We start from the raw sequence: 534,997 nt of genomic DNA, 5'->3' as shown, positions 1-534,997 counted from the left end.
CTCCTAAATGAGGCCATGTGTCGCGTACCAAAGTAGGTCACTCTGACCTACATTGTGACCTTTGACCTACATCAAAGAAAATGGTTGTCCGGGCGCTATCACCTCTACTTCGTAACACTGGCACTCCATACTTGGGACAGTGTGTTCCGTGCCAAAAGTAGGTCACTCTGACCTACATTGTGACCTTTGACCTACATCAAAGACAGGCTTCAAACTACTGTGGTGTTATACTTTAGATATTCGTTTCCATACAATATGATTCGGATACATCTGTATGCACATCTTTAACAATGTCTCACTTTATTCTATGTACCAAACGACAACTAAAATCCTATTCTTAAAAAGTGCTCCTCTGATGCACTGGTGACGAAAAATTGAAAAAAAACATAGTTGTTAAGATATTTTAATTTAGCATTAACTAACTGACTCTAACTGGTAACATAACCTTCATAACTGATTATTGGTCGGAGATTTTTCCAAACATTGTTATAAAACCAGTCTTTTCTAATATGAATGTTCCATGTTTTCCTTGTGACATTGTAGATGTCCATTATCGTCTCGTCCACAATGCTATCTTTACGAAGGAAAAATAGGAGAAAATTGTTAAAGCTGAAAACAATGTATATGTCCAGTAGGCAAATAAGAAATAGAGACATTGCAGCACCTGTTTTCTGATTGCTCAACACTTTCTACATTCCTTGATTATATTAAAACATTAATTGAGAAGCTTTTCTCTTGTTCTGATCAATCATTATTGAAAGATTTCTCAATAAGAAAATTAGTGTTTTTGGGTTTTTACTAGTAAGATTAAAAACACCAATATAAGTTTTATTAATTTCCTTCTAGGTATTGTGTGCTTCTGTATTTTTAAAATGTGGAACTTTTGTATTAATAATGTATCGCATACAAACATAAAGTCGTTTTTCTGTTACACTCTCAAGAAGTATTTCGAGTATGGTCAGCATTATTACAAAATGAAGAGGCGCAAATTCTTGTAATTTGTTGCCGACAACAAACTTTTAGTGGAAAATGAAGAGCTTACCCAAAGTTAAATTATTCTACCACTGTATGCTTAAAAGATATGAATATCATGAAAAATCCATCATTTTTAGTGTATGATATGATATTAGTATAGCGGTACTGTGAGGAACATTGTACCCTCATAAATCTGTTATCTAGTAAAACAAAATCGAAAACAATCATAACAAATAACAAAAATCTGGTAAATTATGATACTTTATATTTGATGTCTGTAAACTATATATTCTTGTTTATTTGTAATGTAAATATATGATTATACGTTTAGCAACCCGAAGGTTCCGAGATCGAATCACTAAGATGTATCTTTTTTATATTTTGTTATGTCTTAATACCATTAAATTTTTCTTATAATTCCTTACTCCGGTCCCGTACAAGATTCCAGTATCCGGACTGTTAACTTTGTTTTCATTTCAACAACTGCTTTATCAAGGATCGGATGTCTAATTAAGTATTGAAATTAAGTTTGATTTAAAAAAAAAAACATGTAGAATTTCAACCACTGGATAATTGACAATCTTAAATTTGCTATTCGTTCCATTTAATCAAAAAAATTGTAATGTGCTTCGGTGGCTACCGTCTTTTAAGAACAAAATGAATCTGGGCCCAAATTTAATCTCCCCTTTCGATTATGAATGGAACAGTAAGTACAATTTCCACGCCCTACCTGCAGGGCAGAGAATTCAATTATTTAATGTTGTTTAATCCGCCATTAGGACTTACGGCCTTTCAGCTGACGAGTGGACAGGCAAACAATATCGTGAGTTAACATAAAGAAGTAGCACAGGTGTTCGATGATCTTGACTTGCTTATCCAGCTGTTTCATCGTTTGTTTGAAAAGAATGTGACAAATCTGTGTCAAATGACTCCAAGGTACTGAACTCTGAAATAGACAGAATTGATTTCAAAGTTGATCAATCCGTAAATATAGAGTGTGACTTTTTACGTAAACAATGATCTCCTTCCCTTAACGGTCTGTGTAACACTTAACAATTCAAAATTCTAAAACATTTTAGAATTATAGATTTTTAGACTTTTTTTTACATATGTTTAATTAGAAAAGTCACTAATTACCAAAGTTTTATTGCTAGTGTAAATATACTGAACGTAAGGTCTTGTTCTAAAGATTCCAACCTTTGTATAGATCAAAATAATATTTGCATGTGTTTATCTCCAGTTGGAACTATTGTTTGGCATAGAACAATACCATATTTGTTTGTGTTTATCTCCAGTTGGAACTATTGTTTGGCATAGAACAATATCATATTTGTTTGTGTTTATCTCCAGTTGGAACTATTGTTTGGCATAGAACAATATCACATTTGTATGTGTTTAATCTCCAGTTATAATTATTGTTTGGTCCATCCCCTTACTGTTTTTTTCCTCTTCTTTCTTAACAACTTTCTTTTTCCTGATGTTCCTTGACAGTGTCTCACTTTTGGCCTTTAGTTGAGCGTTCGCCCCTGTGAGGAAGGCCTTGGATTCTATCCCCTGGCCGAGACATACCAGAGTCTTAAAAAATGGTACCATGGTGGGCGCTATTCCTGCTTAGCTCTCAGCATTTTGGGAATGGGACGACTGGTTTGCCCGTAACGTGACCGGGTGGTGTGTCCTGCTGGGTGTCTTCGGCAGTATGCTTTAGTGGGGTAGCACTATAAATCGGCAGAAGTCCCGGCCTATCACAAGGAGACTTAACACGTACATACCGCAGCCTCCCAAAACACACATACGCACTCGTCACACGTATGCATGTCGCACGCACGGGAGGCCGTCCTAAATGACCTTAGCTGTTAATAAGACATTAAACAAATAAAACCAAACCAATTGATGTTAGTTCCTGTATTCTTTGTCAGTTCCAGTGTCGTAGTTTCCAAATAAGTTACAAGTTACCTCTAGTTACACACGTTAGTGTGTCAGGGTGGTATCAATAAAACCTTAAAACCAATGTATGGGTAGAATAAGTTCATAATACCACTGTCGCCCGTACTACTTACTTCAGTACGTGATAATTTTGTTTGTATATGCGAATGTACACATTACACAGTCCAAACGAAAGCCTCGATCGACTTAATATGTTAATTACATTGGAGTTGTTTCAAACGTACGTACGTGTCTAAAGAAATGAACAGAAATAGCAATGACATGCCAAACACTGCAAAAGTGTTATCATAAACAACGTGTATAGAATCTATGTTCGTTCCTCAAAATAGCATTTGCGACATCAGTGGCCCCGATGGCCTGTATCGCCCACCTTACTTTTTACATCATTCGCGGTTGAAAGTCTGTAACTAGTTGCGCATGGAGAGTCGGGGAAACTCCGACTTCACTAACCAACAGGTATTCATAAACATTCTGAACCCTTATAAAAATCGGGGTTATCGGCTCTTTTTTATGCATCGATAATCCCGATTATTTATAAGGTTTCAGAATGTATATATGAATACTGAATTTATAGTATTGTGGTTGTTAATTGATGTTATATAGTTACACAGAATCCCGATTCCGAGCCACTGTGCTTATTCCAAGATCTCTTGTATAGTATATTATTTTTAAAGTTACAAAAGACACGAGCTTTAGCGAGTGTTTTTTGCAACTTTTAAAAAATAACTTACGAGTGTGAAATAAATTCCATATCCAACAATTTCGAGTCGTGTGACCTGTTTCTACCACAATAATATCGGCTTGAATCAAAGGGAAACGTGGCCAAGTATAATTTCGCGTATGCAAATAAAGTGTACCGGTGACGTCCGGGACCCGATGATGTGACGTCATTAGATTATTGATGACGTCAATAACAATTGCAGCTTGGGTCAAAGTTCACCGTGTTAGCCAATCGAAATGCGTACAGAGTTTATACCACGTGTGGTATAAACAGATTGTTAATCAACAGCTGTAATGATTAACTGATGGTCTGAGAGTTGAATAACACAGGGTATTGTGGTAGAAATAGAGGTTACACAACGAGTGGTTGTTGGATATGGAATTTATTTCACACGAGTAAGTTATTTTTTTTAAAGTTACAAAAGACACGAGCTTTAGCGAGTGTTTTTTGCAACTTTTAAAAAATAACTTACGAGTGTGAAATAAATTCCATATCCAACAATTTCGAGTCGTGTGACCTGTTTCTACCACAATAATATCGGCTTGAATCAAAGGGAAACGTGGCCAAGTATAATTTCGCGTATGCAAATAAAGTGTACCGGTGACGTCCGGGACCCGATGATGTGACGTCATTAGATTATTGATGACGTCAATAACAATTGCAGCTTGGGTCAAAGTTCACCGTGTTAGCCAATCGAAATGCGTACAGAGTTTATACCACGTGTGGTATAAACAGATTGTTAATCAACAGCTGTAATGATTAACTGATGGTCTGAGAGTTGAATAACACAGGGTATTGTGGTAGAATACGTAATAATGCATTATTACATTATGCGTTGTGGTTATCCGTAGCTAACAAGATTTTGAGGTTTTACAAATAGTTTGTAAATAAAACACACACAAAAATATGGTGTCACGAAAAAGGTCATATTTCACATATGATCAACGATGAACCGCAAAGTTATCTGTGAAAGTCATATCTGGGTATGATATACCGCTCATAATTAGGTAATTTTCAAGATGGCTGACAGAAACCCGAGGCCAACTCGATTTGCACTCTTCTCGGAAGAGAAGCTTTCTCAGAAGATCGCATTCCGTTATATATAAATCTAGTAAACCGGAAGAACATAGCCCAATACAAACAAGTTTTTTTTAAGTTTTCTCAAACACTGCGACACAAATATGTGCATGTATGTGCCATAAATCCTTCTCTAGTGAAACCCATCACTCCTCATGTCGCACACTTAAACATGGTCGCCGCCATCTTGGAAGATAAATCTTCCTGCTTCGAGACGGAAGGGTAGAAGATCTTCCAGAAGCAGAAGAGCTACAAATATTGACCGTAAGCTATATTCAAGAAGGAGAAGAGTGCAAATCGCGTTGGCCTCCGGTGTAAGTCAGACTGTATGTACAACTGTAACAAGAGGCCCATGGGGCCTGTATCGCTTACCTAGTTCGAACAATGCTATATATGGTTAAAGTGTGGGGATCCCAACTGTTTTAAAGAAATAACGAAGTCCAGACTCTCTAAAGGTGTGAAGAGACCTCATGAATTCTTTTACAACATGATTGTGTTTAAAGAAACTAAGTGCCTTAGGGTGGGGAAAGACCCGTTGGGCCTATATTTACATCAGGAATGTGTTATCCCTAAACCTTCGGTCCAGGTGAGCCAAAAAATAGTCATGAAACTATGAGATGCAATTGTTTCGTTTTCATAAGACTGTCAGTGGTAATCGGAGCCAAGAAGTAGTTACATTAAATAAGTTTGTTGTTTCCTTACATATCGTTATAAATATCGATGTTCGATTAATATATCGCAATATATCATCATGAAATTATACATCGCAATTCATCGATATGACGATGATATCGCACAGCCCTACCAAGAACTAGAAGGGAACCAGGGAAACCAGCGAGTCCAGGGAAACCAAAATAGGTTTGAAAAAGTTTTGAATAGAGCTGGGTAACCCTATAATTTAATCCCTCCCTTTTTGATAATTTTTAGAATGACATGAAATGCACATGCGCGTGGTGCATATTTTGAACAGTTGCCGGAAGAGCTGTACTCTTTTGGAGGATTCCCGTGTCATGACGTTATATCACGATCTGTTAGGGCCTGTTCGTTAATTACTGCGAACAAACCGGTTCTTCAATTTAAATTTAACATTGCACGCATAAATCCTGACGGACCTGCAGATATCAATACAGACCTTAGAAGTCTTTGTCAAGGCTCGTCCAAAAATCAACATAAAATCACTGCATGGGTCTGTCATTATTCCGTAAACGAACAACTTTCGTCCAACCGGTCCAACCATGTACCGCGATAAACGAAATTGACCGATTTACAGATCAAAGAGTGACCACAATGTCGGACTCATGCTTGCCTTACCCTAACACAAATTCATCAGGTCTGGGGTAATGTAATTGGTCTTAATCAAAACATAAGTCGTATTAATGTATCTTTAGTTAAAATTTTATTTACAAACATGAAATGATGGAAGAATAAATACTTTACATTTGTATATTTTTCATCAACAGCTATTTACAGAAAGGCGTGTAGTCCAACGATACCACTGGAACATGGGATACTTTCTCAACACAAGTGGACTATATACGATAACATCACACTAATGGTTTGATAAAGTATGTCTTTATAAGGTACAATCTTATGTAAGCGTTAGTCATTGAATGTTAATTAGCAGACCGATAATTGATTAGTCAATCTTCATAATTCACATACAAAGTTATAGGCTTATAATATATCACTGCTCTAATGACAAAATTTGAAATCTGGAAATTGTACAAAAGAAAAATAAATAATAATAATAATAATAAATATTCAAGTATCAACTGAACTGAGTAACTAAACTTGTCAAACTCAATATTGTAGGGTTGCTGAGAACTGACATCATTTTTTTTTAATATTGCCTTCACACATACTTCAGGTATATTTCGTTTAGACGCAAAAAAAATCGTTCCCAAGCAATAACGTTTCTTCCTACGCATTACAGTTTCGTTCGAGCGTAATAATATTTCATTCCCATGCAATACGGTTTCGTTTGAGCGAAATAGTATTTCCCGAAATACTTTTTCGTTCGAGCGCAATATAGTTTCATTCCACGCAATAAGCCTTTGTTCATACGCAATACTGTTTCGTTCGAGCACAGCAGAATTTCGCCCCGAAATACTTCTTCGTTCGAGCGCATTATTTTTTCGTTCCCAGATAAAGGTATTTCGTTCCCACGCAATAGTATTTCGTTTCCATACAATATGTTTTCGTTCCTACGCAATAATTTTTCGTTCCCTCCCAATAGTATTTCATTCCCGCCTAATAGCATTTCCTATGCATGCAACAATGTTTCGCCTGAACGTAATATCTGTTATGTCCGTTCCCAGCCACCGTACCTGATGAATCCAGATCGTGAACCTTGACACAGCATACTTTATATTAGTTTATAACACCATAAACTTCAAGTGGACTGGACAGTAAACAATGTTATCGCCCACTACTGTACACTTCAATTTGTAGGACAGACTCCACTAAATATCGCTTGATATCTTATTTAAATTCTATCTTCGCACACATTTCTGCTATTCAAATTTATTTTTAATTTCAACTCTTATTCAGAATTAGGAGACATGGTTTTTCAACACCAAATCGAATTGAGCAAACTAGTTGCAATTTTATGGTATAGAAAAACGTAACGTGTGACAAACGAATCAAAACAAAAAATACAGCATTATACAAGGATACAAATATCACCGTCAGTATGACCAAAATACCACAAATTCTTGGAGTTTCTTCAGCTATAATTGCTTATAAACAATATATTACGGGAAATGCTTAATTACAATTGTATTTTTAAATGCATATAATAACTACAGAATGTTTGTCAAAGTCTAACCATGATTTTTTCTATCAAATTCTGACCCAGTAAATGTAGTTTTTGACGATATATTCCATAAATGTTTTAACATGTAACTGTATGAATGAGATTTTCTGCCATGTTCTGTCTGTATGGCAGTCTTATATAATACTAATAATTTTAAAAAAGTGATGTCATCGTTTAAAGTTATTTCGTTTTCTAAATCTAGATGCAAGTAAATCATTTGACTAATTGGATGAAAACCGCGAAGAGAACTCTTGCAGTGACAACCATAAACTATAGAGCGAAAGTAGAGGATTTTGTGCCCTCGAGTCAAACTGCTGGGAACATGTACATAACAATTTTCACTGCGTGGATCATCCCACCGCTCCCCTTCCAATCCCCGTAACACTTTGGTTAAATTTTGAATTAAGATCCATTTCTCAGTAGGTAACTACGTATACTTCAGGGTGCCGATTCATGTTAGCTCTTGAAAACGCGCGAGATTTTAATTCCTGTCTCGTGAGCAAGAAAAAAAAACATCACGTGAAATCCCCAGTACTACCTTCTGTTGAGGGAATATGTATCAAAAATTGACTTTCGATTTTTAATTAGTTACTGGTTCATCACATATAGCTACGTGACACAACACATTGTAAGGTTTCATCTCACCAACTATAGCCAGTGTTCTGTCAGTGTTGCAAAAACTTGGCATTAATAGAGTAAAACATGTAACATAAATCCACATTTAATTTAAATAAGACATCAATTTAGAATTTTAAAGAAAATCTGAAGACCATTGCTTTCAAGAATCTGTGTTCGTTTATTTCACAGCATGCTTAATTGCTCACATACTTCAACAAGTTTTCATGGATTTCCCTTATCTGATAAAGAAGCTTGTCTTGTCCGTAGATACAAACAAGTTTACTACCCATCAAATCTTGGGAGTGTGGCTTATACATGAAAAACAGTACTCCATGATACACATACACAACTTTGGTATTGGAAATATATGCCAAATACTTCACAAACACCTGTTTTGTGTGCTAAGTTTGTCACCAGAAAAATATAACGAAAACAAAACATTCATAATTCAATTGTCTTCATGCGTTCCTGGAAGGGATAAATATCTGTGTCAGCTATGAGATTATGAATGAAGCCATATATTTTTTTGCGTTTAGTTCAAATATACATCCATTTTGAAGCAAGAACTACATTGTATCTTTTGGAAGATGGCTTATATAGGCATTAACATGTTGAACAATACCCATTGATTTTTTCAGTAAAAACACTGTGAAATATGAAATATTCATATAGAAAAGTCTTTAGATTGATATCATTACCCATGTCAAGTATGTGTGAAAATATAACAATATTGAGGTTATAACAAAGGCACAACAAATCTCGTAACACATGACAGACAGTAGACTGGCCAACAACCCCGAAGTATTCTGCTAAATTGTACTACTAAATTATCTCCCCTTAGAACATATCCTAAAGACCAAAATCTTAAGGCTCAATTTTTAGTGATAATTCTAATATTCTAGAGACAGGGGGCCAGTCTATACAAGCAGTGACCTCACATCTCATAAACCACGAAAAACAGTGACATCACATTTTGTAACACACGACAAACAGTGACATCATATCTTGTAACACACGACAAACAGTGACATCATATCTCGTAACACACGACAAACAGTGACATCACATCTTGTAACACACAACAAACAGTGATATCACATTTTGTAACACACGACAAACAGTGACATCATATCTTGTAACACACGACAAACAGTGACATCATATCTCGTAACACACGACAAACAGTGACATCACATCTTGTAACACACGACAAACAGTGACATCACATTTTGTAACATATAACAAACAGTGACATCATATCTCCTAACCCACAACAAACAGTGACATCACATCTCGTAAACAAACCCCAAACAAATCACCAAAACATTCCAGGTATAACAGAAAACACACACATTTTGATCTGTACAGTATAGCATTCTTTATGTTTATCAATTTTCCTAAGGATTTTCACTATATGCAAATTAGATTACTTATGATTATCATCCTAATTTCATTTTGAATAATATTAGATACAATATGCAATGATTTTTGGGGAGATTGTAAGTAATGACTCCGGCTAGCATGCATTTCTCCTCAGCCAGGTAGTAGGATGACCACCTAGAAAGCCAGAAGTTGTGCTAGGTCAAGCCTCAGCACAGACAGGATATTTTTCATTACAGACATTCATTCAAATTGCATTTTTTACTAAAAAGTAACATATAAAGATGAACTAATTCTGCAGAAATTTTCCTGTTGTGAACATAACCACAGGCAACTGTATCTGGTTAGCAAATGTATTCATAGTGTACCGTATTTGACCTAATAAGGGCGCAGGGCGCGGGTAATTGACAGTGGGGGTACCCATATTAAGATTCGTTATTCTGAAGTTTTATGAAAGAGACTATACCTTATAGCAGAATACCCAAGGCTGTGGAGACGGTAAAATATTTAGTCATAAAAATATTCCAGATGAAGATATATATTCATCATTATAAATTAAGCTTAAACATCACTTGATTATTCCTGTAAACTTGTAAACCAAGCTAGCTGTTCTTTATAACAGAGAACGTGTGTTCCACCATTTTTGTTCAAATGGAACTCTTTTGTGTTCTTCAAAGATTTTTTTTCTTAGGGGGGGGGGGGGGGGGGGGGGGAGGTAGGGGCGCCCTTATTAGGTCAAATATGGTATTTATAGAAGAAATTAAAAAAAAAAAAGCCCCTACTATAGTAGGAGTAAGGGCTAATATTTTTGGTATAAATACTAACCAGATACCTGCATGTGATTTAACAAAATACAAAACTATTGCGCTCTACAAATGCAAAATCATCAAAATATAATTATCTAGAGATAATGGACAAGGCTTCTATTTGGACTCTTATATAATCAACATTACTTTGTATAGTACTGTCATATTTAGTACTCCCTGCAACAGATTTATCACAATAACACAGGTAAAACAATCCAAATTGTATTAACATGTCCTGCTATAGTTTATACTGCAGAAATCAGTGGCTTTTCATACAATATGGTACAATTTAGCACATTAAGTAAAATGAAGCGTTCCTGTCATGAAACAAGGGTAGGCATACACGCACAATCATTATAATATTTAGCACTCTTAGCTGCTGGACTTGTTGTAATAGACAATTTATCACGATTCTATCTATGGTCAGACAATATAAAATGTATTGCCAGTTGGCACGTTACTAAATACAAATTGTAAACTTACAGCCGGTTAGCTTATATAGACACATGTAACAGTATTAAAAAGTACTAAAACAATAAAAACAACATCTGTGTATAGGTGACACAAAATAAATACCAACATGACAACAGTGTTTTTTTCCTGAGGGCTTGTTGGGACTGATAATGGTCCCATTCCCAATTGAAAATATTTCATATTAAAGGGGGCATTCCTTCGTTCAGACATCAGAAACAAGCACAATTTCTATTGATGAAATATATGTCCAAACGTTGAATACATGAGTGTTAATTTGTACCTACATGTAAATTAACGCCGAAATGACAGGAAAAAGGCGTATCATATACAAATACTGTATGTCTTGGCGGTAATTTGTGATAGTTTGGGTCGAATTAAGAATTTTCAAGACTGAATACTTGAAGAACTTTGGTTTATCTTGAGAGTAAAACTGCCGTATCATTGTTAAGATGATAACTTTTACTACTTCGAAAATGTTGACGACCTAAATTTTATTCAACGAAGGAATGTCCCTTTGAAGTCGATTTTTCTAGTTTTGCAGTTTACTGCTGAATGTTCCTTCCCAATTCACCAATTTTCTTCCCAAAATGATAAGGGACAACAAGACCCCATCTTAAACCAGCCATAAAAAGTCTTGTGCAATTTTCTCTGGGTTTTCTCTAGAAATGTGATTATAAGTGGCATAATTAATATAGAAAACTCTGGGCAGGGTTAACGTACCTTATAACAAATACATTTATCTGTAACGGGTCATTCTTCTATAATTGTACGGGTACAAGATTTGCATTTGGTCTATTTATAAAAAAATAACAACCAGTTCTTCATAACACATGAAAAACAATAAAGAGGAAGAATTCAAAATAACAGTGAGATACAAGAGGCAGAGGTCCTAGTTTCTGTTTGGAGCTGGATCTCCGTATCAAATGATTAAAAGTGACTCTGTCAAACTATGCCCTACTTTCTATGTTATTTCCCACAGCAGCTTAGAACTTCCTTGGTGGCCTATTGTATCTATGTGGTTAAATTAACTGTACACACTTCAATTCTGATGTTTTATTTCACTATCACCTTTCTATGGCAAAGACCATTATCTAGAATAAAACAGTCTAATTTATTAGTCCAGAGGCAAAGACAGACCACAGGAATTATGTGCAAGAAAATATCTCAAAAAAGAAACCCGTAAAATTAAGTACATTGTATCTATGGCTGGTACATATAGTCAAGCTTTGGTATTATGTAGTATTGTACAATCTTTGATGTGTTTTCTAACAATGTAAATGTTAATTTTAAAGAATTTTTAGTAAAATTTATTATATGAATAATTTCACAATATGTAGTACAATATTTAGGATACAAATAAAGATGTACATATGGTATTTATCAACAAATAAGTCCCTACCCACAAATAACCCTAAAATCAACAATTTCAAAATTGTAAGCTAAAACGTGGTTTACACATAAGCCATTCCTTAAGTTGAATACAAATCTTTTACACTAGCAGAAGGGGCTTATTTGAGGATAAATATGGTACTAAACTTTAACACTAGCAGAAGGGGCTTATTTGAGGATAAATATGGTACTAAACTTTAACACTAGCAGAGGGGGCTTATTTGAGGATAAATATGGTACTAAACTTTTACACAAGCAAAAGGAGCTTATTTGAGGATAAATATGGTACTAATTTTTACATAAGGGGAGGCGGTTTACTTGGGGATAAATAACGTATATTGATTAATAAACCCCAGTCACAACATTTTAATCCCTTATGGTTGCCAATGCCCATATAATGTAGATACATAGGTATAATTAAAATGGATAAATTGAAGATATGTTTCTAAACTCTAATGATTTAAGCAGTATTACATAGCTTACTATGTACAGGAACTTTGATCAGGCAAGACTTAACAACAATTATGTGGCATTTATGTTACAAATGAAAAGATAGATGGTGTCAATGTACAATGGAAAATTTTCGGTCAAAAAGAAAATATGAAATACACTTTCAATGTCAGTTCATTCATAACATATACAGATATTGTATTTGACCCAATAAGCACATTGCTTAATAAACTAATTACAATAACAGGTCTACACGGCTGGTGTCAATGAGAAAGCAGGAAATGCATAAGTCAACTTTCTAGAACCTTTACAAGGGCATATTATGTACTTGTTTTTGAGAGAATTATGATTTTGGTCATGTATTGGCAATCTATTTTCCATTTGATATCTGGTTTGATAAATAAGAAAGATTTTTTCAGCAAATACACTTTTCCATTTCTCCAGAACGCTTCAGTTAAAAGTCTGAAAAAATTATTGGCAGATCAGTGACATAACTTAAAACGCAACTTTTTATGTATCCTTTTTTCGGAGAGAAAATATGGGGATTATAAGGACATGTGGGCTTCTTACTTGGAATATGGTACTAAAGTGTTCAGACTGATAAAATATTCATATAAAGAATAAACCTTTACTTAGTTAGACAGGTGTGTAGGTTCTGTTTGACTATTAGAATGTGTGGTAGTCGTCACCCTTTACTTCGTTAGACAAGTGTGTAGGTTCTGTTTGACTATTCGGGTGGTTGGTAGTTTCTGTTTGACTATTAGAGTGTGTGGTAGTCGTCACCCTTTACTTGGTTAGACAGGTGTGTAGGTTCTGTTTGACTATAAGGGGGTGTGTGGTAGTCGTCACCCTTTACTTGGTTAGACAGGTGTGTAGGTTCTGTTTGACTATTCGAGTGGGTGGTAGTCGTCACCCTTTACTTGGTTAGACAGGTGTGTAGGTTCTGTTTGACTATTAGAGTGGGTGGTAGTCGTCACCCTTTACTTCGTTAGACAAGTGTGTAGGTTCTGTTTGACTATTCGGGTGGTTGGTAGTTTCTGTTTGACTATTAGAGTGTGTGGTAGTCGTCACCCTTTACTTGGTTAGACAGGTGTGTAGGTTCTGTTTGACTATTAGAGCGTGTGGTAGTCGTCAGCCTTTACTTGGTTAGACAGGTGTGTAGGTTCTGTTTGACTATTCTAGTGGGTGGTAGTCATCACCCTTTACTTGGTTAGACAGGTGTGTAGGTTCTGTTTGACTATTCTAGTGGGTGGTAGTCATCACCCTTTACTTCGTTAGACAGGTGTGTAGGTTCTGTTTGACTATTCTAGTGGGTGGTAGTCGTCACCCTTTACTTGGTTAGACAGGTGTGTAGGTTCGGTTTGACTATTCTAGTGGGTGGTAGTCGTCACCCTTTACTAGGTTAGACAAGTGTGTAGGTTCTGTTTGACTATTCGAGTGGGTGGTAGTCATCACCCTTTACTTGGTTAGACAGGTGTGTAGGTTCTGTTTGACTATTCGAGTGGGTGGTAGTCATCACCCCTGACTTGGTTAGACAGGTGTGTAGGTTCTGTTTAACTATTCTAGTGGGTGGTAGTCGTCACCCTTTACTTGGTTAGACAGGTGTGTAGGTTCTGTTTGACTATTCGAGTGGTTGGTAGTCATCACCCTTTACTTGGTTAGACAGGTGTGTAGGTTCTGTTTGACTATTAGAGTGGGTGGTAGTCGTCACCCTTTACTTGGTTAGACAGGTGTGTATGTTCTGTTTGACTATTAGAGTCTGTGGTAGTCGTCACCCTTTACTTGGTTAGACAGTTGTGTAGGTTCTGTTTGACTATTCGAGTGGGTGGTAGTCATCACCCTTTACTAGGTAAGACAGGTGTGTAGGTTCTGTTTGACTATTCGAGTGGGTGGTAGTCGTCACCCTTTACTTGGTTAGACAGGTGTGTAGGTTCTGTTGGACTATTCGAGTCTGTGGTAGTCGTCACCCTTTACTTGGTTAGACAGGTGTGTAGGTTCTGTTTGACTATTAGAGCGTGTGGTAGTCGTCATCCTTTACTTGGTTAGACAGGTGTGTAGGTTCTGTTTGACTATTCGAGTGGGTGGTAGTCGTCACCCTTTACCTGGTTAGACAGGTGTGTAGGTTCTGTTTGACTATTCGAGTGGGTGGTAGTCGTCACCCTTTACCTGGTTAGACAGGTGTGTAGGTTCTGTTTGACTATTCGAGTGGGTGGTAGTCGTCACCCTTTACTAGGTTAGACAGGTGTGTAGGTTCTGTTTGACTATTAGAGTGAGTGGTAGTCATCACCCTTTACTAGGTTAGACAGGTGTGTAGGTTCTGTTTGACTATTAGAGTGTGTGGTAGTCATCACCCTTTACTTGGTTAGACAGGTGTGTAGGTTCTGTTTGACTATTCTAGTGGGTGGTAGTCGTCACCCTTTACTTGGTTAGACAGGTGTGTAGGTTCTGTTTGACTATTCGAGTGGGTGGTAGTCATCACCCTTTACTAGGTAAGACAGGTGTGTAGGTTCTGTTTGACTATTCGAGTGGGTGGTAGTCATCGCCTTGGGCTTGGCTAGACAAGTGCGATATAGACTGCTCGTTTTCCTCAGCAGCATTAGATGGATGTGATAACAATTCCTCACAGTTATCTTCCTGTCCAGCTTCCTGTATGTGTGCCATAGGAACATGTGACTGGTTACTGTCCTGTCTTTGCCACGTAGCACGTGTACGAATGTCAATGTTCTCACCACTACTTTGACCCCGCGACCTTTTGAACTGGAGGTCATGTAAGTACAATGCACTAAAACTCATGTCATGTGACATCATCTCCAGTGTGCCCTCATCCACACGAGGCTGATTACTGTGTGGGACCATGCCTATACCACTGCCATGCAGACTGCCAGAGCTTGTCATACTACTTAACAAACCAAGGTTTCCCCCTCCTAGGGGCCCCTCAATTTGGGATATACCTCCCTTCAGTCTGTGATGTATCCCATGGCCTCCTGAGGCTCCAGTGGGGGCAGCTGATGCTGTAGTTGGGGAATACAAAGTGCTCTGCATGGCTACACTTGATGCTAAACTGTTGTACTGTAAAACAAAGACATTTAGGCTTGTGTTACTAGTGAACTGAGAAAACCTTCCTTCAAAACAATGACATTTAGACTTGTGTTACTAGTGAAATGAGAAAACCTTCCTTCAAAACAATGACATTTACGTTGGTGTTATTAGTGAATTGAGAAATATAAACTAATACACTCTGTTGCTTGCTAAAATTGCAAGAATAAAGAAAATTACATTGTTGGTAAATAATTCCACATAGTATAGCAATATAGAACCATACTTGCTTTTTACCAGGTCTCATTTCATATACATGTATATAATTATATATCATAAATATGCCTCCTTGCCCCTCCATATATACAATAAAGCATATACCCCCACCCCACAATATATATAAGACTCTCATTCCTTGACACTGCCCCTCAATATATATAAGACTTACCCCCATTCCTTGCCCCCTGCCCCTCTATATATATATAAGATATACCCCAATTCCTTGCCCCCGCCCCTCCATATATATAAGACTCTCATTCCTTGACACCGCCCCTCAATATATATAAGACACATCCTCACATTCATTGACACCTCCTCTGTGCCTCTATATATATAAGACTTACCCCCCTGCCCCTCTATATATAAAAGACTTACCCCCATTCCTTGCCCCCATCCCTCCATATATATAAAACTTACCCCCATTTCTTGCCCCCACCCCTCCATATATATAAGACATACCCCCATTCCTTGCCCCCACCCCTCCATATATATAAGACATACCCCCATTCCTTTCCCCCACCCCTCCATATATATAAGACATACCCCCATTCCTTGCCCCCACCCCTCCATATATATAAGACATACCCCCATTCCTTGCCCCCCACCCCTCCATATATATAAGACATAGCCCATTCCTTTCCCCCACCCCTCCATATATATAAAACTTACCCCAATTCCTTGCCCCCCCCCCCTCCTTATATATAAGACATACCCCCATTCCTTGCCCCCCCCCCCCCCCCCCCACTGCCCCTCCATATATATAAGAATTAAGACATACCCCCATTCCTTGCCCCCCACCCCTCCATATATATAAGACATAGCCCATTCCTTTCCCCCACCCCTCCATATATATAAAACTTACCCCAATTCCTTGCCCCCCCCTCCTTATATATAAGACATACCCCCATTCCTTGCCCCCCCCCCCCCACTGCCCCTCCATATATATAAGAATTAAGACATACCCCCATTGCTTGCCCCCTTGCCCCTCCATATTTATGACATACCCCCATTCCTTGCCCCCCTGCCCCTCCATATATATAAAACTTACCCCCATTCCTTGCCCCACCCCTCCATATATATAAAACTTACCCCCATTCCTTGCCCCCCCCCCCCACCCCTCCATATATATAAGACATACCCCCATTCCTTGCCCCCACCTCTCCATATATATAAAACTTACCCCCATTCCTTGCCCCCCCACCCCTCCATATATATAAGACATACCCCCATTCCTTGCCCCCCCCCCCCACCCCTCCATATATATAAGACATACCCCCATTCCTTGCCCCCCTGCCCCTCCGTATATAAGACATACCCCCATTCCTTGATTGAGTGTGCTGGGAAGCAGTCCCAGACTAGGGAGGTGAGAGTTAAACATTCCTGGTATTACACCTGGCATTTCAGACTGAGCTGTGCCTAGGGAAGACATTTCTTTTTGGGCTGAAAAAAAACAAACAAAAAAATAGTTGGTTACATGTAATACTAAGTACTTAAAACAAGGTATGTCACATGTCAAGTTTTCTGCTTTGGCATTACTAAAAACAACAGAGATCTGCAAACCAACTGTTTGTACAGGTAATTCTTCTAAAAATCAATAGATATGAGTGGGCTTATGTATGGTAGATTATATTTTAATATATTATTTTAATTTTGTATTAGGAATTATTTGCAAAGAACTATCACAATCATGAATTTTATTCGGTTTTCGAAAGGTTGACTCTCAGAATCAATTACAATGGACTGAACTTTCAGACAATTCAACAATGTCACAGCAAACCTACCTTCCTCTTGAACTGTCTGTATAAAGGTGCCACCTGTGTTTGGAGGCTTCCACTCTGGATTTGTAAGCTACAACACAAACACAAATAACAGTCAATGGGTGTATCTGAACAATTGTATATATAATTCTCGTGTCAATCAGATTTAAAAATAAGAATATTTGGTTATGCAAAAGCAACACATGTCCCTTATTGGCCTCTGATAAAAATAGTAACAGTGACCTTGACCCGAAATCCCTGAAACTCAAACTTGTGTGTGATATTATGGTCCTTTATCATTGTGTGAAGGTTGATCAGAATCCCTCAACAAAAGAAGCTTTAAGAGTATTGACAAACTTTGATGTTATGTACATAAGTACAAGACAGACAGAGAGGAAATGTATATTCCAACCAGTTTCATCATTAGGGGACTTATAAGGATGTTGGTAGAGCTAAGGATGATATCATGTAAGAATTCTATCTTGTATGAGAGATAGAGCCAACGCTGTAGGAAGAGTCAATGATGAAGTAAGAGCCAATGCTGCAGTAAGAACCAACACTGTTGTAAGAGTCAATGCTGTTGTAAGAGTCAATGCTGCAGTAAGAGCCAATGCTGCTGTAAGAGTCAATGCTCCAGTAAGAGTCAATGCTGTTGTAAGAGCCAATGCTGCAGTAAGAGCCAACGCTGTAGTAAGAGCCAACGCTGTAGTAAGAGCCAATGCTCCAGTAAGAGTCAATGCTGTTGTAAGAGTCAATGTTGCAGTAAGAGTCAATGCTGTTGTAAGAGCCAATGCTGCAGTAAGAGTCAATGCTGTAGTAAGAGCCAACGCTGTTGTAAGAGCCAATGCTGCAGTAAGAGTCAATGCTGTTGTAAGAGTCAATGCTGCAGTAAGAGCCAATGCTGCTGTAAGAGTCAATGCTGCAGTAGGAGCCAATGCTGCAGTAAGAGCCAATGCTGCTGTAAGAGCCAATGCTGCAGTAAGAGCCAACGCTGTAGTAAGAGCCAATGCTCCAGTAAGAGTCAATGCTGTTGTAAGAGTCAATGCTGTTGTAAGAGTCAATGCTGCAGTAAGAGTCAATGCTGTTGTAAGAGCCATACTGCAGTAAGAGTCAATGCTGCAGTAAGAGCCAACGTTGTAGTAAGAGCCAATGCTGTTGTAAGAGTCAATGCTGTTGTAAGAGTCAATGCTGTTGTAAGAGTCAATGTTGCAGTAAGAGCCAATGCTGCAGTAAGAGTCAATGCTGTTGTAAGAGCCAACGTTGTAGTAAGAGCCAATGCTGTTGTAAGAGTCAATGCTGTTGTAAGAGTCAATGCTGTTGTAAGAGTCAATGCTGTTGTAAGAGTCAATGCTGCAGTAAGAGCCAATGCTGCTGTAAGAGTCAATGCTGGAGTAGGAGCCAATGCTGTTGTAAGAGCCAATGCTGCAGTAAGAGCCAATGCTGCAGTAAGAGCCAATGCTACAGTAAGAGCCAATGCTGCAGTAAGAGCCAATGCTGCAATAAGAGTCAATGCTGCAGTAAGAGCCAATGCTGTAGTAAGAGCCAATGCTGTTGTAAGAGCCAACGCTGTAGTAAGAGTCAATGCTGCAGTAAGAGTCAATGCTGCAGTAAGAGTCAATGCTGTTGTAAGAGCCAATGCTGTTGTAAGAGCCAATGCTGTAGTAAGAGCCAATGCTGTAGTAAGAGTCAATGCTGTTGTAAGAGCCAATGCTGTTGTAAGAGCCAATGCTGCAGTAAGAGTCAATGCTGTAGTAAGAGCCAATGCTGTAGTAAGAGCCAATGCTGCAGTAAGAGCCAATGCTCCAGTAAGAGTCAATGCTGTTGTAAGAGTCAATGCTGTTGTAAGAGTCAATCCTGCAGTAAGAGTCAATGCAGTTGTTAGAGTCAATGCTGCAGTAAGAGCCAATGCTGCAGTAAGAGCCAATGCTGTTGTAAGAGTCAATGCTGCAGTAAGAGTCAATGCTGTTGTAAGAGCCAATGCTGTTGTAAGAGCCAATGCTGTAGTAAGAGCCAACGCTGTTGTAAGAGCCAATGCTGTAGTAAGAGCCAATGCTGTAGTAAGAGCCAATGCTGCAGTAAGAGCCAATGCTGCAGTAAGAGCCAATGCTGTAGTAAGAGCCAACGCTGTAGTAAGAGCCAACGCTGCAGTAAGAGCCAATGCTGCAGTAAGAGCCAATGCTGCAGTAAGAGTCAATGCTGCAGTAAGAGCCAATGCTGTTGTAAGAGTCAATGCTGCAGTAAGAGTCAATGTTGCAGTAAGAGCCAATGCTGCAGTAAGAACCAACACTGTTGTAAGAGTCAATGCTGTTGTAAGAGTCAATGCTGCAGTAAGAGCCAATGCTGCTGTAAGAGTCAATGCTCCAGTAAGAGTCAATGCTGTTGTAAGAGCCAATGCTGCAGTAAGAGCCAACGCTGTAGTAAGAGCCAACGCTGTAGTAAGAGCCAATGCTCCAGTAAGAGTCAATGCTGTTGTAAGAGTCAATGTTGCAGTAAGAGTCAATGCTGTTGTAAGAGCCAATGCTGCAGTAAGAGTCAATGCTGTAGTAAGAGCCAACGCTGTTGTAAGAGCCAATGCTGCAGTAAGAGTCAATGCTGTTGTAAGAGTCAATGCTGTTGTAAGAGTCAATGCTGCAGTAAGAGTCAATGCTGTTGTAAGAGCCATACTGCAGTAAGAGTCAATGCTGCAGTAAGAGCCAACGTTGTAGTAAGAGCCAATGCTGTTGTAAGAGTCAATGCTGTTGTAAGAGTCAATGCTGTTGTAAGAGTCAATGTTGCAGTAAGAGCCAATGCTCCAGTAAGAGTCAATGCTGTTGTAAGAGTCAATGTTGCAGTAAGAGTCAATGCTGTTGTAAGAGCCAATGCTGCAGTAAGAGCCAATGCTGCTGTAAGAGTCAATGCTGGAGTAGGAGCCAATGCTGTTGTAAGAGCCAATGCTGCAGTAAGAGCCAATGCTGCAGTAAGAGCCAATGCTGCTGTAAGAGCCAATGCTGCAGTAAGAGCCAACGCTGTTGTAAGAGCCAATGCTCCAGTAAGAGTCAATGCTGCAGTAAGAGTCAATGCTGTTGTAAGAGTCAATGCTGGTGTAAGAGTCAATGCTGCAGTAAGAGTCAATGCTGCAGTAAGAGGCAATGCTGTTGTAAGAGTCAACGCTGCAGTAAGAGCCAATGCTCCAGTAAGAGTCAATGCTGCAGTAAGAGTCAATGCTGTTGTAAGAGTCAACGCTGCAGTAAGAGCCAATGCTGCAGTAAGAGTCAATGCTGTTGTAAGAGTCAATGCTGCAGTAAGAGCCAATGCTGCAGTAAGAGCCAATGCTGTAGTAAGAGCCAATGCTGTAGTAAGAGTCAATGCTGTTGTAAGAGCCAATGCTGCAGTAAGAGCCAATGCTGTAGTAAGAGCCAATGCTGTAGTAAGAGCCAATGCTGTAGTAAGAGTCAATGGTGCAGTAAGAGCCAACGCTGTAGTAAGAGCCAATGCTGGTAGTAGTTGTTATGTTGTATAAATAGATCTTCATCCCTCTTCTGGATACCTGACAGCATGTCAGGAATTGATGAGTTAACTGAATCAGGAACAGTGAATCTTGTGTATACTGATGTGTAGTGTTATACTTACATGAAAGTGCATGAGGGATAACTCCGTCTTGCCGTCCTCTGCCTGGTTGTATTGATTAGCCTCTGTATCCACCTTGTGTGCCCACTGTGTACAACAGACAAGTAACGTCTCATGATTAAATAACTCTTAAAAATTCCTTCAGCACCTCTGACCAAAAATATCAACAAAGGGACAATTTATAGTGATAATTTAGTATCATTTGCATGATCAAATATTTAAGTTTTTGTGTAACAGATACCAAAGTCACATCAAAGCTTGAGTGACCAGAGTGACGACTTACCTCTGGATGACCATGCTTTCTCACATCCATCTGAGCGAAGGAACAAACATCTCCTACCCCCACGACAGTCACAGTAAAATTCCGGAAGAAGTCTACAATCTCCAGTGATTTATATCGGAGAGACAGACACAGTATGAATGGAGTGACGAGGGGGCTGAGTAGCTCCTCTATCAAGTAGGACTGTAATCAACAATAATCAAAGTAACATGTTTACTAAGTAATACTTATATTTCGGTATTACCCTACTGGGAAATTTCGATCTTAGCCTATTTTTACAGGAATCTCAGTGCTCAATTTCTGCAAAAGTTGTGTAAAATCAATTGAAATACTTAATTTAACTGATCTTATAAAGGATTCTTTTTCACAAATCAATATGCGACATCAATGGCCGTATTGTGACATCACATTTTTCGCACCATTTTCGGATTTTTTTTCATTGAGGTACGAAAAAAAACCCACAAACAATCAGAAAGACCCATTCTATACACAAACAATGGCAAATTAATTATTCACGGATGAAAAAGAACCTTTTTTGTTTAATTTTATCATTACAATGTAATATTGTCCATGGAATGGACTGGGACTCCACTAGTATTTCACACAAGTATGACAAATGATAGCACACTCATACATGAGAGAAACTAAACAAGCACTACTTACAAGTTTGTACTGGAAAAGGATTGCAAACTCATCCCTGACTTTATAGGTATGAGCGTTTCCCTTCCAGTAGTCTGGGATGTAGTGAATGTGGGACAGTATGTTCCTCATCAGTACTTCTGGGCAGTACACCATGTGCTAGGGAGAAATCATTGATACATTATTTGAGAATTTCCTAGGGAATAAATCATTGTTACATTTAATATTCTATGAAGAAATCTTTTAAAATCATTAAGAGATTAAATAATTGCTATTATTTTCTGTGTTGGAAATCAGGGGATAATTTCTACATTATAACTAGACTTGTTTTTAATTACACTATTTCTAGGAGAATTATATACAGAGTTGATAATGATTTAAATAAAAGACCCGGAAGCTTACAATTCTTTATTTGATAAAGTGGGAAGGACCGACGACATCTGGGAATATCTGAAAACTGTGAAACACTTCATCATTAGGAACAACACCGACAAATTAGAAACTACATTCACTAGACCTTACCTCATCTGGGATAAGGACCCGACATGCTGTTACAACCAGACCTGTTAAACAAATGTAGGAAACAATTAATGAAAATAACTTTTATTTAACATTGTTTACAAGGTCAACAACCAACATCAGCTCAGTAGAACTTTTATTACAACGTAGCTAAGGAAACATGTTTGGATGTTGGGGAAAAAACCCACGGCGGAAAACAAATGTGCCATCGGTGGGGAAACAACTAACCTAACAAACCCCAATCGACAGCACGTCTTGACTCTATATTTTCTAGGGGAGATTGGTCTGAAGCTAACACATGACTGAGTTTACGACAGCATTCCAACCACATTAGCGATCACTGATACAGATGCATAAAGAGGTAGAGGTCAACAACTAGCTAGTTAATACTTTCTGAACGCTTTGGCACAGAGCATGTCAAGTGTCCCTGTCTGTTGAAATGTCACCTCTCTTTTGAAGGATCAGTGCCCAGCAAGCTGGTACACATTTTTACAACTATAATTTGAACTTTTGGACTTTTTCGTGAAAATTGTGTGCTTTACTTACTCAACAGAGTTTCGAAAGGTTTTAGACCAATTTACAGTTATCACTCATGTAAATTGGCAGAATGGTTATTCTCACTTAGGTATATTTTGCTATAAAAGTACACTTCAAAGTATCTAACATGTACAACAGACTTTGACCACATACCTGCCAGTGAGATAGTGGTTAGAACGTGTTCCACACTCAGGACATCCTCGTCATACACAGAGAGAACCACCAGTACAGCCAGTATGGACCCCGCAAAGAACGCAACATTCCTGCAACACAAATCATCCAAAACTCAATGGAAAGAAATAACTGTAAATGTACTTGTTTTGACACACTCAAATTTTGTGCATTTGATACTGTGATGTTCTGGTGTAAATACAAACAAAATCTGTCCATGGGTTCCAGAGATACTTCATACAGATGCTTTTTATTATTTCAAAAGATACTTTTGAAGTTGGCTGTAATTTAGATATAGACAAAACAAATCTACATTTTAAGGCATTTGATGGTGTTTAATAACTTAGTTTATGTAAATATATAATATCATATTTCAACATATACACTTTTATTATATCGATTGTTTGAAAAACTGCAAAACATACATATAATATATATATATCACTCTGTGAGCAAAACATACTTACTTGGCCATTATGATGGTTATTCGAGACGTGAAAATATTCATGTACATATTAGCAGCTGGGTAACCTCGGTTTAATCTGGAATATAATGAAAACGTCATTGTTCAAACAGGTTGTTTTAATCAACAAACATACAGAGAATTACTAAAGAATGTCCCCTGCCAGCCCACACAAATTCAAAGGGACATAACTCGGTAAAAAATTTGGATGACAAACTGGAAAACTTCAGTATGGCTTTAATACAACATGTTAGGACAAAACCGTATTTCAAATTTCTCCTCATTATGACGAAAACAACCAGAAAACATATCATTAGGGACAGAAAGATAGAGAGGAAAAATACAGCCATTCCCATCCCTACTCCTATAACATAAGAGGCCGCTGGTCGGCTCTTTTTCTATCGGATATTATTTTGCCGACTGCGAAGTTACACGGCGCCTGTCAAAAGTATCTCGCCGTGTAAAACCTGTAACATTGTTGGAGTATCCCATCCCATGTTTGTAAGATTTTAGAAAGAAATGCTATTGATGTCATTCTTTCACTGTGACGCCATAACAAATTTTAGCAATACATGTCCCACACCGGCCCCTTCTAAAATAGTAACAGTGACCTTGACCTTGACCCAAAAACCCTGAAACTCGAACTTGTCTGAGATATTATATTCCTTTATTATTGTGTGAAGTTTGATCTAAATTCCTAGAGGAATGAAGCCATAGAGTACCAACAAACTTTGGCATTCGGCACATACTTACAATACAGATGTGGAGGAAACCTATAGCCCCCCTGGTTTCACTTGTAGGGGACTGATAAAACAATATCACTTGACACTGATAAAACAGTATCACTTGACCGACAGACTTTATACATACCTTGCATTATATTCATGATCCAGCTCATTAAAATGTCTTAAGTACAACCGGGAATAATTGGACCTGAAAATAAGACATAAAGACCAGTGTAAGCATTTTAACAGCTATACCTTCTGGTAAAGTAAAAATCAATAGCTTTTATAATTCTCAAATTAAAATAAAATAAATCATCTATGAGAACCAATATATGGTATTTGACATTGTAATAAAAATTTTAAACGATACCAGATTAATAATATCTTGTTTAAAATGTAAATTGTCACATATTGGGCCAATTGCACCTGACACCAGGCCTCACTGGCCAAATAACTACACTGGCAGGCTACATGGTGTTTGCCAGAATTATTAGTTTCATAACAGTGAGGATTTAGACTATCAAGGTGCCTACAGAGGATGGCTTACCACATAAATAAACAACATTGATAGACTGAAGTAATAATCAATTCCTCTTTTCTATTACAGGCTTATATGAGTTCATGAATACAGAGAAATCCACTTAATTGCATGCAAGTTATTTGCATTACCTGCTTATTTGCATAACCTGCTTATTTGCATAACCTGCTTATTTGCATAACCTGCTTATTTGCATCACCTGCTTATTTGCATAAAATTCTCAAGTCCTGATCTTTTGTACGTATACTTGTACAGCAACAAGATGCTCAGACATTTTTTCCAAATCAATCATCAAAACTTTTACAGCTTGTACATGTAACTACAGTAAATTCAGAGTTTGATTTAGATGGTATACTTTGTTTCCTACCAGGCCATCAAACTTTACTTCATAAATGGAACAGGCCAACAAACAAAAAGCCTTACCATCGCCTTGCTCCTAGTATACCAGGCTGTCTTTTGATCAGCTGGAAAACAAAATCATCATATATTTCAGGCTAAATCGTCAAACTGGAAATACAGGTCCATGTCAAAAACTGAAAATTTATATTGAATTAAAATATTTTTTTAGCGGCTTTATACAGATTGATTTTGAATATATTTATTACATCAAAGTATGAATGTGTTATGAAACATAATCACTCTTGTAACTTTTGAATCATACACCATTAGCGATGAAGCAAAAGGTTCCCAATAATTTTCTGTCTTCATGTTTTCATATTTTTATAATATTTTCACAAGGTTCATAACAGACAACTACTCAATCAAGGTGAATGTACAATATCCTAATTTCTGAAAGGTTTGTTTGCTGTGTTTATCGCCCCTTGAACAGCCAGTGTCATTTTGAGGCCTGGGTCTCCTTGTAGTAGTTGGTGACTACCTCATCAAACATCAAACAGTTGGCCTGTTACATGCTATACAGAGCAGTTAGGGTCAAGTGTCTAACCCAAGGACACAACCACTACAGCACAGAGCTGTTGTTTCTCAGTTTCCTGAGAAACACAAACTGACACAGGTAGTGAGCGTCAAACCACACACCTTGTGACGGGATCGTCACCAGAGGTAACGCGACAAGTACTCAAACGGACTGAGCTATCACAGCCCCTAGTGTAAAAGAAGCAGGTTAGTGTCACATGTATATAATACTGCAAGGTTTATCAACCTACCTCTGCATATCTGAAGAAGGAGTAGAGTATTTGCCACAGGAAGATGAGAGGGCTTAATACTAGATTTGCTATACCTATCCACAAAATCCTTTTTGACAACCTGTAAAGAAACAGCAATGGATAAAATAAGCATCACAGCTGCCAAATATGGCCAGATTTCAGAAGGAAATTAAAATAAAATTAAAAATATTTTTCCTATTCATATGTATAATGCCTAAATGATACGATTCCTTTTTTTAAATTTGTATTTTTTCTTGTTTAAACAACTGTGCTTACTTTGAATTGATATGAAATGAGTGCTTGTTAATTATTCCTGCTACACCAGTTATCCACATATATTCTCAAGTCAACATGCCTTTTATACTTTTCAGTCTGCTACATTGTATATAGGGAAAGGGCCCTTTTAAACAATGGAATTAAATACTTACATTTCTGCTAAATGTTTCCTTCGATGACTTTGTCTAAAGTCTTCTTTTAATTTCCAATTATTTTCAAATGGTGACCATGGTCCCCCTGTAATATGCAGTATTAGAAATCAAAATACATGTATGAAGCATTTTCATTTTTGTCTCACCTGTGAGCTGTTATTTTTCTGGCAACAGCATCAATATTTCTTTTTGAAGTGCTAGATTCATTGCTCAAAAACTATGAGTCCAATTTTAACCAAAGTTGATATACATTGTATATCATATCATGGACATCTCAACACCCCCCAACATTTGCAGAATTGTTTTAATTTATTTAAAAGAAATTAACTGAAAGAAAAAAATACTTACAGAACAGTATTAGCTCTAAATTATATTTCAGTCCTGTACTTAGAAAAGCACTGAAAAAAGAAAAATGTCATATAAATAGTGATGTGTAAAATTATTGCTTCAATATTACACATTTTATATACTGAGAAACTTTTGCTGCAAAAGGACAAGAAACATTTAACATATATTAACTCCATTATGCTATACCATATTAAACAGATCTAGATCTACTACTATCTTTACTGAAGGAAGACTTCCCTGATTCAGCCATAACTTGGGCAATCCAAGAGTCAGACTTAGGCAGTCAAGCACGTCTGGTATATTTATCTGTATTCTTGTTTATGGTAGAAACTAATCACTTTACTATAGTGAGGACAAAAGATTTCTGATTTTGAAATCAGCCACATTCTGTACAACAAAATCTGAATAATTCTTCAGACTAAAATATGCTTGTTTTCAGAAGCATTTAAATACTTATTACTGAGAACCTCATCTTGATCTTGATGTGGTTTTATATCAAATATAAAATATCTATTGCTACTTACTAGTCTCCTAGAAAAGGCACCTTAAATTTCACCGGGAGTAATGACTTGTTCACCATGGCCACCATGTAATTCTTAAATCTCAGGATTCTGTGGTAAAGATCTGGAAAACAAAGATATATTTCTGTATATTTCCAGACATATCATGACTTGTAGGATATATTCAGACCTACAGAATATTTCAAGCCAAATTCTTTTCAACCAAATCATTCACTCAATACAAAAGCAATATCCCCATCTATACAGGGCATTTTATTCAGACAGATCAAAAACATTTGTGGACAAACATGAAAATACAATATGATATTAATACTGTTGGACTTCTCTACCTCAAGTTTTTCGAATATACAGTGGACCCGCGATAATCCGGACGCCGATAGTCCGGAAAACTCACAGTCCGGACGGAAATGCACGGGAACGGATTTCCGTAACGTTATTTGTACTCACCAGTCCGGAAATTCGGATTCCGATTCCGGAAGCCCATTTTGGGAACGGAACATACTTTTCATTAGTAAATTTCCCTCAATAATCCGGACGATTTTTTCACCACGAGGAGAAAAAAATGTCAGGGCAAGTCACCCGTGTCGACAGCTGTACAGACTATCGCTTGACACTGTGCGTAGTCATAGCGACCGCTGCCAGGTCATAGCCCCGGGTGTTTACCTGTGTTACAATGGGTAGCTTTTGTTTTTATAACGGTACATTGCTTTTTCTCTACGACCTAAATGTTACAAAATTTATGCACAAACATACATTACCTACGATAATTAATCTATCTCATATACATGTAATAAATTTATGATCGGTAATTAACATCATTAACACTTGTATTAGGTAAACACGGATATTGGCTTTGTAACACACATTTACGTATTAAGCAGTGATCACAAGAACTGGGTTGATTACACACAAATTAGTCAATAGTCGTCTGATACTTAACTAAGCGTCACATTGTTAAGTGAATACGGGTTTAATAATTATCGGACATCTTGGGTAGTTCTCGCTGGTGTCGCGTACTTTTAAATAGATAGCTTGCGGTTTCTGGTACGTAAAAATCATTAAAAAAAACATGGACTGACGGTAAGTTGTAAAATCCGGGTATTTTATTTAAGGTATTTAACGTTTGTAATTTCTACTTGTTTGTGAACCTCCGGGACGTGACACATATGTGTGTTGTTTGTTAGTCACATATGCCCGCTATAAATAAAACAACTTTCACTTTACATGTTCTTTTAAAAACATAGTTTATTTTTTACTTTCTACGAAACAAAACAAGAATCATATCAGAAACATAAGTATATTTATTGTTAAAAAGTCTGACAATTAGACGTGTTTATGAAACGTCCCGGATTGTATATAATCAAGGGAGATAACTCTTACACGACAATTTTTTTGACCTGGTACACGAAATTCGGCAGTCCGGAAAACTCGTAATCCGGACGGTTTGGACTGGGAACGAAGGTGTTCGGATTATCGAGGGTCCACTGTACACCACCCAACTTTTCAACAATGTTCGCTCTTGTTTTACGGATAATTATCTTTTTATATAGATATCTTTAATTTAATGCTTTGAAGATAATAAACTTGTTTATCATTTTTCATGATTTGTGATAAATTCGAAGTTTTTCACATATTCCTGAAATTGTCAGTTTTGCATTACAGCATTTCACTACAGGTCACATCCTTATTTCCCAACTAATACTGTGAAACAACATACACATTGACACTAAACAGGTCAATTCTTTTCGGAACAGCATTCAAATTCTTGGTCATTATGTAACTTCTATATATTTCATAGTCATTAATTTCACATACTGGTCATTCAGATATGCATCATTCTACTATACATAAATCCACAACTAAGTCTTACCAAGCTCTGTGAGTTCCTGTTTGTGGATACACATCTGCTGTTCCTTCTGTACCTCTAGCAGACATCTTTGAACCTCATGCCATGTCATGTTTGGTAGTTCAGCCTGCCAAATCAAAATAATTAACATTTATGTTTAGATTTAACAGGAAATAATCCTGATGAAGCAAAATCTTTAAAAGCACTTATTCTTTTAACTACAGTGGATTTGTAAAGAGACTTTATTTAGACATTGATTTGGTTTATTTTGTTTAACGCACTATTAACTGCCAGGGTCATTTAAGGACATGCCAGGTTTGGTTTTGGAGGTAGAGGAAAGCCAGAGAACCCCAAGAAAAACTACTGACCTACAGTCAGTACCAGGCAGCTGCCCAATATGGTTTTGAACTTGCGACCAAGAGGTGGAGAGCTAGTAATAAAGTGTCGGACACTTTAACCACACAGCACCTTACTTATTCAGAACAAGAATTTATAATTACAAGTCAATGAAAAGTTTTATAACTATGGGTGTTAGTAACATGTTGGAATAATTGGACCAATCAGAATGTAGGATTGTTAGTGTACACAGGTGGTGACAATAGGCTTCAACATAACTGTGTTACTACTAACCGAAAAAATTACCTATTTTCTAAAATGCCACATGGTTATAATAGTTCTATTAATGAAGCACAATTAATTTGTGTGTAATGTGAAAATTGACAGTAAAAACATAGCTTGACCTATTAAAATAACTATCACCGAAAATTGTAAACTTGGCATAGTAATTGTCTAAGATACTTATAACAATGATCACCAGATTCATTTATCTCTTAAGCTTGTTGACAGCTTTCAATAGCTCTCCTTATGGTCAACCAAATTACAAGGAACTTTAGTAATCTTGAATTTTCACCTTATTGTCACACTGTCACAAACCCGGAACACTTGGGCATTATTGCTGCAATACATTAACATGACAGCAATCTGTCAGTGAAACACATACAAGATATACAATCAGTAGTGCTTGGAATAAAGAAATGTACAGAATTCTACTCATCCAATGGATGCCAGTGACATTCATTCATCCATCAGCAAAATCAGGATGAATGGAAGAGTGCTTTTGCAGACCCTGTAATTTGGCAAGGCTTAGGAAAAGGGGACTTGGTATACTCACTGCAGAGATATTTAGGGCATGGATGTAGAAAGAACGGATCTCTGTGTATTTTACAATGTTGTAGATAACCTTGATTAGACGGAACATCCAGAACACGAGGGCAACCAGGAGAGACAACACAATACCGAAGTCAAACCTGAAACACATTTTAGTACATTGTGTTAATAATGTAGTTTATGACAGATCTTTCTCCTCACCAATGTAGCTATCCTAATTCCCATCACAATAAAGATTATAGAACTTTATATTATTATAGAACTTATCAACCTTCTCCTATGACATAAGAGGTTGCCGATTGGCTAATTTATCATCGGATATTATTTGTGCTGCTACTGCTTAACCATGCTTTTTCTTCACTTTCCTTTTGATCACATTATCAAAATGTTTTGTAAATACTGCAAAACAAAATTGGTTTTCCATGTCACCTTGTGTCTATATATATATATATATATTTACAACATTATGATACTTTTTGTTGTTTATACCTACTATATTTGTGTAACTGTTCCATGTTCTATGTCTATATGTGATCGTATGTAATTTACCTGTGTCTTGATAAAGGGGCAGATTGCCTCGAAAATTTGACAATTTACTTGTCTGTACTGTCGTTATTACTACTTGAAATATATCTATTTCTAGTAATACGCATCCAACATTTGTTTGTTAGGATCCAGTACCTATATTGGTTTATACCGTCGTTATTACTTACTAGACCCTATATATATATATATCTATATATAATCTCCAATATTGTACATAATATTTTAAGGGCTATATTCCAGAATGTGTATAAGAGTGTGGAAGGCACTTGTATTAAAGTTTGATGGGTGGTGGGTGTAAAGCCCTATTTTACGAGTAATACTGATTACGCTTTAATATTTTATGGAGTGTGGGGTTTCTGAAATTATGCCTCCCATCCCTCTGACACAATGACTTTGGAACTGCCCTAATGTAATCTGTGAAAGCATTATATCCTTTCGTGATCATATTTGATTTTATGACCCCATATCACATTTAGTTTATACACATAACACGGTGCATTCATGGAATGACAAGGAAAATCTTATTTTAAAACTTGAAATGTCCTAAAGAGAATTTCTGTAATATTAACAAGGTAAAGCATATATCATTGGAATACTCACTGGCCAAGACATTGGTCAAATGGTCGGATTGCCTCTGGAATTGTGACCTTGTGGTTAGTCATGTTGGGTTCGTTAGCAAACAAGACATCGTACCGGACACATGATGCCAGGAATGTGGAGAACCAAACCACAAATAGAAATTGTCTGTAAAACAAAAACCTTGGTATGTAAATCTTCTCATACCTTCCCCCTAACAAGAAGCCCAATGGGCCTGCATTGCTCACCTGCTTCTAATGCTACTTTGAAGTTGATATACCTTAGGTCATTTATGCAGATGACCAGATGCTAAGCTGATTACCACTTTATTTAAATATAATAATAGGCAAGGTTTATTCTTTCAAGTGATGCTGGCCAGTTGGACACTGCACCATGGCATAGCTCACTTGAACAAGAGTTATTTGCCATTTGGACATGTGATCTAATGATGCCATAGGATATATACCATAATTATATATATCAGTTTGGCAGATACATCATACTGTATCATTACAGGGGAAATAGTTGGAACTGTGGTGACAATTATTGATATCAACCTTGGAATGCAGACTCAGGATTTAAACCATTCCTAAAGCCTTCTGAAGCATGGAAATTATAAAGGAATCCTGAAAATTGATTTAATAAATATACAGCAGGCTCAACCTAAACTGAAAAGGCCACCATTTAGCAAAACAGAAGGACCCTATTTTTAAAATACCCATGCAGTTCGAAATCTGTAAAATACATTGTATAATACAGTGAGTACCATGCTCTGAATGGTCATTTATTGTAACTAAAATATTACATCTAAAACAACAATTGTTGGACATCTTTAAAATTAAATATAACATTTGCAGTGAGGGAACATCGTAAAAAATTAATACTTCCAACTTTTGTTTAATCAAATGTACATAGATGACTTACTGCAGTTGAACCCATCTGTGGACAATGAAAGTACTTCACTACCTTGTGTGTTGATTGTATTGAATGTACAAATGAAAGCAGAAAGCTGCATCCCAATCGTATTGCAGAGGCGAGATTAGCTGTTCTTGAAGTTGGTCAGGTGGAGTTTGATTTAAATGTTAAATGTATTCACACATATCCACATTGATCAAAATAGCAGCAGAAAGAAAAATTTGGAACATCCAGAAGAACATGTACAGCATCTGCCTAATTGACATTTGTCACTAAACAATCGAGTTCCAATGTGTTTCTGTACTGCAATGATCAGGCCCACCGATAGTACTAGTACCAGGACAGTGATTTAATCCACAACCTTTATCAGCATCAGTGTCATCGTTTAACTGAATATTGATTTCAGATTGTTGTTTACCTTACAGATATAGTGCTGTTCAAATGTGTTTATATGTAGTTTCATCATCGATCTTGGCCTAACTTGTAAATGTTTTGAATTACAAAAACATGTTTTTCTAACCTAAAAGAAACCAATCAACCATCAGTATAAACAATTCAAAAATCTTGCATTCAATACGGATATTGTAATTTTTGCAAACACCACAAGTTTGAATTCTCAATATGTGGAGAACCATGTACACAGCAAGGTGCACTTGCAGTATCATTAAAAGACCAAATGCCCTGCTTACTTCATTTAAGCAAACTGTCCAATTAAGAAACATTTTAATCCCTGAAGCTGTGGTTTAATTTAGTTTCATTGGATAACGTACAATTGATACTGATCACAATTGTGTTGCACTTTCATCATCCAGATAGGGTTCAGCGGCAGTAAAATAAAGGTAAATTACAGCAGGTTATCAGTGTCAAAAAGTGGATATCAAATATTGACTAAGACCATAATTAGTACAAATTGATATATATCAAATTATTAATAAAACATTTATCACAAATGAATCATCAATGTATGACTGATGCATGTCTAACATACATGAGTTGTAGTAGATCCTCCACCACCATACACACATAGCCTCCTCTTTGATGGAAGTTGTATACACGTGCAAAAAAGTCATCTAGATTCTCTATGTGGTTCCAGCGAGCTACAATTTCAAAATATTGTAATCAGAACCATTTCACAATCAGATGATCAGAATGTTTGTCAAATGTGACCAAATATCATGAGATTACCTAACAGGACTCAGGAGAAGTCTGATCTACTGTCATAATGAATTACATAATTTAATTTCTGGAATATGTTCTAGCGTCTTGTATTTATTATCATTATAGAATATATTGTGCAAAGAGATTTAACACCAAAACTCTTAAACTAATAATGCTATTCAGGTAATAGTTTTGTTTTTCACAAGTTAATGAGTACATTTTAGATACTTACAGCTCTCAGGAACAACATGAATCATGAAGTTGGTGTCATGGACTGGAATCTCATTGTCATCTGTTTCCTCCTCTTCATCATAAGATGCCAAAGACTGGTACTGTGTCTCATACTCTGCCATACTGGTCACATTCTGACTTAGCTATGTACAATTAAAACCTAAAATGCAATAAATTGATTATGTTAGGCCCATTAGATAATATTATAAAGCTAACAAAATCTGTTTATGTTGATGTATAACACAGACCATGGTACAAGAATTTGGCATATACATAGCCTAAAGGGATATGTGACATGCCTATATACAGAAAGTATTCGAGAACATTGATCAACATGCATATGGCAGATACGTACATGCACAGTTACATGTAATTGATCTAATTAGTTCGAGAGGTTTTATCATATAGATCTCTCCACAATATTTACTGATGGCATTGACAGACTAAGCTTATGTACGGGATATCAAAGAACAAATATAGCATCTACGGATTGTTAGTTACTTGTATAACATAAGAGGCCATTGGTTGACTGATTTGTCATCAAGCAATATTTTTGTCAATTGCAACGCCTGTCACAATTTTCTTGTCAGGTAATTATCCTCTAACATTGTTGGAGTGTATATTTGCCATGGATAGTCGGTCTAGCCCTTCAGATTACTGTACATTATGATTGAATACTAGAGTTTCAGAAAAACAGATGAGAAACTTATCTTTATTATGAACTTGTCATATAAGTACACATGTAAGTTTTCAGCATTAAAGATATTTATGAAATAAAATTAACCATTTGAAACATCTACAGCCTAAAATCCATGAACTAGAATTGTTTATTACACTCAAAATCATAAATTTGACAACGTGTATACTGAGAGTGCTTGTTTTTATCACAAAAAGCAGTTTCATCAGGTCAGCAGGTCATCTAGTAGACCGACTACAGCAACACATGTTAATGTGTTAAATAAAACAAACGATGAATCATCGTCTGTAACATATAATCAACTGATAATTTGACACAAAGTTGAGAACTCTCAGCACATGTAACCACTTCTCATCATCATTCAGTAAATGAGAATGTACGTACCTTGGAAACAGTATTGCATTGTCACTGAAATATACGTAATGCCCAAAAATGGATCAACTGACCTCCTGAGGAAATGCCCTCAGCTGACGAGAAAGACAAACAGACGATACAATATTTTGAAATTATTGAAGGACAACATATTTTTACCTTTCATACCGTAGAAGTCACATTGTAGCTGTTGGAATTTCCTGAAATGTTCTTACATTTTTGTAGTTAGTGAAAAATTGCATCCAATATCAACAGATTTCCAAAGTTTACTTTCTTTCTCAAAATGAAAACAAAAATATAGGATTGATTCGCTGAAGTTAGGTCTTCTGTGAGCTTGAATGCTAAGCAACTTCAGTCACAAATATGGAACAAGCGTTAACAGAACCGAGATCAAATTGTTATTATACGCATTAGGCGGAATTTCCCGAGTAGTACCGGAGTCACACGAGAGGTACCGTATTTACCATTTTTGAATATGTATGCATACATTTTATATATCTATGTACATGTATATATAATTTGTGACAAGACCAATCAGACAGCTACACAACACTGCTTTACCAAACCCAACACGAATTCAAATTTTGATGGTGATATTATGTTTTTAGTTTGCCATTGTCATTATTGTTGTGATATGTATTATTAGAATTAGATATTATCAGAAACGTGTATATCACACTCTCTGGTATTATTTGTGTACCTCTAAATAGAGGTCAATTGTCATACTGGATATTACCTCCAAATAGATGTCACCTGCTATACTGTATATTACCTCCAAATAGAGGACACCTGTCATATTGTATATATTACCTCCAAGAAGAGATCTCCTGTCATACTGTATATTACCTTCAAATAGAGGTCACCTGTCTTATTGTATATTACCTCCAAAAGAGGTCACCTGTCATACTGTATATTACCTTCAAATAGAGGTCACATGTCTTATTGTATATTACCTCCAAACAGAGGTCACCTGTCATACTGTTTATTATCTCCAAATAGAGGTCACCTGTGATACTTTTATATTACCTCCAAATAGAGGTCACCAGTCATACTGTATATATGTACCTCCAAATAGAGGTCACCAGTCATACTGTAATGTACCTCCAAATAGAGGTCACCTGTCATACTGTAAATGTACCTCCAAATAGAGGTCATTACCTCGAAATAGAGGTCACCTGTCATACTGTACATTACCTCCAAATAGAGATTACCTGTCATACTGTATATTACCTCCGAATAGAGGTCACCTGTAATACTGTTTATGTACCTCCAAATAGACATCACCTGTCATACTGTATATTACCTCCAAAAAGAAGGTCACCTGTCATACTGGACATTACCTTCAAATAGAGGTCACCTATCATACTGGATATTACCTCCAAATAGAGGTCACCTGTTATACTGTATATATTACCTCCAAGAAGAGATCACCTGTCATACTGTTTATTATCTCCAAATAGAGGTCACCTGTCATACTTTTACATTACTTCCAAATAGATGTCACTTGTCATACTGTACATTACCTCCGAATAGAGGTCACCTGTCATACTGTATATATGAACCTCCAAATAGAGGTCACCTGTCATATTGTATATTACCTCCAAATAGAGGTCACCTGTCATACTGTTTATGTACCTCCAAATAGAGATAGCCTGTCATACTGTATATTACCTCCAAATAGAGGTCACCAGTCATACGTTTATATTACCTCCAAATAGACGTCACCTGTCATACTGTATATTACCTCCAAATACAGGTCACCTGTCATACTGTATATGTACCTCCAAATAGAGGTCACCAGTCATACTTTTATATTACCTCCAAATAGAGGTCACATGTCATACTGTATATGTACCTCCAAATAGAGGTCACCTGTCATACTGTTTATGTACAGTGTACCCTTGACCTATCGCCACCCGAATCTACCGCCACCCTCGCATACCGCCACCTACACCCCTAGAACGGATTTCCCTTCTATATAATTCCCTCGTTAAGTACGCCACCCTCGCATACCGCCATCCGCCATGTTCATAACAATACAAACGTCCCGAATCCCTATATGTTACCCTCGACGATATCGTCATCTTAGTCCATTTTTTCTGCGATCGAGGAACTCTTCTATTGATAGAATTAGGGTATGTATTCCTTTTTCACAGGTAACTTAGTTATATGCTTGAATGAGTTTCTATCACTCAGGTAGATATATGTATCAATGTTTATATATGTGACATCTACACACAGATATGGTTTGATTTGTAATAAAGCATGACTGATTTCTGCTCAATAAGTGTTCTTATTTATGGTATGAACGATTTGGCTTCGTCAGTCGAGATGGAAACTCCGAGACGAAAGCGTGTTCTTCGGACTTGATCCAGTGCAGTGTAATTTCCAATAAAATTCAACAGATTGTAATAGATGGCATGAGACAAAAGCAAATTAATGACTTTTTTCAGAAATTACATATGTAAATGTGTAATTGTAAGCTACGAAACGTACGGTCAATACCATGGTGTCTTATATGTTAACTCATTGTGTATTTATTAAAACGTTGGTACAACATTATCTTTTACTGTTGTAATTTTCATGATTCGATACTAACGCCACCCTCGTTATACCGCCATAATTGACACGGACGAAATGTGGCGATATAACGAGGGTAGACTGTACCTCCAAATAGAGGCCACCTGTCATACTGTATATGTACCTCCAAATAGAGGTCACCTGTCATACTGTATATGTACCTCCAAATAGAGGTCACCTGTCATACTGTATATGTACCTCCAAATAGAGGTGACATATCATACTGTTTATGTACCTCCAAATAGAGGTCAAATAACATAATTTATATTACCTCCAAAAAGAGGTCACTTGTCATACTGTAAAAATTATTACCTCCAAATAGAGGTCACCTGTCATACTGTTTATTATCTTCAAATAGAGGTCACTTGTTATACTGTATATTACCTCCAAATAGCGGTCACCTCTCATACTGTATATTACCTCTGAATATAGGTCACCTGTCATACTGTATATTTTAATAACCTCCAAATAGATGTCACCTGTCATACTGTAAATGTACCTCCAAATAGAGATCACTTGTCATACTGTATATATTAATAACCTCCAAATAGATGTCACTTGTCATACTGTATATTACCTCCAAATAGTGGTCACCTGTCATACTGTTTATGTATACCTCCAAATAGTGGTCACCTGTAATACTGTATATTACCTCCAAATAGAGGTCACCTGTCATACTGTTTATTACCTCCAAATAGAGGTCACCAGTCATACTGTTTATGTATACGTCCAAATAGTGGTCACCTGTAATACTGTATATTACCTCCAAATAGAGGTCACCTGTCATACTGTTTATTACCTCCAAATAGAGGTCACCAGTCATACTTTTATATTACCTCCAAATAGAGGTCCCCTGTCATACTGTATATGTACCTCCAAATAGAGGTCACCAGTCATACTGTAAATGTACCTCGAAATAGAGGTCACCTGTCATACTGTACATTACCTCGAAATAGAGGTCACCTGTCATACTGTACATTACCTCCAAATAGAGGTTACCTGTTAGACTGTATATTACCTCGAAATATAGGTCACCTGTCATACTTTTACATTACCTCCAAATAGATGTCACTTGTCATACTGTATATTACCTCTGAATATAGGTCACCTGTCATACTGTTTATTTACCTCCAAATAGAGGTCACCAGTCATACTGTATATGTAATTACAAACAGAAGCCAGTGGTCATAATATGTACGTAAAGTCATTCTATAATTAGCCTGTCCAAAGACAGGTATATAAAAATAACTAAAGAATACAAAGTAATCTTGATTTTTTTAATTATAATCCGACTATACAATGTAATGACGATGATCGGATGGACAATAACCACATTGTAACTGGGAATCACAGGCGTGGTATCAAACAAGGTCAGGGATATTTTGGCCAGACTTACATACATGTATATTGATTACAGTTGCACATTGATGACTACAACTAATTACAGCAAAACCATTGTCGGATACCCACAGTTGATTGTACTACGCTATGCTACACTTATATTAATTACCTAAATGGGTTATGTTGATTGGTTTCTATTTATAGAGCGACACCACTGAAATGGAAATTTTTCACTGAGCTGACCCACGGGTGATAAGTGTAGTATAGCAAAGTGCAATCAACCGTTGTTATCTGAAGATGCAGCAGAACTGAAATGAACACAATTTTCATTACTGCATAAACAACATAAATCACTTGGGCAATTTACCAATCAGTAAAATAGGTATAGACTAGGGTTTTATCACAATACAGTTAACTTGATTCTACAGAGGTAAACAACAACAACACATACCAGGTGCACATGTAACTTTCCTACAGATTTTTATCTTCTTTACACTATGATATCAGTGCTTAAATTGATCTTTGTAAAAAAGAATCATAATAAAAAATTTTGTAAATTTAAATTTCATTCCCAAGACCACTCTTATATAATGACAATTGTTATAAAAATTGATCTCTGTCACGATTCATATTAAAGATCATATTTCAGCACTTATAAAAGGAACTATGAAATGGACAACAGACTTAGAACACAAATGTACAAAATATAATATCATTTTATTCTTTTTTATTTATTTATTTGTTAATTGATATTAATCTTTTTTTTCATTTGTCCATAGGACATGCTAACAATGAAAGGAAAGCCAACAAGACAGGAAATACAGAAACAATACATTTGTGTATTGTTTTTTAACAGAACAATAAAAGGGGAGAAACAAGACATCTGTGTATTGTTTATAACAGAACAAAGTTGTCAGTAAATAGTGAAACCTGTACACTGAATATAGGAATGTCAAGTTTGTAGAGCGTTACCATGGATGCAAAATACACTAGTTCATTGGTTAATTAGAATTATTTTACATTACAATATAAATTCAACACCAACTTTACCAACCACTCACTTTACCAACCACTCACTTTAGCGACATCCTGTATTGTTCGACCATATTCACCAGAATGGTGACATACTCCACTGTCACAGTGTCGGTAAAGTCAGGTTTCTAAATAATTTTAGACAAAAAGATTTCTGGATTCCATTTTTTAAAACAAAAAAACAAAAATCAAAGGACATAATATTCATAATTGATAAACATAAGAATTCTTATAGCTACTAGCTACTAGCTACTAGGATTTTAGTATGGATGGGAGATGGTCTGCTATACAGACAGAAAAACTACATGGATTTTAAACCAAGCGACAGCCAACAACAACCTTCAGTGTGGTTATAGACAAGATCTAGAAAACACTGATGCAACAGCAAGAGTCTAGTAACGACCAGTATTCACAAGTAAGGAATACAGACCAGTATTCACAAGTAAGGAATACAGACCAGTATTCACAAGTAAGGAATACAGACCAGTATTCACAAGTAAGGAATACAGACCAGTATTCACAAGTAAGGAATACAGACCAGTATTCACAAGTAAGGAATACAGACCAGTATTCACAAGTAAGGAATACAGACCAGTATTCACAAGTAAGGAATACAATCAAAAGGGGAACTGTTTTATCATACAAGGGGAGACAACTTAAAGATCAGTGATACAAAGATCAGGGAGATCGTACGGGAGGGGTGGGGAAGAGATTGTACGGGAGAGGGGTGGGGGGGGGGGGACCTACCAGATCAAGGTAGAAAGTAAGAGATTATATATACACAAGGGAGATAACTACCTGATGAGGGTGTAGAGTCTAGGTATTTTTTTAAAGGGAATATATACAATGAATAGTCTACAAGGGGAGACAACTACCATATCTGGATGTAGAGTCTGAGGTATTATAACCAGGGAATATATACATGGGGGAGAGGGGGAGGGGGGATTGTCAGATCAGGGTAGAGAGTCAGAATTTATAAGCACAGGGAATCCAGAGTTGGACAAATAGTTTGACCTTATATACTGGGGATATATAATGCACAAGGTGATGGAGGATACCAGGGGAGACAACTACCAGGTCAGAGTGGAGAGTCAGAGGTAGTATATAGAGGGACTATTATACAAGGGGAGACAACTACCAGGTCAGTATGGAGAGTCAGAGGTATTATATAGAGGGACTATGATACAAGGGGAGACAACTACCAGGTCAGTGTAGAGAGTCAGAGGTATTATATAGAGGGCCTATTATACAAGGGGAGACAACTACCAGGTCAGTATGGAGAGTCAGAGGTATTATATAGAGGGCCTATGATAGAAGGGGAGAAAACTATCGGGGTAGATTGGCCAAGTGAACACAAGTATGCACAGGGAATATTAAACATCTTCAACAAGACAGGGGGTTACTCCATCACATTTGAACCAAATACCTTAGTAGTTTACTTATTATATAATCTTTTGTAATTTTTCTCATTTTGAAAAGTAAACTTATTAAAATTATTAATAAAGTATTGCTTAAACTGTTTACAATGCATTTCCAAACAAATTTGGAACTCATAATCGTCAAGAGACAACAAGCAGATGAGGTTAACAGCATGAACATTTCCCAGGACACCCAAACACACCCATCAATCAACTTACTTTACAACAGCACCAGAGACTACTAGCATTGTTTATATGCATTCCAGTAAGACAAAGAAAGGTGTATCCCGGTGTTTCTAGTGTATCTGTAGGAGACAAAGCATTATTTCCAAATTAGTCTTGAAAAAAAATGCCCATTAGTTCGATAGACTGTCTTAAAATAGAAGGCAAAATTGTTCTGAAGACAAAACAACGTTTATTGGAAGATAAATGATTGCCAGATTCAGTGTAGAAATATTGTTTACGCTGGGTATTTATAGACGTATGAAGATGGTACCCTCCATTTTGGATAAAAGTGAGTCTTTCTGATGATGGTAGTGGGATGGGTACAAGTTAAACTCAGGACCATTGGTCAGGCAGATGCAAGAATGTTACACAGGGGTCACAAGTATGTGTCTATTTCATGAATTGGGGGTAACAAGTATAGATTTGTTCCTAATAGCCAGCCGGTGTGTGGGCTGACCCCATAAATGTACTGGAGACTGTGTGTATTAGACCAACTGACCCCACCTGGCAGGTATCCTATAAATGTACCATACCTCCCAAATATCTCACCAAAATCCAGAGCATGATATTACAAACTAATATGTAACACCATGCACAAGTTATATAAAAATATAAGTTCACAAAAATGCACTGCATATGGTACATTTAAAATTCCCTTCAAACTTTTTTCATGAAATCTGATCATTAGGTTTGAATATTACTTAGTGTGATATTAGAGATATTGTATATGCTTTGGTGATTATTACCGCCAGATGTCCTGAAGAATTACTAACAAACAGCTTGTTGACTTTATTGAAGAGGAAAAGTGTGGGGAAATATGCAGAAGACAGGAAAAATCTCTTTAATGTTGAGTTGTAATGTTTGTTATGCTATTAAATCAAGTCAAAATATTGCATGTAAAATGTTTATCACATTGAATGAGTTTCAACCCAAGCTGTAAACCACTGGAATCTCTGTGGATTCCATGATGGGGGGCGTTTGGCAGGTTGTCAGTAACTCCTATATCTGTATACAAACAAAGCCATTGACTGGCATCAGCACCTAAGATTTTTGTTAGAATTGCTCCACTCAATTATCTCCCCCTAGTTTGAATCAGACATATCCTGGAGACCAAAATCATAAACCTCAATTTAATTTATAATTTTCATATTCTAGAGACAGGTGGCCAGCCTAACAAAGCTCTATAAACATTATAAAGGATATCTAAAAATGTTTATGAATCCAGCCCTTACATTAAACATATAATGAAAAAGATGAAAGTTGTAAAAAGGACTTATATCTGATCTAACTAGTATGTTGTGATACTGGGAAGGAACTGTTTGTAGATATTTATCTAGGCCATTATTAGTAGCAGACATTTCTGTTTACTGAAAGTGTGCCATGTTTTGTTCCCATGAATTGCGTCTGAGAAAATGAGAGGGTTGAAAGGCATCCGAGGAATGAAGGCAACCATCTTCTCATTCTCCACACGAATGAGACATTTACGTCCGTTAGTGACGGATTAGTATCCTGCTCTGGGTGAACGGTTAGCAGAACTATACCAATAGCAGCAGATCTGTGTTTGTATACAGGTACAGCCAGATAATCAAAGGTGGGGTTTAAAATAGGTTTTCAGATAACAAAAGTGTCTGTTATACATAGGTTTAGGTAGGGTCAAGGGTCTTGTTTACAGAGGTTTACAGATAATACAGGGTCTAGATTTGAGTCGGGTTAAGGCAAGGGTCTGGTTACTATTGGGTACTATTTGGTGTTACTGGGTACTACTTGGTACTATTGGTATTACTGGGTACTACAAGGTACTACAGGGTACTACTGAGTATTACAGGGTACTACTTGTTACTACTGGGTACAACTGGGTACTACAGGGTACTGGGTACTACAGGGTACTACTGAGTACTACTTGGCACTACTGGGTACAACTGGGTACTACAGGGTACTACTGGGTACACCTTGTTACTACTGTGTACTACAGGGAACTACAGGGTACTACTGGGTACTACTGAGTACTACTCGGTACTACAGGGTACTACTGGGTACTATTGGGTACTACTAGGTACTAATGGGTACTACAGGGTACTACTGGGTACTACTTGGTACTACTGGGCACTACTGGGTACTTCAGGGTACTACAGGGTACTACATGGTACTACTGGGTACTACAGGGTACAACTGGGTACTACTGGGTACTACTGGGTACTACAGGGTACTACTGGGTACCACAGGGTACTACAGGTACTACAGAGTACTACAGGGTACTACAGGGTACTATTGGGTACTAAAGGATACTATCGGGTACTACTGAGTACTACTTGTTACTACAGGGAACTACTGGGTACTACAGGGTACTACTGAGTACTACTGGGTACTACTGAGTACTACTTGGTACTACAGGGTACTACTGAGTACTACTGGGTACTACATGGTACACCTTGTTACTACAGGGTACTGTGTACTACAGGGTACTACTGGGTACTACAGGGTAATAAAGGGTACTACTGGGTACCACATGGTACTACTGGGTACTACTGGGTACTACTTGTTACTATTGTAGTACAGTCAGAAGTTCAAACCAAAGAAGACCGGAGCATTTTACCTAGTGACCTCAGGTTCTAACAAAGACCTGGCAAACATCCGAAAAATCCAAAAATCAATTTCATCCCCTGAGAATTTCAACTCAAACCTCTGCTCTGCAGTATCTCCTATGGTGCATCACTCTTTGTCCTCGGACAATTACCTTACCACACCTGACGGGAAGAAAGAGAAGAAATTTGGCAAATTAACCACAGCTAACCTAATAACCACCCCTTCCTCAGAAAACCATCCTTTGATAGCTGCAACCAAATCACACACTGACGAGGAGGCTTTTTTTACTCTTCTATGTACATTCCAGTTCTCCGCACTCAATCAGAAGTTATCAGGTATGTATCTCTGTGTACTAAAAACACTCGATAGTTAACATACTCCAACACAAGAAGCATTCAATAGCCCATATGAACACATAATGAACCTGTCATGTCAAAATCAAATTCAGTATAATGTTAGCACTAAGTAAACAATATTAGTATGCTTTATACTGTAAATATATTACAAAGAAAATACAGAATATAGAAGGGGCAGAGATAGCTCAGTCGGTGAGAGCACCCGCCACATAACCTCAGGTGAAGATCTGAGGTACATGGTTCGACACTCCCAACCATGACCGGTTGTTTCTTGGGAAACTGAGAAACAGACCGGTCTGTGCTGTTCTGTTGTGTCTTTGAACAAGACACTTTACCCTAATTACTCTGGATGGCATGTGACTGTAAACTTAATTTATTTTACAACAATTGCGAAACAAGTTATATTAACTTATATTAATTAATCACGTTTGTTGGCCCAGATGGAAGCATGCGAGGGGTCTTACTGTGACTGGCCTCCTGTATGTTGTTCAGTGAGGTAGTCACCAGCTACTACATGGAGACCACCACCTCAAAATAACCCTGTTATATAGAAGACATATTACTGAAATGTCGAAAGTCCCCTGCAGTTTTGTTTACAATAAGATTTGATATTGGAATGTCATCAATACTAACACATGCATACTTTTATAAATAATGTAAAAGAAGCAGGTTTGTGTGACACAGGTACATAGTGTAATTAGTAAATATTCTCTCAGCTGACTGAGCATGTTTCGTTGGCTTAGTTGGTAGAGCCAGGGATTATCACAGCAGAGGCCTGGTTTTGATTCCAGTTTAAGTGCTTGGCATAAACCTTTGTTTATTTGTGTTCCTTCACACTTATTAACAACATCCAACCAAGAACATAATCAGAGCCTACAGGCCAGGGAATCTATACCAGAGATATTGTCAGCCAAGGAATTTGTAACACCATTTTAAACCAGAAATATAATTCATCATAAGCTCCTGATGTAAATTTTTAAACCAATTTTCTTTAAAGATTAAAAAGTGTAAGAAAACTGCATGTGCACCAGTGGTATGTTAAACTAAATCATATGTTGCATTAAATTAAAAAAACAAACTGTATCAAGATAAACAATATATGCAAAAATAGCTACAACCTGAAAATTATTTCTCTGAGATTGTATCTACAAATAACAGTAGGTAAAGTTTGATATCATATACATAAGTAGTCCTATTAAGTTTTCATGGGCAATTTCTTTTTTATATCTATATACATCATATGCAAAATTATTTCACATGCAATTTTATTGTTTTGAATCAATACTGTGAATTCCTTCAGATCGTATAAGGAAAACTTCATTGGCAATTAACATTATGTAACCGCTGAAAACTCGCAGGGAAGATTTCATTTGCAAAGATTTCATTAGCAATGCTTTCCAGAGATTACAAAGACAAAGATTTCCAGGAATTTCAAAGACAAAGATTTCATTAATAATCAACATCACATATCCCTTGAGATTTAACAGGGGAAGATTTCATATACAAATAATTCATTTACAAAGATTTCATTGATAATCAACATCATATATCCCTTGAGATTTTGCAGGGAAAGATTTTCATTACAAATAATTCATTTACAAAGATTTCATTGACAAGGATTTCATTGAAAATCAATATCATATATCCCTCGAGATTTAACAGGGGAAAATTTCATTGACAAAGACTTCATTTACAACATCATAAAGTAGCCTTGAGATCTTACACGAAAGATTTAACACACAAATTAAAATGATACAATCCTTGAGATCTTTCAGGGATATGTATTAGTTGTAAATGAAGCTGCTACAAAAGACAAAAAATATTGTCGTAACACAATTAACATGTATCTTGAGCATGTCATGTGATATGAATTTTTTCCTCAGTAAGCATGGTTATCAAGAGAACAAACAGAAAAAGTCTGTTAAATATAATAAACGCATGATATTCTATAAAATGGTACAAAATGGTACTAAATGATCAGAATACAGCTATTGATAAAAGATCGGAACACAGCTAGTCTGAAAAAGAAGCGAACACAGTTTACGATGAGAACACATCAAGCATATGTTATGATTTTGTATACAATGTACTAGAAAATTCATTTACTTCAAATCTTTTAAAATCTAAATGTCTAAAAAGTATATTACAGTACCCAATAGGGAAATTTGCCAAGCATTGCTTGAAATTTGTATCTCTTGCACAAACAAAACAGACTTACGGTTGAACATTTTTCAGGTCAAAATTTAAAACAAAGCCAAATTTTCACACTTTTGATTTTTACAAAGCGCAGATCATTTGGTTCCATGTTTTCAAAGTTTCTTAATATGTAACATCAAGGTCAGACAAAATATCACAAAGAACCAAAATAAAATTTACCTGAAAAGGTAGAAGCATATAAATAACAATGAACGACTGAAATAAACATAAACAATTCTATGAAAAAAATCATAAATATAAATAACTGGTTTGGACATAGAAATTTTGTGGACGGCTTATTTGTTTGTAAAATATTTTGTTACTTACGTGACTGACTTACAATAACAAAACAGTAACGGACAACATCATATAGCATAATTATCCCCCAATAAGCCCAGGAGCTATCATACAGTCTCTGGCTGAAAGTCAGGGGGTAGCATAATTACTTTTTACATAACATCGATATACATGTAAATGGGTGGGCTTATTACCAGACATGGGTACATGGTATCAACCTACAAATATTTGGCAACAGTGCATTGACTATATAGATATCTGTAGTAATATAAAAATTGGAAGGGCTATTACTCATTACTTAGCTAGAAAACTTGCAAGAAATTTTTTGCAGATTCAAATAATTGCCAATAGATTATGTACTCATTTTATGAGTAAGTAAAAAATAACCTCTACATTTTTTTTTTTAAAGAATTGTTATCATGTCTTTTTTAATTCATTTTTTTAATCAAGTAGAAAAATGATTTAAATAGTTTGTACAGGCAACCCTTAGTGCAATTTGTGGCTTATAAAAAACATTTTAACATCACATGATTTGAAGAAAGCTGGTAATTGAGACATTGCCTCTGATCTTTCCTACAAGAATGTCAGATAAAAAGTAATATTCAACGGTAAAGATTATTAATTAAGTAATTCAGGGCAACAAAGGTGGTTTCATACACAGTAATGATTTATAACGAACCTCAGAAAGCACATGGCCCCTATATATTCATTTCATCAAAAACAAACTAATTGAAGATAGATAAAAATTTGTTTGATAAATACATATTGTGGTTATGTTTTATGTTTAAACTTTTTTTATTCTGTGTAGACATCATCAATTAGGCTCACACATGAATGGCTCAGTTTATAATTCAGAATCGGAGCGAAATACTTGCACAGAATTACAAATGCCAGCAGAGAAAAATCTCCTTGAGAAGAAAATTCACCCAAGAACCGATCTCCAATTTGTACAAGTGTATAGGAGGATATGATCTGGTATACAGATCGGGTCCTCTTAATTCCAGTTGGTGTGAATTTTACAGAATTAATTATTTTCAGAAAACTATCGGATTATTAGATTAAAGCTTCTGTTAAAGTACGTCCAGTGTATACTTCAGCTACATCAGGCCTAAGTTTGTACTCTGTAGACTGTGGGAGTGTTGTGATGTAATACTGGCTGACATGTGGTACGTTACAGAAATTATGGAGGAAGACATCAGAAATTACAGAGGAAGACGATCAGATAACATTGATATAAGACTTGTGCCTTTCCCTCCCCCCTTGACCTCAAATTCACAATCCCCAGCACCATATCAACTAAAAAAAACTGCAGTCCTTATCAATGACTTTTTGTCTTTTCCTCCATTTAATTTACTTTTCAGACCGCTAGTTTTTAATGTATATACTGTATAACCTTGAATTTCTCTTTTTAAAGAAAAGTGTTGATGTGGTATTGATATCAGGCTGGAAATAACAACATACTTGTTTTTTGTTGCACAGAATACTTAATTACAACATGGGCTAGAAATTTGTGCTAGGTCCCCTGGGTGTTTTGACACAAAAATATCTTATTAGAAATGTATGAATATCACATTGATGATATGAATATGTATTTCACAATGTTTATTGAAATATTTATCTATTTTTCATCAAATCTAAGACTAGGACTATTTTGTAGGTTTTAGTGTTATTGTTTTTCTTTTCCATTTTGTGTATATTACCATGAATAATTAAAATAATTATGCCTGCCTATAATACATGAATGCTTCATATCCCTGTGAATATAGATGGATATGTGTTATATACACTGGTATAGTTGCACATAAATTCGAAAAAAAAATAAAATAATAAAACAGTGTAATGGTAAACAAAAAAAGATTAATGGGTATTACTAATGTGATATATATCCCCTACGTATATCTGCCCCCACTAAAAATAGTAACAGTGACCTTGACCCCAAAACCCTGAAACTCATACTTGTCCCGGTTATTATGGCCCTTTACTATTGTGTGACATTTTATCAAAATCCTTCAAGGAATGAAGCAACTAGAGTGCTGACGAACTTTAGCATTGCGTGGCGTACATACATACAGGCCTAGGAATACGAGGACAGAGAGGAAACCTTGGAAACCTTGGAAACCTTAGTCCCCCTGATATCAACAGTAGGAGACTAAAAATGTTACTTTTCCTTTAATGTTTTCTTTACATAAGAATCTTAGCAAAGAAATCTATTACTTCAATAAAATTGGCAAGGAAGCATTTAATAAAGACGAGTAGAGAAACTAAATCTCTAGACATAGAGGTGACTCGGGTCATTTTCTCACTGGGTAGAGATACTATCTATAGATCTCAGATATATAAATAGTTTAATTAACTTAATTGGCCCAATAAACTGCAGACATTCTGTGTTGTTTTTCAAGCTCTCGGGTAACATTCAAGCTTTTGGAAGACCAGGAATGATGAGAAACTATGGCAACGAAGGCTGATGAATCATACATGTAAACAGCAGAAAGTTCTGCAACAGATGTGCGCAAAATTAACATGCTCCGCTCCAGCATGCCTGTATCACTATGAATGCACATGTAAAAATGTGTATTCTCCTGGCATTTTATATGTTAGCATCTGCTATGCTGTCTTGTTATTCAGAGAAACGTTCTGAGGTACGATATATCTTATCACAAAATCTGGGTAGCATCACAACCCAAACACACACTGCATACCTATGTCTCCTTATAATTATAACGTAAGCCCTGATTACACACTCAAATCTACTCTCCACACAAGCACCATTATACATATAAGTACAGCAAAATTCTCATCAAAAATAGGTGAACCATACAGTCATGATCCATAATACTGAAGCAAAAATTTTCTGAATTAGAAAATTTGAATTCTATGATTTTCTCTATCACTAATGATGATATTCCCATTACCAAGGATGGTTACACCTTCAATACCCTTGAATTGTCCATTGTCACTGCCATAGGATCCAAACATACAGTAGAACCTGCCATTTCCACGGAAAACCTGCACTCTATTGTTACCGGAGTCGGCAACCACTACAAACCCTTGGTCGTCAATAGCAATCCCCTTAGGGAATCTCATCTGGCCTTCCATGGTCCCCGGAGACCCGAATGCGAACAGGAAGTCTCCATACATGGAGAACACTTGGATTCGATGGTTACTGCTGTCACTGACGAAAATCTTGTTATCTGGGCTGATTGCAACATAATGGGGATTTTCAAACAGACCGGAACGATGTCCAGGTGCTCCAAACATGCGGACAAATCTGCCGTTTGACTGGAATACCTGAATTCTGTGGTTTTCTTTGTCACAAACATAGATGAAGCCCATGTTATCACAGGCAACACCCCAGGGATTCAGCATCTGTCCCTGTTCCGACCCCTCCATACCGAAGGCCAACTCAAATTCACCACGGCGACTGTAGACTTGCAAACGGTGATTGTAGCGGTCAGAAATAATGATCTGACCAAAACTGTTAACTGCTATTCCGGCTAGGCAATCAAATTCACCTTCACCCTGGCCATAAGAGCCGAAAACTTTCACAAATTTCCCAACAGAATCAAAAATTTGTACTCGGTGATTGCTACTATCAGCCACAAGTATATTATTATCACGTGTAGTGGCTACGCCCCGAGGCCAGGTAAACTGCATGAAGTCTGTACCTCTCTGTCCGAACCTGATTATAGCCCGCCCTTTATCCTGATAGTTGTTTGTTGCCGTAGTGACCACACAGCTCTCGTTGTCTGAGAAAGACAACAGCTCCAACCCTGGTAACTCGTCTGGGCCACCATTGTCGTCAAGACCTACATCGAATCGCACTGGTGGCCTTGCCCGAGTACTACGAGCATCTGCTGAGCTGACGCGCGAGGTCGGAGGTACCACGTCTGTCCCAGTGTTACTGTCTTCTCTGCTGAATGTGTTACTCCGCTCTGCCCTCCTTGGTCGTGGGGAAGAGGAGGAGGAGGACTCCTCTTGTATAGAACTGGAAGGCTGACTTGAGAGACCTCCACCTGGTGTAAACAAAGAGGCCCCTGTACTCAAACTACGATTCAGGCGACGCTCTCGTAAGGCGCTGGCTGTTGTGGTCCTTGGACTTGAACTTCCACCACCTCCCCCTCCGCCACTTGCCATCAGCCCCGCAATTCTGGAGTCGGACATGTGTGCACGCCGCCTCTCCTGAAGTGTCCTGCGTGGTGTGGGATTAATCCGTGGCTCTGAATCCACGTCGGGAGATGGAGCAGGTGTTGTAAAAGCATTGAGGTGGCTCCCCCTGATGAGAGCCAGGGCTCTGTCTGTGTTCATGGTACCAGAACTGGCTGTGGAGATGGTAGAAGTGGTGGGTGTGGTCAAAGAAGGTGTGGTAGACACAACATTTGACAGGGACACAAGGGGCGAGGAATCTCTAGAGGAGGCAGATGACTGGCTCTCCGAAGTCGACTGTGAATTATTTGTCACAATTTCTCCAAAACCTGCAATAGCGTTTGAAAGTCTGTTTTCCTCCATGTAAAACTGAAGAGATCGTTCTCTTGGTGTGGGATAGTTACCTAATTCATACAAGCGTAACGATTCCATGTATTCCACACACTGTTTCTTTGCCTCCACAATTTCCTCATCAGGTATATGTTGCTGAGATCTACTAAGGGTTGACTCGTTGGTATCACAGAAGCTAGCTATACTGGCCATCTCCACTTCTAGGTTTTCCTGATGCATCCTGAGTGCGCGAATCTCCCCGAGGAGAAACATTTCTACTTCACTGTGTAATATACGCTGTCGAGCCCGAAGCTCTGTGATGTATTTTTCTATGATTTCTGTGATTTCAGCCTTACCACCTTCGGACCGTTGTCGTAGGGCCTCAATCTTTATCTCCATGTGATTAACAGCATCAGACATGTGAGGTATACCACGTCGTATCTGGCTGACAAGACGTGCCACATCAAGCTTGACGTGGTCCATGTGAGATCGTTTACAAGCATCACATACAACTTGGTCACAGTGAGCACATCGCGACAGAGTTGCCTCCCTTGTACAGATAGTACACCCAGAACGTGAAGCTGCAGCCATAGGTGGCTCTCTTTCCTGGACCACCGCATTTATATACTGTGAGCCTACACTGGAGGCGCATGCCCCACCACTACCCCCCGCTACACCACTGCTCCCGGATGCCACAGACGAACCCCCTGCTCCGTCCCCCGCCCCGCCACTGGTCCGCCGGATACGTTTTGTAGGAATTTCTAGGAAGTTCCTGATTGTAAGATTGTTTGGAAATGACGACACGCCCTGATAGGGGACACGGTGCTCTGCTCGACATTCCGGACATTTTATACTTCTTGTGAGAAAATTAACAAGGTTTTCAAGGCATGGAGTTTCACAAAATGTATGCTGGCATGGTAAGAGTTTAGGTTGTTTGAATCTGTCCAGACAGATAGCACACTGGAGAAGTTGTTCTATGTGTTCGGAGGAGTAGGACAACTCCTGAGGGTCCTCTTCCATCATGGTTTAGTCCTGAAACACACAACAGAAAATAATATTCACTATAAATAAATAAAAAAAATAACTGGAACACAATACATCGCCATTCAGTATCATTTCATATCATGTTCATTTCCTCGTAGCTATTTAACATTGTAAGTTCTAAGGGCCAAAACTCTGTGAAAAAGGTAAAAATGAACTTTAAATTACACATGATCTATAATATTTTATTAGAAAGTATTACAAAGTCAAAAACTAAATTTTAGGCTATGATCTACATAATTATATAGGCATGATGAAAATTCCCAGAATACATCTCCATTCGTATAAACAGACAGATTGACATGAATACATCAGAAAGGAAGATGACTTGTCAGAGGGCAACATTGCTTGCCAAGTGTGTTAAAATTCAAAATAAGTCTTTTAAGTAGGTCAAAGGTCACGGACAAAGTCCACAAAAGTTGTATCAATCAATGGAAAGGTCTTGTCACATTAAGGAACACATATGTGAAATCCTAAGCTATATCCTTGTTAGTATTGACCCAAAACATTTTTACAAAATTTTTTAACTTAGCTGTCTATGGACGCTGACACTGGCAATCAATGTACCACCTGGACAATGAAAATAATATCTAAAATGTAAGCCTCCCGAATTTGTCTCTCCCCTGAGAATGTCTACCTTGTGTCATTAAAACAGTACCCAGTACTCAGAACCAGAGATGTAAGACATAGGTTAACAGATATTTACATACACAGTACTGAACTTCAAAGTTTCCTTTTACACTAAAATAACAAGTATTCATTACAAATTGATGTTCATAAGATAATGACCGACATCAACAGCAGTTCTGAGCGGATTTTATACATCAGCACAGCAGCTGTGGCCTCAAACATCATTAAAAATATCCGGTTCTAAATCAAACTGAAGGGAGCATATATTACCCCACAGGATTTGGAATGAAATTTATTATTTGATGGGAACATCTGTATTTAGATTTGTTTTATCCACATGCATTATAACAACCCTCTGTTTAGATAGTCTCCGAGCACTCTGTGTTGTACTTCTAACATAGAGTTGGAGAAGAGCTCCTAAGTTGTAAGAACTCGTCTCTCTTCCATGTGTCTGTTTTGACAATAAACTATGTTAAAATCAACAAAGATTTCTAATTAGGTTATTTTTTTGCTTTGTAGCTCAGCCTCCCAGTTTACTGTAGGAATGAGTGATCGATAAACTAAAGAAAAATGTTAACTATAGGTTTTATTTCCACAGACAACAACATGGCTCCACTACTAAGACTTATATCCATTGTGCTACCAGTCATGACAAAAAATTAAAACAAAAAAAAGACAAAATGAAATGCTCAAATCAACCTAGATTTCTACAGAAAACCTCAATATACCCTGCATCACTAGGATTAGAGTTGTAATACCTGATGTGAGGCCCCATTTTCATCAATGTTTCAGTTAACTCGTTAACTTAAAACTTTAACTTCCATCAGTTTTGTAATATACTGTCCTATGGTTTATATTAACTTAAGGAATATTGACGAAACCAATAGTAGACAGCTATATAGGAGTTGTCTTGACAAGGTTTTCCACAAGAATATGGGTATTGAAACATGGTAACTAAGTAAATAAATTCTGAAGAGAAATATCATGCATACACATTTACACATGGTCCCTATCACTCCTGTGTAGTTTGACTTGAAGCAGTTCACAGGTTTATGAGGAGTTGACTGGACAAAATCCCCCCTCACCCAAAAAACGAAGTATAGTGACCTGGTTACCATGGTAACCACAAAATTACAACATGATATAGATTACACACATCTACAATGTATAAGGGTTATTACCATAAAGTTTCATTGAAATACCCTCAGTAGTTTATGGAGGAGTAGCCGGTACATTGGACAACGGACAACCTGATTCCAGTATCCCCCCCCCCCCCCTAACTTTGTTGCGGGGGAGGGGGGGGGGGGGGGGGGGGGTATAATTAAGCCCTTCACTTATAACATTAACATTTACTTTTACATTGGGTAGAGGGCTAATTTTACAGTCATATATGCAATAATAGACCCTAATCTTCAGTCACTCAGGGGAAACCTAGGTCAACACATAGCCTCTGACTTAAAGTAAGGGGTGGGCTTATTATAGGACAATTAAATAGCTTAGCTCTTCTTCTGGAAAATGAATGCACTTATTACCAGACAGGGGCTTATTGTCAGATAAATACGGTATTTCTCCACACTTCACAGCTGCATTACTATCTGACATTTCAAGTAATGAAAGATACACTGAAGTAGATAAGATCATTTGATAAATTAATGCCACCGACTCATGCTTATCGAATATATGATCATTTGATCTTCTATAAATCTCCTTCCTCAACTCTGAAGTGTTTTATAGTGCTCATTTACATTCCTCATTAACTATGGTTACTGTCATAAAAGCCTCTTTCCACCTATAGTAGCATTTATCGGTCATGGTGGAGGGTAGATGTTAACCCCGCATTATCTTACTTATACCTGTTGTAACTCTGACAGGAAATCATAACATGGTATGGTATCTATCAGCATAAGATGTTTTATAAGTCACTTAACCCCGAAAAATTGATTGAGACATAGGTTCTAGTCCATCAAAAATCCTAAAAACTGGTTCACTAGGTACAACACAGGTCAGAGTAATCATTCTAAGGTGATAAGGGCTGGGTTAAACACCGGTAGTCATCTGACCCGCTGTTAGCTAAAGCATCTGTCTACAGTTCAGAGGTCAGAGTTCAGAGGTGTCAGTATTGATCAGGTGATTTTAACTATTTCCTGACCCATCATAATTAACTGTAGCAGTTAGTTGTCTGCTGCTGGCAAAAGATTCCAGTAAATGGATTTGTGTTTGTGAAGAACACTAGAAGCATTTCCCCAACTGGAACCAAAGAGTTCCATGGGTCATAACTCAGTCAAAAAGAGGTGTAATTATTTCAACTCGTTATCTGTAGGCAAGATGAAAACAAAATCTCAGGTCAGACACACAAACAGAGAGATGAACAGAGATGAAAACCAGAAAATGTATGTAAGACATAAATACCTCCACTGCCAATTGACACCCCAAAACAGTTTGGTGAGGATCACATCAGCAGTTCCTCTGGAATTATAGTTACCCCGTATATTGCATTGTGACAGGAAGGGACAGGATACAACGGACATGGCTAACACTACATGCCCCCCATTTCATGGCGGGGCTTAAATATAGTACACAACTCCAGTTTTACCACTAGGGGACTAACAGAGGAATAGTACAATGGGAATGGACTGTTTCAAACTTAGGGGGACTAGGTAGTTGATTCAGTGGGAGCATCCATCCACCTTTTCACACTGTTTTGCAGTCAATTAGTATCTGTCATGGCTTTAAGGTTTCTTTCTTAAACGTTGCAAAATCCTGTGTTCAAATTTTGGCCTTGACATTACATTTTCCCCTGTCCTTTTATACACAGTTAGATAGATTATATGCTAAAAGATATAATCAACAACCAATAGAAAATGTTGAATATACAGGTAAGCATAATGTAATAGTCATTTAGAAACAGTTACACAATGCTATTTGTAAATTTACATCATGACAGTCTAGTGCTGAAGTGTCTGCATAGAGAGTGAGAGATCGCTTATTTCTTATTGTTCCTTCCCGTTACAGAGAGCTTAGTGGTGAAGTGTCTGCTTAGAGAGTGAGATATCGATTATTTCTTATTGTTCCTTCCCGTTACAGAGAGCTTAGTGGTGAAGTGTCTTCTTAGAGAGTGAGATATCGATTATTTCTTATTGTTCCTTCCCGTTACAGTCTATTGATGAAGTGTCTGCTTAGAGAGTGAGAGATCGCTTATTTCTTATTGTTCCTTCCTGTTACAGAGAGCTTAGTGGTGAAGTGTCTGCTTAGAGAGTGAGAGATCGCTTATTTCTTATTGTTCCTTCCTGTTACAGAGAGCCTAGTGGAGAAGTGTCTGCTTAGAGAGTGAGAGATCACTTATTTCTTATTGTTCCTTCCTGTTACAGAGAGCTTAGTGGTGAAGTGTCTGCTTAGAGAGTGAGAGATAGCTTATTTCTTATTGTTCCTTCCTGTTACAAAGAGCTTAGTGGTGAAGTGTCTGCTTAGAGAGCGAGAGATCGCTTATTTCGTATTGTTCCTTCCCGTTACAGAGAGCTTAGTGGTGAAGTGTCTGCTTAGAGAGTGAGATATCGCTTATTTCTTATTGTTCCTTCCCTTTACAGAGAGCTTAGTGGTGAAGTGTCTGCTTAGAGAGCGAGAGATCGCTTATTTCTTATTGTTCCTTCCTGTTACAGAGAGCTTAGTGGGGAATCGAAGTGTCTGCTTAGAGAGAGAGATTGAGAGGCTTCCTTGGCTTAAGTATTGCATTACATGATGATAACTCAATATTGAGACATTCTTCTGTTAGCAATAGAAAGATATTCAGCAAGACACCTGCCAATACTCCCATCATTATAACCATTTCCTACAGTATTTATCCTAAAATAAACCCATTTGTTCAATGAATGAATTTTAACTCAAAGTATAGGGTAGGCTTATTACTTATGACAACAATTGTTACTTAAGCTTATTACCAGATATGGACTTATTGCTGGATAAATACAGTTAATTATCAGACTAGCCGCCAATAATACCTTCATGTTACACACAACACCACATTCTACTGTCACACAGTTGTTGTCAGTGTACCCAGAGTACCATATGACTTGCAGACACACTAGTCAATTGGTATTCAGAGTCCCCCTCTCACCTGTCCCATATACACACAGAATACACTAGTCCATTGGCATTCAGAGTCCCCCTCCTATCTGTCCAATATACACACAGAATACACTAGTCCATTGGTATTCAGAGTCCCCCTCCCATCTGTCCCATATACACACAGAATACACTAGTCCATTGGTATTCAGAGTCCCCCTCTCACCTGTCCCATATACACACAGAATACACTAGTCCATTGGTATTCAGAGCCCCCCTCCCATCTGTACTATTTATACACACAGAATACACTTAGACCACAAAACAAAAACAAAACATTCATTTTCCTGTCTCATTCACCTGTAATAGAAACAAGTTATTAAAAATATTTAGCCCACACTCTAGGGTGACATATATATATCCTACTGCTAAGCAAAAAGGAAATTCCTACCAACCTGAGCTATTTAGGTAACCCTATACTCAGGTAGTTACTCAGGTAGTTAATTAGATAATGTCGTTAGTTTATGTCAGTCTATTTTGACATAGCCAATCCAGTCCTACTACACCACACATAGCATCACACATGCCATTAAATTATTAGGTGATGTGATGTTTTAGACAAGTTTTCTGAATCTCTGCTCCATGATTTACCTAATTGTGAGAAAGATATCTGTACAGCTAGATACATCATACACATGGAGAATTTGTTACAGTTTAGATGTATATGAAGCTATCCTGATGTGTATTATACAGATGTACACAAAACACATACCAAAACATCTGGACGATCATGATCACTATGCGACAAGATCTGCTCACATGCACATTGCAGTATTAGTCGCACCACTATGAGATGAATCAACCATTATTAAATGTTTTAATTAAGGAGTTAGGTACATATTTCTTAAGAAGGAGAACAGGCATATAAAGTTTGAGAAATACCCCTCAAATAGCAATAACAAACCTCAACTGTCAAAATCCAAGATGGCCACTAGGCTTCCATTTTGTTTTAATGATCTGACTCCAAATTGATTTGGCACAACTAGGGACCAAAGGGAACCTTCATATTAAGCTTGATAAATATCCATCCAGCATTTCTCCAGAAATAGCAATAAAAACAATTGCGTACGGACGGCCAGACAAACCGGACAACAGACCCCATCCAACAATCCTGTATATAATGCTTATCTAGATAATGGTTGGGGACAAGTCAATATGGCTATAATTGAATTGTCTATTCCATGAAGCTAAATTTTACAAATATTTCTCACTAAAAGTGCCTACCAGTACACTACATTTTGAATTGTGTGGTAAAATCATATCTGGCATACATGTACACGAACCTCAGAATATGTATTTTGTGGGTTATGTAAACATCCACATATGGTGAGGTCTGGTTTCAATTATATACACAGGTATATACATACTCTTTACTGAATCACACAGTATGGTAGGCCAATAGCTAATCATCAATGTCTGCAGAGTTTGTAGGAAGGCCAAGATTTTTTTAGGTTAATCTCATGCAGTGTAGTATGCTTTGCCCCCATCTAACATCTAGATAGAACCCTAAATCCACAGCTAAATTTAACAGTTATTTAATCATTTACATCATCCTTCTACTTGTAAAATGAATCTACTAGTACTGTAAAATACAAAACTTGTGTCCCATTCAACATTCTTTTTTTTTTTTTTCAATTTCCAGTGTTGCCTTAAGGCAAATTGACCACAGAATTTGCTTTTTAGCCATTCCTACCATCCCTTATTGAAGCCCAGAAATTAAAGCACCACAATTTGTTTAAAGAGGCTTGCCCGCAGAGAGATCAGAAAAATTGGCTAATAGAAAAAGATTTTTTACACATGACAGATTGTTGGAATTGTTGAGTTTTTCATTTTATTTTCCTATAAAACGCTGAAAAGTGATATTAAAACCTCATTTTTTAAATATTATTTATTTAATCGCAACCCGCAATAAGTCCCCGCTATAAAGTGGAGTCTAATTTGATTGACACATCAAAGAAACAAGCACGTGCACAGTGCCACACAGTGATAACTTCAAAGGCAGCGGCGATTTACAAAGAAGATTTGCCGTTATATTCCATACATTTCCCTCTCAGGTTGAGTTTTAAAACGTCTTTTAAATACATATTCTGTAATTGTTTTCAAGAAATAAAGTCGGAAAGCCTCTAATTTTGTCACATAGAAACGTGTACTGAAGTTTATTTAGTGATCGGAGATGTGCCGTTTACCGGTCCGTCTGCGGGTAAGCCTCTTTAAGGAATTCTGCTCTAGCTATAAATAATGACCCTCTTGATTCTGGATACATAGTAAAACAACTATGAAATTCCCTTTGAAACCCAGGTGTCATAGTCTCAGCAAGAATTTAACAAGTCAGTAATTAGTAATTACATGTAATAAGCCCAAAATTAGAAAAGTGGGTGGGGGAGGGGATTGAGGGTTTAGCAGCATTAAACATAAATTCTGAAGCAAATTAGGGATAAACTATTCATTGTATCTGACAAAGGTGGGCTTGTTATCATAGATATGATACACACATGTACATCAGATCTACTATCAGCATTTATATAGATCTGTAAGTATCTGTAAAACTCATTTCTTTCTGTATCTGAAAGCTTCACAGCAGAAAAACTGTTGATGGGCCTGTTAATATGTCCCAGACAACATCTACAGAGATAGCTCTACCTTCTGTCAATCTGTCCCAGACAACATCTATACAGAGATAGCTCTACCTTCTGTCAATCTGTCCCAGACAACATCTATACAGAGATAGCTCTACCTTCTGTCAATCTGTCCCAGACAACATCTATACAGCGATAGCTCTACCTTCTGTCAATCTGTCCCAGACAACATCTATACAGAGATAGCTCTACCTTCTGTCAATCTGTCCCACACAACATCTATACAGAGATAGCTCTACCTTCTGTCAATCTGTCCCACACAACATCTATACAGAGATAGCTCTACCTTCTGTCAATCTGTCCCAGACAACATCTATACAGGGATAGCTCTACCTTCTGTGAATCTGTCCCAGACAACATCTATACAGAGATAGCTCTACCTTCTGTCAATCTGTCCCACACAATATCTATACAGAGATAGTTCTACCTTCTGTCAATCTGTCCTAGACAACATCTATACAGAGATAGCTCTACCTTCTGTCAATCTGTCCCAGACAACATCTATAGAGATAGCTCTACCTTCTGTGAATCTGTCCCAGACAACATCTATACAGAGATAGCTCTACCTTCTGTCAATCTGTCCCAAGACAACATCTATACAGAGATAGCTCTACCTTCTGTCAATCTGTCCCAGACATCTATACAGAGATAGCTCTACCTTCTGTGAATCTGTCCCAGACAACATCTATACAGAGATAGCTCTACCTTCTGTCAATCTGTCCCAAGACAACATCTAACAGAGATAGCTCTACCTTCTGTCAATCTGTCATAGACAACATCTATACAGAGATAGCTCTACCTTCTGTCAATCTGTCATAGACAACATCTATACAGAGATAGCCCTACCTTCTGTCAATCTGTCCTAGACATCTATACAGAGATAGCCCTACCTTCTGTCAATCTGTCCCAGACAACATCTATACAGAGATAGCTCTACCTTCTGTCAATCTGTCATAGACAACATCTATATATATAGAGATAGCTCTACCTTCTGTCAATCTGTCCCAAGACAACATCTAACAGAGATAGCTCTACCTTCTGTCAATCTGTCATAGACAACATCTATACAGAGATAGCTCTACCTTCTGTCAATCTGTCATAGACAACATCTATACAGAGATAGCCCTACCTTCTGTTAATCTGTCCTAGACATCTATACAGAGATAGCTCTACCTTCTGTCAATCTGTCCCAAACATCTATACAGAGATAGCTCTACCTTCTGTCAATCTGTCATAGACAACATCTATACAGAGATAGCTCTACCTTCTGTCAATCTGTCCCAGACAACATCTATACAGAGATAGCTCTACCTTCTGTCAATCTGTCCCAAACATCTATACAGAGATAGCTATTCCTTCTGTCAATCTGTCCCAGACATCTATACAGAGATAGCTCTACCTTCTGTCAATCTGTCCCATACAACAACTATACAGAGATAGCTCTACCTTCTGTCAATCTGTCCCAGACAACATCTATATAGAGATAGCTCTACCTTCTGTCAATCTGTCCCAAACATCTATACAGAGATAGCTCTACCTTCTGTCAATCTGTCCCAAACATCTATACAGAGATAGCTCTTCCTTCTGTCAATCTGTCCCAGACATCTATACAGAGATAGCTCTACCTTCTGTCAATCTGTCCCAGACAACATCTATACAGAGATAGCTCTACCTTCTGTCAATCTGTCCTAGACAACATCTATATAGAGATAGCTCTACCTTCTGTCAATCTGTCCCAGACAACATCTATACAGAGATAGCTCTACCTTCTGTCAATCTGTCCTAGACAACATCTATACAGAGATAGCTCTACCTTCTGTCAATCTGTCCCAGACAACATCTATACAGAGATAGCTCTACCTTCTGTCAATCTGTCCCAGACAACATCTATAGAGATAGCTCTACCTTCTGTCAATCTGTCCCAGACAACATCTATAGAGATAGCTCTACCTTCTGTCAATCTGTCCCAGACAACATCTATACAGAGATAGCTCTACCTTCTGTCAATCTGTCCCAGACAACATCTATACAGAGATAGCTCTACCTTCTGTCTATCTGTCCCAGACAACATCTATACAGAGATAGCTCTACCTTCTGTCAATCTGTCCCAGACAACATCTTTACAGAGATAGCTCTACCTTCTGTCAATCTGTCCCAGACAACATCTATACAGAGATAGCTCTACCTTCTGTCAATCTGTCCCAGACAACATCTATACAGAGATAGCTCTACCTTCTGTCAATCTGTCCCAGACAACATCTATACAGAGATAGCTCTACCTTCTGTCAATCTGTCCCAGACAACATCTATACAGAGATAGCTCTACCTTCTGTCAATCTGTCCCAGACAACATCTATACAGAGATAGCCCTACGTTCTGTCAATCTGTCCCACACAACATCTATATAGAGATAGCTCTACCTTCTGTCAATCTGTCCCAGACAACATCTATACAGAGATAGCTCTACCTTCTGTCAATCTGTCCCAGACAACATCTATATAGAGATAGCTCTACCTTCTGTCAATCTGTCCTAGACAACATCTATACAGAGATAGCTCTACCTTCTGTCAATCTGTCATAGACAACATCTATACAGAGATAGCTCTACCTTCTGTCAATCTGTCCCAGACAACATCTAAACAGAGATAGCTCTACCTTCTGTCAATCTGTCCCAGACAACATCTATACAGAGATAGCTCTACCTTCTGTCAATCTGTCCCAAACATCTATACAGAGATAGCTCTTCCTTCTGTCAATCTGTCCCAGACATCTATACAGAGATAGCTCTACCTTCTGTCAATCTGTCCCAGACAACATCTATACAGAGATAGCTCTACCTTCTGTCAATCTGTCCTAGACAACATCTATATAGAGATAGCTCTACCTTCTGTCAATCTGTCCCAGACAACATCTATACAGAGATAGCTCTACCTTCTGTCAATCTGTCCTAGACAACATCTATACAGAGATAGCTCTACCTTCTGTCAATCTGTCCCAGACAACATCTATACAGAGATAGCTCTACCTTCTGTCAATCTGTCCCAGACAACATCTATACAGAGATAGCTCTTCCTTCTGTCAATCTGTCCCAGACAGCATCTATAGAGATAGCTCTACCTTCTGTCAATCTGTCCCAGACAACATCTATAGAGATAGCTCTACCTTCTGTCAATCTGTCCCAGACAACATCTATAGAGATAGCTCTACCTTCTGTCAATCTGTCCCAGACAACATCTATACAGAGATAGCTCTACCTTCTGTCAATCTGTCCCAGACAACATCTATACAGAGATAGCTCTACCTTCTGTCTATCTGTCCCAGACAACATCTATACAGAGATAGCTCTACCTTCTGTCAATCTGTCCCAGACAACATCTTTACAGAGATAGCTCTACCTTCTGTCAATCTGTCCCAGACAACATCTATACAGAGATAGCTCTACCTTCTGTCAATCTGTCCCAGACAACATCTATACAGAGATAGCTCTACCTTCTGTCAATCTGTCCCAGACAACATCTATACAGAGATAGCTCTACCTTCTGTCAATCTGTCCCAGACAACATCTATACAGAGATAGCTCTACCTTCTGTCAATCTGTCCCAGACAACATCTATACAGAGATAGCCCTACGTTCTGTCAATCTGTCCCACACAACATCTATATAGAGATAGCTCTACCTTCTGTCAATCTGTCCCAGACAACATCTATACAGAGATAGCTCTACCTTCTGTCAATCTGTCCCAGACAACATCTATATAGAGATAGCTCTACCTTCTGTCAATCTGTCCTAGACAACATCTATACAGAGATAGCTCTACCTTCTGTCAATCTGTCATAGACAACATCTATACAGTGATAGCTCTACCTTCTGTCAATCTGTCCCAGACAACATCTAAACAGAGATAGCTCTACCTTCTGTCAATCTGTCCCAGACAACATCTATACAGAGATAGCTCTACCTTCTGTCAATCTGTCCCAAACATCTATACAGAGATAGCTCTTCCTTCTGTCAATCTGTCCCAGACATCTATACAGAGATAGCTCTACCTTCTGTCAATCTGTCCCAGACAACATCTATACAGAGATAGCTCTACCTTCTGTCAATCTGTCCTAGACAACATCTATATAGAGATAGCTCTACCTTCTGTCAATCTGTCCCAGACAACATCTATACAGAGATAGCTCTACCTTCTGTCAATCTGTCCTAGACAACATCTATACAGAGATAGCTCTACCTTCTGTCAATCTGTCCCAGACAACATCTATACAGAGATAGCTCTACCTTCTGTCAATCTGTCCCAGACAACATCTATACAGAGATAGCTCTTCCTTCTGTCAATCTGTCCCAGACAGCATCTATAGAGATAGCTCTACCTTCTGTCAATCTGTCCCAGACAACATCTATAGAAATAGCTCTACCTTCTGTCAATCTGTCCCAGACAACATCTATACAGAGATAGCTCTACCTTCTGTCAATCTGTCCTAGACAACATCTATACAGAGATAGCTCTACCTTCTGTCAATCTGTCCCAGACAACATCTATACAGAGATAGCTCTACCTTCTGTCAATCTGTCCCAGACAACATCTATACAGAGATAGCTCTACCTTCTGTCAATCTGTCCCAGACAACATCTATACAGAGATAGCTCTACCTTCTGTCAATCTGTCCCAGACAACATCTATACAGAGATAGCTCTACCTTCTGTCTATCTGTCCCAGACAACATCTATACAGAGATAGCCCTACCTTCTGTCAATCTGTCCCAGACAACATCTATACAGAGATAGTTCTACCTTCTGTCAATCTGTCCCAGACAACATCTATAGAGATAGCTCTACCTTCTGTCAATCTGTCCCAGACAACATCTATACAGAGATAGCTCTACCTTCTGTCAATCTGTCCCAGACAACATCTATACAGAGATAGCTCTACCTTCTGTCAATCTGTCCCAGACAACATCTATACAGAGATAGCTCTACCTTCTGTCAATCTGTCCCAGACAACATCTATACAGAGATAGCTCTACCTTCTGTCAATCTGTCCCAGACAACATCTATACAGAGATAGCCCTACGTTCTGTCAATCTGTCCCACACAACATCTATATAGAGATAGCTCTACCTTCTGTCAATCTGTCCCAGACAACATCTATACAGAGATAGCTCTACTTTCTGTCAATCTGTCCCAGACAACATCTATATAGAGATAGCTCTACCTTCTGTCAATCTGTCCTAGACAACATCTATACAGAGATAGCTCTACCTTCTGTCAATCTGTCCCAGACAACATCTATACAGAGATAGCTCTACCTTCTGTCTATCTGTCCCAGACAACATCTATACAGAGATAGCTCTACCTTGTGTCAATCTGTCCCAGACAACATCTATACAGAGATAGTTCTACCTTCCGTCTCTATTACCTTGCTACCTTTATATACAAGTACTATAACTAGTAAGAACTCATACAAATATTTGTTTATCATGAATTATAAGTTCAGGTTTTCTTGTCTTTGCATGTGGACAATATAGCTTGACCCAAATTTCAGTTCCATTTCTAATAGAAAATATAATTGTACTGTTGTTTTTATCCAAATTACCTTTTAAAATTTTACTCAATTAACAAAAAAAAATCATTTACAGTTTTGCAAGTATACTGGTTATTGCTAAAGCCTTATAGCTACAGGGGCAAAGCAAGTTAAAAGGGGCATAACTTGATAAAAAGGGGACCAAAGACAACAAACATGAATTTGATCTTTCAGAGAATATCAGTTAGGACACTGGAGATGAGAACTATTACAACCCAGTTTTATTTATCTGCAGAAACTTATACATAAAAAAACTTACAAAAGAGACAATATTTCCTCAAACTTATCTTAACTTTCAGAATATCGATCAATATAAGTAAACTTTAATAGTACCTACCATGTATGTTATAAATTCCTCTTCTGGCAGTTAACTACTATATATCCTTTGAAAGCACATACCACACACTTTTATCTATAAGTACTTCCTACTCTGAGGTATTTCCTGTACCATCTCCTCCGAGGAATCACACCAGTACTAAAACTATTCTAGGCACTGTAACCTCTACACACAAACTATATTAATGTGCAGCCTCCGAACCCTATCAACCTACTGCTGCTCTACTGAGACTATCAGCTCCCTACTGTGTTTATAAATAAACCATTCTAGATGTGTTATGACTCTTCAGGCTGAGGGATAGGGGAGGTATGGGATTGATTAGGACTCTATGTTTGTTATAATAACTTGTCAGTTGTCACCCCCTGTTGCACTTCTCCATCAACAGACCATGCCTACAAATTGCACTTTACCTATACAGAATACATCAACTGTCCTGTATAGCACACCTGTAAAGTACAAATCACCTACATGACACCTTCACATATAGCACACCTCACCTGTATGACATATTCACCTATAGCACACCTCACCTGTATGACATATTCACCTATAGCACACCTCACCTGTATGACATATTCACCTATAGCACACCTCACCTGTATGACAAATTCACCTATAGCACATCTCGACTGTATGACATATTCATCTGTAGCACACCTCACCTGTGTAACATGTTCACCTAATATAGCACACCTCACCTGTATGACATATTCACCTATTCTACACCTCACCTGTATGACATATTCACCTATAGCACACCTCACCTGTATGACATATTACCTATTCCACACCTCACCTGTATGGCACATTCACCTATAGCACACCTCACCTGTATGGCACATTCACCTATAGCTTACCTCACCTGTATGACATAATCACCTATAGCACACTTTACCTGTATGACATATTCACCTATTCTACACCTCACCTGTATGACACATTCACATATAGCACACCTCACCTGTATGACATATAGCACACCTCACCTGTATGACATATTACCTATAGCACACCTCACCTGTATGATATATTCACCTATAGCACATCTCGACTGTATGACATATTCATCTGTAGCACACCTCACCTGTGTAACATGTTCACCTAATATAGCACACCTCACCTGTATGACATATTCACCTATTCTACACCTCACCTGTATGACATAATCACCTATAGCACACTTTACCTGTATGACATATTCACCTATTCTACACCTCACCTGTATGACACATTCACATATAGCACACCTCACCTGTATGACATATAGCACACCTCACCTGTATGACATATTACCTATAGCACACCTCACCTGTATGATATATTCACCTATAGCACGACTCACCTGTATGACATATTCACCTATAGAACACCTCACCTGTATGACATATTACCTATTCCACACCTCACCTGTATGGCACATTCACATATAGAATACCTCACCTGTATGACATAATCACCTATAGCACACTTCACCTGTATGACATATTCACCTATTCTACACCTGACCTGTATGACACATTCACCTATAGCACACCTCACCTGTATGACATAGCACACCTCACCTGTATGACATATTCACCTATAGCACACCTCACCTGTATGACATATTACCTATAGCACACCTCACCTGTATGACATATTCACCTATAGCACACCTCACCTGTATGACATATTCACCTATAGCACACCTCACCTGCATGACATATTCACCTATATCACACCTCACCTGCATGACATATTCACCTATAGCACACATCACCTGCATGACATATTCACCTTTAGCACACCTCACCTGTATGACATATTCACCTATATCACACCTCACCTGCATGACATATTCACCTATAGCACACCTCACCTGCATGACATATTCACCTATAGCACACCTCACCTGTATGACATATAGTACACCTCACCTGTATGTTAAATTCACCTATAACACACCTCACCTGTAGGACATATTCATCTATAGCACACCTCACCTGTATGACATATCATCTATAGCACACCTCACCTGCATGACATATCACCTATAGCACACCTCACCTGTATTACACTTTCACCTATAACACACCTCACCTGTATGACACATTCACCTATAACACACCTCACCTGTATGACACATTCACCTATAGCACACCTCACCTGTATGACACATTCACCTATAGTACACCTCACCTGTATGACACATTCACCTATAGCACACCTCACCTGTATGACACATTCACCTATAGCACACCTCACCTGTATGACATATTACCTATAGCACACCTCACCTGTATGACATATAGCACACCTCACCTGTATGACACATTCACCTATAGCACATCTCACCAATAAACCATGCCTTAGCTGTAGTAAACTTCACTGGCCTGTACAGTACATCAACTCTAGTAACCTGTACAGTACATCAACTCTAGTAACCTGTACAGTACATCAACTCTAGTAACCTGTACAGTACATCAACTCTAGTAACCTGTACAGTACATCAACTCTAGTAACCTGTACAGTACATCAACTCTAGTAACCTGTACAGTACATCAACTCTAGTAACCTGTACAGTACATCAACTCTAGTAACCTGCACAGCACAGTCATCACTCCTACGGCAAATATCACTTCAGTCTCACACATAGATACATCTCGCTCTTTGTTTTTGTTAATCAAATAGGCACATGTCATAGACCAACACTCTGATACAATTAACATCAATTACTACCATTTAAACTAATACCGTTCCTCCATAGACAATGTGTTGTTTATTGTTTTCTATATCTTATTAGATACAATTAACATCCAAAGCGATCATTTAACCTTGCATTATTTACATCACAGACAATGTGTTATTTATGTTAGTTCTAAAAGACTTAACAATGATGCTTGTAATACATATAGTGTTGTTATACCTCAAATCAGATATATTCGCATTGAAGTAAGGATAAAACTTCTGGCAAAGATTGACATACTTACATCAACCATCATCACTAAATCGGCCCCAGCATGTAAATGAAATCAGTGACTGACTATACGCAGAAACATGCATGTGCGTTGTTGTAACTCCGCCAACACTGGATTGATGAGTGTATAGACGTCACATGACTAGGAGACCTGGTGCCTGCTCATCGTTGGCCTGGTGATGAAATTTGTATAATTATCCCCGAGTCTGGGGACGGGGGCTGTGGAGGAGTGACAGGTCATCTTTGTGGTCTGGAAATGTTGGCAAGAGTACCGCACATTAGTATACCTCGATCAACATTTTTTATGTACATTTTAAAAAATTTGGTGAAATGAGGTATGAAAGTCGGAGATGTCTTAGCACCACATGACCTGCAATATCTGGTGAAATATTCAGTAGCCGACTTACATAGTGAAGCCTTAACATAGAGAAAGTGGTGACTGGTGGCACCTTACACCGATTCAATATCATGTCAAGATATTTTCAATGATAACATTTCTTCATGCTTGTTATACCTATAAATTCTTCAAATGTGACATTAATGGCAAGGCAAAAAAATGTTCCTATTTATTAATATCCATAAATGAATTATGGATTTCCATAGCTCCTTTTATCCATTCCTAAGTTGATGTATACACATTAACATATAGACTATAAATTAATGATTAAGATTTTTTTTAAAGATTTTAATGAATTATGGATATTCATAAAAATGTTAGACAACTCTTATATATGTTTGAAAAAATTCTCTCCCTATTCATCCGGTATGTTGGAAAATGTCTACATAGTCAAGCACATTCAAAACCTGAGGCTGACTTATGTCTCTTTTCAAATGTTCCAATTCTCACTAGGTGGAGAACCAGTAGCTGCCTGTGGTCATGTCCGGGACATACATGTACCTACCGATTTATTAACCAGATGTGTTAAAATCCAACAGGGATATATGATAAAACTGTTTTGTTTAATGTATATATATATATGTCAATAACAAACGAGACAATGTTTCACCAATCCTACATTTTGATCTAGAGTCGGAGGAAATTGAACTCTTGAAGTGGCAGCTGTGTTGTCATGGTAATAAAGACCTGTATTTTGCTATTTAGGGTGCATGGGTTAAATATATCATCAGCTTTTCCATGAAAATAAAATACTGACCATAGTGGATATTTGCAACAAGTTAACTTGTTATCAATTATGTCAACTTTTATTAGGTATGACCAATTTTCAAATTTGTCTGTGGATTACAGTAAAATGTCCCTTCAAACACAGTAATCAAATCTCATATTAGGGAGTCAAAAACATACTCTCAAAGGTGTACTGGATATTCTGCCTAAAATTTGTATACAATATCAAAAATATCTTTGCGTAAAATTATGCTCAGATCAATGTAATATTAATAAACATTATATGTTCTGATGTCAGAGACCATATGCATGCACACTCCTAAAAGAGTGAGGCTGACTCCATCAATTTTACTGTGCCCGACATTTTGCTATACATGTGTTTATCATTCTTGAGTTTGCATGATTTTTGTAATTTACCTACTTAAAAATCATCATCTGCCAGGACTCAAAAGTGCAGAGTTAATTGATCAGAGGAGAAAATTCAGAGAGAATTGCATTTCTTCTTTAGTGACCTTTTGATATTTCTTTCCACTCATTGTGTGAAAAAGAGCTACGAAGAATACAAAATGGACATGTGAACGAAACTATCGGGGGTAAATCCATTTTAAAATGATAAAACGAGGGCATAAAATGAACAAATTATAGAATCTTTGAACCCCTTTAAAAAGTTCCAGAGAATAGAACCAGATGTTTTAAAACTGTAAATGTATTTTGCTACATCAAAGACACAGGCTGTCTTCTCAGTAATGCTGGGTCAAATCAAATTAATGTCACAATCTCAAAATTAGAACAAAGGTAGTGACAATGAATTTGTTTGTTTACTGGGTTTGTCGCCCTGTGAACAGCCAGGGTCATTTTGAGGCGGGATCTCCTTGTAGTAGTTGGTGACTACGTGTATGGCAAGCCGTTTGGGTTTTTACCTATTAAATACAGATATCTGTATTCAAAATAAAGATATCATTATTAATATGAAAATTAAAGATATCTTTAATTCAAATAGAGATATCTTTAATTTAAATAGAGATATCTTTAATTGAATTAGAGATATCTTTAATTGAATTAGAGATATCTGTATTTGAATTAGAGATATCTCTAATTAAACACGAAATAGAGATATCTCTAATTCAAATACAGATATCTCTAATTCAATTAAAGATATCTTTATTTTAATTAGAGATATCTGCATTTCATTGTAAATAAAGATATCTGTATTTAAAATAAAGATATCTTTAATTCAAATACAGATATCTCTAATTCAAATACAGATATCTCTAATTCAATTAAAGATATCTCTATTTCAAATACAGATATCTCTAATTGTTGTAGAAATACAGATATCTTTATTTTAAATACAGATATCTCTATTTGAATTAAAGATATCTTTATTTGACATGAAATAGAGATATCTGTATTTAACCATCAAATAGGAAAAACGACTGCTCCCTTGATTCTCCCTTTTGCGCATGACGGAAGTAAAGCAGTAGTGACGCAAAATGGCGGGAAATGCAGACCGTGTGCCGCATCCAATGGTACTGCGTATAGCCGCAACAGTTCGCTCTATTTCCCGTAGAACAGTTGCTATGTTCTGTTCTTTAGAAATCCCCTCCAAGTAGCAAGTTTATCGGTTTAGACCTACATCTCTCATGCATGCATATGGGATCCGGATAGTCCAATTTACTTACCAGCGTTTCGTTAACACTGATCAGGATTAGGGAGTAATCATTATTTTCTTTGTGTTTCAATATTAATCTTCGCACTTAGCAAATACGTGTAAATACAGATATCTTTAATTCAAATAGAGATCGATATATCTGTATTTGAAATAGAGATATATCTGTATTGCAAAGTAATTGCAGATATCTCTAATTCAATTAAAGATATCTCTATTTAAAATAGAGATATCTTTAATTGAATTAGAGATATCTGTATTTGAATTAGAGATATCTGTATTTAAAATGAAGACATCTCTATTTAAACAAAATTAAAGATATCTCTATTTAAAATAGGGATATCTTTAATTCAAATAGAGATATCTCTATATTAAATGAAGATATCTTTAATAGGACAAGAATTAAAGATATCTCTATTTAAAATAAAGATCTCTCAATTACAATTAAAGATATCTGTAATTCAAAGAGATATCTGAATATGAAATAGAGATATCTATAAGTTAAAAGAAGATATCTCTATTTTCAGTAGAAATAGAGATATCTGTATTTAAATTAGACATATCTTTATTTAAATAGAGATATCTGTATTTAAATTACAGATATCTCTAATTAAATAGAGATATCTTTAATTAAATAGAGATATCTTCATTTCAATAGGTAAAAACCCAAACGGCTTGCCATATACGTGACCTCATTGAACAAAATGAGGGAGGCCTGCTGCATGCCATCATCATATATGGCATCCAGAGTTATTTAGCTTCATATTCTATGTGGTGTACTGATGTGACCTTTCAACCTTCTCCATGCTATCACATATGCCCACCATAAAATAGAATAGAACAAGAGGCCCAGTAGGGCCTTAACGGTAATCTGCCTATATATACTTGCATAATATATAATTTACACTGAATCCTACATGCAGTACTGTATATATTTAATTATTTAATGTGTTCTTAAGATGGCTGTCATTGTGGCCATCTTGGAATTCGGACAAAACCAAAGAATGCAATGCGTTAAACACTTGGGTCAGCATCATCTTATATAATTAAGACCTGTCCTGGCTATCATCATCAAAATCCCACTATTAAAACATGTAAAAAAATTGAAATGTGTTTATGTTTACAAAATGACAGTGTATAGGTATATCATAGCAAAGTGTATAGGTATATCATAGCAAAGACACCAAAAACAGACAACCCACGAAGACATTTCGGCCTAACGTATATTACAGGTTTTGAGACAACCCCCACCCCATCCCCTCCCCAGCAAAACAACGTGACGCCCCATGCCAACCCACCAAACGTAATAACCCACGTGATACAGAGGAAAGAGAAAAGCATGAAAAGAAATAAAATGATGTTGTGTGAATGACGTTTCATTAATTCAATCATAAAAGTGACGATAATTACCTGCTTACACGTTGTTAAATATGGTCCCGAATACCACCATGACCGACCAATCTTGTGCATAATCGAACACACCTGACGTAAAATAATCTCTAAACCGAAGTACTTCCGTATAATACCCGTACCTCGTACGAAGCGTGCAGCACGTACCTGAGAGCTGCACTGAAACCTGGCACAGATAAAAACAATAGAGAACAGGTGACTGGTAACGACAGGTCGCCAAATATGACCCTCAGCAACAGTATATGTAATCCCTATCAATGAAAACAAAGGATAAATGATGTTCTCGGTATGTCTTTATCGGCACGGAAATAGCCGATAATTATCGATTGTGTCGATCATCGTCTTTTGATTTTGGGACTGATCACACAAAAAAAACAACAAAGGCTGACAGCAGATACATATATATATATATGTCTCTGCTGACAGGTAGCCATTTTGGTTTTTAAAATTAAAGTTTTATATTATCACAGTTTCTTGAGACTGAGCTGAAGGGTGTAATTCTGAATCTTGATGTGTAGGTTTCCTCTAGTTGGTTGCAGGTAGTTTGCCCGTTCAATATTGAGAGTGATCAGAAAGTCAAAATGGCCGACAGGCAGCCATCTTGAATTTAAACAGTTTATGTTTGTTATTGCTATTTCTTGAGAAATACTGGAAGGATATTTCTGAAACTTAATATTTAGATCTTTTGGAACGTAGTTGTGCCCATTCAATCTTAAATTTTAGTCTGATAAGGAAAACAAAATGGCCAACAAGAAGCCATCTTGGATTTTGACAGTTGATGAATTACTGGACGGACATTTCTCAAACTTGACAAGTGGATTTCCCTTGGTCTGTTTTACCATTCAATTTTTATTCTGATCAGGAAAGCAATGTGGCTGACAGGCAGCTTAATTTATTGCATTTTGACAGTTGAAGATACAAATGTAGTTATCAGTATTTGTATATCTTGAGAAGTATTAGAAGGATAATTCTCAAACTTCATTTTTAAGTTCCCCTTGGTCACTTAAATTATGTGCCATTCAGTTTCAAGTCAGATCAAGAAATAAGGTGGCCAACAGCTTGATTTTTCGCCAACACGTATCTCAGAAAGGTCTTCTTAGATTTGAATATTAACAACCGTTATATGCTTCGTGGTCATGTAATAAATTTTCTTAAAAACACATTTATTTTCTACAATAAGGCAATTACGTGATAAATGATTAAGAAAACCAATTAATTTATAATCAGCAGTTGATCAATTTTGAGTTACTGATTATCGATTCTGAAAGTGAAACTGATTCCCATCACTATAAATTGAGATAACTGTATTTAACCTACAGGTTTTCATTACAATATTTTGTTACAAGAATTCATCAGTAAATGAGTATATATATATTGTACCTGTATATATCATGCTCTTTGCCAATTGGCCTGTATCACTTGGCTACTTCTAATGCCACTTAAGTTTATGTGATTTATGTGGCTACTTAGCTGAATTCCTTTTCATTTCAATATTAATTTCAATATCAAAGAGCAATCAAAGTGTATATTTCAAATTTATATAGACAAATTATGTAGCCCTTCAAAACAGCATATATTCCTGGCCCGTAGCTCTCTTGCTTATACAGATTATTAAACACATCTGACACCTGTGACGTTGAAAGTAGGTCAAGATCATTCATATAACCCAACTTAATAGTTAGTAGCTCTCATCAATTGGTTATTGAATAGAACATTTTTTAAACATGATAGCATATTTGACCCCTGTGACCTTAAAAAGGGTCAAGGTTGAACTTGTTTATTTGGGTCTTTTGGTAATCAAGAAGAAATTGTTTGAAGATTTTAACAATCTTGGCACTTAAAATCATGGAGGAAAGTCAAGGTCATCCATTTGAACAAATTTGGAAGCTATTCAACCAACCAAGTTCCAGTAAAATGTCTATAAGTCTCCTTGTTATTGAGGAGAAAATGTTTAAAGATTTTAACACATTAACATCTGTGACCTTGAAAAGTTGAAAACACATCAAGGTCATTCATTTGAATTTTGGTAGCTCTTCATCCCAGCATGCTACAGTCCCAATATCAGCTAGGTCTCTGGGTCTCTTCATTTGGTTATTGAATAAAAAGTTGTCATAAAGGGGCCGTGGTGGCCGAGTGGTTAAGGTGTCCCGACACTTTATCACTAGCCCTCCACCTCTGGGTTGCGAGTTCGAAACCTACGTGGGGCAGTTGCCAGGTACTGACTGCAGGCCGGTGGTTTTTCTCCGGGTACTCCGGCTTTCCTCCTCTTCCAAAACCTGGCACATCCTTAAATGACCCTGGCTGTTAATAGGACGTTAAACAAAAACAAACCAAACCAAACTCAAAGAGAAAAGTTGATGCCCGACAGATGGACAACGGTCGCTGCATCATAGTATAAGCTCACTTGCTCATGCCCGAGGACAACGGTCGCTGCGTCATAGTATAAGCTCACTTGCTCTTCGGGCATGTTCGCTAAAAATAAATGGATATTGCATGGCATTTTACAGTTATTCAATGGAAAAAAATGGTTAATTACTTGTCTAGATGAACAGATTTCCTCGGGTTTTTGACCAGATAAGCTTATTTCTTTTAAGAACAGACTAGTCAGGATGAGTGCTGGTCCCAAGAAGCATGGCCTTTTGGACAACGTCAAAGCCAGATTCCTACAACAGCATGAAGAACGCCAGGAGAGGGTACACCTTTTACATTATACAGTTCAGATTGACAAATCAAATCTTGGTTATATGTGACTGATGTAATGCTGTTAATTTAGGTGACATTGCCTTAAGAATAAGAGGGCAAGACCTTTTTATCAGAGATCAGACTGAAGAAGTCAGGATTCATATTCATATAACAGAAATCTTTAGATGTCAAACTGTTGAAGCAAAGGCTAAGTTAAAGATGACTTTCTGCAGTTTTTCACTTCATTTAGAGATTTATATGTGATTTTCTAAGACTAGTAATCAAATTAGTTCAATGAGGCCTCTTGATTTGATAAAAAAAAAATCAATAAAATAGTTATGCAATATATGTTTGTCTTGAATATTTGATGATGACATGTTTAGGATTATGATAATGAGAATGTGAGAAAAGGTAGTCATTATACATTTGTATTTTGTTTATGTAAACATTTCTTGAGAAAAAAATTAAATTAAAAAATGTAATCTGGAAGGTTTTGGTGTACTTTACAATAGAAAATGTTGCTGAGGATGTGTTTTAATTTTCAGGTGGACCAGCTGCAGGCTAAACGTGAGGCAGAGATAGTTCACAGCCGTTACCTAAAGCAACATGTTGTTGACCCCACAAAAATGTCGGAGGCCAAGTTTGCTGTCGACCAGTGGGCCAAAAAACATGGCAGTAAGTTGTTTACAGTCTATTGTGTGTTCTATATAGGCGGTGTTTGTCTGCTAAATGTGTAAATTACATTAAATGCCAGCTCTTCCGGGTACTATCAAATTTAGCGCGAGATTGAACATTAATCTATTGTGATGTACGTCACTATTATTGTTATGATTGATGCAGGCGACCAAAATGGCTGACGTTGACAACCCTTCTTGTGGTGAAATATTCAGATAAATATTAAAATTAGCAAAGTAAAATGGAAGTATGATGTACTAAAGACATCATTGCTGTCTTGTGAGGGCACTATGGTCTGATAGTGTTATCTCGTGATCGAATAGTACCCAAGCAGGGAGACAACACTATCAGACCGTAGTACCCTTTGGAGAAGGCAATAATATATAATTATTTTCACTTATCTGATATCTGATTCATACTAAAAATCTGAGTTAATTGTGGAATATTAAGTTGTAATAACGTTCAAATGTTTAAGCAACAAAATGGCAGAATTTAAACAAAAATAATTGTCTTTCTATAGTCAGTTATATTATTTACATGATTATATGTGGGTATATCGTAACCTCTTTAATTTTCTATGAGGGAAAATTTGGTTACTATTGGGGAAATCTGGTTGCTATGGGGGGAAATCCTGTTAGAGAGAACATTAGATTGATGCTTAATTTCTGTTTTACATTTCTGTTGACAGCTACAGTAGAAAAGCATATTAAACAGGCCGTTCGAGAAAAAGGCACAACACCAATTCAAAGACAAAGAAAAATTTTGCTAGCGAGATCACTACATGGTGGCCTCAATAACCATCGAACCAACTATACCTCACCTCAGCAGGACAGACTTTCTAGAGGCAGTGCGTTCGTTAGTCGTACAGAAACTGGGAGACATAGTGCTACACAAACAAGAAGAATTAGTACCAGGGATATCTCAGAATCAGAATGCATAGATGTAGATTCTTTAGACGAGTCTATGTCACTTGGAAATTGTATACGAGAATTTAATAAGCAAGCTGTAGTCAAGAAGCATAAATATGAGAGTTCTACTGTTGTCCCAGCAGCCATAAGGAATCACAATATGAAAAAGAGGCTGTCACAATGGGATACTGATAGTCGTGGAGATCGGGATACCAAACAAAAGATCAATTCTAATACTAAAATCATCAAGGAAGAGATTTTGATTGAAGACGAAGATGACTTTTCAGTCATCTCTGTAGACAACCCTGATGACCATATGTCCCCCAACCCCACATCTCCTGACCCTGTATCCCTCGACCCCACATCCCCCGACCCTGTGACCCAAGTCTCAGTTACAGCCAACTTATCAGGAACAATGTGTTGTGTGGTCAACTGTGGTGCTGATTTCTCCACCAAAAGTGGAATACTTGAACATGAAGCGAAGTTTGACCACTCTCCGTGTAATCCGCTACTCCTGACTAAGGACTGCCTTCTTCCTCCTACTCCACTGGGTTATGCTTGTCCGAAGTGTCTTCAGGTGTTCAAGGTAAGTAATTTGCCCAATAAAACAACATTCATTTACTTTATATACACTAAAAAATGTGCATAAATTGGAGCATGAATGCCAAGCTCCCTAGTTATGCTCTGCCAATGGAGAAGGAAAATTCCGTTCATTTTGAAATTTGAAGAGGCCATAATTTAAACCCATACTTCTTGAAATTAAAATTATAGAGAAGATAGTGTTTACAGTTTCCGTACAAATTAGATTCTTGAATATAGTTGCTTCAGACTTTTTCTAAAACCACAAAAAATTGAGCCACTATAAAATCAACCATTTACAGATATTATGTTACTATACATCATTACAAGAGCAGTGAACTTAGTGTTTACTTTTATACAAAGATTGTAGGAAAAAACTCTACACTGTCGAAATGTGCTGATCTGTTGAAAGAGTTGATTTGTTGAAATGTGTTGATTTGTTGAAAGCGTTGATTTGTTGAAATGTTTTGCTGTTAAAGACAGAAGAAGATTGTGTGCAGCACCAGAAGGATTTGACCGACCATTTGCTGTTTCTGTCCCCACTGGACGTGGCCTGTTACCTCTGCCCCCAGTGTCTGGCGCTGTTTCCCTCACATCATCATTGTCAACAACATATCAGCCAGCTGAACCATCACCGCATTGCCTACCCCTTCAATGGTAACACAAAGCAGAACTTTGATTTTTCAACAGTTTGAATGTCCAGCATAGTTATGTCTAAATCCACATTATCGATGTACTAAATCATGTGAATTTATGATACAACTTAAAGCAAAGTAGCACAGAATTTGTTCTATTGAATCATCCCCTTGCAATGAAGATTGGTTGGGGGAGGTGGTAACCTAATCGTTCCCTATCTTGAGGGTGTGATATATATATCCCCAGCCTGAGGGGGGATCATCTCGGTCATCTAACCCGAGGCTGTGTCGAGCCTTAGTCAATCAAGAATATCATCCCGAGGGTTGGATAATTCTCTGTCACATCCTCAAGTGAGGGATGATATTTTTTTCTCCCATCAGACTATTTTAGTTACACAGGTTCCAGTTGTTCAAATATTTCTAAAAAAATAAAACAATGCAACACAATGTTGATGTGATGTGATTGTATTGTTGAAAAGAATGTGTGATCTGTCACACCCTAAAGGTTGACAGATATCACACCCTAGGGGTTGACAGATATCACACCCTATAGGGGACAGATATCACACCCTAGGGGTGACAAAGATATCACACCCTGGGAGTTGACAGATATTACACCTAGGAGTTGACAGATATCACACCCTAGGGGGTGACAGAGATATCACACCCTAGGGGTTGACAGATATCACAACCTAGGGGGTGACAGAGATATCACACCCTAGGGGTTGACAGATATCACACCCTATAGGGGACAGATATCACACCCTACAGGGGACAGATATCACACCCTAGGGGTTGACAAAGATATCACACCCTGGGAGTTGACAGATATTACACCTAGGAGTTGACAGATATCACACCCTAGGGGTTGACAGAGAAATCACTTCCTCGGGGTTGACACAGATATCACACCATATGGGTTGACACATATATCACACCCTAGGGGATGACCACGATATCACACCCTAGGGGGTGACAGAGATATCAGACCCTAGGGGGTGACACAGATATCACACCCTAGGGGTGACACAGATATCACACCCTAGGGGTTGACCGAGATATCACACCCTAGGAGATGACATAGAAATCACAACCTAGGGGGTGACAGAGATATCATACCCTAGGGGTGACACAGATATCACACCCTAGGGGTGACACAGATATCACACCCTAGGGGTTGACATATCACATCGTAGGGGTTGACATATCACATTGTAGGGGTTGACATATCACATCGTAGGGGTTGACATATCACATTGTAGGGGTTGACATATCACATCGTAGGGGTTGACATATCACACCCTAGGGGTTGACATATCACATCGTAGGGGTTGACATCACACCCTAGGGGTTGACAGATATCACACCCGAGGGGTTGACATCACATCGTAGGGGTTGACATATCACATCGTAGGGGTTGACATATCACATCGTAGGGGTTGACATATCACATCGTAGGGGTTGACATATCACATCATAGGGGTTGACATATCACATCGTAGGGGTTGACATATCACATCGTAGGAGTTGACATATCACATCGTAGGGATTGACATATCACATCGTAGGGGTTGACATATCACACCCTAGGGGTTGACATATCACATCGTAGGGGTTGACAGATATCACACCCGAGGGGTTGACATCACATTGTAGGGGTTGACAGATATCACACCCTAGGGGATGACAGAGATATCACACCCTAGGGGTTGACATATCACATCGTAGTGGTTGACATATCACATCGTAGGGGTTGACATATCACATTGTAGGGGTTGACATATCACATCGTAGGGGTTGACATATCACATTGTAGGGGTTGACATATCACATCGTAGGGGTTGACATATCACATCGTAGGGGTTGACATATCACATTGTAGGGGTTGACAGATATCACACCCTAGGGGTTGACACAGATATCACACCGTAGGGGTGACACAGATATCACACCCTAGGGGTTGACATATCACATCGTAGGGGTTGACATATCACATCGTAGGGGTTGACAGATATCACACCCTAGGGGATGACAGAGATATCACACCCTAGGGGTTGACAGAGATATCACACCCTAGGGGGTGACAGAGATATCACACCCTAGGGGTTGACAGAGATATCACACCCTAGGGGATGACGAGATATATCGCACCCTAGGAGGAGACAGAGAAATCACTTCCTAGGGGTTGACAGAGAAATCACACCATATGGTGTAGAGGTCAAGGACAATTTCACTGTTACTATTTATAGAAAATCTTTGTCAGTGCTTTAACAACTATATTGGTCAAATATGGGAATACCTCGAATAAGTCGGCCTCAGGGCTTATAGGAGGATATTTCAGCAGCTATGCTAGGGTCACAAGGGGATTTGTATTGCTTGCGAAGCTTTGTTATGATTAAGCATTAAACTTCTTTCCGATTCATTATAGGCCCACTGAATTACAGAAGAAGCATTAGCAGTGAAAATTACACAAATGATATAATACATGATTTTAATGTGTATAGATACATTAATAAAGCTGTCTTTAACTTCACATTTATAACAGAGGCGAAGGTGACTTTTTGTTTCATTCAAATCTCACCTTCAAATGCATATTCCATTCTGTTCATAATACATGTAGTTAGGGTATTTAAAGAATTTTGTTCCAATTTAATTTTCCTGAAACGTTCACTAGCTGTCAGAAAAAATTTATGGAACATACATTGAAGGACAGTTGCAGATCCTTACTGAGTATTAAAATGCTATCAGAAAAATGTGTGTATGAATGATTATGGACTTTTGATTATTTAAATACCAGGTGATACAAGAGCAAAAACCAGTAATTCACCAATCCCTGTGTCCCGTCTGCTTGCTGAGGATTTCCTCACCAGGTGTCGCTTCGTTCCTTTCTCTGTCAGCTGTTTGGACTGTACACTGGTTATAGAGTCTAATTCTGACATGGTACAGCACCTTGAAGAAACAAATCACCAACACTGGCACTTCATCGCCACGGCAACATTACAACAGGTAATTATAACACTAGCACTTCATCGCCATGGCAACATCACAACAGGTAATTATAACACTGACACTTCATCACCATGGCAACATCACAACAGGTAAGTATAACTTATCACCAACACTGGCACTTCATTACCATGGCAACATTACAACAGGTAATTATAACACTGGCATTCATCACCACGGCAACATTACAACAGGTAATAATAACCAATCACCATCACCGACACTTCATCACCAAGGCAACATTACAACAGGTAATTATAACACTAGCACTTCATCGCCATGGCAACATCACAACAGGTAAGTATAACCTATCACCAACACTGGCACTTCATCACCATGACAACAAGTAATTATAACCTATCACTAACACTGGCACTTCATCGCCATGGCAACATTACAACAGGTAATTATAACACTGGCACTTCATTACCATGGCAACATCACAACAGGTAATTATAACACTGACACTTCATTACCATGGCAACATTACAACAGATAATTATTATACTGACACTTCATCACCACGGCAACTTTACAACAGGAAATTATAACCAATCACAAACACTGGCACTTCATCACCATTACAACAGATAACCAATCACCAACTCTGGCACTTCATCACCATGGCAACATTATTTGAGATCAAATTTAAGTTTGTAATTTATGTTTTTTTCTTTTTTTTTAACAAAGGTTGAAGCTTTTTCCAAGTACTTGGCCAGACATTCATGTTCTACCTGTGACAGTGTGATGCTTGGTCTCACTTCTGACGACGATATCCACTACTGTGTGTCAAATGAAAACGAGTCTGTGATTGGTCAGATCAAAGATCTTAACTCTGAGACATTCAGAGACTTTGTACGTAGGTGTTGTATATCCTTTATGGTATCCCAGGATGTTCAGCTCACCAACAAATTTACTGCTCAACAAACGTCTTCTCCTCTGAAGCCAACTACAAACAGAAAGCGAAAACGTAGCAATGTCTCAGTTTGTGGGAAGGAGATTAAAGTTGAATCAAGTTCCTCTGCTGACATTTTATGTGATACAACCACAGAACGATCTAAATTTTCTGTTAAAAATGAACAAGATGAATTGGCTTCCTTTGGTCAGAACTCATCGGAGGATATCAAATATCATGTCAAACAGCTACCAATGGAAAATTCTCAGATTTTAAATGAAGACTGTTTGGACTGGTCGAACATGACTGACAAGTCTCTGATTGACCCAGCTAATCTGAACAAGATGAAGAACATCATCTTTGTTAACCTAGACATTTGGCCTTACTTTTTCAAGAAGCTGCCAGCTCAACCTTCCATCACTTACCTTTGTCTGGGGCTTCCATGGCGGAGAGGGAACATGGGAGGAGCCACACAGGTAAAGCTTCATACAGTAATTATACTTTTACATCTTATAAGGGCCTGAAAATCTTAATTCATTATTGAGGAAAAAGGGAATATTCATTGAATGTGACACTTAATTTACTAGTACTTCAAGTTCTTCAAAGATGTAAAAAACATCCTTGCACAGAAAAATACATATAAAAAAAAGATGATAATATTCAAAGTACAGACACTAATAATAATTTCTTGGTACTGCAGAACACTAATGTGAAAATGAGCTAACATGCTATAGCCATGAAACAGATTATATGATGAAATGAGCTATCATCCTATAGCTGTAAGACATACTATATGATTGTATTTTATTCAATGAAGTGTTGTTAATTTCCCTCTACTTTCAGCTGTCCAGTGTATGACCACCAGAGTAGGAATAGTCAGTTCTACCTCGGTCCTCCATGTGGCCACAGCAAAGATGCAGCTGACTTCGCTCTTTGTCTCACAGTACGTTTGTTATGTTAATTCTATGTAAAAGTTAAAAAAATTTAACAGAATTCCCCTCAAAATTGCTAGAAATATGGAAATTAACAGGGGGAATACACTAAATAAGCGAAGGCTATCTAGCTGCGAAAATTCCCACACCAATATTATTATTTTTTATTTTTTTTTAATGGAATAGGTGAAAAGGAAAAATTTGCAAAAATAACCCCCACATGTATATTTTCAATCACGAAATTGAACCTCCACAGAAATAATACCATTTACAGTAAAACAAATGTATGATATTAATGTGTAATTCTTTAGAATTTTAGTTTAGCCACCCATATTACTGAGGTCAGCTGTACTGATGGCCATTTTCAGTTGACGTGCATCATTCCTATAGTTTACATTATCAGTAAATGTTTCAGATTGTTATAAAACATAATAGTCATCAGCAACATGTAGGTAGGATGGGAGTCTATGCCTAATGGAAAAGGTCAGAGGCTGGAGTATAAGGGGGTCACAGAGAGCAAAACATGAACTGGCATCTCTAATTGATGAGTTGATTTTCACCAATATTTCTTATTGTTTATTCCTCTGATTAGGCTACCGCCATAGAACATGTACAGAGGTCACTTAGTGCAAAATTGAACAGTTTGATTCACGAAGAATTCAAGTAAATATAGCAAATATCTCAAGTTTTTATAATGTAGATGTAGAAAATGCCTAGTTCAGGAATCCTTCATCAGTTTCTGCCTAATCTCTTATGATTTTTTTATGTTACAGTTCGGCCGTATGGACGAGTGCCTGAGTAAGAGTGTCCACTTCACCATTTTGTCCGGCGATCATGCGTATCAACAGCTGGATAGACAACAAGGGAAAAACAATCGAACAGTTGTTCTCATCGACCCCAGTAATATTCATCAATGGACAGACTATGACATTCTCTATACTATCATCAGTAGTGTCGGGGACCAGTGATGTGTGTCGGGGACCAGTGATGCATGTCGGGGACCAGTGATGCGTGTCGGGGACCAGTGATGTGTGTTGGGGACCAGTGATGTGTGTCGGGGACCAGTGATGCATGTCGGGGACCAGTGATGCGTGTCGGGGACCAGTGATGTGTGTCGGGGACCAGTGATGTGTGTCGGGGACCAGTGATGTGTGTCGGGGACCAGTGATGCGTGTCGGGGACCAGTGATGTGTGTCGGGGACCAGTGATGTGTGTCGGGGACCAGTGATGTGTGTCGGGGACCAGTTATTTGTGGCCATTTGTTGAATTCATTAAATACATCTCATGAAATTACATAACAAACTGGTTGTCATTTCTTCATTAATGTCTTAAAAGATATTTACCTTGAAAACACTATATTGATTATGTCCATGTTGTTGTATGGTTACCAGGGAGCAAATTAGCTTGATATGATAGCATTCATCACCAAAACTGTACATAAAGATGTTTATTTGCTGTATATTAACTGTGTAAGAGCACAAGACATCTTACCGTTTAGCTTCAGCCTGGTGGATAGAGTCTTCCTACAAGGCTACAGGTTTTGTTATGCGCAAGGGCAGGATATTTTCAGCCCAACATCTCATAATGGTACTGTTCTAATCACCTCTTGTTTGAGGTCAGTTTTTGTTGTCACCATTTCTTGAAAAATTTTGGAAGGATATTTCTCACGCATCCCTTGTTCTATTGTTGTATCCATTCCTATAATTTTGAAACGGATCCAGAAAACAAAATGGCAAACAAGTGGCCATCATAGATTTTTACACCCAAATTTATTTTGGCTAATTCTTGAGAAGCACTAGAAGGATAGTTTTCAAACTTTGTCTGTAGGTTCCACTTGGTCTCTTGTTGAACAAGTCCATTTTTAAGTCCGATCAGGAAAACTAATGGTCGACAGTTGATGATTGTTATCGCTGTTTCTTGATAAGAACTTGAAGTATTTTTGTCAAACAATCTTTCTCGGATTTGTTGTGTAGGTTCCCCTTGTTTGCAAATGATTATGAGAAAAGATCAGTCTTACATAGACTCAATAAAATCAATTGTGGGTGCCAAGATCCCTCAGGGATCTCTTGTTAATTTTTCCATTCCTATTATGACTGGAACTTGAGTGGATGTTCAGTAAAAACAATACAAATCAGAACCAAACAACATTCATTCATTAGTTTTTATTTCATGCACTTCATTGTACATATTTTGCTGAAATTGGAATGTTAATTTATTCCAGTTCTCTGACCTATGACCCCAGTATATGATATATATATATATAAACATACACGTACAAGTGTACTGACCTCTTGACCCAAGTACATGTACATTACATGCATGACCTTTAACCTCAGTACATTTTAAATTCTAGTTGTGATATGTAGTTTAGTACAAACTAGTATATAAATACAGCTTCAAATCGTGATACTGAAATAAATTTGGAAAGAAAATGTGAAACATTTGTATGTTTAAGTAAATTTTAAGGTGAATTTTTTAGCAATTTAACTTAATTTATTAGCAGTAATACCACAAATTCAAACACATCCCTGGTATTTAATCAAGCAGAGAGTTCCTAGAAATAAACTGCTTAATTTCATCTTTTTTAAACTCTTCTGAATTAAGTATACAAATAGTTTTATCTTTTTTCAAAAATTATGAATAGCTGATGTGAGAATCACACTATTCACACAATATATAGCATATAAAATATATAATGTAAGAGGAATACTGACAAAATGATAAATGTTTTTGACTAAACCTTTTGTCAGCGCTGAAGATAAGTTATTGAAGTATACAAATACAAAACAAAATTAATGATATATACAACTACTGAACATTTCTAAAGTTTCACTTTAACAGACCAAGAGCTTGTGCTCATTTTAATGTTATATGATCCTTCTATATGGTATTCTGTTAGTACCATACCGTATTTATGATCCTTCTATACAGTATTCTGTTAGTACCATACCGTATTTATGATCCTTCTATACAGTATTCTGTTAGTACCATACCGTATTTATGATCCTTCTATACGGTATTCTGGTAGTACCATACCGTATTTATGATCCTTCTATACAGTATTCTGTTAGTACTATACCGTATTTATGATACTTCTATACAGTATTCTGTTAGTACCATACCGTATTTATGATCCTTCTATACGGTATTCTGTTAGTACCATACCATATTTATAATCCTTCTATACGGTATTCTGTTAGTACCATACCGTATTTATGATCCTTCTGTACGGTATTCTGTTAGTACCATACCGTATTTATGATCCTTCTGTACGGTATTCTGTTAGTACCATACCATATTTATCTGGAAATAATCCCCCTAATAAGCCTGGTCCACTATATCTTTTCATACTCTACAAATAAGTATTTCCCTGTAATAAGCTCAACATCTGATTTTAATCAAAGTTTATGTGTTACCCCCTCTCCTTGGGTTTATTACAGAAAAAACATGGTTGCCCTCTCCATTGACTTATTACAGAAAAAAACATGGTTGTTCCTCCCAAAGATTTATTACAGAAGAAATATGGTTGTTCCTCCCAAAGATCTATTACAGAATGAATATTGTTGCCCCCTCCCTCTGGGCTTTTTACAGTTTAAATATGGTAAACATAGTTTATTAGTATTAAATATCAAATTTGGTGTAAAACCAAATTGTCTTACCAAAAATCAAAATTTTACTGTATGTAAGAAATTTTGCATAAATGTTTACCCTATATGTAGTGTAAACACTTCAAACTGATACACATAAAATAGTAAATCTACATTTCAACTCTAATCTGAAATTTGATAATTTCATAAGTTTTGTTTTGATTTTTGCATTATTATATTCCATACATATATAGTACATTGTACATAAAACAACATTTCAAAACTGAAATTATTAAAATTAAATATGCATTATGAAGAAATCAAACAAAAACATGTTGGAATGTATTAAAAATATATATATAAATGTATCTTTCGTTATCAATGTATCAAATATAATTTAAATAAATCCTTTATATTTCTAAAAACATGAAGCAGTGATGAAATTCACCAACAATTTATATTGAACATTTTATACATTATACATGTGAAACTTTATCATTTATGTGCCAATACATACCCGGTATTCTATCAGAGGCATAGAATTTGAGTTGAAATCTAAATTTTACTGATGTTCTGATCCATTAAAATCTACACTGATGGGGAGAATTTCTGGGTACCAATTAATTATATTATAAAAGATTAATTTCTCCTAAATTTTAGCAGAAACACGACCTCAACAATGCAAATGCAAAAAGTATGGAAGACCTTCAGTGCAGTATCAGGTAAGTCTCAGCTTCATGGAAAGGTGTACGCTACTAGTGGCAATGTTCATTTGAATGATCGCATTGCAAGCGCAGTTATCTCCCTTTACAAACAATATTTTGACAGCATTTAATCATAAACAACATCCTATTGTTATGTCTGATTTCATTATCATAATAACAAGGGTCATTAAATCCACTATTACGAAAAAAAGGCAATCACTGATCACAGTATGCATGACTATAGTTACACGTATGCATATGCATGACTATCAATACATCCGATACTGTAAACGTGGTTATTATGTCCGGGATGTTAATTTCAAGATTGTGATAGCTATAAATAAACCATATACATGGGGGTTATTTCCCAAATTTTCTTTTCACTTTTTTCATAAATATCAAATACATCACAAATTAATATTTTGTAGGAGAAATTTTCGTGGTAGAATCGCCTCCGTGTATTTGCATAAGTTTTCCCTCGCGTAAATTTCCATGTTTACAGTATGTATATCAACATAAGATATAGAATCCAGCTACCCTAGAAGATAATATATATAATTCACAAGTTGCACAACAATCTTAGAAGTATACAGATAAATGTCTAATGAGTACTGGCACCCCATTCCTACTCAACTTCCAATCTATAGTGTATAAATGTACCTGGTATTGAAGTCTGGAACTCCTACTCCAATTACAATCCACTGTGTATATTATTAAACTCAAAACTGACAAACTCACGAACAATAAAATTTCGGCAACAACAAAGTATCAATTAAGACCCAATTCACTATGTCACAAATCTGAAATAACAAATTCCGGAAATTACAAATAATTTTTCATGGACAATCAAATATTATGAGCAATCTTGTCTTTATATCTTACAGATTTTGTCAAACTACAAACATGCATTGAATACGGCAAGGGAAGAAAAAATTCATGGACCATGAAACCTGACTTAACTGATATCGAGGAAGACTGGATTGTTAGCCGGGCAGAATTATTTTGTCGATATAACTAATAAGACAGAAAATATATATCATTACATCAAAGATTATATATCGCAGCTGATCAGCCTAAATAATTAACACATCAATTAAGCACATTTTTCATGAACACTGAAAATCGTATCTAAAATTGTATCTGAGAGGATTAAACATGCTTTGAAGCCTGGTCCCTATATTATAGGTGTTTAAAGTATAGAAATTGAAAATGACCCCTGCTTATTTTTAGGAAGGCCATTAATTAGACACCATTTCATCTAAATAAAAGACCCGAAATTAAAAAATACCCAGTGCACCCCCTAAATATTATCGATTTTTTTTTTTTTTCAAATATTTAATTTTTAACATTTGGTTATTTAATAGTGTTGCGCCATCATACTTCTAGGCCCTGGTTAAAATCTGATGTCGGTAAACTCTGGTTCTATTATCTACATACTGTTTAAGATTTTCTTTAATGGCATGATCTTAGATACATATAAAACATGAACAAGTTTATGCTGTGATAACATACTCATGCATGGATATCATATTAACAATTCATACCCGAAAGGATAAAAAGGGGAGGTAATTCAGTTTGAGAGTGATTGCGAGAGTTGATGATTTATACAAAAGTTTTCTGATAGAAGAGGTAAGGACACATGTAAAGATGGAAGAAGGAGATATGGGTTTACTGAAAAGCTGGGCATTTATCAGATCAATTAATAATAGCAACATTTTATATATAGAACACACAACTACACCGCTACAAAAACATTTACACTTAGATTTGCATACGATTGTAATATTCACCAAATAATTGAAGGAGTTAGCCAACAGCCATATCACAGATATGTTCCTGTCTACAAATACATATAAATAATCTTTTGTAAGCCGTCCATGTATATATCAACCACCTGTATAGTAATCTGTCCTTGACTCCGATGAATTTATTGCGTATAATATGTATAACTTTATTCGTACATTTTACAACCTATTACAATGTCCGGTTTATAAGTGATCGTCCTTATATATACATTGTATATGACAGATAGATTACTCTTCCGCATATAGCACTTTTTTTTATACTTTCTTAAAAATTTTAACCCCGATTAGTAAAACATTTTAAAAACCTACACAAATTGATTTGTACATTAGATGTTGAATGGCTGATACGTTCTTGCATATGTCTACCATGATGATAATTAAACAGTATAGTTATTTAGGCCATTAGAACATCTCATAGTTTTTATTGAAAACAGAAGAATGCATGTAACAAACTGGAATTTCAGTAGAGCCAAGAGTATATATGCATATTTTGACTCGCCATGATGAGTTTCGACTCTTGGGTTTGAATAATTTAGAGGAATGGTGATTTTATTTTCAAAATTTCTCAATGGTAATGAAAGATGACTGAAAGTCATGAAAACGTGATTTTTTTAAAAATATCATTCATAAAAATATTTGGAAGAATAAGCCGAAAAACTATACTGTATTTGGTATATTATGGAAACTTGAAAAATGAGGACAATTTAAAAACAAAAACAAAAAAAAAAACAACAACAAAAGTGTCATAATAACTGGTAGAAAAAATAGTCCTGCCATCTTAAATTTCCCAGATGAGTAATTATCAAAAATTCAGATATATACAAAATGTCACAATACACCAGAAACACAATTGCACCAACCAAAACAACATCAATTATGGCACACTTTTCGTTGTTGGCTCAGCAAACTTACATCTCATTGAATCTCTGTTATACACAAACCTTATACACCTACACATTCCGCCTCTTACACCCAAGTCCTTGGCACACGCCCTCACAACACACCATACACAATAACGCCCTCATACAAGCAATGTACCGTCCCAAAATTGTAGCTCACTACTTTCATTCACTGATGAAACAGTCATCATTTTATGACACAGTTACCCTTAAATTTGTATCACTGAAGAAAATATATTACTGTAATCGACCTAATAAACGCACCTGTCCCTATAAGCACATCTCCACCTTTTTCAAGGTGTCCTAATTGAAACATATAAATTATTCCTTACCCGACTGATCTCTCAATATAATATTCAGTCTTTTAACCAAAGATTGTTTTTCTACAAAAATTAATGTAAATGAATTGTTTAAAAAAACATTTCCACCCAGATTTCACAAAAGAATTTTTTTCTCTGTACACGGTTTATTAAGCACATCCCTATCGTGTTTCTGTAGGCACACAGTGCACTAAATAGGTCGAATACGGTAGTACCTTTTCCTTACAGTATAACCTGGCTTAACTGGGCCCTGTCTAATCCGGATCCCTGACTATACTGGCTTTAAACATATTTCATTACAGTTGTAATGATTAAAAAAAAATTCATTGGACTTTCCAGATATACGTCAGATTACATACAGTTCTTTGTGGAAAGCATGATTCTCTTTCAGAATTACTATCAAAAAGTAAATTAGCTTTCCATTTGAAAATTTGGTCATTGTAAATCGTACTTTCTTACATACTCTCGATTCACACCTAGCAGGCCACTAAATGGCACTCTCTCCCATGAGTGATTCGTGGGTATCAATACTCTGACTAATGGTGGGCATATTAGAAGGAGGCAGGTATCCCGTACGGGACCGGTGATCAGGCGGGCCCCGCGAATGGTTGCCAAGCATACGAGCTGCCACCGCTTTGTTCCGCTCTACTGACTGTTCAACAATTCCATAGTTATCATTGGCCATGAAGGCCGGGTTATCATAGTTGTACTTGTCATTTGCCCTGTCCGTTTTACTACTACCCTGCCTGTAGTCAGGGACACCACTGCCCTGTCTGTTCGCAGGGTACCCCATGTCTTGCCTGTTGTCTTGGTAACCACTACTTTGCACATTGTCAGGGTAACCCTTACGCTGTCCATTATCCGTATATCCTCTGACCTGTCCATTGGCAGCATAGTCTCTACCATTTCTGTCTTCAATGTGGCCTTTAGCCTGTAAAAGGCGGCCATATTTTCTATCTTCGAATCCTCCAGTATCATTCTCGCCTTCATACCCACTGTCGGTAGCAGACGAGCCCGACCGACCACTGCCCTGGTAATAATGATTAGGACCACTAGAGCGTGATCTTGTGTCTTCGTACACATGCTCTGTGCCTTCATTATTAAGGTTAGTATATTGCCTACGGTCCATTTGGTAATGTTGATGTGTAGCAGCATTAGCGTTCCACTGCGGTTCCTCGTGTTCATCAACAGGCGCATGTAGTTCTACAGAGACTTCATAGTGTGAAGCTGCTGCGGCACCACCGCGATTTGAACGTCCCCGTATGCGGCCCTTTTGAGGGGCAGCAGGTTGTTGGGACACAGAAGCACTCTGACTACCTTCAAGTTGAAAAGCATATTCCTGATCTTCTTCTCCCTCCTCTTCCGCCTCCTCTTCTGCCTGTTCAAATGTCCAACCTGGCAAAATCTGCCTCAATTCTCCTGCAACAAAAAGACGTCTTGCTAACTACATTGTACATATCAAGTTCATTTTATCAATTCTAGAAAAAATCTATAAAGACATGAATGCCGCGCCCCTATATTTCCAACAATATTATAGGTTGCATGCAGATGACCTTTGACCTACTAGTTACCTTTGACAAACTAGAACACTGACACGTCAGAAAGGGCCCCGCTATGTGTCTGACCCTTCAGGGTAAATGTAATAATTATTGTCAGTGTTTTTCCTGCCTATATAACTGGGTGCGCCAAACGACCCCATTCTCAATGCGTTTTAGCAGGAGTTTTTCCCAAAATCAACTCGAAAATTCCAAATAACATTTGTATGACGACTTTTCACAATCAATGAAAAAATTCCCAGTTTCGTTTTTAGGAATACACTGTGCACTGTAAAATTGGTTAGCATAGAAAATTCAATGTGTGTGTTTGGGTGTAATTTACAGTTTGCGCTCAAATTTTCCCAATATGGCATATTGAAGTTTTCCCAAAATACCCAGGAAAAACACTGATTGTAATATATTGAAATGAAACTATTAGATATATGTTTTTGATTAACTTTTGCTATTGTTTCATTAATGTTAGCATTAATAGGGCCACTGACAATACTGCTTATTATTATTGTATGGAAAAGCTAGCTAAAAGAATTCTACTAGCATTACACTTTTCAAAGGAGGTGGTGCATGCATAGGAGGGCTAAATCGGCCCACAGCGATTTTTTTTCCGGAAACTTATTTTTGTCAAAAGCATAATATCCCCGATTATGTGGGAGGAATTAATTTCCAATCCTCAATGTATATATTCTTTTTTTGGTGATTTCATTATTTCCCCATCAAACTGCATAAGAAGCTAATGTTTTGACCACTAACTATTATAGAACATATTTTTATTTCCTATTTGTGAAACAAATTCACCCCATTTGTTTAAGGTTTAATTTTGTATATGAATCATCACGCTCCGTGACACTTAAATTAAATTTCAGCCTAATTTGATGTCATCTTTGTGAAAATCATTGTTTTTAACTTTTCATTTAAAGTCTAATACCACAAAGTTATTGATGGAGTACTATCAAAATTTCCGGTTAGAAATAATCTATGGATATTCATAAACATTTAATGAAACAACTTTATTTGGTGAATTACTGGATATGCCAAGATTTTATTATTGTTAAATGCATACACCCCCAATTTTGGACAACATATCAAAGTACCGAAAGTACTGAAAATAGAGGCAAATGCTAAAAATCCAACAAAAATAACAATGCAATCAGACTTTACTGCTTGTGTCAGACAGGGTGCTCCTTTTTAACCCTTGTTTTTTTAATACAATTTACTTCATCACCTTTCTTTGTATGCAAAAATCTTTTGTTATCCAGTAATTTTTTATGATTTTTTTTGGTTGTGTATTAAGATTAATATGCAAACATGTTTTTTAAAAGCAAAATTTGATAGTACTCCAACGATTATTACATTTTATCTACTTAACAAATAAAAGAAAATTTCAAGAAGGTACATTTTTAACTGAAAATTTTGCTAAAAAAGCTGTAATTACACTTTCTATTATACAAATTCATGCTAAACACACATGTTTTTATAAAATATAACATCACATGAGACTATCAATGCAATATGAAATTTATCAAGTAATTTTGTACAAGAAATATATTTAATTTAAAAGGGAGGGTACACATTTTTTACAGAAATCATGTTAGGTGGCGCTGCCTATACAGCATTTGCCAATTTTCGTTTTAGTGTCTAAAATGACATGTATTTGGTAAAAGTCTATCATAATATCATGCATAAAATAAGATTCGGCCGTTGGCCGCCATGCACCACCTCCTTTGTTTCAAATCTAATATCAAGGAGCACACAAACTGATATAAACTCAATGCAGTTATTCTAATAAGGTAAACTTGAGAGGGTTTTCTGAAAAACAAAACATACCAAATGTGAAGAAAAGGGGAGAAAAAAAGATTTTTTAAAATATTTTAATAATGTCCTTTTTTTGTCATTTGAGGTATAAGAAATCCAAACCAGTACTTTTTTCACCTTTTTTTGTTTTAAAACTTTTTATATTTAGACCCAATCAACTTCAAAATTTGGTCGCTTGACACCAACTTACCTTCATAATGTCATAACAAAATCTTTAATACCATTTAAAAAATGTCAATCCGACCTTAACATATGACCCATTGACTTTCAACTTTGGTCAGTTGATACCTTGTTTGATTGTGACCAACTTAAGATTTACCATTTAAAAAATGTCAATCCGACCTTAACATATGACCCATTGACTTTGAACTTTGGTCAGTTGATATCTTGTTTGATTGTGACCAACTTTGCATAAGTCATAAATTATGCTAATGGAAGACTGTAATAGTATTGTATATGTATGTGTGTATTGTGGTTTTATGTCAATATGTAAAATGTTACATCATCGAAAATCGGCTTCCCTCAATACCTGTATGTACCAATTTTCGCCGCAATCAAATAATATCAAAATTTCTACCAATCAGAAGCCTCTGTTTCATTCCCATGACAACACAGGTTTTGGAAAGGTGAACCATTGTTCCCTCAAATCCCCTATATACCAATTCTCTAACCAAAATCGAACAATAACTAAATTTTGACCAATCAGAAACCTCCATTTGTTACCATGGCAACAGACGGTTTCGTAAGTGGTACCATTGTGTTTGGCTTCCCTAAATACCACTAAGTACCAATTTTCACCGAAATCGAACAATATCGAAATTTCAACCAATCAGAAACCTCCATTTGTTACCATGGTAACAGACGGTTTCATAAGTGGTACCATTGTGTTTGGCTTCCCTAAATACCACTATGTACCAATTTTCACCGAAATCGAACAATATCGAAATTTCAACCAATCAGAAACCTCCATTTGTTACCATGGCAACAGGCGATTTTGTAAGTGGTACCATTGTGTTTGGCTTCCCTAAATACCACTATGTACCAATTTTCACCGAAATCCTCCAACTCTTGTCAATAATTTGGCGCAAAAGAAAAAACGGACAGACGGACAGACAGAGGGACAGATGGACAACCTGATTACTATAGGGCACCGCATCTTTGATGCGGGGCCCTAATAAACAATTCTGCAATCTGCTATAACTAATGTTTCAAATTTATATAAAAGCATATCAAAAACAAGATCATTCATTGATAAGAAAATGTCAAAATTGTTTTGACTGCTAAAATCCAAAAGGGTCGATTACCTGGCATTTTGAAGCCGACCCAGGATGACCTTGACCTTTGAACTTGTGACCTTGAACTATGAGTTTGATCATTCTGTCAGTTAACTCTTGGTTTATTTCTTGACAACTTTGCATAATCGAATAGTGAACAGTTAAAAACAACAAAGATCCAGTATTTTCATGTTAATGTTAAAATCCAATATGGCCGCCTAACAGCCATTTTGAATCCGATTTGCATGACATACTACACATCTGATCTAGGATGCATGAGGAATCATCAGTTCCAATTTGATACAAATCCTTCATCTCCTTCAATCATTTTTGTGCAGAAGAAAAAAAACGGACAGACGGACGGACAGACGGACGGACAGACAGACAGACGGACGGACAATGCGGGGCCCTAATAAACCTCCACCAACAAAATTTGCTGAGGGGTTCCCAAAATATGGTATTGATTTGGAAAGGGACGTATGAGACGACAGACTTAAGCTTACCATTAGTTTAGTATTGTTTAACGTCCTATCGATAGCTATGGTCATTTAAGGCCTCATGAAACGGTGGAGGAATAAGCACAACTACCACTTACAATCATGAAGGGATAGCGAGTTGAAGTAAAAATATCAATAACACAAAAAACCCATAATGAGAAAATTTCTTTATCTACAGGTAAAACTGCACTATAACATCTCTTTATCTACAGGTAAGACCGCACCATTACATTTCTTTATCTACAGGTAAGACCGCACCATAACATTTCTTTATCTACAGGTAAGACCGCACTATAACATCTCTTTATCTACAGGTAAGACCGCACCATAACATCTCTTTATCTACAGGTAAGACCGCACTATAACATCTCTTGTTTTGGATATGCAAATGTATCTTGATCAGGTCACATCGGGAATGACTCGTATGTGTTACATAAGATCAGCTACAATCTGTATGTCTGACTTACCAACAGGAATGACTCGTATGTCTGACTTACCAACAGGAATGACTCGTATGTGTGACTTACCAACAGGAATGACTCGTGTCTGACTTACCAACAGGAATGACTCGTATGTCTGACTTACCAACAGGAATGACTCGTGTCTGACTTACCGACAGGAATGACTCGTATGTCTGACTTACCAACAGGAATGACTCGTATGTCTGACTTACCAACAGGAATGACTCGTGTCTGACTTACCAACAGGAATGACTCGTATGTCTGACTTAATATCGGGAATGACTCGTATGTCTGACTTACTATCGGCAATGACTCGTATATCTGACTTACTATCGGGAATGACTCGTATGTCTGACTTACCAACAGGAATGACTCGTATGTCTGACTTACTATCGGGAATGACTCGTCTGTGTTACATAAGATCAGCTGCAATCTGTATGTCTGACTTACCAACAGGAATGACTCGTATGTCTGACTTACCAACAGGAATGACTCGTATGTCTGACTTACTATCGGGAATGACTCGTATGTCTGACTTACTATCGGGAATGACTCGTATGTGTTACATTTGATAAACTACAATCTGTATGTCTGACTTACCAACAGGAATGACTCGTATGTGTGACTTACCAACAGGAATGACTCGTATGTGTGACTTACCAACAGGAATGACTCGTATGTCCGACTTACAATCGGGAATGACCCGTATGTCTGACTTACTATCGGGAATGACTCGTATGTCTGACTTAATATCGGGAGTGACTCGTATGTCTGACTTACCAACAGGAATGACTCGTATGTCAGACTTACCAACAGGAATGACTCGTATGTCTGACTTACCAACAGGAATGACTCGTATGTGTGACTTACCAACAGGAATGACTCGTGTCTGACTTACCAACAGGAATGACTCGTATGTCTGACTTACCAACAGGAATGACTCGTGTCTGACTTACCAACATGAATGACTCGTATGTCTGACTTACCAACAGGAATGACTCGTATGTCTGACTTACCAACAGGAATGACTCGTGTCTGACTTACCAACAGGAATGACTCGTATGTCTGACTTACCAACAGGAATGACTCGTATGTCTGACTTACTATCGGGAATGACTCGTATGACTGACTTACTATCGGGAATGACTCGTATGTCTGACTTACCAACAGGAATGACTCGTATGTCTGACTTACTATCGGGAATGACTCGTCTGTGTTACATAAGATCAGCTGCAATCTGTATGTCTGACTTACCAACAGGAATGACTCGTATGTCTGACTTACCAACAGGAATGACTCGTATGTCTGACTTACTATCGGGAATGACTCGTATGTCTGACTTACTATCGGGAATGACTCGTATGTGTTACATTTGATAAACTACAATCTGTATGTCTGACTTACCAACAGGAATGACTCGTATGTGTGACTTACCAACGGGAATGACTCGTATGTGTGACTTACCAACAGGAATGACTCGTATGTCTGACTTACAATCGGGAATGACCCGTATGTCTGACTTACTATCGGGAATGACTCGTATGTCTGACTTAATATCGGGAGTGACTCGTATGTCTGACTTACCAACAGGAATGACTTGTGTCTGACTTACCAACAGGAATGACTCGTATGTCTGACTTACCAACAGGAATGACTCGTATGTCTGACTTACCAACAGGAATGACTCGTATGTCTGACTTACTATCGGGAATGACTCGTATGTCTGACTTAATATCGGGAGTGACTCGTATGTCTGACTTACTATCGGGAATGACTCGTATGTCTGACTTACAATCGGGAGTCACTCGTATGTCTGACTTACTATCGGGAATGACTCGTCTGTGTTACATAAGATCAGCTGCAATCTGTATGTCTGACTTACCAACAGGAATGACTCGTATGTCTGACTTACTATCGGGAATGACTCGTATGTCTGACTTACTATCGGGAATGACTCGTATGTGTTACATTTGATAAACTACAATCTGTTTGTCTGATTTACGATAAGATCAGCTACAATCTATATGTATGACTTACGATCTGGAATGACTTGTATAAGCGGTGACTGTCGTTCGTATGCTGCGTCCTTCAATGTCCTCACCATTAAATCACAGTCTTCGAGGTCATCAAAGTCAAACTGCATGTGCTGGGACTACAACAAGTCATAATACTATTTAACAATCAAGAAGCAAATCTTTAAGTTTATTTTACTACTATGATTCAGTTACAGTGACAGTTTATTTTCTTACGATATCATACATTTACTGCAAATTAACCAAAATTAAACTATATGAAAACTATTTGTATAGGACAATAATGATTTCCAGTTTTAACACTGAATCACAGGAAGGTCTCGCTGTTTTTATTTTTCTGATTGTCAGAGATGAACTGTCTATTTTAATTGTGCCAATATCATTAAGATGTACTGACAAAAACTTTCATATACATGTGTTGTGATAGATTTTTCAATAGATTCCAGTTCAACTTTACTGGTAGATCATGAAAGATTTCAACAATGAAAATATATAGTTAATGAATGCCAAACTATGGTAGAACACATGTTTACCACAAACATTTCATATATTAATTCCTAAAGGCAGCATTGAATACTGTATACACAAAACCAGGTCATGACCTTGAAATAACCTTGACCTCACAAAGTATAATCATACACTGACCTTGACCTCCCACTTCATTCCCTGATGGAAGGAGTCCCCACCTCCTCTGATGATGAGATCGCCATGGTGACAGTCAATATACTGGTATTTGCTTGGAGCTTTGTTTGCCATGGATGAGTAGTACAGACGTCTCACAACATTACTCAACATAAACTGTTTAAAAAAAAAATCTAACTTAAACAGGTTCATATATTATACTAGTACAGTGTATAATAATATCAATTCAAAAATTTACCTGCCAAGTATTTTTAAAATGTATCCTAAACAAGCAATTTACTCTATTTATTTTTTACATTTTTTTTTTTTTTTTTTAAGGAATTACAGCACAGTTTGCATGATATCTTAGGCTCCCTGTCTCTCCATAATTAGACAGACAGGTCCCAATTTCATTAGTTCTGGATAAAAAGAAATTTTTAAAATCTCTCATAGGAAACCATTATTGGATTTAATGAAAAATCACATTAGGGAACTTTCCTTATATTATGTGATGTTTTCCTATGGAATTTTTAAGTTAAAGAAATTCCTTAAGTTAAAGAATATTGATGAAACTGAAGCCAGTCACATTAATTGTTAGATATCCTCCGCCCTTCACACCTACCTCCAGGATGAAGGGCTCCCCTCTTTTCATGAGCTTTTTGGCCGAGTCGATGCCCATCATAATGCGGCCCATGATCTTTGGGTGGTTCTGGTTCAACATCATCACCCACTTTTCTGTCAACAAACATCACCAATATAAATCACGGGTTCCCTTAGGTAATTACTTATAAATTACTGTAGATATTGGAGTACACATATGATAGTGACACTTTTTTTTTTATAAAATTAGACATGTGAAAAAACTGACTTGGCATTTATAGACACAAATACAAGCGTTTCATTTGGGACCCCAATTTACAAACCGACAATAATAATTCTATCACTGCTTATGTAAACAAAGTGTCCATCCAACAGGACGAATATTACCTGTAGATTTCAATTACAGTTTGTTTAATTACCTTTGCTAAATAATAACTGTTAAAAAGATATTTTTTTAGAAATGCAGCTCCCATGCAGTGTAAAAAAAAATCCAGCCCCCTCCCCCCCCAAACCAGTTTTTTTCTCTGGAAATGGTATCTGAAAAAAAAGTACCTGCACACTATACACCAGTTCACAATACGGAACATACTCAAATATTTATCGTAACTTACTAATTCTGGTAAAAGATTTTTTTTAAATTGATTTTTTTATGAATCTCTAATATCAAATCTCTGATGCCAAATTTCATTAAATTCAGGAAGATTTTTGTTTTTCTAATTATGCTTCCAAAGGAAATGTTTAGCTACCTTTACGAACACGGAAAAAACAATTCAGCTTCTGTATCCCACTTCCTGCATCTATGACTGGTTGGATCACCAGGGGACGCTTCATCAGCTCCGATTGGAAAGTGTCTAATTCGTTTAAGGTCCCCATGCGATAAATTCTAAAAAGCAAAATGATTTTTCAATATTTACATTGTAGATTATTGATTTGTGTTTAATTTTAAGTTTCAGCTTCAGATATCAAGTGATTTTGGTAAAATGGTACCGTCTATTATTGGAGATTTAGATGATATGTGCAAATCAAATTGTCCTTTATATTTCAACACCGAAAGTAATTGCAAATCTTTGAAATGTTATCAACAAATATGAACTTTTTAAGTAGGTACCCTAGGGTTTAACTTTTCACTTCATGCATGTCTTAAGAATCCCTAACATCACAAAATTAATTATGGATGCACACAACAACAAATGAACTGGTCTACAAATATTTCATACCTTGTCAATCAACCAAATATATGCATAGAAATTTAAACAAAGATGAAAACTGGCTGCATATAGATTATGAAGGGAATGTGCAAAATTCAATTGAAGAAAAAAATATTACCGTTTACGAGGGATGACGTTCACCATGGCTGCGGCAGACTCTACACACTTGCCGTCCTTCCCTGGCTTCAGAAGGCCGTACATGACGTAACCATGGGACACAACATCTTCCTCCTTGGATACCACCAAGGCAGGAGATTGTCTCTGCATATCTGCTGTTTCCTGTTATAGAAGATTACAAACTTGAGAATGTAGCTAATATATGTATATGTTCGAAAATACTGATTACATAAGTACATGTAGGTATGCATGAGACAAGTTATTTTCGTATATACATTCATGTAGGTGAAACAAGTTTACTTTAAAATTCCCCTGAAGAAATTTGAAAAATAATTTCATTTCTTATTTACTTACATTAAAAAAACAAGTGAAATCAATACCGTATTAAGTATTTTACATTTTAGACTAATTTTTCCTTAATTTTTTTCTGTTTAGGGTGGATTTTTTTCTAAGATACATTTTCATCTTGTTTTAAGCACAAATTATACTTAAGTGTACATATCTTAAAACTGATTTATTTCTTGTAGGTATATGTCCTACAATTTGCCATCGCGGTCATGGTAACGAAGATGTACATATCATTATTTTTTTATTTGTCCACAATGTAATTTGCAAATCCACAAATATCTTTATTAGTTTCTCTAGGGGACATTGGTATCCAGCCAGTTACTGATGTATATACTTCTGTGGGAAGAACCCTGACCTTCCATTTCAAACAAATGTTGATATCATTTATATTGCCCTTACCTACAAATTACGCATCTGTTCCAAAAGTGCATAAAATTTGTGTAATTTAATATGTGTAAAATAGAAATTTATGCAATTTTACACAAATGAGTAAAAAGCATTGTGTAAAATTTATGTAAAAATTGTGTAGTTTGGACTTTGCCATTTTTAAATGCGTAAAAATGTGCATGACAAGCAACCATTTTAACTCCTTATCTTATGAACACAAAACTTTTTTTTTTGTAATTATGTATCTGTTTTATACTGCATTTTAATGACAAATAACAGACAACTGCAAGAAACATTGAATTTAAAGATTTTACATACTTTCTTTCATTAATCAACAAAAAGGTTTGGAACTAATTTAAGTGGACAACCTTGGCAACAAGACCATATTATATAATTACCTTTTTATCTTTCTCCCTTTAATTCTCACATCTTCTTTCCTTTTCTATGTTACTTAAAATATCAGTATACAATATATATGTTTAATATTGTACGTGTCATCATAATGTTCCCTTGTGTATTGTAATCCTGAGAGAGAGCCTTATAAGTTGTAAGAACTTGTGCCCAATCCCTTTGACGTATTCAATAAAAAAAAAATAGTTAATTGTTTTAAAAACAGTTGTATAACATGTACATTAATTTAACCATGTGCTGTTATTATACATGTAGTGCTATTATAATATTATAATGCTGCTAATAAAACAGACTACATGACATAAGCTTTGACAGAAAAACTATTTCTGATCAGATAAACAGAATCAATGACTGGTGTCCATCTTGGATTTTGACCGATTGTTGTCCTGATACATGTATCATTAAATATATATAGTCATCACCATTTCTCAGAATGCACCAGATGGTTCTGTCCCAAATTCTATGTTTATAGGGTTTTTCAATGTGTATTATACATTATCAGTTTTGAGACTGATCGGAAAAGAAAATGGCAGACAGCAGCCATCTTGTATTTTAACTAATAAAATTTAAAATTGTTATCATGATCAATACTTTTAAGAAATAAATGAGGATATCTTTCTCAATTTCATATAAAGACAACCTAGGTAAACATATATATTAAGCCTGTAACAAAATACATTAACATACGAAATTTAAGAATGATCCACTTCATACTTCTTTAGATAATGATAATAGTTTATATGTTGGAATCCAAGATGGCCACATAACAGTCAGCCATGTGCAGGTTCTTTGAGAGTCAATGTTTGTAAGCATTTCTGTCTGGCATATTATAATTATGACAATTAGATCAGAAATAAATTTGGTATAGAGGAAGGATAATCAATGTCATAAATTAATTAATGTCCTAAAATTTTATCTACAGTTACAGTGACCTACTTTTTATACCAGGTTGTTAAGATCTAGACATGCCCTTTAAAAAATAATGTATTGGTTGTGATCTGAAGTATGTAAGTTTCATGACAAATTAAAAAAAGAAGTACAAGTATATGATTAAGCTATGATCAGGAAATCACTTTTATAATGTCGGCTTAAAGCTATATGTGTTCTATTTTTTATAATAGGATTATTAATTGTTGTTCATATGATATTTTGACATATTTCATTATGCAGTATTGCATGACTTGCTTCAAAGTGACACATGGTTTGCTGACAATTACATTGATGGTTTGTCATGGTCATAACATGTACATGTATTTTAGGGCCATGCTGTTTTTGTGGGGAAACAAAGAGGATATAATGCTTTAGAACCTTACTGAAACTTGGTATCAAATCGGTCAACAATGTATGTACTGTAGATAAGATATAGATATATATATAGATATTTATTTTGTATAGGGAAAAAAACATTGTATCATTGTCTGTTTTTTAATAAATTTACACCATAAAGAATATTAGATATAATTGATTATGAGATTTAAAATTAAATACAAGTAATTGTATAACAGTTTTGTCTGTATTGAGTGTGACATTAAATACTTACACACTGAATCACGTAAAAAATATGACACAGATGTATCACAATCATTTCCGGTTCTAAAAATAGACTTTTTTCAAATATTTTTACCTGCGATTCAAATTAGATAAATTTACTCTTAAAACTATATAATCATAAGACCTTATTGTAGCCAAAACATATTGTACTTATCTATGAAGACTACATATAAGTAAATAAACACAGTACTATATATACCCATCGTAAACAATAATAAAACCTGTCATAGCAAAATTCACACACATTCCACACGTTTTTACCTGAATTCCAGAGCCTTTGTGATTATCAGGTATTCATGTACTCACCACAAGAAAATGTCTTTTCTTTTTTTGATGTGTGAAAATACTAGCCGTCTATCTAGGTTTTACACATTTTGATAAATCCATACGACGTTTCACTGTCCACTGGTCATAATTGCCATACCTGACCTGTCGTAGTTCACAACGGAACAGGTAAGAGTGATGAGTCAATTTCTTACCCTGGTAATTTTGTATACGGAACATATATACATGTAGCTTTTCACACAAACAAAAGGGTTCGATGCCCAGCAGAAGCAAAGATTCCGACTCTGGGCTACTTCTATCTATTTATCCATATATTCATTTTTATCTTTTATCAAACATTCATTAAAAAAAGGTATTGAAAACAAATTCATCGCATACCACGGAAATCGTGCATAAGTTATTTCTTCATAAAATTCAAATACGGTATATATTCTTGTTATATCTTATTTCCCTGTTTTAGCAATTATGTGTTATATTTGCGGTTTGATTTTACATGTCATTTTTGTTTATTTGTTGGGTTTTTTTTTCTTCTTCAAAATATCAATAAACGTTGTTATTGCTGGGCATCGAATCTATGATATATACGTCTCTGGAATCTCTTTGAACCAGCTTATGTAGAAATTCTGACACAGATCTAGAAATAATGATCATATACATCGAAGGTGTATTATATATGCAATGTACATGCAGTTTGTAAAAGTTTTCTTTCCCCAAGCATCTATATTACAAGTTAGTATATAGATCTCTCAATCTAATTAAAATCTAGATGGTCATTCTCACTACGTTACATAAATGAACATGTAACGTGGTGAGAATGAACATCTAAATTTTAATTAGATTGTAGATCTCTGCCCCAAGTAACAAAATCGACGAGTAGACGAGTGAAAATATTACATGATAATTTGAATGTAAACATTTTATTGAAAAGGCAACAACTATAAAAACAACATTCCAAAACAGTCTAGAGAAATCACGTAGGCTAGACTAATGTATTAATATCACAAAAGACGTGTATGCAATTACTCAATGTCATTTTGATCGCGGTGACTACTGGGATTATTTTCCTGTCAAAGAGACACCTATAATCATTTCAGTTACATAATAATAGAGCTTGACTTTCAGTCTATATATCGTCACCACGATTAGCCAGGCTGTCTCACAGGGACTTGGCGCGAATCCCCGAAACCACGGTCCATATTTATTATGTTTTAGAGTATCCATAATACATGTAGACGCGGTTTGAGAATTCGCGCCAAGCCCCTGTGGGCTGTTTGTCCTTCTAGGTATCTATATTGATCACAGGGACCTGAAAATTTTGTAACAGTCTATGCGTAATTGGACTTTCAGTACATATAACACATTTTCATACCTTTTCTTTGGGGGATAAGAGCTTGGATTAAATAAAACTTTATCTAATTTTACAACAATTGCGAAACGAGTTATATCAACTCATAATAATCACTCTTGTTGGCCCGGATGGAAGCTTGCGAGGTGTTTTAATGTGAGAGAAACCCGAAGTACCCGTAGAAAATCCACGTATAGTCGGACTGAACCCTAACATTTTCACGTCCGACCGGGTAACAAAAACTAGGGTCTCGGTAAAAATTAGATAAACATGACACCCTGCTCCCCAGTGCATTTTTACCGAATTTTTATCTAGCCTTCCAAGACGTCTAAAAATGTGCTATATACATAGACTGTAACACATTCCCAGGCCCCTGTGACGAGTTGACTGGGATTTGTGAATTTCCCACGACTTGTATACAAAACTCCAGTTTTATTATTAATAGACACATTTCTCAGTTACCACCATGCCATAAAATGTGATGTTGTGTAAAGCTCTCGAAGATACTTACTGGTGATCTTGATTGCCACGTGAACGGGCTCGACACTGCCCCGCCCTTTTTGAAAAGGGAGTAGAATGAACGAAGATCTAGACCAACAATTTAACTAGAAAGCTATATCCTTTTTACAACCTCTGGACGAAAAAAGTTATATTACCGGAAATGAAAGATATCACAAACAACATCTCGGTCCATTGTTGAAAGGTTGTCTCTAACTCGTGTACAAGTCTCGACCGATTTTGATAGTTACTTTTTCTTTGATGAACAAATAGATTAAATGAAACTGATAATAAATTTCATTCATAGTGCACTTTACTGAGTTCTGAACTGTATGCATTATTAACCCATGCCAGATTTGTTAAAAGGCCGATCAAACATCAGAAACCATATTAAATTTCCGTAAAATTTGCAAGGGCAAACTCGTACAAAAGCATGCAAAGCCCCGAGGTGTATATATATACACGATACATGGTGTACAGTTACCTACATGTATGTTTCCAGTTGTTTTTTATGCCACTGGCGACAGATACTAGACATGAAATGAGACTAAAGGTAGTGTGTTACTCTGATTCGCATGACTTTTACAACAGAGCGCCGCGTGAGGTTTTCATCTCCCCGACCCGGTGACTGTAAATGGAAAATCCCTATAAAACCAGCATGGTTTCAGCTCAATCCATTTTAGTTTAAAAAGCTTTCGTTAACCGATTACTTGACACAGAGGGGAGTTGAATGGTGTATATCTTAAGGATTATATTGGCTTACTAAAATACATTGTATAGCCAATGGGTAAATGGTGTCGTCAGTTGAAAATGTATGTTTTAAACAAATATTAAATGTCATGTTTAAATCTTGTCGTCATTTAATCGATTTTAAGTTTGAGTGCTGAATCTAAGTTTTATTTTTCACCGGTTCCAAGAAGATATTGTACTTATCCGACATGAGGGGCTGAACAAAATGGTTTTTACCTGTGATGTGTTATGAAATTCCGTTTGGACAAAAAGACTTTCTTTCTAATAAATGCATTTTGATTTCAATTCCCGCTATTGTTAATTTTCCATTTCTTGATAGTAACATCCACAATTTCTTTATTTTCGACAGTTACATGTCCCAGTTGATTTGAAATTCAAAGGTTTGTTCCCAATATCACTATTTCCGTCAAAAATGTCGACTACTGGTGGAAAAAATAAAAACAAAAGGTTTCGAGTGACGCAGACTGATGAAGACAATAGGCCAGTTTAATGGTCGTCATAATGATGTCACTTGGATCCGTTCTATTTCCTTGTGCGATATGAAGTCTGACGTGCTTGATGTTTATTGGAATGCTTAGTGGTTCTATTGTCACCACCTCTCTCATTTTGAGAATGTGACTTGATCTGGATTTTACCTTGATTTGTATGGCGGGTGTTGTCATGACCTATATTTGTATGGCGGGTGTCGTTGTGACCTATATTTTTATGGCGGGTATCGTCGTGACCTATATTTGTATGGCGGGAGTCGTCTTGACCTATATTTGTATGGCGGGTGTCATCGTGACCTAGATTTGTATGGTGGGTGTCGTTGTGACCTAGATTTGTATGTTGGGTGTCGTCGTGACCTAGATTTGTATGGTGGGTGTCGTCGTGACCTATATTTGTATGGCGGGTGTCGTCGTGACCTATATTTGTATGGCAGGTGTCATCGTGACCTATATATGTATGGCGGGTGTCTTTGTGACCTATATTTGTATGGCAGGTGTCGTCATGTCCTATATTTGCATGGCGGGTGTCGTCGTGACCTATATTTGCATGGAGGGTGTCGTCGTGTCTATATTTGTATGGCGGTGTCGCCGATGAAGACGCTTACCCTCTCAGAACTCATTGTCTTATCCTTTATTTTTTTCATGGATCTCCATATAGATGTATATTTCTCGTTCGTATTTTGCTCTAATTTTGATTTAAAATTACATTTTTGTTTTAAGTCATTGGTACCCTTTGTTGTTTTTGACTGATTTCATGGTCATGGGAGTGTAATGTGCAAAACCTTCTCAAAAACCAAGAGGCACAGGGTCTTGATAGTGGAATGCTAAATAAGACTAAAGCTCTTGAATGAGAAAAAAAGGTAACATAAAACAGACCTTGATTTCACCTGCCTGATTGGCAGGTTATATATCTGGCGGCAACAGCGTAAACTATTTTTCATCGAAATGACTTCTCAAAAACCCAAAGGTCCAGGGTAATGTATTTGACAAGCACATGCTGGGATGATGAGCTGATTAGCTACTACGTTTGTTCAACTGAATGACATTGACGTACTTTCAAGTCCACATGTGTCAAATTTGTTTTAATCTTTAACAATTTCTCACAAAGAGACTAGATATTAGGACTGTAGCATACTGGGGTGATTTGTTTGGTTTACATTGTTTAATGTCCTATCATACCAAAGTGTGTTCCTGTAAATGACTTTGACCTTCCTCAAGGTCACAAGGGTTAATTGTGCCTATATCATCTTAAATAATCTGTCATATTATTGACCAAGAGGCCCAGGTTGAGGACACGAATTAAAACGAATATTTATACCCTGCCTACACTGATCTTCGGCAGGTGACGATCCTCTGTCAGAAAGCACCTGTGTGTCATCCAGAGCTACGTTATCGCAGCTAGATATGATTTACCGTAAATATGCGTGTTTAGTGCGCACTCGTGTATAGTGTATAGGTACGTCTTTGAGGTTAAACAAAATTACAGAAATGAAATGATTTTTTTATTATAATTTTTCAATGTTTCACTGCACGGTGGCTGAATTCTACAACACAACACCTGGATAGGAATCTGTAAGTTACCAATGCTACATTACAACTAGAACGAATACTCCTACCCTGCCTTCACTGCTCTCCAGAAGGGTATTCTGAAGACATCAGTCAGAAATTGTCCGTCTGTCGTCCACAGCTACATTACAACATTTAATTGGAATCATGGTCAGATTTGACACATTGATTTGACAGACTGTTTACATTATACTACAACAGGCCTAGTCAGTTTGATCTATTCCAGTCACAATAGTCAAATGTGTTAAAAAGTTTTTAAACAATTTCTTCACACATACACGTAGGAAGCCTTCAAGGAGATGAACTAAGATTGGGAATTTCCCTCCCAAGTGGAGAGAGTTGGCAAATATGTAAATGCAAACATTTTTTGCACTTACGTATATATATATATATAAATTACCGAGACGATTCCCCGTTTACATTTACATTAGGAGTGGAAAATCTAGCTTAGTCTGAATATTCCGATTCACCTGGACTTACACATGCCAATTGCAAGTTACCAAATTTTGGTGATGGGGTGTCAGAAGATGCCAGACTGGTTTTTGTTTTCTTTCATGACGATTTTGAAAAATTAAAACAAACACAATTTCTAAATTACAAAACAGACTGTGTAATTTATTAATTTCTCTCTGCATTCAGCATCTATACCCGACAACAGAACATAACTTATTCAATGACATGACTTGGAGCAATACCTGTACTAGATTTTATTTAACCAAATAGCACTATAATAACTTGGTATCGCCCTACTCTATCAGAGTGAAATATAAATATAAGTTTTGAGGGTAGTCTACCCTTCATCAGGTTCAGATTGCCTCTGTTTCAGCTTTAATTGATCAAATGTGACTTAAATTTTACTTATTGTATGGCTACACACTCGGACTCACTTCATTCCACACACCCGACTCTCCAAACATACAACACACAAATTCTGTTTTTTCGCAGTAGCTCTCTTTCATTTCCTTCAATATAGCCTATGAATGGTTCCTATCAATGGTAGCAGATATTCGTTAAAGAAAATGCACTCTTCATTTATGAAATGTGATAATCATTGAAAACTGAAACTTAACTTCATGTGTATTTCTTATGCCATACCAAGCTGAATTTGCTTTACACTTTGTCAAATAGACCCAGGATCTGCAGTAATGGAAATATTCTCTACTGCAGTATGTCCGCATTAATAAACTTCTACACAGAATCCCACAAAAACCAACTCATTGCTTCTGGAGAAAGTGGCCCCTATTCTGATGACAACTGATCTTGAGTTTGGGAATATCAATGAAATCTATGGAAACTTTTCACAAATCACATATTCAGCCACATCTTCTCTGTAACCACATCTCGTCAAATTGGTCTCCCCTAATTATTCACTTCCATTGTTTCTTGATGGACATATTCTTCTCCGAGTCCTTCTGCATCACCTGTAGGATGAAATGAAAGACATCTCAGATGTGTAAACAACACCGCAGACTGGACCAGCTCATGGAAATTACTTGAATGTTAAGTTACATAATTTCACTAGTTCATCAAGTTTTTGAATTTTCAATAATGCAGGGCTTGTAGAAATTTCAGATAAATGTGCTTAATATGCATGACAGTCTGCAAACTAGTATTCAATATAATAAGAGAATGTTTCTAAAACATGTATGCCCCACTAAACACAATATTTAGCTAAATATAACAAAAAATATTCCATTTGTTTGACCACAAAAGAATTTTCAGGCAAAACGAAATATTAGCATGCTATCACTTTTTTTAAAAACATGAAAAACTTATGTAAAACTTTTCAATAAAATTAAATCAACAGAAAGACAAAACAGATGAAGGATAACACTATGCCTTCAAAGGATACAGCACAAAAATAGCATTGCCGACATTAATTTATGAATACTGATACAATGTGTTAAGATTTTCAGGATAGTAAGTTGAAATATTGAAGTTCAAAATGTACAAAGTACTAGAAATTACTGTTATTCATTTTAACGTTCATATTTTTTTTATATGTTTATACCTTTGCAACAGCTAGCTCAAAGTCTTCTTGTGTGACATGAACTCTTCTCTCCCTTAGAGCATACATTCCAGCCTCCGTACACACACCCTGTAATAGAAATAAACATTACAGAATTTATCCACAGTCCTTACATAAACATGCATTAGGGTTTACAACAGATACCTGTACTCTGGCTTTCTCCCGCATTTCCACCTACAGGCATTTTTGTTGGTAGGAGTATTAAAAACCTGCAGATTAAACCTTTCTTATTGAAGCACAGATCCACAAGGCAAATACTATATAACATGTACATATATGTCTAAATTATGAAATTAAATTACTACATCCTCATTCCTAATTAAAATCCAATCAATGTCCAAAGAACTTTCAAATCTTGTAAATTTTACTTTGAAGGAGTATAAGTTGATCTTTTATTTAGAGAAACCCTGAACTAATTTTGAAATTTCAACATCTGATAGGTCGTCCTGGAGTTGACTTACGTTGGTTCCTTGATAAGTCTTCCCTGTGTTGACTTGGTTCCTTTAACTGGTATATTATTAACCAGATCACATACCTTCACTTCAGCACCAGAGGCTCCTGGCATCATCTCAGCGATTTTCCGCAGATTGATTCCTCGGGTTAAGTTCATCTTTCTAGAGTGGATTTTGAGGATGTCAAGCCTAGCCTAAAATAAAATGAGTAAATAATATATAATAGTAAAGGCAATGAAACTATTTTATAGATGTACAACTAAGTAGTGTAAATGTGCAAACTTATGCAAGGGGGAGATTTATACTGATAGGGGGAAATTCACACTAAGTGTGCGAGGGTATTCAACCACAAAAATGTTCTTCACACATCTTCTTTTGTGATGTATATGGTATCTATAGTATCTAGACTAATTTCCGAAAATAACCATCACGTGTATAGTATATCTATCAAATCGCGAAAATAAACCCCAACGGAAATAACCATGTTTACAGATCAATTCCTGGTCAATGACTATTCAAGAATCAAACGTGGTGGAATTCGAAATCAATATGAAGACATAAAATGGTGACTACTTACACTGACAAACTATGTGTATTTTATTATGCATATTATTACACACATTGTATAATATCATTTTTCTAAATTGTGCATTAAATGCTGGGTTAATTAGCTGATGATGCTACATACTTCTTCGTTTGGTGGAGGAAACTCAATCTTTCTGTCTATTCTACCTGGTCGTAGCAAAGCAGAATCTAAAATATCTATTCTGTTAGTTGCCATGATAACCTGGAATCAAAAAGAAACCTGATTTAGATGTCATAATATTACTTATATGTATAGGTCAATTTTGCTCGATTGTATGGTGCATTTCTCAGCAGGATTATTTCAAACATGAGGATCAGCTGTATGATGCAGTTTTATAATGATTTTAATGTCTATTCAAATGTTATATTCACTTGCTAGTTTTTTCTAAAATCCTTTTAGGTGAAATTACAGCAGCTGCACATACTTTGCCCATTTTTTATGGAAAAATAATTTGAAAATCATTGGTCAGAGTAATTCTTGATTAAAATTGCTTGAGTTCATCCTCTCTGAACTACTTATCTCACCTTGATGTTCTGTTTGGGTTCAAATCCGTCTAACTGGTTCAGTAACTCCAACATAGTTCTCTGTACCTCACTGTCACCTAGAGAAGAGGTCATATCAATTATCTATAGGTAATCCTCATAAATAAAATCAAAACAGATTTGACAAATGATAAAGCTGATATTAACAATGTAATCTTACTTAAATTACTATCCTGTCGCTAGGACAACTTCGCCTCAAACTTTGATACAGAGCTCATATCCTGTCGCTAGGACAATCTGGCCTCAATCTATTAGACAGGCTCATATCCTGTCGCTAGGACAATCTGGCCCCACACTATTAGACAGGCTCATATCCTGTCGCTAGGACAATCTGGCCTCACACTATTAGACAGGCTCATATCCTGTCGCTGGGACAATCTGGCCTCACACTATTAGCCAGAGCTCTCAACAGGGCATATGATTCAGTTTTAAGATGAACCTTTACTTTCATATACACCAAATTCTTTGATGTTTACCTGATTGTCTTGTCGCTTGTATAAAGTTTGTCTGTCTTATTAGAAATGACGCTTGACATGCCAACCTTTACCTCCCCAAATATTCCAAACCTGCTGTCACTTACATATATAATACATTAAAACAACCGGTTTATACATGTATATTCATAAAACTTATTTCTTGTGACCCACCTCCTGATCCTCCTTCTAATCTTGAAGATCCAATGGAATCAATTTCATCCATGAAAATGATTGATGGAGCATGTTCCCTAGAATGAGAGAGAATAAGCTTTACATAAAGTTATTTTATCATTAATGTTCATAATCACAATAGATAAAAGTTAATCCTGTCTCGCCATAAAAAGAGTGGTTTACTACACAAGCTATTTACATATGATTTCAGTATTTTTAATTCAATACTTAACATTAGTACAGCACAGATTTGAATTTAAATCAGTATACAAATATGTTGACACTCAATGATGACTGGTCTACTGGAGTGTCACTACCATATCACTGAAATATAGACATAGCACTCGCCTAACACATTATCTTTACAAGTGGCTAAGTTGAGTAGCCTAATGGATATCACTGCAAATGTCACTACATAGAACACATACCATGGAGATCATAACAGTTTCAAAATTTACACAGAAACATCACAAAAGAAATCTCTACAAAAGGCTCATTCTTTAATCATCATGAACAATCATGTTGTAGGATGCGACAAGTAAATTCTACTCTAAAGTCAGGATTATTTTCGATCTTTTAAATAGGTCCTTACCTTGCCATCACAAATAATTCTCTGACCATTCTGGAACCCTCGCCAATAAACTTCTGTACAAGCTCTGAGCCAGACACTCGGATGAATGTACACTCTGTGTGGTGGGCCACTGCACGAGCCAGTAATGTCTTTCCAGTTCCTGGAGGACCATATAGAAGTACTCCCTGATGGAATAACAATAGCACTGTAAATGATGACAGCCTATCAACACAGCAGATAGAATTATATATAAACAAAACCTGTCTTATAAAGTATATTGAAATGTATTCGTTTTTTCAAACTGCATATGATTAAAATATACTTCCAAGTATAATACAAATCATTTCCGCCTCACTTTTACTAAACATATAACCAGTAGGTACTCAGAGTTGCTACACACTTCATGTGCTAACGGCATACACTAACCTTTGGCTGAGCAATACCAAGGGCCTCAAACAGTTCTGGATGCTTGACCGGCAGTTCAATGACCTCTTTAATTTCTTTGATCTGCTTATCCAGACCGCCGACCATCTCATATGTGGAGTCTGGTACCTTCTCCACCATCATAAGGCTCACAAGAGGATCAACCTAGAATAAAAGCCATAAACAATCAGATTCAATGTATGACATTTATTATGACTTTCAACTTTTTTCTTCTCAGTTTATTACTTATTTCTGTACATGTTTATAATAAATTATATTGTAATGGTGTGTTGTTTTGTTGGGTAACCCTGTTTATTGACCCATCAACAACAAGGGACATTTTGAGGTAGAATATCCTTGTAGTAGCTGGTGGCTACTTCACTCAATAACCTACAAGACTGAGTCGTGTCATACCCAAGTACACAAGCATATCAATAAAGTATCTGATCTCTGCTTCCTAAGAAACCATTAGCACTCCGCGTAGATATCAAACCACACCAGGACCCTCTGATACTTAGCAGAGACTGTATTAGTCTGATGCTATGTGACTCAGCTATTGTGGACCCATAATTACGATGAACAATTTTGTGGAGTTCATTACTATAATTTCTCTACAGGGCTTTTTCTGGGGGCTTTTTAGGGGCATTTAATGGGCTCCATTCCGAACTGAAATTATTTCATATTTAAGCCAAATTCCCAAAATTTCCAGTTTACTCCTGAAAAAATCTTTCCCAATTTACCAATGAGAAAAAGCCCTGCTCTATATTTTGATCAGTTACCTTATTAGGGAGGATCTTGTGGAGTGTATAGCTGTCATTTCTCAGGGCGACTCTGCAGTTTGGTGTAATGTCATTTATATCAATATTTTTGTCCAAGTCCACAACAAATTTTCCTTCTGGATGTACCTGTAATTTGCAGAAGATAAAACAATTCAACAAGGTAAATCATCTAACTGTAATTAATGTTTAAACACAATACTAAGACAAAGTTTAATTCAGGATAATAATGGAGTGAGATTTAAGATATCGTTTTATCTTTTAAAAGAAAATCTTATAATTATTTTGAAAAGCCAGCTCAATTGATGGTAAATTTAACTAAAATCTGCAAAAAAACATTAAGTATCTGATGGGAAAATATGTGAATTACATATGGCCATGTACTAAGCTAGAAAAGAATGATACTGACTATTCAGCCATAATTATATTGTTTCCGTTATGACAGACAAATAATGCAAAATCTCAAAAGCTCCTTATGAAGAAATCAAACACCATCTTAGTGTATGAAGCTAGAGAAATTTTTGATACCGACCTTGACCAGAACTTTTTTCTTGTCCATAGCTTTGACAACCTCTCCCACATATGATCCCTGCTCCTGTAGTAACTGAAGTTCCTCTCGTAACATACGTACTGCACAAAAATTATAGATTAATCAGGTTTTAATCAAAATTGTTGAAATTAACAATAATAGTTAATTCTGATCACAACATCTATAACATTACAATTGATAGAAGACAATGAAGCTGTTTACTTCAAACAGATTAATTTCAGATCTGATGTATTCATCATATATCCTGTTTGTTGCCTTATTAGTATCATAATTTTTTTCAGTGAATTCTGAGCAGATATTTATCAATAAAATGATGAAAATAACACTGGGTACAGTTATCAATTTTTACCTTTTGCATTGAGTTCATTTCGTTGAGCTGCTAGACGTCTTAAATTCTGTGTTTTTTCTGTCACCACAAGCTGTGAATAAAAGAAAGCAAGAAATAACAATAATTGTTTTATGCCGTAACTTGATGTCGTAATAATCTTATTGGCATAGTGCAAGTTGTTTTATATTTTTCAGATTAACAGTTCCAAAATATAATGATCACTACAGTATATATGATGGCTGATGATTCATGCTTGAATTCAAACTATTGTTGTTCCAATTAATTGATTTAACCAATGAGTTGACGTTTTACCTCTAACTACAATGACTAATCTATCATGATTTGTTGTGATCAGTCATGGTTCAACTTTAACATTGAAAGAGAGTTAACAGTCAACTTTAAAATTAATAAATGAACAAAATCACTGGTCAATTCAAAAAGCAAAATCCAATAAAAACATTTTAAAACATAGCTAGATGGCTTAAAATAAAAGTAATTTGGCAGATATTTGTCTTTCTGTTCATGATCGATCAGTAATTGATCACCGACCAATGAAGAAATTGTAATGATCAATCATGAATTTTAGATTGATTCTCAACACTATGTCAAATGATCAAATGATATCCTTTCCAGTTTGCAAAACCTCAGGAGAAATTTATAACATTGGTAATTAAATATTTCATGTCAGAATATACTACTCTAAAAAGTTAAAATATAACACATACAAATCACAGTACATTTAGTTGATTTTTTTGAAGACAATGCAATTGCAATATATAACATACTTCTGTATGTACTTTACACTGTATTTCCAGATAAATAAGCCACTATATAGATTCATAATTACCTCCAACTCCTCGTTTTTGCTGATGTAGTACTGTTTTATTCCTTCATGGTGGACAGACTTGTCGTCCACCTCCATCTTCTGTAACATACAAATAATTCAGTTTTAAAATATCACAAAGGACTAGAAACTTTAGTGTCAAATGAGAGAATAGACATCTTGGATTATTGTATATATATATATATCATGGGAAAATAACCTGATGTAGTAACAAAATTATAGATTGATTCACTACAAAGCAAAATATTAATTGATTGTTGAATATTACACTGTGCTTTGTGGATTTTAAGGGGGGGGGGGGGGGGGGGGGGATATGTTAGGAACTTTTCTTTAAATTCTGTAATACATATTCCCTTGGAAAAGTTTAAGCTAACTAGGAGTTTCCTTAACATTAAAGAATATTCATGAAATAGGCCAAGTACATTGGAATAGAAAATATAAGACTTTAGTTCAACAGTGTTTTTGGGTGAATTTCCATTTCTTGATAAATATGTCTATGAATGTATATATGAATTGTTAGTTAGCTAGTACATGTAGTCTTAATTTTCTGACAATCTTGCTGTAGGCCTATGTGCAGATTGATTTAATGTTAAATAAGTTTCAAGGTGATATTTACATCAGAACCCTTCAGATTATGTAGCTAGGAATTCCGTCATATTGAATTTATTTTGACAGCACCAAAATCTTACAAACACTTAATGATGTAATAATCATGTTTGACAATTCCAAATTTTCATATGCATTGTAGATTTGTATGGGCCCTTTTGAGACACCATACATCTGTCTTGTCAATTTTTAATGATAATCAATCATTAGGACAAAACTATAAGATTTGTGAGTTCAAGCCAACATTTGAGTTTTAATATAGCTAGTATCAAATAAATTATTTCTTTACACATTTTTACATCAGTTTAAAGCTTCCACAGTGTTCCAGCTAGGATTTGAAAAGGGCAGGGCGCTGCCTAAAAAAAGGGCATTTTTGTGCGCGACATTTTTTCCGGGCCTATCTATCTTCTACCTTATTTTACAGGACAATTTAAGTACATCCATGCATTACATATGACTTGATTCATAGAGACAAATAGAAATCTGTTGATTTTTTTTTATTATTTTGTTTGTGTGTAAAAATGTCTTCTTTCTTCTCTTTATTCCTCAAATATTGTTTTAAATTTTGATGGTAAAAGTTATGGAGTAATTCAAAAATAAAATGATATTTGCATTATTTCAATTTAAGGGTGTATTGAGAGAATCCATATATACGATAATTACGTCCAATCAAAAAGTTACTATCAGATTATAGTCAACAGAGCGATATTTTCAACCAGAAGTTAGTCTGTCCGTTGTGATTGTAAGACGACTAATTGTAAGTGAAGATATTATAGAGCAAAAGAGAAAAGGTGATCAAGCATATACGAGAAAAAAATGATTAAGTAAAAGAAATTATATTATTTAATATCTGAATAAACTTCGTCCAAATAACTGCGATGTATCTTGTAAGCGGCGGTAAATTTCTACTTTCACTTTAGACTTTTTAGAAATAACGGTAAACTAAAATCAGGAATTTATAGCAAGTTAACATTTTCTTGAATTAATTATAAGAAATGGTAAACGAATAAGGGCCGATCATGATTCGCAAGTTTCTGATCAAACATTTGTTCCGTTGCTCTCGTAAACGAACGGTCCCCGTGTTCACTTGGCTATCACATGACCGGCAGTTAATGCAGAGTCGGCATTTCAGATACGAAAATAACAAAATATAAACTAAACTTTTGCAACTATTATTCACATAAGCAGATATTTTTATGTGTCCTTTATTTATTGATGAAAAATAAACATTTTGTATAGAAATCCGTCAATCCAACAAGGAATTTGCGACATCTGCATTTACAACGAACCATTTCCGGCGTCCCGCCAAACTTCATCAAATAAAATCAACCGAAAGCTAATTTTGATCACTGGAAAATCACTGGAAAGTGATCTCATGATCATTTACTTAAAAGTTGCTTGGTTAAAACCAGAAGGATTTCGTGTTGTCATGTGAAGAAAATTTCAAAGATATATAGATCGATCGGCAATTGCACTCGTGCTCATGGGATAACTTTACGACAAACGTGCGGCTCTTTTCGGTCTTGTCAAAAGTTGTTTACATAAGTAAAACAACATTTCCATCCATTATCATTACTTTGTCCATCTTCAAAAAGCCTTCGTGATCATGATTTAATTGGATTACCAACCGATCCTATCGACTCGTCACGGTTAAATGAATCTATAAAACACCAGCTCGATCCCCAGCTGACCGATCTCTGCCTCGGGCAGCGTCCATCAGTACCGTGGATAAAGGTCTACAGGTAAGGGGACTGGTGTTACAGGTGGCCAATTAGTGACTGACTGGCTGACTGTATATTGCATGGCTTCAGCAAATCGGATCTAGAGTATACGAGGCAAAATGAGCATCAATGACACTTAGAAAAAGGGCAGTACTACAGGAAAAGGGGCGGGGCGCATTTCTAACTTTGAATTAGGGGCAGGGCGCCCTGCTAACCCGACCTAGCTGGAACACTGTTCCACAACTATAAATTTCAATACTCAGGTACAATACATATGGTGTGAACCTTTTTGTTACGTTTCTTGCACAGGGGCATGTCTAGTCTTATATTAAACCATTCGCCAGTAAAGCATTTAAATATAGATAATTCTGAATGTTGTGTTAATATAAGACTAGACATATGCCCCTGTGTTTCACGACAACATTATTGAAATTCGGCCCCGTTTGGAAAATCCAGCATCCCATCGTCTGCTACCGGTGGAAATTAATCATTGCGTCGTCGTCTGGCTTACACTCTTACATTACGGATCACCCGTTTACATATTAGCAATATAAGTGCAAATACGAGAAATTTTAATGTTTAAGCCTTTGTTTTTTATTTGAATTATTCACAATTGCAAGCTCTTGAATGTTTAAATATGTTCAATATCTTATACAGGCTTAAAAAGAGTAAGACGTCTCATTCAAAAGTAGATTAAATAAAAGTACAACAAACATTAAATGTAAATTTATGTTTTCCCCGATTCTTTCAAGACATGACCAAGCATTTTCTGTCACATGGAATTATGTGGAAAAATACTGCCGTTTTCGCAATGGATCGATTGGTAAAGTCATTCATTATTATTCTATAAACACAAGCAATCTCATCCTAAGTGAATGGTGTCACCATCAACATAAAAATAGTTCGGAATGTTATGCAAAATACAAATTAAAAACACCGGTCAGAAATCGCGTTTACCTGATCGGCAGCCATTTTGTAATTTTTGCCGATGTTCATCGTCGTGTTGACGCATTGAAATTTGCTGCTAGGGCCCCTTCATTGAAGCGTTTGGAAGACTATTTATTTTTGTTATAATATATATCAAAAAGAAACGACACAGAAAATATGTTTACTCATTTAGTTTTCAATATTATTCAAACGATTTATAAATAACTATATATCTTAGTTATGAAAACAGTTTTTCGTTGGAAAATTTATTGAATCAATTTCTGCAAATAATATTTATTACTTTTTTCGTTTCGTATATTATAGAAGTTTTCTTATTTAATTTACACAATTTCCGTGACGTTTTCCACAAAGACAGTGACATTTGATAGTTCAGTGATGTGGATTCTGTGGCTGTACTATTGGAAAAGGTCAACATTCGGGAGAGTCATCTAGAAAGGAAGAACAGACACCCATTCCACGATATTTGCCTTAACATTACACATTTATACACTACTGGAAATATGTTTGAATGTGTTTTCCAAATCTTTTACCATGAATAACGTTAACTGAAGTCAGACAGATCTGTACTGTGTGGTTTTCAAGTGTTTTTTTTTTAAGTACAAACTTTGCCACGATGACAACAAGCATATTCAAACTATCATCATTACGTTCTTTTCTACCAGTATTGGTTGGCATGTGTATGGGCATAGCACTTAACATGATGATTGCTCCATTTTTTGATGAAATGTGTGACCCGTCCAAAGCAGCAAATCCACAGAATGTCATAGAGCTCCACCAGAGAAATAACAATGTCCGCATCAAGAAAGAAACCGTTGATAATCCTAAAAAATCTGAATCGTCATTTAAGATTGACCCAACTGTGCAGCAAGCGTTCAACATGCCTGGTAATGGAAATCCAAAAAAGTTTGTTCGACCCCGATTTGCTTCAACAGAGCTGGGAATTAAGGAGAAGCTGTTTGTTGCTGTGTTGACATCTCCAAATACAATCAACTCATTTGGTTTAGCTGTGAATAAGACATTGTCTCATTATGTTACAAAAACAATTTTTTTCACAGCTACAAAAACTGGAATGCCTCCCCCTGGTATGCCTATAGTTGGCTTTATGCAGCAACATGCCACATTTTTACCAATCCATGTGCTGAAATATATCAGAGACCATTATGCCAATAGTTTTGATTATTACATGTTCATTACGGACAGAACTTATGTACGAGCAGAGAAAATCTTTGAACTTGTTAGTCACATCAGTGTTAGCCAAGACATTTATTTAGGACCAGCAGAAATTGATGATAATGGTCAGAAACACTGTTCCATAGAAGGTGGACTGATTATTTCACAGGTATGATATTGAAATTTAAATAATCCACCTGTACCCATGATCAAAATGAGTTATATAATACATATCTTCTTCCAAATAATGGTTTGAATGTATTTGTCCCATCAAAAGTTTGTTGATAGCTTAAGAAATTTGCAGCATTTTAATATTTAATATAATAGTTGGTAATTTAATTTACTGATCAGAGATCAAGAAGACATATTAGAATTAGTTTAATACTTGTTTCCGCATTCAAATTCAAATTCAAATTATGACCTTATAACTCAATTTACTGGTATACAATGCAATATATTTATTTAAGAAAATATAAATCATACAATACTGTTAACAGTCTTAATGACACTCTCAAATTTTAGTGCGAAACTAAATTAAAACAGATTAGCAGAATGATGAATTAGCACACCAACAATGATTGCTATTGAAACCAATGTAGATAAACTACAATTAGCACAATCATAATTTAGCAGAACGATTTGAGTACAAAAAAATGCTAAAATAATATTACCACTATACGTTTAAAGTATTTTGACTATTTAATTGTTTGTTTCCAGTCTGTCATTGAGAAAACATTTACACAGCTGGACTGGTGTATGATGAACAACCATGTTTCCAGTGCCAGTATCACCCTGGGGCGATGTATCCACCACACTACTGCCATGCAATGTACAGACCATGGAGGGGTAATTATAAGGACTGTCTTTAAATGCTTAATATATGAAATAATAATATTTGGTTGTATTTTCCCAAAACTTTCAACAGACTGACATCATGGAAATAGATCAGCTAGAATAAGATGAAGATACTAATAACTTGTTTACAAACTTACACCTGAATGTTTATATTTTTAGCCCACCATCATCAGATGGTGGGCTATTCAAATCGCCCTGCGTCCGTCGTCCCTCCGTCCCTCCGTCCGTCCCTCCGTCCGTCCGTAAACAATTCTTGTTATCGCTAATCCTCAGAAAGTACTGAAGGGATCTTTCTCAAATTTCATATGTAGGTTCCCCTTGGTGCCTAGTTATGCATATTGCATTTTGAGACCAATCGGAAAACAACATGGCCGACAGGAAGCCATCTTGGATTTTGACAATTGAAGTTCGTTATTGCTATTTCTGAGAAAGTACTGAATGGATCTTTCTGAAATTTCAGATGTAGGTTCCCCTTGGTGCCTAGTTATGCATATTGCATTTTGAGACCAATCGGAAAACAACATGGCCGACAGGCAGCCATCTTGGATTTTGACAATTGAAGTTTGTTATCGCTTTTTCTGAGAAAGTACTGAAGGGATCGTTCTCAAATTTCACATGTAGGTTCCCCTTGGTGCCTAGTTATGCATATTGCGTTTTGAGACCAATCGATAAACAACATGGCCGACAGGCAGCCATCTTGGATTTTGACAATTGAAGTTTGTTATCGCTATTTCTGAGAAAGTACTGAAGGGATCTTTCTGAAATTTCATATGAAGGTTCCCCTTGGTGCCTAGTTATGCATATTGCGTTTTGAGACTAATCCGAAAACAACATGGCCGATAGGCAGCCATCTTGGATTTTGACAATTGAAGTTTGTTATCGCTATTTCTGAGAATGTACTGAAGGGATCTTTCTCAAATTTCACATGTAGGTTCCCCTTGGTGCCTAGTTATGCATATTGTGCCTAGTTATGCATATTGCGATTTGAGACCAATCTGAAAACAACATGGCCGACAGGCAGCCATCTTGGATTTTGACAATTGAAGTTTGTTATCACTATTTCTGAGAAATTACTGAATGGATCTTTCTGAAATTGCAGATGTAGGTTTTCCTTGGTGCCTAGTTATGCATATTGTGTTTTGAGACCAATCCCAAAACAACATGGCCGACAGGCAGCCATCTTGGATTTTGACAATTGAAGTTTGTTATCGCTATTTCTGAGAATGTACTGGATGGATCTTTCTGAAATTGCAGATGTAGGTTTCCCTTGGTGCCTAGTTATGCATATTGCGATTTGAGACCAATCTGAAAACAACATGGCCGACAGGCAGCCATCTTGGATTTTGACAATTGAAGTTTGTTATCACTATTTCTGAGAAAGTACTGAATGGATCTTTCTGAAATTGCAGATGTAGGTTTTCCTTGGTGCCTAGTTATGCATATTGCGTTTTGAGACCAATCCGAAAACAACATGGCCGACAGGCAGCCATCTTGGATTTTGACAATTGAAGTTTGTTATCGCTATTTCTGAGAATGTACTGGATGGATCTTTCTGAAATTGCAGATGTAGGTTTCCCTTGGTGCCTAGTTATGCATATTGCATTTTGAGACCAATCTGAAAACAACATGGCCGACAGGCAGCCATCTTGGATTTTGACAATTGAAGTTTGTTATCGCTATTTCTGAGAAAGTATTTAAGGGATCTTTCTCAAATTTCATATGTAAGTTTCCCTTGGTGCCTAGTTATGCATATTGCGTTTTGAGACCAATCTGAAAACAACATGGCCGACAGGCAGCCATCTTGGATTTTGACAATTTAAGTTTGTTATCACTATTTCTGAGAAAGTATTAAAGGGATCTTTCTCAAATTTCATATGTAAGTTTCCCTTGGTGCCTAGTTATGCATATTGCATTTTGAGACCAATCTGAAAATAACATGGCTGACAGGCAGCCATCTTGGATTTTGACAATTGAAGTTTGTTATCGCTATTTCTGAGAAAGTACTGAAGGGATCTTTCTCAAATTTCATATGGCGGTTCCCCTTGGTGCCTCGTTATGCTTATTGCATTTTGAGATCAATTGGAAAACAATATGGCCGACAGACCGCCATCTTGGATTTTGACAATTGAAGTTTGTTATCTCTATTTCTCAAAGTACTGAATGGATCTTTCTCAAATTTCATAAGTAGGTTTCCCTTGGTCCCTTGTATTGCATTTTTGGACCAGTCTGTCCTGAAAACAACCTGGCAAACAAACAGCCATTATCGTTAAATCTCAAATTTCTTATATAGCTAGGATTCCCTTGTTTGAAAAGTACTGGAGGGATGTCTCAATTTGCACAGATTAGTAAAATGAAGGGAAAAGTAGAGAAAAGATCAATCTGACATGGAACCTATGAAGATCATTCAATGGTGGGCGCCAAGATCCCTCTGGGATCTCTTGTAATTTGTTCTGATGACGACACGCCTAAGTGTCGAAACTAGTCCCACTACTTGATTAAAGCTGACCAACCCAGCACAACATTGTTATTGTCATCTTTACCCTTTGTTTACAAACCGTCTTTTTCACTATCTGCAGGACAAGCCTTACAAATATTACCATGTGGTGGATTTTGACTTCGATGATGACATACCTATTTTGAGAAATGATGCTCGCTTCAACACTTCACTGTCTGTCTACCCTATGTCAGATGATATCTCACATTACAAGGTTCACAGGTAACCATAGCAACACTTATACACAATGTCTTTTGCAGAGACATCAATTACCAGTAATTATTCGCTTGCAAAACCTCCTGTAGTATTAGATAATAACAACATTGTGCTCACATTTCCGAACCTAATTATATAAACACCCTTTTCACTGCAGGTACAGACTGTGAGACAAATGTTTTGTTTTACAAAATGAACTTCAGAGATTTGTCAGGGATGACTATTTCGTATTTGTTAAATGAAAATTCATCTCTATCATCAATGATAAAATAAACATTTTTTATGCCCCCACCATGAAATGGAGGGGCATGATATATAGAGTTGCTCATGTCCATCTGGTCCCATCTTGTCTCGATGTAATGTAACAAGTTAATCAATTATGTCACGTGTATGATTCTGACATTGTTGTGTTTCGGGTAAGCAAGTGGCATTGGGGACATTTATGTTGTACAGACATTTTCTGGGTTTTTTTTGTGGTTTTTGTGTTTTTTTTTTTTTAATAAATGATTTAATCATGTATTTTTATTCAGATATTTTTGTCAGCTTGAGTTGAACCTGACAAAACAGGAGATAGTGAAGGCTAAGGAGAACATGGTATACCTGAGCCAGTTTGGTCCTGGAGGACGAGATTCACTTACTTGGCCTCTCGGTAAGTCTTACAAGTTTTTGGTGTATTTTCTATAACTTAAAAAACTCCTTTGTCAATAAGTCATCGAGAATGTTTATTTCGAGAATGTTTATTTCGATGCTCCTGCCAAAATGGTTTTTTTTTTAATTTGACTGAAAATTTGCAGTTAGATTTGATTCCATCAAAGTTGGAGGATGGGCTCAAGTTTCTTTCAGTATAAATTGATACTGTGTATAATGTACAGTATTTAGTCTGTTATAAGCCCAGGTGAATAGTCATCAGTGGGCTTATTAGCTGGCATAATCATTTGTTATTCTGTTCTGAAGAAAAAAACAACAGTTATAAACTTAAGTGTAGGTAAGTTATTGACAAAATCTCAATAAAGAACTTGTACATTTCAAAACCTTTACATTTCTGGAATTTAAGAGGCAAATGAAATGTGTTAAGTACAGTGTAATATATCTTTTTGCAGGAGTTTCAGAAGCTATTCAGCCCAAGAGTCGTTTTGATATTCTGCGATGGTCCTACTTCACAGACAAAGATATCTACTTTGATGATGACTTCACCAATGTCAAGAAACTGATAGGTAATCACACATTGCTTTTTACACACATTTTAGACAGAGTGAGAGTATATATAGATATCTTATACTCTTGTTATCTATGTGTATATCCTCAAAGGCATATTTCTGTATGTATATGTACCTGACAAGCTCATAAACAAAATTATTTCATTGATTGTCCTTCTAGGAGCTGACAAGGCGGATGTGGCCGAGATTACTCAGACTGCATTTGACAAGTTGAACAAGGAGAATGGACACAAATATAGGTCGTACTCGCTCATAAATGGCTATAGAAAGTTTGAACCGGCTCGCGGCCTTGAATACACAGTAGACTTAGAAGTACAAACGAACAATAGAGGAGAGAAGGAAATCAAACGTGTACACCTGCTGCGGCCGCTCAACAAGGTAGAACTTGTACCTATGCCTTATGTGACAGAAAACACTAAAGTTAATCTCATAGTGCCAGTCTTCTACGAGGATCAAAATGACTTTGCCATTTTTATGGACAGTTTCTCCAAAGCCGTCCTTGACAATAGTGATAACACTATGCTGTATATTCTGCTTGTTTACAAACCTGCTGATGTGACAAGTGGACATGACACATTTGCTGTTGTCAAGACAACAATAAATTATTATGTAACAAACAGACTGAACAGGAAGCCAGGATCAGATGGTCAGCCATGGAAACCAATTCAACTTTTATCTCCGAGTTTGAAATTATAGATAGAGTTGTCCGAGACTTCCCCTCGACTGCATTACTTGCCATTGGGGCTGTAGGCATGGAGCTAGAGCAAGATTACCTAAATCGAGTGCGTATGAATACAATACATGGCTGGCAGGTATTCTTCCCCATTTCTTACTGGCAGTACAAACAGAATCTAGCATATGAACAAGAGCCTTACCCAAACAGCGTGGAGTTCGGTCAGAAATATGGGCATTTTGATGTGAATTCTTACGAGCATAGTTCATTTTATGTGTCAGACTATTTAGCAGAAAGGAAGTTTCTTTCTCCAAAGGAAGTTAAGCAAAGTCAGCTTTTAGATATGTTTCTGAAAAACCCAAGAATCCATGTTTTTAGAGCAACAGACCCAGCTCTGAGGAATCGATGGAAAAATATAACCTGTCCTACCCATCTCCATGGTGATCGGTACTTCAAGTGTCTGCAACGGAGGTCTGAGGGACTGGCCAGTCGTGCCCAACTTGCTAGGTTGATATTCGAACAACAAGAAAAAGAAGCAGGTGTTTCTGGAACAGCTGCATCACAGCTTCCCATAAATTAAATTTGATGAAGTATGAATTGTACACAAATATTAAACTGATGCAGTTTGGATTGTATTGATTTAGTGTGATTGTCTGTGGAACTGATATTAAGTGGAATTATCACAGAGATTAACATGGATTGGATGTTTCACTTAAGGGTATATGCTACCTTACTGTAATGTGGATTAGATGTTTCACTTAAGGATAAATATGCTACCTTATACTGTACAAGTGTGTCATAAGTATGCATGCATGTCCTTTCCAGTAATGTTCTCAATATGAAATGGATATTGTTAAAATAATATTAAAACATTGCCATTCACTTTTAATAGGCATACTGATACTGGAATTGAGCTTATTCTGCTAATATTATCATGTGTAAACCCATAGACTTGATGAAGCACCTCAAGTTTTCGACATATGACTGATAGTGTAAGATAGCAGTGTAAGATAGCATATATTCTTAAATTTGAAATTTTGGAAATGGTAGGGTTGCAGTGAAGACACTGGCAACATGGTTGTTATGTTATTGACAAACTGAAGCATATATTGTCAGATATTGACATACAATGTATTTTGTAAGGACACTCAAATATTTTTTATATCGACCTGCTGATTTTTTATGCAATTTATGTTATTGTTATTTTTATAAATGCTGTGCCAGTTTATATTTTGCCTTTTCTTAATATCCAAAAATAATTTTCTTGACAACACTTCAGAATTGAATATTAATAGACATTTGAGAGAAATAGCAGATGTTTTTCAAGCTGAAATTGATATTGATAATTAAAATGTAGATATATGTTTACATCCTGAATTATACGTGTCCTGCCAAAACATTCCTGTTTTTTTAACATATTAAAATTATACTTGTATCTATGCAGTATCCTTATATCATTGATAAATTATCTTTTGCATATTATTGTAAATGATTCAGAATATATTTGAAAAAAGGTGTATGGCACTCATTAATCAAATGACAGGGTAATATAAAGCCATTTCAAAGTCCAAGGGTTGCATTCTCAATTAGTTACCTTAAGCTTCTGCAAAGATAATCAGTAAATGCAACTCTTGGAAATTTATTACTAATTAATTTTGATATTGTGTATGTGGTGGGTAATATCAAAATGATGTCTGCGACAAATCCCATAAATGATTAAATCTGGAATATTTGTTTGTGATAAGAGAGTTTCAGGAACGGAGAGGAATTAATCTCATATGTTATAACTTGTCTGCATAAAAATTCACAATGATATTAATCATGAGTAAATAATTTCTTCATGATGAGAAAACATCAGAAATAATATATCTTAAACCAGCTATATAGTAATGAAGTGAAATTGAGCCATATGATCTTTGTTGCTGTTAGAAAGAGTATTAAATAAAGTCTGCTATATAAATCTCGACCTTTTTAGGGAAAAAAATTCAATGACTTTCTTATTGTTTATTCCACACATTTTTTATTGCACTTGTGCCAAATACATGTCTGTATGCTTTTTGTTTTGTATACAATATTAATGTATTAACAAAATTATGATCAAATGAAATAGGTACCTTTTTTCTTGTCATAAACAGTTGAAAGATTAGAAAATCAAGATTTTTGTGACAAGAATTTTCAAAGATTGATTTTTTGTAATGAATACCTTTTTTTTGTGATCCCACCGCCAATCTTCATGTGTAAAGGAATTGTTTCAAGAGTTGTTCTGGTATGTCTTATATTATATATTTATGCTAAATGGAAGTTAATCTGTGGTAGTTCCAAAAAAGTCATAAACAATGAAATATCGAAATATGAGTCAAAGAAAGTGCCAACACTGGTCTGAATCTTGTGGAGTCTTCTGGCAGATGGCTTGGATATGTATAGAAGTAAAGGAGAAGTCATGCCCCGATCAATGGGTCATCACAAAGCTAGCATGGTGTTGTAGAATAGGTAGTAAACATTCAAGGTCACAGGGGTCAAATATGCTAAAATCTTTTAACGACTTCTTCATGATAACCAAAAGGCCCAATATTAGGTCTGTAGCATGCTGAGGCGAAGGGGTACCAAGTTTGTTCAAATGGACGACCTTGACCTTCATTCAAGGTCACAAAGGCCAAATATGCTAAAATATATCAAAACTCAGTTGACTGATAAGGTCCATGGGCCTCTTGTTATCTACAGATTGATCATTGATTGATTGATTGATGGGGTTTGATGTCCTTTTCTTGTTATATAGAACCAGTCCTATAGGACACAGGTTTTACTAGATAAGGGTTTAAAACAACTCTACTCCACCACTCTAGTCTGGCTTGCTGAGACCTGCTGTCTTCTCGCTGCATGTTGTGACATGCAAATAATGTATTGAAAAAAAAAAGAAAACGAACAATTACAAAATTACTTCTATTAAAACCCTATGTACAAGTACAATGTACTTGTTGACCATATTTACATATGACTCTTCGATTTCCCTGTAGTAGAACACAAGAGTGGATGAATGGCGCAGTGATAACACCTTTGCCTTTCACTCAGGTGACCAGAGTTGCCTGAATGAATTTTAAAAGGTTTCTGGCCATGTAGGGTGTCCCCGGGTTCTCTAGTTTCCTTCTACAGCTGTTTGCCAATTCATTTCAGACTTAAAAGTCCTGATCAATCGCTTGACACATGTTTTTCTTTTGAAAATTACAAATCAACACCTGTCTGTTTTATGTTAATGCAGCCTTATAATCCTTTCTATCTTTATTTAAGATATCACCAGTAACAGAGATCTATATAATAATATACATCTCTCTAGGATTAAATCATTTCCTCATACATTGTAGTTGAAGATTGGTCACCTCATACTATCATAATTTGGTATCACAAACTCTGATAATTCGAAGACCCTGCTTAACTCGAGATAATACTTAAGTTCTGACAGTAGGCATTTTATATAAAATATAAAGTGTACTCCTTAACTTTGAATGTACTTGATATCTCAAAATTTTTCCATAACCCCACGGACTCTGAGATAACAAAATACGACTGTATTTCATTCGCAAGGTGACACATGCTGATTCAATTTTGTCATGACACACTAAGTGTGTAGTGAAGAAATGTATGTGTCCAAAGGGTTGAACCCTTTGATTTAGAAGGTATGATAAAATCAAACTTGCTTGATGAAGGCTGTATACCTACCCTCTTTAGTGGGGGATATCTTAAAGTCAGATTGTTAAACAATCACAGTCCCTGAATCTCCCAAATTTACCTAGAGCTGGTGTAAAGTCCTAAACATCATACTGCACAAGTAGGGCACATTTTATATTGAAGTTCTTAAGACAGAAAGCAGATCTGATTATACAGATATTTAGTTTTACATTAAATCCATTAGCATTAATTGATATAATTTTGTTATATGTCAAACATCTTAATAATGTAAAATTAACTGAACCGTCTTTACCTTTCATGTAATGGAGGGTAAGTGGAATTTTTAATGAGGCCTTCCTGGTGTACAAATAAGCACATTGTCATGTTTGATAGACATTGTAGTCCATCAAGGAAAGACCAGTATTGTTCCCCGAAAATCAGTGCGATTTTTACTTTAGTATCAATAAAGTTTCTGTATATAGAAACTTTTAAGTTTTTAGATTGCTTTTAACGATATGTTAATATTCAATAAAGCTTTTATATATATAATCATCATGTTGTTTTCATTACTCAAAAATAGTTTCATTTGTAACACAGCGACAACCGAACCCATGCTCTGTCTATATAATGCATATGCCAGTATATTTACCATGGGTTGGCAGGCGCGTAGCCAGGCGTACGTCAGTACCCCCTGGCTTCCACATCATTTTGTCAAGATAACATACCATATTTTTTTCTCATTAAGATCATTTTCAAACAAATATTGTTTTAATAATATGATATGAAAATGTTGAAATTCCTGTGGATGGTTTCCCATCAAACCCTACATTTATTATATAACCTGCAATTAATCTAGGGCTATTCATCGGCGTCTAGATTGTTTGACACTGTATCCGAACGTCTCCAGGTGTCTAGAGATTCTACATGTATATGTCTGTTACGTCTTCAGCATCATGCGTCGGCTAGACATATGAGGACAGATTGATATGTTATGAGCCTCATACTGAAGGAGGCACTCAATGATGTTCTTTTTAAGTCCACTATTCTCTGACTATATAGGGCCGTGCATCCTAGGACTGGTCTCATTTGGTTAGTTTATATCGACGAGGTAACACTCTAAAGTAAACAAGACAAGCGGATTTTGCAAATGGACAAAATTGGTGAAAGAGCAGTGATACAATATTTGCATCAAAATGGTTTAACACCTAAGGATATCCATAATGATTTGGTAGCAACACTAGGGAAAGATGCCCCTTCATATGCTTCAGTGAAAAGGTGGGTAGCGGATTTTAAGCGCTGCCGACAGAGCCATGAGGATGACCCTGTCCTGGATGGCCTGTCTATGTTGCAACCCCAGAAATGGTTAATAATGTTCATGATATTGTTATGACCGACAGATGAGTCACAGAAAGATATATAGCCAGTATAATTGGTATTTCACAGAGAGAAGTACATTCCATTCTGACCGAGGATCTTGCAATGAAAAAGCTTTGCTCCATCAGACTTTCATCTATTCCAAAACTAAAAACAGTTATTTCAGGAATCCCACTTTCAGTCCGATGATGACGTCATGCATGTAGTGGATGGTTCTTTCTGAACATCCAAGAAAAGGAGTTCTATAAAAGAGGCATCGAGGCCCTTAAACACCGCTGGCAAAAGTGTATAGATACTGAAGGGGATTTTGTTGAAAAATAATACAATATGAGGTTCACAAAATATCAATCAGCCCTCGTACCCGAGATCAACCATGGACGGAGAACGAATGCCTCTCTGACATTGTTGCATGTGTGTCGCGAATTTGTAGATTTAGACACAGTGGTGACCATGTTTGTTAATTATTTATAAAAGCTATATATTAATCCATCGTCTATTAAAACACACACCTTGGTTTCCATATACATGTATATGATATTTGTATGATTTATCACCTGAATATGTACACGATATATATTTTTTTCAATCAACATCATTACATAATTTACAATGTATTACAGATTATAAGTCATGACTTTCACGGTATATGTTTTGTGCTAATATGTTTCTCGTAAAATATGCTAATCACCTCTGTCTATCTAGATATACCAAAACATCCCAGGGGGATAACCCTTCACGAGACGGCACTCTGTAGGAAGCCCTACATCCTTCCGTCAGACCTTTTGTCCTTTTGTCCAACCAGGCTTTCACTATGCGCCTGGTTGGGAATTCGTGCCAATTCTGTGTAAATTGTATGCTTGTGACATTCAACCTGAGTGTAGAAGGCTCGTGTGTATTTGTGTGTTGGTCTCGGATTTCGTGAAAAACCATTTCTCTAGAACAAATCAAAGATTTTTAGCAACACTTCATTGGGGCCCAAAAACTAAAAAGTCAAATTCAAAGGGGATTTTTTTCAGCTCACCTTCCAGAGGAGTACAAGAGATGCCATGGTGAGGCGTCAACAGTCATCTTTTCGACTATAACAACATCAATACCACTGTTCAACACCTAAATTTACATTGCCTTACCATTTTGGTCAAATTTGAAAACTGAACCAACAAAAAAATGCTGCCCTTTTTAAAAACATGTAACATGACCAACTGGGTGTTATAGTCTTAGGTACTGGGTGTTATAGTCTTAGGTACTGGGTGTTATAGTCTTAGGTACTGGGTGTTATAGTCTTAGGTACTGGGTGTTATAGTCTTAGGTACTGGGTGTTATAGTCTTAGGTACTGGGTGTTATAGGCGTATGGTGGCAACTGCTCTTTAGTGTGTCATTGAGAAAATGCAGAGCAAATTAAGTATAGTGGAATGAAGAGACGTTCAGCTCAGCAGCCGTATGTTGCAATTGTAGCAGGTAAGCAAAACAGGCCCATTTAGCATCTTAAAAAATACTGTCAATGCCGCAGTATTATTTATGGAATACAACCCAGCATGTTTAGACGTGGTTCCATTCATAACACGTGATTTTGTACATGTAAAAAATGTTTAGACGTGGTTCCATTCATAACACGTGATTTTGTACATGTAAATGTATTGGCCGGATAAATAAATGTCAACTCCAATTTCAACACAATCCCTTTAAAAACCACATGGCCAGGATTATCCAAGGGAAAATAGAAATCTACCACATTTGAACCATAGATTTGTTTACATGATGTCCGATCAGTTGATAGATATTGCCAGAGACGTATATACTGATATACAAGTCTCTGATATTGTGAACTTCGGCCATTTTTTCAATTTCTGATCCGGATGAGTTCGAGGTTGTAGTTACAACATAAAAAGACATTTTAAAAACACAAAACAAACAAAAACAATCACATGAAACTTAATCAATATTGTCGTGACCCTGAAATCTAGTTCATTGTATTCCCAGACAAATCAGTATTGTTGTGACCCCGATAGTTCATTGTATTCCCAGACAAATCAGTACTGTTGTGACCCCGATATCTAGTTCATTGTGTTCCCAAACAAACCAGTATTGTTGTGACCCCGATTTCTAGTTCATTGTATTCCCAGACAAATCAGTATTGTTGTGACCCTGAAATCTAGTTCATTGTATTCCCAGACAAATCAGTACTGTTGTGACCCTGATATCTAGTTCATTGTATTCCCAGACAAATCAGTATTGTTGTGGCCCCGAGAGTTCATTGTATTCCCAGACAAATCAGTATTGTTGTGACCCCGATAGTTCATTGTATTCCCAGACAAATCAGTATTGTTGTGACCCCGATTTCTAGTTCATTGTATTCCCAGATAAATCAGTATTGTTGTGACCCCGATTTCTAATTCATTGTATTCCCAGACAAATCAGTATTGTTGTGACCCCGATATCTAGTTCATTGTATTCCCAGACAAGTCAGTATTGCTGTTACCCCGATAGTTCATTGTATTCCCAGACAAATCAGTATTGCTGTTACCCCGATAGTTCATTGTATTCCCAGATAAACCAATATTGTTGTGACCCGGTAGTTCATTGTATTCCCAGACAAGTCAGTATTGTTGTGACCCTGATATCTAGTTCATTGTATTCCCAGACAAATCAGTATTGTTGTGACCCCGATATCTAGTTCATTATATTCCCAGACAAATCAGTATTGTTGTAACCCGGTAGTTCATTGTATTCCCAGACAAATCAGTATTGTTGTGACCCCGATAGTTCATTGTATTCCCAGACAAATCAGTATTGTTGTGACCCGATATCTAGTTCATTGTATTCCCAGACAAATCAGTATTGTTGTGACCCTGATAGTTCATTGTATTCCCAGACAAATCAGTATTGTTGTGACCCCGATAGTTCATTGTATTCCCAGACAAATCAGTATTGTTGTGACCCCGATAGTTCATTGTGTTCCCAAACAAACCAGTATTGTTGTGACCCCGATTTCTAGTTCATTGTATTCCCAGACAAATCAGTATTGTTGTGACCCTGATAGTTCATTGTATTCCCAGACAAATCAGTACTGCTGTGGCCCCGAGAGTTCATTGTATTCCCAGACAAATCAGTATTGTTGTAACCCGGTAGTTCATTGTATTCCCAGACAAATCAGTATTGTTGTGACCCTGATATCTAGTTCATTGTATTCCCAGACAAATCAGTATTGTTGTGACCCTGATATCTAGTTCATTGTATTCCCAGACAAATCAGTATTGTTGTGACCCCGATAGTTCATTGTATTCCCAGACAAACCAGTATTGTTGTGACCCCGATTTTTAGTTCATTGTATTCCCAGACAAATCAGTATTGTTGTAACCCGGTAGTTCATTGTATTCCCAGACAAATCAGTATTGTTGTGACCCGGTAGTTCATTGTATTCCCAGACAAATCAGTAATGTTGTGACCCCGATAGTTCATTGTATTCCCAGACAAATCAGTATTGTTGTAACCCGGTAGTTCATTGTATTCCCAGACAAATCAGTATTGTTGTAACCCGGTAGTTCATTGTATTCCCGGACAAATCAGTATTGTTGTGACCCTGATAGTTCATTGTATTCCCAGACAAATCAGTATTGTTGTGACCCCGATAGTTCATTGTATTCCCAGACAAACCAGTATTGTTGTAACCCGGTAGTTCATTGTATTCCCAGACAAATCAGTATTGTTGTGACCCCGATAGTTCATTGTATTCCCAAACAAACCAGTATTGTTGTGACCCCGATAGTTCATTGTATTCCCAAACAAACCAGTATTGTTGTGACCCTGATAGTTCATTGTATTCCCAAACAAACCAGTATTGTTGTGACCCCGATATCTAGTTCATTGTATTTCCCAAACAAACCAGTATTGTTGTGACCCCGATAGTTCATTGTATTCCCAAACAAACCAGTATTGTTGTGACCCCGATATCTAGTTCATTGTATTTCCCAGACAAATCAGTATTGTTGTGACCCTGATAGTTCATTGTATTCCCAGACAAATCAGTATTGTTGTGACCCCGATAGTTCATTGTATTCCCAGACAAATCAGTATTGTTGTGACCCCGATAGTTCATTGTATTCCCAGACAAATCAGTATTGTTGTAACCCGGTAGTTCATTGTATTCCCAGACAAATCAGTATTGTTGTGACCCCGATAGTTCATTGTATTCCCAAACAAACCAGTATTGTTGTGACCCCGATATCTAGTTCATTGTATTTCCCAGACAAATCAGTATTGTTGTGACCCTGATAGTTCATTGTATTCCCAGACAAACCAGTATTGTTGTGACCCGGTAGTTCATTGTATTCCCAGACAAATCAGTATTGTTGTGACCCGGTAGTTCATTGTATTCCCGGACAAATCAGTATTGTTGTAACCCGGTAGTTCATTGTATTCCCAGACAAACCAGTACTGTTGTGACCCGGTAGTTCATTGTATTCCCGGACAAATCAGTATTGTTGTGACCCGGTAGTTCATTGTATTCCCAGACAAACCAGTATTGTTGTGACCCCGATAGTTCATTGTATTCCCAGACAAATCAGTATTGTGACCCCGATAGTTCATTGTATTCCCAGACAAATCAGTATTGTTGTGACCCGGTAGTTCATTGTATTCCCAGACAAATCAGTATTGTTGTGACCCTGATATTTCATTGTATTCCCAGACAAATCAGTATTATTGTGACCCCGATAGTTCATTGTATTCCCAGACAAATCAGTATTATTGTGACCCCGATAGTTCATTGTATTCCCAGACAAATCAGTATTATTGTGACCCCGATAGTTCATTGTATTCCCAGACAAATCAGTATTGTTGTGACCCGGTAGTTCATTGTATTCCCAGACAAATCAGTATTGTTGTGACCCCGATATCTAGTTCATTGTATTCCCAGACAAATCAGTACTGTTGTGACCCTGATATCTAGTTCATTGTATTCCAAGACAAACCAGTATTGTTGTGACCCCGATGTCTAGTTCATTGTATTCCCAGACAAATCAGTATTGTTGTGACCCGGTAGTTCATTGTATTCCCAGACAAACCAGTATTGTTGTGACCCCGATAGTTCATTGTATTCCCAGACAAATCAGTATTGCTGTGACCCCGATAGTTCATTGTATTCCCAGACAAATCAGTATTGCTGTGGCCCCGATAGTTCATTGTATTCCCAGACAAATCAGTATTGTTGTGGCCCCGAGAGGTCATTGTATTCCCAGACAAACCAGTACTGTTGTAACCCGGTAGTTCATTGTATTCCCAGACAAATCAGTATTGTTGTGACCCTGATATCTAGTTCATTGTATTCCCAGACAAACCAGTACTGTTGTAACCCGGTAGTTCATTGTATTCCCAGACAAATCAGTATTGTTGTAACCCGGTAGTTCATTGTATTCCCAGACAAATCAGTACTGTTGTAACCCGGTAGTTCATTGTATTCCCAGACAAATCAGTATTGTTGTGACACTGATTTCTAATTCATTGTATTCCCAGACAAATCAGTATTGTTGTGACCCCGATATTTAGTTCATTGTATTCCCAGACAAATCAGTATTGTTGTGACCCCGGTAGTTCATTGTATTCCCAGACAAATCAGTATTGTTGTTACACCGATAGTTCATTGTATTCCCAGACAAATCAGTATTGTTGTGACCCGGTAGTTCATTGTATTCCCAGACAAATCAGTATTGTTGTGACCCAGTAGTTCATTGTATTCCCAGACAAATCAGTATTGTTGTGACACTGATTTCTAGTTCATTGTATTCCCAGACAAATCAGTACTGTTGTAACCCGGTAGTTCATTGTATTCCCAGACAAATGAGTACTGTTGTAACCCGGTAGCTCATTGTATTCCCAGACAAATCAGTATTGTTGTGACCCTGATATCTAGTTCATTGTATTCCCAGACAAATCAGTATTGTTGTTACACCGATAGTTCATTGTATTCCCAGACAAATCAGTATTGTTGTGACCCTGATATCTAGTTCATTGTATTCCCAGACAAATCAGTATTGTTGTAACCCGGTAGTTCATTGTATTCCCAGACAAATCAGTATTGTTGTGACCCTGATATCTAGTTCATTGTATTCCCAGACAAATCAGTATTGTGTTGACCCTGATATCTAGTTCATTGTATTCCCAGACAAATCAGTATTGATGTGACCAGGTAGTTCATTGTATTCCCAGACAAATCAGTATTGTTGTGACCCTGATATCTAGTTCATTGTATTCCCAGACAAATCAGTACTGTTGTGACCCGATATCTAGTTCATTGTATTCCCAGACAAATCAGTATTGTTGTGACCCCGATAGTTCATTGTATTCCCAGACAAATCAGTATTGCCGTGACCCTGAAATCTAGTTCATTGTATTCCCAGACAAACCAGTACTGTTGCTAGGGACTTTATACAGTTGATGTGTATTTTGAAATTCCTTATGTAGAACAAATTTAAGATTGAATGCAAGCTGAATAAGTGGATGCATCTTTTTAAATGATATTAATAAAATCATATTCCTGATTGAAATGCAGTCGTATTCAGGCGCGTAGCTGCCTATACGCAAATACGCAGTTGCGTACACATCAGTTTTCAACAACAACAACAACAAAAAACAAAAAACAAAAACAAACGAACAAACAAAAAAAAACAAAGAAAGGAAAAACTCTGTTATTTATATGAGCTTTTCTATACACAAACTATGAATGCTGTCCCCGGGTAATGGTTCTAGTCAAACCAACTAATTGATATAACTAGTCATTACGTGGTAGGGAACGCAATCAATCGGTCGGTTAAAGTGGGACAAAGTAAAACCCGAAGACCTGTTTCTTTGGAAGAAATTTCAGCTCGCCCCGCAGGAACCATCAGCATCAGAAGCAAGTCAAAATAGTACACCTGATGTAACAAAGCTCCCTGGTGGTTGTCAAAATTGCAAAATGCTTTCGCTAACATTTTAGAGCGTTCAGGACATAAAAGATCAATGCCAAATTTATGCATTTTATATACAAAGTTTGCAAGATATATGTATATATGAGAGGTTGAAGCAAATTCTAAATAGCACACAAAACTTAGTTTTGATATCAAACGGTTTACACAAAATATGGGGAAAATAAATCCGATAATTTCAAAATTAGTTGTCAAATAAAAAAGATGCCAGATATATGTATACTAATATAGACTTAAAAGTGCTTCGATAAGTTTAAAATGAGCTTTGATACAAAAACGTTAAGTCCTAAACATAGGAAACTTAAAGAAAAAAAAATTAGAATAATTCAATAATATTTTTTGTTACTTTACTCTACTAAATGATTATTAACTTGATTCCGGGTGTCCCCCCACCTCTCTTGTCTTGATCAATCAGTCTATTTGGTATTGTACCTTCAAAATAGAGAATTATTTTCTGAATTCTCCTAATTTTCTTCTGTTTATCTCTACTACCATTCCCTTTTACAATACATATTTATTTTATACAATTCAGATTATTTTTTCTATACTAAACAGATTATATATTTAAATATGTCTCAAGTACACGTATTTGCTTTTTTAGAGGAACATGTAAAACCATATCAGGTAAAAGTAGATTTCAATTGATTCCACGAGGAAAAGGGGTATCTGAAAGCTCCTTTACACATGTCAGACAATGTAACAGCTATATTCAGATACGTGCTGAATGTAAACTATATAGCATTGTTAGACCTCCTATCACTTTAAATGTATTATCACGATAATATGCCGAAACACAATACAACATAGAATTATGATTTAACTCATCCCATTATAACAATTATACACAATGAGAAAAACTTCTTTTTTTTCACATATGTGCGTGTGTATTTCGGCACAAATTGCATGAAACTTGTAGAAAAAAATAATCTGATACTTTCTCAATTAAGAAAAGTAAAATAAACGCCTATCTCATCTATTGTTAAACGTACATGTAGTGAATGAGCGAATAATGAAAATTGGAGATAATATCTCATTTACATATTTAAATTGCTCATTTAAATATGATTTAAAATTTGGGCATAGTAACATTTAATTTTTTTTCTGGGTCTGATCTAGCCCACCATTTGGTGCCATTCCTATAAAGGATTACATGTACTTACAACCGGAAACCAGGATGAAGTCTGATTTACATATTTGTTACTGTTAATCTTAAAATGAATTATAAAACATTCACCAAAAAAACTGGTACGGAGTTATATATGCGCATAGAGTACAAAATTCACTATTGGAATTTTCCTAACTACATGACAGTTGGTAAGATGCATATTCGTACATTATATAAACGTGTTCCAGGCGTGCAAAATAAGGTATTTAAAGTCAACACAAATTATCATTCTAAATGCTGTACAAGGCTCGTCGTTTCAAGAAAACAGGACAACGTAACTATTCGGACATCGTTAAATGACGGACTTAAATTGTCCAAACACTTTAACTGTATATCGTAATACGGTACTCATTCACCCCTCATTTCATGTCTCTGCATACACATACAAAATAACTTGGCTACGCGCATGGTATTATCACCAAAATGATTCAAACTGATATCATTTTGTTATCTGTGCTGAAACACATTAGTTCGTTCATTTATTTCACCAGCAGTTTTATATTATAAACACCAGCATTTAAACTACGCCGTTTATCTTTTTAAAGATATTTCTTGTTTTCCAGCGATTGTTACTTCCGCCGTCAGAAAAATCAGCGCTTCATTGTAATTTGTACATTTGTTTGGTTGTCTGTTGTCTTTGACGCTTCCTTCTGCCATGCATCAGCCAAGTCAACACATTTTTGATAGTTACTAACTCCCTGTCTTTTAATGGTCCATGCGCCACAAATAAATTGGTGTCATGTTTTGATATTTTCTGGTCAATTCCTTCGACGACCATAGTGTACTAATGCATTGTTGGTCAAATTGGCCATGTTCACGCCTCCATCGTTCTCAGGGAGTTGTCATTATGAGGGCTATTTTCAAAATTCATGCATGCAGACGGCATGAACTGCTAGAGAAGAGACAGAAGAAAAGAAGAAAGAGAAATAAGACTTCAGATGCTTAAATGTTTCATCACACAGAACATGTCTTATAGATACAAATCTATAAAATACAACCAAAACCAATATTCTCAGATCAAATATTTCCCAACATAGACATACTGACGTTCTGTTTCTCAATAGGTATCGTTATTTTCAAGTACTCATCAAGATCTTGTACTCTAAATAAAAGTTCCCTTTTTTAACTTTTCGATATTATACAAGCATTGATTTTCCGTCGTTCGCTCTCAACACACATCCTGGATGTGACACCCGATACTCTGTCAACACGAACATACAGAGCTTGTGTCCCAATCCGACACCTCTACATCCGGCTTAAGGTGCAACTTCCGGGGATTTCCGCTTCACCAATAGAAAGGATGGTCTTGCCTAAAGGTTTATAACAGGTTGAAAATGACGCTGGTGCATGCTGTCGGAGGGACCCGCAGATAATAGGCGCAATGTGGAGGAGCCTGTGTTTGGTGTCTGTGATACCTTTATGTTTTCTGGGAGTTGTATTGGGCATAGGCATGAAACCAACTGATCGTGGCCCATCCAGGATGCAATCTAGATCAAGAACTACTGACGTTGATTATAAGTTGAGGCAGCGTACGACTGTGTATCCAAATTGGATAAAAGAAATGCAAAGCGGCATGAAGAACGGTCAAACCACACCACATTTATCCACGTCAGAAGATACTGCTATCCTGCCGGATACAATGACTAAGTCCGCTTTCAACACAACGCATTTTCAAAGTCTAAAATTCTACAACTCTACAAGGTCGAAACGGTCACGTGAACGAACCGGAAGTGCTGTGATCTCTATGTCGTCTTTAGGTACATGTCAGCGCCGTAGAGCGCTTATTACGCTGTCACATCCTGGTTGTAACCGGAAGAGGATAGTAGTGACTGGTTGCTATGGGTCGTGTCACTCATGGGCCATGCCCGAGTGGCATTTCGAGAAACAGGAAATGGACATTGTCGACTACTGCACGTGCTGTGAGCCGCGGGAAGTGCTGACGCGCAGGGTTCGTCTGCGCTGTGAACAAGGTACACGGTATGCTTCCGTGGCATTGGCTGTCGAGTGCGCGTGCAGACCATGTTCTCCGTACGACTCACCGGAAGCGGAACAACCCTATGACTATTAATCCCGCCAGGAAACAGCAAAAACTTAAGAAGTTGTACTGTTGTGAAAAGTGACCATTTTCATGAAATAACTCGCCAAACTAACTGTGCTAAACTAAATGTACTGTTAAATTATGAGGGAAACCAGGTAAGCTTTTCTAAAAATGAAATTACTGTAGCAATTGACATGTATATAACTGTACCAAGTAATGGGTGACGATCAGGGAAAACAGATAAATGGTACATCTCATGATTAAATAGTTAAATTAAAAACGAATTATGTCTTTTTTCATCTAGACTCTCAATCAGCTTGACACTGGTTTCATCAATATTCCATAACTAAAAGTTTCCAAGGGAAAGCGTTAAAGAATTCAAGGAAGATTCCTGGACGAAGATGTTCCAAGTTAAATCCCATTAGAAAACGTAAGTTAGGGAGCGCTGATGAAACCAAGGTCTAAAATCTTTCCATGCTAGTACTCCAATGAATTCAACTTCTGTGCAATCGAAACCAACACCCGATGTTGGATAAGATGTTCTTCAGAAAACTAAATTTAACTCAGTCTACTGGCATTATATGCAATTTCCTTGAATTGCTGTCGGGGAAAGTAATATTAAGTTATTGACGTACGCTAGGAATTGGGAATTGGATTGTACGTCCGCTTTTCAGCATAGATCCCCTGCTACGTTCAACAGACGTTGGGGAGAAATTCTTGCTAATTAGAGCGATGTCGTCAGCAATGTGCACACTATTGGCGAGTCTCGCGCCGGTGTATATATGCTTCAAAGTTTCCGTTGATACTTTACTGAATGATGCTGACCTTCAACTCTTTCTTTTCTTTAAACATTTATTTATGTGTAACGCGTCTATTCGTGTCAATTCTCACGGACGTTACCTATTTCAATACCGATAAAAAAGTAAAGGCTTTCAGCATTTGCCATTTGTTTTGCGAGAGAATATTGGATTGTCCGAAATCATTAAAATCTCCGGCCTTAAAAAGTTTTTTCTCCGTGGTCAAAAGTGCTTGATAAATTGTGTTAATTATATGAAGTTTACCATTATGATTTTTAGTCCTGAAACTTTGCTTGTACACGTCAAATACTGTAAATCATTTCCTACCATAATATCTGTATGAATTTTAGTCAAATTTATGTTCCAATTGCCGTCATGTTACAATTGCAGAAAGAAAAAAAACCGGAGTTGCGTGCACATTAATACGAAAAAAAAACATCTTTGTGATTAGACCTAGACCAGAGTCCCTATAACTGGGCCTTAGATCCCTGTGGTTAGACCTAGACTGGAGTCCCTATGACTGGGCCTTGGATCACTGTGGTTAGACCTAGACTGGAGTCCCTATGACTGGGCCTTGAATCCTTGTGATTAGACCTAGACTAGATCCCTATGACTGGGCCTTGGATCACTGTGGTTAGACCTAGACTGGAGTCCCTATGACTGGGCCTTGAATCACTGTGGTTAGACCTAGACTGGAGTCCCTATGACTGGGCCTTAGACCCTGTGGTTAGACCTAGACTGGGGTCTGTATGACTGGGCCTTGGATCACTGTGGTTAGACCTAGACTTGAGTCCCTATGACTGGGCCTTGGATCTCTGTGGTTAGACCTAAGCTGGAGTCCCTATGACTGGGCCTTGGATCACTGTGGTTAGACCTAGACTGGGGTCTGTATGACTGGGCCTTAGACCCTGTGGTTAGACCTAGACTGGGGTCTGTATGACTGGGCCTTGGATCACTGTGGTTAGACCTAGACTTGAGTCCCTATGACTGGGCCTTGGATCCCTGTGGTTAGACCTAGACTGGAGTCCCTATGACTGGGCCTTTGATCCCTGTGGTTAGACCTAGACTAGAGTCCCTATGACTGGGCCTTGGATCCCTGTGGTTAGACCTAGACTGGAGTCCTTGTGGTAAGGCCTACTTCAGTCACTGTAGCAAGGCATGTCCCAGTGTTGGAAGTTTGATCCATGTAATTAAACCTAGACTAAGTCCCTATGACTTAGTCTTTCACCCCTGGTCCCTATGACTTGGTGTTCGACCCCTGGTCTCTATGACTTGGTGTTCAACCCCTGGTCCGTATGACTTGGTGTTTGACCCCTTGTCCCTTTGACTTGGTGTTCAACCCCTGGTCCCTATGACTTGGTGTTCGACCCCTGGTCCCTATGACTTGGTCTTTGACCCCTGGTCCCTATGACTTGGTGTTCGACCCCTGGTCCCTATGACTTGGTCTTTGACCCCTGGTCCCTATGACTTGGTGTTCGACCCCTGGTCCCTATGACTTGGTCTTTGATCCCCTGGTCCCTATGACTTGGTGTTCGACCCCTGGTCCCTATGACTTGGTGTTAGACCCCTGGTCCCTATGACTTGGTGTTCGATCCCTGTGGTTAAACCTAGACTAGAGTGCCCTGCAGTAACTTAGTAAGGCCTACTTCAGTCACTATAGGTAGACATATTGTCCTAGTGTTGGACGTTTGACCCCTGTATCTGATCCTCAGTACATGTATAATAGAATTAAGAGGACCAAGTCTCACAGTAATCCAGCCAAAAAAACAGCCAAAAAAAATAACAAGATAAAATCTTAGTTAAAACAGTTTATTTGATATAGTCTCTTATATATTGTACAATCAATAATCACCTCACTTAGCGTGGAAAACATGTTAGTTTTGATGGTTAAACATTTAATATAATATCTGCATAATATTCCATAATTAACAATATAGCAAAATAGTCTATGATAAAAGCAACAATGTTTTCTTCGACATATTTTTTTTTAAACACTATGCATATATTCAGTTTGGAATGTACAGCATTTTATTAAATCATCTGCTCTAGGCAAGATTAACATTTAGAAAATTCATCAAGCCTTCAACATATATATACATAATGTTAGGCTATATTTTAACATTTATAACACTATAAATCCTCGATGTCTGAATAATCTTGAACTTATTGCCTTGTACACGTACATGTATAAAAACCATCAATATTAGGAATGGTTTTATGTACCATGACATGACGCAATTGGTATGATATGATAAAAGTATAATACATCCAACGAGTTTAAGATTCCGTTTCTCATGGGGCGTCATATATATGTTTCACAGGTAAACATAACATGGTAAAGTTAGAATTAATCATTGAATATTGTATTCAGATACAATACCTTGAATTTATCTTAAATTAAATACTCATTTTATTGTTAATTCTATAATCATGCAATTCTGATTGAGCTTTAATCTTATAATGTATCTATGTAATGGATTACTACCCATCAGTCCAGTTATAAACATGTATTTGATAATTTCCACATATCAAGCATAATGTCTTTTAGCTAATGTACAATTCACTACAAAAATCATGAACATGATTATGAGTTTTAGAATTAATAAATGGCATCGCGGGCTCCAGTTTCATCAAAACTCCTAAACATTAAATTTCTTGTAGAACAGCAATGCAGAATCTAAGAAATCTTTCCATAGTAAAGATTTTTTCTTAACATAATAACAAGTTGTCTGTGAAACTTGAAGTTTTACTTCACTAAGATTGTTTCTTCAACTCCAGTTCTGCCTTCCAATGCAAAAAAAAATTAAGTGCTTTAAGAATGTCCATGAAACTGGTATCAGACGACCTACTTTTGTGACAATAATCGTAGCAAACACTTAATAAAAATTCAACTTTACACATTAAAACCAATCAAAAGTACATTGTACCTACTTCATTTACAAATCCAAAATTCAGACACATCAGTCAAAACAAAGATGGCTTGTACAAGGTCCCAAACAACGAGCTACAGTCTACAAGGAAACTACGAATTGTAGAGACGACATCAACATGATGATCAAACAGGGCGTGTTTCACTAATACCCAAACTTGGGCGTGTTTCACTAATACCCAAACTACTGCAAAAATACTCAAAAATTTACGAATAATCATTGAAAATACCCCCCAAAAAATGCTTAATGATTTCTAAGATTATCGCTGAAAAATGTTTACATTATACAATCTGATTAAAACAGCTGTTCAAGGTTCCAATTACTTTGCACTACTATAAATGTTGAAATTAAGAGAGGGGGGGGGGGGGGCAAATTTCTACTGCGGAAATATGGAAACAAACATATATTTGACCGAAGATTATCTAGTCAAAATTTGGGAATACACAGCAATTCCACAAGATTATTTACTGCCAAAATACGGAAAGAAACATAAATTTAACAGAAGATTATCTAGTCAATTGCAAAAATAACCCTCATGTGTATAGTCAGGTACATATTCCGTAATTTATTATATGTCCCTGGTATAGTTTACCTATCAAAATCGCGAAATTAACCCCCCCACAGAAATAACCACATTTACAGTATACATGAATGTCTTAAAGATTGACATTCAGATGTAACACAAATTAAACGAAGCCATTATCTTAATCAGATTGTCAACAGTGAATGCATAAGAGTTTAATGCCATTTTAGAATACATATATATGTATTTAACTTTTCCTTGGATTTCCTGTTATCGTTAAATTTGTTTACAAAAATCGTCCAGATTTGATAAAACTTTAACTATTGTGTTTAAATCACAGACAAAACAAGCACTCGGACATATACTATACTACATTATCTAACATAGCACCAGGCTTGACAATACACACTTTGATTCTCTGCCACCACCAACGTCATCACAGTTTACAATCGAGGCATTTTCCCCCCACCTATATGTCAACAAGAGACTCGGAGACAACTTCAACATTTTCATTTGATCGGCAGAAGATTATCAAATGCCAAAATACGGAAACAAACAGCAATTCAGCGTAAGAATATCTAGTCAAAATATGAAAACAAACAGCAATTTTGCAGATCATCTACTGCCAAAATATGGAAACAAACATAAAATCGACCGAAGATTATCTAGTCAAAATTTGGGAACACACAGCAATTCCATCATCTGAAATTGCTGTAAAACATTCACAAACCGCCTCAATTTTTAAACATACTCAGGTATACCATAAATTTTTCTCCGCAGTATTTTTTGTGACTTTCTGTATGTTATCTAGAGTACTATTATTTTACTAAAATGATGTAATCACAACACCACCGTCGATTTTTATCACATTCCAGTGAGAGGAAGTGAGAGAAGCGTATCATGTTTGTATGGCACACATGAAAATCCTTTGACCTCAAGAGTAATTTCCATATCCCTCTACCTACATACGAACACAGCTAAGACATTTAAAGTTGAAATTCCCTATTTAATGCAGAGCTTGTATCCTTCATAAGAATTTAAAGTCATACTTTGTGATTCTAAGTTAAACCTGTAATGTTTGGCAATATCTAAACTGGCACACAGCAACAAATATATGATAATGAAAAACACATTTCACAAATGGCCGATATTAAATGCAATCAAAAGCTATTAGCTGCAAAACTTGAGTGTTCTAGGGAATGGTAAAGGTCTGAACTTGTCTAAAATATTATGAAATCTTCTGACTAAAACAGGGAATGTTTTTTACCTGATCCAAAACGTCATTAATGGAATGAACTGAAGTATCAGAATATTTAGACATTGTAAACCATATTTATTCAGCAATAAGCCCCATATCTCTTAATAAGCCCACCCATCTTCATTGTAGTTCAGTACCAAGGTCAACTTATTTCTTTGGTTAGTCCATTATCCTAATATGAGGCAAAATTTATATCATGACACCTGGGCTTATTTCAGGATAAATATAGTAGCATTTTTTGCATAGTAGATGTTTCCTTAAACTTTTTGGTAACATGGACGCGGCAACTGCTTCCCCTTTGAAATAAACACACATGACTTCAGTCTTCTGCCTAAATTGTTTTACAGAAAAAGTAAAACATTTAAAAAAAAAAAAAAAATCTATTTGTATAATAGAATTTTCCAGATCATGGAAAACTAATGAATAATTTTTCTTCTGACAAAATAACTTTTCTATTGTAAAAAGTAGGTTTACTAACTAAACAATAATTAAAACCATCTGACGATTATGTTGAAAACTATCTGAAGAATATGTGTTAATTTGGAAAATGCATGAAAGACACTGCAAAATTGTATTAAATGTATGTAATATCTACAGACACAAAGTCACGTGTTATATAATATAATATGATTCCTCGAGTCCTCGAACAAGGACACGAGGTAACTTTGGCAGTTTTGAAAAAAATGTACACAATGATTAACTTGCTAAAAATACCTGTACAATGAGATACACCTATAATTTCCTTTTACCTGATACGGTCATCTCCTATGTACAATGCACAACATTGTCACATTGATTTACTTTATATGGTCGTCACATATATATACAACACTGTTTTACCTTATATGGTCGTCAGGTATATAACATTGTAACAATTTTTTACCTTATATGGCCATCCTGTATATACAATGTATGACATTGTAATACTATTTTACCTTCTATGGTAGTCCTGTATTACAATACTGTAAAAATTTTTTTTACCTTATATGGCCATCCTGTATATACAATGTATAACATTGTAATGCTGTTTTACCTTATATGGTGATCCTGTATATACAACACCGTAACAATGTTTACCTTATATGGCCATCCCGTATATACAATGTACAACATTGTAACACTATTTTACCTTATATGGTGGTCCTGTATATACAATGTACAACATTGTGACACTATTTTACCTTATATGGTGATCCTTTATATATAATAATTTTTTTACCTTATATGGCCATCCTGTATACTAGGTATTCTTATAAGTACCAGTATACACAATGACACTTACCCAGTACCTATAACGGGTACAGAGAGATGTGTGTGTGAAATGATATATATAACTTATCTAATCGGATGAATGTAGATTACTTACCACTTTATTTATATATATATACACGATATTTAGGTGTATTTTAATATGTAATTCTTTTTGTAATGAGTTTATAACTCTTTCTGAAATTCATAATTTTTTCTCGCACACTTTAGATGCATTCACATTTTTGCAAAGGAAAGGATCATTTAGCTAACATGTGCCTTGGTTTTGAAAGTTACACCACCACTATTATCAATTATGCAGAAAAAAATGTCATCACAATAGGATAATTTCCCTGATTTTGTCAAACACTTCACAGGACATTCATGATTGTATTGTGTATTGGGGTGACTTTTACAACTTCAAGAGTATTTTTATGGTAACTAAGTGTGGAATGAAAATAGTCAATCACTCTGATGTGATGTAAATAAGACAACAACTGTTGAAATAAGATTTCGATTGACTTTGGCCCTCATCAAATCCTTACAGTAAATCTAACAAAACCTATCCTTGGGTTTAAAATTCCTCTGCAAAGGGGAGATCTTTATTGTTGATAATTGATGCAAATTCACGTGAACATAAGTCACATTAAAACAAAATCTACTTCACTGCAATATCTGAAATCCAAGACACTGACAAGACAAGAGCAGACATACCAGAAATCAAGCTGTGTTTACACAATGAAGATCTGGTAACACACTAGGCCTCAGTTGCAGCAATATGCTTTAACTTAATGAAATTCTTTATTACAGAATTAAAGGAAAGATCCCTAGCTAAGATTTTTCCTTAAGACTTTTCCTTAAAGATACTCTCTCCCTTGATTAAGTATAGGATTCTGAGGACACTACAGCTTCAACTTATACAACTAGAGTTATCTCCCCTGCTCCTGGACATGACAGTGCCAGATAAAGATTCTACTGTTTTCTGTTGTTTTTTTTTTTTTTTAATTTGAATTAGGAATTGCAAAAAAAAAAAAAAAAAGAAAAAAGAAAAAAAAGAAAAAAAAAAAAAAAAGAAAAAAAAACAAACTATTGTGATAAGTGATTAAGAAATGGAATCAAAAACATTTTTGTATATGGAATGCATAAAATGAAGATTATTCATGAATGAACATACAAATATGAATTGTTTACACAGAAAATGATGTTGATTGGCTGATACCCCACATTCACCTGAACAGCTGGTATCCTGTACATATTAGGAGGTATGCTATTGAGCTTGAAATAGTACAGAGTAGCATTTTCATTTTGTTGGGTAACACTTTCTACACTTCTTACTAAGGCATATCATTGAAATTCAAATGTTGTGAAACCAGGTTAACAATCCTATTAATCCAATATAATATCCCAATCCCAATTTTTCTATCTTTCGTAAGAAATATCCAAACCTAACTCCCTATCGTAAGAAATACTTAAAACAAACTCCCTATCACAAGGAATATTCAAAACTGACTCCCTATCGCATGGAATACTTAAAACTATATCTCCCTATAATAAGAAATACTCAAAACTAACTCCCTATAATAAGAAATACTCAAAACTAACTCCCTAACTAACTCCCTATAATAAGAAATACTCAAAACTAACTCCCTATAATAAGAAATGCTCAAAACTTAACCCTATCAGATGTCTTTGTACCACATGTATATACAGATACTGAGGAAGTGGAAACTTAGATACAAAATGAAAACACTACAGTATTTATCCACAAATAAGCCCCTGACAACAAATGAGCACTCTTCTTCATTTTTGCAGGATCATAAATTTTAAAAGAGTAAAGAAAAAGTGGTTCACAGATAAGCCCTCCCTAAACTTGAATCCCGTTCTAAGTTTCACACTTGGGAGAGGGGCTAATTTGAGGATAAATATGGTACACATTTACTTTACCAAAATTAATATAAAATATACTATGTATGATCTGATATATTTAAACAACAGTTTATATACACATTAAAATGAAAATGAATTTTGATATACAGAAGTATATTTGACTGATATAAATGCAATGCTGTTGTAATGTTGGTATTCAGTGTTGAAGCAGGAACTTTCCTATCAATCTTCTCAGTATTATTGGATCAAGCATAACTCTAACTATCTTTCCACCAAAAATTATTTTTAAAAATGAGTTTTGAGAGTATTTGTGACTTCAGTATCAATAAACAAATCACGTTTTGTTGATTTTGAAAAATCTCACTTCAAACATATTTCTGTATGAATCATGAATTTGTCAACTAATGGAATGATATTGAAAATTTTATTTGTAGACAAGAAAAAAAAAAAGGAAATATTAATTGAATTTTCTTTGTAGACTAATGACATCAAAATAAATAAACAAATGATCTACTACAAATAACAAATCACAGGTCAACTGTATTGTTGTTAATGCTTAATGCATGGTATCGTCTCTCCTGTCAAATACGACAATGTATGACACACATGTGTACAATGGGTGTCACAGTGCCAACAGGGTCAATACATGTACATGATGTCATCCCCTGAGCACAATGACAGGATTTCTCTACAATTTCCATCTAATGTATATTGAACACTTCTATTTCTCTGTGGTTTAATTGAATAAAGAAAAAAAAAACAAAAAAAAACTGAAGAATACAAAAAAGCAAGCACTGTTTCCTTAATACCTGGTACTAATTTGCTTGAACACTTCATCCTACTTTCTGATGAGATTTTAAATTCACAATTATACTAAGGAAAAGTTATGCTCAGAATCAACTTCCAGTTCTATTAATACATCCAAGAAAGAAAATTTCATTTTCTTTTTGTATCAAATTCCATAAATTTAAAACTAGAATTATGAAAAGAGCATGTTACCGAGTAATTTGTATTACCGGGCGAGTGCCGATCATTCACTTCAAGATCACTTCAACATAGACACATTCCTTGTAGTAGAAATCCTAGTATATCACTCATTGTTAGTGGAAACGATTCCACTCCACCATCTAACATCTCATCAAGGGAGATCACTCTAACTATAATTGCACTCCAGAAAAACAAATTTTCCACCAGTAAGAGTTCCACTGAAGGGAGATAAGTTTTCATTATTTGATGATCTAATGGATCATTTAAATATGTTTTTATATTCCAGTAAGACAAACTCCACAATCTGACTCTGCAACACCATGTGGGCCATGAAGTTTGTGTCCATTTCTTTCCACATTAGAGTTGGTCCAAACACTATCGCTAAGTTATGGAATGACATCTTGTTGACACTTTGCTGGTCTGCAACTCTGTAAAGAAAGGCATTTTCAGAAAAGTTTATAATTGTTCCTTGTCTAGCCTCAATAACAAACATAAATTTAGGAATAGTGTATATACTCCCCTTTCTGATTTTTTTTTTATTTTCAAAGAGTTATAGTAATTAGTAATTAGCAGCCTATGGATTTAATCCATCCATCCAATACATGTCCCCTACCAGCTCTACTAAAAAAAGTAACGGTGACCTTGATCTTGACCCAAAAAACCTGAAACTCAGACTTATCTAAGATATCACGACCCTTTATCAATGTGTGAAGTTTGATCAAAATCCCTCAAGGAAAGAAGCCTCTAGAGTGCCAGCAAACTTTGGTGTTGTGTGCGTACAAGGAGGAGGTAGGGGGCAAATAATTACCTGCATAGTTCAACAGATTTTTTATAATAAACACCTCTTAAAAACATATTCATTTTCATGCTGCATTTCCCAAAAAATTGTCCACAGAGAGTTTCGACTTACCTCATTAAATGAGCACACAGAAACTTAAGCGTCTCATAGTTATACTTTGGCAATGCGTTAACTTGCTCTTTCAACTGTTTCAGTTTATCGGATCGCGTCTTCTTAGCTGAAATAAGAATGAAATCTTCCATAAAATATATGTAGGCACTGTAATGAGCTTGAAGCTTAAAAGGGAACCTCACCAAAATAATATACTTATAATATAGCACCATATTTTACAGAAAAGGAGCCAATTCAGCGAATTAGCGCCTCACCAAATGTAGGTTAAAGGTCAAAGTATAGGTCAGAATGATCTATTTTTGGTACAGTCCTAAGTATGAAGTTTCAGTGACAAGCAGTGCAAGAGATAGAGCCCCTGACAAGATTTCTCTTTGATCAGCAAAGCTTTTTCTTTGATCCAAGTCAAAGGTCAAAATATAGGTTAGAGTGATCTACATTTGGTACATGATACACAACCCCACCCTCGGTAACACATGTCCCTATATATAGCTATATAAAACTACAGTAACAAGCAGTGTATGAAATAGAGCCCAGAAAAATTACAAGAGGCCCATGGGCCATAACAGTCACCTGAGTTTTGATATATACTTCAGCATATTATGGCCCTGAGACCTTGAATGAAGGTCAAGGTCATCCATTTGAACAAACTTGGTAGCCCTTCATCCCTGCATGCTACAGACCTAATACTGGGTCTCTGTGCCTTTTGGTTATGAAGAATAAGTTGTTTAAAGATTTTAGCATATTTGACCCATACACAACTTGGTAGCCCTTCATCCCAGCATGCGACACACCCAATATCAGGTCTCTTGGCCCGTTGGTAATTGAGAAGAATTTGAAAATGTAAATTGTTTACGATGCACGACAGACGCCAGATGATGCCGGACAAAAGGCAATCGCAATAGGTCAACTGAGACTTCCTCAGGTGACCTAAAAATACAAAAGGATGGATAGTTGGAAGGACAGAAAGACGAAAGGACGGATAAATACAACACAACCCTTTAGTCCTCCTTTGTTCTATGTTGGAGACTAGTGAGGCTAAGCTTCCTTTAGTGGGGAAAATCTGGAAGAGGGCTCACTTCTTTAAGGTGTGTATATGGTGTCCGATATGGTACCAATAGGCCTGTCAGGAATGGCAGTGGTACCCCATACACATTTCACCATGACAACTGGGGTTTGATTAAGTATAATCAGATGTGAAAATATATGGGGTCACCTGCCTGACCTAGCAGGTTTTTTCTTAGTACTTCGTTTTCCACCCACAGCAAGACCCCTCACACACTACTTATACCATCCAGGCAAAAATGAGTGATTAATACATGTATAAGTTAATCAAACTTGTTTCGCAATCATTGTAAATATCAATAAAACTTTCATCAATAAAGTAAGTTAAGACTCAGTGTAAACAATCAAGATATAATTCATTTTCATTAAACTGAGGTGAAGAATCAGGTCCTATCAGGAAAATAATACTTACAAATTCCAGCTATAAACTTGTCAAACTGAGCATAGACAAATAATGGCTCCTTCAGCTCGCGGAAGAACAACTTGAGCGCTCCAGCCAATACATGTATGTCCCAAAGTTCAGGGTTGTCTAGGTCGTAATCAAACCTATCTGTAGGGCAGAAAACATACAGTGTCTGTAAGACTACAGCTAAATATGAAAACATTCAAAGTCTCCAGAGAACAGCTAAATATAAAAAAGAATGCACGTTGTCTTAAGATTAACTTAATATAAAAAACAAGAGGCCTAAAGGGCCTTAACAGTCATCTGTGATCAGGAAGCGACTGACTCAGCAGAAAAATGTTGTTTTTGAGATATTTTTGAAAAGTAGTAGAAAGAAGCAATATCATTGGCGAGGGAAGCATTTTAATCATCTTACAAATGGCAACCATGTCAGATTTTTGACGAGGCAGAAAAATAACACCATATCAGTTTCCTTTCCTTGACATCAAATGGAGAAGTTTGAAATGTATTTTTCAAGATGGTTGTAATTTTGACCAGGGCTAGAACTTTGATTTTAAAACCATTAGTCAGTTTGGCTAGTTACATGAAGATTTGCTAAACATGATAAGTCACACAGTCTGAAGTTTAGCTAAACATGATAAGTCACACAGTCTGAAGATTAGCTAAACATGATAAGTCACACAGTCAAAAGATAGCTAAACATGATAAGTCACACAGTCTAAAGATTAGCTAAATACGATCAGTCACAGTATGAAGATTAGCTAAACATGATAAGTCAAAATGACTAAAGATCAGCAAAATACATGAAACAAACAAACATTGTTAGCTAAACATGCAAAATAAACACACATTGTTTCAAAGATTAGCTAAATATGAAAAATAAACACACATTGTTTCAAAGATTAGCTAAATATGAAAAATAAACACACATTGTTTCAAAGATTAGCTAAATATGAAAAATAAACACACATTATTTCAAAGATTAGCTAAATATAAAAACACAACTTTTAGAGTGTCTGATGCTGGTTGATATACGGTCATTCCATTGTCATCACCCTAGAAAGTGACGGAATACTCACCTTCACTAAAGATTGGCTAAATAATTAACTTAACTAAAACATGACTAAATGAATATCTTTGCTCAGTACTAGTTATTGTCTAACTATAAAAGGACTAACAGTAATCTTCCTTTAAGCAACTACAATATACAGAGAAACAGAATACAAAATAATAAGTTAATGATAATTGCTGTGGACCAGGGGAGTTTTAGTATACAGAATACAGTGTACATACTTCTAAAATGATAATTGTAATAAAAATCTCCATATACAATTTAGGCCATGATGTCATGCCAATTTATTCTCACTATACTGTGACTATATGTAATATCTTTGGGTGATATGTGATCGATTTATATAGATAGTGCTTTCTTGATTCTATATATGGATAGGGTGTGTTTAAATGTTTTATCAAGAAGTGTTAAGAAGTGGTATAAAAAGGAATGATTACTCACATTATTCAGATACAAATCACATGAGGTAAAAAACATCTGGGAAATTAATGCTGATTAGATAGTACCGTATTGATCCTGTAATAAGTCCAAAGGCAAACACAAAGCCCAACTATAAACTGGGAGGGTTTAATACAGTGTCATGTCAATGAAATATAACTAACATATCAGTGACGGGCTTATTATAGGAAAATGAAATATTAACCCTCTCAAAATAGGGGTTGGCTTATTACATGACGATGGAATATAATTAACTTTGACTCAAATCAGGGGAGGGCTTATTGCAGGACAATGTAATAACATCAACTTTGACTCAAATCAGGGGAGGGCTTATTGCAGGACAATTTAATATAATTAACTTTGATTCAAATCAGGGGAGGGCTTATTGTAGAACAAAGAAATATTATTAAATTTGGCTCAAACAGGGGAGGGCTTATTGCAGGACAAAGAAATATTATTAACTTTGACTCAAACAGGGGAGGGCTTATTGTAGCACAAAGAAATATTATAAACTTTGACTCAAACAGGGGAGGGCTTATTGTAGCACAAAGAAATATTAACTTTGACTCAAACAGGGGAGGGCTTATTGTAGGACAAAGAAATATCATTAACTTTGACTCAAACAGGGGAGGGATTATTGTAGGACAAAGAAATATCATTAACTTTGACTCAAATAGGGGAGGGCTTATTGTAGCACAAAGAAATATTAACTTTGACTCAAACAGGGGAGGGCTTATTGTAGCACAAAGAAATATTATAAACTTTGACTCAAACAGGGGAGGGCTTATTGTAGCACAAAGAAATATTAACTTTGACTCAAACAGGGGAGGGCTTATTGTAGGACAAAGAAATATCATTAACTTTGACTCAAACAGGGGAGGGCTTATTGTAGGACAAAGAAATATCATTAACTTTGACTCAAACAGGGGAGGGATTATTGTAGGACAAAGAAATATTATAAACTTTGACTCAAACAGGGGAGGGCTTATTGTAGGACAATGAAACATAATCAACATTGACTCAAAACAGGGGAGGGCTTAAACAATGAAATATTATTAACTTTTATCTCAAAACAGATGTGGGCTTGAACAAAGAAATATTAACTTTGACTCAAAATGGGGTTATTGTAGTACAATGTGATATCATATATGCTAGCATTTTACTGTACTACAATATGGGTGGACTTATTGCTGGACAAATACGGTAGTAGTGTAGAGGATCACACAGGAGAGAATTAAATGTGTCTATACAGTACAGCAATAAACACAAAGCTAGGGTACAAACCAGAGGATTCGCCCATCAATGCTGACAAATCTGTAAAATCATATCTCACTTATAACATTGTTATATAACATTCCAGAGTGTTAAATCATTGTCTTATAACACAACACAGCAGATTGGTATCATATTCACATAACAAAAGCAGAATATTTACCAGCAAATGACATGCATAAATATTTTCCATGTTTTCACTACTTTGATAACTGGTCAGAGTTATGAAATAGGAAATTTTAATCTTTATTCTTCAAAAGAATTTCAGATGCACTTCGTTTGCAGCTTTCATTAATTTATATTCTTTTGTCTTTTCTGCATGTTACCTTTATCATTTACAAAACTTAATTATACTATTATGCTATTATACTATTAATTATACTATGACAAATTTCAGTTTTTACCAATCCCAGGTAAGATCTTTATGTCGGGGTGTTGTTGATATTTGGCACATGAAGCTTCAACTTCAGCACAAGTACATGTACGTAGCTTTAAGTTCAGCAAACGTACATGTACGTAGCTTTAAGTTCAGCAAACGTACATGTACGTAGCTTCAAGTTCAGCACACATACATGTATGTAGCTTCCAGTTCAGCACACATACATGTACGTAGCTTCTAGTTCCGCACACGTAAATATACATAGCTTCAAGTTCAGCACACATACATGTACGTAGCTTCAAGTTCCGCACACGTAAATATACATAGCTTCAAGTTCAGCACACATACATGTACGTAGCTTCAAGTTCCGCACACATACATGTACGTAGCATCAAGTTCAGCACATGCAAACATTCTGTGCTTGCTTTTTTTCCACCCTGACCTAGATATTGATATCTTTCTCTGTGTGGAAGTATCTGGACATTGGTATGGAAATGAAATTCCATCCCTTTTTGTTGAATACCTTTAAATATCAAAGCTTCGGACTATTTGTAACTTCTTCTATTAACCAACATGCAACATGCCAATTTAAAGCTGACCCTTCATTCCCTGCTTGACTTACCCATATTTAACATTGAGCGTAACTTAGTGATCTGGGCCATGTTTCCACTGATTCGGTACAATCCGTCCTGATCCAGTCCTGTAAAAATGAACATTGGATAATAATTTAGTTAAAATTTAGTATAAATCAAATTTTTTATTTCGTAAATTTGTACAATATATCATCCAAGCAATATAACATACAATGAAATAGGATCTAGAAATAACTTGTAAACTTATATAAATCTGTTTCCTTAGTTTTAGTTAAAATTTCAACACATCAAAAAACTTTAAGGGGGTTTAACATCCTCGCCACAGCCATGGTCATATGAGGACGGGTGTCAAGGAAACATGTATAGTAAGAAAACAAAGCACAGATTAGTGAGGAAATCAAAGTACTGGAAGTACTGTAAACGAACATTATTATTTAATGCAAAATCAGTAATCTTCTTAGTTTTAAGTTGATAAATTTACTGATATCAGTTTAGGAATTAATTGCAAATAATTTGAAATGTTTGCAGCTGTTCTGATTTGATTGTACACATGCATGTTTCTGTAAGGTCCTAATTGAAATTGGAAGTTTGTTGATCTATCTTGGATCGATGAAAATAAAATATGTCTTCTTTCTTTCGGGAAGGCATCATCAGTTATAATACAGCCAGGACTCTGTGACCTTATTGATGCCAACTTCTAATATGAACTAAATTTAGGCTAGTTCCATCGTTAGTTTGGCATACATAGTTGTATTTCAACTTAATATGATGAAACACACATAAAGAATTACTGAAAACCAAAACCAGAGCTGCTAATCAAGGCCCGAATTAGGAATGTATCCTATTGAAACTGTACTCAAGCATTTATGGTACTTCAAAACAAAAAACTTGACTCCTTTTGTTCAGGAATCATTTGATGTTAATAAATCTGTATATGAGAAGATAAACTTCTGGTATAATTACAGGATGGTAAACAATGTGATAAAGAATAACAACCAGATAAAGACTATCTTCATCGAATAATTCAGCAAACAGGAAAAGAAAACTTCAAGATTCATTTTCAACTTCAAACCTGATCACAAAGATTAGAGTCCATTCGATGGGACGACACATTCCCTATTTATTGTCCTTTTCCAATGTTGATCATCCAATCATACTGAACCACACAATTCAGCAATGTAATTGCACAAATCACACCTTTATGTGGTGAGAACATTTTTGGGGGTGTTATAAGATTCCATAACTGTATGCAAATTGTGAAGCATTCCATATCTATAACTATATATATATATATATATACAGTACGTGTATATATTTACACATATCAAAATTGGAATGACACAGGAGATTTGCAAGTTTAAGTTCACCATCAATCATGGGAGGTTTATGTAAAATTTTATATTTACCGGGGTAATTAGTAATTTTGAGAATATATTTATGAAGCTCTATTCTGTACATTCTACCAGTGCTTAGAGAATGGACACAATTTTATGTTCTCCAATGTCAAAATTAATCATATGTAAAATATTAGGGGCTTATTCGCCATTCTAGGCCTGATTGCCGTCATAGTAAAATTACCAAAATGGACTTGAAATCAATATTTTTAAGAGAATGATCTATGACTTGAATATTTCATAAAAATAATGTAATACATCGTTTATTCACTTCATTCAGATCTTCAGACACCACATAATTTGTGAAGTCATATATAGAAATATATGAACCATTTTGTTATTGATTTATTCACACAAGTAAGCACTAGATGTAAGCAGTAAGTATATGTACCACTATCTACTGGCATGACTTTGAGTACAGTAAACTACACTCGCTTTGTGGATATTGACAGGATAACATATATTTACATACTAATTCAATTTTAGAATTGTAACTGAAATCTTGTAACAGCATGGCACAAATAGTCATCTGAACATGTGTTGTATATTGAAAAATTATTTAAGGTAAATTTTCAGTTTATCAATTCATTGATTACTCCTTGTTTGAAGTATGGTGTAGTGAGAATTTCAAGTCCTGATCATGAAAATAATTTAATACATCGTTTATTCACTTCATTCAGATCTTCAGACACCGCATAATTTGTGAAGTCATATATAGAAATATATGAACCATTTTTGTTATTGATTTATAGTTCACACAAGTAAGCACTAGATGTAAGCAGTAAAAAATAACACAAGTTCCACAGCAATATTATATAGAGAATCGATCACACTATTTCAGAAGTTATAAAACTACAAATAACAATTAATGGCTGAATGTTATATTAAGTGAATATCACAAGTCTTTTTGCATTTGTTTTTAGATAATCCGGATTTCCGTTTTCCGTCTTTGAAAAAAAAATACGTAGGCGTATTGCATAGTAAACGTAGCCATGTGTACATACATGTATGTAACAGCTGATTTCAATCAGATTGACTTAACATGAACTTATTAACACCGTCTCAGTAGTTCGTCACAATCGAAAATTTGATCGTGAATTCGGTATTTTGCAAATTCTTTCAAAATACTTCCAGGTAAAGGAAAAAAATGCATATGGTCTCTATACACACACCAAAGATTAATAGATCCTATATTGGGTCCATTCTCTCGTAAAAATATCGATTTGGGTCCACTATCGGCCATTTCGGTAATTCAACTCTAACGACAATCGGGCCGCGATTCGCAAATGAAAAATTAATTTAAAATTCGTAAACCTCTAATATTTTACATATGATACAATTAGGCATTGAAAAACATATATGTGGGTCAATTCTCTGAAAATAATGCCAATTTATATTATAATTGAGCCCCATTTTTCTTCGTTTCGGTATTTCCAAGTCTGCTTCACCTGTGGTCCGTTTCAGTAAATATTCTCGACTTTGCCGAAATAAAAACAAGCTATATAATTGTTCATTTTAAACATGACAACTGCCGACCACACGTATCTAAAAGTGTTATTGTTGATATCATCTGAATATATTGCCGTAGTTATCTGTCACTTCGATTGTAAACCCCCTGCCAAAGTCATGGAAGAATCGACCAATCAAATTGGTTTAACGTTTGATTTCCGTAATCTTGCAGTTACCTCCCTTACAACAGTAAATACGTTCCAAGTATCGCCTACAACAATCAATCCCGTGCACATGGCAAACAAGATATTATCATTTGCATTTTATGTATTGGTCGTTTTCGTCAAAGGAAAATCGAATATGGAAATCGATGACAATGTTAACGCTATGACCAGTCACCCTGACCACAAATGCCACCTAGTATCTACCTTTCTCGCAAACATGCACTGTACTGCGTACAGTAACCTGTTAGTATGATACAATGTATCGTCTCGTATGCCGTTATTGATATATTTCTTTCTCTAAATTATAGAAATATTCATCTAGTTGATAATGATGTAACATTCTAGAATATATATAATACACATTTAAGTAAATCGCTGACATATTTGCAGACCGATGCTATAATGTCAGCCGTTTTGGAATGAACACGGAAGAGCAAAACTTTCTAAACATCCGGAGACGAATGCGCCTGCGCAATATTTGTTTACATAAATATATTGACCTGGAGTTATTCGTAAAGTTCAGGTTCATTTAGTCTTCACATTTCGCTAGTGTTATGCATTTCTCAAATCGTATGCATCTTGAAAACATCTACTGAATACATTTCAACATTTTCGGTAAAACTACTACATAAAACGAAGATGTTTTTGCAAGTAAATTATTTGAAGCGTAAGGCAATGGGGGCAGCCATATTTCATTGAAACAGACAGTAGATGGCGTATTGGTGAATGTGGCTACCAAATATGGTCATATTTCTCAGTCCAGTTCTTGATGGCAATAACCGAACATTAATGTTCGTTTAAAAAAGGAAAAATAGAAAATACCAAGTATTTTATTGAGGGCAGAACATTAAATTTTATTCGGTCTCTTTTATGTCTCCTAAATAGAAGACAAGGAAGAAAATCTTTGATTCTTTAGGGGTCCTCTTTTCTTCAAAGTGGCCTTAACTACAATCAACATACAGCGTGATGCAGCAGGCCTTGTTCTACGGCTCTCCAATGTCCCCTGAACAGACGACAAAAAAGAAACCGACCCCGACCCTGCTGGGATACAGAAGGACTTATTTGAGGGCTCTCCAATGTCCCCTGAACAGACGACAAAAGAGAACCCGACCCCGACCCTGCTGAAGGACCCACAATTAGTCACCTCTTACAACATGCTGTGACATACAGCAGGTATATTCTTTCCCCGCCTTATTTCATACCAGTCACACAAAAAATAGTATCTACTGGATAAATGGTATCTGGTTTTTCCCCGCCTTATTTCATACCAGTCACACAAGAAATAGTATTTATTACATTTTTACCAGTGAAATATCAAAAATTATTCATTCTATAAAAGTGATATTTTTCACTAGTGAAAAATATCACTTTTGCTGATTTGACCAATCAAATTAATGATTAGAAAATACCAAAATAATTGACCAATCAGAAAGCCCGACATATATGTCAGCACCTGGACAGGGGAAACTACTTTTTTTGTTTACATTAGGCCTAGTTAGCATACGGGGTAGGTTTTTCGTTGATAAAAAATGTAACAAACAGAATATCTAACAGTGTCTTCAGTAATACCAAATATATTTCACTCGTGTGGCTAATATTTTGATATTTTTCACTCGTGCTGTGCACTCGTGAAAAATATCAAAATATTAGCCCCACTCGTGAAATATATTTGGTATTACTGAAGACACTGTTAGATATCCTCTATCTACTATTGGATATATGGTATCTGGTAAGATTTTGTGTACCAAATACCCAGTTAGAATATATGACTATACCTGGTACTGTAAATGTGGTTATTTTCGCGGGGGGTTAATTTCATGATTTTGATATGTAAACTATACGCGTTGAGTTAATTTTCGCGACTGATCCACCCATTTGTAGTTCGAGATTATGCCAATTGGTATCCAAATAATACGCGTTGGGGAAATTTTCGCGATCAAAAGGACTCCGCGTAATTGGCGTAAATTTCCCCCTCGCATAAATTTCTACGTTTACAGTATATACACTGTTATATCACATTACTTCACATACCTCTTTTTTCTATGGCTGCGACACATCGTTGTACAAACTTTGGTACCTTAGATTTGTCCTTCTCACAAACCTGCTTCAACGAACCACCAAACACATTATCTGAAATAAATAGGATCATGTTCTAGTATAATAAAAAATTTCACTTTTCAGCACTTTTGGTTTGAATAACATAGCCTTAATTTTAGTAGTGACTGGCAATATTTGTTATAAGTTGTAACAATGTTTTGGTTATAACATACATTTCAACATTTGGGACTTTTACATACTTGTATATGGTTCATATTAACGGTAGTGATAGGACATAAGTTCAAAATCCAGGATTGATGATCAGTTATGATCTGAACGACCTTCTGATGTAGTTAATCATTAACACAATCGTCAGACTGTGTGTTCAAATCTTAAAAAATGTTTCATGTATCCTCAGTTGCAGTCATACACTGTTTTATATATAAATTATATATATATATTTTATTTTTGGAAATTGACCTTTAAAATATGTAACTTACCAAGAATTTGCATATGAATTCAACAGGTCAATAATAAACATCTTTGCTATATTTTACTGTATAGGCTGTGAAAACTGTTTGTTTCAACACTATGGGAAATATTAGTATATTGATGATCACTTATGGAAATTCACAATCGATTATCAGATCAGATGATGTTGAACAATGAGTTAATTGCATGATTATATAGAATCTTCGCCTCTTCATTAATCAAAGTACAGTCGAACCTGTCTATAAAGGACACCTAAGGGACAAGGCAAAAGTGTCCTTTATAGAGAGGTGTCCTTTATATAGAGGTTCAACGAGTTATGTCCCTTATAAAGGAAGAAACAAACCAAAGTCTGTTCATAGTACACTATATGTCTCCTGATTTATTATATTTAAACACTTAAACAAATGAATAAAAGACAAATAATTAAAGATAAATGCTTAATTAATTAATTTTCAATCATTCATCTGACACAAAAATTAGAGTTGATATTTTTAATAATTTATATTAAGCCTATAGTTTCTAAAAAAAATCTTCCCAATATCATACTATACTGAATATCTATTCAGACAAATACTCAACATTGTAAAAAAAGTAAAGATAATTCTTATCATAGTAAAACAATTTTCATTAATCCTCAATATTTTGGAAAATAAATATGCTTGAAATATCTTTTCTATTACAAAATGAACTCTTTATAAATGAAAGGGCATTTTCCTCTGATAATTATAATCCCTCAGCATTTATTTGAAACCTATTTTCTGAAATCCATGTAGGGATTTAATTTAATAAATACCGTTTTCTGGTTCAGTCAATTAGTATAGTGTATACAAAGACACTCGGAACTCTTCAGCTGTTCTTCATATGTTACGTAGTCATATTCCGAGGAGTTCCGAGTGTGAGAAAATGGCGGCTGACAACCATGTGCTGTCAGATTTGCGTACGGTTGATTTTGGAAGTAAAACAATTATGACAAACATAACTCTTGCTTTGTCCCTCTTTTGTTGGTCTTGATAATGATTTAATTACCACCTGACCATTCTTGTTGTCTAGGCTATGGTTGAATGGCTAAGCTTAGCTGTCACCGGTGAGGTTTAGTAAACAAACACCTCTGCCGATGGCGATCGGTCACTCCCTTGTAATTACTGCCCATTGTTACAGCAACTTACAGGTAACAGGACAATTAGTGACTGATGAAGTGGCTTCCTAAGTTAGCATTGCTGCCAGGGGAATTGAGTAATTAAGGCTCTGCTTTTTATTTAGAAACGTTTTACACACAAATATCAACACAGCTATGGTTTCACGTGTCCATTATACGGAATTTTAAACAACTTTACGGACAAAAATAAGTGTCCGCTGTCCGCATTAGGAAGGTGTCCGCTATATACATGATATTTATATAGTGATTTTCATTGGGGATTCCTGGAAGTGTCTGTTATGGACAGGTGTCCGCTATATAAGGGTGTCCGCTATTACAAGTTTGACTGTACAGTTTACTTTCACTCTACCCCTTACAATCTAGGTACTATTACCCCTTAACTTACAATCTAGGTACTATACCCCCTTAACTTACAATCTAGGTACTATACACCCTTAACTTACAATTTTGGTACTATACCCCCTTAACTTACAATTCTGGTACGATACCCCCTTAACTTATAATCTAGGTAATATATACTATCTTAACTTACAATCTAGGTACTATAATACTGCCTTAACTTACACTCTACGTATTGTACCCCCTTAACTTACAATCTAGGTACTATACCCCCTTAACTTACAATCTAGGTACTATTACCCCTTAACTTACAATCTATGTATTATACCCCCTTAACTTACACTCTACGTACTATACCCCCTTAACTTACAATCTACGTACTATACCCCCTTAACTTACAATCTATGTACTATACCCCCTTAACTTACAATCTAGGTACTATACCCCCTTAACTTACTATCTATGTACTATACCCCTTAACTTATAATCTAGGTATTATACCGCCTTAACTTACACTCTACGTACTATACCCCCTTAACTTACAACCTATGTACTATACCCCTTAACTTACAATCTAGGTACTATACCCCCTTAACTTACAATCTAGGTACTATACCCCCTTAACTTACAATCTAGGTACTATACCCCCTTAACTTACAATCCAGGTACTATACCCCCTTAACTTACAATCTAGGTACTATACCCCTTAACTTATAATCTAGGTATTATACTGCCTTAACTTACACTCTACGTACTATACCCCCTTAACTTACAACCTATGTACTATACCCCTTAACTTACAATCTAGGTACTATACCCCCTTAACTTATAATCTAGGTATTATACTGCCTTAACTTACACTCTACGTACTATACCCCCTTAACTTACAACCTATGTACTATACCCCTTAACTTACAATCTAGGTACTATACCCCCTTAACTTACAATCTAGGTACTATACCCCCTTAACTTACAATCCAGGTACTATACCCCCTTAACTTACAACCTATGTACTATACCCCTTAACTTACAATCTAGGTACTATACCCCCTTAACTTATAATCTAGGTATTATACTGCCTTAACTTACACTCTACGTACTATACCCCCTTAACTTACAACCTATGTACTATACCCCTTAACTTACAATCTAGGTACTATACCCCCTTAACTTACAATCTAGGTACTATACCCCCTTAACTTACAATCTAGGTACTATACCCCCTTAACTTACAATCTAGGTACTATACCCCCTTAACTTACAATCTAGGTACTATACCCCCTTAACTTACAATCTAGGTACTACACTGCCTTAACTTACAATCTAGGTACTATACCCCCTTAACTTACAATCTAGGTACTATTCCCCCTTAACTTACAATCTAGGTACTATACCCCCTTAACTTACAATCTATGTACTATACCCCCTTAACTTACAATCTAGGTAATATATACTGCCTTAACTTACAATCTAGGTACTATTCCCCCTTAACTTACAATCTATGTACTATACCCCCTTAACTTACAATCTAAGTACTATACCCCCTTAACTTACAATCTAGGTAATATATACTGCCTTAACTTACAATCTAGGTACTATTCCCCCTTAACTTACAATCTAGGTACTATACCCCCTTAACTTACAATCTATGTACTATACCCCCTTAACTTACAATCTAAGTACTATACCCCCTTAACTTACAATCTAGGTACTATACTGCCTTAACTTACAATCTAAGTACTATACCCCTTAACTTATAATCTAGGTAATATATACTGCCTTAACTTACAATCTAGGTACTATACCCCCTTAACTTACAATCTATGTACTATACCCCCTTAACTTACAATCTAAGTACTATACCCCTTAACTTACAATCTATGTACTATACTGCCTTAACTCTTTCCGTACTCACGACGACTACACACGTCACAAAAACGTGCTCTTGTATCCTTCATGACGACTACACACGTTGCAATTAACGTGCCTTCCATCCTTTGTGACGACTCAAATCGTCGGAAAACATCGCGAAAGATGTTGATATTACTTGCTGGTTTAGCATAGTCATATGAAGGAATTGACACGGAAATGATGTTTTTAAGAAATAATAAGCAATGTAAATATTGTATTGATGAATTATTTTACGTACCAGAAGCATATTCATTCGTTAAGATTGTCTATTTCAAAGAATTCCGCCGGTTTATGCCGGGCTGTTTACATAGCTACAAAATGGCGGCCTCAAATTTACTTTCGTTTTCTGCGAGATTGTGGAGGTGTTAAACACAATAAAGCTATTAAAAACGATAAAATATGTCTAATTGAGTAACGTTTATCATCAAAATAAGTAAGAAATACGTAAAATATTTGTACACAACGAAAAAATGATGTTTTGGCTGTGTGATTACTTGCACATGTGTGACACAGGTGCCGATCAACAGGTCATTTCCCCATGATTCTGCCTGGTGATTTTGCCGTATTTCAAAGGAAAAATTGGGTAAAAGAGTTTCCGTACTCAGTTCCATATGATAAACTTCATTTAATATTAAGCATCACACAACAGTAAAAGATTGTTTTATCGACATCTGATGTGATAGCCATATGCTTCAATACACAAAGGACCTACCCAGTATTCACTTTAACTTACTATCTATGTACTATACCCCCTTAACTTACAATCTAGGTACTATACCCCCTTAACTTACAATCTAGGTACTATACCCCCTTAACTTACAATCTAGGTACTATACCCCCTTAACTTTCAATCTAGGTACTATACCCCTTAACTTACAATCTATGTATTATACCCCCTTAACTTACACTCTACGTACTATACCCCCTTAACTTACAATCTACGTACTATACCCCCTTAACTTACAATCTATGTACTATACCCCCCTTAACTTACAATCTAGGTACTATACCCCCTTAACTTACTATCTATGTACTATACCCCTTAACTTATAATCTAGGTATTATACCGCCTTAACTTACACTCTACGTACTATACCCCCTTAACTTACAACCTATGTACTATACCCCTTAACTTACAATCTAGGTACTATACCCCCTTAACTTACAATCTAGGTACTATACCCCCTTAACTTACAATCTAGGTACTATACCCCCTTAACTTACAATCCAGGTACTATACCCCCTTAACTTACAATCTAGGTACTATACCCCTTAACTTATAATCTAGGTATTATACTGCCTTAACTTACACTCTACGTACTATACCCCCTTAACTTACAACCTATGTACTATACCCCTTAACTTACAATCTAGGTACTATACCCCCTTAACTTATAATCTAGGTATTATACTGCCTTAACTTACACTCTACGTACTATACCCCCTTAACTTACAACCTATGTACTATACCCCTTAACTTACAATCTAGGTACTATACCCCCTTAACTTACAATCTAGGTACTATACCCCCTTAACTTACAATCCAGGTACTATACCCCCTTAACTTACAACCTATGTACTATACCCCTTAACTTACAATCTAGGTACTATACCCCCTTAACTTATAATCTAGGTATTATACTGCCTTAACTTACACTCTACGTACTATACCCCCTTAACTTACAACCTATGTACTATACCCCTTAACTTACAATCTAGGTACTATACCCCCTTAACTTACAATCTAGGTACTATACCCCCTTAACTTACAATCTAGGTACTATACCCCCTTAACTTACAATCTAGGTACTATACCCCCTTAACTTACAATCTAGGTACTATACCCCCTTAACTTACAATCTAGGTACTACACTGCCTTAACTTACAATCTAGGTACTATACCCCCTTAACTTACAATCTAGGTACTATTCCCCCTTAACTTACAATCTAGGTACTATACCCCCTTAACTTACAATCTATGTACTATACCCCCTTAACTTACAATCTAGGTAATATATACTGCCTTAACTTACAATCTAGGTACTATTCCCCCTTAACTTACAATCTATGTACTATACCCCCTTAACTTACAATCTAAGTACTATACCCCCTTAACTTACAATCTAGGTAATATATACTGCCTTAACTTACAATCTAGGTACTATTCCCCCTTAACTTACAATCTAGGTACTATACCCCCTTAACTTACAATCTAAGTACTATACCCCCTTAACCTATGTACTATACCCCCTTAACTTACAATCTAGGTACTATACTGCCTTAACTTACAATCTAGGTACTATTCCCCCTTAACTTACAATCTAGGTACTATACCCCCTTAACTTACAATCTATGTACTATACCCCCTTAACTTACAATCTAAGTACTATACCCCCTTAACTTACAATCTAGGTACTATACTGCCTTAACTTACAATCTAAGTACTATACCCCTTAACTTATAATCTAGGTAATATATACTGCCTTAACTTACAATCTAGGTACTATACCCCCTTAACTTACAATCTATGTACTATACCCCCTTAACTTACAATCTAAGTACTATACCCCTTAACTTACAATCTATGTACTATACTGCCTTAACTCTTTCCGTACTCACGACGACTACACACGTCACAAAAACGTGCTCTTGTATCCTTCATGACGACTACACACGTTGCAATTAACGTGCCTTCCATCCTTTGTGACGACTCAAATCGTCGGAAAACATCGCGAAAGATGTTGATATTACTTGCTGGTTTAGCATAGTCATATGAAGGAATTGACACGGAAATGATGTTTTTAAGAAATAATAAGCAACGGAAATGATGTTTTTAAGAAATAATAAGCAATGTAAATATTGTATTGATGAATTATTTTACGTACCAGAAGCATATTCATTCGTTAAGATTGTCTATTTCAAAGAATTCCGCCGGTTTATGCCGGGCTGTTTACATAGCTACAAAATGGCGGCCTCAAATTTACTTTCGTTTTCTGCGAGATTGTGGAGGTGTTAAACACAATAAAGCTATTAAAAACGATAAAATATGTCTAATTGAGTAACGTTTATCATCAAAATAAGTAAGAAATACGTAAAATATTTGTACACAACGAAAAAATGATGTTTTGGCTGTGTGATTACTTGCACATGTGTGACACAGGTGCCGATCAACAGGTCATTTCCCCATGATTCTGCCTGGTGATTTTGCCGTATTTCAAAGGAAAAATTGGGTAAAAGAGTTTCCGTACTCAGTTCCATATGATAAACTTCATTTAATATTAAGCATCACACAACAGTAAAAGATTGTTTTATCGACATCTGATGTGATAGCCATATGCTTCAATACACAAAGGACCTACCCAGTATTCACTTTAACTTACTATCTATGTACTATACCCCCTTAACTTACAATCTAGGTACTATACCCCCTTAACTTACAATCTAGGTACTATACCCCCTTAACTTACAATCTAGGTACTATACCCCCTTAACTTTCAATCTAGGTACTATACCCCCTTAACTTACAATCTATTATGCCTTTGTCCTCAAGCTGTTTCTTGGTAGGTCTTTGTGGGTCTTTCATCCATCTCTCAAACAATGTTTTGAATTTGGACTTTTCCTCATCTGTTTCTTCTTTCTCCGATGGTTTCCGACCTGATTAGATAGCAACATTTACATTAAACATTACATTAAATGATTTTTCTTTTATCATATACTAATTTGAGTGATTTCAGTAAACAGTGAACAATTTGAGTGAGTTCACTTATCTGTGAACAATTTGAGTGAGTTCAGTTTTCTGTGAACAATTTGAATGAGTTCAGATATCTGTGAACAATTTGAGAGAGTTCAGTTATCTGTGAACAATTTGAGCGAGTTCAGCTATCTGTGAACAATTTGAGAGAGTTTATTAATCTGTGAACAATTTGAGAGAGTTCAGTAATCTTTGAACAAATTAAGAGCGAGTTCAGTTATCTGTGAATAATTTGAGTGAGTTCACAGTGTTCGAAAGTAAAAGTGGTCCGATGGCCCGATGCTATAGAAAACCTGGCCGGTCTATGTAAAATTTCTATGTGTTGGCCTGGTTGGCTATGAAAAGTTTGAGTCCTGATCACATACATTATGATTCATGTAAACAACATTCCTACGTTTTCTGACAAGCCATCATATGAAATCAGAGCTTACAATCAAGGTGTTGTTTTTTTACCGAGAACAGTGCATTATTGGCTTCAAACATTTGTGCGAGTATGAACTGGCCGATGCAAGCGTTAGTGTGACACAACTATGCTACTTTAAACAATATGTGTTTACAAAATGTGTCTATGGAAAAATGACTTGGGCTATGGGATTTCAATTTTCTGTAGACCAATTGTCTAAGGAATTTTCAAATATACTTTCATACACTGAGTTCAGTAAACAATTTGAGTGAGTTCACTTATCTGTGAACAATTTGAGTGAGTTCAGTTTTCTGTGAACAATTTGAATTAGTTCTGTAATGTGTGAGGGGAGTAATTTGTGTGTTTTTTTATTATAACCTCAGCATTCTATGTAGTGAGTGATAATACCCATTGGCGTAATATCTCATTTATTTATCAGATAAATATGGAATTATCAGATAAATATGGAATTTATCAGATGAATATGGAATTTATCAGATAAATATGGATATGAAAAGAAATCAACCTACTTTTCTGCTTTATTGATGGAGTTTTCTTCAAACTGTCTGAACCAGTGGGAACCTGCAGCAGCAGCTGCTGGTCAACCATGCATGGACCCTGTCAATCATAATACTTCAGTCTTAACTCATCGGTTAATAGATTGTGTCAAGTATCTACGATATGAACTTCAGTTTCTTCTTTACCCCACAAGTATTAATCAGGTTAATAGTCCAGATCATCAGTAGAAAGATTATAGACTTGAAATCTAGAAACGTTTTTAATGGAATGGATTAAGGCGACCTTGACATTCGACTACATTTCCTTCTCACATATTTCAGTAAGTTACCTGATGAAAGCTTATCAGTCTTGGAAAATTCAAATGTTTTTACTGTTTCCAGCACTGTATGCCATGCCTCTATTGTATTACATAATGCACTGATTTGTTGATGAGTTCAAAAACTCAAATATCCCCCTCCCAACTTTGTATGGATATTAAATATCCCCCCTCCTAACTTTGTATGGATATTAAATATCCCCCCTCCCAACTTTGTATGGATATTAAATATCCCCCCTCCCAACTTTGTATGGATATTAAATATCCCCCCTCCTAACTTTGTATGGATATTAAATATCCCCCCTCCCAACTTTGTATGGATATTAAATATCCCCCCTCCTAACTTTGTATGGATATTAAAAACTCAAATATCCCCCCTCCTAACTTTGTATGAATATTAAATATCCCCCTCCTAACTTTGTATGGATATTAAATATCCTACTTGTATGGATTAAATATCCCCCCTCCTAACTTTGTATGGATATTAAATATCCCCCCTCCTAACTTTGTATGGATATCAAATATCCCCCCTCCTAACTTTGTATGGATATTAAATATCCCCCTCCTAACTTTGTATGGATATTAAATATCCCCCCTCCTAACTTTGTATGGATATCAAATATCCCCCCTCCTAACTTTGTATGGATATTAAATATCCCCCTCCTAACTTTGTATGGATATTAAATATCCCCCCTCCTAACTTTGTATGGATATTAAAAATTTAACAAAGTTAAATCAATACACATCAGGTAGATCCTCCCTACAGAGTCACCTCTACCACCAAAAGGATTTTTAGAAACCGCAGTTCTAATACAAAATCTCAATTAATATCATTAGAAACAGGGGAATTACTGCCATTTTAAACAAAGATAGAAATGTTAAAGAGATGTGGAATGGCAGAGAGGTGAGGATAGTACCAGTTCTTTGATTGTGAGTTCTAGAGTAGACAACCATCTCTGCATGTCAATTTCGTCCTCCAACTGCAGCTGGTACTGATTCTTATTACATGATGTCAGCTGAAAGTACACCAAACATTAAATGTTACAGAACGGCAACATACTCAATGTATTAAATTGTCAAGGCTCATAGTCGTGGCATATACTGGTCACTGTGAATCACCACTAGGCCATTTCTATGGCATTTATTGGGATATTTTTGGCATATATTGGGATGTTTTTGGCATTTATTGGAATATAAATTCACCACTAGGACATTGGTATGGCATTTGTTGGGATATTTTCGTCATTGTAGCTCACCACTAGGTCACTGGTATGGCATTTATTAGGATATATTTGTCACTGACTCACCACTAGGACATTGGTATGGCATTTATTAGGATATATTTGTCGTTGTAGCTCACCACTAGGACATTGGTATGGCATTTATTAGGATATATTTGTCGTTGTGACTCATTACTAGGACACTGGTATGGCATTTATTAGGATATATTTGTCGTTGTAACTCACCACTAGGACATTGGTATGGCATTTATTAGGATATATTTGTCGTTGTAGCTCACCACTAGGACATTGGTATGGCATTTATTAGGATATATTTGTCGTTGTGACTCATTACTAGGTCACTGGTATGGTTTATTAGGATATATTTGTCATTGTAACTCACCACTAGGACACTGGTATGGCATTTATTGGGATATATTTGTCGTTGTAACTCACCACTAGGACATTACTATGGCGTTTATTTGGATACTTGTCCACATGTGCGCCCTGTAGAGGTTCAATAAATTCGGGCTTGCCATGTTTGGAACCCTGCTGTGTGGCTGCCTGTCTGTTCTTATAAAACACCAGGTTGGTTCCCAACAGTTTCACAAACGAGGGACTAAAGCTTTTCCTGGAAAATGCGAGAAAATATGGTAATATTTAGTTTAACACCGGAAAGGTATTAGTGATTTTTCTTCATTTTTATAAAAATAACACACTTTTAATTTAGGGGGAAACAGCCTGTTTTTAGGTGTTAACATCATTTTTAATCTGAAAATAATGAACTGTTTTTTCCCATAGATCAGGACATTTCTTGCGAAGATGATAACTTTATACCTGGAAAGTATGGGAAGACATTTTCCCTTTGATACAACAATCATTCAATCTAAAATATTAATATTGTAAACTTTTTCTTGTAACATATCACATTAAAATATACTTACTTGACCTGTTTTCCTAGCTCCACAATTATCCGCTTCTTGAGCATTCCACATATCTTTTCCTGCTGTAGTAAGAAGGACAAATCTTATTAGAGAAATCTTCTAAGGGAGATAACTCTGAATTTAAATGCATGTTAAGATATAGGATAAGGAAGCAAATATAAGGAAGACTTAACTTGAAAGTCCTGACACATTTATGTCTACAGAATAACCTACATTTGTGTATAAAAAAACATTCCAAATTGATGACAGATTACAAGTTACCCAAAAAGATATTTGTAAATAAGAACAGTCTAGAGAAAAAATATTCAACTCTTTTCAAAAATATTGTTTTAACTGAATTCCCTGCTTTGTTATTTCATGGTTTGCTGAATACTTTTTGCAATTAAGATCATGAATTTAAACTGAAAGAAACTTATTCTCATATTTCAAGAAAGACTTTCATTTCTAATGAACTGCCTGATAGAATATTTTTTGGTAGAAATTCATATTTGATAAAAGTTAAATGTGTCTATACAGAAAGAATAACTTAAGAGTAAGATTGTATCTATCCTTTCAAGTCTAAGAAATTCTTACTTTCTTATACAAGTTTTAAAAGCCACATTTAAAAATTAATTCAATCCCGAAAAAAATATTGAGGCAGGCATCAGGGTTTCGGGTAAGGGTGGGGATTTTGGAATTTTGGGTTAGGGGTTAGGGGTTAGGGGTTACGGGGTGGGAAATTGGGGGTGGGGATTTGTTTCTTATGTGATATGAAAATAACATGATCTGTCTTACCCCTTGATTAGACGTCCCAGGATGAAACTGTTTCTTGTCAATTTCCTTTCAAAATGAAGTAAACGATTTTATACAAAATTACTGTACATGTACATGAATTCATTTTATCTTCATTATATAGAAAATTAAGATACATTTATTTTTTAATCAAATTAACCAGATATTTCATAAAAAGAAAACCAGATTTAAAAAAAATTATGATTCATTGATAGGCAATAACCTTGATCCCAAATTAAATTTTTCAAAACATTTCAATACATATAAGTGTATAAGAAACCAGTATCTTCCTTAATTGTCCCCATAAATCCAACAATACATAATAAAACCAGAATCTACTCAGTCTAATATCAGATCTGTACGACTACTGTTTCTATACAAGGCTAGATCTGTCAATGAATATATTTCTCAGAAAGCAGATTATAGTTTTGAGGAAGAATGGCAAGAGCATATAGCATTAGTAAGCTATAGGTCAATCATAGCTATAAGTATAAGCTTGTGATTAATATTGTGCATAAAATTCTATACATTGGATATCAACCATCAATTTAATGCATTGTATCAATGAACAATTAAATACATTGTATCTCAATGAACAATTAAATTTTAGATATTTCATCAATATATTATTTCTCTTCATTGAAAGAAATGCCAATGCCTTAAGCATGTACATTTTGAATTTCAAGAAAATTTTTCATCATTTCTTTCAATTTGACAACAAATTAATTATTTTTAGTGAAACATACAAATGTCTTAATTCTCACAAATTATATACATTGTACATGAACATAAATTTCCTCCGTCTTATCTATTTTTTTTTTGAATATCAATCATTACTTATATTTTGTGTTTCTAATTCTAATAATAAGTGATGTATGTCATAATAACTTATATACACTGCTCCGTAAATACTGAAGGTGGATTTAAATGTGACAAAGTTTCGGATATTACTATTTTAAAATCACTGTCTAATTAACATTTGTATTCAAAATCACTGTCTTATAGAGATATGTGTCTTCCCATACATTTTTAAATTTCAGTTTCATTGGAAAATATTGTATTTCTAGTCCCGTAATTTTTCTGAAGTTCAAGCCCATGCACCAGCTTACCACTATTAACCTTTTTAACATACAGACAAAGCCAGACCTTTGTCTTTCCTAACGACATGCGTATCATGTACAGTACTCATAAACCACATGCATTTCTCATGAATATGTTCTTGTGGATGACATGGGGTAGGTGTCGGTAAAAAAAAAAAAATTTTTCTTTGTAATTTTCTGAAGCTATCAAAACACATTCCATTGTCATAATAATATTGTAATTATACAACATGAGGTCTCTGAGAAAGTGTTAACAAACTTTATCTTTCAAAATCCAACATGGCTGCCTGTCAGCCATCTTGGTTCTGATCAGTCCCAAAAAGTACATAATAAATAGCCACTATAGGGAAACTGAATCACTGGATGACATCATTCTATGTCTTGGGTGACTAATGTGATGTAAATCTACATATATAATCTGAGAAAGATCATGGAGAAACACACATGTTAAAAGAGACAAAGAGCTCTCTAGTGTTTTCTGAGAAATAGCACTACCACGAATTGTTTAAGGGTGGAGAATGGAAGGACAGCTAGACGACCATCTAATGATGGTTGGGCTGATAAACATTGTAGATTTATCGGGATATCTACAATGTGTACACACTAGAAGGGCTCTTAAGGAGAGAATGAAACATTTCAAGTAGTTCCCCTCCGCTTTTTTCAATGAGGAAATTAATATCTGAAAGTTTGGGATAAATGATATTTGTGATTACAATGGATTTGTATATCTTATATTGGTAGGATTACAATAGAAACTAAAGTCAGATAGTAGCATATATATACAAATATATATATGAATGATGTGTGTAAATTAAGACAGGGTCAAGTTTTTTTTGTTTTTTTGTTTTTAATTTAGGAATTATACGACATGTTAGTGGATCTGTTTATAGAATCATGCTGGCCTGGCAGGTGTTACAGTTTGGAAACAAAAGAGAGTATATATAACTCGGTTTGTAACACATACGTAATTTACTGTCATAAGTCACAGTTTCTGTTTTGTATTTTTTTCCTCATTTTGAGTGCAATACAATCAGTGTACAAAAATATACACACAATGCTGTATGTGTAAACATGAATATTTCCATGTTGTACCACTTAACATTTAATATTACAACCATCATACATCCTTCCCTTCACTTAATTGTATAAGGTGTCCAACTTCAGTCTTCTGACATAAGTTTTTCTGCCATGGCAAGATTCATTTCCCTTATCGCTTTAATTAACGTACATATATTACAACATAATCATATTAATACATCTAAAAGACTTTTTTTCGTATTTTTTTTTTTTTTTTTTTCTTTTTCGTTTTTTTGCTGGTGATTTATTACAAGCAGCGTTAAGCTTCTTTCTAAGGAATGAACCAAAATATAAGGGAGGTAATTCCTGTTGTAAGCAATAAAGGATAAATATTGCCTAGATTTCAATTTCAGGTTCACGCTCTTGATTTGCACACAAAAAATAATTAAAAAAAAAAAAAAAATTAAATGATTGTAAATTTAAAAATCCATTCTAAAGTGGATTGATTTACGGCATGCAATATTCAACTCACAGGGCCACCTGGTGTTAGTCCCTGAAGGTTATAGGGCAGGGTCTGAGACTTGGGTAGATGCCCACCCTCGGGCACCAGTCCCGAGGATGGGTTCACTGGAAGCGTAGAAGACTTGGACATAAGCCCCCCAGGGAGCTGGCCCTGAAAGCTCCCGAAGTTGAGGTGCGATTCCAAAAACATAGACTGTGTCTTAACGGAGCGTGGGATTTGAGAAGCCCCGCGCTGAGGAGATCTGGATCGCGGAAGATTGGTCGCAGAACTGGCAGGGTCTCCGTTTGGGGTTAACAACAAAACCTTCAAATGAATCGGAACTTCAGGTGTGGACATATACTATAAAATTTCAACAGGTTACTATGTAAGGATCACATAATAAATATAATTTTTAATTATTCATATCATTTTACAATTAACATTTTCTTCTCACAGCAAATATTGGAAATAGTTTTCAATACTGATAATTGTCTAGACAGTGACAACATTAAAATCCAATCTGATCCTTGACTCATTGTTCACATATTGTAAAATTTATTTACATTAAATTTTTTTTTTTTTCATAAATGTATACCACACAAAAACAGCAAATAAGGATATCTATGTTGAACAAAAACACCTTCATTTCAACAGAATTACACAATTACTTGGGCTACCATGGAATTCCAATAAAAGAGTGCCTCAAAATAATCATGATTATCTTAAATGTCCTATAAATAAATTTTTAAATTATAAAACAGTATTAATACCTGAATAACAAAAAAAACTCTAACAAGTGAAGACATGTGCATAGTATATGCATGGAGGAAAAAAACAAGAAAGATAGAAAATGGGTGGAAGAATGGACAGAAAAGTGAGAAAAGAGGTAAACAAAGAAAAAAAAGGGAAAATAAATATATCTGGATAAACCAGGTGTGGTAAAATATGATGTGAAGAAGAATTAAATTATCTATGGTGAATATCACCGCAATCTAATTAAATTAGACTTGTAATTTCCGCCCCTCTACGATACACTACAATACAGTGTATATCGGTATCGTAGAGGACCGGAAATTACAAGTCTAATTTTAAGTCTAATTTTAATAAGATTGAATATCACCTAAGGTTACAGGACAGACGAATCAGTTTCTACTGTCTACTTCCACCTACTGACAGGCGTTTGTTTTGTGCATTTTTTAAACTTAGATTTTTACAGCATTGAAGATTTTTTAAATTGAAATATTTCAAAAAATTCAACATCATTTCCATTTATTTGTAACAGTGTATAGAGTTGTACTTGTACAATATTTTATCAAAAAGTTTTCATCCTTACTCAAATTATATGTAATTAAAATATTTCATAATGAATAAACATCAATTTCCATCAATTTGTAATAGTGTATAGAGTTGTACTCATACAATTTTCTCAAACAGTTTCCATCCTTACTCAAATTATATGTAAAAATTCTTAAGTTTATTGTGTTGTTATATACAATGTTCTATGTAGTAGGTCTAGCCTTACTATTAAGTCTTAGTTAATGGATATATTTGATAACTGACTTTTATTTCATTTAAATATTGTTATATATATACATAAATGATGTTATTTATATTTTCTTAGTCTGTGTTGATTAACTTATATCCAGTAACCAAGTGCTACATGCATTACTTGTATTATAAAGTTTTATTCAAATATCATTTAACATTCAGTTTTAAAATTTCCTTATATTTGATACATGTGCATATTATATATTGTATACAAGATACATGGAACTTCATTTAACAAAGTCGCTGAGGCCTTGTTCAATTTTGCAGTGGAATTCCAAAAATTATGTTTAAACCACATTTTTTCTTTAAATTTTCTTTTTTTCGGTGTAGAAAATAAATCAGGATGATCATTGATAATCCAAATTTTATAAATACTGTATTTTATCTAATAATTGTCCTCAGCATTTAACAATTTGGGAAAATTTGAATACAGGTGTAAATATATAATTTCTTATGCATTTTAACTTCCTCGTAACAGCCAGTGTCAAAGAGGTATTATTGTAGAACATTATGATACTAAAAGTCTAAAAAAAAAATAAATAAATAATAAAATAACTGCATTAGTAACTGCAACAACTCTGTCATGCATGTGCAAGGTAAATATATCTTGGTAATTATACAGGGATAAGAAGGGTTGGGGTTCGTTTAAATCAAATACGGTAATACAATTTTTGACCAGAGCAACTTTGTATAACAAATTTCACTTATGGGAGTTGTTGTGCATTATTCTGACCGATTTAGTTGATTGATGTTTAAATGCAGCACGTCTGTTGAATGCACTCCACTCAAATGACTGAAGAAAATAAAGTACAAACAATCAGGGTGCCATATTTACTTGGGTGAAGATCATGTTCATATTTACGATTAACTGGATTTTTCTTGTTGTTTTTTTGTTTTTAAGCATTCTGTGTGATCATTACACATCCAGACATAGGTAATGACCTCGTTATCTATTAGATATACAAACATCCAGCGTGGAGCTCTAAAGATTTTGTAGAGTACTGGCTTTCCATGCAAATGAGAGGTCAACCATTCTGATGTAGCAAAATTAACTCATTTAGCAAAACACATTCAAGGCGGAAGGAAAGTTTTCTTGATTTCACGGCACACAGAAATAACACACAGTAGTATTACACACAAATATCACACAGTATCATACGAGCTAGCCATTACGCATTCAACAAGCCAAATTATAATTTTCCATTCTAAGATATAATTTCCAAACCAATTTTTAATCAATGTAGCATTTAAAACAAAGAACACTTTAATTTTCTGGTATTATCATTATAATTAGATTAATATAAGTAGCATTTTTTAATTCTAAATCAGTTAATATTTCTTACACGTTAAGTCTACTAAATACTACCATAGGTTTATGATAATTTCTTTTTAATATTTCATGCAAAGTTTTTTTTCTTAGATATCTTTTAACATACATTAATTTTAGAGTAATTTTTAAGTAATTATATTAATTAACTAAAGAGTAATATTAAAAGAGAAAAATTAATAACATTCATCTAAGATTACATGAGAAAATTACAGAATAAAACAAAGGGATTAAAAAGACAATAAAGTTGAATAAACAAGGAAAGAGTACATAGGGTCTAAAAAAACACATAGAATCATACAAAACAAAAAGTTATAGACAAAGTATTTCACTTATTAGAAAATTAAATATAAGAACTTAAATTCAAGCTACCAAATTGTACTATTGCTATGGAAACACGTGACCTTGACCTACATACCTCTGGTAATTCCCATGCTGTTTCATCACTGTCTAGTTTGTAGTAGTAAGGCTTTCCGCTCTCATCTGTGTGGGTACCCCACTAAAACAAGCAAATTTCCCATACATGGGATGCAAGTCTCCTAGCACTTGAGTTTTTTCAATTTCAGAGATTTCGAATGAAGCAACATTATATAATTAGCATTAGCAAGGAGAATTTCATCATTAACTGTTGTAAAAAAGCATAAAAGCGTTCACTCCATTCAGGAGTTCGGAAGCTATTGTAATTAAGTCAGAATATCACTTCTTACATGAAATAGGGTCATATCCTAATTTAGCCCACCCTACATTTCACAGATGAAAGAATTAATATAGGTACACCCCTGTGACCTAACATCCCCAGCCTTATTACAGGTACTGACTATTCCCCCCCCCCCCACTATCCCAACCCTTATATCATATAGGTATCCCCCTAACATCCCCAGCCTTATTACAGGTACTGACTATCCCCCCCCCCCCCCCCCCCCACTATCCCAACCCTTATCATATAGGTATCCCCCTAACATCCCCAGCCTTATTACAGGTACTGACTATCCCCCACTATCCCAACCCTTATCATATAGGTATCCCCCTAACATCCCCAGCCTTATTACAGGTACTGACTATTCCCCCCCCACTATCCCAACCCTTATCATATAGTTATCCCCCTAACATCCCCAGCCTTATTACAGGTACTGACTATCCCCCCCCCCCCCCCCCCCCCCCACTATCCCAACCCTTATCATATAGGTATCCCCCTAACATCTCCAGCCTTATTACAGGTACTGACTATCCCCCCCCCCCCCCCCCCCCACTATCCCAACCCTTATCATATAGGTATCCCCCTAACATCCCCAGCCTTATTACAGGTACTGACTATCCCCCACTATCCCCAACCCTTATCATATAGGTATCCCCCTAACATCCCCAGCCTTATTACAGGTACTGACTATTCCCCCCCACTATCCCAACCCTTATCATATAGTTATCCCCCTAACATCCCCAGCCTTATTACAGGTACTGACTATCCCCCACTATCCCAACCCTAATCATATAGGTATCCCCCTAACATCCCCAGCCTTATTACAGGTACTGACTATTCCCACCACTATCCCAACCCTTATCATATAGGTATCCCCCTAACATCCCCAGCCTTATTACAGGTACTGACTATTCCCCCCCACTATCCCAACCCTTATCATATAGGTATCCCCCTAACATCCCCAGCCTTATTACAGGTACTGACTATCCCCCCCCACTATCCCAACCCTTATCATATAGGTATCCCCCTAACATCCCCAGCCTTATTACAGGTACTGACTATTCCCCCCCCACTATCCCAACCCTTATCATATAGGTATCCCCCTAACATCCCCAGCCTTATTACAGGTACTGACTATTCCCCCCCCCACTATCCCAACCCTTATCATATAGGTATCCCCCTAACATCCCCAGCCTTATTACAGGTACTGACTATCCCCCCCCCCCCCCCCCCCCCCACTATCCCAACCCTTATCATATAGGTATCCCCCTAACATCTCCAGCCTTATTACAGGTACTGACTATTCCCCCCCACTATCCCAACCCTTATCATATAGGTATCCCCCTAACATCCCCAGCCTTATTACAGGTACTGACTATTCCCCCCCACTATCCCAACCCTTATCATATAGGTATCCCCCTAACATCCCCAGCCTTATTACAGGTACTGACTATCCCCCCCCACTATCCCAACCCTTATCATATAGGTATCCCCCTAACATCCCCAGCCTTATTACAGGTACTGACTATTCCCCCCCACTATCCCAACCCTTATCATATAGGTATCCCCCTAACATCCCCAGCCTTATTACAGGTACTGACTATCCCCCACTATCCCAACCCTTATCATATAGGTATCCCCCTAACATCCCCAGCCTTATTACAGGTACTGACTATCCCCCCCACTATCCCAGGCCATCAAACACATACCCCTTACTCCTGACCCTATTACGGGTGCTGACTATTCCCACCCTACCCCAGGTCATCAAAGACACCCACCCCCCCCCCCACCCCACCCCCCACCCCCCCCCCCCCCCCCCCCCCCCCCCCCCCCGCCTTTACTCCTGACCCTATTACAGGTACTGACTATTCCCACCCTACCCCAGGTCATCAAAGACATCCACCTTACTCCTGACCCTATTACAGGTACTGACTATTCCCACCCTACCCCAGGTCATCAAAGACACCCCCTCCCGCCTTTACTCCTGACCCTATTACAGGTACTGACTATTCCCACCCTACCCCAGGTCATCAAAAACATCCCCTTTACTCCTGACCCTATTACAGGTACTCACTATCCCCCACTATCCCAGGCCATCAAAGACATCCCCTTTACTCCTGACCCTATTATAGGATTATAGGTACTGACTATTCCCACCCTACCCCAGGTCATCAAAGACATCCCCCTTACTCCTGACCCTATTACAGGTACTGACTATTCCCACCCTATCCCAGGTCATCACAGACATCCCCCTTACTCCTGACCCTATTGCAGGTAAAAGTAATGGCTACAAGTGGCATTAGTTAACAGGTACGAGTTAAATTTTGAGTCAAAGCTGTTATATATTAAATGATTTAAATTATCTTGTAAAATACATTTTAAGAATCCTGCCAACATTATCCTATACATTAACTGTTTCAGTAAAAATGTGCCGCCTCAAAGAGCTAACACTAAACTCTGTGACCAATAACTTGTTGCCAGTATTTTGAAATGTAGTCTGGACATTGATAAATCAATATGTATAATTTGTCTCAGGTTTCATCAATGTTCTTTAACATCTTAAGAAAACTCCTTACCATAAAATTTTCCATAGGAGAGATTATTTGGATTTCTGGAAAAAATCTCAGTTAAAAAACATATACATGGGAAATTTAAAGTTATTGATGAAACTGGGGCAAAATCTGGTAGATAAATGTACTAAATATTTCATAGATTAGTTTACCTTCAAAATAAAAATTATTTATCAATGTACATTTGTGTTATACTTAGGTAGCTCTGTTAGGTTGATATTAATTTTTATGCTGCATTCCAGTGTTTACCTTTTCCTGTGTTCGTTTGTTGATGTAGTAATGCACCCCCTGACAGGTTTCCAGAGTCCAGCCCTCCGGAACGGATCCCACGGTCTCCACACGTACACTCACCGGGGCCGACTTCGGGATGTCTACTCTATCCTGAAGCTGCTGTCACAAAGAAATTGCAAAAATGTAGGGTTGTAATAATGTAGATATAGACAGCAGAGGAGAGGAGGCCTCTATCCATCATTTAGGTATCATGTGTCCAACATTTAGCAATCATGTGTCCGACATAATTAGCAATCATGTGTCCAACATTTAGCAATCATGTGTCCGACATTTAGCAACACATGTCCAACATTTAGCAATCACATGTCCAACATTAAGCTATCATGTAGGTGAAAACAGCAATCAAGAGAACTTCTCCAGAACACAAAAAGTCATCACTTTTAATGTTTTCTTTGAGATCATCCTTGAACCTTTCATGGTCTGGAAGGTAAAAAAGACAGAAGAGGATATCATTTCATTTTGAGAATCAGCAATATCAAACTTCAAGTATCAAAATCCAAGGTGGCCACCAAATGGCAGCCATGTCGTTTCTCTGGTACATCACAAAATCAAGCATACACATTTAGGAACTTAGGGAAACCTAAATATGAGCAAAGTCGATTTATTGTTAAGGAAAAAGATAGATAAAAATTGTCTCATATCTAACCACACACTACATATCAAAGGAAATTTCAACAGGGTACATTGCCATCAGTGGACTTCAAACCAACATGAAAAGATAACAATAATTTTTTTCCAGGATAAAGTTTTCATTAGCAGCAATTAGCTGACTTCCCCCCTTTAGACTGGAAAAAAACACATACTTCATTAACAGGCAGAAATTTCTAACCCGTCACTCTGTATAAGTTAGATTCATTTTGCAGTTCACTGAAAAGGTTTTTTTTCTTGTATTTCATATAAAATTCAGTGACATACACTACCAATCCAAGATCTAGTAACATGAACAAGTCAAAATACTACAGAAAACATACTAATTTTGGAGCATTCAACTTTCAGCTCATAACCAAACTTTATCATATATTAGTGTAATGATGATCCGATGCACCCACATTTTTGCTATAGAAATAGCATGTCTGCAATCATAATTTTGCACAATGCTTCAATTGCAAAAAGTGCTAAAATACGACTTTCACTAAAAAATGTACACTTACAGTTAAGTGCCAATGTAAATATCATTTACAAATGATCAAATGTTAAGGCCCTTAATCTTGGGCAGCAATCTTAAAATGGATGCTAATACAAGGCAGAATGTGTATTTACCTCTAACCATTGAAATCAAGGACGTTCACAGCAACAAACCATATATGCACCAAGGATGTCAAATGCAGGGCACATGCTCAAATACAAGATTCCTGATTAAAATGCCAAGCTCTCTCACAAATACAAACATGAAATAAACGATAGGCTAATGGTCATGGCCAGACCACATGACAATGACTACCAGCTACCAAATGATATTCATAGTAAAACTGACATGACCTTTGACCTTTAACTTCAGACCTGAAAAGCAATGTAAAGCACTTCCACCCTGAACTCCTGAGCTATCAGTCAAAACATGTATACACATTATTACAGTCTGATACAAAGGATTTAGATCACTGATGAGTTTAACAAAAAGCATTTTATAGTTTTCAATTCGGCCTCATGGCAATCCTTGATCTTTGAACAAGAAGGCTTCTGAACAAGGGTGGCATACTTTGTAGGGATCATACATTGGTCTAGTACAGTAGGATTAGTGCTCTTGACAAGGTATAGGTGACTTACTGTCCAGCAACCATAAATATGTCTAGTACAGGATTCTAGACTATAATTACATGTAGGTGACATTCTGTCTGGCGATCGTAACATTTGTGTAGTACAGGGTTCTGAACAAGGAAGGTGACGTATTGTCTAACGATCATACATTTGTCTAGTATAGGGTTCAGAACAAGATAGGGGGAAATACTGTCTAACAAACAAGGAAGGTGACGTATTGTCTAACGATCATACATTTGTCTAGTACAGGGTTCTGAACTAAGTACATGTAGGTGACATTCTGTCTGGCGATCGTAACATTTGTGTAGTACAGGGTTCTGAACAAGGAAGGTGACGTATTGTTTAACGATCATACATTTGTCTAGTACAGGGTTCAGAACAAGATAGGGGGAAATACTGTCTAACAAACTAAGTACATGTAGGTGACATTCTGTCTGGCGATCATAAAATTTGTGTAGTACAAGGTTCTGGACAAGGTAGGTGACATTTTGTCTGGCGATTGTACATTTGTCTAGTACAGGATTCTGAACAAGATAGGGGGAAATACTGTCTAACGATCATACATTTGTCTAGTACAGAGTTCTGTAACGATCATACATTTGTCTAGTACAGGGTTCTGGACTAAGTATATGTAGGTGACATTCTGTCTGGCGATCATAAAATTTGTGTAGTACAAGGTTCTGGACAAGGTAGGCGACATTTTGTCTTGCAATCATACATTTGTCTAGAATAGGGTTCTGGACACAGTAGGTGACATACTGTGTAATGATCTTACATTTGTCTATAGTACAGGGTTCTAAACAAGGTATATGCACAGTGTACATGTAGCTAGGTTACATACTGTCTAACGATCATACATTTGACTAGTACAGGATTCTGGACAAAGGTGACATTCTGTCTGTCGATCATACATTTGTCTAGTACAGGGTTCTATACAAGGTATATACATGTATGTAGGTTACATACTGTCTAATGATCATACATTTGTCTATATAGTACAGGGTTCTTAAACAAGGTATATTATATATATGGTGTACATGTATGTAGGTTACATACTGTCTAGCGATCATACATTTGTATAGTACAGGGTTCTGGACAAGGAACGTGATCGTTAATATTGATCATGCATTGTCAAGTACAGAGCAATCATACAAAACGAGTCTAGTAACATACAGGGTTTCGAATAAGGAAGACAGTATTTACACTAGCGATCGTGATTCATACTTCCTGTATCCTCTGTTTGCAAACATATATTACTGATGTGACTTTCAAAGTTGATCAAGGTCAAAATGATTGAAACATCTACATCTTATACATCTATATTGAAAAGGAGGTGGTGCATGGCGGCCCACGGCCGAATCTTATTTTATGCATGATATTATGATAGACTTTTACCAAATACATGTCATTTTAGACACTAAAACGAAAATTGGCAAATGCTGTATACGCAGCGCCACCTAACATGATTTCTGTAAAAAATGTGTACCCTCCCTATTAAATTCAATATGTTTCTCGTAAAAAAGTACTTGATAAATTTCATATTGCATTGATATTCTCATGTGATGTTATATTTTATAAAAAACATGTGTGCTTAGTATGAATTTGTATAATAGAAAGTGTAATTACAGCTTTTTTAACAAAATTATCAGTAAAAAATTTACCTTCTTCAAATTTTCTTTTATTTGTTAAGTAGATAAAATGTAATAATCGTTGGAGTACTATCAAATTTTGCTTTTAAAAAACATGTTTGCATATTAATCTTAATACACAACCAAAAAAATCATCAAAAATTACTGGATAACAAAAGATTTTTGCATACAAAGAAAGGTCATGAAGTAAATTGTATTAAAAAACCAAGGGTTAAAAAGGAGCACCCTGTCTGACACAAGCAGTAAAGCAGTAAAATAATGTTTAATCGAACGTTTTGATGTACCTTTTGTAGCATTTGCCTCTATTTTTCAGTACTTTCGGTACTTTGATATGTTGTCCAAAATTTGGGGTGTATGCATTTAACATAATAAAATCTTGGCATATCCAGTAATTCACAAAATAAATTTGTTTCATTAAATGTTTATGAATAGCCATAGATTATTTCTAACTGGAATTTTTGATAGTACTCCATTAATAACTTTGTGGTATTAGACTTTAAATGAAAAGTTAAAAACAATGATTTTCACAAAGAAGACATCAAATTAGGCTGAAATTTAATGTTAGTGTCACAGAGCGTGATGATTCATATACAAAATTAAACCTTAAACAAATGGGGTGAATTTGTTCCACAAATAGGAAATAAAAATGTGTTCTATAATAATTAGTGGTCAAAACATTAGCTTCTTACGCAGTTTGATGGGGAAATAATGAAATCACCAAAAAAAGAATATATACATTGAGGAATGGAAATTAATTCCTCCCACATAATCGGGGATATTATGCTTTTGACAAAAATATGTTTCCGGGATAAAAATCGCCGTGGGCCGATTTAGCCCTCCTATGCACCACCTCCTTTTAACTCATTTTATTCCTATGACCTTCAAAGAAGTTTCAATTAAGTTTTAGGCACAAACTCAAGTTAGCATTGAGGTCAAATGTTTCTATTGATTCTTTCGGAGAGATATTAAAGTGATTCTTGGTCTCTTTATTATCTATATTAAGTTACCAAGTGCTTGTAACACAGACCCTCTCTGTGACCTTTGATGCTACTAACAGTGAAGTAATATGGCCTAACACTTGAAAACAAGAGGCATAATAGGTCTGTATTGCTTTCCCTGTTATTGGATGATGTTGACAAACATAGATCTGTGACCTTAAGACTAGGTCACTGGGTCAAGGTCATTTATGTCAACACAATTTATAACCCTACTCCTTGAAATTGACTGGCCATACAACATCAATTACTTCCATAATCACTATCGGTCAACAGAGAAACTCTTTATGGTCAGCATAACTATAGTCAAGAGATCTAAAATAAACAGATAAATTTGCAAGCACATAACATTTCAAGAACATCTCAGTATACAGTCATGCATGAATTGATATAAATTCTGGAAATATATTTTCATGCAAAAAACCAGTACATACCCCAATGTATTGTGATGTGGCAGTGCCTCTCATACTCCTAGACTATAACAAAGCATCTCTGTTACAATCATTTTATATTACCGCGATTATCATTACAGATTATATACTAGCAACCCATGCTTCGTCTTATATTATAGATAAGGAAACTGTACACTTGTATACTCTCAAACCCAAAAGGCCACTCAATGGAGCATGGAACAGTGGTCTTTATAGGCAGGTAACCATTATATAAAGGTCCATAAGCAGTACAATGTTTATAATACAAGTGTTTTAAATTAGGACCCAAAACATTGGCCTATATAGACAGGTGATCATTATATTTTTTATATATAGGTTCATAAAACAAAACAATAGATAGTATTACACTACACTAGGACTTAAATACATGTGGCCTGTATAGACAGGTGGTCCTTATATAGATCCAAAACATATGCCCTTTATAGACAGATGGCCATTATAGAGATCAAAAACATGTGGCCTTTATAGACAGGTGGTCCTTATATAGATCCAAAACATGTGTCCTTTATAGACAGATGGCCATTATATCGATCCAAAACATATGGTCTTTATTAACAGGTTGTCATTATATAGAGGTCCATAACCAATACAATGAAAAGCACTATACTGGACCCCAAAAACCTGAGGTCTTTATAAACAGGTGGTCCTTATATAGATCCAAAACATGTGGCCTACATAAACAGGTGGTCATTATATTGATAAAAAATATGGTCTTTATAGACAGGTGGCCATTATAAAGATCCAAAACATGTGGCCTTTATTGACAGGTGGTCATTATATAAATCCAAAACATGTGGCCTTTATAGACAGGTGGTCATTATATAGATCCTAAACATGTGGCCTTTTTAGACAGATGGCCATTATATAGATCCAAAACCTGAGGCCTTTATAAACAGGTGGTCCTTATATAGATCCAAAACATGTGGCCTTTATAGACAGGTGTTAATTACATAGATCCCAAACGTATATAGTTCCAAAACATGTGGCCTTCATAGACAGGTGGTCCTTATATAGAGGTTCATTACCAATCAATATGTTACATTTAGGACATGGAACATGCAAAAAATACTGCTTGGGTAGTATATATTCCATCAATGACTATAGTTTCCATATTAGTAAAATTACATCTATATATACAAGATCTTACTTGAGTGTTTGTATGATAATGAATCGTTGATTATAATTATGGAATTAAGTCTCAGCAGTAATTTGATATACAACTTTACGTATACATTGTACTTCAAAACTTTGTATTCATAAGAAAACAAGCAAAATCTCTCAACTAATTTGAAGTGACAATACACTTCATATCTATATAAATTGCATTAAAATATGTTAGAAAACAAGTAAATACTTTGAAAAAGATTCATCTTAAAGACATTTGAGTTCTGACTTGGACAGTATTTCTTTGAAGACCACAAAGAAAATTCTTTCATGCACGACATATAATTATGATATAATAGAAGTGGGCAGCCATATTGAATGTCAGAAATTGTTAATCATCTATGTTTATATACACATGTACACAGTTCCATTATACATATATCTACTAAATGATGTAATACACTTACATACTAGTGATTATATTCACCACACAGATAAGTATTAAGTCTAATAAGTATGGACCATGTTTATACTACAATACTATACACAGGTAAATATTATATTTCATAATTTACAAGACAGAATTTGGCTGCTAAAACTTCCTATATCTAATATATGAAGTTTAATTACATAAAGAACTTAATTGATTTAGATGAACCAGTGTTTCTGTGTATTCTTTTCCAAACTACATGTACCCTGTACATTTGCTTTCTATTCCAAGAACTCTTGTATTTATATTGCTTGTACCCTATTCCTCACCCCTATTCCAAGATCCCTTTCTACAGATCTATATTCTCCATATCCTTCCCTAGTACCATATATTCCAGATACCCTACTTCTCAAACCCTTTTCCATTTCTGTATTTTCAGTGCATTTATCTGAAGTACTCTATTTACCAAACATCCAGCATGATTAGATGTGAATGTGACAACAACATTTATCAAAACACTGAAAATAAGGTCAAGTGTTTTCTGACATCCACAGAACAATAATTGGGCATAATTAACACAGAGAATGTTAATCTAGGCCTCATTACTAACAGGTTGTGTGCATGTATGTCTGTAAGGTTAGCTTAGACCAAGGTCACTATACTCAGTACGACTATCACACCAATACACACAAACCTCTTAACACTAAATGGTCACTCATGTCCTGAGAGATATATATAGACTCGGGATCGGTCCTGTTGGTGAACATGTAGCATGTAGTGTGTAATGTATGATACTAATTACCGTTATCATATTAATGTCTGATAATTAGGTCTATGTAACAGTGTGAACATTTGGTGGAGAATACTATACTACATTAATCACTATTAAAACGAGAATTGTATCATCCAATACTTTTTTTCCCCCCCCCCCCCCCACCCCCCATTTTTACAATAAAGTTTCCAACAGTTTAAGAAAGTATATAACATAACCTCACAATATTGTATAATAATTAATTTTTCTTTGTTTTCATGGTAAATACTCAAATGTGATTGGTCGAAAAATTCTTTTCATTCTTCTATGAAAGAAATTCCGAGAATGGCGCGTAAAAATGTGACGTCACAATACGACAATTGACGTTGCGTATTGATTTGAGAAAAAGAATCCCATTTAAAACCAGTAAAATTGTACATAAAACATGTTTTAAATTAGAAAATCATTTTCAAAAATTAATTATAAGCGTTGATGTCAATTTTTTTTAGTTTCATCGGGGTATGAAACAAATTTTGTTTGCAAACTGTATGAATCCGCTAAAGAAAAATGACATCAATGCTTAATTAAAAAGGAAGCACTTGATTTAGAAACTTCAGTATATCTTCATAACAGAGTACATTATATAGTTTCTAGACCAATGGCTGATATTTTATATCCCCTACTCACATGTAAAAATTAATATAAAGAAATCACTAAAGGGAGGTAACTCCTTGGTAAATTAATTGAAATGAAAAATAAACGCAACTACCTTAGTACTGATCACATTGCACAAAGTTTCAAAAGAATTCCTGTAAACTTAATTAATTTTGAAATATTTCCAAATAAAGTTATATCAACTTTTATAAGTACCCATTTATCACTTTTTTTTGGCCCAGATGGAAATGGGCAATGGGTCTTACTAAGGGAAACAAGAGGCCCATGGGGCCTGTATCGCTCACCTGGTTGGATTTGACCAAATGTCAAAATAATGTTCATGTTCAATTTATTCATACACATACTCTCTAAGGGACTGAAAGACCCTATGGATTATTTTTACAACCTAATTGTGTTTGAAGAAACTAAGTTCCTTAGGGTGGGGAAAGACCCTTGGGCCTCTTAGACTCCGCCCCTCAGGCCCCTGGGTGTTCAGAGTAAAATTTATACAAACTCTGTTCCCCTCCCCCCAAGGATGTTCCTGACCAAATATAGTTCTAATTCATTCATAACTTTATGACTTGTAGCAATTTAAAGACTAATCTCTATTCCCCTATTTGGCCCCGCCCCTCAGGCCCCTGGGGGTTCAGAGTAAAAATTTATACAAACTCTGTTCCCCCTTCTCCAAAGGATGTTCCTGTTCAAATTCATCCATAACTTTATGACTAGTAGCGATTTAAATGATTAACCCTATTTCCTCTATTTGGCCCCGCCCCTCAGGCCCCTGGGGATTCAGAGTAAAAATTTATACAAACTCTGTTCCCCTTCTCCCAATGATGTTCCTGATCAAATTTGGTTCAAATTCATTCATAACTTTATGACTAGTAGCGATTTAAAGGATTAACCCTATTTCCCCTATTTGGCCCCGCCCCTCAGGCCCCTGAGGGTTCAGAGTAAAAATTCATACAAACTCGGTTCCCCTTCCCCCAAGGATGTTCCTGACCAAATCTAATTAAAATCCATGAAAAATTTTATGACCAGTAGCGATTTAAAGACTAATCTCCATTTCCCATATTTGGCTCCGCCCCTCAGGCCCCTGGGGGTTCAGAGTACAAATGTATACAAGCTCTGTTCCCCTTCTCCCAAGGATGTTTCTGACCAAATTTGGTTCTAATTCATTCATAACTTTATGACTAGCAGTGATTTAAAAGATTAACCCTATTTCCCCTATTTGGCCCGGCCCCTCAGGCCCCTGGGAGTTAAGAGTAAAAATTAATACAAACTCTGTTCACCTTCCCCCAAGGATGTTCCTGACCAAATCTAGTTAAAATCCATTAAAAAATTTATGACTAGTAGCGATTTAAAGACTAATATCTATTTCCCCTATTTGGCTCCGCCCCTTAGGCCCCTGGGGGTTCAGAGTAAAAATGTATACAAACTCTGTTCCCCTTCTCCCAAGAATGTTACTGACCAAATTTGGTTCAAATTCATTTATAACTTTATGACTAGTAGCGATTTAAAGGATTAACCCTATTTCCCCTATTGGGCCCCACCCCTAAGGCCCCTAGGGGCCAGACCAACCGTTTATACAAAATTGGTTTCCCTTCACCAAAGGATGTTTCAGACCAAATACGGATCAAATCCCTTTATTCCTACGGAAGAAGAAGGATTTCAAAGAATTTGCTATATTTCCCCTATTGGGCCCCACCCCTAAGGCCCCTGGGAGGCCGACCCACCGTTTATACAAAATTGGTTCCCCTTCACCCAAGGATGCTTCAGACCAAACATGGATCAAATCCCTTTATTCCTGCAGAAGAAGAAGGATTTTAAAGAATATGCTATATTCCCCTATTGGGCCCCACCCCCCAGGCCCCTCGGAGGCCAGACCCACCGTTGATACAAAATTGGTTCCCCTTCACCCAAGGATGCTTCAGACCAAACATGGATCAAATCCCTTTATTCCTGCAGAAGAAAAAGGATTTTAAAAAATATGCTATATTCCCCTATTGGGCCCCACCCCCCCAGGTCCCTGGGAGGCTAGACCCACCGTTTATACAAAATTGGTTCCCCTTCACCCAAGGATGCTTCAGACCAAACATGGATCAAATCCTTTTATTCCTGCAGAAGAAGAAGGATTTTAAAGAATATGCAATATTCCCCTATTGGGCCCCACCCCCCAGGCCCCTGGGGGGCCAGACCCACCGTTTATACAAAATTGGTTCCCCTTCACCCAAGGATGTTTCAGACCAAATATGGATCAAATCCCTTTATTCCTGCAGAAGAAGAAGGATTTTAAACAATATGCAATATTCCCCTATTGGGCCCCACCCCCCAGGCCCCTGGGGGCCAGACCATCCGTTTATACAAAATTGGTTCCCCTTCACCCAAGGATGCTTCAAACCAAATATGAATCAAATCCCTTCATTTCTACAGAAGAAGAAGGATTTTAAAGAATTTGCTATATTTCTCCTATCGGGCCCCGCCCCTAAGGCCCCTGGGGGGCCAGACCCACTGTTTATACAAAATTGGTTCCCCTTCACCCAAGGAGGCTTCAGACCAAATATGAATCAAATCCCTTCATTTCTACAGAAGAAGAAGGATTTTGAAGAATTTGCTATATTTCCCTATTGGGCCCCGCCCCTAAGACCCCTGGGGGGCCAGACCCACCGTTTATACAAAATTGGTTCCCCTTCACCCAAAGAGGCTTCAGACCAAATATGAATCAAATCCCTTCATTTCTACAGAAGAAGAAGGATTTTAAAGAATTTGCTATATTTCCCCTATTGGGCCCCGCCCCTAAGGCCCCTGGGGGGCCAGACCCACCGTTTATACAAAATTGGTTCCCCTTCACCCAAGGAGGCTTCAGACCAAATATGAATCAAATCCCTTCATTTCTACAGAAGAAGAAGGATTTTAAAGAATTTGCTATATTTCCCCTATTGGGCCCCGCCCCTAAGGCCCCTGGGGGGCCAGACCCACCGTTTATACAAAATTGGTTCCCCTTCACCCAAGGATGCTTCAGACCAAATATGAATCAAATCCCTTCATTTCTACAGAAGAAGAAGGATTTTAAAGAATTTGCTATATTTCCCTATTGGGCCCCGCCCCTAAGACCCCTGGGGGGCCAGACCCACCGTTTATACAAAATTGGTTCCCCTTCACCCAAGGATGCTTCAGACCAAATATGAATCAAATCCCTTCATTTCTACAGAAGAAGAAGGATTTTAAAGAATTTGCTATATTTCCCCTATTGGGCCCCGCCCCTAAGGCCCCTGGGGGGCCAGACCCACCATTTATACAAAATTGGTTCCCCTTCACCCAAGGATGCTTCAGACCAAATTTGGTCAAAATCCACTGAGTAGTTTAGGACTAGTAGCGATTTAAAGGAAAAGTTGACGGACGGACGACGGACGACGGACGACGGACGCTGCGCCATGCCATAAGCTCACCAGCCCTTCGGGCCAGGTGAGCTAAAAACCAGAGTACCCAAAACTGGCAAGAAAACCAATGTTTCAAACAAACTGGTTGAATTTGAATTTTAACTCTGGAAATATGCAGGTTATAGCATGTTATAGCATGTCACTGTCAAAGCAGCTAGGAATACCAGTAATTTGATCAATTTCTGTAAGAAATAGCTTAAGGAAACAGGCCTAGGTCTTTCTCAGGAATAAATTAACTGGCCCCAGATTTCATCAACATTCCTTAACTTAAGCAAATCCATTTATTTAAAATATTCCATAGGAAGGCATTATTGGATTTTAAGAAAAAAAATTTATGGAACCTACCTAGTATGGACAATTTCAAAGTTAAGGAAGTTTAATGAAACTGGTGTCAGACATTTTATAATTGATATATTACAATTAATATTGATTTCATATTTAATTGACATTGCCTGATTTCAATTACATGTTTATAGTTATCCCCTTTTTCTGTTATTTTGAGCTTAAAAGAAATGAAAATTCCAGGAAATATACTTAGATATATAGTAATTTACCTTTTTTGGATATCGCGGGGGTTTCCATGTCTTTTCTTTGGTTTCTTTGTTGATGTAGAAATTACGCTTTGTGATGGGGTCAAGATATACATCCCAGACGTTCAGTAAGGTCCTTTGGAGGGGGCAGTTTTTCACGTCAGGAATAGGGGGCTCCTCTGGTGAGAGTTGGGGTGATGGAGAGGGCGTTGTCACAGCTATTTGTGGTACGATGTTCAGGTCCTGAAGATTGGCATAAATGCTGCCACCCTCCTGGAAAAATAACATCAGGACATGAAAACAAGGGGAAGTTTGGAACTATGTAAATTATAGGTATACTGTCAGGTGCCAGATTCATCAGTGAATATTCCCTTAACCCCTTAACTCCCAACTATGCCAAACTACGCCAATAGTATGTCGGTGTTAGGCAAATGGTCGTATCTCCCTTATTTGTTTATCTACTGAATATTCCCTTAAGGGAAGCTTAGGCAAAGGTAAATTACACATATACGTCATGTATATACTTGAAGGCCCCAACATCATCAATATTCCTTAGAGAAGTTTGGAACATGCATGTACAGGTAAATTACATATATTGACAACCAGGCCCAAGCATCATCAAGAAATTCCTAATGGGAAGTATGGAACCAGGTAAATTACATATATAAAACCAGGCCACGCCGTCAACAATATATTCTTAAAGGAAAGTTTGGAACTAGGTAAATTACATATATACGGTATATTCCCTAGGGAAGTTTTGAACCAGTTAAATAATATAATTACATACAACCAGACCTGAGCATTATCAATGTATTCCTGAAAGGGAGGTTTATTTGGAACCAGTTAATTAACATATATATACAACCAGGCACCAGCATCATCAATATATTCCTAAGGAAAGTTTGGAGCCAAGTTCAAGTTCTTTATTGACTTTGAGTCTTCCAACTCATCAGCAAAATACTACCAGGCCAGAGCTTAACTAATACTCTACAATATCTTCAAGAATATTCTTAACTACAATTTTCCGACCATAGGAAATCATCACATTTCTTAATTAGGATGTTTCCCTTAAATCCAATAATGGTTTCCTCTGGAAAATTTCAAGCTAAGGAAATGTTTTGGTTGGTAGGATTAGCGGTATCTAAAATGTGTACAACAGAAATATACACATGTATATGCAAACAAGATTACATAATGGACTTATATATGTGTATATCATCGTATTTGTAACTAAGATAAGATACAAACCAAGGCAAAGGTTTTAACATTACAGAAGGGACTTACACAAGTTTATCAGCATATGTAACATTAGATAATTAGGGACTTGTACAAGTCTATCTGTGATTGCAACATTAGATAATCAAGGGACTTGTACAAGTCTATCTGTGCTTGTAACATTAGACAATTAGAGACCTGGACTAGTCTATATGTGCTTAAGTCTACACCTAAACATTAGATTTAACAGACTTGTACAAGTCTATATAAATATGTATATGTAAAATTATAAATGTCATGTTCAGTAATGAATGACGGTGAATATAATATTAAATCATAAGCATGTATATTGTAATGATATATGCCTTTTGTATAAGTAACCAGTAAGCGTGTCGAGATTCTATATATATATATAGCTAGGTAGTCACACTTTTACAGGTAGACATATATTTCACAACCAGGTAAATTCTAATGTTAAATTTATACATATAACCTTCTACTATTACACCTATGTCATTGTGTGATGTGTTGGGTCTTTTCATCTAAACAGAAAACAAAACATCCATCTATCTAAACTCGACATTTTTATAAATCTGTCAAAAATTCAACAATCATCTGATACAATTGTTTACTCCTACCCTATACACTCTAGTCTCTATACTGCTAGAGTACAATGGTAGATTGTGTGTTTCTGACTAAACTATCTAATCAGTTGATTCTAAGATGTTGAAGTGCTGTTGAACTCTTATGTTTATATAGCTATATACTCACTGGTCCCTAACTGTATAAATATCGTGTGGGATGGTGTAATCATTTAGATCATATAGAAAACTACACATCTGATGGGTGTGGCCATAATTTTGACATGAAAATTCTAACAATAGATTGATGATACCTGTACACATTTCAAAATAGCTGATGTCATAGACCTTCAATACTTTTCTTCCTTCTATTTTGATATAAATTCAACCTTGAAATATACATTGTATATAATGAAGATGTATATTATATATGTACATGTACATGTAAGTTTTATAGCCTTTAGAAATGATGGAAATAAAATTGGTTTTATTTTGTAAAATAATCTTTTGAAACAACTAATTGATTCAAGCAGATTATCAAACACTTGTTACACAAGGTAAATCAACACAAACATCTGGGTTGATGGATTGATTCAGTACGAAGACTAATGAGGCCTAAATATACCGTTCTCAGTCCCAGTACTAATGAGTCCTACATATACTGTCCTCAGTCCCAGTACTAATGAGTCCTACATATACTGTCCTCAGTCCCAGTACTAATGAGTCCTACATATACCGTCCTCAGTCCCAGTACTAATGAGTCCTACATATACTGTCCTCAGTCCCAGTACTAATGAGTCCTACATATACCGTCCTCAGTCCCAGTACTAATGAGTCCTACATATACCGTCCTCAGTCCCAGTACTAATGAGTCCTACATATACTGTCCTCAGTCCCAGTACTAATGAGTCCTACATATACTGTCCTCAGTCCCAGTACTTATGAGTCCTACATATACCGTCCTCAGTCCAAGGACTAATGCGTCCTACATATACTGTCCTCAGTCCCAGTACTAATGTGTCCTACATACACTGTCCTCAGTCCAAGGACTAATGCGTCCTACATACACTGTCCTCAGTCCAAGGACTAATGAGTCCTACATATACTGTCCTCAGTCTCAGTACTAATGAGTCCTACATATACCGTCCTCAGTCCCAGTACTAATGAGTCCTACATATACTGTCCTCAGTCCCAGTACTAATGAGTCCTACATATACTGTCCTCAGTCCCAGTACTTATGAGTCCTACATATACCGTCCTCAGTCCAAGGACTAATGCGTCCTACATATACTGTCCTCAGTCCCAGTACTAATGTGTCCTACATACACTGTCCTCAGTCCAAGGACTAATGCGTCCTACATACACTGTCCTCAGTCCAAGGACTAATGAGTCCTACATATACTGTCCTCAGTCTCAGTACTAATGAGTCCTACATATACCGTCCTCAGTCCCAGTACTTATGAGTCCTACATATACTGTCCTCAGTCCCAGTACTAATGAGTCCTACATATACTGTCCCCAGTCCTAGTACTTATGAGTCCTACATATACTGTACTCAGTCCCAGTACTAATGAGTCCTATATATACCGTCCTCAGTCCCAGTACTAATAAGTCCTATAATAAATTGTCCTCAGTCCCAGTACTAATTTATATAATGAGTCCTACATATAATGTCCTCAGTCCCAGTACTAATAAGTCCTATAATAAATTGTCCTCAGTCCCAGTACTAATTACATATACTCCCACATATAATACTCCCTGTAGTCACAGTAGTAATCAGCCCTTATCTATGCCCAAGGGTTACACATTGTGAATAATGACTGGTGAAAGTAAGTGTAGTAATGAATTGATCAACATTCAAATTGATTCACATACCAATAAATTACCATACATCAATGTCAAACTTAGGTAGATATAAGGCAGCATGTACAAGATGACCCATTACGTTATACATTGTTATATACACCACTATACATGTCTTGGTCCACTACATTGTTATACCACTATACATGTCCTGGCCCACTACATTGTTATACCACTATACATGTCCTGACCCACTACATTGTTATATACCACTATACATGTCCTGACCCACTACATTGTTATATACCACTAAACTTGTCCTGACCCACTACATTGTTATATACCACTATACATGTCCTGACCCACTACATTGTTATATACCACTAAACATGTCCTGACCCACTACATTGTTATATACCACTAAACTTGTCCTGACCCACTACATTGTTATATACCACTAAACTTGTCCTGACCCACTACATTGTTATATACCACTATACATGTCCTGACCCACTACATTGTTATATACCACTAAACATGTCCTGACCCACTACATTGTTATACCACTTTACATGTCCTGACCCACTACATTGTTATACACCACTATACATGTCCTGACCCACTACATTGTTATATACCACTATACATGTCCTGGCCCACTACATTGTTATATACCACTATACATGTCCTGGCCCACTACATTGTTATATACCACTATACATGTCCTGACCCACTACATTGTTATACACCACTATACATGTCCTGGTCCACTACATTGTTATATACCACTATACATATCCTGACATTGTTATATACCACTATACATGTCCTGACCCACTACATTGTTATATACCACTATACATGTCCTGACCCACTACATTGTTATACCACTATACAAGTCCTGACCCACTACATTGTTATACACCACTATACATTTCCTGACCCACTACATTGTTATATATACCACTATACATGTCCTGGCCCACTACATTGTTATACACCACTATACATGTCCTGACCCACTATATTGTTATATACCACTATACATGTCCTGACCCACTACATTGTTATATACCACTATACATGTCCTGACCCACTACATTGTTATATACCACTATACATGTCCTGACCCACTACATTGTTATACCACTTTACATGCCTATAGTCCATATGCATTACAATAGTCTATTCAAGATAGAGACTGAAGTTTCTATTTGTAAATCTATTTGTTAGATAAGGAATCTTTTGTATGTTTCAATGATTACACCGGGGTACCCATCCTATCTTCCTGGAAAAATGTCAGGTTGTGCTGATAGGCCAGACTAGGAATAGTATGGAAAGTGGGTCAAAGAGTACATGTACACATATAGCTAGTACTGGGTGTCTCTAGATTCCAGATCCTATCTGATCCAAAATACTTATGTATGACAATTTGTGAATTTTCATACCTTCATTATACAACATATTGGAGACGTTCTCTAGGTCAGTTACTACAGTGTGTTAAATAGTCTATATATAATCTGTGGACATTCATTACAAATTAATATATTACAAATATTCTAAATTTTAGTATATATATTATATATAGTGGATAATTAATCTGTAGACATGTATTTCAACTTATATGATAATTTTTCTATCATATATATTTGTGTGTGTGTATATATAGTCTACAAATAACCTGTGGAAATTTATTACAAATTCAATGTATATCATATTTTTTAGTCAAAAAAAGAATCTGTGGCTATCTATATTATTACAAATAATATCATAAATTTTCTATTCCTTAGTATTTTTTTTAATTTTTAATCAGTGGACATTTATTACAGTTTATATAATAATAAATTAATTATCTATTGTACAGTGCGATACATATGTACATGTATATCATAATATATAATCTAATATACTACATTTCAATAACCAATTTCTGTAAATATTATTATATGTATCGGATCTGAAGAGGTACATGTATATGATTATTATATGTTTGTACATGTAGCAGTTATATCAAAGATTTCTGAAGACAGGAATTGATCAGTTGTACATGTTTATAATATCATAAAATGCATTGCTTGTGTGTAGTAGATGATGTCTACCTTACTGTACAAACCCAATACAGGGCTTTTTTTGGGGCCGATTTGGGGCTGAATTTCGGCTATAAAAAAAAAACTATAAACAAATTATGTCTTTAAAAATCCGGAAGGTGCCGTCCTGTCTATGTTTTATTGGTTATTCTGGCCTGATAAATGGAGATAATGCTCTAGAGTCTAAATAAATATAGCATAGACCCATATTTGTGTCTACTTGTTATTTTTACTATTATGTCCATTTTTCCCAATTTACCTGTTGCCGCAATTTTTTTCCCAATCCCAAAGCCATAGGCCCTATTCCCAAAGTAGTGAAAAAAGCCCTGCAATAAATTACAGTGGAACCTGACTTTACCGACCCTGTTTGGAGTCAATGTGTCAGATATGACAGTATAAATGTCAGTAAGGTCAGTGTTTACAATGGCAATGGAGCACATTGCCATTCTAATGAATATGGTTGGATGCATGTTAGTCAGTGGTCGGTTTAGTCAGGTTTTACTGTATATCAATTGGATCTATATTATGACATCATTACCTATAAACCTGCAAGTGTTCTGATGTCACGACTAGGTACATGTATATAGGTCATGTTACATGTGTTTATACATGAAAATATGTCATGGTTCACTAATATATCAGATCTTAAACAAGTTTTCATTCATATTAATTTTATGAAATAAGTCCTGTATTAGAAGTTTTTATTCAAATAGAATAAAATTCCATATGAAATAACAAATTTTAGACAATTTTAATCATATATATATATCTTAGAAAACTTTCATTCTGACAAGTTTTATAGTAAATATGACAAGGGCTTAAGCTTAATCAAATGGAAACAGCAATTTTGCTGCACCATTCACGATTCATGACGCCATGTCTTTGTCCATATTATGACGTCACAATTGATATATGACTGACACAGCTAATGAAAAATGCTCTAGGGTGTACTAAACTAGTGACATACAATGTACATGCGAAAATATTACACTGGCAAATTCACTGGATAACAGCTGTGATATAATAATATCAATTATAATCATTTGATAAAATGAACATTAAAGTCTATTGCAACATTTCTTTCACCATACCCTGTACTCTGGCGATCGTGTATACTAGATCGTGTACATGTATAGACAAAAGTAAAACTTCCCAAGTACTCCTGCTTCCTTTGTTCAATATTATTTCCCCGCAGAGCTACGTATACGAACAAGTAGAAAGTACTTGCAACATATACTCATATACATGTATACATAAACACACATAAATTCATAATGAAACAAGCATGTAATCTATACGAAATGTCTTAAATACTTGTGAATATGTATGAATATTGAACATTGTCTCTCTAATGATAAATATCAGTGAAAATATAGACTTTAATAATGATATATATCTATATATATAGATATAGTGTGTGTCCAAGTTTTCCTCAGTGGTCTATAGATCTAAATAACACCACGATAATTTTGTGGTGAAGAAATCGTACCATCATTACATCAATGTTATAAATATTATATATACCACTTATATTATGAGCTGGTTGTATGCTGTAGTGTTTATGTATTTCAGAGTATGCTATAAGAGGGAAAAAATCTTGTGTTTTCCTTTGTTTTTATACTCTTATCAAAATTTCTTGATATTTTCATCTGACAATAATACATATAGATAAGTGAGATGTAGTTTGGTACATGTAATATTTAACTGGGTATATTGTATTATGTATATTACACCAACATATATCAAGTCTAATATCATCATCATGTGTCCATGCAGTCTATATTTAGACTGTAAATAATCATTGTCACATTAAATATTCTATCTCAAAATATGATTATGTTAAAACATCTCTTGTACCAATAAAACAACTTTATTAATACTTACATCGTTAACAGGTGGCTTAGGTGCTGAAGGTAATCCTGCTTGTTCTCGTAATGTGTCTAAGTTCATATAATCACCTCCATCGTCATTGGATAAACTCCTACGGTACATGCCAGGTCGTACCGTTATGCTGCCATTTTTAGATGAAATGTCCACATTATTGTTTGTCATAAATGTACTCACATTAGTGTTGGCATATATATCCATCGCTTGTTGTGTTTCGTGATTTTCTTCAGTATCGGCTGCATTACTCATGCCATTTTCGAGAGATGAAGATGTATGAGAGTCAAGAGCTAGTGAACTTATTTCACTTCCTGGATCCCCTTCATCTGAATCACGTTGCTGTTTGTCTGCAGCCTTACTTTTACTATCATCTATAAATCTAACGTAATTTGCAGGGACATAAAATGAAAGATCTGTCGAGTCCCCGGCTCTGAAAACTTCCCACCAATCCCCAGACTTTTCCAACAAATGGTATTGCTCTCCTCGCTTCATATGCACGATATTGCCATAATCATCTTTATATGTATAGTCATATAGAGCCTCAAGTTTCCTTGTGGCAAACCCGAAACCAATATAATCTTCCTCGTCCGACCCTGAATTATCCCCCATTATTATTTATTGAAGAAGTGTTAACTTTAATTTCAACGAGTTTATTTACAAGATTCTTGAATTCTTAAATGATGACAAATCAGCAAACGCTGTCAAAAACAACTAAACTACTACATGTTTCTTCGACATTCATGAAACCATCTTAAACTTTATATAACCGTCGGGGTAACATATAAAATCTGTAAAAGGAAGTTTTCAGAGTTCACGGAAGCTTTCTTCCATGATCTCGGTCACAGAGGCCTTAAAAACATAATGTCATTCTCGTGTATCGTACATTTCATTTTACCCTTGAGTACACGAAGCGACTTCATTGTGAAGGCGCCCCAGTTTATACACACATAACTGTTGATGTAACTGCCGCCAATTAACTGTTTAGTCGCTCAGGAAACTTTCATCCGCATTCCGGAAACTAGCAAGTGGCATCGCCCACCGAAGAGTTCTGTTTACCCTTGCCAAACACAGGTTGTAAAAACTATTCTGATTGGTGTTCGACACTGAACATTCGGCAAATGTCGTCCGTTTCCGTTAAATATCGTCTGCATGATACACGCTGCATGGTTGGCTCCGCTGGTAACAAATTAATTCTTTAGTGATAAATTTTAAATAATACTTAAAACAGGAAACAAACTCTCTGCAGTGACCTGTATGAGACTTGAACATGGCATGACCTTTGATTTTTAAAGAATAAATCGTCAGTCTGGACTTTTTTTTCAATGTTACCAGAGACCTATATACTATATAGGTCTCTGATGTTACATGATATGCACTAATCCAATGTAACGTTATATTTAACCAGATACTTATAATTCTGATATATTTGTTTTGGTTTAAACATACTTAAATCATATATTTACCTTGTAACATATGTGTGATATCAGATAAAAGAAAACAACTGTAGGGAAAATCTCATGCAAATGTAAACCTACCAATTTCATTTTTTAAATAATCGGCATAAATATATAGAATCTATGTTCAAAATGGTCATGAAATATGACATAACCTGTTTCACAACCAATAAACTTTAGTCATGAAATAAATAGTTATTATTTTGGTAGCCATTTAATTTTATTCTCTGTAGATATTCTAAAAATACATAACCAGTACCCAGAGACCTATGCCAGTACCGAATTATTATGTAAATTATTGTGTTAAACGTGTTTAGTTAAAATGAAGCTAAATGAGTACATGTTGTAATATGTATTGTTATCCTGTCATTAGGACGATGAAGCAGTCGAATCTAGTCAACTAATTTTGATAAATCTGGGCTCTTCGTTGTTCCATAAAGTGTTGTTTTCAAGATGTCAAGAGTTGTTCCCCTTCTATCCATAAATTACATAATATCAGCTTTACCTCAGATACAAGAGAATTTGTTATTGTCTAGTGTATTTGTACCTACCATAAGTATGTATGGCACATTAAAATTCGGCAAAAAATGACCTCTCTGTGTTCATTTCATAGGATGTCATTTTTACCGAACTTTGATCTGGCCAGCTCACACGTATGAAAATGTGCTATACGGACTATAGGGTAAGTCTTCGTCAAATAATGCACAAACACTGTAACAAATTAAATTCTCACGTCCTTTTTGTTTTTTGTTCGTTTTGGGTTTGGTTTTTTTGTGTGTTTGTTTTTTTGTTTTTGTTTTTTTGTGTTTTTTCTTTTTCTTTTTTTGGGGGGGGGGGGGGGGGGGGGGGGGGGGGAGGGTTGTCTTTTTCACATAAGCCCACAAATGGAACACCCTTAAAAATGTTAAATAGATTTCTAAGTTCTCGCCAGAACACAGAAGTCCACAGAACGAGAAAACATTCTGGCCTTTCCCGCAGTGTTGTCAACGTTTCAAGGAGTTGTCTTCCATGGAATACCATCACACATTGTCGTTGTCGTTGTTTTGTTTTGTTTAAGTAAAAAAAAAAAAAATGCAAACTTTGACAGGATAATGACATTGACCAAGGCATGAAGGATATGTGGGTTGTTAACTTGTGGGAGTCCCGCGCTAGCCACGGCTTACAGTCTATTTAGCAGAGACTCGATGATAAAGCAGTAAAATACAAACCTATGTATAAAACCCTATAAAAAACCTGTTATATCAGACAAAAAACTATATGATTAGTTTTGTCGATTATCCCCTTCCTATTACCATGGAAACGCGTAACAGAAATCCCCAATTTTGCCGTTTTCAGTGACATCTCCAATATCCGTTCAACATAACTTCACTGTCATGTAAATATCAACCTTATAACTTATATCTAGTAGCGTATTTATCTATAATGGGTTCATTATCAATACTTTTCCTGTTACCATGGAAACACACCCAAATTAACCAATTCAACCGCTTCCTGATCATATATTAAAACCGTTTCTGACAAACTTCATGGAACTTTTTTCAATCTGTTACAGAGTGTATGGTTAATCTAATTTAACTCACTGCCTTCGGTAGGGGGTCGAACTTGGGACCCTTGGCTTACTAGTTTACGCTCAAACGAACGTGATAAAGAGAAGTTCTGTAGCCGAACGTTATATATAACGGCTAGTATTTACCAGGTTGGAGATGGGATGGAAGGGGATTGGGAGGAGTTCCGGACTAAATATATGTCCCATTTATACAGTTCCTTTAGCTGTGAAGCCCCACGGCGGAATAATATCGAAAGTTTGTAACTTACTCGGGTAAAGAAAGTTATTGGCTTTTCGTTAATTCACCATATTTATGAAGTCAACATGGGCTAAAACAAAAATAAAAGAGTTTTAAAACATTTTTTTTTTTCGCTTATCGATCAGAACTCGGAGATCGCAGTGTGTTACGCGTGCGTGACCGTTTATATATATTAAGCTTCAACTTTCGGCCATATTATTTTTCGATGTGATTAAAACATGTTTTATTTGCACTTATATGTTTTAGATCTACCCACAGTAATTTAGTGGTATTGCGAGCGTTGTTGGTGCGAGCCGAATTTTGTTGGGGGTCTGCGAGGGGTCTAGGGGCCGCCAAGGCATTTTTAAGGCTATACAAAAATGTTCCTCCTCAATTTCAATTTATTTATTTCACTCAGGCGCACTTTATATTGTGCGCGACAAGAGGTCAATATAAATACAATAATACAATGATATGATTAACAGTAAAGCACACATATTCATCTTCTACACTTCTCATACAACGATACACGCGACATTTCACTATTCATAGCCAATAATTCGTACACTATCATATACAACATACCATATACTACCACAATATTACAATTCCATCTTACAGTGCGATCATGATATTTTAGCATACAAATTCAACTAACATGCAGATACTTTCAATCATGATATAACAATCAAATCATCATATACACTACAATAATGTTATATTTAGCAAACATGATCAATAGTATATTCATTAAAAAGTTTACAATTTGATGAGTAAATTCACATATTATTTTTTAATTGCCTTTCTAGTAGTTGTATAAACAGGGACAGATTTGATAATATTTTGATATTGCATACGGATATCAATCCTTTCATTTTGTGAACCGATGGGTTGGAGGTATAATAAATAGGTATATATTTTCAACGAATTTGACTGACATAAGTATTTAAACATGTAAACAGATAATGATATTCGTTTCCAACTCCATTTAAACATAGCGGACAGATTCTGTTTTCACGTGGTATTCTAGTCCATCGCCCAGTCTCTATGGGCAGAGATGTATTACTGGTTCTTAGTTTACATATATAGTTACGCTATCTTTTGGTTTGAGCCTAATCAAGTATTTTTCAAACTGAAATTGATTTTTAAATATAATATATGTTTGCCCCTTAGAGGAACTTTCAATGTCGTTATACCATTGTTGTATGGATTGGTCATGCAAAATAGTTTTAAAACTTACTCTAGGGTACTTTTTATTCATAGTGCAAGTTTTTTGCTGTACTTAGTCCCGTGCAATTGAGTATAGATTCTTGATATAGGAAATCCATTTTTAAAAAAATGGGGGGTGGGTGTCCTGACTCCCAGGAACCTAGTGGTCAGTATACATTATATCGGAAAGGTTCAGAACAAAACCAAGGCATTATTTCTTGCATGAACACCAAAGGACGATAAAGAGGGACATAACAACTATCGTCCTCTATTTCTATTTCTATTCTACTGCCCATGAAAAACAGGCAAACGTGGGTATCCGCCGATGGAAATAACCTTTATAGAGCTGACAGAGTAGAACGGGTACTTTCCAACGAAGTTAGTACTGACAGTGCATAACTTATTCCAAAAGATTTATTTTAAAACCCCGACATCTCCTTGTTGCATATCTTTGTGTTCGCTCTTGTTCGACTGTGCAGATGCTTTGATTGGTCCTGTTCGACAACTGAATTCACAATACACACACTATTCAGTGGGTTCAATTCCATTCTGCCAGCACTGGTAAGGTTGTTGCATAGGTGCCTGCTTCTGGTTAGTATTTATAGAAAAAAAACTTAGTGCCTACTCTTACTATATAATATTTCACATTTTTAAAACGGATTACGTCCCTTGCCAAAAGAACTTTTGGAACAATTCGTGTTTTCCCTACAGAATTCGACATGGAGTATTTAATTCCTTTCGCGGTCGTTTCCGATTTGTGAAGTGCATTAATGAATATTTTGCAGAATTACAGTTCAGCCTCTGTAGCGATGCTTATTCGTGGTTCTTGCTTAACTCCATTACATCTGAAGATTCCTGGTCGACACAACTAACAATGATGTGTCATCTAGCAGTACACATGGGATGTGGATGTTATCAACATCTAGACTAGGCCCTGCTTCTTCCAGCCGAACTGCAAGATTTCGTCAACCATGTCCAGGGACAGCCATGCAGTGATATTTAGTCCTCCCTTGACCAACCCCATGCTCTATAGGGTATTCATCGCTCATCTCCCCATCATAAAGAATACGTTCCGTAACACCAGTATTAACTTAGTAAATGACTTATAAGGGATCCGTTCATTCCTAGTCGATACACCGTACATATCAGCACCTGTACCCAAACACTGATCAAGGATTTCCATTATCATGCAAGCGACGCAGACTTTTGTATTGTGCTCCAGATAGTGACATATCAATTCTTTTAATTCTGTAGTAATGCTCCCATATTGCCGTTCAAATCCTTGTTGCAAATTGTGTGGAAATCCGATTTTGAATAGATATTCGCTGGCACATCATTTTCTCAAATAGTTTTTGAAACACTGATGTCAATGTAATTATTCATGTCAAGTCGGATTTTTTTTCCTCCTTTAAACAATGAAGTGAAATTTCCTTTTTGGAAGTTCTTTGAGTAGCTTTCCCCATAGCACTTTTCTTAGCTTAGTCTCTCCATAATGAATATGTCAAACAACAGTCCTATCGCGGCCACCTGCTTTCTCATGTTTCATTTCTTCGATTGCCTTTGTTAGCACATTAGATCCAATGTGTTTCTTGCATAAAGTAATCATTTGTCTATGTTAGGCTCTACGTTATCTTTGACTTTGGTATCAATGTGTTGATGTGTCCCTGGCTTTGATTTCATTTTAATAATGCTTTACACACACTTTCTTGATAGTATCCGGATCGCGATTTATCTTATTGCCGATGCACAAATCAATCACAGGAAAAGTTTTGGGTCTCCCTTCCCTTCTAAAAAAATATCTAAAAATATTCCAATGTCTTTATTTCAGCTGAGCCCCATAGACTCCTAGCTGTTTTGTTCATATCATTTCCGCGCTTCATTTAAGCCTAATGCTGTTCTGAATGACTCGAAGCGCTGCCCTCTTGGCTGACCTTCTTGTAACCAGTGTACACGGTGTTGTCGCGTGTGAAATTCCTTGACCTGACCCTATTTCCACGGTATCGGACCAGTTTTGTGAGTGAGTGGATGTTCAATGTTTCTATTATAGGGGATAACTTCAAAAAAAAGAAATAAATAATAATAATTAATGTCGTGAGTATTGTTTTTGAAAAGGCTTTTGATTGCATTGAATGGAGTATCACATAAATCTTTGAAATCCGTTTAATTTCGGAGACTCGTTATGCAAATAGCTTTAAGCTTTGTTGTTGTTTTTTTCTCCTTTTTTTTTTTTTTATAGAAATTCCAATTTTATAATCAATAATGGTTACTTGTCATTCTTCTTTAATGTATGTTGAGGTTGTCGCCAAAGTGATTCATTATCACCACCACACGTTTAAAATCTATGGTGGCTCGTTAGAGCCAAGTATCAAATCTCGCGTTCTCAAAAGACCTTAGGTCGAAAACGCGAGAATGCGAAAACGCGACGGCGAGGGAGCGAAAACGCGAGAATGCGAAAGAGATTATGCTTTAACGGCCGCCCTCGCACTCTCGCATTACGTTGGATATATATATATATATACATGTATATATGCGAGGAAGCGAGGGCGGCCGTTAAAGCATAATCTGCATGATGATGATGATGATGATGATGATGATGTGTGAAAGAAAATGAGTGTGTGTGGATCTTTATTTAATGTTAAAAAAACTCTTTTCGATATATAAAAAGATTTTTTTTAATATTTTTTTTTTATATCAAGAAGTAAATTTTTTCTCATCAAATAAAGCATTTTATTACATTTTTATCAGTGAAATATAAAAAATTATTCATTCTATAAAAGTGATATTTTTCACTAGTGTAGCTATTTGCGCACTCGTGAAAAATATCAAAATATTAGCCCCACTCGTGAAATATATTTAGTATTACTGAAGACACTGTTAGATATCCTCTATTTATCAGCATATTGTTTTCAGAAAATGAATCAGAATTATCATTCTAAGGCTACGGCTCTAATTATTATTATGCATTGTATTATCATTATAAAATATTTGAACTTTCATCTAGATAATTTTGATAAAAAAAAATCGAAAAATTAGCAGTCGTATCATACTTTGGTAATCGCTTTTTTTTTTTTAAATAACACATTGGACTTACATATAGAGTTAACCAAAGCCTCCATGTTTTGGTCCTCTCAAAACCAAACTCATCAAACTCATTTAAGCAGTGATCATTTTTTATGAAATATCCCCTTTTAGCATTGAAACAGTCATAACAGTTTATCTCAATGTAAGACATTGAGAATGGTACAGTTTTATTCATCTATTCATTTACTGATAATTTCAACGGTGGTTCGAAAATATACCACGTCGAGAACATCCTAAACAAGCGTCTCATTGACTATAAAAATTGCACAGCAACATCTCGCGAGATGATGCGGGACATGAATCAGAAACTGCTCCCTTCCTGTCTGAATGAAAAATGGCCGGCGATTTTACCAACAACTTGATTTTGTGTCAAAATATTCTGATGTTATTCACCTGACACTGCGATTGTGATGTATTTGAATCGTAGGGATGTCCGTTTACTTGTACATGGTATAAGCATCTCTGCCGACGCCATGCACCATTTTTATGCTGTAAACAACAGCTTATGAAGTGACCAATTTGACAATGTATTGTGAAGCCATACTACACCAATGTCGAGCCGGGCGCTAACGTTAGAGTGTGCACTTGTTCAAACAATGGGGAATGGGGAAAGCACACATAACTACAGAGGACCAGAATTCAGAACCCCAGCCATGTCGATTCGCCTCCCAATGCCCGATTCTCACGAGCTGGAGCGCAGATTCACAAAAGTCCTGGTAAGTCACGACGAACTGGATGATACCAATATACTCCGATAAACATGTCCATTGGTCATTGCCAATAAGAATTTATTTGACATGTTACGTACTTATTTTTTTATGCAGGAAGAACATACTATCTATAAGTACCGGTGTGTACTCGAACCTAGCACATTAATTACTGAATGCTGTTTACACGATGTATTAAACCTATAAACAGCTTTCAAATGCAAAGCCATGTTAGCCCATGACCAACTTCCTAATTAATGTCAAATGAAGTTACAAAATATACCAGAATTAAGGGTAATAACTATTACATCTCTGAGACCAGGGTACTGATTATAGTCTGTTGTACTGTGTAGTGTTACATATATCTAGACAATAGGAAATTAAAGAGTGCAGTGGTCTACAATATAATTAATGAAGCAGTGAGTTCAAGCATGCAAATTAAACCCCAGCATCAATTTCCTGTTCTAATGCTGAAGGGTAATTTCCTCTTGTGAGAAACTTGGAGACGACAGTTCATAATATTCACAATTAACACCTGTCACCCTATTACTGCATTCTGCTGAACACTTTAGCTCAAAACAAGCAACTACACTACAGCTCACTGTTATTGCTGAGCTGCAGACGACAAAATGTCACAGTAACAAGGGATGTGTGGTATTTAACCGGTCATCCCCGACTTCTCAGTCTGTTGAGGATCTATAATTGAGCTAGAGGGAAATTACCTGAAGCCTACTCCTAATTAAACTAGCTACTAAGTGATAATTGGGTTTGATAAGAGCCAGCGGACAGTCCTGATTCTCTGCAATGTTTTGGATTGATTTTACAGTTGAACACCCTATGAAATCAAAATATTTTGACTTTCATTTTTTCAGACAGAAAACCTCACATCTGTTCATCATAAAAAAAAGCCCATTAAGAACATCTGTTGATTAATAATAACAAAGAAGCTTTTTTTTTTGTACAAAACCTGTATTATGAATGTATTGAGGAATAATTAACATAGTTAGTGCATGTATCTTTTCGATTTGTGAATGACTTTTTGGTGACATGCTTGAAGGGTTCTATCTAGATTTCACTAGATTATCCAAGTGGTTATTATCATGACTCATGATGAAATAAAAATAATGTGATGTCACCATATCATAATGCTTTATTAATATTTCAATTCAGCTCCATGATTTAAATCATTTTGAGATATGAATCACATGATATGTACAGAGTTGTGTTGGGGGTTGCAAGATATATAAATAAAAAACTGATTTATCAACTTTTTTATAGTTATTTCTTAATTACTAATAATCAGAATCAAGCCAGTGTTTTGTTTAACCTGAGATCACAGGTAAAATACACAGACAAACAGGGATCACCACAGTTTCAAAATGATGGGTGGAGGAAAATTTTTTGACAATTTTTTCTGAACATGTACTTTTGTGGATGTCATGCAGCCTCGCGGTGCGACGTTTCGAGAAACATCATCAATTATGACATTAAGAATAGAGATTTAATTATGTTGTTTGATTTAGTTCTAAATAAATATGCATTTTAATCATTTGCTCACTCTATGCCATATATATCGTGTAAATTAAAACAAAATAACAGCTTATACCATTACTTTAAAAAACTACAAACATACATTCCTCATTTAAACAATCATCAATTTATTTTCACAAAACCATTTCAATCTCAATTCCAACTCTTTAATATAACATGGAATAAAACAAACTCAAATAGCATCTTTTACTGTTATAAATATGATAAACATTCACATCAAGATCATATTGCATTGTCAAGTATTATAAGTTAAAACATTTCAATTATTAATTTCATAAATTGCACTATAATATTATCAGTGAACATATTAATAGCAACTATTATATCTATGATACAGCATCTACAAATCAAACTCAATGGCAACTTTTACTGGACATAATATAAGAATATATAAAGTATTTAAAGCAATGCACAAGCCACAATATAATTTCAATTAAGATATCAATTCAACACAGTCACTATAATTTTCTCCTGAAAATAGTCTTCACTATGAACAATTGAAGCCAAACACAATTCGTCTCTCCAAATGACATGAACATTCTGCTGTTGCACAGCCCCTTCTAGAAAGAAGCAGCTTTCTTGTAGGGAACTCCCTGGGTAAACACCATCATCAGAGAGTTCAAGATCCTCTGAGAGGGCCTGTTCCTGCTGGTGGTAATAAATAAATAAATAAATAGATAAATAAATAAATAAATATTTTTGAAAAGCTTAATGAATCTTATTGTGGTCATTACCATATTATAATTATGAACTTCTTATTCCTACAAATTTGTAATAAGCAAAACAATTAAAACCATCAATAAATCTTTGGAAAAAAACCCAAAAAAAACCAAATTAATTATATTTTAACAAATATAATCAAATTAGTACATATTCATTACAAATGTACATGTTATTTTTTAATTACATTGTATATACTTGAGGTGCTAATTAACTTATCTTTATTTAATAATAATTAAAGAAAATCAAAAACCTAGATAACACTTTGACCGTTTCGAGATCGTTTTTGGAAGGGAGATCACTCTAATAGTGCTTTCTAAAAATAGCACGTGACAAGAAAACCAATGCACGAAATATTCATTAGATTATTATCATTATCTAGCAAATCAAATATAGGCTAATTGTAAGCTTACCTTGGTCATCTTCATACACAATTAATCCATGCGCATTTCTGTAGCCGTGGCTTGCGCGATATATCAGATTTCAGTCTGTTGGCTGCAGGTTTTCTAGATCGGTTGTCGCGATCGCATGTCGTTCACATGGTGTTCCAAAAAAGGAGCTGATACTCCTCTCTTCATGGTGACATTGCCATACAGTTTTCAAAAATGTATCCATGCTTCTCAAACATCGGCTTAGGTATTGATATTATCAGTTTGATTATCCCAGCTGAATATTAATTCTTGTGAAAAAAAAAATCTAATCGGACCGTCGGTTTTTCCGATGTAGACGATGGTAACATTTTCTCTGATGTCCCGATCGACTGAAACCATACAATCACATCTGTTCCCATGGTCAGAACAGTACACCTACTATTAATTAATTATCACCATCGATATAGGTGTGATCAAGAGATCAGTCGACCGTATCAAAACATAACGGTGAGGCACCTTACCGAGATCGCAATTCGTCAATTAGGCCTAGTTCACCTGTAAAAACAGGGGCCATAGGTAATGAGTATCGGACGCTATAGAAACGGGTCAGTTTTCTGCTTGAAATCGATACAAAATAGGGGTGTTAGGTAGCAATTACATGCGTGGCGGATCGAGTGAATTTGGTTGTGTAAGCGTGGCGGGTACCCAGCTAAGGGTGGCGGGCCGCCACGTTAAAACAGGCAATGGTGATCACTGGACAAATAGAATTTGATGCATGATTTAATCCAGTTGACTGATCATGATCAGGACCGTGATGTCCGAGTGGATATAGGGTTCTGACCGTAGGCTGGTGGTTTTTCTCCGTGTACTCCAGCTTTCCTCCACCTCCAAAACCTGGTAGTCCTAAATGAGCCTGGCTGTTAGGACGTTGAACAAAATAGACCAAAACAAAAAAGCTCATGTAAATGAGTATGTGATAATTAAGGGGCAGTGCAAGAAATGTTATTTGTAAGCAGGTGGCACCTAAATGACAGCTCCAGCTATATGTATATGAAGAATAAATAATCCCAATGTTACTTAGCCTCCTCAGTATTGTTCAACAAATATAATTTTAATGTAGACAGAATAGGAAGATTTCCCATTTTGAGACTGGTATAGATATCCTGAATTGCTTATTAATAGATCATACCAATTTGCTTAACTTAAATCAAATTATTTAATTATTGATATATTATGTTGATTGTACGCATAACAGTGAAATGTTTTTTAGCTGAAAACATACTGTTTTCTCACAAATATCAATATTGTACAATGGCTCAGAATTATGTTCTCTCTGTATATAGTGTATACATATACTGGTAACAATTGCAAAGCTGCACTCTGTCACACTAAACATAAACCTACATGTATTGTTCATTCCCTACATTTTCTGTAGAAGTTAACCATTAAATACATATGTTCTCTCTGCCCTCAACCTCGTGCGGTTGTCTTATCAGATTTCGTAAAAAAAAATATTATGTAAAACTTTTAATGCAATATATATGTGTGGTTGTATTATAGCTATGCAATATTATGTAAATTTTTAATGTACACTCAGAGACTACACAGGAGGATGCATAAATTACAGTAAAAGGAATTTTTAATTTCATGATAATAATAAACTAAAAGCAAACAAATGAAAACACCTTGAGGAAATGATACACATGTTAAGTATAAATCATATATTTTGTAATGAAGGACACCACAATATTTCATTGTCATTAATGGGAGAATTTCAGGCTTTCAACAGAGAAAGTTGTTGAGATTTTTCTATAGTCAGGTTCATTATGATATTTTAGATAAGAATTTCGTGATCAGCAAAAACAAAATAAATGGATAAATCCCTAACTCTTACCCCTGACTGATGACAGCGATTGCTGTTACTGATGAAATGTGTACTTCTCAGTATTAAAGGAAAATCTACGCTTTCCTTTCCATAAAAACGGCTTAATTTTAAAGGATATCTGCTACATACCTACAAAATAGTATAATTAATGATAAGTTATTTGTTATCTGTTTAAAATAACCACCTTTGCAATTACAAAATATTCTGTATGTATTATTAACTGTAAGCATAAAACATACTTTAAAAAAGTTTTGATGTCTACAGTTGCAGTCTGCAGTAATTATAAAGATCTACAAACAGCTGTTTTCTGACACTTGTCGGATGTTGAGGGGCTGGTAAATATAAACCTGTACTACTAGTGATGGATGGAGAAGTACAATGTGTGGTCATTAGATCCATAAAACTTGGGCACCATCAAATTTCCCAGGTTTCATCAAAGTCATTATTTTAAGGCATACACTAGTGCTGTATGCATTGAAGTGTTATGTATATTACATATATGTATTTTTGGGACACACTTATATGACTAAAGCTTATATGCATATATAAGTACCGTATATTAGATTTGACACTCATATTTTTTCCGGAAAACTCCAACCAATTGCTGAAAGTGTTCCCGTTAATCCACAAGGATTTCAGAATATTTGAACAATTGTATAGATGATCCGGACAAAGCCTGTGAAAAAATATAGCAAAAAAAGTGAAATGTAAATTTTCAAACTGATATATCTTGCCAATATGTGAATAAGATCTCAGTTTTGTGTAACATACATAATAAAACACTTTAGGATCATAATTACAATTTTTATCCAATCAAATGAATGTGTGGCTATAATATACATGTTAGTATTCTCAAAATATCTGCATAATTTTTTTTAATAACGTACACTTGCACAAGTCATTTTAGTATTAACTGAAACTGTTAGATTTTCACTTTCTTAAAAATTCTTAAGATTACAGTAGACAGATAAAACTTTTATTTTTTAAAAAGTAAATTTACTTTGTTAATTGCGTTAATATATGCAGTATATATGTATTTATAGGAATGTAATCTCTAGTTCTAGAGATTGTTTAATGTCTGTAGAAATTCCAAACCCAGGGGCTAAAAACTAGGATTCCAAACCCAGGGGCTAAAACTAGGATTCCAAACCCAGGGGCTAAAAACTAGGATTCCAAACCCAGGGGCTAAAAACTAGGATTCCAAACCCAGAGGCTAAAAACTAGAATTCCAAACCCAGGGGCTAAAAACTAGAATCCCAAACCCAGAGGCTAAAAACTAGGATTCCAAACCCAGAGGCTAAAAACTAGGATTCCAAGCCCAGAGGCTAGAAACTAGGATTCCAAACCCAGGGGCTAAAAACTAGGATTCCAAACCCAGGGGCTAAAAACTAGGATTCCAAACCCAGAGGCTAAAAACTAAGATTCCAAACCCAGAGGCTAGAAATTATAGGGTCATAAGTGTTAAGGTTTATATGGACATATTAATATTTTTACCCGGTATATGTTTTTCACACAAACACAATGTTAAGCTGTTTGTAGCTTTTAAGTGGTAATTATAACATTAACTTGAACTATACATAATGTGTGTGTATATACAGGATATTCATCAGTAGACCATTGAGAACATGTTTTTGACTTCCCCAAATCAGATTTATCTCTTGGGTTTGAAGAAATATGTTTTGACCCTTCAGATTTCTCAGAAATAGTGATTTGAATTCTGGAATTGCTAAAATTCAAGAGTCAAATAGATACCCTGCTGTTGACATGTTTTGACCCTACAGATTCCAAGAAATAGTGATTTGATTTCTGAAATTGCTAAAATCCAAGTGTCTAATGGATGCCCTGCTGTATATCAGTGTTCATTACAATAACTATATATATGATACGATAAAAAGTTGTTTGAACTGGTGAGAAAGGTCATATTTAGCTATACTTAGTATAATGTATGCATTACCAAAGCCTCATTATTCAAGCAAACACTAATACAATCTGATTGTCCCAAATGCTTGCATTGGTATCTTTACTAGCAACACCACAGCTATGTTTTCGACTAGTTCTAGATCTACAAGACCGCCACAACTGATCATAATTGGGCCAGTGTTGTTGCTAGGGGAGTCTGCACTCCTAAAATTTATTAAGGATACGCCTAGCTCCCTAATTACAAAGGATCTGCAATATTTTCTCATAAAACTATAAAATTTGTAATGAAAGAATGTGTGAATCATTCTTTTACCTTGAATATTACATGAGAAATTTATTCAATTTTTATACGCCTGTCAAATTTGACTGGAGTATTAATATATTATGATCAGGCGGCATCAGGCTAGCATAAAATTTTGTTTGTCCGTTGATCATCTCCTACATTTCTTGACTCTTTGAGGTCTGGTATGAATTATCAATGTCATATGTAGGTTTCCCTAAGAAAAAAATAATTTTAATTTGACTTTTTTTGCAGAAGTTATTGCCCTTTTTAAAATTTCCGTATTGATTGATTGGTGACCAAGTGGTTAAGGTGTCTTGACATTTTTATCGCTAGCCCTTCATGATCACCTCTGAGTCGCCCATGTTGGGCAGTTGCCTGGTACTGACCATAGGCTGGTGTTTTTTCTCTGGGTATACTCTGGCTTTCCTCCATCTCCAAAACCAGGCACGTCCTTAAATGACTCTGGCTGTATAATAGGACGTTAAACAAAATAAATCCAACTAAACGACCAGTACAATAGATACAGCATGAAAAAATGTCATATGTTGGACTTGGATAAAGAGAATAAATCCGTCTCTTTGTACAGGCTTCTATGGATCTGCCACCGGACAAGGCTAAAGTACTCAAGAATTATGATGATGAAAAGAAATGGGACTTGATTTGTGACCAGGTATTTATGAGCAATTGTATAATATTTAATATAAATGGACATTTTTGTCATACATCAGTATTGGAAAATTTTAATTATGATGATGGGTATGTATAATAATCTGGATACCTCATATATAATTTAAACATTTGTATGTAAATGAGTTGTTGATTATTTATCATCTATAGAATATTAATAGTAAAACAATACATATAAAAAAGAATTACAAAGACACATTTTCATGTTTTATTAGAGTGTTGAAGAGAAATTAAGGCACTTATCTTGAGAAAATATTGTATCTCTCAGTACAGGGAGTGCAATGATCAACCTTTTATTTGTGTCACAGGAACGCGTCCATGCAAAGGACCCACCCCATGTTTACCTTGACCGACTGCGAACTTACCTGGACCCGCGTGCCAGTCGAAGCTCTCGGGTACGTACCTAACCAGCGGTCAGTCTTGACTGTTTCGTTCTCATGCCTCCTCACAGCTGTCAATCTTGTTTTACCTATGCTAATCCCTGATCCTTCATATTTGTTAAGACATTGATTTTGAATGTTTTGTTATTTTCCCCTCAAATCTTTCTTTATCATCTTTTTGTTAATTTTGCTCTGCAGATTTCATTTTCAATTAACGATTGCTATATTACAACACATTAAAAATTTGCCATATTGCTGCCATACTGATCATATTTAACAGTTGTACTAAGCTACAAATCTATTACTGTTGACAAAGTTTAATTTGAAGTCATCATTAAACGTGAACACCATGTCTTAAATTTTTTCTTCGTGTGTTGATATATTATCACGAAAAAGGAAAACTCCTTCACATGTTGTAAAGGCACAAAAGGCCTATTGGGGGTACAGAAAGACAGCTCCTTATCTGTTGACGGATAGTTTATGACCTATATGATGGTTTGGTGCTATACTTAATACCCTGATACTTCACATCAATCTGTTCAGTTTCTAATCTTTTACTGTAAATTAATTAAGATTTTGATTCTTGTTCGGAGACTATCCTTGGAAACAAGTTGTAGACTAAAGCAGAATTAGAAAATTTCTAGGGAAGCCCCAAAATTAAGCTTCTGGGCTAACACCTAAAAGAGAAATTATAAATTTTTCAGTGTTTCCTGGAAAATCAAGTTAATAAACTCCCTGTTATAAAATAATACTCTCGGTGTCCTGTCTGCTGATAACATGGTATTTTGACAAGGTCACTTCTAACATTACAAGTGTTTAGCTATGTATATACATGAAGATTGGTTAGAGCTACTACCATCCACCTCCGGTCTACAGGAATAAACAGAGGGCCCCGCCCAAATGTTATTTATATACCACACTTGTGCATGGAATCGAGTCAGGCTTTTAGAGAGGTGGGGCACAAGTCAGGCATTTAGAGAGGTGGGGCACGAGTCAGGCTTTTAGAGAGGTGGGGCACTAAATTATACTATGTAGTGCTGATGACATATTAATGTTACCAATGAAGGACATTTTTTATTAATTAAATAATTTTTATTTTGAAATTAAATCACAAGTTTTTTAATTGAATAATGAGTTGTGATGATTTATAAGATCTGTTATCTGTGAAGGAGGTATTGGCTCGCCTTATAAGTGTGTAGCATAGTTACCACTTAAATAACTTAAGATTCTGTTTCCTATATATATATCTATATGGTTCCTGATTGTAGAACTACTTATAATGTTTTGTCACATTTTCTTGTTACAGAAAACCCTCAAGGTTATTTTTCAATATTTTTATTATGGGTGAAGGTCTCTCTGCCAACAGTATATTAGATGGGTAGATCATAGCTGCTTTGGAAAATACTGGCTATTTATTTCTGCAGTGAATTATGTATCTATAGTACTAAATGCTGGGGTCTCTACTGTATATTCCAACTATGTGAAATATTTTCTGTAAAGCAAGTATATATCAAACTGGTTGTAAATCTATTTATAAAAAAGTTATATTTCTTCTTTCTGACATGTAGCTTCTGCTGTAACTATTTATGCTATATAGTCGGGCCCCTGCAGTAATTGCTGTATAATCTCTTCTGTATCATATGGCCTCTGCTGTAACCATGGTGCTTTATCCTAGGCCTATGTTGTAAATGCTGTATACCATATGACTTCTGCTGTAACCATGGTGCTATATTCCATGACCTCTGCTGTAAAAAATGGTGCTGTATTCCATGACCTCTGCTGTAAAAATGGTGCTATATTACATGACCTCTGCTGTAAAAATGGTGCTATATTCCATGACCTCTGCTGTAACCATGGTGCTATACCTATGGCCTTGCTGTATTCATTGTACTTTGTTGTAGGACCCCTGCAGTATCATTTTATAAATTATGACTTCTGCTATTGTCATGGTGCTATGTCCTTGGCCTATGCAGTAACTAATGCATAACCTTTGACCTCTGCTGTAATCATAACAATAATATGTCCTATGACCACTACTTTGTTATTATTATGCTGTATCCTATAGGGCCTCTTCAGTAACCTTTTACTTCTGTTGTAACCAAACCACCCTTTACATCTCCTAGTTTGATACTCTACGCAATGTACTTGGGTCCATCATTGGATCTTTCATTATAGTCCTCTGTCAGTGAAACGTATGTATATAACGCCAAAGTTTTTCAGCACTCTAGCAGCTTCATTCCTTGAAGGATTTCGATCAAACTTCATACAATGATAAAGGGCCATAATATCTGGGAAATTTGGAATTTCTGGTTTTTTGGGTCAAAGGTCACTTACTATTTTTAGCAGGGCCGATATATAGCAATATCCAGTATGCCTCTTTTACTACTCTTTATGTTTGGGTCTAGATTTCATTTGATGAACATCTTTAAACCTCTTACTGTAGATCTACTGTCATTTGTTCTTGGGCCGCTTTAATATCCCAGTACTAACTTATCATTAGATTTCTGCTATTAACCATGGTATTTGTTGATCATGAAAAAAAAAATGCAAAGAAAGGATGTGTGACTTAACAAAATGGTACACAAATAAGATGTCCCTTCCATTAATGTAAGTTTGAGTGTAGAGAGACCTCCGTGGTGATATGCTTTTCCAGGGATTTCTGCTGAAGTTTCTAAACTCCCATCCTCTTTTCTATACTAATCAATTATCTCTAAAAACAAGCTTCTCATGTTAACCAAGTAGTGGTTTATGTATTGCTTTCCTTGTTCTCTTATTTTACAAGGAATTTCATTCAAGTAGGAAATTTCTTGGTCATCTTTCGGGGTATAAACTTCAAAACTTCAATATATTTTATATTTCGCTGAGTCAGCCAACTTGAGTATATTTTATATTTCACTGAGTCAGCCAACTTGAGTATATTTTATATTTCACTGAGTCAGCCAACTTGAGTATATTTTATATTTCACTGAGTCAGCCAACTTGAGTATATTTTATATTTCACTTAGTGTTCAGTAGTAGTTTTACGGAGACTCTTTCCTCCGAGGTCTTGAACAAGTCTAAATATCAGTGTAGTCAAATGAAAGTAAAAAAAAAAGTTGAACCCTGACCTTTAATATGTCAAGTCAGTGATGTGGTAGAGGTGATGAAACCTATGTGATGGCATGTTTGGTGTGTGTGTGTATGTGTGTGTGTTTGTTTGGTGTTGTCAGTAGGTGTGTACCAGCATGTGTGGAAGGCTAACACACAGGTCTCTCCATATTATTACACAAATTAATGACACATGTCACCTACAAGAAATAACTTAAAGTGCTTTCATTTTCAAAAATTTACATTCGGGTCCTGTACAAGTTTTGTCACCACACCGGAAGAAATGAAATTCACTAGTCATTTGTATTTTGTCATAAAGTACTTGTATAAGTAAATCTTAGGTAATTTATACATATACCATATACATGTGCATACATCACTTTTAACTTTCACTCACATACATCACTGTTGTGGTTGGGTTAACTCACCACTCGACCATAGGTCACGATATCTCATTTTGTAGAGTATTGGACAATTTAACCATAGGTGTTCATTTCCTACCTGAATTGGTTTATGTTTTTCTCATGAATGGATGCTCACAGACCCTTGATGCTCTTGATAGCATATGACTGGCCTCTATGTTCATCACGGAGAAAGTCATCAACTATCATAAGCAGACTGCTTTTGAATTACCCTGGATAGTATGCAGCAGGCCTCCATTTGTTGTTAAGTGAGGTAGCCACCAACTACTACTACTACAGGGGGAGACACTGCCTCAAAGACCCTGGCTGTTCATGGGTCGATAAACCCAACAAACAAATTACTCACTTGTACACTTGCACTTACTTTCATATCCATAACACTTTGTAACACCTTATAACACATGTTATTAATACCCAGTACATACAAATATATGTGTTTGTACTTGTTCATAGACACACACAGGTTTTATAATTACTCCGGAGTCCGCCTAAAAAAAATGTGTTTCATTATAGCCTTTGTGACTCATATAATAGCAAGTGCTATTGCAGAAGCACTGATTTACATGTGTTATGTGAATGCTAAGACAATAATTGTACTTTTAGAGGCTGCAATGGCTAAGTCGGTTAGAGCGTTGGTCTACCTAACCTCAGGTGAAGGTCCTAGGTGTGTAATTCACCGTTCTCTACCCATGGCGGTTTTTGATTCTTAGGAAGCTGAGAAAAAGACCGTTCTGTGCTGGTTGTGTCCTGTGGCAAGACAGTTTACCCTTATTGCTCTGGATGGCATGTGATGGGTCACCTGTATGTAGTTCAGTCTGGTAGTCACCATCTACTTCAAGGAGACAAAAAAAAAAAGAATTATGATCATTTTTGGACCAGCATTTGTGGAGGTTTATATAGCCTAACATACCATGGTCTGAAACACTATTTTCTACAAAAAGAGATCTGTAATTGTCACATGCAGATCTTAAATACAATATTTGTGTGTACAGACATATGTTATGAGGAAATTTATTCTAATATATATGCATAGAAATGTGTGTTTATGGTGATACATCATGACCTTGATATCTCACTTTAAAGACAGGTTCTGATTGTCATGCCCTCTAACAAACTCGTGCTGAATATAGATCATGTCAAATCTAATTAAAAAAGTCTCTTGAATTTTGTTTCGAAGTAAATCTGACACATAAGTAATGTAAAATTCTACCCTACTGTAGCAATGCTAGCGCACTGTAATACATTGGGCCACAGTGTAAAACCTAGCCCCCTGCTGTAGGAATATTATTAGTACACTAGGGGTATGGCACCAGGCCTTTTCTTATAAACTGTATCCCACTGTAAATTTTAATTATTAAAACATGAAATCAGTATGTCTCTGATGTCATAACTTGGTAATAGACCAGCCTGCAGCTACATTTACGTATTTATATATACAGATCCTGAGGTAGATAAACACACTGGTTTTTAACACATTATATAAACCAGTACAGATTTACACTTACAAAATTAATATTTTTTTGCTGATTTGCTTTCCTCCTAAGTTCTCCATTTTTCCTGTTTCTTATATGTTATTCCTTGTAAGGTAGCTTTATAATCAAGAGTTTTGAGAATCTGTTTAAATCTATTATGAATGATAAGAGCAAAAAATTCTCAGATGTTTTTTGGGGAAGTCATTGAGCCAGTGTACGTGTTAATTCCTGAAATGGCTACCTATTGCCATATACTTGAAAGTGTTGAGTGCTAATCACTTGTCTTTCATTGATGGGTATATCTGATGTTTTTTTTGGCAACATTTTGCTTATAGAAATTTAATCTGTAATGGATGTAATGCTGGTATCACATGAGCTCAAGAAATTCACGAAAAGAAGATTAACAGAAATGATCAAAAAAATAATTTTTTTTGCTCATAGAAATTACTATAATTATAATTGATGTTATGCTGTATCATTGGAGCTCAAAGTTTACTATTTAACATTAGCATACCAAATTCACCAAAATATAATTTACCGAAATGAGAAAGGAAAGAGAAAAGAAAAAGAGAAAGACTTTTATAGCATTATCTGGTCCATATCATGATAAATAGCTTTTGTCAAGCCAAAATTTAGAAAAGTTATGATAGTTGTATACGCATGTATTGATATTCATTGGTGGCAAAGGTAAAATCTGTGACCCCTTTCATTTGGAAATAGACAGTAAAACAAAAAGTTACTAACCGTGAAGAATACTGATGGGTATCAAAATGCAGTGATATTACTTCAGATATTGGTCAAATGTTGATAAGTTTATAATCAGAAAACGTTGATAAAAAAAGTTTTGGATTTCCAAACATCAGCAGGTGCCCATGGCAATCATGAAGGTTCCTTAGCAGTGCTGTACATTTCGGGATTTCTATACATTTAAAAAAAACACATTAAGATGTTACCAATGCTATACCTGTACTTAAATTTTACTGATCAAATCTTTTTTTTCTCTCTCTCTCTCTTCGTGTTAGCCTTACATATGAGAATTGTATGTCACATGACAATGGCGGGGATGACATTGATCATGCAATTGTTTGACATTTCAGCACGGAGCGGCCTGTGTATTCTTACCTGTGGTTGTCCTTCCTCTACAATGTGGTATCATAGATAGTGTAGGTCTTCGGGGACCACGCTTGTCACCACATGTGGCAACTGGGTCCATGTAAATTTGTTGTTATGCCAGTAGCTTCGTTGTTGTTTTTATTTCAGTTGCAAAATAATGCTGGGTTTTGCTGTTTTTAATTTTCGTTTCCAACCCATTTATATTTTGCATAATCCTGTTACTTGATGTTGTACATATAAGTATGTTGTATATTTAAGTAAGAATAGTCATCTCCTAGTTGATTAGCCCCATTTTGTATGCATGATGTTTAATAAGTTAACTGAATCAGGTTATGATGTCTGCGCTGTTTTATCTTGTATATAGCCAAGTGTTGTGTCATGTATATTTGTATTTAGAATCTGCATACTGTGTAGTACTGTATTCATCATAGAAGTCCAAGGGGGTGGGGCATCACATAATTGTCTTACTCAAAATTTTAGGCAGTGGGCTTACTAGAGGGTAAAGAAATCATATTCGTTGGTGATTTTTCTGAACAGTAATATATGGTTGGGCTTCAATTACTGGACAAGGGATTATTGCTGGATTAGCATAATCTAGTAAAAATTTCAAATGACCAGAGGAAATAGTTATACCCAAAATTTGTTACAGATGACGATATGAAACATAGAAACACAGGTTAAAAAGAAGACAACTCAAGCATTTTGTATTTGGCTTGACTTAACAATGCATTACTTTGCCAAGAAGGGAATAGTGTTCTTGTATGTTTCTCTGGTTACAATGATGCAAGAACTTGGTTCCAAATACGCCAACATTGAACAAGACAGATTAGCACCAATCCATATGGCTAATGTTAACTTTGATTTGAGACAGACAATATTCTAAAATCTATAATGGTTTTTGGCAGACTAGAAACTCTGGCTTATGTTCCATGATAGACTAGGGTTCATTGTTTCTGTAGGTATAGACAGGATATATAGAGTCTATTGTATGAAAATCAGGACAGATTTTTCTCCACCTGTGAACTGATATATTGGCTAGACAGACAGAAAAGTCAGATTTATGTATATAGGTGTTGGTCTGATGTTTGACAGCCTATAATGTGTTGTCTTTGAGGACTTTGGTCAGTGTTCTAGGGAGAATATGGTCTTAGTCTATTGTATGTAAATCTGGTATACATAACATGTAACATATTATAGATTGATAATATTGGACTGTTTAATTAAAAAAAAAAGAGAGAATTCCTGGTACATCTGTTCTGTGCCTGTAATTTTTCTTGTCACTTTGCCACATATATGTACAAACAGTAAACAGATGAACTTTAAAAAAAATAAGTTTGGCTGCTAGGGCCTGCCCTACTGGTTTGGCTGTGAACTGAAGCTTTTATTCTCACTTTAGCACTTGCTGATAGTCTTGCGTCTGAAGCTGTTATACAATAGTGCTACAGTGATGGCAGACACATTCTTTTCCTTGTAATTGAATGCTGTCATTATTATCGTGTTTGGCACAACTGAGACTTGCATTCTAATTTTGTACTTAATTAGAGTACCTAGAAGAAGTTACGGGAGACGTCCTCCATTAGTTTGACAGTCTGTTATCTGAATGGAACCATGTTACTAGTACAATGGTGTAATTAACACTGAAAAGAAACTCTTAGTAATATACATGTGCTGTATTATAGGAGTTGTGTTGCAGAATCAGCAAAGCGTATTTCATTTAGAGTCAAGGTCGCTGCAAGAGTTTAAAGGTCAAATAAATGCCATGCATGTTGGGGACTAACTGTTTAACTCAATGAATATGAAATAGGTTTAACTTCAATAGAAATAGATTGATATAAAAGCTTTACAAGGTATATTTTGTATGTGTTATGACCTACACTCATGTCCATATCTTTTAGGTCAAGGTTACAGCAAAAGGCCAAAGGTCAAATCACTGTCATGCATGTTGAGGTCTTTAAAGATATTTATAGAGATTCTATAGTAACATTCATAGATAAAACTTTTTATGGTATAGATTTTTTTTTTAAAGTTCACTCAGGTTTTGCCCTTTATGTCAAGGTTACAGCAAAAGGTCAGAGGTCAAGTCTCTACAATGCCTAATTATGCTGAACTAATATTTAATTCTTATGAGGAATGTTCAGATATAGGTATATTTATCAAGGTGAAGGTCATATCAAGGGGTTTAAGATCAAATGGTTAGATTAGATTGATTACGATTATGACTATCCTGAGTTATGACTCTTAAAATAGCTTAATATGAAGCTTTATATATACATGTAGATATGTATATGAGAGGTATGAAAAGATGATGCATGAACTAGCAAACATCTGTTATCCAAATGTCGAGTCACAGAAAGTAGCCAAAAAGTTTAATTGCTGCAATGCTTGCAATTGATTATAACTTTATATATACTGTAAACTGCTGGAGGCTATCAAATAAAGTTTCATAAATACTGGTAGATGTATAACAGAAAATATGGAAAATTCATCAATGTCTGATTCAGTTTATATGCATTTGTATTATAAATATATGGATACATGTCTCGACCATTAAAATCCATTCCAGTATTAGATCAATGGTAAATCGTGGATGCTGTCCAGACTGTTAATTTTGATTGGTTATACAATTGATGCTGAAATAATGTAGGTTTTGTGTATAAGGATCTGAAGTTATGCTGTACCACACCCAGGGTTGAGATGCTTCAGTCAGGATTATGTATGAATCATCTGATTAAAACATTCTGTATTAACTGTCATAGTCAAAAGCTCACTTAAGGGAGGTACAGCTTTTTGTGAGATTCAACCCTCCTGTTAAAAGGTCATCTGATTCACTTAGTTGACATATCAGCAGTCATAATTGTTTTTAATCTGTCCTGGTTTGACTTCTGTAAAACATATATGTCTTATCATAAAAACAGTATGTCGCCTTAAAAAGAATATGTATATATCACAGTATAATCATCGATGTTAAACAAATATATATTACCTTAAAACAAGAAAAAGCTCACCATAAGTCAAAACTTTAGCTAAAATACAAAGTTAAGAATTTATATATACACCAATACACACATGTATCTAGAATTTAACATCACATTGTGTTTTTATTCTTTTATCAGTCCCGTACCAGTGAAACCAGGGGAGGGAGGGGGGGGGACTATATCTGGTTTCCTCTCTGTCCGCCTTTTATGTATGTACGTAATGCCAAAGATTGTCAGCGCTCTAGCGGCTTCATTCCTTGAGGGTTTTTATCAAACTTCACACAATGATAAAGGACCATAATATCTTGGACAAGTTCGAGATTCAATGTTTTTGGGTCAAGGTCCAGGTCACTGTTACTATTTTTAGCGGAGGCCGGAAGGGAACATGTATGGCTTTAGCGATATTCAATATGCTTGTTTGTAGTTGATCGTGTTAGAATTTTTTTTTTGCAAGACTAGATGAACCCAGCATCTTTTGTGTTGCTTGTACAACTTTATCTAAAAACTCTATTAGTGTATCCTTATTTTACTTACTACATATTTACTGGGTAACTAAAAATAAAAAATCCATTTGATCTTGCTATTATTGTGCTACAATATCAATTTGTAAAAAAAAATATATATATATTAAAAGAAAAATATTGCAAAATCTTTCTTTATAGTCCTGGAATGTGATGATGATAAAAAAGAAGTCTTGTGAGTTTGCACTATGGTAGCCTACACAAGGTTGTCTCTAAGCCAAGCCTGACAATATACAGGTGTTAGATTTCATATCCTCTTAACATATAGGAGCTAGTCTTTGAGGTACTATTTTTATGGTGAACATCCTCTCTAGGGTTCAAGCCAAACTCCCCAGTTTGTGGTTTGTTGTGTAAAAAACATGTGTTTTCCACATTTTTCTGAAATAACCCTCAGTAGATGGGGCTGTGTATGTATATATGTCCCTGTATTTCAACACCCCTGTCCTATATATACAGCTCTCTGTAGATCTGACCACAATGGTGCTACTGTGTACTCGGCCTAGAGTACAGTATCAGAGGGGTTGGTAAATCTTAGCCTGAAGGATATGCTATTTATACTTGCATGAATTACTCTACAGAGTTTGTATCTGTACATTATGCATGTTTTATTATAAAATAACTGTGAAACCTTAACATTTAACAAACACTAAAAGCTTGGCAACTTTTGTTTTTAATGTAAAAGTTATCTGTGGTGGGGTTACAGATAGATACATGATATTGTGCATTACTTTATCTTAAATCCAAATTCTTCTGGAACACACATATATAAAGGACAAAGAGGCTAGGACATCCAGATAAAAAACATCTGATCCATCAGAAGCTGTAGCTGTAAGTAATCTTCCTGGGCTAGTGTACAAATCCCCCTTTTCCTGCTGTGAAGATTGTACAACAAAAATATGTAAAATTTGTTACATATCTATTCTGAGCATAGACCTACATGAATAACTTTTGTGACTGTGACACCAGATGTACATTCGATATATGACTGGTATACCACAGGGACATAGCTTGTATGACTGACACACCACAGGGACATAGCTGGTATGACTGACACACCACAGGGACCACAGGGACACACCTTGTATGACTGACACACCACAGGGACACACCTTGTATGACTGACACACCACAGGGACATATCTGGTATGACTGACACACCACAGGGACCACAGGGACACACCTTGTATGACTGACACACCACAGGGACACACCTTGTATGACTGACACACCACAGGGACATATCTGGTATGACTGACACACCACAGGGACCACAGGGACACACCTTGTATGACTGACACACCACAGGGACATAGCTTGTATGACTGACACACCACAGGGACACACCTTGTATGACTGACACACCACAGGGACACACCCTGTATGACTGACACACCACAGGGACATAGCTGGTATGATTGACACATCACAGGGACATAGCTTGTATGACTGACACACCACAGGGACATAGCTTGTATGACTGACACACCACAGGGACATAGCTTGTATGACTGACACACCACAAGGACATAGCTTGTATGACTGACACACCACAGGGACATAGCTTGTATGACAGACACACCACAGGGACATAGCTTGTATGACTGACATACCACAGGGACATAGCTTGTATGACTGACACACCACAAGGACATAGCTTGTATGACTGACACACCACAGGGACATAGCTTGTATGACTGACACACCACAGGGACATAGCTTGTATGACTGACACACTAATATGGGATGGGAAAGTATGTGAGGCGTGGTGCACTTTGTTTTATCAAACAATTGTTTTATGATTACTGGGTATTCAAGCTTTTTACTGAAATTTTCAAAATAAAGCTGGATTAAGTATGTGACAGTACTGTTTATCTGTCATATAAGTTATTTTGTCCTACATAGGGAAGTTTTCGATTTTTCTCCATGTTTATTAGCAAGGATTAAATTTAGAATAACAGGCATATATCCCAAATGTTTACAAAGAAACTAAGTATTCAAAGGATTTTTCAACTTCTCTTAAAGTTCATAAAAAAAGGCTGATAAACACTGATATCCACTCATTGTTCGCAAAACAATACAAATGTATTACTAATAGGTGAATACATACCTCATCTCATCATCCTCATTTCCATCATGCATATTTATGTAAAATTGACATTGAGACAAACATTTTAAATGATTTGTATTTATCTAAAATTGATATTTAGACAAAAATATCCCAAAAAAATTAGACAAAAATATCAAAATTTGTTCCGAGTATAATGACATGTATTTATCTGAAGTTAACATTCAGACAAAAACATCAAAATTTGTAAAGTGTATTTATCTCAAACTGAGATTTTGACAATCATATTAACATCTATAACCTACCTGATCAAGTCGCCCACTGGTATGTGTTATGTTGGCCTGTCAATTTTAAATGGTAGACTTTCTACTACATTTAATCCTTTGTAAAAAAGTGAAAAAAAGAAGCCCCGCCTGTAACATTATCTACTTATAAAGATATATATACATATTTATGTAAACCTATCATGTTTTATCTTTTATGCAATAATGTGTATCCATGTACATGTGTATGTTATAAGAACAAACCCTGATATCATACATTTCCAACATATTCAACTCCTTGATAAATGCTAAAGAGCTGAAATGCATGACGAAAGTAGTTAGCAGATTTGCTTTTATTGTCAAAGCATAAATCATCAATTAAACAATGTTGTTATCCTGTAAATGTTTATATGTCATCATTCCGGTACGGCTGTTATTTGTAAATGTTTATATGTCATCGTTCCGGTATGGCTGTTATCCTGTAAATGTTTATGTGTCATCATTCTGGTACGACTGTTATCCTGTAAATGTTTATGTCGTCATTCTGGTACTGCTGTTATCCTGTAAATGTTTATGTTTCGTCATTCTGGTACCGCTGTTATCCTGTAAATGTTTATGTCGTCATTCTGGTACAGCGGTTATCCTGTAAATGTTTATATGTCATCATTCTGGTACGGCTGTAATCCTGTAAATGTTTATATGTCGTCATTCTGGTACGACTGTTATCCTGTAAATGTTTATATGTCGTCATTCTGGTACGGCTGTAATCCTGTAAATGTTTATATGTCGTCATTCTGGTACGACTGTTATCCTGTAAATGTTTATGTCGTCATTCTGGTACTGCTGTAATCCTGTAAATGTTTATATGTCGTCATTCTGGTACGACTGTTATCCTGTAAATGTTTATGTCATCATTCTGGTACTGCTGTAATCCTGTAAATGTTTATATGTCGTCATTCTGGTACGGCTGAAGTCCTGTAAATGTTTATGTCGTCATTCTGGTATGACTGTTATCCTGTAAATGTTTATATGTCATCATTCTGGTACGGCTGTAAATGTTTGTCTTTCTGGTACGGCTGTAATCCTGTAAATGTTTATATGTCGTCATTCTGGTATGGCTGTAATCCTGTAAATGTTTGTCATTCTGGTACAGCTGTTATCCTGTAAATGTTTATGTGTCATCATTCTGGTACGACTTATCCTGTAAATGTTTATATTTCATCATTCCGGTACGGCTGTTATTTGTAAATGTTTATATGTCATCGTTCCGGTATGGCTGTTATCCTGTAAATGTTTATGTGTCATCGTTCTGGTACGACTGTAATCCTGTAAATGTTTATGTGTCGTCATTCTGGTACGACTTATCCTGTAAATGTTTATATTTCATCATTCCGGTACGGCTGTTATTTGTAAATGTTTATATGTCATCGTTCCGGTATGGCTGTAATCCTGTAAATGTGTATGTGTCATCGTTCTGGTACGACTGTAATCCTGTAAATGTTTATGTGTCGTCATTCTGGTGCGGCTGTAGTCCTGTAAATGTTTATGTCATCATTCTGGTACGACTGTTATCCTGTAAATGTTTATGTCATCATTCTGGTACGGCTGTAATCCTGTAAATGTTTATGTCGTCATTCCGGTACGGCTGTAATCCTGTAAATGTTTATGTCATTCTGGTACGACTGTTATCCTGTAAATGTTTATGTCATCATTCTGGTACGGCTGTAATCCTGTAAATGTTTATGTCGTCATTCTGGTATGGCTGTAATCCTGTAAATGTTTATATGTCGTCATTCTGGTACCACTGTTATCCTGTAAATGTTTATATGTCATCATTCTGGTATGGCTGTAATCCTGTAAATGTTTATATGTCGTCATTCTGGTACGACTGTAATCCTGTAAATGTTTATATGTCATCGTTCTGGTGCGGCTGTAATCCTGTAAATGTTTATGTCGTCATTTATGGTATGGCTGTAATCCTGTAAATGTTTATGTGTCATTCTGGTATGGCTGTAGTCCTGTAAAAGTTTATGTGTCATCATTCTGGTACGGCTGTAATCCTGTAAATGTTTGTCTTTCTGGTACGGCTGTAATCCTGTAAATATAATTTATGTCATCATTCTGGTACGGCTGTTATCCTGTTAATGTTTATATGTTATTCGGGTACATCTGTACATGTTATCTGAATGTTTATATGTCGTCATTCTGGTATTGCGCTTGGAAATGTAAATGTGGAAACGTAGGTGTCAGTTTTTTAATGGTGAATAATCTTTTAGTTTATAAAGATAAAAAAGCATGTCTGAATATTCTGTAAAAGATTCAATCAAATTTGGTATTGTTTACAAGAATGATATAATTTACTGAATAATTGAATCAAAATAAAGAAAATTATGTTTGCATGCTATATTTGGAAACTCAGAATAAATTTTATTTTGTTTTGTGTAGTCAAAAATGTATTAATGTCTGTGAGATATACAATTCAATATACCTGGTAAAACAGTAAACCCTACCACATTTCTGTACATTATGATACTTGTATATAAACCTTCGTCAATATGTAAATGGTCAAAATTATTAGTCTCCCTACTTATGGACCCAGGGCATATATATAGCTTCTTTCTTCATTGTTTGTCCGTCCTAAGCTTTAAAAAAATTAAAAAAAAACTGATCTAGATATATATAGTTGACTTTTGGTGTATCAACAATATACAGTTAATTTCATTTGGTTATCTCCCTTTTTGACACAATAAACATTCTTGCAGTTTGAACTTACAATTTTCTTTTGGAGGGGAAATGTTGATAAACTGATTCTGGTAATGACTGTTCACAATACAGGAAAAGTATTGATATATTGATTTATTATTACGTTTATTTTGTACTGTCAGCTAGAGCATTAAAACAAATCTTTTGTAAGTTCATAATTGAGCTCATTTCCCTGACCTCTATATGAGGTACCCATGAATTGATATTAAGTTTCAGCTCCTTCACATGAGTTTTACGGTTATTTTCAGAAGAGGAAGATGATGGGGGACAACACTTCCACACAGGTGCTGAGAGACCTGGAGATTTCTCTTCGTACCAACCACATTGAGTGAGTCGCAGAGAATACATCGCTGCCGCAGAACAATTAACTTGTGTTCTTAATGTTCTATAACTGCATCAATCTCAGTGAAAATGATGACATTTTATTTTACTTAACCAAAAAAGCTGGCTTTATACTTTCAAAGAAATGTTGATTTCTATCAAGAACATGGTCAATTTTAGTCCGATTTATTTTGAAGATTGCAAATAAAAAAAACAGTGATGGTTTCAACATGTAAACAAAAAGATGTTTTTTGTACCGTCTTTCATGGTTTCATGATGCAGTATGACATGTATTGGAGTACTTTTCAGGTCTGAATGTCATACAAAGGTCAAGGTCATTTATTTCTGTAAATAAAAAAGTTGTGACCATACCTTGAGGTCTTTTCCAGCATATCACGGTGTATGAAAAGTAAATATATTTTTTTGCTGTCAAAATAAGACATTTACTCATCATGGTATTGACAGAAAATATAAAATTTATGAATTTTGCTGATTTTATGATGGTTTTTGCATGTAAAAAACATAACTCTAGCTAAATCGTTTTAAACCATCCACCCCCGTCAACATTGATTTGGGGATTAGTATGACTTTGTGATCTTGTTATTAATTGAAAATATATGGTAAGTTTATTCAGTTAGGTTATTTGGTCTTTTCTATAATGATTATTTGATGATTGTACATGTATTTTACAGATGGGTTCGAGAGTTTCTCAATGAAGACAACCAAGGTTTGGACGTACTGGTAGATTATCTGTCCTTTACACAGGTCATGATGAGGTGAGTCGTCGTGTTGTAGTAGTCCTCAGACATACTATTGTCACCCACACACTGTCCTAAATAAATTCCACTAAAACACAAATGAAATATGAATTAGAACATTTTATCAGTGACATGGATGGGCTTATTACCAGGCATGGGGTTATTATGAGATAAACACAGTGGGTAACAGAAAAACTGGCCTTTTGTAGGAGGGAACAACTGCTAACGAAGGAGAAGAGTGCCAGTCTGGATGGCCTTGCTAAAAGTCCTGTTCGTCGACTTAAGCGGTCCAACACCATCGGCTCTCCTCGGGGGATGCTCAAGTCCTCGAAACTAAATATGGGCGAGGCCCGCGATGATGTCCATGTGTGTATCATGTGTCTACGAGCCATCATGAACCATCAGGTACTGTACGGAACTTGTTTCTATATATAAATCTTTCGAAGTATTCTGTTTGTTGGTTTGACTAAGTATGAATATTAACTGTAAGTATAGAATAGTCTCATACAAGACTTTCCTTAGATGTTAAAAGGATATTAAACAATTCTAACCCAAACCCACTCCAGAGATTTTTAATTTGTGATGTTAATGAGTTTGATTTCGAAGAGCTACATTATTATAGTATACTGAAATCTATATGCATGTAATGTAAGCTCCAAGTTTATTTCCAATGCTGTCTGCGGCTTGATCATATTTTCTCCTAAAAAATATCTTTATTGATCTTATAATATCAGTTTGTCTCCATTTATGGATTTTCTCTATCATTTCTACAGTAAAAACTAGGTTCCAGAATATTTGAACTTTCAAATTGAAAAAAAAAGAAAGAAAAAAAATATATAAAAGATAAAGAAAGTTGCTCTTATGCCAAACTTTTTCTGTTGCAGTACGGCTTTAATTTGGTGATAGCCCATAAACATGCGATCAACTGTATAGCACTCAGTCTGAACCACAGAAGTCTCAGGTTTGTAAAAACTCAGTAACACTCAGTCACAACCACCAAAGTCTCTACGTTACAGTAAGCTAAGGTTGCACCTTACACTTTTGAGAATAACGATTATGAGAGTAAAATAACAGAATTGTGACGAAAAAAACAAAAAATGACAAAATAGAAAAGAAAAGTTTTTATGAGTTACTGATGAATTCTGCTTTCTGTCTTAAGTTTTTATGAATTAATGACAAAGTTTTTTCTGTCTTGAGTTTTAATGAATTGCTAATGAAATATTTTTTGCCTTATCTTTAATGAGTTACTGATGAATTGTATTTTCTGTCTTAATTTTTAATGAGTTACTGATGAATTATATTTTCTGCATTAAGTTTTAATGAGTTACTGATGAGATATTTTCTACATTAAGTTTTAATGAGTTACTGATGAGATATTTTCTACATTAAGTTTTAATGAGTTACTGATGAGATATTTTCTGTCTTAATTTTTAATGAGTTACTGATGAATTTTATTTTCTGCATTAAGTTTTAATGAGTTACTGATGAGATATTTTCTACATTAAGTTTTAATGAGTTACTGATGAGATATTTTCTACATTAAGTTTTAATGAGTTACTGATGAGATATTTTCTGCTGTAAGTTTAAATGAGTTACTGATGAGATATTTTCTGCCTTTAAGTTTTAATGAGTTACTGATGTCTTACTAATGGTTTCTGCTACAGAACAAAGGCACTGGTTCTAGAGCTGCTAGCAGCGGTGTGTCTGGTGAGCGGGGGACACGAGATTATCTTGTCAGCATTTGATAATTTTAAGGAGGTAAGCATTAGCTGGTATAACAGATGAAGGAATCTAATTAGGTTTAGGTGTTAAATAATCAAATAATGATGGCCCTGCACAACATGCATCTCTGTGGTCAGATCACAGCCAAATAACTAAAGTGAAAATGTTTTGATGTTTGGGGGGTGGGCAGCCTTTATTCTAGTTAAAAGTTCCTATCAGTTCTCCATCCAACAACCACATATAGCTCCCTGGGTTGAATGAAATATTTCATGTCTGCCAAAGGAAATCTTTACAGGAATGAAATGAGGTCTATCAGTCCAGCGGTTACATTGAAAATAAGTTTAAGGATACTGATGTTTTGTATGAAAGTTCAATAAAAATCAAACAACAACAATCAAACTGGACTTTTGTTCTTCAAATTTTGACATGTTTTGGACTTTCTTATGGTTAACTCCATTTCCATGAAAGTAGGGGTGGTTGCATATTTCTAGTTATCAATGGTCAGCTATACTCCTACAAGTATTGGACATAAATCATGATGTGATCACTAAACATTACTGACATGTTGACTCTGTTCTGTTTTAGGTGTGTGGGGAGAGACACAGGTTCGAGACGCTGATGGATTATTTTAGGAATTTTGAAGAGTTTCATATTGATTTTATGGTAAGGCAGTGACAATATTGTCAAATAGCACTGATTCAATGAAGTAATATTGTCTAAATTTGTCAAAACTATTCATCCTTTAGAAAAATGTATCCTGATACCATTACAGCAATGACAATGCATAATACTTTGAACTGAAAATTTAATTGTCCCGTAAACAATACTGTTAAAGGATCTGATAAAGTGTGTTTTAGTTCACTTTATCACTCACTATTAAATCTTTATTATAGGATACAGTGAAAGTTGTCTTAGCACAAGTGACCTCTTTATAGAGGTATACAATGAACATAAGTGGCCTCTATAGAGGTACACAATGAACACAAGTGACCTTTTTAAAGAGGTTCACAATGAACACAAGTGACCTCTTTGTAGAGGTATACAATGAACACAAGTGACCTCTTTATAGATGTATACAATGAACACAAGTGACCTCTTTATAGATGTATACAATGAACACAAGTGACCTCTTTATAGAGGTATACAATGAACACAAGTGACCTCTTTATAGAGGTATACAATGAACACAAGTGACCTCTTTATAGAGGTATACAATGAACACAAGTGACCTATTTATAGAGGTTCACAATGAACATCAGTGACCTATTTATAGAGGTACACAATGAACACAAGTGACCTCTTTATAGAGGTATACAATGAACACAAGTGACCTATTTATAGAGGTTCACAATGAACATCAGTGACCTCTTTGTAGAGGTTCACAATGAACACAAGTGACCTCTAATAAAAATGGTATAAGTTCAGAGTGATCACATGTATGTTTTGAATAAGTTGAGTCTTTTTGTTTACAGGTGGCGTGTATGCAGTTTGTAAATATTGTAGTTCATTCGGTGGAGAACATGAACTTTCGTGTACACCTACAGTACGAGTTCACCCAGATTGGCCTGGACGACTATCTCATGGTAAGCAGAAGTCGTGTTATAATAATGTGATGTATTTTACAGAATTACATTAGGTTGATTTTTTATGCCATTCAAATTTTGCCTGTCCATTGAAAACATTATTTTCCAGACTCCGCTCTCGGTTTAACTTTGGGTTAATGGTTATACTCCTGATGTTTGTTTTCTTGAGTGGGATTTTAATTTGATGATTTCTGAAAGAATTACTTCCCTTTAATCATAGAAAATTACATTTGTTTTATGTTAGATATAAGAATAACTGAAAATATTTTGTAAGCATTTTTTAGAATAATGGATTTTAAAATTGAGTTGAAGGTTATTTAGAATAATGGATTTTAAAACTGAGTTGAAAATTATTTAGAATAATGGATTTTAAAACTGAGTTGAAAATTATTTAGAATAATGGATTTTAAAATTGAGTTGAAGGTAGATAATCCAACCAAAGAAAGCAGGATATTTTACACAGGCTTCACATACATATATTTATTTAAGTTCCAATCTGCTAGAGCCATGCCTCATTTCAAATAGAGATAAAATAATTCTATTAAATCGTTAGAAGCAATTGAAACTCCACATGTCATGAGTAAGGCTAATATGGTTTAAATTTTTGAATATTGATTATTGTAAATTAATATGACAACATTATTATTATTTAGAAACTGTGCTATTGAGAGTGAAAACTTGTATGGTGGAATAAAACCCTGAAGAAAGACTTAGGCTTAGAGATAAATACTATAATAATTGATTTTAAATTAATATGACATTTTATTATTCAGAAACTGCGACACACTGAGAGTGACCGACTGTCGGTACAGGTACATGCTTACCTGGACAATATGATAGATGTACAACAACTACTGGAGGACTCGGAGACCAAGACGGAAGCGCTGGAGCGTGCCGAGGATCTGGAAGATGAACTGTCACACGTTAGTCTCATACAACACTCAGTTAACGTTTTTAAATAAATCATACACTGGAAATATTTAATGTTGTGAACATACATTGTACACTGCAAATATTAAGTAGATGCCCATGTAAATCATAATTTTAGGACAAAAAATGCAAAATCTAAATTATGAATATCTCGCTCTGTCCGAGACACTAATAAAATATCAGAATCTCCTTGTGAGACAAAGACATACGTGGATCCTCTTTTATGCATTGATCAATATCTTAATGTACTGATGCATCGATGTCCATCGTTCTATACATTGTAATCGTTATGATTGAATGTTTCTTTTTAATTTGACATGTTGTAGAAAGTTTTTGGAGAAAATCAAATTATACACAAATTTAATTTTCATATAACATAACCTACATCAAGGACATCAGTATTTAAATAAGACAAATATTCACCTATGTAAAAGGAGTGTCATAGTGGAGCCTCATAAGATCACTGTTCAGATTTTTTTTTTATTATACAGTAATTGTTATTATTTTTTCTTAATTTTAGGCACATGAAAGACTTCAAGAAATTGAAGAGGAAGCTATGTCTAAAACAGGTATTGCATTTGATGCTCTGGTCAGACAAGATTTTGCTGCCTGCCTTGAAGAAATAGATGAATTTGATTGATTGATTACTGTATTGAAATAGACTTTTTTTTTTGCGCTTTGTGTAAGGTGATTTTGAAAAATAACATTTGAATAAAAAGTCCAAAAATTAAGAAAATGGAAACTTAGAGAAACCAAGCACACAGGGGTGAAAGTCACAATTTACAAGGAAAACATTCTGTTAGAAATTAATTAATTCAAAAATTTCTTGCATATGTTTTGACTTTCTATCAATAAAGAGAAATAGAGTTTAACAGTATGAACATAATTGAAGCTGAAGGTTGTTGATCAAAGTCATAAGTAATCTGACTGCTCCATACGATTTTGTCCACTTGGGAAGCCATTTTTATCTAAGTAACTATATTTGTCTTGCAGTGGAACTGGAGAAACAGTTATCGGATGCAAATCAAGATATTGACGAGCTGCGAGATTATTTATCAAAACAAGAGATAGAAATGAACTCTTTACGACAAGTTGTGAATGAAAAGGATGAGGAATCAAGAAAGAGACAGAGTATACTAGAGGCCAAACTCCAGGAGATTGAGCAAATTAAACAGACGCTCCCTTCAGGTGAGTTTAAATCTCATCACATTATCAGAAGGCTTAAACTGAAATGTATTTGAAACATTAGTATAAATTTGGCCCTAACTGCTGTCACACAGTGATCTAACAAATTTGAATGCAAGACATGTGTTGTATTTCTGAGACAGAAATGTTTAAAACTGTTGTGAATGTACATGATGAGCTGACTTCTCTAAGCGAAGGTGTTTATGTCACCTCGTCCTGAATGCGATGTTCGGCCGTGCGTGACTACAATCGGCGTAGTCTACACTTGGTCAGGCTTGTATTTATTAAGACGTATTTTAAGCACCTATACTTGTGTGATGGTAGACTACACCTGCCATTGTTGGCAATCTAGATAATGAGTATATAACATTGTATATTTGGTCATCGTTCACAACAAAGCATTCCAACCAACTTTCATTAAATTGAAATCATTCTGTTGGCTACATGGTAATAGATATTGAAACTCTGTTGATGTTTCTGTTGGCTCCACAATTAATAAAGGTCTAAATTTGAGAGAGAAAAAAAGATATTTTAAAAATTTTGATTATTAGGACTGTATAGTTTTGTGATTAATTCATAATCACAGGTGTAAGAAATAATATTGTTTTCTGGTAAAGAGAGATTTTATAATTACAGATGTAGGTAATATTATTATTTTATAATTACAGATGTAGGCCATGTAGGTAATATTATTATTTTATAATTACAGATGTAGGTAATATTATCATTTTATAATTACAGATGTAGGTAATATTATCATTTTATAATTACAGATGTAGGTAATATTATTATTTTATAATTACAGATGTAGGTAATATTGTTATTTTATAATTACAGATGTAGGTAATATTGTTATTTTATAATTACAGATGTAGGTAATATTATCATTTTATAATTACAGATGTAGGTAATATTATCATTTTATAATTACAGATGTAGGTAATATTGTTATTTTATAATTACAGATGTAGGTAATATTATTATTTTATAATTACAGATGTAGGTAATATTATTATTTTATAATTACAGATGTAGGTAATATTGTTATTTTATAATTACAGATGTAGGTAATATTGTTATTTTGTTGTTACAGGTGTAGGTGCTGCTGCTGCCAGTGCACCGATGGCCAACTTCCCTCCTCCTCCTCCTCCCCCCGCCCCTGCTGCACCCATGCCACCACCCCCTCCACCTCCCCCACCCCCGGCACCTCCAGCCCCAGGGCGAGGACCACCAGCACCCCCACCCCCACCAGGACCTTCTTCTGGACCATCTGTGTCGGGTAAGTTTTGACTGTTAACAACATTCTTATACACAATGGAGTCACTGATTGATTAAACATTCAAATAAACGGTTAAAAAATGCATATTTTATTGAGGTCACAAATAAGTAAAGTTAAGATATCGTATCATTGCTTTACTTCTGATTTAAATGTATAAAAATCTTTTCTGCTGCTGAAATATCACCTGACAAGAAAATTTCATATTCAGACACGAGTAAAATTTATAATTTATTTTAATGGGACAATTTCAGGTAAACTTGAGATGCATTGCATTAATTTTGTTTTTGTAGCAATGACAATAAAAAAGAAAATTCAGACCAAGTACAGACTGCCCATCCTCAACTGGACTCCTCTCAAACCTCAACAGGTCAAAGGCACAGTATTTGCCGATCTGGATGATGAAAAACTCTACCACGTAAGACTGTTAATTAAATAGTGAAAAATAAGTGGTAACATGTTATCTGGGATAGATGTTTTAAGACATCATAGCAGACATGTTAAAATTCCACTCTAATTTCATATACCAGCAGACATGTTAAAAATCCAGTCTAATTCCACATTACAGTAGACATATTAAAAATCTTGCCTTATTTCACATCTAACAAGATATGCCAAACTTGTTTTGCCTTAATAGTCATTCCTATTATTAATGATCTAGTATAATCTCATGATTGCAGAATTGATATTAAAAGTGGGAGACATTTTCTGTTTTGATTATCAGGTAATAGACTTTAATGAGTTTGAGGAGATGTTCCGACTCAGTACTGGCCCATTGAGAGGAGACGACGATGGTACTCCTAAACTACTCAAGAAACTACGCAAACCAGAGAGCATCAGTCTTTTAGAACCCAACAGGCTACGCAATGTTGGTAAGTTATAACATAATATCTGTATGTTACAAAAAACGGGCTACGCAGTGTTGGTAAGTTACAAAATAATATCTGTATGTTACAAAAAACGGGCTACGCAATGTTGGTAAGTTATAACATAATATCTGTATGTTACAAAAAACAGGCTACGCAATGTTGGTAAGTTACAAAATAATATCTGTATGTTACAAAAAACGGGCTACGCAATGTTGGTAAGTTATAACATAATATCTGTATGTTACAAAAAACAGGCTACGCAATGTTGGTAAGTTACAACATGATATCTGTATGTTACAAAAAACGGGCTACGCAATGTTGGTAAGTTATAACATAATATCTGTATGTTACAAAAAACTGGCTATGAAATGTTGGTAAGTTATAACATAATATCTGTATGTTACAAAAACCGGGCTATGCAATGTTGGTAAGTTAGAACATAATATCGGTATGTTACAAAAAACAACCTATGCAATGTTGGTAAGTTATAACATAATATCTGTATGTTACAAAAAACAGGCTACGCAATGTTGGTAAGTTATAACATAATATCTGTATGTTACAAAAAACGGGCTACGCAATGTTGGTAAGTTATAACATAATATCTGTATGTTACAAAAAACTGGCTATGAAATGTTGGTAAGTTATAACATAATATCTGTATGTTACAAAAATTACATGCAGTTCATTTGTCAATGTAAATTGAATTTAACCAATTTGAAACAAGTTAAATAATTTGGAATGTAAAAAGCCTTTGAGTGATTAGTTTTTGAACAAGTTTGATAAGTTCCATATACTGACACACAAGTGTTAAGATGCTATTTAGAACATGACTCATTTTATGAGAAAATATGTGAATATCTCAAATTTATTTCCTCATTATTCTAAGTATCCAAAACCAGAGGGTTTATTTATGACATCACAATAGTGTTATTACACATGTCTTTTGGTATTTATGACATGGTAGTTTGACAATAGAACAGAGTACTTCTGTGACACTTCTTCTGACAAATGAAATATAATCGTAAAACATATTTTGTTTATTAATTTGTGTCTGTTGTTTTACATCATTCTTCAAAAATGTTCTTGTCATCTTCTGTAGCTATCACGAGGAGGAAGATAGAAATGACAAACGATGAAGTGATGAAAGCAATCAACAGGTACGTAGAAATGATCAACAGGTACGTAGATATTATCAGGTATGTAGAGATTACCATCAGGTATGTTGAGATCTCAACATCTCAATCAACAGGTACGTAGAGATCTCAATCAACAGGTACATAATCTCAATCAACAGGTACGTAGATATGTCAATCAACAGGTACGTAGAGATCTCAATCAACAGGTACATAGCAATCTCAATCAACAGGTACATAGTGATCTCAATCAACAGGTACGTAGAGATCTCAATCAACAGGTACATAGCAATCTCAATCAATAGGTACGTAGAGATCTCAATATCTCAATCAACAGGTACGTAGAGATCTCAATATCTCAATCAACAGGTAAATAGAGAAGATCAACAGGTAAGTAGAGAACAACAGGTGCGTAGAGAATATTGGGGATTACCCTAACTTACAAACAGGTATTCAGAGATCTAAATATCTCGGAGATAACCCTAACTTTAAGAGAAATTACCCAAACTTACACAGACATTACCCTAACTTAACAGTGGAATCAACCACACAGGTTTTAGACTACCCTAACTTAACAATGGAATCAACCACACAATTACCTAACTGAAATAATAGTCAAATCATTCACAATCTTTTATATTCATATTAGAGTGAGGACCTTTATAAGGAGATAAAACTAAATCCATACACATTATGTTCTCTCCTAATTAGTGGAATTATTTTGTGATTTTGTAGTATTGACCTGAAGCGACTGTCTCCATAATGTTCTCTCCTAATTAGTAGAATTATTTTGTGATTTTGTAGTATTGACCTGAAGCGACTGTCTCCATAATGTTCTCTCCTAATTAGTAGAATTATTTTGTGATTTTGTAGTATTGACCTGAAGCGACTGTCTCCATAATGTTCTCTCCTAATTAGTAGAATTATTTTGTGATTTTGTAGTATTGACCTGAAGCGACTGTCTCCATAATGTTCTCTCCTAATTAGTAGAATTATTCTGTGATTTTGTAGTATTGACCTGAAGCGACTGTCTCCATAATGTTCTCTCCTAATTAGTAGAATTATTTTGTGATTTTGTAGTATTGACCTGAAGCGACTGTCTCCATAATGTTCTCTCCTAATTAGTAGAATTATTTTGTGATTTTGTAGTATTGACCTGAAGCGACTGTCTCCATAATGTTCTCTCCTAATTAGTAGAATTATTTTGTGATTTTGTAGTATTGACCTGAAGCGACTGTCTCCATAATGATCTCTCCTAATTAGTAGAATTATTTTGTGGTTTTGTAGTATTGACCTGAAGCGACTGTCTCCATAATGTTCTCTCCTAATTAGTAGAATTATTCTGTGATTTTGTAGTATTGACCTGAAGCGACTGTCTCCATAATGTTCTCTCCTAATTAGTAGAATTATTTTGTGGTTTTGTAGTATTGACCTGAAGCGACTGTCTCCATAATGATCTCTCCTAATTAGTAGAATTATTTTGTGATTTTGTAGTATTGACCTGAAGCGACTGTCTCCATAATGATCTCTCCTAATTAGTAGAATTATTTTGTGGTTTTGTAGTATTGACCTGAAGCGACTGTCTCCATAATGATCTCTCCTAATTAGTAGAATTATTTTGTGGTTTTGTAGTATTGACCTGAAGCGACTGTCTCCATAATGTTCTCTCCTAATTAGTGGAATTATTTTGTGGTTTTGTAGTATTGACCTGAAGCGACTGTCTCCATAATGTTCTCTCCTAATTAGTAGAATTATTTTGTGGTTTTGTAGTATTGACCTGAAGCGACTGTCTCTAGATTTGGTGGATATCTTACTTACCATTATGCCCAATGAACAAGAGGTAAGTAATGTTATGTATATTTACCCAGATTGAAAGACCGACGCAAATATAAACTAACCTCGTAGATTGTCTGTTCTGTTCCCAGCTATTCTATCATAATGCTTTCGGTTTACTGTATTTGATTTGATTATTCAGAAATTAGTATAACTGTACATAAACTGTCACTCATCTGACCTTGTTTTTAATTGAATACTTGTCATGGTATTTAGATATGACCTGTACATGTGTACAGGAGGACACTTGCCTTATCATGACTTTGACTTGTATGGATACTCATAACATCCTCATATGACTACTTGTTGTAAAATTGACATAAATATCCAAAACTTTTTCCATTTCATCAGAATGTTTATAAAGATAAACACTTTTATAAGGGCATGATGTTAAGAAATCTCACTGTAGAACTTCATCATGAAATAACGAAAGTTGTATTTCTGTTTTGAATCTATGTCAATGTTTTTTTATTGTAGGTCAAGGCATACAAACAGTATGAGAGAGATCGCAAACCCAAGGAGCGCCTCACAGACGAGGACAGGTTCATGTGTATGGTATGTTAGCCTACCAGTGAGATATGTAATGATAGAATAGAACTACTCTGTATTACTTTGTCCCCAAATCTCTCGTATCTGACACTTGTAATACCCCCACTTTAATAGTAGATAGAAGAATCAATGTCACCATGTCTCCAATTTGTTTGTAGCTCAATATTTGTGTCCAAGATATCTCATCACGAACCCTTAAAGATTGATAAATATACCGCAGTTTCATAACAGCAAAATCTACACCTGGTTTGATTTTGTTGATAATCTGTCCAAATAACAGAGTCAGAGATCACATTTTATGGCTTTGGAAAAATCAATACAGGGAGTAAAAATTATCACAAACAGTTTACTGATGAGGGGGGGTAGGGAGGTAAATTTTGTTAGTATTTTGATATAAAAATATTAGAATTAATTTAAAGTGGATGCTGATTTAAAGTGGATGCTGATAAACTTCACATTTCGTAATCTAATTTATTGACAGATTCTTTTGTTTGTACTTTCAGTTTTGTAAAGTAGAAAGGCTGTCCCAGAAGTTGAACATTATGAGTTTCATCGGTAACTTCCAGGACAGTATACACCATCTCACACCAGTAAGTTTAACCCTGTACTATCCAGCCCCTGGGCAGTATACACCATCTCACACCAGTAAGTATAACCCCAGTACTATCCAGCCCCTGGACAGTATACATCATCTCACACCAGTAAGTATAACCCTGTACTATCCAGCCCCTGGACAGTATACATCATCTCACACCAGTAAGTATAACCCCTGTACTATCCAGCCCCTGGACAGTATACACCATCTCACACCAGTAATTATACCCCTGTACTATCCAGCCCCTGGACAGTATACATCATCTCACACCAGTAAGTATAACCCTGTACTATCCAGCCCCTGGACAGTATACATCATCTCACACCAGTAATTATAACCCCTGTACTATCCAGCCCCTGGACAGTATATATCATCTCACACCAGTAAGTTTAACCCTGTACTATCCAGCCCCTGGTGGTATATGTTCATATTTAATGGACGAAACAATTCCAAATTGATCCAGAATGTTTTTACCTCTTTATGATGTAGCATACCGTAAATCATGTTCCTTTTTCAGCTGTTAAATTAACCCAATTTATGTATTAATATTAAGTTTGTGGCAATCAAGATCTTTATTGAAATCATATTTAGATTTGCTGTCATGCACTTTGTGTAGTTTACAGAATGGAAATTCAAATCAAGATGTCTGTGCTTCTGTTCATTAAACTACACTCCGCTTGACCTTGACCCAGATATCCATGACAATGAGCTTTGACCTTGACCACACATGACGATGGTATCAATGACAATGGCCTTTGATCTTGACCACACACATGTCCATGACAATGAGCTTCGACCATGACCACAAATGTCCATGACAATGAGCTTCGACCATGACCACACATGTCCATGGCAACGAGCATTGACCTTGACCATACACAACATCATATCCATGACAGTAATGTTTTCCATTTTGCATTGCAGCAAGTAAATGCTGTGATAGCTGCCTCTATGTCTTTGAGGAATTCCCAGAAAGTGAAGAAAATGCTGGAGGTACGTTTCTGTGGATATCAGTTGTATCAGTTCATTTGTGTTGATTGAAGCAACAGTACCTTATGGTATAGATTATACCAAGATGTCAAGCACTAAGTTACTGGTTTACATGACTTGCCTATTGCCAGATTTCATCTCACCAACTATAGATCTGTTGAGTCGGGCACTTAATCATTGTCATGTAATGCTAATTTAGTTTTTGGATCTTGAGTTGTATATTTTCTACTTACAGGTGATTCTGGCCATTGGTAACTACATGAATAGTTCTAAGAGGGGAGCTGTGTACGGTTTTAAACTTCAGAGTCTGGACATGGTCAGTATATCTCAACCTTCTCATTAGACATCATACAAGACTGCCATGTTTGTGGTTTTAATGTTCAAAACAAGACTACAATTAGATTGTAATAATTAAAATTATGAATACAGTCAAACCTGTCTATAGCGACCGCCCAAGGGGAGGCAGAAAAACGGTCACTATAGACAGGTTGCCTTTATAGACAGGTCAAAATTATTGCACCAACCAATTTACTTAAAACTGCCATAAATAAATTGTCATTGAACAGGGCATTCAGAAGACCAGTCAGAAGTTTAATAAATGCATAAACTTTATAAATCTGAAGGGTTTAATATTTAATGATTTTGTGGACCCAAACACAAAATATAACTCAAAATGGTCTTATGGATAATTTTTTTAAATATTTTGTTCTGAAATTATGCTATATGTATCTATCAAATTATCTCCCTTTCTTTCATAAAGAAAGAAAAAGAATACACAATAATTAATTAATTAATTATATTTGTGTTACTACTAATTATTTCGTGTTATAGTCTTACTTCTTAAAACCAAAATTTTTTGTTTTCTGACCCAAATTGAAATCCGGATATTTGTGTCAGTTTACGACTTTTTATTAGTATTGACTAATTAAAGATGGCGGCAGTACAAACGCTAGTACCGACAGCTACGATTAAGAAAGGCATTATTGGCTTTCATGTGAGTAAATCTTGTTGACAGATATGACCAGTGTTTGTTATTGAAGTGATGTATCCTAGTTGTAATCACAAAATTAACTGACCGTGTCAAATGAAGCCACCTGTGCACAGTTGTAATGTAATACCGACACGCATGGTGACCCGACTCCTCTCTCACCGAGCCCCAGGCCAGGGCAGCTACAGTAATTAGGGGCTAACAGGTGGTAGGGGTCTTTTGTTTATATACTCAGGCCAGGATTGTGGTGGTCCTTTGTTTGTATAATTAGGCCAGGGTCGATGTGTCTGAATTTTCCGGGGATTTTATGAGGGATGACTGCCGAGAGCAGAAGATGGCTGACAGAAATCGGTCGCTATGGAAAACAAATTAGCGACCGCCGTTCCGAAATCACTGGTCGTTAGTCACATTAGACAGGTAGTCGCTATACAGAGGGTCGTTATATAGTAAAATCTCACGGGGAATCTTAAAACCGGTCGTTATAGACAGGCAGTCGTTATATACAGGGGGTCGTTAGAGCAGGTTTGACTGTATATACAATATGATATTAGATTAGAGTCCGCAAATGGATATTGTGAAATAAAATTCAACAATTTTGTTGGAAAAAAGTAAAAGTATCCGCAAAGTGATTGCATGAAGGACTCGTGAGATTATGGCAGATTAGGTGTCTGTTCTTTAGCAGCAACATGTTTCTTCGCGGAAATTTCTCGAGAGCAAAGATGCCTGAGTAAGTAACGTTGCCTGACGGGGCCAGCAGGAACTAGTTTCTCTTATCTTTGTTTTATTTTCAGCTGATGGATACAAAATCCGCTGACAAAAAGACCACACTCGTCCACTACTTGGCTCAAACTGTCAACGAAAAGTTTATTGACCTCCTGAACTTTGAATCCGAGCTGCGTTTCTTAGAAAAAGCAGCACTTGGTATGTACCTTCGAAATGATCTGTATTATGTCCGTAATATTAGAAAATTTGTATTGGACGAGTTCGATAATCAACTCTTCACTATAGACAGGCTGTTCCATGTAATGTGATTACATAGGTGGATAAACAGGAACCAATCACTGCCATGCTTTCAAATGATGAAGCAAGTGCAATTTGTTTAGTTGCTGTGGTCAGACCAAAGTAAACCTGATGTTTGAGCAATAGTCGACTAGACATCGTAACTTCTCGTTTCTCTATACACACACATTACACGTGACCAAAGTGAGATTTCAATATACTGTATTAAGACCATAGTCATCCATCATAGGCTGTGGTCGACAGACCAAAGTAAACCAGATGGTTGAGCCAGAGTCGACTTGACATCGTAACTTCTCGTTTCTCTACATACACACACACACACACACATTACACGTGACCAAAGTGAGATTTCAATATACTGTATTAAGACCATAATCTATAGTTTCTGATTGAACTCAGTCCGTAAGTTCAGATTAATGAGAATGTGAAGTAATATTGAATACTTATCTGTAGTGTACAGTTCTGACACATTTAAGTTGATCTGTTGTTTATAGCTCTCCTTTAATCCATCCTAAGTTCAACCAGGTTTATATAATGTTTTTTGTACTCTTTGAAATTACTTCAGGGCTATACAGTCAAATGTGTTTATCCGTGGGTGGGAGGTCAGAAATAAAGAAATTCTAGGCATGGTAGGTGCCAGAGAAATTGTATTATTGTATGGTATTGTTTGAATTCATTTGCTTGTTTGATTGGTTGCTGTTAGACAAACTTTGAGTCCTTCTATTATGTTGTAATTTTACTGAAATAGCCTTAACTAAAGAAAAATTTGATTCATTGGCAGCTGATGCGACAAAATAAGATATCTACATGAATGATAGTTCAATTCTACCAAGAGGCCTAGTCTAATATGAGAATGGAGTTCACCTTTCTATATACAGACTGCATTTTTTGCTAGGAAATACTTAAGATAAACGGCATATTTTAATTTTTAGTGTCACTGGAAAATATTTTGACGGACGTGCATGACTTAGAAAAAGGAATGGAGTCGACTAAGCGAGAATTTGATGCTCGGAAACATTCTCGTGACCAACCACCTATTCTAAAAGAATTCTTACAGAACTCTGAAGAAAAACTTAGGAAACTGCAGAGTGATGTTAAAACTGCTCAGGTATGTACAACAGGCATTTACACTGTGTAGTAAGAAGGAGGAACATGCTTCAGCTACATGTCTATTCGCCCGTTTGGGACAATCTGGTATGATTTCCCTGCTGGGTACAGATGTGCTGGTTGTGGTTGGATAAATAAATGAAGAAACATTATTAATTTTTTCTTAAATTTTTTTGAATGTCAACTAGTCAAAGAATTCCACCTTTCGTGCTAGAAATCTTCTTTTTTTCAAAGTCGATGATGTAACAATGTTTTCTCCCAAAATTCACAGATTTGTCGTGCGTTTTACTTGTTCAAGATTTCTCTGTCATCCGCTATAGGGTGCATGCAGTTTCTACTTAGTCTGTGCTGGTAGCATCACAGTGGCATCACGGCAACAATACCATGATGTCACATCAACAATTCAATCATGTCACATCAACAATACCATGACGTCACATCAACAATTCAATCACGTCACATCAACAATACCATGACGTCACATCAACAATTCAATCACGTCACATCAACAATACCATGACGTCACATCAACAATTCAATCACGTCACATCAACAATTCAATCACGTCACATCAACAATACCATGACGTCACATCAACAATTCAATCACGTCACATCAACAATACCATGACGTCACACCAACAATTCAATCACGTTACATCAACAATACCATGACGTCACATCAACAATTCAATCACGTCACATCAACAATGCAATCACGTCACATCAACAATACCATGACGTCACATCAACAATTCAATCACGTCACATCAACAATACCATGACGTCACACCAACAATTCAATCACGTCACATCAACAATACCATGACGTCACACCAACAATTCAATCACGTCACATCAACAATACCATGACGTCACATCAACAATTCAATCACGTCACATCAACGATACCATGACGTCACATCAACAATTCAATCACGTCACATCAACGATACCATGACGTCACATCAACAATTCAATCACGTCACATCAACGATACCATGACGTCACATCAACAATTCAATCACGTCACATCAACGATACCATGACGTCACATCAACAATTCAATCACGTCACATCAACAATACCATGACGTCACATCAACAATTCAATCACGTCACATCAACAATGCAATCACGTCACATCAACAATACCATGACGTCACACCAACAATTCAATCACGTCACATCAACAATACCATGACGTCACACCAACAATTCAATCACGTCACATCAACAATACCATGACGTCACACCAACAATTCAATCACGTCACATCAACAATACCATGACGTCACACCAACAATTCAATCACGTCACATCAACAATACCATGACGTCACATCAACAATTCAATCACGTCACATCAACAATACCATGACGTCACATCAACAATTCAATCACGTCACATCAACAATACCATGACGTCACATCAACAATTCAATCACGTCACATCAACAATACCATGACGTCACATCAACAATTCAATCACGTCACATCAACAATACCATGACGTCAGATCAACAATTCAATCACGTCACGTCAACTTTGTGTTGCACTGCAAAATTGAAAAAAATGAAGTTGAAAGATAGGAGGAAAAAAATCATCTCCTACCTTCAAGATGCGACTGAGAAATCTATGGCAATATTCTTGATTATCTAACCCTGGCTGTTCACAGGGTGATAAACCCAGCAAACAAGCAAACAGTCAGTGGGGTTAGGCGTCATAGGCTAAGACACGTTTTCATTTCATCATCAGTTGAACGTATCACTGGTTTTGATAGATAAGTTGATATTGGAAGTGGGTATATCTTCAGGTAAACCTGTCTGTAAAGAACACTTATAGGCAGGTGGCCTTTATATACATGTTCATTAACAATGGATAGTGTTACATAAGGATTCAAAACAGATGACCTTTATAGACAGGTCATTACTGTTTACAGGTGGCCTCTAAGGCAGGTTTGATTGTATTTAACAACTAAGATTATATCTATGAAGACATAGTATAATAATGTGGTGTATGTACTCCATGTTTCAGGATTCCTACAAACGAGTCGTGGAGTTTTTTGGAGAGAACCCTCGCACTGTGTCCCCACAGACATTCTTCTCACAGTTTGTACGATTTGTTGGTGCTTTCAAGGTAAGTCCCTGAGACAGGTGTCAAGGTGTCAGTTATGGCTAATCCTGTAAAATGTACATCCCACGGGAGGACCGCAGAGTTAAAACAAACTCATTCCATTGTGGAATCGAGAGAAAATTAGGTTTATGGTACTGTACTCTTTGAATTAAATCACTTTTCTTGGTGGTCCCTGTTTGACAAAGCTGGAGTCCTCAGGTTGGGTAGATATCTTATCCATGGTATAAGATTTTTATGTTTAATGATATCAGGTATTTTGTGTTTGTTTTCTAAGATAGAATAAGGTTTCAATCTGAAATATTTCAATATCTGCTCAGTTAGTCTCCGTTAGACTTTGAAAAGTTCACTTTCTTTTCACCCATGAATTTGACTTGATAAACACAGTATAAATTAACGTAATTTGCAATTCATGAGTTCGTCTCAAAACCAGCTCAGGTAATATTCTTAAAAAGTGTTTTGTGTGTGACATTTAAGAATCATCCATGAGGCTGAGAATTTTTCAACATCCTCAAAGTAGGGCAAGATTGTGATTTTCTATTTGGTACTCAACAAGCAGATAATAGTTATTCTGATGTTTTTTCTTCTGTTCACAGCAAGCAGTGGTTGACCTGGAGAAGAAACGAAGGATGGAGTACGCTGCTATGGAGGAGATCCAACCAAGTTCTCATGGGCGCAAGAACAAGAAGGTTACAGCGGTCAGTATACACCAAGATCAAGGTCACAAACCATTTTGAAGGTCAAAGTGACAAACACATAGACCTTGGAACGTTAAAGTCACAAAGGGAAAAGTTGGTCAGGGTTAAACACATACAGACACTCTGAAGGTCTAAGTGATTAACCAGGTCCCAAAACATTGTGGTGGACTTCTAATTCAAGTTTAACTCAAGTTGATAAATAACTTGGTTTTAGCAATACATTTATAGTCAAGCAGGTTTTGATGTTCTATCCTCTTACATGAAAAGTGCTCCATATCAAATGTGGTCACATGTAAGAATTGGTACTGTCAACTACATATAATTTGTTCTGCTGATTGGCTTTTGCATTGAAGATCAATGAAGCCAAAAACAAAATGGGATAACATATATTCAGATCTAGAGTATATTGAAATCAGGTTTATAATTATTATTTCTTAATATCTTGAACGTTTCTCTGAATAGCTATGTAAATTGTATTGCCTTTCCAGGATTCAGTGTTTCTGGCCTTTTCCAGGCAGTTCCCCAAATAGTGGGGTAGTAAGTGTTGTCTGTCCCAGAATATTTTTCCTGTTGATGTGATCTGTCTTACCCGTATTGTATATGTTAAGGAAAAGCCCAGACCTGTATCTGTGAACTACCCCGGATCTGTGTGTGTAATCTGCATCAGTTCAATGTTTGGTTAAGAGAATCTGATTGGAACCAAATCCTGTCCAAGTCTATATATCTTTCCTCCCATTGATTGATACATTGTGTCCTGTGTTCTATTTCTAGTTATTCTTTCCTAAGAGAATTAATTGAACCCCTTTCTAACATTTATGAAAAAAACAACCTACTCCAGCTAAGTAGGAGAGATATTCTCTGATGTTTTACGTGAGATGTGCTTTATTCTCCCTGGAGATTGAGATTTCACTGGCGTACCCCCATGATATATGGGATGATTATATCCTTCCCTTCCTCTCAATATCTGCCAAACATTAGTTTTCATTCCTGATTTTTACATTGTATTCTCATGGCAAGAGAAATCTTTTTTAAAGTTTAGGAAAAATTCTTTGCACAATTAAAAACCAAGTTGATTTCTTTTGGATTTAAAATCTTGGCTTTGTAAGCAAGGAAATCATACTCTTAAAGTAGATATAAATGTATTAAATGGTGCATCTTGTAATTAATTTGTCAAAAAAACCATCGTCACATACTGAAAGACAGCACCATTTGTTACTATAAAGAGTTATCTCCCTTCGTTCATGCTTTATTACTTTATTGGAAGCTGATCCCCTATACCATAACTCTCTGTAATTGCCAAATTTTTAAATTACTTCCTGGACTGACAAACTACTAAATAATGCTAAATTCTAGTCTTGTGCTTCACAATACTGAAACTATATGCTCAGCTATGACCGAGGTTGATGACTCAGGCTAAGTACATGTTTAGCTAAGACCCGGTTGATGACTCAATCTGAATACATGCTCAGCTAAGACCCCAGTTGACTCGCTCTCTGAGTATATGCTCAGCTATAAGACCATAGTCTCTGTAAACATACTTGGTTTATACCTGAATTGTCTTTATGTATTTCAGGAGGCTGTTGTATCTGAACTGAAGACAAGAAACAGACAGATCAAGGAGAAGAAGTTGTTGGGAAAGGATGAGGTTTACCACGGGGCTCTCGAGGACATCCTTTTGGGTAGGTAGACTGGACCTTGTATGGCTTGTGTATACAAAGGATAGATTATCTTCATTACGATTTTTGGACTATAATATCAAGAAGCCTATATCTCTATATGTTCAGATTTTCGATATTCATCAAGCTAAAACTATTGACTTGATTTATTTTACAACAATTGTGAAACAAGTTGCCACCTGAGTGTCCAGTATTCAAAGATATTCATGCCATGTTTACAAAATAGGAAAGATTCTACAGGAGTAGCCCTTTATACAAGGATAACACTTAATCTAGACAACTTGTTTCTCTCTTTCCCCCAAAAAATAACAAATAAACACCTTGTTATGTTTGAGCTGTATTATTTTGTAATTTGATTTTCGTAGACTTGAAGAATGAACCATATCGACGTGCTGATGGTGTGAGGCGGAGTCAAAGGCGCCGTGTTGAGGAGGGACTTGCACCCGCTTACAGTCACAACGAACATTTCTAATGATCTGTCGGGCCACATTCATACATCAGTAGATCTCCAGCTAGTATTGACACATACCCTTGCATGTCTGGATAATATTGACACATTGTATGTCAGTCTGTGCATTGTTCGACATGTATAAGTGTACGTACATGGTGTCTGTCTTTGTGGTAACAAGATTTCGTTCAAAAAGAGGAGGGGGATATTTACGACGAGGAAGCTTGGATTATAGATAAATGTTATAGTTGACCAAGTAAAGACTGACCAGTGTACTTGTATTCTATAACCAGTTCTTACAAACTAACTTTTTATATAAAAGTTTTAGATAACACTGATCATCTACTTCACCATTATTCCATTTTAATCATAAAATCTCTGGCATACAGATAACATTACAAATGTGATGACAAGAAGCGCCATGTCAACGCAAATTTGTATGCATACAATCTGTGTGACTTTACACTCACAAACACCAAGTTCATGAACCAGGTACACATGGATATTATTCTCTTCAATGCTTTTCGCTAGGCCATGCACGATGAAGTATTGTGACTGGCTTATCATATTGACTTAAAAGAATTTAGATGAAAGGAGCTAGCTTCTGGTGGTTGGTTGTTGTTATATGACTTTTGATTGGTTGCTCTTGTTTCGATAAAAGAAGCTAGCTTCTGATTAGCTGCTATCAATTCAATGAAAGAAACTAGCCTCTGATTGGTTGTTATTGATTCATTGAAATAAGCTAGCATCTGATTGGTTTCTATTGACTAAGGAAAGAAGCTAGCTTCTGATTGGTTGCTACCGAGTTGTTAAAAAGCTAGCTTCTGATTGGCTGCTACCGAGTTGTTAAAAAACTAGCTTCTGATTGGCTGCTACCGAGTTGTAAAAAGAAGCTAGTCTGATTGGTTGATTTAGAAAAAGCTAGCTTCTGATTGGCTGCTACTGAGTTGAAAGGAGCTAGCCTCTTGTTGATTGCTGCTTTTCTGCAGACATGCTTGGAGGACTGACTTCTAATCATTTCGTTTTCTTCCACGTTGAAATGATATATATATATATATACATAGATATTTCTAGTCGCCATTTATTGATAAACAGGCTTATTTTCTGTTGTGTATCTGTTGTAGAATTAATATATGTGTTGTCCAATTTTAAATTGTGGAGAAATATTACATACTATATTTTTAAATGAATGTTTGGAAAAAAAATCAGGTTTTATTTTGTCAGAGTTGGTTGGCTGTATTCGGGTTGTGTAAACAACTGTGGCTGTTACTGTCATATATATAATTGTCAAACTTGTTTACTGATACAGTGATGTCCAAGTGTAGTGTGCAATAATTTTTAGTTTCAAACATGTCCGATGAATCCTAAAAATCTGTATCATTGTCAGGCTCCTGTTTCAATAACATTCCTTCACTTAAGGAAATACTTTAACTTGAATTCTTTCATAGGAAAGCATCATTTGATTTATGGAAAAACATTTTGATAAGGAACTTAAATTCTTTAATGCTTTTCTATGTACAATATCAGGTTACTTAATTTTCTTAAGTACATTGGTAATATTGATGGAACTGGGGCTAGAAAGTAGAAAAGATATACTGGTAGATTCAAAAGATTCTAATATTGGTTCCTTTGTGGTAATTGCATTGTAATTGAATTAAAAAAATAAAAAATAAAGTTATATAATCACCAAGATTTCAGGATCAAAAGTGATTGCTAAACCAATGATTTCCCTATGGATATTTGTCATATATATTATATATACATATTGAGTAATATTTTGGTAAGCATTCACTCCGAGGGCGGCTTTTTTTTTTTTTTTTTTTTTTAACAGTTTCACAGAACTACCAGAAAAATGCATTTAAAAATAAAATAAAAGGATATTTTTTTTTATATTTTACTCTTCGTGTAAGATAGGAAATAAAATGCTTGTTTGGTTTTTACAGCTAAAGTGTGTTTAGAAATTAATTTTGTTTTTTAAAACAGCAGTAAAATATAATGCAAGATATTTGTCTTCAAATGAATATCTATATTTATGTATAATATTCTCATGCTTGTAGATTGAAGCTTATTTAAAATGCAGCTTTCCATAAGTTAACGATCGCTAATTAATGTTATACTATTTGTGTTATCATGTACACTTGATTTAGCCATCACTCAGTCAGTTTAACTGGTATTGCTTCTCATCTCATCAATAAGAGCCATTAATTTTTGCATCATAACTTATCATTGTCTTGCTTTAGAAACAAATGGCCAGTTGTCAAAAAAAAAATCATTTTATATAATGATTATCTGAATATACATGTATGTTAAAGTTTAGGTACACATGAACGTTTATATCTCATATACATGTATATGTTATATATATATGTACATGTAACTTATTTATTTTCTATACATCAATACATGTATCATTACATGTGCTATATACTAAAAATACTTCTATCATTTATCATCATAACAATCCATATTGCTAAATGGGCAGATGTGGAATTTCAATAGGCTCAATATTTGAATTAGATTCTGACTTTAAAGCATGAGTAGGTGTTTACACACCAAAGATGGAATAAACCTGTTGTTTTTTATGGGAGATGCTGTGATATATATTCTTAATGAATAGTTATGGTATATTTCAAGATTAATTTGTATTAGAAAATAGTTTTTTTCTTGCTGTTGCAAAGCTTGGTAGAAACAGTTGAACTCTTGTCACACATGTATATCTCAAATCATATATATAAAATCTGCTGAACAAACCAATGCATAATTCCTCAATGCCATGGTTGTTTGACCTTTGACCTGTATGGCGAGGTACTGTTGTTGTTGACCAGTGTCATGGTTAATCTTTGTGTTCATATCTAAAATACTCCATCATAACGTTATCATCGCAGCCTCAGAGTTGGCGAGTCAAGAGTCGTCATACATTGACATCATGTCTCTGTGGGATAGAGACTGAGAAGATGTATTCAAACCTCCCATATCTTTTTGATTTAGAGACCATACAAAATAGGTTTTTTTTTGTTTAGAGATTATACACACCATTCACTCAGGTTTCTTATTTTTCTTTGATACAAATCTATACACCATCAACTTATCTCCTTTGTTAAAGAAACTTTACAAGCTCAATTTAGCTTCTTTGTCAAATCACATTCTCACTCCAATTTTTCATACTTTGCTTTTTTTTTTATCTACGTTGTTTTATAAAAGACATCAAAAAATTAATTCAAATTCTCACTCAGATTTCTCATATGACTTTGCATTTTATCTCCTTTGTTTAATAAGAGACTTTGAAAATGAATTCAAATTCTTACTCAAATTTATCAAAATTTATATATACGCTCAACCTTTCACCTATGTTTGAGATGATACGACCTAATTTTTTTTTTTTTTAAAGATTATGTAGATTGCCCTTTTTAGAATAATACCTTTCCACAGTCCTTTTTCAGAGATTTGAATAGTGCATACGTATACCTTCTCCATGATATGAAAAGTCAGTGTACTGCTGTAGAGAAAGAAAATAATTTTTAAGCTGAATTAAAGTAAATTAATATATTATATTGTACAGAGCAATCTCATAAAAAAACTTGCCAAAGCATGATGTAACGATTCATGGTGTATGTTCTTTAGGTTTTTAATTTGTAAAAATGTAATTTATTATTTTCAATTGTCACAAACAATAGAATGTGTCATATTATATTGTGTTCAAATAAGTGTTGTTGGTCAGCGTTGATGTGTTGTGGCCACAATACTTCCCATAAGAGTCATGGTGGGTAGTGATGGTATTGGTGGCTTTTCCCTGTAGATTAGTTCGTGTGCAGTGACCAGTCAATATGATGCACGTTGTTGTACCATGTCTGTTGTGGTCCAACAAATCACACCCAACTCATTCCTCCGATTCATCCTTCATGAAGGTGGTATGATTTCAGGTCATTTTAAGAAAATTCTTTAACTTTTTCATTAAACATAATTCTTACTTACCTTATTCTTTCTGATATGCCACTAACTGGCTCTAAAAGGTGACACAAAGCTTGTCTGTAATATACCAGATTCACTAGCTTTTTAGACTGCCATGTTTACACTCACCGATACTTCACGTTATAATATTATCTTCAGCATTCAAGGGTTCCTTACTTGCCGTACATATCTCTGCACTCTTGGAATATGTCATGACAAAATTGGAAGAATGTGTACACTCCGCCTTATAGGTGTTATAAGCTGACTGAATTTTAAGTTGGCTTGCAGGGTTAACTGCCAAGATCATTGTGAGTGGAAGTCTCCTTTGGATGTTTGTGGAAACTGTTTCAAAATATCCTGGAGTCAAGGAATATGCAGTATAATTACTGTATACATGTATATGGACAAGTTTAGATGTAGGTGTAGTTCTGTTGTAGTCTACATACAGTATTAGGAACCAGCCAAAAGGTTCCAAATGGCCTGTTATGTCATGTTCCAAAGGTGCAGATGAAGAGACACATTTGGATGGGTTGAAGTTTGAAGATAACATCCTATAAAATAGGAATATTTTTAAACAAGACTAGACATGAACATTTTTGTTGTATAAAATATGAAAACTTGATACTTGATTTTCAAAAATGAAACTTTACCCAGGGTAGTTTATAACCTCATATAAATCTTTATCTTTTGGGAACATTTTACCCACAGGGAACTGGCACTAATTCTCAACCCATGGTTCATATAGGTATTATATTATTACATATAATACATAAAATCGACTGTGGGTTCAAAATATGTGCCAAATTCCTGTGTTCTATTCATATTTTTTAAATGAATATTTTATCACATTTGTACCAATTATCATGATAACCAAAACAGATAAGGGTTGGTTTGAACAAGATTGTTGAATACTTGTGTTGAAATTCATTCAGCGTCAACATACTTGGATAAGCTTGGCTCAAAGTTATGATTTGTAATACAATTAGTACTAGTCGTGAGAGAATCTTATTGAACTATGGACGGGGGATTAACTGTTGTCTTCCTGTCTTCTATCTACGCAGGTTTGTCAAATTCAATCAGCATTTGAAAGTCTTCCATTATTACAATCGGTTCATACATTATCATACTTCATCAAAACTGGTGGGTCACCTATACGTTTGCCTCCTGTTTCATTACAGGGCAGATGGCCGTTCTTATTATTGACCTAACATCATCAATACTATTGTACTAGTTTATATTGCTGTAAAATATACATATTAACAAAGATTTTATTTTACAAATTTTATTAATAAGGTTGATAATTATGGAGCTAATATGTCTGTGAAGGCAAATTAATATTGGTGCAGTATTGATGTTTGAGTATACATCAAAATGATCTTAATCCATTACAGGGTTAACCTTCTCTCCACTTCAACAGAATCCCTGATCTGTATTAATTTAAATATTTACATGAAACCATGTAATAATAAAATATTAAATATTGTTGTAAAAAGATGTGTTAAAAACTGTATTGGAGCGATGTCTGTGACATCATCAAGTGCTGTCAGTGTCAAAATCATCAAAACAATGTGATGTTAATGCAAATTCATTGTCTTTAGAAAGTTGTTTTGTGATCATGTTCAATTGTAATCGGAAAAGAAAAAAGATGATTTATCAAGATTGTACATTAATTATAAAAAGTTTGAATTGATAGTGATTGTCAATTTTTTTTTTTTTTTGTTAAATATTTTTTTTGTAAAAATGATGAAAATTAAGGTAAAGATTGTTCAGAGTTGTGTAGTGATGATAATGAAGTGCAGGTTTTACTAGCACACACCTATGTACTGTCAGAAAAGCCTTAATGATAGAATTATGGAAAGTATGTGTTGAATTTATGTTGATTTTGATCGAGAAAAATATGGATATTGGATGCAGGCTTTCTAGAGGGTAGATGTCCACTGATGCAACTTTCTGTAGGAAGGTGTTATATGCAAACTTGTCATTGAAAGAACAAAAGTTATTTTGGATTATAAATGATCCTTATAGGATATTTGATGGGATGACAGTATTTAAGAATGGTCCACTGGGAATATTTACTAACAGCTTACTAAAGTGTCTATTGCTGTATCGTAAGGGAGGGCAAGGAATCTGTTTACTAGGATATGGTATTGATTTGTGATGAAAAGTTGCTTTTTTTTGTGACGCTTCAAGAACATGCACATCTGGAGGCAATTTTGTGTCTGTGGTTGTTGATCAGATACAAGAATAGGTAATATACTGGGAACCTACTAATGTTTGTGTACATTTATTTTGCAAGTGTTTGCAGAAGCATTAAATCTTAAATTTAAATTTTCCCTGTGAATATTAAATTATATAGGGGTATACTCCCTTAAAATGGCGAAATGGCAAACTTTGGTAGGTTTACAGTATTCATAACTACATGTACCGAGCTATTCAGCAGAGACAGATCTGATAGTTTGGTACATTATAACACACATGTACAGCAGATCACAGGGCCATGTAACAGGACCATGTATATTAAATGGCAGCTTGACCATTACAACCACACACAAAATTGTCTCCAGATACGATATGTGTCACGCTAAAATCTTAACCATACAAGAATTTGATTCTCACTTCAACCTTGATATGCACTTAGCACATGTTTCAAATTTTGCTGATTTAACAAATATTCTATATATTCACAGATTAGAGATGAACGCCAAAATAATATATATGGATATTGATACTGTGAGTATGTGTTACTCAACAGTAAAACATAGTTATCATATACCTATTTTTACATTCCTTTTCATAGTAAAGAGTATTAGAAGAGATTTTTTTCTACTTTATCAAGATAAATAAGACATTGCTTTACCGGCACTGATAACAGTGCTACCACACATATATATTGGACCAATACTAGGCCAAGCTTGGGGAAGAGTGGTCCAAACCTTGATCACTGCACCACTTCTCATTGGGGGCAGCTGATTCGGCAACAGAGTCTGGCTTTTATAATGATCCATGATGTTTTTGTACAGATTGCAAGACAACGCAACATCCAATGTATTTAAAGTATTCATACATTTTACAATGCAATTTGTAAAATAAAATATCCTATTATAATTAGTGTCTTTGTGTTTTTTGTATCCAGTAGGCTATGATTTACTGAAAACAGCTCTCTGTTTCCTTTCTTCACTGCCTTTCTTTTTCTTCTAATGTACATTTTTACTGTAATCGTGCAGATATACTTAAGCGGCAATATCATTTTAGCACTATTTGAAATACTAGTAAAGACCTGCTAAATTAGGATTGCATTAATTACAGCTCTATATATTGTTTTCAATGTTTAAATTCAGATATGCACTAAAATAAATATGGTTTACAGTATTCAAGCTGTACAAATGGATACCCCAAAGAAATCGGAAGATTTTACCTGTGGAGACATCACTGGTGGCCTGGATGGAAGCAGTGAGGGGTCTTACTACGAGAAACTGGAGTACCAGTGTGGTCGAGCAGGTGACCCTTCGCCTTTTCACATCCGATCGGGGAATCAAACCGTGATCACCTTTGTAAAAGGCAAGTGTGTCACCACTGTGCCACCCAACAATCAACACCTTACAATAAACTTTTGAACAATTTAAGTTGGGTTACCTCTAATGTCTTGGAGATTTTATTTTAGTATCTCAGGAAAGTTATCAAAATATCAACCCCGCTCATGAAATGTAATATACTGTTGTTCATAAACAAACCAGCTTAGGAAAATTATCAAAACATCAACCCCATTTATGATATATAGCTTATGTACTGTTGTTCATAAATAAAACCAAGACCATCTTATTTATTTACAGTATATTTTGCTTTCGACTACCATAATATTTCCCACAACGTTGGAACTGTAACTCTGTTCCACCATAACACTGTTCAACCGTAACACTGTTCCACCATAACACTGTTCAACGGTAACACTGTTCAACCACAACACTGTTCAACAGTAGTAATGTTCAATTGTAATAATGTTCAACCTTAACATTGTTCCACCATAACACTGTTCAACAGTAACAATGTTCAACCGTAATAATGTTCAACTGTAACACTGTTCAAGGGTAACACTTTCACCATAACACTGTTCAAGGGTAACACTTCCACCATAACACTGTTCAACAGTAGCAATGTTCAACTGTAACAATGTTCAACCGTTACAATGTTCAACTGTAACACTGTTCAATGGTAACACTGTTTCACCATAACAGTGTTCAACTGTAACAAAAACATTTTGTCTCCACTTTAGTGTTCATATAAAGATTACAGCACCCCTGAAGTAAGCTGATAATCATCTTGACCTGGTCCTTGGATTCATGAATAAACAAGTTTAATAGTTTGGGTCATAACACTTGACTGGGATTCCAGCAGAGATGGGACTGAGTGTCCAGTTGGTCCAGACTGACCATTTCTTCATCACTGAGGGAGAAAGAAAATATATCCATGTTGTCCCGAATGTGGTCGGAATCTGTAGACTTAGGGATGACACCTGTAAAATAGACAACATTGTCAATAGACAAGGATAAAATTAAGATTCAACCATATGATAAAGAGACAAGGGCAGTAACTCTAAAAACCATTTGGAGAACCAAATAACACCATGCACTCTTATGACATCACAACATTTGTGCATTCAAGTGACAGAATGGCAGAGCATACTGGGTATACAGTCAGCTTTACTCATAAAAAAATTCTGGGGACCAGTCAAACCACTTAGATATTTCTATGTCATAACTATACGAGAAATATTATGAAACAAATACAATGTACTTTTTTTTTTTTTTTTCTCACATAATTCATGATCAGCACCTAGAGCTGTATGTACTTCATGATGTCGAAATTCCCTTGAACTTCCCTACTCAGTTTTTATCAAAGTTGTCTGCATTCAACCTTTTCTATGGGAGATATAATTTCGCTATTTTTGCAGTCATTAAATATAGAATGAAAATAAATGCCCAATGAATATTAATGTATACGCTAAATTCTATATAGAATTTTAGCTACATTATGTTTACATGATGTTGTGCAAAATTAAATACCCTGAAACCGTCTGAAATCTGTAAAACAGGAAAAATATGCTAACCTCTAGCAGGGCTACCTACCTATACCCCGTTGTACAGCCCAGCGGAGGAGAACTCGAGCGAGAGATACTCCTCTTTGTTTGGCAATAGTGGATACAACTGGGTCTGTCAGCAGCTGTAACAGTTTTATATACCAGTATTAAAGATCAACATCAGTTACAAAGTCAAAACCTTATAAAATGGTACATACACATCGGGGGTTAATCTAGGATTTGGGGAATACTACCCATTATGAAATTTAGGTGAAATGAAGGCTGTAGTGTCTTGAATTATTCTTTGATCTTTAATATTTTACAGCTATTCTTTGCTGTAATTCTTATATATTTCATAAAAATTTGGGGGATTTCCCCTGCTTTTGAGAGTCCATGTATTTATCTGTTTTATGTGATTTTTTCTTGATGGGGAATTTGCTTTTATTCAAAGCGGAAAACTTCATCACCAGGGGAATACTACCTAAATCGGTCTAGAATAACCTCTGCACATCGATTGTAACTCTCTGAGATGATATAATAGAGCCCATTATCTCTGATTCTCCTGAGGTGTTGAAGTGACACTAATACCTCAATCTTCTAACCCTGTGTACATTTGTACCTCTTTGAAGCTTATATTGTAAATGTATATAATTTTTTGTGGATATACATAAATGTAACTTATATATTTTTACATGAAGTCTAGAACTAGAAAATTAATAAAAACTACAGCCAGAGTGATGAAGTAATGAAAAGGTCACATATGACAGGTGGTCTCTTAATCCAAGTAAATAGTATAGGAAGTAACATTGGGAGAGGAAAATACGGTCACATTTGAGAGGGAGTCACTTAATTCAGGCGGACACTAAAACAGGTTTGACTACTACATATATTGTAATTGAATATGACCTCCTGTCATCTCTTGTTACAACTACAAATCTTAACAAGTTTCTGGAGTCACAGAGGTTCAGTAGTAGGTATATACTTACAAAGTCCTGTTTGATACACAAAGACAATGGTATACATACTGTGTTGTGGTCTGTGGTGGTCCCTAGAGACGAGTAAGCCTGGAAGTGTATTCCTTTACTGATACAGAAGTCTACCAACCCTCGCTGGATCAGGTGTGGGTGGTACTCAATCTGTGACAAAAAAAAAACAACATTTAAAAGTTAAAATCTGTAGGACAGCTGGTGTGTGTTGTGTGTTTACCTGTAGTATGACTGGAGTGTGTTGTGTGTTGTGTGTTTACCTGTAGTATGACTGGAGTGTGTTGTGTGTTTACCTGTAGTATGACTGGAGTGTGTTGTGTGTTTACCTGTAGTATGACTGGAGTGTGTTGTGTGTTTACCTGTAGTATGACTGGAGTGTGTTGTGTGTTTACCTGTAGTATGACTGGAGTGTGTTGTGTGTTTACCTGTAGTATGACTGGAGTGTGTTGTGTGTTTACCTGTAGTATGACTGGAGTGTGTTGTGTGTCTACCTGTAGTATGACTGGAGTGTGTTGTGTGTTTACCTGTAGTATGACTGGAGTGTGTTGTGTGTTTACCTGTAGTATGACTGGAGTGTGTTGTGTGTTTACCTGTAGTATGACTGGAGTGTGTTGTGTGTCTACATGTAGTATGACTGGAGTGTGTTGTGTGTCTACCTCTAGTATGACTGGAGTGTGTTGTGTGTCTACCTGTAGTATGACTGGTGTGTGTTGTGTATTTACCTGTAGGACAGCTGGATTGTGTTGTGTAGCCTTTATAAGGTCATCTATGTGATGTTGTAGAAAGTTGGACACACCTATGGCTTTAAGCTTCCCTGAAAACATAAAAGAAACATTGTGATGAATAGAATAACCTTGTGTCAGAAAATGATATTGCAACTGGTCAAAACATTTTACACAATGAACAACTGTTTATTTCTCCTTTATTCAAAAGGTAGATACAGTGTCTGAAATACGCAGAGATGTTACCTTCTGTCTGTAGTTTGATCATGTCGCTCCAGCTCTGAAGACGAAGGTCACGGTGCCGAGCATCACCCGGCTGCATACCCTGTGTCCCCGGCCAGTGTATGAGGTAAAGATCCAGGTAGTCCAGCTGAAGGCTGTGGAGGGACTGAAGACAACTCTGTCTACACCGACCACACCCCTGGTCTTTGGGACCTACCACAGAGATCAGTTATAGATGTACACAGGGAACTGTTATTGAAAGTGATAATCACACTTCAGACAATTTGTCAGTGCTTTTGAATTAACTGATGTTGCTTACCTAATTTACTGGTGATGAAGATATCTTGTCTCTTCAGTCCATATTTGGGAAGGAGTTCCTTTAGACTCTCTCCAATATCTTCTTCATTCCTGTACACTGATGCTGTATCTGTAACATCCAGTTGTCACCAGAGAAATGTCAACAGGTTCATGGGTCTTGTTCTATATACGTACCAAAATGTCAATATGGCATGCATCTATACTGTACCAAGAGACCAATAGGGCCTGTACGTATCTATATAAATACTAAAAGGTCAAAAGGGTCTGTTGCTATACCAACTGCAACAGGGTCAATAGGGACTGCAGCTATAGCAACACTAAAAGGTAAAATGGGCCTGTATCTATTCAAGCACCAAAAGGTTAACATGACCTGTAAATATACAATGCCAAAGGCCAGTAAGGCCTGTATCTTGTATCTATGTATCTAACACAAAAGGTTTATATGGCTCTTTTTCACATCATCAAAAGGTCAACAGGGCCTGTAACCTTACCAACACCAAAAGGCCAATAAGGCCTGTATCTTTTCCAACATAAAAAGGTTGATATGGCCCTTTTCCACAAAACCAAAAGGTCAACAGGGCTTGTATCTTAACCAACACCAAAAGGTCAATAGTCTGTGTCTGAACACCAAACAGTCATAAGGGCCTGTATCTATACCAACAGCAAAAGGTTGACAGGGCCTGTATCTACATCACTACCAAATGGTCCATAGGGCCTGTATGTCCGCTAATACTGAAAGGTTAATAGGATCTGTATCTCTACTAACACTTGTAACAGGAAAGGTATCTATGCCAAGACCAAGTTCTATATGACCGATATCTATGCCAACAGCAAAAGGTCTAAAAGACCTGTAAATATCTATATCAAAATACCCAGGTAACACAAACCTGGTTTGTTTATGAACTGTATGTAATATGTTAATTGGTCTCCAATTTTCACAAAAGTTCAACAAATTTAGGCCTCCATGTAAAAAAGACAATAACTTATCGAATATAAATTGCTCACCTATAGAACGGTATCCTGCTGCAAGAGCAGCATCCAGGACCTTATACACCAGTTCTTTCCCCTTGATTTTAAATGTTCCAACTACAAGAAAAAAAAGTTTCCAGTATGACTACATTTGTGATCCATTGAGTATTTATTTAATTCTTGATATACTAAAAATACATTCCAGTTATCTTTTGAATTTTCAGTTAAATTTTTTATTTTAGGAATTACTTTAATTTATCTGTCAAAAAGTCCATGTCTGGTAATACATGCCCATCCATACTTTAAATTGATTGTCCCTCACTGCTTTGAGTCAAGTTATATGTTAGCCCCCAAAGCTTAATAAGGACAATTACGGTAATAACAAGGGAAAATGTCATAAATTGCTACTCACATCCAATGAGAGGCATAACCCCGCCAGAGTTTAGTGTGACAGACATTGTGACAGACATCGTGAGATGATGGATGGCAGTCCACCTGTCTGTAGCAGACCTGTGTATTAAATGGTCACTTTGTTCCCATTATGTAGATATCCTGAATGGAAAAAAAATATAGATGTCATTACCATAAAGTAAATCCCTGGCTAGTCATTAGCTCATTTTTATGCATATATATTATACGAGTAGATTAATTACTCCATGACTTAGATTCCATAATCAGACACATATTATACCGTTGTATACACATTGTAGCAGAACTGGACTGAGCTGAGCTGCAATAGCCAAGTAGCTAAAATGGTTAGAGCCTCTGCCTGGAGTTCAGAGTTTGAATTCCTTCCTGGCTCTTTCATTTATTCCCTTTCCAGATGTTACAATAGCAAGTGCTTGAAGCTCCATATGGTCATTTACATTTTATAATGCAATGATTTGTATGACTTGTTATTTATAGTCATAGTGTGTCAGGAATATAGGTCATTACAATTATTATTTTGGATTAATCCCTTTGAATTATTTTGCATTGTATTTAATTGTGAATTAATATGCAAGACTCTAATAAAGTAATAATTATTATTTAAAGCCCATGAGACCTGTACATTAAAGTATACTGAAGGCTTATACAGATCTCATATTAAATTAAAACTCGATCATTAAAGATCCTTTAATATATGTAATATTTAGATCAATACATTTTTCATCCTTTGGTGCAGAGGGGTCAAGATATGGTAAAAGCGAGACCCTTGGATTTTGAAGGTGTATATATATACCTGTGGTTAATATTAAGTCAAAAAGCTCAATTGAAAGTTATATTTAGTAATTCCTCCTTATATATAATTCCATTACACTGTCACCTAGGGTACTGTGGACTTATCTTCGCGTATCATATTAGTCAAATAATGTACATGGTACACCTATACAAACCAGACACATTGGAACCTTGTATAATAGTCAGAAAATTTTCCATCACACACGCTATTTTCACCTTAGAAGAAAACGGGTCAACGCTCTAAATTTAGCCTGTCTATTTTACTGGGAATAATCCCAAGTTGTTCCGACTGGATGGGGAATTACCCAAACAGTGAGCCCGACAACTTCGGTGTTTCTGGTAAAATACCCTCAACCATAAGTTCCGCTTTAGAAATAATAAGTTATGATTTACTTTCCGAACCAGATAAAGCATTAAGCATTATAGTTTATGTGTTTAAACATCTTCTTACTGAGCTACTGAAAGGAATATGTAGTAGATTATAGAAAACATGTTATATTTTATATTAGCTACTGGAACTGTTATACAGGGGTAGCTAATTCCGTTTATACCGGCCGGCAAAGCTGTTGCAACGTGCAATATCTGACGATCAGCTGTCTACCAATTCAACGAACTCACAATGTCGTTTACTTTAAATTCCGTTTTAATTACTGACGAAATTGACCAGAAATGCCTCGATGTTCTGAAGAGTAATGGCATCAATGTCGTCAAGAACACAAAGCTGTCCAAGGACGAACTGCTTGTGGAAATTGCGGTAAGCATCACTAAGTTGAGATGAGACGGTACAGTGAGTAAGTTACTTTGTAGGCTTTAATATCGAGGTATAATAATAATTCCATTTGTGAACTTTCACCAAACACTGTAGCAGCATTTTGCAAATGCAAATTATTACCATTAGAATGTATCGTTATCATGAACCTAACACATTGTGACAGTAAATGTCATTTTAGGTCTAATTTTCATATTTTTTTTTCACTCCTATTAAAAAAAGTTACAGTTGTCTAAATATCTCTAAGCTTATATATCTGCTTATAGGTCACTGCTAACGTTGCATTCAAATGCATTTGCAGTAATATGCTCCCAGAAATGAGGCTTAAAGTCGCCTGCCTATCCATTCGTCCGTCTGAGCTGCTTTCATAACGTTTGAAATTAGGTCATTCAAAATCTTAACTGGTAGGATGACAAGTAGGCGTGTTTGCTTTAGGACAACTTTCGCATTTGTAGATTACACATACATTCAAAGTCAGTTTGAGGTTTGAATTTTTTTGTCTGGACAGATGCTGTCTTACTTTTTTTACTGAATATCTAGGTCAATGGAATAATGACCTTGCATGGATATATATGTATGTATAATAATGAAAAAAGTGGCAAGTCGGTGCATCATGTTCAGGGCTATTACCCAAGGTCAAGGTGACATTGAAGTCAAAGGTCAAATTTGATTGTTTATGCCATTACTTTCTAAAGGTTATAGCTAATTAAATTTTAAGGCTGAATGAAGCAGGATGACAGGACAGTTACATAGCACTTTCATGTCTGTGCACATAAATAAGGTCAAGGCTACATTGAGGTTGAAAGTCAGACTCTTGGTTTGGGCCAGAACATCATTTTTGTCATAGCCCAAGTTCATTTGGGCCTGACTTTGACATTCTGAGAGATATAATTATGTCTTTCATACACAACATTCTAGCTGTGAGATTATGTAAGGTCTTTTAGTCTGGTGACCTTTAAAGTAATAATTAAGTATGCTAACCTTAGTGTTGTGACCATTAAAAAGTAATTAAATATGATGACCTTGATATTTTGACCTTTAAAGAAGTAATTAGGTATGATGACCTTGGTATTTTGACCTTTAAGGAAGTAATTATAGATTTGATGACTTTGGTATTTTTACCTTTACGGAAATAACTAGGTATAATGACCTTGATATTTTGACCTTAACATATTAATTAAGTATGATGACCTTGATATTTTTACCTTTACAGAAGTAATTAAGTATGATGACCTTGGTATTTTGACCTTACAGAAGTAATTAAGTATGATGACCTTGGTATCTTGACCTTTACAGAAGTAATATGTTTGATGGGTAAGTTTGATAACATTAACGATGAGACCTTAAATTTGCATAAGTAATTAAATGCAATATGTGATGCCTAGTAGTTCCATTTTCACCACCATTACTCTCATTTGATTTTGTGACTTCAACCAGATTTGACTTAGATTTGTTGTTTTGACCTTTACAAATATGACAGCCATGTTATTTTTATCTTTACAGAAGTATGATGGCCTTGTGGTTCGATCTGCCACCAAGGTGACAGCTGATGTAATTGAGGCAGCCACCAACCTGAAGATTATTGGTCGGGCTGGGACAGGGGTGGACAACATTGACTGTGATGCTGCATCCCGTAAAGGCATCATTGTTATGAAGTAAGTCCTTTGTATATATATCTCCTGCAGGTGTCTTTAGCAAAAACCAATATTTCTGTGTGAATATGGCTGACACTGCTGGGAATCGGATGAGATTTTTGTAATTGATTAATCGAAATAATTGGATGACCTCTTCTGATTATCAGATTTTGTTACCCGATAGTAAATTTCGTGAAAACTGTTCTGAAGTTACACAAAAAAGGATGAAACAACATTCATGCACTATCATTTCTCTTTTTTAAATCAAGAAAATACCATCTTTTATTTTCTTGAACCCAAAGTAATGCCAAACTTTCGAAGAACTTTCACCGGGATGATTGTGCCAATGGTCAGTGTTACTGTTTGTACAGTTCGGGTCAGCGAGATGCTTGAATGCTATATTATAGGCTGCTATTGAAGCATTTATGGGACCCCATTGTTTACTGAGTAATGAAGAAACCCATTATTTACTGAGTAATGAAGAAACCAAACATCTCGGTACGCTTTCAGAATAATGGAAAATTCAGGATGAAATTTCACTGATCAATTATGATATTTTATTATTGTTGTCGATAGAATTAAAATGTATTTCCAATCGATTAATTTTCGATTTTCAAATATATTATGTGATGTGAAAGTTAACACAGGATGATTTTCTGTTTTCAGCACACCTGGAGGGAACACACTTAGTGCAGCAGAACACACATGTGCCCTGATATGTGCATCATCCAGGTAAGTTACTAAAGTTACACTATAATGTCAGTGTCAGCCATTGTTGGTTATTTTGTCTTAACTTGCCAAAATGTAGTCAGCAAAATCATGGGAATGTTTATGTAGTAATGGGAAAATTTTGACTTAATTTTGCAAGGATCATCCTTGAGACAAAAAGGTTTGTGTTTTATATTAATGATCAAATCAGTTAGCTTACTGATCCCCTTAAAGCTTGTTTTGAACAAGTGACATTGTTTTAAGAAACATTTTCTTATCATGAATCCATCAAAGCAGTAATGTAATCTTGTATAACCTCTGTGCCCAGACATGTACACCAAGGTGACCGTGCGATGAAGGGAGAGAACTGGGGAGAGCGTAAGAAGCTGATGGGGTCCGAGTTGTATGGTAAAACTCTCGCCATTATTGGTCTTGGACGTATCGGGAAGGAAGTGGCTCTCAGAATGCAGTCCTTTGGTATGACGGTAAGTTTGTATGTCTGTTGTTTGAAGATATTCTCTGGGATAGCATTGCTGGTCTTCATAAACAAGAGGCTGAATGGGCTTGTATCTATCATCTTAAAAACCTTTCTTTTCCATAATTGGTAAACATCAAATATAAGAACCCTGATATTTTGATATTCATAAACAAATTCTTTTAAGAATTTAGCACATTTCACCATGTGACCTTGAAATTTTTTTTTTTTTACATATGTGTCAGTAGCCCTATGGTTATTATTATGACTTGGTTGGATGTTATTTTGATTTAGTCTGGCATGCCCTTAAACTAGTACTTTTCCATGACTTGTTTTTCTTGTTTACCCAGCTAAACAAATGACAACTAACACAGCTGGAAGTTTTCATATACTGTGGTCATATATTTTTTTTGCATATCCTGTGTATAACAGTCCAGGGGGTAGAGTAAACATTCCCTGATAACAATTTGTAATTGAAATAAGCTTATGTAGCAAGCAGAGCTGAAAAAAATATTTTCATTAAAAAAAATCATATTCTATGTCAGTATGATAAATGATCAAAATTGCCTATTTTACCAAAAAAGTTGATATTCTTATTATTTGTTTGTCAATATCAGACAATAGGATTTGACCCCATCATCCCAGGGTCAGTGAGTGCAGAGTTCGATGTTGAGTGGATGAAGCTGGAGGATATCTGGCCAAAGGCAGACTACATCACAGTACACACACCTTTGATTCCTCAGACAAGAAGTAAGATCTTAACGAGATACTGTAGACACATTTATTATGGTACACTCAAATTTTAATGCATATTATAATTTTAAACTGATTAGCGCAATAATGAATTGTCACATACAAAGTACTTACTGTAAAGACAATACAATTAGCACTATCATAATTTAGTGAAATGCTTTCAATGTGAAAAAGGCTGAAATATTTTATTTGGTATTGCATCCAAAATCATTTGTTGTATGTTTCATTTGCTAGTATAAAAACTTAACTAACATGTTTATTAGACCCTTGAGAGTGTACCTTTGACTCCATAAAATGACTGTTGCCCTTCAGTTTGCAGGAGCAGGTCTATGTAGGCAGCATACATTTTGACCCTTAAGATTTTCTTTGAAACAGTAATTTGACTAAGAATTGAGGCTTATCTGAAAACCATGAATATTATATATTTGAGTCTACACTTTTTGTAGGATTCCATTTAATCATTACAAGATTACTCCCAATTATTTTAGCAATTACAATTTATATATGAAATTCTGAACAGTCAGAAAAGATTTTTTGAATAATATTGAAACAGAATTACTTGGCACTTTAAAAGAGGTGTAAACCTGATTCTCTGTTACAGATCTCATCAATGACAAGGTTTTCTCCCTGTGTAAGCGTGGTGTGCGAGTGATCAACGTTGCCAGAGGTGGTATTATAGAGGAGGAAGCCCTACTCCGCGCCCTCGAGTCTGGACAGTGTGGTGGTGCTGGCATAGATGTGTACAGTTCAGTAAGTAATTATCTACAGAACTATTACTTGATGTCTCTGTTTATAAACTTCTTTGATCATCTCCAACCTTCATTTGCCTCTTCTGTCCTTTCCTACACAAAACAGCAAACATCTCTGCTCTTTATATAAAAGATGTCTATATGTTTCTAGTCTAAAATATCTTTTGTTAAGTCTCCTACATTTACGGGGGGGGGGGGGGGGGGGGGGGGCTGCAATAGTTCAATTGGTTAGAGATCTGAGGTGTTGAGGTGTGTGGTTTGATGTACACTACCCATGTCGGTTTGTGTTTCTCAGAAAGCTGAGAAACGGTCTGGTCTGTGCCATCGTAAAGGTGTCCTGGGCAATGCTCTTTATCCTAACTACTCTAGATGGCTTTGACGGGCCTCCCTTATGATGTTCAGTGAGGTAGTCACCAACTATGACAAGGAGACTCTGCCTCCGAAACAGCAGTTATATACTTATATTATATATTGTAACAATAGATGTCACTTTTGGTCCCTTGTGTGGGTGTCAATGTAACACAGATCATTATTATTTCAATTTCGCCACCAGAAATTGAACCTAGAACCCCTGGTTTACCTGTCTGATGTTCTACTGATTAAGCTAAAGAGAAATCCCCTTATTGTGTTGATAGGAGGCAGCTGGTATCTTACGGGGGTGATATATATATACAATTGTAGTAATTATGCTTTTATTGGTCAGAATATAGCTATGTGAATTGTTGTTTATACAGGAACCTCCAAAGGACTTCAGCTTGGCCAAACACAAGAATGTGGTGGCCACACCTCACCTGGGTGCCAGCACAGTGGAGGCCCAGCAGCGAGTGGCTGTCGAGATCGCAGAACAGTTTGTTGATCTGGTCCAGGGGAAGAAACTCTTCGGTGCTGTAAGTATATACATATATACAGGTGCTACATTCTGTGTAACTATACATAGCTGTCTGCTAACCTGAAACAATCATATTATCTCTCTTGTTTCATTTCAATTTAATAAGATTTTATTGAATAAACAAATTAAATGTTTACTGAGAGACAGGCAAAAGCTATATAAACTCTCTTCCTTTTACTGATGCACAGAGACTATGATATGTATTCAAGTATGCAGTCAAGCAAGTGGATAGGCACCTGGTGTTCACTTGGTATCCTTGGGACTAATTGTTGAGAAACTTGATAACCTATCTTGTCTTACCATTATTTCTGGAGTTATGGCCCTTTATACATTTGCTTTATTTGATATGTATAATTATTGACAGATTAACTTAAAACTTTATAAGAAGCTTAATTTTTCCTGAAAGCTCGGTCAAGTTCCATAACCTTCCTTGTCTGGCCATCATTTTTGGACAATGTGTCTCACTTGACATGTCTGTTCCGTCCTGTGGTAGTTGCTAACCGTTGTTATATCCTTCCAGGTGAACGCCCCTGCCCTAACCAATGCTATGGATGTAAATACCCTGCCCTGGATAGAACTTGGCAAGAAACTGGGTGTAGTGGCAGCAGCTGTGAACGACCAAAACCAACAGTTCAGCGTTGTGTTGTATGGTAGGTTACCCACACTTAAATCCAAATCAGATCACAAGTTAAGCTATTCTCACCTCTAAATCAATTCTATCATCCGAACATTGACTGAAATGGGAGATCTAATATTCGTTTTTTAATCAGGTTCCACCCTCGGCAAGTCAGCTGGCTCCTACATGACCGCGGCTGTGCTGTCAGGACTTATTCAAAACTCATCATTCCTTGGAGCAGGTGACAGTAGCAAACTTAACCTCGTCAGTGCTCCAGCTCTTGCCAAGCAGTACGGCATCAATGTAAGTACAGTATTAATTCAAAGTACATCAGAAAACAGGAAAACCTGTCCTGGTTTGGATCCTGCTAAAGTACATATTTTAGCGATAATCTTATTTTAGCGGTTTTCACATTGAAAACATTCCGCTAAATTTGATTGCTCTAAATTGAGTTTCTTATATCGTTTCCTATGGCAGCTCTCACTAGTGCGTCAATTCCAATTCATTCTCAACAGGTTTCATGCTTTTAGAAAATGGCTGCTGTCAGGGACTTGAGGTAGCAGCCTATTCATGGAAGCGTATCAGTAAAATATGTAAACAGTATAGCCCATTTGGTATCAGGCCTTAAACATTAGTGTTTGTTTTTGTTGCAGTCTACTAGTACATACGAGGAAAAGGCTCCAGCCCCTTACAATGCCCTAGTGAGTGTTGTATTCAGTAACGGATTCCGTGTGTCGGGGACCACATCTGGGGGCCAAGCTTTGTTGGTAGAAATCCAGAACCAGACATTCTCCTCACCTGCTTGTCTCTGTGCTCCGGTCATTATCTTCCGTGGAAACTCCAACTCTCAGCTAATCCCCTCAGTAGCAGGTAACCTTCAGACACAATTAATCCACGTCCATTATGGTGTCATTGGCTAATATTTGTCATTGTATAGCATCATTATATCTTTCATATATATACACCCTATGATTGAAATGGCGCATTATGGCTGATATCATTATCATAGCTGATATTATTGTGATATCCTTCCGGTAAGATGGCTGATCAACAATTCAACAAACATATACATGTAATATTCGATAAAATTTAAATATCTCAAATGATATTCTATATTTGACAAATGCAAACTCAACGTAAATCCCTAACAAAATTTTAACGTATTTGTGTCGGCCCAGTTAGCCTTCATATACATATATATACAATGTAGATACAATGTTGTGATTTCATATGCTGCTTGTTTGTATTACCCTACCGGATATGAAATGTATTTTTTGCATCTGTATATGCATGTTATATCAATGAGATGTATGCTCTCAAGATTAATAAAGAATATTGAATATCGAAATGTATTTTGATGTTGACAGGTGCCTTGGCTGGAGCAGGTGTGACGATAACGAGTCTGAACACATCATCGGAGACTGACGGACAGAAATGGGGAGTGGCCACCTTTGCTACAACTCCCTCGGAGGGCTGTCTCGAGGCACTCAAGTCGCTTGTCACAGCAGCCCGACTCATTGTCTTGTAGTCACATGAACAACACCGTACAGGATACACCTAGTGCATTTTTGTCTGCATTTGTTGACCGACACCCTCAGCTTGACTTCAGAAAATGGGGTACTATGACAACATCTTTTTCAATGTCATGTTGAAAAATCTTTTTTAAGGGCATTGAACAAGTTGGTGTGTTGTGAATTTCCATGTTTATATATGGGCATTGATCTGTTAAAGCAAGTCACCTTTCAACCAGCACTCGTTCTGTCACAAAACAATTCAATATCGTCTGTAAAGTAAGACATCGTTCTTCATCAGTAAAATAAAAAAAATATTAAATCTAGGGCAAAAGTGCAAGACAACCCCATTTGTAACTGTTGCTGGACGAGTGTGGGAGATAAAGTGTTTATATGAAATTTATTTCTTGGTTTATCCTTAATGTTAATATATGAATTTAATTCCTCGGCCAATCCTTCATGTTGAGGAATATCACGATCTGCTGGTCATCTTCATTCCACATCCTTATCTCTAAAGACAGTGAAACCTGACTTTCCTGACATTGTACGGGACTGAGACAATGTGTCGGATTTGACAGTGTGTCAGTTAAGTCGCCATTTTCATTGGAGATGGTCAGACGTCACAGGATGTTGTTTAAGTCAGGTTTCACTGTAGTCAAAGTTCACTTGAGAACTAATGGTTGTGTAACTGTTTAGAACTAACAGTTGTCTGACTGTTTGATTTACATTGTGTTGAGATACCCATTGTAGACCATTTTTGTTCGAAAAAAAAAACTGATTATTTCACCATCATTTTGTAAGCATGATTCATGTATATGTTTCGTCCGTCCGTACTAATGTAACTACTAATGTCTAATAAAGTGCTGGATAGAATGAACAAATTTTCAATTCTCAAGAAAAGAAAGGTATTTGGATGTTATCGTTAAGTTGAAAATGAAAGTGGATATTGAGGGCATAGTCCTGATTGAAAAAAATGAGATTTCATGGCAAACCAATTAAAAGTTGCCAGTAAAATTTAAGTTCTGCATTTCATTTTCAAATTATTTTATAATACGTGGATCTCACAATTTTTTGACGATTGTCATATGAATATGGCTCATTTATTTGGCCAATGAGAATCTCTGTCCCATTTATCAGAATCTCAAACCTACCAATCGGAATCTTTGATGAGGTTACAGTATACCAGAAAATGTTAGCCCAGTAAAATTCTTGGTATTGCTATTACTACCGTTATTTTTGTCCCCAACATCGTGCAAAAATTCCAAGGCCAAAGTCATCACAGCAGTGACTACCACCAGATACATCAGCAGCTACTAATGGCCTTTATTACTGTATATGTCACTGCTGTGATGACTTTGGCCTTGGAATTTTTGCGGGTGAAAATAAAAGTTGACGGGACATTTTCTGGTATACATCTAGTTCTAGTATTTACTGTTACATTTGATGTTTATCAAAAATATTTAAGCTAGTATTTCCAAATGTCACAAAAAATTCACATTTAATAACAATATCAGAACTGGGAAAATTGTTTTGATAAAATTGTATTATATACCCGTCTATAGCGACTGACATTTATATTTTGGCCGCTATAGACTAGTTTGATTGTACAAGTATTTTTATTGGTTGGTTAGTGATATTACTAAACTAGCTAAACACTTTGTATGGTTAGCTACAATTTAAATTTATAATTATCGTCATATATGTTAGCTTTATTTTGATATCTTGCAAATAAAACCGATTATTTTGTTGACACAATAATGATGATTAAAACAGTAAAAGATTATTTCTTTTGGCTTTGTCTTAATCTTTCTAATTTGTTCTTAATTCCTTCCAATGAAATTTGACCGTGATGACCATTCAAATATGTCATTTACTTCATCATACTGTTATAACAAAATATTCACCAATCAGAAGATAGTTTGAAATAACCTGAACCATGACCTTGAACTTTGACAGTTGACTTAAAGTTTGATTTCCAAATACTTTCCTTCACATTTTCAAAACGTAATATTGACTATTAACCTTAACAATTTACCGGATGACCTTGATAAAGTTCATGAGAGATGTTATATGGTAGGCAGAGTTCATGAGATGTTATAGGAGATCACGAGAGATATTGTGGTACGAAGAGATCATGAGAGATATTATGTGGTAGGTAGAGATCATGAGAGATGTTATGTGGTAGGTAGAGATCACGGGAGATGTTATGTGGTAGGCAGAGATCATGAGAGATGTGGTAGGTAGAGATCATGAGAAATGTTATGTGGTAGGCAGAGATCATGAGAAATGTTATGTGGTAGGCAGAGATCATGAGAGATGTTAAATGGTAGGTAGAGATCATGAGAGATGTTATGTGGTAGGTAGAGATCATGAGAGATGTTATGTGGTAGGTAGAGATCATGAGAGATGTTATGTGGTAGGTAGAGATCATGAGAAATGTTGTGGTAGGTAGAGATCATGAGATGTTATGCGGTAGGTAGAGATCATGAGAGATGTTATGTGGTAGGTAGAGATCATGAGAGATGTTATGTTGAAGGCAGAGATCATGAGAGATGTATAGTAGGTAGAGATCATGAGAGATGTTAAATGGTAGGTAGAGATCATGAGAGATGTTATGAGGTAGGTAGAGATCATGAGAGATGTTATGTGGTAGGCAGAGTAAATGAGAGATGTATAGTAGGTAGAGATCATGAGAGACGTTATGTGGTAGGTAAAGATACCAAGAGATGCGAGTTCATGAAAGATTTTATTTGGAAGGTATTATTGGAGATAAAAAGAGGTTTAATATGGCAGGTCTCCCAAGAGACGAGGGTGATAAATAAGTACACAGTCACTAGAAATTACCCATACACGTTTTATTTAAATTCAAAACAATGATATTACAACATTGTTGGTGTTTGTAACAACTTTTTTCACACACACTAATGTACAATGCTCAGAAACCTGCTAGATAATGTGCATAGGTCTGATTCCTGCAAGATGAAGTACGAGGATCAGAGACCTGACAGTTGATGCACAAGGCACTGAGACCCGCTAGGTGACATAAGAGGGTCGGAGACCCGCTAGGTGACATAAGAGGCTCGGAGACCCGCTAGGTGACATAAGAGGCTCGGAGACCCACTAGGTGACATAAGAGGCTCGGAGACCCGCTAGGTGACATAAGAGACTCGGAGACCCGCTAGGTGACATAAGAGGCTCGGAGATCCGCTAGGTGACATAAGAGGCTCGGAGACCTGTTAGGTGACATAAGAGGCTCGGAGACCCGCTAGGTGACATAAGAGGCTCGGAGACCCGTCAGGTGACATAAGAGGCTCGGAGACCTGTCAGGTGACATAAGAGGCTCGGAGACCCGCTAGGTGACATAAGAGACTCGGAGACCCGCTAGGTGACATAAGAGGCTCGGAGACCCGTCAGGGGACATAAGAGGGTCGATGACATAAGAGGCTCAGAGACCCGCTAGATGTCATGAGGCTCAGAGACCTGCTAGGTGACATACAAGGCTCAGAGACATAATCGTGAGGTACATGTATGGTTTCTGCTACTCCTCTGTCTTGTTGCATGACTATTTTATAGATTAAATCTGTCCATTCAGGAGAGTAAACTTCATGAAAAGTCCATTGAAACATTGAAAAGCAATGGAATAAACAATTCACAGGTTTAGACTTAAAGCATTATTCCAACTCCTGTCAAATCACTAGAAAATACAATAACATCTTATTTACATAACTGGCTCTAAACACAGGTCAAAGGTCAGTATTTGCTTGCTGCAGCTTCCACTGAAGCTGACACACACTTGGCCATGGTCGGTGATGCGCGACTGATAGAGTTCGTCATGTAGAAATCGCTGAGAATACTTATATCTGGGGTGAGAGGAGCACTGTCCAGTTGTCCTTTGGCAAGCTGCAAAACAATTAGTAATCTAATTTTAAATTTGAATCTTTTTTATTTGATTTGGATATTATTGTATGAACCTGAGAAGTGACACTGACCAAGTCTATATAACCACTTATTCCCCAATTAAACAGATCTAAAATGTTATATTGATTAGGTTTCTTGTAGGTTAATACTACTTTCATAGGTTCAGAAAAATGCATATTCACCTCAAAACAAGTACATAATTGATAGATATTGTGCAAATGTACATTTATAAAAAAAATTTGTAATGTTTATAAGAAATTGCAACATTGCAAAGTTTTCATTACACTAGCCACCCACCTGAGCAAGCTCTTGTGCTTGTCTGAAGTAGTTTGCTTCCTCGGCATCGCCATACTTGATGAGATTTGGAGACACCTCAAAGAGACGGCCTTGTACCTCTTCCAGATTGTCGTAAGTTAAGGGATAGCCTGCAATCTGTAATCACCAGCAAGATTAGCATTAATTTCTACTTCATGGTTCTGTAACACTAATCTAGATATATTGACATTGAACCATTTCAGGTTCTGCCTCTTGGCATCAACACTCTTTCCTTTTTACAAATTGCCTATATATGAAGCCTGTCTATACAGCTCACCCATTATTCAATACCACTGACAAAGTACATGTATACCACTGACAAAGTACATGTGTACCACTGACAAAGTACATGTACACCACCGACAAAGTACATGTATACCACTGACAAAGTACATGTATACCACTGACAAAGTACACGTATACCACCGACAAAGTACATGTATACCACTGACAAAGTACATGTACACCTTTCACATTGAATGAAAAAAGCTTACACAATACTGCATGCATGTTTTACTATCGACTATGTACTTGTACATATTGTGACAAACTATTAATATGACTCACAAGATATATCAAGGATAATACTTTGAAAAAACTGACAGCCCTCCATTCTTGCATCATATCATCATTTATGCCTAATATCACAACCAAAGGCTATTGGTGATTCCCCCCAAAAAAATTGGGGAAAAAACCCAAACCATAAAGGTTTGATCTCTATGATCATAACAAGGTAGTTCAAGAAACTGCTAATTGTGATGTGGCAGGATTGCATCTGCTGTAATCTTTTCCATATAAAGAATTTGTAGATTTTTGATACGACAGAAATATGGATGATGGACTTACCTCTGATAGAGCCCGGATAATTTTCCAATCGTTTCTGGCCAGGCCTGGTGGAGAAACGGCCATGCGAGTCTGCTGGGCACGGCCTTCTGTGTTAACATATGTGGCATCTTTCTCTGTGTAGGCAGCTCCTGGGAACACTACATCAGCCATGGAGGCACCAATATCACCATGGTGACCTGAACAACAAAACAGAGCACATATTCATTTAAGAGAAAAATTTAAAAGAAAAAAAATATCATTACAGACTGTTTTCAAAATTCAAGTTTACCAATTTTGAACATATTGACTCACGACCTTGAATATGGGACAAGGTCATTTCCTTCAGCAAAGTGAATAGCACACTGCGGCCTGGACATATACCTGTTTACAAACTTATTAACACTTCATGAGAGTAAAATACCAGCAAATATTTCACAAATTCAATTTTCCAAAAGAAGCTGCACATTTTTTGTTTTGATTTGATCCTAGTGACCCCAACAGTATTTTATTTCTTCCTAACTTTATCTGCATTCAAGGAAGGAAGGTACAATAGGTAGTCAGATTTGTCTCATTTCTACACATGTAATGCCGGTTGGTCCAGGGTAATATATCCATGTTCAGAATGCTTAATTACATATCTACACATGTTATACTAGTGGTCCTGGGTAATACACCCATGTTTGCAATGCTTAATTAAACCTCCACACAGGCACATGTGTGAAGTTATTTATAGAGCATTGGGTTTCACTAAATTTTGTGACCCTTTGGTTGGAATACCCTTATTCTACACGCGAAACACATGTAAGAGTCTTAGTCATGACAAGTTATCATCTATACCCCATGGGTACTCAGGATAAGTCATTTCATGAAAATGCTGACATAGAAGACAGACAAGATAGAATGATTTCTAGAAGGCATCTATATTCACAGATATCTGTAGCTGAGTTTGGTCAGATTCCGGAACAACATCATGATAACAGTGATTCTTGTTTAATTTTTCATAAAAGAATCTTGATGCAGAAAAATGTTTTTGTGGTCTTATTAGTTACATGTATTCAAACTAGATCCTCTACCTTGATATATCACAAAACAGTCTTTAGGTAGATCCGCCCTAGTGATGGTTCCCTCGTCAGCTCCAAGCAGGTACAACACTTTAGGGGGATTCTGGCGAATGTAATCCACACCAGCCTTGAACCCAAGGTCAAGAGCTGCTACCTGTCCAGCAACCTATACAGGAACACAAACATTCCATATCCAATGTTTTAAAACATAGAAAAGACACTGTGCAGTTTACAAACATAAACAATGCAGATGTCTTTTGTCAATAGCTCATGTGAGCTCTAGCCCTGAAAATCTGCAATGCTGACAGATGATTTCCTGTCAGATTAATCTGATTAGTCCTTTAGACGAAGATATCTTTCAAAATATTATTAAATTTAAGTTTAACAGAGCTTTAGATAATCTCAGAATAAAAAATTCTGAAATAACACTTTTTAGAATGTTTTCTACATGAAACTTTTAAGCTAACATTACTTTCTCAAAATGTCTTTCACAGTAACAGAATAGAAAGTGTACTAACCCTGTGTAATACATTGAGAACCTTCCAGGATTCGCCACAGTCAGATTTGACTCGCGCTGTCTGACTGATCAAGGATACAGCAGCATGTATGGCTCCGTTGTCTGGTCGCTGTAGAGCTGTGCTCCCAACTACAACCATTGGTCGCTTAGCTTTGTTGAGTACCTGAAAAGTTCATTTAAATAATGACATTTACATTTTACACAAAATATTTATAATGGCTAATCCTGAGGTACATTGGGTCCGATGATCTAACCAAGTCCAACATGTGGTAAAAGGTTTCTGAAGCAGCCTTACTGTTTGTGAATTTGTGTACTGCCAATATTGTAAACATATTATACTTGGTGGACTCTTACTTTAGTGCATTTCCGAATTTTGCACTCTTATTGAATGAATCTATAGAATTACATTGTGCTAGTCAACACTTTTTAGCTCATAAATTTTGGATACAAGCTTGGACAAACTGGTTCATCTGTTTTTAAATGCAATATTTCAGGCATAGGTCTTGACAGAACTGCAGATATTAAATGCCAAGCTCATCTGAAAACAACAGAAAATCACCAGATCCTTCCTTATTTCATAAATGAACAACTCGGGTCCCATAAAAAAATGGCCCTAGACTCAGTTATAACTGAGGATTTAAAGACCCTATCTATCGACCTACCTCACAGAAAGGATGGTTTCCACTGGCGATATCTTGTAACACTTTTGTAGAATCCCCAAGATGCTGAAAGGATGGAACAAAAGATACATATCAGAATCATTCCATACAAATTGAGAGCTAGACACAGTAGAGCCAGAAAAGGAATTGCATCATGCAGCTGTTTAATCTTCCTACAATAGTTTAGTGTTGCTCTGAGCCTAACCTAGCTAGGAGGTGACAACTGACAAGGAAAGTCACAAATGACTTATGAAGAAAATTCTTGTGACATCAGTGTATAAAAATAAATTGCTAGATTTGTCACAGATCACAGATAATGAGGTCAACATGTAAAACATTTATATATATTAGTTAGGGAGTATGGGGCTTAAAAGTGTCAGTTTAATGTAGATGTTGAATATATTTACATATATCTATACTGTATTCAATTCTTTTCGAATTCTTAAGCTTATCTTTCGTTCAGCAACCAGTTCCTGCATGAAAGTACTTACGTCATAATCGTATGTAAGGTCGACCTTTGACCCAACCATTGCCACTTGTAAATCATTGTGGATCCAGCTGAAACATAAAGTTCCAAGAAACATTTAGATTTTGTAATTTAGTTTGGATAAGTCTTGAGGTCAAGAGAATCAAATAGAGAATTTACAGAAAGACACACTGTGTGCTTCTATCCAGCCAACAAGATTGATTCAAGTTGATATAACTTATTTCTTTATTGTTGTAGAACACTGGTATAAATAATCAGCCATTTTCTTTTCTTTTTGATTTGAATCTGTATTTAAGAGACAGGGACAATATCATTTTGTACTTACCTTTTCCTCATTCTTGCATTAAATAAAGGTGCCTCAAACCGAGGGTTTGTACCGACCAACAAGATGAGGTCTGCCTCCTCCACTCCGCTAATCTTTGTATTCAGCAGGTAGTTAGATCTGAGATCAGTTCTGAAACACAATGATGAAAGAATAAGTTCCTTCTATTCCTATAACCCTTGTTTATTATGCACTTAAACCTTAGACCGGAGAGCCGACAAGCATGAAACATAACATTCTAAAAAGATTTCCTCAGTAGCATTTACCATGCTTGATCCACAGGGAAGATTTCTCTTGTTTAGTAGACATTTAAAAACAAGTATACATGTACTTTGTATTGCTAAAACAATACATGTCCCCTACAAGCCCGATAAAAATAGTAACAGGGACATTAACCTTGACCCAAAAACCCTGAAACTCGAACTTGTCCCAGATATTATGGGCCCTTGGTAGGGGGACTAATAAGACACGAGATCAGAGAAAATTACATTCTTAATAGATTTCCTTTGTATACAATACTTACCCTGCCCCGTCCACTGGGAAGATTTCCTCCGTACACAGCCCATCACTGCCTAATCTGTTGAGGAAATCTTTGAAGGCCACAAGAGCTTCTGCGTCCATGAGTCCTCCAGCAATACCAGCCACATCCTCTCCGCTTACCTGTGACAACTGAGAAAACAGAACACATTTTATAGAAACGATATGTTCAACAAGAAAATGTTATCAGAACAATTTGTATCCAGGTTGGAATACAAGTCAGGACAAAATGCTTTAGTTATAATGCTGCTTGCTATATAGATATGTAAGACAGTAAAGACAAAGGTTTACATTCATAATAATTGAAATTTAATTATCAAAATTAATTAATTGGATCATGTGTTTTTGATATGAAGTTATGGTTGCTGAGGAATCTAAATTAATAAATCATATTTGAATTTTATCAATGTCTTTTCTTGTATGTGGTGTATAAATTCATTGTGACATCTACAGTTACCCAGATCTGCATAGTTTTATTTACATATTTCAAACAATGGGACATCTGACATAAATCAGTGAATCACAACACTTGAAAATTGAATACAAATTTGAGAATAATTTTTAAGAATTTACCAATTAAAGTTTGGAAAATTTATATCCTATGGAAATTTGCCTTAATATGTCAGGTCTGAAAATTATTGATATTCAATCCATGGTATAGACTATAAGTGTAACTATTCCACTGTACATACTTTCTCAGCTGTAGCCATAAAGGCATCCTCCCAGCTTGCAGCTACTAAATTTCCACTTTCATCCTTCACAAAGGGACTTGTCAGTCTCTGTCGCTTCAAACCGTCGTAAGCAAATCTCGTCTTGTCAGAGATCCACTCTTCGTTGATTTCCTGTAGTTATAAACATGGAGGGATTATGATATCATGATAGTGAAGGTTTGATTTTCTGTACATAATGATTTTCACATGGTGATGTTGTTTAAGCTATAAAAACCTTGATACAAGGAAATTGAATATCAAACAACTGAGAAAAAATACAACAACATAGATTATATGTCTTATACAAAAGAAAATTAATTTTTGATAATTAACCATACCTCATTCATACGTGGGAGAATACGCATGACCTCGTTCGTGCGTGTGCTGATGACTATATTACTGCCAAGGGCGTCCATCACATCCACGCTCTCTACCTTCCTGTAAAAAAAATGTTTGCGTGTAGACTTCTATAGCAAAACAATTGGCAGATGATATTTCTACAAAATCAACAATTACTAACTTATTTGAAAACAGGACCCTTGTGCTTTCAGTCATTACATTAAGCTATGGACCAATACATGGTTGTTGCTGGCTGAATACACTGTCGTTATCAACTGTCTTTTAATCCAATGTAACACAAGGATGATCTGTTGTTCTTTGTTATAACTGCTAGAGGAAGTTGCGTATGTGAAAAAATAACCACTGATCTATCATGCAGTTCTATTGTCACAGAACTATTAAATCAATGCTTACTTCACCGCAATTTTGAACCAATTTTTTATTCTGGGTTTGGGATATTGTGATTCTGCTCTGATTGTAAAGTTGGTATGGGCATCTTAAACTGTGCATCTGTAATTTTAACTGTGCAATATAAAGGAAACCCAAACATGAAAGAACTCTCTGTGTTTCTAGTGTCGTACCTGGTTTCCCAAGGCCTAGCTGTAAAAGCGTATGGTTTAGATGTTAAAGCTCCCACAGGACACAGATCAATGACATTTCCAGATAGCTCGGACTGGAACATTTTCTCTACATAAGTACCAACTTGCATGTCCCCTCCTCGGCCTGTAGTCCCCAGGTCTTCCACTCCAGCTACTTCACTGGCAAATCTGGTGAAAGGGTACAAACAGGTAGAGATTGAAAACCTTGGTAAACAGAGTCAAATGCGGTATACACAAACTTGGTAAACACAGTCTAATGTGGTAAACACAAACTTGATAAACGGAGTCAAATGTGGTAAACACAAACTTGATAAACACAGTCTAATGTGGTAAACACAAACTTGGTAAACAGTCAGCAAAACCAGTTTGTAGACCTGGTAAAGATAGCAAATTTAAATATGATTTGTTAATCTGTAGTGAATTTTATTTGTAAATACTGTACATTTACAATGCATTATATTTTGACCATATGGAAGAAGCTATATGATATGTTATCAAGAATAAATAAAGTTAATTAGCATTTGTAAAGTATTTGTTTTTGTATTGTTTATCAACACATCAATAGATGATGAAATTGTAAACAAGCTAAGCCTAGTAAACATATTAGAACCTCATAAACACAGATTTTAACAAAGTTGTACCTACCTAATGCAACGGGTACAGTGTATACAGCGGGTCATAATGGTTTTGATAAGTGGACCAACATTTTTGTCCTCAACAGCTCTGAAAAAAAGATACAAGGATAAACCTTAAAGCAAATGAATAAGGATTAAAATATGTAGGCAAAGTCCTTCTCTGAATCCATTGGTGTAATTCATTCATCTTAAAACTATCCTTTATGAATTTATGGACCAAAATTTGACTGAAGGTTTGCTCTTCCAATTTGGACTGAAATTACATTTCCCCATACATATTCACAAACTTTTTAAGGGTCATAAACTGAGATTGAAGGCTTTTAAAAGGCAAATGGAAGTTTGAGGTTATTCAAGACCATATAGCAAAATCTAAGTACTATTAAAGACTGTATGTGCCCTGTCCTTTTTTTCTGTAATAAGTAGAGGAATCTTACCGTTTACCCGTGAAATTAATGTCTGTAAATCTACTTCTGTCACTGCCGAAGTTCATGGACTGATCCTGGATAAATCAAAATATAAAGAAAGTATCAGTGTATGTACAAATTCTACATGTAATCATAGCTAAGAGAATCAATGACAAACATCAGCCGCTCATGATACAACTAGGAATTGATCAAAGAAAATATGCTCCAGAGGACGACAAACCACAGCCCAATCAGACCTAGTATACAAACCACAGTCCGATCAGACCTAGTATACAAACCACAGCCGGTCAGACCTAGTATACAAACCACAGTCCGATCAGACCTAGTATACAAACCACAGCCGGTCAGACTTAGTATACAAACCACAGCTGGTCAGACCTAGTATACAAACCACAGCCCGATCAGACCTAGTATACAAACCACAGCCGATCAGACCTAGTATACAAACAACAGCCGGTCAGACCTAGTATACAAACCACAGCCGGTCAGACCTAGTATACAAACCACAGCCGGTCAGACCTAGTATACAAACCACAGCCGGTCAGACCTAGAATACAAACCACAGTCCGGTCAGACCTAGTATACAAACCACAGCCGGTCAGACCTAGTATACAAACCACAGCCCGATCAGACCTAGTATACAAACCACAGTCCGATCAGACCTAGTATACAAACCACAGCCAATCAGACCTAGTATACAAACCACAGTCCGATCAGACCTAGTAAACAAACCACAGCCGGTCAGACCTAGTATACAAACCACAGCCCGGTCAGACCTAGTATACAAACCACAGCCGGTCAGACCTAGTATACAAACCACAGCCGGTCAGACCTAGTATACAAACCACAGCCGGTCAGACCTAGTATACAAACCACAGCCGGTCAGACCTAGTATACAAACCACAGCCGGTCAGACTTAGTATACAAACCACAGCCGGTCAGACCTAGTATACAAACCACAGCCGGTCAGACCTAGTATACAAACCACAGTCCGGTCAGACCTAGAATACAAACCACAGTCCGGTCAGACCTAGTATACAAACCACAGCCGATCAGACCTAGTATACAAACCACAGCCCGGTCAGACCTAGTATACAAACCACAGCCGATCAGACCTAGTATACAAACCACAGCCGGTCAGACCTAGTATACAAACCACAGCCCGGTCAGACCTAGTATACAAACCACAGCCGGTAAGACCTAGTATACAAACCACAGCCGGTCAGACCTAGTATACAAACCACAGCCGGTCAGACCTAGTATACAAACCACAGCTGGTCAGACCTAGTATACAAACCACAGCCGGTCAGACCTAGTATACAAACCACAGCCGGTCAGACCTAGTATACAAACCACAGTCCGGTCAGACCTAGAATACAAACCACAGTCCGGTCAGACCTAGTATACAAACCACAGCCGATCAGACCTAGTATACAAACCACAGTCCGGTCAGACCTAGTATACAAACCACAGCCGATCAGACCTAGTATACAAACCACAGCCGGTCAGACCTAGTATACAAACCACAGCCCGGTCAGACCTAGTATACAAACCACAGCCGGTAAGACCTAGTATACAAACCACAGCCGGTCAGACCTAGTATACAAACCACAGCCGGTCAGACCTAGTATACAAACCACAGCTGGTCAGACCTAGTATACAAACCACAGCCGGTCAGACCTAGTATACAAACCACAGCCGGTCAGACCTAGTATACAAACCACAGCCGGTCAGACCTAATATACAAACCACAGCCGATCAGACCTAGTATACAAACCACAGCCGGTCAGACCTAGTATACAAACCACAGCCGATCAGACCTAGTATACAAACCACAGCTGGTCAGACCTAGTATACAAACCACAGCCGGTCAGACCTAGTATACAAACCACAGCCGGTCAGACCTAGTATACAAACCACAGCCGATCAGACCTAGTTGTCAGTATATGGTACTCACCTGGAGGTCACATTCCCCACCCTGATCACAGATTGGACAGTCTAACGGATGGTTCATTAGCAGGAACTCCATCACACCTTCTCTGTTAAAATAAAATCAGACACTCATGGGACCTTCATGTTAAAACAAAGTTCCAATGCCAAAATGAAGCTAGAACTGTCACCAGGAGAGCTATAATTAATATCCCAATCAGCCGGTTTTTCTCAAAAGGGACAAAAGATTAAATCAAAACAACAAGCACAGGTACACAACTTCAGGTACACAACTTCAGTGTACATGTGTGTTGACTACAAAGTTTCAAATAGTTTTGATGAAAACTGTTGAAAGATCTGTCTGGACAAGATTCTGTGATCTAATATAGGCAAAGGGTAATAAGACGTGATTATGTGGCCGAATATGTATCTTGTGTTCGTATAGGACACAAGGTTATAGTTATACCAGTACAATTAGAACATGCGTATCATGTCAGTGGGTGGATACCTGGCCTTCCTTGTGACGGGAGAATCTGTCTTTACTCTCATCCCCTTCATCACTGGCATAGCACATGAGGCAATGGGCTGTAATAACAATAGCATAATATTACAATCATGTTATTTTCCCCCGCAAAAAAAACCCCATTTTACTAGGCAAGACATACAACATCTCTTTCATTTAATATCTGTCAGAAAATCGTACTTGTAAAGGGAGATAATTCATATTATATTTTCAAGGACACAACTGACAGTTATAAATATGATACATTTCTGACATATCTAGTCTTCACCAATCAGTTATTTACAGTAAATTATAATCAGTAATGCACTACCAATGCTACTGATGTCTACACCTGGTTTTACTCCTGGTTAATCTGGTTCATCCTGGTTTTACCTTTAACTTAAGTCTGGATTTAGAGTTGGTTAAAGTCTGGATTAGTCTGGATTTACTGCCGGTTTAAGTCTGGTGTTTCAGTTAAGCATGAAGTTACCTCTAGTTAATGCCTAGTACAACCAGGATTTACCTTTAAATTAAATCTGGACTTACCACTGGTTTAAACCTGAAAAATCCATGTCTGAATCAGTCTGAATTTACCTCTGGTTTAAGTCTGAATTAGTCAGGATTTACCTCTAGTTTAAGTCTGAATTGGTCCGGATTTACCTTGGTTTAAGTCTGAATTAGCCTGGGTTTACATCTAAATTACCTTAGGTGATTTTTCCACTTCCACCAGACACATTCTACAGTTTCCTGCAATGGACAGGCGGTCATGGTAGCAGAACCTGGGGATCTCCACTCCAGCAGCTGCACATGCCTGAAAATATATAATGTCACTATACATCAAATGTGAAAAGGTATAGTGGTCACTTGTCAGATCATTCTCTGGATATTTCGGTTTCAACAGTAAGACCCTTTATGCTGTTTTCACTTCCATCCAAGCTAACAAGAGTGAGTAATATAAGTTGATCTAAATTGTTTTTGCAATTATTGTAAAATAAATGAAGTTAATAGTTTTTTAGTCCCCAATTGTGCATCTTTGATAATTACAGTTAACTGTAACAGTATGTGAACATGCATCATCAATGATGACAGGTAAACAATTCTTGGAACTTGAATTCGTTGTACATTTGTATATCTGAATGCAATTTGTACATGTAACTTGCACCTGTGATTTAAACTATTTACCTGTGATTTGCACCTGCAGTTTTGTACCTAGAAAAGTTCTTTACCTGTAATACTGTAGTCCCAGGATCTACATAGACTGGGTTATCATCCACGAAAACCTCAACTTTCTCAGGTGCCCCTGTGCTGCTGCACCGAACTGAAAGAAATACATGATCATTACTGACATATCAAATATCAAATTTATCTTCATGCATACTGCACAGTACATAATACATATTAACATTTAGTTTAGAACTTCAGACCTTTTTCACTTTATACATTGAGTTAATTACCTGCAGCGATTGTTCGGGCCCCAAGGACTCGGCCAGTGCTCCACAGCCGAAGCATTTTTCCTTATCTGAAATATGAACAAAATCTGAATTTGAAAAAAAATAAAGTTGATTAGTTTATCTTTTTTTTTAATATCTGATTAATCAAGCTGTGATTAATTTTTGACTTGCTTTGTCCCATCTTTTTAATCCTTGTGTTTTAAATTGGATATGTCCCGTTTTTTTCAATATGCAATATTTTTAATTGGTGTGGCTGATACAGTATGTATTGTAAATGCAGTCTTTGTCTTTGAGCTGATAGAGCATGCTTAAGATTATCTAGAGCTATGGATTATCAAGCCTGCCGTTAGTGACCTGGGTTTGATTCTTGCCATAGTGTCCGATAGGATGTGTTTTCCCATCTTTTACACCAAAAAAATAAAATGGCACTGGTGAAGCGGGGAATTTTGAACTGTTCAAATTCCTGGACAGTATAAATTAAATGGAACTGTAATTTGGCGATCAAAAAGCGTTTCAATAATAAAATATCTTATTTATTCACTTATGACAGAGTAAGTTAGATACTATAATACAGTGGTGCAGGACAAATATCCAGGTTCAAATTCTTGGAATCTCTCCAGCTCTATTCGATCTAGCTGAACTCCACTATCTCTACAATTCTAGACTCCAATAATAAGCGATTGGTTGCCCAGCGTTATTTATTTATCTGAAGAATCTACTGCAAAAACAACAATAATGAATATGCGCGTCCTTGTTGTGTTAAAAAAAATCCGAAGGGTATGGGGGGGGGGGGGGGGGGGGGGGGGTAAGTAAATGCGACTGTTGACAACTCTTTAATCGAGGAAAATGTTGTGCCGACATATATGTCAAAAGTCAAAACTATATATCATGCATAACCTTATTCGCGGTATACGACTTCCAGCTCTGATGACATTGCAATTATCCATGGCTATGGCTAATATGTGGTAATTTTGCATGTTTTATGAAACTCACCTTGGCGAACCAGTCGGGACACCAAACCGGAACTTCGGTAATTTATCTCCGCACTTAACGGTAAAAACATTTTACATATTGCATTAGTTATTCTAAAAATCTAAAAATATGTAACTTATTTTTGTATATTAATAATAAAGCAAATATTTGATAAAAAAATGAATTTAGATCCAATAAAAATCATATTTTGCATAGTCGCCGGCACGTTACTTCCTGTCTTTTCGAGAACCGTGCGGTGAAGGAGACCACGTTGAAATCATCAGCAGTCACATCAAAATGGGTTTTGGAGATCTTAAAAGCCGTGCTGGACAGCAAGCACTCGACACTTTTGTTTCAGACAAAAGTTACATTGAAGGGTAAACTTTTTTTGTTGATTATTTTAAGATTGACTCTCATTTGTGTAAAATTGCACCACAGGTATACTGGGCCTGGCAGACAACTGTAGTACTGTCATACTGCCATACTGAATAGGCCTAGGCTTTATACAACGATTTGTTTCCATTCCACCTTCAATACTGTTTTGTACAATAGTTTGGCTCTTAGCTAGTTACGATATTCTGGGCTGTAACTTGTGATTGACTGAAATGATTTTCCTAAACAATATAGAATAGTTTATAATATATAAAGCATTACATTTAAAGGAATTTTAACAAAATCTTATTAGATCCTCAATTGTCCTTATAACTAAGACAAAAGAAAAGTTAATGAAGCACCGGTAAGAACAGGCTGTGTAGGCGAAATGAGTCTTCTGTTTGTGATACGAATGAAGCCCGTTTCCACGGTAATATATATATATCAGTTTTCTTTCCTCCACCCAAACCACATCTTTGCTAGCCAAGGCTCCTGATTATGTTACACTCCACAAACCCTTGGCAGTTATAATCATTTTTATTAACCATCCCAGGGCATTCCAATCAAATCGTGTTTTACATTCAGGCTTGGCATTAACATTGCAAAAAACACAAATTTCAGTGCCCAGTGGAGCTACCTTGTTGACTATGTCATGGCATTTTACCTAAATACAGAAACATACAATCTTTTGGGAAATATTCACAGTGTTTGTGCAATTGATCAAAGTCACTGATCACTAGAGCTGAAACGAATAACAGATTTTGGCATTCGAATATTCGTTTGGTTTATTCGAATGGTATTCGAATATTCGGGAGTATACAGTTGACACTTAAGAAAATGTAACTATTTCTGATTTACTAAGCTGGATAGACGACTGAAAAGCTTTAGATAAGTAACAGTGATATATACACTGTTCAGAAGCTCACTTTAATAATCGTAAACAACTTCACCAAGTGCGCCTATTGACGATAATGTTAACATGGCTGGCCTACCTAATTGACGAGCTTGTGTCTGTCATATTGTCAATGTCAAGAGAAGGAATATTTGCGTTGTAAGACCAATAAATAATAATAAAAATCAATGTTCACTACATTGGGTCCGTATGTAAATGTTCTACATTCAATGTAATGGCAAAATAACATGAAATAAAACAACCGCGGGCTGTCCACATGGTAAATTTTCCTCTGTCGGTTGAGCGCTTGTAACTGATGTAATGCATATGGCGCACCACATGGTTGACACTACACAGTACTGATATGAAAGATAGCAGCACTGTACCTTATTTACAATGTCATGTCAGAAAAATGTTTATATCTTTTCATTCATGCGTTTTGGAACTTATTCATGTCAAAATAGTTGTATATACATGTATTTTTATGTTGAACTGAATGCTGGAATGGAACGGAAATCTGACGTTTGAACATGTTTTCAATGAGTTTGGCCCGGAGATCATCTGATGATTTGCTATGTTAGATTTAGAGTACCTTTGTACGTTAAAACCCCTAAGCATAGCTTACATTCTGCTTAAGATTTATTGGAATTTAGCTGGAAATGCTCTCAAACTCAAATGGAATGTTTGTACATGTTTCAGATCAAAGGATTAAAGGGAAGTAAATAATTAAATATCGTACTGAATATTCGAATACGATTCCACTATTCAAATATTCAAGAAATTGGTATTCATTCGCGAACATTCGTTTCAGCTCTACTGATTACATATCTCGTTAAAATGACACAAGCTTAGGCCTCCCGGTGTGTTTGTAATCATCGTCGATGAAGTACATTGGTAACGCTCATTTTGATTGGTAAAAAAGTTCATGCTTAAAGGGTGGTTATTTCGAATCTCCGCTAGAGGGCCAGAACTGATGACTATATCTGCCAAGATTTCGTGGAGTGTAATATGATCAGAATCCTTGGCTAATGGAGATGCCCAAACCAGAACTTAACTATTAAACCACCAACCTGATATTGAGTGTTAGTTACTGCGATTATTTTGCAGTGTAATTTAGATAAATCAATGAAAGCATAATAGGTCAGGATTGATATTGATTTAATTAACAGTAGACTTATTTTACTGTACAGATAGAAGAAGTGAGTATTGCCAGAGCAGTAATGTCTGAAATGATAAGAATTTTAGAAAAAAATTGTGGTTTAAATGGTTTCTCATGCTGATCTTCATAATTATTTCCCTTACAATTTAACACATAAGTGCTTTGATGGTTAGCAGGGTTTTTTTAAAACTGGTTTGGGATGGGGCCTTTTTGTCACTTTTTGGGAATAAAATTGGTGAATGTGATCGGGAAAGATTTTTTCAAGAATAATTATAAACTAGTGCAAATTTTGGAAATTTGGCATAAATATGAATTACTTCCATTAGGAATGGGGCCCATTACTGGCCCCAAAATGCCTTCAGAAAAAGCTCTGGTTAGGATGTGATGCATGCAACTATTTGAATGTTGTCTGAATTAAGTTTTTGGGTTTTTTTGGCAAAAAGACACAAATATGTCCGATTAGCAGTCACATATTTAAAGAATATGGTAACATGACAAGCTTCAATTGTCAATTTCTGTAATGAAAAATACCCTGCAGCGCTAGTGCTTGGCCTCAACTTACCGACCTCTAGCTTTCTGAGTGGTCACCACAAGGCTATAGAGAAAATACAGCTAGTCTCAGCTGGTAAGATGACCATATACATGTACATTTCCAGATTTTAGCTCGCCTCTCAAAGAGAGGGGGAGCTTATGTTGTCATCCCGGCATCAGTGTTTAAAGGTATCGGTGAACTCTTTATAAGTGTACTGGGGTTCTGATATTTGATAAGAGGGTTGCTTTTAGATTAAAACAGTGACTGTTTTGTTTTTGGTACATTTGGGGCCAAATATAAGTGCCTTCCCCTTGTAAGATTGTATTTTCCCAATTTCAGGTTCATATTTTCCCAAACAGGAATTATTCAAATGTCATCATTTTTGTGTCGCCTTTGAAAAAGGAGACATATAGGTATTACTTTTCGGCGTCAGCCGGAAAATGGTTTTCGTGCGATAACTTTAGTAGTTTAGAACGGATTAATTCGAAACTTCATGGGAAGGTTCATTACCATGATAGCTCGGACAAGTTCGATAACCAAAATTATTCGCACTTTTTTAAAAGAGTTATAGCCCTTTAATTTTTTGCGAAAATGGTTTCCACTCAATAACTTGAATAATTATTACAGGATTAATTTGAAACTTCATGGGAATGTTCGTTACCATAATACTGTGGACAAGTTCGTTAACCAAATTTATTCGCACCATTTTAAAAGAGTTATGGCCCTTTAATTTTTTGCGAAAATGGTTTCCACTCAATAACTTGAATAATTATTACTGCATTAATTTGAAACTGCATGGGAAGGTTCGTTACCATAATACTGTGGACAAGTTCGTTAACCAAATTTATTCGACCTTTTTTCAAAGAGTTATAGCCCTTTAATTTTTTTTGCGAAATTAGAATGTTCGTTATCATAATACTGTGGACAAGTTTGTTATTGTTTTTTTTTATTCAAGTCCTAATTTTAAAGAGTTATGACCCTTTAATTATTCGCATACACAGGCGACACCTCCATTTCCGTGGAATTCTTGTGTATCAAGATATGTTGATCAATATGTATTTCAAGCAGATGTACTTATGTTACAAGTTTCTATATATTGAAGCTAAATTAAACATAAAAAAAGATCTGTTGATAATATTTCTCAGTAAAAAAAATGTCACTATTTTTCCAATGGATATGGTACAGGCCCTTGTAAAACAAAGGTAAAATCACTTAACTTTTACTCTTCAGAGTCGTCAGAATGAATACATTTTGAAAAGTTCTTTATTTTTAAACATTTTGGACTCTAACTATTGATGTCAAATCTAATGTCTAATAAAGTTTTTGATGCAAGTGTGGAAAGACATCAGCAAATTCCTTCATAATTGTACTAGGGTTCTAATACTTGGTTGCTGTGGGGGTTAAATATTGCTTTCAGGACTCGAATATGTTTCATAATAATCATAATTTCAATGCTTTCTACACTGCCAAACCTAATTTAAACTATGCCTATTTTACCTGCAAATATTGAAATAGTTTCTGTTGAAGTAACAGTATACCAGTACATGTAATGCAATACGATTCCAGTTGGTGATTAGATATAGTGATATTCAATGGTGAGGCAAGCTTTGTGCTAACGACGATAATCTATTCTCACTGAGCTTTAAGAATCATATTTTAATATTAAAACATACAGCACCCTCTTTACATTACATGCCGTTGTGAAGATGGGTATTGTACCAGGAAAAAGGCACATCTAGATCCGTGTGCCAAATTTGTTGGCTCTCTGTATGCTCTGTACGTATTAAAATAACTCAATAATGTATCTATACTGATTCTTTTATAGTTTGTTGGTAACTCCAACAGGATGTCAAGATACCAGCCCTCTCAAGCTGATATTTGGTGTTTGTTGTTTTGTAGATACGGTTCTTCTCACACTGAAGTTTTGGTGTGTTGCTTTTCAAGCGGATGATTTGGTTTTGTTGCTTTAATTTGTAGATACCAGTCTTCTTGGACTGATGTTTTGGTGTTTGTTGTTATACAGAAGCTGATGTTTTGATGTTTGTTGTTATACAGATTCCAGCCCTCACAAGCTGATGTTGTGGTGTTTGTTATTATACAGAAGCTGATGTTTGTTGTTATTCAGAAGCTAATGTTGTGATGTTTGTTGTTATACAGAAGTTGATGTTGTGATGTTTGTTGTTATTCAGAAGCTGATGTTGTGATGTTTGTTTTTATACAGAAGTTGATGTTGTGATGTTTGTTGTTATACAGATTCCAGCCCTCACAAGCTGATGTTGTGATGTTTGTTGTTATACAGAAGCTGATATTGTGATGTTTGTTGTTATACAGAAGCTGATATTGTGATGTTTGTTGTTATACAGATTCCAGCCCTCACAAGCTGATGTTGTGATGTTTGTTGTTATACAGATTCCAGCCCTCACAAGCTGATATTGTGATGTTTGTTGTTATACAGAAGCTGATATTGTGATGTTTGTTGTTATACAGATTCCAGCCCTCACAAGCTGATGTTGTGATGTTTGTTGTTATACAGATTCCAGCCCTCACAAGCTGATGTTTTGTTGTTTGTTGTTATACAGAAGCTGATATTGTGATGTTTGTTGTTATACAGATTCCAGCCCTCACAAGCTGATGTTGTGATGTTTGTTGTTATACAGATTCCAGCCCTCACAAGCTGATGTTGTGTTGTTTGTTGTTATACAGATTCCAGCCCTCACAAGCTGATGTTGTGGTGTTCTCGTCACTATCCCAGGCTCCACCTGCTGACCTACCACACGCACTGAGATGGTTCAGCCACATCAAATCATACAGCGATTCAGAGAGAAAAGGGTAATTACTAAAATATTTATATACACCCCCACTAAAGAGTAGACAGATGTCTGGCTTATCCGAGATTCCCTAGCTAGAGGGGGGCCGCGGTGGCCGAGTGGTTAAGGTGTCCCGACACTTTATCACTAGCCCTCCACCTCTGGGTTGCGAGTTCGAAACCTACGTGGGGCAGTTGCCAGGTACTGACCGTAGGCCGATGGTTTTTCTCCGGGTACTCCGGCTTTCCTCCACCTCCAAAACCTGGCACGTCCTGAAATGACCCTGGCTGTTAATAGGACGTTAAACAAAAACAAACCAAACCAAACCTAGCTAGAGGCACACTACAAAAGCAGTGTTCACGGTAGAGGACTCCCTATATAGGCAAAAGAAGTGTTCATGGTTGAGGATACCTCTGAACACTAACAATCTAGCAAGCTGTGGGCACACTATCTACATATTAATGTCATGGTAAGAGTGATCTTTACAGCTTACACAGATCTGGCTGTGTTCATGGTATTAATTTATATAGTTTTCACAATAACTATGTTATACAGTCAATTTAAAAATGAACATTGCTGCTGTAGCAACCCCCTGTCAGTTATACTGTTTTGTAGTTGTTCCAAGCATTTCTCCTTTATATTGACACTGCATACCACCTGTACAATTTGACCAGTTCTCATTTGTTTTAGTCCCTCAATTGATGTCTTAGACAAATCATGGGAGTCTCTTCACTTTGACTATGATGTCCAAAAATGCTCCATCAAAAATTGGTCAAATGAAGCAGAATCCAAACATTCGAAGATGAATGTGTCTTCTGTTTCCCTGTATCCACATCTGTTCTCTCAGCTACTATTGACTTTAAATATCTATTGTTCACAGATTTGGTGGTCAAAAGAAAGATCTTGCAAAATACGGACCTGCAGGAGATTCCAAGGCTGCTGATGATGATGATGATGACGATGATGTTGACCTGTTTGGTTCAGATGACTCTGAGGAAGAAGCTGAAGCAGTTGCATTAAAAGAAAAGAGATTAGCAGAATATGCAGCAAAGAAAGCTAAAAGTAGGTACACTGGTAAAATGTAATGTCAAACTTTCTACCCTTCTACTTAGAATTTTTTTTATTGGTATGAAATTCTTCAGAGTTGATTGAAGACTTACATTGATTCACATAACCATAGATCAAAGTTACCAAGCTGGAGTTTAAAGTTTCTTACTGACAACATGTTTAATATGACATTGGGAAGCAAAATTGACAAAAGTTCAAGGTCACCAGCTCAGAGGTCAATGTCACTTGCTGTCAAAAAATTGATCAGAATCGGACAACGAACTGTACTTGCTATGGAATTTTGTACCCTGTGGTGGTAATACTTTCATTATGTGTTTGTGTAGTATAATAATGGTCTTTTGACTGACTGCTGACTTTAAATTTCAGAGCCAGCTGTGATCGCAAAGAGTAATATAGTACTAGATATCAAACCCATGGATGACGAGACAGACATGGCTGATGTAGAAAAGAAAGTCCGTGAAATCACCAAGGATGGTCTTCTTTGGGGAGCAGGTGGGTGATTCTCAACATTATCAGCATCAAAAATGGTAGTTCTTAAGTCGAAGAAAGATTTAACTATTAGGCCAATTTGCATGAAAAAAATAATCATAACTTATTACCTCAACGAGTCAAGGTTAGCATACATGTAATTCTTCACAGCTTTCCATGTGGATGGATAAAAAATAAGAATAGATAAGTGGATCTATATTAGATTTATATTCAAAATTTTCTACATGATTAGGCTACTGATATATGTATCCATTTTCATTTCAGCAAAATTAGTTCCTGTTGCATTTGGTATCAAGAAATTACAAATTGCCATGGTTGTGGAGGACGACAAGGTAAGTCATTTTCTATTTCCAATATTTCAAAATAGATAATGACAGGTATGGCAACCTAAAAGGTAGAACTTCGGTATCATCACATCTACTTTATGAGTATTGGTAGAATTCCTGTATCACCATGTCTACCTAATGATTTGTTGGTAGAATTCCTGTATCACCATGTCTACCTAATAATTTGTTGGTAGAATTCCTGTATCGCCATGTCTACCTAATTATTTGTTGGTAGAATTACTGTATCACCATGTCTACCTAATAATTTGTTGGTAGAATTCCTGTATCGCCGTCTACCTAATAATTTGTTGGTAGAATTAATGTATTGCCATGTCTACCTAATAATTTGTTGGTAGAATTCCTGTATCACCATGTCTACCTAATAATTTGTTGGTAGAATTCCTGTATCGTCGTCTACCTAATAATTTGTTGGTAGAATTACTGTATTGCCATGTCTACCTAATAATTTGTTGGTCGAATTGCATTTCTTATTTGGCCCTCAAAAGTTTGCATTGTGTCTGTCCATCCTTCTACACTTTTATCTTATCTGGGTTCCATCTTCTACACTAACCAAAAGTAGGTCATTCTGACCTTTGACCTACATTATCTGGGGAATGTTTCCCCGATTAATTTTGTTATGGGTTTCTGTGATTGATCTTCTGTGCGTAATTCAGTATTGTTTGTGACTTGCAGGTCAGTGTGGATGACATCACAGAAAAGATCGAAGAGGACCTTGAAGATTTTGTGCAGTCTGTGGATATTCACTTGTTCCAGAAGATTTAGTGTTGACAATGCTCCTACTTGGAGATCTGGGACTAAAGTGCTCTTAATTTGCAGATAATAAAACTGTGAAAAAAACAACAAACATCCCAGGATTTGTTTTCTCTTTCTGCAAATTCTTTGATAAATACAGTCAAACTTCGATGTTTCGAAGTTCAAGGGACTAACAGAAAAACTTCGAAACAGCGGGACTTCGATTAATTCATGGTTGACAATAGATCAATGTTTTCTTGATAATGACCATATCTGTTAACGTTATATGTCCTCGGTGTCTTCTTGTTGATCGTCGCCTGTCAGGTTCACATCGAAAAGTTTACTTAATTTACCTCAAACCCAACAAAATAAAAACACTTTTCGTCAATTAAACCCAAGTATTTTTTAATTAAACAAACTATGTATCTATGTTACAAAACACTTATATCCCGTCTAATAGATAAAGCAAAAGTACAATGCACACTTATGTTAACGGTTTTTCTGCTAACGACACGTGTTTACGTTGCAATGTATGTGCATATGAAATACGGAATGCCGATCAGTTGGAGATGCATGATTGAATGACAAATAACTGATTTACAAGGATATTTATGTATAAGTTTGAAACGTGACACTTTGAATATGAGTGAAGACATCGCTAATAGTTTGCATTTAAAATTGATCCGCTTGTTTTACTGTTCCGTAATATTTACTTACCAACCGCTGATTTCAATGGCGGCGGAGATCATTAAAGACGGCTACCGGTATGGTTTACTGGAGTGATTAAATGCCATGGTTTCTAAATACACCATTGATCTATCAATTTAGTCTGATTAATAATTAACCCCATAATCGTGAGTGACATTGCATGCTATCGTTATCCCTATTGTCAGTCGGGGCATTTGTGGGAGGGGTGTGAAATATTGCCGCAGGGGTCGCGACAAACACCTGTCCAGTGGTCAGTACAGGTAAACTTTTTGTTTGAATCATGAGATGTCAATTACCTATAATATCATAGCTAACGGGCCATGAAAAAAGTTTGATACATCGGAAACTTCGATTTATAAAAATTTGAATCATACATAGGTTCCTTAGTTCCCAAGCAAAAAGTTTGATACAGCGAGAAATTCGAATCAACGAAGTTCGAATCATCGAGAAATTCGAATCAACGAAGTTTGAATCATCAAGGTTTGACTGTACCAGTTTTGCATTTAAATCAGGTGTGAATTCTATTGAATAGTCCAATACTCTAACCGACTGAGCTATCCCAGTCCCCATGTAAGGTCATTCATTATCCCTTGGTGACAAATCGGCGAGGGGATATAGGGATAGGCTAGTATGCTTGTAATGTGTATTGTGTTATCAAACAATGTCCTTGATTTACCAACTTCATTAATGATCAAATTGAAAAGAACCTGAATCTCATGTAAGAGTTCTCCTTTCAAAAACCTGGGGTAAAAAATGTTGTCACTGTTACTAAAAATAGAATTTTGATGTCCAGTTTCCAGAAACTTCATACACTTAAAAACATCCTCTCGGGTCAAAATTAAGGTCGTTGTTACTATAAATAGATTTTTAACATTCTTGCTCAGTCGACTTCATTTATGATCCTGAAACTTCATGCTTACTCAGATCACAACTATTGTCTCTTGTACGAGTTTGCATTTCAACCACCTGGCCGTCATATAACCGAGATCACTTACAAAAAATTCATTTTTGAAGCCCATGTTCAACAGACTTAATTGCTTAACTGTCCTGAAACTTCATACACTTATTCACAATCACCATCTCTTGTACAAGTTCAGCTTCCATCTAACTGGGATCAAAATTAGGCCATCTGTTAATATAAACAGATGTTGGACATCCTCTCTGTACAGACTTCATTAAATATATTAATGGTTCACCCAACTGGGGTCAAAATTAGCACCACTGTTACTATTAATAGATGTTCAAAGTCCTCATTCTTTTGACTTTGTTAATTATATCTGATTGTCCTAAAGCTTCCTACGCTTACAACTATGATCTGAATGAATTTGCATTTCAATCTCGGTTCCATATTGAGGTCGAAACTCTTACTATAAATACTTTTTTTGTTGTCCTCCGCCTACAAACTGCGTTAATTATTGAATACATATACAAAAATGTAGTTTTAAATCTTCAACTATGATTTTTTTAATGATATTTAGCAGCGTTCCTGAGTGACAATTCTGATGTTTTATAGGCCTTTTAGAAATAGGATATGGGTTTGTCGGCCCATGTCAGATTTATAAAAGGCTGTGTATTGGTCAATGTTGTGAGGGGATCTGAATCGGTTGTGATGTCTTGTTTATGATATGTATTACAATATTTCTGACATGGCCTCATTACAACGATGAATAGACCAATTCTATTTTTAAAACAGTAAACACAACATATTTATATGAAAATGACTTTTAATAGTACAAATTCACTCAATTTACAGTGCAATTTATGTTCACAATAGTACAATATAATTTAATGTTATATATACAAAAGGCTTTTGTTTCTCTTTGTTTTACATCAAACACAACAGAACAACATAGACAAGAAACTTAATAAGAAGACAGATTTTTTTTAAAGTTCATCTACGATATTGTAACAATATGACCTGCTTTAAGCATACTGTAAGCCAAATATTTTCTTCCTATCTCCTAGACCTCCGACCTATAAAAATGAATGTTATTTTAGATTTCAATTTTTTGTGACCCCTGGGACCTGAATGTGGATCAACATGATTTATCCAATAGTCAAAACTCCTTCACCCCAGCATGCAATACCACCAGCCACGTATCCCCTAAGATTATAATGTCTATACAAGCTGTACAGATGGTCACCCTGTTACCTTGAAAGTAGGTCAAGGTCGTCCTGGACAAACCTGACATATCTTCATTTAACACCCAACAGGCAAATTTTGTCACACTTTTAGAAGTTGTTTAAATTTATCAACCCAGAGATTTGATTTTTTTTAAGAGGTTGTCCAAAGCAAATTATAGGGGATACACTATTGGGTTTCTACTAAATCTCCTGCAGACTTTTCCCTTAAACTCCCAATGCCTTACTAGTGAAAAACACTATGGAAATATCAAATGAAGCACTTGGCAATGTGAGTGGGATGATAATGCCTTACTTTATATTTGGTGCTTTGCAGATTCATGAGTTATAAAAGTGAATTAAAAAATTGTCTTCCTTTGTAAAATATCACAGTTTATAAGCAGCTTTGCTTGAATCAGTAAATCACTTTGTGTATGACCACACTGCTCCTGTATGACACACATTACTGTATGCCACCATTACTGTATGACCAGACCATTATTGTTCATATTAACCCGACTGCTTGGCTGCCTTCACTGCAGCAGGATTTTAGGGTCTGTCACTTGGAGGTTCAGAGCTGTGGTTCTTGCCTGTATTTTGGCTCCGAGGCGATTGTATTTTTTGGTCATGAAGTATTCCATCTCCTGTTCCCTCTTCTCTCTGTATAAAGAGAAAAAAAAAAAACGGTTTTTATCTTTAAAATCTCCAATGAGTGTTCCCATGACAAAATAGTCCAAGTGTTAGTCAAGATATGCATGACAAATTATAATAATATAGGTTGATCAGGCATGGCAGACATTTTATTTTGAAGGGAAACTTGTACCAAAATGTAAACAAGATAAGAAAAGCTAAATTTTGATTCTAACATTGTTAACTTGACTACTAAAATGTTCAGATTTAGCCTGGATCTGTGCAGTTTCTGGACAAAGAAATTAACAATATCTAATTAAATCTTTACCTTGGAACTGGACCATTGCTGGAAACAGGAATGTTGGTTGTTGGTAATTTGTTTCCATACGGGAAAGAGTCCCTGAAGATAAAAACAGGTTAATGAAACATTATTTCACTTTTACAATACATCAGCATTTCACAATTGACTCCAAAGTGGGTTAGTTATAAGCTGACAATGAAGTCATCAAGGTAATAGAAAACTCAAGGATAAATTCCATCTAGAACTATGGTAGCACACTACAGTAGGACAGCCTGGCCATGGGCATTTTTGTTAAGCAAATAACTCCTGTATTATGATATGCATAAAAAATGAAAAAATAAATGTACACTATAATTGGTATATTCAGTATGAAAAAGTACATACAGGCTTCACATTTGTTAAAACAAAAATTAATAAATTGGTTCCGGATTTTAAATTTCCGGATTTTCCACAAGTGTGTTTACACAGGAAATTTAGTTTTGCCTACAGCGAAAAATGGATGCCCATAGTAAAGGTGAGATAGCGGAAAAACTTAATTTACAACATATGTCAAAACAAGATTATTTCTGTCTTTGGGATATAGATATTTAATTTTAAATAGGTTTCAGAAAAAAATTTGTGTAGAGAATTGTGTCATTTTGGGTCAAATATAATATTTTGCAATTTTTCAGCATTTTTTAAGCTGTTACCATGGTATTCACAGCTCTAAAAATCACAGAAAATATCAGTTAACTAATCCTTCAGAGCTGTATTAAAATTGCAAATGTTGTACAGATTACAAGTATATATACTACAAGTATATATACTTTATTAGAGTTTATATGTAGGGTTAACTGGCAATGTTTACATATCTAAGACATGTGTCATATTTTTCAAAATTGGGCATTTTTACTGTACACTGCTACCTGTAAGTCCCCTGACATCACAAAACGAAAGAAGTTGATCAAGTGATGGCAATTTCTAGAAGTAAAGAAGTGATTTAATACTTACGCTGACATTTTTTCATCTGACGGTCCATTGGGATCAAGCACTGGGAACTGGGCATTAACCATGCCTGGAGTTAGTATCACACCTGTTGGAGGTGTCGAGTCCTCATCGGCTTCCTCTCTGAAAATTGGAGTAATTATTCTACTATTAGATGCAGCATGACATTATGTTGATGCTTCTATATATAGATTACCTGTCACAGCTAGCTGTGAATGATATGGCAACAATCGCTGTTTATATTTTATTATGTAGTAACATTTGTGGGAGACAGTGTCAGGGTTGGAATTTACTCACTCTTCAATATTTTTCTTGTCATCCTCCGGTAATGAGTCGAGAAGTGCTGGAACTGAGGCTGGTAACATTTCACCTCCAAATGGATCATCCCTAAAATACAACGGAACATATATAGTGTAAACAATTCAGTCCTATACATTGTATATATAGTGTTAAATTTAAATACATTGTATCTGTACAATATCTACCCCCCCCCCCCGGTATTTATTTTTTCTAAATTTTTGATTCCTGCTTTATGTCCAAAGAATAGGAATAGAATATAATGTATTCACTAAAATTGATCAAACAAAGAGGCATCGAGGGCCTGTATCAGTCACATACTCAGGAGCTAGACTTTGGCTAACCCTGGTAGTATAATTGTCTATCTGTCACACTATTCTACCCAGTACAAACTAATCTGTCTCAATGTTGTATAAATGTACATACCATCTTGGGACCCAGACATTGGTCAATGTGAGGGTGTTGGTCAGTGATGTTAGTCCTTGAGACGGAAACTTTTTCCATGCCATGATCCCACGAATTACATCCTTAAACGATTAATGTAAAATTTACAGACTATGAAAAAACAAAAAACAAGAAAGATTAGTAAAATTGATGGTCTGGGAAAAGTCATTGTAACTTGAATATGCAAACATGCATGTAGCACAGAGTATTTAAGTGAAATAGAAATGTAGGAAAACTATGTGTAGTCAAAGTTACATGATATACTTGTATCGAAAGTAACACATCGCAAGCAAATGAACATACCTAGAAAATTTCATCAGACATTTGAGCTAGTCAAGAATTATATCCATGTCAAAGAATTGGACTTCGATTTCTGACATCAATGTGTACAGTAAAACATATTTATATATAAACGATCAGTAACTCCAGGTTACTGATGGCCTAGGCTAACTCTAGGTTACTGATGGCCTAGGATAACTCTAGGTTACTGATGACCTAGACTAACTCTAGGTTACTGATGACCTAGACTAACTCTAGGTTACTGATGACCTAGGCTAACTCTAGGCTAACTCTAGGTTACTGATGACCTAGGCTAACTCTGGGTTACTGATGACCTAGACTTACTCTAGGTTACTGATGGCCTAGGCTAACTCTAGGTTACTGATGACCTAGGCTAACTCTAGGTTACTGATGACCTAGGCTAACTCTAGGTTACTGATGGCCTAGGCTAACTCTAGGTTACTGATGACCTAGGCTAACTCTAGGTTACTGATGACCTAGGCTAACTCTAGGTTACTGATGACCTAGGCTAACTCTAGGTTACTGATGACCTAGGCTAACTCTAGGTTACTGACGACCTAACTCACCTCCCTATCTAGGTATTTCCTCTGTGTGGCAGCATGTGGGTTTGAGGCATGATCTGCCCTGAAGTATCTCGGCAACGGACACAGATGGAAGTCTGAGTCAACCTCAGCATACGGCATGGGAGACTGGAAAACTTGTAGCCCAGGGGACGGATTCTGTAGAACAAATAAAAACATAACAACAGTGTCAATAACAGCTTCTATTGTACGCTGGTACATTTATAATAACCCAATTATCTGAATCCGAATGATCAGACCTTCAATTGTTTGCTGCCCTTTGAATTATTCAAATCTTAGTTTTATCCCAATAAACAAGCCATGCATGATCATTGATCTCCATCCCACTAACCTAAGAAGGAAACAAAGGGCCATAACTCTATATATGATATTTAGGGTATCTGACTCAAAGGGCTATAACTCTGTATATGATATTGCATAGCATGGGACTTAAAGGGCCATAACTCTATATATGATAGTTAAGACAGGCGTCCCATAGGTCTGTAACTCTGGATACGACATTGTAGGGCATATGGCTCAAAGGTGCATAACTGTATATTACAGGGTAGGGCATATGACGTAAAGGGCCATAACTCTGTATAGGCCATGTGGTAATTAAGGTACTCGAATACATCTGTATATAATGTGAGATTTGCCCCCTGGACCAGGTGACGAGATACATACAAATATATGTAATGATGGGTATTCTACAGGTTGGAATAGTGATGCCGGAGCGATGAGTGGGGCAGGCTTAATCTTGACTTCCTCCATTGTTTCTGGTACAGCTATCTCATCTGAAGTGTCCAAGGTCATACTGCTCCTCACTTGTGATGCACCACCGCTTGGGACTTGGGCCTCCGGTACGCTTATCACTTCTTCCTGACAACCCAAAGCATACTCATTACAATAGGGAGTAATAAAAAATATGAGCAAATACTTACATAAAGTAATGTCAAACTACAGCAGAATCAAGGGGACTTAATTCAGCCCTGGTTTAAAAAAAAAAATTTGATGATATTCTTTTTAGAACTGCAAACTTTCTGATTATTTTTCATGTGAAATTCAAAGCCAAAGAATAAATGCAGAGCACATTTAAAATAAATGTAGACAAAATCATTGTTTTTTTATTTTTATATTGCCTACTTGATGGCATACCATTATTCATATGACAGCAAGATTCACAAAAAGACTGCACATCCTTTTATAATAGACAACTTTGGTAGAAAATGGGAGTGATCAGATAAAACTTAAAATGCAGTCAATAGATGTATCATTCTGATTTGTCAATAACAAAAGTGAAGAAAAGTTTTATTGAATTGATATAATTGGTTATCTCAAAAAGAACAAAAGACCAAAGTTATGGTAAAGTTCCCCCAGAACTCACCTCTGCCCCAGTCCTCAGTGGGCGTGCCAACTTCGGCGCCACATATCCCCCGGAGGACGAGTGTACGTCATGAGGTTTATAACCCTGGATCTTGTACTGCTTGGGTACCTATTAAATTAGTGATATATTCATACATAATTATATGTTGATAAAAAGGTACACGGGAACCTGAATACAGTAACCATACGGTTTCACCAGCCAGGTTTGTTAGAATAAAGTATTAGTTTATGTGGAAGAAGTGAAAAAAAAAAAAGTTACATAAAAAAATGTATTCCAGAAGAACTCAAGTAAACACCATACATATTCATATATGGATAATGTTTGTATCTAACAATGCTGTCAACTGATTCCAAATATAACTTACCTTCAGTTGGAAAAAGGGTACTTTCCTTTTCACCACCACATTTGTAGGTGTGAATGGTACCTTTCCTAGGGCATCAGGGGCCTGTGTTAATACAAACATAATCAAAATATAAATATATAATCTATCAGGGGCCTGTGTTAATACAAACATATTCAAAATATAAATATATAATCTATCAGGGGCCTGTGTTAATACAAACATAATTTAAATATAAAGATATAATCTATCAGGGGCCTGTGTTAATACAAACATAATTTAAATATAAATATATAATCTATCAGGGGCCTGTGTTAATACTAACATAATCAAAATACAAATATATAATCTATCAGGGGCCTGTGTTAATACAAACATAATCAAAATATAAATATATAATCTATCAGGGGCCTGTGTTAATACAAACATAATCAAAATATAAATATATAATCTATCAGGGGCCTGTGTTAATACAAACATAATTTAAATATAAATATATAATCTATCAGGGGCCTGTGTTAATACAAACATAATCAAAATATAAATATATAATCTATCAGGGGCCTGTGTAAATAAAAACATAATTTAAATATAAATATAGAATCTATCGGGGGCCTGTGTAAATACAAACATAATTCAAGTATAAATATATAATCTTAAGTAGCCTATGTTGACCAAACAAAAGTTAAGTAAAACAAAATTAATTGAATTCATTAACAAAAATTTACATTTGTATCTAACCCTTGTGAGGACAGATTCCTGAATGTTTGATTCAATAAAAATTAAATATTTTATTCTGATGCTAACAATGAATAATTCTGACTTGACAAAAGAGAACTGTTAAGAGACAACATTGACTCACCATGTCGTCCTTGACATTAGGAGTAGAGTAGGTGACAAACTGGTGTCGTTTGACCTTGGAGTAGTGTAGTGGTAAATTTGCAGGGATCATTTCTTTCTGTTCCTCATCTTCAACCTTATCTTTGCGTTCCTCTGTAAAATGTAACACAATGGATAGAAACAATTAATTATCTCTTAAGATGAAGTGCAGGAAAGCTAAATTTTAAATACTACTAATTGAGACATTTTCAGAGAACTAATTGAGATCTCTCCAGGGTCAATAGAAGTAACCACGTCAAAAATAACGTCATCAATATGACATTTCATGGGACATTCATGATGGTGCAATGATAAGATTTCACAACAGCTTATAAGTTGTTATATTTCTAGTATGCGAGAAAAATAATCAAACATGTGCCTGTACCATGGACAGAGATATCTTAACCCGAATGTAAGAGTTTGGGTGGCCAGCACTCGGCTGTACCACGGACAGGGATATCCTAACCCGAATGTAAGAGTTTGGGTGGCCAGCACTCGGCTGTACCACGGACAGGGATATCCTAACCCGAATGTAAGAGTTTGGGTGGCCAGCACTCGGCTGTACCACGGACAGGGATATCCTAACCCGAATGTAAGAGTTTGGGTGGCCAGCACTCGGCTGTACCACGGACAGGGATATCCTAACCCGAATGTAAGAGTTTGGGTGGCCAGCACTCGGCTGTACCACGGACAGGGATATCCTAACCCGAATGTAAGAGTTTGGGTGGCCAGCACTCGGCTGTACCACGGACAGGGATATCCTAACCCGAATGTAAGAGTTTGGGTGGCCAGCACTCGGCTGTACCACGGACAGGGATATCCTTGTCTGCAGATGACTCGGGCTAAGATTCTGTAACATCCCAACCCCGGCTAACGCCTTGGTTGGGATTATGTTACAGAATCTTAGCCCTCGACTGAGATAACCCGATCTCGATCACTTACAGGTAATAGATTTTATTAATCTTCTATACATACGAGACACAATTCCTGCACTGAATTTCTCCTTCCGCCAATCCTCCACCATCTTCCGTAGTGAGTTAAGTTTGTGGTTGACCCTAGCATGCAGGATGACTCTACGACCGGCCTGTGCAAAGCGGTCAAGTGCAGTATGGCGGACGGCCCACAGATCATTGGTATAGGTATCAAATTTGGCTGTATCAGGTGCCAACTATAAAGATATTATAACACAATGCAATAATTTTCTATATCTACATGTAGACTAGAGGGCTTTGTAAATTGTGGAGGCAAAGAATAACTCCAACAGCAGATAGCACATATATATACTCTCATTAACACCAGCAAAAAAATATTAGTATTATAATAGTACTCATATAGAACAGACTTGAAATAATACACATCCATGTGACTTTTCCGTATCAAAAGTACAATAAAGGCAAGACTTACTGTAGTTGACTCTCGGAAAGTACGTTTAAATGTTGTTGCAGTTTCCTGTCGATTGAATTCATCGGCTGGTATTGGATCACCTCTCCGTTCATACTAGAACACACAAAATCAGCGTCATACACATTGAGTGAAATATATAAATATTGAAAACCCAATGATTTTCATTTGTATAGCAATGCCACTGAATCACCCTGGCAAAGAGGTGCGACTTTAAGGACTGTAAATACCTAATGTGCCTGTTATGACATCATAATTGTAGCTATAGAAACTGTTACTATATTCACTGTCAAAATTGCTGTTCAACGGTTTAGCTTTCAATACCAAATAACTTATTTCAGTTAAAACTGTGTTAGAATTATGACAGCAGGTGTAGGAATGTGTATATAATCAATGAACTGTACTGCTAATTTATATTGGTTATAAATGATAGAGCTTTGCACCAGATGGCAATATTATGTTTGCCTGCAATGCCCTGTCATTTATTACCACTATAAATACCATACCGAGGTGGCAGTTCATAATGCTAAAGTGTTAATCAGACATAGAATGAAATATGATAATTACCATACATTGTGATGCTACGACATCTACATGAGATGACTACCATTCATTTAAATGCTTCATTACAGATATCTACAAACCTTGTATGTTAATTTTTTGTACCTTTTGATGCTACATACATTTTTTTCTACATACCTTCTATGGTAATGATTGCACATTAAATTATAATGCTACATTCATTTTCCTACATACCTTGTATGTTACAAAATCATACATTAGTACAAACCTTGTATGTTAATTTTTCGTACCTTTTGATGCTACATACATTTTTTTCTACATACCTTCTATGGTAATGATTGCACATTAAATTATAATGCTACATTCATTTTCCTACATACCTTGTATGTTACAAAATCATACATTAGTACAAACCTTGTATGTTAATTTTTCGTACCTTTTGATGCTACATACATTTTTTTCTACATACCTTCTATGGTAATGATTGCACATTAAATTATAATGCTACATTCATTTTCCTACATACCTTGTATGTTACAAAATCATACATTAGTACAAACCTTGTATGTTAATTTTTCGTACCTTTTGATGTTACATACATTTCTCTATATATACCTTCAATACATTATGATGTTACGTAATCATACATACAGTAATCTACAAATTATGCGGATAGAAGGTTTTTTCAGGATTTTCATCCACTGCAAAAAGCACCTGCCCAAATTCAACAGGTTTTTACTATACTTACTTTGTACTGGTCCCATGCATCGTTGCGGGCCACCAGGATCTTCTCTCTGTCAGCGTTTGTGATCTGATCATCACCGAGCTTCACCTGCCATCTTAGTTGGTTCTGTCTTTCCTCATACACATTCTGTCGTACACTGTGTTCAAACACTGCTTCCTGGGAACAAACACATCATCAAATAGTTTATCAACAAGCATGCATCAGGGTATTGCTAAAGCAATACATGTCCCCTAACAGCCCTCGCTAAAAATAGTAACAGTGACCTTGAACCTAAAACCCTGAAACTTGAACTTCATCTGTAGCTACTCATACTGAATTTGCATATCAACTTTCACCAATATACCTTGAAGCATATATAGCTGAGAAAAGTGTGGAAAACTGAGTAGATGGACGGCCGGACGAACAGATGAAGGGGGAAAAACCAATAGCTCCCCCGATTTCACATGTAGGGGACTAATAATATGAACAGTTTCATAGTTACACCAGAAACATATTTATTATTGCTCAAAAATAGTTTTGCATATCAGGACACAGGTATGAAATATACAAAGAATATGAAATATATATCAGAAAACAATGTACTTATAAACAGTTGTGTAAAATAGAGTAGAATATATATACATTTTTTAAACCAGGTAAATCTATGAAAATACTAAATCATATATATTAATAACAAAGCCATGACGTGCTGAAAGATTTTAGAAATTGTACTTACTTTCATCTGTCGTGTGGCAGCTTTTGGCTTGTCTTTGCTTTTAGATATCACAGCTGAAAAAAATGGGTTGAGATACATTAACATGGGAAACAGGGATAAAAATAGTAACATATTGTTAAGTTTTAAATCTTTCTCAATATTTTGAATTAACAGCAATATTTGAAGGTCAGTTTCTCTTTAATTAAACTATAATTTTTGTAACAACTCCAAAATCATGTAACAAAGGTAGACTTCAATTAAAAAGCAATGTCTAAACAAATGTTTAGGGAGTTAAGATGTTGTAACTTACTTTCTCGCATGTCCTTAGCTCGTAATTTGCCTGGTTCTTGGTTTAAAACTTGAGCAACAGCATAAGGTGTGTCTAGTTGGGGTGGAAACCTCACTCCTCCATACTCTACGTCCTGTTAACATAATAACACCATTATCTAATGTCAGGTCAGGATAAATTAACACTAGACAGATCCAGGTATATTAACAGTACATAGCAGTAACAAACATTGCCAGCTATTGTTATGTACGAACCTGCTGAACTTCAGGTTTTTTCGGTTTGCTTTTCTGTCTTTTCTTTCGTGACCTTCCAAGTGGAGTTAGAGACCGTGGGTCAAGAATTTCCTCACCTTCATATTCCTGCTCTGATATTTCCCTATAAAGATTAAAAATATGGGAATAATTTCAGAATATCTGCCAATACAGACATGAGCATAACCTAGATGTCTTCCAATAAAGACATGAGAATGACTCAAATATCTCCTAATAAAGGCATGAGAATGACTCAAATATCTTGCAATGGAGACATGAGAATGACTCAAATACCTTCCAATAAAGACATGAGAATGACTCAAATATCTCCCTAATAAAGACATGAGAATGACTCAAATATCTTCAAATTAATTAAGACATAAGAAAAACTGATATTTTTCAATATCCATAGAATCGAGGATCAAATGTGTGGTTACTTGTTTTGATTTATTTAGCTAATTACATTAAAAACATAACTTACTTTAGCATCCCTGGTAGTGAGGTTCCACAAAAATTACAGATGATAGGTTTGGAGTTGAACTGTGATATCACTAACTGTATCTTCATCATAGCAGTAAGGAACTCCAACGGAGCAAATGTCACCGACACTTCACTCTCCCCATGGGCTGGTATTACACCTGTAAACACACACAAGACAAGCTAAATACAATTCTTATTTGGACTCGAAAAGTATTTCCAAGTATACAAATCATTTTTCTTTGAAGTTTGAGTTATGTAACTTGAAGGAAGTTGAATCGATCATGTTGAAATAATTTCCCTGTTATGTCCTACTCAACTTTGTTCCAGACATTTTGAAATGTTCCATGTTTGCAAGCTTGCAGATGGGGATAACAGATTATGCATTTTATAAATGAAATACTAAAATCAACAGGTTAAAAAAAAGATAAAACTTGCAATTTTTAGATATTACTTAAAAACAAAATACCCACCTGTCATGGGTTGCACTGAAAACGACGGATGTGGCTGGATGTATGTCAAATTGAATTCAAAGTCAATAGGTGCTTCACATCGTAGGGGAAACACTTTGGTCATCCTACAACAAAATATATACATGTACATAGGAACGGGACTAAATACAATACAACTGTAATGGTACCAGAAACTGGCCAAGAAACTACAGGGTAGGGCTGGGACTATACTATTGTAGGTCAGGATATCAGTGGGGACTACAGAATTGTAGGATAGCAGTGGGGACTACAGAATTGTAGGATAGCAGCGGGGACTACAGAATTGTAGGATATCAGTGGGGACTACAGAATTGTAGGATAGCAGTGGGGACTACAGAATTGTAGGATAGCAGCGGGGACTACAGAATTGTAGGATATCAGTGGGGACTACAGAATTGTAGGATATCAGCGGGGACTACAGAATTGTAGGATAGCAGTGGGGACTACAGAATTGTAGGATAGCAGCGGGGACTACAGAATTGTAGGATAGCAGCGGGGACTACAGAATTGTAGGATAGCAGCGGGGACTACAGAATTGTAGGATAGCAGTGGGGACTACAGAATTGTAGGATAGCAGTGAGGACTACAGAATAGCAGCGGGGACTACAGAATTGTAGGATATCAGTGGGGAATACAGAATTGTAGGATAGCAGCGGGGACTACAGAATTGTAGGATAGCAGCGGGGACTACATAATTGTAGGATAGCAGCGGGGACTACAGAATTGTAGGATAGCAGCGGGGACTACAGAATTGTAGGATAGCAGTGGGGACTACAGAATTCTAACAGGTATGATGAGGGTGGGAACTAGATTGTATTGGACTACAGTATATAAACTTGTGCTACAGTACTTGGGGGAGGACTAGAGAGTTGTAGGACAGTAGTATAATAAACTTGTGTCCTACAGGTACTGGGTGAGGGTAGGGACTAGAGAATTGAAGGACAGCAGTGGTGACTAACTACGTCTGGTGTTTATAGGGACTGGAGTCGTGGATAGTAGGTGCTATTGTGTCCTAAAGGTACTGAGCTGAGGTCAGGCAAGGTTTTAGGACTACATTAGGATACTTGTATAGGTTGGGTGAGGGTGGGGACTAGAGAGTGATAGGACAGCATTTGTGACTTACTTGTGTCCTAAAGGTACTGAGCTGAGGTCAGGACAAAGGAGTTTTAGGATAGCATTATGATATACTTGTGTCCTATAGGTACTGATGGGTTAGGAAGGGGGACTAGAGTTGTAGGATAGCATAACTGTTTGGTGACTTACTTGTGTCCTACAGGTACTGGGGGAAAACTAAACTGTTGTGGAAAGTCATCCGTACTCATCACTGGGTAGGCATGTATGGGGATGACCAAGTTCTCCTCACCCTGAAAATTAAACATCAAACCCTTAAAATACCAAGTTATCCTTGACACAACACACCAATTCTTATCAGAGAAAATAAATTCATTCCAAATACATAATATAGATTTATAGACACCCTAATCAGTGATTTTTGAGACTCTGATATATTTTAATCATCCTTTTGAGTTCCTGCTATACATTCTTACTATTGGGACTCATCAAAATTTTGAAAATGATTTCCAGGGACACATCTGAAAAATTCCATAAAGTTACTGCCTAATGAAGCCAATTCAAACCTATTTTCAAAATTCAATGAATTATTTTTCATGTATATTTATAGAGATGATGCAAAATATTGTTTTCTGTTATATATATTATACTACATGTCATCACATACAGGACAATTGATCCGGATGCAGTCATAGTAGTAACGCCATTCGTCTGGGGTGAACTCTATAGTACATTCTGTTGTAAGGCCCGGGACTAATCTCTCCTGTAATACGAAAATACAAAAACATGGTCAGCAAGGGACTATTACATTCAATGTATCACAATATATCTGCTAGTAGACCTAATTGTTTGTGGTGTTTGTTTTTTCTATGTAAACTTTGTAAATACAAATACAAATACAAGTATGCCAAGATAACTCTACATGTATCTAGGGTAAAACATTTTGTTGAGTCCCATAGAAATTCTGAAAATATTGAAATTTTACATAGCAGAACCTATAGTTTTAACAAAACTAGGCAATTGACCTATACAAATATAAATCTATATACTTAGTATGCCACATAATAAACATCAAAAGCTTGTCAGATCTGGAATGTTGGTTTGTGAAAGTAAGTACAATATAATGTACATTAAAAATTAACAGATTTGGATGTTTCACAAGATAATCTTCAGGATACTGTAAATAGACTTAGTTCTGTGCATTAGAATTTTAGCAAATTACCAAGATCTGTGCAATGATAAATAAGTGTATCCGCAGTACTCGACTAACTTGTCATAGAAAACTTTTAATAAGAACTATAATTTATACAATCATAATTCAGTCGAACATTTTAAGCATGAAAGCACTAAATTATGATTACTAGTATCATTAAATCTGTATGATTTGTTTACAGTATTGTATTTATCCTCAAATCAGTCCTCCTCCATAAGTGTAAAATTTAGCGTTGAAGCGTTAAAGTTTAAATTTGGGGAGGGCTTATTTTTAACCACTTTTAGCATAATATCTTGAAATGATATTGAGAAGCACTTAAATACAGGTACTCACAGTTTTTTTATACTTCAGATAAAAGTATTTAGTTTGAGGTGGTATAATATGCATTCTGATGACTTCGGTTGAGGCATTGACAATACTGAGTTGTTGGACTTGTTTCTTGTGCAGAGTGTATCCCCCGAAGTGCACCACAGCAGGTTTTGCCTGTACCATGGCATTCTGAGAGACGGTGGAGTAGATCTCTGTGAAATAGATAATTTGTCATTAGAACATTTCCTGGATAAGAAATGTGACTCATTGGGCTTTTGCTCTGCTTTTACCATCTCTACAAAATAGAGTCAATTCAAATGGATGATTTTGAGCAGCAGAGTACTGTAGATGTGTATAGGGACTTATTAATCAGTGGAGTTGGATATATTTATATGATTGATTAATATGTCATGCATGTACTATTGAATGAAACCAGGCAATAATTAATTGACATTTTTTATTAAGCATTAGTTGCTGTATAGGCTGTGAAAGTTGTTGGATCAAAAACCACGGGAAACATGATATAACAAAATCTGTTACCTGTTTAATTTATGTTCTAAATCAATTTATTTCACCTTCGAGCTGACATATTCTATAACATCTCCTGTTCGGTGTCACCTCTGTTTACCGAAAATCAGTCCTGAACAAAGATGAATTAATCTTGAAGAGTACAGGCAACAGATTCTATATTAGGCTATATCAAGTTTGAAAAAAAAAACTATTTCTGCAGAACTTCATTTCGTCATATTGTGCTCGGCTGGTCTATATTGGGGATTGTTGGGATGGATAGATTATGTGTGTATTGGTTGACGAGTCTTGTGCCCTCGAACTAGATAGTAAGTATACTGTAATGTAAGTAATTACAGTTTATTCTGTAGAATTAATATAAAGCATGTGCTGATCCTACAACTCCCGTGATATTTTTTTTGATATTTCACACAACTGTGCTAGGAGTTTTAATACGAATATCGATTTGAAAAGCACATGATTTTACATCAATAGATAATACAATTTGTCATTTAAATGGTATCTTTTCGTTAAAGTCAACAAAGTGACTAAAGCCATAGCATACTTGTTTCTAACAGGTGATTAGGAACCGTTTGTTGCTTCTTCGGCTCGACGAGTTGCATGGTGTCTATCAGCAGACCTTTCTCGCCAGACAGACCCATGGGGTCCGTAAAGGCCCTGCTCATTGCAGTAACGGCTGGCATTTTGTTTTGTATTCAATACACCATTGTATAACTGTTAATATTCCTTCGATGTCTACATGATTTTTTCCTTCTATTAGAAGGTACTTTCCGCCATGTTGTTTACGACCGTATCACTCCATATGAAGGGAGTAGTAAAATAGTTCGTCATAACAACGGTAATTTGGTTTTATTTAAGGATTGGTGTAGTATTTTTTCAACCAGATCGAATGGAATTTTATAGTTTCATGAACAATAGTTAGTAATAAACCATTTAGAACTTCTATTTCGAAAATAAGATATTTGCGGACTAGTTTTTAAAAACTGACGTCTCCAAGGAGATAATTCCGCCGACGGAAGTTTACAAATGTTCAGAACTCTCCGTTCATGAAGATAAAAAAAGTAGGAGGGAATTTCCCGCGAACGCTCTGTTGTGGAAAATCATTGCACGTGCCATCTGTCAAAATCAGGGAAAACACGCGACGTCAATTAAGCCGGTGTAACTGGTTTTACCGACCTATACGTAAGGAAATACAGGTATCTCCCGTTACTGCTAATGCACGGTATACAACATTAAACAAAACACCAGAACAAGACTTTCATGGAATGCTGACACGTGCAATACAAACAATAATATTGTCAATATTTTTTGTAGATCTAGATAATCTATGCCATAGTATAAACTGTTCTTGACTTTAATCGGAAAGGACACTTATTTCTTTAACTCATATTTTCTATTATTGACTATGTTGCAACGATAGCATCTTCCACAGGGGTTTGAAATTCTGATAAATGATTACAGCCTACAGGCACATATATATATATAAGAAAAATAAGCTTTAAAACTTTTACAGTAACATATTAGACAAATGATACAGGCGTCATTCCAATCGTTCTTCAAACTACATATATTTGCCAACTTGTAATTTTAGATGAATGATGGCATCCAGCAAGTCTTTACCAGGTACTATACGTAAACTTGATGAAGTTGTTGTGAACAGAATAGCAGCAGGGGAGGTAATCCAGAGACCAGCCAATGCTCTAAAGGAAATGATCGAGAATTGGTATGTTGATAAAGCTTCCAAGTGGAGACAGTGCTATGTCTATTACAACATTAATTAAATGTGGCGATTTTGACTCTTTTTGTAATTATTAACAGGTGTGTTTATCAGTATCACAGGTGTATGCCAGTAAGACAGGTGAATAGTCAGTAAGACGTGTGTATAATCATGTCGGTAAGACATTTGTATGTCAGTAAGACATTTGATTAGGCCAATAAGACAGGTATATGTCAGTAAGACATTTGTGTATAAATCATGTCAGTGAGACGTGTGTGTCAGTAAGATGGGTGTGTATTTCAGGAAGACAGATGTGTATGTCAGGAAGACATATGTATATCAGTAAGACAGGTGTGCACATGTATGTCAGGAAGACAGGTGTGTAGGTCAGTAGACAGATGTGTGTCAGTAAGATGGGTGTGTATGTCAGTAAGACAGGTTTGTATGTCAGTAAGACAGAGGTGTATGTCGGAATACATACCTGATATTAAATATTTGCTGATATTAAATTTTACATTTCTATTTATTTAAAGTCTGGATGCTAAGGCTACCACTATCCAGGTAACTGTAAAACAGGGAGGACTAAAGCTCTTACAGATACAGGACAATGGAACTGGTATCAGGGTAGGTATACCTGGCACGGTAACAGGTGTCGATGTGTCTATGTTTATGACGAAGCCCTCCTCCGAGTGAAACCAACAAGCCGATGTATTTTATTAGCTAAAGTAATGAAACACAGAACTGTGGACGTCAGGTTGTGTTGTTGATTGCACCCTCTATTTCATAATCCACATCATGCGATCACCCTGCATACCAGCTGGTATCCATGCCTGACATCAATACAAGCATTACATCACCTATAAACACAGTGTTGGTTCTTCTCCTTTCTACGATATGTTTAAAGTGTTAACACACTGATCTGTGGATTGTAGATGTTTTGCAAAATTTTGTTTACCGCCAAAAATATTTAAATGCAAGTTGTATAATTAAGTGTGTTTATAGCAGAACACATTTCTTTTCACAGAAAGAAGACATGGAGATTGTATGTGAGAGATTTACTACAAGTAAACTTAATACATTTGATGATCTCAACAACATTGCAACCTACGGATTTAGGGGTGAAGCATTAGCAAGTATCAGTCATGTGGCTCATGTCACCATAACAACAAGAACAGCAGATTCAAAATGTGCATACAGGTGGGACATATGTTTGTATATTGAAATATGTCTTAACTGAGATGAAAATGAATTATTGGATTGGTTAATATCGTGATCTAAAGGTTAATCAGTATCCATATTCACCTTCCTTGATCAATAATTGTATATCATACTCTAGATATATATATATGAATAAATTGAACCCAACACTCGTGTTTGTGAAATATTGTATTTATTATGCTGGTTTATAAATATATTTCAGCTGAAAAAAACTACCTGGTTGTGGTTGTCTTGGGGGGCAAAGGGATTAATACGAAATAATTAGAGCATACGTCTTCTTATCAGGTTATAATCTTTTGCTTGTTTGCTTGTTTGCTGGGTTTATCACCCTGTGAACAGCCAGGGTCATTTTGAGACAGGGTCTCCTTGTAGTAGTTGGTGACTACCTCACTGAACAAGATACAGGAGGCTCATCGCATGCCATCCAGAGCAATTGGACGCTAGTGTCTCGCCCAAGGACACAACCACGACCGTATAGTACAACCTGTTTCTCAGCTTCCCAAGAAACACAAACTGACATGGGTAGGAAGTGTCAATCCATTCACCTCAGATCTTCACCTGATGTTACGTAGCTGGTGCTCTAACCAACTGAGCTATTGCGGCCCCCAACTTATGTTGGTTGGAATTTTCCTTTAGCCCAGTAGCAGGGTGTACACTAAGAGAGTCTGAGATCCATAGTTCAGGTCCCAGCATCAGCAGAATATTTTCCAATCCTACTTCTTTTACCTTTGTATTCTTGAATTCATTTCAGAGGGCATTTCATAGATGGAAAATTGAAAGAACCAGTAAAACCATGTGCTGGAAATGTTGGCACCCAGATTACGGTACATGACAGTTTGTACATAAATATTATTATCTTAGGCATTTTATGAGAAAAAAATGATAAAAGTCTAAAGATACTCTTCCTAAACTTTATTGTGAATTTAAGAAAATTGTACAATGGTCAGATAATTGTTGAAAAATATCAAGAAGAAAATGATTTAATAGCACTCCATTATTACAACCCTACACTGATTGATAGTCTTTTCTTCGTCCTTATAGGTTGAGGATTTATTTTATAACATAAGCACTCGACGGAAAGCCTTAAAAAGTCCATCAGAAGAGCATGCCAAAGTCATAGAGGTGGTTAGCAGGTAAGAGGTGAAGGTCATAGAGGTCAGGTGATCAGCAGGTAAGGGGTGAAGGTCATAGAGGTCAGGTGGTTAGCAGGTAAGAGATGGTGAGCAGAAAAGGGGTGAAGGTCGGAGGTAGGTAGCAGGTAAGGGGTGAAGGTCATAAAGGTCAGGCAGTTAGCAGGTAAGGATTGAAGGTCATAGAGGTCAGATGGTTAGCATATAAGTGAAGGTCATATATGTGGTAACTAGGTAAGGGTTGAAGGTCATAGAGGTGGTGAGCAGAAAAGAGGTAAATGTCATAGAGGTAGTAAGCAGGTAAGAGGTGAAGTTCATATATGTAGTAAGAAGGTAAGGGGTGAAAGTCATAGAGGTGGTGAACAGGCTAGCGTTGAAGGTCATAGAGGTGGTTAGCAGGTAAAGGCTCTTAGAAAGGCCATAGAGGTGGTTAGTAGATGCAATTCTTATAAAGTTTCATGTTCTAAAATGTCAAAGGAAACCTTTGATGTGGTAATGATTTTCTTTATGACTGTTAAGATGAGCTATACATCTTAGTCCTGTCCTCATGTGTTTCAGATACGCTGTACATAATAGTAAAGTTGGATTCACTTTAAAGAAGGTAAGGAAGCATTTATATACGATTATATTTTATTAGTCAGGGGAGACTATAGTTTTCTTCTCTGTCCATCAGCTCTCTAGTATCTTCATTCCTTGAGGGATTTTGATAAAACTACACACAATGAGAAAGGACTATAATATCTCTAAGTTTTCAGGATGTCAGTTCAAGTTAATTGTCACTGTTGCTATTTTTAGCTCACCTGCCCAAAAGGCAACTGAGCTTATGCCGTGGTGTGATGTCAGTCAGGCGTCAACTTCTAAACAACTTACCAATAACTATGAGGCACAGAGTCCTTATATTTGTCCTGTGTCATGATTTAGGGCTACCAACTTTGTTCAAATAACTCACCTTGATCTACATTCAAGGTCACAGGGGTCAAATAGGCTAAAATCTTTTAACAATGATTTTTCAATAGCCAAGAGTCAGGAACTCGGAGACCTGATATTGGGCCAATAGTATGTTGGAATGAAGCAATACAAAATGTATTGACAGGAATAAACCTAGCTTACTCTGATATTTGAATAAAGTGGTAATAAGCTTAGTATCTGCATAAATGACCTGGATCAACTTTGAAGTTTCTCTAGAAGCAGGTGAGCCATACAGGCCCATAAGGCATCTTGTATTGAATTTTCCAGTACAAGTTTTCAGGCACAATATTATGCATATAGTAATATGGCATAGATTGTTGTATTACAACTCAAGGAAACCATTGCAAATTTGGCTTTAGACCCCAATTCTATTAAGAAGACAAGCTTTTTGAATGACTTTGGTGAAAGACTGGTGATAAAAAGAATGATGATCTATTTTCTTTAGATTCCATTTCACAGAAAACTGCCTTCCATTTACAGTAAATGTTTGTATTCTATTGCAATCTCCAAGTTAATGAGTGTGAATTATATCAAAGAATGAAATTTTAGGCCTTTTATGTTGAAATGACATGGCTACTTTTATATAAATTGATAGGAACTTAAAGAAACTCAAACTTGTTTTATTGGTTATTAGTCCCCTACCGATGAAGCCAGCGGAAATTGTAAGTTTCCAATCTGTCTGTCTCATACATGTGTACATTTGTACGTGATCTAGCAGCTTCATTCCTTGAGGGATTTTAATCAATCATCACAGAATGATAATGGACCATGAAATCCTGGCCAAGTTCATGTTTCAGGGAATTTTGGTCAAGGTCAAGACCACTGCTACTATTTTTAGTGGTGGCTAGTAAGAGTCGTGTATTACTTGAGCAATAGCCAGTATGCTTGTTGATCTGAGAAAACAGATAAATGTAAATGACACTGTCACTTTGGTTGTGTTTTTGAAATCATGTCTCCTAAATTGTCTGCAACAAATGTTGAATATTGATGCAAAAACAGTCCACTAATAAATGTATCTCCTTTGCCTTTTGTGATTGACCCTACATATCTCTATTATCTCCTCCTTCAATCAACCTGCATATCTTATATATACCGGGTATCCAGCCGAGGATCTTATATATACCGGGTATCCAGCCGAGGATCTCATATATACCGGGTATCCAGCCGAGGATCTCATATATACCGGGTATCCAGCCGAGGATCTCATATATACCGGGTATCCAGTCGAGGATCTCATATATACCGGGTATCCAGTCGAGGATCTTATATATACCGGGTATCCAGCCGAGGATCTTATATATACCGGGTATCCAGCCGAGGATCTTATATATACTGGGTATCCAGCCGAGGATCTCATATATATACCGGGTATCCAGCCGAGGATTAATTGGTGTTGGCTCAATCCTCCGACTTACTCTTAGTCACATGTGATTTCCAATCATATGTTAATTTGATCCTTGAGATATAATTCTGAATGGAATGTCTGTATGATTCATCTCTCAAATTCATTATTTTGTGTATGAGAGCATATGTGTCTTCATGTTTATCCCATATCTATGCTTGTTTCACAACTGATATGGCACGTGATACAATTTGTAGCAATGTGTTCTTGTTTTTGTTTACACACCGCTGTTTACAAACCACCAACCACCAATAAGTAGAATATTTTACTTGGTCACAGTTAAGTCAAACCACCAAATAAATAGAATATTTTATTTTGTCACAGTTAAGTCAAACCACCAAATAAGTAGAATATTTTACTTGGTCACAGTTAAGTCAAACCACCAAATAAGTAAAATATTTTACTTGGTCAGAGTTAAGTCAAACCACCAAATAAATAGAATATTTTACTTGGTCACATTTAAGTCAAACCACCAAATAAGTAGAATGTTTTATTTAGTCACAGTTAAGTCAAACCACCAAATAAATAGAATATTTTATTTTGTCACAGTTAAGTCAAACCACCAAATAAATAGAATATTTTACTTGGTCACAGTTAAGTCATACCACCAAATAAGTAGAATATTTTAATTGGTCCACTTGGTTTTCTTCGACTTATCTGTGTTTTATTGTAGATATCTTAATCTATCACTAAGTATGTTCCCATCAGAATAAATCATGATATGGTTTTGAGGTAATAAATCATACAGTATAGATTGGTCGGGTCTCCAAGTTCCTTGCAGTTTAACTCCAAACTATTCATTTAAATGCGTTCCAGCTGTGGTTAGCTCCCTTTTAACAGGAATTATATTTCTGGTTAGGTTGTTAATGTCATGTGTTATAAAGATGTTTTGTTTTCACTTCATTGTGATATTCATACTACCGATTTTATGGAGGGGGGGGGGGGGGGGGGGGGGCATACTTAGCGTTGTGTCACATTGTATCATTATCCCCTGTTCTAAGCCAGTCAGTGCCATATCTTGAGAACCCCTCAACATATTTGGTTTATCTTAACACCATAGTTCTACATCAGAACACAATCTGGTGGTTATTGGTCAAGAGGAAAGGTTCAAGGGTCACTTTTGACAATGTGTCATGTCCTATTCCAAATCAATGTCATACCTTGATTGATAACCTAACATAATAGATCACGTTTACACCATAATATCAAGTTCCATTCCTAGTCATATTCTGGTGGTGATCGGTCAAGGTTAAAGGGTCAAAAGTCACAATGTGGCCTGTCCAGTAAAAAAAAGTCTGGGACTGAACTGGTTAAAGTGTCCCTCTAGAGTGTAGCGGAACTGGACTGGGCTGGACACTGGCTACGTAGCTTAACTGGATAGAGTGTCCCTCTAGAGTGTAGCGGAACTGGACTGGGCTGGACACTGGCTACGTAGCTTAACTGGATAGAGTGTCCCTCTAGAGTGTAGCGGAACTGGACTGGGCTGGACACTGGCTATGTAGCTTAACTGGATAGAGTGTCCCTCTAGAGTGTAGCGGAACTGGACTGGGCTGGACACTGGCTACGTAGCTTAACTGGATAGAGTGTCCCTCTAGAGTGTAGCGGAACTGGACTGGGCTGGACACTGGCTTATATACGTAGTTCAAATGGTTAGAGTGTCCCTCTAGAGTATAGCGGAACTGGACTGGGCTGGACACTTAACTGGATAGAGTGTCCCTCTGGAGTCTAGTGGAACTGGACTGGGCTGGATAGAGTGTCCCTGTAAAGTTCTCTCTAGATCCTGGATTTCAGTCCCAGTTTAGTTGTTTTACCTCTCCATTTACACAAATTAAATAAAACTATCCAATGGCAATAGTCTGAGTCTGTATTCAGTAGTATCTCCATTATTGTGTTCACATAAATACTCTATCAGCTAATTATAAAACCATTTTAGAGATAAATGATAATTGCCTTTCATTTGTATAAATGCTGGTACTACGTAGTAGCTTGATATGGAGAATAGGTTCTGTTGTACACTTAAAGTATATATCAATGAATCTCCTAAAGGCCACCTGTATTTAACCCAAAAAACCTGTCTAGAAAGGTCACATGTATATAACAATAGCCTGTCTATAAAGGTCACCTATACTCAGTGAAAACCTGTCTATAAAGGCCACCTGTATATAACAAAAAATTGTCTACACAGCCACTTGCTTTTGTTCCCAATGTTGCATAATTCTATGTATATGATTCTATTTTAAGCCATTTGTTTCAGTTGTAACATTGTACATGAACCTCTACATAAAGACCAGCTGCCTACAAAGACCTTTTTTTCAACTCTGTTGAGTGGCCTCTATAAAATTGTTTTATTGGAATACACTTTATATTGCTCATATTGTGATATTATTGAAATGTGTTGAAAATTAAGGAAAGAAGAATAAGAAAAAAACCTACCATATATGATTGTATTTTACAGCATGGAGAGAGTAATGCAGATGTTCGGACCCCCGCCAACTCTACACACGTCCAAAACATACGTACAATATATGGACCATCTATTGCAAGGTAGGTCGACTCCATCATTTTAATGTTGATAAGGTTTTTGCATAATGACAGATTTAGATTTATTGCGTTATTGTTAAGAGAAGGGTTCTCTTTGAGAATGTCTTGACCCTGTTACAGAATCATGAAAAGTTCAAGCTTTTAAAAGGCAGTATTGTGGAGAGATGGAATTGTCCAACTTGGGCAATACATTACTGTTTGACAATATAGCCTCTTAACAAGGCCGTGATGATTTAAGTATATCACATTAATTTGCTAATTTCAATATTCAACTAAAACAGAGCGTTAGGTTATTTAGATTTGACCTAAGCGACTATCCAGACAGCTATGTAAAACGAGTGAATCTATAAGACACAAGGTAACAAGGCTTAAACATAATATTATAATAATCAACTTTAATTGGTTATTTTATTACCGGTATTTACAGTATGGTGCATTTTATTACCAGCATCTGTACGGTAAAATGATAATTTACTGAATTATATTCAGTTCATTATACAGCATTTTAGCAATAACTGCTATTTTGATGATGTTCTTACTTAAATTCGCATTACCTCACTTTTGGCCTTTAGTTGAGCATTCGCCCCTGAGAGTAAGGCTTTAGGTTCAGTCCCCTTGCCGAGATTCCGTCGTCTTATATTGATAACGGTAGTTGATTCTCCTGCTTTACACTCAGTATTTTGGGAGTGGGACAAACGTCATCCATTGTCGGTGTAATGTGAGGAGGTGAAGTGTGCTGCTGGATGTCTTTGCTGTATGCTTCAGTGAGGTAGCACTATAAATTGACATCAGTTTTGTGCTTTCACAAGAGACAAACATTTTCATACTTCAGCCTCAAAAACGCACAAACATTTGTAACACTCAAGCATCTCGTACACAGGAGAAGCCATCATTAAATGACTAGAGCTGTTAGTAGGATGTTAAACAACATAGGAACTAAACTTAAATTCAAAATTGCTGCCATGGTGACTATTTTCAAGATCTTTTTTCTGCTACTTCTCAATACAAAGTTGTCTCAAGACAGGACTTTTTTAAGGAGTTGCATGCAGTCCATAGATGTTCATTCAAGATGGTGGCCATGTTAAAACTTTTGTAATCACTACTACACCTGTATGGATGGTATGACAGTGACACGACTTGTTCTAAATAGAGCATTGTCCATAGTAAGTTCTAAACAATATTTTAACCTTCTATATGAAATGAAATATTTGTGGGTAATTTTTCCTTTTATTCTTTTTGTTTTTCTGAGCCAACTTAGATAGTTTTGTGGTATAAACTTTCCTGAATTCCCTTTAAAACAAATAGTCTAAAAATTTAGCTTAGTTTGCTATATTTATTTTTGTAATTCCTTAGCAACCATGAAAATTGCAAGTATTTATACACCACAAAGATTTTATGTTATTGTGTCGCCTTTGAAAAAGGAGACATATAGGTATTACTTTTCGGCGTCGGTGTCAGCGTCGGCGTCGTCCGGAAAATGGTTTTCGTGCGATAACTTTAGTTACCATAATACTGTGGACAAGTTCGTTAACCAAATTTATTCGGACCTTTTTAAAAGAGTTATAGTCCCTTTAATTTTTTTTGCGAAAATAGAATGTTCGTTACCATAATACTGTGGACAAGTTTGTTATTGTTTTTTTTCATTCAAGTCCTAGTTTTAAAGAGTTATGGCCCTTTAATTACTGGAATTAATTCAAAATTTCATGGGAAGTCTTTCGCAAGTTTTATTTTTTTCCGAAAACGGTTTCTATATTTTAATGGATTAATTCGAAACTTCATGCTGAGCTAGTATTGCTTGTTTTTTTTATTCAAGTCCTAATTTTAAAGAGTTATGACCCTTTAATTATTCGCATACACAGGCGACACCTCCACTTCCGTGGAATTCTTGTATAGTACATATATGTATGACATTCACATTAACTGTAACTACACTCTGCTGAAGTAGGTGTCCATGATTTGGAAATGACATTTTCAGAGTGGTACTGGTAAAGACCTAGCACTTATGTGTTCTGTGGACACCAGAAATACTCAATATTGAATTTTGATATTTTGTGAGATATTGTCTTTGTCATTGATATTCAAAAAATGTTTAGCAGTCATATAACAATTCATGTGTGCCCTCTATAATTCAATATTTATGTTTGCGCTGGTGGGACGTCTCTATGTAAACTAAAAGGTTCTGTTGCGGGTTAACTAGTATGAACTGAAATGGGTATGAATATAAATGTAATGCAAATCTTGTTTGTACAAGAAGCTGTAGAAAACATGGTAACTGTTTATTCCTGTTAAAATTATTCTGTGTCATGTTTTGGAGTGTATAAATCAAATTATCTTTTTAAAAAATTGATTATTAAGGACTGGATGAATGGTGTGCCAAAGTCCAATGTGTGTGGGTACCTGATATAAAATCATGACCAGTTTACCATTGTAACTCGTCAGAGGTAGTGTATGGAGTGCTTCCCTCTCTTTATATAGGCTGTGGAGGGTGGTGCAATGTGGCAAAGGGTGGCACAATATGGTGGATAGCAAGTCCATTAAAAGGTGGCACAAGGTGGTGCAATGTGACAAAAGGGTGGCTCAATATGGTGGATAGTGGTGCAGTCCAGTAAAGGGTGGCGCAGCAGGGCTTCTTCTGAGGGCTTTTTGGTGCCGTTAATGGGCCCCATTCCCAATTGAAATTATTTCATATTTAAGCCAAGTTCTCAAAATTTGATGTTTACTCCTGAAAAATCTTTCCAATTCATCAATTTTCTTCCCAAAATGAGGCAAAAAGGCCCCTTCCCAAACAGTGAGAAAAAGCCCTGTGCAGGGGTGGCACAATGTGGCTCAATATGGTGGATAGTGGCACAGTCCAGTAAAGGGTGGCACAGGGTGGCTCAATATGGCAAAGGGCAGCTCAATATGGTGGATAGTGGAGCAGTCCAGTAAAGTGTGGCACAGGGTGGCTCAATATGGCAAAGGGCAGCTCAATATGGTGGATAATGGAGCAGTCCAGTAAAGGGTGGCACAGGGTGGCTCAATATGGCAAAGGGCAGCTCAATATGGTGGATAGTGGAGCAGTCCAGTAAAGGGTGGCACAGGGTGGCTCAATATGGCAAAGGTAGCTCAATATGGTGGATATTGGAGCAGTCCAGTAAAGGGTGGGGCAGGGTGGTGCAATGTGGCAGAGGGTGGGTCAGTATTTTGGATAGTGGTGCAGATTGGTACAGTCCAGTAAAAGGTGGCACAGGGTGGAGCAATGTGGCAGAGGGTGGGTCAATACGGTGGATAGTGGTACAGATTGGTACAGTCCAGTAAAAGGTGGCACAGGGTGGAGCAATGTGGCAGAGGGTGGGTCAATACGGTGGATAGTGGTACAGATTGGTACAGTCCAGTAAAGGGTGGCACAGGGTGGAGCAATGTGGCAGAAGGTGGGTCAATACGGTGGATAGTGGTGCTATCAGATAGCGTAGGGTAGTGCGGGATATTTCCAGTGTGTTAGAGCTCCACTAAGGAGGGTTAGATAGTCCAAATACAAGTAGACATAAGTAGACGTGGTACTGGTGTAGGATTTCGTACATGAGCCTTATATGAGTGTCCACTGCATTATAGAAAAAATAAAACAGGCACCACTAATGTCCTCTAGAATAAAGTGATGACTGTGGCGCCCTCTATGATTGAGTGATAACTATGTGGCACCCTCTATGATTGAGTGATGACTATGTGGCACCCTCTATAATTGAGTGATGACTATGGGCGCCCTCTGTAATTAAGTGATGAATATGTGGGGCGCTCTATAATTGAGTGACGACTATGTGGCGCCCTCTATGATTGAGTGATAACTATGTGGCACCCTCTATGATTGAGTGATGACTATGTGGCGCCCTCTATAATTGAGTGATGACTATGTGGCGCCCTCTATAATTGAGTGATGACTGTGGCGCCCTCTGTAATTGAGTGATGACTATGTGGCGCCCTCTATAACTTAGTGATATTTCTTGGGTGCTCTCTATAATGGTGATTTGTTTTTGTCAGAAATCTTTTCATTCACTATGGCAGACATTTTGACACATTCTCAGTTTCAGCAGTTAACCATGACTAGATAGCATGCAAATGTTCCAGTCTTTTACAATTTGGATCAATAAATGATCTGAATGGACCACCAAAGACGCATTTCAATCTGTTTGACTAGCCATGTATACCAGGGCTCGATATTAACACTTGTCTCCGATTGTTCGGTACCAGACTAACTTGCTGTCGGCCACGTGAAAGCCATAAAGCACTTGTCCGACTGTGCAAGTAACAAATCTGTCTTTGTGTTGTTTGTTTCCATATATACTAAGATCAATATGTTTATTCAATACTCACAGTAATGATAAGCAAAAACTCCTTTGAATTGTGTGAACCATGAAATCACAATGATAGTACATCAATTCGGAACCACACACCAACGATACATATAATTGTCAGAGGGTTTTTGAAAAGATGCAATCAGTATCATCAACATGTTTGAATTACTAATGCAATGCTTTTTCAGTTAGTTAAGCACTATGTTGACACTGATCAAGTGACAATGTATGTCTGCTAAAATGCCGCTAAAAGAGGAGACGAATATATATGTAATAATTATTCTAAAGAGGAGAGAAAAAGAAGGAATTGGGAAAAAGATTTTGAGGAAACAAAAGTTTCAGGACTCATTGAAAAAGACATTGTAGGACTGTGTTTCCATGAAATGTACGGAACTGTTGAAAGTGAAAGCAAGATAGTATAATGGCGGCCGATACTTCATGTACTCATAATTAAAATTTATTTTATTCTGCTTCACTTGTGCAGTCATCAAATTAATACAGATTGTATTGTTGTCCTAACATAGGGATACCCAGCAATATATATAATTTTGTAGCAATTGAAAGTAATAAATCTTGTAAGACAAGTGATTATTTCATTTAGACAAGTGAATTTTTCAATCGCTTGTTCGAATAGACCAATGCAGAAAAAAGTTAAAGTCGACCCCTGAAAACCCTATTAACCCTTAGAGCGCTATATAACATATAGTACTAATTGGCCCTCAGTGCTGAATTAATTTGTGTATTTATAATAGAAATAGCCTGGTGAGTTGTAAAGCCAACAACACATAAACTATTGTAGATACAGTGACAAAACCTATATCAATTTTCATCTCCATGACTAGAGCTTTAATTTGCCATCATCGGATTTCACATTTGAAATGTCGTTAACCTGGACAGGTGAGAAAAAGGTAAATCATACCTGTGAAACAGTAATTATCATTCTTAAATCACTGTTATATCCAAGGAAATTGGCTTTTCAGCATAATTGTTTGGTATAATTTGTTGAAAATTCATGCTAATGTCAAATCCATGTTTTTGTTAATTAATTTTGATCATTTTCTTTCTCACCTGTACAGGTAACATGCACAAGTCGAAGCGGAAAAGAGAGTAAAATGACAGATAAATTACACAATGCGTTATGGAGTTTTTCTTACATTTTTGCACTCTGTTGCATACATGTAGTTGCAGCAAAGTTTATCACCAATCTAAACAGTTCTACTCTGAGTCACTTGTGTCTGGTGCCACATTCTCATCATTCAGGTGTGCCTTGTAATTTTTGTAGGTATGGTATACCCTGAAACACTTAGGCATGCACATAGCTTTATTACACTGTGGACACCAGTAGCTTGTTTGTTTTCTCTTCAAGCCTTGTTGAAGGCGATGCTTTTTGGTTTGATTGCAAACCACACAATCTTTGGCAGGATGTTTCCTTTTATTGTTTTCACTTGCTGGAATAAAGCTTGCGAAATGCCTTTCTGTAAGACGCTCAGGTGCGTCTCCGGTAGATTTCCGTCCCCGGTTATTTGGTCTGGGGACATTCACAGACTCTTCGCGGAGTGCACCGGCCACAGACATAATGAACTCTAAGTGGTTTTTAGGTCACCTGAGACAAAGTCTCAAGTGACCTATTCTAATCCCCTTTTGTCCGTCGTCGTGCGTCGTGCGTCGTGCGTCGTCCGTCGTGCGTCCGTAAACAATTTACATTTTCAACTTCTTCTCCAAGACCCCTAAACCAAATTCCATGAAATTTTGCAGGAAGCTTCTATGGCTAAAGGTAAACCAAAATTGTAAATTATATGGTCCCCACCCCCCAGGGGCCTGAGGGACGGGGCTAAAAACTGTCAAATTGACTAAAACTTCAAAAATCTTCTTCTCTACTCTCAGATATGGTGGAATCAAACACTCTTCATAGATGAAAGGGTCTTAAGGTGCTTTACCAAAATTGTAAATTTCATGACCCAGGGGTCTCACGTTTGCCCCTGGGGAGGGGGTAAACTTTACTATAGTTTATATAGGGAAATCACATTTTTGACTTTTATTTGTTTGATTTGTATTGGAATTCATTCTAATTTGGTAAACATTGTCAGCATGGGATGACAGTTTGATGGCATGCACATGTTGGCCCTGACTGACCCCCAGGGGCTGATGGGCGGGGCTAAAAAGGGCCAAATTGACTGAAATTTCAAAAATCTTCTTCTCAAGACCAAAATAAGGTGGAATCAAATACTCTTTATAGTTGGAAGGGTCTTAAGGTGCTTTACCAAAATTGTAAATTTCATGACCCAGGGGTCTCACGTTTGCCCCTGGGGAGGGGGTAAACTTTACTATAGTTTATATAGGGAAATCACATTTTTGACTTTTATTTGTTTGATTTGTATTGGAATTCATTCTAATTTGGTAAACATTGTCAGCATGGGATGACAGTTTGATGGCATGCACATGTTGGCCCTGACTGACCCCCAGGGGCTGATGGGCGGGGCTAAAAAGGGCCAAATTGACTGAAATTTCAAAAATCTTCTTCTCAAGACCAAAATAAGGTGGAATCAAATACTCTTTATAGTTGGAAGGGTCTTAAGGTGCTTTACTAAAATTGTGAATTTCATGACCCTGGGGTCTCAAGTTTGCCCCTGGGGAGGGGGTAAACTTTACTATAGTTTATATAGGGAAATCACATTTTTGACTATAATATGTTTGATTTCTATTGGAATTCATTCTAATTTGGATAACATTATCAGCTTGGGATGACAGTTTGATGGCATACACATGTTTGCCCTGACTGACCCCCAGGGGCTAATGGGCGGGGCTAAAAAGGGTCAAATTGACTGAAATTTAAAAAATCTTCTTCTCATGACAGAAATAAGTTGGAATCAAATACTCTTTGTAGTTGAAAGCATCTTAAAGTGCTTTACTAAAATTTTGAATTTCATGACCCTGGGGTCTCAAGTTTGCCCCTGGGGAATTCATTCTAACTTGGTAAAATTTCTATTGGAATTCATTCTAACTTTGTAAACATTTTCAGCATGGGATGAAAGTTTGATAATATGCACATGTTGGCCCTGGCTGACCCCTGGGGCTTATGGGCGGGGCCAAAAATGGTCAATTTAATTTACTGAAATATTTCAAATCTCAGGTGACCGTTAAGGCCCATGGGCCTCTTGTTCTTTTTGTTCTCATCTGTGAATTTGGTGTATAGAATATAACTGTTCACAATGCATAAATTGAAAAGATGGAAGAACAATTTCCTGTACCACTTGATGGTTTTTCGAAGAACACTGTAGTAACCATTTATTTGATCCGACAGATCAACTCCACCCATATGTTTACAATATTCATATATACACTGGGGTTTCATGATGACTTCGTTTGTTTTTCTATTTATTTTATTCAAGACATTGACTCTAGCATCATGAATATTTGTCAGCATGACCACATCTCTCTTGTCATGAAACCTTAAACACAGGAGATTGTCTTTTTGTCTATAAATTATTAGCTCACCTGGTCCGAAGGACCAAGGTGAGGTTATGCCATACCGTGGCGTCCGTCATCCGTCCGTCATCCGTCCGTCAACAATTGACTTATTTGACTTCTTCTTCATAACTGCTGATCGGAATTTGAACAAATTTGGTCAGAAGCATCGCTATGGGTAGGGGACTCAAAATTGTACAAATCATGGGGCTGACCCCCTGGGGGCCTCTGGGGCGGGGCCAAAAGGGGTCATTTTTGTGCTATTGATAACGACTTCTTCTCTGAAACCAAGCAATGGCTATCACTCATATTTGCCTGGTAGCATCACTATGGTGTGGGGATTCAAAATTGTACAAATGATGGGGCTGACCCCCCAGGGGCCTTAGGGGCGGGGCCAAATGTGGTCAATCTGGCTATATTGATATAAACAACTTCTTCTCTGAAACCAAGCAATGGCTATCGCTCATATTTGCCTGGTAGCATCACTATGGGGTGGGGATTCAAAATTGTACAAATGATGGGGCTGACCCCCCAGGGGCCTGAGGGGTGGGGCCGAATGTGGTCAATTTGGCTAAATTGATTTAAACAACTTATTCTCTGAAACTTAGCAATGGTTTGACTGGTAGCATCCTATTGGGGTAGGGATTCAAAATTGTATAAAGGAAGGAGCTGACCCCCAGGGGGCAGAGGGCAGGGTCAAAAGGGGTCAATTGGTCTAAACAAGATCTTCTCTGAAACTAAGCAATGGATATCACTCACATTTGTGTGGTAGCATCCCTATGGGGTCGCGCCAAAAGTCAATTTCATTTCATGAATTAATGCACTTTTTGGCATTTTTAGTATTAAAATAAAACCAATGTACATGTACCCATATAAAATGTTTATGATATATATTGACATAGCAATACCAGTGCCAATATATACTTAAGCATCATTCTTGTTTCATATCTCATGAAACCAGGTGAGCGATACAGGCCCTCTGGGCCTCTTGTATCATTTTGTTTCAGCTTTGGTTTTGTTTTTTTAATCGCCTCGGGCACGCCTTTCGTATTAGATCTGAGTGTACCACATGCATATGTTCCGAGCAATTCTAATGCTGTAAAAAGTTCAGGTGAAGTATAATAGTTGTCCATATATACCTGATGTCCCTTATTTAGCAACCAACAACGTAACAGCATACCAATGACAATTTTTGTTGTTTTTGTCCATTCATCATCAATGCCAAGAGCCTCTACATATTGATCACAACCATTGTTGCCAGTATAAACGTCAAATCCAATGCAATAACCACTGGAAGCCTCGCATACCTGGTATAACTTTATGCCAAAACGAGTTGGCTTGGCTGGGTTGTAAGTACGAAATTTGAGTCATCCTTTCCACGGGCACACTGCTTCATCAAAGCTCAAATTTTGTTCAGGGCTGTACACTTCACAAAATGTTCCCATTAAATGATTCACAAAAGGTCTGATTTTATCCAACGGGTCGTAATTATTGCCTCTTACCTGTCCAGGTGCGCCAGGTGCACTGTTGTCAACAAAGTGTAAGTTTGAAAGAATTGACAGGTAACAATCTCTGCACATGTGGTCACCAAAAAATGGAGAGAAGATTGTATCATTTGAACACCAATACATGTCAATATCTTGTTTTTTTACAAGTCCCATCGATAAAGTTAATGAAAAAAACAGTTTTATTTCATCAACGGTCACTGGTCGCCATGTTCTCATACGGGATCTTACACCTCGTAACCCTGATTCTATTTTCTGATCGGCAAACAAATTGGTATGTGTAACAATATGCAAAATAAAATCATCATCAAAAAACAGTTTAAAATAATCAATTGGTAATTTCGAATCTAAATCGGCATTTAGTTTGGACTCATCTGTGAAAGGTTGTGTAGTCGGTGGGCTTGTTTCCTTGCTCCAGCCTTCCTCGATATCATTAGGTAACTCTCGGTCGGTTTCGGGGACGAAATCGGCCATAGAAATGTTTTCTAACACTTCCCCAACCTCCACAACATCCTCTGGCCCGAATCCTTCAAATTCGTTTTCGGAATCATCGTCTGTTTCGGCGAATAATGCTAAAATATCAGCGTCGCTGTCAGAATCAAATGACTCAGCCATATTTACCCTTGAATGCAAATGAGGTGTTACGTTTGACCTCCAAAGTCTCTATCAAGACGAGATTTGGTGAAAGACTGATTATGATTGGTTGCCGATATTACCGATGTACCAATGAGAAGTGGTTTTACATCTTATTATAGACTGTTTACATAATGGAAAACCCCAACGCACATGGTAGGCAGAATCTGCATATAGTCGGGACACGCACTGCGGACCAGAGAATATGGGAACGACTAAAGTCGGGATACGCGCCCAAAGGGTTAAAAAAACGATATAATAAAAAGAAAAAATTGTGAAAATGATTATTTTCTGTAAAAGCAATATTATACTAGATTTGATCAAGATCAAAACACGGGATTTCCAACTAGAAAATGATCGCAGACATGTTCTTGTTCTGACGAACGCTTTTGTACGTTTTACCTACGATTTCTCTTCGTTTTCTCTTCGTTTTCTCTTAGTTTTCTCTTCGCTTCCCTTCTTTAACCGATCAGTTGACTTTCAACCGTGTCTGTGACCTTGAACTTCGAAGGTCAAGGTCAAAGATTTGCATACCTTTCATAGCCAGTAATTCATACTATAGATGTGCCAATCATCAAGTGTGAGTATTGGAAGGAAAATATTCCAAGTGTAATTGTAGAATAATATTTAATTTTGGCAATGAAATGTTTTCAAAAGTGTTTTTTTGTGAAATACATTTGATGATTTGACCTTCTAACGTTGCAAACATCTTCAAAAGACCGTTTTCTTTTATATACGATGAAAATAAACCGTTTGAAAGAGAATTTGAAATTTTCATTTTTTGATCATTTGACCTCTGTGACCTTGAACGACGGTCAAGGTCAATGAAAAGTAAAAGAATTTTTAGGCATCCGTCCATGCTTTCACTGTGCCAAATATCATATCTGTGTATGTAGAGATATAGGAGCAGAGGGTAATTAAGTGCATTTTTGGGACAAATTTGAATTTTGGCGGGAAAACGAACATTTTCAAAGTGCCATATCTGCGTCATTTTTAATCGCACAACCATAGAACTTGCACAGTTCGTCTTTATTAATAAATTAAAAAAATTAACTCATTTTGAATATTTAATCTTTGACCTTGACCTTGAGATATTTTTTGATTACATGTAACAGAGAAAGGTTAGTGCCGACCATGAGCTACAAGATGCACTGATTGTTGAAGGGAAAAAACGAACAGAAAAAGAGCCTGACTCAAAAGATTTTTTTTAATTTTTTTTTTTTTTGATAATTTGACCTTGAATGAAGGTCAAGGTCAATGAAAAATAGTATTTTTTTGTAGCCACTCTTAAATGCTATTGCTGTGCCAAATATCAAGTCTGTATGTGTATAAATGAAGGAGCTGAAAAATGTTTAGTCATTTTTTGCCGCTTTTTGAATTTTGGTGGGAAAAACTTTGAAATTTTCAAAGTGTCATATCTCCGTCATTTTTTACCCAATGATCAAAAAAATTCACATTCCGTCTCAGTGCATCATTCTCTTTCGTTTGGGATGAAAACAGTTCTCAGATTGAGATTTTTTTTTTCAACATTTTCTTTACCCCTTGGCGAGGTCATGACCTTGACATATTCTCTGATAAGATGGCATGGAGAAAAGTTAGCTCTGTCCCTGATCTATATAGCACACTGAACGGGAACGCAATAGAACGATCTGTTATGAAGTTATGATCGTTCAAAAAACGTTCAAAAAATTTCTATTTATAGATCTGTGACCTTGACGAAGGGGCCGCAGTGGCCGAGTGGTTAAGGTGTCCCGACACTTTAACACTAACCCTCCACCTCTGGGTTGCGAGTTCGAAACCTACGTGGGGCAGTTGCCAGGTACTGACCGTAGGCCGGTGGTTTTTCTCCGGGTACTCCGGCTTTCCTCCACCTCCAAAACCTGGCACGTCCTTATAATGACCCTGGCTGTTAATAGGACGTTAAACAAAAACAAACAAGTGACCTTGACTGTTGAACTTATGAACATAAAATTGCACCAAGATTGACAGCTTGATGTTCTCTATCATGTACTGAGATATGAACGTTTGATCTGTTTTCGTTTTTTGATAGAGATTGTTCATAAAAAAAGTGTTAATAATAATAATAATAACTAGATTTGATCAAGATCAAAACACGGGATTTCCAACAAGAAAATGATCGCTGACATGTTCTCATTCTGACGAACGCTTTTGTACGTTTTACCTATGTTTTCTCTTCGTTTTCTCTTCGTTTTCCTTCTCCAACCGGTCATTTGATTTTGAACCGTGTCTTTGATCATGAAAATCAATGGTCAAGGTCAAAGATTTACATACTTTTGTAGCCAGTCATTAGTATTCCGTACCATGTATCGTGTGCTGTGTATACTGTACCGTGTTTCGTGTATTCCGTAACTTGTATCGTGTACTGTGTATACTGTACCATATATCGTGTACTGTGTATACTGTACCGTGTTTCGGTTATTCTGTACCATATATCGTGTACTGTGTATACTTTACCATGTTTCGGTTATTCTGTACCATATATCGTGTACTGTGTATACTATATTGTGTTTCGTGTATTCCGTACCATGTATCGTGTGCTGTGTATACTGTACCGTGTTTCGGTTATTCTGTACCATATATCGTGTGAAGTGAGTGTAGTCTATTGAGTACCGACTTTATCAATATTATCCATGAAGTGAGTGTAGTCTACTGAGTACCGACTTTATCAGTATTATCCATGAAGTGACTGTAGTCTACTGAGTACCGACTTTATCAGTATTATCCATGAAGTGAGTGTGGTCTACTGAGTACCGACTTGATCAGTATTATCCATGAAGTGAGTGTAGTCTACTGAGTACCGACTTTATCAGTATTATCCATGAAGTGAGTGTGGTCTACTGAGTACCGACTTTATCAGTATTATCCATGAAGTGAGTGTAGTCTACTGAGTACCGACTTTATCAGTATTATCCATGAAGTGAGTGTAGTCTACTGAGTATCGACTTTATCAGTATTATCCATGAAGTGAGTGTAGTCTACTGAGTATCGACTTCATCAGTATTATCCATGAAGTGAGTGTAGTCTACTGAGTACCGACTTTATCAGTATTATCCATGAAGTGAGTGGTCTACTGAGTACCGACTTTATCAGTATTATCCATGAAGTGAGTGTGGTCTAGTGAGTACCGACTTTATCAGTATTATCCATGAAGTGAGTGTAGTCTACTGAGTACAGACTTTATCAGTATTATCCATGAAGTGAGTGTAGTCTATTGAGTACCGACTTTATCAGTATTATCCATGAAGTGAGTGTGGTCTACTGAGTACAGACTTGATCAGTATTATCCATGAAGTGAGTGTGGTCTATTGAGTACCGACTTTATCAGTATTATCCATGAAGTGAGTGTGATCTACTGAGTACCGACTTATCAGTATTATCCATGAAGTGAGTGGTCTACTGAGTAACGACTTTATCAGTATTATCCATGAAGTGAGTGGTCTACTGAGTACCGACTTTATCAGTATTATCCATGAAGTGAGTGTAGTCTACTGAGTACCGACTTTATCAGTATTATCCATGAAGTGAGTGTGGTCTACTGAGCGCCGACTTTATCAGTATTATCCATGAAGTGAGTGTAGTCTACTGAGGACGGACTTCATCAGTATTATCCATGAAGTGAGTGTGGTCTACTGAGTTTCGACTTTATCAGTATTATCCATGAAGTGAGTGTAGTCTACTGAGTACCGACTTTATCAGTATTATCCATGAAGTGAGTGTGGTCTACTGATTACCGACTTCATCAGTATTATCCATGAAGTGAGTGTCGTCTACTGATTACCGACTTTATCAGTATTATCCATGAAGTGAGTGTAGTCTATTGAGTACCGACTTTATCAGTATTATCCATGAAGTGAGTGTGGTCTACTGATTACCGACTTCATCAGTATTATCCATGAAGTGAATGTGGTCTATTGAGTACCGACTTTATCAGTATTATCCATGAAGTGAGTGTAGTCTACTGAGTACCGACTTCATCAGTATTATCCATGAAGTGATTGTAGTCTATTGAGTACCGACTTTATCAGTATTATCCATGAAGTGAGTATGGTCTACTGAGTACCGACTTTATCAGTATTATCCATGAAGTGAGTGTAGTCTACTGAGTACCGACTTCATCAGTATTATCCATGAAGTGAGTGTAGTCTATTGAGTACAACTTTATCAGTATTATCCATGAAGTGAGTGTGGTCTACTGAGTACAACTTTATCAGTATTATCCATGAAGTGAGTGTGGTCTACTGAGTACCGACTTTATCAGTATTATCCATGAAGTGAGTGTGGTCTACTGAGCGCCGACTTTATCAGTATTATCCATGAAGTGAGTGTAGTCTACTGAGTACCGACTTTATCAGTATTATCCATGAAGTGAGTGTGGTCTACTGAGCGCCGACTTTATCAGTATTATCAATGAAGTGAGTGTGGTCTACGGAGTACTGACTTTATCAGTATTATCCATGAAGTGAGTGTGGTCTACTGAGTACCGACTTTATCAGTATTATCCATGAAGTGAGTGGTCTACTGAGTACCGACTTTATCAGTATTATCCATGAAGTGAGTGTGGTCTACTGAGTACCGACTTTATCAGTATTATCAATGAAGTGAGTGGTCTACTGAGTACCGACTTTATCAGTATTATCCATAAAGTGAGTGTGGTCTACTGAGTACCGACTTCATCAGTATTATCCATGAAGTGAGTGTGGTCTACTGAGTACCGACTTTATCAGTATTATCCATGAAGTGAGTGTAGTCTACTGAGTACCGACTTTATCAGTATTATCAATGAAGTGAGTGTAGTCTATTGAGTACCGACTTTATCAGTATTATCCATGAAGTGAGTGTAGTCTACAGAGCCCCGACTTTATTAGTATTATCCATGAAGTGAGTGTGGTCTACTGAGTACCGACTTTATCAGTATTATCCATGAAGTGAGTGTAGTCTATTGAGTACCGACTTTATCAGTATTATCCATGAAGTGAGTGTGGTCTACTGAGTACCGACTTAATCAGTATTATCCATGAAGTGAGTGTGGTCTACTGAGTACCGACTTTATCAGTATTATCCATGAAGTGAGTGTAGTCTATTGAGTACCGACTTTATCAGTATTATCCATGAAGTGAGTGTGGTCTACTGAGTACCGACTTTATCAGTATTATCCATGAAGTGAGTGTAGTCTACTGAGGACGGACTTCATCAGTATTATCCATGAAGTGAGTGTGGTCTACTGAGTACCGACTTTATCAATATTATCCATGAAGTGAGTGTAGTCTATTGAGTACCGACTTTATCAGTATTATCCATGAAGTGAGTGTGGTCTACTGATTACCGACTTTATCAGTATTATCCATGAAGTGAGTGTAGTCTATTGAGTACCGACTTTATCAGTATTATCCATGAAGTGAGTGTGGTCTACTGATTACCGACTTTATCAGTATTATCCATGAAGTGAGTGTGGTCTACTGATTACCGACTTTATCAGTATTATCCATGAAGTGAGTGTGGTCTATTGAGTACCGACTTTATCAGTATTATCAATGAAGTGAGTGTGGTCTACTGATTACCGACTTCATCAGTATTATCCATGAAGTGAGTGTGGTCTATTGAGTACCGACTTTATCAGTATTATCCATGAAGTGAGTGTGGTCTACTGAGTACAGACTTTATCAGTATTATCCATGAAGTGAGACTGTGGTCTACTGACTACCGACTTTATCAGTATTATCCATGAAGTGTAGTCTACTGAGTACCGACTTAATCAGTATTATCCTTGAAGTGAGTGTGGTCTACTGAGTACCGACTTTATCAGTATTATCCATGAAGTGAGTGTAGTCTACTGAGTACAGACTTGATCAGTATTATCTATGAAGTGAGTGTGGTCTACTGAGTACCGACTTTATCAGTATTATCCATGAAGTGAGTGGTGTATACTGAGCGCCGACTTTATCAGTATTATCCATGAAGTGAGTGTAGTCTACTGAGTGCCGACTTTATCAGTATTATCCATGAGGTGAGTGTAGTCTACTGAGTGCCGACTTTATCAGTATTATCCATGAGGTGAGTGTAGTCTACTGAGTGCCGACTTTATCAGTATTATCCATGAAGTGTAGTCTACTGAGTACTGACTTTATCAGTATTATCCATGAAGTGAGTGTGGTCTATTGAGTGCCGACTTTATCAGTATTATCCATGAAGTGAGTGTGGTCTATTGAGTACCGACTTTATCAGTATTATCTATGAAGTGAGTGTGGTCTACTGAGTACCGACTTCATCAGTATTATCCATGAAGTGAGTGTGGTCTACTGAGTACCGACTTTATCAGTATTATCCATGAAGTGAGTGTAGTCTACTGAGTACCGACTTTATCAGTATTATCTATGAAGTGAGTGTGGTCTACTGAGTACCGACTTTATCAGTATTAACTATGAAGTGAGTGTGGTCTACTGAGTACCGACTTCATCAGTATTATCTATGAAGTGAGTGTGGTCTACTGAGTACCGACTTTATCAGTATTATCCATGAAGTGAGTGTAGTCTACTGAGTACCGACTTTATCAGTATTATCCATGAAGTGTGTGTGGTCTACTGAGTACCGACTTTATCAGTATTATCCATGGAGTGTAGTCAATTGAGTACCGACTTTATCAGTATTATCCATAAAGTGAGTGTGGTCTACTGAGTACCGACTTTATCAGTATTATCCATGAAGTGAGTGTAGTCTACTGAGTACCGACTTTATCAGTATTATCCATGAAGTGAGTGTGGTCTACTGAGTACCGACTTTATCAGTATTATCCATGAAGTGAGTGTAGTCTACTGAGTACCGACTTTATCAATATTATCCATGAAGTGAATGTGGTCTACTGAGTACCGACTTTATCAGTATTATCCATGAAGTGAGTGTGGTCTACTGAGTACCGACTTTATCAGTATTATCCATGAAGTGAGTGTGATCTACTGAGTACCGACTTTATCAGTATTATCCATGAAGTGAGTGTGATCTACTGAGTACCGACTTTATCAGTATTATCCATGAAGTGAGTGTGGTCTACTGAGTACCGACTTTATCAGTATTATCCATGAAGTGAGTGTAGTCTACTGAGTACCGACTTTATCAGTATTATCCATGAAGTGAGTGTAGTCTACTGAGTACCGACTTTTGATCAGTATTATCCATGAAGTGAGTGTAGTCTACTGAGTACCGACTTTATCAGTATTATCCATGAAGTGAGTGTAGTCTACTGAGTACCGACTTTATCAGTATTATCCATGAAGTGAGTGTAGTCTACTGAGTACCGACTTTATCAATATTATCCGTGAAGTGAGTGTGGTCTACTGAGTACCGACTTTATCAGTATTATCCATGAAGTGAGTGTGATCTACTGAGTACCGACTTTATCAGTATTATCCATGAAGCGAGTGTAGTCTACTGAGTACCGACTTTATCAGTATTATCCATGAAGCGAGTGTAGTCTACTGAGTACCGACTTTATCAGTATTATCCATGAAGTGAGTGTAGTCTACTGAGTACCGACTTTATCAGTATTATCCATGAAGTGAGTGTGGTCTACTGAGTACCGACTTTATCAGTATTATCCATAAAGTGAGTGTGGTCTACTGAGTACCGACTTTATCAGTATTATCCATGAAGTGAGTGTGGTCTACTGAGTACCGACTTTATCAGTATTATCCATGAAGTGAGTGTAGTCTACTGAGCGATGACTTTATCAGTATTATCCATGAAGTGAGTGTGGTCTACTGAGTACCGACTTTATCAGTATTATCCACGAAGTGAGTGTAGTCTACTGAGTACCGACTTTATCAGTATTATCCATGAAGTGTAGTCTACTGAGTACCGACTTTATCAGCATTATCCACGAAGTGAGTGTAGTCTACTGAGTACCGACTTGATCAGTATTATCCATGAAGCGAGTGTAGTCTGTTGAGTACCGACTTTATCAGTATTATCCATGAAGTGAGTGTGGTCTACTGAGCGCCGACTTTATCAGTATTTTCCATGAAGTGAGTGTAGTCTACTGAGCGCCGACTTTATCATTATTATCCATGAAGTGAGTGTGGTCTACTGAGTACCGACTTCATCAGTATTATCCATGAAGTGAGTGTAGTCTACTGAGTACCGACTTTTTCAGTATTATCCATGAAGTGTGTTTAATCTACCATAGTGCCAGTCATGCAGAACACATTTTCCGATCCTTGTTAATTACAATTTTACCTGTCATTTGCAATATTCATTGATAAGATCCAAATGAATAAGCAATGTATGCATAGATTAATGATGAAGAGAGGCTATCCTCTTATATATGGTGGTGTAGTTTTTCCCTCTTAAGCAGGGATAAGCCCCCCACCCAGCCACCCACTTTTGCCCATTTTAAGCACTAGTCCACTGGGCTTATACCTGGTAAAATACGGTAAGGCAATGAAAATCTGTAATTCATCAAAGTTAATTAGAACCTGTAATTGTAATCCACAGATAAGATTTGACATGTTCGATTGACAGGTTATGCTGGTCACTATTTTAATATTATTGAAATTAACATCATGTTGCTAGATCAATATTACAGACGATTAATCAGAGCAGTTTTCACAGTCTGGTTGTAATTTATGGGGCCTGTTGGTCATTGACTGCTACACGAGATCGTCCTTGACAAATTATGCGTGAATAAGTTGAAAGTTCTTGGATTCTGGCGAAGTTCTCGATTTATACCGTGATTTATGTAAAGTTATTAATTAACAAAGTATAGATATATAATTTCAAATCTCGTTCTATCTTAACCGAGCCGTAATACATTGAATTGCAGATTCCCAAGTAGGCCTAAATACTGTAAGTCAGATTGTATATATATATAGAGGTCACATGTGGCCAGACAAAGATTATTATTCTGATGATTGCTAATAAAAAGATAAAATTTCAGAAAAATGAACATAAAATAACTATTTATTGTATTGATTCTTCATTTAATATTTACTTAGTTAATAATTTATTCATTTATATATTAAATCATGAACCTGTTGTCGAAGGAACAGCAATAACATTTCTCAAATAACACTCATGGCTTTCATATCACCGACAAAAAGTCTTGCTTCTGTGTCAATTTTTTTCACTTGTCAAGTTTTGAAGAAAACTGCACACTATAAAATAAGTATTTCAAAACACACTATATATGAACCAATTTTACAGTTGTAATCATTTGTCTTTTCTTTTGCATTTCAATCACCTGGAGTCACTACTACTATCATTCTATTTTTTAATGACAACTCCATACACTTTATCACAACCATCATCTTCTGTGTAAATGTAGGTTTTAATCTCCTGAGGTCACTGCTAGCTGCTATAGGGACCACAGAACCAAATCAAAAATAGAATGTGGGTTTTCCCCGTTTGGGCAGAAGATTTAATAGGAAGGTGAATACATCGGGGCCTACTGATTGGATATTAAGGTGAGAGAAGTTTCCAAAGTTTTAATATGTGGGTCGGGCAATACATATAGATGTAAAATATATAGAAAAACAGTTATTTTTTTGCTAGCCTGTTTTTGTCAGGGGGAGGTAAGTAAGTGTGTATTTTGTAGTTAATTTAGATGAATTTTTGGTGCTGATTTCAATACAAGATGGCGGCCCCCATATAAAAAAAGTTCAAATTGGTAGAATTTTTTATAATTCTATTTAGAGGTTTCCGAGATGACATACTTCAAAATTATTGCTACTGGACCAGTGTTGAAAACTCCATTTAAGCAGTACAGTGACATACTTGCCAACTTTTTAAAATTCTCATGGGGGAGAAAGTGCGTGAGCGACATTTTTGACCGGAAAACACATTTCACGCGCGACACATTTAGCAAACAAAAACTAAGGGGAGATAATTTGCTATTGGAAAATAAATTCCTTGCATGAACACTTAAGCTTCCTTCCCTCACTGAAAAAAAGGGGGGAAAACTTACTTCAAGCTTGACCAATGATCTTTTTTATTCAAGTTTGGAAAGATAATTATATAAGCAACAAGTTACAAAAAAAAAACTGCAAAATTACATCATTTTTAATTATTTCTGGAAATGATTTAACTCACTGTTCACTCTAAATAAAAGTATTTACTTAGATATGTTATGAAAATTATGTTGTAAGATAGATGTCAGTCAATTAAATGCAAATTATCACAATGATATCACTTTCTATCAAGCTTTCTCTCCAGCAGTAAACTTCAAAAGAAAATACCTAAACTGTCACGATAAATATCTAGAGTACAATATAATATCTGAATGAAATTTCAAATGTTTCCTTTCGATTACAACAAAGACAATAATACAAAAATAAAATAAAAAGGGCTGTACCAGCAGTTGTAATCACTATAGGCTTACAACACAGTACAGTAGTTTGTAGGTGGGGACTGATACTTAAATTCAAAGTTTTAACATGACAGTATTTAGTTTAAGAAAGTGAGTATTTGTGGACATGTTTCTGTCTTTCAAAATGTGAATTGGGAAAGTTTCTGCCAAAATAAGTCTCTGCACACGAAGTATGCTGATGCTACGGTGATTGAAACGACGTTACCTACCGGCAACCAGGCCTTCGGTCTATATGGTCGTTATTGTGAATTTATTTCCTTGTGCTAATTATCTAAAGATCAGCCAATGTTTAAATGTAGTTAACATTTCAATAAGTAATCTGTCAAATTTGATACTCCGTTGATAACGTTAACATTGCCAGTGTTGTTTTCACTTTTTCTGTCCGAGATATACTGTCAAGTAGAGGTCGTTTATGCGCTTGACATCAAAGGCAGTATACGAAGCCATTTACAAGCGTTTAATCAACCATGACTGACCTGCTACAAAACCATCACGCGTCCTCAGCTTAATTGGTTTTAATTAATTGTTTATTTATCGGGGTATTGTCACCCTTGCAGTCAGTGAAGTGTCAGAATTTCGTTACGGTCTGTGAGCAGGTCAGTTAACTGACCAATGCCCCACACATATGTCTTTCACCAGCCAGCAAGCGTTACCTGTCATAGGCCTAAGTGAATCTAACAAGATGAATAGGGGCTCCATACGGGGTTATCAAGACATATTCTCCAAAATCGGGAGAATACACTATGTTTTATCTATACGATCGGGAGACGGGGCAGGGAGTCTGGAATCGGGAAATTCCCGACTAAATCGGGAAAGTTGGCAAGTATGCAGTGATAAACGTTAACATTACCGTCTATGGGAAATCATTTGGTTCCGTGGTCCCTATACATGTATATAATAGGGAGCTACCGGATTTGACATTTTATGCCGTTCAGCGTCCCTGGACACCAGATTACGGGACCGATCTGAACATGTTCGGCTGGTATTTTCAATCATGAAGGTATTTTGGCAGAATTTAAGCAGGAAATTAGATTCTGAGCTTGTTTATAATGAAAATATGGGCCTGTGTACAGTGTAAAGGGGGCCATAGACCAGGTTAATAGGACAATATAATATTTATTTCAATGGTAGCTGTATAACGCGTGTTTCGTAGTCCCGTGGTGTGTCTGGTTGTTCTGTAGTCAGTACCCCGGTTCAATTTTTGGTGTTTTTTTTCTGGTTGTACTCTTGACTCTAGCCCGGTTCGGTGTTCGGTGATGTAATTGGTTGTTCTGTTATCACTACCCCGGTTCGATTTCTAGTGGTTATTTTGGTAGTTTTGTTGTCCCTAGCTCGGCCCACTGTCCTGTGTGTGTGTTTTGACTCAATTATATACAAAAATGCTCTTGTCCTAGGTTTTTTTAGATAAAGGCGAGAAATAACGGGGGGTGGGGAGATAGCATGGAGTTATCTCCCCTTGATCTTCAGGGTATTTCTTATTTGTTTATATTTTTCAGTAGTACAATATCAATACTCTTATATGACCAAAAGACATCTGTCTGGATTTAAAATTCAGGAAGATATTCCTATTTTAACTAAAAATTTGTTTCAATTTTTATGTCCTTTTCTAATACGAATCTCCATCTCCGGTACCAATAGAAGACTTGACCTACCAGCCCAAGACTTGCAGCCAGCCACTTCCTATTTGGACATCATACCCTATGGTCCTATCCGGTCCCAGAAAAGTTAAATTTGAAAAATGTGTACGATTCTATAGGGACCACAGAACCAAATCAAAAATAGAATGTGGGTTTTCCCCGTTTGGGCAGAAGATTTAATAGGAAGGTGAATACATCGGGGCCTACTGATTGGATATTAAGGTGAGAGAAGTTTCCAAAGTTTTAATATGTGGGTCGGGCAATACATATAGATGTAAAATATATAGAAAAACAGTTATTTTTTTGCTAGCCTGTTTTTGTCAGGGGGAGGTAAGTAAGTGTGTATTTTGTAGTTAATTTAGATGAATTTTTGGTGCTGATTTCAATACAAGATGGCGGCCCCCATATAAAAAAAGTTCAAATTGGTAGAATTTTTTATAATTCTATTTAGAGGTTTCCGAGATGACATACTTCAAAATTATTGCTACTAGACCAGTGTTGAAAACTCCATTTAAGCAGTACAGTGATAAACGTTAACATTACCGTCTATGGGAAATCATTTGGTTCCGTGGTCCCTATAGTCTTCTACTATACTGTAAAGAGTAGCCTGCCATGCATATACCAACTTAATTAAATCTGATTGTCATATATAATGCTTCATACACTACTGATACTCACAACTATGTTTTTTTTCTTTTTTTCCCAAAATTTTAGCATTTATACATTAAAGGACTCACACAACTAAATAATTTACTATATGTTATTACTAGTGACCTCATCCCTTTATTCGCTCGTTTGAAGTTCAAATGATGTGAAACTTATATCAAATTAAAGTTTGAAGTTTTTTCTATCGGATTAATGTTGTTATTGTATAGGTTTAATGGCATATTAGAGCACACAGGTACTCGAAAGACAGTAACCCTGACATTAACAGTACACTGGGGTACCCCCACCTGGGGAATTCCCGCCTTTATACACCGCGAATCCTATACGCCATTCTATTTTCAATAGGAGTGTATATTTTTGATTTTCCAAACCTCAGGACCATACACTTTATTCTCGTATATAGAAAGTACCCATTTCCTATGTTATTTACTCAGGAAAACAGCTACAAACCTAAGAAACACATTTTCCTCAGGGACTTGGTTCAGGTGAAACACCAGCTGATTGGCTGATTTAGTTGTCTGCCGAGTCCTTTTAAACATGACATTAGTCACACATTCATCCATTATCATACCATATCTAATACAAATCAAATCAGTGATTGGAAAACTACTATGATCCTATGAAAAAAAATGCATTTCAATCTGCTGGTATCGAAATCGAGGTCACTCTTACTATAAATAGATATCCGTCATCCTTGCTCTACCAACTTTCTTAATAAGCAAATTTGTATACTTTAGTTCTATTACTTAACTCTTACAACTATCATTGTTATGATATTAAGCAGTGTTTTCTTGTGTGACATTGTGATTAGATAATCCTTAACATCTTTTGTTGCTTATCGATCAATTTGGATAGTGTGGGGATACAAAGGTCTTGTTTTATATATATATATATGTTAACTCCCTCGTTTATCTGCTATTTTTTTATTGAGATAACAAAACAAAAACAAACGAGAGATACAGGCCCTAGCTACATATCAGCTTTTTGTTTGACCTTTTAAGTGGCTCAGAAAGGATACTTGTGTATTTATCTGATGTTGTTGTATATATAATGTTTTCGTTTGAAAGCTTCAGGCTTTTTATGTATTTAACACCAGCACTAGGAATGCAGAAGGTGCCATCAGTGGTTGGTGGTCCATTAGGAGGGGAGGGTGGTGTAATTAGGGTCAACGAGTGGTATAATAAGGAAGGGGTGGCGGAGAGACAGGCGGAGAGACAGATGGACTCCAGGCATATTAACAAAGATTACTATATTAGTGTCTAGCAGGTCAGAGTAATGATCAGCTTTGTCTAATCCATTAAGAGATTCATGTTTTTAATGAGGTGATCGTAAAATGCAAAATGCAGCGAGAACCTAATGTTTGGTTTTCTCCGAATGTAAACATCCCCACGCAAATTGGTCCCTTGATAATAAAATGCTAGACTGGTATTATTTTAGGTAGTGATACTAAAGTCACATAGCACACTGGTGAAACAAATATGGGTAATAAACAGATCCTTATATGTTAGAAAGTATTTCATAAACGTTCTCATATTTCATACAAATGTTCCACTGTAAACATGATTATTTTCGCATGGGGGGTTAATTTCGCTATTTTGATATTTAGACTATATGCGTATTGGTAATTTTCTCGACCAATCCACGTTTGTTTTTATTTTGAGATTATACAATGGGGGAAATTTTCGCGATCAAAAGGACTCCATGTAATTAGCATCAATCTCCCCTTCTCATAAATTTCCTTGTTTACAGTAGTCAGGAACTTGTTAGGCTAGATAATCTTTTGTTTTTTGATTTCAGAATATCTGCTGACAAATAATGATAACAATAACAATATTTGTACTGAATACCAAGTGACAAATCCTGATAATATTTACTGTACAGAATACCTAGAGACAAATCCTGATAATATTTACTGTACAGAATACCTACAGACAAATCCTGATAATATTTACTATACAGAATACCTACAGACAAATCCTGATAATATTTACTGTACAGAATACCTACAGGCAAATCCTGATAATATTTACTGTACAGAATACCTACAGACAAATCCTGATAATATTAGTACAGAATACCTACAGACAAATCCTGATAATATTTACTATACAGAATACCTACAGACATCCTGATGATATTTACTATACAGAATACCTAGTGACAAATCCTGATAATATATACTGTACAGAATACCTACAGACAAATCCTGATAATATATACTATACAGAATACCTACAGACAAATCCTGATAATATTTACTGTACAGAATACCTACAGACAAATCCTGATAATATTTACTGTACAGAATACCTAGTGACAAATCCTGATAATATTTACTGTACAGGTTACCTAGTGACAAATCCTGATAATATTTACTATACAGAATACCTACAGACAAATCCTGATAATATTTACTGTACAGAATACCTACAGACAAATCCTGATAATATTTACTGTACAGAATACCTACAGACAAATCCTGATAATATTTACTCTGGGGATTGTTGTTAATTGTCAATAAGTGATTACAAATTATCAGTTGATCACTTACAGTACAGAATATGTTTGAAATGCAGTAGTGAAGAAAATGCTTGAAAATTAACATTTTGTTCTGGGAAACTACAGAAATAACACACATCTGTGCACAAGCTGACAGGCAGCTGTCACATACATTAATCATAATGACATTTTCATAGTAGGGTTTACAAAGGAGAAAGTTATTTAAAGCCTTCTCCAATCCTTGCTGGCATCTTGTGCAAGTGAAAAAGATAGATGTGGAATTTAAGGTAAACAACTCAGTAACTTGTAGGAAACAGTTCCCATTGTAACCAGTCAGCATTGACACTAGTATGAACCAGTCCCCGTAGGAACTAGTATGAACCAATTCCCATAGTAACTAGAATGAACCAGTCAGCATTGACACTAGCATGAACCAGTCCCCATAGTAATTAGTACGAACCAGTTCCCATAGCAACTAGTATGAACCAGTCAGCATCGATACTAGTATGAACCAATTCCCATGGTAACTAGTATGAACCAATTCCCATAGTAACTAGTATGAACCAGTCCCCATAGTGACTAGTATGAACCAATTCCCATAGCAGCCAGTATGAACCAATTCCCATAGTAACTAGTATGAACCAATTCCCATAGTTACTAGTATGAACCAGTCCCCATAGTTACTAGTATGAACCAGTCCCCATAGTTACTAGTATGAACCAGTCCCCATAGTAAATAGTACGAACCAGTTCCCATAGTAACTAGTATGAACCAGTCCCCGTAGGAACTAGTATGAACCAATTCCCATAGTAACTAGTATGAACCAGTCAGCATCGATACTAGTATGAACCAGTCCCCATAGTAAATAGTACGAACCAGTTCCCATAGTAACTAGTATGAACCAGTCCCCATGTAGTAACTAGTATGACCCAATTACCATAGTAGCTAGTATGACCCAATTACCATAGTAGCTAGTATGACCCAATTCCCATAGTAACTAGTATGACCCAATTACCATAGTAGCTAGTATGAACCAGTTTGCATTGACACTTGTATGAACCAATTCCCATAGTAACTAGTATGAACCAGTCAGCATCGATACTAGTATGAACCAGTCCCCATAGTAAATAGTACGAACCAGTTCCCATAGTAACTAATATGAACCAATCACCATAGTAACTAGTATGAACCAGTCCCCATAGTAACTAGTATGAACCAGTCACCCTAGGAACTAGTATGAACCAGTCCCCATAGTAACTAAGTATGAACCAATCAGCATTCACACTAGTACAAACCAGTCACCATAGGAACTAGTATAAACCAGTCCTCATAGGAACTAGAATGAACCAATTTCGCATAGTAACTAGTATGAACCAATTCCCATAGTAACTAGTATGAACCAGTCCCCATAGTAACTAGTATGAACCAATTCCCATAGCAACTAGTATGAACCAGTCATCATAGGAACTTGTATGTTCCATTCCCATTAGGAGCTAGTAGGAACCAGACCCTGTAGTAACTAGTATGCTTCAGTCCCCAAAGAAACTAGTAGGAAATAGGATGATGCAAGACTTTGTGTTCACATGGGCCCGTTGACCCAATTGAAATACAGCCAAACTTTGTTAACTCGAAGTTGTTAGGATCATGAAAAAAGTCTTTGAGTTACCAAGTTTCATGGTGAACGTTTTCCTTTTTGCTTTCAAATAAAAATTAAAGCAAAATTGTAATTGCTGTTTATACAAAAAATGATATTTTTAATACATATATCGTATATTTAAGAAATAATTAACGATGATTCGTGTATTGTTGCAGGATATACAACGAGGACAAGGATATTTTGCAATTAAATTAATAACGAAGGCCGCAGGCCTGAGTTATTAATTAAAATTGCAAAATATCCTTGTCCTCGTTGTATATCCTGCAACAATACACGAGTCAAAGTTGATTATTTCTATTCTACCATGTACTGTTTAGTTCTGAGATCGACCTCTTTCTAATAGAAAAACAGCAAAGAAACCCCGAGAAAACCTTGTAATTTATTTCTTGAGTATTGCATTATTTGTTGATGAAATATACAGGCAATACAGTACTACGATCAAAAGCATCTATCATATGGCATTGATTTTGAAAATTAAAAAAAAAGGAATAAAAAAAAAAGAAAAAGCAAAAAAGAGGGGGGCCTCCGTAGGATTCGAACTCGCGTCGTGATAAAAATGTATTGAAAGACTAACCCATTAGCCCACTCGGCTATAGTAACCTTTTATGAAACGGGTGAATTTTAGATATATAAAATTGTAACAGCCGTGACTCACGAGCGTGTATTATTGGCACGAGCGTGTATTATTGGAAAATAATACATGGTTTTAAACCAATCAAAACTGGCGTTGCATAGCAAACATGGTAGAATATGCAATATTGTTGTATCGTTTTGAAATAAAATAGGCATATACCTGTGATTGGAGTTGTTTCTGACTTATCATGTTTAGCTCACCTGGACCGAAGGTCCGGTGAGAGCTTATGTCATGGCGCAGCGTCCGTCGGTCGTCCGATTTTGCATAAATGGTGACTCTGACCCCTAAGGGGCCGGAGAGGCGGGGCCCAATAGGGTAAATTGAGGCAATTCCTTTAAATCGCTACTAGTCATAAAGTTATGAATGGATTTGAACCCAATTCGGTCAGGAACATCCTTGGGGGAAGAAGCTTATATCATGGCGCAGCGTCGTCCGTCCATCCGTCCGTCCATCAACATTTGCTTCAAATCGCTACTAGTCAAAAAGTTATGAATGGATTGGATCCGAATTTGGTCAGAAACATCCTTGGCAGAAGGAGATCAGATTTTGCATAAATGGTGACTCTGACCCCTAAGGGGCCGGAGAGGCGGGGCCCAATAGGGGAAATTGAGGCAATTCCTTTAAATCGGTACTAGTCATAAAGTTATGAATGGATTTGAACCCAATTCGGTCAGAAACATCCTTGGGGGAAGGAGCTTGTATCATGGTGCAGCGTCCGTCGTCTGTCCATCCGTCCGTCCATCAACATTTGCTTCAAATCGCTACTAGTCAAAAAGTTATGAATGGATTGGATCCGAATTTGGTCAGAAACATCCTTGGCAGAAGGGGATCAGATTTTGCATAAAAGGTGACTCTGACCCCTAAGGGGCCGGAGAGGCGGGGCCCAATAGGGGAAATTGAGGCAATTCCTTTAAATCGCTACTTATCATAAAGTTATAAATGGATTTGAACCCAATTTGGTCAGAAACATACTTGGGGGAATGGGAACAGATTTTGCATAAATGGTGACTCTGACCCCTAAGGGGCCGGAGAGGCGGGGCCCAATAGGGTAAATTGAGGCAATTCCTTTAAATCGCTACTTATCATAAAGTTATGAATGGATTTGAACCCAATTTGGTCAGAAACATACTTTGGGGAAGGGGAACAGATTTTGCATAAATGGTGACTCTGACCCCTAAGGGGCCGGAGAGGCGGGGCCCAATAGGGGAAATTGAGGCAATTCCTTTAAATTGGTACTAGTCATAAAGTTATGAATGGATTTGAACCCAATTCGGTCAGAAACATCCTTGGGGGAAGGAGCTTGTATCATGGCGCAGCGTCCGTCGTCTGTCCATCCGTCCGTCCATCAACATTTGCTTCAAATCGCTACTAGTCAAAAAGTTATGAATGGATTGGATCCGAATTTGGTCAGAAACATCCTTGGCAGAAGGGGATCAGATTTTGCATAAAAGGTGACTCTGACCCCTAAGGGGCCGGAGAGGCGGGGCCCAATAGGGGAAATTGAGGCAATTCCTTTAAATCGCTACTAGTCATAAAGTTATGAATGGATTTGAACCCAATTCGGTCAGAAACATCCTTGGGGGAAGAAGCTTATATCATGGTGCAGCGTCGTCTGTCCATCCGTCCGTCCAACAACATTTGCTTCAAATCGCTACTAGTCAAAAAGTTATGAATGGATTGGATCCGAATTTGGTCAGAAACATCCTTGGCAGAAGTAGATCAGATTTTGCATAAATGGTGACTCTGACCCCTAAGGGGCCGGAGAGGCGGGGCCCAATAGGGTAAATTGAGGCAATTCCTTTAAATCGCTACTGATCATAAAGTTATGAATGGATTTGAACCCAATTTGGTCAGAAACATACTTGGGGGAAGGGGAACAGATTTTGCATAAATGGTGACTCTGACCCCTAAGGGGCCGGAGAGGCGGGGCCCAATAGGGTAAATTGAGGCAATTCCTTTAAATCGCTACTAGTCATAAAGTTATGAATGGATTTGAACCCAATTCGGTCAGAAACATCCTTGGGGGAAGAAGCTTATATCATGGCGCAGCGTCGTCTGTCCGTCCGTACGTCCGTCAACATTTGCTTCAAATCGCTACTTGTCAAAAAGTTATGAATGGATTGGATCCGAATTTGGTCAGAAACATCCTTGGCAGAAGGGGATCAGATTTTGCATAAATGGTGACTCTGACCCCTAAGGGGCCGGAGAGGCGGGGCCCAATAGGGTAAATTGAGGCAATTCCTTTAAATCGCTACTTATCATAAAGTTATGAATGTATTTGAACCCAATTTGGTCAGAAACATACTTTGGGGAAGGGGAACAGATTTTGCATAAATGGTGACTCTGACCCCTAAGGGGCCAGAGAGGCGGGGCCCAATAGGGGAAATTGAGGCAATTCCTTTAAATCGGTACTAGTCATAAAGTTATGAATGGATTTGAACCCAATTCGGTCAGAAACATCCTTGGGGGAAGGAGCTTGTATCATGGTGCAGCGTCCGTCGTCTGTCCGTCCGTCCATCTGTCCGTCAACATTTGCTTCAAATCGCTACTAGTCAAATAGTTATGAATGGATTGGATCCGAATTTGGTCAGAAACATCCTTGACAGAAGGGGATCAGATTTTGCATAAATGGTGACTCTGACCCCTAAGGGGCCGGAGAGGCGGGGCCCTATATCGGAAATAGAGGTAATTCCTTTAAATCGCTACTAGTCATAAAGTTATGAATGGATTTGAACCCAATTTGGTAAGAAACATCATTTGGGGAAGGGGAACAGATATTGCATAAATGGTAAATCTGACCCCCCGAGGGGTCAAAGGAGTGGGGCCCAATAGGGGAAATAGAGGTAATTCCTCTAAATCGCTACTTCTCATAAAGTTATGAATGGATTTGAACTTAATTTGGTCAGAAACATCCTTTGGGAAAGGGGAACAAATTTTTGCATTTAGCGATGACTTTGCCCAAAGTTTTGGGGCCCCATTTGGGGAAATAAAGTTAATTACTTTAAATTGCTATTAATCATAAAGTTATGAATGCATGTTTGAAACTTAGAGTCTCCAGGACTTCGTTATTTCTTTAAAGCAGTTGGGATCCCCACACTTAAAGCATATAAAGCATTTGTTGAGGTTGACAAATAAAACGAATTTAACATGAACACTATTTTGACACTTGGTCAAATCCAACCAGGTGAGCGATACAGGCCCCATGAGCCTCTTGTTAAGTGAATGAAAGCCGAGCAGATCAGCATTTAAATCATTTCTATTATTGTGCATAAATGATACTATTGTAAAACATAATAAAAAATTTTTTTAAGAAATTTACGGCATCCGTCGTCAGTCCGTCTGTCAACATTTGCTTCAAATTGCTACTAGTCAAAAATTTCTTATTGGATTTTGCCCAAATTTAGTCAGAAACATCCTTGGGGGAAGGGTAACAGATTTTCCATAAATGGTGACTCTGACCCTGAAGGGGCCGGAGGGGTGGGGCCCAATAGGGGAAATTGAGGCAATTCCTTTAAATCGCTACTTAAGTCATAAAGTGATGAATGCCTGTTCTAAAAACAATTGTTGAGGTCATTCAGACCCTTAGAGTGTCTGGACTTCGTTATTTCTTTAAAGCACTATAACCATATATAGCATTGTTTAAGATTGACAAATAAAACGAATTGAACATGAACATTATTTTGACATTTGGTCTATTCCAACAAGGTGAGCGATACAGGCCCCATGGACCTCTTGTACAAGTAAATACTAAGAGGTCTTCAAGCAGCAACATTTTACTTAAGTCTCCAGCATGCAGTGTTTGACACCTGCCAGCAGGTTATCGACTGTTGATGGCAATGGTCATGATTTACTTTCCTACAGACAAAAGGTACAGAAACCCTTTGGGTTGCAATATGAATATGCATTTAATAAGTTACATGTTTATATAGTAATCCGTAGGGAAATAAATTGAGATCTGCAACTTTGCTGTACACTTCAAAATTGGATTGCAAAAAAATTTCAAAGTTTTTTAGAATCAACTGTACATGTCCTGTGTATTACATTATACCAGTACAGGTGTGTAGCTTGTGGGCTGTGAAATATTAAAGACATTTTTAATTATTTTGAAGAACTTTTAAAATTCTTGTGTGACCTAGCTGTACTGGCAGACTGCCTGCAGCTAATATGACAAATACATTCACATGTATACATTTAATATAACAGGGGTATGTACAAAAACCAATCAGACAATATATTTTCAATTGATTTTTTTATGGCCGTCATCTTTTAAAACGTTTAAATCATCAGATAATTGGCTGTTTGAATAGACCTGTGTCTGTGGTCTGTTTTAATAGGCCTGTGTCTGTGGTCTGTTGGAATAGACCTGTGTCTGTGGTCTGTTCTAATAGACCTGTGTCTGTGATCTGTTGGAATAGACCTGTGTCTGTGGTCTGTTGGAATAGACCTGTGTCTGTGGTCTGTTGGAATAGACCTGTGTCTGTGGTCTGTTGGAATAGGCCTGTGTCTGTGGTCTGTTGGAATAGACCTGTGTCTGTGGTCTGTTCTAATAGACCTGTGTCTGTGGTCTTTTCTAATAGACCTGTGTCTGTGATCTGTTGGAATAGACCTGTGTCTGTGGTCTGTTCTAATAGGCCTGTGTCTGTGGTCTGTTGGAATAGACCTGTGTATGTGGTCTGTTCTAATAGACCTGTGTCTGTGGTCTGTTGGAATAGACCTGTGTCTGTGATCTGTTGGAATAGACCTGTGTCTGTGGTCTGTTCTAATAGACCTGTGTCTGTGGTCTGTTGGAATAGACCTGTGTCTGTGGTCTGTTGGAATAGACCTGTGTCTGTGGTCTGTTGGAATAGGCCTGTGTCTGTGGTCTGTTGGAATAGACCTGTGTCTGTGGTCTGTTCTAATAGACCCGTGTCTGTGGTCTGTTGGAATAGACCTGTGTCTGTGATCTGTTGGAATAGGCCTGTGTCTGTGATCTGTTGGAATAGACCTGTGTCTGTGATCTGTTGGAATAGACCTGTGTCTGTGGTCTGTTCTAATAGGCCTGTGTCTGTGGTCTGTTGGAATAGACCTGTGTCTGTGGTCTGTTCTAATAGACCCGTGTCTGTGGTCTGTTGGAATAGACCTGTGTCTGTGGTCTGTTGGAATAGACCTGTGTCTGTGGTCTGTTGGAATAGACCTGTGTCTGTGGTCTGTTGGAATAGGCCTGTGTCTGTGGTCTGTTGGAATAGACCTGTGTCTGTGGTCTGTTCTAATAGGCCTGTGTCTGTGTTCTGCTCTAATAGACCTGTGTCTGTGGTCTGTTGGAATAGACCTGTGTCTGTGGTCTGTTCTAATAGACCTGTGTCTGTGGTCTGTTGGAATAGACCTGTGTCTGTGGTCTGTTGGAATAGACCTGTGTCTGTGGTCTGTTCTAATAGGCCTGTGTCTGTGGTCTGTTGGAATAGACCTGTGTCTGTGGTCTGTTCTAATAGGCCTGTGTCTGTGGTCTGTTCTAATAGACCTGTGTCTGTGGTCTGTTGGAATAGACCTGTGTCTGTGGTCTGTTCTAATAGACCTGTGTCTGTGGTCTGTTGGAATAGACCTGTGTCTGTGGTCAGTTCTAATAGACCTGTGTCTGTGGTATTTTGGAATAGACATGTGTCTGTGGTCTGTTCTAATAGACCTGTGTCTGTGGTCTGTTGGAATAGACCTGTGTCTGTGGTCTGTTCTAATAGGCCTGTGTCTGTGGTCTGTTGGAATAGGCCTGTGTCTGGTATTTCTTGAGTTACTGGATTGATTTCTCAAATTTCATCTGTAGATTCCCCTTTGGACCCTAGTTGTGCTTTTAAGATTTTGGAACTGATCAGGAAAACAAAATGGCTTACAGGCAACCATCTTTGATTTTATCAGTTGAAGTTTGTTATCAATATTTTTCAGAAAGCTCTTCTTTAATCTCATTTAATCTTTCTTAGATTTTATATGAATGTTTTTCTTCTTATCATATTATTCTTAAGGGGAAGAGAGGGAAAAAAGATCAGTCTTATGTATCATTGTGATCACGTAATGATCTAACAAAACGCGAAAGACAAAGAGAAAAGAAACTAAATAATGAAGCAAAAACGAAGGAAAACGAAGAAACAGAGAATTTCATCTATCAAGTTCGGGGACCACCACGGAGTAGGAGAATTGTGCGTCTACCTTAACCACTGAATAAATTTAATTGAAATGAGCATGAATACGATTTAATATTTTATTTGAATTCATAAACAATATAATTGAAAAACCCAATGATTACAATTACAATTTTAGACACTTTTAAAATGTTGTATATGTGTTATGATCGATTTCTATAGATATGGACATAGAGGCATATATTTTGGCTGTGTCTATATCTTATGTAGAACCAATAAAGATCGTTCAATGGTGGGTGAATATATCCATGGAATGTCTTACACTATAAGTTTATTGACCTGAGGTAAATTCTTTAAATCACCACCAGTCATGAATGACTGATTGAATTTAACAACTTTCGTTGGAAGCATCCTTAGGGGAATGGAAACAAATTTTCATAACTTTGGCCCCTGGTAGCTGAAGGGGCATGGCCACATGGAGGAAATAGAAGTAAAATTGCTACTTGTGTTTTCGAATTATCACTGAAATATCCTGGTCAGTGATGCAGGCCCCCCAGGTTATTTATTTACATTTGGCATTTGTGTGTAAATTAAGAAACAAATAAAAATGTACAACACATATTTTTTCAACATTGATGTAAAATAAACTCCAAAGATAGCCTTCTCCGGGAGATAATCTGCAAAAGCCATACAAAGGTGTAACAAAAAAAAATACTTGGAAAATATACATTGTGTTGGTGATTATTTTCATCAAGCTGACTGTCAGATAAGTGTGTTAAACTAAAGTGTTTGTTGTGACATTTGATTTACGAATATAGCTTTATAATTTTGTAATGTCAGTTTGATTCAAATTCAGATTTCATTTTCTCAAATTTTGACGACAAGTAGCACTGAGTCATCATGTCATGATGTTGTTGGTTCAACACAAAATGAGACATTAACTCCTAAATGAACCATTTGTACCTAACATAGTTCATTTACATGTACATCTGAATTTTGTATTTTCGTACTATAAAATAATATATTTCATTTTATTCTGCATCCAGTTATACAACATTCGGAATATATATTGCCACATATATCTAAAATGGAATTTTCCCATAATTTCTGTGTAAAATAATTTTATATTATTCTCACAATCTAACAAATTTTAAAATGTGATGTTGTTGTACTTGTAAAATTTATTGACAGTCAAGTTTATGAAATATTGTGATTCTGTATGCAGTTAGGTCGATATTTTGCTTTTATTCTCAAATGGATAAACATTGAATGATTTTTACAAAAAATGAAGTTTTTAGATAAATATTTGTAGATCCTGACACAGACAGTTCAGCAGATACATGGTGTTTCGTATATTTTCTATCATCATGTATAATCTGTTTGATTAATCTCATGCTCCTATTACTTACATTCATTATTTTGGCACAAAGAAACCAACCAGCCTGACCAACCATGGATCAAATTCATAAATATAGCCTCATAAAATAGGAAAACAAATATGCTTTTTGTTGTGTTAAAGACGTTTGTGTTAGTGTGAATTTAAGAAGTCCTATTTATAGAGCATTACAGGACCATTGGCTAAGATAGTCACAAGTGAGGGATGATATTTTATATTATTGGGCATGCTAAGAATGTCACAATTGCCAGATTTACTGGATTTCATATTTTGATAATTTACTAGGTTTTGTATTTTGATATTGTACTATTGAGCTAAAGGGCCCATCACATCTAGCCATTTTGGCTTGCCGGAGCTATACAGATTTACAACTTTGGTGATTTTTGGTGATCTGTACTATTAATGCAGCACAAAGACAGTATCAGATGGCTAAGCTAGATTACAGTTAGTACACTGACAGGAAATTGGTGAAAAAATCACAACTCCAAAAAAAATCAGGTATGCTGCCGGAGCAAGCATATATTGGACTATAATGGCAGTACTACAGTATGGCTTCATTAATGCCATATTGCTGGATTTCACTGAAAATTGCGAATTCAACTGCATGGGTTTTGTTGCCATAGTAACCACTCGAAGGCTTCTGATTGGAAGAAGTTTAAATATTGTCCAGTTATTATGAAAATTTGTATATAGAGGTACTAGGGCAGGGTTCACCCTGGAACCAATAATCATGGGCCATTTTGACAAGATTTCAGAAACCGTATGGGCCAAAACATAGAAAATTGAAGAAATTTGTGAGTTTTGGTGGGCCATTTTGGAAAATATGGGACAAATGACCCCTCCAGAGTTATCCCTGCTAGGGGGACTGCAAATTCAGCCATATCGCTTTGGCTGCCATAATAACTACACAGAAGCTTCTGATTGGTCAAAAATTTGTTTATATGGGTTTTAGAAACTGCAAGTTTAACAGCATGGGTTTTCGTTGACCACATTGGCATTTCGGTAATATGGGAGGGATTTGGGGAACTTCTGTAATGGTTTCCCATTAAAATTAGTACTTGTCATATAAAAGAATAAGATTTCAGCTAAACTTACCAGCAGTAATCCATTGTAGATGTGTGTTATCTATAAGAGGTATAATTTACCTCCCTGTTTTGGAAAGCTAAATTGACTCTAACCCTGTGTTACAAGACTACAATTAATTTCATTTTTCTAAAAAAAAACTCATTGGCAGCGGGTGGTATGAGTTGGCCCCTCGGATGAAAGGGCAAGTGAGCTTAGACAAGCACTCATTATAGACATGTTATGGCAGGTGGTCGTTAGAGCAGGTTTGACTATTAGGAAACAACTGTTTGTCGTGTTTCAGTAAGCGTGTCATATGTAGGTTAATATAAAAAAATGCATTTACATAATTCTGTGATGATATATCGGGATTGTGTCATATGGTAAAGAACAAGAAAAATCTGCTTTCCATACATGTTATGTAGCCTTCAATAAGTGTAGTACTAAGTTTACATCTGGAAAGGCAAATACTATGAGATGGCATTTTCATTTTATTGGTTAGCTAAATGGTTGAAACTTATCAACACATTTTATACACTGTATATTTTTATCAACATGTTAGCCTTTCAGTACTTCGAGTACTTTGATTCACTCCAGAAGCATTCTTCTAAATTATGATTGTGCTAATTGTAGTTTTCTACTTTGGTTTCTATGGCAATCATTGTTGGTGTGTTAATTCATCATGCCTCTAATTTGGTTTTGCCCTTAAATTTGAGTGTGTTAGATTAAATATGTTTACATTAATTACTTTTGCCAGAGATTTAACTGTTACATGTGTGTTGCTAAACACTCTCATAGGTATTATTTACATGTCTGTTGTACAGGCCTGATATAGATAACTTGTCAATCAACTATGTACAGCTCAGATAATTTATCGCCCTGTTGTGATTAGAATATTCAGCTAGTACACATCAGGGGATATTCCAGTTAGACTCTTTAGGTGAACTTTCAAAGTCAATTTAGATATTGACAAAAAAAATCATAAATCATTTCCAATAGAGTTTGAGTCACAACCTATTGCTACAGGTATTTAACTCACATGTATAGAAAAGCATGTGACCTTGTTCCTCCAAAAGTCTACTTTTGACTAAAAACCTAAAACCGAAAAAAAAGACAGATTCAAATATTAAACTTTTGTTTGATTTACATTTCAGAGTTGGAACATTTTGGTGTCCATTTATTAGTTGAAGCTTTTTCATTTATCATCCACAGCCTCTATCACATTGTTAGATTCAGCCTCTTCATCATGTTCATCATTGCTTCTATAGGGCTCTCTTTCATGCTCTAAACATAATGAAATAACTGACGCAAAACGCAAGAAAAATAGATTGTTCATTTATTTTTTGTTGTCATAACATACATTATGGGGTTTCCGTTATGGTATCTATTTAATATGAATTGTTTTGCACGATGTTGGGATTATACAGATATGCCCTATTTATTACCTCTGAAAGAAAAGTTTAATCAGCACAGGGATGATTGCTAAGGACGAACCATACCAGCAGTGTGGCATTTTCACTCATCCAGACGAGTGGACGAGTACTTTATCGAAGCCCTGGCAACAGTATAAATTTCCTATTTAATGCAATCCTATCCTTTTTGAAAAAGTTTCATATCTAATTTTAAATTAAGGACCTTTGACCTCGGTTAATATTTGATTCTACCAGGTCAGTATAACACCATAATTGACCTCACAAAAGGTCTATAATTGATAAATGTACCAGACTTAAACAGTATTTTTTATTATTCAAGTCTCAAAATTGATTTTCAAATTTTCTGTTCTGAAATAACGTAATTAAATATTGGGTAATTTCAACATTTCTTACAATTTGAACATGCCATGATATGCACGACATCAGATTGACATGACTTAACATGTTTGGCGACACTGGTGTGGTTTTGGTTTTTTTTGTTGTTTTTTTCTCCTTTTTTTTCAAGGATTCAATAACTTCATTCTTCAACAAATATAAGTCAGGAAAAAGCTATTATGAAAAGTAAATACAATAAAACATGACAATGACTTGTAACAATCTAAATACACGTAAAATTAAAATAACATTTGATGCATACACTTAATTCAAATCCATATATATGTATAAACAGTTCTGTTTGATTGTCTGATTCATGATTTAGTTATAAGGTATATATTATAGCAACATAAGCACATAAGGTATTGCCCTGATATATTTGTGGCCGTGGAACTGGGGCCTAAACCGACCCACGTATGTCACTGAATGTCTGGTCAGTACCAATAATATCATTATTTGTATCATGCGACTGGTTATGACCACAACATTTTCCAAAATTAGACACTGACCCATGGTTATGACCCGACTGAACAAATTTATAAACATATATACATACACCTGCCCGTCTGCTTTGGGGGAAATCTTTTACATAATATGAAAACTATTTTTGCACTACATTATGAGAAATATTGATGCAGAAATTATGTATAGTCAGAGAAATATCTGAGAATGGTATGGTACATTAAGGGAATACTATTGACGACTCTTAGAAAATTAATTAATGTACTGACAAATTTCACTTATCCAAATAGAATAGCCTGGTTAGGTTCACGAGAAGATAGAAATGGAGGCTTTTGTTTGTTTCTTTGTTTGTTTTTGTTTAACGTCCTATTAACAGCCAGGGTCATTTAAGGACGTGCCAGGTTTTGTAGGTGGAGGAAAGCAGGAGTACCCGGAGAAAAACCACCGGCCTACGGTCAGTACCTGGCAACTGCCCCACGTAGGTTTCGAACTCGCAACCCAGAGGTTGAGGGCTAGTGATAAAGTGTCGGGACACCTTAACCACTCGGCCACCGCAGGCCCCAGAAATGGAGGCAACTGACCAAATTCCTAAACACATATTACAGTATACACATACTCCTGGGCAAGTAGGAGAACATCTCGTAAATTAACTATCACATGGAGTGGTACAAAGTTCCTTATGAATGATGTAAGGAAATGCTGTAAATGACTATTGAATTAATGAATGAAGTTTCACTAACTAAGCCAAATAGTAGGCTTTTAAATTTCTTGACACTATAGTGAATCAACAGTTACACATTGATTAATATTTTTATTTATGGATTTTTTAGTCAGTATTTTTTGGATAAGATATAAATCAGGCCAGGGGTCATGTAACAATGTTATACATTTAAGCGATCAGTGGGAATGAAAAGTTGTCACATGAGATGCCAAAGCAGTTTTGAATGTACATACATGATTTTTGATCATAATGTCTGCTCTTCCTCAACGAATTCTCCATTCGTCAAGAACCTTGTTTCAGATGAAACTGTGACCATTTCCATACCCTGTTCTTGATCACTATTGCTTGTAATAGGTTCACAGACTTCGTCAGAATCTCCGTCATCCATTTCCACAATGGACGATTTTGTCCTTGTGTTTCGACGATCTAGGTAGGAATTCTGCCATTTCTCTTTGATCTTTATTGCATAACACTTAAAACAACGAGACAAAAGTCTGTAGTAGCCCATCTGAACATCCTTCAGACGCACCGCATAAATAATCGGATCGCACACGGAGTTCAGTAATAGTAGTGCGTAGAGATACTTGTTCGCACGAAGTAATGCCACAAATAACTTTTTTACCATCTCCCGATTTACATGAACTTGAATCACCATGGCGATTTGAAAAATACAAGTCGGAAGCCAACAAAGGATAAAAGTACCGATAATAAGTAGTGTTGTTATTAACGATTTCTTGTTATGGAAATTGTCTTTTTGGAGATAGGTTAGTCGGCTGTTAATAGCCTTCACCTCACAGTAGATCCTTAGGTAGATGAAGGAGATCGACACAAGACAGATGAAGGTGGTTATCATTATGAGGTATTCTCCGTGAAAATCATTGTACATAATCACTTCACAGTAGTTCATATAGAGTGCAAGATCTTTGTACTTTCTTATACCTGTTAAAAAGTTACAGAACCCGCCAATGATAGCAAGAATCCATAACAAGGCTATCATGATATTGCCTTTAATTCGGCTCAGAATGGTGTTGTAGTATAGTGGTTGTAGCACTGCAATGTAATGGTCTATAGCCATGGCAAGAAGGTTTAGGAGGGAAATCAGATGGGCCATTGTGTTTAGTCCGTTGATCAAAGCAAACATGCAAGACGATGTTAAACGTTCGTCTGGATCCAGCTGTGGCGGCACTTTGGCAGGGTTAAAAACTTTGTTGAGTACATGAATGAATACGCTTAAGGTAACTAGAATGTCCGACAAAGCAAGACTTATGATGAGTTTGGAATGAGTTGTCAGTCCGTGGGGGATGCTGGCCGTGGCACATATGGATAATGTGTTCACCAACAGAGCCAAAAAACTCAGCACTAATATTAGTATTGTCTCGGGCTGTGACAGGATCACTTCAGCTCGCTCGTGTAAGTTCTGAGGCTGAAGGTTTGTCCAGGATGTGGCATTTATAACGTGTGAAAACTGAGTGAGTAAACTTGGATCAGTGGTATTAAAAAAAGTCAAAAATGGATTAACAGTGACATTCATGATGACCTGATTTCGTAAATCAAAAGTCTACTTCCATGTTGGTAGTATTCAGGCATCGCTGCAGAAGTAAGATAGACAATCAATTCAATCTATCTCCACATGTCGTCGTTAAATGAAGAGGCCTCATATTTGTCTCATATAAACAGATGTAGAGGACATTCTGTTGTAAACAGACCACACCTATAACAGCACTTTGTATTTTATATCACAGATTCGGTGAACTATGAATTCTGCTCACAGCTTGTTGGTTGGTTTTAGCCTTGACATTTGAACCTTTAAGTCTTGTAAACAATCCATGTTCCATGTGTATCTTCACATTATTGATCCTATAATCTGTTATCAGATTATTAATTTTCCTCTTATTATCACATTACACAATATATTCCTCTTATTATTACATTTCAGACTATATTCCTCTAATTATCACTTTTCACAATATCTTCCTAGTTTAATCACTTTTCCTGTCCTGTCTTCCTTATTGTATCAAGTTATGTAACACTTATTTTCCTGTTATCAATCATCATCCACACACTAAAATCCTGTTATTAACACATGACACATATATTCCTCTTATTGTCACATTTCACATTACATTTCTGTTAATGTCACAACACATATCTTCCTCTTATTATCACATTCCACATTGTTTTTTGATTGGTTATCTATGTACGTATATCCTAAGAAGGAAAGAATTTCATCACGAATGCACAGAAATTTTGGCTTTTATACTTCCAGTAAAGTTTTGTGACATTCCATTGTATTTTGGTTAGTAACGGCCAAAATGTCCTTAGTATGTGTAAAGCATTCCTTGTACAATAACAACTAGCTGAGAGGTTTGGTGAGAAATGTGCCTTTCTTGTGTATATGACTATACACACCTGATACAGGTGATAATAAATCTAGTTGTATGACTGTAGGCAGTTTCAGGACAAAAATATTCTCATACCCAGAGGCTTTTTTCTGGAAAATGTGAGGAAGGTGTTTGGAGTTGAACCTTATATATACAGGTGTAGTGTTACTGTAGATAACAATATTTTTCTGTATAAAGGTTGAGTATCACTGTGCCCTCAGTACTGTTATCTCTTTATAGTTGACTAGCCATCATTCTCCCTTCTATATATAACCACAATTAACTAGACATTCCTGCCTATTTTTAGAACTTCACAGGTCAGAGTTCCTGCACTCCATCCTATTTATAGCAAGTCACAGTCTACTGGTTTCAGGACCATCCTGCCTATTTATAGCGGAAGTCTTGGATTACTGGTGTCTCGTGTCATCCTGTAAAAAAAAGCAAACTTTTAGAAAACAACATAAATGTTTACATGATATTTTCCATCTTAGCACCCTATGAATTTAAAATTTTAATTTGTGAGAAATTTAAAACATAAATAAGAGGACTTTAAAAACAAAAAATGAATGATGCATTTATTTCTGAAGTAAGTACCTGTGTAAAAATAGTTTTAAAATGTCCAAAAATGTAGTAAATTATTTGGAATTCCGTCTTTTTTCAGTATTAAGTAAACGTTACCCCAGATCATGGTCTACAACATTTTACAAGCTTACTTGTTAATACACTAGTGCATTACAAGCTTGTGTATGACCATTCAAATGTATGGTGGCTGAAAAATGCCAGGGAAATGTTTATCCTTTTCATGTTGATATTGAACACTCCCATTTCAAAGGAATCTATCAAATGTGCTTCAGAGTCAAGACAGAGATATGGGAAATACAGAACCAAAGAGAGCTGAAAAACTGTAGAAAAAAAATGAGAAAAATAAAGACAATATTGGCCTTGATCATAAAGAAGCAAAACTTGTCATGCATGGTCTTACAGAATCAGCACATATATCATAATTATAGTGAAAGGAGTGCATTTTATCCTTCATCGAAGACATGAAAAATTCTTTTCAAAATAGCTGAAATCAATATAAAGGAAAAACAAAAATAACTGAAAAATTGAAAGCAAAAGTTTGACCTATAGATTTCTGTATGAACCCTATTGATTAAGCTTGACCGGTTGATCTTAAGACTTAAGTAATCCAGAGGTTCTGGGTTTGATCCTTAGCGGAGGCATTGAAATAAATTGATCATTCTCTCTGTATACACATATAACTTTAGAGTCAGTCACAGACCTTATTAGTTCACATGCACCTACCATATACCAACAGCCTTAAAGTACATAGGTATGTAAATGACAATGTAAATGGTGGCAAGGAAATCATATTTTTAATAAATTGATATTCTCTTTCCATGTAAATGAAGGCAGCTTTGTTCTGGAACACCCTTGACTAAAAGGGTCTGAAGTTTGTAAAATTGTAAAAACAGGATATGGTACCCCTAGGTGTAGAGGGGAAATAGGCCCCATTAAGGGAAATAGCAGTTTTACATGAATTTTAATATGGAGGAAAATCTCAACCTCGCATTTTACAATTTTGTATAACAATGTGTTGCTTTCCATACCAGTATTATTTTAGGTGATTATAGGTATTTTGCTCAACTTTCATAAGTCCGCAAAATTTTGGGTCCCTTCGGTCTTCTCAGACTTTTTCCAATGCACTAATGACATAAACAAATGTGGTCATGTTGTGATTCCCCTTGGGACACATCAATTTTATGGTAGGTTAAGTAACATCCAATCATTTTGATTCGAGCCCACCGTCATTTAGTACAGACCATGTCCTTTGTGGTTTCGAAAGTCGGCCAGTTTTTAAATTCTTACCATGCACTCTTGCTCATCCTAACATTAGTGGTTTACAAATGTTGCTAGTTTGTAAGCTCCCTTCTCGAAGAGATAGGGAGGTTATGTTATCACCCCGGCGCTGGCATCAGCATTTTTTTTTTTTTTTTTACAGGTTGATACTTTGGTGCATGTGTCTAATTTAAACTGTCTATTTGACCTTTTGCAGTATTTTTTTTTGTTGAAATATCACTGTATTTCATGATGGATTCCAGTTTGTGAACCCTTATGTTATTGTGAGGTTTAGTGATATACAATGTGAGGCAAGCTTTGTATCGATGACGGTACTCATGTTCAGGTCAGTTTATGAATATTGTCAAGATCTCGGAAGAGTTCGATAATGGGAATTATTTGACTGTAACTTACAGAGTTATTGCCCTTGGTAATGATATTATTATTAGACCATGTGAACATGTTAACTGGAGTTAATATTAAATAAGTTTGATGTAACTTTGTATGTAGATAAATATAGACAAGATTTAGAACGAGTTGAAAAAAATGGGAATTATTCTACAGTAACTTACAGAGTTATCGCCCTTTGTAATAATATTATTATTGGATGTAGTGAACATGATAACTGGAGTAAATATCAACCATGTTTGATGAAACTTTGTATGTAGCCATATATATCATCAAGATATAGAAAGAGTTCAAAAAATGGGAATTATTCGACAGTAACTTACAGAGTTATCACCCTTTGTAATAATATTATTATTGGATCTTGTGAACATGATAACTGGAGTAAATATCAACCATGTTTGATGAAACTTTGTATGTAGCCATATATCGTCAAGAGCTAGAATGAGTTCAAAGATGGAAATTATTCAACAGTAACCTAGAATTATTGCCCTTTCTAATAATATTATTATCAACAATTTTTTTGGTTCACCTGGGCCGAAGGCTAAATCTTTTTAAAACACCACTCATTCCTGAACAATTAAATGGATTTTGATGAAATTTGGTGTAGAGAATTACTTGGAAGGGTTGTATGTTGTAAAAATGAAGGATGTGACACCCCTTGGGTAGAAGACAAAAATTTGAAGATACCTTTTCTTTATTAAGAATGACAGGATTTAGTCCACCTGTACTTTGAACCATTGTCGGGAGAAGCAGTTCAAAAGTAGGAAAATATTTGAAATATAGCATAAAATATCCAGTTGAGCGATGCAGGCCCTCTAGGCCTCATGTACAGAGTTAGATATAGTAATCTCAGTAGTTTAGATAGTCAAAGCTAAGGTTCTCTGGGTCATTTACTACCTGGTTAATTGCATGTGCTTTTCTCTTGCTGTAATTGTATGTTGCATAATCTTCTAAACTATATCATGAAATGACATGATATGATCATAATTTTATACACAATATTACATAACAATGATAATGCAGTAATAAATCTTTGTTATCACTATTTTTAGCACACCATCTGATGATGGTGGGCTATTCAAATCGCCTTGCGTCCGTGGTCCGTCCGTCCCTCCGTAAACAATTCTTGTTATCGCTATTTCTGAGAAAGCACTGAAGGGATCTTTCTCAAATTTTATTTGCAGGTTCCCCCTGGTCTGTATATATACATATTGCATTTTGGGACCGATCGGAAAACAACATGGCCGACAGGCAGCCATCGTTGATTTTGACAATTGAAGTTTGTTATCGCTATTTCTCAGAAAGTACAGAAGGGATCCTTCTCAAATTTCAGATGTATGTTCCCTTTGGTCTGTAGTTATGCACATTGCATTTTGGGACAAATCGGATAAGAACATGGCCGACAGGCAGTCATCTTGGATTTTGACAATTGAATTTGTTATCCCTATATCTCAGAAAGTACTGAAAGGATCCTTCTCAAATTTCATATGTAGGTACCCCTTGGTCTGTCGTATTGCATTTTGGGACCAATCTGAAAACAACATGGTCGACAGACAGCCATTATCACTAAATCTCAAATTTCATATATAGGTTCCCCTTGTTTGAAAAGTACTGGAGAGATGTTTCTCAATTTACACAGATTAGTAAGAGGAAGGGGAAAATAGAGAGAAGATCAATCTGACATGGAACCTATAAAGATCATTCAATGGTGGACGCCAAAATCCGTCTGGGATCTCTTGTTCCTTCCTAGTCTGCCAAAGTAGACGATGTAATGGCAGAGTAATAGAATCTAATATGGGTCTGATCCGTGGACAGGGATATCTCAACCCCAGTGTAAGATTTTGGCCAGTCAGCACAAGGCTTGCAAGCAAATATAAATTTTTATGAAAGTGTTTCATCGCGCCTTCATGGAATTAGCGTCAAAATATATGACGTCATCATTTATGACTTGTTAACTCGACAAAACGATGACATTACATTCTTGTGAGCAGCGTCATATAGCAAATGCCAGCTGTCTGAATATTTCACCCTGAGAGGGCCTGTCAGCATCGGCCATTTTTGTTGTCTGTGTCAACCACAACAGTAAACAGTGATGGCAGAAAAAATTAATGTTCAATCTCGTGCTAAATTTGATAGTGTACGGAGGAGCAGTCCTTATCGCCTCTTAATACCCGTGCGTGTAGCCAATGGGAAGTCATATTCTGTCATGTGATAATTATAGTTCTCCCAGGAATTGAAATCATAGGTTACATGAATTCTCAATTTTGTAATGAAATTTTGAAAATTTATAATTGAAAGCGTGCTTGAAATTTTTAAGGTTTATTCCCCACACACATGCACAATTATGATGACAAAGAAACCTGTCTTGTGGATTTATAATTATTTAATGATGGTTGGCATGCTGATAAATCCATGCATTGATGAAGCAATCTCCAGTTGATGCTTGTCATGATATTTCAGGACAGTAACCGTCCTAGATTTCTCCATAAATTAAGTTTCTATGCATTCGCGGGTAGAGTGCCCCATAACAAACACGCACTGTGTTAATTTACAAGATAATATGCTTACACATGTACAGCCTCCATGCTCAGAATGAAGATGCATGTTGTGATGTAGAATTGCAGCTAAAACAATAATAATTGATCCAACTACTACAGACTATCTTACTTTAATATCAATACATGTTTTCCATTGACAACTCCAACTAGCTGCTAATATTGAAAATGTTGACATCAAAGTTTGTTGCTGCTTTTTCCCAAGAGCTGGAGTTGAAATCTTGTTTCTTGTAACTACACCATAATCAATAGATAAAAAGACATTTTTCATATTTTTTTCTTTGAAAGGACAATTCTAAAAACAGCTAAATTTACATTTCAACAAATTTTATTGTACAAGATCTTATAATACAAAGGGATTTGACAACAGGCTTAGCCTATATCAGTCTTCTCCTAAAAACAGCTAAATGAGTTAGATCACGAGACTACATGATTTATTCACTCTGGACATGAACGCCAAATAAACAAATAATTAAAAATGGAAGAGAGTATTCACATTGCTTAGATTCATTAAACATACGATGGTATCCTTCTTTTAAAGTCTCTTTTGTCAATAATTTAGGGGACATAGAGTTCACTCCCCTGTAGTAGCAAAAATGCATTGAATTACCTCCCTTTGATAATAAAAACACATTTAGCTTACTCTGTTAAAGTAACTAGGCCACATTGAATTATCTCCCTTAAGTAATTACAACACATTGAGCTAACTCCGGTAAAGTAACTAGGCCACGTTGAATTAACTCCCTTTTCTATCCTAGTAACTTAGACACATTAATCATCTCCCTTTTATTGTAACAATAACACATTGAGTTAACTCCCCTTGTAGTTACTATGACACATTGAGTTAATTATGTTGTAGTTACTATAACACATTGAGTTAACTCCCCTTGTAGTAACTATAACACATTGAGTTAACTCCCCTTGTAGTTACTATGACACATTGAGTTAACTCCCCTTGTAGCTACGATAACACATTGAGTTAACTCCCCTTGTAGTTACTGTTATACATTGAGTTAACTCCCTTGTAGTATATATAACACATTGAGTTAACTCCATTGTAGTATTTATAACACATTGAGTTAACTCCCCTTGTAGTAACTATAACACATTGAGTTAACTCCATTGTAGTATATATAACACATTGAGTTAACTCCATTGTAGTATTTATAACACATTGAGTTAACTCCCCCGGTAGTTACTATAACACATTGAGTTAACTCCATTGTAGTATATATAACACATTGAGTTAACTCCCCTTGTAGTAACTATAACACATTGAGTTAACTCCCCTTGTAGTTACTATAACACATTGAGTTAACTCCCCTTGTAGTTACTGTTATACATTGAGTTAACTCCCCTTTTAGTAACTATAACACATTGAGTTAACTCCATTGTAATATGTATAACACATTGAGTTACCTCCCCTTGTAGTTACTATAACACAGTGAGTTAACTCCCCTTGTAGTTACTGTTATGTTATACATTGAGTTAACTCCCTTGTAGTATCTATAACACATTGAGTTAACTCCCTTGTAGTATATATAACACATTGAGTTAACTCCCCTTGTAGTTACTATAACACATTGAGTTAACTCCCCTTGTAGTTACTGTTATGTTATACATTGAGTTAACTTCCTTGTAGCTATAACATATTAAGATACATTTTGATAATAATTTTAGGAAATGTAACACCCAAAAAATGTTGTTTGTTGCTAACTGCATTTATATGTACCCTTTATGCTATCAAAATAATGTCCAATCCTTTAGGTAGTAAATTTCCCGTGAGTGACAATTATACAACGACTAATTATGCACTTTTGATATGAACAGTGTGTACTGTAGATATGCTGTGTTGTCTAGATATATATCTGTTTGATATCTATACTTACTGGAGCTGTAAGTTGAAGAGAGACAGTCTGTATGAGTGATTGTGATACTAAGTCATTATCATATATACTTTACCCTGATTCAGTTGATATTTTTTGTGGATGATAATATGTGTGTTGTCATGATCCCAGAGTAACATGTGTTTATTGATATGTGTACTCAGGTCTAAATATACACAGGGGACACTGGGATCTAGGCTTGTTTCGTAGGCTGGAGATATTCTGTGACAATACCTTTCAACACCAACAAGCTCATTTAAACACCAGTAGTTGAGCCAGTATAAATTATTTATAGCCATGCATTACATAATTAGATGCATATATTTTTACTCACCTGACCCCGAGGAATGTGCATGACATTTCATGGCAAAGATTTATTGGCATCACATGTGTAGTGTCAAACATCACTCCCTCATTATCCCTCCTCCCAAAACTATGGTAAGGGGCATATAATCTGTATCTGCATGATGAGCTTGTTGTCAACCACCCTCCCCCCCCCACACCTCCCATTTCTCCCCCTCCCAACACTTAGAGACCTATGATAAACATAAAAGCTATGTTTGAATGATATGTTTGTTGTCACCCCTCCCACGCCCCATACCCTCCCCATATATCCCCCTCCCCTTATCCCATTTCTCCCCTCCACATACTTACATAGGAGGGTTGATAGTGATCTTTTTGTCTCTGTATACATGTCTATGGATATATCTTGCATGTGTCTGTGAGTGGAAAGCCTGTGTACACGATATTTCATGAATCTCTTATGTTCTTAGCAAATAATATCACGATCTACACTAAGATTTTGGTGATCATCGGTCAAGGTTGAAAGGTCATAGGTCAAACTTAAATCATGATCTACACTTAGATTTTGGTGATCATCGGTCAATGTTGAAAGGTCATAGGTCAAACTTAAATAGTTTTGAAATAAAAAGCTTTTGAAACAGTGTTTGTTCATCATGAAAGCCATTGTATCATGTTATGTGTAACAGCAAGTTCTACACATGATTGCATTTTTTGTGGTCAACTGGTCAAAGGTCACATGTTCAAAAGTAAAAAAAATAAAATATAATAATATGCAAGACAAGTTGTCTTTACAATCTTTTGGTATTCTTTACTAAACAATGATACTAAACTACCTAGGAAATTTTCAGAAAATTTGTTAGGTGATATTTTTAAATTATTTTTTTCTGCCTTTCTTATTTTGTCTGTCTGCCCATCACACTGAAGATTAGATATCAGCTTTATTAGTTCAAGATCAGTGTTATTTACAATTCAATTGAAGTTCAATTTTACATATGACATATGCAATTGCATTATACAGTCGAATCTGTATTAAGCGACCACTCAAGGGAAGTTGAAAAACGGTCTCTTAATGGAGAGTGGTCTCTTAATAGAGATGGTATCTTAAATTTGATAAATGTTCATAAGCTTATTATTCGCTTTATAAATTGGCAATAATGATTTATAATATATATGAAAAATGAACCACCACTTTGAATAAAACAATTTTTTTTTTTTTTTTTTTTTTTTTGCATTTTTTTTTTAATAATTATTACTCTGCTAATTTTTCATCACTATATGTATTTTTGAAATTCTTTCAGCATAGCAAAATACATCGATTTAACATGAGAAATATATTTCATTTGTTAATTAGATTACTTGTAAATTATTTTTATATATTTTTTTAATTCCTGAAATCTTGGTCCAGATTTCCGCTCCGATTATTATTTACGTTCCTGCATTTCCTACTTTAAAAACGGCGACTTTTTCACTGGCAAATTTCTGTTGTAATGTCTCAAAAAAGATAACAAATCACGATTTAACAGTAAGTTAACTGTTTATGCATTCCTTCATTGTTATATTTCGCATGCAAATTGATATATCGTATTTAAAACGTCTGAAAATCGTCAGAATTCTAGACGGTGACTTCGTCTCATCTCCCGTCCTTTTGCACATAATTTGTCATAAAGTAAAACTACTTGGGTGTTATTAAGGCAAAAATGGTAATGTAAGGCGTTTTGGAGACTTCTGGTCGCATATTGGAGAGTTATTTTTATCACGGGAATGAAAAATTGTGGTCGCTGGTCGCGTAAAGAGAGAGTCGCTTAATAGAGTTAAAATATATAGCGAAAACGCTCGGGAGGAATTGAAATGGTCGCTTAGAACAGAGGGTCGCTAAATAGAGATGGTCGTTTGGACAGATTCGACTGTATAAGGCATTCTTGAATAACTTAATCTAACCATATGATATGCCATGTGATAAAATTGCTTACTTCCTTTGAAAATTGGTGATATATGTTATATACAGGGTATGTATACAGACAATTCTACCATGATTAGTATCTGCTTGTTCTATTTTTGTTATACGTCAACCGCCACAATCAGACCTTATCAAAGTCCAAGATTGGCGTCGTAAAATTAAAAGGTTTCTACATTTTGTATACGAAAATCAATGGTTTAGTTATTGACATGAACAGAAGTTGTGAAGAATAAATGATGTTTTAAACCTGACATTAGATAAGGAAAATCTCCAGAAGGTAAAATCGAAAAACTTCTACATCTCAAAATTGATAACAATTAATTTATATTGTTCTGACAATATTGTACGTCTCAGAAGTAAACCAAGGTGTAGATGTATCAAGTACAATTTATTCACCTGAACTTCATGTCAGAAATTGAATTTTTTCTTCAATCTTGCATTTACAATCAACAAATGCAGTAAAAAACATTTAAATCTTTTTTTTTCTTTTCTGGGGGTCTGTCAAAACAGATAGTTACCTGTGATTACTAAGGTGACACTAGTGATACCTGTCACTACTAAGTTGTGACAAGTGTTACCTGTCACTACTAAGGTGTGACAAGTGTTACCTGTCACTACTAAGGTGTGACAAGTGTTACCTGTCACTACTAAGGTGAAACAAGTGTTACCTGTCACTACTAAGGTGTGACAAGTGTTACCTGTCACTACTAAGGTTTGACAAGTGTTACCTGTCACTACTAAGGTGTGACAAGTGTTACCTGTCACTACTAAGGTGTGACAAGTGTTACCTGTCACTACTAAGGTGTGACATTAGTGTTACCTGTCACTACTAAGGTGTGACAAGTGTTACCCATGACTATTAAGGTGACACAACTGTTACCTGTCATTACTAAGGTGTGACAAGTGTTACCTGTCACTACTAAGGTGTGACAAGTGTTACCTGTCACTACTAAGGTGTGACAAGTGTTACCTGTCACTACTAAGGTGTCACAAGTGTTACCTGTCACTACTAAGGTGACAAGTGTTACCTGTCACTACTAAGGTGTGACAAGTGTTACCTGTCACTACTAAGGTGTGACAAGTGTTACCTGTCACTACTAAGGTGTGACAAGTGTTACCTGTCACTACTAAGGTGTGACAATATTTACCTGTCACTAAGACTATGAGATGATAATACATTGAGAAGTTTTACTTACATTGTGGTATAGTTTCCCTGTTGTTTTATGTTTGTCTGGTGTGGATCACACTGATACACTGATAACAGTCCAGTATTACCTTGAACTTAGAATAAACTCTCTGGAATCTTGTCTATTTACTTAACCTAATTATCCATGTTGCTTATTGTGACTGAACTGACCAAATTGGGTATAATTAATAAACAACAACCCAGACTTCCATATAATCCAGTATATGTGTTGGTTATCTGTGGCCTGCAATGTCTGAGCCAGTTATCCGCTAACCATATCAAATGTTTTCATTTCAACTTTTCAAGTCCAGGGTCAGATTCACTGATAATTGAAATTAGTGTTGTTGATCGACTGTTGGCCGTGTGATAAGATGGTTATGTTGTCCGTGTTTCTTGGTTGAGGGAAATGATGTTTGTTTTTTTAATGATTGGGTTGGAGGTACATGTATAATCTGTGTGAACCAGTGACTGTTAATTCAATTAGTTAATCAGACCTCAAGGGTAAGGATGACCCATAGCAATCATAATCCTTTTCTTGTTGTTCTTTATGCTTAAAAGTGTTCACATTTTCATTATATCCTTTTAAACCCTTGAACCAATTTATATATATATATAATTTGTGAGATTCAAACCTCTCTCTTTCCCTTCCCCTCCCCCTGGCTTCCAGTTGTTATATCCATTTCTTGTCAATTTAAAGTGTTGGTCAAAATTTTTATGTTTTATCATATCAATAATTTAATCTTATACGACTCCTTTATGCCTCTTGCAACCACCTCACATGTCTTGCAGTCATTTAAAGCATTTTAACATATTGATCTAAGAAGGTGCTTCCTCCAATGCTGAATTCATGATATAATATTTTGTTAAATTTATTGTAGTTTTGAAATATACATTACTTGAAAACTGTTTTAAATATTTGAATATTTATAGTGAAATGTCTTGTTTATCTGTTTATATATACATTATTGATATTGACAGTATATAACTATGTTGTTACATCTGAACAGATGTTCCCAAACAGAAAAAACTAGCTATTTACTTGCTCGTCAAAATAGCTCGCAGCAAGCTAGTCGCACGCTGCTTTCACTACCTAGTCACTAGCAAGTATTTGGAACCTTTTTACGCGCTTAAAACTAGCTTGCGAACTAAAACACTGCATGATGATTATTACCAATTTGCTCACAACTAGCTAGAGACTAGCTAGTGACAAGCTCGCGACTTGCTAGTGACAAGCTCGAGACTAGCTAGTGACAAGCTCGCGACTAGCCTGCAACTAGCATGTGGCATTATACAATTATTGCCCTTGTTCCGGGTTGACATGAATATTTGACCACCCGAGAGGTGTCATGTCACCCGAGGGCGTAGCCCGAGGGTGACATGACACCTCAAGGGTGGGCAAATATTCATGTCAACTCGGAACAAGGGCAGTAATTGTTTTATTATACCGAAAAAAACATAAGTGAATTAATTTTGGTATCAATAAGTTAATTTATTACTATCAACAGTTTTTAAGAAAAGTTTTTAAGAGGTACCCCATCGTCTTTCTGGACCCGGCATAAAATTCTCCCAGTTGAACTTTCAATGTATGGACGTCGAAGTTTTCACAATCCTTGGTCTAGGCCTACCTGTTGCAGATAGGAATCCACGGCCACATTGATGACCCTTTTGGTGTTTTTAGAATCCTTTTCTTGCAATAATTTCGCCAATTCCTCCTCTGTTGGCAGACGATAGCGTCCGCCGGCAGCCATTGTTGTTGTCAAGCAGAATACTCGGAACTTCTCTGATTCGACTACTTTTGAAGACGTTACGGAAGAGAGTTCCGAGTTGGGGCTCACGAGAGGGTGACATAACGATTTCGGAGGGCTCACGAGAGGGTGACATTATGATATTCAGAGGGTGACATGATGTTTCGAAAGCGACAGCAAGTCAATAATGAATTATTTGGAAAGTTGTGGTTGACATAACGAATGTTTTTAATCACGTGACATGGTTTTCACTAATCAGAAGCTGTGATACAAGTCTGAGGTATAATAATAGCTCTCAGCACACATACATTAACCTGCGTGAGTCCTGATGTAACACATGCCTCCTTACCCTGCGAAAATATGCAAGGATATCCCCGGATAATCAACAGTAATCCAAGTCTTGTGATATCCATAGAATATCTGTAAGGATTTCTCTGGATTTCACAAGATTTAATCCCTGGATAACCCACAACGGTATTGGAACAGGATATCTAGGAATATCTAGGGAAAAATCCAGGGTGGAGAGTCTGGATTTTTTCCTGGATATTCCAAGATTTCCAGTTCCAATACCGTCATGGGTTATCCAGAGATTAGTCTGGACTCAACAGAGATGAGGAAAGTCTGGATTTCCCTGGATATTCCAAGATATCCTGTTCCTTAAATCTTGTAAAATCCAGAGAAATCCTCACGGATATCTATGGATATTACAAGACTTATACAATGGATTAATCTGGATTAGTGAAGACAATTCTAGACTAGTCTAGACTAATCCAGACTGGTTTTAATTTAATTGATTGCAAAAAATATGTAAATGCACAAGTGAATGCATGTTGTAATAAAACACTAATTCTGTACACACACAAATCTATCCATAATCAAACAGAAAACAAAAGCAACATGCTGATTCTATAATATTCATGTAAGATTTATATTTCATTTGAGTACCCCAATGCCTTTACCAGTTGAATACAGACAGATTTTACCACTGGCATTCCAATTTATACAGTGGAACTTCGTTAACTCGAACTCGGATAACTCGAATACCCCGCTTAACTCGAAGTACCTCGCCGGTCCCGGCCAAATTCTCTCTTTATCTTAGTAAAAAAAACTCGGATAATTCGAATTCGGATAACTCGAAAAACTCGGATAATACGAAGTAAACTTTGGTCCCAACAATAAAAATCCTACTTGAAATGTTCGAATAACTCGAAGTATAATTTTCGTCGATCGGTGGCAAACGCCGACATTTTTTAAGAGCTAAATTCCGTTTGTAATACTGAACATATCGGCACTACTAACCTACATGCTATTATAAGTGTTTCATAAATTCATAAAAGAAATTGTCGGTTGAATCTTATAACAACAAGTCTTGGTGATAAAAAGTACTGCTTTACTTACATCAGGTAATTTCCCAAGGCGGTCGCCGATATCAGTACACACGATAGTCAACAACTCATCTACCCGTTCGCTCAAGCGGAACTAATCTCTGACACACCGGTAGATCTACCCGGCTGATGTTTTTACAGGTGTAGAAATGACACAGTCACCGGCGCCTATTAAATCTTTAAACTGCTGAAACAATAGCGTAATTACTGCCGAGGTGTTCAGAGTACAACTGTAACGGTCAGTGCTGTCTATTAAATCGGATAAAACGCCAACTCAGTTACAGTAACATTTTATACGCACATGCGCAGCCCAACTTCCGGTGCTAATACACATGGAAATGGCGTGGTTATCAATAAAAAGTAAGTAGGCCGATCAAACAGTATTTTATATATGTCCAATAAAAGGTAATGGTTCTGTTACGTTTTGTATGCAATCTGTGTTAAACTTAAACGGTTATTTGTTTTGACATTAATAACTTGTTATTTTGTCGAATTCCGTTTTACCGTTTACCTTTTGCAAACATGACTTGCACATCAGATCGTTATTGAAGTGACTAAGTGAAAGAAACTTTATCGTGACTGTATATCGGCAAAACTACACCAAATTACAAGTGACATAACAAACATTACATATATATTTACATGTATTGACCAGTCTTCACACTAAACTGATGAGCGACAGAGCGAAGTTATAATGTTTATATAATGTTGACAAATATTGACCAAACTTTTCACCAAAAACCATAACTCGCTTAATTCGAACACTCGGATAACTCGAAGTTTTTTCGTGGTCCCGTCGACTTTGAGTTAACGAAGTTCCACTGTAGTTGGATACAGCACATTCCAAATTCAACACAAGACTGAGCTGAAGAGTACCTTTTCTGATACAGAAATTAAAATAAAAAAGCAGAATGCTTACTTCATATTTTGTACATAATTAAAACAAGGAGATGACATCCACAATTGATTTATCTTTATTTATTCTATGTAATATATGAATTTTAACAGTAAAGTGGACCATAAATTCTTGAAGATGTTCCATAAATTAAAACCTTTGAGGAAATGTCTACTATATGATCACACGTTTGGTCAAAGTTTATTATCACATAATTGGGGACCTGTTATCCAGCGAATTCCTTGTGTAATATATCTGCCTTTGTCAAAAATATGATATATATACGGTATACTTCTGGCATCCTTCCATGCACACACACTTCATCTTCAAGATTCATAATAATGTTTCTACATTATCATCAACAGTTATTTGACAGCAAGTTAGACCTCTGTACATCAGTACTTTTAATAATCAGTCCCTGTGTCTTTCAGTTCACTTCATTTGTCTTTGACTGTTGGACTTGCTAGCTTTTAAGCCATAAAACTGGTCAGACTCCTCTAGTATACGATGAAAACGTATGTAGACTGGACATAGAAACCTGAAAATACATGAAATTCTATGATATAACAATTTGTATTAGCAGGGCATCCAGTTGACCCTTGACTTCTTGCTATTTCAGAAGTCAAATCACAATTTCTGAACAATCTGAAGGGTCAAAACATATGTCAAATAGACATGTCCCTTCAAACTCAAGAGTCAGATCTCAATTTTGGGAGTCAAAAACATACCCTCAGGGGTCAACTGGATGCCCTGTATTAGCATCAACTGGTGTAAGTGTGATAATGTGATTGCAAAAGAATACAATTATAATAATTGAACAACAATTATCTAATATTGATTAAATCATCTTGACAAAACATGATCAGGTGTGAATGAAAACTTAAAGCAGTATCTTAATTATTAAGATCTTAATATAGATACCGATGAACTCATTTAGTAGAAATATGGGGGGAAAAACGCGCACAAAAACGATCTAGGCCAGCATGATCATCCTACAGGTTTTAATCTAAATCAATGATTTTGAATTCAGAAATAAACTACGTCACGCCAGAATGTGAAATGGATGCACATAAAAATGCGTCCTTAATTTAATTTGACCCCTTATGTGTGTCAACAAACACCGTACCGCACGTGTGTACTCGCTGTCGGTATATGTGCAAGTGAATCTAGATCGGCTGTACGTGCATGGCCTGTGATTACCGGTGAATACATGACTAAAACTCAAAACAATAAAGACCACTCCTATGAAGTTAATATAAATACCCATAATTAAATGGTGTAACAGGATCGAATGGTATGTAGCTATATACTCAGTAGGCCTACTGACAGGTGACACTGACAGCCGACGACAAAATTCAATTTCAAATAGAATATTGTAAACTTACTGCACAAAGATTTCCTTTGATAATTGCACACCATAAACATCAAGAACGGTGAAATTGTTTTTCCATTAGTCGATCTTCTTCAGCACAACATGTTCAGTCATAAACGTGATTTGTTTAAAACGCAAAATACCGTCTTCTAGTCCTCTGTTTCTTCCCGAAGTTCCCGCTAAAATCTCGCTTCCGGTAAGCTTATACGGAATCTGTTCAAAATCTAAATCCAGTCGATGTTATTCGTGTTTGATATTCTCGATTTTGTTGTTTTGTTGCCTTATTTTTTTAAAAGATTACTTCTACAAACATATGAACATAACATGCTTGTACAAGCCACAATATGCATAACGTTACAAACGTATTTTCCTAAGCGGCCCTAAAGTGCAATCGGGCCGCTTATGCCATTTATTTTGCACATCAGCTGTGTACAGGCGAGACTCGCCTACGTACACAGGTAATGCAATCAAGCATGGTCATACGATATATATATATCATTCGACTGTTGCTAATTAATGAACGCTCCTGATGCGAAGTATTTTGTTTTTAGCACGCGGACACATACATCTAGACTTTACGGCATTGTAATGTTTTAACACACGTGGACTGTTCACATTACGATAATGATTACGTAACGTGTTGATAGTTGTTTAATCTGATCGGACGGGTTTGTATTATACTATATGTCAATTAAATGAGTTAAATCAGTTGCAGATATATTTTTTTGATATTTTTATTTCCACTGTTTTGTAATTTTATTTTTTATTTATTATTTATTTTTTTTGCTGTAAATTTACGTGAAAAAAACACTTGACTTTTGTCAGATGCATTAGTTCAGTTATTAATGGTATATAACAGAAAGGAGTTTTGTACAATTGATCACATCGAACATGATGCAGTTTTCTTACAGGAGGTCTGAAATTGATTTTGGTACCAATTTTTTAAATGATCTATTGAAAACTTTTTTAGTGAATTTGAATGAGCTGACATCCATGATACATGTATAAGCTTATATATACTTGAGTATATTGTAACTTGCACATCTTTTCAATTACATGAATTAAACAAATGTTGAATAAATTTAACAGTTAATCTTATTCTAAGTAGTAGTTTTTATTTGGCAATTTGCTGCCTCTTTCAGAAGTGTTATACAGTCAAACCTGTCTATAAAGGCCATCCAAGGGAAGCAACAAAAGTGCCCTTTATAGACAGGTGCCCTTTATATAGAGGTTCCATTCATACTGTGAAATTTGATCACCAGTAGCCCTTTATAAAGTATAACAAGCTATAAAATAAGGTTCACATTTTATTACAGTATTAAATAAATACATATATACAGCACCATTTTATACTATTGCTCAACATAAAAATTACATTTGATTAAAAAACAGTAACAATTCTGTAAAACATTTACCAAACTTAAGATAATGCTAATGTAAAATGTTACATAAAACACTACTCATTGATCACAGTTAATTCCACAGCACTATTTGTTTACCCAATCAATGTATCAATATTGCACCAATTCTAATCAATAAATACACTACATACTGCATCATATTATAAAACATAAAAATTACTTGTTGTAACATTTCATGAAAATGTAACATTAATACAAAATACATGTACTAAAAAATATATCATCTAGTGTGTACAGGAGGATGTACAGGAGGACAGTTTATACAATCAAGGAAAGATGATTACTTCTGAAGAAAGAAGTCGGATATCTTCGACTGCTGTACTAGTCCTTCTACATTATCCATTCTCATTTCAAGTAGACACTCATCAACTCCCATGACATGATTTAACATTTTGGATTTTCCCTGAGAAATGGCTAGTGCTCGCAATCGCTTGATATAGAACTCGCCCTCACAAATTGAGCAGGGTTTATCTTCATCATCTCCTTGCTCATCATCACCATCATCATCACTGAGTGCTGGATCATCTACAGTTATATCCTGCAGTATGTCTTTGGCATCCTTGTTCCAGTCGGTGAGAGCTAGGTCACAGGTGGCCATCGATTGGTCAATCGCAACCAAATCTTTAAAGTCACAGTCGAACAAGTCCCTAGACAAAGCAAGCACTGACAGAGGAACATCATCATCATTGTCGTCATCATTATCATCATCGTCATGTATGCGTTGTTGAGATTCTGAAAACCCACATTTTATAAAACACTTTGTGATGGTTGTCACATCGACTTCCTTCCACGCACTGTCAATCCAATAAATTGCCTGAAGTAAAGTTATGTCCTTCAAAAGCTGTGTACCACATTTTGTTTTGTCCTTGTCCATGGCACGAATAACATGTTTTAACTGTCGCTTCCTGTACTTGAGCTTCAACGTTTGTATAATCCCTTGGTCCATCGGTTGGCACTTGGACGTGGTGTTTGCCGGGAAAAAAACAAGCTTCACGTTGCTGGGCTGGATCTTCGGATGTGAGGGGGCATTGTCCAGAAATAGAAGAATGTTCCTGCAACACACAAAATAATTTTGATAAACACCTGATTACTTAAAATCAGAAAAAAATAGACACAAGATATATAATTGCTGCTAATGAAAGTAAACAGAAGGTGCTCCTTAGATTTCAGGAACAATTTACAACATTGAAAACTAAATGTAACATTTTATTAACTTACCGGTTTTGGCGTTTCATTTTTCTGTTGACTTGATTGAGCCATCCGTCGAAGAGTGAGGAGTTCATCCAAGCCTTCCGGTTGTTGCGATATATGACGGGTAGTGTCTCAGGTTTGATTTTATTGAAACATCTCGGCTGCTTGGCTTTTCCGATAACAAGAGCTGGTAGTTTTTCTCCTTTCAAACTTGAACACAGAGCCACTGTTATCCTCTCCTTACTGCGCTTCCCCCCAGCACACTCTTCTCCTTTTACTTTTAATGTGTTCTTCGTGCTGTCTCTATAAAACAGACCTGTTTCGTCCATGTTGAAAATATCATTGTCGGAATATCCATCACATATTATAGGTAACTTTGCTCTCCAATTGTCCACAACACTGTTATCTACATCCCCTCTTTCCCCGCTCATTGTTCCAAACACAATATTATGCCGTGATTTAAACGAATCCAACCATCCATTTGAAGCCTTGAATGTAGTGTTACCAAAGTCTGATGCAAAATCCAGTGCCTTTTGTTTTAACAGTGGCCCACTAAGATTAACACGGCGCGAGGAAGCGTCTTTAAAAAATTCCCACACAAGGTTATTTATTTCCTCATTGCCCGTAGGCCGCCTTTGTCGTTTCCTCTCGGGGGCAACATTGTCCTCCAGATCAGCGAGGTTTTCCGATTTTCGTTTTAAAATCCTATCGATTTGAGTTTTGCCAACACCATACTTCTCGGCAATTTTGCGAGAACTAGTATGAAATTTCTCCGATTCTCTGATGACTTCCAATCGTTGCTCGTGGGTTAAAGCGACCCGCCGTTTCGTCGACATCTTGCATCAATTGGTGAACTACAGATCACTGATCACTTCCTAGTTTCAGTAAACAACCTCGTTCTCGATAATTGAACGATATCCGGATCCCGTGGGATTTGTTTTATTTGTCTCAAACTATATTTATGTATCAAATACTATCAGATTCCTACTGTAACTTTTAATTACTGAATAAAACTTAAAAACACACAACATGCATACGTTTATTCAGACAAATCATTTATCAAATAATTACTCGTTTCAAGATGAAGGTGAAGGCCGCGTCACAGTCGCCATTGCGTTAGGAAGTGTACTCTGCAGTCGGAGATGTAATCAATAAAAAGACCACTGAAAATACCTTTTGTGGGTTTTCACCCGCAAACACACTGCCTTGGGACAATATATACAGACTTATATACCACAATCATGGTTAGTACATGTATTTATATGTACCTATTCAACAAACATACAGACACGCTCGATTGACTTCCAGAGCTAACCTGTGTCTCGGTGAATGGCGATGTTTTTACAGTACCATTGATCAAGATATTATGGTCTACTGATTTTCCAAGGGGAAATTAGCCTCGACTTTTGTGCCCGTTATAAATAAGTTTGTTTATATTTTTGCTGAGAATAAGGTGCCCGCTGCCCGCGTTGAGCAGGTCCCGCTATATAGAGGTTCAATAAAGAGTAAAACTTGACGGGGGGAATTGAAAGTGCCCGTTATAGACAGGTGCCCGCTATATAGAGGTGCCCGTTAACACAGGTTTGACTGTAATTACAAAAGAGGAATTGAAAGATGGTTTAATAGTTTACCTTTCTAGAGATGTTTATTTTACAGACAGAATATTAGAAGGAAGTTTTAGGCATGCTCATGTTGAATATATATAATTGGTAAACTATACATCCAAGTTTTGTAAGTATGAAAACCTTCAAATTTAGTGATAACAAATTAGCTTGTTGCGAGCATAACAGAAAATGACTAGCTATTTGTGAATAAACAGAAAAGTGACTAGCTTGCAACTAGCTCGCGCAAGCTCGTGACTAGCTCATTGCAGAATGAGACAAGCTCGCAAAATGATCGCTGAAATCTTTGCAAGCTAGTACTACCATACCATGCACATATTTCGAGCTAATTGCGAGCTTGATAGCTTCAAACTAGCTAGTCTCTAGCTTGTTTCTAGCTAGTGACCAGCATGTATTTTTGTAAGGGTTATGTTTACAGTCAACAAGATGTTTTAATTTGATCTAAAAATAGGAATGGTAAAATTAATAATATGAATTTATTTTGAAGACAGTCATGACAGAGATTTCAGATTTGATTTTGACTTGCCTATATATATATGTATGATATCAGGAAACTTTCTCACTTCAATAGCTTACATCGGATTTCTTAGTATTAGTAAGAACAATACAATTGGACACAAAAGGTCGATCTGGCCTGTCAAACCTACCTGTCTGGTATAAGTTTCTCATTAATCGATTGAAAGAAAACAAGCAAAATCTATCTATATCTATTTGTTAGAGTATAACATTGATGTTTTCCTATAAAAACTATTCATGCAAATTATTTCTTACACTGGCCACCAGCCCCTAGCTTTTTGGTAAAAAGCTGCCTAGTTCAATCTGATAATACATTATCTCCCCTAGTTTGAGACTTTTTAAGGATAAAGGATCTGTCTAGAATCAGACATAATCCAGAGACTGAAATTGAAACTGATGTGAGGTCTACACAATCTTACGTACTGATGTGAGGTCTACACAATCTTACACACTGATGTGAGGTCTACACAATCTTACGTACTGATGTGAGATCTACACAATCTTACACACTGATGTGAGGTCTACACAATCCTACGCACTGATGTGAGGTCCACACAATCTTACGTACTGATGTGAGGTCTACACAATCTTACGTACTGATGTGAGGTCTACACAATCTTACGCACTGATGTGAGGTCCACACAATCTAACGTATTGATCTGAGGTCTACACAATCTTACACACTGATGTGAGGTCTACACAATCTTACGTACTGATGTGAGGTCTACACAATCTTACGTACTGATGTGAGGTCTACACAATCTTACGTACTGATGTGAGGTCTACACAATCTTACGTACTGATGTGAGGTTTACACAATCTTACACACTGATTTGAGGTCTACACAATCTTACGTACTGATGTGAGGTTTACACAATCTTACACACTGATTTGAGGTCTACACAATCTTACGTACTGATGTGAGGTTTACACAATCTTATGTACTGATGTGAGGTCTACACAATCTTACACACTGATGTGAGGTCTACACAATCTTACACACTGATGTGAGGTCTACACAATCTTACGTACTGATGTGAGGTCTACACAATCTTACGTACTGATGTGAGGTCTACACAATCTTACGTACTGATGTGAGGTCTACACAATCTTACGTACTGATGTGAGGTCTACACAATCTTACGTACTGATGTGAAGTTTACACAATCTTACGTACTGATGTGAGGTCTACACAATCTTACGTACTGATGTGAGGTCTACACAATCTTACACACTGATGTGAGGTCTACACAATCTAACGTATTGATCTGAGGTCTACACAATCTTACACACTGATCTGAGGTCTACACAATCTTACGTACTGATGTGAGGTCTACACAGTCTTACGTACTGATGTGAGGTCTACACAATCTTACGTACTGATGTGAGGTCTACACAATCCTACGTACTGATGTGAGGTCTACACAATCTTACACACTGATGTGAGGTCTACACAATCTTACGTACTGATGTGAGGTCTACACAATCCTACATACTGATGTGAGGTCTACACAATCTTACACACTGATGTGAGGTCTACACAATCTTACACACTGATGTGAGGTCTACACAATCTAAGGTACTGATGTGAGGTCTACATAATCTTACACACTGATGTGAGGTCTACACAATCTTACACACTGATGTGAGATCTACACAATCTTACACACTGATGTGAGGTCTACACAATCTTACGTACTGATGTGAGATCTACACAATCTTACACACTGATGTGAGGTCTACACAATCTTACACACTGATGTGAGATCTACACAATCTTACACACTGATGTGAGATCTACACAATCTTACACACTGATGTGAGGTCTACACAATCTTACGTACTGATGTGAGGTCTACACAATCTTACACACTGATGTGAGATCTACACAATCTTACACACTGATGTGAGGTCTACACAATCTTACACACTGATGTGAGATCTACACAATCTTACACACTGATGTGAGATCTACACAATCTTACACACTGATGTGAGGTCTACACAATCTTACACACTGATGTGAGGTCTACACAATCTTACACACTGATGTGAGATCTACACAATCTTACACACTGATGTGAGGTCTACACAATCTTACACACTGATTTGAGGTCTACACAATCTTACGTACTGATGTGAGGTCTACACAATCTTACGTACTGATGTGAGGTCTACACAATCTTACGCACTGATGTAAGGTCTACACAATCTTACGTACTGATGTGAGGTCTACACAATCTTACGTACTGATGTGAGGTCTACACAATCTTACGTACTGATGTGAGGTCTAGTGACCTGTCCATCCACTTCCATCCTGTGCCAACTACTTAGAAGCCCAGAGTCATGGCGTTGGGCCAGTAGCATGCTGGGACAAAGAACTACCAAGTTTGTTCAAATTCATGACCTTGACATACATTAAAAGTGACAGGAGCCGTGACAGGAGCCAAATGTAGTAAAATATTCAAACCAATTCTTTCAGTACCAAGAAGCTTCAGGTAATAATGTTCGGCCAGCAGCATGTTGGGATGAAAGACTTCCAGGTTTGACCTGCATTGAAGGTCACAAATGTCAAATGTTTTGGGCATGATCTCTCAATAACAGAGAGGCCCAAGATCATGATATCAATCCAAGCTCATTAACTCAGAGACCCAAAGCAATGTTATTGGGCCAATGGCTTGCTGGTGTGAAGGTCAGCCAGGCTTACCTTGATATATTTCAAGGTCACATAAATATAGCAACTGCCCCCATATGGGTTTCGAACTTGCAACTCAGAGGTGGAGGGCTAGTGATAAAGTGTCGGGACACCTTAACCACTCAGCCACCGTGGTTTGGAACTGATGACCTAAATCACATGACTGACAGCAAATCTTCGAACAAAGTCATCGCTTCATTCATTTGGCTATAGAACAATGATACAGACCCATGGGCCTCTTGTTAATGCTTTTTTCTAAGGCAACTACTAAAATTTTGAGACTGATCAGTTTGATAAAATGGAGGATATGTGGCCATCTTGAATTTTGACTCATCAGTAGGTTTCACTTGGTCCATTGTTGTAAATGTTCAATCAAGGGACTTATTGAAATAATAAAATGGCAGACATGTGACATTCTTGGATCTTTTGTTGCTATTGATCTGATAGTACTTTGCAGTGATATTCTTTTAACTATAGGTTCCCCTTGGTCCTTTAATTAGTGGTACATGTTTGACTTGATATCATTGGTACTTGTCTTGAACTGAAAGTTATATTAAGACGGGACACAGATTGTTCTAACTGAAATTGAGGCCTGTTCATTCAAGATGATGAGTCATGAAAAGTAATCCTGTTATCTATCCATCTCCTGAATTGATAATGTCGCAGAGGCGGGACCTTAAACAAGCAAAGCATTGTTTCCAGTCGGATCTATGCAACTATTGATATATATTGGCAGTAAATCCTTGCATAATAAGTGGGTTTCCATGCCTTAGATTTGTCTACCATACTTTTCCTTAGATAAGACCTTCCCCTAGTGTGAAAGTTAAGTACTATATTTATCTTCAAATAAGCCCCCTCCCCTAGTGTAAGATTAAAATAACATTTTTATCTTCAAATAAGCCCCCTCTCCTAGAGTAAAAGTTCAGTACTGTATTTATCTTCAAATAAGCCCCTTCCCCTAGTGTGAAGTTTAAGTAACATTTTTATCTTCAAATAAGTCCCCTCTCCTAGTGTAAAAGTGAAGTTCTATATTTGTCTTCAAATAAGCCCCCTCCCCTTATGTAAAAGTGAAGTTCTATATTTATCTTTAAATAAGCGCCATCCCCTTATGTAAAAGTTAAGCCCCATATTCATCTTAAAAAAGAGCCCTTTCCCCTAGTGTAAAAATTAAGTACTATATTCATCTTCAGAAAAACCCTCTCCCCTAGTGTAAAAGGTAAGTACCGTATTTATCCTCAAATAAGCCCATTCCTAGTATGAAATTAAGTGTTGTATTTATCCTCAAATAATTTGTGGACTGTGTCTAACATACAATACAGATGGCATAACAAAAAAACATGACACCAGTAGAATACTAATCTCATCAGAAATTCTTCTTTTGAATTAGCAAGACAGCTAAAAAAAATGTGCTGTTAGAATGATACACTTGTTCTCGAGATATTCATTTACTCCAGGCATATCAAATTTGTTTGTGTCATGGTCCAGTTAATAAATCATCTTTTGGCTTAGAATTAGTCATGTCACCATGTTCAGTCGGACTCACCTGATGTCACATCCACTGTCCGATATTGTCAGGGCTGTGTTTATCGGGCAATAAAACCCATGTGATAAGCCTACTGACCAGTGTATATTGCGGTTTTGTTGTCCTGCAATAAGCCCGGTCTAAACTTTGTGTAAAATTTATATTTTGTCACCCCCCAGGCTTATTACAGGATGAATATATACTTACATGAAATTACAGACATCTAAGACAAATTACACCAATACTTACTGTGAGACTGAATAAGGTTAGTTGCAAGCACCTGCATTGTATATACTTACTGTTACTCACCTTCTTTTCACCGGTACATCTCCCAACGGCCAGGCTATATATACAACACAATTTTAATTGTATAGTGTTATATATAGATATAAATAAACATGAATACTACATTCCACCTTTTTATACCCAAATCTGTGTCATCGCCACATAAACCTTGGGTACATATATAATTCCAAGGTGACCTGAAGCAGTTTTATGTTTGACAGCTTAACATGTTTGACAGCTTAACACTCGGTAATGATGGGGATTTTATACACATTCAGGTCAGAATCACTGTCATTGCATTGTTTATTAATGCAGGTAGACAGAATTAGATAACTATCTTTTTATTTTCAGAATTGCATTAAGAACTGCAGGTGATTCTATTATCTTTTGGCTAAGAATCTATTGATTGAGGATGAAGTTGGTGAATTGTTTTAGCACTCATCTGTATGCTGTTAATGCTACTGTTTTCTAAGTTATCTCTGGAATTTGTTTAGTACATATGCACTCAGCAGTTATGATTTCCAGAATATTAAAAAATTTGTAAGATCCAGGAGCTCCCATGATCAGATTCAGATAGAAGATAGTTAATCTATTGTTTTAGTGCTAAGATAGTAAATCTATTGTTTTAGGGCTCATCTGTCCACAATTATTATTGCTGTTTATAAGTTCTCTTCGGAATTTTTTCAGTACATATATCTCCGGAATTTTTAGTCCCCTGCCGTTTGAAAAACGGGAGGACTATAGATTTAACCTCCGTCCGTCTGTCCATCGGTCTGTCTGTCTGTCTGTCACGCAATAGTTGTCCGGACAACTCCTTCTAAAGTACTTCTCCGATTTTAATGAAACTTGGTATACATGATCAGTATAACATGTAGTTGTGCATCCCAAATTTTTTGTTTCCAAAAACCAATTTTCAAAATGGCTGCCGACTTCTCATTGGTTGAGACTTGTCCGGAAAAATCCTCCTAAATTACTACTCCGATTTTAACGAAACTTGGTTTACATGATCAGTATAACATGTAGTTGTGCATCCCACATTTTTTTTTCAAAAATTCATTTTTCAAAATGGCTGCCGACTTCTCATTGGTTGAGACTTGTCCGGACAACTCCTCCTAAAGTACTACTCCGATTTTAACGAAACTTGGTATACATGATCAGTATAACATGTAGTTGTGCATTCCAAATTTTTTTTTCAAAAATTCATTTTTCAAAATGGCTGCCGGCTTCTCATTGGTTGAGGCTTGTCCGAACAACTCCTCCTAAAGAACTACTCCGATTTTAACAAAACTTGGTATACATGATCAGTATAACATGTAGTTGCGATCCCACATTTTTTTTCTTTAAAAATTCATTTTTCAAAATGGCTGCCGGCTTCTCATTGGTTGAGGCTTGTCCGGACAACTCCTCCTAAAGTACTACTCCGATTTTAATGAAACTTAGTATACATGATCAGTATAACATGTAGTTGTGCATCCCACATTTTTTTTCTTCAAAAATTCATTTTTCAAAATGGCTGCCGGCTTCTCATTGGTTGAGGCTTGTCCGGACAACTACTCCTCAAGTACTACTCCGATTTTAATGAAACTTGGTATACATGATCAGTATAACATGTAGTTGTGCATCCCACATTTGTTTTTCGAAAAACCAATTTTCAAAATGGCTGCCGACTTCTCATTGGTTGAGACTTGTCCGGACAACTCCTCCTAAAGTACTACTCCAATTTTAACAAAACTTGGTATACATGATCAGTATCACATGCATCCCAATTTTTCTTTTCGAAAAAAAAAAACATTTTTCAAAATGGCCGCCGGCTTCTCATTGGTTGAGGCGTGTCCGGACAATCCTAAAGTACTACTCTGAGTTTAACGAAACTTGGTATACGTGATCAGTATAACACGTAGTTTAAAAAATGGGAAATAAATAGTTGCACTCCTGGGTCAGGCAGGGGACTTTGTATTGCTGTTACAATACTATCCATCCTTGTTTCAGTACATATGCACTCAGCAGCTACGATTTCCATATTCATTCATTTGTAAGATCCAGCAACACCCATGATCATGCAGAATGTATCTCTCAACTGTAAGTTGAGAGATACATACAGTTAAATATAGTTACAGTTTAAATACAGTTAAATATTATATGGGCCATAATGGATTTAATAATCTTCAGTAATGCCCAAGAGTCATGAGTGTTAAACCATAAAGGCTACTTATCAAAAATGGCTAGACAGTTTTTCCTTCATATAGTATTTACACCATTATTTAACATCACAGCATACTGGAAATTGGCACATTTTGATGTGCTCAAATTTAAGAGCATTTTCCAATATTTACACACGTAGTTAAATATTATATGGGCCATAATGGATTTAATAATCTTCAGCAAAGCCAAAGAGTCATGTGTGTCAAACCATAAAGGCTACTCATAAAAAATGGCTAGACAGTTTTTCCTTTGTTTAGTATATTACACCCTCATTTAACATCACAGCATACTGGAAATTGGCACGTTTTGATGTGCTCAAATTTTAGAGCATTTTCCAATATTAACATTTAAAGTAGAGCCATTGTCCCAGTTCCAAATGTTCCAGGCAATAGAACAAAATATCAAAATTATTGAAGGAATTTTCAGTCACATTATATCCAAAAGTCAGTAGTAGGTGGTTGTTCATTACCTGACTAGTCTTGCTTCTTCATCAGGACAATTTTTGTGGTAGTTTTCATCCCGGTGTCAAATAGGATAAATACATGTATTCCCCATAGGATTTGTATCCGGATACTTATCCTATGGCCAAATATTGTACGTGGATACTAATCCTATGGCCTGTTTTAGTATTCGGGTACTTATCTTATGACCAAATATTGTATGTGGATACTAATCCTATGGCCTGTTTTAGTATCCGGGTACTTATCTTATGACCAAATATTGTATGTGGATACTAATCCTATGGCCTGTTTTAGTATCCGGGTACTTATCTTATGGGGGATACAAATCTCACATGACACCGGAAGTACATAAAATGGGGCTCACTTTTATATTATAACATTATTGGTTCACATTTACATTTTGCCAGGGGCAGATGAGCCCTTACATTAGATAATTTATAACGTAACATAAAAAGATGATAAGTAATATGTCTCTCAAGAGTTGATAGATACGGTTAATTTTTGCACCTACAAGAAATGTAATTAAAAGCAATATACAAAAGCTGAAATAAGGTTAATTATAATTTTATGAAATATGTTTTAAGTGTCAAAATTGTGTATGTTTAATGCAAATTTTTTCCACCCAAACTGTTCACAGTTAAGTGATACAGTTGATCGATGGGTCACTTGGCCAATGCTGACAGGTAACTGTTGTTTATGTTTCAGGGAGATGGTGGAGGTTGAACATGAAGATAGCAAGCTGTCTTTTAAAGTCCACGGCTTTGTGACAAATGCTAATTATTCCATGAAGAAATGTACAATGCTTCTCTTCATCAATCGTAAGTTTCCTTTGGCTGAGTATCAGCCAGAACTTTAAATAATGTTTCTCTAGCGTCTAAGTGTATCTCCTGGAAGTTCCTTAAGTCTGTTTCCTTTGTAAAAAGTCTAGACCAAATCAAATCATTCATCTATAAAATTTCCTTAAGTGACATTAGGACTGCGCAATAGAATTGATCTAACTTGGCCAGAAGAGTCTTTATGGGAATGTACTTTAACTCTTTCCGTACTCACGACGACTACAGACGTCACAAAAATGTGCTCTTGTATCCTTCATGACGACTACACACGTCACAATTAACATGCCTTCCATCCATTGTGACGACTCAAATCGTCGTAAAACATCGCGAAAGATGTTGATATTACTTGCTGGTTTAGCATAGTCATACGAAGGAATTGACACGGAAATGATGTTTTTAAGAAATAAAAAGCAATGTAAATATTGTATTGATGGTATATTTTACGTAGCAGAAGCATAATTCATTCGTTAAGATTGTCTATTTCAAAGAATTCCGCCGGTTCATGCCGAGCTGTTTACATAGCTACAAAATGGCGGCCTCAAATTTACTTTCGTTTTCTGCGAGATTGTTGAGGTGTTAAACACAATAAAACAATTAAAAACGATAATATATATATAATTGAGTAACGTTTATCATCAAAATAAGTAAGAAATACGTAAAATATTTTTACACACCGAAAAAACGATGTTTTGGCTGCGTGATTTCTTGCACATGTGTGACACATGTGCCGATTAACATGTCATTTCCCGCGATTCTGCCTGGTGATTTCGCCGTATTTTAAAGGAAAAATTGGGTAAAAGAGTTTCCGTACTCAGTACTTGTTCCATATGATAAACTTATACAACAGTAAAAGATCAGTAAAAGATCGTTTTATCGATGTCTGATGTGATAGCCATATGCTCCAATACACAAAGGACCTACCCAGCATTCACTTCCGGTAGCGACCGCGAAATTTGAATGAGTACGTAAAGAGTTAAGAGATGGAAAGGCTGGTGAGCTGGCTTTAGAGGGGAGTATAATAGAGAATCCAACCCTGGGTGGTTGAGGGGTGTATAAATGAGGGATCCAACCCTGGGTGGTTGAGGGGTGTATACATGGAGGGACCCAACCCTGGGTGGTTGAGGGGTGTATACACGGAGGGACCCAACCCTGGGTGGTTGAGGGGTGTATACATGGAGGGACCCAACCCTGGGTGGTTGAGGGGTGTATAAATGGAAGGACCCAACCCTGGGTGGTTGAGGGGTGTATACATGGAGGGACCCAACCCTGGGTGGTTGAGGGGTGTATAAATGGAAGGACCCAACCCTGGGTGGTTGAGGGGTATATACACGGAGGGACCCAATCCTGGGTGGTTGAGTAGTGTATACACGGAGGGACCCAACCATGGGTGGTTGAGGGGTGTATACATGGAGGATTGAACCCTGGGTGGTTGAGGGGTGTATAAATGGAGGGACCCAACCCTGGGTGGTTGAGGGGTGTATACATGGAGGGACACAACCCTGGGTGGTTGAGGGGTCTATACATGGAGGGACCCAACCCTGGGTGGTTGAGGGGTGTATACACAGAGGGGCCCAACCTGGGTGGTTGAGGGGTGTATACACAGAGGGGCCCAACCCTGGGTGGTTGAGGGGTGTATACACGGAGGGACCCAACCCTGTGTGGTTGAGGGGTGTATACACGGAGGGACCCAACCATGGGTGGTTGAGGGGTGTATACACGGAGGGACCCAACCCTTGGTGGTTGAGGGGTGTATACACGGAGGGACCCAACCCTGGGTGGTTGAGGGGTGTATACATGGAGGGACCCAACCCTGGGTGGTTGAGGGGTGTATACACGGAGGGACCCAACCCTTGGTGGTTGAGGGGTGTATAAATGGAGGATTGTTCCCTGGGTGGTTGAGTGGTGTATAAATGGAGGGACCCAACCCTGGGTGGTTGAGGGTTGTATAAATGGAGGGACCAACCCTGGGTGGTTGAGTGGTGTATAAATGGAGGGACCCATACCTGGGTGGTTGAGGGGTGTATACATAGAGGGAACCAACCCTGGGTGGTTGAGGGGTGTATAAATGGAGGGACCCAACCCTGGGGGGTTGAGGGGTGTATACACGGAGGGACTCAACCCTGGGTGGTTGAGGGGTGTATAAATGGAGGGACCCAACCCTGGGTGGTTGAGGAGTGTATACATGGAGGGACCCAACCCTGGGTGGTTGAGGAGTGTATACATGGAGGGACCCAACCCTGGGTGGTTGAGGGGTGTATAAATGGAGGATTCAACCCTGGGTGGTTAAGGGGTGTATACATGGAGGGACCCAACCCTGGGTGGTTGAGGGGTGTATAAATGGAGGATTGAACCCTGGGTGGTTAAGGGGTGTATACATGGAGGGACCAACCCTTGGTGTTTGAGGGGTATAATTGGAGAAAATAACCCCTGGTTGGTTCAGAGAGGTGCATGAATAGAGAGACTGACTACTAGGTAGCTAATGGGTGTAAAATAGTCATATGAAGGGGTGGAGTCATGGACAGGATAGGTTCTGGGTGGTTAATACGCATAAAACTGAGAGTCTGACCTGGTTTGTCAGCGGCAAACAGATGAATCGCCTAAAACCTCAGTGGTTGAATGGCATACAAAAAGAGGGCCTAGATGAATGAGGGACATACAAATGGAAAGGATGATTCTGGGTGGCTGAGGGCATATTCATTGGGAGTCTGAACCTTTGGTGGAGGAGGAGGGGGTCGAAAGGGATAGTCTTACTATATTGTGTTAAGTGTCTGGTCCTAGGTGGATATTTGTCATATATGGTTAGAACTAATGATGGATGAGGGAGTGTTTGATTATACAGGTTATTAGATCATATGGTACAGAAGATTAATGAGCTTTTATCATGATGTCGTCCATTATAAATCATCATCCATAAACCTTTTGATTAAAATGCTTCTTCTCCAGAATGCTTGAATGATTTTCAACCTTAATTTAATCTATAGCATCGTCAGATGAAGTGGGCTATTAATAAAGGACTCAACTCCCTTGGATCAGGCAGGGGCTTGGCCCAATAGGGGAAAGAAAAGTAAATTTAAAATGTTTCTTTTGTTAGAATTATCGTTATTTCCTGTGTATTGTTTGTGAGCTATATGATACAATGCATTAAAAAATGCTTTCTGCAGGCTATCTGACAAAATGTTTTCAAAAAACATAATAACTGCTGGCTATACAATTCAAGTTTTTTGTTTCCCTTGTGTACTACCAGGTGCCACGACATTGCTGTTAATGTCCGAAATATAAATGGGAAATTTAACTGTTCATGGACATATTAAGTAATATTAACTCTTATAGATCTAGAAATAGATTTATTCACACTGTTCACATGTCAAGGCAATACAGGTCAATTGTGAGAGTTTTGAACACTATGCAGTGGAACATTCTCTCATGGTGAGACTTGTACTCTGTTATATATAGCAGATTAGGCAATCTTACATTGGCAATATAGCAGATCAGGCAATCTTACATTAGCAATATAGCAGATTAGGCAATCTTACATTGGCAATATAGCAGATCAGGCAATCTTACATTAGCAATATAGCAGATCAGGCAGTCTTACATTGGCAATATAGCAGATCCGGCAATCTTACATTGGCAATATAGCAGATCAGGCAATCTTACATTGGCAATATAGCAGATCAGGCAGTCTTACATTAGCAATATAGCAGATCAGGCAGTCTTACATTGGCAATATAGCAGATCAGGCAGTCTTACATTGGCAATATAGCAGATCAGGCAATCTTACATTGGCAATATAGCAGATCAGGCAATCTTACATTGGCAATATAGCAGATCAGGCAATCTTACATTAGCAATATAGCAGATCAGGCAATCTTACATTGGCAATATAGCAGATCAGGCAGTCTTACATTGGCAATATAGCAGATCAGGCAATCTTACATTGGCAATATAGCAGATCGGGCAGTCTTACATTGGCAATATAGCAGATCAGGCAATCTTACATTGGCAATATAGCAGATCAGGCAATCTTACATTGGCAATATAGCAGATCGGTCAATCTTACATTGGCAATATAGCAGATCAGGGCAGTCTTACATTGGCAATATAGCAGATCAGGCAGTCTTACATTGCCAATATAGCAGATCAGGCAGTCTTACATTGGCAATATAGCAGATCAGGCAATCTTACATTGGCAATATAGCAGATCCGGCAATCTTACATTGGCAATATAGCAGATCAGGCAGTCTTACATTGGCAATATAGCAGATCAGGCAGTCTTACATTGGCAATACACAGGAAATTATGGTAGTACATTTTGGTCGCGTGTTTACGTTTAGTGTTAAAGGACATCGTTATGCATAAACTGAGACTCGGGTGGAAGAAAACGGAACCTAATTTGGGAAATAGAGGTTTAGTCCTTCTCCTGCATTAGTCAAGGTATTTCAACCAAATTTGGTGAGGAGCAATTTTATATAAATAGATGATCGATGCAATAGGAAGGTTGTTGTCTTTCATTTTACAGAGAGTCAGATTTGAAAATGGGAAGTATTTGTAATGTTGCTTTTAATGAATAGTAAAGTTTTCAGCGTGATTACTGATATATAAACGTGAGTAATACAGGCCTGCTAGGCCTCTTGTTATCACAGATAGGATGGAATTCGGTACCTAAGTTCATTATATTTTATCTGTACACAGATCGCTTGGTGGATTCGAGTGCCCTGCGGAAATCATTGGATTCTGTGTACCAGGCTTATCTTCCAAAGAATTCGCATCCATTTATGTACCTCAGGTAAGATGGCGTTACCATGCGTGCATGCAGTGCAGGCTAACATCATCAGATGGGAATCTGTATAAAGCACCCCTTGCCCTGGTCAGTGGTCCGTCTGTCCCTCCGTCTGTCCATCATTCGTCTGTCCATCATTCGTCTGTCCTTAAACAATTGTTGTTATCACTATTTGTCAAAGAATGTCGATATCTTTTATCAAATTCTATGTATAGGTTGGTATTGGTCCCAAGTTCTGCATGATCAATTAAATTTGAAAGTGATAACGAAAAATAAAAACAAGGATATGATCCGACTGACTGCCCTCTAATAAATGACAGTTAAAGCTTGTTATCTCTAATCATAAGGAATGCCCCAATGTTTCATTGATGATATTGGAGATGAAATTTTACATTACTGTCAATTAAAAATTAAATTATAACCCAATTAACATCATGAAGACAGGTCTGATCTTAGGATAGCCAAGGAAAATTTTTATACGACTGGCCTGGAATGGTGGCTGTCAGATCCTGTCGAGATGGCTTGTTTCTGTTAACAACGTCTCAATTCTGACCTTCAGCCATGATATGCCAGTAGCATGCAGGTTATGAATGACTTCCAGACCATGAGACCAGGGAAGTGAAATATATCAAATCTTTAATAAATTAACTTCTGAATAACAAATAATCTACTTTTCTGCGTTGATTTACTGCTATTCTGCTTTTCTTGTCTGTTTGAAATTACTGGTCATTTCTTGGCACTCTTTTATATCATGTGATTATGTAACAATCGATGAGACGTGATATTGTGAGCCATTATTAAAAGGGGATGTATAGTAATCATTTTGTTCATCCATCCATCCATCCCTCCGTTTGTCTGTCCTTGGTAATATTGTGTACAGAATATAGCATGAATCTCTGGATAGATCTTGTCCCTATTTACACAATAGATCATCATAACATCAAGTGCTACATCAGATAAGATTCGGTTATGCTCAAAGTTAAATAATCAAGTTCCACTTTTAACAAATGATTAAAATGTTCCATTCTATGGCATATATTCATATACACCATTTTGTGGGTGAGAGTTACCTATTAGAGACCGGGGTCATTTAATTTCTATTAATGATAGCATTTCTGAAATGTCAAGTATTGCTACTTCTGATATCATATAAATAATCCCTACCAAACAGATATCTGATGATAACATTGAAGTATTGGATACCAATTTTTGCGATTTTAATTTTGCAGTTTGTATGTTAGTGGTCTTTATTTCTTTCTCTATTTTCTTTGTTTCAATTAAAAAAGATGATGAATTTAAAAAAAAAAGATGTTGCAGTTGTGTTTGCAGAGAATTTAAAAAAAAAAAAAAAATTTGCGGTTGTGTTTGCAGAAATACCTAGATATACACCATATTATTTTGAACTGACTTTAATTGACAGTTTGGAGATAGCTCCCCAGAATGTGGACGTGAATGTTCATCCAACCAAACACGAAGTTCACTTTTTACATGAAGACGCCATCATAGAAAGTGTACAGCAAGCTGTGGAGGCCAAACTCCTGGGGTCTAACTCGTCCCGTACCTTCTACACACAGGTATGTATACGTTAAGTGATCTGTGAAAAGCTTGTGTGTGCATCAGATGATCTGTGTAAAGCTTGTATGTGCATCAGATGATCTGTGAAAAGCTTGTATGTGCATCAGATCATCTGTGTAAAGCTTGTATGTGCATCAGATCATCTGTGTAAAGCTTGTGTGTGCATCAGATGATCAGTGAAAAGCTTGTGTGTGCATCAGATGATCTGTGAAAAGCTTGTATGTGCATCAGATCATCTGTGTAAAGCTTGTGTGTGCATCAGATGATCAGTGAAAAGCTTGTGTGTACATCAGATCATCTGTATAAAGCTTGTGTGTACATCAGATCATCTGTGTAAAGCTTGTGTGTGCATCAGATCTTCTGTTAAAAGCTTGTCAGATTATTTGTGTAAAGCTTGTGTGTACATCAGATTATTTGTGTTAAAGCTTGTGTGTACATCAGATCATCTGTGTAAAGCTTGTGTGTACATCAGATGATCTGTATAAAGCTTGTGTGTGCATCAGATGATCTGTATAAAGCTTGTGTGTGCATCAGATGATCTGTATAAAGCTTGTGTGTGCATCAGATGATCTGTATAAAGCTTGTGTGTACATAAGATCATCTGTAAAAAGCTTGTGTGTGCATCAGATCATCTGTGTAAAGCTTGTGTGTACATCAGATCATCTGTGTTAAGCTTGTGTGTACATCAGATCATCTGTGTTAAGCTTGTATGTACATCAGATGATCTGTGTAAAGCTTGTGTGTACATCAGATGATCTGTATAAAGCTTGTGTGTACATCAGATGATCTGTGTTAAGCTTGTATGTACATCAGATGATCTGTGTACAGCTTGTGTGTACATCAGATGATCTGTGTAAAGCTTGTGTGTGCATCAGATAATCTGTATAAAGCTTGTGTGTACATCAGATGATCTGTATAAAGCTTGTATGTACATCAGATATCATCTGTGTAAAGCTTGTGTGTGCATCAGATGATCAGTGATAAAGCTTGTATGTACATCAGATCATCTGTGTAAAAGCTTGTGTGTACATCAGATGATCTGTATAAAGCTTGTATGTACATCAAATCATCTGTGTAAAGCTTGTTTGTACATCAAATCATCTGTGTAAAGCTTGTGTGTACATCAGATGATCTGTGAAAAGCTTGTGTGTACATCAAATCATCTGTGTAAAGCTTGTGTGTACATCAGATGATCTGTGAAAAGCTTGTTTGTTATACACCTGATTAGATTTTAGTCCACTTGACCAACTTAAGCGGTTTTGGGTATATGTTTCATTTATTTATCTCCAGGCCCTGCTTCCTGGTGCTTCCTTCACAGCTGATGAAAAGGCCTCATCTTCAGGTAGGTAACTTGTTTATTTCTAAGTTAAGATAACAATTAGTTTCTTTACTATCATTTGATTTACATTTATTTACATGTTTGACCTCCATATCCCCATGACCTGTTTGTTTACCTCTGTATACCCATTACTTCTGTATACCCATGACCTTTGTATACCCATGACCTCACTGTATACCCATGACTTCACTGTATACCCATGACCTCACTGTATACCCATTACTTCTGTATACCCATGACCTTTGTATACCCATGACCTCACTGTATACCCATGACTTCACTGTATACCCATGACCTCACTGTATACCCATGACTTCACTGTATACCCATGACCTCACTGTATACCCATGACCTCACTGTATACCCATGACCTCACTGTATACCCATGACCTCTCTGTATACCCATGACCTCACTGTATACCCATGACTTCACTGTATACCCATGACCTCTCTGTACCCATGACCTCACTGTATACCCATGACTTCACTGTATACCCATGACCTCTCTGTATACCCATGACCTCTCTGTATACCCATGACCTCTGTATACCCATGACCTCTGTATACCCATGACCTCTGTATACCCATGACCTTTGTATACCCATGACCTCTCTGTATACCCATGACCTCTCTGTATACCCATGACCTCTCTGTATACCCATGACCTCTGTATACCCATGACCTCTGTATACCCATGACCTTTGTATACCCATGACCTCTCTGTATACCCATGACCTCTCTGTATACCCATGACCTCTCTGTATACCCATGACCTCACTGTATACCCATGACCTCACTGTATACCCATGACCTCTCTGTATACCTATGACATCTCCGTATGCCAATGACCTCTCTGTATGCCCATGACCTCTGTATACCCATGACCTCTCTGTATACCCATGATATCTTTGTATACCCATGACCTCTCTGTATGCCCATGACCTCTGTATACCCATGACTTCTGTATACCCATGACCTCTCTGTATACCCATGATATCTTTGTATACCCATGACCTCTCTGTATACCCATGACCTCTGTATACCCATGGCCTCTCTGTATACCCATGACATCTCTGTATGCCCATATACCTCAGGAGCCTGATGGATGGGACCAAAAGAGGTCAGATTAACTGCTATATTAAAAATCTTCTTCTCAAGACCCAGATATGGCTGTTGCCTTCTGTCATCACCTTTCTGTTCAATGGTTCTCCATCAGACTCTTCTATTTTTGCCTCTTACTTGTTAGCATATGCGTCAAACGCAATTGTGACCCTATGTAAGTTTACTCCTACCCCATCTAGCGTCGGAATTTATTTATGTACGAAATGACAACAAATCAATGAATATAAAATAACAACCAAACCATTAAAGGCAGATTATGTATTTCTGATTGTGAAGGAATGAAATCTGCATCAAAAACAAGTACGGATTACCGTTGTTTAAAGTTTCATTCTTCGAGGCGGTCAAAATGGCGGATGTGTGAAAAATATACGTAACTGTATGCAAATAATATAACTTTAGCTAAAAATATGCTACCACAATGGAGAAATGTTAACTAATTTTAATCCAGAGACCCGTTGTTTACAGTAATGAAGTTGACATACAACATTCATAATCCATAGTTTCTCAAAATACGCCCGTTGTTTGAAGTATCTATACACATGACAGCTTGAGTTTTGGCACATCTATAGCATATATGGTTGGCTACAAAAGTTATTGTTTATTGTTGACCTTGACCTTCATACAAGATGACGGGTCAAATATTGAAATTGTTTTTTAGAAAATTTAAAATTCTTCAAAATGATTTATTAGAGTCACATTTAAAAAACAACAATTGCTTTTTGAGGGTGTGTGCAACGTTTCAAGGTCAAATCATCAAAAATGATGCAGATATTGCACTTTGAAAAATGTTTTCCTACAATAATTCAAAATTATCCAAAAATTGCAATTCAAATGTTTTTCTTTCATTACTGTTACACATCCACACTTGATGATTAGCATATCTACAGCATGAGTTGTTGGCTGCAATAGTTATGCAAATAGTTTACCTAGACCATCAAAGTTCAAGGTCACAGTAATCATATGACTGGTCAAAGAACAGAAGTAAAATGAAAACATAGGTAAAATGTTAAAAGTGACTATCAGATCATAGAAAAAATATTAAAATCATAGATAATGACTTAAATTTCTTTATCATTGAGTATTCCGAACTATCTTCTGCGAAATTATTATGCTTGCTGCCTGGTTTGTGCAAGGGGAGGTAACTGGTACACACTCTTGATGCTACATTGGAGAGACACCTCCAGTATCGATAAAAATGGCTAATCAGCAAATACTGTTTCGATAAGTGAAATCTCTTGATTGTTTTGTACATTTGATACTTAAAAGTAGAATACTTCTCAAGCTCTGATTTGTTCTGGCATCATTTCCAAGAAATAAGCTTAAAAAATGGCTGCCTGGATGAGCTTGTTGAAGTGATTATCAAGCCAAGCATAGTTTGTTTACGCAATCGAGATTCGGAAAGCAATAAAGAGGTTGCATGGTTTAAATCAGTTGTTAGTGAATGCTTGTATATAACATGAATGTGCAATTCAACAAATCACTGGATCTAATATGGTAGGCCCATTCATCGGTAACAAACAATAAATTTACATGTATGAGACAAGTTTCTTCTAACGAAAGTTAATAAAGATCAAATATTTAATCATGATACAGATCAGTTGATATATGGAGAAAAAAAATCAGTAAATTGGTTTCACTTTAAAATATACGAGAATCTTATGTAATCGCAATTTGGTTAGTCAAGAAACATGACAGACATTTTAAACACCAAGATTAATCGATCTAAGAATTAAACTTAATCACAGTATGCCATTTCAAGTGAGGTTGTAAAAAAGACTGAACCTTTCAGGAGGAAGTCAATGTGACCATTGCCTTTAACTTAAAATGACCTAGAATGATCATCAGTAAAAAGGACCAGAACTGTCTTCCTATTTTACTGCCGTTTTATATTTATATACCACTAGCTTTTCTCCTGTATTTTAATCCCCCCTTCACAGCTCCTAGGAGTGACCTTGGTACTCTGATATTCTACGATTACCTCATCCTTTTTTCGCCGTTATTGCATTTAGCCGAGAACATATTCTCAAGCACCAAAATATTTTACATTTAGAAATTTCAGGTATTTGTTCAATTTTGTGAAGTAGTCCTTGAAATGTGCTTGAATGAAGCCTTCAAAGTGTTTTTAAAATGCTTTGATTACTTTACGAACCCTATCACATCCACAAAAAGGTAAGGAGCTGAGTACAAACCCTATCACATCCACAAAAAGGTAAGGAGCTGAGTACAAACCCTATCACATCCACAAAAAGGTAAGGAGCTGAGTACAAACCCTATCACATCCACAAAAAGGTAAGGAGCTGAGTACAAACCCTATCACATCCACAAAAAGGTAAGGAGCTGAGTACAAACCCTATCACATCCACAAAAAGGTAAGGAGCTGAGAAATTCCAAAGCACTAAAATAGTATGTTTTCAAAGCTGTATGTATGTTGATGAAAAAATCTTTTTTTCTTTTAATTATCATTTGATGGTTTAATGCCCACTATTACACCCTTCGGCCAGTTTCTGTCGACGAGATATTTATATTGGCATGTTTTGTGCTGGTATGGAGTGTTATCAAGATTACAAAAACAAAAATTGAAAATAAATAACAACAAAAAACAACAAAAGAAGAAAAAAAGAGGATATATATTTCAAATAAAAAATTAAAAGGTAAAATCAAATTTAAATACTTCAATGATCTCATATGAAGAACTGTGAAAAGCAAAAAGTCATGGCATTTGACATGAGTTGTTTCCCTTTGAACACTAACCATTTAGTGAGGTATTATTTATGGCAAGTTAATGGGTGTGATTGGAGGAGTATGTCCCGGGGCTGGGGGTGGGTTGAATTGGGTGTGATGAGAGGAGTGTCCCGGGGCTGAGGGGTGGGTTGAATTGGGTGTGATGAGAGGAGTGTCCCGGGGCTGGGGGTGGGTTGAATTGGGTGTGATGAGAGGAGTGTCCCGGGGCTGGGGGTGGGTTGAATTGGGTGTGATGAGAGGAGTGTCCTGGGGCTGGGGGTGGGTTGAATTGGGTGTGATGAGAGGAGTGTCCTGGGCTGAGGGGTGAGTTGAATTGGGTGTGATGAGAGGAGTGTCCTGGGCTGAGGGGTGGGTTGAATTGGGTGTGATGAGAGGAGTGTCCCGGGGCTGAGGGGTGAGTTGGGTGTGATTGGAGGAGTATGTCCCAGGGCTGGGTGTTGGTTGGGTGTGATGAGAGGAGTGTCCCGGGGCTGAGGGGTGAGTTGGGTGTGATTGGAGGAGTATGTCCCGGGGCTGGGTGTTGGTTGGGTGTGATGAGAGGAGTGTCCCGGGGCTGGGTGTTCGTTGGGTGTGATGAGAGGAGTGTCCCGGGGCTGAGGGGTGGGTTGAATTGGGTGTGATGAGAGGAGTGTCCCGGGGCTGAGGGGTGGGTTGAATTGGGTGTGATGAGAGGAGTGTCCCGGGGCTGGGGGTGGGTTGAATTGGGTGTGATGAGAGGAGTGTCCCGGGGCTGGGGGTGGGTTGAATTGGGTGTGATGAGAGGTGTGTCCTGGGGCTGGGGGTGGGTTGAATTGGGTGTGATGAGAGGAGTGTCCTGGGCTGAGGGGTGGGTTGAATTGGGTGTGATGAGAGGAGTGTCCCGGGGCTGAGGGGTGAGTTGGGTGTGATTGGAGGAGTATGTCCCAGGGCTGGGTGTTGGTTGGGTGTGATGAGAGGAGTGTCCCGGGGCTGGGTGTTCGTTGGGTGTGATGAGAGGAGTGTCCCGGGGCTGAGGGGTGGGTTAAATTGGGTGTGATGAGAGGAGTGTCCCGGGGCTGAGGGGTGGGTTGGGTGTGATTAGAGGAGTGTCCTGGGGCTGAGGGGTGAGTTGGGTGTGATGAGAGGAGTGTCCTGGGGCTGGGTGTTGGTTGGGTGTGATGAGAGGAGTGTCCCGGGGCTGAGGGGTGAGTTGGGTGTGATGAGAGGAGTGTCCTGGGGCTGGGTGTTGGTTGGGTGTGATGAGAGGAGTGTCCTGGGGCTGGGTGTTGGTTGGGTGTGATGAGAGGAGTGTCCCGGGGCTGAGGGGTGAGTTGGGTGTGATGAGAGGAGTCCCGGGGCTGAGGGGTGAGTTGGGTGTGATTGGAGGAGTATGTCCCGGGGCTGGGGGTGGGTTGAATTGGGTGTGATGAGAGGAGTGTCCCAGGGCTGAGGGGTGAGTTGGGTGTGATGAGAGGAGTGTCCCGGGGCTGGGTGTTGGTTGAATTGGGTGTGATGAGAGGAGTGTCCTGGGCCTGGGGGTGAGTTGGGTGTGATGAGAGGAGTGTCCCGGGGCTGGGTGTTGGTTGGGTGTGATGAGAGGAGTGTCCTGGGGCTGGGTGTTGGTTGGGTGTGATGAGAGGAGTGTCCCGGGGCTGAGGGGTGAGTTGGGTGTGATGAGAGGAGTCCCGGGGCTGAGGGGTGAGTTGGGTGTGATGAGAGGAGTGTCCTGGGGCTGGGTGTTGGTTGGGTGTGATGAGAGGAGTGTCCCGGGGCTGAGGGGTGAGTTGGGTGTGATGAGAGGAGTCCCGGGGCTGAGGGGTGAGTTGGGTGTGATTGGAGGAGTATGTCCCGGGGCTGGGGGTGGGTTGAATTGGGTGTGATGAGAGGAGTGTCCCAGGGCTGGGTGTTGGTTGAATTGGGTGTGATGAGAGGAGTGTCCTGGGCCTGGGGGTGAGTTGGGTGTGATGAGAGGAGTGTCCCAGGGCTGGGTGTTGGTTGGGTGTGATGAGAGGAGTGTCCCGGGGCTGGGTGTTGGTTGAATTGGGTGTGATGAGAGGAGTGTCCTGGGCCTGGGGGTGAGTTGGGTGTGATGAGAGGAGTGTCCTGGGGCTGGGTGTTGGTTAGGTGTGATGAGAGGAGTGTCCCGGGGCTGGGGGGTGAGTTGGGTGTGATTGGAGGAGTATGTCCCTTTGGCTGAGGGTGGGATGAATTGGGTGTGATGAGAGGAGTGTCCTGGGGCTGGGGGTGGGTTGGGTGTGATGAGAGGAGTGTCCCGGGGCTGGGTGTTGGTTGGGTGTGATTGGAGGAGTATGTTCCGGGGCTGAGGGTGGGATGAATTTGGTGTGATGAGAGGAGTGTCCTAGGGCCTGGGGGTGAGTTGGGGGTGTGATAAGAAGAATGTTTAGGGCTAGGGAAGGTTTTAATGTGATTGGAAGAATATATACTGCTTGCCTGAGGAGGGGGTTGTTGTTTAAGAATGTCTAAGAGCTAGGGGAGAGTTGGGTGTGGTTTGAGGAGTGTCTGGGGGCTAGAGGGGAGTTGGGTGTAATTGGAGGATTGTTCCAGGGCAAGGGGAGGGCTGGGTTTGTCATGTGAAAATATAACATAACAGAGTAGTCATATGATAAATATAGCATAACACAGTGGTCATATGATAAATATAACATAACACGGTGGTCATGTAATAAATATAACATAGCACAGTAGTCATGTAATAAATATAACATGACAAAGTGGTCATGTGATAAATATAACATGACAAAGTGGTCATGTGATAAATTAACAACACAGTGGTCATGTGATAAATATAACATGACAAAGTGGTCATGTGATAAATATAGCATGACAAAGTGGTCATGTGATAAATATAGCATAACACAGTAGTCATGTGATACATATAACATAACACAGTAGTCATGTGATAAATATAACATAACAGTGGTCATGTGATAAATATAGCATAACACTGGTCATGTGATATATATATCATAGCAAAGTAGTTATGTGATAAATATAGCATAACACTGGTCATGTGATAAATATAGCATAGCAAAGTAGTTATGTGATAAATATAGCATAACACTGGTCATGTGATAAATATAACATAGCATAGTGGTCATGTGATAAATATAACATAGCATAGTGGTCATGTGATACATATAACATAACACTGTAGTCATGTGATAAATATAACATAACACAGTAGTCATGTGAAAATATAGCATAACATAGTAGTCATGTGATAAATATAGCATAACAGAGTGGTCATGTGATAAATATAGCATAACACTGGTCATGTGATAAATATAACATAGCATAGTGGTCATGTGATAAATATTACATAACACAATGGTCATGTTATAAATATAGCATGGCACAGTGGTCATGTGATAAATATAACATAACACAATGGTCATGTGATAAATATAACATAACAGAGTGGTCATGTGATAAATAGAGCATAGCACAGTGGTCATGTGATAAATATAACATAGCACAGTGGTCATGTGATAAATATAACATAGCACAGTGGTCATGTGATACATATAACATAATACAGTAGTCATGTGATAAATATAACATAACATAGTAGTCATGTAATACATATAGCATAACACGGTGGTCATGTGATAAATATAGCATGGCACAGTGGTCATGTGATAAATATAGCATAACACAGTGGTAATTTGATAAATATAACATAACACAGTGGTGATGTGATAAATATAACATAATATAGTAGTCATGTGATAAATATAGCATAACATAGTAGTCATGTAATAAATATAACAAAACATAGTAGTCATGTAATAAATATAACATAACACAGTAGTCATGTGATAAATATTACATAATACAGTGGTCATGTAATAAATATAACATAACAGAGTGGTTATGTAATAAATATTACATAACACAGTAGTCATGTGATAAATATTACATAATACGGTGGTCATGTGATAAATATTACATAACACGGTGGTCATGTGATAAATATAACATAACATAGTAGTCATGTGATAAATATAATAATATAAGGTAATTGTATAGTTAAAATAATACTGGTAAGTAATACAACTGTCCGGCTAACCTTAATTGTATAGTTAAAATAATGCTGGTAAGTAATACAACTGTCCGGCTAACCTTTATTGTATAATCAGAGGTATCAGATGATCTTTAAGTTGGCTTGACACCATCCGGAATTAAAAAGAATTATAAATCATTATGACTGCAATAGAGTTTTTACAATAATACAACCTACCTTGTTTTCACAGATGTTCGTTTGTCACTTGTGTTATAATCCATGGTCTTGTGTCTTAGGTCTGCGGTATGATAGCTGGAGAGGCAAGCACTTGTCAATCACTATCATTATATGATCCAGTATAGACCCAGCTGTTGTCTGGAGGCTCCTGCTGGCGTATGTGTGGAAATCTCATCTGCATTCCTCAATAGTAGGATTTAATATCGACTGTTGATTCTATTGTTGTCAACATGCAGAATTTAAGTTATTGACAAACATCCAGGGTTGACCCTTAATTGTCAAACATCTAGTTTGATCCTTGATAGTCAAGCATCTATGCTAATCTTTATATAGATTCTTTACAGTCAAACATCCAGAGTTGATCCTTTACAGTCAAACTTCAAACCCTTTATATTCAAACATCCTGAGTTGATCCTTTACAGTCAAACATCCAGGGTTGATCCTTTACAGTTAAACATCCAGGGTTGATCCTTTACAGTCAAACATCCAGAGTTGATCCTTTATAGTCAAACATCCAGGTTGATCCTTTACAGTCAAACATCCAGGGTTGATCCTTTACAGTCAAACATCCAGGGTTGATCCTTTACAGTCAAACATCCAGAGTTGATCCTTTACAGTCAAACATTTAGGGTTGATCCTTTACAGACAAACATCTAGGGTTGGTCCTTTACAAACATCCACAGTTGATCCTTTACAGTCAAACATCCAGGGTTGATCCTTTACAAACATCCAGAGTTGATCCTTTACAGTCAAACACCCAGAATTGATCCTTTACAGTCAAACATCTAGGGTTGATCCTTTACAAACATCCAGAGTTGATCCTTTACAGTCAAACATCCAGGGTTGATCCTTTACAGTCAAACATCCAGGGTTGATCCTTTTCAGTCAATTATCCAGGGTTGATTCTTTACAGTCAAACATCCAGGGTTGATTCTTTACAGTCAAACATTTAGAGTTGAACCTTTACAGTCAAACATCTAGAGTTGATCCTTTACAGTCAAACATCCAGAGTTGATCCTTTACAGTCAAACATCCAGAGTTGATCCTTTACAGTCAAACATCCAGAGTTGATCCTTTACAGTCAAACACCCAGAATTGATCCTTTACAGTCAAACATCTAGGGTTGATCCTTTACAAACATCCAGAGTTGATCCTTTACAAACATCCAGAGTTGATCCTTTACAGTCAAACATCCAGGGTTGATCCTTTACAGTCAAACATCCAGGGTTGATTCTTTACAGTCAAACATTTAGAGTTGATCCTTTACAGTCAAACATCTAGAGTTGATCCTTTACAGTCAAACATCTAGGGTTGATCCTTTCCAAACATCCAGAGTTGATCCTTTACAGTCAAACACCCAGAGTTGATCCTTTTCAGTCAATTATCCTGGGTTGATTCTTTACAGTCAAACATTTAGAGTTGATCCTTTACAGTCAAACATTTAGGGTTGATCCTTTACAGTCAAACATCTGGAGTTGATCCTTTACAGTCAAACATCCAGGGTTGGTCCTTTACAGTCAAACATCCAGAGTTGATCCTTTACAGTCAAACATCCAGAGTTGATCCTTTACAGTCAAACATCCAGGGTTGATCCTTTACAGTAAAACATCTAGGGTTGATCCTTTAGACAAACATCCAGGGTTGATCAGTCAAACATCCAGAGTTGATCCTTTACAGTCAAACACCCAGAGTTGATCCTTTAGACAAACATCCAGGGTTGATCCTTTACAGTCAAACATCCAGGGTTGATCATTTACAGTCAAACATCTAGGGTTGATCCTTTAGGTCAAACATCCAGGGTTGATGATACTTTCTTTTCAAAATTTCACAACTGATCATTTATTGCACAATACCTTGTAGTTTTTATACTTGATTACTAAAATTATTAGGTAGGCTTGCTTATGACTCCATTTGTACAGTTAAAATAATAGTGTGATTGTCACTTGTGGCTTGCCAGAATAACTAGTTTGTTAGTTCCCTTGAGGGATTTTATCAAACTTCACACAATGGTAAAGGACCATAATATCTCGGACAATTTTCACAGAGTTTGGGTCAAGGTCACTGTTACTATTTTTAGCATGGATCAGTAGGGGACATTTGCTTTATCAATATCTAGTATGCTTGTTTAAAATGTTAATTAAGATTCAGTATAGGGGTAATAATAAGACAACTGGAGGCTATGATGAAGTTATAGAATGTATTGTATTTTAACAGACGGGGAACTTTTGTACCAGGCACTGTGTTTAAATGTTCAGCATTTTGATTTATTTTAGGTACTGTAAAACATAACTAGAAACACCCCCGGAACCATCTAAACCATTTAGTCAAAATAATTATGTACTTTATATACATCTGATTGACTATTAAACAAATGATGGCTAGTATATCTGGTGACACTTCAGTCATGATCTATATACAATATCTAGGTTAAACATTGCCTCAGTCTCCTTAACATAGATGACATTGTCGCTCGAGTTTCCACAAAAAATTTGACCATAGACAGGTTAATCAGAATGTACACAGATCCTTCAGTTATTAATTTGTCTATGGCCATCTGATCTTTTTTTAGCCTCACCTGCCTGAAGGAAACACAAAATTAATTCTAGTTCGTCGTAAAAATCTGTAATTCATGCACCAAAGTGATTTACAAACCATTAAAATCACCTAAAAATGGCCATTAAATGGTCTATACCAGTGTAATGTATGCACCAAAATAGCAAAATCTCATGAATTATTTTCTCCAAAATTCACAAGCTTGGACTGATCAAAAACCAGCTTTGTGGTGTAATTATCAATGACAGTTTAATTAGAAGATAATTACTGATTCCCTGTTAGTGTATAGTCTTGTATAAACAATTATTACCTGGGAAGTCTTCAATGTATGGCTGCATCAAGCTCGCCCCTGTGAAACAATCATGAATAATTCATGAACATTCATAAATAGTTCATGAATTATTCATGAACAAAATTCATGAATATTTGGGGCCCCGGTGGCCGAGTGGTTAAGGTGTACCGACACTTTATCACTAGCCCTCCACCTCTGGGTTGCAAGTTCGAAACCTACGTGGAGCAGTTGCCAGGTACTGACCATAGGCGTGTGGTTTTTCTCCGGGTACTCCGGCTTTCCTCCACCTCCAAAACCTGGCACGTCCTGGCAGTTAATAGGATGTTAAACAAAAAACAAACCAAATCATGAATATTCTCTTCTTGAATATTTTCATAAAATTCATGAACTTAAAACTTCATGAATAATTTTTTCAAATTATGTTCATGAATCATGTAAGGGTCGTTCATTCATGAAATCAACATAATTCATGAATGAATGTTCATGAACTTTTCCATTCATGAAAATTTATGATTAATTCATGAAAATTCATAAGTTCATGAATGAAATGAATCCCAAAATAGATTTCTTTTCAATTGATGAAAATTTATGAGTTTATCAGGAACTCGTTTAAAAATAAATGTGCAGGCATTTCACCACCTAAATTCATCAAAATTCAACATGAAGAATTCAAATTCATAACTTCTTGAAGTAGAGCTGGCAAAATGAATATTGTACACAATCATATGGACCCAGAGGGCCCACAATCCTTTTGATATTCTTCAGATAAGATGATTTATGTTCATTTATGCAATTATTCTCATTGTAAATATGAGCTGTGTTTGTACAATTTAATTAAATTGGCAACGCAAATTTAGGAAATGCAAAAGTTGTTTGAATATTATGTACACTCTGTAAATTTAGGTTACATGCATGTGATTGGTTTCAAGTTAATACACGTGTAGTTACCTATAAATGTGTTGACATATTTCCAATGTTGAAGTTGAATATTTCATTTCCTGAAAGTCTGTGATATGGATCATAAACCAGGTATGAAAGATAAATACTTCCCTTCATTTGTAAAAAAAAACATTTTTTTTTTTCATTCTGTGTGAGAAAAGCCTCATGACTGTTGTGTATTGGGAGCTTTCCTACTGGAGGTAGAATTGTGGTTATTTAAGAAATAATTAACGATAATTCGTGTATTGTTGCAGGATATACAACGAGGACGAGGATATTTTGCAATTAAATTAATAACGAAGGCCGCAGGCCTGAGTTATTAATTAAAATTGCAAAATATCCTCGTCCTCGTTGTATATCCTGCAACAATACACGAGTCAAAGTTGATTATTTCTATTCTACCATGTACTGTTTAGTTCTGAGATCGACCTCTTTCAAATAGAAAAACAGCAAAGATACCCCGAGAAAACATTGTAATTTATTTCTTGAATATTGCATTATTTGTTGATGAAATATACAGGCAATACAGTACTACGATTAAGAGCATCTATCATATGGCATTGATTTTGAAAATTTAAGAAAAAAAGGATAAAAAAAAAAAGAAAAAAAAAGAGAAAAAAAGGGGGGGGGGGGGGGGGCTCCGTAGGATTCGAACTCACTTCGTGATAAAAATTTATTGAAAGACTAACCCATTAGTCCACTCGGCTATCGTAACCTTTTAGAAAACGTGTGAATATTAGATATATAAAATTGTAACAGCCTTGACTCACGACCGTGTATTATTGGCACGAGCGTGGGTTATTGGAAAATAATACATGGTTTTAAACCAATCAAAACTGGCGTTGCATAGCAAGCATGGTAGAATGGGCGGGAAATTTGAAGTTTTCTTATTCTAAAGTTCATTTTATGATTATGAACTGTTCATAAATTTTTATGCATAGCTGTGTAATAGAATTTTTTTCATGAATCAAAAACTACCAGTATTCCTAAAAGTTAATGAATAAAATCATGAACATTCATGAATGCATTATGACCATCTTGCAGTTGCCAATATTTACAATTAGTCTCTTCAAATTTCTACTTTCGCTTTAATCTTTTTAGAAATTACATCAAACTGAAAATGTTGCAATGATCAGGATGTGACAATATCAGTTAATTCCTGTTTTACATGACAGAGGAGATCATGACATGACAATATCAGGTGGTGAGATGCTGTGTATACAGTTGTCAGGCTGGTTCGTTTTGAAACATCTCCAGGTTTCAGGTTTCACATGAACATCAAAGTCCTTTTCCTCTTGTCTAAAGAAGAAATATTTGATCAGTTTTCTCAAGTGACTGCCCTATATGGAAATGACAGCATACTCTTTGAAATCCTTCTGTGCTGTAGGAAAAGACTTTGATACGAAGCATTAAATTTGCCGTAAATGCCATAAAGCACTGTCTGTCTCCCTTCGTCTGTTGTCTGTTGTTGATCCACTACTATAGTCATTGAACGACTCATTGGATTTTGGTTTGGTGTGCTGGTTGGTTTAATGCATGTTCACTAGTTGTGGTGTTGATGGTGGCGTTGGGGGGAGGGGGATGGGGGTGGGTAATAAAGGGAATAAATTGTATTTAAAAAGTGGGTATGGCCCCCTGAGACCTAAAGAGTGTTTCTAAATTAGAGGAAGTATAGTGAATTCTTTAAAGCCTTCTTCCATAGAGTGTTTTACCATAGTCATAGAAATGTTGAATGTATCCTAACAGGTTCTGGTGATAAAACCTATGCCTATCACATGGTGAGGACAGACAGCAGGGAACAAAAGCTTGATGCCTTCCTGGTAGGTACAGCCAATCAAAGTGTTGGATCCAGTAACCAAGGAAGTTCGGCCAATCAAAATGTTGGATCCAGTAACCAAGGAAACAACCAGGAGGGAAATGGAGGCAAAAGTGAAGACAACTCTCCAATGGATGTTGATGTGGGGTAAGTTAACATAAAATGTTATTATATACTGGGTGTCAATCATTTCAAGTTAATTGTTTCAAACTGGGTGACCTTTGACCTGCCCTAGTCAGTGAATTGTACCCTGTCCAGTCTAATGCCTGCCATAGTCTGGCCATTGTTTTGTGACTCCTACAGTTTACGATGTCTAATGTTATTTTACGGGGCATTTAATGTCCAGGTTTTTAGTGTAGACCTTGAGGATATTTGTCTGAGTTACTGATTGGTTAATTGTAGTATATACTTACCATATATAGATAGTCTTTATTGACAAATTATTTGTTAACTTACTTGACAAATACTGACACAACACTCAAATCTTCAACAATAAAATATCAAGATACCCAGAATTACCTTCATGTTTCTGATGTAGAACTTATCTGGTAAAAAAATCACCTATTTTGCCCTAAAATATTTCTAACTAGAATATTGAATTGCATCAACACATCAGCTCACCCATATTTTTTCTGTATAACTTCTTGCTTCCCAATCAAAATATTGTCTGGTAAAATGTTGAACCATCTATGACCCCTATATAACTGATGCACCCTGGATTAGCAGGTTTGCAGTTTGGCTCGATCATGTAATTTTCTGCAGCCTCCATTTGTCCCTTTTTATCAGGGCTTTATAGCTATGTTCAATAAATAGATAGGCCACTTATGCTATCCAACATCGCAACATGTAATTGCTATTGGCTGTTTTTCTTGCTACGGAACTCTTTTATTAGAAAGAGCTTGTTATGACAAGATGCCATTGAATAATGTGATTGTAGGAATAAGTATAATGCTGGTTTCCTGCAAAAAGAAAATATGGTTTTAGATATTTAACAATGATGTATAGGCCATAGTGTATTAGACCATTCTTGATGTCGATTTAGAGTTTGTCTGTGGTATTTGATAGCCATATATAATCTTACAATCTAGAATGTCTACAAACTGTGCTTGGTCACAAGGCCTAGAAAAAGTTGTGCTCGTTTGTAAGGTTTAGGGCTTATGAAAGTTGTGCCCAGTCCTAAGGTCTAGGGTGTGTTAACACTATGTCCAGTTGTAAGGTCAAGGGTGTGTTAACACTATGTCCAGTTGTAAGGTCAAGGGTGTGTTAACACTATGTCCAGTTGTAAGGTCTAGGGTGTGTTAACACTATGTCCAGTTGTATGGTCTAGGGTGTGTTAACACTATGTCCAGTTGTAAGGTCTAGGGTGTGTTAATACTATGTCCAGTCATAAGGTCTAGGGTGTGTTAACACTATGTCCAGTTGTAAGGTCTAGGGTGTGTTAACACTATGTCCAGTTGTAAGGTCAAGGGTGTGTTAACACTATGTCCAGTCATAAGGTCTAGGGTGTGTTAACACTATGTCCAGCCATAAGGTCAAGGGTGTGTTAACACTATGTCCAGTTGTAAGGTCTAGGGTGTGTTAACACTATGTCCAGCCATAAGGTCTAGGGTGTGTTAACACTATGTCCAGCCATAAGGTCTAGGGTGTGTTAACACTATGTCCAGTTGTAAGGTCTAGGGTGTGTTAACACTATGTCCAGTCATAAGGTCTAGGGTGTGTTAACACTATGTCCAGTTGTAAGGTCTAGGGTGTGTTAACACTATGTCCAGTTGTAAGGTCAAGGGGGTGTTAACACTATGTCCAGTTGTAAGGTCTAGGGTGTGTTAACACTATGTCCAGTCATAAGGTCAAGGGTGTGTTAACACTGTGTCCAGTTGTAAGGTCTAGGGTGTGTTAACACTGTGTCCAGTTGTAAGGTCTAGGGTGTGTTAACACTGTGTCCAGTTGTAAGGTCTAGGGTGTGTTAACACTTTGTCCAGTTGTAAGGTCTAGGGTGTGTTAACACTATGTCCAGTCATAAGGTCAAGGGTGTGTTAACACTATGTCCAGTTGTAAGGTCTAGGGTGTGTTAACACTGTGTCCAGTTGTAAGGTCTAGGGTGTGTTAACACTATGTCCAGTTGTAAGGTCTAGGGTGTGTTAACACTATGTCCAGTTGTAAGGTCTAGGGTGTGTTAACACTATGTCCAGCCATAAGGTCTAGGGTGTGTTAACACTATGTCCAGTTGTAAGGTCTAGGGTGTGTTAATACTTTGTCCAGTTGTAAGGTCTAGGATGTGTTAACACTATGTCCAGTTGCAAGGTCTAGGGTGTGTTAACACTATGTCCAGTTGTATGGTCTAGGGTGTGTTAACACTTTGTCCAGCCATAAGGTCTAGGGTGTGTTAACACTGTGTCCAGTTGTAAGGTCTAGGGTGTGTTAACACTGTGTCCAGTTGTAAGGTCTAGGGTGTGTTAACACTATGTCCAGCCATAAGGTCTAGGGTGTGTTAACACTATGTCCAGTTGTAAGGTCTAGGGTGTGTTAATACTTTGTCCAGTTGTAAGGTCTAGGGTGTGTTAATACTTTGTCCAGTTGTAAGGTCTAGAGTGTGTTAACACTATGTCCAGTTGTAAGGTCTAGGGTGTGTTAACACTGTGTCCAGTTGTAAGGTCTAGGGTGTGTTAAGACTGTGTCCAGTTGTAAGGTCTAGGGTGTGTTAACACTATGTCCAGTTGTAAGGTCAAGGGTGTGTTAACACTATGTCCAGTTGTAAGGTCAAGGGTGTGTTAACACTATGTCCAGTTGTAAGGTCTAGGGTGTGTTAACACTATGTCCAGTTGTATGGTCTAGGGTGTGTTAACACTATGTCCAGTTGTAAGGTCTAGGGTGTGTTAATACTATGTCCAGTCATAAGGTCTAGGGTGTGTTAACACTATGTCCAGTTGTAAGGTCTAGGGTGTGTTAACACTATGTCCAGTTGTAAGGTCAAGGGTGTGTTAACACTATGTCCAGTCATAAGGTCTAGGGTGTGTTAACACTATGTCCAGCCATAAGGTCAAGGGTGTGTTAACACTATGTCCAGTTGTAAGGTCTAGGGTGTGTTAACACTATGTCCAGCCATAAGGTCTAGGGTGTGTTAACACTATGTCCAGCCATAAGGTCTAGGGTGTGTTAACACTATGTCCAGTTGTAAGGTCTAGGGTGTGTTAACACTATGTCCAGTCATAAGGTCTAGGGTGTGTTAACACTATGTCCAGTTGTAAGGTCTAGGGTGTGTTAACACTATGTCCAGTTGTAAGGTCAAGGGTGTGTTAACACTATGTCCAGTTGTAAGGTCTAGGGTGTGTTAACACTATGTCCAGTCATAAGGTCAAGGGTGTGTTAACACTGTGTCCAGTTGTAAGGTCTAGGGTGTGTTAACACTGTGTCCAGTTGTAAGGTCTAGGGTGTGTTAACACTGTGTCCAGTTGTAAGGTCTAGGGTGTGTTAACACTTTGTCCAGTTGTAAGGTCTAGGGTGTGTTAACACTATGTCCAGTCATAAGGTCAAGGGTGTGTTAACACTATGTCCAGTTGTAAGGTCTAGGGTGTGTTAACACTGTGTCCAGTTGTAAGGTCTAGGGTGTGTTAACACTATGTCCAGTTGTAAGGTCTAGGGTGTGTTAACACTATGTCCAGTTGTAAGGTCTAGGGTGTGTTAACACTATGTCCAGCCATAAGGTCTAGGGTGTGTTAACACTATGTCCAGTTGTAAGGTCTAGGGTGTGTTAATACTTTGTCCAGTTGTAAGGTCTAGGATGTGTTAACACTATGTCCAGTTGCAAGGTCTAGGGTGTGTTAACACTATGTCCAGTTGTATGGTCTAGGGTGTGTTAACACTTTGTCCAGCCATAAGGTCTAGGGTGTGTTAACACTGTGTCCAGTTGTAAGGTCTAGGGTGTGTTAACACTGTGTCCAGTTGTAAGGTCTAGGGTGTGTTAACACTATGTCCAGCCATAAGGTCTAGGGTGTGTTAACACTATGTCCAGTTGTAAGGTCTAGGGTGTGTTAATACTTTGTCCAGTTGTAAGGTCTAGGGTGTGTTAATACTTTGTCCAGTTGTAAGGTCTAGAGTGTGTTAACACTATGTCCAGTTGTAAGGTCTAGGGTGTGTTAACACTGTGTCCAGTTGTAAGGTCTAGGGTGTGTTAAGACTGTGTCCAGTTGTAAGGTCTAGGGTGTGTTAACACTATGTCCAGTTGTAAGGTCTAGGGTGTGTTAACACTATGTCCAGCCATAAGGTCTAGGGTGTGTTAACACTATGTCCAGCCATAAGGTCTAGGGTGTGTTAACACTATGTCCAGCCATAAGGTCAAGGGTGTGTTAACACTATGTCCAGTTGTAAGGTCTAGGGTGTGTTAACACTATGTCCAGTTGTAAGGTCTAGGGTGTGTTAACACTATGTCCAGCCATAAGGTCAAGGGTGTGTTAACACTATGTCCAGTTGTAAGGTCTAGGGTGTGTTAACACTATGTCCAGTTGTAAGGTCAAGGGTGTGTTAACACTATGTCCAGTTGTAAGGTCTAGGGTGTGTTAATACTGTGTCCAGTTGTAAGGTCTAGGGTGTGTTAACACTATGTCCAGTTGTAAGGTCTAGGGTGTGTTAACACTATGTCCAGTTGTAAGGTCTAGGGTGTGTTAACACTATGTCCAGTTGTAAGGTCTAGGGTGTGTTAACACTATGTCCAGTTGTAAGGTCTAGGGTGTGTTAACACTATGTCCAGCCATAAGGTCTAGGGTGTGTTAACACTATGTCCAGTTGTAAGGTCTAGGATGTGTTAACACTATGTCCAGTCATAAGGTCTAGGGTGTGTTAACACTATGTCCAGTTGTAAGGTCTAGGGTGTGTTAACACTGTGTCCAGTTGTAAGGTCTAGGGTGTGTTAACACTATGTCCAGCCATAAGGTCTAGGGTGTGTTAACACTATGTCCAGTTGTAAGGTCTAGGGTGTGTTAATACTATGTCCAGTCATAAGGTCTAGGGTGTGTTAACACTATGTCCAGTTGTAAGGTCTAGGGTGTGTTAACACTATGTCCAGTTGTAAGGTCAAGGGTGTGTTAACACTATGTCCAGTCATAAGGTCTAGGGTGTGTTAACACTATGTCCAGCCATAAGGTCAAGGGTGTGTTAACACTATGTCCAGTTGTAAGGTCTAGGGTGTGTTAACACTATGTCCAGCCATAAGGTCTAGGGTGTGTTAACACTATGTCCAGCCATAAGGTCTAGGGTGTGTTAACACTATGTCCAGTTGTAAGGTCTAGGGTGTGTTAACACTATGTCCAGTCATAAGGTCTAGGGTGTGTTAACACTATGTCCAGTTGTAAGGTCTAGGGTGTGTTAACACTATGTCCAGTTGTAAGGTCAAGGGTGTGTTAACACTATGTCCAGTTGTAAGGTCTAGGGTGTGTTAACACTATGTCCAGTCATAAGGTCAAGGGTGTGTTAACACTGTGTCCAGTTGTAAGGTCTAGGGTGTGTTAACACTGTGTCCAGTTGTAAGGTCTAGGGTGTGTTAACACTGTGTCCAGTTGTAAGGTCTAGGGTGTGTTAACACTTTGTCCAGTTGTAAGGTCTAGGGTGTGTTAACACTATGTCCAGTCATAAGGTCAAGGGTGTGTTAACACTATGTCCAGTTGTAAGGTCTAGGGTGTGTTAACACTGTGTCCAGTTGTAAGGTCTAGGGTGTGTTAACACTATGTCCAGTTGTAAGGTCTAGGGTGTGTTAACACTATGTCCAGTTGTAAGGTCTAGGGTGTGTTAACACTATGTCCAGCCATAAGGTCTAGGGTGTGTTAACACTATGTCCAGTTGTAAGGTCTAGGGTGTGTTAATACTTTGTCCAGTTGTAAGGTCTAGGATGTGTTAACACTATGTCCAGTTGCAAGGTCTAGGGTGTGTTAACACTATGTCCAGTTGTATGGTCTAGGGTGTGTTAACACTTTGTCCAGCCATAAGGTCTAGGGTGTGTTAACACTGTGTCCAGTTGTAAGGTCTAGGGTGTGTTAACACTGTGTCCAGTTGTAAGGTCTAGGGTGTGTTAACACTATGTCCAGCCATAAGGTCTAGGGTGTGTTAACACTATGTCCAGTTGTAAGGTCTAGGGTGTGTTAATACTTTGTCCAGTTGTAAGGTCTAGGGTGTGTTAATACTTTGTCCAGTTGTAAGGTCTAGAGTGTGTTAACACTATGTCCAGTTGTAAGGTCTAGGGTGTGTTAACACTGTGTCCAGTTGTAAGGTCTAGGGTGTGTTAACACTGTGTCCAGTTGTAAGGTCTAGGGTGTGTTAACACTATGTCCAGTTGTAAGGTCTAGGGTGTGTTAACACTATGTCCAGCCATAAGGTCTAGGGTGTGTTAACACTATGTCCAGCCATAAGGTCTAGGGTGTGTTAACACTATGTCCAGCCATAAGGTCAAGGGTGTGTTAACACTATGTCCAGTTGTAAGGTCTAGGGTGTGTTAACACTATGTCCAGTTGTAAGGTCTAGGGTGTGTTAACACTATGTCCAGCCATAAGGTCAAGGGTGTGTTAACACTATGTCCAGTTGTAAGGTCTAGGGTGTGTTAACACTATGTCCAGTTGTAAGGTCAAGGGTGTGTTAACACTATGTCCAGTTGTAAGGTCTAGGGTGTGTTAATACTGTGTCCAGTTGTAAGGTCTAGGGTGTGTTAACACTATGTCCAGTTGTAAGGTCTAGGGTGTGTTAACACTATGTCCAGTTGTAAGGTCTAGGGTGTGTTAACACTATGTCCAGTTGTAAGGTCTAGGGTGTGTTAACACTATGTCCAGTTGTAAGGTCTAGGGTGTGTTAACACTATGTCCAGCCATAAGGTCTAGGGTGTGTTAACACTATGTCCAGTTGTAAGGTCTAGGATGTGTTAACACTATGTCCAGTCATAAGGTCTAGGGTGTGTTAACACTATGTCCAGTTGTAAGGTCTAGGGTGTGTTAACACTGTGTCCAGTTGTAAGGTCTAGGGTGTGTTAACACTATGTCCAGCCATAAGGTCTAGGGTGTGTTAACACTATGTCCAGTTGTAAGGTCTAGGGTGTGTTAACACTATGTCCAGTTGTAAGGTCTAGGGTGTGTTAACACTATGTCCAGTTGTAAGGTCTAGGGTGTGTTAACACTATGTCCAGTTGTAAGGTCTAGGATGTGTTAATACTTTGTCCAGTTGTAAGGTCTAGGGTGTGTTAACACTATGTCCAGTTGTAAGGTCTAGGGTGTGTTAACACTATGTCCAGTTGTAAGGTCTAGGGTGTGTTAACACTATGTCCAGTTGTATGGTCTAGGGTGTGTTAACACTATGTCCAGCCATAAGGTCAAGTGTGTGTTAACACTATGTCCAGTTGTAAGGTCTAGGGTGTGTTAACACTATGTCCAGCCATAAGGTCTAGGGTGTGTTAACACTATGTCCAGTTGTAAGGTCTAGGGTGTGTTAACACTATGTCCAGTTGTAAGGTCTAGGGTGTGTTAACACTGTCTCTAGCCATAAGGTCAAGGGTGTGTTAACACTATGGCCATTTGTAAGGTCTAGGGTGTGTTAACACTATGTCCAGTCATAAGGTCTAGGGTGTGTTAACACTATGTCCAGTTGTAAGGTCTAGTGTGTGTTAACACTATGTCCAGTTGTAAGGTCTAGGGTGTGTTAACACTATGTCCAGTCATAAGGTCTAGGTTGTGTTAACACTATGTCCAGTTGTAAGGTCTAGGGTGTGTTAACACTATGTCCAGCCATAAGGTCTAGGATGTGTTAACACTATGTCCAGTTGTAAGGTCTAGGGTGTGTTAACACTTTGTCCAGTTGTAAGGTCTAGGGTGTGTTAACACTATGTCCAGTCATAAGGTCAAGGGTGTGTTAACACTGTGTCCAATTGTAAGGTCTAGGGTGTGTTAACACTATGTCCAGTTGTAAGGTCTAGGGTGTGTTAACACTATGTCCAGTTGTAAGGTCAAGGGTGTGTTAACACTATGTCCAGCCATAAGGTCTAGGGTGTGTTAACACTATGTCCAGCCATAAGGTCTAGGGTGTGTTAACACTATGTCCAGCCATAAGGTCTAGGGTGTGTTAACACTATGTCCAGTTGTAAGGTCTAGGGTGTGTTAACACTATGTCCAGCCATAAGGTCTAGGGTGTGTTAACACTATGTCCAGTTGTAAGGTCTAGGGTGTGTTAACACTATGTCCAGTTGTAAGGTCTAGGGTGTGTTAACACTATGTCCAGTTGTATGGTCCATGGTGTGTTAACACTCTGCTCAGTTGTAAGGTTTTGGACATTGAACAGCTGTGCTCAGAGGTATTAAGCACATAAGGGCGATAGCATGGAGTGCAGCTCTCTCTTGACAAGAAACTGAAGCTATTATAAAACATGTGTGGTATTTTGATATTAACTTTCAAAAATGATCCATTTACAAGAAGAGTTACTCATTGTTCTAGCCCTATTTATCAACTAGCGTTAATGTGCATTTTTCCATGTGAAATGCAGGTTATGATTCAAATTGTTTTTCTAAAAGCTTATTACCAGTTTGCCGAACACAGTAGAGTATTGTGGTCCCTGATATTCAACCCCAGTATTAACAGGAGAGGCCTGATATATCTCTCACCATTTAGAAATGTATCCTTAGTATAGACGGTTGAACTGTGAAATAAAATGTGCTGTGCTGTGAGTTATCCCTGTATCAGACAAGTTTATAAATAGTGTGTCAATCACGTACTTCTCAGGCAGAAACGGAATCAGAGAATAATGTCTGTTTTCCAGACATCTCTTAAAACTATTGTAATTGACCTTAACTTTAACTGGATATATAACTAAAACCAGATAACTGTAGTGTTCAGTCAACCATAACTAGATAACTCTAACTGGATATATAACTAAAACCAGATAACTGTAGTGTTCAGTCAACCATAACTAGATAACTCTAACTGGATATATAACTAAAACCAGATAACTGTAGTGTTCAGTCAACCATAACTAGATAACTCTAACTGGATATATAACTAAAACCAGATAACTGTAGTGTTCAGTCAACCATAACTAGATAACTCTAACTGGATATATAACTAAAACCAGATAACTGTAGTGTTCAGTCAACCATAACTAGATAACTCTAACTGGATATATAACTAAAACCAGATAACTGTAGTGTTCAGTCAACCATAACTAGATAACTCTAACTGGATATATAACTAAAACCAGATAACTGTAGTGTTCAGTCAACCATAACTAGATAACTCTAACTGGATATATAACTAAAACCAGATAACTGTAGTGTTCAGTCAACCATAACTAGATAACTCTAACTGGATATATAACTAAAACCAGATAACTGTAGTGTTCAGTCAACCATAACTAGATAACTCTAACTGGATATATAACTAAAACCAGATAACTGTAGTGTTCAGTCAACCATAACTAGATAACTTTTAGTGGTCATTAGTCAAGGTTAAATGACCATAAGTCACACTTGCCTAGTGTTGAAATACCTCACTTAAATGGATAAACAAATTTCAAATGATTTCTTCTCATTAAGAAAAATCCCAAGGCATTGCTATTGGGCCAGTGCGTGGCATGGTAGTGTATGAATTAAGGGCTACTTACTTTGTTCTGATGAATGGACATTGGCCTACTTTCAAGGTCACATGGTCAAATTTGCTCAAGTCTTATATAAATAATTATACCCTAACCTACCCCCGTAACAAAGCTGGGGGATGGGTTGTTATACCGAATCAGTGTGTCTGCCCATCTATCTGTATGTACTGTAATTTCTTGCCTATTGCCTGCTCCAGAGTATGGTATGCAGGAAGTTAAGTAAGCCATTTTTGATGTTTTTGTGAAATAAATTTCAGATAGCCTGCACTGGCAGATTGCCCCTGGGTTATACGTGAACAGCGATGATTTCTCCACTAGACCAGTGCAATCTGGATTTATTAAAAAGTGATTCTGAGCCATGTATATACAGTGCATTCCGCTTAATTGGGTTGCCTATTTGCGGAGGCTTTTTACCCCATTATCCGACTTATGCAATAAGCCGAAATGCACGTCGCCATCTTGGATTTGGTCCATAATGGTTGTCAGGCTTGGGTCGTTTTTGGATGAAAATATTTGCGTTTATTATTGTTTATTATTAACAGTGTTTTTCTTTTTGCTTTTACTGATGTCAAATTGTCAGATTACTATTCCATATTGTATAAAAATATGTGTATTAAAATAATAAAACCCGGAGTACAATCGTAGCACCTCAAATCGGGGCCATACATTCATGTTTCATCCATGTGTTCCTAATTTGACATACAATCTAAGGACTCACCAACAACTACAGCTGAAATCCCTTATGTTTATCATAGAAGCATTCTTTTGTTCGCTATTACGTTCTTAATATTCCATATTACTTCCAATTGCCAAAGGACAGAGATTGGAGAAACCAAGTTTATTTGGGTCGTTTCCTTTGGTATAAATACGACCTTGACACTGGCAGTCACTGATAAAACAACACGAAATCCAATTTGGTGTTTTTAATAAACAGTTATAATCCTTACCTGAGTAGGAATTATAAGCTAACATCAGGCGTCTGTCCTTTTATCTGCTCGCTGCTGTTTTTTAGGTCACCTGAGACGAAGTCTCAGTTGACCTATTGCAATCGCCTTTTGTCCGGCGTCGTGCGTCGTAAACAATTTACATTTTCAACTTCTTCTCAAAAACCGCTGAACTAAATTCAATGAAATTTTACAGGAAGCTTCCATGGCTGAGGGTGAACCAAAATTGTGAATTATATGGTCCCCACCCCCCAGGGGCCTGCGGGGCGGGGCCAAAAAGGGTCAAATTGACTAAAACTTCAAAAATCTTCTCCTCTACTCTCAGATATGGTAGAATCAAATACTCTTCATAGATGGAAGGATCTTAAGGTGCTTTACCAAAATTGTGAATTTCATGACCCTGGGGTCTCATGTTTGCCCCTGGGGAGGGGGTAAACTTTACTATAGTTTATATAGGGAAATCACATTTTTGACTATTATTTGTTGGATTTGTATTGGAATTCATTCTAACTTGTATAGAATTATCAGCATGGGATGACACTTTGATGGTATGTACATGTTGGCCCTAGTTGACCCCAAGGGGCCTGCGGGCGGGGCCAAAAAGGGTAAAATTTACAAAAATTTCAAAAATCTTCTTCTCTACTCTTAGATATGGTAGAATCAAATACTCTTCATAGATGGAAGGATCTTAAGGTGCTTTACCAAAATTGTGAATTTCATGACCCTGGGGGTCTCATGTTTGCCCCTGGGGAGGGGGTAAACTTTACTATAGTTTATATAGGGAAATCACATTTTTGACTATTATTTGTTGGATTTGTATTGGAATTCATTCTTACTTGTATAAAATTATCAGCATGGAATGACACTTTGATGGTATGTACATGTTAATTGGCCCTAGTTGACCCCCATGGGCTGGTGGGCGGGGCCAAAAAGGGTCAAATTGACAAAAATTTCAAAAATCTTCTTCTCTACTCTCAGATATGGTAGAATCAAATACTCTTCATAGATAGAAGGGTCTTAAGGTGCTTTACCAAAATTGTGAATTTCATGACCCTGGTGGTCTCACGTTTGCCCCTGGGGAGGGGGTAAACTTTACTATAGTGAATATAGGGAAATCACATTTTTGACTATTATTTGTTGGATTTGTATCGGAATTCATTCTAACTTGTATCAAATTATCAGCATGGGATGACACTTTGATGGTATGTACATAATGGCCCTAGTTATTGGAATTCATTCTAACTTCGTTAACATTATCAGCTTGGGATGACAGTTTGATGGTATGTACATGTTGGCCCTGACTGACCCCCAGGGACTGATGGGCGGGGCCAAAAAGGGTCAAATTAACAGAAATTTTAAAAATCTTCTTCTTACATCCCAAATAAGGTAGAATTAAATACTCTTCACAGATCGAAGGGTCTTAAGGTGCTTTACCATAATTGTGAATTTCCTAGCCCTGGGGTCTTGCGTTTGCCCCATGGGAGGGGATAAACTTTACTATAGTTATAGGGAAATCACATTTTTGACTATCATTTGTTTTATTTGTTTTGAAATTCATTCTTTCATTCAAATTTACTGAAATATTTCAAAAATCAGGTGACCGTTAAGGCCCATGGGCCTCTTGTTCTAATAACTCACCTGTGTACCGGTGTTGTAACATTTCCCCGAGGCGTACCCCTCACTTTTAATTCGCCACTGTTAACAGTTATCGGTGATATCAATCGGTCTGTAGCAAAGTCAGACCCAGGTCAAAACCTATTGTTTAGGTTTCTGCTTCTTTGATTTTACATCCCGGAAGTAAAAGTTTAATTGTCTAGTGGTTTAAAACCCCCATTACGTTGACCTGCTGCTGACTCTAAAAATAACATTTAATTTTACCCACAATGCTTTTCGATTACCTGTTGGGGGGCAGAACAACAACACAGTTCTAAACATGACAAAAACCAGACTAAAGATTATCGTTTAAGGTAATATTTTACTGTTTTTTGACATTATAACCATCTAAATTACCCTATTTGTTGATAAATGTCTAAAACTTAAAGGAATATGTGATGACTTTCGTGAAAATTGGAGCATTTTTATTTTTTTGGTCGGATTGTCGTAGTCGAATAACCGAAAAATATGACTTTTTTAACCCAATTAAACAAAAATTTTTAACATGATTCAAGAAAAAATGGTTTTGGTTTTTGAATTTTTACCCCAATAAACGAAATACCCTATTAAGCGTTAAACGGTTAAGTGGAATCTACTGTATATATAAACTTATCAATGATTTATTTTGTTTACAAATAGTGTAAATCTATCTTACATATGCATGCATATCAACGCATTGAGATCAGTTTCTTCATCTGCTGTTTCAATACAAATGGAATTATTTAACAGTGTATAGCTCTCTTTTTAAAAATTTGGTTAAAAAATCCACAGATAGCCCGCATCAACAGTTAGCCAACACTAGACATCTTATGTAAAAAATTATATAGCCCGCGGGCAATACACAGGAAATTACGGTGACATAATATATTTTGTATTGCCTACTCCATGCACCCATGATTCTGCTTGGATTAACAAGAAACTTTGCACTTATTTCATTTATGATTTGTTCTTCTGTCTCCCTGAAAGCAATTAAGTTCCATCGTTTTTGCTGGAGTTATTGCCCTTGATGCCACTAAGTGAGATGTATCTTGTTCAGACGACTCCTTCAAACACAGTTAAACAATTTCAGTTAAACTACACAGGAATGTTAGGGAAGGGAATATGTGAAGATATGTGCATGCAGTATTTGTTTGTTTGTTTGTTCCCTCCCTCCTCAAATAACTCTTGTTATCACTATTTCTCAAAAAGTTTTTCATGGATCTTCCTCGAATTCCATATGTAGGTTCCTCTTGGTCATGAGTTGTGCATATTACAATTTCAGATTGATCTGTAAACAAGATGACTGACAGGTGGCGTCAATTTTGAATTTTGACATTTGAAGTTTGTTATCACTTTTTCTCATAAAGTTCCTCATGGGACTGATTTCATTTTCCTGATTTCATTTGTAGGTTCCCATTGTTCACTAGTTGTGCATGTTTCATTGTAAGACTGAATGAAACACGAGATTGACAAAGGCAGCCATTTTCAATATTGTCAGTTAAAGTTTGTTCTCGCTATTTCTCAGAAAGTCCTTCATCAATATTTCTTGAGTTTCATTTAGATTCAGTTTGTTTTAGTTCAAGTTTGTTAACCCATATTTAATGTGTAGGTTAACCTGTTTCTCAAATGACGAAGAGGAAGAAAAGAAAAGTAGAGAAAAGGTCAACTCATTACTGAAATTGTAAAAACTTTATTACATCAGGAATATTTACTCTAACGTCATCTGACCCTAAAATCAGGATGTCACCTATAGTCATCGTGCTTTGTCCGTTGTCATCTGCTGTGCATAATCTTTTAACATTTCAAACCTCTTCTCAAGTTCTACCAGTGGGATTCAGCTCTAATTTACCTGAAATGATCTAGAGATGGTCCTGACCAAGTGTTGTTATTTTTCGAGTTGGTCGGAAATCCATGATGGCCACCATCTTGAAAAACACACTTTAAACTTCTCCAGTTCCACTGGTACCATTAAGCTTGAAATTGGTGAGGATGTTAAGGAAGAGGAGACAACAAAGTGTTGCTTTTCATAAAGTTATGAATGGATTTGAACCCAATTTAGTCAGAAACATCCTTGGGGGAAGGGGAACAGATATTGCATAAATGGTGACTCTGACCCCTGAGGGGCCAAAGGGGCGGGGCCAAAGGGGCGGGGCCCCATAGGGGAAATAGAGGTAATTCATTTAAATTGATACTTGTCATCAAGTTATGAATGGATTTGAACCCAATTTGGTCAGAAATATCCTTGGGGGAAGGGGAACAGATATTGCATAAATGGTGACTCTGACCCCAGAGGGGCCAAAGGGGTTGGGCCCCATAGGGGAAATAGAGGTAATTCCTTTAAATTGATACTTGTCATCAAGTTATGAATGGATTTGAACCCAATTTGGTCAGAAACATCCTTGGGGGAAGGGGAACAGATTTTGCATAAATGGTGACTCTGACCCCCGAGGGGCCAAAGGGGTGGGGCCCAATAGGGGAAATAAACGTAATTCATCTAAATCTCTACTATTCATAAAGTGATAAATGCATCTTCTAAAATCAATTCTTGAGGTCTTTCAGACCAAAGAGAGTCTGGACTTCATTATTTGGGATCACCACACTATAACCATATATAGCATTGAGATTTACAAATAAAACAAATTGAACATGAACATTATTTTGACATTTGGTCTAATCCAACCAGGTGAGCGATACAGGCCCCATGGGCCCCTCTTTTCAACCTCATAAAAACATTGACATGACAGCCATGGCGTCTATTTTGTAACATGATTGTGCAATCATGGTTTTCATGAACAATACCTATTTTAAACTTCTTCCCAAGTTCCACCAGTATCATTCAACTCAAACTTGGTGACAATGGCCTTGAGATGGTCCTGACCAAGTGTTGTTATTTTTCTGGTCATTCTAAAATCCAAGATGGCTGCCATGGCTAGCAGTACCACTATAAATGCTACTGAGTATATATTCCAATAGTACAAGTGTCTTTAGAGTCAGATGACCGTTAAGGCCCATGGGCCTCTTTTTTAAATAATTCTTGAGTTGCTTATTCCAGCTATATCAAATATGATCAAAATAGATTATGAAAATACTAATTTACCTAATGTTGCAGCTTTTGTTTCTCCTTCAATAATCAGAATATGGATGCAATAATACTGATACACTGGAGGCGGAGGATGTTGTTAGGCTTCATCTGATTCTTTAGTGTGATCATGTTGATTGAGCACTTCATTTGCTTTCAACCTGTCGCTAAATGTCACAGACCAATTTTCGTTTTTTGTAGGCATTATGAATATAAATGTTCATTAATCTTCTTGGAGAAAACCACTAAAAAATTGATGGCTTATCATTGATTAGTGTCCTCGAGTGATACAGATGATATAGATCCCCTGAGGAATACATCAGAGAAAATATCACCACAAAATTAGTAACCAGTTTCCTGAAAACTGGGTCACAGTGATAGCGTAGTCAATTTTCTAACCAGATAATGACAAAATCAGAGCTGTTCCCGATGTTCTGGTTTGCATTCCAGCTCTTGAAAAGCTGTATCAGTGCTAAAAATCTTAACAACAGCAGAAACTATTTGTATGTTTGGAATGAAACACATTCATACTGCCTTCCGACTGAAGTGGATTTAGTTCTTGCTTAATTTAGAAGATAATGACAGATTTTATAAATGTATCTGTAGATGAATAAAAGTATATTTTATGGATCTGTAGTAAGCAAGAATCTTTTGACAAGGGCATGATATAAAGACTTTCCAGAAGAGGACATGCTTTAGATTGAATGAATTTCGAAAAAGGGGCATGGTGTATTTCTTAAAGTGACAATAAGTAGTCTTATTGAATACTTTAACAATTCCATGGTATACATTTTATGAATATCCAGACAAGGGTAGGGTGAATAAAGAAAAAATACAGCCATACTGCAGCATGGATTGTTTAAAATTCATTTGACATCACCTATACAAGGAGAAAAAGGTGATATTTTATCAAGTTTTAGTATGTTTAATGATCCATGCTTTCTGAATTATATAAGCCTCTACAAATTTCCTTTAAACAGCCCAGGACAGGCATGCAGCTCTAAACCGGACAATATGGCCAGAACTGAGACAAAACGTCAGATCAAGTTGTCAAGTGTACTTTCCCTACAGCAGACCCTCAGAGATGGCGTGCATAAAGGTACGGATCACAAACAATACATAAAGGTATGGATCTAAACAATACGTAAAGGTACGGATCTAAACAATACATAAAGGTACGGATCTAAACAATACATAAAGGTACGGATCTAAACAATACATAAAGGTATAGATCACAAACAATACATAAAGGTACGGATCTAAACAATACATAAAGGTACGGATCACAAACAATACATAAAGGTACGGATCTAAACAATACATAAAGGTACGGATCACAAACAATACATAAAGGTACGGATCACAAACAATACATAAAGGTACGGATCTAAACAATACATAAAGGTACAGATCTTAACAATACATAAAGGTACGGATCTAAACAATATATAAAGGTACGGATCTAAACTATACATAAATGTATAGATCTTAACAATACATAAAGTTATGGATCTAAACAATACATAAAGGTACGGATCTCAAACAATACATAAAGGTACGGATCTAAACAATACATAAAGGTATGGATCTAAACTATACATAAAGGTATGGATCTCAATCAATACATAAAGGTATGGATCTCAATCAATACATAAAGGTATGGATCTAAACAATACATAAAGGTACGGATCTAAACTTTACATAAAGATAAGGATCTAAACAATACATAAAGGTACGGATCACAAACAAAACATAAAGGTATAGATCTCAAACAATACATAAAGGTATGGATCTAAACAATACATAAAGGTAAGGATCTAAACCATACAAAAAGGTACGGATCTAAACAATACATAAAGGTGTGGATCTAAACAATACATAAAGGTATGGATCTAAACAATACATAAAGGTACTGATCAAAATGATACATAAAGGTATGGATCTAAACAATACATAAAGGTATGGATCTAAACAATACATAAAGGTACTGATCAAAATAATACATAAAGGTATGGATCTAAACAATACATAAAGGTACGGATCTAAACAATACATAAAGGTACGGATCTAAACAATACACAAAGGTAAGGATTTAAATAATACATAAAGGTACGGATCTCAAACAATACATAAAGGTACGGATCTAAACTATACATTAAAGTATATCAATCTAAATGTGATGGGAGACATAACAGACACAAGTTCCAAGGTGTCACTAACCTACATGTGATGGGAGACATAACAGACACAAGTTCCAAGGTGTCACTAACCTACATGTGATGGGAGACATAACAGACACAAGTTCCAAGGTGTCACTAACCTACATGTGATGGGAGACATAACAGACACAAGTTCCAAGGTGTCACTAACCGACATGTGATGGAGACATAACAGACACAAGTTCCAAGGTGTCACTAACCTACATGTGATGGGAGACATAACAGACACAAGTTCCAAGGTGTCACTAACCGACATGTGATGGAGACATAATAGACACAAGTTCCAAGGTGTCACTAACCTACATGTGATGGAGACATAATAGACACAAGTTCCAAGGTGTCACTAACCTACATGTGATGGAGACATAATAGACACAAGTTCCAAGGTGTCACTAACCTACACGTGACGGGAGACATAACAGACACAAGTTCCAAGGTGTCACTAACCTACATGTGATGGGAGACATAACAGACACAAGTTCCAAGGTGTCACTAACCTACATGTGATGGAGACATAATAGACACAAGTTCCAAGGTGTCACTAACCTACACGTGACGGGAGACATAACAGACACAAGTTCCAAGGTGTCACTAACCTACATGTGATGGGAGACATAACAGACACAAGTTCCAAGGTGTCACTAACCTACATGTGATGGGAGACATAATAGACACAAGTTCCAAGGTGTCACTAACCTACATGTGATGGGAGACATAACAGACACAAGTTCCAAGGTGTCACTAACCTACATGTGATGGGAGACATAACAGACACAAGTTCCAAGGTGTCACTAACCTACATGTGATGGGAGACATAACAGACACAAGTTCTAAGGTGTCACTAACCGACATGTGATGCCAAAAACATGGTCATATCCTAGGGCAAGGCACTTAATCACACAACATTTATCAGAACTTCTGTTAGTTGTTTTTATTGATGTAGCCACCAGCTACTACCTCGAGATGGGACCTCAAAGTTACCTGACTGTTGATGAAGTGATAAACCCAGAAACAAAGAAACTTAAACGATATCAGTATAGCTATCAATGCTCTGTAGTCAAGGCCAATGTCAGTGCACTGTAGTTTGGGGCAAATATTTTATCTAAAAGGGAAAAAAATTGTACAGGTAACTTACCCTCAAGAGCAGTTTGTCATCTTTCAACAAAATCTGCATGTCTGTGTACCCTTATCTGCATATCTGTGTTCCCTTTTTGTTTTCCTAATGTCTATACACTCATATGAAATTCTAATTGGATACACAATTATGTTATAAAAATTCTGTGATGTTCTGATTTTAGCTTAAATCTTAATTCAAAATTGATTTTTCCTCAGGTGAGTAATTGTGCCTGCTAGGACATCTTTGTTTAATTAAAAGGCTAAGCTAGAAGTAGGGTACATGAAGCCTGTTGATAACCCTCGGACAAATTGACTCGTCACATTGCTGCATGGGGAGATAAAACTTGCTGCTTTCTGGCCCAGCTAAGCACACACTTAATACTTCCAGCTGGAGACTCTAAATTGGGAAACACAGATGAAAGGATAAAATGCTTAATGTCTGTGATAAAGGCCATGTAATATATAAATCAATTCTGATTGTTGGTTTTGTCATTATAAAGCAAATCCCAAACCATTTCATGTGTTGATAACCAGCAAGTCGTAAGGGATTTAATAGTCCCCAGATTATGAGAGGGACAGACCTGTAGACACTGCAGTGTTATCTGGTAATGATGTGGTATAACAATGTTGTAACTCAATAGGATGTACAGTCCCATAGCTACTCTGTACCAAGTGCTACTAAGATTAGGGTATGTGCGGGATGCATAACCATTTTTAACCCCTGAGCAGTGATCTTTCTATTATCTGTATTGTGTCAACTTTCTTCTTAATTAACCTCTTATCAGTGACCAAAAGGTTGAAAAGCATGATGTTGGGCTTGTTAATAAGTGTGCTAAGATTAAGTGCTAACTTTGTTCAAATGAATAAACTTGACCTTCTTTCAAGGTCAGTATTGTCAAATGGGTTATAATATTTTCATAACTTTCTCATTACCAAGAGGCCCAGTGTCATGCATAATATGTACCTCTATAAAAGGTATCGGGAGTCTTGTCACATAATTGTATGTTAGCTTCTCAAAGGACAAATGAGCAGTGGTATGGCATCCACCGTTTGTCTGTCTGACATCTACATTTTCCTTTAAACAACTTCTTCTCAATAACCATGAGGCACAGAGATCTGTGGGCTATCAAGTCTGTTCAAATGAATGACCTTGACCTACATTAAAGCTAATAGGGGTCAAATGTGTTTAAATCTTTAAACAATGATTTCCCGATAGCCATGAGTCTCCGAGACCTGATATTAGACCAATAGTATGCTGGAATGAAGGACTAAAAAATGTATTGACATGAATAAACCTAGCCTACTCTCATATATGATTACGGTGGTATTCAGCATAGTATCTGCAGAAATGACCTAAATCAGCTCGAAAGTTGCTATAGAACCAGATGAGTAACATAGGCCCACACGGCCTCTTGTTTTTGTTTACCTTATATGTTTTGTTTGTGTTGCAGGCCTCAGTGAAATGTTCCGCAACCATAAATTTGTGGGCTGTGTAAACGAGGAATTTTCTCTGATGCAGCACCAGACGATGCTGTACCTAGTAAATACTACTGCTGTGAGGTTTGTCCAACTTCTGAGCTCATCAAAGCAATTAGACAAAATATACACAAGTGAATTACACCTTCATTTATGAATATGGTAATAGGTAGAGTATATTCTGAATCATGAATACCAAATGGCCTTATACAGCTGTAAACAAAACAAAACATATATTGAACTACTTCTCCCATCATCTTCATTGCGGTGTTGTCTGATGATGTTTTTGTTTTTTCAGCAAGGAGCTGTTCTACCAAATAATTCTATTCGACTTTGGTAACTTTGGAAATCTAAGACTCTCGGTAAGGAATGAACACTATAATTTGTATACAGGAAAAAATAATTACTCCTGAGGGGATTATACAGGCTTTTTTTCTGTCCGCCTGTAGCGCCAAAGTTTGTCAGCGCTCCAGCGGCTTCATTCCTCGAGGGATTTTGATAAAACTTCACACAATGATAAAGGACCATAATATGTCTGAGAAGTTCAAGTTTTGTGGTCAAGGTCAAGGTTGCTGTAACTATTTTTAGCAGCCAGTGGGGGACATTGCTTTAATACCCAGTATGCTTGTTCAACTTACTAACGGTTATATAACTTATTTATTTATTTATTTTAATGCATTGGCATGTTCAGAGGTATTCTCATTATACCCCAGTGGAGTATAGTAATCACTTTGTGTGTCCTGTCTGTCTGTGATAAATTTGTGTAAAAAAATATCTCATGGACCCCTGGACAGATTTAGTTCATACACAATAACATCATATCATCAAGGTCTACATTTAATTAGAGTTTGGTGGTCATCGGTCAAAGGTCACATTGAATATTTGTTGAAATAAAAAAAAAATTGTATGCAAGATATCTCTTTGACCGTAGACAGATTTAGTTCATATAATCACAGAAGAACATCAAAGCAAGGAATTCTACATCTGATTAAATTTTGGTGATCATTGGTCAAGGTCAAAGGTCACACTTGACCACTTTTGAAATAAAGAAAAGTTTGTATACAAGATATCTTGTGAATCCCTGGACAGATTTATATTATTGATGAAGATGATTGGGGTATTATCTCTATGAGCCCGAACCACCCTTGCACTTTGCTTTTATTTAAGCAACTTTCTGCTTAAATGTTTTAATAAATTAGGAATTCAACTCCGTTTTATTTCATTGTTTTTTACCACACATACAGTATAATTAGCTTGTAGGGACGAGGTCCAGTGGAGCTATTGCTATACCACTGACGTCAGTGTTGACATCATCCAGTGACAGCTAGGTTAGAGTTTTCACTATTTTTGCAATATTTACATCAGAAGTAGTTGACACAGCAGGGATATTTGATAATTTTATTGAGTCCGTATAGAAACATCTTAGTCCAGTCCTTGATTTAGGCTGAGCACTATATTCTCTCAGTCTGCAGCCTCCGCTACAGATAGAAACAGCTGTTGATTAATCAAATAAAGCGGACTATAGTACACCACTTATAATCTCTTTACTACAGTCCCTCTAATACAGCTGACCACACTCCACCTGTCTGATACACTGGCCACACTGATTACCTCAGCTACAAATTGACGAGACAATATGACGGATTGTTATTAATTAAGGATACGATGAGATAATGAAAAACAGGAAGTCTTAGCCATGCATCGTATTGTGTACATGTCATGTAGGCATGTGTATACTGTAGGTCAGTGAATGTCAAACCGGAATATATAGTTGTCTGAATGTCCAACTCAAGTATCAATATACAATTATTGCCCTTGTTCCGGGTTGACATGAATATTTGACCACCCGAGAGGTGTCATGTCACCCGAGGGCGTAGCCCGAGGGTGACATGACACCTCAAGGGTGGGCAAATATTCATGTCAACTCGGAACAAGGGCAGTAATTGTTTTATTATACCGAAAAAAACATAAGTGAATTAATTTTGGTATCAATAAGTTTATTTATTACTATCAACAGTTTTTAAGAAAAGTTTTTAAGAGGTACCCCATCGTCTTTCTGGACCCGGCATAAAATTCTCCCAGTTGAACTTTCAATGTATGGACGTCGAAGTTTTCACAATCCTTTGGTCTAGGCCTACCTGTTGCAGATAGGAAATGTCTAAAGGAATCCACGGCCACATTGATGACCCTTTTGGTGTTTTTAGAATCCTTTTCTTGCAATAATTTCGCCAATTCCTCCTCTGTTGGCAGACGATAGCGTCCGCCGGCAGCCATTGTTGTTGTCAAGCAGAATACTCGGAACTTCTCTGATTCGACTACTTTTGAAGACGTTACGGAAGAGAGTTCCGAGTTGGGGCTCACGAGAGGGTGACATAACGATTTTGGAGGGCTCACGAGAGGGTGACATAACGAATGTTTTTAATCACGTGACATGGTTTTCACTAATCAGAAGCTGTGATACAAGTCTGAGGTATAATAATATACAATGATTCTGAATGTCAGACCAGAATATCTATACAGTGGCACTTAATGTCAAACCTGATTATCTTCATATATGTTTTACTGTAAGAATTCTCACCCCCTGTTCTTATATAAATGTGTGTAGTACTGGAAGAATTAACTCCCCTGTATATGTGTGTAGTACCGTAAGAGTTAGCTCCCCTGTATATGTGTGTAGTACTGTAAGAGTTAGCTCCCCTGTATATGTGTGTAGTACTGTAAGAGTTAGCTCCCCTGTATATGTCCTGTACTGTATGGCCGTAATTAGGTAAGTGACAAACATAAACTCTGAATAACTCTAGCATTTTTTAGCTGTAAATGTAATTTGTATGATGGGATTGAACTTCTCAGTATGTGTTGCACTGTTGGAGTTACATACCATAAAAATCTGTATAATCTACCCGCTAATGTAATTTACAAAACCTTAAAATCATCTTAACATTGCTGAAAAGGGCTCTATACAATGTAATTTACACACACAAAAATGAGTAAAATCTCACGATTTTTGTGTCCAAAATTTGCCAGTTTGAACTGATCACAAACCAATTTGGGTGTGAAATGATCAATTACAAGTCCAATTAAAAGATAATTACTGATTCCTTGTGAGTGTATAGTCATTCATGAAAAAACAATAATTACCTGGGAAACATTCACCACATGGCTGCATCAAGTAGTCAAAAATTACAATGAGTCTCGATCTACTTTCACTTTAATCTTTTAAGAAATTACGAGGCTCGCAACTCACCAATCAGCCCTCGTAGGCCAAACTGAAACGTTTGTAATATAACATATTCAGTTGAACTTATTAATATCAAATTTAAATATTTCACCGTAATGTTATAATTTGTCAACGTAAACGTCAGTTGCAGTACTATAGTATTCCCTTCGTGTTGTCATCATGCGACAGTCACATGATCTCCAAGAAAATAGGACTAAATGCGTTTATATCAATGTAAATAAAGTTTCAGCTATCATCAATTTGATTAGTCCAACAACATATTTACTTCATCAGGATTTACGTTAAATTATTTGCATATTTATATAATGTTAGCTTCGACCTATGCTGTGACCAACACAGGTAATGCTATTCTGTCTCTATTTTTATACCCCTGCAACGAAGTTAGGGGTATACTGGAATCAGGTTGTCTGTCCGTCCGTCCGTCCGTCCGTCTGTAGACGCATTTTGTCCGGACAACTCCTCCTAAACCGATGGGCCGATTTCAATGAAACTTTACACACATATTAATGATCATGTGTAGATGTGCATGCCACTTTCTTTTTCTCAAAATTATGGTTGCTATGGCAACTGGTCACTATAAACAGGTTTTCTGATAAGAACCATAACTTTGAGTTTGTCCGGACAACTCCTCCTAAACCGAAGGGCCAATTTCAATTAAACTTCACACAAATATAGAGGACCATGTGTAGATGTGCATGCTACTTTCTTTTTCTCAAAATTATGGTTGCTATGGCAACTGGTCACTTTATTACTGGGTTATCTTAGTTGGCCTCTAATTAACAGTTCCAATTCACCATTGACTCGTGTAAATTGCGGGGGTATTAGTCAGCCATCCTGGCGACAGTTCTAGTTTCTGATTGAGAGTTGTTAGGCAGGTGTGTTGGTGATCTTGATTAGGGGCCCTTGTGTCTGGTGTTAATCTGGGGAGCTAATGAATTATCCAAGTGTCAAACATTGCAACTTACATGGGGCTACAGCTTTCAGAATTAATTCAGGACAGAAAAAGATACCATAATTACCAGAATTCAAGTTGGACTATTTGTAAACTGTCATGGTGGCCAAACAGGACATGGAGAGAAAAACTCTGTACCAGTGTAATCTACACACACCGAACTACATCAGCATTTTTAGCCAAAAAAAGTGTGTAGGTTTCACATGTTTTTACAATGTGAATCTCCATTGTCTAGTTGTGGAGTGATATATGAGTTATCTCCCCTACATATGTGTTGTAAGATAAAAGTGTGCTCCTCTAGTAGGTTCCCCTGTCCATGTACGGAGTGCCATATGAGTTATCTCCCCTATGTTGTGTTGTATGATAGAAGTGCGCTCTTCTAGAAGATTCTGGGTTAGAGTTTGTTTCACAGATAATAAAGGAGTTATCTCCCCTATATATATGTTGTATGATAAAAGTGTGCTCCTCTAGGAGTTATATGGTAAGAGTTTGTCCATATGTTGAACACCATATGAATTATCTCACTTACATATGTGTTGTCTCCCCTGTATATATGATTTATGGACCAGATATATTTTTTGTGTACTGTAGGAGCCAGCACCTATCTATGACCTTGCTATGATTGCTCTTGACCTTGAGGAAAGTGGTTGGATGGAGGCTGATGGACCCAAAGAGGACCTTGCCAACTACATAGTGGACTTCCTCTCCAGCAAACGGGAGATGTTAGAGGATTATTTCTCCATTGAGATTGATGCGGTTTGTAATGAGATAGATAGGTATAATAATAGAATGTGTCTCTCCTGTATGATGTATGGAATGTGTCTCTCCTGTATGATGTATGGGATGTGTCTCCTGTATGATGTATGGAATGTGTCTCCTGTATGATGTATGGAATGTTTCTCTCCTGTATGATGTATAGAATGTGTCTCTCCTGTATGAAGTATGGAATGTGTCTCTCCTGTATGATGTATAGAATGTGTCTCTCCTGTATGATGTATAGAATATGTCTCTCCTGTATGATGTATAGAATGTGTCTCCTGTATGATGTATGGAATGTTTCTCTCCTGTATGATGTATGGAATGTTTCTCTCCTGTATGATGTATAGAATGTGTCTCCTGTATGATGTATGGAATGTGTCTCTCCTGTATGATGTATGGAATGTGTCTCTCCTGTATGATGTATGGAATATTTCTCTCCTGTATGATGTATGGAATGTGTCTCTCCTGTATGATGTATGGAATGTGTCTCTCCTGTATGATGTATGGAATGTGTCTCTCTAGTATGATGTATGGAATGTTTCTCTCCTGTATGATGTATGGAATGTTTCTCTCCTGTATGATGTATGGAATGTGTCTCTCCTGTATGATGTATAGAATGTGTCTCTCCTGTATAATGATAGAATGTGTCTCTCCTGTATGATGTATGGAATGTTTCTCTCCTGTATGATGTATGGAATGTTTCTCTCCTGTATGAAGTATGGAATGTGTCTCTCCTGTATGATGTATGGAATGTGTCTCTCCTGTATGATGTATGGAATGTGTCTCTCCTGTATGATGTATGGAATGTGTCTCTCCTGTATGAAGTATGGAATGTGTCTCTCCTGTATGATGTATGGAATGTGTCTCTCCTGTATGATGTATGGAATGTGTCTCTCCTGTATGATGTATGGAATATTTCTCTCCTGTATGATGTATGGAATGTGTCTCTCCTGTATGATGTATGGAATGTGTCTCTCCTGTATGATGTATGGAATGTGTCTCTCCAGTATGATGTATGGAATGTTTCTCTCCTGTATGATGTATGGAATGTGTCTCTCCTGTATGATGTATGGAATGTGTCTCTCCTGTATGATGTATAGAATGTTTCTCTCCTGTATGATGTACGGAATGTGTCTCTCCTGTATGATGTATGGAATGTTCCTCTCCTGTATGATGTATGGAATTTGTCTCTCCTGTATGATGTATGGAATGTTTCTCTCCTGTATGATGTATGTAATGTGTCTCTCCTGTATGATGTATGGAATGTGTCTCTCCTGTATGATGTATGGAATATGTCTCTCCTGTATGATGTATGGAATGTTTCTCTCCTGTATGATGTATGGAATGTTTCTCTCCTGTATGATGTATGGAATGTTCCTCTCCTGTATGATGTATGGAATGTGTCTCTCCTGTATGATGTATAGAATGTTTCTCTCCTGTATGATGTATGGAATGTGTCTCTCCTGTATGATGTATAGAATGTTTCTCTCCTGTATGATGTATGGAATGTGTCTCCTGTATGATGTATGGAATGTTTCTCTCCTGTATGATGTATAGAATGTTTCTCTCCTGTATGATGTATGGAATGTGTCTCCTGTATGATGTATGGAATGTTTCTCTCCTGTATGATGTATAGAATGTTTTTCTCCTGTATGATGTATGGAATGTTTCTCTCCTGTATGATGTATGGAATGTTTCTCTCCTGGATGATGTATGGAATGTGTCTCTCCTGTATGATGTATGGAATGTGTCTCTCCTGTATGATTTATGGAATGTTTCTCTCCTGTATGAAGTATGGAATGTGTCTCTCCTGTATGATGTATGGAATGTGTCTCTCCTGTATGATGTATGGAATGTTTCTCTCCTGTATGAAGTATGGAATGTGTCTCTCCTGTATGATGTATGGAATGTGTCTCTCCTGTATGATGTATAGAATGTTTCTCTCCTGTATGATGTATAGAATGTTTCTCTCCTGTATGATGTATAGAATGTTTCTCTCCTGTATGATGTACGGAATGTGTCTCTCCTGTATGATGTATGGAATGTTCCTCTCCTGTATGATGTATGGAATTTGTCTCTCCTGTATGATGTATGGAATGTTTCTCTCCTGTATGATGTATGTAATGTGTCTCTCCTGTATGATGTATGGAATGTGTCTCTCCTGTATGATGTATGGAATATGTCTCTCCTGTATGATGTATGGAATGTTTCTCTCCTGTATGATGTATGGAATGTTTCTCTCCTGTATGATGTATGGAATGTTCCTCTCCTGTATGATGTATGGAATGTGTCTCTCCTGTATGATGTATAGAATGTTTCTCTCCTGTATGATGTATGGAATGTGTCTCTCCTGTATGATGTATAGAATGTTTCTCTCCTGTATGATGTATGGAATGTGTCTCCTGTATGATGTATGGAATGTTTCTCTCCTGTATGATGTATAGAATGTTTTTCTCCTGTATGATGTATGGAATGTTTCTCTCCTGTATGATGTATGGAATGTTTCTCTCCTGGATGATGTATGGAATGTGTCTCTCCTGTATGATGTATGGAATGTGTCTCTCCTGTATGATTTATGGAATGTTTCTCTCCTGTATGAAGTATGGAATGTATCTCTCCTGTATGATGTATGGAATGTGTCTCTCCTGTATGATGTATGGAATGTTTCTCTCCTGTATGAAGTATGGAATGTGTCTCTCCTGTATGATGTATGGAATGTGTCTCTCCTGTATGATGTATGGAATGTGTCTCTCCTGTATGATGTATGGAATGTGTCTCTCCTGTATGATGTATGGAATGTGTCTCTCCTGTATGAAGTATGGAATGTGTCTCTCCTGTATGATGTATGGAATGTGTCTCTCCTGTATGATGTATGGAATGTGTCTCTCCTGTATGATGTATAGAATGTTTCTCTCCTGTATGATGTATGGAATGTTTCTCTCCTGTATGATGTATGGAATGTGTCTCTCCTGTATGATGTATGGAATATTTCTCTCCTGTATGATGTATGGAATGTTTCTCTCCTGTATGATGTATGGAATGTGTCTCTCCTGTATGATTTATGGAATGTTTCTCTCCTGTATGAAGTATGGAATGTGTCTCTCCTGTATGATGTATGGAATGTGTCTCTCCTGTATGATGTATGGAATGTGTCTCTCCTGTATGATGTATGGAATGTTTCTCTCCTGTATGATGTATGGAATGTGTCTCTCCTGTATGATGTATGGAATGTTTCTCTCCTGTATGTATGGAATGTGTCTCTCCTGTATGATGTATGGAATGTTTCTCTCCTGTATGATGTATGGAATGTGTCTCTCCTGTATGATGTATAAAATGTGTCTCTCCTGTATAATGATAGAATGTGTCTCTCCAGTATGATGTATGGAATGTTTCTCTCCTGTATGATGTATGGAATGTGTCTCTCCTGTATGATGTATAGAATGTTTCTCTCCTGTATGATGTATGGAATGTGTCTCTCCTGTATGATGTATGGAATGTTTCTCTCCTGTATGATGTATGGAATGTGTCTCTCCTGTATGATGTATAGAATGTTTCTCTCCTGTATGATGTATGGAATGTGTCTCTCCTGTATGATGTATGGAATGTTTCTCTCCTGTATGTATGGAATGTGTCTCTCCTGTATGATGTATGGAATGTTTCTCTCCTGTATGATGTATGGAATGTGTCTCTCCTGTATGATGTGCAGAGGATTTCAACCCAGCAGTAGGGAATGGCGGTGTATTATACTTTATATATTCCTGACCTCTTCATTGAATAGCGACCTTGATGGAAGAGGGTTACAGTGTAAAACTGGTTCTTGTTGCAAACTCCACTGCTCAGATGGCACCCAAAGAAGACCTTACTAACACATTTTATAGATAAGACTTTATATGTGTTTATTTGTAATTTTCAACACCTGAACTCTTCCTTCATCAAAAAAAGGTTACCTCTGTCCATCAAATAAAGGTCACCTCTGTCCATCAAATAAAGGTCATCTCTGTCCATCAAATAAAGGTCACCTCTGTCCATCAAATAAAGGTCACCTCTGTCCATCAAATAAAGGTCACCTCTGTCCATCAAATAAGCTTGATTATTAAAACACAGGTTAATATCCCAGAGCATGGGGTGACCTTGATTCTAGCTTACCGTTTGTGCTGTTTGCCGGTTTTGAGCTTGCCAGCGGCATGTACATTCAAGCAAAGCGGCTCAGTTGCAATATGGCCAACATAGACTAAAACACTTTTTTTTGTTATTTTATATATTCATATGTGAATAAACATATTTCAAAAGCATTGTAAACATTGAATGCTGTAGAACATTCAAAATCAACTTATTTTGCAATATGTATTACTGAAATAGCCTGATAGGATCAATACAAGTTGAACTTCTTTAACTTCTCACTTAATCTAATCTTTCGGTTGAAAATGTAGGGGGTCGCGGTTGCCGAGTGGTTAAGGTGTGCCGACACTTTAACGCTAGCCTTCCACCTATGGGTTGCAAGTTCGAAATCTACGTGGGGCAGTTGCCAGGTACTTACCGTAAGCCTGTGGTTTTTTCTCCGGGTACTCCGGCTTTCCTCCACCCCCAAACCTGGCACGTCCTTAAATGACCCTGGCTGTTAATAGGACGTTAAACAAAAACAAACCAAACCAAACCAAATGAACATGTAGCCATCTTGTTTGCCGTTGTGCCGGTGCTTTCAAACCGGCAGAAATTGCACGCACATATTTGGGACACAATCAAGTAATTTTAATGCCTTCCAGCCTGTACACCGGTACGTCGGAATCAAGTTCGCCCAATGTTTATGTAGGATGGTAACCTGTATCATAATTGTTGTAGGATGGTAACCTGCGTACAGTACCTATGATACTGGAGAATTTTGAACCTGATATGGATGGCCTACCTATGTACATACTTCGCCTGGCAACTGAGGTAATACTATGATACAACTACTATTACTCTTACTAGTGCTGCATTGACTGTATGGTATTGACTGTATTTTGAATATCTCTGTACAAAACTTGTTAGATAACATACCCTCAATGTATCTTCTCTTAATCGAAAACTATTTGAAATTTGTGAAATTTTTCCCTAAGGAAAGAATAAAGTCAAACTTTGTAATTTTTAGACTCTAATAACTTGAAGACTCGGCTTAACTCAATGTAAAAATATAGTTTCAAGATTAATGATTATATAGAAAATATACTCTCAGATTTTTAGATCACCTGAGACAAAGTCTTGGCTGACCTATTGCGATCGCCTTTTGTCCGGTGTCGCGCCGCACCAGTCATTCCTCGTGTGTCTTTTGTCATCAGTCATAAACAATTTACATTTTGGACTTCTTCTTAGAAACTCTAATATGGTAGAATGAAATACTCTTAATAGATGGAAGGGTCTTAAGGTGCTTTACCACAATTGTGAATTTCATGACTCTGGGGTGTCATGTTTGCCCCTGGGGAGAAGGGTAAGCTTTACTAAAGTTTATGTTGTGAAATCTCATTTATGACTATCATCTGTTTGATTTCTATAATTGAAATTCATTCTAATTTGGTTAACATTATCAGCATTGGATGACATTTTGATGGCATGCAAATGTTGGCCTTGACCCACTCCCAGGGACTGATAGGCAGGGCCAAAAAGCTTTAAATTAACTGAAATTTCAAAAATCTTCTCAAGACCCAAATAAGGTAATATCAAATACTTTTCATAGATGGAAGGGTCCTAAGGTGCTTTATCAAAATTGTGAATTAAATGACCCTGGAGTCTCACGTTTGCCACTTGGGAGGATATAAACTTGACTATCACATTTTTGACCATCATTTGGTGGATTTGTTTTGGAATTCATTCTAACTTGGCTAGAATTAGCAGTTTTGGAAAGCAGTTTGGTGGTATACAAATGTTGGCACCACTAACCCCCAGGGGCTGATGAGTGAGGTCAAAAAGGGTCATATTGACAGAAATACTTCAAAACTCAGGTGACGTTAAGGCCCATGGGCCTTCTGTTTCATGCACCGACTGATTTCGCGATAATGAGTATGGAGTGCATTAGCACATACGTATCCTCTCTTACTTGTAGGTTGACTGGGATGACGAGAAAAGATGCTTTGATAGTTTTGCTAGAGAAACCAGTAACTTCTATTCTGTCAAGAAAAGTCTGTTTGTTCCAGCCGAAGATTCAGATGTAAGTTATAACTGTTCAGGATCATGCTGTCTTTGAATTCTCACTTACATCTTCCTGTTATTTAGTTTTCTTATTATAATTCTTCTCAAATTCTAACAGAAATATTGTCAAAACTTAGTGGATATTCTTTTGTTTAGACGTGGTTATTGTGTCGCCTTCAACAGTTGTCAGAAAGGTGACACATAGGCCTAGGCTTTACGGCATCAATGTCTACAATGTTAAGGTTCATGACCATACTTCTGATGTAAAATCTCTGTTCATATTTATTTTACCTGTAAACCCAGAGCTTCTTATGAAGCGATTACGGTAATCACACCTGGCCGTATATGCCCAAAGCTACTGAGACCACGCTTTTAGTGAATCCTATTGTAACACCGTCATGCTTTACCGCAGACACTTTGCTGTCTTCCAAACAGGTTCTGCTGGTGAGGTACTGCATTGGGTATTTAATGAAACTGAAAACCGTTGTAATGTAAGATTCTATTGAAAATGTATACTGTACCCGTAATGGACCCCAGGTTACCTTCCATTTTTACAATCCAAGGACATACTATCTGTGTATTCACCTATTCATTGCACAATATTAACAAATCCAATGGCAAAATTTATTTCCTTTCAAAAAAATCCAGAGCTATTTCTGAAACTAGCATCATTATAAAAATAAAACAAGTTGTTTATATCCATTTGTCTGAAAGGTACTGCTATGAATATTTTACCTGAGTATTGATTATAAATACCAAAAAACCATTGACTTATGTACCTACCCCCTCTGAAGTGGTCTGTTGATACAAAAGGGTAGGTGAGTTTGCAACACTGAACGTTAAAATCTTAAAAGGTATTTTATAATTCAAGTATAGGGGTACCTTTGTAAATGTTATGTGGTTATCCATAGAAAAGCATAATTTCATACCTGTTACCTGTTTTGAGATAGATTTTTTTTAAAGTTTCTACTTATTCTCGCTGTAAACGAACCAACCAGTTTGGTTTATTAGGAAGAGTTGGTAGGCCTTTGTGAATAAAAGAGTGTTCCATTTTCAAAAGAAAAACAGGTAAAACCAAAGCTAATCTTGCAAACACCCTGTTCAATCTATTTTAATAACAAGTAACATTTACTGGAAGTGTGGTCATGAACCTTAAACTTTTGCGTTTGGTGCTATTGCTGACAAAGTGAGTCTAACATTATACCTCAATCATGAATGTAGCATGGGTAGTTGAGCCTACTACACTAAAAATATTTGATGGATTTCTACATTTTTGGGGTAAAAATTTCAAATTTCTGGACTTTGGAGAATATCAACATTAAGATTTTGTGTTTAGCTCTTGAATATTAGGCTGTTTCTAACAAACTACAAAAGCTAGAGCTGAATGCATTACATTCTTCACTAGTATCTCTACAATTTATGCTTTTTCTGGGGTAAAGATCTCAAATTTCTGGAAGAAAATCAAAGAATTTCATTAATCTCTTAAAATATATCCTTAAGTAACGATGTAAACTTCTTTTGATATTGACAAAGTGGGACAGTCAACACATATAATTATGTGTAATTCTTATGTTATTTCTACAGAACAAATGGAAGTGGCCAACAGAACACATAGTGTACCCAGCCCTGAGGACACTTTTGTATCCACCATCTTCCATGGCTCAAGATTCCAGTATCCTACAAATAGCAAATCTGCCAGACCTGTACAAAGTGTTTGAGAGATGTTGATCAGAAGTTCAGCAGGTTACTGTGATTAATGAATTTTCATACATTGATGTGTTTAAAAGATGATTAAAAGAAAAAATGTATAATTTCAAGATTGGAAATTTCATTGTTTTATCTTAATTGACTACCTTGATCCTGATATTGTGAACATGACATTACTGTGACTTTATCTAGACTTTCAAGGCAGTTGTCATCAATGAAGTAAAGATGCTTCCTCATTTGGAACACCTGGTCCTGTTTTATTTTGTAGTTTTCTAATCCTTGGATGTTCAGCTGAATGCAATACACTCTCTTCTACTGTTCAACTCCAGTTCACTCTCAACTAAGTGGTGACCAGATTACCAATGATTTGAGGTGATCAGTTTTCAATTCTAATTCATTGGCTGCAGGACAACACATTGTAATGAGTATTGCCTTCCTATATAACACTTTACTTTTGTGTCTAAATTGTAGAAAGGGAAAGAATGCCACAGGGGAAATACAAGTAAAGTCACGACTCGAACAATAAACTTCTGTATATATCTACTAAAGTTAGGATATAATTAGACTCGCGACCCTAACAATAAACCTCTGTATATGTCTACTAAAGTTAGGATACAATTAGACTCATGACTCTAACAATAAACCTCTGTATATATCTACTAAAGTTAGGATATAATTAGACTCGCGACCCTAACAATAAACCTCTGTATATGTCTACTAAAGTTAGGATACAATTAGACTCATGACTCTAACAATAAACCTCTGTATATGTCTACTAAAGTTCGGATATAATTAGACTCACGACTCTATATAACAACAAACCTCTGTATATATCTACTAAAGTTAGGATATAATTAGACTCGTGACTCTAACAACAAACCTCTGTATATATCTACTAAAGTTAGGATATAATTAGACTCGTGACTCTATATAACAACAAACCTCTGTATATATCTACTAAAGTTAGGATATAATTAGACTCGTGACTCTAACAACAAACCTCTGTATATATCTACTAAAGTTAGGATACAATTAGACTCGTGACTCTAACAACAAACCTCTGTATATATCTACTAAAATTAGGATATAATTAGACTCACGACTCTAACAACAGTTTTCTCTGTATTTTAATCTTCAAAGTTAGGAAACAAAAAAACCTAACTCACAACTCACTTCTTTGTTCATTTGTTTATTACTTTTAAGCTGTATATACACAGACCGGTATATCCATTTAATTTGTATCTAATAAAAATATATATAACAGACAGCCACACTAGGGCAAACTGTCTTAAAACAAATCACACTCGTAAAGCTACACACGTTCCTGTTAATTGATATCTTAGCTGAATACATTTAAGTAAGGACTATCAGTACAGTGAAACGTGACTATACCGACACTGTATGGACCGAGTGACACTGTACGGGACCGAGTGACACTATAGGACCGAGTGACACTGTACGGGACCGAGTGACACTGTACGGGACCGAGTGACACGGACGGGACAGAGTGACACTGTATTGGACCGAGTGACACTGTATAGGACCGAGTGACACTGTATGGGACCGAGTGACACTGTACGGGACCGAGTGACACTGTTGGACCGAGTGACACTGTACGGGACCGAGTGACACTGTTTGGGGCCGAGTGACACTGTATGGGACCTAGTGACACTGTATGGGACCTAGTGACACTGTATGGGGCCGAGTGACACTGTACGGGACCGAGTGACACTGTGGGACCGAGTGACACTGTAAGGGACCTAGTGACACTATATCGGACCAAATGACACTGTATGGGACCGAATGACACTGTTTGGGACCGAGTGACACTGTGGGACCGAGTGACACTGTATGGCACCGAGTGACACTGTTTGGGGCCGAATGACACTGTATGGGACCTAGTGACACTGTATGGGACCGAGTGACACTGTACGGGACCTAGTGACACTGTATGGGGCCGAGTGACACTGTATGGGACCGAGTGACACTGTATGGGACCTAGTGACACTGTATGGGACCGAGTGACACTGTTTGGGACCTAGTGACACTGTATGGGACCGAGTGACACTGTTTGGGACCTAGTGACACTGTACGGGACCGAGTGACACTGTATGGGACCGAGTGACACTGTATGGGACCGAGTGACACTGTATGGGACCGAGTGACACTGTTTGGGACCGAGTGACACTGTATTGGACCAAATGACACTGTATGGGACCGAGTGACACTGTTTGGGACCGAGTGACACTGTATGGGACCGAGTGACACTGTACGGGACCGAGTGACATTGTACGGGACTGAGTGACACTGTACGGGACCAAGTGACACTGTTTGGGGCCGAATGACACTGTATGGGACCGAGTGACACTGTATGGGACCGAGTGACACTGTTTGGGGCCGAATGACACTTTATGGGACCTAGTGACACTGTATGGGACCGAGTGACACTGTACGGGACCTAGTGACACTGTATGGGGCCGAGTGACACTGTATGGGACCGAGTGACACTGTATGGGACCTAGTGACACTGTATGGGACCGAGTGACACTGTATGGGACCTAGTGCCACTGTATGGGACCGAGTGACACTGTTTGGGACCGAGTGACACTGTTTGGGACCGAGTGACACTGTATGGGACCGAGTGACACTGTTTGGGGCCGAATGACACTGTATGGGACCTAGTGACACTGTATGGGACCGAGTGACACTGTATGGGACCGAGTGACACTGTACGGGACCGAGTGACACTGTATGGGGCCGAGTGACACTGTATGGGACCGAGTGACACTGTATGGGACCTAGTGACACTGTAATGGACCGAGTGACACTGTACGGGACCTAGCGACACTGTATGGGGCCGAGTGACACTGTATGGGACCGAGTGACACTGTACGGGACCTAGTGACACTGTATGGGGCCTAGTGACACTGTATGGGACCGAATGACACTGTACAGGACCTAGTGACACTGTATGGGACCGAATGACACTGTACAGGACCTAGTGACACTGTATGGGGCCGAGTGATACTGTATGGGACCGAGTGACACTGTATGGGACCTAGTGACACTGTATGGGGCCGAGTGACACTGTATGGGACTGAGTGACACTGTATGGGACCGAGTAAATGTGTTGGACATGGCAGTAGATCAGTAAACATGTCGCCGTTCTATTAAAGGTGGGATGGTACAGGACGTCGTTAAAGTCAGTGGTCAGTAAAGCCATGTTTCACTGTTATTTCTTGAACTTCTCTTTAAATACTTATATATATATAATTCACATGAAATTCACATTTTAATATAAAAGTCATCCATGTTATCACTGTTACATTGTACGTACTTTATATTTCCATTCCAACCTTATTCCCTTCAGTTTTGTATTTCCTTCATTAAATATGTCTGAATATTAATTCACAATTTAATTGCTAAAGTAAACTTGGAGTTGTAGTTGTTACTTCATTAAATATATCACACATCCGGCTTTAAATAATGCTTATAACACAATCTGATATACAAGTACTATACACATTTTTATTTTGGCGGGCTCAAATTAATGCATAAGGACGACCAAAATGCTTTCCCTAAAAACAAAACATTCGCATAAAGAAATTAAGATAATATATCACATTTATAAATTATTGGAATACATTTAGTGCTATAAAAAGATTACCGCTAAAATGATATTAACATATAAATAAGATAACCGCTAAAATATCCACGTTTACAGTATCATGTGTACTTTACACTCATTCTAAAGCAACTCTCTTACAATATTAATCAATTTCATTCTGAGTTCTCACATAACACGATAAAAAGTCTGTAGAATTGTCAGGGGCTTGATTGTTAGGTCACCTGAGACAAAGCAAGGTAGAATAAAATACTCCTCATAGATAGAACGGTCTTGAGATGCTTTACCAAAATTGTGAATTTCATGATCCCGGGGTGTCCCAATACCTAATGAGGAAGGGGTAAAATTGACTACAGTTCATATAAGGAAATCACATTTTTGAGCATAATTCTTTGGTTTACCATTGGATGTACATACATGTATAGTACTGTCTAATCCAGGTTTTTTCCGGACGCAGGTTTTCTGCGTCTAGGACGCAAAAAAATCACGAAGGACTCGCAAAAAAAATGTATTTGCATCCGTGGGACGCAATAATAATAGACAAACATCTAATTCAATTACATAACCATATCGCTAAAAAAAAAAACTTTTTGTCGGTATTGTGCCATGTTCATTTCTCGCTGGTATCAATCGGCGTTTTTACAAATCTAGGCCTGGTAATAGCTATAAATAGGTCATTTATTATCGGGGTAAATCCGAGTCTTTCGCTAGTTTGAAATGGTAAAAGTCTTCAGTTCGGCTAATCGAAGCGTCTAAACAACTATGATGTAGACAAAGTTTGTAACCATGCAGCGAACGATCGGAAGTTTCTTTGGTGGCTGTAACGTTAACTGTTTTTACAATATTCATTATTCAGTACACATGACAATTTCACAAAGTTAAAAAAATGGGACTCCTGAATTTCTGCTGGGACTCCCAGTTTTAAAATTGAGGAGTCCCTTGGACTCCCTAAAACAAAATGACAGGGAAAACCCTGCAGTCTTCCATTGGCCGGGGATATTGTCAAAATGGTAATATTTCAGAACTTGGGTGACTGTTAAAGCCTATGGGTCTCCTGTCCGAGTTTAACCAGTATTTTATCATTCTTAACATTCGAAGTATTCGATGAAGACCTTCAGTTCCAGCGGCATTCTCGGTAGACCATAAAATTCACTGTAAATTTCCTTTAGCTTAATAATTTTTAAAAATCTAAATGATAATAGGCCTACAGTTGCTCCATTTCTCAATATAACTTCAGCCCCTGGACAGATATATCAAAACAATTGCATTCAAATGGAATTTCCTTGCATATATTTATACCCAAAACAATGTCTCTTGCCTTGCTCCGGAAAAAATACGTTGAATAATTTGCTAAAAGTCCTTGGTTCTAGAAGCAATATATTGGTAGACATGAAGACAAGGGCATCACTATCGAGGCGCTCTTTCATGAATGGGGGTATTTTAAAGATTCGTATGTCCTTGACTTTGTACTTTGTCGAGCCTGGAGTGCTTGATAGTCTGTTACTTCGACATATTCATGAGGCGATGACGCTGGCTGTGACGTTGTGTTTGATTTGATAAAAGACCGGTCCTGTCCTGTAGTGGGTCTGGTAGAGGGTTGAGGGGGTCGACGCGGAGGTGGACGGGCAGGCGGGGGTAATTGTCTGGATACTGCCGAAATACGGGGTCCACTGAAAATTAAACAACTAAATCATTTCAAATTACCAAATAACAAGTGTAACCGGACAAAATTTCATTTCACCTTACCAAAGGCTTGTGAAATGGCAAATTCTTGGTTTCATATTCCGCCATGGAATGGAAACTTTTATTACTCATGGAAGGTGACCTCATATGATGTAACATTTATTTATATCTGCATAAGTTAGTTTGCTTTTCTTGCGATTATACATGGATAAAGATCGACCATCAAAATTGAGAGACAGAAGAAAGGAGGGAAATATTTGCCCTAGATCCACATTAGAACCAAACACGTGAAGAAAATACTGAGACACAAACCTGACATTTTGCGGGGAAATATAATTGTAATGGTCGGTTCCAGGAACGGAGTCCATCTGGTACGCTACGTTAGTTGTACCAGTAAACGACTGATGGCGAGCTCCACCAATCCCGCCCCGGGAAATCGTCTGTAAATAATCAACACATGCTGTGATATCTCAACCAACACGTTTGTTTCAAACTGTATTGGGTTAAAGTGAAGGGTATGAGGTTCATATATAAGATGTTTCAATGAAGTGTATGGGTTAATATTGACATGTATAAAGTGTATGTGTGATGCTTATTTGAAATGAACCATGTGATGCTACAGCGCCGATTCGACAGCATATACACTGTTTGACAAAAAATGTTTTAAATGACATTCTCTGTATACAAATACATCTAATTAACACAAACAAATCTTGATAATAGCCTCCTAATAAGTAAAATTGGATTTGATTGGTTTTGAAAGATATAGATAGAACTTGTATGGGATAAATAGGCAAAGGGATACTTACAGACGGTCCTCGTCCTGGAGGCTTCGTCGGCTTTGGTTTTCTTGTACGCAGACAATAACACGCCACACAAACCAGAACCAAGATGATGACAATACCAGCAGCAGTAGCAGCCACAGGGATGATCCATGCTGAAACAATGATAAATGGTAGTTGCTGGGATTAATTGGCTGCTAAGTTGGAGGGACAGTTACAGAAATCAACAACAGGATGATTGGGCATGGTAGGTACGAAAGGTTATTCATGCCAATTTTTAGAACGAAACAATATAAGTCGTATGAATGATGTAAAAAGTTAAAAGAGACACGAAAAAGCTTCCATAGGTTAGTCTATATATCGCCCAGTTTTCAAGCTTAATTTATCTATCAACTGTTAATAGGTTAATAGGTGAACACACATTAATTCTATCGGGTGAAAACAAGGTAATGACACTATTCTAGATTTAAGGTTGTAAAAACAATCCTATGCTTTGAGCCCATTTGGAAATAATATATTTTGTTATGCGATTTCAAGTTTGATGTGTTTGATATTTGTTGATATGTCCAGTACTTTTTTGTCACTATCATTTGAGATTATGACTCGACACAGATTTGAACTAGATTTTATATGGCAGGTGTGGTCGTGACCTAGATCTGTATGGCGGGTGTCGTTGATTTGAACTAGATTTGTATGGCGGGTGTCGTGACCTAGATTTGTATGGCGGGTGTCGTCGTGACCTAGATTTGTATGGCGGGTGTCTTCGTGACCTACATTTGTATGGCGGGTGTTGTCAATGAAAGAAGAAGACGCTTACTCTTTCGGGGCGCTTGGTTTTATCTTTTACGTTTTTGTCAGTCTCCGTAGAAATCTATAATGTACCATGGTTAAATTGATTTTGAGACTAACTAAACTTTGGTTTCAGTTTTATGTCGATATTTTTTTTATGTTTTTGATATAATCTATAGACTTGTTTGTCTACACATGGATTCTATCGGTATCTAATAATATTAATATCGACATTTAAATGTGAAAGATAAATCATTTACTGACAAAATGATAAACATCAAATTATTTAGGTTTTTGGTTTTATTTATTGGGTCACAAATGGTGTATAGCTATAAAATATCTAAATTGGTTAAGTAGGAGACCTAAAGGGATAACTCTTCTGATTCTTGGTCTTCTTCTTTACATGAGTATGTCATGTATTTCCTCATAAACTACTAGTCCCTATTAATGGAGCATCGCTTGATTATTAGTAAGGGTCAGAAGATGAAGAAGACAAATGTCTAATACTACCATCCAAAAAGGCCGCCATTTCTAGGCCTGTGATTGGTCGAAGCTTCAAACCATTTAGTATGTAGATTATGCGGGATGTTCGGGAAACTTTGTAACAATCAGATTTTTATTTTTGTTTGTGTTGGATGAAAAATTTCGCTGCGAAAAAAAACATTTTTCAAGTTAAAAAAATTATCAAGAAGCTCAAGAATACTGACATAATAACAAAACCATCATTCTAACTTAGAAAAAAACAACGAAAATAAAGATTTGAATTGAGACTCGTGAAAAAGCACAAAGAGAACAATCCATACAAGTCTAATCCGGGTTACGTCACAATCTCAAAATGAGAACTACGGTGACAAATCATTGTACAGAAGTATGATGGTAATCAGGTGTATAACGGGCTCTAGATGAATATTTATTGGGCTATATTTTCTCACTTTAACGATGATTAACTGGGGTCATGCACGTTCTGTCACAATGTCTTAACTTGGTTGTTCATTCATATATACGTTTAATTAAATGGAACAAAAAGATTGATATTTTGAATGTCAGTTATGGCAGCCAAATTTGATTTCAAATCTGCCATAAAACGAGAGCGTCTGGAACATCCAGGAATTTTTATCAATAAATTACAGGGAAAAAAAGTTCTGTCGACTTGGGCTTAAAATTGAAATATATATTTTCTAAGACTTTCTGCCAAGGTTGTCATCTTGGATTTCACACCGGATCCAAAATGTCATAAACTGTCTGGACTAGAAAGTTAAAGCTTTGTAAATCAAAACGGAATGATTAACCATGCAATAAGTGGCTGAAACTTTTTAAAATGTTATTTGAAAAAAAGCATGCAATTTCATGTTATTAGTTAAGGTTCATCTAAATAGTAAATCAAGCTTGTAAAACACTACTGTGTTTCAATGGAACAGAAGTAACTTGATCAAGTGTTAGTATCCACCATGGCTTATCATGTGTCTTGCTCTTGCCATGTAATTTGATAAGCTACCTTTTAATTTCAGCAAAACATGCTTAAAATGCAAGTTTCAGAACACAGTAAGCTCGTGTAGATTACGTTTATTGCACAAAAACCCGCCGTTATGTTAACAAGCACCTTTGCCAGTAGTGTGAGCATTTTGTTTGACCGGATTTGATTTCTTGAAAAATAAACATTGATTCTCTTTTGACCTTGAAATGCAAATGGCGGCTGTGAATAATGTTGTCCAAAATTGGCATATAGGGAGTCATTTCAATGAATAAAAATGCCCCCATTTATACATCTGAGCAAAGTAAGTACATGTATAATGTTTTTGAGACAAATAGTTAATGTTCAGATTCCGAGTTTCCCGAAATTTCAGAGTCACTGGACCATAAAAACTTGATGATTTTCCATGAACAAAAACTGCTTTCAGATTTTAACGATATTTTTATAGCGATGGGTCTAAACGCAAAACTTAAAATTGAAATGCTGATGACGCGGTCGCCACCTGAAAAAGTAACACAATAGTCCCGCTTCAAATGTACGTATGACATGCGGCAGTTTCAAAACTTTCGCAGGATACGCTCCGAAGATTTAATATTTAGAGCGCAGTCCCAATACGAAGTGTCACTCTGAAACAGATTTGGAGGTTTATTTTTTTTTTTCTATTTTAACTTTCAAGCGGATTTCTTTTGATTTGAATGAATAATAACAGCTTCTATCTGAATCAGTCTGACACATTCAGCGCTCTTTACTTGTGTTAGCTCTCTCGAAATTGATGTAAGAGCGTACCGAATATCTGGATGCGCCTTCCGAAGTTTTGAAACTATTAGCCTCCATTATAAACGTCGCAGGTCCGTGGGTCTGTTTAGTTTACAAAGATGTTATTGGTCAAAGCATGCAATTACGTACAAGAGGTTAAATTGAAAAAAAGTTATTTGACAAAACATGCAATTACATATAAGAGATTAAATTGACAAACTATCTTACTTGCCAAAGCTGGTTATTACTTTGTAGTTGCGAAATTCACACAAAAATCTTATTGGGTAAATAATGCAATTATCTTGTAGTGGTTAAATTGGAAATGATATAGAGTACAAACTTGAAAGTGACAGAATACAAGATGTGTGAGGTTTGAGAAAAGACAGCAGTGATATCACCCAATAAGCGTATATGTATTCCAAACCACCAAGGATACAGGAGTTTGGGAGCTCACCTGGAAGGTTGGTTTTAGCTGTAGGGAAGGTGGTGTTATTGACGGGTACCACTGTAGTTTGTGTTACACTAACAGTAGTTGGTGGGTCTGCAAATGACATTGGTTGAGTACATTATATGGTGATAAACCATTACCGATGGATAGGTTGGAGGATGTTTATATAGCTGACATCATTTCTTTTGATTGTTGATATTGAGGCCTTAGTAATGAAATCAAGATGGCAACATCCAAGCCATCTGTAATGTTATATCATCTATTGCTTACCTAGGTTGAAACGTATAGATGTATAAAGAATCATTCTAATAGACACTACTCAGAAATGATGGAGGTCAGCTCAAATAAATAAAATTATTCAGAAAAATCGATAACAGTGGAACTGTCACTCATTAAAATTCTCACTGGAAAGGAAAGCACATACGGTTTGAAATGGAACCCTACCAGTTGTTGGCTACTATGACAACTCTACCTGTTGTTGACTAATTTGACGACCTTGTCTGATGTTGGCTAATTTGACGTCTCTACCTTTTGTTGGCTACTATGACAACCCTTTCTGATGTTGGCTACTATGACAACTCTACCTGTTGTTGGCTACTATGACGACCCTACCTGTTGTTGGCTGCTATGACAACCCTACCTGTTGTTGGCTACTATGACAACTCTACCTTTTGTTGGCTACTATGACAACCCTACCTGTTGTTGGCTACTATGACAACCCTACCTTTTGTTGGCTAATGTGACGACCTTGTCTGATGTTGGCTAATTTGACGTCCCTACCTGTTGTTGGCTAATATGACGTCCCTACCTGTTGTTGGCTGCTATGACAACCCTACCTGTTGTTGGCTGCTATAACAACCCTACCTGTTGTTGGCTACTATGACAACCCTACCTTTTGTTGGCTACTGTGACGACCTTGTCTGATGTTGGCTAATTTGACGTTCCTACCTGTTGTTGACTACTATGACGTCCCTACCTGATGTTGGCTACTGTGACAATCCTACCTAATGTTGGCTACTATGACAACCCTACCTGATGTTGGCTACTATGACGTCCCTACTTGTTGTTGACTACTATGACAACCCTACCTGTTGTTGACTACTATGACGTCCCTACCTGTTGTTGACTATGACAACCCTACCTGATGTTGACTACTATGACGACCCTACCTGCTGTTGACTACTATGACGTCCCTACCTGATGTTGCCGGGCCGATAGTACTGGTTGTCGGTAATGTCGTGGTAACTATCTCCTGGGTTGTAGGTGGTATAGTTACCGGCCCCAGAGTGGAAGGTGGGGTTCCAGGATAACACGTGAAACAGCAGATATCTAGATTTGCCTGGCTATAAGTGCCACATTTGGTATGGTTACACCCAACACTTTTGTCTCCATATAAACAACCTGAAATAAATATCATTATCGTAAATGATAATTCAATTAACATAGCAAATTAACGTAATTGTTAACCTATATTTTAATTGATTGTTGCAATGAACATCAAATCATATAATGGGGAGAATGAACTGATAAGCTGTTGATTTTCATTATCTATGGAAAGCGTAAATATGTCTGTTTTGTCGCTGTTATACTGCTTGATAAAACTCGGCCAGGGATTCGAGAGGTTAAGGTCGATTAAGACAAGTCGAAAGTTTATGGCCTAGACCGTGATTTCATTTGAGAAAATTTGCACGCGCTATGACGCCACTTACAATAGCGTAACGTCATCATTTTATGTAGCGTAACCACGTCGCGAATTGATAACGTCATCAATTTCGACTCACGTTTCGTATGCCATTCAATTTGATTATGGGGCGATGTTACTTTTTAGCTCACCTGGACCGAAGGTCCGGTGAGCTTATGCCATGGCGCGGCGTCCGTCGTCCGTCCGTCAACATTTGCTTCAAATCGCTACTAGTCAAAAAGTTCTTATTGGAGTTTGACCAAATTTGGCCAGAAACATCCTTGGCAGAATGGGAACAGATTTTGCATAAATGGTGGCTTTGACTCCAAAGGGGCTAAAGGGGCTGGGCCCAATAGGGGAAATAGAGGTAATTCCTTTAAATCGCTACTAGTTATTAAGTTTTGAATGGATTTGAACCCAATTTGGTCAGAAACATCCTTGAAGGAAGAGGAACCTATTTTGCATAAATGGTGACACTGACCCCCGAGGGGCCAAAGGTTGTGTCCCAATAGGGGAAATAGAAGCAATTCCTTTATTTGAACCAAATTTGGTCAGAAACATCCTTGGGGGAAGGGGAACAGATTTTGCATAAAAGATGACTCTGACCCCTGAGGGGCCAAAGGGGCGGGGCCCAATAGGTGAAATAGAGGTAATTCCTTTAAATCACTACTAGTTATTAAGTTATGAATGGATTTGAACCCAATATGGTCTGCAACATCCTTGGGGGAAGGGGAACAGATTTTGCATAAATGGTGACTCTGACCCTAAAGGGGCCAAAAGGGCGGGGCCCAGTGGGGGAAATAGAGGTAATTCCTTTAAATCGCTACTTGTCATAAAGTTATGAATGGATTTGAACCCAATTTTGTCAGAGATATCTTTGGGGGAAGGGGAACAGATTTTGCATAAATGGTGGCTCTGACCCCTGAGGGGCCAAAGGGGCGGGTCCCAATAGGGGAAATAGAGGTAATTCCTTTAAATCGCTACTAGTCATAAAGTTATGAATGGATTTGAACCCAATTTGGTCAGAAGCATCCTTGGGGGAAGGGGAAGAGATTTTGCATAAATGGTGGCTCTGACCCCTGAGGGGCCAAAGGGGCGGGGCCCCAATAGGTGAAATAGAGGTAATTCCTTTAAATCGCTACTAGTTATTAAGTTATGAATGGATTTGAACCCAATATGGTCCAAAACATCCTTGGGGGAAGGGGAACAGATCGTGCATAAATGGTGACACTGACCCTGAGGGGCCAAAAGGGCGGGTCCCAATAGGGGAAATAGAGGTAATTCCTTTAAATCGCTACTTGTCATAAAGTTATGAATGGATTTGAACCCAATTTGGTCAAAGATATCTTTGGGGAAGGGGAACAGATTTTGCATAAATGGTGGCTCTGACCACTGAGGGGCCAAAGGGGCGGGTCCCAATAGGGGAAATAGAGGTAATTCCTTTAAATCGCTACTAGTCATAAAGTTATGAATGGATTTGGACCCAATTTGGTCAGAAACATCCTTGGGGGAAGGGAAAGAGATTTTGCATAAATGGTGGCTCTGACCCCATGAGGGGCCAAAGGGGCGGGGCCCCAATAGGTGAAATAGAGGTAATTCCTTTAAATCGCTACTAGTTATTAAGTTATGAATGGATTTGAACCCAATATGGTCCGAAACATCCTTGGGGGAAGGGATCAGATTGTGCATAAATGGTGACTCTGACCCTAAAGGGGCCAAAAGGGCGGGCCCCAGTGGGGGGAATAGAGGTAATACCTTTGAATCGCTACTTGTCATAAAGTTATGAATGGATTTGAACCAAATTTAGTCAGAAACATCCTTTGGGGAAGGGGAAGAGATTGTGCATAAACGGTGACTCTGACCCTAAAGGGGCCAAAAGGGCGAGGCCCAGTGGGGGAAATAGAGGTAATTCCTTTGAAACGCTACTATTCATCAAGTTATGAATGGATTTGAACCCAATTTGGTCAGAAGCATCCTTGGGGGAAGGGGAAGAGATTTTGCATAAATGGTGGCTCTGACCCCTGAGGGGCCAAAGGGGCGGGGCCCCAATAGGTGAAATAGAGGTAATTCCTTTAAATCGCTACTAGTTATTAAGTTATGAATGGATTTGAACCCAATATGGTCAGAAATATCCTTTGGGGAAGGGAAAGAGATTTTGCATAAATGGTGGCTCTGACCCCTGAGGGGCCAAAGGGGCGGGGCCCCAATAGGTGAAATAGAGGTAATTCCTTTAAATCGCTACTAGTTATTAAGTTATGAATGGATTTGAACCCAATATGGTCCGAAACATCCTTGGGGGAAGGGATCAGATTGTGCATAAGTGGTGACTCTGACCCTAAAGGGGCCAAAAGGGCGGGCCTCAGTGGGGGAAATAGAGGTAATACCTTTGAATCGCTACTTGTCATAAAGTTATGAATGGATTTGGACCAAATTTAGTCAGAAACATCCTTTGGGGAAGGGGAACAGATTGTGCATAAATGGTGACTCTGACCCTAAAGGAGCCAAAAGGGCGGGGCCCAGTGGGGGAAATAGAGGTAATTCCTTTAAATTGCTACTAGTCATGAAGTTATGAATGGATTTGAATCCGATTTGGTCAGAAACATCCTTGGGGGAAGGGGAAGAGATTTTGCATAAACGGTGACTCTGACCCTAAAGGGGCCAAAAGGGCGAGGCCCAGTGGGGGAAATAGAGGTAATTCCTTTGAATCGCTACTATTCATCAAGTTATGAATGGATTTGAACCCAATTTGGTCAGAAACAGGGGAACAGATTTTGCATAAATGGTGACTCTGACCCGAAGGGCCAAAGGGGCTGGGCCCAATAGGTGAAATAGAGGTAATTCCTTTAAATCGCTACTAGTCATAAAGTGATGAATGCATGTTCTATAAAAAATTCTTGAGGTCTTTCAGACCTTAGAGAGTCTGGACTTCATTAATCTTTAAAGCAGTTCGGATTCCCGCACTATAACCATATATAGCATTGTTAGAGTTTTACAAATAAAACAAATTGAATATGAACATTATTTCGACATTTGGTCTAACCCAACCAGGTGAGCGATACAGACCCCATGGGCCTCTTGTTCTAGTATGTGAGAAAAGTCATCTCTGGTAAGAGTTTTGACCTCGCGATGGTCAGTCTAAGTCTTAATCTCGGGTAGAGATATCCCTGTCATTGTATTTACAAAGTCAATGTTCAATGTTAGGTTTGCATGTAAGTCATCCCTTCCTGTGTAACAACATTCATCTTACTCTTAGATCTCTAGATCTGTCTTTTTCCTGTCAATTTTCTTTGCTGTTTTTTTTATAATCATTACAAGTATACTGTGACGCTATCACAATCTTTGCAATATTTGTAGAGATGGCTTTTATAAGTTGTTTAAAACTTGTGTGCTAAATCTAATTTTGTCTAAACAATAAAATACGTTCAAATCATCTCTTCTTGTATTAATTTGTACTTTCAACATTTTTTATTTTGTTTAAAACATTTAAACAGTGTTGACCGTAACGTTTGATGACGCGCTGTAACAGCTGTAATGCATTGAAGTAGACACACCTGGTATGGCAGTGTAGTAACCCAGACACGTTTGGCAGCAAATGTTGGCGTTGTTTCCAGTGTAGCACTGGCTAGGGACTACCCCTGTACAGTCAGCTTGGTCACCATACTCACACCCTAAACATACAAACAACAAATAAATTAACAAACGTCTGTTAAAGGTATGTTGATGTGTGTTGATGTACTAAGTATCAGTATACAGTAAAAATATAATGTATTCAACGTCAGATATTAGATAACAGGTTGGTAAGTGGAGTGCTGCGAAGTAAGAATGGATACCGGAAGTGTGCAGGGATACCATATATAGCAATGACGTCATCATGAAAAACAGAGCCTAGTTTCCTGTTCGGCTCGGCAAGGGTAGAATCCAATGAGAAATTTCTCTGATAAGTTATTCGATTTTAAAAGTAAAAAGGAAAAAAATGGCTCACTGTTGACACTTCAGTATTTTTTTTATTTATTTTTTTTGAGAAATATCGTTTTAATTACTTTTTTTCAAAATTTAGGAATATATACAGTAATGTTTTGGTTATTTGTCTTCGATCATTTAAGTGTGCTGTTCTGTTCCAATCAAAATTGATACATAGGTAAATCATGTGTGCAAAACATTTATCAAGAGATTAACATTATTTTGATCATATCTTTGAAAATGTTCTCTTTTCCTTGGAATGAAGTTAACCGTGTTTGATCCTTGTTTATATGCCAAGTGGTACCGCTGTTCTCATCTTGAGGACATGACATTACCCAGATTTTGACCGAAATTTGACCTGGACTTGCATTGGGGTGTCGTTGATGAAGCAGAATATGTTTACTCTCCCGAGACACATGGTCTTATACATTAAGCAAGGGTAAAGATGTAAATCTATACTATTGTTCGTATTTTTCAAAGACATATAGCTTTATTTTAATATTGGTTTTCTTTTTTTTATCAAGTCAAAAAACATGAAATTTAGGTGGATTTTTGACCTGAATTTACATGTATATGATGTATAAACATTTAATTCATTGGTATGCCGTACGCAGCGCCAGCAGGCGGTCTATTTTAGGACTAATACTAATAACAAGACGTGTTATATACAGTTATAGCAACATAACAGTCTCAAAGCGGTTCATTGTTGTAAGATAGGATATATTCTGTAGGCAGACCTGGTATGCCGGTGTGGAAATCCTGACAGGTTTTACAGCAGAGGTTAGCGTTGTCTCCCGCATAACACTGATTGCTGGATATTGCTGAACAGTCTGTCCTGTCACCATATTCACAACCTGAACAAACAAATATACAATACATATAAAAGTTCCTCCTATCGTACAACATTTAGAGTACATTGGTTGGGAAAAAAACCGTGCCTGGTAATAAGCCCACCCATGTCTATAATAGTTCACTTCATTGTCCTCTTTTAAGTTAATAATCCCCATGTGATTAAAAGTCGTGTGTTGATAGGTTTACAATATGTTATTTAATTTGCATATGATAATACAAGTTTTGTAATGCGAGTATAAGATTTATATGTTATATGAATATATTAAAACTAAAAGTGATATTGGAAGCCAATATTTTTACAGTTAAAATAGGTTTGTTGGTTACTATTAAGTAATTATTGTCATAATCATCATTACTTATGTACAATCACTGACGACACGTGTTGTAACTTAAGCTCGTGTACATGCACGTGTTGTTACATAAGCTAATTTACTGGCACGTGTTTCAACATTAGCTGATGTAATGGCACATAAAATAAGGTGGTGAACCCTACCGTTCTGTCCGGTGTGGAGTGACTGACACGTGGTACAACAGCTGGTGTTGTAGGAGTAACAGGCCCAGGGGACCTGTGTACCGATATCCTGACAAGTGAATGTATTATATACAATCCCTTTACTGTCACCATATAAACATGTACCTATAAACACAAGAAAACAATTACAGATTAAATATATTGTCTTGTAAACCAATGCAAAACACCATTATTATCAAAATTTACTTTGTACTTAATTACAACCCTATCTAACAATATTGCTGTTCTTCAAAATGCTAAATACATGTAAATGCTTATGTCTTCTAATAACCCCGCTGCCTCCTTTGATTCGGAGTTCGTGTGTGACAACATTGTGCTCTATTATAGCTAAACGTAGTATATAACATATACTCTTCTTATTTGTATTTCCTAAGCCAATGAAATTGTTGCCATACAAGTGAGTGATAAAGGTTCATTTGGCCTCTTGTTGAAATGTAGCGCGAACTGCGGGAAATGATTTTAAGATATTACTTGATTACCTGTAGGTTGGTGACAATATGTATACATACTTGGTAGGTTAGGTGCGTTGGTAGACTTTACACAGTTTCCTTGTTGACACCACTACATGAAGATACAAGTAAGACATTTGTGTGCTGTTTATTTAAAATATGTATTTGAATAATAGCTTCGTTAGCATATATATAGATATTTAGGTATTAAAAACTTGTAGTGCAATTCAGACGTCACCTTTAAACTTATACATGTAATTCGGGCCTCACCTTTAAACTTATACATGTAATTCGGGCCTCACCTTTAAACTTTTACATGTAATTAAGGCCTCACATTTGATTTTTATGCACATATAATTCAGGCACCCTTTGAACTTTTACATGTAATTCAGACATTCCCTTTTAACCTTCACATGTAATTTAGACCTCAATTTTTACTTTAATATTTTGTTTTTGTTTTCATCTTTGAAGTTTTACCTTTAAACTGTTACATGTCGTACCGTCTGCAGGTATAAATAGCGTGCATTGTGTTGAGTTCGGATTTTTACACCATAATCCTGTACAGATTGTTTCAAAGTCCGTGTAAAATTGCTGAGGATAAAAACATAGAATGTTTTGTAGTATAATACTTACATCTAAAGGGTTATCTTTAATCAGTGTTACAATTCAAAATACAAGTAAACTATGTCCTAGATCAGGGCAGTGTTCATAGGATGCATAGTTTCAATTATGTCGGCATGTGTCATCAGAACATAAGTCTGTCTCTACGGACAGATGCTCTATAGAGACAGACGATCTCTAAAGACAGGTGATATCTACAGACAGGTGATCTTAACAGACAGACGCTCTCTACAGACAGGTGATCTTTAGACAGACGATCTCTAGATATAGGTGATATCTACAGACAGGTGATATCTACAGACAGGTGATCTTAACAGACAGACGCTCTCTACAGACAGACGATCTCTACAGACAGGTGATCTCTAGAGACAGACGATCTCTAGATATATGTGATATCTACAGACAGGTGATCTCTACAGACAGATGTTGTCTACAGACAGGTGATGTCTACAGACATGTGATCTATACAGACATGTGATCTATACAGACATGTGATTTATACAGACATGTAATCTATACAGACATGTGATCTCTACAGACACGTGATCTATACAGACATGTGATCTCTACAGACAGGTGACCTCCATAGACAGGTAACCTCTTCAGACAGGTGACTTCGATTGACAGACTACCTCTTTGTAGACAGGCTACCTTTGTAGGAAGGTAATCATACAGTTGGCGACTATAGACAAGTGGCCTATGTAGTCAGGTCGTATGCTGCTTGATACTGTTGCAATTTTATGTTTCAACTTACCAAACACATATATGACCCCTGCCCTAAAGCTTTCACACATTGCTGATTGACGTCAAACATTTGGCCGATCTCTGTCGCCATATAGGAATTGATCTGGTTTGGATCTGTTTGTGAGTCTGTGGTTAAGAGGCAGTTGTTGCCATTACTGAAATATACGTACAATATTGTAATCATTTTATATCAATCTTCGACAGTTTATACATTTCTACAGGCACGTATAGATAGTAACTGCATAAATTAAAATGTATATACTATGACCATGTTTTTTTTTAAAGTTCTGTAGCTCTTCATAACAAGAAGGTTTTTGACTGTACGACATCAAAACTAACCAGGTAAAGCAAGTATGGACATTTTATTTTATATTCAACAGAATTTCTTGTTACTCCACCCTTTGTGAGCATGAACTGGAAGCAATATCAAACATATTCCGTAAAATGAAAAACACTTCATTGGGTGTATCCTGATTTCTTTCTTATTAATTTCACGATGAAAATTACATAAATTACCCACCTGTTCAAGTTATCTAAAAGACCGTTGATCTCGCTTGCAGAACAGCTCGAAAATATCCAAGGATTTCTAGCTGTATTGCCAGTTTGAGCAGAACTAGAGGCAGCCATGATATATGCATTTTGTGCAAAGCAGTTGTTGTCAATCCCATCATGCTTGGCTCCCAAACTGTGAATTAAGACATATTTCTTCAATGTCAATCACCTACTAGTTTCCAATTAGTATTACTTATACAAAATCTACCGTCACCATCACCTGCTAGGTATTATTACTAGCTCCCTATTGCCATATCTTACCAATTAATTATATTTGCAAGTTAAGTCTGTAAGCTCACTATAAGGCTTTGTACGTACAGCCAATACTGATGTAAGCTAACTAACGTTACTTCACTAACATATGCCAGTCAGTACTGATGTAAGCTAACTAACGTTACTTCACTAACATATGCCAGTCAATACTGATGTAAGCTAACTAACGTTACTTCACTAACATATGACAGCCAATACTGATGTAAGCTAACTAACGTTACTTCACTAACATATGCCAGTCAGTACTGATGTAAGCTAACTAACGTTACTTCACTAACATATGACAGTCAGTACTGATGTAAGCTAACTAACGTTACTTCACTAACATATGCCAGCCAGTACTGATTTAAGTTCACTCGTTTATGTTTATTAATAGTGATGCGAATTCACTCACCTGTGTCAGCCAGTATTGATACAAATTCACTCACCTGTGTCAGCCAGTATTGATACAAATTAACTGACCTATTCCAGTAAGCAAGTTCATTCACCTTTATCGACCACCAATAATGAGACAAATTCATTCACCTATGTCGACCAATAGTGAAGCAAATTCACTCATTTCTTACAGTTAATTTCGGTTAATTGTAAGTTTACTAGCCTAAGTTCACAAGCCTACAACAGCTAATAGTAAGTTCACTAACCTATGTCCGAGTTCATGTGCAGCTATAGTCTCCACGATAAAGTTAAATTGATCCTCCACTATAGACTGACTGGCAGCGGCGCACATTTCTCCCTGGAAGGCATAGCCTATAACACAAAACATGAATTAGTTTCGTTAATTACAAAACTATATGTGGCACTCTACCGAACGTGGGGCACTTTATCTGTTAAGAATTAGTATTTCAATCATTATGGTAATGCTACAAAAGCATTAATAATTTTTTAATGTTTTTGGATTTTATGTTGTTTTCCTGTCAAAATGGATTAAATGTTAAAGAAAATTTTGAAAAGAAAATTAGAAAATGATAGTTTAAGACATAAGTCAACAGTTTTTTTTTTAAATGAATTATATAAATATCGAATCAACTAGTACCAACATTGACAAATTTATTACCTATATTGTCGCTGTTTCCCTGCGATATGAAATCATATCTGTAGTATAGAAGAAAAGTTATTATATACATTATTACTAATGTAGACTTGCGTACTTGCTAAATATGTGATTAATATATTTCAGTTTGATTTCCCAAGAATCCTGGTTAATGTACCAAAATTTAGTGGTCCATGTGCCAAAAGTGCCAGGTCTTGCTAGTTATCGGTATATTTGTTATATTTCAAGGGCTAAAATTTCGAGATTTTCCCTCGTCGGAACAAGTTCGCCGATATTGAATTTCGCGGAACACCGCCATGTTAACTTTATGCAGGAAACAAATTAACATGTTTATACATTTTTGTTTTAATATACTGGTATAGTATAAAAAAAAGTAACAGTAAAAAAACAAGACTTTGCCGCAAGGCCTTTTTGCCCTCGCAGGCTTCTTCAAGCGGACTGGTATATTATATATATTCATACTCCATTTTTTAACTACATGTATTTATTTTTTAATTTTCTACGCGCTATTTTGAATGGCCGCGGATAACCTAAACCTAAACCCCGCAAATACCGCCAATTATACAGTAGTACCCAGTTTGTAAAAACAGTGATCACCTGATTCAGGCTTGAAAAGACATCACATCGCCATGACGTAAGAACTTAAGTTCGTTACCTGCTAAACAGCATGGCGTGGTCGTGAGACGGGATATTGCCGGCCGCAGATTCTGACTGTACCCATTGGCTGAAGTTGTTAATCACTTCATTCACATTGACTGTGTTACTGGTGGACTTCACAGTCTCCGTCCACGGGGAACTATCGGCATTCTGCAAATTTACGGACACAGAAATTCACATAAATAGAACAAGATAAGGACTCCAATCGAAGTGGATAGGTACCAACGGCCCTGTTGTTGGCGGTTGTAAGCTGGTGGCAATAGGAACCATGGATGGTTACGTAACTGAATTCGGTAGATTTCCATCCGGGTAGTTATGTTTTGTAAGTAAAACAGTTGCACTTTCTTAATTTTTCGTTTAAAGATAAATCTCTTTATATATAAGCTCGAAGTTCTCAACATAGTACGTCAAATGAATGATTTCATCATCAATCACTTCACCAATAATCTCGAACTTCTAATCAAAACGGAAATGAAATTTCCCCCATTCATCTGAATGACTTTACTGGTATATCATTGTGACATATCTCTCCAATATAACCCCGATATCGTACAGTATCGGCATAGCTATCTTACCTCGGCGATTTTAAGTCCTGCAAAGGTGACATCAATTGTGAATCCCAAATTTAAGGACGCATATCTAGCATCAATCTGTCAACAAACGAATACAAAGTGGAGAATTCTCGTATATATTAATTTTCTGTCTGCTTATCTGTTTGTCTGTCTGTCTTTGCATATGTCTCGTCTTTCTGTCTCTGTTGATTTGCAGCATAATATTAAAGTTTCTACAAGATTCACAAGATATTAACACCTTTCAATACAAATTAGGAGTTAAATACTGTAGAGCAAAAAGTAATTTAACTTTATCAAACGGTGTGTGAACTATATTTTGTCAAAAACAACAGAAATTACCACCATTATCAGGAAAACGTAATTTAAAATCAAAATCGATTTAAACGAGGGCAGAATGTGAACAAAAAATATAGAGTTGCATTAAGAAGCTTAAAAATACGTGAGCACAAAATATGAATAGGAGAGCACGCATTTAGACCAGAAGATGACATGTTCAAATCGAGGGACACATTTTTACACAAAACATATAATTTAATAATTGTGATAGGAATACTTACCCCGTTGATATGGAAGGCAACAAATGTTCTTATCTTGTTTAAAGCATCATTTCGTTTTCCTTGATTAGTAGTCTGTGAACTGGCATCGTACCAACTGAAAATAAATGGTACCACCAAATCATCACTATCAATCAAACAGTGGTATGTGCATCTCCGAGATTCTTCTTATATTTCGAGGGCATTATGGTCTAATTTAGGTGTGGAGGGATGGCATAGTACCAGAGCCGGGGCAAGGGTACTTTTCCATCTCGAGGGAACACTATCAGAAAATTCAGTACAACGCATTTTGTTTGTTAACTTTAATATTCTGAATATCTCATCACCGAATGGCCTATCAGCGTCAACGTATTGGGTGTCTGCGTCAAACACAACAGTAACAGTGACGTCACGAAAGCTTCATGTTCTATCTCGCCAATAATATTCATTAATAAGTGACAGTATGCTTTTCACCAGGGGCCTAGGATAGGAGCGGGTAATATTGCCACATAGTATCCATGTATTTAGCCAATGGGAAATCAGTATTTTGTCATGTGATGTACTGATTATGACAGAGAGCATTTCACTGTGGGTATTATATCACAACATCAACACTTTCATTAGCATATATAGAATTAGTGTACCAATTAATAGACATCTATAATTGTATCATATCTTATATCGTTACTTACAAAAAATATGATCCTCAGATTAAAACTCATTACTTCAAAATAAAACCAAAATAATTGTATATACACTAAATAGAATTGACATCATTTAGCGAACATAAACAGGAATGATCAACATGTATATAAACAAATTTTCGTAATTTTATCTGAAAATCGACAAAATGACGGTAATTATCAGCTAAATATAGATTTGATACAGTGACCCTTTGAAAAACTACAATGACCAGGTGTTCGGGACGGACAAACCTACCAGTGAGGTGAAAATCAGGTAATGTCAGGTCGTCAAAATGTGAAGCAAGACTGTGACAACCAAGATAAGTGTTTATGCTAGATACACATTGCAGTTTTTTTTATATTAATAGTGTCTTGGTAAAAATAATAGCTATCGTACTTACTATTTATAAACAGAGTAGTCTGTGACCACGAACAGTTCTACTGTATATAAACCCGTCGCTCGTCTGTTTCGCCATGTTCTACTGTTAGGTGAGGACCGGCTGTCCAAATGTTCTACATAATAGAGATTTTGCATGTTTTAAATAAAAAAGGTTTTCTTGTGAACATAATTTAGAATAAGATTCATTAGACTTGTATAAAATCCAAAGCATTGTTAAATGTTATTCTCGGTCTTATATCACACAAGAAAGTGTTTCAATAGATCAAAGAAAGAGATCTTGGAATCTAACATTGATTATCTTTACACGTTCTATCAACGTTTGACCCTTTTCCTTCGCAACTTTCCTATAATTCAACTGTCAATAGATGCATTGTTGTTTATGTGACAACTGTAAATATCGGTATCTAGTGATAGCTTTAAATTAGATGGTATATAACCTGTGTAACGCACGTACCTGTTAAACTGTGATCATTGGAAAACTGAAGAGGCACCAAAGGTTGATAAATACTGTATGGGCGAGTTGTCTTAACACTATTAGGTCCACTTGTAACCGTGTCTGACTCTAAAATGTGAAGCTTGTCCTCAATATACAACGTCCCAAACTGCAACAATAATGAAAAATAATAGTGAAAACGTATAATTTATTGGATACTGCAGATAAGTTTTTTTTTCAAAATGGTAAAAAAAAGAAGTTTACCGTAAGAGTTGTTATCTTCAAGAGCTCTTTTGTTCACTATTTTCCAATATGTAATACAATAATTAAAGAATAAAATATAAACAGGTACGTTTGATGCATTTAAAATGACCACAAAAGATACATTGGTTTTACTTCATGCTTCACATGAATCTGCGATAATTCGCAAAACAAAATTATATATTTACAGTATTTTTTGTTATCAAGTTCCACATTGTAAAAACCCTTTTCGCTTCGGATCTCATCGAAACCGCGAAATACGCAAAAACAAAACAAACAAATGAACATTTACACCATATTTACAGGAAGTAAAGAATAACAAATGGTGAAGACAAATGAAACAATATCAAATTGCCAAGTAGTCGATATATATACTTACTAATTCAAATTCACTACACGTTCCATCCTCATTGCTTACACACTCCACATGGAAGGACGCCATGTTTCCGACATCTTGATAAAAGGCACATGGTGACTGAAACAAAAGAACGATCAGTCGTGAAAAAAACCCCGAATGTATGTCAGAACTGTTCAAGAAAATATGAAATCAATGATAGCAAACTCAGATACCAAAATGTATTTACATACTGTAATATAAGTACATTGTTTATGTATATGCCGGCTCGTTTGAATTGTCTGTCTTACTGACGTGAGATCCGTATTGCTGGGTGACAGGAAATAAAAAGACTACATAAAATTCGATGTATGCTTTACCTGTTAATTAAATCATGCAGTACCTTTATGTGTCTTTTATATAATCATTGGAAGAAAAGAAGATTTTCGCGGGTCACAATATAAATGTTTGTGAATGAGTCGTGGGTTTCAATATGAATGCTTAAAAATGAGTTGTGGGTCACAATATAGATGTTTATTAATGAGTCGTTGTTTTGAATATAGACGCTTATAAATGAGTTGTGGGTTACAATATAAAAAATAATATGAGTCGTGGGTTGCAATGCAATTGAGAACCTATGCGTCGTGGGTCACAATATAAATGTTTATAAATGAGTCGTGTGTTTATAAACGTTTATTCATAAAACAATATTCAAAATGTGTGTAACATCAGCAATAACAATGCATGTATAATAGTAGATTGACATTACGACAATGGTACAACAGATGTTTTTCAATAACTTACAAAACGCGTTTACCTTAGTTCAAATGTAGTTAACGTGGGTATGTATATACTATTAAGTCAAAATTTCCTTCTTTAGGGGAGTGACGAGAATTTTCAGCAAGTTGTCATTTTGTACAAGCTTCGTAAGGAAATACAAATGAGAGACAAGCTATTTGAACAATTGTACTGACCTGAATATTAGGCCATTGACGATTTTCGCCGGCGGTTGCATTGTGAAGGTAAATTGGCACATACGATGATAGTTTTGAATTTTTATAAAGACTTAGATTTAAGTGACTGTCCCGGACACGGAAATGTACATCCAATGATTCCGGAAGACTATCCGGGGAGCTCCTTTTTCTGTCATGTCTTGTTGCGTAGATAATGTTGGTGAAATGAACATCAGTCTTCTCTGTAAATAAACGAAAGAATAAAATACATGTATTAACTTTAAGAATATATGTATTTGAATTTACAGTTAGGCATCAGGCAAAGCCTATGAAAGAACTCTCCGTATATTCATGGAATGCTGAAATAAATCGCTGGGTTGAGTTGAACTAACTTATAAGCAATAGGCACAGTATATCTCTATATCCCCAGAAACAGTTGGATACTTCAATGAAATCTAAGATTGTTAGAAGTGCATTTTATACACATTCTTCTATAAAAGCCTTTAGCGTGATACCAATGTAATAATACTTATAATGTTCTCTAATAATTCATTGGATGGTAACATTTGGCGAATATGCTAATTTCTAAGTTTTACTCTTGCATTGTGGAAAAGCGGACATATTAAGAAGTAACCATATTAATACTTTTATTTTGACTGGTATCGCTTGCAAAGTTGGCTGTTATTATTCCAATGAAAAAGATCTTTTTGAAGTAATTTTAATAGGATTCAGGTTGTATAATAACCCATCATGTCGCTCTAACGTGATATATGTATATCATTACTTGTATCACAGAAGACAAAGCGAAGTTAGAAATCCGTTGTATTATTGTATGTCGATAGATGTTGATTCACAGTCAAATCTGCCTTGATAAACCATGATGGATGTTTTAAATTAAGTTATATGGGTATCTCAACTTAACATATTTAATTTATTTTACGAAAGCAGGATGTAAAAGAAACAGGATGTTTAATTATTTTTAAACAACCTTAGCATGACATGTATGCTTTTGCATAAATTATTGATGTTTGTAGCAGCTTTCCCGGAAAATTGGATAGTTTGCGACACAGAGCAAGAATTCATTAAAAGAATGTTAAACACAGATCTATTTTCATTAAAGGGAGAATACACGACGATATACCATAAATCATACAACTTTCCCCGCCACTTAACCGAAGATAAGTAATTTGCATTCAGAAAATATGTAAGTTCACGAGATACCATTTTTGCATCTCTAATCTGAATGATAGTGTCGTTACGTACGAACCTCCACCTTTATCGACATTAAGGAGAAACAACTTATTTCCTCACTCTATAAATGGCCTGATCGAAACAGCATACAAGTGTTTATCTTAGAGTGAGGCATACATAACATGTAAAGATATATCGTTCATTAAAAACAGAAATAATCCCGAATTTACAACGATATAGCTAACCTGAGTGTACAAATGTCTAATTCGGAATGTCAATTATATAACTAATTCTGAGTATACAGGACCAGGCCACATGTTTGATCAGTATACACCTTTCACGTGTTTTACTTTTAATTAGCCCTGTCAGTAGAATCAACATACCATATCAATGTATTATGGAGACCTTACATAGATAACTTAAGGGCAGGTATTTTTTTTCCACATTCATATTTATTTAGTTACGATATTGATTAAAGTTTGGAGTTAATGCATCTCCCTTGATTAAAGTTTATATGGTGGTGCAATTTGTTCCCCATCTTTGTATAAAGGGGTTCTAAACATTTGATTTCGTCTTTAGTAACATTCATCTGTTAGTTCAAGTTAGTACAAAAAAAGTTAAGATGAATTTTATGCCGTCATTTATATCTTAAATAAATGACATTGTTTCATTTCAATCTTTGGTGTCTGTTATGTTTTAACCTTTATACAAACAGCACATCCTTATAGTTTTTATGCATAGTTAAATTCCTTTATTGTCCCCTACTTCCTATCCAGATTCCCACAATATTCTAGAAAATCCCAAAAAGATAATACAGTAATGTGACGCAGTTTTATATCACTTATTCGGTATATCATGTATCTGTTAGTACATCTACATTGAAAAGTAGAATTTAACTGTCTATTGTACAAGCATTCTGATAAATGGATATTTATTATTGAAGTGTGAAGACACTCAATATTCTGGTGATTTTCTTCATAAACCTTTGCCGAAGTTTTACGGTCAGAGACCTGACCATAGCAGATACTGGAAGCTGTGGGTTTTTTTCTAAGTTATCGCGATGTTGATTCGAGACCGTAACGGCATTTGCTTTGTAGTCATGCTCCTACAGGAGACGCATCCTGGATATTCAATGATGTTGCGTCCCCCCCCCCCCCCCCCCCCCCTAAAAAAGTTAAATATGAAGCAATGTCCAGCTGTAGAATTTGCCATCGTCATCAGTTGAAATCTCACTCTTTACATTTTTGTTCTATGGCAACGCACAACGAGACGTATAGCCGTCTAACTCGCAGGGGCCTGGTCAAATAATTTTCATATTAAAGAAACATCAGCTAGGTATAGTATTGAATTAAGATTTAGGGTAGTTGATATTCTAGTCTATGGTAGCACTAACAGAGAGTAATCTCCTTTGATGTCCATTGGCTAAAGGCTAAAGGGCCGGCCGCGGACATATTAAAATTTTCTTTTTGAAAAGTTGAGATGAATGAAAAAGTTAAATTAATCCTCGTCTGTACAACGCGACAGATGATCCATGACTAATACGTATGAGAAAAGACCTTGTAAGCAGGGGTCAAAGACTTGGATAGGACGGACAATGTTATTACAGACATCCTATATTGCATCTTATAAATATTTGAATGACTTTTTATCTTCAGGGACGTCATTTAACACCTTATATCGCATACATGCGTCATCGGAGCGTTCACTGTTAATAAACCATAGCAATATGACAGACGGTCTTGGTTACCTCCCTTTGTCACCACTCTACACAGCTGATCATTAGAAGCGATAATCTAATGAGGTTGACATTACTCGGTACACCCCGTGTAAAGTTGTATCAGAATTTACCTGGAAATCTTGTCAATTGTTTTGTATGATCTTATATATGACATAAGATATCTTATATCTTTAATGAGATATCTTATATAATTTGGTAAAATATTGGATCAACATTGCTCCGCGAAAAATGACAACTTGGCTTTCCATATACATGCACCGTTTCCCTCTCCTCTCTACCACTTGGAATATGTCATGGCAACATCGGAGGCTTAGTCACCATTTTGTGTGTGTGAATAAACCAAAAGAGTAGTTTGATCGTTTCACGTGCTTCAAGCGGATCACGATATTGCCATACAGGTTAATTGACTGGCTTTGAGTTGGTTATAGCTACACTGTTATATTTAGAACTTACATCTGACTGGTCGTGTGCATTTAATTTTGTCACGATATATTCTAGGGGTGCAGAAATAGAGTGACTCGGAATGTAACCTGAATATCGAGTATGTATTGTGATGTAACTGCTATTTATACATCGGTTTGCAGTATGTATATTTATATTCGTGAAGGTTGTGTTTGCACAACGTTTTATGTAAATTTGGATTATATTTGTCATATCTGCGTTTTTTGGGGGGAGACTTAAGGTAATTTTTTCACTATATATTCATCTTCGCTTACACTTGACATCTTGACATTTTCATGTGATAAATGAGTCTAAGAATACGAACGCGTTAGCTTTTGTTTATCATGCTGTACATGTACGGGAAAGTGAATTAGCCCCAACCTGTCTTTAAACCAAATCCTGTTCGAATGGAAAAGCGATGAGTCATGACATAATGGGAGCAATAAACAATTTTCACAGAAACTCCTTAACTCTAATATATGATCGTGTATCGTTCACATTTCTAAATGCAATAAGTGTTGCGGACATGCTTTGTCTTCGACGAAGGACAAGACGTTCACCCTGCTGGAACACTTTGTCTTTCTTCAATTTGACTATTTGTTCCTTTCACGATTACTTTCATTCAAAAAAATATAGACGTGTCAATACTCCATGGATGTCGAAACCATTCTAGGAAGTTGGCATGAGGTATCTCAGATATCAATATGGTTTTGCATCTATCAGAGAAATGTAAGTGTGTATACAAGACATAAATAGTTTGTTTTTTTGGTTTGTTTTTTTTAATATTTGACTTTTTTTATGGAGACTTGTTAACATAGTGTTTGTATAATGATCTAAAATATATATTTTTTGAAATGCTTTACATTCAAATGCATACATAGATAAATGGGATTATGAATATAAGACCTTCCAAAAATGGTACACGTGTTATAAATAGGGCGAGACTGAATTGGATTTATCTTTAAGTATATGAGTCGGAGTGTATCACGTTTTCTTCAGAGGTAAATTTGATATTTCAATTCTTATCCCAAATTCTAGTGTTTGCAAGACTATAAAACAATTACTCCCTCCTCTCCCCAATTTATTCCACTCCGGCAGGATGTCACTGTCATAGGTAAACGAACGACAGTTTTTGTTAAAATGCAAGTTAAGATGGAGAGGGTGAAGAAGGTGTATTACTATTTTATTCAACTCGATTACAACCTATTTTATCTAATGAGAGAAAGAAAATATCAAGGTGTATTTATCAAAAAGGTATGACTGTTGAACCATTCTGATCAAAAATGGACTATTCCCATCGGTAGCTTAAAATAGGATATTGTTATTCTGAAAAGATCCACACGGAATTTTCGTGTTTGCTTCTCGCATGAATCAAGAGTTTATTACAAACTAGCCCATGTCTTCCTGGATTAGGAGTGTTATGATAAACAATTTTATCCTTCCGTCTTAATATTAGTCTCATGTCTTCCTGGAATAGGAGTGTTATGATAAACAATTTTATCCTTCCGTCTTAATATTAGTCCCATATCTTCCTGGAATAGGAGTGTTATGATAAACAATTTTATCCTTCCGTCTTAATATTAGTCTCATGTCTTCCTGGATTAGGAGTGTTATGATAAACAATTTTATCCTTCCGTCTTAATATTAGTCCCATGTCTTCCTGGATTAGGAGTGTTATGATAAACAATTTTATCCTTCCGTCGTAATATTAGTCCATCTTATATAACGATAGAACATCACTGAATGTTCAAAATATCATTCTTGTGGGAAATTAAGTTGCAGAAAATATCAGATATTATCATTTCATACAAGCAATATCAGCGCTATTATGTCCATAATTTTTTCTTGTACAGGTGATAGAGTAAAGATCACGATCACTGAAGAGACGGAAAATGAACTTAATCCCTGGAGTACCGAGGATATATCTATAAGCCTATGCAGAAAACATGGTATTCCCAATCACTTAGAGCTACCTAAAAGTAAACTTATATTTGTGTCTTTTATACATGTAACTTTTTTGAAGCAGTATATCCTATGGTATACCATTTATTAGACACTATCTTTTCTTCAGTTAATTTGCCCGCGTGATATTTTTGCATGTCACTGGTTTAATATATCCTGAATCGATTTTCTGTGACAGTCCCACTAATAAATCGAGTTCGACGTCATAATATGGACAATGACGTAACGTCATGAATTAAAGATGGCTGAACAAAATGGCTGCGTTTGTGTGACTTTTCCGTCACTTTAAGATGTTATGATGCTGCATTTTTTCAACATGATAATGCACCACCCTTATGGTATTTAAGCAGTGACAGCAGACAACCTTGCAGTAAATGTTCAGGTGTTGAATTGACCATCGTGGTCAGGTCTTATCTAACAGCGTTTTTGGACATTTTCTGGCAACAAATTACGGAACGTCAAAATCAACTGTCAAACTAGCTGGGGCTTGCCAAGGACTTGTTCGTCAAATAAGGCTATGATTAAACTATCGTTACTTGTGAGCTAGATTTTGAGTAGTTGATATTCTAGTCTGAATTAGCAGTGAATCTATTCAGTGGGTCAATTAAAATCTCGACTTTCAACAAGGTGAAAGGAATGGCAACCTATTATAAATCAGTTAGATAAACCGTCGTCTGCACAACGAGACAGATGAATCATTTCTTGATTCGTAGTATAAAAGACCTTTTAAAAGCAGGGAAGAAGGAAGCTAACAAAAGACGGACTTTATTACAGAAGTACTACATGATATAAATATCAATATTCACAGAATATTGATCTTCAACATGTTTATGTATATTAGCATGTTCTATCTTCAGGTACGTCGGTCTGCTCCTTTTATCTCAACCATGCGTCATTGAAGCGTTCACTGTTAATAATTCATTGCTGTGTAACAGACGCTCCTGAACACATCCCTTTGTCACCAGTCTCTCAGAATGAACGTAGGAATCAATAATAAAACACTGTTCGGGATACCCAGTAGACTACGTGTGATGATATATATATATATACGACTTAACCTAAATATCTGGTTAAAGATTTATGTACATTTGTATATATGATTTTTACGTGTTGTCTTTCTATTGAGTGTGATATAGCTAGCATTTATATATTGTACATTGTATATACCTTTGGCTCTATTAAGTATTCATCCGTGATGTTTGTGTTTACCCAACGTCTATGTAAATGTGGATTATATTTGTCATTTGCGCAGTTTCTCAGACTTAAGGCTAGCTTGTCACTATTTATTCATCTTCACATGCGCTTGACATTTTCTTGAAATTGATGTGGTAAATGATTCTTAAAAAACAGGTTAAACTCTGTTTTCCATGCTGTTGCATGTACAGGAAGTACAGAAAGTACAGAGAAGAAGATTATATTAACCTTAAATGTGAACGAAACCCTATTCGAGTTTAAAGGTGATGTGGACAAATGTTCACAGAAAATCCTCAACTCTACAATATGATAGCTTGTTTTATTCACATTTACACCCACAGCATTTCGGACTTACCTTTATCTTTGACGTAGCACAGGACGCTTGTCCTTCCGAAATACTTGGTCAATTTTTAATTTGACTATTTATTCATTTAAGTTCTGTTTTTGTATAGATATCGTGTAAAATATACCAGTAAAGTGTCTGAACAATAACCATAACCAAGGATAGTGATTCACTGACAAGAACGAAGAAAAAAGTAACGACACAATATTTCGAGAGATGCAGGTTGATGACCAGTTTTATAGTCGACATCTTATTTGGTAATTATGCGTATGTATTGGTTCCTTTGTCAATTTTGAGAATGTTACATAATCCGGTTTTGATTAGATTTGTATCATAGGTGTCGTCGATAAACAAGACAATGCTTACCCTTCCGGAACACCTGGTCATAATACCCTTGTACTTTTTGAAGGTATCAATGTAAATATATATTTTGTTAATAGTTTGCCCTCTTTCTATCGATTTTTAGTTCATATAACGATTTTGTTATCGTGTCAATATTCTCAGTTGTTTTTAGACCACAACAGTTGGTTCAGTCTGAAACTGGACAGAAAAATGGTAAATTGGACTACACAAAGAAATCATTTGAGGTTAGGAAACAAACTCCAGCAAGCAACAACCTACATATGTATATACCTAAGTCAAGATCGTTTCAACTATAACTAAGAACAGGGAACATATTCCATGGATAAACGACTGAAATTCAGTATGCAAACTTCCAACAGTATCACAAAAGCAAAAACAACACAGCACATACCGATATTTTAATGGAATCGATGAACGAGCACAAAATTCGAAGAAAATATTGATTTCATGTTGATTTATCAGGTGGTCCTGAAAAGTAGGCGTGTTCTACTTCATCGGCAACACCAATCATGGAAATATAGGTAAATTCGGGTTAAGTTTCATCCTCAAAGTCAGAACTGTTGTGATGACAGCGGAACTATCAGACACACAACAGGTATCGAACAGCTCTGACTTTATATACCTCACAGGAAATATATTACTTCATAATGAGACATTGATTTCAACCAGAATACAATGCATACATTTCATATGGGATTGGTAAACAAGCTAAGAGCTTATATTAATTCCAATGGCCTTCATCAACCTGCACCTCTTGAAACCTCATGTTGTTAGAAATGCATATACATGTCTGTCCAGAACCATATTCGTGTCATTATGTAGGTCCCTGGTATATGACCCAACCAATCTCAAGCACATGAGTCACAATACTTATAAAGATAAAATCCAAATACAAAAATACCTAAATGAGAGTTGTTTTTAATCTGAATTGAAAATAATTCCTATCGATAGATATCGAGAGAACTTATCAACCAGAACCAGGGCATCGATCATACATTATGGACAAATTACAATTGCTTAAAGTCATAGGACATATCATATTCATGTGAAAAAATATCTGTCTGGTTTTCATGGTAACGAGTCTCAAGATGAGTAAATAATTTAAAAAAACAATTAACATTGTTTTGTTTTCACTGTCATAATCGTAAATAAGGTGGTTATCCGCAAACATTATTATTGTACCGATAATAATTACCTGCCGGTTTTCAATATACAAGATGGCATTTCCCTTGTAATATTCAAGTTAAAGAGGCTTGCCCGCAGAGAGATCAGAAAAATTGGCTAATAGAAAAAGATTTTTTACACATGACAGATTGTTGGAATTGTTGAGTATCATTTCATTTTCCTTATTAAACGCTGAAAAGTGATATTAAAACCTCATTTTTTAATATTATTTATTTAATCGCAACCCGCAATAAGTCCCCGCTATAAAGTGGAGTCTAATTTGATTGACACATCAAAGAAACAAGCACGTGCACAGGGCCGCACAGTGATAACTTCAAAGGCAGCGGCGATTTACAAAGAAGATTTGCCGTTATATTCCATACATTTCCCTCTCAGGTTGAGTTTTAAAACGTCTTTTAAATACATATTCTGTAATTGTTTTCAAGAAATACAGTCGGAAAGCCTCTAATTTTGTCACATAGAAACGTGTACTGAAGTTTATTTAGTGATCGGAGATGTGCCGTTTACCGGTCCGTCTGCGGGTAAGCCTCTTTAAAAGAAAGCTTTTCAAAGGTTTATCAATATAATTCTATGTGCCGATTAACACGAGCGTTATTTCCGTGAGTAAATAACATAGATTGTATGCCTTTAAAAGTGTGAAAACGAGACAATAGCACAACACAATAGGACAACCTTCAAACGAAGGGCATCTGGGACAAATGGCCAATCAAACATATCTGGAGCAGCCTATCAATGTTTATTTTTAAATCTCTTGAAATAGTAAAGATTAAGTTCGTCCAATTAGTACTAAGGTGAGTTTATAAGTAGCTTTTAAGGTAAGTACCACCTGTTTAAAATCTACAAGTATTTTTTTGTCTATGAATTTGTAATAACAATGTAAACAACTCCACGTGGTGTTTCAATCTTCCCTGTGTGTATGTATGTAAGTCCCTCAGGTTTGTGTAGTGCTTGGCTCCAGTGAAGGAATACACATAGTTGTATTAAGTATAGGATCAATACCTGGTACAGGTAATTCTTAACACAGTACATTATGTATAGACATTCATCGAATATCGTCTACAGAAACATTCATCTAACAACATCTACAGGCCGATTGTCGTACATCGTCCTCAGAAAGGTAACCGGTCAAATTATAACTACTCAAACCCACAAATTCACCGTAAAGATCCTGGATTAGCTTATGTACATGTCACCTAAACCAGTTCCGTGAATCCATACACCGTGTTCGCCCTGCCCGTAATTACAATGGAAAGGGTTCTATAAATAAATGTGCTCTACCTAGTCGGGTCGATTCCCAGGTACATGGTAGGTTTTTATTGTACATAGTCATATGCTGTCATCCGTGTCGTTTTCGCCTGTAGTACTGTATACATTTATTCTTATCTCACTACTTGACGCTCCTTATTACAGTATAATATTTTAAATATCCGCATCATGATTTGTGAATGGGTAAATAGTATAAATACATCAGGTTCTCTCCCTTGTTGTCGTCGTCAGATACCATTCATATATGGTAGTGGTATTATATACAATGAGCTCAGTAAGGTTCCCTTTAGGACAACTTTGAGTATAATTCATAGTAGATAATTACTTTCTTATCTTATTTTTTTAATTTCAAAATGAGTTTAAATCACATATCATATACAATATTATTTTTCGGTTAGGTTTTCAGCATCTTCCCAATATTTTGTGACATTTCGATAAAATCTTGTTCAGGATAGCATTTTGCTGTTCAGATTAGTACATGTAAGAATAGCTATAAAAATAAAAAGGTATTATTTTCTTAAAAAACATAAAATAGTCAATGGAAGTATATAAATCAATGACAATCCTTCGACGAAATCTAGCAAAAGATGAAATCATGTAAATTCAGTGATGACGTCGTCAATCATTTTTCGCGGTTGGATGGATTTGTTCATATAATTAGTCACAGTTTCCTTGCTATGATCTGTTGTGGGATTAAGATTGCATTGTTTTTCTTTCTGTCAATATATTAACTGCGATATCCGGGTAATGTATGTCTTTGTTATAAGTATATATATCAGAGTTTATTTCAAATCACGTTAGTTTAACTATTTTTTTTTATTTGGAACTTTTCGTTCATTTCAATTCATTCAGTTTTACTTCAAAATTCGTTGCTTGTTTCAAACTTTTTTCTTTCGAATAATTGTTTGAAAGTTTGTTTATTTGAACTGTTTTATTTCCTCGCTTGTTTTAAAATTTGATTGTGGCAAAGTCAATTTCAATGTGCGATTGATTTCACTTAGATTTTTGAGATTAAAATGTTAAGACAACATATGGTTGGATTTAGCTCATAAATTAAACAAAGATTTCTGTGGTTATGGTTGTATTCAGCTCCTTAATCGACTACTAAAAAAAATCTTTTAGAGTTGTCTTTCAATGATTGCTTGATATTTTCAGAGGGATATTAGTGCTAGAAGTTTAACTTAAAATTTTATCAAAATTGAATTATGCTTTTTATACTTTCACCCTCATACAGTATGTAATGCATGCTTTATTAAACTGGAACAACGATAGACAAACGAGACCAAAATTCAAAATCATATAGTGGAGCAAACTACGAGAGCAAAACACAAAACAACAGGGGAAAATATGAACACAATATAGATTTGTATGGATAATTGGTCGTAACATATACAAGATCAGAACTTGAATCTTAGCGTCATCAACGACACCTGTCATCAAAATCTGCTAAATTTATGGTGGAAAAAACATGATGTGAAGATCTACTGGAAAAAATCACAAATAATACTTATCTCAAAAATAGCATCAGGGAATCGGTATTATTTTGTTTCATTTTGATGTTAAGATACCACTGTTGATGCTTCATGCGATGTCATAAATAAACATGAATGTTAGGGAATAATACGTTATTCGGGTGCTGCAAATGATTGACGACGTACAACGACTGTAATTCCACGTCGCATGGATTGATCAGGATGACGTCAAACGAAACATAACACAGCTAGATAATACAGTTATACAAATACACGACCCTTCTTACTAATTATATAAGCATTAGCTCGAATATATCTTTATGAAGATATAACATAAGGAACTGAGTGTAAGGTGAGGTGAGTACACTCTAAACACATGGAATTGGCCGATAGAACACGTAGTGTACCCAGAACCGAGGACATTTTTTTTTATTAATCATTCATCATTATTTAGGATGCCAGTATCTACAGATAGCAAAGCTTCCAGACCTATACAAGGCATTCGGGACATGCTGATTAGCATATCCTCATTTTCTTCATACATAAATATAAAAGATCATTCAAAGAAAAAAAGTGACATATGATATTTGACATTTCATTGTTTTATCTTTAGTTTATTACATTGGTCTAAGTAAAGGTGTTATCCCATCTACAACACATGGTCTAATGTTCCTTTGTAGGTTTTTTTTCAAAAGTCTCAGACCTTAGTTCACTCTTGACCAAAGAGAGGATTTGTTTGTGACGTATCATTTGAGGTGGTCTATTTTTAATTTTAAAACATTAGCTGCAAGACAACCAAATTGAATATGTCACACCATTTTCTTTCTCAGATACGGGTAATACCATGCTCCAGTTAAGCTACAGGTAAACTCATAATTAAAAAAAAAAAATCTTTGTGTATGTGTATTTTTAAAGTCAGGATACAATTAGACTCTTTACTCTATGAAAAAACTTGTGTGTGTCTCTACTTTCAGTTTTAGTTAACACATTACTCTAATAACAAACTTCTGGATGTGTCTCCTTCTGAAGTTAGGATATAACTAGACTTGTCTACCTTAAAGCTAGGATACAATGATTAGACTAAACTCTTGACAACAAACCTTACTGTATTTCCTTGAGTTTCTTTGAAGCAGAGAACATAACCAACAACTCATTACTTTGTTAATGTGTTTATTACATCGAAGTTTTATGGTTTAAACATTACTTTAAAGTTAACATATATCCGTTTAAAGATTAATAATTTTTTTTAAACGGACACTCACTTGGGCAAACACCTTAACGAAAATTAAATTAAAAGCAAATTACAAGTTGTTGATTGAATGGAACAAAGAGCAAATTGAAGTCTATCTATTTTCCTAATTAAATTTCACATAACGCTGGGTTCCAAAAACGATGCAAAATATATTTGGGAGGAAAGATAGATGGTCTTCAAACAAGAAACGGAGAAGGCGACATCCTACTTGTCACCCTACGTACTTGGTACAGGATGACGAAAGTCCACTTTCTGACCCACTATCTGATGATGGTAGTCTTTTTTCCATGGTCCGTAAGCAATTCTTTATACCAAGTTTTTTCAGTTTTAATAGGCAGATTCCCATTGGTCCCTATTTGAGCATGATCAATATTGAGACTGATAAAAAACAAGATGAAATTTTGACATATATATTTTGTATATAGAATTTTATTAAAAAGAGCCTTTATTTTCAAATTTCAGATGTAGGTTCCATTTTAATATTTAAAAAAAAAATGGCTGAGGGGTGGCCATTTTGTTGAAGTTTGTTATCAATATTTTTTCAAAATTGCTTGAATGATATTTCTCAACCTTCATGTGTAGTTTTCCATTTGGTCCCTAACTGTGTCCATTTAACTGTGAGTTTGAGTTGAAAATAACATGACCAGCAGGCGGCCATGTTTGATATTAACGGTTAAAATTTGTCATCGCTAATCTTATTCAGAAGGTTCTTTTTGGACTCCTTTAAAATTTCGTTTGTAGGTTCCTTTTGCTATCAAATAATTTAAAGGAAGGGAAAAGGAGAAAAAAACTGTTTTATATGTAACCTTTAAAGTTCTTCAAAGGTTGTTGCCAGGATCCCTCTGCTATCTCTCGTTTGAATGAGATGTCCTGTCCCGTATCGCTTCTTTTACCCCACACTCAATACTTTTAATCTCATTACGGCCTTCATGAATGAAAATAAAAATTACTACCAAAACTTAATTAAACATTCGATCTTTCTTCAAAGCTGATGTTGAAAGAAAAATGAATTTCATAGTTCGGGTACTGGGATCTTGTCTGGGACAAGCCAACACTTTTCAGTAAAACTAATGTTAAATAATAAACTTGCTTTTAATATCATCAGATCATCGCTCAAATGTAGCTTTTAGACGGATATATTGATAGGATAGTAGTCTCCTGATCAAGAAGGACACTAGACTGTCCAATAAGGTTAACGAAAGAAGGAATGGACTTACAAGTTATGACTGTCAGTAATATTTCTTCCAACACTTCCTTAAACTTTTATATAAAACATTCACATCTTAGTTTAAAATGCATCTTTATTGTGAATACTGTTACATTGTAAGTACTTAAACAATTCATCCCAGCCTTATTATTTCTTAGCTTTAGTGTTTCCTGTAAGTAACATCAAGTATGGCTGTATATTAGTTCACAAATTAATTTGTAAAGTAAACATCTTATTAATATATATCCTGTTTAAATATACATGTATCACATATCTGGCTTTAATTAATGTTTATAATACAATCTGATAAACAAGTACTGTAAACAAATTTATTTTGGCTGGTTCAAATGGAAGCGCTCAGCCAAACATAAATATATGAGCAAACCCAAAACGCTTTTCCTTTAAAACAATATAAAAATAGCATTTATAACATTCACATGTAAGCGGAATGATGTAAGCGCGAAAAAGGCTAACATTTGATTGCTTCTTAAATATCTTAGTTTACAGTAGCATCACATTGTCACATGTACCTTACACTAATTTTAAACAGACACCATTACACCATTCATCCGTTTCGTTATGAGTTCTGACATAAGTTGATAACAAGACTGTAAATTGACAGGGGACGCCCGAGACGAAGTCACAATTGACCCGTTCTTATTGCCTATGGCGCTTTGTCCCTTGTTGTATTTGTAAACAATAAACATTTTCGACTTCTCAAAAAATCAAGAACCAATTTCAAAGACATTTTGCAAAAACCGCCCATGGTCAGAAGTACGTAATACCATTATTCCATTTACATTCGCTTCTAACATAACTGTAAATACATTTGACAGTGTCTACATTATCTGACTTAACCAGCATCTTATGATTCCAAACTTTATTTGATAAAGATTCTTCCTTTCCAGCGGTAACCTTGGTAGATTACAAAATGTATTGTAAATTTTCGTTTGCTACATCATTTTTATAATAACTTGGTTTCTCATTTTCTAAAAATACCTTCTGCTCCCACTGTTTAAAAAGCTTACATATATATCAAAAATAATTGTATTCCACTGCAAATTTCTTTCTTGCAAAGTTTAATAAAACAAAGCTTTCTCCCATGCTCCGCTAACTTTTGTTGAATAATTTGCTAAATATCTTCAGTTTCAGAGGCAATCTTCATAAATATACAGACAACAGAATGGTCTACAGGATATTCAATGACATATGATATTTTAGAGATTCATATGCCCTTGAATGTGTGCTGTATCGAGTCTGGAGTGTTTGATTGTCTGTGATTTCAACATTTTCATGAGACAATTTCGTTGGCTGCGATGATGCGTTAGATTTGACGGTGGCGTTGGGGGATATTGTCTGGATATTGCCGAAATACTGGTCCACTGAAAGTAAAACCACTACATCATTTCAAATACCATCTGTGAGGATTGATAAAATATATCATTTTATTACCAAATCATTATTGTAACCCGACACATTTTCATTACACTTTACTAGAAACAAAATTTCAATCTCATGTGAAATGAAATCTCGGATAACTCAAGGTCCTCGAATTTTCGATTTTACATTAGATCCACGTAGTCATTTGGCTTACATTACATAAACCATAATTGTTAAAATGCATAAAAAAGGATAAACATTTTCCAGGTGAAATTTGGTACCTGTACCACGAATTTCCATTTTTTGTGTGTGAATATTTGTCAACAAAATGGCGGAGGGACAGAAAGTGTAGGCGGCGAACGGCCAAAGATTCATCTTTGAATCAAACACATTAAGAAAACGGGTATGACACTAACCTGACATTTTGCGGAGAAATATATCTGTGGTGGTTGGTGCCAGGAATGGAACCCATCTGGTACGCAACGTTAGTTGTACCATTGAATGGCTGATGGCGAGCTCCACTAATCCCGCCCCGGGAAATCGTCTGTAAATAATCAACACATGTAATATCTCAACCAACACGTTTGTTTCAAACTGTATCTGGTTAAAGCGAAGGGTATGAGGTTCATGTGTTAGATGTTTAATGTCTCGATGAAGTGTATGATGTGAACGTTAACAGCACAATTTGTATGCATATCTGATTATGATACGAACAACGTATTAATGAAATGGTGTTTAAATAAAGTGTATGCGGTTTAGCGAGTTCAATGAGTCACAAAAAATCATAAAATAGCACTCACGGTATAGAAAATATATTTACGAAAAAAAAGAAAAAACAGCAAAAAGCGCCCAACAAAAAACAAAGAGGCGAAGTAAAGGTGGGATAGAGTTACTTCGGAATGCAGTTGATTAATGTACTACTAATTTTTGATTCAAAAGATAAAAATGAAATATGTAGCTCTTAATATTGGTTGTTCTTTTGATGCTTATTCTCGTTTTCAATCGATCAATATGATTCTTGTCAGCAATTTATCATATTGAAATGAATTGTGTCATATCGAAAGACATAGAGAGAAACAGTATGAGATGGAAAGACAGAGAAAGTAATACCAACAGGCGGTCCTCGTGTTGTAGCCTTCGTCGTCTTTGATTGTCTTGTTTGTATACAACAACATACACCGCCAATCAGAACCAACAGAACGACAAACCCACCAGCAGCAGCAGCCACAGGGATGATCCATGCTGAAATAACAATAGATAGTTGGTGGGATTATTTAGCTGCTCAGTTGGTTGCTTAGTAGGGGGACAATGAACCAATTACAGAAATCAAAAACTGAATAATTGGAAAGCTTATTCATGCCACTTTTAAGGACGAAAAATACAATTTAGTCGTACGAAATAAAAAATACGTAGAAGTTAAATATATATACAGGAATCATCAAGTCGTACGAATGAGGTAAAAAGTCGTACGAATGTGGTTTAAAGTCGTACCAGCAAGATAGTTTGACACGAATGTTTTTGTTATTTTATTTCTTGTTTGATCTACCAATTCAACAACAGTTATAGACTTTATATGTAGTAGGCAGACCTGCCATCCCGGTTTGGACGTCCCGACATGTTTTACAGCAGAGGTTGGTGTTGTCTCCCGCAGAGCACTGGCTGCTGGTTACTGTCGAACAGTCTGTCCTGTCACCATATTCACAGCCTGAACAAACAAATATACAATGAACTTGTATATAAATAAGTTCTTCATATCGTACAGCAGTTAGAATGTTGGTTGATCTGTACAACAGTAATTATCCAAAACAATGCTAACAATAACTACTTCATTGTCCTGTTTTAAGTCCATGCCCTTGCTGTCTTTATGTCATGTTTTTGCCTCCTGGGCTCATTACAGGATAAATACAAGCATATGTATAATTTAAATATGATAAGAATAAGAATTCCGATAAAATTCATGTACTATATGACTATATCAAAAGTATTCATGTTGAAAGCCAAATTTGCTGTCAATATAAGTTGACTACAGATAAATTATTGTCCCTATCTGAACTTATGTTCGTAACTTATGCATAGTGAATGACACTTGAGACAGCATTAGATACTGTCCTGCACATGTTTTAACACTAGATGATATGTACATGTACCAAACGTGATGTCATGATATAAGCTGATGTACTGACACGTGTTGTAACATAAGCTGATGTACTGACACGTGTTGTTACATAAGCTGATGTACTGACACGTGTTGTAACATAGGTGGTGTACTGACACGTGTTGTAACATAGGTGGTGTACTGACACGTGTTGTAACATAGACTGATGTACTGACACGTGTTATAACATACGTTGATGTACTGACACGTGTTGTAATATACGTTAATGTACTGGCACGTGTTGTAACATAATCTGATGTACTGACAAGTGTTGTAATATACGTTAATGTACTGGCACGTGTTGTAATATAAGCTGATGTACTGACACGTGTTGTAACATAAGCTGATGTACTGACACGTGTTGTAACATAAGCTGATGTACTGACACGTGTTGTTACATAAGCTGATGTACTAACACGTGTTGTTACATAAGCTGATGTACTAACACGTGTTGTTACATAAGCTGATGTACTGACACGTGTTGGAACATAAGCTGATGTACTGACACGTGTTGTAATATACGTTAATGTACTGGCACGTGTTGTAACATAATCTGATGTACTGACACGTGTTGGAACATAGGCTGATGTACTGACACGTGTTGTAATATAAGATGATGTACTAACTAATGTCAACATATTGGCTGATGTACATGCACGTGCTTTAAGAATAGCTGATGTATTGCACGTGTTATAGCATCAGCTGTTATATACCGAAATGTGTCAAAACATTAGCTGATATACTGTACATGTTGTTAATTTGTTCCAAAAGGTGGCATAAGGTGGCACATTAGGTGGCGAATCCTACCGTTCTGTCCGGTGTGGAGTGATTGACACGTGGTACAACAGCTGGTGTTGTAGGAGTAACAGGCCCAGGGCACCTGTGTACCGATATCCTGACAAGTGTATGCATCATATAAAATTCCTTTACTGTCACCATATAAACATGTACCTGTAATAAATTCAATCAGTGGTTATTGAACTCAAACTCAGATAAAAAGTTAATTGTTCAGTAATTATCATCAGGGGCTAGATTAATGACATCATCGACGGTTTATGTAACAGGTCATCTGAGTTGGTAATCTGTTAGTAGCGGCTACGTTGAAACGGCAGCGAAAATACGATCAAGATTCAATACAATTTGTGTTTGCAAATGGCGAGTAGTAAGGCATAAGAATTACCTACTTACAAACAACTGACCAACTTTATTTGCCGCAGGTACCAGCAGGTAGTCGCCATTTAAGAGATTTTATCCAATCAAACGAGCCGTTACAAAAGCCGCGGATGATGTCATCAGCATATCCCATGATGTTAATTATTGATCACAAATAAAAGTTTTTCACACATGATTTTTATTTTCACACACAAATATAAAACATTCAATTTAGTCATTATTTCTGAATGCAAATGTTTGCTTTTGCACATATAAAAAATAATTACATACAAATATATCACATTGACACGCCATAGTTGATCCCTATCATATACACAATTGATTGATGGCTGAGTAAATACATACTTGGCAGATTTGGTGCGTTGTTAGATGTTAAACAGTTTCCTTGTTCACACCACTGAAATGCAGATCCACGTAAAATAATCTTATAATGACATATTATGTGATAAAATATTTGTATTCTGTTGATTAAAAATGTATATCTAAACGCCAAAACCGTATGTAGTAAGGCGGTAAAAAAACTTCGAAGTGATACATGTATTTTATCGAACTTTGGAACTTTAAAATGTAATTTAGATTTCACTTTCAAGCTTCTGCATGTAATAATGTTTTACCTTTAAAGTGTTACACGTCGTACCGTCTGCTGGTATCACTAATCTACATGCAGTTGAGGTCGGACTCTTACACCATAACCCTGTACAGATCGTCTCATAATCCGTGTAAAAATTCTGAGCAGGAAAATACAGAATGTGATTATATTAAACTGCTTGTCATATCGCAAAACCAAATTTATCTTCAAAACAAATATCATATTAACAAAAAAACTGGTGGAAATTGATGAGACACGAGATAAGTCCAACATAAAAAATGTTCTCTACATATATGTTACGTCTATAGACAGGTGACCTTAATAGACAGGTGACATCTAAGGACAAGTGTCAACTACATATAGTTAACCATTACAACCAGGTGACCTCTACAGATAGGTTTCTCTATAGCCAGATGACCTCTACAGACATGTGACCTCTACATACAGGTATACTCAACAAACAGATGACCTCTTCAGGCAGGTTAACTCTACAGATAGGTGACCCTACAGGAAAGTGACCTCTACAGACAGGTATACTCTACAGATCAATGACCTCTTTAGACAGGTTATCTCTACAGACAGGTATACTCTACAGATCAATGACCTCTTTAGACAGGTTACCTCTACAGACAGGTATACTCTACAGATCAATGACCTCTTTAGACAGGTTATCTCTACATACAGGTATACTCTACAGATCAATGACCTCTTCAGACAGGTTACCTCTACAGACAGGTATCCTCTACACAAAAGTGACCTTTACAGACAGGTGACCTTTACAGATTGGTGACCCCTACAAAAAAGGTAGCTCTATAGGCATGTGACATTTACATGAAGGTTACAATGCGGTTTGTCCCTACATACAGGTAACCTCTAGAAGGTGACCCGTTCAGAAGGATGACCCCTATAGACAGATGATATCAACAGACAAATGACAGGTAGCGTGATTCTTGATAATGTTGTAGTGTTGTGTTAAAACTTACCAAACACATATATGACCCCTGCCCAAAAGCTTTCACACATTGCTGATTGACGTCAAACAGTTGGCCGATCTGTGTCGCCTTGTAAGAATTTATCTGGTTTGGATCTGTTTGTGAGTTTGTGGTTAAGAGACAGTTGTTGCCATTACTGAAAAATTTAAAGAATATATCAAAATATATAAATCTTCGGCATTTTACACATTGTCATTGATAATTAGTGCACAAATTACAACCATTTACTATAATGCTATGCCAAGTCTTAATGCACAAAATCAAGTTTATTTAAAAAGTTCAGAATCTCTTCATAACAAGAAGATTTGTGACAAAAACAGCAGACTGCTTCCCAATAGAATTAACGAGGTAAAGTGATAATGGAAATTGCATGTTCTATTCTATTGAATTTCAGGTCTTGTGACTTAAGACGAATTAACTATATCATAATTGATATGTAATTGGTTTAAAATGCAAAATACACTATACACACCTGTTTAAGGTATTTAAAAGATCGTTGATCTCGCTTGCAGAACAGCTCGAGAATATCCAAGGATTTTTAGCTGTATTGCCAGTTTTGGCAGAACTAGAGATAGCCATAATGTTTGCATTTTGTGCAAAACAGCTATTTTCAATCCCATCATGCTTGGCTCCCAAACTGTGAATTAAGACATATTTCGTCAATATCAATTACCAACCACCTCTTACAATAGTAAAACAGAGTATACGGTCATTATCACCTTCCAGGCAAGATCTCTCGCCATATATATCCTATTAATAGTGGATTATACACTGTGATTCCGTAGTGTAAGCTCACTATAAGACTATGGACAACCAATAATGTAAGTTCGCTCACCTCTGACAGCTAATGTATTTTGACTAACATTTACCAGCCAGTCATGATGTAAGTGCACTCACCCATGACAGCTTATGTATTTTGGCAAACATTTACCAGCCAATCGTGATACACGTTCACCAAAATCTGTCCGCCAATATTAATTCATTTTCGGTGACCCATGTCAGTTAAAGGTAAGTTCATAAACCTAGCAAATATAGACACGCATGTTCACTAGTCTAAGTTCACCAGTCTAGGTCCACTAGACTAATTTCACAAGCCTAAATTCACTAGCCCAAGTTCACTCGCCTAAGTTCACTTGTCTAGGTTCACTAGCCTAACTTCACTAGTCTAAGTTCACTTGTTCACTCGCCTTAGTTCACAAGCCTAAGTTCACTAGCCAAAGTTCACTTGCTTAAGTTCACTAGTTTAAGTTCTCTTGTTCACAAGTCTTAGTTCATGAGTCTAAGTTCACTAGTTCACTAGCCTAAGTTCACTAGTCTAAGTTCACTAGTTCACTCGCCTAAGTTCACTAGTCTAAGTTCACTAGCCTTAGTTCACTAGTCTAACTTCACTAGCTCACTAGCCTTAGTTCACTAGCCTAAGTTCACTAGTCTAAGCTCATTAGTTCACTCGCCAAAGTCCACTTGTCTAAGTTCACTAGTTCACTAGTCTTAGTTCACTGTCTAAGTTCACTAGTCTAAGTTCACTAGTATAAGTTCATAAGCCTAAGTTCACTAGTCTAAGTTCACTAGTCTAAGCTCACTAGTTCACTAGCCTAAGTTCATTAGTCTAAATTCAGTAGTCTTAGTTCACTGTCTAAGTTCACAAGCCTGAGTTCACTAGCCTAAGTTCATTAGTCTAAGTTCACTAGTCTTAGTTCACTGTCTAAGTTCACTCGCCTAAGTCCACTAGTCTAAGTTCACTAGTCTAAGTTCACTAGTCTAATAGCTAATAATACGTTTACTCACCTATTTCAGCTAATTACGATATAAGATCACTAACCTATGCCCCAGTTCATGTGCAGCTGTAGTCTCCACGATGAAGTTGAATCGATCCTCCACGATAGATTGGCTGGCAGTGGTACACATTTCTCCCTTGAAGGCATAGCCTGTAACACAAAACGCTGGATTTATATCGTATATAAGGAAATTACCCGTTTGTCAAACTGTTTCGAATGAGGGGCACTCTTAAGAATCTGCAGTTTAATACTGATATTACCGCTACAGAAGCGTTTTTCTCTTTGTGGGTTTTACATTTTTACGTTAGGACGGGTTAAGATAGAAAAAACCGCTTAAAGAAAATTTGGAATAAGCGAATTTGGATTATACCACTGCGCCACATCAATGTTCTAAAAAGAACGTTTCGGTTCAATAGTTTATTATATATTTTCAAATCTAAGGTAACAAAACCCACATTTATAAAACAAAATTTAATGAAGTACATAGATATTGAAATCTGCTAGTACCTACAATGTACATCGTAAAAATATTACCTATATTGTCGCTGTTTCCTTGCGATATAAAATCATATCTGTAAAAATAGAGAACAAAAAGTAGAGGTATGATCTAAGTTTTCGTGTGAACTTTTCTACTTTTCTTCTTGTGTATTTGTTTAATTTCACGGTGCTAATATTTCACGGTTGCTTTCGTCGGAAACAGTTAGCCGGTATTGAATTTTGCGGAACATCGCCTTGTTGATTTTCTGCAGTAAACAAGTAAAACATCTCTACATTTTTGTATATGCACTGGTATATCATATATATATAGTTTTTATATTATTAACCCATGGTATGGGTATCAGTAGGCTTTTATTTTCTTGTTTTCTTTAATGACCGCTAAGATAGCGAAACCAAATCACTCGTGAAAATACTAATATACAGAATTTTCTTTTATATGATAACAACAGTGGTGTCCCGGTTAATAAAGGTAGCATTAATACATTACATGTTCATTCATAATTGAGAACAGGAACAGTGTTACCTGCTAAACAACATGGCGTGGTCGTGAGCCGGGATATTGCCGGCCGCGGTTTCCGACTGTACCCACTGCCTGAAGTTGCCAATCACCACATTCACATCGACAGTGCCAATGGAGGACTTCACAGTCTCCGTCCACGAGGAACTAGCTGCATTCTACAAATTCATGAATTCACAGATTCACGCAATTAAAACAGTTGTAACAATATGGATTTCACTTGAAACGGAAGGAACCCAACGTCCATGTTGTTGACGGTAGGAGTTTGGTGACAACAGGAACTCAAGAAGAATACCTGATGGTTTTCAGTAGACTTCCATCGCGGTAAAAAAACGATTGTACTGTCAAAATATTGTTGACTTTAGCACTATCTTCACTTTTCGGCATTTTTATAAAGCTTGATATGTGAGGGTGGAATTTATTCTCTTATCAAGTTTCAAGCCGAAAGCACCTTACTCACAAATAATACCGTGCCTTGCCTTACATTATTCTCGAGCTGCAGTGCAAAAAACAAAAACAAAAACAAAAACAAACAAACAAACAAAAAAAAAAAAAAAAACAATAACAAAAAAACAACAAAAACCAAAAAGACAAAAAAAAAAAAAAAAAAAAAAAGAAAAACAAACAAAACAAACAAAAACAAAAGAAAAAAAATGCTCCCTTTTTCTCCCTCTTCACCCTCTCTCTCACCAAATATTCTGGTCTGGTGTCAACTACGTTAACCGATGTAAGTAAGAATGCCTATTAGTCATAGGTTGTATGAATGTATAAAATGGACTCTTTGAAATTATGGAAGATATGTACCATATATTGCTGAAAAATCATGAATAAAAAGATATTAAAAAATGAACTTAAAGTGCTTAAATTTCTAATCGAAACAGAATATTAAACCTCTCCATCTGAATGACTGGACTGATATATCAATGTGGCACCCTCTCTCCAATAAAATCCCTATATGGTACAATATTGACAAGGCAGGCTATCTCACCTCGGCAATGTAAAGCCCGGCGAAGGTGACGTCTATTGTGTATCCCAAATTCAAGGACGCATATCTGGCATCAATCTAGTCAAGAAAAAAAACGTTTAGTGGAAAATTCTTATCGTGTACAAATGTGTTTCACTCTGTTTGTTCATGTCTCTTTATCAAATATTTCATATATATCAATTTCTTTTTTCTATCGCTGGATATTTTAATCCTTCGATGGAAAGGCTGCATAATGTAAATGATGTTACAAAAAAAAATTAACATATTTCCAGATTAAGTGAGATCTAGTTACAATAGAGCCAAAATGTATCAAACTTCATGATACAGCTGTTTCACAGAGAATAGGACCATGTATCCCGGAAGTGTAAGTGTCTTCACTTGCCACACCAATCTAGGTCAAATCCGGGTTACGATACATTCTCAAGATCAAAACTAGGATGGCGACAACGGAACCACTTAGCATAGGACTTATCGTAACTTCATTCAGTTAGAATGTTGATTCAATAGAAATACATATGGTTATAATTTCGCAATATTAAATAAATATAAAGAGGGGTACATATTCAAACTGAGAGGGCACATTTAATCACAAACTATACTAATTAACTAATAATTGTGATATGAATACTTACCCCATTGATGTGGAAGGCAACAAATGTTCTGATCTTATTGATAGCGTCGTTCCGTTTTCCTTGATTAGTAGTCTGTGAACTGGCATCGTACCAACTGAAAGTAAATGGTAAATTACAATCAAAGCATTACTGCCAATCCTCAAGGCGACCATGCATTCCCGGGATTATACCGCAGAGAGCATTTCATTGTAAGCATTACATCACAACATTAACACCTTCATCAGAATATATAGGACTAGCGTACCGATATATCAATAGGTATTTGCTACTGACAAAAATATAGTCCTCAGATTCAAACAAGTAACTTCGAAACTTCTAAACAAAAAAAATGGTGTATGCACTAAATAGAATTGTTAGAAAAGATTATCAACACGTAAAAAAGTCGTAATTTTAACTCAAAATCAACAAAATGATGTCAAATATATAGCTATATATAGATTGTATACCCCTTCAATAAGAACAACAAAATGACCCAAGGGTTTCGGAAGGGTAAGCGACTTCAATAGATGTATAACAAATCCCTGTGATGCCAGGTCGTCAAAATGAGAGCCAGGATACCACGATACAGTATCAATGTATGGTACCCTTTGTATTAATGCTAAGTAAACTCTTATAACTATGGTACTTACAACGTATACACAGAGTAGTCTGTAACCACGAACAGTTCAACTGTATATGATCCTGTTGCTCGTCTCCTTCGCCCTGTTCTTCTGTTGAGCGAGGACTTGCTGCTTAATTGTTCTACATAATACATATTTTACAGGTTTTAAACAAAAGTTGCTCTGTGGTGAACAAAATTTAGTCTGCTTAAATTCAAAATTACTGTTTATAAGCAATAACATAAAGATATGTTATTTTGACGTTTTATATTGCACACGGAAGGGTTTCAATAGATCAAAGAGGAATTTTGGAGGCCAGCATCTATCACTTTTATTAGTTCTATCAAAGACTGACTCTTCTCAACTTTCCTCTTACTTAAGTGCAAATACATGCATGGTTGCTTATGTTACAACTATAAGATGTGGGTGTCTAGGAATATTTCTAGGGTGAATAGTATGTAAAAATATACCTGTTGAACTTTGATCATTGGAAAAATGAAGAGGCACCAAAGGTTGAGAAATACGGTATGGACGAGTTGTCTTGATACTGTTAGGCCCATCTGTTACCGTGTCGGACTCCAAAATATAAAACTCGTCTTCAATATAGAACGTCCCAAACTGCAACAAAAATGAAACAAAAGCGGTGTATTAAATTCCATCACATTACCGGACACATCGTTACAGTATTTTCAAGGGCTCATTTTTCGCTGTCTTGGGAATTTAATGACATACGTAATTACAACTTACTTTGAAAATAAAAACAGGAAAATGTTCATATAATTTGTATTTTGTTTTATATAATTTCAATGTGTCTAGAGGTCGTAAAATCATTTCCGCTTCAGACTTCATGGAAAACTGCGAAAATTCGCAAATATATCAATCTTAATTTACAGTACGGGTAGTAAACGATGAAAGCGAATGAAACCATTCCCATTAGTCGGTATATATACTTGCACTTACTAATTCAAATTCCCCACACGTTCCATCGTCATTGCTCACACACTCCAAATGGAAGGACGCCATGTTTCCAACATCTTGATAAAAGGCACTTGGTGACTGAAACGAAAGAACAATCGTCAAAACAAATCAAGTGACATGTCTATCTGAACTACTCAAGAAAATTTGAAAGCTATGTTTTAGATATCGAAATATTGATTGGTTCCTTTAACATGTTTGTGTTATTGATGTGAAGTTCGAAGTGCTGAATGAAAGGAAATAAAAAATAATTCAACTACATTTGACTTGGGCGTATCTGTCAATAAAATTATATAAACAGGACTAGTTAACCTGTGTAACTTTTGTTCATTCGGCAGAAGAAAAGAACAGAGTCGTGGGTAACAAGACATTCAAACCTTCCAGCTAACGAAGGTATATATCTGTAGCCAAACTTGTTTTCTTTACAGATAAGAAGTGTCACCAAGTTGTCATTTTATGAAAGGCTGACTATTAAAACACAGGTACTGACCTGAACATTAGGCCAGTGGCGATTTTCGTCCGCGGTGGAATTGTGAAGGTATATTGGCACATCAGAGGAAAGTTTAGTATTTCTATACATGCGTAGATTTAAGTGATTGTCCCGAACACGGAAATGTACGTCCAATGATTCCGGAAGACTGTCCGGGGAGCTCCTTTTTCTGTCATGTCTTGTTGCGTAGATAATGTTGGTGAAATGAACATCGGTCTTCTCTGTAAATAGATCACAAAAAAATCAAAACAATAAGGCATTATAAGAAATCGCCTTATAACTGTGGAGTTTTATCAATCCTTGAGTTGATTTTGACTAACAGACAGACAATTAAGTCAGTTTCTACTACAATAGGTGGTTGTTATTCAACTCCCAATCATTACAACTGTAACAATAACATTAATCTTATACCACACATGGAATAAACTATAAGGTTATTTTTTCAAAAGTTACAAAAATACTCGCTAAAGCTCGAGTTTTTGTAACTTTTGAAAAATAATTAACGAGAGTGAAAGAAATACCATATACAACAACCACTCGTTGTTTAACCTCTGTATATCTATATCCCCTGTATATGGGGAGAGAAAAGGTCAAAATCTGTTCGAGTCTCTAATGAATTGCTGAGTGAGATGACATATCGTTAGGTTATCTTCCATAGATAAGTCATTACTTCCATGTAGTAACAGTTGCACACTTTAATAGACTACTTTAATGACAATAGTCATAAACGTCCCATTTTAAGGTAGGATAACAGGTTTTTATATTTGTGACGGAGCTGTGAAGTCGTTTTCAACAGCTCTATCATTTATGTACATGCTAATACTATCATCATAAAATTTATAAATTTCTACATAAGATATATGTGGATATCATTATGACTAAAAAAAACATAGACAACATAAAATAATTATAAAATGTGTCTTAACGATATCAATTTTATGAATTAAAAGGCTATTAACAGACACGGAAAATAAGAAACAGATATTAAATAAATTGCATAAGCGTTCTTCTTCTACGTAACATTAAAAATACAGTTTTGGCAAGTAAAAATTGGACATCTGAATTTGTCATTAATAAATTAAACTTTCCAATATGATCACAATTTTTAAAATTTACATCACTATGTTAAAGATTAACTCTTAAGTCACTATATGTATTACAGACACACAAAAAATGCATTTCGTTTTCGACTACATCCTCACAGAACGGACAATATCTCTCGTTTAATGGAGTAGGAGGTCTATTGTAGCGACCAGTCTCTACCATTAATGGTGCACTACCACATTTCACTACTAGCCATAAGAATAAAGTTGTATCCAATAGAGCGATGGCAGATGATCGTACGGACCAGTAAATGTCTTCCTAGCATTTTTCAGACAAAACAATCGTCTTTCAGTACCATGTATTTGGTATAGACGGAGAGATAAATGTTTCATTTTTGAAACGATCATGCCTGATTAAAACCCGATGGTATGAAATTCGGCATACCTCGGCAGATTCCGCAACCGTTTTATGTAGGGTAGCGGAACAAATCGGAACACCTCGCCTCCGTCTGCGAACGTTTTGAAGAAAATGACGAGGGGTTCCTATAGTTAGAGGAACAATAATTAAAGTAACAAGTTAAATAGTTAAAACAAACAAGAAAAGTTAAACATAGAATTGTGTCCCTTTTAACCCTCCATATAGCGGAGCCTGCAGTTTTTCACGTTTCGATGAGATTGTGGTACGGCTCATACTCGATAGAGGCTATTTTATCTGACAATTACTTTATTGTGACTTAGGTGGGCACAAACCCACCTCCCCCCTCCCTGTAACATTACATAGGAACTCTGATGCAGTTTATAAATTCCCATGGACAGCTCTTCCGGGTTTTTCAACCTTCGAAGGCTTACTCGTCTGTAAAAGTCACATGTGTACAGGTGTATTATATTCTATGTTGTTAGATGTTTGACAAGTAAACAACTTAAATTTTAATATGTCACATGATACGGTTAGAAAATCAGATAAACTGACATGCTGACTCATGGTCATGAGTGTATGTCAACAAGATGACGGCCTAGACCTTCCCGGGACAGTGTCCTGGTCCATTAGGCCAACATAAAAATAGAGTTGGTTTGGCGTAACCCGCCCGACCCAGAAAAAATGCGCCTACTCATAAAATTTTATTGTGAAAAATAAAACTTTTTTTTAATGACTTGATCGTTCCGTATATTAATATCCGGAAGCTGCTTTTCAAGGTTGAAAATACGTCTGGCAATCCCAAATAGGCTTGGTATGTGTTTCTTTTGTTTAAGATCACAAAATAGATAATGATTTCCAAAAAGTTTATATTCTGGTTTGTTTTGTATTGAAGGTTGAAAATCCGTTTTCAGAACTGAATAAAAACAAGCCTGCTACTTACCCCCCCCCCCCCCCCCCCCCCCCCCCCCCAAGATATTTTTAAAGATGGCCTTACAGTAGAAACAATGTGGTTCTCCGCCGCCACCTTCCCTTCCAAACTGACCTAGTCAATCTATGTGGGGAATTTTCTGGATACTCCCTCATCCCGGGACGTCCCCTACTCTGTAAGCTTACTGTACCCCCTCTATCTGAACACGGATGTAACCCTGGTGAGGTGAACTCTCTCATGCTTCCATAACTTATTGATTGACTCAGAAATATAACACTATGTTCATTCTTATGAAGTTTATCTCCCTCTTCTTAGGACGAAGGCTGGACAATTTGTCCGTAACTTCCAGTTCAAACGTGATGAAGAATAAAAAAAACTTGAAAAAAGTGAAATGTCAAATGGGCGCTTTGGCATGTTGGCGCGTTTGTATGTTTATATAAAATGTATTATTTTTGTCGTTTGGGTGATATATTGAAATAAATGTGATCTTCTCATACACTTGAAACCATCTGAAAATTTCAATATATCATTTGGAAATATTTTATTTGTTCGATACTTGTTGACATAGTAAAGCCGTTGTCACCGACCTAGTTCACCTTTTAAGAATGTGGCTTATTCTGAATTGACTGTATTTGTACGGCCAGTGTCGTCGTGACCTATATTTGTAAGGCGTGTGTCGTCGTGACCTATATTTGTATGGCGGGTGTCGTCGTGACCTATATTTGTATGGCGGGTGTCGTCGTGACCTATATTTGTATGGCAGGGGGTCGTCGTGACCTATATTTGTATGGCGGATGTCGTCGTGACCTATATTTGTATGGCGGGTGTCGTCGTGACCTATATTTGTATGGCGGGTGTCGTCGTGACCTATATTTGTATGGCGGGTGTCGTCGTGACCTATATTTGTATGGCGGGTGTCGTCGTGACCTATATTTGTATGACGGGTGTCGTCGTGACCTATATTTGTATGGCGGATGTCGTCGTGACCTATATTTGCATGGCGGGTGTCGTTGTTGAAGTAGAAGACGCTTAACCTTCTGGGTCACATGGTCTTAGTCTCCTTGTACCGTTTCAGAGGTTTCCGTGAAAACTTTTTGTGCATATGTACCCTAGTAATTGTGAAACAGTTACAATAATATCATTGTATTAGTGTTTATCTATTTCGTGCCAGGCTCTTTTTATATAACAAAAAAAAATGTGAAAAAGCTCAAATTATAAAGTTTTTATGGTTTTACATGAATATAAGTAGCCGTTTTATAAGAAAAAAAATATCAATACAACACTAGTTTGATCATTTGAAGAAAAATAAGCCTGGCACGAGATATGATTGTATATAAACATTAATAAAATGATATTATTGTAAATGTTTCACAAAAATTAAAAAAAAAAAGGTTGAGCTCTCTGAATTCTATAGTTTCTGATTATGTACCAATTATAAACTTATAGTCTAGGTCATTTCGTCTAATTCAGATAATTCTATATCGAAATATTTGTGTTTAATAATTCTTTAACTTTCCCTTAACAAATATTACCACATCAAAACATTAGTGGAGAGGTTCATCATTGATTACAGACCGATTGGTTATTTCTCAAATCTTTTCTCGGCACAAGTGTACTGAAGCACCTGACAACGCACCCCGCACGACGGACGACATTGGACAAAAGAAGATCGCAATTGTCACGAGACTTCGTCACGGGTGACCTAAAAAGTAAACTTTTCCGCGTGGTATAACATTCTTACCTGTGTGTATGTATGTAAGTCCCTCCGGTTTGTGTAGTGCCTGGCTCCAGTGAAGGAATACACATAGTTGTATTAAGTAAAGGGTCAATACCTGGTACAGGTAATTCTTAACACAGTACATTATGTATAGACATTCATCGAATATCGTCTACAGAAACATTCATCTAACACCATCGAACATCGTCCTCAGAAAGGTAACCGGTCAAAAAGTAACTTCTCCAACCTATAAATTTCGTCATAAAGTTTCCGGGATAGCTGACGTGCGTGTCACCCAAACCAGTTTTGTGAATCTATATCATACAGTTTTTACCCTACCCGTACTCACATTGAAATATGTTCTATAAATAAATTTACTTCAAACTTTCCACACTTCACAATTAAATGTGTTGGTAATAGCCGTGTGTGCAGTGGACTGTGTTAACAAATATTGTAATAAATCATTAATAAGTGGGTAATGGCGAGGTTAATTCAGAGGTGAATGATACATTAAGTTTACGCAATTAAATTAAAAAATGTATTTAAAAAAAGATATAATATTGTTATTACAAAATTACTGAGTTGGAAGCGTAATTGCCTAATATGTCTTTATCACGAGAGAGGATGGCAGTTTCCTGGAATTTTATAATTTTCAGAAACCCTTTTCTTACACAATGTTGCACAATCAAATAAACTGAGTAATGATGCAAAAACGAAGGAAAACGAAGAAACAGAGAATTTTATCTAACGAGTTCGGGGACCAGCAAGGAGAATTGAGCGTCTAATGGACCAACGAATAACTTTAATTGAAGGAGCAGGGATATGATTCGACACTTTTAAAATGCATATTAATAGTCTAATGATCAATTTCATAAGCATGATTTTACAGATATGGAAATATGGACATAGAGGCATATGTTTTGCCTGTATCCATCATTTATTTACGATATATTTTCTTATGGAGTTTTTTTTATATCCTATCTTCCTATTGAAAGAGCTGGGATCTGTTAGGGACTGATAAATCCTTATGTGTGAAAATTGAAAAGGGTTCCAATATCCTGTATCTTTGCCACTTCTTGATAACTGAATTGAAAATGTAGCCTCTTTCCCACTCTATCCTCTGAGCAGAAGTTCGCTATTATTTGTATGTGTCTTGTGAAGTGTATCTTAACCTCTAGGGTGCCAAGATTTCGCTTCGACCAGTTTCAAGTATCAAACGTCTGTTGACTTATTATGACGTCACGTCATGGTTCGCCATATGAAGATAATCGTCTTGGTTTGATTGAATACATAACTAACTGATTGACTGTCGATATTTGATGAAAATCATATACATTGTGTATACATTTTGCATCTGATATATCCTTTTAATTGTAAATTTGCTAAATGACTATTTACCTCATGATATACTAAAAAGATTCATCTAAATTGCGCGGAAAGTAGCAGACCGTTGTTATTGTCACGAATTATTAGTACAATTGTTATAACTATAGGGCATAACCAGATGATATAGAAAGACAAATAGTAAACTTAAACATAAAAATCAATAAGTTAATTTCTTGGTCATGTTTGATAATTGCCCATCACCTTGATCATGCATTTGATTAATATCTGTTGAATTTTATAACTAGAGTTCTGTGCATCTATTGTGTTTGCCAATGCATTCGCGATGAACACCACGACTGCATTCCGAGCAGGCCGTACGACTTCTCCTACTGATCCCTCTTCGCGAAGTGGGTTTATGATTACACTCTGGGTTCCTTTTTTAATCACCCGAGAACATAAAAAAAAAAATCAAAAAATAAACAGCAAACAAACAAACAAAAAATATACTAATAATTCAAGTTAATCCTATTGATTTTAATCTACTCTTAACAATCCTTGTGGAAATCTACTTTATTGCTTATAGGGAACAACCAACCAATTGAAAAAATATATTTTTGAAACAGCCCCTGTGTATAGAACATTGAGCCAAGGATAAAATGTCTGGCAGTCACTGATTGGCCAGTATGTTCTGAAGTGGGAAAATAGATATGTAGCCTGATAGGTAACTATCAATAAGAAATGTTGATATAAATTTCGTAAGTCCGATTGGTTTTTTCCCCAAAAGTTCACGTAATAATAGTAAACAGGTAAACATTTAAGATTTTTGAGAATTTTTACCGCGAAATTCACCTATTTTCAAAATGGCTACCCTGGAGAAAATTTGAGCTGAAGGACCCAACTTTATTTTTTGATTAGGTGTTATATCAGACCCTAAACTTTTGTTATAAACCATAATCGTCATATCCAACTCAAGAATTTGAATGAAATAATCCAAAACGTTAACACTAAAGTCTATGGGAAAACAATTGGTTGGTTGGTCTCTTATATAGTTGGTCTGCTGGACTAAGGGGAAGTAATTCATAATAAGTCTAATTTCAGAAACTCCCATGCAGTTAAACCCGCATTTTTTTTTTTTACATGTTTTCACAGTCGGTCGATAAGACTATTTATCGTATGTCACATGACACTATTTAAGTCAATCCGAAATTGTGAAATACATCCTTTTGATACTAATAAATGTACAACTTCTACATGTGCTGTGATCATTTTATCAGTCATCAGTTACATTTGAGCAAACTCCTTTCTAAACTAATGAATTAATAACTCGCCTTGTTGTAATTGGTAAGATATTTCTTTACCATGAGGTTATCCATGCTCAATTATTTTTCTCACATACTTAAAAAAAATCAAAGTACTGAAAGTACTGTAGGAGGCGTTAGTCAGATGTAAAAGGAGATATTTGAAATAAAGCAAGAATACAAATTAAACTGATATCAACATGACTAAACATTTCCACTTAAGTGTGTCAAACCAACTGGACATAATGGTTTTCACAGTCCTGATGAATGTAATGGTTTAGACTGTTTCGATGTACATAATGGTTTTAACCATCTTAAAAGTTGCAAACCTACTTCTAAAAGTAGTTAAACATTTCTTATTTCAATCAAACCTTTACTTAAAAAGTCAAACTTTTTTTTTTTTTTCAAATCAACGTCTACTTAGGTACATGTCATTAACATTCATACTTTAAACCATCTTTTATACTTAAGTAGTTCAAAATTTGCATTTATGTGTTTAAAACAAACTTATATTTTATAGGCCTGGGTATTAGAAATGTCGAAACAATATGATATGCATTTCGATAAGTTATAACAATACACGATATGTATTGAAAATACAGGGAGTGTCTGCTACTTTTTTTGTTGAAAGTGTGCAATGTCTTTCAATATCTTGTAAACAAAATTGTTTATTCCTTTCTATTTTGATCTTAGAATAATATCAAAATTAGATTGACAGCTTTTAAAAGTTATTACACTTTTTTTTCAACAAAGACCTCATTTTTAAGGACAATTATTTCAAAATTAGATATCAATTCCATCTATTTTAATAGATCCAATGGCAATATTCACAATAAACTGTGATTTGTGATTTGTAGCTTTTTAATTTAGCACCAAGATGTAGATAATAGCCTAGTAGCTATAGGTACTGTATATAAATATACAGCGTTTTACATGCAAAATATTGAAGAAAACTTTCATATTTGATATCAATTCAATTTGATTGTATAAGGCCCTTGGGGTGGGGAAAGAACCCTGGGCCTATTTTTACATCAGGATTGTGTTCATCTCTTGTTGTCCAGCAAGATTATGGAGTTGGGATCTGAATGGTTTCACAGATAAAACAAGAGGCCCAGAGGGCCTGTATCGCTCACCTGGTTTTATGAGATATGAAACAAATATGATGCTTAAGTTTATTTGTCAATATATCATAAGCATTTTATATGGGTACATGTACATTGGTTTATTGTTATTCTAAAAATGTCAATTTAGCGAAATTGACCTATTTTGGTCCCATCCTTCAGCCCCCGGGAGGTTAACCCCAACATTCGTACAATTTTGAATACCCACCCATAACCATGCTACCATACGAATGTAGGTTTTATACCAAATTGTGCAATCAATCCATGAAATGAAATTGACTTTGCGTACAACCCATAGGGATTGCTACCACACCAATGTGAGTTATATCCATAACTTAGTTTCAGAGAAACCAATTGACCCCTTTTGACCCTGCCCCCCGGGGGTCAACCCCACCATTTTTACAATTTTGAATCCCTACCCAAAAGGATGCTACCAGTCAAGTATGAGCTATATCGATTGCTTAGTTTCAGAGAAGAAATTATTTCCGTCAATTGAGCCAAATTGACCCCTTTTGAGCCAACAATTGAATTGCAATTTATGGATAATTTTTGATTTTGGCAAGAAAACATTCTTTAAAGGGCATGTCTGCATCATTTTTAATAATTTGCCTTTGAAACTTCGCACACACCTTCATAAGAGCCGGTTCTTTAAAATGTGAATGAAGGTCAAGGTCAGAGAGATAAACTCAATATTTGTAGCCAGTCACACATCTTACATGTATCCAGCCTTCGTGTGTATGTGCAGTTTTGTGTCATTTTTTTAATTTTGGTAGGAATTTCTTTTTAAAAGTGCCATATCTGCGTCATTTTGATTATTTGACCTTGATGCATTGCACACACCTTTAAAAGGGCTGATTCTTTAAAATGTGACCCAAATTAATAATTTGAAAGAACTTTGAATTTTCTTGATCATTTGACCCCCATGACCTTGAATGAAGGTCAATGTCAAATATAAGTATAACATTTGTAGCCAGCCATACGTTATCGATGCGCCAAACATCAAGCCTTCATGTGTATATTATAGATAAAAGAGCAGAAACCTTTATTCTGCAATTTTGGATTATTTTTTAATTTTGGCTGGAGAAAATAGCTTTATGATTCTTTTCCAAGTGCCATATCTTTCTGCCATATTTTTATCTGATGACAATAAAATATGCACATTCTGTTTCAGTGGACTATGTTCTTTCATATGAAATGAAAAAAAATAATCAATATAAGATTTTTATTTTTGACATTCGAACCCATAACAAGTCGTTGGCCTTGACATTCTCCGACAATATGTCATTGAGAAAAGTTTGCCCTAACCACGTGCTAACCAATTTCCAATGAAAATGAAACAAATTATGCTAAAATATGTGTGATGAGTTTTCTATATAAACTATAGTAAAATGTATCCTCTCCCCAGGGAGAATGCGACACATAGGGGGCCATGAAATTAACAATTTTGATAAAACAACTTAAGAACCTTTTGTACACCATTCTGCGATATCTTGGTCTTAAGAAGAAGACCGACGACGACAGATCAAATTATAATGGTGTATATTATGAGCTGAATGTCAAAGGATTGTAAACTCTGTACAAATTGTATAATATTATCAGGCAGTCAGCCTAAATGTAGGTTTCATTTCTACCATATTAGAAGTTTGATGTTTTGTACGATATATATATATACTTAATTTTTACACATACATTAAAGGAGTTAGCTACTTTCATAAATTAAGATGTTTTTTCTAGAGTTTACTAGGCCGGATGAAATATGATCATGAGCAATCAGTATGGTAAATATGAGATTTGATAAAATGCCTCTCGTAGTCAACCAATCATGATCACTCAACTTCTTTTTGTAGGAGTCAATATTATATGTAGGAGAATTAAACTCTCGCGATGTCTGTTGCACATAAGTACAAAGAAATACATTATCACTGAAGCCGAAAAAATTCACACTTAAGTAGCAATAACACATAATAGTCAAAAACCCAATATATGTGATCAGTGATAAGAAACAGTACTTATAAGCATTTTTGGCAATTTATCCTGAAACAGCTATAGCCTTCCATATTTGACATCCCACAGATTGTTGCTTGTATATATATATAGTTTTAAAGGTCAACATTGGAAAAAACCTAAATGGTTATACATGAATTCATAATGAATAGAATTATTGACAAAAAAGTTTCATTTATTTTCACACTTTCTGGAGACCAATAAGGAGATTGATGATCATTTTAAGGGATTTGTTCGTGACATGAAAATCAAACATTTTTAATGAAATTTCAAAAGCAAATATAGATTTATTTTGAAAGTTATGAGGATATTGATATTTGAGAAAGTCTTATATTATATGGATTGTATATCGATTGCCAATAGATATACATGTATTTATCATTTTACATGAAAACAACAAAAAGTTATATTACATGAAAACAACAAAAAGTTGTACTAGTACGTTAAAATGCAATTGGTATACATTTTGTTAATTTACAATTACTTTGTATTGTTTAAATATTCTATGTAATACAAACATTTCACAGCTTGGTGCATACAAATGTATATATATATATTACATGAAAACATTTGAAAATTTGCATTGAATCGTGAGCTGAATAATATATAAATAAGACAAGCTGGTTCAATAATAATTTAGCATTTTCATATATATTACGAGTGCGAGTAGCTACTGCAGTAAACCTTATCACAAAAATCCAGATTCTGTATATTGTCTCTGTCGGGGAAGGTACAGCACAAATGACCACCACGACAGATATGTGCCAGTTTTCTTAGTTTTGAAAAATAAACGATCGAATTCCATCACGCCATCACGTAGGTCTGCCGATTCATAGATTTGAAACACAGGGACTTCGATCAGTTATCGCAGTAATCCGAAAGGTTCTGGTGTTGATATTGCCTTAAAGCTGATTAAAGTCTGCATATAGTATATAGCAAGATCGTCAGAAAATTCGGACTATAATCGCAGTAGATATTGTGATTTTGTGGTCTGGCCAGGCTTGAACAACTTATCGTAAACAGTTTCGTCCTAAATAAACAAACGCTTATTTCAGTGGGTCAACAAACAGATTTAAACTTTGTAAGCAACTTGCCTTTAATTCATAATGATAGATATTAATTTCTAGCGACAATCATCGCACTTTGATGCTTCGTGTGAAGCCCATGTCCACGTGCCTCCATTTTGACAGAGTGCTCGCTCACGTAAACAGACGAAACACGTGATCGCTAAATATCGGACCAAATCTCATAAAATCTCGTGAACAAACTACCAAGTTGTAAACAAAAGAAATGTTAGCCAAAACCTGGAGGGTTTTATGAAAATCGGAAATTTGTTTGCGCTTGGGTTGTTATGCCGTCTTTATTCCTAGTAGTTAAACAAGTGTCCTCTGTAAGGTAACGTCAGAATATGGCAGTTATCTCCCTTCAATCAGTATTTTCGATATAGATTTGCAAAAATCGATGCAGGTGTAGATATTTACAAGACATTATTCTTATTGTTTATTCAAAATAGTTCCTGAAATGTTCACAACATTATCAGCATAGTTAATACATTTCTGTGCACATCTACTTTGAATGACGGACTACAATGACGTGCCTCATACTTGGACTAATAAGCGAATCATTACCCCTAGTTACAGAAATTACCACCAGAGGTCTCAAATTCCGGGCTTCCGCCGAAGAGAAATTTATACTGAATATACCTTTTTTCATGTAACAGCACTTTATTTGTAGTCGTGATAGTTTTCATAAATGTATATATAGTTCAACTACATCATATATGAACCGAAAGAAACTACAAAATGAACTGTGAAAGGAAATATAACGAAAATGAAAGTGAGAGATTGTGACGTCACAACTCGTAGGTGATTGTAATATGGCAGGCGTAAACGCCTCCATAAAAAACTAAAATCCCACGTTAATTCAGCCCTATGTTTTGCCCCAATCATAATTTATTGTATGATGTCACGAACAATACATTGACGACACGTTCACAATTAATCGTTATGCCATAATAGCACGTGTCTGCTGTCTTTATGACTCTGACTGTTAAAAGGACGTCAAACAAAATAAATCAAACGGCTGTTTTCCCTACCCGTGGACAGGCTAATACTCGGGGTGAGATATCCCTGTCCATGAAACAGACACAGGTATCCGGGCGAATTCTTCATAGCTGGCTCAATGGTGCTCTCCTTAAGGAAGACTATGAATACAAATCATACGTCAAATTTCGACTTTCTTGTCTTAATTTTTAAATCTAAAATAAGTTCAATTTACTCTACATATCCTATTACGTATGAATTTTGGTTCAGCTTTTTTCAGCATCTTCTCAACGGAAATATTTGTGTAATTGCCAGAAAATCAGTGTTCAGAAGAGTATTTTACCCTCAGAATATTACGTGTAGGAACATGTTTAAAAATAAACAGATATTATGATCGTATTATTTAAAGCTCAACAAATTGTCGACGAGAGCATATAAGCTCAATGGCAATCCCTCAAAGAAACCTAGCAATAAGCGGACCCATGTATGCAGAAAACCAGTCACTAAAAAATTAATACGGACGTCACAAGATGCCTTTCTGCTTCGCCTCCCTGAAACAATAGGGACTTGAGAATGTGTTACAGTCTACGTGTATTTGAACCTTCCCTTGTGGGTATAGCACATTTTCAGCCGTTGTGGGGGGGCTAGATTTAAATTCGGTAAAAATGACACCCGGTGTTCATTTATTAACACCAGGGGTGTCATTTTTACCGAATTCAAATTCCAAATATACGTGGATTGTAACAAATACTCAAGTACCTGTGCCTGCAACGACATGACATTGTTCCGTTAGACACAGCTTCATCTTTATAATATATTGTGTGTTTAGGATTATGCCAGTTTTCTATTTATTTTTCTCTATTTGTACGGTCATGGTGTTCTTGCCATCTTGAATCTCTTTGTCGATTTCCAGTGTTTTATTTCGTCGTTTGTTTCAAAGCATGATCGTATCAATGTCAATTTCAGTAAATTTCACTAAGTCCGACATGCGAAAAAAAAACCTCTTCATTCGTTATTGTTTTAGGACTTATATTAAGATGGACCAATTTTTCACGTGGAATGCCATATCCATGAAGCTTATACCTGGAGGTCTGGGAATAACTGCTTGTGAATTTGGATTCTCATTTGTCTCTCCAAAGTTACCAAGGGCTCTTGTACTTTCCAGGGAAAGGTCCAATCAATTTCCTTCTGAGAAATTGGATCAAAGATAGCTGATATACAAAATCAACCACGTGCACGTTTTCAATAAACAAATATCGCATTTTCACTTAATTATATCCTGTTTTTAAAGTGGTCTTTATTTTATCCGATCCAGCTGCATCCGGTTGGTTTTGTTTTGTTTTGTTTTTGTTATTTTTTGTTATGCAAGTGGACTTATCAAATCACGAGATTATCAACCACTTAATTTCGTTCGCGCTTGCACATTTACTAGAGCATTTAGCAATCAGTTACAAAGTGAAATAGGTTTGATATTAAGTGGGAAATCGCTCAATACTTCCAGTATTGTATCAACGTCATGCTTTGTTACCATTGTTCAGTCTCAAGGCCTTGCATGAATATAAATCTTAGGATACATAACATGAATCTAAAAATACAAAAAATGAATCAAAAGATACAAAAATATAAAGACAGGGCATCGGGCTGGGTTTAGCTCCCACATCAACCAAAATTATTTTTGGAAAAAAAAAAACCCCACAATTTCAAAGATTTTCTACTTTAAGGGATTCCTTGATACTTCCAAAAATAAAATATTTGTGTTCAGGATACAAAAAAGAAATTATCAAACAATTTTAAAAATGTAAACTTCAAACATTTTACAATGTCAATGCTTGCTTGAGATTTTCAGAGTGTTTTTTTGTGTCTAAGGGTAAACTATAAAAATATTTTTCGAAAAATAAAAAAATAGCAACAAAAAACAAACATACAACAATTTGTAATTAAAAATTCAAATATTGATTTCTGTTGATGTTTGCTAGAGCTTGATATTTCCAGAGTAACATTTGTGTTACAGGGAAAACAATAACAAAATATTAAAATTAGATCCTGTAATACTTTTTTCCTTCGTACAGAATGCAACGCATGTTTATTTTAAACAAGAGGCCCAGGGGCCTTAACGGTCATCTGACTCTAAATTAAAGACCCTTATAATATTGTAGTATACATTCTCTGCAGGTTTAGTGGCACTGTTGGCCATGGTGGCCATCTTGGATTTCTGACCTACCTTAAAAATAATAACACTTGGCCATGACCATCTCAGGATCATTTCTGGTAAGTTAGAGCCAAATCCCACAGGTGGAATTTTAGAAGAAGTTTGAAATATGTGTTGTTCAGGAAAAACATGATTGCGCAATCATGTTACAAAATGGCCACCATGGCTGCCATGTCAAAGTTTTTACGAGGCCGAAAAATAACAACACTTTGTTACCTCTCTTTCCTTAACATCCTCACCAATTTCCAGCTCAATGGCACCAGTGGAACTGGAGAAGAAGTTTAAAATGTGTTTTTCAAGATGGTTGCCATGACGGCCATCTTGGATTTCTGATCGACTTGAAAAATAACAACACTTGGTCAGGACTATCTCAGGATCATTTCTGGTAAGCAAGAGCTCAATCCCACTGGTGGAATTTGAGAAGAAGTTTGAAATAGGTGTTGTTCAGAAGAACCATGATTGCGCAATCATGTTACAAAATGGCTGCCGTGGCTGCCATGTCAAAGTTTTCACGAAGCCGAAAAATAACAACACTTTATTGGCTTTCCTTCCTTAACATCCTCACCAATTTCTAGCTCAATCGCACCAGTGGAACTGGAGAAGAAGTTTAAAATGTATTTTTCAAGATGGTTGCCATGGCGGCCATCTTGGATTTCTGATCGACCTGAAAAATAACAACACTTCCTCAGGACCATCCCAGGATCATGTCAGGCAAGTTTCAGCTCAATCTCACCAGTGGAACTTGAGAAGAAGTTTCAAATGTGTTTTCAAAATGGCGGCCATGGCGGCCATCTTGGATTTCAGACTGACCCGAAAAATAACAACACTTGGTCAGGACCATCCAAGCATCATTTCAGGCAAGTTTCAGCTCAATCTCACTGGTGGAACTTGAGAACAAGTTTGAAATGTGAAAAGTTTACGCACGGCGGACGGCGCACGGCGCACGACGCACGGCGCACGACGACGGACGAAACATGATGACTATAGGTCATCCTGACCCTTCGGGTCAGATGACCTAAAAACTATCAGCATGCAAAAGAAACTGACTAAAAATAAATAAAACGAGGACAAAGCACGACGGCAAAATACAAAATACGAGGGCAAAATACGAGGGTAAAACACAAAACACGAGACACGAGGGCAAACACGAACACAATATAAAGTTGCATGGGTACCCTTAAAATGTACAAGACCAGGTGTCCCGAAAGGATAAGCCTCTTAGACTTCGTCAAGGACAACCGTCTTGGATATATCTACCAGTCATACAAACCGAATTCCCAGAGAAAAATGGCGAGAAGTTTAATTGACAAGAGCTTCTAATAATACTAATTATTAAAATAGCCTCAAAGAATTAAAATGTTGAAAGTTCAATTTAAGGTTTTAGTTGAGGTGACATCTTGCCATTGTAGATGCTTCATACCATGTCAGATATAGTCTACACAGTAGAGTTTAAATACACGTGTTTATTAGGGAATAATACGCCGGACAGTTCCTACAAAAGATTGACGACGTATAGCGACTGTAAATCCACATCACCGGGATGGATCAGGGCGACGTCAAACGGGAAACCACACAGCTGGATACCGATCTGTAAATATATATGACTCTTATTTATAGAACTCGTATTACTAGTTATATGTGATGTGACAGGGGTATTATACATTATGACAAACTCTTTATTTCATGCACCGAACGGGATCGTCTACAACTAGAAATTGTTTCGGAACAATTTGACGGGCTTTTCACTATTTAGCATAAATGACTTAAAGGCTTGGTATTTCCAAACATAAAAAACTATTTTAGAACACTTGATAGGTCATTCACATTCTAGTTTTGATTAATCTGGCATCTGAGATATTACATTTCAACAAAGGAGTGGACGAAGGGAAATAACTCGTACAGCCTTGTACGAGTTATCTCCCCTCGTCCAACTAACGTTATATCTCAGATGCCGTTATATATCTGATGCCAAATTAATTCAAAATGGCGTTCCGCGTTAATGGTAAACGTTACCGAAACACCAAAAAACATGAAAATCATCAGAATAACATTTTGAATCATACTTAAATTTCTTTTTTTGGAAAAAGATTAAAAAATGAAGATTTTCTAAAAATAGACTTATTTGACCCCATAGCGAACGCTTTTATTTGACCTCTGACCCTAAAACTTTTAGGGAGTAAAAGCTAGAGCCAGCCTTTAACTACAAATAACATAATTACCTGACCACTGTAAAATGAATACTTTTTTAATTATGGGCATTTTAAGCTTTTTAATAAATGACGTCATGGCGGCCATCTTGGATTTCAAATCAACTTAAAAAATAACATAACTTGGCCAGGACAATCCAAGGATTATTTCAGCTAAGATTGAGCTGAATACCACAGGTGGAACTTGAGAAGAAGTTTAAAATGTAAAACTATTTTTAATATAGAATATATAGTGGAAATTCAAAATGGCGTATACCGGAAACCGTATGTGTCACAGAAAAACTGAAAAGGTCAAATTTATCAGAATGACATTCTACATCATACTAAGAACTTTTTTTGGAAAAAGATTGAAAAATGAAGATTTTCTAAAAATGGACTAATTTAACCCCATATATAGCGAACTCTTTTATTTGACCTCGATCTCTGACCTTAAAACTTTTGGTGAGTAAAAGTTAGCGCTAGTCATTATCTACAAATAACATTATTACATGACCTTTGTAAAATGAATACTTTTAGAGTTATGGCCATTTTAAACTTTTCAATACATGACGTCATGGCGGCCATCTTGAATTTCAAACCAACTTAAAAAATAACATAACTTGGCCAAGACATTCCAAGGATTATTTCAGCTAAGATTGAGCTGAATGCCACAGGTGGAACTTGAGAAGAAGTTTGAAATGTACACACTTTTCTATTGAAATATATAGGGGGAAATTCAAAATGGCGTACAACAGAAACCGTATGTGTCACAGAAAAACTGAAAACGTCAAATTCATTAGAATGACATTCTGCATCATATTTCGAAAGAATTTTTGAAAAAGAAGGAAAAATGAAGATTTTCTAAAAATAGACTAACTTGACCCTCAGGCGAGCTTTTTCATTTGACCTCTGACCTCAAAACAATGCATTATTAAAAGTTGGCCCCTGATTAGTCCTACAATAATATATCTTTGAAATTATTTTAACTGTTACCGTTTTGGAGCTATGGCCACTTAAGCAAAATAAGATCTGACGTCATGGCGGCCATCTTGGTTTCTTGACCTACTTGAAGATGTTGCTGTCACCCCTTCAACTCATGCCATATACAATAGGCATAACTGACTTGGCATACCTTTTACCATTTTCCCACAATTTGTGTGACAAAATAAAATGCAGAAGAATAATAATAATAATAATAATAATAATAATAAACAGAACAGAAACAATAGGTCTTTTCACCACTTTTGGTGAAAAGCCCTAATTAAACCATTCAATGAGTGAGCTACACTTCATATAAGTCATCGAACAGCCAGCCAGAAGGGGCCTTATTTTGCCAATAAAGGTACATACTTATACACTACCTTGCGTTAATGCTTTACCTTGACACTTTTAAGAACTCCGTCTTTTTCCACACAGCCGAAGAACACGCCAGCCATTCCTCCATTTAATCCACGATCGTATACAGAGACGCCAAGAAGAGACTTAAAGAATGCTACTGGAGTAAACTTTGCTATGTCGTCACAGTGGTCTATCACCTGTACAGGAAACGTCACTGAAGTATTTGTATTTTTCAAATCTCGTACACATGGTGCCAAAGAGGTAAAATTATTCGTTATTTTATTTCGTCACAATGACGCTACTGGGTTACACGTTGCTATCTTTTGAAATTGTTCTATCACCGACAATGCTAACGGCACTAGAGAAAAATGTTATACAAAATGTATCCGCAAATGACGTCAGTAGGATAAACCTTGCCAATTCGGCTGACCATTTTATTCAAACAAAAAGAAACCATCTGAGATTGACTTTGATAAGTTGCCATGACGTTTCATTACCTTTACGCCATACAAAGGGACCCATCTCGAAGCTGGAGGTGCCTGACAAAACCGCTGTAAGATGGACTCCGACGAATGTGGGTTTGTGTCTGGACAAGGTAGAGCCATAGACGAGTTGAAGTAGGTATACTTTAACAAAGCTTTCGTCACCTCCACTGAGTCACATGTTACGTAACCTATAAGGGGTATGACATAGGTATCGGAACGGCAGATGGAAATAATGGCATAGCACATTGCACAAAATCAATGTCGAAAATTGGCGTAAAAGAAGACAAGAGATTCCAGATGATTATTAGCGCCCACCATTGAATGACCTTTATTCGACCTCTATCAGACTGGTTCCTCTCTTCTTTTCATTTCTCATCTTTATCTTAATCAGTTGAAAACAAGAGAAACCTACATAATATATATGAGATCGATCGATCAAGAACTCTCTGAGAAATGGGGGGAACAAACTTCAACTAATACAAGAGGAATCTAAATGAAAGAAATATCATCAAAAAATTAAATGGAACATGCAGTTGAAATCTGAAGAAATAGCGATCACAAATTTCAAACTTTCAAAACTCAAAATGGCTGCCTGTCGGTCATCTTGTTTTCAGACCAGTCTAAAATATAATATGTCCAAGAATATGACCAAGAGAAACCTACAAGTGAAATTTGAGAAAGATCCATGAAAATAACAAGAAATGTTTTAGGACGAACTGACACAGGACAGACACCGGACGCCGACCAGATGCCGGACGAAGAACATTTTGATTACCCCCTAATCTGATGATGGTTGGCTAAAAAATAGGCATAAACGATGATAACGCAGTAAAATATCGGACTAGAAGACACTGTACACACAAACTGATATCAACTTTAAAGACGTAAAAGAAAGATGACGTACGGCGGATACGTTCGTAGGTACAGAACGATGACATACAGATAAATAGAGATCTTACGGTGAAACTGATGAGTGACCCCTGTTGGGATCACGGGAGTAGTTGTAGGTGGTACTATTGTGGACGGTTTATCAGACGGCAGTGCTGTACAACTCGGCGGTATACTTCCTGTTTAAAAACAATACCAGGCAATACCTAGTATGATTAACAGCCACACTTCAATCATATCCCGTTCTTTGTAGTCATGAGAAGATATACAAACAGCACTAACGATTAAATTTGGTCATATTGAGAAAAATGTTAGAAAACATGGAGATCCAATGGTCGTGCCCCTTGTCCCAGAAGTGTTAACAGGAACATTTCTTATATTTATTGTCATAAGTTTCATTGTATACCAAGAAAAAAATAAAACTTTCAACAGGTAACCTTACACAGATAACTAGTCCTAAACGAGAAACAGTATGTAATTAATATTACATGTCTGCAAAAATTTGCAAAAAATAAATTAAAATCAAGAGAGAAGTTGTATTTCTGGGAAATATATGTATCAAATTGAAAGAGGCTGGGTGGGGACAATAGAATACTTACCTGCTGTCCAATTCCTAAGATGTTTTGTGTGCATTGGCGCAGACCAAGGTTGCATAGAGTCCGAGGGAAGAGCGAAGGAAGAGGAGGATTGCGAAGAGGAGGAAACTGCTTTGGGTGGGAGAATCTGAAAAAAAAAATAACAAAGTACACGAGAATTAAGTTGTCGGACAGCACAAAATGTGCAAGTATATAAACTTCGGTAAGAATTCGTTCTTTTTAGATGAAGTATTTGGACTTGGGTAGGAATCCGTTCTTTTTTTATGAAGTATTTGGGCTTGGATAGGAATCCATTCTTTCTTTGATGGAGTATTTGGGCTTGGGTAGGAATCCGTTCTTTCTTTGATGAAGTATCTTGGCTTAGGTAGGAATCCGTTCTTTTTTATGAAGTATTTGGACGTGGGTAGGAATCCGTTCTTTCTTTGATGAAGTATTTGGACTTGGGAAGGAATTCGTTCTTTCTTTGATGAAGTACTCGGACTTGGGAAGGAATTCGTTCTTTCTCTTAATGATATATTTGATGTCAGATTGAAAGAGCAACAAGGTTAAATAGAACATGCGATAGATGATATTCATGTTCACACGTTATCTGAACCATATCAGAAAAAATATTAATGTTCACACGTTACCTGAACCTCATCTTTAACAAAGATATTCATGTCCACACGTTACCCGAACCTTGTATATAAAACGAATATAATAATTTTCACGCGTTACCTGAACCTCGCCTAAGTAGTTGAAACCTGTTATAGGATTGGCAGTGGGCTGGCCATGGTACTCTCCTCCAAGAAGTATGTAATAATTGGAATCGTTCAGCCATTTTGGCTCGGCAAGGGCGAGGTACACCTTTGACAAAAACAAGCTGACTTTAGTTAACATGGCTACATAGAGTGTAAGTGGAGGTCAGTTTGAAGGACAATGTCACTGGTTACCTGATATGATAAGCTCTTTGATAGAATTGGTACTCATGTATACTCATCGACCAAAACATGGTGGTGTAATCTATATTACTGATAGGGAATACCTTATATTGTCCAAGAGGCATATCGCTGACCAGTTGAACTGACTTTGTAACCAGTGGTATTTCTGCGCGTCCGGGCTGCCAAAGTTTCTCAGACCCCTTCCTGAGGTGCAGGTCAACTCTGTATACTCTACAGAGGAGAAAAGGCGTATAGTTAGATGGGTGGTTAAATGGCCACGTACTTAGTTTTCTCCGTATATGTCTTCAAAGACATAGGTATAATGATCATTAAAACTGTACGTGACTTTCTGTCTAATCATTTGTGTCTGGAAAAAGTGTTTGAACGCAGCAGATGAAATAACCTGCGTCATAACAAATTTTGTACAACAATTTACGAAAACTACACTACCGGTACAGACCTTAGGCCTACAAAGTTTTGTACAACAATTTACGAAAACTACACTACCGGTACAGACCTTAGGCCTACAAAGTTGTGTACAATAATTAACGAAAACTACACTACCGGTACAGACCTTAGGCCTACAAAGTTTTGTACAATAATTAACGAAAACTACACTACCGGTACAGACCTTAGGCCTACAAAGTTTTGTACAATAATTAACGAAAACTACACTACCGGTACAGACCTTAGGCCTACAAAGTTGTGTACAATAATTAACGAAAACTACACTACCGGTACAGGCCTACAAAGTTTTGTACAACAATTTACGAAAACTACACTACCGGTACAGACCTTAGGCCTTCAAAGTTTTGTACAATAATTAACGAAAACTACACTACCGGTACAGACCTTAGGCCTACAAAGTTTTGCACGATAACGCTATCTCTGATATACAACTTACACGGTTGTGTTGAGTTCCAGGACGAGGAATATGTCCAGGTTCCGGGCGGGTGTAGCGAAGCCTTTGTTTACTAGACTGACGTGGAAACACATATATTCCCCAGCGTTTGCCGCAGTTGGCAGGTCAACCTAAGTGATGGAATCTCGTGGACATATGAATTGGCTTAAACTATGGTTATTCAGCGATTCCGGCCATCTTGCGCTGACGCGTTGACGCTATCTTAATGTGACAATACGAAGAACGACAACTCGAAGTGCGACAGCGTAAAACCTGACAACGCCACTTGCTTCATATGCAGCTATTTCTAAGATTAAATACACATTAGATAACATTTTAATCATAAATGATGGAATTATGAACTGCCTTGTCAAGCGTAACGTCGTCAGCGGGAATCAGTGTCTAAGGTAACGTTCCTAATTCCCGCGCTATTTTTGATGCCGAGACTTACTGTGTGAAGAAACAGCTGGTAGCCGAGTCGGCTGTGGATACCAGTAAAGCAGTTATGATGTTTGTAATATTTCAGTGTTTCATCAGGATCCTCTACATCCAAATACGTCATATGGATCTTCTCAAACATCTCCAGGGAATCGGCGCACAGACTGCAACATAGGCCTTATTATTGTTATTCATAGGCTAACCTCTTAATATCATTGTTTTATCAAAACTAACCGCACGATATGCATTTGTATATTTGCAACTGTTGCCGTTGTTGGTGTCGCCGGGGTGACAAGGCCGCCCTCCAGTAACATTTTACTTACTGTGGCCCGTTGTTGGTATCGCCGGGGTGACAAGTCCGCCCTCCAGTAACATTTTACTTACTCTTGGTTGTTGGTATCGCCGGGGTGACAAGTCCGCCCTCCAGTAACATTTTACTTACTCTTGGTTGTTGGTATCGCCGGGGTGACAAGTCCGCCCTCCAGTAACATTTTACTTACTGTGGCCCGTTGTTGGTATCGCCGGGGTGACAAGTCCGCCCTCCAGTAACATTTTACTTACTGTGGCCCGTTGTTGGTATCGCCGGGGTGACAAGTCCGCCCTTCAGTATCATTTTACTTACTCTTGGTTGTTGGTATCGCCGGGGTGACAAGTCCGCCCTCCAGTAACATTTTACTTACTCTTGGTTGTTGGTATCGCCGGGGTGACAAGTCCGCCCTCCAGTAACATTTTACTTACTGTGGCCCGTTGTTGGTATCGCCGGGGTGACAAGTCCGCCCTCCAGTAACATTTTACTTACTCTTGGTTGTTGGTATCGCCGGGGTGACAAGTCCGCCCTCCAGTAACATTTTACTTACTCTTGGTTGTTGGTATCGCCGGGGTGACAAGTCCGCCCTCCAGTAACATTTTACTTACTCTTGGTTGTTGGTATCGCCGGGGTGACAAGTCCGCCCTCCAGTAACATTTTACTTACTCTTGGTTGTTGGTATCGCCGGGGTGACAAGTCCGCCCTCCAGTAACATTTTACTTACTCTTGGTTGTTGGTATCGCCGGGGTGACAAGTCCGCCCTCCAGTAACATTTTACTTACTCTTGGTTGTTGGTATCGCCGGGGTGACAAGTCCGCCCTCCAGTAACATTTTACTTACTCTTGGTTGTTGGTATCGCCGGGGTGACAAGTCCGCCCTCCAGAAACATTTTACTTACTCTTGGTTGTTGGTATCGCCGGGGTGACAAGTCCGCCCTCCAGTAACATTTTACTTACTCTTGGTTGTTGGTGTCGCCGGGAAGACAAGGCCGCCCTCCAGTAACAGTTTACTTACTCTTGGTTGTTGGTATCGCCGGGGTGACAAGTCCGCCCTCCAGTAACATTTTACTTACTCTTGGTTGTTGGTATCGCCGGGGTGACAAGTCCGCCCTCCAGTAACATTTTACTTACTCTTGGTTGTTGGTATCGCCGGGGTGACAAGTCCGCCCTCCAGTAACAGTTTACTTACTGTGGCCCGTTGTTGGTGTCGCCGGGAAGACAAGGCCGCCCTCCAGTAACAGTTTACTTACTGTGGCCCGTTGTTGGTGTCGCCGGGAAGACAAGTCCGCCCTCCAGTAACAGTTTACTTACTGTGGCCCGTTGTTGGTGTCGCCGGGAAGACAAGGCCGCCCTCCAGTAACAGTTTACTTACTGTGGCCCGTTGTTGGTATCGCCGGGGTGACAAGTCCGCCCTCCAGTAACATTTTACTTACTCTTGGTTGTTGGTATCGCCGGGGTGACAAGTCCGCCCTCCAGTAACATTTTACTTACTCTTGGTTGTTGGTATCGCCGGGGTGACAAGTCCGCCCTCCAGTAACAGTTTACTTACTGTGGCCCGTTGTTGGTGTCGCCGGGGTGACAAGTCCGCCCTCCAGTAACATTTTACTTACTCTTGGTTGTTGGTGTCGCCGGGAAGACAAGTCCGCCCTCCAGTAACAGTTTACTTACTGTGGCCCGTTGTTGGTGTCGCCGGGGTGACAAGTCCGCCCTCCAGTAACATTTTACTTACTCTTGGTTGTTGGTGTCGCCGGGAAGACAAGTCCGCCCTCCAGTAACAGTTTACTTACTGTTGCCCGTTGTTGGTGTCGCCGGGGTGACAAGTCCGCCCTCCAGTAACATTTTACTTACTCTTGGTTGTTGGTATTGCCGGGGTGACAAGTCCGCCCTCCAGTAACATTTTACTTACTCTTGGTTGTTGGTGTCGCCGGGAAGACAAGTCCGCCCTCCAGTAACAGTTTACTTACTGTGGCCCGTTGTTGGTGTCGCCGGGAAGACAAGTCCGCCCTCCAGTAACAGTTCACTTACTGTGGCCCGTTGTTGGTGTCGCCGGGAAGACAAGTCCGCCCTCCAGTAACAGTTTACTTACTGTGGCCCGTTGTTGGTGTCGCCGGGAAGACAAGGCCGCCCTCCAGTAACAGTTTACTTACTGTGGCCCGTTGTTGGTGTCGCCGGGAAGACAAGGCCGCCCTCCAGTAACAGTTTACTTACTGTGGCCCGTTGTTGGTGTCGCCGGGAAGACAAGGCCGCCCTCCAGTAACAGTTGACTTACTGTGGCCCGTTGTTGGTATCGCCGGGGTGACAAGTCCGCCCTCCAGTAACATTTTACTTACTCTTGGTTGTTGGTATCGCCGGGGTGACAAGTCCGCCCTCCAGTAACATTTTACTTACTCTTGGTTGTTGGTATCGCCGGGGTGACAAGTCCGCCCTCCAGTAACATTTTACTTACTCTTGGTTGTTGGTATCGCCGGGGTGACAAGTCCGCCCTCCAGTAACATTTTACTTACTCTTGGTTGTTGGTATCGCCGGGGTGACAAGTCCGCCCTCCAGTAACATTTTACTTACTCTTGGTTGTTGGTATCGCCGGGGTGACAAGTCCGCCCTCCAGTAACATTTTACTTACTCTTGGTTGTTGGTATCGCCGGGGTGACAAGTCCGCCCTCCAGTAACAGTTTACTTACTGTGGCCCGTTGTTGGTGTCGCCGGGAAGACAAGGCCGCCCTCCAGTAACCTTTTACTTACTCTTGGTTGTTGGTATCGCCGGGGTGACAAGTCCGCCCTCCAGTAACATTTTACTTACTCTTGGTTGTTGGTATCGCCGGGGTGACAAGTCCGCCCTCCAGTAACATTTTACTTACTCTTGGTTGTTGGTATCGCCGGGGTGACAAGTCCGCCCTCCAGTAACATTTTACTTACTCTTGGTTGTTGGTATCGCCGGGGTGACAAGTCCGCCCTCCAGTAACATTTTACTTACTCTTGGTTGTTGGTATCGCCGGGGTGACAAGTCCGCCCTCCAGTAACAGTTTACTTACTGTGGCCCGTTGTTGGTGTCGCCGGGAAGACAAGGCCGCCCTCCAGAAACAGTTTACTTACTGTGGCCCGTTGTTGGTGTCGCCGGGGTGACAAGTCCGCCCTCCAGTAACATTTTACTTACTCTTGGTTGTTGGTATCGCCGGGGTGACAAGTCCGCCCTCCAGTAACATTTTACTTACTCTTGGTTGTTGGTATCGCCGGGGTGACAAGTCCGCCCTCCAGTAACATTTTACTTACTGTGGCCCGTTGTTGGTATCGCCGGGGTGACAAGTCCGCCCTCCAGTAACAGTTTACTTACTGTGGCCCGTTGTTGGTATCGCCGGGAAGACAAGACCGCCCTGTAGTAATAGTTTACTTACTGTGGCCCGTTGTTGGTATCGCCGGGAAGACAAGACCGCCCTGTAGTAACAGTTTACTTACTGTGGCCCGTTGTTGGTATCGCCGGGAAGACAAGACCGCCCTGTAGTAATAGTTTACTTACTGTTGGCCGTTGTTGGTATCGCCAGAATGACAAGGCTGCCCTCCAGTAACATTTTACTTACTCTTGGTTGTTGGTATCGCCAGAATGACAAGGCTGCCCTTCAGTATCATTTTACTTACTCTTGGTTGTTGGTATCGCCGGGATGACAAGTTCTACCGCCCATTATATTATACTTGGTATCCACAGTAACATAAGTCATATTGGGTAGAGTGCCAAGATTCAGTCTAGGAAACGCGTTGATGAAGTGATTGGTGTCGCCGCCGAGAAGGCATTCATGGAAGTATCCTATAGCAAGGACACAAAAGGCATTATGTAGGCAACGGAAGAGACAACTACGTGAAGACCCATCATATCGTCAGATGTATGATAAAAGGATACATATTTTCATATCAGAAGCCCAATTTAAGGTCATTTAGACTAGATGAAAGGTCAAATATACAAGGTGAAGGAGAAGCATTAGGCAAAGGTCATACACGCCAGGCGAAGGTCATAATCACCAAGTGAAGGTCATAAACACCAGGCAAAGGTCATACACACAATGCAAAGGTCATACACACCAGGCAAAGGTCATACACATAAGGCAAAGTTCATACACGACAGGCAAAGGTCATACACACAAGGTAAATGTAATACACACAAGGCAAAGGTCATACACACAAGGCAAAGGTCATACACACCAGGCAAAGGTCATACACACCAGGCAAAGGTCATACACACAAGGCAAAGGTCATACACACCAGGCAAAGGTCATACACACAAGGCAAAGGTCATACACACAAGGCAAAGGTCATACACACAAGGTAAATGTAATACACACAAGGCAAAGATCATACACACCAGGCAAAGGTCTACACACAAGGCAAAGGTCATGATACACAATCTAAATGTCATCTGCACAAGGAGAAGGTCGGATGTAAAAGGTTAAGGTGAGATCAAGGTCAGGTACAAAACGTAAAGGTCGGATGTAAAAGGTTAAGGTGGGTCAAGTATGAAACGCCAAGGTCATATACAAAAGGGGAAGGCTACAAACACAACATAAGTGTCAGGTACACAACGCAAACGTTAGTTACCCAAGGTATATATTAAACGTGATGGCCTCACATCCAGAAAAGTTAACACGTGTGCAAAAAATAAAACAAACACACACAACATACATATGCACAAGTTAACAATTACATACCTACTCGTAATTTGTCGCTTTTGGTGAGGATATCGAAGTAGGAAGTACTTGTCTGGGACACGAAATTCTGTTTATACTCGGGCTTCGGTACTTGTAAAGGGCTGGAGCGGACAGGAACCAGGAAGTATTGATATCAAATTAGTTCACATCGCATTATTTACATATTATATCAAGAAAAATGTAAGCGGATAATTTACAAGATATATACTTGATTACCATGTGTCATAAAATTCTCCAAATAGGGGAAATAAGGAATATCAGATATATCCGGTCCTTTGTGACACGGAAAATTATCAAATTATTCCTTACTTGGGTAACAAAATGCACTATCTGAAATGAGAACTGTGTTGACAATTTTTTATACAGAGATCAATGGGTGACCATATCACCCATACACAGACGATGGTATTTTCCCAGTACAGCGGGTAGCTCAGAGGGATGGAGCGCTGACCACGTTAACCTCAGGTGAAGATCCGAGGTGTCTGGTTCGACACTCCCTACCCGTGGATGTAGAAGTCGGTACTGTTGTGGTTGTGTCCATGGGCAAGACACTTGGATTGAATGCGACCGACCTCCTATATACTGTTCAGTGAGGTAGTCATCAGCTACTACACGGTGACTCCGCCTAGCAATGGCCCTGGCTTCACGGGGCAATAAACCCAATAAACAATCGAATATATTCAGCATGTAAATAATTTGGTGACATTGCCTAATGGCGCTAGAACATTAACAATTGATGATATTGGACTCGGAGACTCACATTGATGCTGGTACATTCTGGAACAGCGCTCGGAACAACTGTGTGTAAGTTGTGTTAGGTGGAGCCGTCTCTCCTGATACGTCTGGTTCATACCACAGACCTGCAGGGAAACAAAGAGGATAATATCTGTCGTACACCTAAAAACCCAAAGAAGAAAAGTCTATCGTGTGTCTGGAAAGAAAAACAAATTAAATATAATAACAATTAAAAGAATAATAATAATAATTGTTGTTCTACTCTTCAGAATACCTGCTATTACAACAAAATTGGATACCGACCTAATTCTCCTAGAAAGCCCGCCTGTATCGCCACTATAATTCCCTCGAAGTCGTGGAATATTGGTTTTAGCTGTATGACATGACCCAGGATTGTTTCCATTGTAGGCTCCGAGGCTTGTGTATTGTAGGTCATGTCCAGGTCCTAGAAATTTAGAACCAAGCATTTAATATATCTGTACCAGATCGTCAACAGAAATGGTTGTATTCTCAAGAAAGACTGAAAATGCAATATTTTAGAGAGGATAATATTTTTGCAACGGATTTCTTGTTTGAATAATTGCACTGTATTTGATATTACATCGTGAATGCTCTAATTGATAAATGCGACAATCTTTTACACAGGCAAAATGTCTTGAGATAAATTTAACCTGTACTTGACCTGAATTTGACCTGAATTGACATGAAGACATTTTACCTATGTATAATTCGATAATGCGCTAAAATTGGACTCGCGAAAATATATACTTCATTGGTGACATTGGTAGTAAAGGTTGAAGCCGACTTAAAATAAATAAATAACGCAATACTATTTTTCTATTATGTTATTGCACAGCCATCGTAATGCAGGTTTGAAAGAGAAGTTATATAAATTCATTACCTGAGTATTTTTATCAAATCTCAGTTTTATACTCAGTCTTATACTCACAGTGTTGTACATGAACCTTAGTACCACATTCCAACCAGCCTTGTGTACGGTAGTCATGTCATGGCGTATGTTGTCAAGGAAGCTCTGGGATAGTGCAGCGCCTGAAACGTCATCCAATAGATAGAGGCGTAACAACAGCGTGGTACCGTCCCGTCCCCGCCAACAGTCCAGTGTCGACTCCTATAAAATAACACTGCAAAATCTTCTCCATTCCACATGTAACTCAGAAGGTAAGATTGTGTACCCTGCAGTATGGTTTGATGAAAATAAATGTATCTGCTAAATGTATTGTAATACGTTTACCTATATATGATGGAACCATTGGTTGCGAGATACCTAACAATAGAAATACACTCTATTGTTTGTGACACTTGGCATTATAGTTTACTGTTAGCGAGACGCATAGCAATACATTGACATGACACTTTCTGCATACGTTCTCGTTCTTACCTTTATCGCATCAAATTCCGCTACATTTGATGACGTCATCAGTTTATGATAAAAACCACGTCCAGGGTTCAGCCAGACACTGCTGTCCTCACTATATATCTTGTTAGTATATGATCTATAACATAAGACTCTTATTTTGTAGGTATATATTACAATAAAATGATAAGAACAGGATATTCTAGAATCCTACAGGATTCGAACTTTGTACCCGGCCACATATTCGCATTGAGCGAAGAAGTATGTTTCGTCAACTGAGAGACCGTATTCAACGGCATGTACAAATCAAACCTACTCGCTCATTGTACAGTGTATTAATAATATCATCTGTGTTCTAGCTAGGTTGATTGCATCTTGTACTTGTTCATTTATTTTTGATTATTTTATTAATTTAATGTGCTCTTATTCGTTCACTTTTTTCAGGAAATAAAGTTACCAAACCTCTGCGTTCTTCCGTCCGGACCAACAAGAATGATATATATAAAACGATATAACGTATTTCATACCTATATAGTTATTTTTCAAAGAAACATCATAAAATGATTTGATTCACAATTTAACATTAATTTGCTCGAATTCAAAACTGTTTGGAGTGTAATACTTACGCATTACTTGGTAAGAGTGACGAATTACACACATTTCCGGTTCCGGCGACAGATGACGAAATACTGACCAACCCTGTCAACGAAAGTCTACAGGTTACTTTGACATAGTTGTGTTTTGTTTTATTGAATGTTGTCCATAATGTACAACATTATTTAGAGCTTGTTGTCTTCCTTTAATACAGATAGTTTTTGCTAATAAACCTAATGAAGCCTTGTATATAGTTTAATGTTTGCTACACACATACTAGAAGTTACTGCTAAACAAACTAATGTACCACTATCGTGGAGTACCACAGGGGAGTGTGTTAGGGTCGTTGCTGTTTTTCCTTTTATTTCCTTTTTATTATATTAACGATTTGCCGAGACTAAAAACTTTTTGCATGTGATATTTAATATGTGAATGCATTGGTAGTCAAAAGGCTGCATAAGTAAAATCCTCTTATATCTTAACATTATTCCTAATGTCTCCATTGACACGGCCTCTGCACCCATTTTGTTCTTTGGCCGAGAGCTTTGAAATTGTATTGATGATAAGGAATCATAGGCCTTTTATCAGCATACTGTTTGCCGGGTGATTTGTCCAGCTATCGTGACAATGTGTAATTGAACTAACGTGAAAACATCCACCACATCAATCAAGGACACCGTCCCAAACTGATTTGTACGTAGGGCGTAAACCAACACACCACCGAACCGTATCTCAATGTGTTAATGTTGTACTGTGTATCGTATATATAACATGTCTGTGTAATTATGTTATTTGACAATCTACAATGCTCACTAAATCAGGAAATGCAATAAAACAATGGCTTATTAATTGTAGTCTGTTGTAAATATTTACAGTTAAATTATCAAAACACTTGAATTCGAAACTGAGAAACAGGAAGGGATTACTCACCAATACCATAATACACGGCGACAAGTACACTTCTCATGGTCACCTCCAACCCCTATCTCTGTCGTACGTGTGACACACGACATGTGTCACACAAAGATATGGAATTGCCTTGTCGCCTATTCTTGGCAGTTAAATGGTATTACCTTGGTGACCAAAGAACAAAGTTTGTCCATGTCGTGTCGACAGTGATGCTGACGTTACTAAGTATTATAGAATATTTGAAAGAGAGATAGATGGGGTCAACATTTGGCCCCACATCAATTTCTTTAACTTTTTCACCATTTGTAGAGACAGAAAAATGAGCCATAACCACATAAATTATTAGTTATTATTAATACTGATGGTCGCAGTGGGCCTCCTTGCATAACACCAAGTTGAATAAAGGGTGTACCCTAACAACACGGTTAATACTTTTCACAGGGTAATGTAGATTTGAAAATTAATTAAAACTGTTAACAGTGTGTAAATTTACTGTCATTTTGATACCAAATATGTCATATTGATATACATGAGGTTAGCGAAGGGATACATTTAATTAAGAAAAAATGTAAAATGTATCCAACATTATCAATTTAAATTAGTATAGTTGTAATCACAGTCTATATTCTATACTTATTTAAAACTTTCCATATGCATATAAACTTTCTAATTAAATGTATCACTACGCTTACCTCGTGTATGCAAATATGACATATTTGCTATCAAAATAACAGTTTTATACATTTTAAACTGATATTTAACTGATTTCAAATCTACATTTGCCTGTGTAAATTGTTAATCATTTTATAAGGGTATCTTCTTGACTCGACTTGGTGTTGTGTAAGGAGGTCAACTACGCCTTTATGTTATTATAGTTCATTTTGATGTGTGTATCTACACGGTGAAAAAACTAAAAGAAATTGTGGGGAACGGCGCTAATTAATGTTAAATCTCCATAGCCGTTGACCACACCTTCTCCATGAGATGTATCTTTAAAGCCCCAATACATACATCACTTAGCTTTTTTTTTTTTATTTTGTTTTTTAATTCAGAAAGTTTCTGAGAAAAATCCACTTGATAATTAGGCAGTTTACACTACAATATACTTCAGCTAAGTGGCATCTATTTAGAAATGCTTGGTCGGAAAATCGAAAGAAATTAATAAAAGTGGTTCCCACTTAAAATACCAACCGATGTTATTCGAAGTTCCGGAGGCTGCCTCAAAAACGGGGGCAAAATTAAAAAAACAAGAACAAAAAACACAAAACAAAAGAAAAAGAAAAAGAAAAAAAGAAAGAAAAACAAATAAACTAGAATCAAACGTAATTTCGAAACGACTTTGAAACTTCTTTTTTAGAAAGTTGTGCTACAGCCTATAATTTCGATAATTAATATAGTCGAATAAGTGGAAATTAACTGTGAATACAGAAAAAAACGAAAATCGTAGTATTTAGAAATGGTGCTCGTTTCAAAGATTTTGTATGCATGCATTGCTGTATGATATATATGTATCTTGGAATCCTATATGCTATGTTGCATTTGGAAATAAATTGAATCGTGTTGATTACAACTATACTAATTCTAGTTGACAATGTTGGATACATCTTAATTTTTGTAAAAACTTGATCTTCAAATCGAATGTATCACTACGCTTACCTCGTGTATGTCATATTGACATATTCGGTACCAAAATAACAGTAAATGTTCATTGTAAAGTGTTATATTTACATTTGGTGTGGCAATGCCCTTATATATTACTAGTAAATCCCTACCAAAAGCAGCTTCATCTATGAGAGTATAACTGAAGTTGCCCTGAGGGCGTATGAATATCTCACTTGCATATTTTTTTTATTTTTGCGATTCATTAATAGAACGTAAATATAAGTAATAAACTGCCTAGATGCAGCAGACCTACTGGTATAACTGCCATTTACACAACAAAATAACAAACGATGTAAGATAAATTTACAGTATTTATTAAAAAGTTTGCAGATAAGGGGTGCATATCACCTTAGCAGTTACCTCCCTTGGACCGGGTGGGGTATA

General features: G+C 36.6%; 19 protein-coding genes across 30 annotated transcripts; 6 read left to right on the top strand and 13 right to left on the bottom strand.

Moving 5' to 3' along the window:
- Positions 1-10,545: 10,545 nt before the first annotated feature.
- LOC117343682 (autophagy-related protein 9A-like) lies at positions 10,546-35,474 on the bottom strand. Its single transcript, XM_033906142.1, has 21 exons — positions 35,327-35,474; positions 34,100-34,258; positions 33,698-33,806; positions 31,819-31,962; positions 30,677-30,812; positions 29,530-29,632; positions 27,663-27,762; positions 27,139-27,188; positions 26,791-26,875; positions 26,363-26,462; positions 25,623-25,663; positions 24,807-24,869; positions 23,941-24,015; positions 23,456-23,565; positions 22,769-22,809; positions 22,271-22,405; positions 21,611-21,790; positions 21,331-21,414; positions 17,746-17,812; positions 17,280-17,404; positions 10,546-15,718 (listed from the first exon to the last, which is right to left on the bottom strand). Exons 2-21 carry the CDS (start codon positions 34,218-34,220, stop codon positions 15,167-15,169), a joined length of 2,421 nt encoding a protein of 806 aa, XP_033762033.1. The 5' UTR covers positions 34,221-34,258; positions 35,327-35,474; the 3' UTR covers positions 10,546-15,166.
- A 13,841-nt stretch (positions 35,475-49,315) lies between these two features.
- On the bottom strand, positions 49,316-69,233 carry LOC117343211 (RING finger protein nhl-1-like). Its single transcript, XM_033905549.1, has 3 exons — positions 68,986-69,233; positions 52,400-52,700; positions 49,316-52,267 (listed from the first exon to the last, which is right to left on the bottom strand). Exons 2-3 carry the CDS (start codon positions 52,689-52,691, stop codon positions 50,052-50,054), a joined length of 2,508 nt encoding a protein of 835 aa, XP_033761440.1. The 5' UTR covers positions 52,692-52,700; positions 68,986-69,233; the 3' UTR covers positions 49,316-50,051.
- Positions 69,234-73,282: 4,049 nt separating this feature from the next.
- LOC117343210 lies at positions 73,283-84,431 on the top strand. Its single transcript, XM_033905548.1, has 9 exons — positions 73,283-73,369; positions 75,769-75,867; positions 76,402-76,531; positions 77,220-78,025; positions 78,498-78,675; positions 81,451-81,659; positions 82,350-83,030; positions 83,398-83,497; positions 84,260-84,431. The coding sequence occupies exons 2-8, from the start codon at positions 75,784-75,786 to the stop codon at positions 83,410-83,412; spliced, it is 2,103 nt and encodes a 700-aa protein (XP_033761439.1). The 5' UTR covers positions 73,283-73,369; positions 75,769-75,783; the 3' UTR covers positions 83,413-83,497; positions 84,260-84,431.
- Positions 84,432-90,856: 6,425 nt separating this feature from the next.
- Positions 90,857-104,111, bottom strand: LOC117343209. The gene is made up of 7 exons (XM_033905547.1): positions 103,981-104,111; positions 100,979-101,139; positions 100,399-100,535; positions 99,675-99,787; positions 99,077-99,229; positions 98,436-98,550; positions 90,857-92,220 (listed from the first exon to the last, which is right to left on the bottom strand). Exons 2-7 carry the CDS (start codon positions 101,125-101,127, stop codon positions 91,289-91,291), a joined length of 1,599 nt encoding a protein of 532 aa, XP_033761438.1. The 5' UTR covers positions 101,128-101,139; positions 103,981-104,111; the 3' UTR covers positions 90,857-91,288.
- A 5,081-nt stretch (positions 104,112-109,192) lies between these two features.
- Positions 109,193-119,730, bottom strand: LOC117343765 (26S proteasome regulatory subunit 8). Its single transcript, XM_033906252.1, has 13 exons — positions 119,639-119,730; positions 116,358-116,435; positions 115,532-115,601; positions 115,165-115,262; positions 114,636-114,761; positions 113,860-114,021; positions 113,455-113,618; positions 112,863-112,939; positions 112,198-112,274; positions 111,776-111,874; positions 111,171-111,281; positions 110,618-110,704; positions 109,193-110,027 (listed from the first exon to the last, which is right to left on the bottom strand). The coding sequence occupies exons 1-13, from the start codon at positions 119,675-119,677 to the stop codon at positions 109,974-109,976; spliced, it is 1,242 nt and encodes a 413-aa protein (XP_033762143.1). The 5' UTR covers positions 119,678-119,730; the 3' UTR covers positions 109,193-109,973.
- Positions 119,731-119,973: 243 nt separating this feature from the next.
- On the top strand, positions 119,974-130,466 carry LOC117343763 (chondroitin sulfate synthase 2-like). Its single transcript, XM_033906251.1, is given in 7 exon segments — positions 119,974-120,968; positions 121,517-121,645; positions 124,231-124,370; positions 124,895-125,013; positions 125,465-125,578; positions 125,742-126,181; positions 126,184-130,466. Coding segments are annotated over 7 exon segments (2,319 nt in total). The 5' UTR covers positions 119,974-120,242; the 3' UTR covers positions 126,835-130,466.
- Positions 130,467-144,041: 13,575 nt separating this feature from the next.
- LOC117343762 (rho GTPase-activating protein 12-like) lies at positions 144,042-203,562 on the bottom strand. Of its 2 annotated transcripts, XM_033906249.1 has the most exons (19): positions 202,519-203,562; positions 194,973-195,221; positions 188,022-188,063; positions 183,147-183,287; positions 180,049-180,129; positions 179,037-179,096; positions 176,786-177,079; positions 174,140-174,184; positions 173,366-173,427; positions 172,878-173,052; positions 172,119-172,217; positions 170,897-170,984; positions 169,738-169,866; positions 162,309-162,407; positions 157,240-157,317; positions 156,251-156,280; positions 153,466-153,603; positions 151,992-152,097; positions 144,042-151,509 (listed from the first exon to the last, which is right to left on the bottom strand). In XM_033906249.1, exons 1-19 carry the CDS (start codon positions 203,125-203,127, stop codon positions 151,341-151,343), a joined length of 2,694 nt encoding a protein of 897 aa, XP_033762140.1. In that variant the 5' UTR covers positions 203,128-203,562; the 3' UTR covers positions 144,042-151,340. The 2 variants fall into 2 exon arrangements, with proteins under 2 accessions (XP_033762140.1, XP_033762141.1); XM_033906250.1 differs by lacking the exon at positions 179,037-179,096.
- A 6,811-nt stretch (positions 203,563-210,373) lies between these two features.
- LOC117344299 (formin-like protein) lies at positions 210,374-262,098 on the top strand. 2 transcript variants are annotated; one of them, XM_033907003.1, is made up of 29 exons: positions 210,374-210,762; positions 218,070-218,153; positions 218,479-218,565; positions 219,857-219,868; positions 233,480-233,559; positions 234,245-234,328; positions 234,520-234,715; positions 235,195-235,271; positions 235,975-236,068; positions 236,618-236,695; positions 237,505-237,615; positions 238,389-238,538; positions 239,066-239,114; positions 239,539-239,733; positions 240,824-241,009; positions 241,300-241,424; positions 241,731-241,878; positions 242,978-243,035; positions 244,782-244,851; positions 245,322-245,399; positions 245,897-245,983; positions 246,913-246,981; positions 247,214-247,294; positions 248,758-248,887; positions 249,919-250,094; positions 252,128-252,229; positions 252,820-252,921; positions 254,495-254,600; positions 254,963-262,098. In XM_033907003.1, the coding sequence occupies exons 1-29, from the start codon at positions 210,598-210,600 to the stop codon at positions 255,067-255,069; spliced, it is 3,087 nt and encodes a 1,028-aa protein (XP_033762894.1). In that variant the 5' UTR covers positions 210,374-210,597; the 3' UTR covers positions 255,070-262,098. The 2 variants fall into 2 exon arrangements, with proteins under 2 accessions (XP_033762894.1, XP_033762895.1); XM_033907004.1 differs by lacking the exon at positions 219,857-219,868.
- Positions 262,099-262,809: 711 nt separating this feature from the next.
- On the bottom strand, positions 262,810-268,820 carry LOC117344297 (glyoxal reductase-like). 5 transcript variants are annotated; one of them, XM_033907000.1, is made up of 9 exons: positions 268,722-268,820; positions 267,697-267,836; positions 267,321-267,401; positions 266,317-266,424; positions 266,022-266,210; positions 265,776-265,867; positions 265,093-265,203; positions 264,117-264,210; positions 262,810-263,503 (listed from the first exon to the last, which is right to left on the bottom strand). In XM_033907000.1, exons 2-9 carry the CDS (start codon positions 267,752-267,754, stop codon positions 263,358-263,360), a joined length of 879 nt encoding a protein of 292 aa, XP_033762891.1. In that variant the 5' UTR covers positions 267,755-267,836; positions 268,722-268,820; the 3' UTR covers positions 262,810-263,357. The 5 variants fall into 5 exon arrangements, with proteins under 5 accessions (XP_033762891.1, XP_033762887.1, XP_033762889.1 ...); XM_033906996.1 differs by having other exon boundaries at positions 268,661-268,815; XM_033906998.1 differs by having other exon boundaries at positions 268,676-268,757.
- A 216-nt stretch (positions 268,821-269,036) lies between these two features.
- Positions 269,037-278,394, top strand: LOC117344296 (D-3-phosphoglycerate dehydrogenase-like). The gene is made up of 11 exons (XM_033906995.1): positions 269,037-269,259; positions 270,778-270,929; positions 271,575-271,640; positions 271,945-272,101; positions 272,709-272,841; positions 273,446-273,594; positions 274,328-274,480; positions 275,003-275,132; positions 275,253-275,401; positions 275,752-275,968; positions 276,466-278,394. Exons 1-11 carry the CDS (start codon positions 269,125-269,127, stop codon positions 276,624-276,626), a joined length of 1,602 nt encoding a protein of 533 aa, XP_033762886.1. The 5' UTR covers positions 269,037-269,124; the 3' UTR covers positions 276,627-278,394.
- A 1,051-nt stretch (positions 278,395-279,445) lies between these two features.
- On the bottom strand, positions 279,446-292,880 carry LOC117344295 (NADH-ubiquinone oxidoreductase 75 kDa subunit, mitochondrial-like). 3 transcript variants are annotated; one of them, XM_033906994.1, is made up of 21 exons: positions 292,834-292,880; positions 291,844-291,908; positions 291,616-291,707; positions 291,093-291,200; positions 290,396-290,472; positions 289,916-289,997; positions 287,968-288,032; positions 287,544-287,621; positions 286,881-287,066; positions 286,299-286,398; positions 285,943-286,092; positions 285,237-285,382; positions 284,717-284,845; positions 284,396-284,462; positions 283,908-283,970; positions 283,247-283,408; positions 282,741-282,894; positions 281,689-281,864; positions 280,825-280,959; positions 280,017-280,509; positions 279,446-279,842 (listed from the first exon to the last, which is right to left on the bottom strand). In XM_033906994.1, exons 2-20 carry the CDS (start codon positions 291,896-291,898, stop codon positions 280,360-280,362), a joined length of 2,175 nt encoding a protein of 724 aa, XP_033762885.1. In that variant the 5' UTR covers positions 291,899-291,908; positions 292,834-292,880; the 3' UTR covers positions 279,446-279,842; positions 280,017-280,359. The 3 variants fall into 3 exon arrangements, with proteins under 3 accessions (XP_033762885.1, XP_033762883.1, XP_033762884.1); XM_033906992.1 differs by having other exon boundaries at positions 279,446-279,929; positions 280,063-280,509; XM_033906993.1 differs by having other exon boundaries at positions 280,063-280,509.
- A 151-nt stretch (positions 292,881-293,031) lies between these two features.
- On the top strand, positions 293,032-301,324 carry LOC117344298 (elongation factor 1-beta-like). Its single transcript, XM_033907002.1, has 6 exons — positions 293,032-293,189; positions 298,471-298,596; positions 299,455-299,636; positions 300,009-300,134; positions 300,396-300,463; positions 301,151-301,324. The coding sequence occupies exons 1-6, from the start codon at positions 293,110-293,112 to the stop codon at positions 301,238-301,240; spliced, it is 672 nt and encodes a 223-aa protein (XP_033762893.1). The 5' UTR covers positions 293,032-293,109; the 3' UTR covers positions 301,241-301,324.
- A 2,300-nt stretch (positions 301,325-303,624) lies between these two features.
- LOC117344290 (cilia- and flagella-associated protein 221-like) lies at positions 303,625-318,953 on the bottom strand. The gene is made up of 22 exons (XM_033906985.1): positions 318,694-318,953; positions 317,646-317,833; positions 316,767-316,862; positions 316,292-316,392; positions 315,011-315,114; positions 314,542-314,698; positions 314,064-314,184; positions 313,831-313,942; positions 313,542-313,594; positions 312,830-312,982; positions 311,563-311,655; positions 311,134-311,326; positions 310,142-310,272; positions 309,304-309,384; positions 308,940-309,047; positions 308,240-308,434; positions 307,562-307,714; positions 306,678-306,778; positions 306,252-306,341; positions 305,961-306,077; positions 304,998-305,069; positions 303,625-304,699 (listed from the first exon to the last, which is right to left on the bottom strand). The coding sequence occupies exons 1-22, from the start codon at positions 318,830-318,832 to the stop codon at positions 304,573-304,575; spliced, it is 2,685 nt and encodes an 894-aa protein (XP_033762876.1). The 5' UTR covers positions 318,833-318,953; the 3' UTR covers positions 303,625-304,572.
- Positions 318,954-319,167: 214 nt separating this feature from the next.
- LOC117344291 (DNA mismatch repair protein Mlh1-like) lies at positions 319,168-451,257 on the top strand. Of its 2 annotated transcripts, none has more exons than XM_033906986.1 (20): positions 319,168-319,345; positions 319,741-319,872; positions 320,400-320,490; positions 320,891-321,063; positions 321,836-321,908; positions 322,126-322,217; positions 322,773-322,815; positions 327,041-327,129; positions 396,614-396,726; positions 401,437-401,530; positions 402,945-403,098; positions 404,390-404,441; positions 418,052-418,268; positions 434,366-434,484; positions 438,172-438,280; positions 438,495-438,558; positions 442,978-443,142; positions 447,985-448,077; positions 449,222-449,326; positions 450,892-451,257. In XM_033906986.1, the coding sequence occupies exons 2-20, from the start codon at positions 319,745-319,747 to the stop codon at positions 451,033-451,035; spliced, it is 2,118 nt and encodes a 705-aa protein (XP_033762877.1). In that variant the 5' UTR covers positions 319,168-319,345; positions 319,741-319,744; the 3' UTR covers positions 451,036-451,257. The 2 variants fall into 2 exon arrangements, with proteins under 2 accessions (XP_033762877.1, XP_033762878.1); XM_033906987.1 differs by having other exon boundaries at positions 319,199-319,331; positions 450,892-451,133.
- On the bottom strand, positions 364,410-368,876 carry LOC117344292 (adenosine receptor A2b-like). Its single transcript, XM_033906989.1, has one exon. It carries the CDS (start codon positions 367,610-367,612, stop codon positions 366,326-366,328), a length of 1,287 nt encoding a protein of 428 aa, XP_033762880.1. The 5' UTR covers positions 367,613-368,876; the 3' UTR covers positions 364,410-366,325.
- LOC117344294 (tigger transposable element-derived protein 4-like) lies at positions 385,149-387,672 on the bottom strand. The gene is made up of 2 exons (XM_033906991.1): positions 387,038-387,672; positions 385,149-385,287 (listed from the first exon to the last, which is right to left on the bottom strand). Exons 1-2 carry the CDS (start codon positions 387,439-387,441, stop codon positions 385,263-385,265), a joined length of 429 nt encoding a protein of 142 aa, XP_033762882.1. The 5' UTR covers positions 387,442-387,672; the 3' UTR covers positions 385,149-385,262.
- Positions 385,288-386,733, bottom strand: LOC117344293 (tigger transposable element-derived protein 6-like). The gene is made up of 2 exons (XM_033906990.1): positions 386,633-386,733; positions 385,288-386,466 (listed from the first exon to the last, which is right to left on the bottom strand). Exons 1-2 carry the CDS (start codon positions 386,695-386,697, stop codon positions 385,695-385,697), a joined length of 837 nt encoding a protein of 278 aa, XP_033762881.1. The 5' UTR covers positions 386,698-386,733; the 3' UTR covers positions 385,288-385,694.
- Positions 451,258-452,183: 926 nt separating the features above from the next.
- LOC117343105 (zinc metalloproteinase/disintegrin-like HR1a) lies at positions 452,184-506,873 on the bottom strand. Of its 3 annotated transcripts, none has more exons than XM_033905414.1 (22): positions 506,614-506,873; positions 502,484-502,704; positions 501,979-502,074; positions 501,489-501,636; positions 501,049-501,160; positions 500,420-500,513; positions 499,791-499,865; positions 498,809-498,960; positions 498,322-498,359; positions 497,832-497,937; positions 496,485-496,649; positions 496,004-496,148; positions 495,046-495,159; positions 494,777-494,828; positions 467,555-467,698; positions 466,947-467,063; positions 465,801-465,917; positions 461,766-461,969; positions 460,575-460,661; positions 457,132-457,259; positions 456,635-456,762; positions 452,184-456,309 (listed from the first exon to the last, which is right to left on the bottom strand). In XM_033905414.1, the coding sequence occupies exons 1-22, from the start codon at positions 506,732-506,734 to the stop codon at positions 456,063-456,065; spliced, it is 2,811 nt and encodes a 936-aa protein (XP_033761305.1). In that variant the 5' UTR covers positions 506,735-506,873; the 3' UTR covers positions 452,184-456,062. The 3 variants fall into 3 exon arrangements, with proteins under 3 accessions (XP_033761305.1, XP_033761306.1, XP_033761307.1); XM_033905415.1 differs by lacking the exons at positions 494,777-494,828; positions 495,046-495,159; positions 496,004-496,148; ... (9 more) ...; positions 502,484-502,704; positions 506,614-506,873 and adding exons at positions 468,103-468,154; positions 468,520-468,633; positions 469,418-469,562; ... (9 more) ...; positions 476,131-476,351; positions 485,435-485,785; XM_033905416.1 differs by lacking the exons at positions 452,184-456,309; positions 456,635-456,762; positions 457,132-457,259; ... (3 more) ...; positions 466,947-467,063; positions 467,555-467,698 and adding exons at positions 489,800-491,105; positions 491,520-491,647; positions 492,218-492,345; positions 492,692-492,808; positions 494,066-494,209 and having other exon boundaries at positions 506,614-506,861.
- Positions 506,874-517,747: 10,874 nt separating this feature from the next.
- LOC117343941 lies at positions 517,748-533,033 on the bottom strand. The gene is made up of 17 exons (XM_033906508.1): positions 532,973-533,033; positions 532,075-532,147; positions 531,473-531,587; positions 531,023-531,202; positions 530,377-530,518; positions 530,099-530,198; positions 529,339-529,439; positions 528,278-528,443; positions 524,355-524,505; positions 523,907-524,034; positions 523,107-523,233; positions 522,800-522,928; positions 522,086-522,209; positions 521,558-521,665; positions 520,611-520,786; positions 520,155-520,310; positions 517,748-518,177 (listed from the first exon to the last, which is right to left on the bottom strand). The coding sequence occupies exons 1-17, from the start codon at positions 533,007-533,009 to the stop codon at positions 518,082-518,084; spliced, it is 2,109 nt and encodes a 702-aa protein (XP_033762399.1). The 5' UTR covers positions 533,010-533,033; the 3' UTR covers positions 517,748-518,081.
- Between the last annotated feature and the right edge of the window lie 1,964 nt (positions 533,034-534,997).

This window comes from Pecten maximus, chromosome 15 (assembly GCF_902652985.1).
Source record: "Pecten maximus chromosome 15, xPecMax1.1, whole genome shotgun sequence".
Lineage (NCBI taxonomy): Eukaryota > Metazoa > Mollusca > Bivalvia > Pectinida > Pectinidae > Pecten > Pecten maximus.
This window is presented reverse-complemented; position numbering and strand designations above follow the sequence as displayed.

Bases quoted from the DNA above. Each gene is read 5' to 3' on its own strand.
- LOC117343682 (XM_033906142.1), bottom strand. From the start codon at position 34,220: ATGGCAGAGTATGAGACACAGTACCAGTCTTTGGCATCTTATGATGAA. The intron at 33,807-34,099 runs GTAAGTATCTAA...TTGAAATTGTAG, and splicing joins TCATGTTGTTCCTGAGAGCT to CTCGCTGGAACCACATAGAG. The intron at 29,633-30,676 runs GTGAGTATACCA...TTGATTTGGCAG, and splicing joins ATGCCCTAAATATCTCTGCA to GCTGAACTACCAAACATGAC.
- LOC117343211 (XM_033905549.1), bottom strand. From the start codon at position 52,691: ATGATGGAAGAGGACCCTCAGGAGTTGTCCTACTCCTCCGAACACATA. The intron at 52,268-52,399 runs GTGGCGGGGCGG...TCCAGGAAAGAG, and splicing joins AAAACGTATCCGGCGGACCA to AGCCACCTATGGCTGCAGCT.
- LOC117343210 (XM_033905548.1), top strand. From the start codon at position 75,784: ATGAGTGCTGGTCCCAAGAAGCATGGCCTTTTGGACAACGTCAAAGCC. The intron at 76,532-77,219 runs GTAAGTTGTTTA...TTCTGTTGACAG, and splicing joins GTGGGCCAAAAAACATGGCA to CTACAGTAGAAAAGCATATT. The intron at 78,676-81,450 runs GTAACACAAAGC...TTTAAATACCAG, and splicing joins CATTGCCTACCCCTTCAATG to GTGATACAAGAGCAAAAACC.
- LOC117343209 (XM_033905547.1), bottom strand. From the start codon at position 101,127: ATGCAGAGACAATCTCCTGCCTTGGTGGTATCCAAGGAGGAAGATGTT. The intron at 99,788-100,398 runs GTAGCTAAACAT...GTTTGTTGACAG, and splicing joins TTTTTTCCGTGTTCGTAAAG to AAAAGTGGGTGATGATGTTG. The intron at 92,221-98,435 runs GTAAGTCATACA...TTTTTGTTGCAG, and splicing joins TATACAAGTCATTCCAGATC to GAGAATTGAGGCAGATTTTG.
- LOC117343765 (XM_033906252.1), bottom strand. From the start codon at position 119,677: ATGAACATCGGCAAAAATTACAAAATGGCTGCCGATCAG. The intron at 115,602-116,357 runs GTAATTATGAAT...TTTTATTCACAG, and splicing joins GCAAAAACGAGGAGTTGGAG to CTTGTGGTGACAGAAAAAAC. The intron at 114,762-115,164 runs GTCGGTATCAAA...TGCAAATTACAG, and splicing joins AGAAAAAAGTTCTGGTCAAG to GTACATCCAGAAGGAAAATT.
- LOC117343762 (XM_033906249.1), bottom strand. From the start codon at position 203,127: ATGGGGGATAATTCAGGGTCGGACGAGGAAGATTATATTGGTTTCGGG. The intron at 195,222-202,518 runs GTAAGTATTAAT...TTATTTTTCCAG, and splicing joins CTAAGCCACCTGTTAACGAT to GAGGGTGGCAGCATTTATGC. The intron at 151,510-151,991 runs GTAAGTCGAAAC...CTTTCTTTACAG, and splicing joins CTGTGTGCTCATTTAATGAG to AGTTGCAGACCAGCAAAGTG.
- LOC117344299 (XM_033907003.1), top strand. From the start codon at position 210,598: ATGTCGAGCCGGGCGCTAACGTTAGAGTGTGCACTTGTTCAAACAATG. The intron at 246,982-247,213 runs GTACGTTTCTGT...TTCTACTTACAG, and splicing joins AAGTGAAGAAAATGCTGGAG to GTGATTCTGGCCATTGGTAA. The intron at 247,295-248,757 runs GTCAGTATATCT...TTTTATTTTCAG, and splicing joins AACTTCAGAGTCTGGACATG to CTGATGGATACAAAATCCGC.
- LOC117344297 (XM_033907000.1), bottom strand. From the start codon at position 267,754: ATGTCTGTCACAATGTCTGTCACACTAAACTCTGGCGGGGTTATGCCT. The intron at 266,425-267,320 runs GTGAGCAATTTA...TGGATGTTACAG, and splicing joins AGCAGGATACCGTTCTATAG to ATACAGCATCAGTGTACAGG. The intron at 265,204-265,775 runs GTAAATACACAA...TTTTTGTCACAG, and splicing joins ACAATCCAGCTGTCCTACAG to ATTGAGTACCACCCACACCT.
- LOC117344296 (XM_033906995.1), top strand. From the start codon at position 269,125: ATGTCGTTTACTTTAAATTCCGTTTTAATTACTGACGAAATTGACCAG. The intron at 275,133-275,252 runs GTAGGTTACCCA...TTTTTTAATCAG, and splicing joins GTTCAGCGTTGTGTTGTATG to GTTCCACCCTCGGCAAGTCA. The intron at 275,969-276,465 runs GTAACCTTCAGA...TGATGTTGACAG, and splicing joins GCTAATCCCCTCAGTAGCAG to GTGCCTTGGCTGGAGCAGGT.
- LOC117344295 (XM_033906994.1), bottom strand. From the start codon at position 291,898: ATGCTTCGGCTGTGGAGCACTGGCCGAGTCCTTGGGGCCCGAACAATC. The intron at 284,463-284,716 runs GTAAGTACAAAA...TTTATGTTTCAG, and splicing joins AATGCAAGAATGAGGAAAAG to CTGGATCCACAATGATTTAC. The intron at 283,409-283,907 runs GTAGGTCGATAG...TGAACTTTTCAG, and splicing joins GAAACCATCCTTTCTGTGAG to GTACTCAACAAAGCTAAGCG.
- LOC117344298 (XM_033907002.1), top strand. From the start codon at position 293,110: ATGGGTTTTGGAGATCTTAAAAGCCGTGCTGGACAGCAAGCACTCGAC. The intron at 299,637-300,008 runs GTAGGTACACTG...TTTAAATTTCAG, and splicing joins TGCAGCAAAGAAAGCTAAAA to AGCCAGCTGTGATCGCAAAG. The intron at 300,135-300,395 runs GTGGGTGATTCT...TTTTCATTTCAG, and splicing joins TGGTCTTCTTTGGGGAGCAG to CAAAATTAGTTCCTGTTGCA.
- LOC117344290 (XM_033906985.1), bottom strand. From the start codon at position 318,832: ATGCCAGCCGTTACTGCAATGAGCAGGGCCTTTACGGACCCCATGGGT. The intron at 311,656-312,829 runs GTAAGTATAGTA...TGTGTGTTCTAG, and splicing joins ATGCATGGGACCAGTACAAA to TATGAACGGAGAGGTGATCC. The intron at 306,078-306,251 runs GTGAGTAAATTC...TCCAATTTTCAG, and splicing joins GACAAGAAAAATATTGAAGA to AGAGGAAGCCGATGAGGACT.
- LOC117344291 (XM_033906986.1), top strand. From the start codon at position 319,745: ATGATGGCATCCAGCAAGTCTTTACCAGGTACTATACGTAAACTTGAT. The intron at 401,531-402,944 runs GTAAGATGGCGT...TTTAATTGACAG, and splicing joins CATCCATTTATGTACCTCAG to TTTGGAGATAGCTCCCCAGA. The intron at 438,559-442,977 runs GTAAGGAATGAA...TGTGTACTGTAG, and splicing joins TTGGAAATCTAAGACTCTCG to GAGCCAGCACCTATCTATGA.
- LOC117344292 (XM_033906989.1), bottom strand. From the start codon at position 367,612: ATGAATGTCACTGTTAATCCATTTTTGACTTTTTTTAATACCACTGAT.
- LOC117344293 (XM_033906990.1), bottom strand. From the start codon at position 386,697: ATGAACTCCTCACTCTTCGACGGATGGCTCAATCAAGTCAACAGAAAA. The intron at 386,467-386,632 runs GTAAGTTAATAA...TGTGTGTTGCAG, and splicing joins AAAATGAAACGCCAAAACCG to GAACATTCTTCTATTTCTGG.
- LOC117344294 (XM_033906991.1), bottom strand. From the start codon at position 387,441: ATGTCGACGAAACGGCGGGTCGCTTTAACCCACGAGCAACGATTGGAA. The intron at 385,288-387,037 runs AATGAGCGGGGA...ATGTGAACCTTA, and splicing joins CATAATATTGTGTTTGGAAC to TTTTATAGCTTGTTATACTT.
- LOC117343105 (XM_033905414.1), bottom strand. From the start codon at position 506,734: ATGTACTGTGTTAAGAATTACCTGTACCAGGTATTGACCCTTTACTTA. The intron at 498,360-498,808 runs GTAACACTGTTC...CTATTTTTACAG, and splicing joins CACGCCATGTTGTTTAGCAG to ATATGATTTTATATCGCAAG. The intron at 456,310-456,634 runs GTTTGTGTCTCA...TTTAATTTTCAG, and splicing joins ATTTCCCCGCAAAATGTCAG to TGGACCCCGTATTTCGGCAG.
- LOC117343941 (XM_033906508.1), bottom strand. From the start codon at position 533,009: ATGAGAAGTGTACTTGTCGCCGTGTATTATGGTATTG. The intron at 531,588-532,074 runs GTAAGTATTACA...CTTATGTTATAG, and splicing joins TCACTCTTACCAAGTAATGC to ATCATATACTAACAAGATAT. The intron at 522,929-523,106 runs GTATTCCCTATC...TTTTTGTCAAAG, and splicing joins TGCCTCTTGGACAATATAAG to GTGTACCTCGCCCTTGCCGA.